The sequence below is a fragment of the Thermobia domestica genome, chromosome 10, assembly GCF_964235325.1.
Source record: "Thermobia domestica chromosome 10, izTheDome1.hap1.1, whole genome shotgun sequence".
NCBI lineage: Eukaryota > Metazoa > Arthropoda > Insecta > Zygentoma > Lepismatidae > Thermobia > Thermobia domestica.
Genome location: NC_137463.1, coordinates 229,053,917 through 229,630,632, shown reverse-complemented (window position 1 = coordinate 229,630,632; position 576,716 = coordinate 229,053,917). Strand labels below are relative to the sequence as shown.

At 36.3% G+C, this 576,716-nt stretch overlaps 6 protein-coding genes across 13 annotated transcripts; 2 read left to right on the top strand and 4 right to left on the bottom strand.

Annotated features, from left to right (window-relative positions):
* The first annotated feature begins 48,286 nt into the window (after positions 1-48,286).
* Positions 48,287-49,122, top strand: LOC145663042 (U6 snRNA-associated Sm-like protein LSm4). The gene has a single exon (XM_081729193.1). The coding sequence runs from the start codon at positions 48,489-48,491 to the stop codon at positions 48,891-48,893; it is 405 nt and encodes a 134-aa protein (XP_081585319.1). The 5' UTR covers positions 48,287-48,488; the 3' UTR covers positions 48,894-49,122.
* A 25,981-nt stretch (positions 49,123-75,103) lies between these two features.
* On the bottom strand, positions 75,104-98,929 carry LOC145663041 (WD repeat-containing protein 36). Its single transcript, XM_081729192.1, has 2 exons — positions 98,704-98,929; positions 75,104-78,051 (listed from the first exon to the last, which is right to left on the bottom strand). The coding sequence occupies exon 2, from the start codon at positions 77,911-77,913 to the stop codon at positions 75,229-75,231; it is 2,685 nt and encodes an 894-aa protein (XP_081585318.1). The 5' UTR covers positions 77,914-78,051; positions 98,704-98,929; the 3' UTR covers positions 75,104-75,228.
* Positions 98,930-158,427: 59,498 nt separating this feature from the next.
* LOC145661828 (uncharacterized) lies at positions 158,428-159,126 on the bottom strand. Its single transcript, XM_081727166.1, has one exon. It carries the CDS (start codon positions 159,124-159,126, stop codon positions 158,428-158,430), a length of 699 nt encoding a protein of 232 aa, XP_081583292.1.
* Positions 159,127-180,362: 21,236 nt separating this feature from the next.
* Positions 180,363-180,848, bottom strand: LOC145661827 (uncharacterized). The gene has a single exon (XM_081727165.1). It carries the CDS (start codon positions 180,846-180,848, stop codon positions 180,363-180,365), a length of 486 nt encoding a protein of 161 aa, XP_081583291.1.
* Positions 180,849-189,686: 8,838 nt separating this feature from the next.
* LOC145663040 (uncharacterized) lies at positions 189,687-518,535 on the bottom strand. 8 transcript variants are annotated; one of them, XM_081729188.1, is made up of 4 exons: positions 231,045-231,768; positions 216,064-216,166; positions 199,398-200,443; positions 189,687-193,423 (listed from the first exon to the last, which is right to left on the bottom strand). In XM_081729188.1, the coding sequence occupies exons 3-4, from the start codon at positions 199,727-199,729 to the stop codon at positions 191,599-191,601; spliced, it is 2,157 nt and encodes a 718-aa protein (XP_081585314.1). In that variant the 5' UTR covers positions 199,730-200,443; positions 216,064-216,166; positions 231,045-231,768; the 3' UTR covers positions 189,687-191,598. The 8 variants fall into 8 exon arrangements, 6 of the variants coding, with proteins under 6 accessions (XP_081585314.1, XP_081585315.1, XP_081585313.1 ...); XM_081729186.1 differs by lacking the exons at positions 189,687-193,423; positions 199,398-200,443; positions 216,064-216,166; positions 231,045-231,768 and adding exons at positions 466,465-472,039; positions 493,016-493,438; positions 493,934-494,036; positions 518,307-518,535; XR_014127141.1 differs by lacking the exons at positions 189,687-193,423; positions 199,398-200,443; positions 216,064-216,166; positions 231,045-231,768 and adding exons at positions 471,903-472,039; positions 479,960-480,140; positions 493,016-494,036; positions 518,307-518,535.
* A 22,036-nt stretch (positions 518,536-540,571) lies between these two features.
* On the top strand, positions 540,572-542,392 carry LOC145661826 (ionotropic receptor 21a-like). The gene has a single exon (XM_081727164.1). The coding sequence runs from the start codon at positions 540,572-540,574 to the stop codon at positions 542,390-542,392; it is 1,821 nt and encodes a 606-aa protein (XP_081583290.1).
* The last annotated feature ends 34,324 nt before the right edge of the window (positions 542,393-576,716 follow it).

Here is a 576,716-nt window from a genome sequence, read left to right as displayed (position 1 = left end):
TGCTTTTGATTTGGTTTCCGCGTAAAATTCAACAGAGTTGAAACCGGGATGGGGCTACAATAAAAGATTACCTAAAATAATATTGGTTATAGGAAAGATCAAATGGGAGTAATAAATTGTTTAAGGATCTGAGAAGTGAACTTTGTGCCGGACAATATTGTGTTCGTAACTTTTCTTGGGAATTTTCCCCGTTTTCCCTCATAGTTTTATTCATTTCGTCATTTCCTTTAGCCTAACCGACATAAATGTGGTACGTAATACTCAAAGATTTCATTTATTTCATTGTTTAAGGAGAACGAGAATGTTTGTCAGCATTGGTTAGTGTAGGTTGCGAATATATGTTGCAGTTGTACTCGCTGTCCAAATCAGCTATTCTGCTACAAACTTATACAAATTCTCATATTCAGTTGATAAATCTCCGAATGCTGATATTGATTACAGTGCAGTACACTTTTTATAGATAAATAGATACTGAGACCTTCATAGCTAACATGTCCTTAAATACTGATAAGCTCAAACAAAGAAAGAAAAAATCTAATTCCTAATAATATTTAAAGCAAACTGAGCAAATTATAAAAGTTTCCAACATCAGCCTCTGCCCCCTTTCCTTCTTACGTTTTCATGAAATTGGAATTTATTTTTTTACGGATAAAGTGTAGTATATCACCTATTTATCTGTTATACAATCAAATAGCTTTATATGTAATTTGGTACACATCTCTGATGTGGTAGTTTGTGATTCGATTACCAACACTCATGTTTTCCTTCATTTATTCACCCACATGTCTTAAGAGGAGTTCTTCATGCCCACTAGAAACAAAGATTTCAGTTCAAGTATACTTTCTGACTTGAGCCCATTCAACTTGTTGGTATTTAATAGCTTCAGCTATATATCAGGTCTAATTTTGAAGTGCTTACTTATCATTATTTAGTGTTCAAACAATTTTAACAAGGAGTCTGCTACGCATATGCACTCTAAATAATACGAAAAATTACAGTGAGAACTATGAAATTGTTGACAAATCCATCATTAGGTTAGTTCTAGCTTCGTATTGCTTATAAGGAATTCAGTTGAGTCTGAAGAAATAAAATGATGTGAACTATCAAATCGTTGTAAAGAAAGATAGGAACATATTCCGCAAAACCATGAAGATTATTGAATACAAACTTCTTGTAGTGTACATCCTCTATCTCTTCCTCTCTCTCTCCCTCTGTACCTCTCTCTCTCCTTATCTGTTCCTCTCTCTCCCTCTCTCTATCCTTATCTGTACCTCTCTGTACCTCTCTCTATCCTTCTCTTCCTCTCTCTATCCTTCTCTTCCTCTCTCCCCCTCCATCTCTGGACCTCTCTCCCCCTCCATCTCTGGACCTCTCTCTCTCCTTATCTGTTCCTCTCTCTCCCTCTCTCTATCCTTATCTGTCCCTCTCTGTACCTCTCTCTATCCTTCTCTTCCTCTCTCTCCCTCTCTGAACTTGTCTCTCCCTATCTGTACCTCTCTCTCCTTCCATCTCTGGACCTCTCTCTGAGCCTCTCTCTCCCTATATCTCTGTTCCTCTCTGAACTTGTCTCTCCCTATCTGTACCTCTCTCTCCTTCCATCTCTGGACCTCTCTCTGAGCCTCTCTCTCCCTATATCTCTGTTCCTCTTTCTCCATCCATCTCTGGCCCTCTCTCTGGACCTCTCTCTCCCTCTCTTTGAACTTCTCTCTCTCCCTATCTGTACCTCTCTCTCCTTCCATCTCTGGACCTCTCTCTGATCCTCTCTCTCCGTATATCTCTGTTCCTCTTTCTCCATCCATCTCTGGCCCTCTCTCTGGACCTCTCTCTCCCTCTCTTTGAACTTCTCTCTCTCTCCCTATCTACCTATCTGTACCTTTCTCTCCATCTCTGAACTTCTCTCTCTCCCTATCTTCCTATCTGTACCTCTCTCTCTCCCACCATCTCTGGACCTCTCTCTCCCTCCCTCTCTGGACCTCTCTCTGAACTTCTCTCTTTCCTTATCTCCCTCTCTGTACCTCTTTCTATCCTTATCTGTTCCTCTCTCTCCCTCCCTCCCTCTCTGTACATCTCTCTCTTCCTCTAAATGTACATTTGTTTTGTTTTGATTGTCAGCATTATTCATTTCTCTTAGCTTACAGAGCATAAAGAAGGAAATTACACTAAATGATCGATGTATCGATTTCACGTCTCATATAACCTCTGTACTAAAAGTAATAAGAATAGTTTCTCTCTTTGTTCTAGCTTACCTATGAGATGAGACGAGATGAAACAAAAGTTTGTGTGGTTAAGCGGATAGCGTACATGTCTTTGAGATCTAAATTTTATTCGTACTTATATTTTTCTAATATCATTTTCCATTTATTTCACAAGTAGGTCTTAATATGGTTATAGACTTTAGTGTTATTATAAATAACACGAAAGAATTCAAAAGCTGAGTTTTAATAAAAACGAAATAACACAAAAGCAGAGCTTGAACAAGCGATTGGTTAAAAATGTAATTGGTAAGTCAAAATACATACCGCAAAGCAGATAATCCAATAAAAGAAATACTCAAAAGAAGAAGAAATAAGTAATAAGATGATTCGATTCCCAAGTAGAATGTTTAAAAGAACTTCAAAGTCTATCAGTTTACTGTCTAAGGACTACAAAGAAAATAGCTTTGATGATGGCAAACTCCAAACAAATTCATACAAATCATGACTATCTTACGTGAAGTTTTCCTTAATCCTACCACGCAAATGTGATGTCAAATAAAATAAGATTGTTTTCACATTACGCTCACAAATTCAAAACCAAGGGAGGTTTACACCAATTAAATGTTAGAATGAGACTTGACATACAACTTGCTTACTGTTCTATCCTCACGAATACATATTTTCAAACTAATTGTTGAACCAAACTTCAGCTTAGATGGTTGAGATCCCGGGTTGACCAACTAAAATTATGGCTGAACATATTGTGTCTGTAACTTTTCCAAGCGTTCCCCTCAGAGTTTCTTCATTTTACCAATTGCTTTATCCTAGACAAAATAATTGTGAGGTGTCACATTTCATTTTAATACACAGTCAAGGGGAAATCATTTCAATACATAGCGAAGAGAGACCAGTAATTATTTATTTATTTAACTAGTAAAGAATCTGATTTCAAATTTCAATATAAGACAGCAGTGGGTCAGTGGTAGTACCAGCAGTTAGACTTGTAGTGAACTCTCTTGGAGTTTTTCAAGACGAAACAACATTAAATCATTCATTTCTCATAATTACTGTCTCCTTTAGCCTATCCAAGTTTAAACTATGATTAGTTTACCACAAGACAAAGAGAAATATTACTGGTGAAAAATCAAATAAGCAATTACCAATAAAAAATACTACTTCAATTCTCTCTCTCTCTCTTTTCAATTGTTTTGAAATCTTCAAGGTTTGTACAGTTTGTTTTCTACTGTACCAACTAAAATTGTTTCATGACCAAGTGGTTAGTATGATCGTTATGGCTAACTGAATAGTACATCAGTGTTGGACATTTAATACTTTTATTTGTACGAAAACATTTTCTAATATCACTCGTCGAGGATTCGATTCCCGAAGATAGGTTATATGACAACAGATTAATTCTTACAAGGAATGTTCTAAGAATTTAGAAAAAATAGAGACTTCTTGCTGAAAAATAAACTCAAAATTCAACCATTCATCAAAATAGAACCTGCATTAATTTCAAGTATATATAAAGGAAGAAGAAACCTTATATGTTTGCACAAAATGAATTTTCATTACACATTAGTTATTGAGACTATTATCAAAATACCTCAGTACTGTTAAAAAGTTGGAAAGGTTTTAAAAAAATTCATAGGAAAGAAAACACAAATTTCCCAGCACCCATCCAGCAAGAACACACGATTTATTTACAAATATATATACAACTTATTTATTTCAAAAATTTTTCTTTCAATTTTCTTGCCTTCTCTAATCGATCCCACTTTTCCCCTGCCTTCACTATAACCCAATCTTCCCCATCGTTCAAGAATATTTGAAGTTCATCTGCTCCCCCCGCTATTACCCCGCTCCCCCACTATTTCCACTGCTACTTCTTCCACAGGCTGAAGTTCTTCTCTTTGTTGAGTTAGTGGCACTGTTACTTCTTCCACTGGTGTAGCTTCTTTTCTTTTTTGAACCACTTCTACCACTGGTGAGTAGCGCGTCTTTTTCGTCCTTTGTGATGTCCCCTCATCTCTTCTCCTTTTCTTTCCCTCTGCTACATCTAATAAATTATGTATTTTTTCAAACCACTCGATATGGTTAAGGGAGGAGGAAGAAGCGGATGATGATGTTGATGGTTGGTGTTGGGACTCCATCTTTTCTGGAAAATAATAAAAAAAATGTTATTAGTACAACATAATTTCATCAAAATAGTGCAAATTATACTTAATAGAAATAAAAATTCTGTTATTCTATCCACGTACGAAAATCAGTTTCTTTTAGCCTATAAAAACTATCTTTAGTTTGCAAAAAGCTATGTAGAATTCTGGCAGAGTACTTTATACATTTTCGAATTCTCAATAAATCTGTACAAGCAAACTATCTGTGTTGTGTAATACCCAAAGCTAAACGTACCGTTAACTTAAGATCAAATCTAGTGTTCCCCCTCACAATATAATCGGTAACGCTCTTGCATTCAGTGCAGGCACCACCGGGTTCAATTCCCGGTATGGGGAACTAGTGTTCCCCCTCACAATATAATTGCTAACGCTCTTGCATTCAGTGCGAGCACCACCGGGTTCAATTCCCGGTAGGGGAACTAGTGTTCCCCTCACAGCGTAGTCGCTAACGCGTTTTGGCTTTAATGCGGATGGTTCCGTGTAGCGTACTTGCTTTCGCTTTTTGCGTTCAATGTGAGCGGCCCCCGGGTCCGATTCCGGTATAAAGGTGTCGCGACGCGGCCGTACCCGAAAACGCATTCAAAGCAAACGGTTCTGGTCCATTTACCGGCGGGGCATTCAGTCAAAAATAATAATAATGATTTTCTCATTTACACCAAACAAATGTCTTGCGCGATACCTAATTTCCCTCTTTTCCCAAATAGTATGATTGCTGGGAGTTGTCCGATCTCACAGGTTAAAATGTTTAGAGATCGGAAATATAAAATCAAATCAATCTTTCATCATCGTATAAAAGATAAATCTAATTCACCCGCAAAAACTCTTGCACTTGTAAAATCCTATATCTCAATCCCGATAAAAAACTTATATGACTCCACTCCGACAACATGTTATAAAACGGAATTCATACAAAATTATTTATTTATTTAAAAAAAGTGGTAAGGTGTTCACTTTATATGTTTAGGGGTCTGTAGTTCAATCCTAGGTCATACCAACTGAACAAACACTATGTCTGCGGATTCCTTATACTTTTTTTATATACTAATACTACCAATATGTTTCCAAGAAAAAAAATCAGAACCAGTACATTAGCAATAGTGATTTAATACTATTTTAATAGAACTACTAGTGACACCTATCGGCAAAAGTCATAATTAAAGATTAGTTGTGCGTTGAAAGTTCCGCAGTGCTGACGCGTGTGTAACTGAGTTCCGTATATTTCTCAGGTGAGTATAGTATATATGTTTTCAATGTGTAATAAACCATAGCACATGCTTGTATATTCTGTTGGTCTTAATATTCTATCAAAGTATTGAAAATCAAACGCGTATAAGTAAAACTATTGGGTTAAATAAGGAATATAAACTCATGTCTTTCAGTGACAGAACAAGTATTTACTTAAGTGGTGCGGTACCGCATCATTTCTGGGATATGAAGCCCAGTCTTTCAGTGAGGGACCCCCTCTACTAGTACTGCTGCATACGTTTACATTAAAATCCTAGTGCCTCACTGCGAAATCCATGTATAAAACAAGTAACGTTCAGTAATGGGTGGCATTACTCTTAAGGACGGGTATAGCCCCTTTTCTCTACGCAAAAGAGTGCATTCAGTAATTAAAAGTTATGAGGGGAATTCAGTCCGGGCATAGTGCCCCCTCTTCTCCACGCAAAAGAGCGCGTTCAGTAATTGAAAAGTTGTGAGGGGGAATTCAGTCCGGGCATAGTGCCCCCTCTTCACCACGCAAAAGAGCGCGTTCAGTAATTGGAAAGTTATGAGGGGGAATTCACTCCGGGCATAGTGCCCCCTCTTCACCACGCAACAGAGCGCGTTCACACTGCATTGGATTCTCTTTCTGCAACCCCTAACAAGATATTTCATATTTCATTTCATTTTTTACAAAGCCAATATTTATTTTTCTCACCCATTACCTTGCTTAATATAGAGTTAGTATGTACAAAAACCATGTGACTACCATATGATTAAGATTCTGAATACTGCAACACATGTTTAAAATACGCAAGTTCATATTCCCAACACTTATTCAGAAATAAAAGAACATCTAGCTTAAATTTCTCTCACTTAATTACATTCTTTCATTTGTCATGTCTTGGAAAAAGAACCATTTGAGTATTCACTACGTTTCGTGATAGCCAAGCTATTCTAACACGAATTCAAAGGGAGAAGTCCGCTGCTATGATCCAAAATGAATCAATGAACGTAGTTCTTTTCTTTCGAGTCTAACTGTGGGAAAGAAAAGTCTACACATTTACGTAAAATTGCAATATTCGCATGTATCTTGGAAAATTGCATCCACTACAACTAAGAACTCTTTATATAAGTACATTTTTCAGTATGAAAACACTTTTTTCGCGGTTCTGAACACTTTTTTGTTCACTTCTGAACACTTTGTGAATACATCTGTGCACTTAATACTGACTGATTTTCTAAATATTAGGGATACAAGCAAGACAAATGTCTATCTTTTCTGTTGAACTTAATTATTTTACACTAAACAATATATTTTGAACATTATCTGTAGTAAATATTGAATATGTATGTGTTCTAAAAGTGTTCTTTATGTGTAAATTGCTTATTTTCCGAAAAGACAATCCAATATGAATACAGATTCATGACAAATCATTCAGACACAATGTATTTATATAAAATCTACCATCGACATACTGGACAGTACGCAATTCTGTTTAATCACAATTTCAGTTATAAAGATTCAAAGAAATTGCACACTTGATTTTGCCGTAAAGTCCGTCAGTGGCGGTCTTAAGGCATATTACCAAACATTTCTAAAATACTAACTATTATGTAAAGTATCTCATTGACGGCTCTTAAGGGACGTCACCACGCATTTCTAAAACTATAAAGTATCTCATTGACGGCTCTTAAGGGACGTCACCATGCATTTCTAAAACTATAAAGTATCTCATTGACGGTTCTTAAGGGATGTCACTACGCATTTCTAAAACTATAAGTCCGTCCGTCATTGGCAATTCTTAAGGGATGTCACTACGCATTTCTAAAACTATAAGTCCGTCCGTCAATGGCGATTCTTAAGGGATGTCACTATGCATTTCTAAAACTATAGGTACGTCCGTCATTGGCGATTCTTAAGGGATGTCACCACACATTTTTCTCTAAAAAGATTAACACTGCCAAGATATTTCTCGTGTCTCCACATATTCTTAACTATAATAATAATGCTAGTTCCATTCTTCACTTTTTCCCGTGGTCAACTTGTCCAAAAAAACGCAACCGAAACGGAATCAAAACTCAAACATAGTATTCAAACAATTTAAAAAAAAACAAACAAATATTTCGTTCCTTCGTGCTGACCGTTCAGGAAGCTAGCTTTTCCGGTGTTGGGCGTTATGCCCCCGCATGTATGGATACCCCTGTTTGGCAAACACAGAAGGCGTTATAAGTCACACGCGGTTCCCTCAGGTTCGGGGCGTTATGCAGCATGTATGGATCCCCCGATTTTCGGTAAACACGTACGACAATATAAGTCAGCCGCGATTCCCCTGTTTGGGGAGCTATGCCCCCATGTATGGTTCCCCCGGTTTTGGCTCGATATGCTCCCCACAAGTTAAAACATATTGGCAAACTCTTAGTTCGTTTCTACACTGTGTTAATTATTTTCATAAGAAAAAACAATATGTGTTAATTTTCTAGGAGGAGTCCCACCATTCGATACTTATGCAAATATATCTAATCAATTATAATGATATAAAACTTACTTGAATATAATATCTTCTTCTTTGAACAAACACAGAAAAAAATCCAGAAAAACACTTTAAAGAAGCAAGGCAGAAGCAAGGCAGAAGACTTCACGAGCAAAATTGTTAATACAGGAAATGTGTACTCCATTTATATAATATATTTTTTATTTATTCATTAACATAAGGGGAATGGAATAGGGGAAGAAAAAAATAAAGTAAATGAATTTGCCTTGTAATACAGCATTGCCTCACTCTGCAAAGAAGCAGAAAAGAATTCCTTTGTCGGTCTCTTGCCGAATCGAAGCAAATATTTCTTTCTTTCTTTTTCTATAGAGGTAATACCATGGAATTTTCACACAATGCCTAAAGTTTGAAAAACATCGCCAGCATGTCTGAATTCGTACCTCAAAGACGCCAAATTGTCGTATTTTTCAGGGTAATAGTTGTTTACCAAGCAATAAAATTCGTTAGCTGGGTTCCTAAATTTTAAAATTCCGGCTTTATTCAGTAAACTATATAGCTATCATTTTCAACATCTGTTTCAATAACTTGTATCTTGCCGAAAAGAACAGCATAATTATTGTATGTGGCAAAACACAGAAACCATTCTACGGGTTCTTTTTTGTGTGTGTGTGTTGTTTGCAAACTCAAAATGAAGGACAACCATTTATTCATCAGGTTATTCGCATTGAGTACAAGGACACCCTGGAACCATCACCCTGTTTGTTTGTCCGAACAGGGTAGTGGGCGGGGGAAAGGTTGTTGATCGCAACTGGTTTGAAAAACATCCTTTGTGAGGAAAAATGTGTCAGTTGTCGCCGTTGGGGGGAGAGAGGGTATAAGCATGTTCACACAAGATGCAGCCAAAGAGAGGCGGTGAAGGGTGGGGACAAGAAATGTATGTCACTTGTTGCGGGTGGGAAGAGAGGGTAAAAACCTGTTCACACAAGATGAACCCAAAGAGAGGCGGGGGAAGGGTTGGTTCTCCCGTTCACTCAAACTAGAGGGAGTGATTGGCAGGTATCTATCTCCCATGGTTAAACATTGGAGGTGGAGCAAACTGGTTTTTCCTGGCCAATCATATCGCAAGGTTGTTTGCATAGGGTGTGAGAAACTGAACGTCAATCTTCACCCTCAGTATTGCAATGGCTGTTGGAGAGAACACAGGAGCTTGCGTATCTTCAGTTCTGTACTGAGCGCCGCTGAAAAATACCAAAGTTAAGTCTGTCATTTAAGAACCACGCAAGCTAAACGAAAGAAGTGCAGTTCGCAACAAGAAAAATAAATGAAAATAAATAAATATTTCCTCCTTTCCTTCCTTTTTCCTATCTTAATACTTTACTCCGTAAAACAAAGCACCATTAAAAATCGTTGCTAAACATTGGAGCTTAAAGGGTGTAATCATATTCATTATTCATAATTTTCTAGTTCAAATAAGAGTGTTCAATTAGTTACGAGCTTTACAAGTCAGATCATAATTAAATTAATGGGGAAAAACCTTGTGGGAACTAAGGACCGCGTTTTAAGCCATATACTGAAGTTGTAATTATCTAAATCATAGTTTTAATTCTAATTTAATTATAATTTCGATTCAAGAAACGTATAGGTTCATGTTTAAAGCTAGGAACACCGTTCAAATCCGTATCCTCAATCAAAAACCGTGTTGGATCGCGTTCAATGACGTATACCATTGCTCTAATTATCTAAATCGTAGTTTTAATTCTAATTTGATTATAATTTCGATTCAAGAATCGTATAGGAGCGTGTTTCAACAAGAAAGAAGGTCATTCCACTTTTCCAAACAACCTCTATTGCACAACTAATAAAACCACTTCCCCCAAAAACTCCCCCAAGGACGGGGCCGGCCTCTCCAAGGCCGACACGGCCATATTGACATCAAAAGTACACAGTCATAAAAGCAATAAAATCAATTAAGAGGGCAATAAAAGCTATTAAAGTGTACAAGTCGCTCCATTTCTACTCCAGTAAGTTTGATATGGGATACTTTAACACGGCTAAAATTTAACCACGAAGTTCCCATCGAATCACATTTTTCGTAGTCAATGGAAAATAAAACAAGGGTAGTTCGTATTGATATCATCTTTTCTACCAGTAATACACGTATATTTGAATCACAATATCATCAGTGCCTTTCGCAGAGTTTGATAACTTACTTTGTTACTAGATTAGAGTTAAATGTAATATTTGTATTGTTCAATTTATAAATCTACAAAAGGATTATATATATATATATATATATATATATATATATACAGGGTGTCCCAGGCGGAAGGAGCAATACTTTGGAAAATGGTAGTATGGGTGATTCTAAGGAAAAATGTTGATATGAACATGGGCCCTAATCTCAACGGGTTGAGAGCTACAGGGTATGAACTATTTTTAGCTTCATGTTGCTTATTGCTCACCCTGTATTTATTCTACAGAGGTGAGACATAGCGGATTTGAAAGGTGATGGAATGACCTTTCCATCGGTATGCAACATGTGGCAATGGTGTCTTGGAAGAAAAGTTATTGAGGGATATTTGGGAACCAGTGTTGCGATCAAATTTCTTTAAATAACCTTAACTTTCTCAAATTTCCCTCAATAGCTTCCCTTCCAAAGACAGCATTGCTGCATGCTCCATACTGTTAGAAACACAATCCCATCACCTTTCAAATCCTCTATGTCTCACCTCTGTAGAATAACTACAGAGTGAGCAACAGGCCTGTATCCAGGGGGTCTAGGGGGCCCCTAAATTTTTGCTGCCCCCCCCCCAAATTTTCACGGTAGGCTGGCAATTTAACTATAATATGGTGATGCAATATAATATGGTTAGATCGGTTCCCCCTAACTTCAGCCGAGCCCCCTCTACATTTTTGGGCTGGCTATCGGCCTGGTGAGCAATGCGCAACATAAAGTCAAAAGTGGTTCACAACCTGTAGCTCTCAAACCGCTGAGATTAGGGTCAATATTCATATGAATTGTTTTTGCTAAGAATCACTGTATATTAGTAAATACTAAGTATAAGCTCTACCAGCTTTTTAAAAAGAAACACACATGTTTTTTATATTGCACTAAAATATTTGTTTCTCGTTAAAGCGTTGGAGTACCCTGTTTAAAATTTAGCATCAAAATATCCCTAACAGTATGAATTTTAAAGCTTCAATAGATATTTTAGTATGAACTTTACTAAATAAGATTTTAAACAAAGATGCACAGATGACTTAAAATATTTTATACAATTGTTTCATAAACAGAAACAGTGTAGATATAAAGCACTAACTGCTTCTAAGTAGAGCAATGCCTTAAAAAAAACTTCGCTTACTCTGAAAAAATAATGAATTGGTCTATTTTTAAAATACTAATATTATAAGAACTTTTCAGAATAAATTAAGAAATACAGTCAGGTTCCTGTAGGATAATTCTATTAAAATATTTGAAAACTGCACGTCACTTTTCATAAGATTGTGCGTCTATGGGCTTCATTCCGAGTTGGAGAAGGCAAAATTTGCGGATCGCACGCAACGTAAAGAAAAAAAAAACCGCTACGTACCTCATAACTGCTATGTACATAGCAAATTAAACATAAATTTTGCATTGCATTGATGCAAACCAGTACACAATGATGCCATAAGCCGCTTGTGATATAAGTAATAAAAATGATTTACCTCTGTTAAAGTATGATTTGTGAGACACCATCTCCTGTTTTAATTTGATTCAATTTGTTCAACATAAACGAAGTCCAGTTATCACTTTTCCACAACAAATTTGTTGCTGAAGCTATCTGTAATAATGCATGAAATATTAAATGAATGCACTATGATGAGAAACAGATTTGCATGTAATCCACAATGGCGTATTCTGTGCCAGAGCAGGAAAGACAAGTAGTTAGTATCGATTTCGTAAATTCTTTTAAGGGTGTTAGATGCAGTGGAAGCATATTTTCTAAACTAGAAAATGAAACTTTTCGGTGCAGATACAGGAGACGGACCCAAGTAGATATTCACTACTTAGGGCCTACATACATTTTAAAACATACATATTTGTAATATTTGACAAATTCTTCAGCTCATGTCTTAAAAGTTCGATCGCTATTATATTGAAAGAATGGCAAGATAAGAAAATGTATCAGAAATTGAATATAGCTTAAGTACAAATTTCAATATTACAAGGTGTTATGTGTTTTTAAAAGGTGCATCTCTGCTTTATGAAGACAACAACCAAGAATTTTAATAGCATCGCACTAAACGACTTTGGTGCCCGTGCCCTGTACTACTTGTCTGCCTCCGTTCGCTTCGGCCATAGATATAGTTCTTTATTGTCATATTCCACAACTGCACCTGTTCCTAATAGATGTACGTAATGTCATGTTGACAATGCTGATAGAGTAATTCATAAAGGAAAGAGTGCCTCTGACATCTATCAAAGCAACTTTCACACAACATTACAGCTTGTATTATAAAATATTGAAGTTAAGTAACTCGCTTTCCAAAATTATACAACCACCCTCCATACTATAGCAACTCAGCGAATCCTTTATTCCTGATATATATATATATATATATATATATATATATATATATATATATATATATATATATATATATATATATACGTATTCAAATTATTAGACTCAACATTCAGTTTCTGAATATTTTCTGTTCTTACATTATTACGTCAGCAAGCGCGTTTGAACTTGGTCCAAATTACTGTTCTTTAACTGTTCTAAGTCCTTGTGGTCATGGCCCATTCTTTCCAATATCAATAAAACAAACTCATACATGATATTCAAATATAAATGCTATACAGTGTGTGTATCTAAATTGAAAACAAAAAATGAAATGGAATACTTACAAGAAAATGATCTTTCACACAAAGATTAATATTTCGTATGAAATCCGTTATTCTTTATTAAATCTTTTATTCTTTGTGGCATGCTATATACGAATTTAGCACATTTTGACTTCAATTCAGCATCATGATACCACAAATTGTCGATGTCCTCGATCAATTGATCTTTGGTTGTAAATGCTTCTTTTTTAGTTTTTCCTTCATAAAGTTCCAAGAATTTTCAATCGGCTTCGTATCAGGACTATTGCTCGGCCACAGAAGAACACTAATTTCGTAGTTCTCGGAGAATTTTGTCACAGTTTTGCCCCGGTGGCATAGGGCTCCATCATGCATATAGATGAAGTGTGCATCATCAAACCAGATTGCAGTCTGGGGAAGCAGTTCTTTTTGTAAGAACTTGTAGATATTGGTCATGCTTCATTGTTCCTTCTTTTATATACAATTTCCCAGGCCCGAAGACAGACATCACACGCCAGACCATGACTGAAGTAGGATGCTTCACAGTTTGTTGGAGGCATTCTAACTTGAATTTCTCCCCAGGTCGACATCGCACATATTGTGAACACATTCATCAGATACGAAGACACATGATTCATCACTGAAACACCTATTTTCCAATCATCAGCAGTCCAATGTTCTAGGCCTCGCTACCATTCGAGGCGCTTGTTTGCCATGATTAGAGTAATTTTTGCTTTCTTTCTTGGCCTGAGTGCTTTTATTTCCTCAGCACAAAGAATCCTTCGAACATTTTCAGGCGAAATGTCTACACCATACGCAGCCATTTTTATACTTAAGTCTTTAGAAATTGCGTTTCTCTTTCCCAGAGCCAATCTTTTTAGTTTTCTGAGACCTCTTAGCGATAGCTTTGGTTTTCGCCCACACTTCCCAACCATATTTTGCGGATACATTTGCTTCTTGCTCATTGCAACGGAGATTTTACTCACAGATTTTTACCCTACCCAATTCTACTAGCAATTTGTCGTTGTGTATATCTTCCTTCCACCAGAAGTGTTTTGACAATTTCCACTTTACGCGGAGAAAGGTCTCTGGGTTTTCCTATTATGCTGCGATTACAGGACTTCACAGAATAAAAGATTAATACACAAAACACGTCACGATCACTTTAAACTGGCCCATTCGAACTGTTGAACGCTTTGAATGTCGTAACTGCTTACGACTGCAACCACAACAGTGGAGTAAGTAAAGGCTTGGGGGCTTCCCCGTAGACAGCGTGGAGCGGGGCCCCTTCTCTACGTTTCACTTCACGATTTGGGGCCCCTTGATGGCTTGAGGCCCCCCTTCCGCAATGCGGGGTCTGCGGGGCCCTTATTTACGCCCCTGAACCACAATACTTCGGATTATAACTTGTTAATAGAAACCACAATAGTTGTCTACAACTGAAATACCACTTTCAGAACTCTCTCCCCTCTACTAATGCCATCTGCTGTTCAACGGTGATATCAACACTTCAATTATATACCCTACAGTAAATAAATGATCCTATGTTGGTGATTTAACCATTAAATTGCATGTTCTAGAACTCTGAAATAGGACTGAAACATCAACTTTGCAGTTTTCAAGCGTGAGTCTAATAATTTGAACACACACACACACACACACACACACACACACACACACACACACATATATATATATATATATATATATATATATATATATATATATATATATACGATATAAAATGTTACGACAGTTTGTATTATCGGTTTAATAAAAAATACAGTGAATGTATGTTGTTTTGTAATCGTGTGGGGCCGCGGTGGCTCAGTGGTAAAGCGTTCACCTCTGATGCATGGGGTTCTTGGTTCGATCCCAGGTCGCGCCAAGTGAAGTTTATGGTGAGCAAACACCGTGTGCGTGGGTTTGTCAAGCTTCTCCCGTTTCTTCCCAATTTCTTCATTCCATAATTTATTTAATTTCTCATCATCACCGTCTTCTTTAGCCTAGCCAGCTTAACCATGGGACGTAAAACTTAAAAATTTTATTTCATTTGTAATAATACGATATTTGCAAGCACACTGTATTATTCAAACTTTGAACTGTTTTTTTTTTTTTTTTTTAAAGAACACCATTTATTAGGTAATGACTTTACATTGCAAGTCCTTGTTAGGCGAACGTTGTAACACTTATGAATGATATTATAATTATCTTTCTCTCACACTCAGTACATGTATGTAATCATTATTACTAAAAATGATCACTACTGTAATCATTTAGTTAAAGAAATATTAACTGGAATTAAGTATTAATAAATATACAATAACATTCTAATTACTGTGCTAAATTACGAACACGAATTTAAAAGAAGTTACTATTTATTAAAGAAACATAGTTACATAGAGAAACAGATCAATAAAATACAATACTAATAAGCAAATGATATGACAGTTTCAAAGAGTTCTATTTCTTCCTCAGCATAAAATATTATTTTTAACAATGTTATATTAAGTTTATTTCCAGTTTCAATACAGGAAGTGTTTCTCAACTTCAACACAATGACACGGAAAGAATTGTAATATTTAACAAATACAGAACAGAAGAAAAGGAAAAAAAACTTGATTTCTCGTTAAGATTTCAGTTTCCAATAAATTTTATGATCTTTCTTATTTCTTGTGAATATAAAAAAATATACAATTTTTCGAGTAGTAATCTTTTCCATTAATTATTAGAACAGAGAACAATTTACAAGCGTTAGTTAGATTTCTCTTACTATTATAGTTATATTATCCCTTCATTCCTTGTGTTTGCTGACTTGATTGATACACAATAATTAACCAGAGTACAGTTACAGCCATCAACTTTTACAGAAATGAGAATAAAGAATTTGGAATCATGAACGCAGGTTACTTAATATTGGTATAGATATATTATTGTACTGTCAGTTACATAACTATGATCTTAGTTAAATAACTAATCACATATCCTCTCCCGATCAAATACAGAGTCCCAACAGCAGGAATAGTTGTGCATGGAGACAATACTAACACATTTCTTAGTTTTCAGATAACTAGCCCACTGTAATTACTATAATATTATTGGGGATACTTAAACTGACACAATTTGGGGATCACCGCAATAACAATGAACACGATGCTATGTTTATTCGCAAATGGTTGTTAGTGATGGTTACTAAAACCCAACTTACAATGTGGGATCGTACGTGTATGTAAGGGTTTGTGAAACAAAATTCTCTTGAAACTAGTGGACATAATGTAAAAATCATCTACGTTTTCACATTAACTACTCATTTACATCCCACAACCTAAACCAAAATACATGGATTGTTGATTAAAATATTAAACATATTCCTCTTTGCATTCTTTACATTCTCAGGATATAAAGATCCTTTATTTCATACTTTTAGATTTTTAAATATTAACCCTTTAATTGGCAAGCATTGATAGCATTACCATTAAAATATTTAGTTTGCTTTTGTGGTTGAACTATGTCTTCCTGATCATAGTTTCGTAATTTTTGAAGTATTTTTTGTACTTTGGTTACAAAATACAGGGTGTTTATTTCAAAGCAACATTGCCATAAAATAGGTCTTATGTGTAGCTACTGAGCAGCATTGCCCTATTATGGTAAAATATCATAAGAATACTCTCAGAAATTACCAACAGTTCCATTGAAATATTTTCCTACAGAGCAAGAAACCACAAATAAAAAAAATTAAAAAAATACCTTTCGCGGAACGTAGGAGATAAAGCTTCTACAATACTAAATTTGACTGTCCCTTGTTGACGAAGATTCGAAGTATCGAAAGAAGCGACCGGCAAATCATGTATATGAATATTGTATGAAAGCAATAATGCCAATTAAATTATCACTGAAGTTATAATTCGTGCGGATAATGCAATAGAATGTGATGTTGCTTGAGAGCAATACTGTCAAATAAATGGTTGAACTTCTCCGAAACTTCATTACACAATAATCAACATATTAATTGCATGTTGGTGCTTATTTCAGAAAACAGCGATTTCCTCAATTTGGTAATGACGTCATTACTGTTGTGACTGATTCCGCTAGGAATTACTCTCTGGAAACAGTCGTTTTCCAGTAAGAATCTTTTGTAAATAAACAGAGAGATAATTAGTTAATCGATTTCAAGTTTCAAGCAATTACTCCTGATGAAGTCTTTAAAACTTAGCATGCAGAGTTTTACGTTAATGTCTATCACACCTATATATTAGTCCTAAGTTCGTTACATATTATTTCTGGAACTAATTTCGAAATAACATCATTTTCGAAATCGAATGTCAAGGCAATTTTGAAATCTGCGTAGCCATGTAATTTGTTTCTTATAGTTTTGTACTAAGCAGAACAGAGATTCAATAAAATATGTGGCATGATTCTAAGAAATTGCGACTTAGATATTCCAATTAAGTCAAACTCTTCCTCATTTTTTTTTTCTAAAAAAAGAAACCAGTTGCTGGTATATCATCTGATTTGCCACTAAATATGGTCATGGATCAAACGTCACTGAATTGAAATGAAAGTTAGGATCCTTACTTTATTATATTTTACGTGATTTCGTATTTCCTTCTGTACATAGAGATGAGGATCCACATTTTCTATAAATCTTCTGTCTTCTTCCTTATTTTCCGAATTAGAAATGGATCCATCAGTTGCATGTGTATAAATGGGTTGCAGGGGAATGATGGTCCTCTTCAAGTAACTGGTGCTTGAGGTGTCAAATCTGCTGCATTGATCACTGGGATGTTTCTACTCTCCCAAGTTCCAATATTTCTTTAAGAGCGAATACATCGTCTTGTAGTTTCCTTATTTGGCTTGAATTTTTATTGGTTTGCATTTGCATTGATTGATCCTTGCATAACCTCAGATCTTTGAAGTATTAATTCTATTTTAGTATCAGTTCGCTCTAATTTCGTATTTAATTATTCGGTTATTTGCTGGGTTACTCGTTCTGATACTTGTTGAGTTATTTGTTCAATCCGGGCATCATTTTGTTCGGTTACTTGCTGAATCAAGTGTTCGATCTGGGCATCCGTTTCTTGTCACTTCCTGGGTCATCTGTTCAATCCGGGCATAATTTTATTCAAACTTTTGTGTTATCTGTTCCATACGAGCATCATTTTGTTCTAATTTTTGGGTCATCGATTGCTCTAATTGACGAATCATTTCAGCCAGACTAGACATTGTGTTTGTTGATGACGTGTTAATTTCTTCTATTCGATCACAAGAATTATCACCATTATTTGGTACATCCATTATGACAGGATTTTACACATTTTCATTTCGAAGTAACATACTTTTTTTTAAAATATATATATATATATATATATATATATATATATATATATATATATATATATATATATATATAAGACTGATGTACTTCCAGCTAGTCTCAAAAGTTCCCGTGAGTTTGACACGATTTAATATATAACATCTATATATTAGCATTAAGTTAGTTATATTATTATTATTTCTGGAACTAATTAAAACGTAGTTACTCACTAAATGTTCTATAATAACACCCAAGATAAAATATATTTAAACCGATGTATTTTCCGAAGATTTTCTGCATTTAGCTTTTTATTTTTCACAAAATTCCTTCTTTATAATTGAGAATACATCCAGTATTGATGGTTTCTTTCTACATTATATCAGAGTCTAGAAAAACAAGTTTATACATGTCAGGCGACAGAATTTAACAAGTTAAAAGCTCAGGCCTGGTCACAAAGAAAAAATGGTATCATACCATACAGACTGTTGTCCATATCATCATATACATATTTATAAATTTTATCGTTATATATCCCAACATTATATTGAAGTTTCAATAGAACTTTGTTTCAGAAACTTCTACTATTTTGGCCATCTTCATAAATTTGTCCTTGTTATTTAAACTTTGTTAAATAATATTTTTCTAGTTCAAATATTACACTTGATATTTATTTATTATTTCTCACATTGCAAAGCAAGCGGTTCTTACAAATTATCATAAATAAGGATCGTGTATTATATTATTATAAACTAAAATATATTATGTAAGGTTTTTATTTATAACCTGATATTCAATAGATGTTTATTTATTTAATATCGTAAAAAAACTATGCATTATAGGATGCAAAGCAGTGTTCATCTAACACTGAATCATTTATATATGATACAGTTTTATAAATTATATTTAATGGATTTTCGGACTACAGAATATAAGAATTTTAAAAATGTACATATTTATGTTAAAAGTTAACATCCGATAATTTTGCCCTTTAGCTTAAGGAGATGAATGTATAATAAAAATGAATGATTTTGAAGAAATTGGTGGAATGATAATGTGGAAATAGAACTGTAGAACTCCGAGAAGCGCAATGGACACGTTGTTGTCCACCATAAACTCACATGGCCTGCAATCAGACGAGGGACCATTTACACGAACGACGAGCACTCTACCATTGAAACTATAGAATTAGTTGTTAGGGTAAACAAAACGGGGACAATATCAAAGTTATTATCACATTCAATCTTAATTTTCAATCAATCAGATTGGTTTTCAACATACTGTATTATTCGACCTAGGGACGATCTAATTCTCGAACAAAGTGTTGTTGCTTCAGTTTTGTTAAAAAATGAATACAACATGTAGGACCATAGTGAGTATTATATGTCGTCATCTTGGCTTTATTGCTTTATTATTATTATTTATTTTTAATTATTATTTTGAGTAACTGATCTATTTATATTTGTTTCGTTTGTACTTTGTTTCCTTATTTTTCTTCAGGGCGCTTACCTCAAGTACAAGGGGTTCCTGGTTGGATTCTAGGAAATGCGAGTTTGTTGTAGACATCTTGTCCCATTGTTCCATTGAAATTTTTTCCTGTTTTCACCTGGATTCTCATGTTAAAATTTAAAAAAAAAAGCTTATTTCTTTTATTGATTATTTACCGTTTGGGAAAGCTTTTAGCTAGATTAAGAAGGAAAATGCGACTAAAGAACTAATATATCTATTGAGTTTCTTAAGAACAGGGAAAAAGAAGAAAAGAAAACACGTATTTCGACTTCAGAATTATGGTGAGTCTTCCCTATGTTTAGGTAATAGTTAAGAATTGATTAATAATAAAGAAATCGAATTTTAAAAATGAGAGGACTGTAGCCTCACATCGAAAATACAAAAAAGTTCACTTCAATATAAAATATATTACATGGACATACATCAAGAATTTGAAGGGAAACAGTTGTTGTAAACAAGGAAAGGGGTCTAAGGATACAATTAGTTTCTATCAGCTAATAAATGGATGCTTTTTAGATCAATAGAGAAAGTTTATGGTTTGTTGTTTTATATTATGAATTTCTATAGTAAAAACTTGAAGAAATAAGAAAAAAACTTGACGAGTATGCTATTTGAAAAATCTTTTGAAATATTGCGTAGAACGATAATAATTTTCATTTGGTAATCAAAATTGTAAAGTTTATTCGGCTTGTGTATAGCCCGCTCCCCCCATTTCTTTGTCATGGGAACTGGATGAGTCACTACTACTACTACTACTGCTATTACTACTACTACTACTACTACTACTACTGCTACTACGACTATTATTATTATTATTATTATTATTATTATTATTATTATTATTATTATTATTATTATTATTACTATTACTACTACTCGGACTACTACTACTACTTTTATCGAGAGCAGAACCCAAGCAACCCCTGCGGGGCTTCTAACCCGTTCATACTACTACTACTACTAGTATTGCTACTAACTACCACCACTACTACTTCTACTACTACTACTACTACTACCACTACTGCTACTACTACTACCACTATTACTATTTATACTAAAGCCTCCTTACCACAAGATTTACATCTTAAATCTTTATAACATGCGATTCCGATTCATTATGAACTAATATGAATCGTTAGAATCACTATGATTCGTTAAAAATCACTGGAGGGAGCGTGCTATACTCAATCCGTTTATTCGTTGCAGACAATTTTAATGCTTTTGTATTGACCGTCAAAATGTGCGAGAATCCAGCATAGAATCTTACCTAATTATAGGCAATGAACTGTTTCATTCTGCAGCCCAAAAATAACGTTTCATATTGTTTGATTCAATCTGTCGAGAATTTTGCTTCTCTGAAACGTTGCTTATTATCATCAGGGCTGCCGATAGATTCTATGAGGTCTCAGACAAATTTATGTGGCGATCCCCAAACTTGAAAAATAATCACAACTGAATGAAGAAACCAAAAAAGTATTTTCTTTACGGCCCCTAACATATGTCGGGGTTGCTTTGCTAGTGTGTGAACTTAGCAGGAACACGTTTGAAATTTATACATATTTGCATCCGATATGTTCGTACTGAGTTTGTACCGGTTTGTAACGTAAAAAAATCGTTTGTACCGGTTTCAAATTCAAGAAAATCGAAAAATAAAAGGGGTAGTGCTAAGTTCACATGAATATAGCAGGACCACTGATAATTTTTTTTTTTTTTTTTTTTTACAAATTTGAAAATTTTTCTGTACGATCGTTTGTACTGCGATTGTACAGTAAAAACAAAATCCTTTGTACCGGCTTCAAATTCCGAGAAAATCGAAAAATAAATTGATTCTGCTAAGTTCACGTGAATCATTCTAATGTTTCATTGTATACTATTTATATTACCGATTAAACTTAGTCATTATATGTGATAATATGTTCCAAATAATAAAAGTTTTAAAAGATACATCCAATCCTTACCTTTGTTTACCAAGATTAAGCCCATAATTGTAGAAAATGGTCTGAAGAGTAACTTCTGTATGTAGTAAATGTAGTATTACACTGTACAAATTTCCAAACCCATATTGTGTGATCGTGAATATAGAAATATGACATCAAAACACCATCAGCAAAGACTCAATACACAGGAAGTAGCTAACAAAATACCTTCGCGAAAGAACACGCAAAGGTGTAATTCAGCTGGTGAAGTGAGTGTCGCCGTAATCAATATATACTAGTTGCAATCATTGTCAACGATTGGCCTTGTACGCTAAACAAGACTACTGTGCTGACTGACTGATAGATCAAAGCACAGGCTAAACCATTTAAGCTAAAAATTTGAAATTTGGACAGAGCATAGGATTTGTGATGTAACATTCCGCTACGGAAGGATTTTTGGAAATTTAACGTAAAGGGGGAAAGAGGGGTGGCAAATATAATCTTAAAATGGCCCTATCTTGGAATCTCTTAAGATTAGTGACATGAAATTCGGTATATGAACTTCTCTTTTAAAATAAATAGATACGTGTTCCAGCTTATACAGTGAAACCTCTCAATAACGGACACCAATGGGACATGAATTTTTGTCCGTTACTGAGAGGTGTCCGTTACAGAGAGGTTACAGTAATTTAATTTCTCGCAACGGGAATTGTATGGAGTAATATACAGTAGATATATTATGTATGAGCGTAAATACGTAAAATTCAATATGAAAATACTCTATTTAGTACGTATTTGAATTACTGGAAGGGATGAAGGAGAAATTAATTTATGTTAAATTGTATTATTGCTGGGGGATGTGTTAATATATTCGTATATTGCAAAAGATAATGCATGTATGATCATTATCTTCCTACATGGGAGGGGAAAGCGGGAGGAAAAGAGTTTTTCATTCAAATTTTCAGGACCTTCTCAAAAGATACGTTAGGAACCAACTAACCGGCTAAACCCATTAGCTAGTGTCCACTGAGAATCCTCAGTACGGTTGCGGAAAAAAAATTATGTGTGTGTGTGTTTGTTTGTGTACTGGCGGAATGGATGAAAAGGCAAGTTATTGGGAGTGCATATGTTTGTTGACTCAGCCCCAATCGCAAAGAATATCATCTTAGAGAAAGTTGCTTTACTAAGAATGTAAGAGAGGAAACATTGTTCGTTGAAAATGTTATTGTAAAACAAACAACGTTTGTTTTGTTATCTATGAAATTATCGGAAAGATGCAAGGTCCAGAGGAAAAAGGACTAAATTTGTTAGGGAAGGGAAGATCTTTCGTATAGAATTCTTGGACATACGACTAACCCTGCATGAGTGTTATAGCTTATTGAAGGTTTTCTAGAATTTTCCCCCAAAAGCAATTTATTGAGGGCAGAATAAAAGAATTTGAAGTTCAGCTTGAAGGTGTTCTGTTTGATGGTTCACCGGTCTAGACCCATGATAGATACACTTGTGGGGAAAATACTTTTTTGTCTCCTGTAACATATCGCAGAATCGAGAAAAATTCCTGTCCGTTATGAAGAGGTTATTGAAACGTTTTGAGGAAAAAAGGACTGTCCGCGTCCGTATCTGAGAGTGTCCGTAAAAGGGAGGGTTTTGTTCCATAAGAGAACATATATTTTTGCCGGGACGAAAAAATCTGTCCGTATTATAGAGGTGTCCGTTATTGAGAGGTGTCCGTTAAGGGAGGTTTCACTGTATATATATCGTCGGCGTTCAGGCAGAAGTCACTAACTCCAAAAACATACGAATGGAGTTAGGTACTTCTTCCAGTATGATAACGATACACAAGGCGAAATACACGATTCTAACGTTGTCAGATTGGATGTAGTAGGTGAAATTGTGATGCTAAGTGTGGTTATCTTAGTATAGCAATGCCATCTGCTACACCTAGCCTCATCAGGCAGAAATCACTAACTCCAAAAACATACGGATGGAGTTAGGTACTTCTCCTTTTTTTTTTTTTTTTTTTTTTAGAGGCTATGGTTACTCAATGTTAGAGCGTTCACCTCTGGTGCATGGGGTCCTGGTTCGATCCCAGCTCGCGCCAAGTGAACTTTGTGGTGGACAAACACCGTGTGCGTGGGTTTCGTCGGAGTTCTCCCGTTTCCTCCCACTTTCTTCATTCCACTATTTCATTCATTTCTCATCATCACTGTCTCCTTTAGCCTACTCGGCACAACCATTGGACGTAAGACTCAAAGATTTCATTTCCTTTTCTATTTATATATATATATATATATCGTCGGCGTTCAGGCAGAAGTCACAAATTCCAAAAACGTACGAATAGAGTTAGGTACTTCTTCTAGTATGATAACGTTACACAAAGTGAAATACAGGACGTTCTAACATTTTCAGGCCAGATGAAGCAGGTGAAATTGTGATACTAAGTGTGGTTATTCCTAGCATAATAATGACATCTGTTACATCTAACCTCATAATATGTATCAGAACATCGTATATTTCACCTTGTATATAGTCCTCGTACTGGAAGAAGTGTCTAGCTCCATCCATAAGTTAAGCTCCTTCGTAGCTAAGCGGTTAGCGTACGTGCCTTTGGCATGGGAGGTCATCATGATCAGGAAATGAGGACGAAAAGTGGGCAAACTTTCTGGCTCAAGTAGGGCAGTAAAGTAAATTGTACTAAAGTCAGAAAACCTTTTCTTTACATTTACCAGATACCTGTAATGATTTCATAGTCTTCTGTAAAAAACTTTCCTATCATCAGACACATTTTCAATTCATATACTGTATTTCTGTTGCTGTGGTGAGGTAATTGGCAAGTGTCTACATTCATAGACTTGTTAGCATGTAACCGTTGTATCAGAAGCCTTTCTTATTTTATTAAAAATAATACTAATAATAACAAAAAAGAAGATTGATCTTCCTTTTGACAGTACCCTATGTCTGATGTTTTCATTTGTAGTTCTTAAAAAATCTTGACGTCTCGTGCCATTTTATGCGCATAGCAATTAACAAATACCAGTGCACCTTTATATTGAGCCCTGATTCTAGTTTGTAATGAAATAAAATGAAATATCTCAATTTAACGTTCCACAATTAAGCCTGTTAGGTTCAGGGAGACGGATGATTTAGGCAAGTGAGTGATTATGGAATAATTGGTATAATGAGAAAGTGGGAGGAAACGGAAGTACCCCGAGAAAACCCACGGACACGATGTTGTCCAACACAAACTTACTTAACCAGGATCGAACCAGGGATCCCGTGCACCAAAGGTAAGCACTCTACCACTGACTAGTCAGCTACCCTTCCATCCGATTTTAGCTTGTAAATGTAAGTGTGCACTAGCCTACTTTTCCTTATGTATTGGTAAGTTTTGAAGATTTTGAAAGCATATTCCGTTAATGCATTTGCCATGGGGTCACTACTGAAAGCAGTAAATAATAATTTTAAAAAACGTTCATAACTCTCTTCCCACATATTAATATACTATGGAAATTTGGCATTTATTACTTATGACCGTGATTCCGTTGGCTGGTTGGTTGATTTAGTTTGGTGTACCGTTCAGCACCGAGACTATATGAGATGTGAACCTACAGCTTAACGTCGAGTCTAAACCACATGAGCTCCCACTGGCAATCGAACCCGGGTCTCCTGCCATGATTTGTTTTATTATAATGGCTACCAAATTCTTCACAACACCATATGGTTATTCCAGGGCTCAGCTGATATTGGGCGTATTGTTGTTCTGTTGTTGTTGTTATTGTTTTTGAGTTTAGCGTCCCTTTCAGCAGCGAAGCTATAAGAGACGTAGACCTATTGATTAAAGTGGAATCCGAACCACATGAGCTCCAGCAGTGAATAGGATCCGTGTGTTTCCCAAGCCCAAAGCGCGTACACTAACCGCTTAACCACGAAGGAGCTCGTATTGTTCTTCTGTCCACACGCATACACTCATCCAGACGAGTATAGTTCACGTCAGTGGTTGATGTATTGGATGTAGTGCCTTGATCAGGGTTGCCATTAAAAATATTGATCCACCTTTCTTCGAAGGCATGACACTATTTCGCTACATGCTGCTATGAAAAATTGAGTCGTCCCCATTCACCTCCTCAATATGCCTATGAACTGCAGTTGTGTTCTTGGCCCACAGGAACCGCACCACTGTCCTCATTTATATTCTTGACCAATTTTCCAGACAAATGACCATTTTACATGTCCGCTTCTCTGATAGACGTACATGATCAGAATCCGAAATTCTCAAACCCGCAACAAGGTAAACATGTTATGAATCTACAAATAAATTTTCGTTAAGTTACCATGAATAACACAAAAGATACGTACGAGTATATGTTTTGTGACTTTTTTTTTTCTATCATCCCTTGCAATTTGTAAATCTGGAAACCTTAGCCACCCTGAAAGCAACATGGTTCAAAAAGAGAGAGTTAATTGAATCGAAATTTCTAATTTTATGTTTTTTTTTACGCTAGGCTTTCTTAACCTGGGAGCGCGAAGATAAGCTGAAGAGATAAATATAATTAGAATCTATACTGGAAAATATTTTTAAACATTATTTTGAATTTTGTTCTGATAGACATATTTTTTATTTTCATATGTATTAATACTGTTCAGAACAACAAAATATAGGTCTACTAAACATTTTCAACAGGTACAGAGTTGTTTAAAAATCAATTTAAATGATAGATGTGCGATATGAAACAAATGAGAACTGCATATTAAAATACCAGAAAAATACAAATACAACAAAACCTGCATATTGAAATATTATTAAAATTGAAAGTTAATGAGATACCTGAGCATGGGTGATTTCACTAGTGCGGCAATGTCCGGTTCAATCTTCGTGACGCACATTATTAAGTCATTTAAAATATTTAATAGCTTTTTTAACAACTGTTTAAGTTTTATTATCCAAAATTAGAAATCACTTTATTTTTTAATCATATGACCCAAAATTAAGGAAGTTATAAAGTTTTAAAATTTTCAAACGGCCTCTATTTTCGGATCGGAGTCGATATTTGTAATATGAATGCACTGATCAAATTTGGTTTTATTCCATTCACTTTTAGGGAAGCTACTGTATCCACTATATACAAGAAATGGATTCTACTATTACGGAAATAGGCCTAGATGGATATCGTGAGATCTCCGCAATCGGCAGTATATTAAAAAAATCACACACAATGTTATTACAAGCCAGAAATTATAAGGGGGTCGCTGGCAAAAGGATGTGATAAAAAAAAGGGGGAGTCGTGATAGGAATTAGGTTGAGAACCACCGTTTTAGGCTAAATATAATTAATTAAAGTGAATGAATATGAAACAATTGATGGAATGAGAATGTGAGAGGAAATTGGAGAACCCGAGGAAATGCATGGACATGATGTGGTCCACCAAAAACTGACTTGGCTGGAATCGAACCAGGGACCCTTACACCAGAGATGGCTGCTCTACCACTAAGTTATGTATTCTTACATAGAATCAGGGCCGTGCCGTGGAAAATCAGCGCCCGGAATGAGAGTATACGACGGCGCCCCCATACATATATTCAAGCAATTTTTCCTATCTTTTTTCCTTTTTTCTCCCGAATTTTTTGCCCCACTTACTTCGGCGCCCGGGGCCGTCGCCCCGCTTGACCCCCCCCCACGGCACGGCCCTGTATAGAATACAACCCATACAGTAATGAAAGTTCGACAAAAATCTAACACGGAAAACTTAAAGATATTCTGAAACAATCTTACGCTAAAAAATAGTTATTTTATCTTTTCTTTCTTTTGTCTATAGTGAATATATTTTTAAATTAGCAAGTAACATTTTCTCAAGATAGGGGAAAGGGTGAGGCAAAGTGAATGACAGGACTCCAATGTTTTACTTTGGGTTTCCGAAAAAAAAAAAAAAAAAAGATATATACATATAGATATAATTTATTTGTGTTACTTTGCCCCAGTCTTCTTTTCCACGTGTCATGTTGCAAAGCAGATATTGATGAATTTGTTGATAAGCTTGTTGTCACGAAGATCGGGAGAATTTTCCTGTATTACAGTGTTTGCAACTATAATTATTAGTATCTTCCAAATATACAATAATTATTAACATAATAATCGAATTAAAAATTATTTTGGAAAATGAATTAAGTAAAACTGATGTCTTGTGTATATCGGAGCACTGGATGAATAAAGAAGAAATAGAAACAATTTCACTCACAGGTTTTAAACTATCTGCGTACTATTGTAGGAAAAATATATCCCATGGCGGTATTGCCATATTCGTCAAAGAGGACTTTCGTATCAAAATTCTAACGAATACCCTTACATTGAACGTTGAGAAAACTTTCGAATCTGTAGCACTGGAATTTTGCGATCATAATTTAATACTTATCTGTCTCTATCGCACGCCAAACAGTAATGTTAATAACTTTTTGAATAAATTAGAAAGCCTTATATCGGAATTCTCGTCCTCTAAAAAGTCGTTAGTAATTTGTGGTGATATTAATATTGATTTTTTACTAAATAATAGCAAAGAAAAAGAAGATCTCATTTCCCTCTGCACATCATTTAATCTGAAACCTATCGTGAATACTCCTACCAGAATAGGCAAAACAAGAATCTCTGCTCTTGACCAAATTATAATTCCACGTGATGATTTCGTATCTCATGTTGATGTACTAAACCTAGGCTATTCTGATCATAATGCTCAACTTCTTTATTTTTACACAGAAATAATTAATAAGAATACAAACGTGGGCGTGGAATGGTCTGAACGGCGTTCATTTACACCCACTAATGTGGCATATTTCAGATACTTGTTGAAAACTGAGTCATAGGAAGATGTTTATATTGAATGTAATGTTAACGACCAATTTAATTCCTTTTTATGTATATTTACTCATTATTTTAATATTGCTTTTCCTAAACAAAAATTTAAGATAAATAAATCGGTAAATGTCAGTTCGAAGTGGAAGACTTCTGGAATAAAGGTTTCTCTAGAAAAAATGCGCTATTTACATCAACTATCCCGACGGTGCCGTACTCCTGTGTTTAAACGATACCACAAAATGTACAGACGAGTTTTACATAAGGTCGTAAAACAGGCAAAAATGTTAGAGAATGATACTTACATTGGGAAAGCTTCCAATAAAATGAAAGCTACATGGCAAATTATTCGGAAAGAATCTGGGGAACGAAAACCCTCCTCTAACATAACTAGCGTTTCTTGTCAAAATAAAATTATTAAAAATCCGACTGAAATTGCAAATGCTTTTAACGATTACTTCACGAATGAAGTGGAAAAGCTTATCACTAATAACGTGAACAATAAACTATCTAGCAAACAATACGTTAGTAAACACAACGATATTTTCGAAAAATCATTGTTCCTGCACCCAGTAACTAGTCAGGAAATTTTAAATACTACACTGAAAATGAAAAATAAGAGTTCTTCAGGATATGATGAAGTTCCTGATAAAATTCTAAAGCAATGCTCTTATGAAATTGCTGATATCTTATGCTTCATAGTAAATAACTCATTTAGTAGTGGCGTTTTTCCTGAGGCATTGAAGCTAGCAGTTGTTAAGCCCTTATATAAAAGTGGCAAGAAAGATCTTACATCGAACTATAGACCAATATCATGTCTGTCTACCTTCTCTAAACTTTTTGAAAAACTTATGTATATAAGACTAGTTAGCTTTCTAAATAATTTTAACTTAATATCTCCTGCTCAAAATGGCTTTAGATCAAACAAGTCTACTGAAACTGCTCTTTACTCCTTTCTCTATTCCGCTTTAAATTCAATAAACGCTAAGAAATATACAACCGGCATATTTCTTGATCTTAGCAAAGCTTTTGATACAATTGATCATCAAATTTTACTTAAAAAATTGCAAGATTATGGTATTAGGGGAAATGCTTATGAGTGGTTTAAATCGTATATATTCAACAGAAGGCAAACTGTTGAAATTAACTGTCAATCTCGAAACACTCAGGGAGTAACCAAATGTTATTCAGATACCAAAGAGTTAAAATTTGGAGTTCCTCAAGGTTCCATCTTAGGCCCTATTCTATTTTTAATATATATAAACGATTTGCCACAATGTTTAGACTCTGCTAAAATTGTTCTGTATGCTGACGATACAAATATATTAGTAACTGGAGAAACTTACGTTGAGTTATGTAATGCAGTAGATTCCAAAATGTCTGCTGTCAGTAACTGGATGGATAGAAATAAACTAATACTAAACACAACAAAGTCTTCGTGCATGTGCTTTCACGTAGTAAAAAACGAGATAAGAAAACGCCCTTGTGTAACAATTAACGGCAAAACGTTGAATTACGTCTCGGATATCAAATTTCTTGGTCTTTGGGTGTCAGATACATTAGATTGGAAAATTCACATTCAAAAATTATCTAGTAAATTGGCTCAAACCTGTTACATGTTAAAGCTTTTACGAAATAGTGTCAGTCAGCATGTTCTGCTCACAACTTATTTTGGACTTTTTCATTCTAAATTGAAATATGGTATTATATTCTGGGTTATTTACTGCACTGCTAAATTCCATATTCGTTTTACAAAAGAGAGCTTTAAGGTTTATGACCGGAACTAAACCTCGAACTTCTTGTAAACCTATATTTAAATTTCTTGAAATCTTACCTCTTCCATGTTTATATATATATATGAACTTCTAAAATTTGTAAGAAAAGATATACAGATAGGTACAAGCAGCTTCCGGTTGAACTCAGATATTCATATGCATAATACAAGACAAGCGTCTGATCTTCATGTAGAGTCCTCACGTTTAAAAGTACATAAGAATAGTACATATCCTATGGCAGTGAACATTTATAACAAGCTTCCTTCCACTTTAAAAAACAAAACATCCGGTTTCAATAAAACAGTCAAGTACTACCTACTCGAGCACTGTTTCTATTCTGTAGAAGAATATCTCGCGTGTAGTAAATAAGGTTTAAAGTATATATATTTTGTATATCTACAATGTAAGGTTTTATTAACTGTTATGTTGTTTTATATCGATGTATGTAAATTAGAATAATGAAAAATTGTACCTTTTTTTATTATTTTTTTTTTTTTACATAAATTCACACTATTTTAATATTACATGTAGATTTAAATGTATACATATGTACACATTCAGTGTTCTTATGACATGTCCAACTCATACGTTCACGTTGTGAGCAATTTGTATGAAAAAGGATGAAAATAAATACAAATACAAATACAAATATATTATAATGAGGAACTTTCATGTAAATCCATTCGCTCCTCATATACACAGGCTAGCTATATATGAGAAAAACGCAGATAGAGTATAAACTTCCAGGATACGTAGATCTTGAGCTTGAGTTCAGAATTTTCCGTAACACAAAGAATTTGATTTCAAGTTCAATCATCAAAACAAATAATTTCCCCCATTCTATATATATACACCATATTTAATGAAACACACACATTGAGTTGAATCCAATAATAGGCCTATACACGCGAGATAAATTGCGCGATCAACAGCAACTACTTCACATTCACAAGTAAAGCATAAATTTGAAGAAGTGGTATCTTTAATGCCTCCTGTTTTTATCTGTAGCAAGATTGGAAGATTGGTTGACCTGGAATTTAGCGTCTCTTTTCAGCGCCGAGACTAAATGAGACGTGGAGTTAGGGCTAGGCTAACGTGGGATTCGAAACCCATTAGCTCCCATCAGGAATCGAACACGGATCTCGCAAGAAGGTGAGTTGTCAACCATATAACTACAATACAAAGGAGCTTCATATAGCAAGATTATACCCTATAGAGCAGCGTTTCCCAACCGGTGTGCCGTGAATGGGCCGCTTGTGTGCCGCGAGAATCGGAACAAAATTATTAATTTTATAGCAATCAAATTGCAAAACGTAGAGAAAAGTGTATATTTGTATTTCACAGTACTATGAATCTACAATTTTTAGGTTTCATATACTGAGAAAAATCCGTTCTCCAGACAGCGGTATATTGTACAAATATACGGGATCCTCTTGCTTACTACAGATATCAGTACGAGGCATACGCTGTCCATATGCTATATATGCACTGCTCTTAGATGTTACATCATGCCGTTGCAGGATGTCTGACATCTAACAGTTTTCTGTATATCACATTCGTATACTTGTTACATTCCTCAGCTATATGTTATATACGTCCATTTGTATGTGAGATCCTGAGCGCCCATATTGTTCCATACAGAAAGTACGTATAGACGGAACGCTTACACGGAAAGTATTATAAAACATGCATTTTCAGTTATACGTCTGCTGTACGTTAAGTTCAAAAACTACAGGAATTACGCATGCAACCTACTCTTTTAAGTATGTCACCTACAATTTTTTTTTGTCAGTGTACCGGGTTATTGTTCTGTTCATTTCTAATGTTGAAAAAATATGGTTATCATTGTTATGATCATTAATGCTTCTTTATTGTTGCAAACTATTTTGTAACTTGAAAATTTAAAATATCATTCAATCCTTTCAAAAAAAAAAAAAAAAAACTGCATTTGTGTTTTAAAAGTAAGAGAGATTTGTTTGTTTGTTCGTTATTTAATGACCTTCCTTCTTAGTAAAAAGGTTGGATACAGTTTTTAAAAAGAAAGCGTATTTTTAAAAACCTGAGTCCAATTTTTCATTGCAATTGTTTTCTATTTTTAAATTAGAATGAAAAATAAGCATAATTATTTACCACGGGGAAAAACCAGTGATAGAGCTTTCTTCTCTGTGAGGAGATCAATAGTCACAGAAAAATACCACTGTGTTTTATATTTACAAATAATAATATCTGTAAGTATGCTGCGAGAATCCAAGAAACACCCGTAGTGTGCCGCGAGTTGAAAAGGGTTAGGAACCGCTGCTATAGAGAGTCAGGGGCGGATTCAGGGGGCGATCGCCTCCCAGAAGAGGAAACTTTTTTTTTTTTTTTAATTTTATATATAAATAAAACCCATCCCAGAGTTTGGAGCTCTCAAAAATTGCTCTAAGTAGCAGTATTTATTATTCAGTGTTGCCAACTAAGAATGCTATTATATCACAAATGTCCAAATTCAGGAGGATTCTCTAACAGTAATAACTGTTAACAGCAATTTGATATCTCATATCGATCAGCTGTGACAAACAAGTGTAAAGTTCCCAATATTGCTTAAAATTACGTAATTGAAAATAAAATGTTGCAATTTCAACTACCAAACACTATCGTTATAATGTTACGCATAGAAGCAAAGAGAAGGAACAATCATTTTAAACACCTTACAAAAACGTAATTTGGTTCCCCACAAAATCGTCATTTCCAACGGCTAATAACGCGCTTTCTGAAAATAAGGCCTTTACACAAGGATAACAATTTTATTAATCCCTTGTAACTTTGTTCCTATTCTTTCGAAATACAGGGCCGTGATGGCTCATGGCTCAGTGGTAGAGCATTCACTTCTTGTGCATGGGATTCTTGGTTCGATCCCATCTTGCGTCAAGTGAGCTTCATGGTAAACAAACGCCGTGTGCGTGGGTTTTCTCAGGGTTCTCCCGTTTCCTTCTACCTTCTTCATTCCACCATTTCATTCATTTCTCATCATCTCCGTTTCTTTAGCCTAGCCGGCATAACCGTGAGACGTAAAACTTAAAGATTTTATTTTTCTTTCGAAATACGTCATGTGATCACAGTACTCGACGCTAAAATATTTTGAATGTGCATTTTTCGTTCGTTTCACTCGTAGTATTACTGCTATAAAGAACTTCAAAATCGGTTTTTTGCGATAATTAGAGTCTCTAGATTTGAAATAAGTTTTCATTTAACATGTAGATTTGAAATATGTTAATAAACGGATGTTGTTTCATTTGAAAAACCATATAACTTTACTTTGGGTTGTTTACGAACTAACGCTGTTCACCTAGTGGTATTATAGAGCAGTGGTTTCCGACTGGCGTGACGCGTAGTCCATAGGATGTGTCAAGAAATTTTACAATTTAATGAACTAATTAGTTAGAATCAATTTTGAGACAGATTGTAACGTTCAACGCCTCCAATGGCAGCACAATTCTCAGTACTACATCGAGTCACTACTTCACAGAAACTTGTACACTATTATCAGTGGCGTATCTCAGGGTTCTAATCCCGTTGAGCAAAATTTCATGAAAAAAATAAACACTATATTGAGGTATAGACTATATACACAAAGATCACGCATGTCCTGAAAAAATAAGATATAGGGCTTAAACACAGACCCTTGATGAAACTCTGACTATTATAATTTATATTATTTTAATAAAAAATCGAAAACTGTATCGCGATGTCGTAGGCGCACAGTAAAGTGGGTCGTCAGTAAAAAAATGTTGGGGACCAATGTCAGAGTGTATCAAGCGATTTTCCTGACAAAATTCGAGACGAGACACGGCTCTTCCAATAGAGAAATATACATTTTTCGAGTTGAGACATCACTTTTACAGCACATTTTCGAGTCGAGACAGCCACAAATCTTGTCTCGTGTGCATCCCTAATTTCAGCATTTTGTATTTGTAAGTTTAAACGTTACAACGGCATATTAAGATAAATGGTTCAACCTGTATATATACTGATGAAATTAGTTAACAGACAGTATTAAACAAATTTCACTTTTGCTAAGAACTATGGTCGGCCAGGTAGCGCTCGTTCAACTGAGTGATGCGTGATCAGCGATCCATTGTTTCTAGCTTTCTAGACCTGACTTTGGTACTTCTTAATGGAAGAAGCTCCTTAATTGCCCCATGATGCTGGGTCAACACCGGAAAATTCTAGTTCTTATGCCGGGAGTAGAATTCGAAATCGGGCGCATTAACAATTTGGCTAAGCATGAGCTCACTAATACCTTTTTTTTTTAAAAAAAAAAGATAAAACATCCACTTTCTTTCTTAATATGAGCTCCCTCGGTCGTGGCTAAGTGTTAGCATACGCGCCTTTGGCATAGAGACCTGGGTTCGATTCCCGGAGGAAGCTTATGTGGTTCGGATCCCACGTTAAGCTGTAGATCCATGTCTCACATAGCCTCGCTGCTGAAAGGGACACTAATCTGAAAAAAAAATTCAAATCAATTTTTCTTAATGTTCTCTATTTACACCTGCACATGGTATATTTTGATTCATATGTTAGCGAGAATTATTTAAAATACCTGAAGAATACACTAATTTGCTGAGATCTTAAGCAGAGTTAAATATAGAGTTTCTGAGAATAAGCTTTTTGAATATAACTCACAACGTTTCTTGTAATAAATTATATGCAGAATTCATCTTCGATACCACCGTGCTAAGAGGAGAGCTTGAGTAAGGTAAGTACTCTCTTGTGGCTACGCCACTGCTATAAGGATCTTGTCAAGCTTCCGATAAAATTCATGTAGAGATCCTTCTCTATTCTTATTTTTTGGGAAATGCATGTAAAATTTATACCTTTTTTTTTTTTCAATAATAAAGTATGTTTAATGTTTTGAATACTAACATTCAGCAGTTAGCAACACTATACATTTCATCAAGGTTGCCGAGTGTTGTGTAATCTTAGGAGGAAGTGATGAGCTGTATAAAAGCTTGTAGTTGGTTTTCCCAACGCCATCGCTTCTCTGCACTTGCTTCAGTTCAGTCGTCATGTGGTACACGGACTGGAAGTGGGTGCTGGCGCAGAATCAATCGTCAATCGCTGCTTTCTTCGAAGCTCCTGCAGCTTTCTAGTTGTAGGAACCTCTCCCGGTCCCTGCCTTGTCTTACAGCGGCTCCGCAATCGCTTCCCGCAAAGCGCCTTGGAGCTGGACTTGGTGTGGGACCTCTCATTCTGCCGGACCTGCTCTGCTTTAATTTTTAATCAACGGCAGTGCGGCTGGCGGAGTGTGAGGATCTCACAGATTTGAACAACGAGAAAAAAGACATGGGAGAAGGAAAAAGGAGGACAACAGGAAAACTATGGAAGTGACTTCTATAATATACATACGTAAGTTTGTTTTAGTGAATCAATTAACCTACATTACTCCCGGAAATTTTTCTTTTTCTTCTTTAGAAGGATTTTTAAGCTCAAGGACAGAGATTTTTTTCAATTGTTTTCATTTGTTATCGATTATCGTAGTATGAATGTAAATGAACATGAAACAATTCTTATTTCTAGGTTATTTCGTATTTGTTCTTTCAGTGAAAAAGCTGTGTTCTGTTGATTTGACATTTTTTAAATAGCTTCAGATCTTTGTCCAAAACCTTCGAGAGAGTTTTTATTTATTTATTTAACAATCATCAGACATAGCACAAAGACAATTTTACACTGGGTATTTAACAACAACAATAACAATGGGAAGGTATCGGACCAGGGTCTGTTTAGTACGTACCATCCCGGCATTTTCCTGGTAGGATTGAGGAAAACCTTGGAAAACCCTAGACAGAATGGTCGCCAGCTGAAATCGAACCCACGATCTTCCGAATGCAAAGCCAACGCTCTACCATTTGCTTCGGTATATTTGCCGAATGTCAAAAATTTATCATTATTACGGAATCAACAGTAATCGCGTCTCCTGATTTAGGAATCCAATAAGCTTGAGTTTTTTTTATGTCACATAATTATGCTCCGAGGTCAATGATAATGATCAAAATTATGGAATGAAGAAAGTGGAAGGAAACGGAAGAACCCTTTCGCACATACGCGGTGTTTGTCTACCATAATGCCTAGTTGATAAGGAGTCGGGCCGAACTAGGGACCCCACGCATCAGAGGTGAGCGTTTACCACTAAGCTACCATAACCTCAAACGGGACGGTGTAAACTTGTATTTATATTTGATAAAAAAAAAAAAAAAAAAAAAAGATGGAGAAAGTGCCAGGACATTTACAGCTATTCAAAGCGTACACAACCTTTTCTTTTAGGATTGTTTTCAACATTTAGTTCAGCGTTTCCCAACCGGTGTGCCGCGAGGAAATCGAAACAAAATTATTAATTACTAGCAGCGTTCACCCCGCTTCGCTGCGGTCACCCCGGAACGCAATAAACTTTGTTACTTAGATAATTTTTACTTTTTCGCTTTCAAATTGCAGTAAATGTTAACATTATAGCGCCTGTCATTTATGTTAACCCGCCGAGTGACCCGCTTCGCTGCGGTCACCCCGGAACGCAATAAACTTTGTTACTTAGATAATTTTTACTTTTTCGCTTTCAAATTGCAGTAAATGTTAACATTAAAACGCCTGTCATTTATGTTAACCCGCCGAGTGACACGGTCATGCGGGTTGCATATAAATACGTTTATTTTTATACCTATGATGAACTAATAACAAAGGATTTGTACGTATGGACACTTGAATGGTCAATTATCTCAAGACACTGGTAATTAAAAATTAAAGTGATATGATAAAAACCATCTAGGGTCCAAATCCTAATAACCCCCCAAAAATAAAAGAAATTGGTTCAGCCGTATTAGCGTGATGAGGGAACAAAGGTTTTGTACGTTCTCTTTTATAATATAGACTAGCAGCGTTCACCCCGCTTCGCTGCGGTCACCCCGGAACGCAATAAACTTTGTTACTTAGATAATTTTTACTTTTTCGCTTTCAAGTGATATGATAAAAACCATAGAAGATTGCAGTAAATGTTAACATTATATCGCCTGTCATTTATGTTAACCCGCCCCGCTTCGCTGCGGTCACCCCGGAACGCAATAAACTTTGTTACTTAGATAATTTTTACTTTTTCGCTTTCAACTGATATGATAAAAACCATAGTAGATTCCAGTAAATGTTAAAATTATAGCGCCTGTCATTTATGTTAACCCGCCGAGTCACATGGTCATGCGGGTTGCATATAAATACGTTTATTTTTACCTATGATGAACTAATAACAAAGGATTTGTACGTATGGACACTTGAATGGTCAATTATCTCAAGACACTGGTAATTAAAAATTAAAGTGATATGATAAAAACCATCTAGGGTCCAAATCCTAATAACCCCCCAAAAATGAAAGAAATTGGTTCAGCCGTATTAGCGTGATGAGTTCACAAAGGATTTGTGCGTTCTCTTTTATATATATAGATATAGCAATCAAATTGCAAGACACATAGAGAAAAAGAAATATTTGTATTTCACATTACTATTATGAATCTAAAATTTAAAGTTTCATACTGTGTTACTTTTCTGTAGAACATTTTTCTGCGCATTTCTAATTTTGAAAAAAAAAAATCATCATTGTTATGACCATTATTACTTCTTTATTGTTGCAGACTATTTCGTAACTTGAAATTTTAAAATATTATTCAATCCTTCCGCCAAAGTAAACATGCATACGAATTATCTACATTTGCGATTTAAAAGTGAAAGAGATTTCTTTGTTCATTAGTTGTTTAGTGATCCTCCTTCTTAATGAAAGGTTGGATACAGTTTTCAAAAAAGGAAGTGTAGGGTGACCCATCCAGTAATGGGCACTTTTTCGAAAGATGTAAAATTATTTAGCTCTATAGACTTAAATATTGAATGTATTTCAACAAAAGTTTTCTTGCGTATATATTGGTGATCCCTCTTCATGATCAGCTATTTAAGATTTGTTTCTTGAAAGTAATTTGGACACAGTAGAAACTAAAGCCAAAGAACTACTAAAAGTCCAGTAATGGGCACTGCATATACCAGTAATGGGCACGTTCAATGCCAGTAATGAGCACCTTTCAATTTAATGTAGATTTATATATTTGTGTAAAGGTTCCTAAATTGTTTTACTAGAGCTTACAAAATATTACTCATTTAAGTATAGCGTGGAGTAGAAAAAAACAGGTTCTGCTTGGATATTTCTCAGTTTCTCCACCAAAGTTTTTCCCTTATCAAAAAGCTAAAGGAAAGAACACTACAATTGTATAAAATAGAAGTAACTAATTATTGAAAATATTGTATGAGAAAGAGCATCCTCAATGATGCTTTATTTATGATTGTAAATCCCATGGAACTCCGTTCCAAACACACATTTACCCCTTTTATCAATAAATTGCTGATTCAAAGTAAATTCAATATCACAATCTTTCACTTCTATTATTTCTTGAGGATCAGGCCATTTGAACGTATTACCAGCCTCATAGCGCAGAAGTTTTACTTGAAATTGGAATGATGTGTTTCCTGTGTTGTTGCTATCTTTAACGGCTGCAATGCTCGTGAATTTACCGACACTACGAAACACTTGCTTGCTTGGAGTGACCACGGTTAACACTAACCAGTACAAAGTCATTAATATTAACCAAGTTTCCGGTATCTTCATCTGGCCCAATATCTTCAACAAGGTCAACTTCGAGATCTGTGTCTCCGGCTTGGTAAATGTTCACACGAGGAATCACTTTCTGACAGCGACTTCTTTGATTTCTTTTGAGAAAGGGCTCGAACTTTTACACTTTCAATCAACACTTTATTTGTGGAATTGCAAATGACACTGGGATGACTCTTAGTTTGAGGTTTGTTACTTTTAGCTTTTTTATTCTATTCTTTTTCTTTGTAGTATTGCTGCCACTTCTCAGAACTCGCAGCACTGGGCATTGGAATTCTCCTATGCGCCTTTGTTTTCTGGGAAGTTTCTTTCTTCAAGTCCTTCCAGAAAAGATGGACTCGCTTGGTGTTCCGATAATTTCTTCTTGCTCTCTGAGAATGTGAACTTTCCGTTGTTGCTTTGAGACATCCTATTATCAATATTAACACGCATAGGATCTTCTGTGTTCGGGGAACTTTCGGATTGTTCTTTAGGAATTACTTCTTCAACACTAGCATTGATGATCAACTTGGAACATCAAGATCAGGACCAAGTATCGACTGTTCATTCTTCTCTTCCTGGCGCTTCACGTTACTCTAGAATGATTTCCACACAACCAACAAGTCCTTAGAACAAGTCCTTTCCATTCAGTACCGGTATTTTCCTTCTCTGCATATAACTGCTCCAATAGTTCCATATCAGTTTTACTCTCCAGTTCGTGAAGAAATGAGTGCTTTAAGTCCTTGGGCACGAACTGTGTTTCCTGTTCTGGATTTTCCTGAAGATTTTGTCTTACATCCATGCACTTGGTATAATCTACGGCATTTGCATCAAAGGGAAATATACCTGCCGCCTTACAACTAGGTCTGTTGTTATTGAAAGGATTTTCTCTTCCATCGTCATCTAAGACTTTTAACTATGTCAAGAAGTTCTTCTTTTCTGATTGGGAACACAAATATTGCCATTTTTAAAATCCACTTTTCTAAAACTGCCTCTTCAGCATGTGTAAGGATAGTAGAAGGACCCATCTTTCTAACTGATTTTCGGTAGGCTGCTTAATTTCCTCTGTAATGTTACACTAGGAACATTGAATTCTGTGCTAGGTTTTTTAAAGCTCATTCCTAAATCGATAGCTGATAACGCTGATTGTAATTGTTCAATGGTGTAATTTAAGGATTTACGTTTCTTAGTGCCTTCCATCATCAAAATTGGGGATCCAAAATAATCCTGGAAAAAAATTAAGAAAACAATTTAGGATTTATTTACATACTAATAAAAGCTATTCTTATTTCAATTACATGGGCACTTCATGACAACTAGTTAAAGATATGAATAATTAAAAACAAATTAAACTTTTAATTTTCTGTGCACATTAGCCATAGTAATGAATATGCTCTACAAAATAACGAGAGAGGAAAGAATTTTATACAGAAAAATTTATGACTATGAGTTGGGTCTTGCAGCGCTATGCGAAAAGCTATTACCCACAATTAGTAATGATAATATAAGGAAAACAAAACATTTAGCCTATATTATTCTAGGCCTAAAGTTTCGAAATAGAAAACTCCTGCGTCTTCAATATAATTGAAAACCAGTAATGGGCACCTCTCGACCAGAAATGAGCATCCCCATGCCCAATACTGGAAGGAGTTAGGTTATTTCCTTGATATTTCGTAGGCAAATAAGGATCACATTATGATACATTTTCAAACAATTCTGTGCCTTATTAGCATGCCAAGCATTTGAACCAGAAGTGAGCATGGGGGGCTCATTACTTGTCAGGAGATAAAATAGCCATCCAGTAATGAGCACCCCAGGTCAGACGGTACACGAATGGTTCTACACTTGAAATTCTACGTTTAATCACATATTAAGACTTTCATAAATAAAGTAAAACAATGTATTTCACCTACCTTTAACAATAGTAACTTTAATATTCTTCTGAAATAATCTTCTTCGAACTTGAAAAATTTCCGAAAACAAGCAAAACACGCAAATTGTTCCAGGTCACCTTCTTCTCTCTCGCACCAACACACAATCGAATGACAGACGTGCTAAATAAAACGATGGGGCAGAACTGACTAATCAATATTCAAATTCCGAGCATTGCTTTCCGTGTACTTGTTGAAATAGACAACTTCTCATCGAAAAACCATAGCTAGAGCTCATTACTGGACCTGTGCTCATTACTGGCTGGACCACCCTATTTTTTAACAACTTGAGTCCTATATCTGATTGCAATTGTTTTCTATTTTTAAATTAAAATGAAAAATAAGCATAATGATTTACCACGGGGGAAAACAGTGATCGAGCTTTCTTCTCTGTGAGAAGGGCGTCAGTAACCAGAAAAAAATACTACAGTATTTTATATTTTCAAATAATAATAATAATAATGTGTGCCGCGAGAATTCAAGTTACCCTGAAGTGTGCCGCAAGTTGAAAAAGGTTGGTAAACGCTGATTTAGTTGATAACAGCAAATGTCCCTACGTGTTACCAATGGACAATATTTTGCGTTCGTTCTGCACCTTTCAAATATGTGGGATTCATCTGAACCCCAGGTCTCGAAAAATAAAATGAACATCTCTTGTATCTTCTATATTCTTTCCTATTTTATTTTTTATTTACTTATTTATTTTTCCAAATTATACCAAACTTTCTTCTTTCCTTTATTTTACTACTTCCTTTCTTTCTTCTCTCCGGAAAGGAAGAGAGAGAGAGAGAGAGAGAGAGAGATTAAAAAAGAAACAAGTTTTATTCCTTTCTCCTTCCTTCCATTTTTTCTTTTCTTTAGCCTCTTTCCCTTTTTTCTTTTTCTCCCAGTAGGCAGGGCCGGCTCTACCATGTGTGCAACATGTACATTCACACCGGGTGATAAGTTTCAAAGGGTGCCAAAATCTGTCATGACTATTATGCCGGGTATTATTAAAAATACATATTTTTTGTTGGAAACAGACGCTAGTTAAATCCACTAAGCTGGCGTTCTATTTGAATACTACATTCATAAATCATGTTTAGTTTGCATTAGTATAAAGTTACATGGACAGTGCTAAAGCAAATGGTCAAATAAATCCCAGTATGAATTGCTTCATTGATGTCAACTACAAGAAAATTCTCGAATAGTAGCGAAACCTGGTTCATTTAGCTAGTTATCATAGTTTTGATATGAAAACTAGTCTTGTGTTTGTTACAAACAAGTTCCTTACCATAGAAGGTGGAAACAAGTTTTTTTTTTTTTTAATTAAACATGAATCACACGAAAAAGTCACTTTACCTCCCAAAAAAGTAACTTTTAGTGAACAACTTCAAAAAAATAACTTTTAGTTAAAAAAGTGACTCGCTATGAGCCCTGATATTCTCATTTCTAAGTTCGCGATCGACTATTTTGAATTCTGCTTTACTAACATGAAGTAATGTTAGGGTGGAATCTTCATTTATAGGTCCATGCTCGGCCTTCCTACTTCCCAGTGTTAATATACATATGGTATAATCGGGTTGTATATAGAACTTAGAACAAAAATAAATAAATAAATAAATAAATAAAATGTGTCGCAGCTAAATTTCCAATTCGTTGATTACTTTTTTTTATATACATTTTTATGGGACCCTTTAGAACCGTAATTATGCACAATACTGTTTAAAGAAGAATAAAAGAAATGAAGTACTCTAATATCAAGATGTATCTTGTATTAAATTCTACTTTGAAAACCATGGCGGACTCTTGCTGGATTTCAAAATTCAAAAATGGAATAAAATTCGAAAAAGCAAAACTTAAATTTGAGAATTCTACTGCGAAAGGGATATTACTTTCATAGTTTTCAGAGTAAAATTAGATCTGTACTTAGTTTGAACAAGTACCACTACTTGTTAATGAAATTATTGTACAGTAGTGTTCAAATTATATTCTTCTACCAATAATATCTGAATGAATTGAAAGTCACTACTGATACGTTATTAAATTGAAATCCTTTGTCTTTAATTTACATAAAATGTTATTAGACGTTCAAATTAAATCCCTTCCTTTTACTAATACATTTTAACCACCCTTGAACACGTTTAAAAACTAGCTCCTGAAGCAGTTCTAGCCTAGTCGTCTCAAAAGATAAATAAATACAGTAAAACACTCGAACGCGTCCAACTTTATCCATTTGAATGCTTTTTATATGAAAAAATGAAATCTTTAAGTTTTACGTCCCACGGTTATGCCGGTTAGGCTAAAGGAGACGGCGATGATGAGAGATGAATGAAATGAAGAAAGTGGGAGGAAACGAGAGAACCCCGAGAAAACCCACGAACACGGTGTTTGTTCACCACAAAGTCCACTCGGCGCGAGCTGGGATCGACCCAGGAACCCCAAGCACCGGAGGTGAATGCTCTACCACTGAGCCACCGCGACCCCCAATACTTTTTGTATCTTGGAAACAAAGTACACCACCAAACAAGTTACATAACATTAAATACATCGAATTTGGAGAATGTAATAATAGTTGAATTTACTTTTTAATCGAGAAGACAAGTGCCCGAACAGCTGTGTGAGAGCTGACGTTGTCGTGGTGAAACAAGACTCCACAAATGAAATTATTCAGGCGATTACCAAAGGCAAAGATTTCTTAAATTTTTGCCTATGGTCAGCGCTTGGATAACTTCCTGAAAACTTAAAGAGAGGGCAAGCTGGTGAGTACTAAACTACCGCCACTGCGACCGATCTACAATATTGCAGATAACAACACTCACGAAGTGCAACTTGAACCTGTTCTCTCTATGTGAAAGCATATGTAAGAGTTACGTTCTTGGTAGCAACGGAGCTCAGGTATCAGTAGCCTCACAGGGATACTGAATCTTGTTTTTGAGCTATAATCAATTGGTTTGATAAGGGCATAAGAGTACTTCGTTTCACTTATAATACATGTTCATTTAGCAAACACGATTTCATTATTAACTTAGCGTCAACTCTTGTTCATATATCTCGAGTAGCACAATGACCTCTGGGGTCTATCTAAGGTAATGTTATTTTAGTCCCTTCTTCGTAACAGTACTGTAACAGGAACCATTTTCCCAAAACAGAGCCTTTAAAGAAATCCCCATACTCCATGGACAACATGTTTGGGAACGGTTATATGGACCCAGACGTTGATTAGCGCTTGCTTTCAGAATCAAAGTCGTTTAATATCAGTGGTTAATAACAGCTCGCCCATGATGAACTTGAAAGACAGTTTGTGATTTTCCGTCATGAACTTGAGCAAATCGATTATTTTCGCATCTGTGCCCTCAACAGGCTTGCACTTTTTTTTCTTTCTTTCTTTAATACTTAAACATCCACCAAGCATAGTATTCAACGCTACCGACCTAATCCCCAGTTTCTCTACTTAACTCCTCAATAAGTTGATCTTTTCTGATTAGTTTTTCACAGCATCACTCTTTTGAGGAGACAATGGTATATTTTTTAATTAGAGCTGTTGCAGGTGAGATAAATTTCTACAAGAGCAGACTGAAACTGAAGTTCTGGTAGTGGCGAGAAAAAGAATATTTTAATTTCTTCTATCTTGACTCTGGAACTATTACTTAAATAATTTATATATATATATATATATATATATATATATATATATATATATATATATATATATATATATATATATATATATATATATATATATATATATATATATATATATATATATACCAGAGTATGTACCTATTTGTTAAAATTAAAGTAAGTCATAACAGTTTCAGTAACTTAACGTTATCTTCATCAGACGAATTAACGTCTGATGAAAATAACGTTTCGGTGTTGAAACTGTTACGACTTATTTGAACAAATAAGTACATATTCTGGTCAGAAAAGTATCCATTTTTAAAGGATATTTATACTGTACTTACATGTTTTGCTATGAATATATTTGTGTATCTGCTTTAAGTGAAAGTACAGTTTTAACTTGTTTAAAATTGCATTCGAGAATGAATTCTACAATTTTATTTATCAGCTTAGATCAGAAGTGGCATTACAGTAAATATATTCTGATTTATTACTAGTAAAAATTAATATTTTTCTCTTATTTTCCAGCTGTAGGTGGTAAAATAATTTCAAGTGTACCTGAGCAGTGCTTAAAGTGAGCCGGTATGAGCCGGTTATGCATCCGAAAGTTAGAAAATCGGCCGGTATGGGGTACCGTTAAAAGCAACTGATTTAAATTGAAATTTGCATGTAGGAAAAAACAAAAACAGTTTTTTTCTACATTTTATAAATATTTATTTCTCTTAAGCTGATGATAGTGGGCAGTAAAACATTTACATATTAGTCCTCACTCACTCCCTTTCTCTCTTCCTATAGACTTTTCAGGTCAAAAATGGTGCAAAAATGTCAGAAGTAGAGACACTCTTTAGGGTTCTGTCAAAATTATTCCTCTAAGTGGTCATGTTTGTTCCATACCGTCACCTCATCTGATGCCACTTTAAGCACTGTACCTGAGGATATGATTACGTACATACAAATAATACAGTTTCATACGAACATCAACAGGTATTATGCAACTAATCTGTTTAGATATTTTTTAATTAGAATATCTTGCTTAGCATTCTGAGTTTCATCGGACGGGCTCATGTGCATAATTTATGTTCACGAACAGGTGTTTATCATGTCTGATACTTTATTACAATTTCTCCCCTTTTTTGTTTAAGTACACTGGGCAGCATGCTTCTCATATGAATGTCTTAATGTTGTTAACAGCTTATCTAATCCTTTCATCTGCTGAATATAATCCATTTTCGTTGCCTTAACCAACTTGCTAAGTTATATTCAGTTGAGCAAAATATTAAAGTTGAAACAAAGTTGTCTCTCTCAACTAAGATACACATGATTTTAATTCAGTACTATCGTAACTACGAGTGGAAATATATTTTTCACAGAATTTTCTTTAGTTAACCATATCATACATAAGATTTCTCAGTTATAATTACATCAAGAGACATGCTTATAATTTCTAGTTATTTTAGTTTGTATTGCAGTTATGCTGCAATTGAAGAACTATCCGCGACTGCATCTTAAGACAAGGTGAATGTAGATCGAAAGGTTTGTATCCAACGAAAGAAATGCATTAAGAATCCACGCTGAAATAGAACAACGTTTTCTCCTTTACGAAATCTTAAACATTTTGCTTACTGTTTAATCGGTACACCGAATAATATAGATTTCTGAATTCAAGACCACTCTCCACTTTTCTAAAGAAAAGAAAGAAAGAAAAACTTTTTTAGACCTTATTGTAAAATTACACTAAAAGCCAAACCAGATACAGACCTCCCTTAATCTTCTTCACTGGAAGGATTCACTAAATCTGCGAATGTTCAAGCCTAAAGTCGTAAGTGAAGAAGAGAGTTAAGAGTTGAATGGAAGTTCGTTATTCTGTTCAGTAATGAAAAACTCCACATCATATGTCACGAAAGCAAGATAATCCCATATTTTTGTGCACGGGACTGCGGACAAGAAAGAAAGAAAAAAAAACTCGCCTTGGGTTCAGAAATATACGGTAAATTTCCCACTAATTTAACCTGTTTTCGAAACGGAAGCTTTTCTTAGCCGACACGCCCGATTACATTTGTTTTCCTGCTCCCCTCGCTGCTGAAAGGGACGTTAAACTCAAAATCAATTCAACCGATTATATTTGAAAAAAAGAAGCATCTTTATATTAGTTATATTGCATGACTTACGACATGTTTTCAAGGAATTTTCACCAAATGGACTTTATTTTATTAGTATCGAGATTCTGTACAATGAATTTCACGCATAAATTTTCTTGAATGCATTTTACTTTTGAACAGGCGCACTCTGATATAAATTTTAATGAGACATACTGTACCTTTAGTGATCTAATAAATCAGTTACATACAGAATCTTTTTTTTTTTTAATTTTTTTAAAATGTGATATCATAAATATTGTAATGTAAAAGTATAGCCGTATTATTAGAGCTTCGAAACGACCTTGATCATCGTTGTAAGTAAATCTCCAATATCCGCTTCAGATTTTTGGCAAAAAAGAAATTGACATTATTCTGTGATAATTCAAGTACTGATGCTGAAATTACAAACTGCATCAATAATATAATGGTGATATAACATATAATTTTTCAATGTCATTTTTAAGGAAGGAAGGAGGGTGAAAACCAAGGATGCACTGTTCAAACCTCAAAAATTATAGATTGCTTATGATCTTTGTAGAATAAAGCAAATAATTGAGTACTCATATATGTCAATTTCGTAATTCAAATATAATAATCCTTTAAAAATAGTGGTTGAAATAAAATTTTATTCCTTTTTCTACAGAAATATTACTGTCTTCATACTTATTGCACTTCATGCTACTGCTGTTATGTAAACGAATATGCATAATTTGCTCTGATATCGCACATATGTAGATGAATCGACTGGATTTTTGTCAATAGTTTAACCACGAATCGACATGTAAAGTACAACTGACATTAGGAAAGAAACTTAACTCGATCTATCCAAATATAAAGGTTGCAGCGGAAACTGAAAACAAATTGACCTTACAATATACGCAGTAAAGAACACATGCCATATTTCATACTTAAGACGTCCAGTGTTTACATTTTATCTAAGTTTTTGTCTATCTTTCTTTCTGTTGAGCTCCTGACTTTAGTTCGAATAATAGTAAATAAACACACCCGGAAATTTTTTTTTTTTTCACAACAGAAAACAATAAATGCAAGCTACCTAGTACGAAAACAGTTGACGAAGCAATAAACAAACAAATGCCTACCATTAGTTAGATGTGTCTTCCTTTGTATTCTGACGTCACCAAAAGCACTGCCAAGATATGTACTCCCATGCGCAAAAAATATTGCGCGTATACTGTAACTCACAATTTTTCGCAATTATTCCATTTTCCATATGTTTATTGGTAAAATTCAGTTATTAGTACGCGGAGATAATAGAAAGCAATCCATCTAAGGAGATATTTCCAAAAAATATAATAAAATAATAAAAATATAAGCAAAAAACAAAATTATGTTCGGTTTTGTGTATACTGGCAATAATATTTTCGAGGGAATTTTTGGAGTAGCACAGCACGATTGCAGAGGGAATAACAAGATTAGTAGGAGAAGAATTGAATGAAGGAACTGGAAATTCGAGTAAGATATTGCATTTATTGGCTTAAATCTAGGGTGTAAATTGTCTGCCAAATATAAATTAGCTTCTGTAAGCAAGATGTTATAAGGAAATATATAAACAAAGAGAAAAACTGTTGTCTTAAGTTCGGAAGTGACATGCTCTATAGCCATGAGCATTTATTTCTTAAGAAAAAGATAGGCAACACAAGAAAATCTGTGTGGTCAAGTGGGGGAATCAGCTACTGCGTAAAGTAAATTTCTAGAGGACGTATATACGTTGAACATTCGTACAACTAGAAGCGATGCTTGAAATCGTATTTATGCAGAATTTGTATGTTTTATTGAACCGGAACTGAATAGACAAGGTGCAGTCTAAAGTGTGTTAATGAACTGTTTATGTAAGTCCATTGACAACCGTAAAAAATACCTAAAAAAGTAGCAAAATGTTGCCACTATCACTTCTGCGAACGGCTCAAAACCACCCCATGTTGGTTGAACTGAAAAATGGGGAAACATATAACGGGCATCTTGTTAGTTGTGATAATTGGATGAACATTAATTTGAGAGAAGTCATTTGCACATCAAGGGATGGAGATAAATTCTGGAGGATGCCGGAATGTTACATTAGAGGCAGTACAATTAAATATTTGCGTATTCCGGACGAAGTAATTGACATGGTAAAAGAAGAGGTGTTGGTCAAATCTAGAGGACGAGGTGAAATGAAAGGCAGAGGAGGATCAGCTCAACGAGGTCGAGGTGGCGGAAGAGGCGCGTTCGGAGGAAGAGGACGACCCTCACCATTAGGTCGCGGAGGGAGAAATTTGCCGAACAAACCAAAAAATAAATAGTGTGCAAAACTGCTGACATCTGGTGTTAACAACCAAGCCAAAAGTGGACAAACTCCGTTCTTGTTAAGAACGAGGGAAGTGATTCTCGCAATGGGATTGTTTATTGATCGAATTATTTTTTTCAGTTCTGTTTGTCATAACTTAACAAAGGTGTAATTACATGTTGTGATTACAGTTGAAGAATTTTATTTTTATTGGACATTTGTAGTAAAACGGGAAGTTATGCTCAGAGTAAAAAAAAAAAAAAAAAAAAGTGGGTAGAGTGACGGACTAATAATTCTTATACTGTTTTGACACCAGATCGAATCCCATCCGGTCCTGTTCAATTTTTTTTCTTTACAAAACATTGTAGAAAGTGTATAATTTTTATGTTAATAAGAAAGGAAATAATATAATAATGAAATAACTTTTTGTTTTTCTGATGACGTATTTATTCAGAATTAGCTTACTATTTATTACTAATAGCGATTGTTTTTAGTTTATGGTATGGTATGCTTAACCGTTCCCTCTCCGTTTTTACACAGCTTCAACTCACTGCGAGTGTCTGTGAGTCAGGAACTGGAAAAAACAAAACAAGAGCAACCTGCAGCTTTACACACAGCGTGAGTAACACAGTCACAGCGATAGCTCGTTGTCATGAAGAAAAAAAAACTGTTCTAGTGTTTCTGTGTGTGTGTTTCTTTGACTCTCTCTCTCTCTCTCCTTTTGTTTCATATCCACAAGTGCAGCAAATGCAAGTCTGTGTGAAAAAAAATCAAGAGTGCTTTCTTTAAACAAAACTAAATTTTACAGCTCTCTTTGTGAGGAACGCGAAGGCTTCCAAAAGATGCCATGAACTAACTATAATCGTACCGAACTATACAGTAGCGTGAAAACCTGATAATAAAATGATGTAACATGCATAAGTTTTTTTTCCTAGAGTAACCACACATTAAACATAACAAATTAAATTTTTGGGATTACAAATTATCACATTACGTGTCGGTGTAGGCCTATTCGTTTTCACATTCGAGCGACGAAAGAAGAAAGTGTGGTGATAGTTATGAAAACCGAATACCAGATTTCAATAAATTCAAGTTACATGGGTCCTACATATCGAAAAAAAAATGATTTTTCGATGTCTGTCCATCTATTTGTCTCTCGGTTCGTCACGCTTTTACACGCACTCAAATAGAGGCCATACTGTTCAACGTATCTGCACCGAATTCTAGACATAACGTTTTAATAACATAATATCTTTCGAATTTTATGTCCTTCGACACCTAAAAGCAATGGTAATTTACTGAAGGATTAAAATTTAAAATAATTCAATTTTCTCAAATAAAAAAAAAGCTGTGACGATTTTATTTACTTTTGATAAATATATATTTTATTAACAAATCTCCACCACATATGAATAATTTTTCTGAAAATATATATATGGTGTAATTTACTGTATGGTATGCGTTCTTTTTGAACAATTTTCTCAACCACATTTCATAAATAAACGTATCATTAATTACCTAACAATATGACAACTCGTTGGAAGGAGTAGCTTAATCTTAGGGTGAGCTTTCCCCAGATGGTTTTCCCATTAACGCCTCAGGCAATTTTGTTCATATTTCGTAAAGAAATATTTCATTAATAAACTAACATAGAGCATAAATAGTTTATTCCGATAACATACAGAAGAAGTGGTTTTCTCAAGGGTTGATTTTTTTTGGACAATTGTCTCAGTAATAACTGAGACAAATTTGTTCTAATTTCAGTAAAAATATTTTCTGTAATAATCTTACAATATGGTATAACTCGCTTGTCCCGAAAAGAAAAATCCAAAAGAAATAGTTTACTTTGACAGTGAAATTTTTCCCGACGATTTGCTTAAAAATTAGTCGATATACTGTCAAAATTACAGATAGAAGAGTTTACCTTTGGGGGTAAGCTTTTCCCGATGACATTCCTAAAAACAACTCAGGATATGTTTGTTGTTTATAAATACGTGTTACATAAATAACCTAGCTATAAGGTATAATTCCCTCATCCGGAAAATCTAGAAATGGTATATTACTTTTGACAGTAAGTTTTACCCTGCGATTTTCTCAAGAACGACTCAGGCGATTGTATTCGTATTTCATAAATAAATGTTTTATGAAAACACTAACAATATAGCATAGCTCGTTTGTACTGAAAAGATCCACAAGGGATAATTTATTCTTGGGGGTGACTTTTTGCATAATTTTCTCAGAAATTACTCAGACGCTTTTGCTTATAGTTCACATACAATTATATCCTTTATAATTCTAATATATGGATCAAGTTATTTCTAACGGAAATATGGCCAATGGGTACTTTACTTTTGGGCCTGAAGTTTCTTCTAGCAAAGTTTTCCAAAACATTATTTTATTCGCAATTTCCCAAATAAAAGTTTCAATAAGAGTTGCAGCCTAACATAAGTCAGTGTAAAAAATTCGAGCGAGAAAGTACAGTGCGTTTACTCCGTACCCTTTCTTAAATATATTTTTAAATGTTACACCTAATCACAATTTTCCGAACAAAATCGAAACTTCTTTTTAAATGTGCCTTGTTGTGGTCAAATGGTTCAAGTGCATTGGTTCTGGATTAGATTTCCAGTGAGAGCTAGTGTATCTTCATCTAAGAGATGCGACACGTCGGTGCAAAGAAGAAAGTGTTTAAATAAGTCTAACCAAGCTAATCAACAAAAGAAATAATACAATGTTACGAAATTATCGTAGAAACGTTGTTAATATTACGTAGGTTCGACTGGAATGTCCAAACAATTGTCAATTCCAAAGGTCTTTGTTTTCGTCCGGCGGGAGCTCATGTGGTTCGGATTTCACGTTAATCAGTAGGTCCACGTCTCATATAGCCTCGCTGCTGAAAGGGACGATAAATTCAAAATCACATCACACATCTTTGTTTTCGCCTTTGTTTTAGCTCATAAATGTCTCTGTTCATAAGCTCCTTAGTGGTTAGCGTACGCGCCTTTGACGTGGAAGACACGGCTTCGATTCCCGGCGAGAGCTCACGTGGTTCGGAGTCCACGTTAATCAGTAGGCCGACGTCTCATATAGCTTCGTTGCTGAACGAGACGTTAAACTCAAACTCAATGTCTTTGTTCATAAATGTCTTTGTCTATGGTTTTGCATATACGTGGCATGGACATTAAATTTTGATTTTTACGCCATATGTATCTAATTATATACACACCTATAGAACGAACACAACAAACTTGGAATATCTACATTGTTTGCGTATGGAAAATAATCACGCTCTACTGTACAGGACAGCCGTGTGTATGGAATTCCATACACATGGCAATCAACGTATTAAGAAATGTATAATAATAAGAATATAATAATAATAATAATAATAATAATAATAATAATAATAATAATAATAATAATAATAATAATAATAATAATAAACAGAAAACGATACGATCACTTACATAATTGATAAAAATAAGTTAACATTTAATAAGCATATAACTGCAATGGAATTAAGTTGTTTCTCTCTCTCCCTGAACGCTACAGCCCTTATTGTTCTAAGACGTAGAAGAGAACTTGTGGCACCCACGATTTGGGGCGGTGTGTGGTCACAACTTGGTATCCCTTTGTTGTTAGTCTTAGCTTTCTAGACGGATGCAGTTATTACCGGTAGAATATACAAGCAACTAGACTTTTGTATTACTATTAAAGTAAATAATTACACTCATTCCTTCAATGTGATACTTGTGGTTGCTTAACCGTATACAGACAGCTGATCCATGGAAAAATCGTTAATAATAATAATAATAATAATAATAATAATAATAATAATAATAATAATAATAATAATAATAATAATAATAATAATAATAATAATAATAAATAACAGGAACTCGACAAATATTCTTGCAAATAATAGGAAAAAGTTTGCGTCACACTGTTCACTTTGCTGGACACACCAGTGTGGCGCGTTATACCGATTGTGGCACACTGGAGTATAGGGTATGTTTTTTTTTTTAATTTTTTTCCAACTATTCCAACTGCTTCAATTGAAATGGATCTATAATAATAAGAGAATGAATTTAGTCTTCTTACCCTTCAATTTAGAAATAAGGTTCGCGAGAATTTCATAAAAGAATAATATACTCAGAATTGTATATAGTAGTTTGTTTTATTCGAAATTACATACTTCCTGCAACTGTTTTTTGATTGAAATGATTTGAAATGAAATTTTTAAGTTTTACGTCCCACGTTTATGCCGGATAGGCTAAAGGAGACAGTGATGATAAGAAATGAATGAAATGGTGGAATGAAAAAAGTGGGATAAAACGGGAGAACCTCGAGAAAACCCACGCACACAGTGTTTGTCCAGCACAAGGTTCACTTGGCGCGAGCATAGATCGAACCAAGGACTCCATGCACCAAAGGTGAACACTCTACCACTGAAACACCGTGGTCTCTGAAATTACTTATGGAACTATCGAGAACTATGCTGTAATATTTGAATGTGTTCCAAGTTTACAATAATTAGTTTAGTTAAATTCATTATTAACAATTAAATAATTGCATTCATTATTAACAGTTAAATGCTGCTGATGCAAAGACTTAAATCTAGCGATACCGCGAGCGTAAGTATTAAACAGAGGGATTTTAAAGGGCCCCCTGAGCTGGGGGCCCTGGGCTCCATTGGCTCCGCCCTTAATCCGCTAATGCCTATATATTATAAATTAAAGGGGACGGGCCGGGTCCGTTCTAAAAATTCCGGCCCGTGACCAGGCCCGCAACTAGGGTTTCTGTCACCCGGGGCAAACACACAATTCGGCGCCCCCCCCCCCCCAAGGTTTAGTCGAAAAGTATCACTTATGGATTGCAACTGTAAATAACATTCTTAATGAAACCAGTTATATCGATTTTTAAGTACTTTAACCCTCCAATACGCGCGCGGGCTACCATTGTAGCCCAGCGTTTTTATTTTCCTTGCCGCAAAGTAATTCGAGATGATAACTCAAAGGGTGTCTGTGTACTTTTCTATCAACTATCATTCTGCGTGTTTAGGGTGTGGTGAAACGTAAAATCGAAAGGATCTCATTGTTATTCTGCTTGAAAGTTTCATGGGCTACATCTGTAGCCCGCGCGACTATTCATGTCACGGGTGTTCCAAAGCGTCAAAGTTTTTTCATTATAGTTTGTGTTGATCAGATGATCAATGAGTTTGCAAAATGCCAATTCTGATGAGAAATGTTTTTAAAACCAATATTTACAATCCAAAATCATTGAGAACATAACAATGCAACAATGAAAAGCTTATTTTTATTTCTGTATTCGGTGTAATCCTTTGATGTGGAGAAAAGAAGAAAACTTTCCAACAATGAAGCACACAAGAACTCCACACTATATTGTTATGTGTACCTCTCGAACTTGAGCACTTTCTGTACCTTTTGGGCACCTTTCTGTATACTTTCTCTTTCTGTATATATGCACCTCTAAGGTGCACACAAGTGATAGAAAAAACTGATTCGAGCAAAGCATCTCTCTTTACAGTGCATTAACTAGAAAGTTCATTAAATATGAAAGAAATTGCTTCATAAAATATTAATAAATAGATCAAGATATTTAGATTTAATATATAGTAAATATTATACATTATACACGATTAATGTAAAAAAATGATTGAAATTAACAATAAAGCATAATAAAGCATAAGTTGGACTGATAGATAACAATTCAAAATGCCTCGAAAAGCTCTCAAGCAAAACTAATAGATAAAGCTTCATACAGCCTTCACTCGCAAAATCTCTTGGTAGGCGTACAAGAAACAATTAAATACACCGAGGCGTATAAATTATCTTTTCCGCCACAAAACTGCCCTCTAGTTTAAAAACATTACAGCAATTGCGTAACATTACAGGGGGCGCGTCTGAGCTAAACTCTTCAACCACCAGCAAGCAACAAAAATCGGGAACTTTTCGCCCCCGCCCCTATTGATAACAGCGTTTTAAACTTCAGAGCTGTTCTCAATGGAATTATACAAACAAACAGCTCCTTGTGGTAGGAAAAGGAAAGGGGGACGGATTCTCTGTGGTCGCCCAAGGGAACAAATGCATGCAATATTAGGTTTTTAATGTATGACATTACACCTATAGTAAATATAATCAAATATATATAATCAACGAAAAGAGGTCCCATGGAAAAGGCCAAGTAAACTTTTGATTTCTTTTAACCTCTAGAATAAGTTCCTCAAGGGAAAGGGTGCGATTTTTAAAACAATTGATATATCTTCTTTCCGGCGCCCCCTCCAACCACGCGCCCGGGGCACGTGCCCCCTCTGCCCCCCTAGTTGCGGCCCTGCCCGTGACGACCTCTAGCTCCTGTGTATATGCTATCTGAAAATACAGTAGAGTTTCGCTTATCCGACATAAAACAGGCAGGCAGAACGCCGGATAATATGGATGTGTTAAGGAAAGACCTATAAAAAGACAAACTATGATATAATTTTACACATTACGCATCTAATTATCATCTTTGCAAGAAACAAATATAATGCATTGACTCAGTGACGTATCCAGCGTGAGGTCCTGGAAGCTGTCCCTTACCAAACCTCAAGCACTTTTTTAATAAACCTACTTTTTCCCTTTTGAGTTTTTTTTTATGTCAGATTACTTTGAGTCAGTGTCCAAACTGTGGACAATGCGTTGTTGTTATAATTCTAACAAGTAACACTTCCCAAGTGTAACACTCCGATTTTGATAAAATTTGGCAGGTAGATACTATACATAAAATAAACAAATAAGTGCTTTTTTATTTTTGCTGAAAAACAGTTTTAGGGGGCAAAAGCCCTCACCCAAAATTTGAAAGTTGACGCTCGAAAGGCAAAAACAAGTGGACCAAAGTGAACGAAATTGTGAACAGATATTGCGGACATAAAATTAGGGAATACGTGTTTTGTATTTTCCTGGAAAAAACGGTTAGGTGGGGCACAGATCCCTCCAAACCTTTGATCATGAAATATCAAAAGTGCTAATAACAGTATGTCAGAAGTGCCTAAATTTACATGAAGAATTGGAACAAAACTTTGTGTTAGGACAATAAGCAAAAAATAAACAAATTCGGCTTTTTTATTTCCTGCGAAAAAACGGTTTTAGAGGACAAAAGGTCCCCCCCATGAATTTTGAAATTTGACGCAAGAAAGACAAGAAAAAATGTACCGAACTGAATGAAATTGTTCACAAATGTTGTAGAGGTAAGATGAGGAAATACGTGCTTCGTATTTTCCTGAAAAGAGAAAAAAAACCTTTTGAGTGGATCGAGGCGTTGAGTGTCGGAAGGATTGGACCGAAGCGAATGAAATTGTCTGTAAATATTGGATATGAAAAATAAAGCCTCTCGTGTTTCACAAGTGTCTCCATCAGATTTCTTCAAATTTGGCAGATCAACAACAAGCACAAACAGTATAGCGTATTTTGTAGTATTTCACGAGGCAACTTTAACCCTTACAATGTTTTTCCGCATAAACAAAAACACGTGCCGATTAATTTCCTGTTTGCTGTTGATGTGCCAAAATTGATAGGGACATCTCTAAAACACGAAAGTTCTTATTTTACATACAGTCTATACAATATCTACACACAATTTCATTTGCTTCGGTCCACTCCTTCCTGCACTTTTACGGTAATATTAACTTTTTTTTTGGAGGGGCTCTAGGCCCCAACACTGTTTTTTCATACAAATTAAAATGCATTTCATTTATTGTTTTGCAAATTGTCCCTATACGAAGTTTCGTTGCAATTCTCCATACTCTTTAGGAACTTCTGACGTATACATACTTATTTGCACTTTTGATATTTCCTAATCAACAGCTTAGAAGGTCCGTGTCCCACTCAATCGCTTTTTTCTAGGAAAATACGAAACACAATTACCTCAATTTACGTCTAGAATATCTGTGCACGATTTCAAAATTTTGGGTGGGGAATTCTGCCCCCTAAAACCAATTTTTCGCAGAAAATAAACCCGTTTTTTTTTTTTTTTTTTTTTTGCGTATTGTCCCTACACAATGTGTCGTTCCAATGCTTCATGTCCTTTAAGCACTTCTGACATACTGTTATTAGCACTTTTGATATTTCACGAACAAAGTTTTGGAGGGGTCTGTGTCCCACCGAAACGTTTTTTCTTTTTTTCAGGAAAATACGGAACCCATATTCCCTCACTTTTCGTCTACAATATCTGTGCACAACTTCATTCATTTCGGTTCACTTCTTCTTGCCTTTCGGGCGTCAACTTTCATCATTTTGGATGGGGGATTTTGTACCCTAAAACAGGCATTCGTTTAGTTTTTGCGTATTGTCCATACACAAAGTGTCATCGGAATTCTTCGTCCTTTACACACATCATTCATATTGTTACTAGCACTTTTGATATTTCATGATCAAAGGTTTGGAGGGGTCTGCGTCCCACCTAACCGGTTTTTCCAGGAAAACACAAAACACGTATTCCTTCATTTTACGTCTGCCATATCTGTGCATAATTTCGTACACTTTGGTCCACTTGTTTTTGTCTTTCGGGCGTCAACTTTCAAAATTTTGGATGAGTGCTTTTGCCCCCGTAAAACAGTTTTACCGCAGAAAATAAAAAACATGTATTCGTTTATTTTATGTGTAGTATCTGCCTGTCAAATTTTATCAAAATCGGAGTGTTACACTTGGGAAGTGTTACTTGTAAGAATATACCGTAATGCCATTGATACCAGGTGGAATTAAAGAACACTTTTAAATGGGATTACAATTTCGTTTCTGGTCTGTTTATAACATTACTGTATTAGAACGATACACTCATTGCCATTTGCTATTTTTGTTATGTGATATTCGTAGCAGACAGTTTTCCTTACATGTCTCTAGAAAATATTTTTTGATTTCATGTGAGTTAGAATTAAGGTTGACCGGTTCATAAATGACAAGTAAGAAACGTTTAAGAGAAATACAGAACTGTTGCATTATTATTATTATTATTATTATTATTGATATTTTTGAAACATTAGAATTACGTGCTTACGAGGATTCGTGTTGGGCCCCCTCCGAAAAGCAAAGCTGGATATGTGCCTGCACTGAATGATAGACGTATAAGTCAAGGTATAGACGAGCGTGCTAGGCGATCGAGTCCGGAGCATCAAAAACAGACTAAGACCACAACTTGCAGTTCTTCTTGCCGATTGATGCTGCTTTTTACCTGCTATGATATGTCGGATAATAATGTGAAATAAACGAAGGTCAAGACCATGGCGTATTGGTGTTTCATGCACCTAAACCTGTAAAATATTTGTGCCGAAAACATCTTTCACTCACTAGCTAAATTTGAGGGTATGATCGCTCATCTTGTCTTATAAAGTATAGTCTTATAAAGAATATATACAGCACAATAAAAATCTTAAGACCAAATTCAATGATTTTCTATAGTTTTCTTTTTTATTAACGGGAAACTTGTTTATTTCATCACGATAAATCACGTTTGATACTAAGATGTCTGTTTCTGACTATATATATTTTTCATACTTTATTGGAGACAATTTTTTTTTCAAGAAAAGAGGATGATAAAGGAAGCTATACAACACCATAAACTGAAAGCAATCGGTATTACTAATAGTACACTAATTCTAAATAAATACGTCATCAGAGGAAACAAAAAGTTATTTCCTAATTGTATTGTTTCAGTTTTATTAACATAAAAATTATACACTTTCTACAGTGTTTTGTAAAGAAAAAAAAATTGAACAGGACCGGATGGGATTCGATCTGGTGTCAAAACAGCATTAGAATTACTAGTCCGTCACTCTACCCACTTGACCACACAGATTTTCTTTTGTTGTCTATCTTTTTCTTCAGAAATAATTGCTCATGGCTATAGAGCATGTCACTTCCGAACTTAAGACAACAGTTTTTCTCTTTGTTTATATATTTCCTTATAACATCTTGCTTACAGAAGCTAATTTATATTTGGCAGACAATTTACACCCTAGATTTAAGCCAATAAATGCAATATCTTACTCCAATTTCCAGTTCCTTCATTCAATTCTTCTCCTACTAATCTTGTTATTCCCTCTGCAATCGTGCTGTGCTACTCCAAAAATTCCCTCGAAAACATTATTGCCAGTATACACAAAACCGAACATAATTTTGTTTTTTGCTTATATTTTTATTATTTTATTATATTTTTTGGAAATATCTCCTTAGATGGATTGCTTTCTATTATCTCCACTTACTAATAACTAAATTTTACCCGTAAACATATGGAAAATGAAATAATTGCGAAAAATCGTGAGTTACAGTATACGCGCAATTTTTTTTGCGCATGGGAGTACATCTTTTAATAGAAAACCATCTTTTTACTTTGATAAAATAAGTTTTGAAAATTTCTTTATAAAACTAAAATTGCCCGATGAAGTCCATTCTGTCATATTCAGTAACAGGTGGTTTCCATTAACTTAATATCATAGCTGCTCTGGAAAGAACAAACCAAACATTACATCCTGATTAGTGCTGTCGAAATCGGTTTTTGAAAAAACCGAAAACCGGTTTTTGAAAAAAGTGAAATTTCATAAAACCGAAATGTCGGTTTTGAAAACCGCATTTGCGGTTTCGGTTTTGAAAACCGCTTTTGCGGTTTCGGTTTTGAAAACCGCATTTGCGGTTTCGGTTTTGAAAACCGCTTTTGCGGTTTCGGTTTTGAAAACCGCATCTGCGGTTTCGGTTTTGAAAACCGATTTTCTCAAAAACCGAAAACTGCAGAAGTCACAAAAATTCGAGAGCACTATTATCAAGTAACGACGAGGAAACAGCAAAGAATCTTTTTCATCTTCGGCTCACAGTTGCCAGATGGAGGGAAATTTCCCCCGGCGTAGGGAAAAAATGCTCAAAATTTGCAGAGGTGAAAGAAGATATTTTTTCTTAAAATGTCTTAACGTGTAGGGAAATTCTTGTTTAGTATTCTTTTACAATTGGCAGAATAAAAAAAATAAGTTGCAGTTTCTCACAAAGAGGCACGGCTATCGTTATTGGGAAGTAAAAAGATATAGAATAAAATATGATCGGTGTTCCCTTCACGTATGAACTATTGCAGGTGTCTGGGACTTGCGATAAGGAACCAGTCAACACATGCAAAACCACAACATTCACATTTATCGGAGTGGCAACAAATCAACAATAAAATTGTGTATTGCGATCTAATTTTTTTTCTTTTCTTTTTTAAGAAAGGGAGATGGTGTTTTTTTGTTAACCCTAGAATGGCAAGCATTCGTAAATTTTACGAAGCGCGTTAAACTTTTGGCAGGTACTAAATAATTGTTGCGTTGGCAACTCTGACAGTCCGGCTATTCCCGCCCCATACTGTCTCAAGATCAGTGCAGTGGCGGCTTCCGCTGGAGTCCGTTCCTTACCCCTGATCTGAGGGCGTAGTCGTGGAAATTACGAATGCTTGCCAGTAATGTTACTTTTTCTTAACTAACTTTTTTATTTTGTTTTGGTGGTTGTGCGGTGAAAACGTTTTAAATATCCCATATTTTTAGTCAGGACATGGCCTTAAGTTAATCTGAAATAGCCAAATTATTAGACGATGAGTTTCCAATAACGTCTAGTGATGAATCCGAGGAAAATTACATGATAATATTTTGTCTTATTCTGGGTCAGATGATTACGAACCGTCCTCAGATGAACTGATATCTGACAATGAGTTTGAAGACACTTGGCCAAAAAAGAAGAAAAAAAAAGAAAAAGACCAGCAAAAGTGCATGATGGATCATGTGTGGGATTGAAAAAATCTATTTCTGATTTACTACATGTTATGGATCACCAGCAGCCAGTAAATTCAAAGTCATCACAAGGGCCATTCTCGTCATCATGTTTTCAGCAGCAAAGCACTTCAGTTTCGTCCGTGCAGTTACAACGTTCATTTACAATTCTGCAGCCAAGCCCTTCAATTTTGTCCCAGCAGTTACAGCCTTCATCTTCAGATCAGCATCTTCAGATTATGACAATGATAACCAACGTTCTGAGCCTTCCAGAAGAGGTCCCTGCTATTCCCCGGCAAGAAATCAAAAGGACGATATGCAAGATTTGTCCTTATCAAAAAAACGCATGACTGCAATCTATTATGATCAATACCGACAGCCGTTTTGCGCCGAGCATCGAGGTATGGTGTGTGTCGCATGCACGGAAGAAAGTTAAATTTCAAATCTAGATTTTGCGTACTCTGTTTCCAAGTTATATCACAAATTTATGTGTAAGACTTAGTATTATTGCTCTACTTAGTAATTTTGAGCAAATTACGCTTAATTTGTCAAGTTAAACATATATTTAGTTTATATATATTTTCATTTACATTTTTCTTTATCATTATGTAATACTTTTTTATATTGAAATATATGTATAATGTATTCTTTTACTTAGGTCATATAGCAACGGTATCTTATTGAGTACTAAATAAACTTTCAGAATATGTATAAAATATTTAGTTATTTTTTCATAAGCTTACCCAAATTTGACTTTATATTATAGTCGTAATATTTACTAATGCTTGCCAATAGTGCTTCTCTTAACATGCTTGCCATTCTAGGGTTAACAAAAGAAAGAGTGACAGTACTATTTAGAAACAAAGTGAAAGAGTAATGATAATATAAAAGATCTCAGTCTAAGTGGATGAGATTTCAAATTGGATTTCATGGGTTGCAGGTGTAGTGATCTTAAATAGGGATATACCTTATTTTCTATTTAGCTTAGTGTTGTCATATTACCCGATTTTTGCAGGTACCACCCGATTGTCAGGTTCTATATTCGTCCCTCGCGATCTTAATCACGAAAAAACACCCGCTTTTTGGGATTGGAGAAAAATCGCTGGTCAGAGCAGAACATTAATGCAACTGTCTACTGTCAGCAGTTGAGCCGTGTTCAAGAAAAACTCAAAACCTAAGGGGTTCTACCGTTACGGGACAACGCTAAGCCCCACATGATTAGAGTGACCCGGGACACCATCCTACGCCTTAAATGGGAAACACTATTGCAACCGCCATACTCAATGGACAATGCACCGTCCAATTATCCCTGAACCATTTCTTGGACACTCACATTAGAGAACTAAAGTCCAACTCCGTAGTAAAGGTGCAAAATGCACTTGATAACTTCTTTCCTTCACGGCAAACCAAGTTCTACCGCGAAGGAATCCATGCCCATCCCGAACGTTTTCAGAAGGTCCGTTGATACTGATGGGTACTATTTTTGATCTTCCAGGTACGTCTTAGGCAGGGGTGTAGCCACGGGGCCAGGCTCCCCAAATGATTTCCTGGCCCCCCTAATGACCAGATGTTAAAACATCATCGTGAAATTACTTCGCTTCAGTCATTTAAAAATAACAATGTTTGCATATAATTAATAATTTACGGTAAAATAGTATGGAAAAATAATATTTTACCATACCGATCACAAAATAGTATGGTATTTCTTCCTTATAGCGATCCGAAAATAGTATGGTATACTTTTCGTGACAGTAGATTACACAATTTACGGCGATTTGTATTTGACAGTTTGAAGACAAACGTTTTGACAAGGTACTATAAATTCTATGAAATGAAATGAAATCTTTGAGTTTAACGTCCCACGCCTATGCCGGTTAGGCCAAAGGAGACGGTGATTATGAGAAATGAATGAAATGGTGGAATGAAGAAAGTGGGAGGAAACGGAACCCCGAGAAAACCCATGAGCACGGTTGTTTGTCCACCACAAAGTCCACACGGCGCGAGCTGGGATCGAACCAGGGACCCCAAGCACCGGAGGTGAACGCTCTACCACTGAGCCACCGCGCCCCCCACTATAAATTCTATCATAAAACAATGGTACTATACTAAATCGTAAGTACATTATATTATTTATATGCTGTAATTAGTGTTTCAAGAAAACTTTTTATCAGATGGAAAATTTGGTGAAAAGCAACGTTTTTATTCAGTTTTTCAGTTTGGATTTCATTCGCTTTTTAAAATGCTATTTCGTGTAAAACAGGAAGTGAGATATAGCTGTTAATAAAATAATTATGTCTTTTTAGTCACGAATAATAAATAAACATTTTTTCAGAAAATCTTAAAATAAATTAAGTGCAATTTCAAAGAAAATCAGTCTTATGTACAAAAGTAACCAAGAAAGTTCTGTCGCTTTTTGCGTAGGTCTGCGATAGTTGGCCCTAACTGGCGGCCGGGTTTCGTCGAGTCGAAACATATATCTCGCGTCGGGGTGTTGAAGTACCACCGCGTAGCAGCGACCAGCGAGAACTTCGTCTTGGTCCGCACTTCTCAGATTCTTCGCGGAGCATCGTGAAGGGACCAACACGAACTGTCGCCAGTCATGTGCATGCGGTTATTATTATATATTATTTTTTGCTGACGAATTGTTCCTAAAGTGAGCTCCGAGGGTCAAGAATAACCTCTGCCTCAACATCATGACGTGAAAAATCTTGAGATAAGTGCGATAATTGCATGAATTTAGATGACAACTGTCGTCGATCATTAGAAAGTGAGTATGCGAGAACTATGAAATAAAGTAAATAGACACGCGTCATTTTGTTACAAAATTACATGGCGAACACATTTTATCTAATTCCAAACAGTTATCGTCGAATATACACGGTTAAAGGAGCACTGTGATTGACCAAATTAAAAAGATCTTAACGATTTATCCCTTTACAAGCAACGTTTCCTTCATCGCCATCGTAGCGAAGTAGGAAGAACACTTGCCTAGTAATCATAAGGTTGGTAGTTTGAGTCTCCTTCGGGGTAATTTTTTGGTACTTTTTAAAAGTGTTTTTTAGACTCACCTTAATGTAACTAAATCACACATATAGCCGATTTAACATTTTGGGGGAGTAATTTTGTGGTTCATTGGCGTTTTGTCGCATCTCTGCCGCTGGTGGCATAATTTTCATAACGGTAGAGGGGCCACCGGGGATCGTCGCTGCGGCGCCGCCAATGTTTGGCGTGATGTCGCTAATTGCCCATTTGTGGTCCACCGACGCTTACGGCATGGGGACAATTCAGTGTGAGTGGCGAAACCATTCAGCAGCACCTTCAACTGAGGAAACACTAGAAGTTGGGTCGATGGGTCCCACATAACTTGATTCCGGGTCAAAAGGCAACGCAAGCAGACACCTGTGTTTCTTTGCTGTCTCGTCTAAGGAAGGAGCCATTTCTGGACAAGGTGTTGTCATGTGATGAGAAATGGGTCCTGTACGAAGTTCCACGGCGCCGTCATAATTGGTTAGATAACATGAACGGTTCCAAGACAGCCGAAACCAGTACTACACCAGAAGAAAGTACTCCTGTGTGTTGATGAACTGCTCGTGGCATCGTGCATCGGGAACTGCTACCAGCTGGTCATCGCATCAATCCAACTGTGTACTGTCAGCAGTTGAGCCGTGTTCAAGAGAAACTCAAAACTCCCAAAGGGGTCCTTATGTTACAGGACAACGCTAAGCCCCTCGTGGCTAGGATGACCCGGGACACCATTTTACGCCTTGGATAGGAAACACTATTGCATCCGCCATACTCCCTGGACATTGCACCGTCCGATTATCATCTGTTTCCTTCCTTGGACAATCACTTTAAAGGATGCCAGCTCAAATCCCAAGTAGAGGTGCAAAATGCACTTGATAACTTCTTCACTTCACGGAACACAAACCTCTACCGCGATGGAATAAATGGCCTTCCAGAACGTTTGCAGAAGGTTGTCGATCTATTCTTGATCTTCCAGATATGTGTTAGGTGACATATGAATGTCAGGAGGTGGTGAGTGAGAAAGCGATAGAACTTTCTTGTTTACCTATATAGATCGGTTCTGTGTATTGAAATAGTTATGTACAAAGGTATAATGTTTGGTCGGGGGCAGTAGTTCTTGGTTAAACATAATACAAACTATCTGTAATATAATTTATGAAATTACTATTATTATTATTATTATTATTATTATTATTATTATTTTTAATAATAATAATAATGATAATAATAATAAGCTAAAACAGTGTTTTTAGTTTTCCGGAAGGAAACCAAAATTTTCCAGTTTTTTTCAGGCTTCAAAAACACTAGCTGTAACACATTTTTTTTAGATTGTAGCTGCCCCCCTTCAAAAACGACGGGCCCCTCCTACAGAAACCTGCTGGCTACACCCCTGGTCTTAGGTGACATATCGATGTTCTAAGGTGATAGGTCAAAAAGCGACAGAACTTTCTTCGTTAATTTTATACATACTATGTAAAACTACTGTATAAGTTCTAGTATCTCGAGTTCGGGAAGTCGGAATGTCAAAATTCCTTAAGATTCGTGTTCCTCGTGCTCTACTTTACAAAATATATAAACATCAGGTGGGGTCCAGTTTGCTTCCCTGCAATCGAAAAGTACGGTACCTTGGAAGTGTCATCAAAGAAGTAACTAAAAAAAAAAGTGCAAATGATCCCAGGTCAGTATTTGTAACACACAAGTTCACATCAGTACTTACGGAGTTCTAAACCGTAAGAAAGTGGGAGGAAATGAGAGCAAATAAAAAAAAGTTGAAACATTGACATAAATCAATACAATTGTCTCGATCGATAGATGCTTTCACAATTGTTAAAAGGTGTAATTAAAAACATTGGTTTCGGTTTTGAAAACCACATTTGCGGTTTCGGTTTTGAAAACCGCTTTTGCGGTTTCGGTTTTGAAAACCGCTTTTGCGGTTTCGGTTTTGAAAACCGCATTTGCGGTTTCGGTTTTGAAAACCGCTTTTGCGGTTTCGGTTTTGATAACCGCAATTGCGGTTTTCGGTTTTCAGAAAACCGGTTTTCTCAAAAACCGAAAATCGCAAATGTCACAAAAATTCAACAGCACTAATCCTGATCCACTTCTCAGTGATTGGATGTTTGTTCAAAATTCGGAAACACTATATTAGAACAACACTCCTTCACATCTTATCAAATTATAGATTTATGTTTTTCGTTGCGTTTGTCTAGTTTTCATATTCTTTCTAATTTGTGTGATAAAAACAAGATTTTAGACTAAGATTAAAAAAAAAAAAAAAGCGAGTGAAGGGCTGAATGATCAAATAAATCAAGTGCAGGCTACGTAAAGCTGTGTTAATGCTTCACACTCTGTAAACTCAGAATGCAAAAATTAGTTGTCAAATTCAACACTAAAAAACGTACCCCCCCTCTCTCTCTCTCTAAATACTCGGAAAAATAAACATTCCAGAGTTGCTATGAATTCATGTAGACCTAGGTTCTTTCTTCACATTCTGGATCTAAAATATTCATCTCTTCTACCTATTACCACTAAATTTTAAGCTTTAGTCAACACTTTGCAATGGGGTTGTAAATTTGCCGATTTTGGTCATGGCATGGCAAACCTAAGCAATACTAAATAGCAAGTAATAAACTTTACATAAAATTCGGCAACGTTAGTAATCCTGAATTCAAAACTGGTTCAGAAGTTTGACAACATACTTTATACACAAGGGCGTCATTTAGGGGAATACTTTAATCGATTGACTACTACTATACTAGTACAAAACGTGGAAGTCTTATGTAGATGGTGCTCTTTCCCCCACTCAAGCGAAGTCTGAAATGACGCCCCTGTTTATACAATCCGTGAAGCACTGTTAGTTTTATGAATATAAATTATTGTACTCTCCTTATAGCAGCTCGGTGAAGAATGATAATACTTGAAAATGAACTCTTAAAAGAGTGTTCCTATTTTCAAAAGTAATAACTACCATTTGATGGCTTGAATTGTGTGAGGAAACAATTGTAGTGAATCACATGTGCCGTTTGAAGATAAATGGATGTAATTAATTTCACTACGATAAACTGCAATTAAAGTAAACAAAATGGATTATTAGCATCACATGAGGAAAGAAACGACGTTAAAGAGGTATATTTTTGGAAATTGTTGAAATAAAGAACATGAACAACATATTTTATTTCTTTTTTAAAGAAAAATGAAAAAGAAACCTGCATAAAATATCCTTATATATTTGGGACAGATCTGTTTATTTTTGAAAACCTTACTGAAGCTTTTTTGTAATCATTAAAGGATATAATAATTAAACTGTACTTGAAGATTGTACTGTATATTGTATTAGAAAGGAAGTGTTGGCAATCAATATTTGTATTTAACAATAAAATTATGAATTAAAACAATTTTACGTTTTATTTCGAATATCCTAATCTTTTTCTAAGAATTTACGTCGTAGTAAAAATGTACAGATGGTTTATGCAGCTTTGTGATGATGCTTTTACTAGCTGCATCAGAGGTGTTTTGTAACTACATAGTTTTCATTTAACTTTATCGAATATGTTGTTTTGTTGTTGCGCTCTCCGCTTCGTATTCTCTGGAAACTCAAACGCAGTAGAAATCAACAAAGAAGTGGGAATGCAGGGCTTCAGAAAAATTGACTAAAAACCAATCGTACTTGTGTTTATGCCTTTTCGTTAGAAGCTGACTCGTTAACTTTTAGAAGGTACACTTTTTACTTTAAATATATGACAAATAACGTGCTGAATCTTACAATTTTTTTTTCTTGGGTGCTTAATAAAAAACGTGCTAGTCATAGAGCAATAATACAGTATAAGAGGTTTCAGCTGCTCTTCCCGTTGAAACTGTGGTGCTGCCACTCAAGGGAGTTCGATACCACGAACTACTAAAAGCAAGAACGGGTCAAATCATTCAGAGCGCGTGAGTCTGATAGAATTAGCCAATGATAACACTTAGCTACTGCCAGTAGCAGACGATGCAGTTAGTTACAACTCTAGCCGGTAGTGTTGCCGAGTCTCTTTTGTTGCATTATGGGAACGATTTTGGATTTCCATTAAGAATATAGGGAGTGGTTCATCATCAGGGTAATCAGTGGTGCTAGTTGCCTACCTTCATCCCCTGAAAACTTGGGCCTTGTAAGGCACCGTAACGAGCTCACCAAAAAATTTGCAATTTTGCATCCTCACTACTCTAAGCCAAATACAACTTTTCCGTAACTTGTTTAAACTATTTTTTTTTAAAGAAAGAAATTCACTTAGTAGGTGGCTTGTACAAGAACCATGCCACCTATTAAGGTGAAATCCATTTCCTTTAAGGAACATCTTCATTATGACGTCACCAAGATGACAGTACATAGTATGCTTAATGAGATAAAGATCAAAATTATTTCTACTGAAATAAAATATAGTTCCAATGATATATGAGGGACAGTCAAAAAGTTCCCGGGATTTTATTGTAGCTCTTTATTATCTAGGGTTGGCAAAAAGCATGGTTTTTATTGAAAGAAACAAAAAACAGTTTTTTTTTGATTAAACCCGGTTTTTTGGTTTAAATAATTTGCTCTGTGTATTTATATTATATATGGACACAAATAAGTTTGTGTCGCCTTCATGTTATTATGCAGTAAAGGGGTTGTGCAGGGAGGGGTCATATAAGCTTAAAATGGAAACCAAACCGCTTCTCGGCTTACATCCGAGTGAAATTGTTCTCCATTTGGACTCGAAAGCGAGACTAATTGGCCACAAATGCGATGAGTCTGCCGACTCCCTCACGAAGGACTCCTGATAAAAATACATTGTACCGATCTTGACATGCTTGTTAATATAATTGTCAAGAGTCATTTCAGAAGGACAAACAGCTAAACAGTTGCACAAATGAAACCATTATACAGAATTATATATAAATCGGGAAACTCTCGCCTTAGCCATTGGGAAAATCCTGTTATTATTTTAAATGCAAAGCAATAACGGAAAAATCCCGTTATTGCTTGGCATGTAAAATTTTATGGTCAACGTATCATAATAAGTGCGCTAAAACTGACGTATTAAATTACAAATTTAGTATGTAGATATCATTCAATTAAATTAAAACTGAAAGTCCAATCGGAGCTAATGTTGGAAGCTACATAGGCAGTCGATAAATTTTGCCAATTTCTATCAATATATTTAAGCAAACGTGGCTTCTTAATAAAAACAACAGACATTCATGCACACAATTTAGTTTCGTTTCGTGTGTTTAGGCTTAACATCGTTATGTAATATCAAGATGAGAAGAAGACTTTCGCTTAAAGTGACATCCAAAAGAAGGTTTACACTTGAATGAAGGGTTGTGGTTCGACGGAGAATTGAACATGATACGCCTTGATTAAAAGCTGACAAGGAGATAATACTAATGCAGGTGGTATGATACGTGGAAACGTCACCATGAAGTGCATACGAGTTAAAGCATTTTTTGTTCTTTTTGTTTGTTTAAACCAGCCAACCCTGTTATTATCACAATATAATTGCACATTTACTTAATCACTTTCAAAGTAGGCACCTTCGGAACATGCATGCTTCCTCCACCGCTCCTCTCATTGCTCGAAACACCAACGAAAGTCCTCTTTGGGCATCTTCCGAAGTTCACCCGTACTGTTAGTTTTGATGTCTTCTACGATTTCCTTAAAGCACTGTCACCGTAAACTGACTTCAAGATTATAAAATTAGGTATCTGAAGATGATTTCTCCAATTTGAAAATAGATGTTGGCGCGTTGCTCGAACTGTGACAATGCAGAAATTGATTACCACATATTCCTTTGTTTAGTTACACTACTCGTACTCTGCCTGTTATGACTTGTTATGATCTGTTCACACTTGTCATATTCATAATTAGGCAACCTAAGAACTGTATTGTACAAGATTCATTGTGATTGCATCACAAATGCCAAAACATCATCATCATCATTCGGGGAACTTTTTGATTCCCCCTCGTACATCAGTTGATAGATCATATCGAGCTAAATAAAATAGCACGCTTGAGAATAAGCTCTCATGCATGGGTTTCGAGAATTTTTATGATGTTAAAAAATACGTCGTTTATTACCAATTTGATGAAGTTTAATATATTATTTATGCATTTATGTACTGTATACTCATGTTCAAAATGACTGTCCCATATCTATAACTGTCTTCTTGTAAGAATATAATTTGATCATGATTTTGCAGGGTACTTTTAAATACTGATACTATGTGTATAATCGGGAAATGTATATTCGTGGTAAATTTCATAGGAAAACAATTCTAAATACGAAAATTAGAATGAGTAAAACAAAATATTGCTAAATGGTCAAGAAAGTTTTATTGTTCTTATTTACTACTCTTTTGACATGAAATTTGCCACATACATGTCTTTGCCGATTATACACGTACTAACATTATTAGAAATACCGGACGAGTTCGTTATCAAATTATATTCCTACTACAACATATTTATAGACATGCGCAGGGACGGACCAAGGGCCGGGCAACTGCCTGGGGCGCCAAAACGAGTCTCTAAAAGTAAATTTTATAACGTATTTTCTACTTACTTTTTTTGGTTTATATTCTTGTAAAGCAGCGTGAATTACATAATCTTTTTCCATTCCACCATGGAAGAAAAGAGTTTCATAGTACTACGGGGGCTGTATCAACAAATGGAGACATTTCATTGTAGAATAAAGAGTGGACGGGAGACAGAATGTCAGTTTTCTAACGGTGAAACTTTTAAGTGAAACTCGATGGGAAAGTCATATTGATGCAGTGACTGCTATTCGGTATCAAGCGGGAAAATATACGATGCATTTTATGCACTGTTTATTGATCCCAGAAGTGATACGTTTCGGAACAGTAAAGCTAATAGTCTAGATCACTCTAGTTCATTTGCTATCTCGTACTTTGGCATATAGTTCTATTCAGAATCAATCTTGTAAGCAAAATGCTTCAAAAAGAAGAAATGGACATTTTAAAAGCAGTTGAAATGATCGCAAAAGTGAAAAGTCATTTTGAATCAATCTGAACCGATAGAGAGTTTGAAGAGCTACTAGTGGATGCAAGAGAAATTGCGAAATCGACCCACTATTTTCAAAGCGAGTTACCATTACGACCACGGAAAACCAAACGTCAGTTTGAATATGAGGTCCCTGATGAGCGTATTACTGACCCCAAAATTTCTTTCAAAAGTACCTTTTATTTTTATACTTTGGATCATGCCATAAGCTTACTAGAAGAACGGCCTTCTCAACTAAATCCCCCATCTTAACCTATTTGTGTTTTTATACAGGATCAAAAATGAAGACGAGGATTCCCTGATAAAGAAATGTGCTGGCCTTCAAGTGGTTTTAACAGATGAAGAGTATTGTGATATTGAGGGTTTCTAACTTCAACAGGAACTGTTGGTTTTATTTTCCCTACTACCAGATGAAAATGCTAAAAGCCCCTTGAAATAGCTATTAAAATACTTGACGAGTAACCAGCTGACTGAAAATTTCCCGAATGTATCAATTGCAGTCAGAATTACCCTCACTCTTCCTGTCAGCGTGGCTCCAGGCGAAAGTAACTTCTCAAAATTAAAATTAATTAAAAGTTATTTGAGATCTACCATGTGCCAGGAGCGCCTCGTGGAAGTCGCCATAATGTCGACTGAGTTCGACACCCTTCAAGACATTGACATAGATGTCCGAGATTTTTCAGACAAGAAAGCTCAGAAGCTTTTGAGTTGTTGTGAGGTGCTGAAAACAAATGTATTTAAAATTGTTTAATTTGTTGCTAATTTTCAGTAATAGTGGAATTTAGTTTCTCTTAAGTTTTGTTATGCCATTAATTATCACGCCTGAGGCCAAACGTTGCAAATTAGGAAACCAATTTGTGTAAATAATTCTAGATAATAAGGTACTGTTTTCATGGAAGAAAAAGATATGGACACTTTGTCGTATTTCCTAAATTGACTTCGATATGGTTTACTTACTTACCAAATTTTCGGAACTTAGAGGATTTCTAATACTTGATAAAACGTGTTATTAAGCTTTAGTCTTGTAAAAGAGTTCAACTTTTGTACAAATTCATGAGATACGTTTTATGAATGCCATGAACTTCAACTACTAGGACCTACATAAAAAGGATTGTTTATATTGCTGTGCGTAAACACGTTCAACATATGTGAAATGTATTTATTGGTATTTCACATTTTTAGAATATTGTTACATAGTCGGATATGTGATAGAATGACTCCTGATGTTATTGATATATCAAAACAATTTACCATATAGCAGTAACCATGTCACTATTAATAGTATTCAAGAAATGCTATTCGATATTGTTTTTGTTTATACATATCAATACATAAATAATAATAAATACAATGTAATTGATACACATGTATATTTTGAAGTACTAAATATACCTATATCATGTATTTGAGTATTAATTTTTCTTTCTGAAAAACGGGTTTAAAATATTAATATCGCTGAAATAAAATGTAAAATATAAGCTAGGACTAGGGAGGGGGCGCCAAAAAGTCATTTTGCCCGGATAAAAGTTTTGCTTTGGTCCGCTCCTGGATATGCGACAATAATTTTGGACATAAGTGTACATGAAAAATATACTATTAACTAGCAGACCGTATATATTGTTTAATTTCTTCTAATAGTAACGCAGACACTACTTGTAATTAAATTTTAAAAAAGGACTGTAAAGAAGTGTATCATACTACATTTATTTCTCAGAAGCTTGGCTACAGATTGGAGGGAGGGTTCAAAAAGGTTGGCTTTCTCTCCGTTGATAATCCATGCCATCATTTTTATTTGAATGAAGCCAGCAATAAGCCTACACCATAATACGACCAAAGGCGGAGTCGATACCACAGACCAAATGACCAGGCACAACACAGTATAGAAAAGCAAACGAATGGCCAGGACCAGTGTTCTACACACTCATTGACACAGCTCGTCTCAATGTTACTACACCATTTTCCGAAGGTAATCCTGGAACACAAAGGAAAATTCCATTTTCTTTGTTTCCTTAGCTGTATAAGTGATCTGAACGGTAATCATGGTAGGCTTAGGCCTCATTTTATTTTTGAATGAATCTTACATGATTATTTATTAAAAAAAAAACTTTAGAAGGCAATAACTCAACTTTGAAGTAATATATATACACACAGGACTTTCAAAATCTTGCTTGCAAGTACTCACCAGCCAAAATATCTACTAGCCAGACCATTTTGCAGTCACAGTGTTTATACAAATAGACAAAAATCACTTTGCGAAACCATAAACTTATCAATACATTTTTTTATTTTGTTTATTGACATGTCTCTTATAAATAAGAAAAGAGTGACATCTGCTATTTATTCTTAAATTCACGTTTATGATTGATCGGACTTTACTCACCAAATGTAAAAGTGTACTCGCCACTGGCAAGCAGGTGAGTGGATTTTTCAAGCCCTGTATATATATATATATATATATATATATACCAGATAAAACAGTATAAGCTTAATTTTTTTTCTACTTATGACACAGGTATAAGTAATCAGTTACACTTTCACTTTTACCCCTGACAAAATATAGATTCATTTTTTTAAAATACATAAATCAATCAGTTTATGTCCTAAAACAACAAAATCAATATCTACAAGCAGGACTGTTCAATCTCTTCCACATGGTGGGATCTCTTTAAGACATCATCCAACGTGACAATTGTCTTTCATCCACCCACCAAACCCCAACCGGGGCAGGACATTTGGGCGCGAGACTTTCGGGCGCAAAGCCGTATATCTAAATAGGTTAATCTACTTAAATAGGGTTATCTATTTCATAAGTAGAACCCGGATATTTACGCACTAAAAGCCTTGAAAATAGGCACTAATCACAAAAACCCTGTCATAAAAAGTAACTGCACAACTTAAAATTAAAACGTTCAGAAAGGACATATTACATTATATATTATAAAGGAAAGAAGTTTACTTTGGGGCGTCACAGGCTGCCTACAGTAAATTTTATTTGCCCTATTCTTCTTATTTCAATTTATAGTTAGTGCCTATTTTTATGAAATTTGAAATAACTTTCTAGTAATACAACAGAGTTTCAACTATCCGGCTTAATGGCCAGATCGAATAACAAAAAAGCATTCAATTAATACTTACTTCCTGAACCACCCATAGCATTAAAAACACCATTTTTATTCCAAAACCAGTTCTTATTCATTTTTTCTGACCTCTTGGTACAAGCCGGTATTTAATAAACATTTTTATGTTTTATATTATGCGTTTTAATAATTTATTATAGAAAAAGAAAGTGCAAAAATGAAAATATGTACAGTATTGTACAAATTTTCAGAAAAATTTTATAATGTTTGACTCAAAAAATCAAGTACACAGTGCAGTATGAATATATAGCCACATCTTTAAAATACGTAAACACTATCGAAAAACGTACGTTTTTTTTATTACACTAATTACATGTCTTTATTACATATGTCTTATTTTATTAAAAAGAAATATTCCTTTAAAACTAAACCGCATAGTATGGGGACCAGATACTCGCGACCCGGATAGTCGAGAGTCTGCGGGAGTTCCTTCTCATTTCTTCTCAACTGGTGAAGACAAGTTGTGAATGATATGCAGAAACTTTGCTAGATGTTATTTTTAGTTTTTGCAAAATTATTTGTGGAAGTTTTTCGAAATTTCCAGCGCTTCGTGTCATATTTTAGTGCCTAAACATCCAAGCTCTAGTTATGAAATACACTACAGCATATGTAGTGTATAGGAAATACACCATAACCTACCTGGATAAAAGGTTTTGCGAACAAATGGCCTTGCGCCCAAATGTCATGGACCCCCGCCTCCGCCCAAACTGCTCCCGTATCTTTTGAACACTTTGCGGCAAGTTGTCTTACATTCAGCAATGTGAAGCAGGAGGAGGCTGTGGCTGACAGTGGACTGCACCAAATGTAATCTTTGGATCATCTCACGATGATGGATTCTCCTGGCCTGACAGTCATCAAATTCCACGAAGCACCTCAAGTAACCCTTTTGTTGATAAATGTTTCTACATGGGCCCAAATCGTGCTTTCCTGGCCACATACCTTGTAACCACTCCGATGGTTAACATTTCTCTTGACATTGTTTTATTATTCAGTTGTACGAAAAACGTGCGTGGAAAAGAGCCACTTCCCAATAGAGATTTCCTTTCGGCAGCACTTCACTAACACCAACACGACATTCTGGCACCTGTAAACTGCGATATCACACTGATAATGACACCGGTTTCATGTTTCTGGTGAAACTACACAGGTGATACCAGCGTTGCCAACAAAACAACCTTCTGTATACCTTAGTGTAAGATCACGAGGGAGGAGGATACTCTTTTAATTTATAAAGGATTATGCGAAAGAAAACAAAGCAATACAAATAACAGTTAATATTTCAATGTGCTTCAATCTCAGATATGATTTCACATTTATCGATAACAACATACTATTAATACATTGTCATTACTTACATTCGTTTTTTTTTTTTCTTTCTTCTTACCTACAAAGCACCTTGTAATGAACGTACAACACAAATATTATAAAATAATCTTTGTTGTAATTTTTCCCAACATAGCAACTGCTTTCTTTGAAGATGAGATAAGTATGCGCTTAACTCCTCTTTAGATGCTATTACTTTACCATGAACTTTTAAAAATAAAGCCAAATATGCTTGTGCTATCTCAAAATCCTTGTTCGTATCTAGCACAAAGTCTATCATCTTTAAGAACTGCAACATTAACGTTATAGAACCACCTGACTCAGGGGACAGAGACTGGATTTCGAAGTCTACAGAGGAAGGTCCAACTCCTTTAAGTTTTTCCATGGGGGATACAAAATCATTCGTTTCTACACTATCTTGTAACATTTTACCGAACACTGTGAAACTCTGAAACTTACTTGGAAGCACACTTTTGGACTGGTCTATGTTTTGGTCATCCTCAATTGGTCTCACATCAAATTTGAGGTTTAAAGAAGGAATTGTAGGAATAAAGAACGGCGCAGATTTTGGTACTTTTGGTGGTTCCTTCGGCTTATTCCTTTTCTTTACGATGTCAATGTTTAATAAATTATGCCACCTAGATGTTGCAAGAGATGAAAGCGTAATAAGATCCTCATCAATCTGTTCGCGAGATTTGAATTCGGGTTCTTCAATCTCCTCTGTTACAGGTTCAGCTTCTGGTGAAACCTCAGCACTTTCATCAAATGTAACCGGAAGATCTAACAAGGGAGCATCAGATGTTGTAGAAATAGGTCGCAGCGACACGTGTGAATAAAGAGTTTTATTCGACCACAAGAAAATGCCAACATTATCGACATGTGCTGTGGCCAAATACTCGCCTGTTGGAGCTAGACTGAGTGATGTACAAGGGGTCCCAATTTGAAACCAATCTATAAGCTGACCTGAAGGTATATCCCACGTTCGAATTGTGCAGTCCATCGATGCGGATATTAACCATCGAGAATCCGGGCTAAACGCCAGATCATTGATTTTGTTTTCATGACCAGAAAGTTTCCTTACAACTTTCCTCGTCTCTTCATCAAGGATAAAAATTTCGAAGTCCTCCATAGCGAATGCTAATAGTGAACTTTCTCTCTGGGAATGTATAAAGGAAATAGATTCCTGCAAACATACTTTACCCAAAAGACTACACTTTTTGAACTGCCAGAACTTCACAACTCCATCACTACCAGCACTTATTACTATCTGATTTAACGAATCCGTCGCAACACCTCTCACATGGCACTTGTGTGCTACAGGATTTCCATATGTACCCCGATGCATGCCTGATTGGATATTAAATCTATCCACATGACCTGAGCTGTATCCAATAATCACAAAGTTACCACAATTCGTCAAGCATAAACACGTTGCTGTCACATTTCCTAAAAAAGGTTTCGTTTCAAACCTTTCATGAAGAAGTTTTAATTCCCCCATCTTTGAGGCATTATATGACCACGTTGTAACAACTCCCAAACCATGGTGAATAGCAGCAATATTATCCCATTCTTTCTCCCGAGTCGTTTCTGAAGTAAATTGTATTATAGGAGGCATAATTAAAGGGTCTTCAATTCTTTTATACTTTTTTGATATTTTTCTATTGTAGGATGCCTGCCCAAGACTTCTGTTGAAAGTTTCTGTGACAGTCGAAAATATTCGCAACGATGAGTCGTTTCCAGCACTCAAAATGTTATGACCGTTGCTACCATGAAAGCGAATCCAAGTCGGTGGAGAACTATGGCCCTCTCTTATTCGAAGTAACCTGCCTCCTCCATCTGAGGTGTCAAATATCCACATCTTCAGGGTATTATCTGCGGAGCTAGTTACCATTAATGGCTCATTTGGTAAACACTGAAGACCTGTGACACCAGTTCCATGGGCATTTCTTAACTGGCTCATCACCATTTTCTTCTCCAAGTCCCAGAACACTATATGACCATTCAAACTACCAGAAACTAGAATTGGAATTCCATCTTTTCTAAATGAAAGTGAGCTCACATAGCCCCAATCCTGCACAAATTTCATGACTGTTTCATCATACTTAAGATTATGCACAACTATCTGTCCATCACCAAGGCCAATAGCCACTACATCAAGAGCAGGAGCTTGTTCTAACACGGTAACAGGTGCTCCCCAACCCTTGAAAGTGTATACATGTTTCATTTTATGAATATTCCACAACTGTAATTCACCTTGAACACTACCAAATAACACTTTGTTAATGTAAGTATGTGGATGAAGAACGGTTGTCACTTTAAACGATTCATTGTCAAACATCATGTCCATGTATATTTCTTCCGATTTGACATTCCATAGTTTCACGTGGCTCTTTTCGTCAACGGACAATAAATGTGGTCCAAACGGTAACATTAAATGAACGGGTGCTTGATGTCCCACGTATGTGTGTTTCAATTCTGAACCCCTTCTCCATGCCCGGATCACGTTTTCGCACGCGGTGTAAATATGAAATGAGTCACCTGCAATACAAGTGATGTCTGAAGGATGTAACCCACTTACACTAAGAAGAGTGAACTTTGCGCAACCGTAAGTATGAAATGATCTTCCGACACAGGTCACAACAAGATTTTCTTTGCGTCTGTGAATGTATCGCACAACGAGGGGAACATGATTACTCACATAGCCCAGAGCTCTGTTCTGCATATAGATTTTGCTTGACCCAGGCATGTTGACTTCTATGTAGTGATTTATACACACACGCACTGATATATAAAATTGCTGCAGATGAAACTTGGACTATTCTCAATCAAAAATCAAGTCTCTGTTGGTTTCCATGACATCGTTTTAGAGATGTATTAGTAGCACCTGGAAAGAAAGGAAACACAGTAATTACTACAGCATTAAGTTAGAAAACTGTCCTTTAATAACATAAATACATACACTCATTACCTTTTCTAACAGAAGCAAGGGGGCTCAGTAGTAGAGCGCTTGCTTCTTGTGTAAATGGTCTTCGATGTGATCCCAGCCCACGTAATTTATGGTGGACAACATTTATTTTTGATTCTTCTTACTTTCGCGGGCCGCGGTGGCTCAGTGGTAGAGCGTTCACCTCTGGTGCTTGGGGTCCCGGGTTCGATCCCAGCCCCGCCAAGTGGACTTTGTGGTGGACAAACACTGTGTGCGTGGGTTTTCTCGGGGTTCTCCCGTTTCCTCCCACTTTCTTCATTCCACTATTTCATTCATCACTCATCATCACCGTCTCCTTTAGCCTAACCGGCATAACCGTGGGACGTAAAACTCAAAGATTTCATTTCATTTCATTTCTTCCTACTTTCGCATTTCATCAATTCTTCATTATCATCCTTTTGTATTAATCATCTGCCTTGTTTAAACCACATAACATTTTCATATAGACTATTCATTTAAACTTAGGAATAGGTCTAAATATTTATTACCCTCACGTATTCCTCAGTTTAAGTTACTATTTATAATTACATGTCAGTTTAGTGCCTTTACTAGTTATTTTTCAAGATCTAAATATTTAATTTCATTTAGACTTATTTCAAAATATTATATCTAAAGTTTCATCCTGCCATGATTCTAAATAACGCAATTTCTTGGAAGCACCATCATAAACAGAAACAAATGAAGCTATTATGATTTCGTTCTCCCACAATTCCCTTGGAAAGAAAACAGCGAGAGGAATTAAAAATTACTCAAATTACTTTCTACCCTTGTCGCAAATAATTACAATTGGCACGACTCTGACATGGTTGGCTAATTCGGTTTTCTTGGAAGCGGGATGGTCTGTGAACCCGCCAATCCGATGAGTTCGGAGCACCGTAAGCAGTATGTCTCACCCTTTCTTAACCTCGGTGTTGTATACAACATAATGATTATAGCTTCCCAAGGTTAAGGGTACTTGCTCTCAATTGCCTACCTCCTACAAAAGAAACTACTGTACTGGACGTTATCTACTGCATTCACTTGAAACTGCATTTACTTATTTTACGTAGTAAATACAAAAGAGACAATATCTCGAAACAATATGATACAAAAATGATAATTCAATGAAGCTTAACGACTCGCTGTATGACCTTTAGGTTAACGGAGAAGGTAATAAATGCAAATGAAATATGATGAAATAATTAACAGATGATGATAAAATGGAATGAAACCAAAACATCTGTACCGTAAAAGCTTATGACAGTGCTATTGAACGACTCAATTTAAATATGCCTTGGTGAAACTACAAAGAATAAGACTACAGAAAACACAAGTCTTGTCATACTAAATTACAGCGACTCACTTTCTTTCAACCCTTCAAATCCAGCTAAAGATTAGTTTTCCAATCATCTTGTACGGTGGAAGTACGTTTATTATCACTGAAGATAAACTTCAGACTATTATATATCAATCTCAATATCTAAATATGTGAAGTCGCATGCAAAATCCCGTATTTCATTTTTTTCTTTGGGGGAGGGGGGAGAGAAGAACATTTTGAGTTAATAAAGTAAGACTAGGGTCGTCACCAGATTAGGTAGGTAAAAGACAACTTAAAAATTTGAAACGTCTTTGCAACTCATACATTTCGGTACGGCTACAACGACTGTATAGGCCTCTACTCAGAACAGTGGACAAGTAACTTTAACGAACTGATGATCTATGTGTCCGTTCTATCTTGGATAGAAATTCCGTATTTGCATCGAAAGTTTCACTTGCAAAAACTTGTAAAGCGGTATACCAGTTGATACCTCTTGTGAAATATTTTTTTTTTTTTCTGGCGACATTCCTGGTCTAATTTCGTTCGTTCAATACGTCATTACCTTAAATTAATAGAATACAGATTTCGGTATATAATTTCCCCTACTTTAATCCTATTACAGGATGAATTACTTAAAATTGAAGAGTCTCACTTCTAAAATTTGCTTGACTGTCATTTTGAACAGAAGCTGTATAAAGATGTCATAGCTACAAGAAAATGTATGCCTTGTGAAATCATTTCAAATTTATTCTGCGACTTATTTCGCTATTCGAAGTTTTTAGGTTCAGCACTTTATCCTCTTATAATGTTCCTTGCCGAATATGGCCAGCCTTTCAAATTAATGGAATACAGGTTTCGACATTTTTCACAATTATCAACTGCTTCTAGGATAAAAGAGTGGACTCAGTCTTATGTGGTGCCAAATAATGATAAACCAAGAATTATGTACGAACAGAATTTTCTTCCTTTTTTTCCACGATAATATCACCACTTATAAGATTAACTAAATCTTTAGGGCAATTCTTCTATTTCCATCTTCACCAGAATTTATTCTATTTCCATCTTCATCAGAATTTATTATATTTCCATCTTCATTAGAATTTATTCTATTTCCATCTTCATAAGAATTTATTCTATTTTCATCTTCATCAGAATTTATTCTATTTCCATCTTCATCAGAATTTATTCTATTTCCATCATCATCAGAATTTATTCTATTTCCATCTTCATTAGAATTTATTCTATTTCCATCTTCACCAGAATTTATTCTATTTCCATCTTCATCAGAATTTATTCTATTTCCATCATCATCAGAATTTATTCTATTTCCATCTTCATTAGAATTTATTCTATTTCCATCTTCACCAGAATTTATTCTATTTCCATCTTCATCAGAATTTATGGAAGAGTCATTCCATGTCAAACCAACACAATGTTCAAACACATTCTATTTTACTTAGCCAGACTTTCATTAAATTTGGTACAGTTTTTGGTAGCACTGCAAAATGACAAACCGTCGTATTTCAGGTAGATATATGTACTGGTTCTGAAATTACAGGCTCGCAAAATTCTCAAAATTTAATTTAAAAAATGCATGAGTGACATTTGCTCGAGTAGCATTTGCGGTTAACTTAAATGGTCTAGGGCATTGGTTATTTTAAAGCTTATCAAAAGAGCTTTCGGATTATATTTTTAAAAATACTATAGATTTTTTAAACATATATATATATATATATATATATATATATATTTTAGAAAATCAAAATTTCGAATTTTTCTCAAAAAGCCATATTTTGAAAATTTTCAAAAACTTATAATGTTGTGATCAGTACAAGGTTTTGAAAAACTCCTGCCATGTGCATCTTTGGAATAGTTTTGTTTTGCATAATCTTACAACTAACTTCACAAATTCAAGTAACAAGAAAACGAAAAATCATTATTTTAATATGCTTGTCTGAATCACGGAGTGTACGGAAGACAATGTGTGAGTCAAATGTTTCAAACTATTTGGTTTGTTAAGCAAAGACGTTACTACAAACCAAAGGTATCTTGAGTAGTCTAGAACAGAACTCTGGGAAGTGTTTACCGAAGCTATTACGTCTTTTTATGAGAATGATGATGTAAGCAAGCCCATGTCTGGGACAAGGATTGTCTATCTATGAAGCATAGTAATGAACAGAAAATTAAAGTTTCTACGAAACTTGTTCTGTGCAGCTTAATGGAGGCATCAGACTATTTTAAGAAAATTATCGTAACATGGTTATCAGTTTTTTTTTTTTTTTTTTTTTTTTTTTTTTTGAATTTACAGAATTCAGGACTAAAAATTGTATCCTAGCAGATCAGAGTTGTATCATCACACTGTATGCGTATGTACCGTTCACCTAGGCCTAAACCTTATGATTAAAAATGGAATGCTCGCTTCCATAATAAATAAACTAAGAACAAAAGCACTGTTTCGCAAAGGTTCTTTGCAATTCACTCACTATCAATAGGTAGTCACATGGGGAATTGTCTATTATGCCTAGGCAACAAGAACCTACTTGAGCAGTCGTTTGATGGAAACGACTTAGGTGCATTTCTGTGGACTGGTGTGACTTAGAAACATTACTGAAATCAATACCTGACTTCATTGACTTCTTTCATGATCAGTTATCTAAATTAGTGCGCCACAACTTTACCAAGAAGCAATGAAGTGCATTTATGAAGAACATTAGAAAGCTTAGAAGAACTAGCTTGTCATTTACTGTGATTTTTCAGAAAATTACACATTTGTGGCATAGGGCGAGACGCAAAGCTATTACTGGACTAGTGAGCAAGCCCCGTTCATCCATTTGTAGTGTACTATAACGGGGAAAGAAAAACAGGGCATGTCAATTATTTCATTAATTTTGGAATCTCTGGAAATGAAATGAAATGAAATCTTGTGAGTTTTACGTCCCACAGTTATGCCGGCTAGGCTAATGCAAACAGTGATGATGAGAAATTAATGAAATGATGGAATGAAGAAAATGGGAGGAAACGGGAGAATATCGAGGAAACCCACGCACACGGTGTTTGTCCACCACAAAGTTCTCTGGGCGCGAGCTAAGATCGAACCGAGGACCCCACACTTTTGGAATATCTACGGCTGTACGCTACTTCCAACATAAACTTATTGTGTTCCTGGAAAACCCATTTAGACTGAAAAATATATACTACTTTTCTGGTGGACCTAGTGCTCAGTACAAGAATGAAAAAAACTTCTTTAAAATACAGTTGATTTTGACATGCGGGCGTAATGGCATTTCGCTGCAACAGCTCATGGAAAAGGAGCTTGTGATAAGGTTTGTGGCATAGTCAAGAGGTTAGCAACCCGAGTAACTCCATTTTCAACTCCGCCTTTGGAAGCAGAAACTCTTGTAGGGACTGATCCCATACCGACCTAAAAATATAACTTTGGAGATACATTCACAACAGTATGATTATTTTTTTACAAATATTTTTTGAAAATTTTCAAGATATGGTTTTTTAAAGAATCAATTCCAAAAATTTGATTTTCTAAGACAATCTTTATACTGTTATATGCCATCCGAGAACTCTTTTCATAAGCACCAAAATGACATCTTAATCAAGGTTCTAGGGCCTTTAGGTCAGGCGCAAATGCATGCAAATGTGCTGATTTGCCATGGAATAATCCGAAAGCGAATACAGCTAGTTATTTTTAAAAAATTAAGAAAAATAAAATAAAATAAAATAAAATAAATAAAAAAAAGCTAAGCTTGTAAAGGAATGTACAAGAGAAATATGGGGAAATTAAAATTTAAAGAAAGAACGAACTACGTACAGAGTTTTACGTTACGGTTATACCCTGTAGGCTAAAAGAGACGGAAAATAAAAGAGAAAGATAATGCAAGAATTGATTGAATAAGAATGTTGCAGAAAATGGGAGAACCGACGAACACAATATTGTCCACCTGAAATTCACATTGATTGGGACCGTACTAGGGACCTCTCGCACTAGAGGTGAGCGCTCTAGCATTGAGCCATTGTGCCTCTTTACGTACAAAAAGGAGAATACATGTTTTATAATGCGTTTCGATATTTAACTTTTTGTGTAAAGTAAATATCCTAATAATTATCTTAGATATTCAATTTCTCAAATGGCCTATCCGGTTGCAATGATGTGAACAGACTTTGAGGGAGATGGCTGAAATTCAGCTTAAATATAGAATATATTATGTAGATTCTATATTCCAAATGCAAATTGTCCTAAAATGGATGGAACATAGTCAAAAATCACGAAACATAAACATTAGTCAATGGAAAATCAATGAAAAAACTGAAGTCGTCCACTTATCTCAAAAACTATAATAAGGAGATGGCTAATTGAAAGCTTATTGCAAAGACATAATAAAGAGCTTAAAAACGATGTACAGCACATAAAGTAAATATGGATAGAACATTGTCAAAAGCCAAGTGTTTAAAGTGAAATCAATAATAATGATAAAGTATATGCATCTTCTTCGAATTACCCAAGCCGCCCGACGCGGAGGTTACGTGCTTGAAATATCTCACATATTGATTTGGAATCTCCAGACTCGATTTGGCACGCAACGTGACTTTTGACCTGATCACGTGACACCGTCTGGTGCTTATGGCAAACCAGATAGGCCCTTTGTAAAAATGACAAATAAGTTCTTAAGTTCATGAAATCCAATATACCATCTTAGTCGTTTCATACAGAATATTTTTTCTACTTAACAATTTTGGAGAAAATTTTAAAAAAATAAATAAAATTTCGACTAAATAAAAAATAAATAATAATTTAATATTAAAAAAGGTATCATCAACTACGGAAGAAAAATTACTATCATTAAATGTTTCTAATAATAAGGTTAACGGCACGAACGTTAATGAAGACCAATTACTTTACGACGTTCATTAGTTGAAATTTCCATTCCTCCTGGACGGGACGTCTCGGTCTCGTTGTCCAACAAGCAGCTAATTCGTCTGCAAATTCTAATTGTTTACTAACTCAAAATACTGGACTGCTCTAAAGAAGCAAGTTAGATTACGAGCCACAATTCTCAAAATACGGTATATGTAAATTTGATAGATTTATGCATTTTAGAAAGGTTTACAGATACAGTATTTCCAAATGTAATTTAGCTTAAAAAAAAAATCTACCCGTGTCTGATTTCATCAGTTCGCTAGAAAATATAGCTTTCTTCTGAAGAAGAAATAAAGGAATCTTTTACGCAAGAATGCAGAAATAAGTAATAGTGTGTACGACTGCAAGAAATTTCATTCACCTAAAAGACACAAAAAATAAATAATAATAGTAATAACTATCATAATAGGTGAGTTTTTCGTTTTACAGTGTGAAACTACGGTAGACTTCCAAACTATGCGAATTCAATACTTAAACTTTGAGTAGTACATCTATAACTACAGGTTGCAATAGAGGAATAAGAACGAAGATAGAACTTGTTCCTCGGACGCTGAATCCGTATCGAAAAGCCATCACTCGCCATCCCTTATTGTTTTGGCTCTATAGGGGTTCACAGTGAAACCGGAAGTGCTAGTTGCAATAAAAAAATAGAATCAGAGATGAAACATTTTCTTGCGGTACTGCATCAATAATAATAATAATAAAACCTGTTTGTCGCTATCTATTTCCGTTTCATCCATTATGTGATCAGTGTTGTAACCGACTAGTAGATTTTCGTCACTTCCAATTTCAACAAACAAAAAGTCATACTTGGGGCACTGAATTTGTGTTAAAGAAAAAGAGTTTTTTAATATTCCTTATCGTTTTCCCTCTACGGAAATAAGTACTGAAACCGGAAGTATTAGTAAATTTCAACCATTTCCGGTTTTAACAGTGTATTGTTGGTGATGACGGTAAGTTTCCTTGAGACAGTTAATCGATTGCAGAAAACAGCTTATTGATATTTATGACTGCTTTTGCTCTATGAAAATGAGCGTTGAAACTTACCACACCCTGGTTGATTTCTACCACTCTCAGTTTGAATAGAGAGTTAACGGAGGAGATGAAACATATTCTTGAGATGCTGAACGGATAGCAGAAAACCACTTCTCGATATCTCTTACCATTTTTGCTCTACGGAAATGAATATTGAAATCGTAAATAATAGTAAATTTCAATTACTTCCGGTTTCTAGTGTGTTACAGGTGCCGACGATATGTAAGATCCAAGAGAGAACCTGTTCCTCCGACGTTGAATCAATACAAAAAGCTATTATTCGCTAACTCTTACTGCTTTTGCTCTATAGACATTAATATTGAAACTATTGAAACCGGAAATGACGTCTATCACTTTCGGTTGCAATAGAGGAACAAAATCAAAGGTGAAACATATTCCTGAAGCACTGAATCCATATCATAAAACTGTCTATCGCTGTTTATTTCCGTTGTATTAATTATGCGGCTTTCTGCAATTGATTCATCAGGCCGCAAAATTTCAAAGTCAGTGTTGTAACTGGAAATCGTAAATTTTCACCATTTACGATTTGAACAGATAGATAATAGTAACCCAAAACTCATTCTGAATTTGTGTCAAAAAACGCTTTTCGTTACCGATTTTGCTCTATGAAAATAAGTATTCAAACCAGAGGTACTAGTACATTTCAACCACTTCCGGTTTTGGTAGACTGTTGCGGATGGTAGTGGTATATTCTCTTGAGATACTGAATTGATTCCAAAAACCGCTTTTCGCTATCTATTACCGTTTTTGTTTCATGGAGACCAATGTTGAAACCTGAAACAGTGGATTTTTACCACTTCCGGTTTGAATAGAGTTGACGGAGGAGATGGAATCTATTCTTGAGACTGAGTCGATTGCAAACACAACATTTCTTGATATCTTTTTCGTTTTTGCTTTATGAAAATCAGTACTGAAGCCGGAAGTACTAGCAAATTTGAACCACTTCTGGTTTTGGTAGAGTATTATGGCTCTCCAACTGAATTTAATCCGCACATTGATTCACTGATGGGAATCATTTCTAAAAATTTTGGCTGAATTAGTGCATTCACAACGTAGTTATAGCGTGTTCAATATAGTCTCTCTGAATATTGAGTATTGACTCAATAGATATGCTAATGTGCAGCTTTGCCAGCAATTTTCGTAAACTCATAAGCACTTCTGAAATAAACTTCTTTGCTAATTAAAATGTATTAATAAATAAATAAAAAGAACCAAGTAACTGTATTCTAAAATCCTTTAATTTATGAGATTAGCTACCGTCATTTAATGCAGGAGATTTACATTTAAAAAAAGTGGGAACAAAGATGGAAAAAAGATTGGAATTATGTGGGCATCGAAAATGAATTTACCACTGCATTTTATTTATTTATTTCATCTTAGAACTTTCATTTTAAATGTTCATAAAATCTTAATTTTCTAATTTTCTGACTTTTTAACGGTTTTCACAAATTCCCTGACTTCTCTTAGTTTTCCAGGTTTGTCGCCACCCTGTGCAGCCATTTGAATTGCAAGTTTACAACCTGGGCAGTAAGTTGCATGTGTGTATGACAATGTTCATTGGGTGGGAAATATATGTGAAGTTTCATATGAACAACAAGATGCCCTTGTAAGCTTTATGCACTCTCATGGTCCTGCTCGCTCCTTATATTGGCCAAGTGTTCAATATACTTATTGGATTCCAGAGCAACATATATGTATGATTACTACCCACATCACCCACAGAAAGACAATACATTTATCCAGAATCTATCCACATCAGGATTGCAGCCACATTTAGCCAAAACTGGTACTGATTGTTCAGTACCGTATATTGCAAATTTCGCACACTTACTATGTATGTTTGTATTTATTGGCTTGAAATTAATATGTATATTTGTCGTTATGTATAAATGGAAGCATACAAACCATTTTCGATGATCTTGCGTCGCACTATACTTAATGAGCACAAAAACCTCAGTTATACAAATTTTCACCAAGAATCAGAAGTACTATTTTTCGGAACAACTTTTTTTATTCATTAAGACAAAGGGTTCTAAAATTAAATGATATATCTTCTAAAGTTTGAAGGATACTCTCTCCAGCTGTCGCAAGAAAAATAAGATTGGAGAGGACACAGTTGAGATGTTGCAATTCAAATTATACTCAAAAATTTGCATCTACAAAATTTTAACCAACTTTGTAAGTGCATATCTTTGATCTAGCTGGACAATGACAACTGAATTTACTTTACACATCGACAACAATTATCATGTCTCCAAGTTTTGATTGAATTGGTGCACCCACAACGTAGTTACAGTGTGTTCAATGTGAGCTCCCTGAATTGCGCAAAGATTTTTTTTTTTTTTTTTTTGCCAATTTTTAGTGTTTTATCTATACTGAGGTACGCTTAAACGGCCAATTAGTAACATATTCTGAATCAGTGTCAAAAGTTGTCCAACTATGAAAAAGACCAGGTATTTATGTTTACTACAACTTTCAAAAACGCTGGGAAAACTTACCACTTTTGCACCTTCGCACGCAAAGCAGAGGTGAGTGGTCTCTATTTGAAAGGCTATAAACATCCAACAAAAGATATTCAACTGACATATGCCACATAACCATCAAAGACAATATAGAATCTTCCCGCCAAACTTCAGTAACTTTAGAAATGGTCCAACTAAAACCATAAAAGATATTCAACTGACATATGCCACATAACCATCAAAGACAATATAGAATCTTCCCGCCAAACTTCAGTAACTTTAGAAATGGTCCAACTAAAACCATAAAAGATATTCAACTGACATATGCCACATAACCATCAAAGACAACATAGAATCTTCCCGCCAAACTTCAGTAACTTTAGAAATGGTCGAACTAAAACCAACTAAAACCATAAGTCAGAAATTTCGGACTTAAAGTGCTGAAGTTATTCCCTTCTTAAATGTAAGACTTAAAAAAGTGGTTCAAGAAGTACGTCGGACTAATATTCGGACTAAACGAATATGCAACCTGAGAGTGGTTTGCGATGTTGTAGAAAAATAATACCCCAACACGCGTAACAAAGAAAACAATATTTGCTCTCTTTTTCATATACAAATTTGTGCGTTAAAATACATACATTGAAGGAATATCAATGTTCTTTAGAGGTACGTTAGTATTTTCGTTGGTAACAAATATACTTAATAGGCTTCCCAACTATGATATGCATAAATGTCGGAAGTCTGGCTTTATCTATCCGTTCGTTGACAGTTACTAGAGTGAGAACGGTTAAGAGGTATCGAGATGCGATTCTTTGCTATCGATTCAGCGTTTCAAGAATAGTTTCATCTCCTGTGTTAACTTACTATTAAAACCGGAAGCGGTTCAAATGTTATTTCCTGTTTGAACGTTTATCGCCACAGAACGATAACAATAACAGACAGCGAGAAGTTATTTTTCGCTAACGATTCAGTGTCTTAAGGGTATTCCGAACACTCTACCTAAACCGAAAGTTGTTCAAATTTTATATTACTTCCAGTTTCAACACTGATTTCTACAGAGCAAAAACCGCAAAAGATATCGAGATGCGGCTTTCTGCAATTGGTTCATCAGGCCGCAAAATTTCAAAGTCAGATGCATTCGCCAATCCAAAAATGATGTTCGCCAGTATCTCTCATGTACAAATTATGAGAGGTCCTCCCCCTCCCTCAACGGCCTTTGGTTTGACAAAGAATGAGATTACATCTCTGGCGCTGACGTGCTAGGAGGCAAACCATTTCGATTGAGAGTAGGGAAGGAGGGGCAAATTACAACGTTGTGAAGATCTCATTTTCCGTTATGAAGACTTCACATTCCATGTTTTCTCTCACTCAGTGACAATTATTTTCGTCGAAACTGAAACTGCACAGCACTGTGAGTTTAGGCAGAAAACATTGCTGCGCAGCCCTGTGAGTTTAGACAGAAACTATTCCTACTGACCACTGGTCACCAGTTCTAAATTTCTAGTCGCCATGGCGACCTAGCGATCGGAAATTTTGTGCCCTGGATTCATTGTCCCAAGAACAGGTTCTATCTTCTTCATTAACCCTCTATTCAAAAAGAAAATGGTTTAAATGAACAAAAACCAGTTTCCACATTAGACAAGAGCGAAGTGGTCTCCTCCAAACATTTCACGGTAACAAGAGAACATACCATCACAACCTACAACACTCTACTCAAACCGGAAGTGGTTGAAATTTACTATTACTTCCGTTTTCAATACTGATCTCCACAGAGCAAAACGATAAGAGATATTAAGAAGCATTTTTCTACAATTAATTCAGATTCCTACGAATAGGTTCTGCTTTCTCCACTAATCTACTGAATCGGAAGTGGTAAAAATTAACCATTTGCAGTTTCAACAATTATCGTTATAGAACAGCAACGGTAATAGACAGCGGCAAGAGGTTCCCTGCAGTCGATTTAGGGTTTCAAGAGAACTTAACATCACAACCCGCAACTCTCTACCAAAACCGGAAGTGGTTAAAATTTACTATTACTACCGGTTTCAGTAGTGATTTCCGTAGAGTAAAAACGGTACGAGATATCGAGTTTTTTGCAACCAATTCAACTTTCCAAGAGTAGGTACTATCTCCTTTCTTAACCATCTATTTAATCCGGAATTCGTTCAAATTAACGAAAACAGTAAGGGATAGCGAGTAATGGCTTCTTTGATATTGATTCAATTTCGATGAACAGGTTCTATCTTTGATCTTATTCATTTATTGCACCCAGAAGTTGTAGATATACTATTTCAAATTTGAGTATTGAATTCTCATAGTTTGGAAGTTTACCGTAGTTTCACATTGTGAAACGAAACTCACTTGCTCTTTATTAAAATGATGAACAGAGACACTAATTCTGTTGATGGCATCTGTAAGGTTTTTACTGGACAGTTTGTCATTTAATCTGTGGGCTTGTTCATCAGGAAAGTTACTTACATTAAGATGGAATCACTTTATTTGTGTAGAAAAATTTCCTATGTCAATTTCTTTGTGAAAGAAGTGACGAGACGAGAACACTTGCACTAAAAGTGCAAATTGTGTTTATGAAGTAATTCGATGCTAATGTGAATAACATTCCTGGTGAACAAGGCCACAGTTTAAGTGGGGCGAAATCGTCCAGTAAAAATTTACAGAAGCAATCAACGGAATTAGGTATTTCCATTCAATTTGATTACAGATACATCGGTATCAGTCTTTAATACTTATTTTTCCTACTTTGTATACGTTCGTGATGGTAATCATGCATTATGTATCATAATGAGTATGTTGGGGAGACGTTTTATTTCAATTTCTAGGAATAGCTTCTAAAACATCCTTTTGCCTATACTATTTTGTTTCACACACGCGTTCTTCCATTATCAATTACTCAATCTCACTTGCAGACTTTCCACATTGTGATTCCACTCTAAAGTGAATCTGCACTTTGGCCTTTTTGTTCTTTATATGAGACACTTGAATATAAACTTCAATAACTCAATCCACCTGGAGATGCAATGGCGTGATTGTACTATAGACAATTTATCAATTTATTAACGCGGTGGTACAATCACAAGAAAAATTCGTATACAGACCTCACACGCTTTTTTGTAAATATTTCGGAAACAGCCAACGAATTTAAATTCAGGTTTGTCATAGCGACAATAGTTCTGGTTATACTACTTAAAACTGTATTTCGACTGGTGAGCTCATTTTCGCTCAGGATAATGTAAGGAGCATTTATTTTTATATTAATGAATGTATATCGCTTAACATATATTTTACTTTTTAGCAAAGAGTCTTTGTCGCAGATTTAAGTTTGAAAGACATAATCATAAGGGGAAAAAATGCTTCTGGCTACGAAAATAAGCAGTATATAACACGAGAGGAAATAAATTGCAACCTTACGCAATATTTCGCAGAATACCAGCATTCGCTACAATGAACGTTAAAAAAATGAAAATTCCTTCGTTGATTATCTCTATACCTTATGTAAAAATTTGCATTCAAATAATACACATTTAGAATATGAGGAGTTGAAACGGGCGCAACGCGTATGCCAGCAGAAACAATATCATTCTGGAAAGATTGTCCCTAATGAATTAGAAACTCTACTCGATTCGTGTCTTTTCCCTTTTAAAAGGTACACTCATTTCCAAACTGATTGTCGCATATCTATAACTGTATTCTTGTAAGAATATAATTTGATAATAATTTTGCAGGGTACATTTAATACTGATACTATGTGTATAATCGGGAAATGTATATGTGTGGTAAATTTCATAGGAAAAGAATTATAAATACGAAATTTACAATGAGTAAAACAAAATGTTAAATGGACAAGAACGTTTTATTGTCCTTATTTACTACTCTTTTGACATGAAATTTGCCACGTACATGTCTTTGCCGATTATACAGATACTAACATTATAAGAAATACCGGGCGAATTCGTTATCAAATTATATTCCTACAACAACATATTTATAGACACGCGACAATAATTTTGCACATAAGTGTACCTCACGATTAAATACAAATTATGTGCAGTTTAACCCTTTAAAAGTCAACGAATTTTCAAAAAGGACAAACTGCGAATTTTACTTACGAGGTTTCTGCTCGTACCATAATTATTATCATGATTCGCACATCATTGTTTTTGCCAAATGAAGCAGGCTTCCGAATGATACCATACGTATATATCACGATCCATATGGAAAATTTTCCTGACAAAAGGACTTTTTTTTTCCCCTCGGGGAAGGCTTTCCTCTCAAGGGCTTAAAGTCAGGCACAGGAATGAAAGGTATCCCGGAAAGGACTACATACCCTAAGAAATATATTTACGAAGCTTCACAGAAATAAGTGGCTTTTATCAGCAGATGTGAGCGGAAACTACCCTAAGCTAACGTAGAAATATCTCACATTTTCGGAATATATTCCAAATAGGCTTAGTAAGTATAAAGATATAGGATTTTTTTTTTTAAGCCATGGATAAAATTTGTTATAGCTAATACGACTTGGGAGAGAGATGGATGAGAACAGTGAGCGTTTATATATGTAAACGGTAGCCCATAACCTTTTATTGGACGGGGAAAAAAAAAAAGGAAGAAGCACGTACGATGTACATAATTAAGGTCATTAAAATAGCTAATATTATCCGACTGTGAACGTAAAACTTTACTCCTAGTTGGCGATGTTTATTACCTTCCCCGTAAAAGAATATAAAATATCCGGACTTCACTGCTCCATTTCCTTCGCATCTAACTTCCCGAGCTTTTACTAGATCTAATTTGTATTTCTCTAACTCACTAGTTACGTATTTTAACGAGCGTGCCCTATAAAGATTTTTTATATCCATGTTCCAAATCCCATGTCCATTTTACTTTGGTAAAGTAGTGCTAAGTTATCAGTCCTGGTCCGAGGCCTTTGTGAATGATTCTGAACAAGTGCCTGTTTTACGGCATGAACTTACAAGACTCTTGCTAATCTCCCAAGCTGGAGGATCATCCCTTGTCGTTTGTCCGCGACTGCTTATTCATACATTTGCAGCTAACCTCTGTATGTAGAGGCCTTCTCCTCGACTCGCAACTTGGGGACGCGCTGCTATGGTGATAGGAACCCACATTAACAGAATACGAGCCAGTAAAGTACTAAGTTTCAATTTTTTGTAAAGAACTTTTAATTTGTGGTGGTCCTGTGGTTCCTTTGTTTCATTTATACCCACAAGTAAAGTCGGTAATATATGGATTGTAAAGTATTTGATAACAATTAAACTACTATATAGTACTGCATAGCAATACTTATGGAGGCTATCATTTAAAATGAGCATTATTCTATTAAGCCCTGCCAAGTTTTTAACATGACAATAGTTAGTTTCAGCTTGGTCTCTTTCACTTACTTAATATATAGGTTGGCTAAAATCTAGGAGAGCCCCTCCAGTTTTCCTATGAACGAAATTCATGTAATACTATGTATTCACAATGTAAATTACTTCGCACTACCATCGGGTGTAGATTGACTTTAGAAGAGCACAGTATAACCACAGCGTGTGCACATATGGTATAAAAATTGCAGGGCACAAAACAGGAAAACAGGAATTTTGGCAGAAAAACTGTGTAAACTAGTCAAACAGCAGCCAAAGAGGGATTCTATACCACTAGCATGGCAAGTCTCAGTAGAAAATAAGAAATATGTAGCTCCTGTAGTATCTGATAGTAGAAATATCACAAACAGGAGCCTTGATATTCAGTTCAGTTCAGTAAATGCACACCGTATTGGTGTAGGGTTAGATTATGTGGATAGAATTAGTTTGGTACAGAGGTCAAATGGTTTAAACCCGAAAGCAGATGATAGTAGCATATGTGATAGCAGATTATGATGATATAGGGTCAGGCCAAATTAGCAGTAACGTTAGTAAAGTTAGTAATGTTAGTGAACCAAATTATGAAAACAAGTTATTGCAGCCACGCACAGAAAACAATCGAGTAGATGACGTAACTGCAGGAAATGACCTAAAGGTAGAACGACGGAAGAGAACGCGAAAAGTGTTATCAAGTGATTTTTTAAGGTAGAGGATACTGGCACTACTAAATGTTCAAACACTTGTGAAACGCTAACTAATTCAATATTTACGCATGACAGAAAAAAGAAAAAAACTTAAGCAAGAAACAAAATACTCAACATGTATCAGTAAGTGGCATTAATATTTTTCACCAAAATGTTCAAGGTCTCAATAACGTAAAAATTAACATGCTAGAAGTACTACTTTCCACTGAATTAGATAATATACATGTAATCTGTTTAACAGAACACTGGCTAAAATCAGATGAAACAGAATATTATAAAATCCATAGCTATAATTAGGAGAGTGCTACTGTAGAACGGGTACCCAAAGAGGGGGAAGGGGGGTTCGATCTATATCAAAACAAGATGAGAAACAAATATATATAAAAATTTTACTTATCTCAGCACCGAAAAAGACTTTGAGTTCTGTATAATGGAGTCAAAACAAACTATTTATCACTTGTATTTACAGAACCCCGAATAGCAATATTAAGGTACTAGCACGCAATTTAGATGAGACACTGAAAAAATTAACTACTCCTACTAATAAAGTAGAGGTAATAGGTGAATATAAATTTTTTGTCAAATGAAATCGATAATAACGTACAGATTCTTATTGATTCATACAACTTAAAGTCAATAGTTAAGGAATCCACCAGAATAACACAGACAACAAAGAGCGCAATAGACCGAATGCTGCTAAACAAAGATGTTTTATAATTTTCCGTGAAACATTATAATACTGGATTTTTCAACCATGAAGTCCAAATTTTTACTATCCTAAACGTAACCATTAGCAATATTAACAGAATACCGAAAATTATCAGTAAAAGAAATTTTAGCGAAGACAATGTGAATTACTTTAACTATCTCTTAAGCGGTGAAACATAGGAGGATATCTATAAACAAACTACAGTAGAAAAGGCCTGGGAATATTTTAATATATACAGCTATTTCTATAATGCAGCATTCCCAACAATCAATTATAAAATTTACACACATAAGACAAAGTAGTGGATAACCTCAGGAATAAACAAATCCAGCAAAACAATTAGAGAGTTGACACAAAGAGTTAAACAAGAGTTATCAAACCCGGAACTTAATAGATATTAGGCGAATTACAAGCGCATATACAGAAGTGTAATAAAAATGACAAAAAGAATGACAAACAAATAGATCAAAAACACTTTGGAAAATAGTAAAGAGTGAAACAAAAGTACAACCTCTTCTAGGGAGATATGAAACATTGAACTGAATCACGAAGACACTAAAATAACTGACCCAGTATTAGTTGCTAATATTATGAACAACTATTTTACTGAAATCGGAAATAAAAGTGTAACGGGTAATAACTTCGAAATAAAATCTCCTGAAGATAGGATACAAAAAACAACGTTCCTTCAGCCAGTAATAACTAACGAAGTTGTCCAAATAATGTCAAAGTAAAAAGACAAATGGTCCGTAGGTTTTGATGACATTCCAATGGTAATACTGAAGAAAAGTTATGCTCATACACAGGAACTGCTGATCTATCTTATAAATCTTTCCTTTTCATCAGGGCAGTTCCCTCAAAAATTAAAGTTTGCACGAATTAAGCCAATTCATAAAAAGATGATAGGCATAAGGTAGAAAACTATAGCCCTATAGCCTTACTTTCGCCTTTCGCAAAAATCATTGAATCAACTATGCAAAAACGTATAATAAGCTTCGTAGAAAAATATAATATAATAGACATTGCTCAAAATAGTTTCCAACGCAAGAAGTCAACTGAGACGGCAATATTTAATTATCTCGATTATATCCGTGATGCACTAGATGACAGGAAAAAAACGCACTGGCATTTTTCTAGACTTAACTAAGGCATTCGACCTTGTTTCGCATCAAATACTCCTCAAACAATATCGGTGTAAGAGGAGTTGTAAATAAATGGATTCAAAGCTATTTAGAAGGTAGAAATCAAATCGTAGTAATTGATCACACGGATCAGCGAGGTGCAAATTCTAAATATACCTGCGACATCAAGCCAATAAAATGCGGAGTGCCACAAGGCTTGATTTTAGGGCCTACTCTCTTTATAATTTTCATCAATGATCTTCCAACTTACATAAAACCAGCCAAACCAAGCATATTTGCAGACGATACAGTCTAGCCATTACTGAATACACTGACAGTACAAGTTAGTGTCAAACAAACAATAGAATTAAACGCATGGCTTGAAAAATAATAATTAAAATTAAATATCGAGAAAACTACAGTAATAAACTTCCACCATTCTCGAGATACAAATGTAAATAATCCAATCATATCTATTAGAAATAAGTGTAAAGATAACGTTAAAGCAAAGACATTTCTAGGACTCAGGGTAAGTAATACACTAACGTGGGATAGGCACGTATCTGTACTCCAAAAGAAATTTTGTAAGATGCACTATGCCTTAAAAAGTGTGAAAACTTCATTTAACCTATCAACATTAAAAGTAATTTATCACAGTCAGTTTGAGAATCTACTTACCTATGGAACAGTACACTGCGGAAACGCAGCAGAAAGTAGGACAATTCTCAGAATTCAAAAAAGGGTACTGAGAACAATGAAAGGTACAAAATCAAGATTATCATGCAAAAAAAAAAAAAAAAAAAAAAAAAAAAATATTCCCAGAGCTTAAAATTCTCCCACTGCCTTGTCTTTATATATTACGATGTCTTTATAAGAAAATACCTTAAACCTTACCTTATAACGCAACCTTACCGTATAAAAATACCTTATAATGCAACAGTGACATTGATACATACAATACTAGAAACAAAAGCGATCTTGCAATTCCCACTTATAACACAGCACTTTACCAAAAAGTCCCAACATATACAGGAATACCAATTTATAACAGCTTACCCATCAACATAAGAAACTAAAAATCTGATCACCTTTTTAAACAAAGACTAACAAAGTACCTACAAGAGCACTGCTTTTGTATGAATCAATACGAAGGTAAGACTTATTTATTTTATTATTACATGAATATGTATATGTATTAATCAAATATTTTCAGTACATGATTACTGAATACTAAATGAAGATAGCGTAAAAAAAAAAAAAAAAAAAAAGAAAAACCTACAGATTCTCGCATTATGAATAAAACCGAGTAAATGAATGGATAAGGTGTGGTATAAACATGTAGTATGTTGTAAGACTAATATGATATTTAAGAAACTATTGTAGTAGACTATTATTTAGAGCTTAATATCATTTGAACTGTTCTATACCGCATGTACAAACGTACAATACTGTGGTCTCTGGAACTCAAAAGAAATAAGTAAATAAATTAAAAACAAAACAACTTGTGCTAGGCGACCACTAAAAACACGAATGCTATCAAACCGAGTCAGAGCAGAAGTGCACCATGAAAGGGGAAGCGGTAGCGACGGGGTACGTCCGTAGGCGCATCAGCGACGGTGAGTACACGCATAAATGAGGATAGTGGACATACACTTTCTCCTTCATTTCTGTAGGCATCCACGAAACTTAACAGTGGTATATCGCAATCTCCACGCTGGACTACGATACCGTCAGTTTTTCCCCATAATTCTTGGCGATACTGCAATGTACATCTATTACTAGGCTTTCTCCATACGCTCAGTTAGTATGGTATGTTAACTGTTATTAGCACACAAAACAAAACACTATCTTCGTCATTAGAAACATCTGATACTGTTATACACAAAAGCAACACTCTACAGGGGACGAGGAAGTATTATTTCCTGCCCGGTAAATTTCTTTCTTTTTTTTTTTTTTTTTTTTTAAATATATATATAAAACTGGAGGGGCTGTCCTTTAGCAGGTCCCATACATTTGGCCCTGTGGGGCTTTCGGAACTTAGCCCTTGCAGTGTACCACAGTAAAGAACACATGTTTTCTCTGTACCTGTACCAAATGTGAGTCATGATTTGTCACTAGGTGCATATCTTCGGCCTGCTGATGAGCCTAGTCACCAAAACAATAGGGCAGATGGTTCTACCAAACATAATTTATAGGCAAAATACGATGTGAAACTTTTTTTTTTCTTACCTAGAAGGAATGAGAGAGTGAATCCTAATTACTGCTAGTGCACATCGTATTGAAATTAATTTCGAGTGATAGTGAAAGTATTGTATGTGTTAAGTGAACTCTTCCACTATCCTCATTTATGTATATAGCCTAGTCACCAACGTGCTTGCTTCCTAGATCGGTCCTGTTGCGCTCCTGCCCTGACTAGCTTAGATAGCATTCGTGCTTTTTAGTGGCCATCTAGCACAAGTTGGCTTGTGTTTTATGCACTGTAGTTTTTATGACAAATGTTCACAGTATATTTATACTGAGCTCTCCTGAAATCAATCTGCAAGTAGTAATGGAGCTTCTCATTTAGTACATGCTCTGTTAAAAGAAATACAAAGCTCTAACCTAACCTGAAAATGTAAGAAATGTGTCAAAATTTGATAGAATCGTATCCTCGAGTAATGCCATGCAATATACTGCGATAAGTGAACGAAATAATACTTCACAATTTAAACTAGCCTAAACTAGTTGATAAGTCATTACTGTCATGTTGAAAGTTGGCGGGTTTAACTAAATAACACCCCAAGAAAAAAAAGAAAAACCTACTAACAGAATTTCAATTTGTCAATTATTACTTCTAATGCTATCTTCAACCTTAACTTGCACTTACTTTACTGCTCACTAATTTAATTCTTACCTCGAGACTTGCAAAGAATATTTGGTAACTTCTCTCCAACAGTAATCTATGTTGTCATCTTATCATTATCAAATATGATATTCATACTTAACTTCTCTGTATGCAAAAGTATATAGATAAATATGTACATATACCAAAGTAAAAAGTTTGTTTTTAATCCCTCACTTATCTCCCACGTTTTCCTCCATGCTTCAAAACTAACGCGATTCGCTCTTCACTTGTTAAATTTTATGCATCTTTGATAATCCAGGCTTTTTTCTTCTTCTTTTCTGCATAAAAGTAATTCCCCAGGCAATAAACATTGGACAATCTTTTATTTTCTAGGTAATTTGTTGTAGATTAATATTCCTGTATACTTAAGGCCTTTCTGGTATCTTGTACTGTGTGTGGGAATAACAAAATCTTTTTTCCTTCTTGTATTGTAGGTATGCACGTCATTATTGCACTTTAGTGTTGGTTTGAGATGTTTATGAAAATTGCAATCCGTAATGTGTAGAGACAAGCAAGGGCGCCCATCAGGGGGGAGGAAGGTGGGGCGCACGCCCCTATAGGAAATTGTACTTGGGAATATCGAAAACCCAATAGAACTTTTACATTAGTTATAGCAAAACTTGCAACTATATTTGAAATATCATTATACTTGCCCCCCCTTAGAAACCACCCTTTGGAGACAAGGTAGTGGAATAAAAGCGTATTCATGTTAAACTATTAAAGGTAAGTAGTGGAAAAGTACCGGTATAAGATGAGAGGTGTTACCATCTCCTATGCCGTGATACAAAAAGACCATGCAATTAGGGCTCAGTTCATGCTTATTATATTCTGAAATAATTGAAATGAAATGAAAATGACTTTTTTTTTTTAGTTTAACGACCTATGTTACACCCTTTCGTGCTACCCATCTTGTGGAGGCACACTTATATTCTTGAAGTATAAACTTCACTTCCCGTGTGCGTGGGTTTTCTCGGGGTTCTCCCGTTTCCTTTCACTTTCTTCATTCCACCATTTCATTCATTACTCATTATCAGCGTCTCCTTTAGCCTAACCGGCATAACCTTGGGACGTAAAACTCAAAATTTCATTTCATTTCAAACTTCACTTCTTCTGTGCCGAAAAATGGCGCAGGAAGGTTGCCATTGTCTTGAACAAGACCTATCGACAATTTACAGAGAAGTATGAACTTCTTTTAGGGGAAAATGCACTTTTACTGACTTAGAAAGTGTTTCTTGGAGGAAGAGCAGTATTACCACAGTCCTAACTCTGGAGTGGGCTGAAAAATAATACCAAATTGAAACAAAAAGGGTTGAATTCATTATTGTATACCAGCGTAATACATGGCTCTATAACACGAAACTGAAAGAGGTAAAGTTCTAGAACACTCCCTCCCCCTCTTCCAAAAGTCCAAATCAAGAAAGTGCTCTTTTTAAAAATCTCTTTTTAAAAACATCAAATAGGAGGACCCCGAACAATCGTGGAAGTAGATGAAACTTTTCTCTCACGTAGGTATAACAGAGACCGCAAAGGACCTATTAGGTTTACGATGAGAACCAGACTGTCACGTGATTAGGTCAAAAGCCACATTGCTTGCTAAATCGAGGCTGGAGATTCCAATCAAGATGTGAGATATTTCAAGCATGGGACCTCCGCGTGGAGCCCCCTGGATAATTCGAAGATGTGTACTTTTATCACTGTGTTGGGGAGTAACATAACGGAAGTAACGCGTTAGTTTTTAAGTAACGTTTCCTAGTAAAGCGTTACATGTTTTCAAAGTAACTGTGACGGTAACACGTTACAAATTTGTAAGTAACGCACCTAGTTTGCATTTTTTTGTGTGTGTTACATTTCGAATGAGTAACTACAACAACATTTTTTTCGGAATCAAATGTTACTTTCCTATAAGAGAATTTCTCAGAATGGAGCAACAGAACATGAACTATGTGACCAACAATTCGAACATTTGTTGATGGTATGAGATATTGAAGTTCTTTCAGATTAGTTTGCGTATCCTAGAGACCCGTTGATTATAGAATTTAGAACAACTAGCTTTAAAAACCATGGGCCATATGCAGAGTCATTTTGATGCGTGATTAGTGCCATACAAAAGTGTTTGACTAACGTAAGGTTCCTGTAGTAGTCAGGCCTTTAGTATGACTCTAATCATGCCTCAAAACGACTCTGCATAAGGCGGCATGTATCTATTTTAGAGTTACTGGTAAGTTCTGGTTCACTTCCTGTTCAAATGTTTCCATTTTATTAGTTGTAGTGTAAAGCTTCTTTATATTCTGTATTTTTAATTGTACATAACAATATTATTATTATATATTTTGTTTAGCATCCTAATAATAATAAACAGCCATTTTTCTAACGCAGTATGGCATTTTAGTCAGAGTTACATTATAAGAAAATGTAAATATAGCTGTCAAGTAAGAATTTCTTCCTGCATCTACATAAAGCGATTCAGAACGTACAATAATGCGTTTATAAAGTCAGCGAAGGACTTCAAATATCCAATAAAGTAGCTTGGATAAGCTTGCGTATGTGCTTTATTTTTATTCATATTAGTTTCATTTTTTGTATATAGTTTAGTGGTTTTAGTGAATTCGTGTGATACTTTTAGTGATTTTTGGTGAGTTTTAGTGAGTTGTGTTTGCATTGGCTGGCAACAGTACCTGTAGTGTTGTATTCAAGTGGTGTCTCTGCATTCGTACAGTGTGTTGTCAAGTTCAACTAGGCAAAGCATTCATTCATAGTTTTAGAAAAGCATATTTATTCATAGCTTTTAGAAAAATACTCATGTTAATTAATATGCAAGTTTTACATGTTCTTAACAGTGTTTTAGAGTGCTACTCAGTTTATGTGTGATCGAAGACAAGGTGTGTGACCGTTTAGCAAACAACCATGTGGACAAACAATTATAATATTGGAGAAACAAATTAAGATAAGTAATTCATTGTACTAATATTTAAGTATTATATCATTATATTAACATATGAACAAAGCATGTTATATTTATCATTTTAACGCATGTACTTTTGAATAAAAATTGAAGCAAGTAACATCTAAAATATTCGTTAAGTCTTATTTTTCGTTCCTCCATGATATCTGGGTGAATCAGTAAAATGGGTTTAATCATATAGTTCATTAGCTGTAGATGTGATATGTGTAATTTATAAGTACAGTACATAAACATATCATCATTTGTTTTGGTCCTCCGTCCACCGGATATCAGAACGAGAAACGTGACTTTGCATTCTTTGTTCCCGTGTGTGTTTGTGTGGGTGCTGCTGTAATAGGCAGGACAGAACTGTTCATATCAGTACAGTGGTGTGTGTGCATTCAACCCAGCTGAATTCAAGGTTACACGTTTGTAGGTCACTCAGAAGTGAAAAGTAAAATATATTGTCAGCGGTTTGAGTAGGGCCTAGTTAAAAAAATGACTGAAACAATGGCAGAAGTGCAGTTGGGTCAATTAATTTAGAAACGTGCTTCGGTCAAAGGTCAGGCAACATTTCTTCAAAAACTACAGACTGAAAATAAACCTAGCATACAAGAAGCAAGAACGAGGGTAGTTGCACTTGAAGGGCTTTTTATTAAGTTTGATGAGATGCAGTCAGAAATAGAGCTCTTGGATGGGACGGGTGAACAAGAAACGCATAGAATTACATTCGGGGAACTGTATTATGATTCAAAGGTTAAGTTACAAGAATTTGTTGATAGTTTTGAACAAAAAGCGGATTCAGGGACAGCAAATGACAAAGCTGCAAATTCTAGTAGTAGTTGAGTACAGTTGCCTAAAATTTCTTTGCCCACATTTTGCGGTAAATACGAGGAGTGGTCGCCCTCTAAGGACAGTTTCATTTCCCTTATTCACTATAACGAGTCATTAAATACAATTTATAAATTTCAATATTTGCGCACATCGCTCAAGGGAGAAGTATTTACATTAATAGCAAATCTGCCAACGGTAGAAGTAAATTACGAAATTGCATGGAAGCTTCTTGTTGAACGCTACGAAAACAAACGGTTGATAGCTTCGACATATGTACGAGGGTTACTCAATATTAAGCCAGTAACGAAAGAAAACACTAAAGACATTAGACAATTTGTAAATACCACACGTAGTAATTTTCAAGCCCTTGAAGCATTGAATTTGAACAAACCTTTACATGACGTACTACTAACACAACGTTTAGTAGAAAAATTTGATTTGGCAAGCAAAACGGAACGGGAAGTTGTGACTCCTCTCCATCGTTATCGGAATTATTTTCATTTTTAGAATCGTTGTCAAATGTTAGAAAACAATCGTCCTACTCAATCTGAAAGTACTTATGAACAAAAAGGTGTAGATTCTAAAGCAAAAAGGAACAATAACAGCCAAGTGAATTCGTTTGTTACTGTGCTTCCAAATGCATGTAATATTTGCCGTAGCAAAGAAACGCATGCTTTTTTCGCTGCTCAGAATTTCTGAGGGCCAACATTAATCAAAGAAAGGAGCTCGTGAAGCAAAATAAATTATGCTTCAATTGCTTAGGTAATAAGCATCAGCTAAAGGCATGCAAATCAAGTACTTGTAAGAAATGTAATTTTAAGCATAATACACTGTTGCATGAAGATACTACTCAGGAAGCTACTAACAAAGCAAGTTTAAGCAAAACAAATAACAATACTACTAATGGACGTAAAGTTAAGGAACAAAATCAGGCTAAAATTCAACCACAGGACTCTAATTGCTAATTTAAGATCAATTATGGTCAGCAAATCTTATTAGCAACAGCGTTCGATAACATAACAGACACTGAAGGTCGTTTTCAACAATGCAGAGTGTTATTAGATGCAGCGTCTCAATCGAATTTTGTAAGCGAAGCTTTAGTTCATAGATTAAGTCTCAAGAAAACGAAAAATCGTGTTCCCATTAGAGGAATCAATTAAGTGACCTCCGAAGCTCAGCACAGTGTTGAAGTTCATATTTATTGGCGAACATGTGATTTTAATGCAGTGGTCGATTGTTTAGTATTGCCAAACATTACAGGTTACATATCTTCTAAGGGTATTGAGTACAGTAATTGGAACTTGCCAAAGGATATTTGCTTAGCCGATCCAAATTTTCATCGCTCGTCGTCAGTGGACATGCTTATAGGTGCGGGGTTATTCTACAGTCTCTTTCAGCCAGACCAGATGACTAGAAAAGAACATTATCCAGTTTTGCAGGAAACGAAGCTAGGATACGTTATCGTCGGAAATATGCCTTCAATACCCGAAGGAGCCAACCAGTTGGTAATTTTATGTTTTGCTCAGATGGAGACAGACTTGGATACACAATTGAGAAAATTCTGGGAACTCGAATATCTTCAAACTAAGATTTAGACGCCAGAAGAAGAAAATTGTGAGAAGCATTTTTTACAAAATACAACCAGAAATGGAAACGGGAGATTTAGTCAAATTACCAAAGAAGGGAGACAATGCAACTTTAGGAGAGTCTTTGAACATAGCACTACAAAGATTTAAACAGCTTGAAAGAAGATTGCTACAAAATCCCGAGTTTCATAGACAATATGCCGCCTTCATGGATGAGTATTTAAGACTGGGTCACATGCAAAAAGTTACAGAAGAAGACGTGAACAGCAGCAGCAGTTGTTATCAATGGCAAATCATTGAATGGCATTCTTCAAGTTGGGCCAATTGTTCAAGATGACTTGTACCCCATTATTTTAAGGTCTCGGTTGTATCCAGTTTCATTTACAGCAGACCTAGAGAAAATGTATCGCCAAATATTAATTCATGATGAGGACAAGTGTTTGCAACGCATCCTTTGGAGAAACTCAGTAGAAGAACCGATCCAGTCGTATGAGTTACAAACAGTCTCGTACGGGACTTCGTCAGCATCCTTCTTGGCAACAAGATGTCTGAAGCCAATAGCGGAGGAAAATTCCAAGGAATTTCCAGAAGCAGCAGAAGTAATAAAGCACATTTTTTACATTGATGATGTGTTAACATCAGTAGCAAACGTGTCAAAGGCCTTAGAACTACAGAAGGATCTTATTAATATTTTAAGCAGAGCAGGTTTCAAGCTTTGTAAATGGAGTTCTAACAAAGAAGAAGTACTTCAAGGAATTCCCGAAGACTTCAGGGAAAAACAACAGCCAATCATACTTGGTCAGCAAGACGGTGTTGAGACTTTAGGAATAGCATGGATTCCATTAACAGACAAACTTATAATTTCGAACAAAATTTGTAAACACGGAACTGCAGTAGAAAGTAATGTTGCAATGTCTGAAAGACTAGTCGTCAGTATAGTGTCATCTATCTTCGATCCATTAGTTCTAATCGCTCCGATTGTCATCAAATATAAGAATTTCTTACAGAAGTTGTGGAAGACAGGAATGAATTGGAATGACCCATTAGACACAGTCCTACAAGTTGAGTGGAATCAATTAATGTCTTGGTTACCTGCGATGGCGAAGATACAAATTACAAGAAACGTAATGTCTTCGGAGTACGTTAAGGAAATTCAATTACATGGTTTTTGCCATGCAAGTGAAGAAAATTTTGGAGCAGTAGTGTTGTTAAGAGTGTGGGTGAGCCCCCAGGCTGGGGTGCCAAATGTTAAGAGTGTGGGTGAGCTCCCAGGCTTGGTCGCCAAATGTAAATAGATGGGGAGCCTCACGCTCAGGTGCCACGCTGTATAGAGCCCCTAAAGGCTCGGAGTGCCAAAATTTGTATAACTATGCTGTGGCCCCGGAGAGAGAAGAAAGAGGCGTACCAGTGATGGTGAGGTGTGTCTCTCTCCGTTCATTTGACAGCAGTCTTACTTCACACCGGGGAAAACTGTCTGTCATCGTGGGTCCCATGAACTATGAACTTTTCTTATTTGCGGTAGAGACTGAAGAAAGAAAAAAATGTTGAGACTTTAATTTGATCACAATTTTTGTTGATAGAAAAATTCAAACTGCTCCTATTTAGATCTATGCTACATTTATGAGCCTAAAGAAAGTTCCGATTTTTAGATCTACACAGGTCTCATAGTTCTTGTGGCCTACCTTGATTATTTGTTCACGAAATGACTCATGAACTACAAAGTTAGTAGTGGCTCATGTAACATGAGACTGAGTCAAGTTGCACCAACATAATACACATTAAAAGGAATACTATTCGCAGTAAAGTTACCCTGAAAACGCCTAACAACATCCACCTGAAAAACAGAGATTACAAGGCATTTGTTATATTTTTGGTACTCACCACTCGGCATGTGACCATTGAGGTTACCAGCAAGGAATCCATAATAAAGCTGAAGAGATGTGACTTTTGATTAATTTTAATTTAACTTCTTGATAAAACAAACTTTACACATTTCTTCACTGAAACATTGTACACTTAAAAAGAATGAAATGATTTTAATTCTTACGCAGTAGCTACTGTATTAGTGTTAAACAGTTCAAGTCCACGCGTGTTATATTGAAGTAGTCCTCATATGAAATGTCCTAGATGATTCAGGGTCTTCATCATGGAATGTTGTCTCCTGTCCGCATGCACTATTCCATACATGCATGACGTCCCTCTTCTCAATCAGGACGGTTTCTGGGAGCTCGGTCTCGAAAATCACACCGGTTCCGTAGTTCTCCTGATTATCATATCTCTCTTAATATGCAGAGAGTAATTGGAGCAGTTTTCACAGTAACGGTGACATTGGCGCGTCACTCATTAATGACTCCTTGGTTGCGTGGTTCAAAAGTCCCACTATTCAAAATGTATTTGTTTAAAAAAAACTGTTTGTGGTGTGTCACTCAAGATGCACTGGTTTAAACAAAAAAAAAAAAAAACAATTCTTCATACGAAATATGGTATAGCATCTCTTCAATGCGTATGATAATGTTCCCGGGAGTGATGGAAACTTGCCGAAAGTGTGTCCATGATATATCTGTGCCACACAATTTGTTCACTAGCACACATTAGTAAACTTCACCGACAGAGTACATTTTCAACTTGATAGCTGAATGTGGTGCTTAATAACAGCCCTAACTATCTTACGGTGATGTAGGAAACAAAAGTTGATTAATGAAAAAACACTCCCGATGGGGTCATATATAACTGATATTTCTCCTCTTTTTCTATCTAACTATGTAGGTACATATTATCGAGTAGTTTTATCCACTAAAACATGGAGCGACACGGTGAGCTCCAACTTACGACGCGAAGTCTCTGACTCGAAGTGCCACGTGACCTCTCTGTCAACCGTAAATATTAGGCTCGCAGGAACTACAAAAAGATAGACTCACTTTTTGTCTATTGTCTGCCTTATGGGCCAACGGTTCCCTGACTTACGGTAATCTTAGTTTTTCTAAGTAGGTCACCACTTTATACAAGAATGTTTATACAGTAAAACCTGCCTTCAACGGACCCTTTATTAAACGGAAAACTGTCTTAAAGGGAAATATTTCATGGTCCCATGGATTTTGGAGTAAAATACATGTAAAAGTCCCATCATTAAGCGGAAACTGTGTTATGCGGACAACGGAAAGCAAAATAAATCTTTAACGGAAAATTCTGAGTTTCAGACTACATCTTTTAGAATATTTTTAAACATCCTGTGAGAGGGTAAACATATACTGTCTGCGATAAATACTTCGTTCTTTTGTTAAATCTTTATGGGCAGTGTTGACCTTCGTCAATCACTACTCATATTCAGCTCCCACAATTTTTCGCTAGTTCTACGTAGCATGTCAGCTGTCAGTCTTCTTTGTAGGCGTACTTCTGTTCCGCTTGTGTAGCAACTAGCGACAGCCAACAAAAATGAGAAGAAAACTGACAAAACAAAGTTCTGGAAAAAAGTAATTGAGGTAAAGCAGAAGTTATATATCTCCATCACGTGTCGTGAAAACAAGGAGGAAAGAGTTCAGAGGACTTTCAAAATTCCAGAGAAAGCTTTTCTGTGTCCTGAAGTATACCGCAGCCATGTAGTAGCAATGTATGCAAAAAATCCTGCTTGACTATTGGGAAAAATAAAGGAAAGTGTGCACAGCATATTTTGTGTTTAAGTTTTTTTGGGTATTAATTCGTAGAAGGAAAAAGTACTGTAATTGAACAAGTTGCGTACATCAATATATTTTCTCATTATGTCCGTTATAAGCATATATATTTTTTTAACGGAAAGGTCTATCTCCATTAAGCGGAAACCTGTCTCTAACGGAATTTTTTGCAAGTCCCGCTCGATTTCGCTGAAGACAGGTTTCACTGTATTAACACTTTGGTGAGTTTTAGTTAGTTGTCCTAATACTTTGAACTTTAACAAACAAAATGATATGTAACACCACACATGCCATGCACAGGAAGACATCAAAAACATAAAGAGAATAAAACATTAAAAAATACACATTCCCCATTCCATCGAGCACTCACGTGACAGGTGGTGCCATCTGTAAACAAATAATGTCTAGTGAGAGGTGTAAACACAATACAGAATTTTACCTATTTACACTCACCCCTGCTTATTTAACATATATTCAGAAAAATTAAACATTACATTAACAACAATACACAATTTACGTGATAAATGTACTATAATATACAACTGTCATTACCTTGTGTGGGGGTAACAGACATTTTTGTCTTCCTAGTGCATCGGTGGCTGATGCTGTCATCCATTTTTGCAGACGGAAGCTGCTCAACGGGTTCAAGATACTGCCTGCAAATAGTACTTAACAAACGTACTATAATCGTACGTTATACTTTCGGAGGTGGAACATAACGTAATAAATTAACATAATTTGTATTCGGTTGCATCCAAGAACCTTTAAATTTTAAATACATTCAAATTTTCCTAAAGCCAACTCACATTTTTAAAATCGTATTTCTACGCCTGTAGCTGGCGGTAGGTTCGCCCTCAGCAGTGGCGAGGGAGGCGGGTAAGGTGCTAGAAAACGTCATCAACTTCGTTTTTGACACAGTATTGTTTCCAAAAACCAGCACCAATGTGCGACTTGGATACAAAAGAACTGTTCACGTCTGAACGGCGCTATGTTTGAGAGTAGCAAACCCGTCTCTCATCCACTAGGCATGGATATACAATAATAGTTCCCTACACAACTATATTAGGATAGTCCAATCTCTGGTGTCGAAAATTGTAGTTAGCTGGAAACAGTTGTACTCTCTCTGCTGCAGTACTTGAGTGTTTCGCTGGAGGCTACGAGTTCGGTGAACTGTTAGTTAAAAATTTTGAAACGTCTCCAGAAAAAAAAGTAATGCTTGAAACTCTTCCATCCATTTCCCATGAAATAAATATATATATTCTATACAGATAATATGAGCAATGTTGGCTCTTATCTTTAAATTATAATGATATAAATATTCAAATTGCTTGATATAATATACAAGTGATTAAAGATTTACATAAAATTTCCATTTTGATAGACAAAAATTATGATACATTATTTGCATATCAAAATTTAAATGACGTACGCACTAGGTCTTTACAAATTCCCCCCTTTCGATATGTTTTGAGAGTAAAGAATACTTAGCTATCAAAACTTATCGAAATACTTCATTACACAACAGTATATTACAATAAGTGCCGACGTAACTGAAGATATTTCTAACAAAACAATACTAAACAATACATGATAAAAACATTAAAGAAACTTGTTCCAATAATAATATCCTAAAATAATACCTACTCAAATGTTAAAAACTATCAATGTTACACATATATAAATATCTACATGAATATAAAACGAAGAGCTCAGTTCTTCGTTGTTTCAGCGTTCTCTTCCTCAGTTGCTGAAATTTTCCCCTGACTTTCAGGTTCTCTTTCTTGGTAACGCTTGAGCAAGTAAGCATTTCTTTTCATCACTGCCACTTTAGTCTGTGGGTCAGCGAGAACATATACATTTTTGTCAGTTTTAGAGAGAATCAACAAAGGCCCAGAATACATTAGTAGTATCTTTTTTGAAATTCCGGCCAAAGCATCAGATTTCGGGAATACACGTGCTAGCATTAATTGTCCTACATCATATTCCACTAAAGTATGATGAGAATCGAAGTATTTCTTCCTTGCTGCTGCATTCTTTAAATTCTTGTGTGCTACTTCTACGAAGTAATCCTTATTAACTGGCCGTTCAACTTCGGGTATCTAAAATATTCTGGCTACGTCAGCAGTGGACGAAACTCCCAGATGCAGCTCATAAGCTGAAAACCCGGTACTAAGATGCTTAGCACTATTTAAGCATCCCTCCACTTTGCTTAAGTGTCTTGGCCAATAACGTTGATTGTTATGGCAATACTTTCTCAACATCCTGGTTGTACTCTTCACTACTGTCTCTGCAGGTTCAGCTTGAGGGTAGTAGGCAGTAGACATGTTGTGTTTCAGTCCTAAGGCCTGGATCTCTCTCTTCCACTGATTACTACAGAACTGAGAACCATGGTCCGTCAATATAATTTCGGCCTGCGGACACAGTTTGAGAAACTGTTTCAACTTCTGTAAGGCCGTGTGAGTGGTTGCGCGACGACATGCAAAAAGACTAACTAATTTAGAGAAAACGTCAACAAACACAAGGATGTATTGGACACCACCAATACCTCGCACTAGTGGTCCACAGAAATCAGCTGCAATGAACACACCAGGCTTACTTATTCAAATTGAAGCCATTCTAGATTCAAGACCATTGACAGCCTTTTCCAACGATCCTACAGATCCAATGTATCTCAGTCCAGGGCATTTTTTGATGGGAGCTACACTTTTCATCCTTCCGGAACCAGATCTACTGGACGCACCTATCAACAGACTAGGCAGATGGCAACGGATTCAACAAATGAAGCAGCACATTTGGAAACGTTGGTCAAGGGATTACCTCAACCAGTTACAACAAAGAAGAAAATGGAAGTCAGCTCAGCCTAATCTGCAACCGGGCATGGTCGTATTGCTAAAAGAAGACAATGTTCCTCCCCAAGTGTGGAAGTTAGGTGATATTGAAGAAGTTCATCCGGGCAGTGATAATTTAGTGCGAGTGGCAACTGTGAAGTGTAAAAGTGGCATTTTTCGGCGCAGTGTTTCTAAATTAAGTCCTGTGCCCCTAGAATATTAATTGATTGTGTCCAATCAAGGAGGGGGAGGATGGATAAGCTTGCATATGTGCATTATTTTTATTCGTATTTGTTTAATTTTTTGTATATAGTTTAGTGGTTTTAGTGAATTCTTGAATCTTTTAGTGATTTTTGGTGAGTTTTAGTGAGTTGTGTTTGCATTGGCTGGCAACAGTGCCTGCAGTGTTCTATTCAAATTGTGTCTCTGCATTCGTACAGTGTGTTGTCAAGTTCAACTAGACAAAGCATTCATTCATAGTTTTAGAAAAGCATATTTATTCATAGCTTTTAGAAAAATACTCATGTTAATTAATATACAAGATTTACATGTTCTTAACAGTGTTTTAGAGTGCTACTCAGTTTATGTGTGATCGAAGACAAGGTGTGTGATCGTTTAGCAAACAACCATGTGGACAAATAATTATAATATTGCAGAAACAAATTAAGATAAGTAATTCATTGTACTAATATTTAAGTATTATATCATTATATTAACATATGAACAAAGCATGTTATATTTATCATTTTAACGCATGTACTTTTGAATAAAAATTGAAGCAAGTAACATCTAAAATATTCGTTAAGTCTTATTTTTCGTTCCTCCATGATATCTGGGTGAATCAGTAAAATGGGTTTAATCATATAGTTCATTAGCTGTAGATGTGATATGTGTAATTTATAAGTACAGTACATAAACATATCATCATTTGTTTTGGTCCTCCGTCCACCGGATATCAGAACGAGAAACGTGACTTTGCATTCTTTGTTCCCGTGTGTGTTTGTGTGGGTGCTGCTGTAATAGGCAGGACGGAAATGTTCATATCAGTACAGTGGTGTGTGTGCATTCAACCCAGCTGAATTCAAGGTTACACGTTTGTAGGTCACTCAGAAGTGAAAAGTAAAATATATTGTCAGCGGTTTGAGTAGGGCCTAGTTAAAAAAATGACTGAAACAATGGCAGAAGTGCAGTTGGGTCAATTAATTTAGAAACGTGCTTCGGTCAAAGGTCAGGCAACAAGAATACAGACATTTCTTCAAAAACTACAGACTGAAAATAAACCTAGCATACAAGAAGCAAGAACGAGGGTAGTTGCACTTGAAGGGCTTTTTATTAAGTTTGATGAGATGCAGTCAGAAATAGAGCTCTTGGATGGGACGGGTGAACAAGAAACGCATAGAATTACATTCGGGGAACTGTATTATGATTCAAAGGTTAAGTTACAAGAATTTGTTGATAGTTTTGAACAAAAAGCGGATTCAGGGACAGCAAATGACAAAGCTGCAAATTCTAGTAGTAGTTGAGTACAGTTGCCTAAAATTTCTTTGCCCACATTTTGCGGTAAATACGAGGAGTGGTCGCCCTCTAAGGTTTGAGTAGGGCCTAGTTAATCTGCCTAGTTAATCAGCTGTAAATCTGCATACAGCTGTACCATCCAGAAGTGTTTCTTACAGTACAACAAAAGTGGAAATTATATCATCTTCACATAAACCTATTACATTACCTGTTACTCAGGAGGAAGAAGAAGAAAAGGAAAATCATGATTATTTTCAACTTTCTAACATGATACGATTTGTATCAGACATTTTACAATGAATAACTAAAAGACTACGTAGGAAAACAGATCTATTGTTAAAACAGTTTACAAGTTCTAATAAAATTCAGTGGCATAAGTCTGGTATAGTACTTATCCATGGAAAGGCAATACCCGGTTCAAATATTATACACTTAGTAAATGATGTTGTTCGCAGAAGAAAATATAAAAGAAATCCTATAGGTATTCATGAATTTAAAACTTTATTAGATCTTAATGTTTCTAAAGAATTTATTGGTACACCTATTAGCACAACAGCATCAAAACTGAATATTAGTAGTAGTAGTAAAAGACAACGTAGTCAGAAAGTAAGAAAATCATCTAGTCCTGCAGCAGTAGGTAATTTATTTAAATATTGGAAAGATTTTAGTATGTAAAAATTGGTAAAATTATCAGAAATATATTATGACTATTCAAATCCTGATTCTTTATCGAGTATACAAACATTACATCGTAAAACAATGTTGTCTAAAAAGAAAATTAAGTAATGGTTTGCTTCTCAAGATGCTTATACATTACATGCACCAGCTCGTAAAGTTTTTGAACGTAAAAAGTGTTATGTTAGTGCACCTAATGAAACATTACAAATGGATAAAAATATTGCAAAGTATAATAATAATTATAAATATATATTGTTGTATTGTTATTTTTTACGTTATGCACGTTGTGTTCCCTTAAAAACAAAAATAGGTCTTGAAATGGGAAAGAAATAAGATTTTTTTAAAAAAATTCAAGTTACCCGTGTTTAACGTACAAACAGATTTAGACGGTGAATTTTATAATCGTCACGTCAAACAATTGTTTAAAGAATATGAAATTAATCATTATAGTTTTCATTCCGAAATTAAATGTGCGTTAGCAGAACGATTTATAAGAACATTAAAAGAAAAATTGTATCGTTACTTTACTGCAAAAAATACTTATCAATATATTAATGTTTTGGTTCAAATTGTAAATAATTATAATCAATCATATCATTCAAGTATTAAAATGGTACCTGCACAAGTAAATGATTCCAATGTGAATCAAATGTGGGAAACATTATACGGAAATAGAATGAATAAAAAGAATGTCAGTTGTAAACAACAAAAAAATATATGCCTGTAGTTCGAAAACTTAGTGTATATGTTGTACAACACGGTCATGTAAAATCTTTTGTTTTACACACCGCATTATGTTAAAGTTCAAAATACATATTTTGATACGATAGAAGTAAACTTAAAAAGTGAGCAAGGATTAAAATTACCATTTCGTTTTGGAATTTCAAACTGGACACTTCGCTAAATGAAAATGATTTCTGAAAGTATTGATGATAGCTTTTAATTACATTAGTTCCAAACGCTAGTACAAATGTATATCCTACAAATAGTCCAACACGTTTTATTAATCAATTAAAAAATAATATACGAGTATCAGAATCCAATTGGTATGTAGGATTAAGTAGATATCCCATAAACATGTTACCGAACGCGTAAATGTTACATGGTACAAATTTGAAAATGCCGAGCCTATGAAAAGTAGTTATTGTTCAATATTATCCAACCATTCATCAATTAATAGATGAATTGAATAGTACCGGGATTTATAAGATTTAGTTTCTCAAATATTGTACATGTCGAATGTGATCAACGTATAGAAGCAGTTACATTATCACCTACATTAGCTTTACTATTAGGTTTTTCTGGAAAATCGGACCTTGTAAAAGAACGTCGCGGATTCAAACAGTCATACGTAGGTATTCGATATTCACATAAAATTTTTATTTATGCAGATATTATACAATATCAATTTTTAGGTGATACAAATGCACCATTATTAAGTATAGCAACAATCTCTAGTATTAAATACAGAAATGTACAAAGAATTATCTTTGAAAATATTTATTATATGCTACTTGCAAAATGTTGATCTAACACAATCGAAATACTATTAAAAGATCACGCAAGACGAAATCTGCCATTTCGATCTGGGACACTGATTGTAACTCTACATTTTAAACGCTGTCCTGTATTTGTAATAATAATAATAATAATAATAATAATAATAATAATAATAATAATAATAATAATAATAATAATAATAATAATAATAATAAAGATGAGATCAAGACGTGTTTCTTATCACCGTGACCGTGGAATACCATATTTTTCAGGACCTGTATGTCAATGGTGGCATGGTATAAGTAGTTTCTTTAAAGGGTTATTTCGTTTTGCTTTACCATTTCTTAAACAAGGCGCAAAAACTGTAGGGCGTCAGACATTAAAAACGGGTATACAAGTTGCGGGGATGTGTTCGAAAATGGTCCATTTAAATAATTGTTTGCGCACGTGTAAAAGAAGCTAGTGATAGTTTAAAGAAAAAAGCCATTAATAAAGTCGGCAGTTGCTAACTGGTAGCGGTAAGAGACGGTCACACAAAAGGAAGGGTCCTGCAATTGTATATTTTGGCCTGCCAACAAAACGTAAACATATAAACGATATCTTTTCATAATGTCGCTCCTAAATTCAGATAGTTTTGAGTGTTGTACCAATGAATTTGATTTCTTTTCTATACGAATGACACAAATAGCTATTGAAGTAACTATAAATGCTGAATATCGTCCTATTACTACATTAACCCCAGAAGGACCAATTGAATTTGTTATTCCTGGAGAAAGGGGAATTTATTCATCCTGCATATCTATATCTATGTATGTTCTAAAATTACAAAAGCTGATGGTACAAATTTAACTGAGAATGATGCTGTTGCACCAGTAAATAATTTCCTACATTCATTATTTAGTCAAGTTGATATTAGGATCTTATTCTTATCGTGCATACATTGAAACATTATTATGTTCTTCTTATGATGCTTCTCAAAAATATTTAGCATGTGCGATGTGGCATAATGATACTGCAAAGCAATTTAATAAATTAGATAATACAAATGCTGGTTTTGTAAAACATGCTAATAAGGTGAAAAATAGTAAATCTTTTGAAATGTACGGACGTCTTCATACTGATATTGTAAGTTTAGATCGTATGCTTCCTAACAAAGTAAGTTTACGTGTAAAATTACACCGCAGTAAAGATAATTTTTGCTTAATGTCTACTGAAAATACAAGTTATAAGGTTGCATTTGAGGAAGATATTCTTTATGTACGCCGCATTGATGTAGCTGCAAATTTAGCTATGCAATTAAATACGCGAATGGTTTCGGAAGTGGCCAAGTTACCTTTCACAAGAGTAGAGACAAGATCTTATATTATTCCTGTAAAAGTCAAGTTTTACAACCTTGATAATCTCTTCCTGAGTAATGTTCCTAAAGGCCTGGTTATTGGTTTCGTCTCCAACACAGGCTTCAATGGGAAATCACTCTTAATCCCTATGAGTATCGAAACCATAACGTTAACAAATTGTAATTACACGTCGGCTCAAAATTATTTCCTCCCAACCCTTTCACGTCCGATGTTAATAATTATATCTTCTAATTTACTATACTCTGATTTCAGGTACCGGTATATATATTCAAAATTATTCACATACTGTTACTCTTGATGAATATCCAAATTGATATACTCTGTATGCCTTTATTCTCTCTCCAACGGGAATTTTTGACCACAACACATGGGATGTAGTTTCTGATTCCCTGTAAATTTAAGAAACTTTAACTCAACCTATTACATGCATTGTGTATGTACAATTTGATTCCTTAGCACAAGTAAACAAAGAAATTTTTATACTGATAACACTTTCTAATTTATTCAGTTGAGTATGATGAGGGTTGTGCACTTCTTTGCTTTCCACAATAATGAAAGTGAATTTATTGTAAAGGAGTTAGCAATTGTAAATCCTGACGTTCCCTTTTCCACAATTGGATATTTAAACCATCATATCTATTAAATAATTTATCTTAGCCGATTAGAAGTACAAACAAGTATCTAATTGAGAATGTGTACGGAATTACCTGGCACGAAGGCGGTGTAGAGTATTCTCATCTTAGGGAAATACTTCAAACATATTGTTCAAATACTACAAGTATTTACTCTTACGGAATAAGTAGAAAGTGTTTTCTTCAAGAAATTTTTCAAAGAAATGTTACAAATATAGAAGAAATGGACTGTCCAATGTATACCGCATTAAGTTTTCATGTTCGCAAGTATGCGCATAATAAACATCTTTTCGGACAATATATGTGCAGTGTTCAAGAGGCATTGCTGTATACTGGATATGTAAATGTGAATGATTGTTTTACATATGAGTAAAAGTGATAATTACATATCTGCTACAATTAAGAAAAATAATCTTCATCACGTAAAGTGACGAATTGTTAAATGTGTTGGTAGCTGATAAAGTGACTGGTGCAAGTTTACTGGAATTAACTTATTGGCAAACTTCCTGTAATGGTAGAACCACTTGCTGAACGTGTGATTAATCTTGATACATCCGATTCAAGTGGATCGCACTGGGTTGTGGTGTAGATCGATGAGAAAAAACCAGGATATTACTTTGATAGTCCTGCTATAGACATTCCCAAGGAAGTAAAAAAATATCAAAACCACTAAGATATATTTTACAAGTAGCCAACAATATCAGGACGTTGATTCTGTGTTGTGAGGATATTTTGTTTTATTCTTTTTGCACCATATTATTCGCAAACAATCATATCGATAGTGTTTAAAACTGTTTAACAAGTAAACTTTCAAAAAGAATAATAATATCGTTTATAAACATGTAAACAAAATTTTAAAAAGAAAACACAAATATTTTTACTTTTTATTATATATATTTACAATTTTTATTATATATACATTTTTTTCAAATTTTTACATTAATTTTTTATTTACAATATTTTTTAAAATTACATTCGTGCATTTTATTTACAATTCCTCATTACAATGTCGATAATAAATTAGTTAATGCTGTTGATTTTTCATATTTCCACCAATAATTCAACTGTTTGCGTTACGATATGCACATCCTGATTTCTGTACAATATTTGTTTGAAAAGAACAATATTCATTAAATATGTTTCCACACAATTCATTTAGTGAAGGACAATGTTTTGGTTCTAACAATGGAAAGGTTGGTTAATGCAAAGAGATTTCTCTAAACCTTTACAATAAAAGGTCGAATTTTTTGCATATAGTTTATATACAAGATTCCGTATGAATGTTCAGTTTTGCTATCCCACTTCAATCCGTGTAAATTTAATATTAACCAATCAATTTGTATTTGACAATCTAATGACAATAAATTATATTGTATTTACCAAGCAATGGAAATTTACTGTATCATCGCATGCGCTTAGACAAACCTCACGAATACTAAATTCGTTATCAGACATTTTAAAACCTTGAATATCAATAATATACTGATTTACGAATGGTGAAATTTCATTTGTGCGCTGAATGAAGAAGAATGGTATAATTTGTACCACAATTTCTGTATTTTTTAAAAGTCACAAGTCTTGCGCATAAAGCCTATAAATGAGAATTCAATATGTTCTTGTTCAAACACTTCAAAAAGTTCATTAAGAGTTTTATCAAGAGACAAGTACTTCGCTGCAAATGTTCCAGTATTATGAAGATGAGTACAATCATGAAAAATATTGAATTTACATTCCAGGCATTCAATTGGATTATTATCAGGTTAGTATATTTTGTTTTTTAAATACACAATACACTTCAATATTTTCAGCAGTACATAACATACATGAAGCACTACGACTATTTGAATACATATTTTCAATCCGGTATGTCCGACTTCTGACTGTGTTTCCTTAATAAATCGTCCATTAATTCTGGGTGAGAGTCTGTATCATTTAATAATTATACATATATTTCATAATTTCTTATCTTGTTAATATCCCAATAATATGTGTGTTTGCATACAGGTAAGACACATCTTCTTCAACATTAGGAGTTGCTGTAATACTCTAAGATCGAGTTTTTAATGATTTTGGGGCACATTCATACAATCATGAGCATAATCATGATAGGATCCTTCTCTAGAACCGTCGCATAATAATGTATCGTTGAAATCCCATTTTTCAAGAGCCTTCTTTATATATTCTCCGTCCACTTTTTGACTATTACAAGAACAATCTAAACTCTAAAATCTCGATGTTCCTGATAATGCAGGCGGTGATGAGGGAGGGGTTTCTGGAAACTATTAGCACTGTCAATTCTATTGCGTCAATATCAAATTCTTTATCTGACTATGATCCGTATTTTTCTGATTCAGCGTCAAATGATGATGCTTTAATATTAGTATTGCAGTGATCCTTTTTCTCATAATGCTACATGATGTATCTTTATACTTTTTCTCTTATAACCTGTATTTAAAATATTCTCATACCCACAAGGTAATCACGCGTTCACCTTACGCATCGCCAAACGTCTTTTCTATTAGTCGTCGGCATTCTCTGATGTCTACTCACCACGGCGCCAAACTTGTTTGGCAATGCATCGGCAGTATTCTGTGAGTCAGTAAGGTCAATACCTGCATCACAATCTTTCACTTCCGTGCATCCATCCGGGTTTCAAAAGCACACAAATCTTCAGTTACATTCTAGACTTCAGCCAGGAAGTGTATGGGAAGACCGTGCTCTGTATACGTACCAGCATCAAACCTTTTAGTACGCTCTCACAGTGTTCGAGTAAAAGATACGATGCCGCAAAAATAAGTCCCATATGAATAAACTTATTCCCTCCCATTTTTAATGAATAACAATCAAATTTAGCAAAGAGCTTTTAATATGATCACAATCAAAGATTGTTCATCGAGTAAATTGCGAGAGAATAAAAGATACGACCCAATTAAAAGTATTATGTAATAAAATAAAATGAAGTCATTCTCACGGATGCAATTAAATGTTTTAGTATAGTCACAGCATAGCTGTTCAAGTGAGCTTCATATAAAAGCAATCATTTGAAAATTATTACATCACAATAAAATTTTTAAAAACGAGTTTCAAGAGGAAACGAACCAATTAAAAAAACTGGATTCCAGATTATTTTGATTTTTTAGTATAGCTGTTCTAATAAGCTTTCTACCGAAGCGAGCAAATAAAAATTATTACGTAAGCGATCAAATAAAAATTATGACAACACAATCAAATTTAAGAACAATCTGCTATGCACATTTTAACAATGAGTATTTTAATTTTACTACATCACAATCCGAAATTGTTCATCGAGTAAATTACGGGCGAATCAGAAAATACGATAGAATAAAAATGACGTGATACAGGCCATTAACCTTCCAGGAATACCCTAACCTAGTTTCCCATGTACCACTTAACTTTTAAAACACTTTCTATAATTTATCTACTCACGTTTACAAGCGCGGCTTTTGCTTTGATGTTGACAATCACGCATCATACTACTTTGCTTCGCGAGGGCCCCACTTCTTACTCTCCTGATTTTTTTATAACATTATTGGTTATAAGGGCTATCAGAAATCTCTTGGTGGATGGTGAAAAAACACAATTTATGTATTGTATATTACGTAAAAAGGGAAAATGAGCTTTATTTTTATCTTATTTGAATGAAAAAAGTGTTATTTAAATTTAAAAAAATAATAAAAATCTTTTCTTAGGCTTGGTTTGTACTTACGTCGAAATCAATTTTCATAAATAACGCACTCGCAAGCACACTCCGCTACGAGAGCTGATAGCATCTAGCGTTTGCTTTGTGCTATGTGTATGCTACGTGGCGAGAAACAGATATCTCCAATTAATCAGAACCATGTATTTAGTTCCTATGTCTAGGGTCCTGCGTGATTAAAAATATGCATCTTGTATACCTTTTTCAAATTCCAAAAACAATAACATATTTGTTTTCTTCATCTTCTTCCTATATAAAATAAATTGGCACCATAATTATCAAGGGTGTTATAAATAGAGGATCTGACCATATGTATCTTCATCCTATTAAATCGGTGAAGCCAAGAAGAAACTCAGCATTGGCACGTCTAATTGACTAATCTCGTTTCTACCATCGTCTGATTGGCTACATTCGTTTCCGCCATGATTGTTGGCTCAAAACATTGCGATCCTATTGAGCGGAGTGGGCAAAGTAGGGGTGTCGAAACTGTGACGTATGGCTTCAAGATTTTATTGTACGGGCAGATCCTCTATTTTATAAGATCCTTGACAATTATGGAGAATTTTCTCAACTTTTTATAGACAAATCAAGAAAGACAATTAATGGCAGACAAAATAAAGAACATCCAAACATGACAGAGAAAGGTGAACAGACAAACACATACTAAACAAAATGGTGTGAGTGTAAATGGAAATATGGTAATAACACACACACACACACACACACACACACACACACACATATATATATATATATATATATATATATATATATATAGAGAGAGAGAGAGAGAGAGAGAGATTGATATAGATATATAGATATCGGGTGTCTACACTTGTTATGATGCTTTCAGGGATGCATGCAATAAATGTTTATTATTCCATAATATCTTGCTGAAGGGGGTTTATGCCCCAAACTCTGTTACGTACGCCATTGATTACATCAAAATTTAAAGAATGCCTTCAAGATGAAAAATCACTGAAAGTCTCTTCAACGACTTCCCATATACATGTATGTACAAATGTAACCACAGCATCAGCGGTAACAATCACAACGGACAGATGCGCCCTTCGTCTTTGGACTTCAGGTCAATAGTACAACGTTGCATGGTCCGATGAATCACGATACTGCGTTTATCACATTGATAATTAAATCAGAATTCGTCGTTATCCACTGGTGCTCGAGACGTTGACACCAGGACGACGACAAGCCGGTGGTGGCTTCATTTTGATTTGGTGAATGTTCACATGATTGTTCATGGGCCCAGTAGTGCGTTTGAAGGCCACCATGACAGCTCTTACTTATAGACAGGTCTTTGTTGGTCACGCACGCCCATTCATGTCGGCCATATTTCGAACTGGAAATTGCATCTTTCAGCACGACAACATTTCTTGTCACAAAGCCAAGATTGTACTGCAGTGATTTAAGTAGCATATAATGAATTTCAATAGCTGCAATGGCCCCCAACTTCACCCGATCTTAACCAAACTGAACACTCTTAGGATGTCATTGAATTTCCCCCGCGGAATTTACAGTAATTAAGTAAGATATGTTTATAGTCGTGGTGCGCCATACCTAGCAGTCACTTACTAAGGTTCTCTATGCCCTTTTAGACTTTGAAAACGACGGACTTGAATCGGGCACTTCATTTGCACCAACCTAATAAATACTTAGCTTTTAATACATAGCCCAAACCTCAACTTTAATAGTACGTAACTCAGGATCCGAAAGATATGCACAGAGAAAATTTCGACATGCATACTAAGTAGATCAAAGTATACCACGATAAGTTTGACGAAGATCGATATATCGATTAGGTCAACTAAGGACGCGCTTTTCTTGTAATTTTGATGCTTTAAATGTAAAATCAAATAAAGGATCAAAATGTTTCGGAAGAAAAGAGGAGAATCCATACTCCTATTATATTCCAGGTATATTACACTCCTGTTCCTCTGTATTTTTTATAATACTAGTTTTAGTAGGAGCCTTTTAAGAAATATTGTAACTTAGACACGCATAATGGACTGTATAACGTAATAATACACACGTTAATGGGATATATGGGAGACTGACAATTAGATAAAAGTATGACAAAAGACCTCATGGAGAACATGCTAACACTTTTAGCACTAAAATACATAGTTTTATTATTCTCAGGGTTCCATATTGATTTCTGTTCTTGATAGTGTAGCATGGTGCACGCTATAAATAATGGACTTTAGTAACATTAACACTTGTTTCAGCTCAAATAAAAGGTTAACTAGTTTCCTACTTTAACATTCTATATCTCAGTACGCATATACAAAAAGTAGCTGCACAATTGCACATAGAGCAGTTCCAAGATTCTTTCTTACAATTTGTGACTAAAGTTTAGTTTGCTTATCTTCTCCGTAAAAAAAATATGGTAAGATTTTACATGAATTTTCACTAGTTTCTGTTTATGAACATAATATCCCTATATTTATTATGAAGATTGTTAATCAGGGCTTCACTTTATATTTTTTGTGTTGTTTTAATTTATACTTTAATCAGAATTGTGTCTATTTTCTAAATCTCATTCTCAGAAGGCTAACAGAGGGCAAGATCTTTTCTACAACCAGTATTTGGAAAATTGCTACTTTTCTTAAACCCACTTGTATATAATAAATAGGCCATCTTTGTAGCTGTTAGTAGTGTGCAAATTGAATAATTTTCCTAAGAGGAGGGGGTGAATTTTATCCATATAAGATCTCATACAAAACACACAGAAACACGCACACGTTTTCCAGACCTTTTCCCCTGCGATGTTTTTTTATAGGGCCACCTTAACGATAGAAAGTACAACGTCCTTCCGGCAGGACGAAACGTCCTAAAAGTCTTACCATGTTTATCTATATATTATATTACTTTGTATACTTCCAATAGGAAAGAAATTTCTCCTGGTGGAAAGACCATGTGTAACTCTAGTTTTAGCGCAAAAAAGAATCATGTTGGTATGACTGTTAGAACGGCGGTACGAGTACAGAAGTCCTACCAGAAGAGCCTTCCGGCAGGACAGAGGCTTGTACGTTCCATCATTACAGATTCAGTTTATTGTCCTCCATTACCGCGTACAATTGACGAACTGAAGGTACGCATTAGTGCTGTTAAAATTATTCGAGTATTCGTTATAACTCATTCAAACAACTAGGCCCTATTCATTATTTGAACGATTGTTTAAACAATTTTCGTTGTCCGAATGATTATTCAAATGACGAATATTCGAACAATTATTCATTATTTGAACGATTGTTTAAATAATTATTTGTTATCTGAATGATTATTCAAATGACGAATATTCGAACAATTATTTCGAATGTTTGAATAATGAGCTATTAGAATTTTAACAGCATTAGTACGCATAGCCAATGCTATCCGCACTGCTTCACGAGACATGCTAGACTGTGCATAGCAGTAAATGTACTACCGCCTAAATATCTGAAGGGTTGCCAGAGGAGAGCACACTGAATATTTGTATTAGTTCAAAACCAAACTTTTGGCATGTATTTGTACGTACATGTCTTTATTATATAAAATACAATGTTTGTTTGTATCCTCACACTCATTTTGCAAAAGTGGTATATATAGGTTTGAAAGGTAGGTGAATACGAATCTCACATCAAATGTTTCCAAATCAAAATGGCGGATCCAACATGGCGGACACAAATTACAAAAAACAAGCTATGGATCTGACATTTGGTATATAGAGATAGTTGACGTCACTCTGTAGTATGAATCGGATACCAAAAGTGTAAAATTCAAAATGGCGGATCCAACATGGCGAACAAAATGCAAAACACTGCTATGGAACTGAAAGCAAGTAGGTAGAGGTTTTCGTGGTCGCTGGGTACGAATGCAATGTTAAAAGTACAAAATGCAATATGATAAATCCGATGTGGCGGACAAGAAGTGCAAAAAATAAGTACAGAACGGACATATCTGATTCTTATACATGTAGTAGAAAAATACCTATAGTACATAACGGGGTAGGTGTTGTTTCACAATAAATAGGGAGTGTGCTTTCAATCATTCCAAAATTGAAGCACGGAATGTCTGTTTTGTAGCACATATGAAAGTTCTTTTTTTTTTTTTTTTTTTTTTTTGATATGAACAAACTGCAGTCACAAACGATAATTATTTTATTACCAACTCCTCGCCGCCCCCGAAGAGATACGCGGGGATCGGCATGTCTTATATATCGTTGAAAAGCTCGCACCGAAAGCACTTTACATCTGTAACATCTCGCTTGAATGGCGCTTGTAGGGCATTGCGATTATTTGCAAACACCATCTTAAGACCCGAACAATGACAGTGAAAAATGCATGTTGGAGTTTAAAACATCCTTATGCTTCCACAACTGTCTTTCCGGTTTCACATTATGCCGTATACACTTGTGAGCCATACACGTATCACAAATCCACTCTCATGAGTAGGGATGGTACCGACACCGAGACTATACTCAATCTCGTCTCTAATTCGAGACAAAGATGTACGTTTCCAAATCAAGGCTAGACCGAGACGGAGCCCAGGTGTATTCTGTCCTTTTGTACTTTTTGTTCGCCATATTGGATCCCTCATATTGCATTTTGCATTTTAACACTAGATTCGTACTCCGCAACCACAAAAACCTCTACCTTCCCGCTTTCAGCTGAATAGCAGTGTTTTGCATTTTGTCTGCCATCTTGAATTTTACACTTTTGGTATCCGATTCATACATGGCGACGTCGAATATCACTATATATCTAGTTTCAGATCCATACCTGGTTTTAGGAATTTGTGGCCACCATGTTGGATCTGCCATTTTCATTTGTAAACATTTGATGTCAGATTCATATCCACCTACCTTTTAAACCTATATATAGACTATATATATATATATATATATATATATATATATATATATATATATATATATATATATATATATATATATATATATATATATATCACGTTTCGAAACTATTACGTCATATTTTCCTATTTTATCCACGTTTTCTTGTGTTCCGAAGCGTGTATTGTTCTGATATTCAAAGGGTCACCACGCTCTCTACAGGCGCCATTCAAGCGAGATATTTCATATGTAGGGTGTACTCGGTGTGACCTTTCTAACGATATATAACGATATATAACGTTCACCTCTGGTGCTAGGGGTCTCGGGTTCAAACCCTGCTCCCTCCAAGTGAACTTTGTGGTGGACAAACACCGTGTGCGTGGGTTTTCTCGGGGTTCTCCCGTTTCCTCCCACTTTCTTCATTCCACCATTTCATTCATTTCTCATAATCACCGTCTCCTTTAGCCTAACCGGCATAACCGTGGGACGTAAAACTCAAAGATTTCATTTCATTTCAAAGATATATAACGCATGAAGATCCTCGTGTACCACTTCAGGTACTTCCCTTGTTAGAGGTGAAATATCTCCAAAATGATCAAAAATTAGAATTCATTCCCTTTTGCACTGAACGTGCCGTACCCACAAGGAAGTTGAAAAATATGTACGAAGTTCCTCAACTGTACGGGAGACCGAATTTACTGAACTTCTGTGAATGTTCTCCGCCTTCAACCTAAACTACATAACTTAAAAATGACCCCCCCTCCAAAAAAAGAGTAATTCTGACCTTTAAGCTAGTATAACGAATAAAAATTCATGTTTATGTAGCTTTTTTTTCATTTTTTTATTTTTTTGAAATTTTGTTATTTTCTTCTTGTTTGTATTTTAAATTATTTCAATTGCATGTGTAACACATATTTGTCTCTGGCTTCAGATGCATATTTTCACAATAACATTTCAAAAGTAAATCCGTTTAAAATGTACTCCAGGAATATTCATTCGATCCTTAAATGATTTTAAATAAATAATATGAAGATGCACATCAAAAATTACAAAATTCGAAAGTACAAAAGAAATTATTTCATTTTTTAAAAAAATAATAATTTGTTATATGGCCGTCGCTAAGAAAACAATAAATTTGCTTTTCGAAATCCTACTCCGACGCTCTCTTGCCCTTGAAACAATGAGTCAATCTTCCTCCCACGACAAGCAGAAAAAATCCCTTCCTTTCATTCAACGTCCGATTATCACAGATCTTACAGGCTGGCTTCACCATGTGTCATACTCTCGCGGTCGCTGCAAGAACATAGAAAATGAAAGACTTTGCAGCTACGAATAATGTGTGATCATATCACACGCAAAGCGTTTAAAGTGGTGTTCTTTGACAGCAGCGGACGATTGGAAGAACCAAGCAGAACATGAAAACAGAGGATAACATTAAGCATTACGACTTATGTTATGTTGTCATATTTCTCATGGACATCAGTCAATGTGGCAGGCTTCATATTAAAATAACTAACATTTAGGTGGCGTATTTCTTCATTCGTATAGAGGAATAAATATCCATATATGTTTGTTTCTTTCCTAATATTTTTCTTCGGATTAACTGGAGGGCAAGTACTTTGTCACTATATTATAAAGCCACCACTGGGTAGGACCATGAAATTTTCCATAAATATTTTTAATGTACTCTACGCTGTATCTAACACAAGATTTTTCTAAATTTGAGCCCCAGAGGAAAATGACACTTAGATTTCATTCCATTCTCAATATCTTCGGACCTATTAAGCGTAGAACTTTGAAGTTTTAAATAAACATTCTCAATATACCCTACGCTGTCGACGGGACGGGATTTTGTAAAGTTCTACCACTAGGGAAAGAAAATGGGTCTTGTAAGGATTCTGATTTCGTTTTCTGGTTCTCCGAAACTATTAAGAGTAGAATCTTGATATTTTTAGAAATATATTTCATGTACCTCAGACTGAGAACAAGAAACAATTTTACTTTTTATAGAGTGGAAGGAGTCTTTTTTTAACTTTACAAGATATCTGAAATTGTCGGGCGTAGGAAATTGAAATTTACAAATTTTCTCATTGAACCCTAGGTTGAGGATAAAACGAATTTTACGAGAGCTCCTTGTCGGTATGTGGCTACGAAGCGCCTCTGCGCTAGAGATCCGAGTTCAAGTCCCGGTAGGAGCGTAGCTAGTTCGGATCTCACGTTTAGCTGTATTTCCAGGTTCATACATTTGCCATTCACCAAAACTCCGACACAATTGTATGTATGTAATAGAAATTTTGTACAAATGGTCTCCTCAGACTCTAGAAAATGGGTAAGACGATTTTTTCTAAAATTAATTTAAGAGAGTGGAGTTAGACGTTTTTTTCGCTCCAAGAAGTTAAACTTTTGTATAAATATCATCTATATTCCTAGATTTCTGCGTGTAAGATGGAGTTTTGAGTTATTTCACCCTTAAGTAAATATTTGGATTATAATATTTTCCGTTATTATTGCCGATTGCTTTTGAAATAGCTACGAAATTTGTTTAGTATCGATATATTTTTACTTGCAGAATACGAATTTTCACATGACAAATAATTTTGGTTGTTTTTATACTGAGAAAAGACATTTAAGGGTGACTCTCGGATGATTTTTTAATAACAATTTCCACCAAACAGGAAAATGTTGCGATTGGCGGTGCAAGGAAGAGATTTAATTTTGTGACGGTGACCAATGTTCTTTGTAATATTGATTTTGAGATACCCACCTCAGCATTCAACATAAGGGTAAAGCAAGAGCGCCGATCCTGGGCGGGGCCGGGCCCCTCCCCCCAAAGTTCGTGTGGGTCTCCTAGTGTATTTATGAATATACAATATTTGGCATAATTTGAATGCAATTTGTCTTAACATCCTCATATATATATATATACCTTCTGCGTCTGAGAGGGCCTCCCAAATTTACAGAGAAATCGGCGCCCTTGGGTACTGGTGCTCGCATTCTCCTCCACACCTTGTCGTACAGTCTCCATGTTAATAGTGGAAGGACTTTCTGCACGTTCTTTTTTTTCTGACAAGTCATAGTTATCCTCTTTGAACTTTCTGGATCACATCTTTGCTGTGTCAAAATTCTCTGCATGTTTTCCTTTCGCAGCACAGATGTATCATGCTGCTTTATGGGTTGTGTTTCACTTGGAACTCACACAACAGGAGCTCACGAGTCAATGATATTTCCTACTTCATGTTTGAGACCAAAAATCCACTTGTAACGAGACGAAAAACGGCCACTAATTGATACCTACTAGGAGAAGGATTTCCCTGTACAGCCACTTACATAAGTACCTGGCCCCCTAACTGTTATATTTCCATTACTTGGGGTCCAGGTCATTTCCAGTTGTGAGAACGCCTAGACAGATGCAACCCAACTTACACGTAACTTTTCTCGACATTGACAGCAGTTGGTAGCCCTGATCCAGGTGTTTATGCAGGTAAAATTGTAAAGTAGGTGACTAACGAAACAGATCTTCATTCTAAGATGAATCTCTATGGTTCGGATCGTGTTTTCCAAAGAACAACATACATTAATCTGAATATTGCTGTGTATGTAATGTATTATTTCTTTATATACTGTGTTTAGAGAAATAAAATACTGACCACGAATGAATCAGGAAATGCTTGAAAGTAGCTGAATATACCAAATCTAGAATAACTGCTGGAAATAAGTTTGTAAATGATTGCCTCCATTGAGAGACCTTCTCCAATTCTCCTCATTCCAACATCTTTTTCTTTCAGGAGGAGAGAAGATCTTGCTTGTCACAGTGGGAATGTATTGAAATTGAAACATTTGAAAAAGTTTTCACCTGGTCGGGATTCGAACCCGGGTCCGCCGAAGAGAAGTACTATACGCAAACTACTTACTACCGCGTCACTTCGTCTTTTATCTAAACTGTTAGCTAGTTAAAATCGTTGCATGTAAGACTATACAAAATATTAATTGTCGTATAAAAAGACATTCCTTATGAGTGTCACAATGGCTTACTCGAGATTTCCTTGTTTAACTTGAAAACAAGTTATATAGACCTTCGTCAATGAGGAAAATATTACGAAACGTTCTTCAAGTTGAGGCTACTTCATCGTTTTTAGTTGCTTCTGATTTACATTATTACTATTCCTCCTCATCGTAACTTCTAATTTCCAAAGATGAAAAGCCGGCAGCATTTACGCCGATCCCAAGAGTTTCAGTATTCGCGCGCTAAACTGGGCAGCTGTTTCAGGTTGGTCATGTAAAATGTACAGAAAAATTTGGGCAAGAGAAAAGAACTCAACCAACCACTGCGGGGCTTCTAACCAGTTTATTTTTTTAGCCAGGATACAGTTTATTTTTTAAATTTAATTTCCCACATTTATACTCCGAGGCTAAGGAAATTGGTGATGATGGTAATGAAAGAAATGTTGGAATGAAGAAAGTGGGAAAAACAGGAGAATCTCGAGATAAAACTATATACTTGGTGTTTATGCACCACAAAATTTTACTTGACGCTAGCTGAAACGAACCATGGACCCCACGCACTAGAGATGTCTGGATACAAGCAATAAACTATTATGTATATTTAAAAAGTACATTATTTACGTAAGAAATTTTATTGTTTGGTCCTCCAGACAATAAAACATTCCATTCTTATCTTGATTACGGTTTTTGCGTTTCTTAACTCTAGCAACGTTGTAACGCTAATGCTGGTTGTAAAACAACTTTTAGGGCCTACACACCCTTTTCTTAAGTCTAGCAACATTGTAACGCTAATTCTGGTTGTAAAACAACTTTTAGGCCCTACACACCCTTTTCTTAAGTCTAGCAACATTGTAACGCTAATTCTGGTTGTAAAACAACTTTTAGGCCCTACATACCCTTTTCTTAAGTCTAGCAACATTGTAACGCTAATTCTGGTTGTAAAACAACTTTTAGGCCCTACATACCCTTTTCTTAAGTCTAGCAACATTGTAACGCTAATTCTGGTTGTAAAACAACCTTTAAGGCCTACACATCCTTTTCGACAACATAGAATACGTTACTAAGTACTTTTTTCAAAGTAATAAAGAAATTTTAAGAAAAAACAACTTTAATGTTAGACTGTGGTGGGTATGATAGAGCGCTGACCACTGGCGTGTGGAGTTCTTGGTTCGATCCAATCTCTAATCTGTGTGCATGGCTTTATCTTCAGGGTTACCCCGTTTGCTCCCAATTTCTTCATTGCTCTATTATCATCTATCTTATCATGATGAGATAGACGATGAGATAATGTTCCACTGTTCTTCTTAGCGTCAATGCAGAACAGTGGAACATTAAACAAAACAATAATAATAATAATAATAATAATAATAATAATAATAATAATAATAATAATACGAAGAAGAAGAAGAAGAAGAAGAAGAAGAAGAAAAATGTTATTTGATTTCCGAAGCATTTTGAGAAATGTGAAAAATGGAGAGGCACTGATAAGCACCCTCAAGGAGTGCTCTGCCATGCAACTGAGAGCGACAAACAATGAAAAGCAGGTGGTCCGTTTTTCTGAGCAACTCAAAAGTAAATCGATTACTTATAATTTTTTTCGACCGCTAGTTGTCGCTTGTTGCCCGATGGAGTTCAACAGTGATGTCTTTTATCGGCTGTACTAATTATTGGTGGTGGAGTCGCGGTGCCTTAGTCGTAGAGTGTCACTCCTTGTTCGAACCCATACCATGAGAGTTTTGTAGTGGACAACATTATGTTACGGTGTGTTTCTGGGGTCCTCCTCGTTCCTTCCACTTTCATACCATCAAATTCCGTTAATTACTTTCATAATCATTTATTTTCGTTAATATCTTAAGAACGGGACATTTAACTGAAGATTTAATTTTTTCTTAAGTATTGGCAACCTTGTCTTAGAAACCTAGTCATAGAATGATCAGAATTTTGGAACAGTTTCGAGTAGTATCAAAAGTTCGAATATTATCGAAGATTCGGATTTTTGAAAGTTCCATGTTATCAAAATTTCAGGCAACTTTGGAAATTTGATTATTACAGAGATTTTGGGTATGCTCGAAACTTCGAACATTAACAACATTTCTGGTATTCTCAAAACTTTGGGTATTATCAAAATTTCAAGCATTATCCAAACTTTCAATATTACTGACATTTCGGTTATTGTCGAACTATTACGAAACTTCATTAGTTGAGTATTCAAAAGTCTTCGAATGTCATCGAATTTTGTCAACCATGATTTTTTTTATGTGATTTTAGACCTGTCTCTTATGCACGTGGCTAATGGCACCAAAAGAAATATACATGCCAGACTGACATTGAAATCAAAGATCCCTAGCTTCGGAGTGCAGCAAGCTAACCCCCTTTGCGAACAAGGTTGGCATGAAATCTTAAGTGCTGATAACAATGCGGAAATTAAAAATAATTATGTCAGGTATGAAGGTAGAAAGTACTTAGTAATGCTTGATATTTTACTTGTTATTTCAAAGGTTTAGAATTTATCAATGCCGCCCCATAGGAGAGGAGATGGATACTACTAGATGTTAACATGGCTTTCCAAAAAATTGGGACTCAAACTCTTATAGCCGTCGAGCAGTCCACTCTGACCCATTTTTTCTCTCTTTTTTAGCCCATCCTACAAAAAGGGACGGGCTAAAGTAACGGCTCGCGCCGTATATATATGTGTGTTTGTGCCACGCAAAGGGCACCAGATAGAGCGATGCACTTTTGCAGACACTAACATTGTAAGTTAGTGCCACAGACAACAGAACTGGCACGGTAAAAGTTGTCAGTCGCACCATTTCATTTCAACATGGTGACCAAAAGAAAATTGAGGCAACGGGAAATTGACGAAGTATTATCACGCTAATATTCTAAACTGATGAACCGAATCGAGTGATTCTTTGCACGATTACTGATCTTAATTACCTATAGGTTACAGGCTTATAACTTTGTGGGGGGCTGGTTACGGCAGATGCCAAAAGGAATGTTCAAAAACGCCAAAAATTACGGTTCTTCTGCAAACCTTCTTATCGGAGGGGGAATGAGTCCGATTACTGTGGTACGTAGTCATAGACATTTCAAGATGGCAGTGAAACTGAAATTTTGGCCATAGAAAGTCGCGCTAAAAATAGAAGGGTGGTCTCAAATCCCGATTTCTAATCGTTACGTATCACTGCAATGTGTATACGAATGTATATAATGAGAGATAGATTCATGTTTTAAGTTTACACTTTATTTTCAAAGAAAAATCTATTTTGAGAATGTATTTAACGTCTAATAATAAAGGCGAATAATGGCAAAAGAGTATCATAAAATAAACTATATTTATGGCTATACCTATAAGCATTTTCTAGATCTGTATGGCTAAGTGCCTTTTCAAATATGCTAGATTTAGCCAAATTGGCATCACTGGCTAGGTGTCACTGAAATGATGTATCATCAAACAAAGCGTAACGATATTTGTCAGTTCATTATATAATATACCATTACAGTCGTGTAATATTTTTTTTTGTTCGGAGGAGCCCAATATTTTTGAACGTACTGTACTATATGATTTTCCAAAATATATTTTTCGGTCCATGTAGTAAATTCATTTGATCTTTATTCAAATCAAAATTAATGTGGAAGTTTCAGAATAATATCGTAGGAATTATAAGCATCCCGGACAAAAAAAATAGTCACCCCCGCGCGAGAGCAAGGCTGCGTCGGCAAACAGGTACAGATGGCGTATTGGTCGAATCACATGGCCAAACGTGTATACACTGCCTCTTGGGGATCAGAGGGCATTACTGTGGGGTAACAAAGAACCGATCGAAGTGGTGTGTGTGCGGCAAGATGGGGAAGAGCGCGGACGTGACGGAGTGGCAAAAAGAGGCAATCGTGTTTGGCCGTGCCCATGGCAACACAGTGATGGAAGTTGCTCGATTTGTTGGTGTTTCGCGACGGACTGTTCAACGTGTCTACAAGCAGTGGCGTAACACACGTGGCCATGAAACAAGACGGCAGAACTGTGATCGGAAAAAGATCGTCACAGATCGGGCCCGAATATGGGTTTCCAGGCTTGTGAATCGAAATCGCTTCCAAACCCGCCGGGAATTACTGTAGTCCGTGAATGCAGGCCCAGTCCAACCTGTCAACGAGATAACATTGCGACGGGAACTGCATGCAATGAACATATGGAGTCGGGTACCTCGCAAATGGCCACTGCTCACACATGCACATAAAGTTGCTCGTCTGCAGTGGGCCAATACTCATCAAACATGGACAGTAGCATACTGGCGCCGTGTCATATGGTCTGACGAATCACGATTTTGCCTGTATTCGAATGAAGCCCGGCGTCGTGTCCACCGACGGCCACATGAAACATTTCACCCGCAGTGTGTGGAAGGTCAGGTGCAGGCCGGGGGTACGTCTGTCATGTTCTGGGGATGTTTTTCGTACTATGGAGTGGGCCCACTCATCGAGGTGTCCATGAACATGAACCAGCATGTTTATTTCAACATCCTGGACGAGCAGGTGTTGCCCTTCAGTCACTTTCTTCGCCATGACTTTGCTATAGACATGCCCATTTTTCAAGAAAACAACAGCAGGGTTCACAGAGCTGGACCCATATGTGACTGGTTTGAGGAACACTCAGGTAGGTCTACCACACCTCCAATGGCCCGCAAAATCGTCGGACCTCAACCCAATTGAGCATCTGTAGGACCAGTTGGAACAGCGGGTGAAACGTCGACATCAGTATCTCCGACGTTTGGTGGAATTGCGTGAGGAATATCCCTTCCCGAGCGCATCCAGGCTGTTATCCAGGCCAGGGGCGGCGATACACGATATTAACGTAAGTACCAAGGGGGTGACTAATTTTTTGTTTGGGGTGCTTATTTCGGGGAATAATATCTTTATTTATACATTACTTTAATGTAAATCTTATATATGGGCATTTCAAATGTATAATTATTGACATTATACACTTTAATGCTATTGGAAAACATAAGTCCGCAATTGCTCAGAAATTCTTGAAATTATCCACCAATCTGATGTTTGGCAGAATAATTTAGACCCCATTCGTCCCTCTGAGATGCTCATATCCTCCCAAAATCCGGTTTCATCCAGTTTTTACTAATTTCTATTCGCTTTATATTTCTTCCGCCGCCAAAACTCTTTGTTATGATTGGAACTATTTCTGAAGCGTTAGTATTAAGGCGCGATTCCTCTCATTCTCTACCTGGGACGAGTTTGAAGCCACATCACGCAAATGCGGCTCTTAGAAATTTCGGAATTTGGACAGGAAAACTAACCAGAAATCAGGTAAAATTAGTTTCAGTAAATAAATAAACTTGTTGGAAGCAGAAGGAAGCCCTGCACAGTTAAATTCTGCAGTGAAAACAGACTGAAAACCGTGAAATATAGAATTCGATTCAGAAGACGCCATGCTTGTTGATATCAATAGTTGTGGACAGGAGTAGCATTAAAGTAAATTGGTTTTTGCAGTTGTATGAGATTTCAGATTAAGTTTTTGGAGACTCGTGTTTTCCCCTTTGAAATTTCCTTCATCCTCCAAAAGTTCAGCTTAGGGTTACGGTAGCTCGTCCACTTATATATATATATATATATATATATATATATATATATATATATATATATATATATATATATATATTGTATGTAGTATATGTGATTTCTTATTATTAACATGGCGGTACTTGTAGGTTTCTTTGTAGATAAGTTGAATTTTATTACGTCAGTGTAAACGCGCTAATAGGGAATCTCATTTACCTTGATCATAGCTTCCAAGAGATGGGGCCCTTACCATTAGTAGTTTTAATATATCCTTCCTGGGACATTAAAAGTATTTCGAAAGCCATGATCTAATTAGTAGTAGCGCCATTGGGCCCTGATTATTTCGTTTCTTTTTTCCCAGTTTATAAAGCCGATTTAGAATGGTGAAAACAACAATTCGTTCAGTGTACATATAGTGAATTCGTGTGATAACATGATATAACATATGTAGTGATATGCATTAATATTTGTTTTCTTAGTTTATGTGATATGTAGCATGCATGTGTGTGAGTATAATTTAGTATTTTGACCGTAATGTGTGTGTAAGAGTATGATTTATTTATTTAAGGACAGTGTATTGTGGATTATTGATTATTCATCTTCTTTGCTCCCTTGTAGTAAGCACATTGATTCATAATTAACATTTATAGGTAATTCTGTACCGTAACTACGTAATATGTTGCTCATATTTAACGATGATAGTGCAAAACATGATTAGTAGTGCAAAGGTTGTTTTCATACTACTAACGCGTCTCGTCCTAGTTGAGAATTGTTCGCCGCTAGTGATTTGTTACTATAAATATACCACATTGACTTGACACCTAGTCTTCCGTTTCAGGCGCTGTTATCGGCTGAAGGAATTCCACTCTCTTTCGCTAAGGCTCTCTCGCTTAGCAGCTGGTGAACCCTTATTTGCTCAACGCGTGGGTGTGTTGGGGTGTGAGCTTTAGTTCGCATTTTTGCCACGGCTCAAGACATTTTGGTAGCACAATACGATACTTAGTGAACTGGTCAACTCGGAAATGATCCTTTTTTTGTTATAAATGATGATTACATATTAGTCCTGATCCATAAGAATAGGCATTTAGATAATTCATATCGTAGATTAACTTTTCGGAAAAGCACGATCATTTATATAGTCTAGTAATCAAATTATTAATAACATTAAACTTCGCGTTTCCACTTAACTCGAAGTTTGTCTATATGGCATTATTTTTGTTGCCAGGCTTTAGTTACGAATCCTCTTTTTCTGTTGCTAGAAAGATCGCATTGTTGACATTTTCTAACATATAATTGCATGTAGTTGAGAATATTGAGTATATTGTATACAAAATAATTCGAAGCCGTGAGGTGAAATCTACCGTAGTTTGCTGTGAAAAATTCGTACCAGTTCATATGAAATCACATGTGTTACTTAATATACTATAAGAATTTGCTGATTTTAATATAGATAGTAAGACTGCGTCGAACAGTCTCGGGCGTATTGATATAGTATAGAGTGTCTGAAAATAAATCGACGTTTTAGGAAAAAAAAAATGAACATATAAACGAATAAGGGAGTAATGATAATATGAAAGATATGTAGAGGTGCAAGCTAGAAAGTATGAATAAATAATAGGACACACATGTATATACGAGCCCAGTGGTAAAGTTTGCTAGGAGGTATTGTGTATATATAATGATAATTTTTTTAGTACATTATTACGTTAGAATCTTGTATGAGAATAGTGTGTTACGTAAAACGATAGTTGGTATTTTCACTTCGTGACTTGACATTCAATAGTAAACATACCAGTTACCTGATCAACTGGCCTGACAATACGAATATTAGTCATAGAGGAAATGGCGCAGGACATTTTCTACTTAATCAAAAAATAGAATAACCGTTTACCAAATTGATACAATTTAAAAATACTTGTTCAGTTTACTTTTGCGATACTGCTCTGCAACTCTGACGTTTTCCACGTCCCCCAATCAAGCTAAGTTCATTATTGTCCGCAGAGGTGAAGAAGTGGATAGGATCGAATAATATAGAAAAGTTATTACAGTAGACTCTCTTTATACCGTACCAGAGCGTCTAAAGCCCAATACCCATTAATTTTCATTTCTTTTGTTTCTAGTACATAGTGTTTGAAATTAGTTGACGCCTCAAGGTTAGCGCCCTTGCGTATTGGGAGCGACTAGTAAGATTTGGCAGATAACTTACTAGTACAAAATTCATTTTATTTAAAGTTTTTCAAATCTGGCAAATCCCTGTTAGGATTTTTTCTATTTTATCAACTTTACTCTAGTTTTTCATACTTTACTCGTAACTCTTCTCAGTTTCTGAGGGGTCGGATATTTTTTATTTTATTTAAAAATCCTAATGACTTCCCTGTAGTGCCGGAGTCTCCAAGGTCTCAGCCGACTGGAATTCCTTGTGGGCTTGGAGATATTTCTCTTAGGCTACGTATTTAGTAGGCCAACCTTTTTCGACATATGGAAGTATATTTTGGCTGTGGATTGTTGTATGTCTAAATTCGAACACTTATGTTTGTAGTTTTAGTGTTCTGGCGCCGCCTTTTCTTTCTCTTCTCTATCTATCCCTCTATTTTATTCTTAAAGATTTTTTTTTTATTTTTAACCTTCTCCCTCCCAAGAATTGAACTTGACAAATACCAATCATTCAACATATATAATTTGAACTTGATTTACCAACTGAGATGTCGCGAAACACGATTCATGGAGGTATTCATTGATGTGGAAAGTTAAGGGAACGTAAGGGTATGGGTCAGAGAAGCAGTACTTGATCAAATTTGTTTTGCACATGCCCACATTCATGTCCAGTTACATCTAAAGAAACTAAAAGAAATTTCATGTCTGAGCGTTATACTAGTATAGGATTGAATTCTGGATATATGAAGGTACATAAATACCAGTATGGGCCGCTAAAATTTGTGCAATATACATTGTGACGACGAGAACTTTGCATTTGAATCAATTTTACACGAATCCCGAGGGTACACTTCGCGAATATACCGTGTTAGAAAATGAAAGACAGTAAATACTACAAGCATATGCTACGAAATTTAAAGAAATACGCAATTGAAATTAAAGCGCAATTCCTGTAGCTTGCTTAACTCCACGAGAAGACAACCAATATGTACTCACGCAACGGGAAATATTATATGGCACCATTTTTTATGAACCAGTAATACATACAAAACTTTACATTTTTAAATGAAGCTATATACATTAAAGGGTTACTTTAAAAAAGTGGGGGGACAACTGCCCCCCTAATGGCCGCCCATGGTTACGAAATATCCGATAAATGAACAATGTAAATGTTAGAAAATACCGCCGCATGGTAGAAATTCTCTTCAAACCGTGTAATGTTATTAAGTAATATATGTATCAACTAACATTGTAATATACTAACTGCATGTAGCATGGGATTTAGGTAGGTCATCGTAACCCTAATATGTCCTTAGATCAACCCTCAACTTAGTAACAAAAAATCCTTCTTCAGAACTACACTTCGATTACCATTCCTCCCATACGAATCCTCTAACTTCACCAGTGTTTCTACCTTAGGAGTTGTGTTTACAAAGAAAAAAAAAACGAAAGTCCATTTGAACTTGGAAAATTCTCTTTTATATATATATATATATATATATATATATATATATATATATATATATATACCGACACTCATTGAGAGATAGTGAATGTGATAGTAAGCTAATGACAGAATAAGTAACGTAGTCATCGTGCTACAAGTTACGAGACTTTGATATTTTATCCCCAGAAATGGGAGAGGTGTATTGATAAGTAACTTTACGAACCGAATACGTGTTGGTTATGATTAACATTTATACATCCTCATGTGTGAATATAAGAAATGCAAAAAGTGAAACGTGTTCACACGAGAAAGGGCGTTACGACAATACATATAATATTATAGTTAGTCTGAAATTACGAGAGAGGACTCGTTTAATTACTTTCAAAATGCTCATAAAAGAGATAGACTCATTACTAACCCTCATTCATTTTTTCTTTTCATTCATCATATCGTATACTATACTTATGCACTAATCTATATTTATACCACAAATTAAATAAAAATATTTTTTCTTTTAAGCTATCTGTTAATATATATATACGTGCATATGCTTTATAGTATTCTATTACAGTACTATTGATACATTTATATGTACACCTACTGCATGTTTATAAAATTCTGTGCCTTAATTTCTCAGTAAATGTAATAAATGTTCACCAAATTGTAGTTAGATGGTTTCTCTTAAAACTATTATCACTCATGTCAATACGCTGTCTTGTATATAAGTGAGAGTGTAAGAATGAATGGTAAATTTAGTTTTAAGTGGTAGCATTTAATATTGATTTACTGTGGTAATGTTCATAATAAGTGTATAATAGCATGTTATATGTATTAGTGTATGTTGGAGGTCATGAAAGATAACCGATTCTAGAGTAGTTTAAATCGGCTGTAGGAGAAAAGCCAAAATAACAGAATGAGCCTGAATAACGACAGTTCTTTCCAGAAATCTCAAAATTTTTATTTGTGGAAAATATACACTTTGATTTTTTTTCTTGGCTGATTTAAGTGTGTGTTCGATTTCCATTACAAAACTGCATTTACTGGATACAGGTTATTTAACACTTCGAAATAATAGACAAACAATTAAATTAAAACTTCTCGTCACCTGGGCTGGGTTAGGGCAACTCCCACTTGTGCAGTTGCCTGGATCCAGGTCGGGATAGTATGAGGGAACATGTCTCTTTACGTGATCACTTCAGAATTGATTCTCGAGTAATAACTTTCAAATATGAATCACCTTTTTAATAACGATTCGGGTTTCTTTACAATATTTCCATCATTATCTGGTAATCTTTTATCACTAGTTCTCTTCTTCCTTTCTCCTTCTTCTTTCTTTTTTTCCTCCTTTCTCCTACTGACTTCTCTTCTTTCTCACTTTTTCTTTTCCTCTTTCTAATACAACTAAAGAGGGGTCGTGACTGGGAGTCGTCGCTATAGACACGGTCATTAAATTGGTTTGATGTTTCTCTTCAGAAGTCCGATATGAATTAATTAATCATAAAACATATTATGATTGGACAGATGAAGCAAGAATTCATTAATTTATTTTAATTTCATATTTGACTTAATTATTAAATTATAAGATTACAATTCAAGCTAGCGACTACATTTCCCACTCACGACTTATTTTTCCTCTTCAATTACTCCTCTCTTTATTGTCTAGCAGCTTTCCTCAGTAAATTTTCTATTCATGTCAGAAATACTACGAATTTTCATATCTTTATATGACAACGTTTATACTCAAAAACGTATCCAATAAACATGGTTTTGTATGGACACATTGTCTTTTATTGGGGAAATTCCGAACAATCAACAGTGTGCTAATACATTTGACAAAATGAGATCCCTAACGGTAGACTATATTCTCAAAAGGAATTTTTAATGTCATTTATTAAAATCTACATCCTTTGTTCCCACCCTGATGCAGTTGACAGATTTTGTTTTGATAGGCCTAGATCATTTATTTATTAAATCTAGATGAAAATTCACTGTCAAGTAGCAGATTGTGTCAGTTGTTGATTGATTTCTCTTAACAGTGACACCCACACTCCTCATAAGACTTGTAATACTTTACATACAGTATATACGTATTAATTTGAATATCTATTTTATATTCTGTTCTTGTTACTTTATTTTTAAAAAATATTTAACTTTCAGGTGCTATTGCTGTGCAAGTTTCTGCAAATCTTCATTCTTCTGTTTCACTCCGTATCAACTTCTGAATTTCTGATGAAAATGGTACCAAATGACAATGGAAAAACTATAAAACGCGACATAAGCTTATTGTCAAATTTGCTGCATTCTGAATTCCATTCCAAGTTCTGCAACATAATTCTCGAAGAAAATGTAATAATTGAAGACATTGTTCATGTAAATATAAATGAATCATTTGTTCCTTTAATCACTGGAAACATTAAAATTACCAATACAAACGTATCTTTAAATGAATTCCTTGTGGGATCAATGAATCAAAACTGCGACACAATTGTTCTTGCATCTAACAATATTTGTGATATGCTCTATTTTATTAATGAAGCATTCAAAGTGTCGATCCAGAGAAAAGTCAAAAAATTATTGGCCGTACGACAGGACTCCATGGATGCACTCGATGAACTGGGAAACTGTACTCTAATCAAGTTTTTCCCTTATCTTTTTATATTAAATTTCGAAGACCAAAATCATCCAGACAACTCCTCTATAAGATACTCTGGCCTATATCACACATTCGGAGATAACTTGAACCCTAAGAAATTTGAAGTTGTAGCATCCTCGACGAAACGTACTTTCAAAGAAAATATTCAAACTGTGCAAAATGAAAGATTAGCGGATTTTAAAGGGATAGTATTAACACTGGTTATGCTACCATATACTCCTCAAGCCATGGTAGAAGGATCTACATATGATGGAATAGACTACAGATTAATGGATGAATTTTCGAAGAAACATAATTTCTCTTGGACAGTGAAAATCATTGAATTGTATGAATTAGATGTAAGTGATAATATGAGTCCAGATAGTTTCTTTGGTGTTATGGTAAATGGCAACTATCATATTGGAATACCAGGAGTTTGCATAATAGAGCAAATATTTTCCTACTTTACGGTGTCCATTCCTTATATGCAGAATGGTGTTGTACTTCTTACACCAGCACCGAAATTGAGGCAGAATTTATGGTCAATATTTTCTCCCCTTTCTATTAATGTTTGGGCTACAATTATTGGTTATACTTTTTCTATATCGCTTTTGTTTTGCATTTTCTCCACGTTTTACGCTAAAGCTCTTACTTTTAACGCAAGAAATCCATATCTGGAATATTCTTACTCTATGTTGTACTCCATCAGTGTACTAATTGGTGTAGGTGTTACAAATATGGAATTTTCCATAATTAAACACTTGATTGTTTGGTGTTTCTTTACGTCTACGTTATTGATAACAGCATTCAATTGTAATCTGGTGTCATATCTAACAGTTCCTGTTTATGAGCAACCGATAGATACTTTAGAACAATTTGTTGACTCTGACTTACAATGGGGTTCGTTAATATCTGGGTATCAACAGATGTTCGAAGTTTCAGTTGACTCTTTACTTCAAATTATAAGTGAAAGGTTTACACTTTTAAAAAACAGTACGGAACTGAATCTGTTAGCTAAAGAAGGAAAACTGGCTCTTGTAGCTGAAAAGTTCCCGTCAGGATATGTTGCGGATACAGAATATATAGGGACTGAAACTGCTATAAAGTTGCATCTGATGAAGGAAGTCGCTATGCCATATTTTCTAGGAATCATTTTCTTTAAAAATTCACCACTTGTAGGACCGTTTAATAACATATTGAGATATCTTCGTGATTCTGGTATCATTGTGCAATGGGAAAGACAATTGACAAACGACGATTCATTCACTTCGCTGCTGTTTCAAGGAAGGGATGACCAATCTGTTCGTGTTATGACAATCAATGATATCAAGGGAAGTCTCCTGCTACTTTTTATTGGATTTGGCCTTTGTGCTGTGATTTTTCTACTGGAGCTCTCTATAAGTAAAGTATTCATTCGACAATATCGTAGAAATAACGACTTGGGGAACTGATGTTGAGCACACTCTTTCCGACCGAAAACCGTTGCCAGGCCGCACTTCTCCATGAATTGTAAGCCATGGTGCTCCATCCCGTTTATTACATAGTGAACATTAAATTCTTATGGGGAAATAGAACAGCGATTTGTTTACAGTTTGGATTATTTTAAAATTAACACACACACACACACACACACACACACACAAAAAAAAAAAAAAAACAGATATGTAAGCCGATATTATAACATGAAGATTTGGATTCATTGATGTCATTGTTCTGGAAGCCAAGTTTTTCCACCGTACAGTTGACTGTACATTGGTTCAATTTCTGTTTGGTACGCCATTTTTATTCTCTATAGAAACACATGTTCATCATAACCTAAAAGTACACATGCAGTCATTGGACCGTGTATGCATTTTTAATGTTTTTCCCCTATTTTACTATTTAAAAACATCGGAAAAGCAATAAAAAGATTAAAGAACATTTAAATTAACAAACAAAGATTATTAGATATAACATAATAAATGTATTACAATTTTGAAACTTTTTCAAAAGCAGAAAGTTGTTGTTATTGAAAATTATCAAACATTGATATACCTGTATTGTATACTGGCAAAAGGTAAAGTTCACGAACTCCCTTAGTTTTTTTGCTCACACTCACACAAATTATATTAGTCTGCCCAGATCGATTCCAATTTAATGTCTGATCTAAGGTTTGTTTAATTTTTAGTTCTTTGACAAACATTAACCGAACTAGTACAGGGATTGTTCAGTTTCAAATATTCACGTAACGCAGCTACTCTTTAAATCACGTATTGCGTATGTTTGTAGAAAAATATCATGTATCGGCATTTTGTTCAGACAAGCACATTCTTTACATAAACCCAAGAATTGCATTATGCTAACATGCAATTTATAGACTAACATGTATATTTGGTGTCGCATTGACAAATGATAAAAACTATTTTCATTTTTAATTATATTTTAGGGCATTATGCTCACTATATTCTTTTCTTTGCCTTGATACTTGTACAAAAATTTCCCAAGAATACAATAAACGCAAAACTAATACACATGAATATCAAAATTGTATGTAGATTTTCATGTATTATTTGTATTATGATTTTTAACCCAACGAAACTCACGACCGGAATTACGAACTGGCAAGCCAGCTGACGCGAATGAGACAGCGGAAGGCACATGCACAATTAATTGGTTGCTTTAGTATTCAGTAATAAAACATTGTAGCAATAATTGAAAATATTTCACTGTTCCCATAGAGCTTCACATTTTCGCAGGATTATTCGTTTCATCAGCAACTGCATAGTTTCTAGCACTCGCAATCTCATGAAACTAACGAAGATAACATTTTCGTTATTATACTACATTTCGGCAATTAATACTTCACAGACACTTTAGTACAGCATACTAAATACTTTAAACAATTTGATTAATATATATATATATTTTTTTTGCTGTTTTTGTCAATTACGTCTGTTATTCCAAAATATATGTGTAACTTCCTAACGCTATTGATGGTGGTCCGCGCCAGAATAGCTCGTAGAATTTCATTATTAGTATTTCCCCGCCACTTTCTGACTATGCACTATCACTGACTTTTTTTTTGGAAAGAGGAAGGTTAAAACAAGAAGTTTCCATTGTGCAACGTAACATTGAAGATCACTAACAAGCATTTCAAGGACATAAGTTATTAATATCTTTTGGGCAGGGGCGGATAAGAAGATAAAAACTGGCGGCTAGTAGAACGCAGTCTATGGTAGATATATCATGAGTTTACTGTATAAACTTTCAAAAATTCATAAATAATAACTTAAATTATTTTTGTCACTCAAAAACCTGAGGGCCTAGGACTCCTGATCCCAGGCTAGATCCGCCACTGCTTTTGGATAAAACACTGATGATTGTTGATATAGTAGCATTATAGTTTATTAATACGTGACGAATCACACACAAGGGAGGAGTTGGAAGCGTATAGGAAAATGCTTGTCTAAATTTGGTTATCGCTCAGCGTGAGAAAATCTTCTTCTGTGATTGCAACTTGCCTTAGCGAAGATCGCTCTCCCGGCAATTATAGACGGTGTTATCAAAAGAAACAGATAATGACTTGAGATGAATCTTTAAAGATGCTTATAAGATGCTAAATAACGTAGATCTTTGTAAATAAAGATAATAGGCAGTAAGAACAGGTGGTGATAAGGTGAAAATGAGCGAATCTACATTAAAAGGACCAGAATCGTGAAATTTATGAAGAATAGAGAGAAATGGCGGGCGAAATTTTTGATAGAGAGGGCAAGAGAAAATGAGATGATCGATGGAGCCTGTATCGAGACCACAGTTACAAAGTGGAGTAGTACGTTTTCGGAGCAGATATAAGCGTTGGGGAGTATATAGAATATGAAGTCTGTTACGGAGCAGAAAATGGAGGTAGGAGGGAGAGAAAGTATGTTGAAGGAACCAAGGTGGAGAGCGGAGAGAACAAGGATGGTGCCAGTACCAACGTGCCTTTGTACATGAGACTTTATAAGCAGTCCAGCGTTGATAATGAAGTGTAATAGGTTGTGGAAAAAGGTCAATAGGCGAGACTGAAAGATCTATGGGAGTGCCATGCAGGGCTCCGAAACGGGCTGCGGCATTAGCTAGAGAATTCCCAAGGATGTTCACATGGCCTTTGGACCAAATTAAGCAAGTAGTATAGTTGAGGGAAGTCCGACGGTATAGAAGAAAACTGATTTCATAAAGAAGCCAGGATGATTTGGAAGTCCAAGGGGAAGATTGTAGAGATTGGAGGAGAGATTTAGAATCAGTGGCGATACATATAGATGTATACTGATGCTGTAGAGAATGAAGAAGAGTCGCAAACAAGGCATAAGCTTCAGTGAGAAAAGTAGAGATATAATGGGGCAGTTTAAAGCTGAAACATTGCTGAAGAGAGGAATCGTAGAAGGCTGATCTAAGATGCAAGCCCTGGCCAGAACCATCGCAGTACAAATAAACAGTGCGCTGTGCGAGAGGAGGAATGGACGAGGAAAAACAATGTTGGTAAGATACGGGAGAGAAAAGGTGAGCGGGAGGGTATTGGGGGAAAATGATAGAAAAAGATGGGGAAAACTGGATAGTCGTGCAAGTAGCAAGGAAGTGTATACGTGCGCTGGATGTGTAACAGATGTGGTGCAAGATCTAGATAGCTGGTGTATATGAAAGGGAGAGATGCGAGATATGGAGAACGTTTGCGGCCTGTATGAAGGTGTCGGAGCAGAGTGAGTTTAGGGAGGAGAGAGGATTGTGTAAATTGGAAACGTTGAAGACAGAATTTGTCAGAGAGGTGTTTCGACTGAATTACTTGTGAGCAAATAACACCCACTGGTATACACCTGGAAGCATTCACAAAAATGATTCACTGAATTTGTAGAGACTCGGAAGAAATCTTTGTAGGCTACGTAACAGTGGCTTCATTTCAGAGTAAAAGCAAAAATTTATATGTTAAATTTCTTTATGAGTTGACAACACACTCATAAAATTAACAGTATTGATGACTTACTTAATGAAGTAAAACGATACATGTTAATAATAAAAGTTAAAATTGTACTTCGTACTTATCCAAATGGTAAAAAGGCAAGTCGTCAGTTAAAGTATAATAGGACAAATCATATTTGTGTTGGGACCTTATGAAGATTTATAAACAGATACCAACTGAAATTTCAATTCAGTATTCTATGTTGCAGTTGTGAACTATTAATAATATTTATATAGAAATGATTGTGGGTTGGATATTAAATTGCATAATGATCATTTACTTTTTAAACTGTGAATTATGTATATAAATTAAGAAAGAAATACGTTTATAAATGTTTGTAAACCTATTTCTATAACTTGTAATCTAATAGAAATAAACCACAGACGCATTTCTTTGACGCCTGATAAATCATTTAACCATTTATGACTGTTTTCAGTGCTGTGCTTGTCTTCTGGGTGACTGAAAGCGAACGGTCAAGATTTTTGAGAGAGTAGTGATGGTGTGGTAGTGGAAGGAAGAGGTTGTTGTGTAGAAGTTCGTTGGAAAACTAATTTTCCAAGGGCTTAAGCAGAGGTGCTGTGGATAACTATTAACAGAGTTCATCGTTGCCGAATTATTTCTCCAACGTATTTCTTGTAGGATCAAGGGCTGAGGCTGTCACTTTCGTTGGCCCCAACAGTAGGTACTACCACCTTCTGAGCGAGGCTTAAGGGAAGACAGCATCTGCCCGTTAAAATCTCATGTGCATTAATTCCGCGCAGCTCGTTCTCCTACGATTCTACAGGTTGATACAAGGAAGGATTTAACTCAGGGATAATGTTCACGGTTCCCTAGACGCTCGCCAATCTGCCTACCTACATAGAAGCATGGTCTAAATAAAATTCTAATAAGTTAATGCCTTTTGTTATAGGCCATGGAACTCCATTCCATTTAGTACATAGTAAACAATAAATTGTTATGGGGAAATAGACCAGCAATTTGTTTAGAGCTTGCCTTGTTTTAGTTTAAACATAAAAAGCAAGAATATGTAAACTGACAGCAACAATATTGGAAACTTACTTAATAAAGTAATACGATGCATATAAATAATGAAAGTTAAAATTGTACTTACGTACTCATTCAAATGGTAAAAAGGCAAAATTGTCAGTTAAAGTATAACAGGACAAATTACTTTATGTTGAAACCTTATGAGCAATTATAAAAAAGTGCAAATTGAAATTACTACTCAGCGTTCTATGTTGCAGTTGTAAACTATTAACAATATTTATATAGAAATGATTGTGTTTGACAAGTAAAAAGTGGTGGTAGTATTTGTTCTACATATCATTGTGGTTGGAAGCTGGTTGCTTCCTAAAGAGATTCATAACAATGATACCAGTAGTATGACACATCTGGCATTTCGAAGAGAAATAACATTCTATCCTCTTCAACAGAAACCACAAGTTCCCTCAAGGCTAGAACCAAGAAAGCATCTTTCGAAAGAACTAGGAATTTCTAGTAACAACTATTTGATGACGGGGACTCAAGGACGGTGTGCTTTCTGCAAGAACACCACCAAATTTTGCAAAGAGTGTGCTAAGAGACTACACGAAAGATGTTTCCTTTTATATACCATGAGGAAGTGGAGTAAAGTTTGAAAAGGATGTTAACGAATCACAACAAGAGAAATATTTGTGTTTTATGCTATTATACTTTATGTATTATCACAAAATTAATATTTTACGTTTATTTTGTATGTATCTTTGACATGAATCCTGTATAATCTATTATTGTAATAATGTATAGTGAAATTTATGTTATTACATTGCAACTATATGCATCATAAAAAATAAATTATATCATTCTAATAAAAATACTATAATGACTGATGGAATTACTTAAGTTGGAGGTTTGACATTAATTATAACAATATTTGTAATATTTATTAGCAATTAGTAGATAAAAATATATTCCAAATCAAGAAGCTAGAAGTTTTCAAAGTACCAGCGAATATATACTGTTACAAGCCAATGCTCCAATTTTGGAACATACTCAAAAACTACCTTTCAATCATCAGTCGCTTTTTATTTTTAAGAATGGTCAATAGTATGTCCAAAACAGTAACATGCAAGAATTAACTAAAAATAACAATGGGAATATAATTCGGCCTGTAAAAGCTTAAGCTAAGTTTGAGGCTAGTAGTGAAGGCAGTATTTTCTTTCCAGGTGATATGATTAATTTAAATTTCGAGTTGAAATAATGAAAAGATTGGAGAAAAAAATGCACTTTCGCACTATACTTCATCAGATAAAAATTGTCGAAAATCCTAATAAACGATATCACTGGGAATTATATCATTAATGAAGAAATACATGAACGAAGTATGTGTTTCTCACTCGTTAATAAATATTGAAGTCGATATTGATTTCACTTGAAACGTGGACTTTCATTTGTCTTTTAGAGATTCCTGGTTCCAATTATCCACGGAAGATTCCATTGAAAAGAATTTTTTTTTTTTTTCAGAAATTCTGCTCCCTCGACGGAAGTTCTACGTTGATAACATGATCCTAATCTTCTTTTGAAGTGCGGATAAAAGGAAAAAAATCGCTCACTATGTTAATCCTATTTTTCAACATTGCGAGAATTTAATTTTCGATTCACTTTTGAAAATTTATTTTCATTAAAGCAACTGTGTGAGAAATTTATTCACTACAAAAGTGTTAGTTAAGGGGCATACTGCTTATTACTTTCAAATGTATATAGAGTACCTTTCATTCAGTCAGTCATTATTTATTTTAAATTTACTTTAAAATAATACATTTTGAATAAATGCTAATATACATAGGATTTCATATATGATTATAAAAGTTCATGTGTTCACAATTTGGTCACTTTTTATTTGTTTATCCCATGTCTATATCATTGTTTCAATAAAAGTCAAATATACGTGAATATTAGGAAAAATACACATAAAACGTTAAAAATTTTAATTAACTTGTATAAAATGAACATCTATTGAAGTTTGCATAAGAAAATATAAATATTAAATATCGACAGAAGAAAGGAAAGAGGTGTATGTGGTATTTATTGATCTACAGAAGGCTTTTGACCGCGTGAATTGGAAATTGTTGTTGGAAGTTCTAAAGAAAGTTGGGTCGGAATGGAAAGATCGAAGACTCATTAGAAACTTACATATGAACCAACAAGTAAGTGCTAGAATAATAAAGGAAATGACAGAGGAGAGTGCAATTGAGTCGTCCAGTTACAAAACGGCACTTGTCCATTTACAACAAATCCCAGAAAACCTAGAACAAATGTAGGTTCTGCATGTTTTGTAGAACTGGGAATGCTTCAGTGTGTTCATGTGAAAAACTTAAACATCCTCAAATATTTCCAGGTCTACAAAACGCATCGATTCTAGTTTTTGTTGGTTTTCTGGGGTTTGGTGTAAATAGACAAGAGCCGTTTTGGAACTGGACGACTCAATCGCAAGGAAACTTCGACAGGGATGCCGTCTCTCGAATACACTATTTAATATCTATCTAAAAGAGTTACTGAAAAAGAGCCTACAAAATGAAGACTTCATTTCAATAGGAGGTAGAATGATTAGGTGTATACGGTTTGAAGATGATATGGCGTTTGTTGCAGAATCTGAAAAGAAAATCAATAAGACGTTAGAAGACTTGACGAAGGGCTGTGAACAATATGGGATGAAAATAAAGGTTAGAGAGACAAAAGCCAAGGTGACTGGAACGAAGGGGTCGGTGTCAAATATAGCAGTAAAAGGGGAGAAAATAGACAGGTGACTAGTTTTCTAATTAGTGATGATATGGAATGGAACGTGAAATAAAAGCAAGGATAGGAATGGCGAAAGATACCTTTACGATGAAGAAAATACTATTTTGTGCTTTTGTGGGACTTTGAGTAAAGAGCTGAAAAAAAGATTCATAAATTCTTCGTGGCGTATTGTACTGTACGGGTCAGAAACATAAACATTACGTTTAAAAGATGAAAAACGACTGGAAGCTTTCGAAATGTGGGTGTGGAGAAGAATAGATAGAATTAGCTGGGTCGAGCGGAAAACGAATGAGAGGGTTAGAAATGGTGGGGAAGAAAAGAATAATTTTAGATATTATTAAGAAGAGAAAAAGAAACTGCTTGGGACATTGGCTACGAAAGAATTATATCATGAGAGACGTGCTAGAGGATATAGTCGCACGAAAAGAGGGAAATAGTGAAGGAGATTACAATTAATGAACGATATCAAAATAGAAAAATCGTATGTGAAGACGAAGAGGTTAGCGGAAGACCGTGGAGCATGGAAGCTTCTCAGTTGCAGCAAGTGAGGTACCAATAGTGGCAGGATACCTATGATGATGACACCTTTACTCAGCTATGTTAATGCATATTGAATACGTAAAATAATTTTATGCATGAACTTGTAAGAGAATTACGTGAAACTATTTTGTGTATATAGGAATAGTAAATCTGCGTAGTAAAATTAAAAAAAAATCTACTTCCAAAAAATTGGATAAGTGGAAAATTCTCCATAAACTATTCATTAGGTAAGTATTTGTATAAAGTCTGTTTCTCCAATATATGAATACGAAACATCCCAAACTTCCAATCATTGCATGTATGTAATTCGTGTTGGTTACAAGTTATATTTATTACTTCCTATATCTTTCGAATGTCCAATATGTATAAGATAATGTAAAAGTAACCAAGAGAAAATATAAATTAGTTGTTATTAAATAGATTACTGAGATACATTTCGTACTTGTTGACATTAAAATGTTTTAATAGTAATCACGTCATACTGTAATTCTGAAAAAGATGTAAAGTAATATTAACATGTTTAAAGTTATCGAAATATATTTGTAGTTGGCGTTATATTGCTTCTGATTTTACAATTACTGGTAGTCTTGAAGATAAATAAATGATATAGGCATTTGGAGAAAGATTAATTAGTTCATAGGAACAGAATGGAAAGATATTATCGTCATAACAATTTCAATGATTGCCCATAAATGAAGTTTCATACGAGGGGCGTCCAATAAGTTACCTACCTAGACAAGAAGGAAGGGGCGGAGCATAATGACGTTTTACGCGCACGGCAAGGCCACTGTGGGGAACACAGCTTTGCAATATGAGGTCGTTTGTATCAAAGCAATGGCCGTGAGCACTGTGTTTGTATTACGTGAAGAAGACTTGTTGGACTCCTTTGAGGAGGACGAGGACAAATTCCTGGCTGAACTGATGACAGGGGACGAAACCTGGACCCACCATTGGGATCCTAACAGCAACGAGGAGTCCATGTAGTGGAAACACCATGATTCGCAGCCCCCGAAGAAGTTCCGCACACGGGCTTCTGCGGGGAAGATCACGGGGAAAGACTATTTTTACCCCGGGATGTCTTCGCTGCTCACAAAGTGGCGACAGTGCATAGATCTCCATGGGGACTACATGGAAACATAGTGATGGTCAGGTGAGCCTATCTGCATTCCTTCTTGTCTAGGTAGAAAACTTATTGGTCGACCCTCGTATAGTCATTGTGCTAAAATACAAACTTCCATTAATAACATTAATAACTGTAACATGGCAATACGTGACAAAATAATCGTTACTTCATAAAATATAAGTCTTTTCAAAATTTACGTCTTCTTGACGTAATAGAACAATATTCATGTGGTATCTGAAATGTGTGCTCTATCTGGCAGAAAAATCAATAATGTTGTGTAAATTACAGTCGAGAAAAAAGTCATATGTTTTTACATATTTTCTCATACAGGTTGAAGAACCAGAGATTTATTTATTTCTTGATCTTTAAGTTAGAAGAGACCAGAATTTCCAACTAACAGTAAAAATTCTAAATATTATTCTATGTTACGTGACTTCTGTAGGTGAGTGGGTCATAAGAGAAATAGGTTAAGAGGAATTTAACCATAGTTATACGATTCATATAAAAGACTGAAGTAAATTTGCTTCGGGTTCCAGTCAGTACGGCGGAGAGGCAAGGCAGTTGTGTTTAGAAGTCTCCGTCATTTAAAGCGTTGCCATGGATGTCTCCCGCTCATCAAACACTGGATCATCTGGTCCCTTCTGCCAAGTATTGACGTAATTGACAATCCTTTTGTTATCCTAGAATATGGATAAACGTCTACTTGTGATTTTCTATAGGAAATGTTTCGGATTCTTACCATGAAGTAAGAAATGCCTCCCACTTAGATCTCACTTTTGTCAAATAACCTTAGCATGTTTTCGTACATCATTTACGAGGGCTAGTCAAGAAAGACTTGGACTGATTTTTTTTCTAGGCAATTTATTATTACTCAGCAACAGGCACATGATCCTTTTCAAAGTAGTCCCCGCCCATTTGAATGCACTTTTTCATTCGAGTCTTCCAGTCCTCAAACACGTGTCGCAGGCCATTCTTTGAGAGGTCCTTCAAAACCGCCTCCGATGCCTTCAGAACCTCGGAATTATCGGAGAAGCGGCGTCCACGCAGTCTGGATTTTAGGGCAGGAAATAGAAAAAAGTCGCACGGTGCGGTAGGCGTCTCCACCATCCTCAAACCTTTGCAACAGCTCCCTGCAAGTCTCCACTCGAACGGCCTTCTGCTCTGGTGTCAGGAGTCGCGGAATCCATCGCGCACACACTCGGCTCATGTGGAGGTGATCATGCAAAATTTTGAAGGCACTGCCATGAGATATGCGTAGTGCGGCTGCCAGATCGTCGATACTGATGCGGCGATCTTCTCTAACAATGACTGCTACCGTGTTAATGTTCACCTCAGTAACAGCTGACGCTGATACACCTGGTCCACCAGCTTTCGTGATTGTCATTCGGCCCTCTTTAAACTCTTTGAACCACCAGAACACGGTACTTCGTGGCAGAGCGTCATCTTTGTAGGCTGCTCTCAACATTCCTAGAGTTTCTGTTGCACTTTTCCCCAGGCGATAGCAGAACCGTATAGCTGCAAATTGTTTATCTCGTAATAACTCCATTTCTTCTATAGGCGACTTCTAGAGGCGGCGCAGAACATCACCTGCAATAAAAAGTCGTGGTTACCAAACATGCAATGATTCCTTAACAATATTTTATATATATGCAAAGCAAGACCCACCCTACTTGTATTCCAAACTATAAAGCTCCAGCGTTAACAGAACTGCCGGGAAAAAAATCAGTCCAAGTCTTTCTTGACTTGCCCTCGTACATATTCACGTTCTCTATAATTAAAAATAAAGGTGTAAATTATGAAATGAAATGAAATGAAATCTGTAAGTTTTACGTCCCACGGTTATGCCGGTTAGGCTACAGGAGACGGTGATAATGAGAGATGAGTGAAATGGTGGAATGAAGAAAGTGGGAGGAAACGGGAGTACCCCGAGAAAACCCACGAGCACGGTGTTTGTCCACCACGTAAATTATGAAGTAGTGACAGGCATATATTCTTTCCAAGATAATTTGTTTGCATTTATTAATTGGCATTATGGCTATCAGAATTTTAATATTACACTCTATTATTAAAGTACACTACACTAATATATATATAATATATTCTTTAATATTCGTAAACTTCTTTAAGTAAGTATGTAAAAGTCGGATGTATGTCTATAAGAAAATATACTAAGAATATCTCACGTATTTCTTTATTTAGCACGGTATAGCAATTATTTCCAAGTCCCTGAGCAAACTTTACAAAATCACACAATTGGAATATCCTTCGTAGCACTAAATACTTTTATGCATTCGTGAATATGACATCATGGTTGAAATAAAATACGAGGGTGGTTTAGTATGTTCCGCCCCTGGCCAATTTCTAGTGACAGTAGAAACTTGTAATTTTATACATAATATTTAACATACTATAGAATAATATCCACAAAGTTTCAAGAATTTACAACAATTTCTCTTTTTGTTACAGGCTGACAATCAGTAAGAAGTGTAACCATATTTGAAGAAATGGAAAAAACAGAAGTCCAGGCAGTGACAAAACGTTTACTCAAGAAAACTCTAACACCGAAGGACATCCATGCAGATATGGTGGGAAATCTTGGAGACTCTAGTCCTTCATATGACCTAGTGAAGAGATGGTGTCGTGAATTTAAATGTTGTCAGCAGACCTGTAATGATGAGCATAGTGGTGGTCCATCTGCAACGGTGACCACACCAGAAATTATTACAAAAATGCATGACGTGATTTTAGCAGACCGGTGATTGTCCACCATATAACTGAGACATGTGACATCTCAACTGGCAGTATGCATTCCATTCTACAAACATTTGTTAATGAAAAAGATCTCTGCACGTTGGGTCCCGAGAATGCTGATGGCCAAACAGAAGAGGATACGTTGTGTGACAAGTTAGAACCTGTTACGGACAATAAAGGCTGACAAGCCAAAGTTTCTGAAGAATGAAACGTGGGTTCACCACCTCGATCCCGAATCGTGTTATAAGATGACTGCCATGATGTACACTAAATCATTTAACGCAATTTCTACACCAATGTCAAATTGTAACATTTGCTTTTCCTCTGTCTATGCGTCTCTTTGTTACTGTCCTATCATGATACATTTTTCTATTAGATACATATGAAGGGTCAGGGGGAAGAACGCTTTCAGTCCATTTAATGAAATTTTTCAGGAGAGGAAAAAAACAAGTTATTCATTAAATAACCATTGTAATTACATTGTTAGAAAAATAGTTTTAAGTTTATATCATGGCAAATATTTTATATATGTAAAGAAAAACTTATTTTTACAGCAAATTAGAAAATTAGTATTGGAGAAAGTTGGTGTTGGAGATAGCGATTTTTTTCGGACTGAAAGCGTTCTTCCCCCTGGCCCTTCATATGTCAAACATAGCACACTCTGTCTCAAACGGATGATGTGTCAAAAATGAGTTCACATTCTCATTTGTGGGAATATTCAAGCCTAAGTTGAAGTGTAAAACCATAATCTTTTATATTTAAAACAATGTTGTGCGATACGTAATATGGCAGAATTCAAGATGCCTTCCATGGTGACCACACTCCAAATCAATGCAGTTTTGCAATAATACTATTTGTAACATTTATTTTTCCTCCGTCCACGCATGTCGTTATTATTGTTCTGTCCCAATACTTTCACTAACCCTGTATACAGATATACATATGTCTTCTCACAGCAAAATTAATCTAATCTTTTTCACAGAATTTTTTCATACTATACTTTGATCCACGGGTGGAAATGGAATTTTAAAACTAAGAGGAAAGTCAACAATAGATAAAATTTGATTGGGCTATGTCACGAGAATACAAACTCAGAAAGACGGGAGTCAGGGGCGGACTGGCCAGGGTCGTTAGACCGCAATCGCGGCCTAGACCCTCTCAGAAAAATATAATGAAATAATAAAGAGAAAGAGAGAAAAGCTAAAACAGAAGAAAGCTAAATAATTCGGTAGATCACTGTTATTATGCTGCCAACACACACTCCTCTTCCATCCTTCCATCAATCAGTAAGTTACCTTTTTCAATAGGGTCCTTTTGTTACTGGATTTGTGGCTAGGTCCATCTTTCACTATGGTCTTTTAGCAGAAACTGTGATTTAGTTTGTACCTGGGGCATTGGGCCCTTCTTTCAATATATTAGACTGTTGGGGCCTTCTTTCAATACATTGAGCAGTTGGGGCCCTTTATTCATTATATTGGGCAATTGGGGCCCTTCTTTCATTTCATTGAGCAGTTGCGGTCCTAGGAACTTTTTTCATCATGTTGAGCTGTTGGGATCTGGAACCTTTTTTCATTATGTTTGGCAGTTGGGGTTCTTTCATCGTTGAAGACTGGGGCCTGGTTTGTAGCTAGGTAAATATTTAACCACAGGCTGATTGGTCATTTATGGTTGTTAATACATCTTGTAGGTCTATATTTGATAACTCAAAAATGGAAAAACAGCACATTTTTAAAAAAATATTTTCTATCAAAAACGTTTACAAAATTGCAGGAGAAAACAGTGGAAGATGCCAAGAAAGCGGACATTTTCAGCATAATAGCTGATTCTATCCAAGATGTTCCAGTGCTTAATCAACTGGCTATAGTAATTCTCTATGTTGTAAACGGTCAAGTATTTGAGCGGCTGTTAGCAGTTGTCGTAAACAGTGACACTACAGGACAAGTAACTTATAATGAAATCAAAAAAGTACTTTGTGTCAACAATGATTTGATGTCTGATATTGTAAGCTGCTCTTTTGATGGAGCTGCTAACTTGAGTGGATGCTATAGAGGAGTTAAAGCATTACTGGAGAAGGATAATCCTGATATCATTTACACCCAATTCATGACTCATGCTCTTAATTTGGTTGACAAATTCAACTGAATAAATCCCTGAAGCTGTAAACTTATTTAGTGTGGTTGAAACCAGTGCCGTGTTCTGTCTGATTATAGAGTGGTAGTATGAGTGGTATATTATAGAGTGGTAATATAATAGAGGTATATTACTATTATTATATTACCACTCTATCCATGTACCGACGGAAAATTCTTTTAGGTTTGCTACCTGTTTATTAACATATATTAGCTTTGCTAATCATGGAGCGTGTCCCTTCCAACCCTAAGACAAAAGTTTTCCTGTTTGTTTCTATATTTGTTTACGAAATCTTAGTCACAGAAGGTACTCTTTATTTCGCAGACAATCTAGACACTAGGTTTAAACCAATAAATGCAATAATTTACTCCACTTTCTAATTCCTTGAAGAGCTCTTTCACTCGATATTGCCGATTTTCCTTCACAATCGTGCTATTTACTACAAAGAATCCCTCGAAAGCGTGATTAAGAGTTTACACCAAAGCAACCATAATTTCTTTGCTTATATTTTAAAAATTGTATTATATATTTTGTAAATATATCCACAGATAAATTGCTTTCTATTATCTCCACTTGCTAATAACTGAATTTTATCCATAAACGTGAGGAAAATTGAATAAATGAGAACAATTTTTAGTTATGGTATATGCGCGCTTTTTCTGAGCACAAGTGTACAAACCCTGATCAGAAAATATTTGCATAAGTATAAGCTCATTTCATGCCTCATATTGCAGTGTAAATTGCTTATTTTAGCCCTTTGCTCTCCAATGTTCCTCTCCAGATGTCATTTCTCGTGCAGTGAGTTCTTGGTCTTCCTCAGCAGGACGATATCGTTCGCAAATACCTATCATTTTCCAAAATGCTAACTCTTCGAAATAGTTTGTAAGTTCGTCCATCACCACCACAGAAACATATGTAAGACTAGATTCCTGATGAAATCTCACTAAATGGGAATCTTTCTGTTATTCCACGCGCGCTCCTCACTCCTGTATTACACTCATAATACATATTTTGAATTATATATAGGACATACATGTTCGAAATACACTACTTTTTCAGTGCCCACTAAATAAGATCCTATGATACTCTATCATATACTGTACTTTCTCCGTCGTTGAAAATCGTATGGTCCATCACACACTTTCTGGTAGTCTCTCTACTTTTTCATTAGCATACTAAGTGGAAACATTGAATCTGTTTTCGACTGTCTTGGCATGAAACGAAACTGGTTCCTTGTTTTTTGTCTTTTCTCTCAATCTTCTTCCTACAACTTTCTCCAAGAGCTTTATTTCTTTATTGCATTTTTTTTTTTACAAACTGACAACGTGGGTGCTTCACCATTATTTTTTTTTTCCTGTTTCCAATGTTCCATTTAAAAGTCAAGTAACCTACTGCACTTCTTCTTTACATAAACTTTTCCATGCCTCTGTAGGAATATTATCTGGTCCTGGGAATTTACCACTTTTTATCTTTTTCATGGCATTTTCTACCTCTACAGTAATCACATGAGAAACCAGTCCCTGATTTGTGAGTAGTTTTTTGCAAGTTTCCGCCGGATTTTCTTCATTTACAAGTTTCTGAAAATCCTATTTCTACTGCTTCCTTACCTTCTTCTTACAAGTCTGAACCACCTTATTTTCATCCTTGACCTTCGAAGGTTTACATATTATCTTTTCTTCCTCTATTGTTACATACAGGTTTTTGTACAACTCATCATAATCCTGGACTTTTGTAACATTAACTGCTCTCTTGGCATTCTTCTTTGCTTTCTATTATTCCTTCAGGTCTTGCTAATTTGCAGAATTCTGCCATTTTTGTATCGTTTCTTTTTATCCTTCGCTGTTGTTTGGACTTCTTTATTCAACCACATTTCCGTATCAATGAGGCATCCTTCTTTTGTTTCTCCCTTAGCTTTTCTTGCTGTTGGTTGTGTGCTACTGATACTCTAATCCCCTCCTCTTCCACATTAATCTTTTCTTCCTTCATTTGTGGGACTTGCGATGTGATGATTCCCTTTCGAATCTAATAATAACGTGTTAGTTAAACCTATCCTAATAACGTGTTAATAAGATCTAGTATAAAATACACGAAAAATAATTTCTAATATGATATCATTACAGATATTTTTCACATACATATTAGCAGGATTATTATTGTATTATGAGAGAAACATACAGAAGGCTTACTACAATTGAAAAATAAATAACACAAAGATTAAAAATTTTATACCATTTAAGATCGCAGAGCGTGTTTGATGCAGTGAAAAAAATAGCAGTGGATGAAGTTCAATATATTTTACGTAATATATGCTATAAAGAAAACCTCTACAAAATCTTATATGGAACACAAGAAGCATTAACAGCAACACAAACTATGTCTCTCTTGTAACTCCGCCATTTTTCCTCTGTGAACTAGTGTTGCCAGACCAATCATCAAGTTATTCTTTTCACTTCAATACTTCCTCCAAAAGAATATTTTTTTTTACATATAAACACCCATACTCTGACGGAGTATGATAAATCTGGACTTTTCAAGCGGTTGTTAATATATCAGCAATTTGCTTTTCAGATTCAATATATAACACTTGCACTTTCTTTTCTTCACAACACTGACGCACAAAACACTGTTTGATTTCAATGTGCTTGCTTCGCTGATGAAATTCGGGATTTTTTGCGAGTTTTATGGCTCTAACGATATCTACTCTAATTACAGGTATATCATCTTTTCTCATTGCTCTTAACTCACTTAATAATCTTGGTAACCACAAAATTTCTTTTGCTGTCTCTGATGAGGCTACAAATTCAGCTTCAGTTGTTGATAGTGCTAGAGTTGATTGAAGCTTGCTTTTCCACGAAATTGCTGCACCAGCAAAAATAATCAGTACGCCACTGGTAGATCTTCTGCTTTTAACATGACCTGCGTAATCAGCGTCACTGTATCCATACAGAGTTATATCTTTCTCATTGCTTCTTTTGTATGAAATGCGATAGTTCAATGTTGCTTTTAGATATCGTAAAATCTTCTTTATTGCTTTCCGATCCGCTTCACTGGGTTTTTGCATCACTCTAGTAGCTTTTGAAACTGAAAATGCTATATCAGGTCGGGTAGTCACCATCAAATACATTAGAGAACCTAAGACTTCTCTATATTTGGTTGGGTTTCCCAAAAGTTTACTATCACTAGCTTGATTGCGATCACACGGTATACCAACGGGATTTGCTTCTTCCATCTTGAAACGTTGGAGAATTCTTCTTATGTACGCTGATTGGTGAATTAAAATTCCTTCATCTCTTCTTTCGATTTGTATTCCTAAATAGGAGTTTGGAATACCGGCTGTGATTTTAAAATTTTTTTGTAATTCGTTTAGAAATGTTTCAATTTCTTCTTTATCTGAACCTACAATTAGTCCATCATCTACGAACAAAGTAACAAATAACTTTCGACAACTTTTATTTCGAATAAACAAACACGGGTCAGATGTGCTCACTAATAATCCTTGTTTCTTTAAAAAATCCGTAAATTTCTTATTCCAGCATCTTGGGGCCTGTTTTAAATCGTACAAGCTACGATTTAGTTTACACACTTTGTCAGTACCGTCTTCAAAACCTTTTGGCTGCGACATGTAAACTTCCTCTCCAATGTCACCCTATAAGAACGCAGTCTTTACATCAAAATTGTAAACAAGCAAATTTTTTTAGCTGCAACCGCGAAGAGAGTTCTTACAGTTTCGTAACGCACCACTGGACTAAATGTTTCATCGAAATCAATACCTTTTTCTTGAACATGACCCCTTGCAACAAGTCTTGCACGAAAACGAGCTACTGTCCCATCATCATTTAGCTTTGTGCGAAAAACCCACCGATCATCAATTATTTTCACATTGTTAGGACGTTCAACTAAATCCCACGTTTTATTTTCATTAATGGCATCTATCTCTTCTTTCATCGCTGAAATCCATTCAGATTTATTTTCCGAATTAATCGCTTGCTCATAAGTAACAGGATCATCAGCGGTACTTAATACAGAATATGCAACACCAATAAAAAAAAGATCACCACTTGTCATCCAGCTGGGCTGTTTCTTTTCTCTTTGAATTCACTGATATGACGTATTGTCTATTGATTCATTTGCCTGGCCTTCACTTTGTGTACACACGTTGCTGTCACGTACAACTTCGCCTTCAAGGTCACTCGCACTCGAGACTGGCTTCTCTTCGTTTTCCTCCTTAAGTGGCATCTGTACTTCTGGAAAGTTAGCGTGTTGTGTTTCTTTTCCCACGCGTTCTACATCACTCAGCTGCTCTGCTTTCAACAACACGTCATGGGATTTTATCACTTTATTTAAAGGCACATACACTTGATATCCATCGTACCGGTTCAAGTATCCGACCATATAACCAAAGACACTTTTATTGTCAAATTTCTTACGAAATTGTTTCGGAATGTGAACAAAACATTTTGTTCCGAACACTTTTAGATGTTTCAAGCTATGTAACTTAGTATTATTCCATAACTTACTTGGTGATTTACCTGCGATAGGTGTTGAACCTGTGTAATTCAACAAGTAAACAGCCGTATCACAAGCTTGGGGCCATAGCATTTTACTCAATCCACTACACGATAACATTGATCTGGCAAGTTCAACATGTAACGATCCCGTTACTATGAGTTGGAAACGAAGAAAATAACTGAAAAACTATGAAAAGAGAAGAATAGAAATGTTGATGATTATGCGATATTTTTCTCTGATTTGTAAAAATTAATAAGATTTTGTAACTTTCCTTGCTTGTTCTTTTTTTTTAAAATAATGCAAAAAGGAAATGAAGAGAATCTGTTTATGATTGTAGTGAGTGAGAGAGAGAGAGAGAGAGAGAGAGAGAGAGAAATACATTCCTTTACTGTTGGTTAGTTCAAGGTCGCTTGCGCGGTAGGAGACGTGCCTTATCGCGATCGTAGCGCCGTTGGCCTTCGAGGGAGCTCTCAGCCTTCTCGGCTGCGAACTGACCCATGAATCCTGGTGGAAGGCGGACGTTTCTGCAGTCTTCGAGCAGGCGGATAATTCTTTTTCCTCGATGTCAAAAAATGGGACGCGTGTCTTTTCATTTGGCTTAGTTTGTAGAGTCTGCTATTTCCTGTGTTAAGTTACAGTTGGAAGGAGTTAAATCAAATCACAAGAATAAAAGTGCAAGCTGTGTTGTGTTTTGTGATTTTCTTTCTTTTTTTAAAAAAGGGAGGAAATAGAGTGATACGAGTGTTGCAAACGGAAGGTTGGTGTTTGACCATATGATTTTGTGCAATCTAAGTAAGATTGAAGGGGTAAGATTATGCTCTGTGGCTTTTCCCAGTGTTACGAATGGTGTTCGAAGTATTAAGTGAATATATGTCATTGCTTAAGTTTCCATTTTTTATTTTTTGTCAGACAAGTTTGTTGCGTATTCAGGAATCCAGGGGCATTTGATGGTTTCAATCTGTGAGGTACATATCTGTATAGTTGACCTAAGTCTTGGTCGATAGGTCGCTATCTCATTTCGGCGACAAAACCATCGTATTTTTAAAGAGAGTGATTAAATGGTGGAACGTTCATGTGGGTCACTCACGGCATGGAATAGTTGATTTACAACTGAGTAAAGATAACCCTGTTCTTGGCTATTGCCTTAAAAATATCATTTTATTAGTGTACCAATACTCGTAATATCCAGAATCTGTAGTGGTCGTTCGGTTGGTGAAATGACAATGTGGGATATTCGAGTGAGAACAGAGGTCTACACCCGATTGCACGTTGGAACGCATGGTCTTTCATAAGAATTATATTCTCTGCAATCATAGTAATTACCACTCTTGGTCTAATTGTCTGACGGAACGGTGGAATGATAGTGTGGAAAAGCGAGTGAGAGCATTTCAATTTAAAGAAACCAGACCTAAGTTCGGTCATTGTGGTTTTAGTAAGCCTAGAAACGAGAACGTGACATTCGTTATTTTCAATTTGAAGCTAGTTTAGTTGAATGGTGGAATGTCGATGTACAAGATTGAGGTGAGAGTAGTAGTTAATGTCACTAAGTAAGTGACACAAGACCTAATCCTGGATTTTGTCTCGTAGTTTCACTGGAGATTTGTGTCGTGATTATCGATGTTTGTGGATCGACAGAGCCGACTGGATCAGTGAACGAATTAGTACCACTTCCGACATTTTCGTTTTTTTGGCCTAAGCATTGGTCTTTGAACTAGTTTCTTGGACACAGCCAAAGCACATTTATTCTTGTAATCAGATACAGGACGGACAACATGCAGACTGAGATTGATGCATAAAAACCAAAGAAAGGTTACATAAAGAAGATTATAATAGGTGAGTGTTTATTAAAATATATTTCAGTTGATTGTCCTTTGTTTGTGTTTTGTGTCTGTGGGTTGTCATAATCGATTCCAATAGTGTTGTGTTATAGATTATTTCTTTGAATCGCATTAATAATTTCGAAGATACGATTGATAATTCAGCATTTCATTTTGGTAAGCGGGCTTAAACCCGATGCATATGGTATTGTTGATAATCTACTTTATCTTTCAGCATTAACTAATGCGATTAAAGATTGAAGTTAATCCATACAGTTTTTGAACAATTTGAGATTTAGACTATTATCTGCTATTGTAGGCGAACGGTGCGGTGAGGCACAGCAATCCAAATTTGTTAAAACGATTTGATATAGTTGTTAAATTAATTTGTTGTTGTTGATTCCAAATTCTACCTTTCGGATCTCTTGATTTTGGAGATTCCCCGCCAAAAGGATTTCTCTTGATCGATTACTAGTTTTCTTTTGTGAACTTTCTTGAATTTAAGATTTTGAATTTCAATTTAAGGAATTTTTCTCTCATCTCTGATCGAATGATTTGAAACTGAAAAAAAACTTTATTATAATTATTATTCATTAAATTCGTATTTAGGTCAAATTCATAATTGTTCCTGGATAGGGTTATAACTCGGATGGGAGTTGGACTTTAATATAATCGTCGATTGAATATTGTCATAGGATCAATCCTACAAGTAGACTTCGAAGGAAGAAAGGAATTGTTTGTTGCTCAAAATATTTTATTTAATATTATATTGTATCTTATTATAATAAATTATATTTACTCGAGTTGTTGTTATTTATTTATTATATATATATATATGTTCATATATTTATGACTTGTAATAGGTATTAAATATTCATTTATCACTTGGTTATGCTGAATTATCCATCTGTTAACTGCCGAGTGACGTGGAATTGCGTTAGTCTTCGTAGATCCCTCTGTGGTTGGACTTAGGGTGGTGTTGATTGGTCAACATTGCTTGAGTTTTGGTATCCATGAATGTTGCCCTTTTAACATCGGCTCTTATCCCGACAGCGGATGGGAACGCTACAAAATGGTTCATGGGTCAGTTCCACACCTTTTTTTGGTTCAGGATTTTTTTAGTCATATATGAAATTACATTCGATGTTTATTGTAAGTAAAAACTAATCTTGAGGCAGTTTGATGATAAAGGAGGGTAAAATATTTTGGATATAGTGAGAATTAAATTGAGAATATTGAATATAATAAGTGAATTTTAATATTGTAATCAAGTTGATTGAGTATTATAAAGAAAATATTTTTTTCAAGACTAGGTTTGGTATTTAGGGTTGTTCCATGCTGGTTCTCCTTGGTTATTGTAGTATCCGTAGTTAGTTTAGTTATTAGTTTGTTATGCTAACCTGTGATATATTTTCTTGTGTTTTGTTTCTTTTGTAAAAAAAGGCGTCTTTAAGGAATTTTTGTGGATTTGCCGTTTTATGATGGCTAATCGATCTGAGTTTGTGAGTATTAATATACCCGATGGGTATTCAGAACTAGTAACACGGGATAGAACTGGTTGTTGTGATGCTGATTCACGTTCAGATTTTGGGCAATTAAATATGTCTTTAACTCCTTCCACTCAGGGAAGTCTTTACGCCAGACGGGTTTCAACTGAAATCAATCGGAGTACGTGTTGAAATAAGGATAGTATGCATTCTGTTAGCTATGGGTTTAGTAGGCAAGTTAATGCAACTAGTTTAGGAGAATCCCAGCGCGAAGTAAGACAAGTCGCCTTTGAAGCTCCATTAAGGCAGTCTGAACAGACAGGGTTTGTAAATCGGGATTCTTCAGATGCTAGCGTTGCTGGAAATATTCAAAGTCACAATACGAACAGATACCTTAATCTTCTTGATTATTATCGAAGAGTCTCTCAGATAAGGAATTCTACTCCGAAAGCTCTTTTGAGTTCTCCTTTTCTACAACCAGTAAATAGATATGAAGCTAGAAATAGTGCGGAATCTGGTGTACTTGCTGGAGTTAACAGATTAGATTCTGCTGGGATTGAACATAATTTAATGGTTAAATATGCATTCAAAAGAAACAGTGAATCTCTTGAGTTGAGATTTAAGGATGTTAAATTAACAGATGGGAGTAACAGTCATCATGTTTTCAATTTGTTGTTGAAAATAGAAGAAACATTATTAGAAACTAGTTATTCACTCGGGATGGTATTAACCGTTCTTGTTGTCAAATGTACTGGGGCTTTGTTAAGAGAAATCTTATTTGCCTTGAATAACAATGTAAGTTGGTATAATCTACGAAGGAATTTACTAAGTAATTTTGTTACTCCAGTGAGTAGGCATTCCTTTGTTTCAGAATACGTTTATAGAAGACAGAAGTTGTCTGAACAAGTTAATGATTATGTAAGGTCTGTTGTAGTAGCTATGAATGTACTAGGGTTTGATGGTCCAGAATCGGAATTAGTGAGTATTATTATGAGTGGTTTAAATCCTAATCAAAAGTACAGGATGTTGAATAACTATTTACCTGCATCACGTTTAGAATTATTGGAAATAGCTGAAAAACACGTGTTGAGCTTCAGAAACCAGTTAGATTATAATAGAGAAATGAGTGATACTAGAAAAAGGTCTAGTATTCTAGTATCGAGCTATCATAATAATGGATTGTGGTCGAATGAAACCTCGGTGAATAATACTTTGCTAGAAAACAAATGTAGATCAACCCTTTACGAAAATAAATTGAATCGATCGATAGGTGGCTCTCGGGATTTTCGGAATTCTAGGGGTCCAAGTAATTTATCTGAGCCACGAGGAAATCCTAGGACAACTTCGTCGTTTATCCCTTCAGAAATGGACAATACAGTTGCGTCTTTCGTTGTCGGAAAAATTAATAATAAGCTGACGGACAATTGCGTCGATGGTGGTTCAAGCTTCAATATTGTTCGTGCAGATTTGGTTCGTGCTTGCGGTTTCGAGAAATATTTTACTACAGCACAAGAGAAATTAGTAAATGCTCCTTCAGGATTGCATTTTTCCACGAACAAGGAAATTGTATTGACAGTCAATTTTTCAGGACACTTTGAAAGAGTTAGTTTCAAGGTGGTAGATGAGTTACCTTGTAAGTGTTTGCTTGGAACTCCGTTTTTGCGTTCCACCAATTCGATTATTGACTATTCTAATAATGTCTTAGTTCTCCGCGGTGGCAAGAAAAGAATTGCTTTGAACTATAAGAAAACAGTTCGACATTTTAGTTTTCAATCTAAAGGATTTAAGTCTGGTCTTCATGCCGGCCAGTTGAGGGGGAAGAATGCCAATCAACAGAGAGTACAGATTCGGGATTCTCTGGATCAAGATAAAATGGCTTCGATTTTTATATACGATGACATCTTTGATTATGGTTTGCGAGATGAAGGAATTCAGTGCAATTTGGATCTAGTTGATACCGAATCTAGGATTTTGGAGATTCGTGCACCGAATAGCTTTCAGCTTGGTCAACTCAGAGCGATGATTGATTCAGAAATTGATTCGGGTCGACATATCGAAAATACTTTATCTTCCATGGTTGATAGTTATGTGAGAGATCAACCGTTTAGTAATATGCATGGTGCGATTGAAAGGTCCAACCATCAATTGTCTCCGAACAGGAACTTAGTTTCTGGGACTTCGAAGCAGAATAGTGATTTATCACAGATTAATTCCTGTAGGACAGGTGGTGTGATTGGAATATCTTGTGACCAGCATCCATCTTATGTGAACTTGGTGACTTCTTCATCGGAATTTGGTTGTTCGTCTGGAACAGCTGCTTGTGCTAGTGGTTCGGATGGTGAAATTGGAAAATCCATTCCTCGTTTGCCTTCTGATCAGATCTTGGGAGAGATGACATCGTTAATTAACAGCAATTCTATCAATTGTCGATCTGTTGAGAGTCTAGGTGGTGCGAATGAAATGTCCAATTTTGTGAATACGTCCAATGAAAATTTGGTGACATCAACATGGGAAGACGGTTCTTTTCCGACTCGAATGTATTGTAATGGAAGATCTGATGGTGCGAGTGATATGCCCTTTGGAGGTAATTCGTCCATGGGACAAATAGTGAATTCTGAATTCGACGAGAGATGTTGTAATTTGGGAGAATCTTTTCAGGATTATGATAATGGTGCGAATGAAATGTACCTTGGTCATCGGATTGTCACTGATGGGACACTTCAAAATTAGTTTTAAATAGTGAAAGACCTAGTAATCAGAATGTTTCGGTATCTATTGATGGTGTTAAGCAGTTATCTAGCAAATCTATTACTACAAAAAATTTTGATCTTGTTCAAAATGATGATCCATCAAGAATTGAGATTCCAGAATCTGAGAGAGTTATGAAGAGCAGTACTCGCAAAAGAAATAGTAATCATAGAAGAAAGAAGAAAAGGGTGGATAATGTGACAGAATCCTCGAAAAATATTAGTGTCTTAGAAAAACTAGATGATGCTAGTCTTTCGTGAGTGAATAATTCATCGAACGGCAATGAATGTAAGGATGTGGTGTTGAATAATAGTAGTGGTTCCGAAGCATCTGATGTTGACTTAGAATAGTCTGAAAATTTCCATAAATTAATTCAGCGGAATCGGAAGTTTCAGTCTCCTGACTTTTCTTCTGATCAAAAGAAAACGGCTCAGAATAACACACGGGTGATAAATCAACCAAGCATACAGGTGAAAAATCAGAATTTAGGGCAAGACTCGTGGAAATTCGATAACCCTGAGATTGTCGCTTTCATCGACTCAATGAAAAGTAAATATTCCGATGTAATTTCCGATAGGGTTGGATGTGTTAAAGGGTTCGTTGGTCTACTCTATTTAAAGGAGAATAATGCATTCAAGGATACGCTTTTTCCAGTTCCTAAAAATAAAGAAAAAAATTTTTATGACCAAATTGAAGAACTTGTTAAGGAAGGGATTTTGGAAGAGGTTGACCATGCAAACTATGGCAGTAGTTGTTTCCTAGTGAAAAATAAGAACAATACATATCGAATTGTAGGAAATTATATAAAGGCAAATAGCTTAATTGTAAATGATGTATATCCATCCCCGAATTTAGAAGCGTGTCTGACAGGCCTAGCGGATAAGAAACTGTACTCTAAATTTGATTTGAAGCGGGCCTATAACCAAATTTACCTTGATAAATCGTCACGCGAGATTACTACTCTTGTTACTACCAAGGGGTGTTATCAATATATCCGAGTTCCGGTAGGAATAAAAACTGGGAGCAACATTTTGTCAAGGGCTATGGAAAAGGTATTGGGTGATCTAACAGATAAGGGCGTTAAAGTCTATTTTGATGACGTGCTGGTAGCTAGCGATACAATTGAAGAACACATGTTAATGGTTGAAAAGGTATTACAGAGGTTCAAAGACTATAATATAACTGTATCACCAAATAAATGTTTCATGTTTTATAAAAAGATCAATTATCTGGGTTATATTATTGAAGGAGACCAGATGGAAATTGACCCAAGCAGAGTATCTGCTATAAGAAATATTCCACCTCGTAATAGGCGCGGATTGTTAAAAATACTAGGAGTATTTAGTTATTATTCTAAATTTGCATCGGAGCTCCAAGAGCCAATGGCTCCACTTAGTGCCTTGAAATCATCTAAGATTAAATTCGTTTGGGCTCGAAAACATCAACAGATTTTGGACAAATTAAAAATATTTTGATAGATAACGTAGTTTTAAAGACTCCAGACCTGAGCAAACGTTTTGTAGTCCACGTCGACGGCAGTGGAAAAAGTATTGCCGGGTGTATTTCACAAAGGAATGCGAATGGGGACCTTCAACCTGTTTGTTTCTATAGCAAGAAACTCTCAGAGGCGGATAAACACCGCAGTATTTATGAGATAGAATTTATAAGTCTTGTAAAAACAATATCTCGCTATAGACACTACTTGGTTAATGAGTTTGATGTGTTAACAGACAATAAAGCCTTGTCCTGGATTCCCAATAACAGTAAAAGGCTCTTAAAGTACGGTCCTTCCGTGGAAACTCTGTCAGTTTAATTTTAAGATACGCCATATAAAATCAGCGGGGAATATAGTTGCAGATTTCTTGACACGAATCTATGATCCGTTTGAATTCAGTATATTGGATGGCCCAGTAGGATTAGCTGCGTTTAGAAGAAATATGAATATAATGCATCTTTGGAACTTGCCTTTAATTAAGGATCCCATCGATAAATTACAACAAGAAGATCGAGATTTGGATAACATTATTAGCAGAATTGAGAATGGTGAGGATGTTCAAGGGTATCTCCTTAATAAAAATATTCTACTAAAAAGAATTCGGCGATTAATCCCTATAAGATAGTAATCCCGAAAGATTTGAGGAAGGTGCTTATTGAATATCATCATGAAGATGCGTTGATTGGTGGCCATGCTGGTGTGCCAAGGACATTAGCTAAACTGATGAAGAAATTTACCTAGGAAGGATTGAAAGAAGATGTAAAGAATTTCGTTAGTACATGTGATGTGTGCCAAAAGGTTAAGTAGTCAAATCAAAAGAAAATGGGATATTTAATTTCGGATTTCAGTAAAAGAGTCAATTCTCATTGGATGTTTGACATCGTAGGTGCCTTGCCGAATTCAAATGGGTTTAAATTTATACCCATCGGTGTTGATAATGCCAGCCGATTTGTGGTGTTGGAACGTTTGAGAAACATAAGTTCCAGTGTTGTAACTAACAAGATGATGGAAATATTCACTCGACTAGGTTTTCCGGAGGCCCTGTCCACTGACAATGCTTCAATTTTTGTTTCCGAACACTTTAAGAAATTTCGGTTTAGTTTGGGTATCAACCACATAAGGCTGAGCCCCTATCACTCTGGTGGAAATGCGGCTAAGATTTATAAAAACCTTGAAGGCATCCTTTAGAGCTTACATCTCAACGAAACAACATCTGTGGTCAACTCTTGTGCCGGAGCTCCAATTTACTTTAAACACAAGCGAGCATTCAGGATTAAAGATGTCACCCATCGAAGTTTATTTTGGACGTCCATATAATACACCGTTAGGAAACCGATGGAATGTTGCGTTTAGTTGAATGGTAGAATGTCGATGTAGAAGATTGGGGTGAGAGTAGTAGTTAATGTCACTAAGTAAGTGACACAAGACCTAATCCTGGATTTTGTCTCGTAGTTTCACTGGAGATTTGTGTCGTGATTATCGATGTTTGTGGATGAGAGAGCCGACTGGATCAGTGAACGAATTAGTACCACTTCCGACATTTTCGTTTTTTTGGCCTAAGCATTGGTCTTTGAACTAGTTTCTTGGACACAGCCAAAGCACATTTATTCTTGTAATCAGATACAGGACGGACGACATGCAGACTGAGATTGATGCATAAAACCAAAGAAAGGTAACATAAAGAAGATTATAATAGGTGAGTGTTTATTAAAATATATTTCAGTTGATTGTCCTTTGTTTGTGTTTTGTGTCTGTGGGTTGTCATAATCGATTCCAATAGTGTTGTGTTATAGATTATTTCTTTGAATCGCATTAATAATTTCGAAGATACGATTGATAATTCAGCATTTCATTTTGGTAAGCGGGCTTAAACCCGATGCATATGGTATTGTTGATAATCTACTTTATCTTTCAGCATTAACTAATGCGATTAAAGATTGAAGTTAATCCATACAGTTTTTGAACAATTTGAGATTTAGACTATTATCTGCTATTGTAGGCGAACGGTGTGGTGAGGCACAGCAATCCAAATTTGTTAAAACGATTTGATATAGTTAAATTAATTTGTTGTTGTTGATTCCAACATTCTACCTTTCGGATCTCTTGATTTTGGAGATTCCCCGCCAAAAGGATTTCTCTTGATCGATTACTAGTTTTGTGAACTTTCTTGAATTTAAGATTTTGAATTTCAATTTAAGGAATTTTTCTCTCACCTCTGATCGAATGATTTGAAACTGGAAAAAAACTTTATTATAATTATTATTCATTAAATTCGTATTTAGGTCAAATTCATAATTGTTCCTGGATAGGGTTATAACTCCGATGGGAGTTGGACTTTAATATAATCGTCGATTGAATATTGTCATAGGATCAATCCTACAAGTAGACTTCGAAGGAAGAAAGGAATTGTTTGTTGCTCAAAATATTTTATTTAATATTATATTGTATCTTATTATAATAAATTATATTTACTCGAGTTGTTGTTATTTATTTATTATATATATATATGTTCATATATTTGTGACTTGTAATAGGTATTAAATATTCATTTATCACTTGGTTATGCTGAATTATCCATCTGTTAACTGCCGAGTGACGTGGAATTGCGTTAGTCTTCGTAGATCCCTCTGTGGTTGGACTTAGGGTGGTGTTGATTGGTTAACATTGCTTGAGTTTTGGTATCCATGAATGTTGCCCTTTTAACATTGGCTCTTATCCCGACAGCGGATGGGAACGCTACAAACAATAGACCGATTTTTTCTCTCTGCACTGCCGTTCTGCTCGTTCACTGTTATTAAAAGTATAATAGGCCGCGGTGGCTCAGTGGTAGAGTGTTCACCTCTAGTGCATGGGGTTCCTAGTTCGATCCTAGCTCGCGCCAATTGAGCTTTGTGGTGGACAAACACCTTTGCGTGGGTTTTCTCGAGATTCTCACGTTTCCTCCCACTTTCTTTATTCTGTCATTTCACTCATTTCTCATCATCACCGTCACCTTGAGCATAGCATGTATAACCGTGAGACTAGAAGTAAAAGATTTAATTTAATTTTTTTTCAAGAATATAGGCGAAAGTTCACTAAGCAGCAGCTGCTTTTCTCTTTTCGTACCCTGCAATTAATTGTATACTCTAAAGATGCCTAAAAACTTAAGATGTGCTATAAAATGCTTTACAGGAAAATATGCAAATTATTTAAATCAGTGGTACAATCTACTTTCAATATTTTTCGCGCGTTTAGCAATATTTATTTAGATGACTGTATCTGCCAAAATGACGTTCGTCAGTTTCATCTGATGAAAAGTTGATTTTTCTCCTTGTATCGTGTGTATTTGTCAGGACCAGATTTACATTTTTCTAAAACCTGGACCAAAGCACAATTCTGTGCCCCTAGCCTCTGAAAAAGATTATGATTCTTGTTAAGTTATCTAATGTGTTGCTTAAGAAAAGGTTAGTCATCTTCCCTATGTTTGTAAATGTGGAAACACTATTTTTTTTAATGTTTTGGAGAGTATCCGAGTTTCCATCAAGTGCAATGGAAAAAGTAGATTGCAAATTTAGCTCGCTATCAAGTCGAACAGGGTAGTGTTATAACTTCCTCGAAACTGTTACATGCAACAGCGTACTCTTCATACACTAATTACAGGATTCCCAGCCAATGTCAGAATTTTTTTTTTCACTTTTCGAATAAGGTGATATTGATAGCAGAAGTGGAACGGAGTTAATATATGGGACATTTCCCTGTCCCGACTAAATTTACGGGGACGCAGGACACTCGGGCCCAAAAACGGGACACTCCCGTTTTTTACGGGACGTATGGCAGGCTTAAGCGTAAAATAAGTAGTTTTATTGTTGAAGTATTCATTTGCGATCCTTTTGAGTTTAATTCGGGAATTTCCCGAGCACTTCTTTCACAGCGTGTACATCAAAACTTCCACTAGTACGGAAATTTGAACTCAGCACTTGAAATAGTAAGCGTTACGTAGTCTTCGAAACCCCGAGCGTTAAGCTTCTTAAATTTGACAAGAATTTTTACGCTATTGCTGGTGTTGATTCTACAGAATGCTTACTTGAAGAGTAGCAACAAATGACTGAACTAAACTGTTATTATTGGAAACCTAAATTTTAGTTGAAGAACCTTGTTTTACATCAAATGTAAGAAATAATACTAATAGTTTTACTAATGTATTTATATATGTACTATTAGTACCGGCACCTATGACCTTAAACCCGTCAAACGTATGAGTGATAATGTCCCTCGGTGTCGCCAAGTCGACGAGCATACTATTCACGGAAAATATTTTCTAAAGTACAAAACTGCTTATTTTACTTCAAATAGGCTATAAGCATAATCCACGCATTACTTTGTTCTATAACTATCTCAAGCTAAGGTATTTTTTTTTAAATTATTTTTTTTATTTAATGCATTCAGTTAGTGCATTCAGAACTTTATAAAGATCTTATGTTGAATGTTGTTGTATACCTTAACGTGAAAGCCCCGAATTCGCCCAAGCAAAGTCTGAAATCTGATAAAAATCACTTACAATGTGATCACCTTAGTTGTATCAATAATATACTAACAAATAGGTCAAAAACCCACGTGGGTTTTAAAGTGGGTTTTTTCAGGTGGGTCCAACCCAGGTTTTATGTAGAAAAATTCTTCTAAATTTACTGAAATCGTCTTTAAAACACACAAAGTACCTTTCACCATTGCACGGCAACTGAGACATAGGTCCATTTACATCAGTGTTTATCACTTCGCCGACTACGTTTGGTCTGTCAACCTTAGATTTATATTAGGGATGGCCACATTTTCCGGAAAAACGGAAAACAGAAAATATTTTTTCCGGAAACCGGAAAATTGAAAACGGAAAATTTTCCGGAAAATCGGAAACGGAAAATTTTCCGGAAAATCGGAAAGCGGAAAATTTTCCGGAAAAACGGAAACGGAAAATTTTCCGGAAAATCGGAAGGCGGAAAATTTTCCGGAAAAGAAGGAAACGGAAATTTTTTCGGAAAAACGGAAACGGAAATTTTCCGGAAAATGAAAATGTTCACTTGGAATAGTGACATTGGTCGTCTTACATTAAGAAATATAACGAAAAATGCTACGCGAAAACAACCTGTAAATGAGGCAATGCTCTTCACCATCTAGTGCTAAAGAAACGCAACTCAAACTTAACATTGGACAGGAGAGAAAAGGTCGAGTAAATCAGCGACGAAACATTCCTTCCTCCTACATCTATTTGTACACTTGCTTAATCATGTACTTTTTTTGTTTGCGTGAGGGCTTGCAGATCATTCGCTTGCACCGGAAAATTCCCATCATGCGTGTGTTTCGGGGAATCCCCGATTATGCGTGTAGTGTACCTGAGGGCAGAACTCTGGCAGTAGAGCTGGCAGTGTGTTATTAATACAGTTGGTATGTTTATATTCCAACCATTTCTTCATTGCTTATCGTGATCACGGTGATCTGTCAAGGTCACAGATCCTGGGGGGCCGGGGGCAGCCCCCTCAAAGTTCGTGTGGATCCCGCATTCTATTTATAAATATACAATATTTTGCACAATTTGAATTCAGTTTGTCTTAAATCCCTCATATATACCTTCTGCATCTGAATGGATCCCCAAAGTTACAGAGAAATTGGCGCCCTAGATTGATTCTATAGAATCCACACGCAGTAGTATTGGCGGGAATACACTACGTATTCCAACTGAGCTCAGGCGTTAGAACATCGGATTAACATTCAGAAGGCCGATGTTCGATTCGAGCACCCTATCGTCCCGATGTTTTTTTTTCTGTAAGTTTATTATACTCAGTTACATCCGACCTGTGCCATAGACTTTTTAACCCTAAGACAAATTCAATTCTACTCATGTAATTCAATTTTACACTTTACCCTAGTGTTACCATCTTGCAACTATAAGCGTCAAAAATTCCAAATACCGGTACTATTGAGATAAATACCATAGTATGTAGCACTACTTGAAACTAGCGCCAGCTATTCATATAATGATCTATTCCACATAATTCTCTTCGTAACTTTTTCCGCTACTTTCTCTTAAACTGAAGGACGATTCCACCTAGTTATCGATACATCAATTCAGTTCTCAATGCTGACTTATCTGTGATTCTGTATGCATTTGAAAGTTTTACTTATTATTAGAGCAACCCAAAAGCATACAAAAGCATAAAAACCATAATAGCTATTTACACATATGGTTGGTACCTTGAACATGGTTGTGGCTGTCTAAGGGTCCAGAAGAAACTAATTTGAAAAGCATAATTTTAGAAAATAAAGCATAAAACATAATTTAAAAGATATATCACAATTCTTTAAAAAATCTCTTTAACTTCAAGTTTAAAATATTGTATTAATATTTTTAAGAAACAATATTTACAGTTCAAAATCATTGAGAACATACCAATGCAACAATGAAAAGCTTATTTTTATTTTTGTAAAGCTTTTGGTCTAATCTTTTGACGTGGAGAAAAGAATAAAAGACAAAAAGAAGAAAACTTCCACCAACAATGAATAGTACACAAGAACTCCACACTATAATGTTATGTGTACCTCTTGAAGTTGAGCACTTTCTGTACTTATTGGTGGCATCTTTTACTTTCCCTTTCTGTATATATGCACCTCTAAGGCGCACACAAGTGATTAAAAAAAAAACTGACTCGAGTAAAGCCTCTCTTTACAGTGCATTACGTAGAAAGTTCATTAAATATGAAAGAAACTGGTTGCATAAAATATTAATAAATAGATCAAGATATTTAGAATATTTAATGTATAGTAAATATTATACCTGATACACGATTGATGTAAAACAATGATTGAAATTAATAATAAAGCATAATAAAGCATAATTTGGAAAAAAATAAAGCATAATGTGGGTTGCTCTACTTATTATTCTACATTCATGTTTTGTTACTAAATTGAGAACTCCTAATGCAATCAAAGTGTTATTATTATTATTATTATTATTTCATAAACGTAGATGATAATCTAGGTGCTGCTACTTCTATATCTCAGATTATCGCTTCACTTGGCGCACGCTCAAATGCATCTAAAGTAACAGAAAGATCACAGAAAAAATGTTTTACAAATAAGGGAACATAGTAGTACGTATGAAACAGAAAAGAATTCTGTCTGATCTCAGAGACCCTAAACCTTGTTCTTCCGCAAGAGCAGAGGTGCTTGATAGTAAAATAAGTAATACGGTACCAAAGGTTTCGTCCAAAGGATTCTTCTTCCTTTGTCTTTCGTTGAAGCAATTCGGTTTCTTGAATTTATGAAGTAGAACCAAGTTACCACTCACCATCCAGGCAAACTGTAACTCGCCGTATTGAGGCCTTGTTTTCTAAGGAGAAGTGTGGCTGCGGAATCGATTGATTTGACAACAGATAGCTGGGCTTTGCAGGCTACGGAAAGTTATATTACAATCACAACCCACTATATGCTTCCATCTAAGTTCAATAAGTTCAGTCCTTCAAATAATTGAAATAGAAGTGAGGCACACAAGGGTAAATCTAACTCAGCACTTAGCCCATGTTGCAGAGTAGTGGAATATTTTAGATAAAATACATGCAATTGTCTATGACAATGCTAGTAATATCACAAGTGCGGTACGAGAACTTCCGTATGCAAGCATATGTTGTTTTGCTCAGACCCTAAATTCTCTATAATTAAGGGACTTGCAATAGAGAAAATCGAGAAAATGTTAAGTGTTGTTAGTCGGATTGTTTCCCACTTTAAATATAGTACGTTGGCAACGTCAGAACTGGAAAAACAGTAAAGGTTATTAAGATTGGAAGTACATTTCCTTATACAGCAAGTTAAAACTCGGTGGAACAGCATACATGAAATGCTTGAGAGATTGATAGAACAAAGAGCTCTTAACAATGAATTATCAAATAGAAATGTAACAAAGACGTCAGATTGCAAGAAATTTAACCCTTTAAGGATGTCCAAAATTTTAGACTTTCACTCAAACAGCTACTGCTTTCTTACTATTTATCGTAGGATCATGGTTCATACCTCGTTTTTCTCACGATAGAGCATACTTACCAACGGTACCACGTGTCGGTATCATAAACCTTAACCGGAAAATCGAAAAAAAAAACGGAATTTTTCTGAAAAAATCATCCCTTCGTAACACTTGCGCCCCTCGGGCCCGTCCCCGGTTTCACGCAGGGATCTAAAAAAATTGATAAATACCCAAAGGTAGGTCTACACATAATCCTTATGCAAGTTTCAATCTGATATCTTGGAAACTAAAGGCGTGAAAAGTTTTGAAATTTGCCTTAAGAAAAAAGTCACGTCCCTTCGCACCACTTGGCGCCGCCAAGTTGACTATCCGGTTCCAAAACGCATCTGCGGTGTTCTTTGGTCCATCCTTGACTTGAAAAATAAAAAAAAAAATCCCGGCTTAAATACCTGTTATAGAACCTAAATAAGCGGTCAAAGACCATAGTACGCCATGGTATATAAATATACCAGAACTCTTTAAAAGATTAAACTTCCTACAGACTAGGGATGACTACATTTTCAGGGAAAACGGAATATAATTCTTCCGGAAACTGGAAAATTAGAAAGACGGAAAATTTTCCGGAAAAACGGAAACGGAAAATTTTCCGGAAAATCGGAAGACGGAAATTTTTTCGGAAAATCGAAAACGGAAAATTTTCCGGAAAATGTGATTTCCGGAAAACTCTTTTTCCGGAAATGGCCGTCCCTAATTTATATGACTTTCTATGTGATTTTCCTAACGCGCAACCATCACAACAGTCTTCTTTCTCTGACCACTTTACAGGTATATTCATACTTTGGAGTATTTCTTTGACATGACGTTTCTTTTGTTGTCCTAGTCTCTCATGCCATAATTGCAAGCTATTTTCGGAAGTTGAAACATTTACAACTGTTGAGACTGCTGGCTTCACGACACGGAAGTTCATTATGTAAGCTTCGGATTTCCACTTACCCGTTGCTACGATTTCATTGTTCTTACGAATGATAAGATTGTCATATTTAATACAGACACTAATTTTATGTTTTACTGCGCTGTGCGCTGAGAACAAGTTTCTTGCCAATGCTGGTACATACCATACACTATTCATATGAGCATCTGTCCATTTTCCATTCACAAACGCTTTGATGTTAATGCGACCGGACCCTAATGCTGATATTTTCTTATAGTCTGCTACCGTAACTGGTATAGGGTTTTCAAAAGGAGTGTATGTGACAAAATAATGTTTATTATTCGTCATATGCCAACTAGCACTTGAATCACCAAATAAAATCGTCTGTACTGCACTCACTTGAAACAGTAAATGCTGAACTTTTATTCACTGCTGTGCTTGCTTGAGGTGAATCACTAGATTTCGAATCACTTTTGAATTTAACGTTTTTCTTGCTTAAACACTGAGACTTATAATGCCCGTACATTCCACGTTTATAACACTGTATTTGGTCCTTTCTTGATTTTCCACGGTTTTCTACCGAATTTGCATTCGATACCGGTTTCACTTTCCGGGTATTTTTAGTTAAGTTTTGAGTTCTGGCTGAAAAAGCACTTAAGTCCGAATTTGCATCATTACTTTGTAAACGTTTTTCTATAGTGCAAAGTTTTTCCACTAAACACTGTGTGGTTCATTTAGTTTCGTCCATGGCCTCCCACACATTTAAAAATTCTTAAAATTCCGATCCCACCGTTGATAGCAACTGTCCGTGTAACAACCGGATAGTGAGGGGCAAAACGATTCATTTACTCTGATTCACAGAAATGATTTGATCATTTAATTCGTTCATATGAATTGGTTGTCAGCGCGCATTCCCTTCGCGCAAGTGAATTGGTTGGGAATGATTCGCTCATTGAATCAGTTAGGTTTCCGCGCATCTATTTTGCGCAGATGAATTTTTCGATCATATGGATTGAGTGGGAATTATTCGATCATATGAATCGCTTAGGCTACTGCACTTCTTTTCTGCGCAACTTAATAAATTCCTTGTGAGGAAGTACAACCTGTAAAAATAATCTTTGCCACATGACACGGCCAGCGCCAACGTTGCATTGGGGTGAGTGCGTGGTAGCTCGGGAACTCTTAAGCTTCAGTGCTGTTATGAAGTTTCAATAATATGGTGTTGCTTTACTCCCATTGTTGTTATTTTTGCATCCTGTTTTCATATTAGGACTTGAGGCAAAAACTAAAACTGTTGCAATCTCCACGTTTTTTCTGCCAATTTCAGTTCTCGAGGAAATACTTTGTTGAAATATAATTCATAAGATTTTCACGTGATACGAGCAGTTTTAATAATTTATCTTCAACTTCTTATTGCCGTACATATTAATATGGGGAAAAATATAGAGCCCTAAGTGCTATGTATAGGCTACACTGATGTTTTAGGTTTTAAATACAAAAAGTAGTCACCTATTATGCAATGAGTCCGTAGTAGCATATTTATTTCTGGTGCATATTATTTTCCCAGGTTATGTACACTTTGTAAAGTACACATCATGTTAATGAATTTCTTTTGTTGTTATGTCTTACAGTTTTGCGCTATAGGCTAAAGAAGAGGCGGATGATTAATAAAAGTAAATTGTTATCTTTACAATCTATTCTATTCTATCCTGAGGCCACCGTGACTCACTGATAAAGCTGTTACCTCCGGTGTGTGGGGTTCCTGGTTTGATCCATTGCTAAATAAGTTTGTGGAGTACACCATGATGTTCGTGGTTTTTGTGGGGGTACTCCCGTTTCCTCCCACACTCTCATTCCACCTATTCCATCATCATTTACTTACCTTAATCATTCGTTTTCCTTAGATTAATGGACATGAACGTGCAATGTTAAACTGCAAGATTTTTATTTTATCCTATTATATTCTAAAATATGTTCTATTTTATTCTTGACTGGCAAAAAATAATGATCTTTTTGAATTCTTTTGAGCTAGAGAAGAAAGGGAGTTAACAACATATATTTAATATTATTGTGATCATTTTATAAGGTTTCCCTCGGGGAGACATTGTGTAAGCGCTGAATAAAATGAAATGTTAAAAACTTTTACGTTCCATGGTTATCTTCGCCTAGACTAAAGGAAACGATGATGATGAGAATGAATGAAATGCTGAAATGAAGAAAGTAAGCGAAAACGGGAGAACTCAGAGAAAACCCACACATATGGTGTTTGTCCACCATAAAGCCTATTTGGCGTAAATAGGAGAAAAGTAGAGACCCCATTCTTAAGAGAAAACCATTAGTTAGTTAAATTTGAGTTGAGTTGATTTTAAGCTTAACGTCCCATTCAACAGCGAGGCTATATGGGACGTGGACCTACTGATTAACATGGAATCCAAACCACATCAGCTCCTGCCGGGAATCGATCCCGGGTCTCCTACATCCTCTTGTTTACATGGAAGTTCAGAAAACCATTTGTATCTGTACTTCCATTTCAATAGTAGTAAAGCGAAAAATAGATACCACTAAGGAAGGGCACCGACTTCTCTGTAACTTCGGGGTGGGGTTAAGGTGTGTTTGGTTGCAGACAAGGGTCTAAAGGATTCTAAGACTAATTCAAGTTACGCCAAATGTTGAATATTCATAAAAATAGATTTGAGCATTCAGAGGGTCCGGGCCCCCCAGAATCGGCACCCTTGCCACTAAGCTTTGTTGCATGTGGACAAATGTTTCTACTGAAAAATGCAATGCATTATCTTCCCAGAAAGAATCTACGTTCGTCTTTCTATACATTTATATACATTTGTGAAATCCATTATGTACAGTACAAATAGTTTACAGTGCACTTTTTCTGTGTAAATATTGTATTTAGATTGAATATAATATAGTACTTTGAGCTAATTATGAAACATTAAAATTGACCTTTTTGGCTAGTGCAGTTGAAAGTGATGGTAATAGCTTTATGCAATGTACGTACAGTATATTGATGATATAGATAAGTGATCATCAAGAATATGCTGCAACTAACTATGAAATAGTATTACATCTAATTGAGCAACACTGTCAGTACTTCACGACGAGAAGAAACCAACAGAAAAGTTTATTTTGAAAGTAATCTGCTTCCAACAACGCGGCTTCCTCTCTTCGCAAGAAGCAACCCTACCACGCAGGAAAAAAAAGAAAAAAAAAAAACATATGCATCTACGAAAGCAGGAAGAAAAAGGGCGCGTACGGTTTTCTTTCTTTTACCAAACTCCGTGAACTGCAAGCGTATTTGCAGAAGCAACCCTACCAATTCTCTCACATAAGCTGGCACTTTGTGATTCTCAATTCATTTCGATCACGGCAAGCAATTCAGTGAAAACTACAAATGATTCATTGGAAAAATCGATTCATTTCTGGCAAGAATCATAATTCATTTGATTCACGCCATGATTCGTTCATAATGATCGAATCGTTCATGACCGACACAACACTACAACCGGAATATCATGTGAACCTTGCGCGCGCAACTCGGTATTCATATCTGCAAACAGCTTTTCAACTTCGGCTGCATAGGCGGCAATTGAAACATGCAGTTCCCGCCTAATGTTGATAAATTCTGACATCAGATGACTTAATCTTTGAACACTTGATTGTTCGTAAACACTGACTAGCTTGTCCCAGATGTCTTTTGCATTAGTGTAAGTTAAAACATAGTTCGCCACTTGTGGTGTTAATGAACTCGCAATTAACGAAGCTGCTTTTGCATTTTCCCGACACCATTCCGCGTGCCTTAGTTTTTCAATTGCACTACTATCACTTTTCAGTTCAGGACAAGGACACGTACCGTCTATATATTCCGTTAAATTGTATTGGGTAAATATCATTTTGAGTTCCCACTTCCATTTATTCCATGTTTCGGGTCCACTGAGTTTATCAATTTTCACTTTGAGTTCGGCCATGTTATTGCTTTTACACTAGGGTGACCAAATCGTCAACTAGAAAAAACGGGACAATTTTCTACGTTACTCCTCTAAATATATATTTTTGCCTCTCCGTTCTCTCTCCCACTCTGTATCTCACAAAAAAGGGGAAATTTACACTTTTTCATTTTAAAATCTATTGAAAAGGTTGTGGAATTAATTAAATAACAAGTAATTATCAGCAACTAACAAAATATGAAATTTTGAAAACATTACTAAAATATATAAAACATTCATCAATATTTGTCAATCAACAAAATCTGTCACGGGAAGAATTTATAACAAACTACTCTCAGCATCGGATTCCAACTCCCTTTATTTGCTTTTTCTCACTTTTAAACATTATTTCACTTACAGCTAGTTTTCTTTTTGCTTTCACTTTTATATTTCTATACTTTTGTTCCCCTTTCGTAAATGACAGTGTTACATCTTAATCAAATCACGGAAACACTGTACTGTACTGGTGACAGCGCCTCAGTCTTCCACCGCCCGAAACAGGGAGTAGAAACAGTTTGTTTTTCATAAGACTTTCAACCCCTTTGCGCTGTCGTCTGCGGAGTGGGAGTCTTGGAGGGGGAAAACAGTGCAGCCACCACATCCAATATCGCAAACGTCGTTATGACGTTGTTCAGTAATTAGACATATTCCAATATAATTACATAGCTTAGAAAATAATATTTTTATTTTATAAGCTATGTGATTAAAAAATAATAACATAAATTAGGAAATTTTAGATTGGAAAGCTTTCTTGTACCTAATGTACGTAAATACGGGACATTTTGGCATCCCGGAAAATTTTTCCGGGACACCGGGAATGGTAGTGAAAAAACGGGACAATCCCGTTTTTACGGGACGGTTGGTCACCCTATTTTACACTCACGAGAGGAAATGTCCGGCAGATTCACTAGAAGAATTCGAAGTTGCTCTTCACACTGAATCTTCTTATCTGATGCTCTGGATAAAAAGATCAATACTTCTGCTTCCTCCTTTTCCTTACAACCAAAATTTCCTTTTCTGTGTTCCTTTTAAGCCACCACTGCGTTTTATTGCAAGCTTTTAATTTTACAATTTCAGTCTCTTATATGGGTCTGGGCCCATAACATTTTATACTATTTAAGATCGCAGAGCGTGTTTGATGCAGTGAAAAAAATAGCAGTGCATGAAGTTCAATATATTTTACGTAATATACGCTATAAAGAAAACCTCTAGAAAATCTTATATGGAACACAAGAAGCATTAACAGCAACACAAACTATGGCCGTGTCCAAAAGATACAAGTGTGCATTCGAAGTACGCTTATTTCCGGAACTGACGTCACCTAGTGTGCGTCAAAAGGTCCAAGTTCACAAGTCTGCGAGTGCCTAGTACGTAGTGTGCGAGGATGTACACTACGTTAGCACAGTTGCGTACTTAAGATGGGAGTTCTTCGTCGTAGGAAGAACAATAATGTCAAAGTGACTTAATAAAATTTTAAAAGACATATATTTAATATTTTTGTTGAGGTGAATATATTTGTGGGTGATCTAATAATAGTTTACTTGATAAATATACAAATTAGTGATTTTACAAGTGGAATATAAAAATGTTACGCAAATAACAAACGTATTTACGTTGTGTTCTTTGAGTATGCAATAGACTTTAAAATAGTATAGGGAAAGCAACCAAATAGTTTCTTTAATAATGCTATAAATTCATTTGTGTTTAAATATTACATGGTTTATGTAGCTTAATTGAAATAATTATACTATCGGTAATGGAGCTATTTGCACGTAAATGACAAATTTTAATGGCGTATGAATTAAAATGTTAAGCTCTATCATAGAATAATGAATACCTAGCTTATTCGTTTCTCTATACCTACAGCTGCAGCTGCAAATATTAATTCGTAGGTAGATAGGCCTAATTTCTAGTTTTGATTCTAAACAAATTCCTTTCAAAGCTACCAAATATACCAATTACCATACATTTTGCATTTTTGATAGCTGCCAAAAAGTGAAATACAGATAAAAAATGTCTTTCTCCACATTTATCAAAGATTTCACAAATTCCTCTTGGTAAGTCTTTACTTTGGCTTTTTTTTATCGATTCAGCGATTTGATCTTTCGGTTCCGGTTTTGTGAACTTGCCTGTTAGCTCATATATATATAAAGTTAGTAACTAGGTTCCTTTCTATACCAAAGTTTAATATTTAATACGCATATTATGCCGAGCGAGCGTTAGCGAGTGAAGGCAGGTTAGAGGCTCGCAGGGGATGTTCTTTTCAGTCTTGGTTACGAATCGTTTCATTGAACGAATCATTGAATGAAATGGTCAAAGTAAAGACTTGCCTTCCTTTTATTTTATATAATCCCAATACGGTGCCCATTATGAATTGATTATGAACAAATAATTCCTTCCGTATAGTTGAACAATGAGATCCACTACATTGCATACCGTATTTTTTCATAAAACCGTCTCTTAATTTTCATAAAATTCTTATTAGATTAACAGTAGCTTTTTAGGATTATATTTCGACGAGGCGATTTGTTTCGTTACTGAGTAACCATTTTCGTAGTGGGAAGCATGTAGGAGAGACAGCGGGTATATTTCAAGAAAGATGTAGGGCGCCAAAAGCATATTGAAGTGCACACAAATGTTGAAGTGTATACAATGTACAGAACTCATTCAAGCGGGCTTATAAGATAGTAATCTTTTATTTTTTTTAACATATTATTTTAATTAGGGTTATCCACCTTGAGTACACGTGATCCTTATAAATTGGTATTTCATAGTGACATAATAGCTTTTTCCTGTAAATTTTGGTCCTCATGTTGTTCAACTCCACCATTTCTTTCCTTGTCATCCTTATAAGTGTTAACTTTTGGTGTAGATTAAGAATATGGAGACACTGTTTTGAAGATTTACGGGTAAAATCTATATATTCACAAAGAAAGAGTAACATATAAGGAACTTCAACATTAGCACAATATGGTAGAAATAGTCTAATCAGTATGCCTGTAACTGAAGCAATACCAGTAGGCCTATAACGACGACAATTATAGTGCCATTGTTGTGTATTTACCGTACATAAAGGAATTATACTCAATATGAACTCTCTCCCAAAGTAGTTATGAGCCACATTATTGTAAATAGCGCTCCCTTCGGTGTCCTAACGCTCTTGCAAATTGCCTACTTTCACCTGCAATAAAATTCCTAAGCTACTTTGCATCAGCGCCCTAAATATTAATAAATATTTCCTCGCGCAAGCATGCCTAATAAAATAGAACATTGCCATAGTTTAGTGGTTTTCATGCTGATAAATATTTGCAGATACGGCAAAGCTGAAGCTCTTGGCATACATGAAAGAAACCCTTAAGTCATTTTATGGTTACCCCATATTGTCAATCTGTACGACATTTTATCTTTAATATAACTGGAAAGTCATTCATCTAAAAAAAAAAAAAAAGCATGTTAATTTTTTCTAGTACTCGAAATTCTCCCTTCTTTTGTTATCAATGTTCAACATTCCACCAGGATGAGGCGCTGTAAACAAGTGTGGATCAAAAGCTAATTTGACAAAGTGTACACTATTTAGTGTGCACTCCATTTGTAGACTTCGAGTGTGCATCCTCGAAGTGTGCACTATGCGCTTTTGGACACGGCCTATGTCTCTCTTGTAACTCCATTTGTCCTCTGTGAACTAGTGTTGCCAGACCAACCATCAATTTATTCTTTTCACTTCAACAAAAAATATAGAAACCACCATATTATTGACACAGATATAGCTTTTGTATTTGTATATAGATTTTCAAAACCTGACTAATAGTGCTTAGAAAGTTAATGTTGTATTGGCGCCTATATATTTCTCCCACTCTTAATCGTACACATTGAAAATTTGTCTGCATATATAAATGTGGTGAACCTCCACGTATTATACTACGGCTACATGTATAGCATTTTCTGCACCGAAAAAGTCTTAGCTTTTAAAATATGCTTATCCTACTACATCATTCACAATGTTTCTACGATTTACTAGCAATTGATCACCACACACTATTGCTACAATTCGTATCTTAATGCTGTAAGAACTCTTATTATATAGTGTCTTTGCTGTTTTACTGTTTCCAGAAAGAAAATACTTTCGTTGTGAACGCGGTGGTTTGAAGTTCACAGCTATAGCGAATAGAGGCAAAGTAGTAATACAAATGGTTACGCCGCCGAACGAGCATAATGAGCATGATCAGTGCTCGAATTTTTTTCTTCTGAACTACGCATCAGTTCTCAAAACTAGGCACCACAATAATACAAACACAAAATGACATGTAGATCAACATATTTTGTATTTAAATTATCTAGGAGTCAGGCCCGGATTTCAGGTCGTCATGCCTACCTGACGCCCAGGATTTTTCGAGCGTTAACAACAGGAATGTCAACAGAAATTCGTTATGTATTACATGTCTTATTACTTTGAACTTCAACTTCTTTTTAACAACCTCAAATGAAATTATGTTCTCAGCATACGAACATATTTTATAATTTTCTCTTGCCAGCTCCAAGAGTGGGTGTTGTTTGGTATATGGTGGTATACTTGAAAAAATTAGATCGTGAAAATATTGCCTTTTGTAAATTTTCTAAGATTCACAAGGTTGGAAAAAGTCAGAAAAGCAAATGCTGAATAGTTTACCATTTGTTTAAATATCGTTAACGTAGATTGGTTTACTTCAAAATTTCTTCAGTCACTGAAAAAGAATATTGTACATATTACTCATCTCATATATCACAAACGTTCATACTCATTCAGTAATCAGGGAATACGATGGATAAGTGATCGAGTGCTAGCCTGTGGTACAAGAGGTCTTTGGTTTTATCCGAGGCCATGTGAGCTTATGGCAGGCAACATTATGCACGTGGATTTTCTCGCGATTCTGGTGTTTTCTCCCAGATGACCATTGCATTATTTTATGATCATTCTTTTTCATTAATCATCCGTCTCTCCGCCTTCGAGGATAATCGTAGGACGTGAAAGTGAGATATTCGTTTCATTCATTAATTACCCAACTGGAACTAGTTTATCATCTTTACTGTGTTATCATATTCGGTTATTTATTTAAATTTTAACTCATGTTTACAAAACAATTCAGTAGGTCTCTAAATTTTCACATGGACCAATACTTAAACTCTATCAATTATATATATACCAGTTATATACATTATATACACTAATAAGAACATTTATGAGTATGTATCATTGGGTCAAGAAAACGACGGTTAAATAATAATGATTGTGTAAAATAGTTCGATTACATTACTAGGTCATTGTCAGAAAGCTCATGGATATGATTGCTATTTTAAGTATTTTCGTCCTAGTATTAAATTCAGAGAATTAAATTATTTTTACTTTGAGGTCTGTTTTCTTCTGGGTAAAGTTACTCTACATTTTCCTGAATGCATTCCTTATAAAATCTACGACGGATTTTCTTAAATATAATAAGATTTCGCTTTATAAGGTCGGGTGGTGACCCGAACATGAGGACATTAATTAGTGTATTAACTCAGGCTTCAAACAATGCTTACTTACGTATACATACTAATAAAAATAATACCACACAGTTTTTGTAAGCTTCTTTGTAAGTAGAACTTCCAAAAAAAAGAAGTAGCTCTTTATCTGGATTGGTTGGGTGTCGAATTTTGAGATTTTAGACAACACTTGAGGCCATCTGGGAACGGAAATAGACAATGGGTGAATAATTGGTGTCATGTCTCTTATTGCATAGTTCTAGAAAGCTTAGTCATTTACGACTTTCCAAGAAAAGTTTTGTTCTCTGAATTTCGGAGTCATATAACATTAGGAGACGGAATTATGATAATATTTTGAACACACGTAATGTTAGCTGGTGTTGATACTTTCCGGAAATATTTTGAAGGAAAGTATTAGATTATCATTTATGAAAGGGACGAATCCAGTAACCATCTTAAATTTAGAGTATATGTCCCTGGAATTCCTGCTAAAAATTTTGTTTTGATGAAAGGAGTGTCACTTTTGGTTATTTTCAGGCTACTCGTTGTATTACTTTCTTTCTAAAGAATGGTAAATACTATACCAACTGTTTGGAAGCATTAATTGAACAAAAACAGAGTCAAGTATGAAGTGAGGTCTTATGGATATAATCAGGAACATTTCAAAGGTCCAAAACTCAAATGTGATACATGTAAGAGGAATTTCGCTGAGGGGAAATGCTATAATAATCAATTGGCAAGTAATAAGTTTGGCTTTAGTGTCTGTCATTATGTAAAGACATGTCCCGACTTTAATCACATGACTGACATTAGGGTTCGAAAAACTGCACATAAGTGTGGTCAACATTTTTGTTCCATTTCCAAGGAGTATGTGGAATAAAATCACATATATTGAATCCTACCCATATTAAAATGTGTATTACGTTGCATACGATATTGAAACGTTGGTGAAAAAATGTCATAAATACCGTAGTTGATGGTAAATATGAACGTCACGAAATTAACACTACACGGGGATATTATTCTTCTGTTAGACTCGTTTACATAATACGATATACTTTAGATGAAAATCAAGTATTTACACCATATTTTAAAAGCGTCTGATCAATGCATGATTGGTATTACAAAAGGATTACAAACTTCTAGGGTTTACTAATGAACATTTTACAGATTCTTCTCCTGTTGTGTATTTAAAACATCCAGATACAAAAGATAGAGTACTTCCACGTGGAAAATTTCTCTGCAATTTAGATTATAATATTGAAATTAAAATAAATGTATATGTTCATGTTGCAAAACAAGAAGACATTGGACCTTTACTTTTAAAATACAATATATACGACGAAGAACGTTCACACATGAAATGTTTTCTGTTTCACACACCGCAATACGTTAAAGTAGAGAAAAATATATTGACACAATAGAAGTACTTAAAAGATGAACACGGTCGAAAACTAGCATTTTAATTCGGAACTTCAAACGTAACACTATATTATAAGCAAATATGTTTTCTGAACGTATTGATATTTTTTACTTTATTCTCGTGGCAGATATATACACTAAAATAGTCCATCACATTTTTTCAACGAATTAAACAATACTATTCGTTTATCTGAATCTGGTATTGTGTCGGTTTAAGTGAAATGCATATTCATGATAACGTCTCATAATGTTACCGAAGGTGAAAATGTTCTGTTGCTTATACTAAGACAAACAAGCTAAGAAAAGTAAAATTACAAATGCGTATTCGACCGTGTACCATTTACTCAAAGAATTAAATAAAGATTTCAAATTCATAAGATTTAATGTATCAAATATAGTATTCGTAGTCTGTGATAAACGAGTTGACTCACGTTGTCACTCACTACATTGTCTTTGCAATTAGGATTTCCCGAAAATAAAGATCTTGATTTACATAACGCGGATGTAAACAATCTTACGTTTATATTGGATATACACATAAAATTTTCGTGAGTAATGGTTTTGTACAGTCCGCAGCAAAAAACCTGCAACAAGAGCATGTAAGTTTATTGTGAAACTACGCCTAACAGCACAGGAAATCAACATAACGTCTAAGTGGAACGAATCACGTCAGGAGAAACCTCGGCGTCCTGCCCTGCACACTTATTTTGGAGCAAAAGACTTCGTAGTTTCACAATAAACTTACATGCTCATGTTGCGAGTTTTTTTTTTTTTTTTGCTGCGGACTGTACAATATATACTTTAGGTGATACAAAGCACCATTATTACGTAATGCAAGAATGTGTGGTGTGAAACATGGAAAACTACCAACAATGTAATTTCAGGATATTCATTATTTACGGTCGCAAAATTTTGTTTCAAGAATATCGAAGTACTACTGGTAGAAGAGACCATGTAAAGGGAAATTTGCCATTTCCTTATGAGATATTGAGAGTAGCACTTCATTGTGGACGCGCCTGCGTCCCACCCAAAACAATGAAACCACTTTCTTGAATGCAATAGAGCAAAAGAATGTACACAGAGTTGTATCCATTCAATGTCAACGTTCTATCATTTACTGTTCGGTATTGTAAAAGAATGAAGTTGCTTTGTACAAAAAGAACAAAGTGTCGAAAACAAAGATCTTCTTTGAACTAGTTCTACTTACGTATATAGCATTAAAGCTTTCGCGCGCAAAAATTTACAAAAAATACCAAAATTTATTTTAACGCAAGAAACATACAGTTAACTTTTCTATTTGTATGGCGTCTAGTTACTTTATTTTAGTTATGTGAGGTCATGTTTGTAATTAAATCGTTGAGTATTTATACAGTCTATTTTTATAATGTGCGGACAAGAAAACAGAGATGGCTACATTAGAGCAAACTAGCTCTCCATAGTCATATGCTAAAATTTCATAAAAAATCTAAATTTAAGGCAACATGTTTAACTAAATCAAAATAATTAAACAAACTCTAATTGATAGGAGAGTTCTGTAGGGTGTAAGTTCAACTCGAATTGGTGGTGAGTTCGGGGACATTTCATGAAAAAATGTTGACAAATGGGCAAAGAGCTGCAAAAATCATTATGAAAATAAAATGTATAAAAGTACTCAAATTAACGAATTAATAACAAACATGAACTCACATAACTAATATAAATTATTTAGATGCTATAGAAATGGAAAAAGTAATCTGTAAATTTCTTGGGCAAAGGAAAATTTTGGTGTATTTTGTCCTTCTCAAATTTTAAGCCGTTTGTGTGAACTCAAAGATGCAGTGCGAGTCTTTCGTTACTTTTCCATAGCTTATCATGCGAATACACCACTTTTGAGGCCTATTACAATTCGATACTAAAAAATTATTTTTTTTCTTTTTGCATAAAGATAAATTGTGGCGATTTTCATTTTTTTTCATATTTTAGGTTGTTTGCGCAAACTGAAGATCCAAAGTGATTTTTTTCATTATTTTTCCATTAATTAGCATGCGACTCGAAATTTTCAGCCCTGTTAGAATTCGATACTCGAAAATTTGTTTTTCGCACCACGCTAATGCTTAAGACTTTATTATAAAACCACCGTAATACATAATCTCGCTTCTCTTCAATCAGAAAAGAATAGAGCCTGCGGGCCATTTCACCATGTTGAGCCCACTTGCATTACTGGTCATAAATTTACCCCGTTGCTATTTTTTTTACTGCTACTCAAGCTTCCTTCCAGAAATTTTTGCCCGGGAACAGGATCAAAGGGGGTTGGACTGAATAGCAATTCAATTTTCTTAGCTTCGAGGGGAATGCTATCCAACTTTGGGAGGGCAGATTCCAACATTACGCCTGGAAGAAACTCTACCACCACCAAAAGCGTATTTGTTCTTTGCGAATTTGTGTTTTCTGTATCACTTTACTTCGAAAATTCTGTATCTCACACATATCATGAACTGAGTCAAGCGCTGCCAAACGGAGGAATTCGTAACTATTACAAGTGACTATATACTAGTTGCCGAGCAAGGTGTAGCTGGAAGCAGACAATACGGGAAGATAACAGGTATGCAGGAATAAATCCATTTCCCTATGTTAAGAGCTAGGAGCTCGATGCAATATGCTCAATGTTACTGCTTCCAGTAACAACGCTCGCTGCAACTGGGAATGTAAATCTCTCATTTTTTTAAATTGATTTTTTAAGAGACACATCAATACTGTTTTGCGCTAAAGAGCAAAGGATTATTTTTCACTGATGCATTACTTTAATAGTTAAAAATATCTTTAGTTTTATAAAAAAAAATCCGGTTGCACAGCCATGCAGTACAGTACCAGCCATCAGTGGTAATTTCACAACTTTCCCACACACATTGCAGTTTTCGGATTTCTTGACTGGTTTGTATCTGTTATTTCTTAGTAAAGACGTAACATAAAACTATTTATGCAGTATATTCGATATGAAGCCTTGCAGTGCGTTTTTTGTTATACCGAGTCAATGACTACCTCGAAACACCAGAAAACTTACGAGCTATTAGACAAGAATAAAATTACCTGAGATTTGACTTTGGCATGAACCCTATACGACAATCATGGTAAAGACGATCTTTCACACGACGTATTGGTGGACACTTCAGAGATGCACCTTTTCTGATATTCGACGAAGTGTCTATAATCAAAACAATGTTCAGGTTTACATGTACACGTAAACATATGGCTTCTGAGATCGCATTTACTTTTTTATTTAACACAACTTCACGTGTAGTGAGATTTAATTTCTGTTTAAACGTTTTTCAAACACAATGTAAAAAACTTTTTAACATTGCTCTCTAATATAAGGTTTTCAACTGTTGACATGCGGATTCTCGAATCTGATTTAGTATTAAATCTCTTCCATCACTCGTGAAACTATGACCTATGTGAATGTATGTATTAACAAGTGTTTGTCTAAGTCCGATTTTGTAGCAAATCTTTAGCGAATCCTCTCATATACACGATGTTTTTAGTATGTAGGTGATTGAAGTGCTTCCTCAAATCTAACATTAAATCACCTATCATATTCCTTACACGAAAGCTTTTCATCTGTATATGTTATGGACTCTATGAAGTCTATGTGGACTCTGAAACTTAACACTTCAATCTTTCAAACACTTGCTTCGTTAATTACCTCAGATTTAGTTTTTCAAATGTAGCATTAATGTACTTCCCACACACAAGAAGCTGTAATAAACAAAGTGGTGCCTACTACAATGTAACTTACCACTAGATTTCTAACCTTGTTTGATACATATGCCGTTTTTCATTTGTGTTTTAATAGATGGTTAGCTAAACTTAATTTCCGATTGTATCCCTTTCCACACAAGTCACACTTATGTAGTTTCTCGCTAGTATGCGTTAACATATGTTCTTTTAAATATTGCTTAGACTTAAACCCCTTTCTACATACTTCACAAACATGAGGTTTCTCATCTGTATGTGTTAACATATGACTTACCAAGTACGAATTAATAATAAATCCTTTACCACACTTGTCACATGTATAATTGTTTTTGCTTGTGTGTCTTAACATATGCCTGTTTAAATTTGACTTCACATTAAATCTTCTACAACACACTTGACATACATGAGGTTTCTCACCCGTGTGTGTTCTGATATGCTTTGTCAAACGAGATTTCCTATCAAACCCCTTCCCACACACATGACACATATAATGTTTCTCCATTGCATGCGTTAACAAGTGACTTTTTAATTCTGATTTAGTTCTGAATTCTTTACTACACTCTTGACACGTGAAAGGTTTTTGATTGGAGTGTGCTTTTCCGTGTATTGCCAATGCTGACTTATAACTAAATTTTTTCCCACATCTCTGACACATGTAAGGTCTTCCCCCTGTGTGAGTTATCATATGAGCTTTCAAATGACCTTTAAGACTGAATCCCTTCCCACACTCCAAACATGTATGAGGCTTCTCACCTGTATGAGTAATCATGTGCTTTCTTAAACTTGATTTTTCCCTGAATTTCATGCCACATCTCTCACACGTATAAGGTTTCTCACCTGTATGTATTAACAAGTGCCTCCTGAAACTTGATTTCGCATTAAACCCCTTGCCACATTTCTCACACATATGAGGTTTCTCGTTTCTGTGTCTCAAAACGTGTTCTTCTAAACCTGATATATAATTAAAGCTCTTCCCGCACTTCTGGCATGCATGAATTTGTTCGTTTCCGTGCGTTAACTTGTGTGCTTCCAAATTCGATTTCTGCACGAAGCTCTTTCCACAAGTCTCACACACATCATCTCTTTCATATGTGTGTGTTAACATATGGAGTCTCAAACTTGACTTATGAAAAAATCCCTTACCACAGTCCAGACACCAATGATTTTTTATACCTGTGTGTGTTAATATGTGAGTTTGTAAACTTGATTTTAGTGTAAATCCCTTTCCACACTCGGGACACGTCAGTTGTTTCTTGTTTGTATGTATTAACATATGGTTTCTTAAATTGTGTTTAATCTTGAAACCCTTTCCACACACCTCGCAAATATGTGGTTTCTCATTGGTGTGCGATTCCATGTGTTTTACTAAACCTGATTTATGACTAAATTCCTTAGCACACTCATGACACGCATAAGGCCTTTCACCCGTGTGTCTTCTCATATGGTTGTTTAATTTATATTTATAATTAAAGCCTTTTCCACATACCTGACACGTATGTGATTCCATCACAGTATGTGTTATCGCATGACGTACCAAATTTTTTCTTAGAATATATATCTTTCCACAACGTTGACATGTATGTTTTTTTTTCACTACAGGTACTAATATGTGATTTCCCAAATTTGACTTGTATTTAAATCCTTCCCCAGATTTTAGAGGCTCGTCCATATGTATTCCTATGTATCTTATCAGATGTGAAATTTCACCAATTACTTTCTCACGGCGCTCATGTGTATAGTGTTTTTCCCCTCTGTGTGGTAACATGCGTTTTGTCAACTGTGATGTTTGGGTAAATTCTTTGTGACACTCCTCGACAGCATAGCACTCCTCACCTGGCTGGAGAAATATTTTATTTCGTCCAATAAAGTTATTAATCTTTCTGGAAGAAGTATATTTCTGTAACCTGTAAAAAAATTCAAACATATCAAGGAAATGGAAATTGAAATTAACGATATTGAACAGCTAGAGAATGCAGAAGAAAGGAATCTGCTTTCTAATAGTTATTATTGCATCGTAGAAATGAACCATTTATTAGTTTTACACTTTGCAGTGCAGCGAAAAACATAACTATGAAGCTGTTACAAAAAAAATGTAAAAATATGGCATCGAGTACAATGGATCGATTTCTCTATCGAATGTATTTTCTATATTAAAATGAAAGCTAAGGCAAGCTTTTGCGCACTTCGCTTAATAGATTAGAAATCATGATTGTTCAAGCCGTAATTCTTTCTATGATTATTTTGAACATAGGTTGTTTGAAATGGTGAGAACTTTCGGGTTACCCCAACTTCGGGTCAGAATAGTTCTCAAGTAATCGGAACCTCAAATATGCAATGATTAAAATAATAAAAGAAGCAAACTACACCAGGAACGACCTATTTCCTGATACCTGAAAAATATAGAACAAACTGTAAGAGAATGAGTTATTTTCTTTTATTCAACATTCCACGAATATAACCTCAATGCTAAACAGGATGGATAATTAATAAAAGTGAATAACTGTGAATGTAAACTCTTGTTATTCTTCCACCGAGAGTAGAACCCGGTATCATACAGATCAATTGAGATGCGCAAGCAGACACAGCGGAGGACACAAGCAAGTGAATTAATGCACGAGTGCAAGAATACAAAAACACGCACTGGAAAATACTGAATGAATAATAGAAAGAACATGTTAAACTATACAATTGACAGTAGGTAATACCTTTAACCTCTAACTACATTAGACTTCAAGAACTACATTTAATGTAAAACAGAAACCGCACATTAATTATATTCTTGACTTTCTACCGGCGGTAACTGTAATACAAAACTAAGAAAACTATAGCGGAAAAAATAATACCTAAAATTTTAACAGCAATAATTCAATTCACTGGTATGAGTAGTAAATATAAAATATTTCTATCGAATACTACATATGATTAGAAATTTAAAATTACATTTACAGGTAAATATATAGTACTACATTTGTAACTGAGTGTTACAAATTAGTGACGCAAGAGTATAGATATAAACTCTACTATTTTGATGGCCTCCTCTTAAATAAGAACGCCAGAGAGACGGGGCAATGCACATCGCGGGTACCTAAGTGTCGAATACTATGATCACAATATAATTTATTTACTACTTTAATAGGAACAAACTTACAAAAGATTTAAAATGTCTTTTTTCTCTAAAAATTTACTTTTAAAAATAACTTACTGAGGTGAGTAACACAACTAATAACATACATGGTTTACAATATAAGTAGAGATCCCATTTTAAGCAATTGAATATGCCAAATCGTCTCTGAAATATGATAGAAATACTGGTAAAGTTTTAACCCTACTTAATTTTTTGTAATTGGAAGAACTTGTTGAAATTATAATTACCAAAAATTGTTGCTGTAATTTTAATGAAAGAAAGTATTTCAATCATCAACTTTAAAATCCTAAATACGTTATGTTAAGTAGAGAAATTTCTAACCATGCTTCTCATACGTCCGGGATGTTTTAAAGCATCAAATTACTGTAAAGGACATTATGATCTTTATCTCTGTTGAAATCATCCATTTGATTCGAGGTATACATAAATATATTGATCATAATTCTAGTTGAAATACATGTTTTCGCTTAAACTATAGATTTGAAATTCGTAATAATCTGACCTAGTGCCATTTGCAAAAATAAATAAATAAATAAATAAATAAAAATAAATAAATAAAAAAAAATAAATTGTATGTTGACTTAGCGATCAAGACTTAGCGATTGACTCACCATCAGCGATACAGACCAAAAATTTTTAAACATACGATTCCAGCATAAAATTCCCGGTGGTATTGCACAGTATATTAGTTTTGTAGGTCTTGGCATCACATTTAATTTGAGCTGTTAATATTTACTAGTTTAAAAATTACAAGGGTGAATAGAGGTAAAGTCTACCCTATATATATATATATATATATATATATATATATATATATATATATATATATATTAGGCAAGTCCTTATTTCCTTATATTCCGTCCTTTATTTAGCCTCAACCCCTAACCTGGTTCCATGACAGACCAAAGTGATCCATGGGGGCGCGGTGGCTCAGTGGTAGAGCGTTCACCTCCGGCGCTTGGGGTCCCTGATTCGATCCCAGCTCGCGCCGTGTGGACTTTGTGGTGGACAAACACCGTGCTTGTGGGTTTTCTCGGGGTTGTCCCGTTTCCTCCCACTTTCTTCATTCCACCATTTCATTCATTTCTCATTATCACCGTCTCCTTTAGCCTAACCGGCATAACCGTGGGACGTTAAACTTAAAGATTTCATTTCATTTTCAAAGTGATCCATGGAAGAAACTAGCTCAATTAAATATCAAATGGTGCCCCAAGCGACCTTCGAGTTTTGGATGACTTGCCGGAATGACATCCTGGATAGGGGTAGAACGGAATCTACTACTGCATAATATAATGGTGGCAATCTGTAAGTCCAGCATCTTCAATAGAGATCGAAAATTTTTAAGTATATGATTTTGACATGTCACTTTGGGGTATAAGCTCACGACAAATATATATTTGACGATATTTCTATTTTATCTCTAATCATTAAGTAGTTACTACCTTTATAATATATGTTTATCAACCGACAATTGGCTTTCTAAAATTATAAGATATCTTTCCCTCATATTGCATTCTCTAAATGTATTCAAAAATTTAGGCCCCTTAGGACACCATTTAATATATTCAGCTGAACTAATTTTTCTATATTGTTACTTTGGTCTTATCTGGAACCATTTTAGAGGGTCTCAAAAAACACTGGGAAGTCGAAAAATAAGAAGTAACTCTAATATATAATGATCGTAGTTTTGTGACGCAGAAAAACTAGCGAAATAGTACTTTGCATACATATTAAAGCCAGAAGCGAGAAAATTGAGATGTGGCATTCGGAGTGAAATTTTTTTAATACGAAATTCAACAAGAACAAAAAATATTCGGACGATGAAAACAAAAGCCGAGGTAAGAGTAAAAGAACCCGCGTACAGACCACTGTGCCAAAAGCGTATCTTGCAGAATTGAAATTTAATATAGGTGTCAAATTTCCTAAAAACTTAAATATGTATCAAATCATCTACGAGCTTCCTACAGGAATTTATCCTGGGGCATTGCTACGTTAACTCACTCTCTCAAATTTACGTAAGGGATTCTAATTGTAAACAAAATTTGGAAACATTAACCCACGCTTTTAAATATGAGAAGATGTCGACAAAGAATAATGTAACCTAGGGCAATGTATTAAACAGTCCTTAAATTTCGGGATCGTTCTCCTCTCAAAAAATCCGTACTGGTGTTTAAATCTATCCAAATGTGTAACAGGTCCCTGATCCCGTATAACTTAGCTGTGGAACTTGTGGCGCGCTCAATTTACAAGAGAATCAAGCCCATTTTTCTTCATTTTTACATCTCATTTTAATATCTTTATCACAAGCTCCTTTCAGAGGTTAAGACCTTCTTGATCGGATAATGTAAATAACTCTTATAAGTAAAAAAATCAGTGTAAACTTTTCAATATAAATTTTTCCATATAATTAAAAATTTCGTACAAACTTTTTCTCAACCTTTGGTAATGTGACTAGATTCCCTCACGGTCCAAACGTCACATACGCTTTGGCCCGCAGAGCGAGAGCATTGTTATGGTGTTATGTAAGGGCACAAGTTTAAAGCAGATTGCTGGATCTATGCATGTATAGATACACGTTTGTTCCTAAGTATCCATTCTTTAAGGTAACCAAGAAAATTCTCTCGCTTCTTTGGAGGCCTGTATTCAATCGGCCCTCAGAAAGTAAGTTGATGCGAACGGAGATAAGACGGAGGTCAGTTCTTCGTGTGGGTATATCTAACATGCTACCTGGTTGTGGCAATTCTGTTACACTGTGAACTTGCGTAAGGACAGAGTGAAAACGGGGCCTCCACAGCGTGTCATAAGAGCGTGTATGCTGTATGAGTTCAAACTGAAGTCAAACGCCGCTACAGCGGGGCGGAAGGTACGTCAGGCCTTTGATGAGGTTGTGACTACGTGGACAGTGCACCGGTGGTTTAACAAGTTTAAGGACGGTGACGAAACACGCAAAAACGCAACACTTACCGGAAGAACAACACATGTACAAAATGATCTTCAGGCAGCAATTGAGGCAAAGAGTGGCCAGACAAGTGAGGAAACTGGACTACAATTGAGCGTGATTGAAGAAACCATTCGGCAGCACCTCCAACAACTTGGGAAGCACGACAAGTTGGGGTCCACATGATTTGACTCCCGGCCCAAAGGCTACGCGAGCAGCCACCTGTTTTTTTTTTGCTGTCTCGTCTCAGGAAGGAGCCATTTCTGGACAGGATGTTGACATGTGATGAGAAGTGGGTCCTGTACGAAGTTTCATGGCGTCGTCATCATTGGTTAAAATCCCATGAGCCAATTCCAAAACAGCTGAAACTAGTAATGCAGCAGAAAGTCCTCCTGTGTGTTTGGTGGACGGCTCGCGATATCGTGCATCGGGAATTGCTACCGGCTGGTAAGAGCAGAACATCAATGCGAATATGTGTACTGTTAGCAGTTTCAAGAAAAACTCAAAACACTGGAGCCACCACTTCTCAATCGCTAAGGGGTTCTCCCGTTACGGGGCAACACTAAGCCCCTCGTGGTTAGAATGACCCGAGACATCATTCTACGCCTTGAATGGGAAACACTATTGCATCCGCATCCTTCCCGGACATTGCACCGTCCTATTATCACCTGTTCCATTTCTTGAACAATCATCTTAGAGGACGCGAGTTTAAATCTTGTAGAGGTGCAAAATGTACTTGATAACATCTTCGCTCACGGTATAGCAAGTGCTCATGGCTTTCCAGAACGTTGGGAGAAGGTCGTTGGTGCTGATGGGCACTATTTTTGAACTTCCTGGTAGGTCTTAGTGACATATCGATTTTTGAAGGTGGTGGGTGAAAAAACGACAGAACTTTCATTGTTACCTTTATAATTTTGTGCCGTGATTATACATCTTTCATTTGGGAAGGGTGTATCTAACATTAATTACAACAAACGAACACAATTAGACATCGAATGTTTGTGAAAAGTGCATAAAGTAATAATGAATAATTAAAGTAAAAACCATTAGGAACACGATCAATCCTTTCGAATCACTCAGATGAAGTTAGTTTTCCGTTTAATATCAGAATGTATACGTAACAAAGACACATTCATGGATAAAATCTACAGCTATACTAGGTTTGCGATCTGTTCGTCTTATATCAGTAACTTTTATGTCAACTTCTGATTACATTCGTTTATGGTGCGTCGGAGTAAACTCTGACGTGAGATTAACTTTTTATTAAGTCGAAGCATCTTAGTAGACTTCGGGACATTCTTTAATCAATTCGACCATCCTCGTTCGCCTAAAATCTACATGTCAGTATACCGCAGTACATGTCAATAGCACATTTATTGGTTTTTCGCCTGACATTTTACTAACAATTGAAGAGCCCTCTGCAATAATAAGGCAAGTCGCGTTACCTCGATTCCTCGTAAAACATAGATAAGATTGCATGTGGACTTACTTTCCTTCTCCGTTGCCTCTAATGCGTATACGAGACAAACATAATCCATCTGCTTTTTGCACGTTGCAGTTTAAACTTATATGCTTTCTAACTCAAAACCTCCATTTTTCACCTACCTTGTTATTGCAGAGGGCCGAATGCTGACGCAGTCATCATTAAATATGCAGCAAAACATCCTAAATCGAAGGATTAATTTTCTCTTATTTATCCAACCACTTGTGTAAATATTACTCTAATATATAGTAAACGAGTGCTAAATAATTACATGCACCAAACTTCAGAAGAGATATATACATTAAGACGTACCTGAGTTCCTCAGTATTGCTACAAATTTCTCGACAATCACTTCCTTTAACGTTCTCTTTAATGTTATCCCCAATAATTCCAGAAGTGTGATTCCTTGGTTCTGATATTGCATCATCCTCTTCACCTTTTAATGGGACTGCAGAATTAGGGACCAAAGTTTCTCCTAACATGGACAGTTTAATGTCATTATCCGTCCCATTTTTTACTCCTTCCTTATTTTCGAAATATGATAAGGAATATGTTGAATGAGGATCCTTAATTTCTAGTTCATTCGGGTTGCTGTTATATAGTTTATAACTACAGTCTTCAATACGACGATTTTCTGTTGCCATTTAAACTTTAACAGAAGCAATATTGAAACAGTTGAAAGCTATTTAGTTATCTCACGAGCAGCTGTAAGTTAGGGACTTCAGATCTTCACTACTCAGTGTTTGAGAGATATGGAAAATTCTGAAACCATTAGATATTATAATAAAGTACTACAAAACATTATACTTGATGAAGTAAGATGAAACATTTCGATTCAAAATAATCTTTATTTCTTTGAATATTAGTGATCCTATAGTGCAGGTGCCAATAAGAACACAATATTCACGTCATTGAGACATATGAACGAGGCTGAAAGGAAGTGTGACTGTTTGTAAAAATTATACTAACTTGGATCATTATAACAAAAATGTAGTCATTTTACGTTTTTAATTTGCTTCCTTTAAAAAATAACGTATGGCAGAATTTTCAAATTCAGTCACAGAGGTTATTTTATAATAAACTGTAACAAGAATAGAACTGGACGAATGTGGATTAGTAAAGTAATTTAGGATCTTTTAAAATAAATGGTACAATTAATTAAAACATGCTCTTATTTTCTACGACTGTAGGTATAATTAACTACGCAATGTCCAATAGCGTACGCTTGACATAAATATTTTTCACGTTCTCTTACACTTTTGAATTGCGTAGCACTTTGCACAATTTACAATCCTCGATCCGCCACTGAATGCCTTCTATATCTGCTCCTTAAACATCATTAAGCACGCAATGATAGTCTGTAATGAAAAATAAATAAGTTAATTTAAAAAGCCTTCCGCCTTTTGTATAGAATCATACAATTAACTGCTGGTCACATTAACACTAGAGTTTAATAAAATTAGAAGCTATTGTAACCCTCCGTCACAAAAAAAAAAAAAAAAACGCGTGCTTTACTGCGTCATTCGTCACATTGCTCTAACAAGGTTTATTCGCGAAGTGTTCCCCTCGGCATTCGTGTAAAAAATATTCATATAAAAGTTCTCCGCCGCCCAATGTGTACCGTACTAATTCTAATGGCCCATACCGGTAACTTGCATATTTATGCGACTTCATAAATACTACTATAACACTCGGACATAAAATTGTTTATAGTTTCTTTAGATGGAACTGAAGATGAATGTGGGCATACGCCAAACAAATTGGATTACGTACTGCTTCTCTGACACGTTACCCACCCCGGGCGCCGCTTTGTATCCACCATATTGGATTCAATTTTCTGGTTTTGAAACAGGAATAAGTACAAGTGATACATCAAATTCATGTGCAATTTTCTCGGAAATTCATTGGTGTAGTGCGTTTTACCGTAGCTTGTACCATTTGCAAGGTATTACACGTTAAATGTCAGGCATTTCACGAATATTGCAGCGAGAAAGTTATGCAGGGTCCCGCACGTATATGTAATTTTTTACGTGATTTATCGTTCACGAAATATTTTCTAACCGTACATACCTACAGACACATATACGTAAATACGGAAATTGTAGGTCCACACCCAAATCTGCTCGTATCTGGATTTACATTAATCATTTTGACCGTAACACAATATTACCTTGTTATAGTATAACATGGAACTAATAACAATCACTCACAGAAATGTAATAAGAGTATGACACCAATGTTGTAAAGAGTGTGTTTATACCTACAGTATTTTTCCAGTTAGAAATTGTTTTGATTTGTGAATATCAAAAGCGTAAGCGTAACTGATATTACTCTGCAATGTTTAATCGCGAAGTGCTTGGAGAGATTTAATATGCAATACCTTTCAAACGATACAAGATACAGTAAAATTCACTACACCAGTGTACGCCCGAGAAAATTGTGCACCAATTTGATGCATCACTTCCACGTAATTCCATTAGAAAATCCGAAAGTTGAATCCAATATGGCGGTCGGATTGGGTAACATGTGTCAGAGAAGCAACACTTGAAAAAAATTTCTTTGCATATGCCCATGTTCATGTCCAGTTCCATCTACAAACTAAAAACATTTGTGTTTGAGCATTATAGTAGTGTATGATTTAATTCCGGTTATATGAAGGCCCACAAATATGCAAATTACAGATATGGGGCGCTAAAATTAGTACAATATACATAGGGCCGCGGAGAATTTTTCCTCTGAATCAATTTTACACGAATCCCGAAGGGACACTTCGCGAATGTATATTGTAAGTTTATGTTTATAACGTCATAAAAAGGCAGATTCAATGCTAATAAAAAATATTTTCATTTCTCTTTCTGTTGGTGTAACAAGACCTAAGTAGTGTGACATATTAGATTCTTGTGTGAATGTGGTGAGTTGCACAAGGTTTTCCGATTTGTAAGCAAAACAATTCATCTACGCATGATACAAACAAAGTTTATTTGGAAGTGCACCGACCTGACACTAATTTAGATTAGTTTTGCAATCAGTCTTACAGAAAGAATAATAGCAGCTATTGATCTACGAGTGTCTATATTAGTAATCTTTTTCTGCTAAGTGTTGGACAATGAAAGCATATTACAGAAAAATGTTTATATTCGTGGCGTTTTCAAATTACAGGAATTTTGAGTTATCAGCGATCTCATACAAAAACACTACATGAATACAAATGTAGTGAAAAATGCTCAATTCCGATTTTTATAAAGTTAGATTCTGTAGTGGTTTCTCTCTTTGAGATTTACCCATTTACATCATACCTTGTGCAACCAATAAATTCGGGACGTGGACATACATGTTATCATAAATTTTCCTGTTCTGCATTGCTTGAATGTAGAACAGAAGCATTACTTTCTTTGCATGCATGATCGAGGATACACCGCGTAATAATCTAAAAAAACGAAGACCAGTAACTTTGAATAGCGATAGTGGTAATTATTAAGTTTGTTAATTTATTGAAACTACTAACTTCTTACGTACAATCACATACACATCGTTACTTTACAAAATGTCAAACACTATTCTATTTATCGGAATCCCTTGTCTTAAAAGCTGTAACTTCTTAACATAAATGCTACCAAACTTATTGTTTGTTACAGTATCACAACAGTAAATTAACAACTTTCCTCTTCTTCTGACTATCATATTAATGGCACTACACAATAGGTCATTACAGGCCAATCAACCACTGTCACTCAATTCACCTAACAACATTTTTCCTTCTTTTTCTCATTTTAAAATTCTTGAGTTTATATAACTTCTTCCAAACATGAGTAATACGTCCTATATATTTTAAGACTAAAATAATTATGTCAATACTTATAAGCAGAAAAATGAAACTTCCCCAGGAGAAGTGGAAATTTTCTTCTCGATGCTTCTTCTTCAAACTCTGTTTCGGATGCCTTTTCTTCACACGGTGATCTTTCTTCCCCTTGTATATCACTGGCTCAGTTTGGACATCCTGTGGTAAAAGCTCATCCACTGTAACAATCAATGTAGATTCCGTATCCTGGATAGCATCATTTTCTTGTGTGGATATTTCCGTTAATTGATTACTAGTTGTGGTCAAAATAGAGTTGATAGATGCTCGCATTATTTGTGGTTCTTCCCCACTATTTCTGGACAATACACATGGTTGCTTTTCAGATGTTGTTGGTAAATCCTTCTGCTGATTATCACATACAGAAGTTGGTTTGTTTACCCAGGTCTGTTCTTTGGCAAGAAACTGACAGACATACGCGAAGTGCCCTTGAATATTATAGCTTAAACACATTTTATTTGCTGCTGAGCAAATATCATCTCCATGACTGAGTAAGCAATATTTACATCGCTTTGCCGAGATGTAGGACTTTTGATAACATTGAAAACATTCATAAATTTGTGCTTTTTGCGGAAAAACAATTCTTTTGAGGTAACACACATATCTCACTAAGTAATGAATATCCCGCTTTTCAAGTTCAGACTTAAACCAAGATAAGTTTCCAATAGGTGCTTGACGTGATGAATTTCCTACTTCTGCCGAGTCCTGAAATTTGTCATCCATCGTAGCTTTTCACTGTGGGTTTTCAGTACCTCGTCGCCAGTTGTAATAATCTAAAAAAACGAAGACCAGTAACTTTGAATAGCGATAGTGGTAATTATTAATTTGTTCATTTATTGGAACTACTAACTTCTTACGTACAATCACATACACATTGTTACTTTACAAAATCTCAAACACTATTCTATTTATCGGAATCCCTTATCTTAAAAGCTGTAACTTCTTAACATAAATGCTACCAAACTTATTGTTTGTTACAGTATCACAACAGTAAATTAACAACTTTCCTCTTCTTCTGACTATCATATTAATGGCACTACACAATATGTCATTACAGACCAATCAACCACTGTCACTCAATTCACCTAACAACACACCGGACTTCAAACATTACTAATAACAAATGATTATATATTCATGCGCCGCTGAAGCGATGTTCTTACACACATTACAAAACGTCTCATTATATCGTTGTCCTGTATGCACAAAAAAGTATAGTTTGAAGCATTTAGTACGCTGCTTCACCATTTTACAGACAGGTTCTACTTTATGGTATGGTGCCTTCAGGTGATTGTTCAAACAGGTCTCCCCATAAAATCGATAACTACAGTCACTGCAAAACATCAATGTTTGACTCTTGTCGCATAGAGGTCTTGGTAAGCATTAATTACAAGTCGCAGGGCATTTTTTTTTATATATGTCATTCATTATACGTTTTATGGCACGCCTCGCAGTAGAAGCTGCACGCGACGCAAGCCTCAAAAGACTGAATGCCAAAATGTCTAGCAAAACAAATCAGGTTAATGACAGTGTGATTTTCATCATTTGTTCTCTCGTACATGATGTTTTGTCCGGAGAAGGTGGCGTAAACGGCAATGTTGTATTACTTGAGGTGAGTTTGGAACTGACGAATTTTATTAACTAGCACCATGGTCTAAATTTTATTCCTACCTCAGTACATAAATCGTCTACTTCTTTGTTCATGATACATTTCCTCTGATTTTGATATTGCTTATAACCTTTGACATCTACAATCTTGTCTTTTTTCGAATCCAATAGCAATTACAAGGGTGTATGCACGGCACCTTATGTCTTAGTTCTTTACACGTACAACCCCTCGCTTGCTTTGCAACAGTTCTTCATGTTCTAGTACTTCTTGTGCTAAATGATCTCCATATCCGCATCCTCATGAAATACGCACTGGATGAAAATGAACGGTAAATGGTTCGTGAAGCAAAAACGAATCATTGCTTTGAAGTACTCTTTCGAACGAGGCTCAAATCGTCCTTATTATCAGGTTACAAGCCAGACGGAAACTCGCCGAAAAGATTTTTTTCATATTGCGTTATCACAGATAATCCAATCATAGCATCACTGACATTCTCGAACATTGCATCCAGCATTCCTTGGAAACTATTATGTACCCAGTTGACGATATTGGTTCCAAATGGTGGTGGATTGAGTATACGACCCTCAATGTTAAAATATCCGTAATGACGACCCACTACATTCAGAACAGTAAAACCCGATCAGGACAAGGTAAGTAAAAGGAAAAAAACGAACGGGAATAATTACGATAAAAATGTAACGAAAAAAGAAATTTAAGTATTGATTTTTTTGTACATTGTACAAAGAGAGAAAATAGAATTCCCGAATTAACATGCTGACCTAGACATAAACATGAAATCATAACTGTTGGTTTAAGATCTTAAATATTTACTCTTGTCATATCGAAAATCAAGCCCGAGACCATATTTATCAAAAGCGATACTTATTACATCAACGATGAAATTTACTTCTAACTGACCTAAGATTTTATTCGGAAATCTAAGTGATATAAAGAGAATGCACAAATAAAATTGTTTTCTTATCTAAAGCATGTGCTGAAATATGATATATGGCATAAAATAATTGTAGTACGAGAGCAATCCCAGAAAAAAGGTTTCCTATTTTTGGGACGTAGAGAAACTTTTAATATGGCTATTGGCAACACTGTTGTGGGTGGTGCCTTCTTTGCTACCACATAAGCACGCATGCGCTTCTCTCGGATGCTCAGTCTTGGCTTGGCAGCCATTTGAAATGGAGCTTCCGATGAACGTTACCGCCAAGTGCAAAGTTCGCGCAGTTATTCGATTTTTGAACGCAAAAGGTGTTAAACCGGTTGACATTCATCGCCAATTGACGGAAGTGTATAGACAGTTGTGCATGGATGTTAAAAACGTTCGCAAGTCGTGTAGAGAGTTTACAGCCGGTCGTAGTGAAATTCACAACGAGGAAAGAAGCGGGAGGCCATCAAAATTTTGATTGGAACGTCATCACACACACACCATACAGTCCGGACTTGGCACCCAGCAATTACCACCTATTCCCTAAGTTGAAGGAACATTTGTCTGGACGGCGGTTCTGCTCCGATGATGAGGTGAAAGAAAAGGGCATGGCGGCAAGCTGGTATGACATGGGCATTGTAAAACTGCCACAGCGTCTACAAAAATGCATCGACCGAAATGGCGCTTATGTAGAAAAATAAAGCTTTTTTCAACCTTTAAACTGATGTAGCAATTATAGAAAATAAACGGGTCTTTGTATATCTAAAAATATAGGAACTTTTTTTGGGATTGCCCTCGTATTTAGCATTTTTTCTTTACTCTCACATAGGACTTTCAAAGTTATGTTGTACTATACAAAGTGAAGTGTTAGCAAACTTTGCTGTGAACATCTAACATTGATTTGCAAGTGTTCCCCTCATGTGTAATTTTCAAGAAAAGCAATTTAAATCTCATGAACCGTTCTCAAAAATTAAACATTTGTAAGTCTAAAAATTAGTATTTTATATTAACCACGTTAGTGGAAATTCTTAATAAATTCTCACGCACAATTTTCGAGAACAAAACGTTATAATTCTCATGCGTAGGTTTCGATAAACGTTGTTCAAAGAAAAACGATTTTCTTATCCGTGAAGTTTTATAAACTCAAAATTAATTTAAACACTGATGAAGATGAAGGTACAACACTTGACAAAGGAAAAAACTCATGCTTTGTTTCCGCGAAATCAAAAATTTTCTAAACTCAAAATTAATGCAGTTCAAGCATAACATAACTGATGAACATGAAACTGATATTGAATTGAACGAAATTCACATGGTAATTTCTGAGGAAAAAAACTAAAATTTGTAAACTTGTCTTAGGATAAAAATCTCAAAATCCAATATTCCGACAGAATCACATGTATTCTACGTTTTAATAAAAGTATCATGAAAATAAAAATGTTCCGTTGAATTTTACACGATAACTCGATAAGTTCAATTTTAAAATTCACGCTGTTAAAAGAAGGAATAGTCGCTGGTAGAATTTGAAAATTTGATTTTTAAGTTAGTCATTGAACAATAAGAAACGAGTAGATTAATGAATGATGTAATTGTGAACCAATCAGAACAAAACTTACAACTATTACACAATACTGAGAAATGTTCAATGTAAAAGTATGACATCATTTTACTCATTAATCATGACCCTAAACGACATATAACAAGCAATTTGATTGACTAAGAGCTGTCATGACGTCACTCGTCAATATGACAAAGCATTAAATCACAGATTCATGATCTGATTATATCTAGTTAGGAAAAATAATTTTTTCCAAAGTTATTGACACATCAATATTTACTGCGACACCATTTCATTGAGCCAATATATATTTTTTTACACATAACTAACTGCAACATTCCTTGTAAAACGTCTATCAATTTTGACCAAGACATCATAGCAAATCCTTTTTTTTTTTTTTTTTTATAAGCATGTCACTATTTGCATATCTAACTTTGGTAAGCTGAGAATAACATTCAGACATCACAAGTAATGAAGTAATGGTCATAAGTCGCTTCACAAGAATGTCATAAATTGCAAAATAATGCTAAAAATGTGAATCTTTAGTTTTATGATGACAAAAATTATGAGGTATGACATAAACGTGTAGTAAACATATGCAATACGATATAGCTAACGCTAACACTTGGTTCCTTTAACAGAAAAGACGCTGACATTTGTTTAGAAGTTAACACAGAAAGAAATCTTTTAAATGTTTTCAACATTTTTATTTTAGTCCACGAACGGAAATAATATGAACTGTTGTGATTATTTAAGAGGTAATAACCCGGTCCTTGAATCCCCTCTCGTCGCCTATTTTACCCTTCTCTAATAATGAATGTCTTGTTTTCATAGACGTTCTGGTCCTACACATACATGGACCAAGACTCACCCAAACTGAACGTTGTCCTTTTCATCTCGAAGTTAGTTACCCCTAAAAAAATTTTCGATTTTTAATTTTATACCCTGGTTCTGTCAAATATTGACCTTGAATTTTGACCCCCGGGTTAGTGGTACACCTGAAAATTTAGAGGGTTCGTTCACGTACTTCTGTCCTATGAATAACAAAATTGAGAGGGTCTACACCCATCCATATAACGTAATAGGAGGGTCACTATGAAAGTTTTGAGATGTGAAATAACTTACATACTTAAAATCAATTTAACACTTACATTTTCTCAAAGTATTTACCATTACACTGTACACACTTTTGCATCCTCGAAAACCACTTTTGGAAGCAGTGTTGCCAGTCTTTTTCTTCAAGTGTTGAAAGTTCATTCTCGTAAGCCAATACAGCTTCTTCAGGGCTGCAAAATCTCTTCCCACGTATGCGATCTTTGATCCTGGGGAACATAAAAAAACACGGGGCCAGGTCAGGGCTATACGGCGGATGAGTCATAAGTTTGACCTAAGTAGATCCTAAAATCTGAATTGTGATATTGGCCGTGTGTGCGAACGCGTTGTCATGATGAAGCAGGATCCCACGCAATCCAGTTCTTGGACGCCGTTCCCGAAGCTTCTGGAACACTTTTGTTAGGCAAACACTGGTGTACCACTCAGCAATAACAGTTCTTTGTTCTTCAAGTGCAACAGTTGCAACATAGCCAGATTTGGAGAAGAAAGTTGCGCCCATCTTCTTACCCACGCTTCGCGCTCGCTTCACTTTCGTGGGTGGATTTTGTCTCGAAAGATCCAAGTTGTAGACTGGCGTTTATTTTCAGGGTCAAATTGATAGATCCAAGTAGCATCGCCAGTAACAATGTCAGAGACGCGTCGAGAATTACCTCCATCAAATCTTGCAGGCATTTCTTCACACCATTCCACGAGCATGCGGTTCTGCCGTTAAGTCAAAGTGTGAGGCACCCAACAAGATGAAATCTTCCTGAGCCGAAGATGATCATGAAGAATTTTTGTTACTGCTGGCAATCCAATGTTCACTGTAGATTCAATGTCCTTGAAAGTTGTTCGAGGATTTCCTCGAATCATTTATTGCACAGCGGCAATGTTTTCATCTGGCACAGCTGTTGCCGGACGTCCAGCTCTCTCTTCTTCTTTAAGCGACGTTCGCCCTCTTCTGAATTCACCAAATCACCGAAAAATTGTAGCACGGGAAGGAGCAAGGTCCCCAGATGCCCCCTGCAAACGGTCAAGGCCTTGAGTCTCCTTCAAACCACTTTTGAAATCGTAAAGGATCATTGCCGAAAATGCTCCCTTTCAAGCTCCATTCTAGACAGCCGAATACTGCTCACATCAACAAACAAGTGAAGGCGATACGGCCACGCCGATAAGCGAGGCGAGTTGAAACTCGCTTCGCTTCTTCGCTCTGGATACCACTACCGAACGCAATTGTGGAATTCAAATACTGTACCACAACAATGTGTATCTGAAAACTTTCGTAGTGACCCTCGTAAACCTTCATTAAAGACGTCAAAAACCTTGTTTTTGGCAATTTTATATATTATGAAAAGAAACAAAATGGAACATGAAGTACATACCATGGTCTTTATACTATAGCAATTACCATAATTGATGGTGAGCCTATACATTACCCTTCAAGATGAGTACACCAGCCCTGGACTCCTAAACTAATTCATAACATAAACCATTATCAAAGGGATCAAAAACTTTTTTTTTTTGGGGGGGGGTAATTTTATACCCATTAAAAGATAAAGATATACAGCACCATAACCTCTGATTCAAAAATCACGGTTGAAAGGGTTCGGGCTAATTTGGAATTATCCATGGGGTGTGCCTAAGACCATGACCTCATGTCATCATACTATGTGATCAAGAGGGCAGAGACTAATTTTCAATTTCCCGCCGATTCGTGATCTAATACCAAGTGACACCTAAGAACTAATCAGAATAGTCACTTGATCAGGCTCCAACAATCAACGTCGAGTAAGATATAACGGTCCCACTACTACTGAGGAGTTTCACATTCGATCGTGTCCATGGGCTTTCTTGGCGTTTTCACCTTTTCTCTCTGATTCTTAATACACGAATTATCAATAATCATTCATTTTCATTAATAATCACTTTTCTTTAGCCTAAAGAGCATTTTGGTGGGACATCAAACTAGAAATTTCGTTTAAATTTATAAATTTTAGCTCTTATTGAAATAATTGTGTAAATCCACCAGTTTATCTTCTACTAAGTATACAATTAAATTTTCATATATTTTGGTATTTTGGACTTTCGATTTTCATATTTCCTTATTTTTTCTTTATACTTTGCCTCTCTCTGGGTATTACTTTAACAGTAGAGCTCCCTCATGGCTAAGCAGTTAGTGTACGTGCCTTTGTCGTGGGAGACCCGAGTTCGATTCTTTGTGGGAGCTCATGTTGTTCGGATCCCACGCTAAACTGTAAATTCACGTTTCACATATCCTAACTGCTGAAAGGTATGCGAAACTGAAAATCAAATTAAATCAATTTGACGTATTTGCTTGATGTTAACAGTTTACAATATCTCAGATACGTATTAAGTTTTAGCTGCTCTCCAACATGTTTTAATTGAATGACAATACCAAACGTTAAAGAAAAAAACAGTAGAGGAAATAGTATTCTAACCCTCCTCTGCCGCTTGGTAGGCCACTTGATTATACCGCAAAGTAGTAAAACACAATTAATATTCTGATCTTCCCGTTAGATTCTTTTCTTTAATTCACTATGATATTCTTTGGTGTCTATAATTCAAATATTTTGATACAATAGATCTGTTACATTACTATATAAACTATTCCATTTGGAATATTATTCAAAGATAAATTTGTTTTAGCATTTGAATCATAGTATGTACTTTTTATAGACCAACCAGACTATTCCCACTGGTTGCGGTAAAAAACTATATATACTATTTGGAGACCATTTATTTTCTTACATAATGATTCCCTTCGCGAAATACTGGAAAACTAGATGAACACTTTCTAATTTCTTTTCAGCTCAAGAATATACACTACAAAGAAAAGGACAATATTTTATGATTTAGTTTAATATATACTATGTAATGTACTATATTACATAGCTGACATATTTATAATTTTTTTACTTCCACAACCTTTTGCAATAGAACGCACATTCTTTCTTTTTAAAAAGAAAAACGATTTTTCGTAAACAGAATTCGAACTAATGCTAAAAAGTTCTACACGTAAGTCCGTTACGCTAACCACTACACCGAGAAGTCTTCACTCTAGCAGTTGTCCATCTGTATGCCTTGGTGATCTACACCCCATAAAAGTATGACTTCTGCATCACCCACTAAGCCATGTTTTGATTCATTTGCCTTTTTCTGATATTTTATTATCTTTTCATATATGGCAATTACATACACCTCACTGATACGTTCAGACAGTCATATCTCCGCTCCATATGGTCATGTTACTCTGTAGCAAAATGGAAGGAAAATAAATTTCCCTGTAAGCACATATCTGATAGACGTAAATATCTAGGGTATTTTTTGAACTTTGTTTTTTCGCCGTCTGGCCAGAACTGTACCACAGGTTATTGCCATCAATACGATTAAGAATTCCAACAGTTTGGCGGGAAGAAAGGGATCATGTTGATGATTTATTTTTGTCTGTGTAAAGTGTCTGATTTCGATAAGGAAAAAATAAATTGGGTATCCGAACATTCCATCAACCATTTCACCTGTGTCACATGAGCCCCGATATTCTTATTCCAAAATAACCAATAAAGTTACCAGAGTGTTCCTACGGCATTTTAAAAGCGGAAGAAGGCGATAATGATGCAATGATACCGAATGTTGAAGATACAACCCCATGTCTTTTAAATCGGTTTGACTGGAATTATTTGGTGCACTACTTGGGTCATACTGAAGAAAAGAGTGAAGCACGATTAAAACAGGGACAAATTCAAGAAGGAGAACTTGCATTTTGCTGTGATTTCCCTGGCTTGATTCATCGTCTTGGATTTTTTTTTTTTTACCAAGCAAAAGGACTGGCGTTTATTTATTGACTCGACTAAAAGAAGTCTCAAAGGTGTTCTTCTGCACATTGGGAATAAACTTGCTTCAGTGCTACACGCCCACTTATGTTCCTTCGTGAAAACAACCACAATTTAGCCACGGTTTTGTACAGAGTGAAATACAATGAACCCAGATGGTTACTGTACTGTGATCTAAAAGTATGAAGTATCATATCGAGACAACAAGCAGACAACGAGATATATAAAGTCCCCATGTTATCTTTGTGAATAGGGTTCTAGCGACGAGGTAGACAGTGGTTAATTTCAGAGTGAGTGACAGAAAAGGAAACACTTCGTGACAGGAATAAAACCATTGTAAATCATCCATTAATTGATTTTCGAAATGTGTTATTGCCCCCTTGCATATAAAACTGGGAATTATGAAGCAGTACGTTAAGATTTTGGATAGAAGTGATCCCTGCTTTCAGTACCTCTGTCACAAATTTCCAGCACTGTTTGCAACCATAATTAGGAAGTGCTTTTGACGGCCCCCTTACTTGGAAGCTTATGAAGGATCCTACATCCAGTACGACGATGAACGAAACACAGATTCAGGCATGGGAATCATTCAAGGATGTTTCCAGCAAATTCCTGTTTAATGTTAAAGTTGATGACAACCAACAGATTTTCGAAACAATGCTTTACAACTTTCAAAAATTAGGGGGGAATTAGGATTTAGATTTCTGGGCTTTCGGCAGCTAAGACCATTTAACCCATCACGATTTGAGGGATGACGTCCCTCGGCGAGCACACAATCCGGGGAAAGGGAACGAAGAAAGGATTGGGGAAGGAATGAAGCGACCTAGGACCTATAAGGTAGGTACCACCCCGGCATTTGCCTGGTGTGAATGAGAAAAACCCAGGAAAACCTCATTTAGGGTGGCTGGCCTAACGCTTTTTCGACCCTGTGACCCCTTCCAGAAATTAGGTTGCCACATGAGCTTAAAATTACATTTCCTGCACAGTCATCTGGACAATTTTCCTGACAATTGCATGGGATTCAGCAAGGAACACGGCGAGCGTTTACCTCAAGACAGATACCACGGATGACGGGATGTCTCCATGATGTCAGGTTAATGCTGGTGTCCCGTGCGAGATAACGCTGCTCAAAAACACAAAGAAAACACAAATCAACTCTGCACTCATTAGTAACTAGAAAGCGAAGCAAATAATAGTTTTCTTGTGGTGAGACTCATACTTTTTACGAATGAACATGTTATATGAAAGTAGTGTTGTACATTCATTGCAATTTCATCATGTTCCATTCACATTGCACATATTGTATACTATGGTACTTACTATTTAAATTACAACAATATGTAAAATTTCTATTTCATATAGCAACAAAACTGTGCGTGATAGGCAAAAACTGTTTGGATATTAGAAATCAGCAAACCTCAGTTAGGTTAAATTCTCTTCAATCTTTTGCCGGAGAAAAGATGTTTCATTTCGCAGGCGGGTGTAGTTTCCAACAATTTAATTTGGCACGAGGGAACAATTTTGGTAACAGACAGTTTGAGAGGATGTCATAGGGTGTGGACAAAAGGGAGATGGCTCGATAATTAGTACAATCGGCTAGCACAATCCAAACGTGAGCAATTCTTATCACGGAATTTGCGCTGGTGCTTTAAAAATGTTTGAAATAAGACCTGAGTTATGACAAAAGAAACGAACTATTACTCGAAGAGCTCAAATTATTTGTTCATATTTGGATGATGAGATTAGACTAGGATTTACTAAGTCAAACCATGTATTAAAAAAAACTACTCTGATCTTTTCAAAATGTGGTAATGATTTGTTTAAAAAGGAGTGTTTAAATTAAATTAGTAACTAGAAGCACAAAGTCCAGTATTACAGCGTTTGCACACGTTCCCGGCAATTCCGGCTCCAGCACCGAAAATGCCGGAACCGGGGCTGCTTTGCACACACATTCCGGTAATGCCCGTGCCGAGAAGTAGTTTAAACGTTAAGGAGAGAACTTGAGTCCAGCAATAAACAAACGATATCTCACTCAGTCCACAATCTTTCTATGGAACAAATCCAGACTAGACACAGAGTATATGAATATTTCAATTATGATCTGTAGGGTAAAGCAGTATACAACCACAAGACTAGAAATTTTCTTGTTCTGTTTGTGCTTTTTCAGTTCTTTCTGCAGTTGTGTTTTAGTTTTTACTAGCATATATTGCCCGCTACGTTGGGTTGAAATAAATAATTTAAATACACATCTTTGTATCTCACGTATTTTATTGCCATTAATTATTTATTGTTTATTACAACAAGCACGTTTACGCAGTTTTTGCTAATGTTTGGGATCTTTTCTCTTAGTTGTAAATTAAGTGTAATTCGTGTTCTAGCACTGCAGAAAAAATTATTTTTTTCCTTAACTCAATTAGTGATATTGTCCATCTCGGCGACCGCAAGAATTATAGACTCAACACTAATACTGGTCATTTTTGATCATTTATATATATATATATATATATATATATATATATATATATATATATATATAATTTCCCCTCCCCCATGTTGCGGGCCATGCCATCGGAAATGCCACCGTTCATCTCAGCGACCCAAAAAATGAGAATTCAGCACTAATATCGGTCTTTTCGATCATTTTTAAATATATCTTCCTCCCCCTTATGTATAGCTTCCTCTCCGCCTCCCCTATGCTGCGCAACATGGCATCAGAATTGTCACTGTTAATCCCAGATACTCCTAAAACTATGGATTCGACACTAATATGTTATTTTCGACCATTTTTAAATGTTTATCCCCCTCCTCCACATTGCATCCTCTCCCTCCCCAACTATCAAGGCTGAACTTTGATTAAAACAGCATCAGACTTGTCACTATTTCTCTCACTGACCCCGAAAACTATGGATTCAACACTAATATCGGTAATTTTTGATTATTTTTAAATTTCTCTCCTCCTTCCCTACGTTGCAACGTCAAAGTGAATAGCCTAAAGTAATCCCTGTCCCTAAGCTCATGTATGTTGAAATTTTGATTGAGATCGGTCGGGTGGTTCAAGAGTGATGAAGTCGCAAACGCAATCATTTTTATTGTATTTTTTTTACATATACATCTCCCTCTCCCCTCCCATACTTTGGCTCGTCAAAAAGCTAATCCTTACCAAATCGTACAGCGAAAATGCAATTTTACACCCGACCATCTCCGAATGCAATGAAATTTGGTATACAGTATCTTTAGACAAATATAAGAACCCGTATTTTTTATTTTGCCCATATTAGCTCTGGTTTGGTTTTGACAGCTTTTGAAAGAGAACTCTGTCCGACGATTTTGTGTATGCTGCGATAAATGAACTTGGAACTTCAACTGAGCACCATAAGGCCACGTTTGACCCAAATGTGTTCCAATTCTTCAGACTAAATGGAAATTGCATGAGGATTTTACAAATCAAGTCCAAAACGGCATAATGACATTTCCAAACCATGAAATTTAGTTTCAAAATGGCGGAATAAAATTCTTCGAAGATACTTACTAAATTACGCATAACTTTTTTTCTCTAAACGGGGAATTCAATGAGTAAATGCCGGTTAAGGGAGTACATAATGTTCTATTACGAGAATAAAAAATATCCGTGGGTTTTGGCTTGTAACAGCCTACAGAGCGCCTAATTCAATTTATGACCTTAGGTTTGAGAGTACGGGCAATACACCATAGATGTTACAAAATATTGCATTTCGTTAAAGAAGCACGGTACTTGGTAACTGGGGTAGTAGTTTCCAACAGAAACTATTTTAGTAGGAGGCCAGATGAAAATATACCTTAAAAACCAAGATGGCGGCACATGGTAGTTAGTTTTGCGTCACACAAATACAAATTGACGTAGGGCCATGTAACAATATAGACAACATAAATATTCATACGAACGCTATGAATACAAAATCACTAGACCCCAAAGACATTGAGAATTCAAGATGACGACCTTTCCTAAATTATTGTTTTGGGATCTATGTACTGCAAATTCCAAAAGAAATGTTCACTGTATTTCTTGAGAGTATACCTCTTGAGAAAGCATACTTACCTAAATAAGTTATTTTAGAACGAAATCCGACAAGAAAACTTCCGTAGGAACCAAGATGGCGGCCTCTGCAAATGTCGGCATGTAAGTTATGGTTCCCTTATATCTACAATACAAATCCAAGAAAAGACATACAACTTCTGGAGAGGAAAATATGTATTAACATTAATATTTAAATATAACACCTTCAGAAGAAACACTTTAGATTTCAAGATGGCGGCTGTCTTGAAACTGTATGTTTAGTAATTTGTCACAACATCCTATGTGTACGTAAGTTGAAGTAAATAGAACGTCAAACAATCATACATGAAGTACCTAACTTGAAATACTTAACTTTCAGTTATGCTGAGAGGACATTATTTTCGTTTAGCCTCAATGTCCTTAACACTCTTTGGAGTGAGTTTGTATTGCAGCCTTACTAACTGCGTGATAACGTCAGAAACTTCTATCGCACAGAATATTCGCAAGTGCAACCCAGCACTTGTCTTCTCTGCCGCGGTTTTAACCTCTGGCCAGTACAACCTTCTTGAAGGCCAATGAGGATGTATAAATTTAATCCATACATCGTTGCTCTCGTCGTCAAGTTCTAATATCATCCCAATATAACACTGTCCTTCGTATACACAACTAACCTAGGAACTAAGTTGAAGTTCCCTGAATCTGGTCACCTGTGAAAAGCTGTACCTCAGAGAAAAAAAGCTTTCATTGCTGCTCATCCTCTTTGCAGCAATTTCCGTTGTGGAGACTGGCTTGAAATAATGAAGGAACGGATTCCTGGTACAACTAGATGTTCTGAAAAATCGATGGATAGACATTTTTTTCTTTCCCTAAAAATAGTTGCCAACTTATAGTTTACATTACCATGACTGTTCCATATATATTTTCTTTATAGTAACATTTATTAAGATTGGGAATATTTTTGGACACGAAGTTGATATTGTGTGTGAACGAATTTTCGTCATCTGTCGTGTTCCCACATACTCATATTACGTCATCCTTCCTACCGTGAGAACAGTGTTCATGGCTTGCAGGAGTCATAGGTGAAATGACTCATTCACACAATTACCAACGTTCGCTCCTTTCCACTGAACTGTTTTACGTATAACAGTAGTGTATAAAAGTCTAATAGCCATGGAAAGAATCTACTAGTTCAGACTGCAACACTTTTTTTTAACTATTACTTCCAAATTTCGTTCCCACGGGACCGAAACAAATGTTGCCAGTGTTCTCCATTATACCGTCGTTCTATTGGTATTGTGTATCAATGCAGAAAACTTTAACCTTTCTTTATTATTTTGTATAATGCACTACCAACCCTAAGCATAGCAAACGGGTTGTTCCCAAGCGTGAGTAGAAGCCAGGAGTGACCCCAAAACGTCGTAGGAAGAAGAAACGAAGAATCAGGAAGAACATTTTGTCGCTATGTTAATATAAACGAGTGCCACGAAAACTTAAATATGTAAGAAGAATTTTACTTTCGTGTGTAGTTAACAAGTGAACGAATATCTTCTGGACATGTAGCATTTCCTTGGAGTGAAGAAACTTCATCGATCAGTGCTTCACGTATCTCCCCATTCCCCTTGTCATAATCACGCAGTGAAAGTCTCATCTCAGTGCGAATAGTAAATTTATAGTGCAAGTGATATCAATACAAGGGCTATGTTTCTAGTGTTCTTATATAGTGTGCGCATATCTATCATGCAGCATTAAGTGTTTTTATTTTTCATTATTTCGTTTATTCAATTGCATCAGTGCAACTTCTTCTGTTTGAGCATTTAGCTCTGTAAAGTGAAAATTTTGTGTGTTGTTAATATATATTTCTTATCCCACTCCGAATCCACGTATATGCATGTTTAATAAATAAGAATTCACCTAAGGAAATATTATTATCTTCATTCATGTGTGTATGAATCCCTGCGAGCAGTCGGCTTGCCAGTATATGTATACGTATGCATACGCAAAAGTAAGTATAATACAACCTGAGTCTCAAAAGCACCAACGTTCCTCATGCGAAATCGCTTGTTATATTTCAATATTGTCAATCTGCGCCTGAACAAGGTATAAGCCTGGACCAGAATTGTTATCAGTTGTTTTCTTAGGGAGTTCTTCGGAAGCCAGCACCCAAGGGAAACGGTAGGTAGCAATTTTAATTGCGCCCGAACAGGGACACGAGCCCAGACCGCCAGTGATCTGTGCATGGAGACAGTAGTTATATATGAATAAGTGCTAATAATATTGGAATAGGAAATTTTATTGATCATATTTTTCTTTTCACAGATTGTCCCAGTACAAACAATACTAGTAAAACTTAGTATTTTCGTACTCATATAGTGTTCTGTAGTATATGTATTTATTTGAATTCTATTTACATCTATTATTTGCGACTAGTAATTTTAATTTCATTATGGCTCACCAACAAGTTGACATACTCAAGATACTTGAACAAACGCAAGCTGAAATAGAGAACATTTTAAGAAAAATGAACAGGCACAGATAGAAAATAAGGAACATTTCGCAGAAGAGAAAAATTAGATAGACAGGAAGAAAAATTAGATAGACAGGAACAGGCACAGTGCAAAAATAAGAGAAAAAATAGATAGTCAGGAAGAAAATCTTGCTAAGTTACAGGCACAAATAGAAGCAGTTGAAATTAAATGCGATGTGGGAACTACAAAAATGGCTGATAGAACACAAGCGTTAGAGAACAAAGTAAATCAAAACATTGAAAGAGTTCAGAGGGGAATCGAACATAATACAGTAGCCATTCAGCAGAACAGAGATAACATAGAATTTATAGCCCGCGACGTACGTTCAATGGGAATGAAAGTAACTAAAAACACCAATCATGTAATGGGTATATCTGAAAGATTAGAATTGACACAAGGACAGGTAGAGGTTAATCACACCATCTGTAACGCTAATAAAGAACGTTGTCTCGTAGCGCATAGAGAAACTGAAAGTCACTTAGACGAAATACATGACGAAGTCGTAGATTTAAAAGAACAGGTTCGAAAGAACGAAGGGTCACTTCAGATGTGCTATGAAGTGATTAGACAGATTATCACGTTAAAGTTAAAAATGAACAGGCTTTCGAGAACAATGCTGAAATTAAAGTAGCACAGCGGGAAATAGGAGAAATTAGGCACGATTTGGCGTTACTATACCAAAAATTAGAAAGAATAGAAAACAAATCACGGGGATCGGAACCTAATACTGATAGTGCCGTTCACGTTAAAACTGGATACAAATCTAACAGTGACTCAGCTTACACCGAACATAGCAAATTTAGCAGTAGCGACCAAACTCATGTTAAGGCCATTACCAATAGAAATTTTAGATGTAATAATCGTGAAACTATACATAGGAAAGTAGGAACAGTTAAATTAAAAGACCACCTCACACCGAAAATTATCGCGTATTTACCCAAGTTTAAAGGGATCCTGCTACTGAGTCAGTACATACATACCTGCGCAAGTTAGCATTAGGCGCGGAAGTCGCTAAATTGTCAGAAAAAGCTTTAGTACAAGCCATACCTCATGTATTGGAGGGTGTAGCTTTAAGCTGGTACTACACAGGTAATGAGAAATTTAAAACTTTAGAAGAGGTTAAAAAAGCATTAGTTGAATCTTTCGCCGGAGACGCAACGATACAACACAGGCTGTCAGCTTGTAAAGCAACTCGATTCAATCCTAAGACTCACGACTCAGTACATGCTTTTGCTTTAGATCAGTTTAATAAACTTAAAGAATTGACACCGCAATTACCCGAGAATTTGATATTAACAGACATCAGACATTCATATGTTACCCCAGAGATTTCGTACAGAACTTTATTTACATTCTTGCACTAACATTAGAGAATTTTTGGCGTCCATTCAGAAATTAGAAACATTGTATTTTCAACAAACTAGAGAGGAAAGACATACGCAGAGTAACAATTCTAACAATAGACAGAACCAAACTTCTCAGAATTATCAAAGATCTCTCGGTTATGGTAATAATAATCAGAATAGGTACTACAATCAGAAAGTTAATAATACCAAGGCCCAAACAGGCGGTAATTGGAACAGGAGAAATGCAAATAATCGTGACAACGATCGACAACCACGTTCTCGTAATCAGAACACTAACCACGAGCAACATCGGAATCGGAATCCTCACAATCATGACAAACGTCGGAAACCACATAATGGTAACTCTAAGGATAAAAGCAATGATCACCAAAAAAATAAAAACAATAGACAATTTTGTGATCGTGATAATGACAAAAATCGCCAGAACAACGAACGAAATTATGAAAGGTCAAATTATCATCAGGAACGAGATTCCGACTTTCAGGAAAGCTAGATTTAATGTTCACTTTTCGTCTTTAGGTTACTCAGGTATGATTCAATGTATTTGTAGATTTTTTTTTAAACTTCATATTAATACTTATCTTACCCACAGGTATATTTTGAAGGAAAAGACAGATTCAGCAGACTTTTTATTAAAGTTTTTGACTTTTCATATGATTAAGTGTGTTTGCAGAATATGGTACAAATGTGTCTGATATGGTACATTGATATCTTTTATCGAGATCTGTCAAACAGTGTAGACTGTTAAGTCTTAAGATGTTTTACATTAAGATTTCATGTAGTTTTTTCCTTGTCATAGGAAACATAAGAAGACATGCATTCAAGAGTACGGTCGTATCCTTCGGTTGCGGTAATTACCGTACTTAAACATTTCTTTTGGAATCTATCCAAACTATTTGGGCTTCTTATTAACATTTCTTTTTGCTTCTTTAGCATCTTGATGCAACCGATTCTTCGGGAAGGAATTTTAGGGTATATTAATAAGGGATGATTAAATTTATTTTCCAAGCAACACTCTAGGTAGACATGGCGTGGTGAACCAAGAAATACTTGGACACCCCAGTAATTAACCCATCATTCGGTAATTATTGGAAATTTATTCCTTCTTTATGTACACATTGATATTTCGTTGTAACCCGCGTATTCATATCCTGTGTTTTAGACATATGCTTCTGTGTATATTGAACACTGGCGCAAATCCCAGGGGGGACGAGGGGGACATGTCCCCCCAATCTTGGAGCTGGGGGGACTGTCCCCCCAATAATCTGACGTGAAAAGTGCATTTTGGGATAAGTGTGGTGATTTGTGTTCGACTGCCACAAAAGAATATAAAATGAAATTGATTTCTCTTGGCTTTTCCATCTTTCAAACTGAACTTCGCGCTGTAGTGCGTTTAGTAGTCTCATCAATATGTATTAACTCCACTTCTGCTACTTGGGCACACATTGCAAAAAATTAAAAGCATGCTCCTCTCCTCATGTGGAAAGTTGTCTCAGCTGTAGGTACAGGCACAAATTCCGCGGAAATGAAGGGACATGTCCCCCCCCCCAACTTTGGAACTGGAGGCCATCCAAATAATCCGATTTGAAAGTGATTTTTGCTGATCAGTGTGATGATTTGTGTCCGACTGCCACAAAGGAAAGTGAGATGAAGTTGGTTTCTCTTGGCTTTTCCATTTTTAATGAAAATAAAGGTATGAGAGTATGCGTGACGTAACCTCATGTGAAATCTTATCTCCTCCTCTCCCCTAGGCCCTAGCATATGAAGAGTATATAAACTACCCAATGTCAGTAGAACCCATCTTTTCAGCAAATGCGCATTTAATCTATTTGTAGTATCAGCCTAGGTATCTACTCATGCTTCGTAAGCTAACTAACTCTATGGCCTATGGAATTCGAAGGTTCGATGCCGCGTTCACAAAAGCTCTCCATTGGCTTCTATCTTTAGTCAACTGGATCCAGTTTCTACTTCGAATTCCTTTTTCTCTGAGATCCATCTTAATATTGTCCTCCCATCTGCGGCTAGGTCTTCCTAATGGTCGTTTTCCGATTGGTCTTCCAGTCCAGATTTTGAAACAATCTTCCAATCCAGACTTTCTTCCATCCTAGCTACAAGACCTGCCTACCTAAGGCTCCTAGAATTGATGACCCTAACAATGTTTGGTAATCCGTATAAATTATGTAGTTCGTCGTGAAGTTTCCGCCATTCCCCATTCTCGTTCCTCTTGGGTCCGAATATTCGTCTCAGGATTTTGTTCGCAAATACTTTCAGTCTATGTTCTTCCCTCAGAGTAAGAGACCGTTTTGCAACCATACAGAACAACAGGCATGATTATCGTTTTATATATTTTAAGCTTCAAATCCCTCGACAGAATTAGCGACGACAAGAGATTTTGAACTGAATAGTAAAAGGAATTTCCTGTTTTTAGTCGACATTTAATTTCTTCTTGAATATGATTTTCGTTTGTTAATATTGATCCTAGATGTTTGAAAGTATCCACTTTATCAAAAGTATTATTTAATATTTTAACGCATCCATAATTTGCCGTATTAGGGTTCCGACGCACTTCCATATATTTAGTTTTCTCTGCATTTACTTCTAAATTCATTTCCCTGCAAGCGTTTAATAAGACTTCTGCATTTCTTTCTATTGTTCTCCTATCATCCCCTATTAAATTTACATCATCAGCGTACGACATAACCTGGTGAACACCGTTCAACTGTAGGCCCTGGTTGTGATCTTTGATTTTCCTTATAGCGTATTCCAGGACAAAGTTGAATAATAATGGCAACAACGCATCTCCTTGTTTCAGGCCATTCTCGGCGTGAAAGCTCGTGGACAAAACTTTTCCTGCTCGGACTTTACTTTGGGATTCATTTAAACATGCCTTAATTAATCTAATTAGCTTTTACGTATTCCAAAATTCTTTAAGAACGTTGTACAATATTTCTCTCCTAACCGAGTCGTAAGCCTTTCTAAAATCAATAAATACTTGATGTACCGGGGTATTTTGTTCCCACTTCTTTTCGAGTACTTGGCGAATGGTAAATATTTGGTCGATAGTTGATCGATTTCGTCTAAATCCGTTCTGATAATATCCATTTCATCTGCGTATGGGGTCAGTCTTGCTAATAGAATATTTGAAAGGATTTTATGGGATGTTGACAGAAGAGAGATGCCTCGATAACTAATACAGTCAGTTTTGCCGCCTTGCTTGTGGATTGGAGCAATGATTGATTCTTTCCACTCTTGTGACAATTCTTCCTTGTTCCAGATAAGAAGGATGAGTTTGCGTATCTTATTCCACAATTTTCTCCCTCCAGCTAAAATTAGCTCAGCCCGAATTTCGTCTACACCCGGAGATTTGTGTTTCTTTAATTATTTCTTTATAGCGATTTCTACTTCTATTCGTTTGGGTTTCGGAATATACGGTTCTGCGGTGTGTATCTTCCTTTCTCCATGCACATTAGTTTTTGGCTGCGTGTTAAGCAAATCGTCAAAGAAATCTTTCCATCTATTTAAAATGCTATCTGTATCAGTGAGAACTGTTCCATCAGTTTTCTTTAATATAAGCAGGAGTTTGGTAGCCTTTCTTAAATTCGTTGATCCCTTTATACATGTCCCGAATGTTTTTATTTTTATTATTATCTTAAAGTTCCTTAATTTTAGCTTTCAAAAAATTGCGTTTCTTTGTTTTAAAAATTTTGGAAGTTTCCCGCCTGATGTCTACGAAATTTTGTGTAGTTATTTCATTCGGATTTTGTAGCCAACGTAATTTTGCCTGTTTTCTCTTCTCTGTTAATTTAATGCATTCCTGGTCGAACCATGGTTTGTTCCTATGTATTTCCGCGTGTTTCAATTTTTCTTTTGAGAGAGAGTGCTTCGTAAGCAAAGAAAAGAATTTAATTGCTGGAATATTTTTCTCCACAATCTTAAGGTTACATCTGTTAACTAAAGAGTATATGACATGCGTCAGATGTCTATAACGACTCCTGTAATGCTATTGAGATTATCATCATTTTGCTCAAATAAGAGTATTGTTGTGTCATAGGCATACATAATTGATATTCTTTCTTCATAGTTTTGGATAAGTTATTATTTATATTATTATATTATTATAAAACAATTTTAACGTGGATCTTTGTGGATGCCTAATTAGAAACATACCAATTATAAATATGCATGTATTCAGATTTCAGAATGTGTTCACGGCAGTGATTTGTAATACTGATATGTACTACTACTTCATCTACATTGCCTAATATATAATACACTCTAGAACAGGTTCACCTCAGAAATCAGATGCATCTATCGTAATGTGAGTTTCATCTCCCTTCCCTAGAATAAGTTTCAAATTTGCCCGAATCCCAATGTTGAAGAAAACCAATGGCGTATTTAAGATTTTGTTTCGAGGGGCTATGCCCAACACAGGAAAGGAAGTGGGCAATTGCCCACATGAATTTGAGAATTAAATATATTTTAATTTATGCATAAATTGAAGTTATAATGGTAAGAATTGCAGACCGATAAATCCTATATGATATGATACAAAAATTTAGGAGTAAATCTAACTCTTTATTCTATTCATACAAGAAACAGGAAGCATGATCTTGGCCTACCTAATTTCCCGGCCTAATTATTCCCCCGTTTTGATTTTCTTTAATTCAAACATTTCCTTCTTTTAAAAATAACTAAACGGTATAATTTTCCTTTGTTATAATAACTGAAGTCCCGTCATGTTGATATTAGTGCAAGTTTTTGTGGATATCACCGGTTTCGCTTATCAACTCCTCTTAGTTTTGATGTTACTGATGATGGCCGACTTGAATTACAACTGACAACTCAACGGTCGATAAAGTACGATACACGAAACCAAAGAAAGTAACGTCAAGAAAAAGAAACAGAAAAGTAGAAAGGATGAAAGAAAGAACAAAAGGAAGTAGTTCTTACATGAAATTAAATTTGACAAATACAGTATTATTTCTGAACAAAAAGCATAAGAAAATGGATAGTCGATGACACTCGTAAAAATGGTAAGAAAGATTATTGTTGTACGTGGAATGCGAAAAACTAACAAATTTATTTCGGGAGAGCTTGAGCCCAATAGCCCCCTAAATACGCCACTAAAGACGATTCTGCTCCCCTGATCCTGCACAGCATTGTTTTTCAACTTCATAAATATTTTGTGCATGGCTTATATATTTCCCTTAATGTTGAAGACAGATTTGCGCCGATGATATTGAATATTAAAATTTAATGATGTTCCATTGTATTACGATTATAATGTATTTTATGCTTGATGAATATTTCAATATTTGTGAATTTATAATACGTATTAATGCTATTTTCATATTTCAACAGATTTCCGCGAAAGATCTGAAGTAGTTCTGTATAACTGATATTTTGATCTTGCGAAACATTTGTGTATTGATATTTTGCCTTATGTATTTTAAGACTATATTAGTATGTATTGTAATATATTTTAAATATTTTTTATTGTATTTCAGTAATTGTAACTTTTGTTTATTTAGTGGAACAAGAACGAATATAATTTTAAGAACTAATTATTCATACTATGTCAATTTCCATTAATTTTTGTCGATGCCAAAATTTAAAATCTATCAAGGTCAAATAATATTCACGTTAATATTCTTGTTGTTAACCATTTATTTGGATTTACAGCTGAAGAGTTAAAAGGCTGATTTGAGAAATATTATTAAAGTCTTTATATTAATTCAGTGTTTTGACTTACGGCGTCCTATTTTCATCGATAATGAATATTTGAGGAATGTTTACATCTTGTGTCTTGATATCCTAAGGAATTACTTGCTATTATGCTTATATACATGATTATCGCAATAAATTGCTAATAGGATTTTATTTTAGGCATACGTTAAGTCAGTCCGAGATCGTGAATATTGTGGAATTTACATGTGTCGTTAATGAACATGTTGATGTATACTATTGCAGACTTTGTGGACATTATGGAAGTGCCGATGAGCATCCATTACGCCAAGGCTAGGAGTTTGTTTACAATGGAATTTTGCGTCATGAGAGACGATTGCATTTATAAATATGTCTACACATTGTTGATTTTGTGTTAACAAAATTTTATTATCCTATTATAAGCATTAGGAGTTGAACTTCTAGAATTTCCTTGGAAGTATTCGAGCTCAGTATTCCTTTACATTTTTATATTTTGTTTTGAACATAATTATGTTCTACAGACGTCTTGTGTAACATCTCACTAGCACATAAAGACTAATGAATATTGTTTTACATGCATTCTTCGATAATGGTTAACTAGTTTTACTTTAGTAAGACCAAAGAACTGTTTAGATGGACCTGACATCTTCGTCAGTTAATGGATGAGATTAGTTAAAATGATTCAACGAAATTCGTAGTGTGTTTCGGATACACTTGGATGAAGGTATAACTTGTAAATGTTTCTCAAAAGAATTCTTCTTTGTTGAAAGTATTGTAGTATATCTATGTTATGCATATTTAGGAATTTAAATTTTTTGTTTCTCAGTATGTAAGATTTTGTGTTCTTATAGTTCACACAAAATTAATCTCACGAATGTTTATTCGTCTAATCCTTTAGGATTGTTACGAATTAACATCCGTTTCCAGTTGAATTAACCTATATTTTTACGATTATTCATAATCAGGTTAATAAATCGAATAGTTTTGTATCACTACATTTTATCTATATTTGTCAATTTTCATTTAAATATTTTAACCATTCAATCATGAATATTTTGAAAAAAACTAAAGAGCTAAGAATATAAGTAAAACTAAATAAATAGAAACAAAACTATATAGCCCTATCAACATTTTCACACATACAGGTGAAACCTCGTATTCGTTGTCACGTAATCAGTTTAGTCCAAAGTGTTATACGCATCACAAACAAATAGTGAATATACTAAAACTTATTTTGAAGTGAATGTTCACAGTAAAGTGAGAATATTTATTCTGTGTTGAAAAAAAAAAAAAAAAATAGAGGCTTTCACTTATGTGCTACAACTGTCTTCGCATCCCATGACCCCAATTGTCAAGGAAACTGGATTTTACCAATTGGAACTTTCATCGCAGAAGAAAAAAGACATCTGGATTTGGAATTTTCAGGAACAACTCATGGAATCTGGAATCAGCTGATAGTCATCCATCTGGATCATTTCTAAACAAAATAAATAGCCCTAGTGATTCATAATGACAAAATCTATATCATTTTAATTATTCACTGCGAATAGTGTTAATCGAAAACAGTGTTGCTAGTGTTTTTCCCCTAATCCTCCACACCTAGTGAATCAAGAATAGTATTGCCAACTCCTATTTTCAAAAGAAGCTATAAACCTCAAAACTTGTTTTCCCATAAATGCTTATCCAGGATTCTCAACACATTACTTCGTTAACTCGCAACGTGTTGTTTCCTTGCGGCTCGCCAATTTGTGACCGTCAGCCCGGCCACAAAACTACGTTTTTGGACGAAAAGTGTATTCTTTGTTTTATTCATGTAACGAAATTATTATTTTACTCATAGAAAAGAAAAGCTATTTTTCTTTTGGTGAGAACTTCAACTCTTTCTTTGTCTGCAGGTGTTCTTCAGTCGCTCTTATCGTTTCTCACGATGTAACAAAGAACTTGTTGCTTTTCAATACAACGCTTATCGTCTGGACAAAGTGCTTCGTAGCAGCCAACTCATTTTTTTCTTTCCCTAAAAATAGTTACCAACTTATAGTTTTCATTACCATGACTGTTCCATATATATTTTCTTCATGGTAACATGTATTAGGATTGGGAATATTCTTGGACACGAAGTTGATATTGTGTATGAACGAATTTTCGTCATCTGTCGTGTTCCCACATACTCATATAACGTCATCCTTCCTACCGTGAGAACAGTGTTCATGGCTTGCTGGAGTCGTAGGTGTAATGACTCATTCACACAACTACCAACATTCGCTCCTTTCCACTGAACTGTTTTACGTATAACAGTAGTGTATAAAAATCTAATAGCCAAGGAAAGAATCTACTAGTTCAGACTGCAACACTTTTTTTAACTATTACTTCCAAATTTCGTTCCCATGGGACCGAAACAAATGTTGCCAGTGTTCTCCATTATTCCGTCGTCATATTGGTATTGTGTATCAATGCAGAAATCTTTAACATTTCTTTATTATTTTGTATAATGCACTACCAACCCTAAGCATAGCAAACTTGTTGTTCTCAAGCGTGAGTAGAAGCCAGGAGTGAGCCCAAAACGTCGTAGGAAGAAGAAACGAAGAATCAGGAAGAACATTTTGTCGCTATGTTAATATAAACGAGTGCCACGAAAACTTAAATATGTAAGAAGAATTTTACTATCGTGTGTTCCTTGGAGTCAAGAAACTTCATCAATCAGTGCTTCATGTATCTCCCCATTCCCCTTGTCATAATCACGCAGTGAAAGTCTCGTGCGAATAGTAAATTTATAGTGCAGGTGATATCAATACAAGGGCTATGTTTCTAGTGTTCTAATATAGTGTGCGCATATCTACCATGCAGCATTAAGTGTTTCTATTTTTCATTACTTCGTTTATTCAATTGCATCAGTGCAACTTCTGTTTGAGCATTTAGCTCTGTAAAGTGAAAATTTTGTGTGTTGTTAATATATATTTCTTATCCCACTCCGTATCCACGTATATGCATGTTTAATAAATAAGAATTCACCTAAGGAAATATTATCATCTTCATTCATGTGTGTATGAATCCCTGCGAGCAGTCAGCTTGCCAGTATGTGTATACGTATGCATACGCAAAATTAAGTATAAAACAACCTGAGTCTCAAAAGCACCAACGTTGCTCATGCCAAATCACTTGTTATATTTCAACATTGTCAATCTGCGCCTGAACAAGGTAATAGCCTGGACCAGACTTTTATCAGATGTTTTCTTAGGGAGTTCTTCGGAATCCAGCACCCAAGAGAAACGGTAGGTAGCAACATAAGCCATACATTTTATGACACAAAAAGTGTTACCGCGTACATAAAGTATCCTCGTTTATCTGTACACCCAACACCGCTGCTGCTCCCCGAACGCGCCTGCTTCCTATGGACGAATCCCCTCGCAGCCGATTTTCATGTGGTCCGGGGATACAGCAGTAAAGCCTAGGTTAGGTTACTCGGTAACACTTTAATTAGACTAGAACAGGTACTCATAAAAGCTTCAGTTATCACTTAAATTCAATAATCCGTGGTTCTTATAAAGATTTAGTAGATTCTTTTCATTATTCTTACATAATTCTGTAAAACTCAATGCAGAAATATCACATTCAACGGTCTAAGTTTAGAGTTGTACCTTCGTTTTTTTATTTAAAAAAAGTAGAAAAACTTACAGAAATGATGAATTGAAGTTCTTATGTGATGTTTAGATGTGTAAGTTTTGCAGTAAAATTATGTTTATTACGAAAAAAGACACATATGTATAAGTGGGTACTATTTGCAAGACGCGGAACGTTTCGATGATTCAACAGCATGGTAGTCGTATACGATGGCGAATCGGTGCGTTGAATGGGTTTGTTTTTTTGCATAGCAGCTTTTATGTCATATATTTAGACGTTGTATTTGTCGGGTTCAGTTCCAAAGTTGGGCGTCCGTTTCCAGCAATTTTTTTACAATTTACAGGAAAGATATGGATAATTTAATCGTTTGTGTGCTTGATAATATAAAAGGGTCTCGAAAAATCTGTTTATTTCTTATATATAAATGGTTATAAATATGGGACTATACGGCGAGCGGAGGAAACTACTTGGCGCAAGGTAACCGAACAGTTGCATTGTGGGAAAGTAACCTCCGCATTTATGTTATCAACATGTCGAATGTACAAGGGCACTGAACTAACCGTTCTAACATCTGTGGAACAGTACGTTGATAACGAGCAAAATCTTTTAAAAGTTTGTGAAGAGCACGGATTAATGAATCTAACAACAAACTGCTGAAAATGTGGAAAGGAGATGACAGCGAAAAACCGTGCCGAAAACGGACGCCCAACTTCGGAATAAATGCCTATTTCTATGCCAATCGTAAAAGAATAGTAATTTTTCAACTATTACTTCTGATGCCCCCCTTGAATTTTATCTGAAATAATATATCACCCAGCTCAAATGTTTTGGAGAACAATAAGAAGGAAATTAGTGATTTATAATTTTAAAAGGGTTAACTTTATAATGCCCGCTCCAGCTGGAAGGCCACACTTACTCAGAAAAGAAAAATTACACTATTTTAATTTTATGAAAATGGATCAAAAGTTACTTAACCTTAAACTAATTCGTTCCTACCCCTACCCTATTTATCCCTATCTCAAAAATGAAATCTTTAAGTTTATGCCGGTTAGGCTAAAGGAGACGGTGATAATGAGTGAAATGGTGGAATGAAGAAAGTGGGAGGAAACGGGAGAACCCCGAGAAACCACGAGCACGGTGTTTGTCCACCACAAAGTCCATACGGCACGAGGTGGGATCGAACCAGGGACCCCAAGCACCGGAGGTGAACGCTCTACCACTGAGCCACCGCGCCCCCTATCCCTATCTCACTCTACCCTACCGTGTTCTACTATACCCTTATAAAGTGGCCCTACTTATCGATGGGCAGCTGAAGCGTGTGTTGTAAAGTTTACCCGGCCTATGTTTAGCAGAAGGGGTCCAGCTCTTTTCTCTAAAAAATGTTACAATTTTTGTAATTTCTGTTCACATTCGGTTAGTTTAGGGTAGGTTAGTTTAGTTTAGTTTAGTCTAGGATAGGTTAGGTTAGTTTATGTTATATTAGTGTAGGGGTCCCACATAAGTTTCAAAAAAAAAAAAGAATTTCGCATACTTCTACATATCAGGTTAGTTTAGGTTCGTTCAGGTTATTTTAATTTAGTTTGTGTTAGGTTAGGATATATTTGGTTACGTTATGTTACGTCTAACTACTTGCATTTCTCATTTCTCCTGTAAATTTTGTTTTTTACGTGCTTCTGGACCCTTGTACTAAACATACTACGTTTACCCTTTTAATTTTTCAATAATTATTTTAAGTGGTGTGCCAAACCTTGACCTCCAGGGTATCTTTAAACTTGTAGTTACTACTATTCACTAATTTAATCCTTACCCCGGGAGTTGCAGGAAACAGCTACATTTCTCACTTTTCTCCAAGAGGTATCTATGCCGTCATCTTATCATTGTGAAATATAATGATTACACTTAACTTCTCCGTATGAAAAATATACAGATACTTATGTATACATATAATATATATCGAGAAAAAACTTTGTTTTTAATCCCTTGCGTATCTCCTACGTTATTCTCAATCCTTCAAAAGTAACGTGATTTGCTCTTAAATTGTTTATTTACTTCCTGAGTCTTTCCCTACCCAAACCATTGAGATAATAATGATCCAAAGCAAGGATTTTATAAATAGATCTTGATCCAAAATATACTTTCTTCTTCTTCTTCTCTATTGTCTTTAGCAACAAACAACGTGGTTCAATTAAGTGTATAATAGATTGAAAAAAACGCATTACGTATTAAACTATTAAAAGTAAGTAATGAAATGGTATAAGATGCTCGAGTTCTCCATCTCCCATGCCGTGACACGACAAGACCATGAAATTAACGTTCACTTCATGCAATATTGTCATCATCAGATATTCTGCCATTATTGGCAGTTCACTTGTTGCGACTGACGTGAGAATCTTCAATGCTCCACGATCTTCCGCTAATCTGTTGGTCTTTACGTACTTTAACGACTGTGATCAGAGTTGGATTAAGGGGAGGGCTTAGAGGGCTATAACCCGGTCCTCCAGGTGGACCGGGGCCTCCACTCTAATCAAAATCTCAGCTGGCTGTCTCAAAAGAATCATACAAAATGCAATCATCATCATAAGATAAAATATGACCAAAAAATATGAAACATATTCCCTTAACTTTCCTAGTGTACGTTCACAAAAATGTGTTAGGCGAAGTGAGCAGGGGCCACATATTTTTTTCTAGCCCCGGGCCTCCAGACGGGTTAATCCAGCTTTGACTATGATACTGCGTGGTGTAAGGCAGGGAGTAATCTACACCCTCCCAACACCCCCCTAACACCCCTCCAAATTTCTTTACACACCCCTTGATGGAAAATGAATACTCCCCCATATCCAATTGTATCAATCAGTATCATATAGGTTATTTATTACATCAAGTTAAAAAAGGTTTAGCGTTTAGGAAAGAAGGCAATATTCTTATTTATTTATTTCACTTCAAAATACGAAGCGACCTCGTTCTCATGTTCGGCTTCGAGAACCACATGACCTCATTGTTTCGGGGGGTGTTTCGATCAAAACATTTGACAAAACAGACCCACTCATACATACCCTCCTTGGTTCCGCGGTCGTTTCCGAGAAAAGAGATTGATGGACAGATGCAGGGGAACGTCTTGAGCGGTCATTTATCTATCTCCTCCTCAATGAGGAAAAATGTGACAATATACAGTAATAAAAAGCCTTTACCAGATTCAGTTGGTAAGTGCTACTCCGCAAGTGGTGTATCAACAGACGGAAGTTAGAAGGGTGTAGTCAAAGCGTTTTTAGAAATGAAGAGATCGATCGAAGAAAGAATTATACATATTTTAGACTGACGAGTCTAGTGTTAGCGCATTTGTCGCTAGCTTAATTTTATTTAAAGTATATTTTTATTCACGTAAATTCATTGAGCGGAACAGGGCTCATAGCGAGTCACTTTTTTTTAAACTAAAATTTACTTTTTTTTTCAAATTGGTCACTAAAAGTCACTTTTTTTAAATTTGTCATTAAAAGTTACTTTCTTGAGAGGTAAAGTGAATTTTTCGTGTGATTTATGTTTTGCATTGGCAGTTTTCTAAGAAAAATATAAAAACAAATGGAAAAAGGCAGAAAATTGTTATTTATTACTCTTCTGAAAGCTTCAGTACTTGCTGCCACATGTGAAACAGTCAGCTTTATTCTCACTTCAGCTTTTATTCTTTCTAAAGCACAGTGGACGGTTGGTGGATGCTTAAGCTCTCAAGGTGGGGTTGAGAAACCTTCTGTGTCTGTTCTTTCTTCTATCATAATAATCTTTTAGTTTTCTCTCGTAATATTTAACACTCCGCCCAACGTTGTGTGTGTGTGTTTGTATGGTTCATCATGTTCGTCTTGTGTTATGCTTCTTGTATGTTCTTCTTAAGAGTAGGTGATGAATTTGAATATTTCACGTTTTTGAGAACTCTAAATGCGAAGTTAAATATAATGTCTGGGATGAAGAAATTCTGAAATAGGCCAGAACTGGTTTCACTTGCTCAGAAGCCTTTTACATCTGCTAAGTCTGCTTACCGTAACTACAAAGCATATTTTGAAAACCTAGGAAAGGAGGAAGCTCAAAAAGAGGAAGTAAAGAAGAAACAAAACAACAAACAAAGAGAGAGGTGATGGAGAAATTGACAAAGGAAAAAGGGGCATGATAAGATTTTGGTCACTTTTTCGTGTGTTTTTGGACATTTTTTGGTCACTTTTCAACTATTTACAAGAGACCAGACCACTATGAGCATTGGGATTATTAAAATTAGGGTATATTAAAGAAGACAAAACAGAAAGATACAAAATATTTGTAAATTGAAAAACTGGATTTTTGGAAAACACCTAAATCAATGAATAATTTTTTAATGAAAGATATTCAGAGCCAATAACGTAACCAGGAAGGGGCAGGAACGGAGATTAAGAGATCAAATAATATTACAACAATTAACGTTAACAACAGGGTTAGAATATTAAAATAATGAAATTTGAACTAGGTACAGTATTAATTACTAAACGAATGTGATTTCAGCATGGGACGAAGGAATTTTTTACCAATTAATATTTTGGAAAAAAAATCACCCACTAAAACTAATAAATTGAAATAATAGCAGAATTTTGCAAAATAATTACAATAACTCGTATGTAATCAATTCACATATAATTACTGGTTAAAATAGTGGAGGTTAATTCCTAATACAGTGAAATATCTCTTAACAGGCATCTCTCAATAGTGGACATCTTCATAAGAGGACAAACTTTCTTATTCTTCCATGCCATAAATATGTGTGGTGTTGTGTTATGAGAGAGAACCCTTCCTTTTAAAGATACCTCTCATTTGCGGACAAATGATCAGTTTCACCGATGTCCGTTCACTGTATTAGGGGAAGGTAGTCGAATTCTGCGCGGTGGATAATTCTGCGCACACCTATTTCTTCAACTTGGAGATTCTTTACGACACATTGGTTGCCGCTGCCATGAAGCGACTGTCACTAGTATCTAACATTAAAGGAGGGAAGCCATTATGTCAAATGGTTAGGCTGTAAGTGGCAGTTGAATTATTTCTTTCCTGTTGATGTTAAATTCTCTTCAACAAAATTAAGAGGTACGTTCTATATTTTATATATTTCTAGATCGTTACTTTTATGTTCCATTTATATTGTACAATGGACATTATAATCACGGCAATTCGTAGTTCTAATCAAATTTTAATAGTTCGTAGTTTTGTGTTTTTTGTTAAATGGCGGAGTGGGGTTATTCTGCGCAAAATCGATGGGATATTCTGCGCAGTGCGCAGAATTGCACCTCAAGAAGTTTTATGTTAATAACAAGTTAATAACAAGCGTACGTAACAATCTGCAAAATATCGTCACTCTGTGATTAAAGATGCCGGGAAGAATAGAAAGAGCAACTACGAGAGGTAGTTATGCAGAAGAACAACTAAGAGAAGCTATCAGTGCTGTTAAAAGTGAGTGTGCGATTCGAGAAGTTGGAAGATTGTACGGAATAGCAGAATCTACTATTAGTCTACGGATGAAAACTGGAAATATGGAACATGCTACTCTCGGAAGGGTTCTCGCGATAACAAAATACGAATTGGTGGACTATGTGATAAGCGTTGCAAATTTATTTTTTGGTATCACACCTATAGACCATCGGCGTTTGGCATACGAATTTACTGAAGCAAGTCGAATTGTCCATAATTTTGATGGAACTACCAAACTTGCTGGAAAGGACTCGTTGAGACTATTTCTTTAAAGAAATCCAAGAATAAGCCTAAGGAAACCTGAGGGAGTAAGTTTGAATAGGATAAACTGATTCAATGAAGAAGTGGTGACACTATTCTTCAATAATTTGGAAACAGTAATGAAAAAGCATCATTTTCCCCTAAGTGGAATTTTCAACGTGGACAAAAGGGGTATTTGGTACGTACATAAACTTGTGAGAATTTTAGCACCTAAAGGTCAGAAACAGGTAGGAACTGCTATGTGTGTGAGCGTGGAAAGATAGTCACTGTTGTGTATGCTTGTAGTGCATTTGGAATCTTCGTCCCTCCTATGTTTATATTCCCACGGCGTCGCATGTACGATCTCGCCAGTATGTTCGATTAAGCATACGTCAGTTACAACTATGAACAAAGTCATAGCTGGATTTAGGACTGTGGGAATAATACCATTAAACCCTGATAAATTTTCAAAATCAGACTTTAACAATGTCACTATGGAGGCACCTAACATAGTAGTCATTACTGCTGGAGATGATGAGGACAGGTTGGTACAAAACGTCGAGGAAACTAGTCGTGATTGTGGAATTCACACTTCAACAAAACATAGTTTTGGTGTCACATCTCAGAATGAAATTGTTCTCCCTTATCATCATCGCACGCTTATGTTTTCAATACACTTAAAAATATGTAATATTTTTGTTCAGTTATAATACAAGTAGAGAATAAAGTATATAGTAAAGCGTGTAGCCCGCCTTGTTCTTCTTCTAAACCCATTCCATCTATATATCTAAGTATGTTATATGTTATGATAATGTTTCCTTGTTTTAAACATATATATTTGCTTCGCGCAGAATTATCCCATGTTACGCGCAGAATTACCCACATAGTTGGGTAATTCTGCGCAAATGTATAGTTCATGTTTTTTGTCTATTATCGAGTACTGGTGTGAGCTTTTACTCAAACTATGTCTTTACCTTGTCTACTACACAGCAAACAATGGCTGTGCAAAGTTATGTCTTGATACTTACAAAAACAACGGGGAAATAACGATTTTTCCTTAAGTGCGCAGAATTCGACCACTTTCCCCTACTTACTTAATAATAAATGCTCAAATGTGTGAACTTACTTTATTGAACATACTGTACCACTACGAAGAGCTGATATTATTATTATTGTTATTATTATTATTATTATTATTATTATTATTATTATTATTATTAGTAGTAGTAGTAGTAGTAGTAGTATTGCAATAGTTGCGTAACAAAATATACTATTTTCTTGTTTGATTTTTTTAAAAATTATATCACTATTCTGAGAGCACACACCCCCTTTTATTTTGAACACCCCCCAAGTAAAAATTTCTGGCGTACTTACTGGTGTAAGGGAACGAGAAACTACCACTCCATTTTCACTGGACAGCAAAAACAAAAAGAAAATATTATAGTCTGAAGTAATTGAAATGAAATGAAAATTATTTTCTTTTTAGTTTAACATCCCACATTTACACTCTTTCCTTGTACCACGTGTTATGGAAATACACTTATATTCATGAAATATGAACTTCTCTTAGGAAGAAATGCACTTTCACTGCCTTAGACAGGGGCGGATCCAGGGCTGACATCTGGGGGGCGGGGTTGTCATACTGCTACATTTAAGGGCTCCAAACTTTGGGATGGGTTTATATATATATATATATATATAAAATAAGAAAGTTTCCTTTTCTGGGGGGACGATCGGATGGGGGATTTATTTAAGCCTCATACGACCTCAAGTGTGATTTAATACCAGCACAATAGTTATTAGACAGTCAGGCAGGGTTCATATATTATGCTTATTTTGGCGCTTGCATTAAACATTTCAATTATACAGGGTGCGGCACGTAAAACCGGCCCGTAAAGTGAACACATAAAATGAAATGTAATGTATTGAATATGATTAACTACAACACATAAATGAAATGTAATGTATTGAATATGACTACTCACCTTCACAGCAGCCTTCACAGCAGGTGCTAAAAGTGTCCTCCGCCCACTTCAACATACATGTGAGCACGATTGAGGAGATTCATATATACCCTTGTCAGTTCTTGTGTTGTAATGCTATTGGTGACATCCTGGATCCTGATCTTGAGTTCTTCAATTGTGTGTGGATTTGTTTAATATACTATTCCCTTTAACAGTTCCCATAAGTAAAAGTCAAACGTGGACAAGTCTGGTGACCGAGGAGGCCACAAGCCTTTGCTGATTGTTCCCTCTGGTGTAAACATCTTATGCTCAGGGGACAATGATGCAGCTGATGTGTGGCATGTTGCACCGTCCTGCTGAAAGTAACATAACTGACGCTCCTCTTCGGTCAAGTGTGTATAAAACTCCTCCAGGATTCCCATATACACGTCACTGTTCACTGTCGTCTCAAAGAATATGGGCCCAATAACGCGTGTGGCGGAAATGGAACACCAAACACCAATCTTCTCATCATGCAAGGGTACCTAGTAGATTGCGTGTGGATTTTCTGTCGACCAATACCGGTTGGTTTGGGAATTTACGTACCCAGACAGGTGGAACCACGCCTCGTCACTCATGATGAGCATTAGTGGATTCAAGAAACCACTGACAACATTGCTCAACAGCTATGAACAGAAATGCACCCTCTTCTGCAGGTCAGGCTCCTTCAGTTCTTGCACAACACTTATCCGGTACGGTTTTAACTTCAGTCCCCTTAAAACACGTCTGCAACTTCTCTCCTCGCATGAACCTGTTGACTCAATCTCCTGGTTGACTTTCGAGGACTTCTTGTCATTATCTCCTCCACCTGCATCTTTAATTCAGGTATGCAGACAGATGGTCGTCTGTTCCTGGGAGCATTTTGAACCAATCCTGTACGCCGCCATTTTTCAATCAATTTCTGAATGGTGCTTTTTGCTGGCACAGAACGTCCTGGAAATTTCTCCCGAAACAAATTCTTTGTTTTCACAAAAGATCCTGTGAGAATGAACCCTTCAACAATGGCAACACGCTCGGGTATCGAATACGGCATTATCACACACTGACACTCACCCGGCTTAACACAACGAGGCCTTTTTCTTAACTGGTTTCGACAAGTTTCACTGGCTGCGGCTGCACGTGACTGCTGCAGGTCACGTAAGTCGACCCGACCTCGACACGTCATCTCTTGGTAGGAAGGTAGATTATTTAAGTGTTGCCAAAAACACAATATACCAGAATATTACGACGGGCCGGTTTTACGTGCCGCACCCTGTATATTCATAGTCACCATATTGGTTGACATCTTAATTAATCATTTCCGACATTTACTTATATCGATATACACATCTTTCAAATTTATAACATACATATTCTATCTCAACAGCTCATTATTATTAAATATGTACATAAATATCTTATACTAAAAAATAATAGAGACAGTGAAATATAATGGCCCCCTCTAAGCTAACCTACACCTAGCCATGAGATAAGGGATGGTAAGTAAGAAAGAAGGAAAGAAGAAAAAATCCACAGCAGTGCAAGCCTTCTCAAGATTATAATATACATCTATAGACAGGAACCTCTGCAACATTTGCTTTGACTCGAAACGATTGAGAAAATGATATCCTCGGGTTTGGAAACAGGCCCGTATCCACGGGGGGCAAGAGGGGGCCGCCCCCCCCCTAAATTTTCTTGGCCCCACCTAAAATTTTCATGGAAGGCTTGCAAAAAACTCGATTAATTATACGTGCAAAAATTTTCAACGGTATGAGACAAAACTAAGCACAAACATTAATTGTTGAAATATCTTGATGAGTTTGTTAACCAGAATAATCATATGAAAATGTTCAAAATGGCGGCCATTCAAACTCTTAAAAACTTCCAAGGGAATCAAATTTCGCCCATAAATAGGTATTCAGAAAGTTTGAATAACTTTTCCTCTTTTACTGAAATATTTGTGTGCAGGGACTTATTGACATATTGGACCCGATTAATCGCCTAAAGTAGGTTCACGCCCTTTCGCTACGGACAGGCTTTTTTTTGCAGGAGGGGGGATATTTTACTATCGGAACAAGATGATAATTAGTGATGATATGGAATTACACATTGAAAGTGAAGTAACTTGTGAAACGTGTTATTTGAAAGAATAATATAGGTGCCTTCCATTTCAACTCAGGCAAAAAAATATAAAATTGTACCATCACCATCTCAGATATTGTTGAAACTTTTTTTATAGCAACTAGACATGTTTTTAAGAGACCCATATTTTTTTGTTTTGTCGAAAAAAATTTTCCCGCCAAGTAATAGGCCATCAAAGACGGGGAGTACAATTTATGAATTGTAGAAGACATGGAAAATGGTCAACTTCGGAGCCTCACCATTCGGCTATGGAGACAGGTAGAGTTATAATTCTTGTTGTGGTATGTACATAGGGATATAAATAAACTATATTTTATTATAGTTTGGTTTGCGCATGTGTATCTTTTTGTACATAAATTAACAAATGAACGTAAATTTATCTGAAAAGTCGAAGTTTGCGAATTTTTTTCGAGCACTTCCGGTTCGAATTTTAAAATTCTGTTTCCACGGTTGGTAAGACCTGGTTACCCGCTTTCCGAATAAATTTTTGTATCGCTTCTGTGTGAAACCGTTTTGTCGCAAAAAATTCGAGAAATTGTAAAATTTTCAAAAATCGCCATTTTTGGGCGCCATTTTCTCGAAAACACCATCTTTTAAAATTCTGAAATTTTGTCAGATGGTTCAACTGTACATGAATAATAAACACACCAAATACCATTCTCGACCAATGCTTCATGAATTAACTGCAGCCTTTTAAAGTTAGCGAAGTTTCGTTAACTTTGATGTCACAGTTAGCAACACTGGGAACAATAAAAGTGCAATGATTTGATGATGTTTGTGGTTCACATTCATTAAATGAAAAATAAAAGGTTTTCTTGACTGTTTTTAATTCATTATTTTGATCAAGAAGGCGCTCTGAAATAGTAAAATGAGCCTCCCCCTACCCCTCCGTTTTGTTAAACCGAAATAATTTGAGGTGGAAATTACGATTACGAAACGCACAAATTTCAAGTTCACTTACTTAAAATGGTCTTCGAAAACAAAATTTCACTGATTTATTTTTATTTATTTATTTATTTATTTACTATTATTATTATTATTATTATTTTATATGGACCAATCATTTGCTTGGTTGGTGTCTTCTTCGCTAATAGCACGTAACCGTGCAGGTGCTCCAATAGGTGTTGGCTCTCTAACAATTCGTCCAGAAGTGGATCTACGGAGAAGAAACTTTTTTATTTTATATATAAATAAAACCGATCTCAGAGTTTGGAGCTCTTAAAAGTAGCTCTAAGTAGCAGTATTACCCCTCCCCCTTCCAGTAGTCCTTCCTGGATCCGCCTCTGCGTAGCACATTGTCGGTAGTCACAAATGCTGAAGGTCCATGTGGAAGCATAAACAGCACTTCAACTTCACGTAATTCATAATTTATTCATAATATTTCTGCTACGCACCACTGGTTATCATACATATATGTATGTAACAAAGTTCCTTTTTGCAGATTTCTTAAATCTACACTTTGAATTGCAGAAGTTTTATTTTGGGGGAAGCATGAAGTTAGTTCATGGTGACCCGTTACTGCCATAAAAACTTCGCCATTTTCCGAAAGCCAAAGATGACTTCGTTGAATATCAGTTACCGGTCGCATACTTTCCCTTTTTTTCTTCCGGAAGTCGTCGAATTCAGCTCCAGCCAACAAAACGAGAGTAATACCCGGAGTTTGTACTTGCACTATACTCACGAATTCTTCTGCGGTTTTAGTGGGGGCGCGGTGGCTCAGTGGTAGAGCGTTCACTTCCGGTGCTTGGGGTCCCTGGTTCGGTCTCAGATCGCGCCGTGTGGGCTTTGTGGTGGACAAACAACGTGCTCGTGGGTTTTCTCGGGGTTAGCCCGTTTCATCCCACTTTCTGCATTCCACCATTTCATTCATTTCTCATAATCACCGTCTCCTTTAGCCTAACCGGCATAAGCGTATGACGTAAAACTTAAAGATTTCATTTCATTTTTTTCTTCTGCGGATTTAATACTGTGTATCTGTTTTTGCCTAAGGTTATGCCGCGTTGCTACATTCTTTACACCTCTCCCCCCTTCCCCTCAATACCGTCGCAGAAACCCTTGCATGGCCGGTTTCACTGCAAAACCACTGCTTTATCGTACCTGTCTGCATCTCGAAGCGATTTTTAAAGTGGGATGCAGCACCATCAGAAATCACTGACACGGTTTGGGAAATTGTAGACACTTATATTCTCGTATTCAAACCTTTTACTATAAAATATATTTTCGCTTTTCTTCGACTATTTTTAGATTCTTGTCTATGGCTATGAGTACATGAGTCGAATCGTGTGTTTTATCGTCGTTTATTACAACAAAACTGTCAGTTGTTTCATATTCCGGTGATAACTCTGAATTTCACTTTGCAGAATAACAGTCCAGTTTTCAGCGAAGTCCACATGAAATAAAATAGAATTTGTATCTTGAAATTTTATACGGTGCTTTTCGGTAGCAATTAATTCTCCTTGGATTTTCTTGATTTAGTCATGAATTACAATTCTTACAGTTAAACCAGCAATGTACGATACGAAAACAGAAAGTGGCACAGTTTTTTAACGAGATTATTGTTTTCCCATATGGCATACGTAACACTTTCATTTTCAACAGGATCAATAATTAAAGACTCCACACTTATTACTTCCACTCCAGGACATTCACCACATTCTTGAAGAAGACAGTAGCCATTTTCTACGGATCATATTACTAAAGGAAATAGGTCACTCATGACAGCTTCAATACAGGCTGCTCCTTTGATTTGTAGCAACGCAGTAGCAGATAACTTAAAATTTGCACAATATACACACACACACACTTCCCTCGCAGGTTGCGGACTGACCCACTTTGGTCGAATACTATAAAATTCCGAGTGACCCATTCTTATGCTGAGATTGTTCTGTTTAAAAGAAAGTCCGTAAATTTATTTGATGGAACGCGTAAGAAAATGTTTCAATTAAAAAAAAAAAAAAAAACTTTTTATCCGTTTCCGATCACTGCAATGACATCGCACTTAATTGAGACTTTGTCTGGAGCATTCCAAATCATCACTGAGGTAATAGTTCAGGCTTTCTGTAGATCATCAGAATTTATTGGATGGCCATTTCAAGTAAACTTTAAATTTGTGTGTTTCGTAATCGTAATTTCCATCTCAGATTATTTCGGTTTAAGAAAACGGAGGAGTAGGGGAGGCTCATTTTACTATTTCAGGGAGCCTTCTTGATCAAAATAATGAAAAAAAGAGTCAAGAAAACCTTTTATTCTTCATTTAATGAATGTGAACCACAAACATCATCAAATCATTGCACTTTTTATTGCTCCCAGTGTTGCTAACTGTGACATCAAAGTTAACGAAACTTCGCTAACTTTAAAAGGCTGCAGTTAATTCATGAAGCATTGGTCGAGAATGGTATTTGGTATGTTTATTACTCATGTACAGTTGAACCATCTGACAAAATTTCAGAATTTTAAAAGATGGTGTTTTCGAGAAAATGGCGCCCAAAAATGGCGATTTTTGAAAATTTTACAATTTCTCGAATTTTTTGCGACAAAACGGTTGCACACAGAAGCGATACAAAATTTTTTTCGGAAAGCGGGTAACCAGGTCTTACCAACCGTGGAAACAGAATTTTAAAATTCGAACCGGAAGTGCTCGAAAAAAATCGCAAACTTCGACTTTTCAGATAAATTTACGTTCATTTGTTAATTTATGTACAAAAAGATACACATGCGCAAACTAAACTATAATAAAATATAGTTTATTTATATCCCTATGTACATACCACAACAAGAATTATAACTCTACCTGTCTCCATAGCCAAATGGCGAGGCTCCGAAGTTGACCATTTTCCATGTCTTCTACAATACATAAATTGTACTGCCCGTCTTTGATGGCCCATTACTTGGCGGGAAAATTTTTTTCGACAAAACAAAAAAATATGGGTCTCTTAAAAACATGTCTAGTTGCTATAAAAAAAGTTTCAACAATATCTGAGATGGTGATGGTACATGCTCTGCCTGAATTGAAATGGAAGGCACCTATAATAAATGTGCTTTCCCCTAACACAGAGAACTGTAAAACATGTATTTCGAGTTCGGGAGCGTGAATGGCGAGGAGTGTTATTTGATTTGCTTTTTACTAACACATTGCATTGCAAATAAAGGTAGGCAACATTAGTGGTAAGTAAAACAACAACAACAACAACAATAATAATAATAATAATAATAATAATAATAATAATAATAATAATAATAATAATAATAATTATTATTATTATTATTATTATAGGTGTTGTTTGTGGCAAAACAATATCTTCCTCAATTTTTCTTCAAACGTAATGATTGTAACGCCATATCGCCTTTACAAACAAAATATTAGCAATTTATATCGAGAGAACGGGAAACTGTTGAGTGATGGGAGCAACGTTGGACAGTATGCACTCATAGTACTCAGAAAAATAAGCGATTTCAATGCAAAATGAACGAAGAGTCTTTGTTATGGGTAGTCATGGGGCCACGGCAGAGCCCTCTTTAGGCAAAATGTCAATAACTTATATCGAGAGAACAGGAGATGATAGTGAGATGGGACCAACGTTGGACACCGTGGACCCATAAGGCGCATCAAAAAATAGCGGGGGGGGGGGGGCGCCAGCCAGCCATACTTACTTCCACATAATAAGAGAAAATTATATTGTCGAAATACACACACGAGTTAGCTACCAATATTTCATATTATTATTATTATAATTATTATTATCTACTGCGTCTTTTAATTACGTGTGCATGTTTGACATGAAGCCAAAGAGAAGATCCATCATTCGTAGAAAGAATAAGAATAGCCAGTTACTTTAACTGTGAACGACAACGAAAAATACAAAAAGAGTGACTACCTGTAGCGAAAAGAAATAATACTTTCTCTCAGATTGATAAAAAATCAAGCCGAGAAGCATGGACGGCGCGAAAAGCCAGTGCTTTGTCCACTTTTTTTAACTGACTCACCGAACGTGTTTCAGTAACTTACTTATTTCTAATTTTACTTGCTTCACTCGTTTAACTTGCTTTTTCTAATAACTTATAACGACAGGGACACGAACACAGAAACATCGAGAACAGTTAAAAATCATAGATGGTCTCCCGCCGGGAATCGAACCCGAGACACCATACAACAAAGGCGCACGTGCTACCCACTAGACCAGCGGATATCATTACATGAACATGTTTGGAACGAACCAATAATGTTCCTGTAATGATATTCCCACCAAAGTGCATGCCGTAGTTAATTTATTCGTTGATCTGGAGACAATTTAGTGCCCATTAATAAACTAAATAACATACAATGGAGTAAAATTACAGAAATGATATCGTATTATACAGTAATTTCGCCGTGCAAGTTCAATAGTATAATAATAATAATAATAATAATAATAATAATAATAATAATAATAATAATAATAAATTTTTTTCATCGATCCTGCGCATAAAGTGAGAATTAAATGAATCACATGAGTAGTCAAGGTAAGGAGGTAAGTGGAAACATAAAATACAAATACGAATAGGGATGAGCACGAGTCGAGCCAAAATTCGACTCGACTCGAGTTCAATTCGAGTCGAGTCAAAGGTAATTTTGTTGAGTTGAGTTCCGAGCCAAGTCGCTGTTTTCGAGGTCGAGTTTCGAGTTGAGTCGAGTTTGATAATGGCTCGCTCGCTCGTTCAGCTCGTTTTAACTCGCTTTGAAATAATGGCCTGATTAGATTGGAAAGCGAAAGCCATGAGAAATGTAAGCAGTAATGTGGAATACTTTTAGTGTTGCTCACGACAGGGGGGCATCTCGTCTCATAATTTTAGTGCATCTCGTGGGGCAATTTTAGTGTATCTCGTCTCGTCTAGATAACGAGAAGAGGAGTTGTTTTTATTATTACGAGACAGCCTCAAATGTCGTAATGACCAATATAAGTATATACTATAGTTCTTAAAATCAAGGCTGAGACCTGCATAGTCGAATTCTTGAGCCCAAGCAGAAGACCAACTCGGGTAGTGATATCAACCTGCTCGGCTCGTATCAACTGAGCGAATAGCTCGAGTCAGCTCGGTTGGGATGAGCCGTCGGCTCGGCCCGATTGAGCCAGTGACCTGAGCCGGCTCAGTTGGAACGAGCCATCGACTCAGCTCAATTGATCCGATGGCTCGAGTTTTCTCGGTTGGCATGGGTCACCTACTCGGCTCATGTGAACCGGTTCGAGCCAGCTAAGTTGAAACAAGTCCATCGACACATTTGGACTCAGCTCAACTAAGCCGATGGCTCAAATCGGCTCGGTTGGGTGAGCTGTTGGCTCGGCTCACTTCACGGTGCGGTTCGATAGTGAATGAGCTGTACGCCGAGCCGCTCGAGCCGTTCAAGAGCCTAAACCTGGTCCCAGCTGTTTTGAACATGTTTGGCTGAAGCCTATAACTTTTAACAATTTTTGGCTCGTGCTCGAATACTTGCCCCTTCGGAATTCAAGCCTAGAACGTGAATGATGTCCTTCCCTCCTGAATACTCCTCGACGACCGAGATCGACAGTCAATTAGCTTTTACTAATCAAATACAAACCGCATATATTTTAAAGATTTTACACGGTGTTGATATAATAATAATAATAATAATAATAATAATAATAATAATAATAATAATTATTATTATTATTATTATTATTATTATTATTATTATTATTATAAAAAATTTTAAACTTGTCCTGAAATTTGGCAAAACTTACTTAAAAGTAGAGATTTCGGGGAAAGGGTTCCGTACCTTCAAGACACACCTCTGCAACTACCAACATTTGAAAGTAGAGCGTTCCATTGAAGTTTCATGTAGGAAGTATTCTACTGTATGCTTTAAGGAAAATAACTGTAATAAATATAACTGAATATCAGGCAACAGTAAGGCATATAATAAACTAATTTTTAGGATATGCAGAGCTAAATATAAAAACTTTGCTACAAAATACCTACACAGAGCATAATTCAATGAGCTCTAAAATACAATGTAACGAAATAGCTTATGAGATTCAGTCTACAGAGCAATTGTTACTTAAAGAATTCACATACACTATTTCGAGAATCGAGACAAGACGGGAAATGTTTACGATATTTTTCGTCTCGTCTCAATTCTCATCTCCAAAGAGAGGCGAAAATTTTGAGTTAGCCTTGACCTGTCTTGAATGTAAAATGTTAATTCTCATGTTATTTGGTTTTTTTTGGAAACAAGATGAGAAATTCCCCTTCTCGTGAGCAACGTTAAACCAAACCGAAATATTCTTTCCAAATGTCACGTTTCTGCCTGTAATGGTATGACCTGAGCGGTAATTAGCTTCTAGCTTTTAATCTTCTACGAGATAATAATAATAATTATTAGTTTATTATTATTCCTGAAGATTTTATAGTTCAAGTATTGAAACATCCGAGTATTCAAATATCTGAATATAATAAAACGTATATTATCGCTGATCAATCGCCATCAAAAATCATAAAGTAAAAAAAATAATTGCAACGTGCATTCGCACAAGCACCTTGTCCACTGAACCTCGATCTCTACGCGGTAAACGATTCGTTTTTAACCTGGTTACGTTAGGTTTCTTTGTCTCCTTGCAAACTTGTATGTTATATTTCTTCGATTCAAAATGCCTTTCGTATTTCTTTTATGATGTCGGCAAAGTTTACATTAATAACTTGAGTTTTTCAATGGGTCACAAGTTTGTTTTTTCTCCACGCAAAACTACAAATATGACAGATTGAATTCTCATACTCTCTATTTCTTTAAAAGCAGTCGCCATTACCTGGTCAAAGACTTATTTCCGCCACGATTCATATTAAGCAAAATAAATTCATTTTTCGGAAGCGGATCTTTCACTTTACGGATTTCGGAACATTATGGAATTCAGTTAAACTTCGAAATTCAGAAGAATTCCGGAACTCGGGAAGAATCCGGAGTTTAGAAAATTCCGGAATTGAGAAAAACTCCGGATTTCGAAAAAAATCCGGATTGTTCGGAATTCCCGAATGTTAACGAAATCAGAAACTTCTAAATTCCGGATTTTTTCGAATTTCGGAATTATTCCAAAATCGGAAATTTCTGAATTCCGGAATTTGTCCGGTTTTACTTTCGGGAGTCCGGAAAGTAATAATTCCGGGATTGGCTATCCCTAGTTTATACACAAACTTTCAGAACCTAAGCTAGTAGCTGTCTACAAACAAACAAGTAATGCAAAGCATTTTGTATCCTGTAATTCGTCATGTATTAAAATCCGACAGCAGTTTCAGTATCTAACCAGAAGTTGCATGTATCTAGCTACTGGAAGCTGAGGTATGAAGAATTGTATTGTGTCTTATCTTTTTGTGTCTTATACAACCTTACAAACCACTGAATATCTAAACGGTTTTCGTTAAATCCAAGTTGTAGTATTCACAGTTACATCCATTTTTGTCTATATGATCGTGTTACTAAAGCTTACTATATGATAGTGTTAGTAAGCCTTTCTCTGCTTTCCCGTAAAGTTGTGATACGATCTACTATAGAATAAAGAACCAATTATCAATTTAACCAAGTTGTTGTATTCCTACATATCTGCTTCCGGCTCTGTCAACTCTGGTCGATCTCGTTGACGCGACATATTTGCTTTTTATACCCCTTTCTTCGTTTACTGAACTAAACAGTAACTATTCTGAAATATACTACTGCGCATGCTTCGTAGATAAATATTTCTGATGCCAATAGTTTCCGTTTTGTCCAAGGAATGTTCTTTTTCTTATTCCCAGCATGACTCTTTTATTACATTATATGAAGAGCATGTAGGTCTAAATACCTCATGTATTACATAGAATGTAGGTTTAACTCTTCCAGCAAAGAAGAAACATGTGATCATAGTATACAAACCACAGAAGTGATAGCTGGCAATACAGTGGTCGTAATCCCTAACGACACAGGGAGTGAGCGGTGCCCTCCCCGCTGGTCTACTGGCTAGCACGTGCGCCTTTGGTGTATAGTGTCCCGGGTTCGATTCCCGGCGAGAGAGCATCTATGATTTTTAACTGTCCTCGATGTTTTTGTGTTCGTGTCCCTGTCGTTATAAGTTATTAGAAAAAGGAAGTTACACGAGTGAAGCAAGTAAAATTAGCAATAAGTAAGTTACTGAAACACGTTCGGTGAGTCAGTTAAAAAACAAAGTGGACAATGAACTGGCTTTTCGCGCCGTCCATGCCAGTTCGAATCTATCTCGGCTTGATTTTTTATCCATTTCAGAGAAAGTATTATTTCTTTTCGCTACAGGTAGTCACTCTTTTTGTATTTTTCGCCGTCGTTCACAGTTAAAGTAACTGGCTATTCTTATTCTTTCTACGAATGATGGATCTTCTCTTTGGTTTCATGTTAAACATGCTCACGTAATGAAAAGACGCTGTCGATAATAATAATAATAATAATAATAATAATAATAATAATAATAATAATAATAATAATAATAATAATATGAAATATTAGTAGCTAACTCGTGTGTGTATTTCGACAATATAATTTTCTCTTATTATGTAGAAATAAGTAAGGCTGTCTGGCCCCCTCCCCCCGCTATTTTTTTCGATACGCCTTATGGGTCCACGCTGTCCAACGTTGGTCGCATCTCACTATCATCTCCTGTTCTCTCGATATAAGTTATTGACATTTTGCCTAAAGAGGGCTCTCCCGTGGCCCCATGACTACCCATGACAAAGACTCTTCGTTTATTTTGCATTGAAATCGCTTATTTTTCTGAGTACTATGAGTGCATACTGTCCAACGTTGCTTTCATCACTCAACAGTTTCCCGTTCTCTCGATATAAATAGCTAATATTTTGTTTGTAAGGGAAATATGGCGTTACAATCATTACGTTTGAAGAAGAATTGAGGAAGATATTATCTTGCCACAAACAACACCTATTATTATTATTATTATTATTATTATTATTATTATTATTATTATTATTATTATTATTATTATTATTATTATTGTTTTACTTACCACTAATGTTGCCTACCTTTATTTGCATTGCAATGTGCTACAAAAAAGCAAATCAAATAACACTTCTCGCCATTCACGCTCCCGAACTCGAAATACATGATTTACAGTTCTCTGTATTAGAGGAAAGCACATTTATTATATTATTCTTTCAAATAACACGTTTCACAAGTTACTTCACTTTCAATATGTGACTTATCATCACTAACAATCATCTTGTTCTGATACGAAAATAACTTCCTCCTGCAAAAAAAAAAAATTAAAAAAGCCTGACCGTAGCGAAAGGGCGTGAATCTTCTTTAGGCGATTAATTGGGTCCAATATTTAAATAAGTCCCTGCACACAAATATTTCAGTAAAAGAGGAAAGGTTTTCAAATTTTCTGAATACCTATTTATGGGCGAAATTTGGTTCCTTGGAAGTTTTTAAGAGTTTGAAGGGCCGCCATTTTGGACATCTGATTATTTACGAACTCATCAAGATATTTCAACAATTAATGTTTGTTCCAAGTTTTGTCTCAATCCGCTTAAAATTAGGGTGGTTATGGCATTTACAAATAGCGTTATATATATACAGATAGATAGATAAATAGACACACAGAGGGAGAGAGAAAGTGTTTTGCTCCCTTCTCGCACCTGTGGTGCGTCAGAGCTAAACCGGGCCCCTTTGCAAAACGTATTGACCAGCCTAACCTAAACACAAACCTCTTACTTGCTAACGTATAAACGTGGTCGGAAGGTGTAAGGCATGTAGAAATTGTATTTTTAATAACCATGAGTATGGTCCACTACCATGTTTTTCTTTTTACTTTTAGCAGCTACATCGGAAAGTTCAATTTTTATTCTTCGCTAATTGCAAATGGCGTTTACATTAAAAATATTAGGAATTTTGGTGGCATTTTTTCGGATATTCTTCTCTTTCGAAACGAAGACAAGAATAAAAGCAATACACAAAGACAGAAAGTATTATCAGTACTAAACATTACCAATAATAATTGCTACGAAAAACTCTTTTACCATCTGTCATGAGCTGTATGTATTATTAACAAAAATTTTTAAAAGTGTCCTTTCCGAGGATTCGAACTGGCAACCTTTGCATTTGTAAGCCAGCAGCTTAACCACAACAGCAAGACCACGGCATGGTGAACGTTTGGTTGTCGACGTATTTGTTGTTTTTGTGTTTTATATTCCCACTTCGACAATTTTTACTCTGGCGCGGGAGACCCGGGTTCGATTCCCGGCGGGAGCTCATGTGGTTCGGATTCCACGTTAATCAGTAGGTCCACGTCTCACATAGCCTCGCTGCTGAAAGGGACGCTAAACTGAAATTCAACTCAATTTTTACTCTTTTTTCTAAGTTTAACAGCTGTTTCTGGCTTTCTCTTTCGGTGTCGTCCTTTATTTACACTATACACTATTCGTATTCACAGCTTGAGTCCCTCTGCAATGTCTTATTCAGATTAGACTTTTCTTTTTGCCCCTCAGTAAACATTTGATTGATTTAATCCTCATACTCTCCACGGATGAAGCGCAGGAATGCCAGACTCGAAAACTAGGTGTACATTTACTTTCCTGACAGATAATACAAATATACGGAATCCTCTTGCTTACTACAGAAATCAGAACGGAGCATACGTTATCCGTATGCTACATAGGCACTGCCCTTAGGTGTTACATCATGGCGTTGCACGATGTTTGATGTCTAACAGCACATAAATATATGTATATTACTTTCGTCAGCTATATGTTATATACGTCCATTTGTATGCGAGATCCTGACCGCCTATATTGTTTCATACGGAAAGTATGTATAGATGGAGCACTTATACAGAAAGTATTATAAACCACGCGTTTTCAGTTATACGCTTGCTGTACAGTAGGTCCAAAAACTACAGGATTTACAAATGTATTCTACGATATTACGTATGCCGCATACATTTTTTCTCAGTGTAGCTTTGAATAACATTATACTATTTTTTAAGCTGTTTTGGTATGTGTCTTTTTGGTATAGTGTTCAGGTGGTTCATTTATATAAAACGAGTTTAATTTAAGATTTTAAACAAGAACTTAGTATAAATATTTAAAAAAAATACAACTGTAATTGTAAACAAGGGAATTACTTCAAAGTTACCTGTCCACCTAATTTTCAACAAAAAAAAAAAAACATAATAAAGTCTACAATCATCAATTTCTACTTATACTTTACTCATTTTATGTTCTGTTACGTTACCTCGAGGGTGTGAGTACGGTGGATGAACCACAATTACGTATGGAAATCCATTGTTAACCTAAAGGGGAAACTGGCGGGCCGCCCGGAGCACGGTTGTGGGTAGCTAATGGGGAGTGCGGAGTTGAGAGGGAAGAACGAGCGAAGCGAGAATCCGAAGTAAGGTGGAATAACGCACTACTAGGTTACTTATTTTATTTTATTTTTATTTTATTTATTTTATTTTATTTTATTTTCTATCACCTATAACAGAGCTTAAGCTCCAATTACAATAGGCATAAATAAGAAAAAAAGACTTAAGGAATAAAATACAATAAATCGAAGCAAAGCAAAAACATTTATGCATGAAAATACACAACAATAATCTCTTTAAGGCAATATAAATTCAATATTTCAAAATAATTTCTAAATTTAGTAATACTTGGCGTTATTCATAATTACAAGTACTATTATTTCATGTACTTAAATTCTCCCTTAAATTCGCCATAAATACTTTCATTGTCATTGCAAAATCAATTTCATTTTTTCCTTTAATGGCATTATTATGTTTCCTGGAGAGTCTTATAAGTGGTGAGTTTTGATGAGACACTGAATTAGATTTCTTACAATAGAATGGTTGCCTTTTACGTAACGCCTTCATTTTAACATTGAAGCTCAATAGTTGTAAACACTCATCACATTCCAGAAGGCCATTTACAATTTTATACAAAAATAAATGATCTGTTATTTCTCTCCTTAATTCTAATGTGTCACAAGTAAATTCATTAACTAAATTATCATAAGAAATATTTTCTTTATATGAAGATCTTCTATATTTCTTGTAATACATATGTCGCAAAAATTTAATTTGAATTCTTTCAATTTTCTTAATGTAACAGTGATAAAAAGGATTCCATACCACGCTTGCGTACTCTAATTTGCTTCTTACATAGCTATTAAATAGCTTGAATGCAGTTTGAATATTATTTAAAACCTTAGAATTTCGTAGCACAAAACCAAGTGCCTTATAAGATTCATTAACTACTTTTTCAATGTGTAATTCGTATGTACGTTTGCTGTTTAGCCATACACCCAGATCTTTAGTAAAATTTACTCTGGTTAATGTTTCATGATTCATAACATATTCATGGATGTATGGAGTACATTGTCTTGAAAATGTACAGACTAAGCATTTCTTTATATTAAAATTAAGTTTATTTTGCAGCGACCATATGTAACAACTATCTATATCGTGTTGTAGCTCAATACAATCGAGTTCATTAGTTATCTTCTTATAAATTTTAAGGTCGTCAGCAAATAAAAGACATTTTGAGAAGTTAATAACACGTGGTAAGTCATTTATAAATAATAAGAAAAACAATGGTCCCAAATTGGATCCCTGTGGTATACCTGAATTTACATTGAACATAAAAGAGTGTAATTGCTTATATACTACGAACTGCTTCCGGTTGCTTAAGTAAGAAGAAATTAATTTTAGTAATCCATAAGAAAAACCAAAATTAGACAACTTCTGAAGCAAAATGGTATGATCCAATTTATCAAATGCTTTAGCAAAATCAGTGTATATTGCGTCCACAGAGTAGCCATCATTGAAAGAATCAGATATAAATTGAGTAAATGTGACCAAGTTAGTAACAGTACATCTTTTCGGATAAAAGCCATGTTGATAAGTTGATATATAAGATTTAACATGCTCAAAAATTTTCTGGTACAAAATTTGCTCAAATATTTTCGAAGGAACAGATATAAGTGAAATCGGCCGATAATTGTTTACTTCACATGGATTGCCCGACTTGAAAATAGGTGCAATTTTACTAATTTTCCAAATATCTGGAAATATTTGAGATTTCAAGATGCTATTGTATATATATAAAAGTGGAACACTAAGAACTTCCCCACATGCTTTAAATATATAAGTAGGTATTTCATCATAACCACTCACTTTACTTGATTTTAATTTTTTTACAGATATTTCGTAGTCTTTTACATTGATAGTAGAAATATTTAAACAGTGGGTTGTTTCTTGATAACTCGGTTCAGAAATTGTATAAGAAGAGCAATCCGAGGAATAAACACACTTAAAATAATCTGCAAAAGAATCCACAATTTCTTTACTGGAATTAAGCAATTTACCTTCACAAGTCATCTGATTCTGTTTCCTGTTATCCCTCTTAGGTTAGGTTATGTCTACTTCGCACAGTACGTACTTAGGTTTGCAGAGCTCTGCTATCTCAAGCAGAAATTCGTGAACGATTGTTGGTGGTCTTTGTTCTTTCATTGATATTCAAAAGATTATATTGATATTCATGAATATTCAAAAGATTAACCCTTGTCTGGGCAAGATATTTTTGTAACGTAGACGGGCAACTGGGACCTTACCAAGTCTATTAGCCTTACCAACTCGATATGTTCATGACTTTAGCTTCGTCTAAAGATAGAAGAATTCAGAATTTCATGTCATCGAAATTTTTATGGTTATTGAGAAATTCGAAAAAAAATATATGAAGCTATTGGGTCTGGGAGGCCCCGCTTGCCAGGATAACATCATGTTTTACAAATGTTAGTACTGTCAATTCACATCCAGCGCAAAGACCCTGTACACTTGCAGGCATGTTTACTCGAAAATTATCCACAATCCAACTGCCTTGAACCTAGAGACAAGTAGTTCCCTCTACTTGCGAATTAATCCCGTCTTTATAACCGCTTATCAAAAGGTATTACACGTAAATTACGCTTCACTTACATGTTATCAAGCACACAAGCAATCAAATTACCAAATTCTTCTACGTAAATTTTCAAAATTTTGATAAAAACGGAAGGGCAACTTCGCAAGTTAACCCTAAACAAGAGCCTAAATAAAGTTGAATTTCCTTATTTCACAGTAGATTATCCCTCGTTCTTGATCTTAATGTTAGTATGGGTAACCAGGGCAAGAATGAACGCTGGGGCAAGAGTGAAAATGCTATTGACGAAGAACTGGCAACGTCGGTAAACAAACGAATGTTGAAAATTAGTTCGGCATGACACATGTAGGAACGGAAGAGGAGGGGAGCCGTGTGCGTGCAGTGTGAAGAGCAGCAGAGTAGAAAATTTGTTACAAAAGGAAGGAAGTAAAAGGTTTGTATTAAGTGTCACAGTTTATAACGTAGTTTCATGCAGGATTGGAAATATTTCCTGGAAAAGCTGTATAAGTTCGTATTTCTTATCAGTGGTACGCAAAAGAAAAAGTGCTCTGGTGGGAGATGGCAGGCAATTATTGGAAGATGCCTGAAGCGGGGCAAGAGTTCACACTTGCCGCTTGTTTTAAAGTTGGGTAAAGAAAATGTAGGAGCCAACACGTAACATTGAGTAAAAAACATTTGAAGAGGTAAGACAGAAGTTGGCGGCTATAGACTACTAACAAAACTTTCGCATTATCGTTTAGAATTTCGCAGCCCAAGTTGTTGAGCATGTCATGTCGCACGGGAACACAAAAGAAGCTAGAAATTCGCATCAAAGTCATGCACACTCATGGGTACGCCCACCCAATTCAGTTGGAAATTGTTTTCAGATACACCAAACGGTGAAATGAGGATTTCCTGTATCATATGCGAGTGGTCTCACGAATAATGTTTAAATCTTAATCAAAGAAAGTCTGTGTACGAGTGTGACCACTGTGTGCACCGCAAGTAACATTTTTGTGCTTCGTGATGAATGTTGAACCGATTTCTCCTGTTTTCATATTTTGTAATTATAACATGTATGATATACAGTACTGTAACATTTGTTGGCAGTTCTATTTGACACTAATCTGTTTAGTATTTTATAACTTCTTTAGTTCCATGTAACCAGTACATATATATATATATATCTATGATTCAATGTATTTTTTGGTGTTTATGCCTATGTTTCTATATTTTGATTCTACTGTACATCGTTACCCCAACCATTGTTTACTCTTACCCCACCATATGGGGCAAGAGTACAAAGTTGTTCCTTCGTCAAAACTATGTTATTCCTCTGTATCCTCTGCTTGATTTGCCGCAATTAAACTGTGTATGTTATTAGAGATAACAGGCTTTCAGATAAAGAACATATTGCGTTTTTCTCTGTCAGCATTCCACCGCAATTCTTTGATTTACAAAAAGTGTTCACTCTTGCCCTGGTTACCCATATTACATGTGAGACTATTAAAACATATTTTAATTCTAATTCGTGTAGTTAGTACTACCCGTTTAATAAAATTCACGTTTTTCTCATGTAGATTACAGAATGTTAACTTAATGTGTGTGTGTGTAGAGGGGATAATATAATTAAGTAGAAGCAAAATACTTAAACATTCAAGAGCAGCTATGATGAATTGCTGATGTTACTATTTGATGAACAATAATATGGTTGACTCGGGCCCCCCTAACTTCTACTGGGCCCCCTCTATATTTTTGGGCTGGCTACGGGCCTGTTTGGAACCCAGCTGGTAGATAACTTTCATATACCTTCATCACATTCATACGCGGTTTGAAGAATGAAACTAATTGAGGTAGAGGCCGAGAAAAGGACAGGTTCGTTGGTTTTAAAATTATTTTGTTAAAGGACAGGTGGGAATTAACTAGTTCACTACTCTCCTCCAAACTCCAACTGATATTGCATCTTGGAAATTAATATGTAAGAAATACGAACAGGATATAGAAATACAATACAAGAACTACGCAAAAGGTTCTCGGTTTACTCCTCCAATGCTAATTCAAAATTACGCACTTCAAGTATCAAACCCAGAAGTATTTCACTAGCGACTTCATAGCTTCAGACGTAAGTAAATATTATAAAATCTAAATTTGGAATCTAGGAAGTAATACGACGAACAGGTGTGAATTTAAACTTAAGGAAAAAAGAATATCATATGTGGACTAATATCGAACTCATGGACTTCCTTAGTTATGCACTAAAGTCCTATTTTAAGGATATTTGCCTAGTGCATTTAAAACTGTTGCATAATATACGATGTGGAATATAAATTATAGTAAGTATGACAAATAATTTTGTTATTCAACTTAATATCATTATTATGAGATTTTTAAAGGTATCGAACTCGAGACCACTGCTAAAATATATTTATCTATGGACATAAAGAACACGTTAGAATAAGAAGGTAACGTAAAGGTTTTAAGTATAATATAGTATGTAAACATAATACGTAAATAAAAGTTACGACGAATTTAATTTTTTATTTTATTTTTTTACGTACCTAGCCCTGGCACCTACCTCGGACTTTGGACCAAAGTATAGTTGAATGTGTGTAAGCCAATGTGTATAATGTATAAAGCGCACTAAATTTCTTTATCAACAAAAACTGTAATATAACTAGACATTAATTTTGCTATGCCTGACATAACACAATTCGAATCCCGTAATTCACCGAGAATAACGATCACAGTGGTACAGTTCGCGGCATTGAAATTGTTACAAAAATTCTAAGTCCAAATTAATAAAAAAAACTCTTGTCCCGTTTGCTTATGCATCCAAAAATACATGTCTCAATCGATTACTTGCTTCTAGTACGATCCAACTCCAACTCCTCCCCTCCTCCGTCTCTCCCTGTCTAAAGAAGTGTGTGTGACGCAGTACACTCTTTCCACTCAGACGAAACAAACAGGAATCCAGTTTACAATGTTATAGCTCTAAAACAGTCTTTTTCATTCGTTTGTTCTGAAATATCTTTTAAGAGCCTATTTTTTTTTTTTTAAATGGCACACAATCTTCCCATTCCTTCATTAATAAATTTAGTTTCATTCTTTCCTTTCTTTAAAGACTGCAAGCTAGTAAGATGCTCCCTAAGAAATCTATGGAAATTGCAAATAACGGCAGTAAGTTTTGTGCTTCCTAAAGTCTGTAATGCACGCAGAGTTCGAGAATATCTACTGAAGAAAATGAGTGTTATTAAATGATTCATTCAATTTCTTTTCAGTAATCAAGCAAGTGTTCCAAGTGAAAATTTTTTGTCGGCTGTGATTCTTCCTCCGAATAAAATCTAAAACGACACTGCTTTTAGCAACAAACCTGCTAGAGAGCTTACATTTGGTTTCAAGAGTCGAAGGTTTGATCTCAAGCCATATTAGTTCCTGTGCGGCATTCAGAGAGACAGACAGACAGAGAGAGAGAGAGAGAGAGAGAGAGAGAAATATGGAGATAGAGAGGAATGATTTATATACACAGATTTAAAACTGGGGAAAAATTTGGACAGCATTCGTATTATGACGAAAATCGATATTTTGTGAAACAGAAGAGAATGTTTCGCACTGCGTGCATCACATTAGGGAGTTGTCGAATTTAGGTGGAGAACACTTTTTAGAGCATCAGATAATTACAAATGGAGAGAAAGATTTCGAGAACTGAGGAATTAAGAATTTAAAAAGATTGCAGTTTCCGAGACGGGTTTCGAACCGCGAACCTTGTAGTTATCGAACCATGACTTTAGACATTCTGCTACGGAGAACTCTGTAGTCCTTTAGCTACGTTGAAAGCTAACTTAATGGGATTTCCCAAAAGTTGACTTGGTGGATGCGCCGTTCTGATAGGATATAAACCTCTTGTAACTTAGTTACAATATACAAATGAACTTCTCGTTCAGAAGACTTTTAGGGCAGTAAATTTTGTTACTATTGTGTTAATTAGGTTACTTTAATAGAACCATCGTATAAAGTAGGGCCAAACCCTGTGCGTCATTGTCCGTTAGGTGAATGGTTAATGTAAGTTACTCCTACGTGTATGGTCCGAGCTTCGAATCAAGACCATTCTTATTGATTATTTTCTTTGAGCTACGCTCATACTTTTTATTGCACAAGTTCAATTTGGAAGTAATGTAGTCACAGCTAGTTTAATTCGAAATTACTTTCAAATATGATATTTGTTATTACATGCGTTTCTTTAACTTGCGATGTTTCAAACTTCATATTAAATCTTACAACCTTAATGTAACTCATTTCCTTACGTCATATCATCATGAATGTTTGCACAACGACGACAGTCAAGCGTTAATACAAAATTCAGTTCTTACTGTAATGTATGTATATATATATTTAGAAAGTTTGACTCAGTAAAAGACGTACAGTGCAACATTGACTCTTGGAGGAATTTCAAACGAATTTACTATACCTATAAATTACCATCTCAGCAAATCTACTGTGGGCGCTAAGACACTGAAACAATTCCAGGAAGGGAAAGGGGTTACAAGTAAAAAAGTATTGGAACACGAAAAATATTGGTGTCAAATTCATAGTTTTCTGGTTCGAAGAGATGAATAGTGGCTACCAAATGGCACTCCTCACTTGTTTTTTGCCTTGCATAAATGGAAAATTGTTTTAAAAGTATATTTTACATTCAAGTATGATTGTTTAAAAAAAAGCTTGTCCTTCAACATTGTTTTATAATTACTGTATTTCTTATTTATAATAATATATTTTCTATATATATTGTATTCTATGTTATACGTTTCTTATTTATATTTTAAGTCTTATATTTGAAGAGGAGCTTATGACAATTCAAAGCAGCAGGGACATACACAGAATGTAAACCTTCGCAATCCAGAGCCCCTGCCCCAAGAAATCACTATTTTTCTGTAAATTATATCTAATTTTAGAGATGATGATAGAGATTTTAGTAAAACAGGCCCTCAAAAACCTTGTCTACGTCCCTGCAAAGCAGTGAAAATTTTAGAGTGAGCAGTTAGTAATGTTTCCCCAGAACTTATATCTCCGATAATTCCGAGTGTGATATCAGTATTTGTGCATTATCACTTTTCACCCGCAATGTATTGAAACGCACTAAAAAGGAACTGTTCTGAAGTCTTCACTGGTTCCCCTATGACCTCATGCCAATAGGGTCAACCTTGGACATATCCACATCTGAAATATCACCTTTTATGTCAGTGATCCCGCAAACTATCTATTCGACACAAATGTAGGATATTTTCGATTCTCTTTGCCTGTCACTCTCTCATAGTCAACTCCATGCCAACCAAGGCTAGTGTCACAATTCATCTTTGCACATGAATTAGACACTAATATCGTTCGTATTTGACTTCTTTTATATGTCGTCTTCACCTTCTGGTAGGGGTGGTTTCAGTGTCTCGCCCCCATAACTATAGAGACATTTCATCCAACGTAAGTATAATTATAAATTACCATTTGAAAAATAACTGTACAGGTGATATTTTACGAAGAGGAATTCGTTAACTACATTTTCGATATCAATGTATTGCCTTTTTTGCTTTCCGTGCTGAAAATTGCCAAAGGGCTCAAGTTCGTCTGCACAATTGTGCTATAAATATAGATTTTAGTGCTTTAATTCACTGAATGCTCACTTAGATGTTGCTCTCGTTGCAGGAAAAGTGAGACAGTTATAAAATAAGAATGAAATGAAATATTTAAGTTTCACGTCCCACTTATACCGAGTACGCTAATAAAGACATTGATGCTGAGAAATGAATGAAATCGTGGAGTGAAGAAGTGGGAGGAAACGGGAGAAACCCGAGCAAACACATGCATACGGTGTTTGTGCAAAATAAGGTTCATTCGGCTCAAGGGAGTATCGAACCAAGGACCCCATGAACCATAGGTAAAATTATAAAAGAATACGCGTCTAAACAAATACGGAACACTACTATCAATGAGTTATATAAGATTAGATTTTTAATTATTTCATTCTAAGTTGAAATTTCAATCAATCTTGTTCTTCATTACTGTTCGAAAACTGAAAGTTGTTGCTGCGAGGAGGTGATAAATCTTTTCAGTAGACTTCACAATATATAACTCCTTCACAACTTCTGCTTCATCTAAGGCTGAAGTAGTTGCATTTTAGACATTGAGGAAAGTGTGAAATTATATAAAAACCTCCAAAGGGGAATTAAGAACTTCAGTGGGTCCCTTTTTGCTCTAGGAGTCCCTCCTACACTCCCGTTAGTTACGCCGGGTACATGATACAGTTTCGCCCTTTTAGGAATATTTTCTAAGGCAGTACGATGTTTTTGTTTTACTGCTGTGTGAATTGAGTTGTATTTGCTAGAACTGTTTTATAAAGGAAGCGAAAGATCCTATACTCAAACACAAATCAAGTCTTTCAAAGTTCTAATGGAAAACGAAACGAATCGTCGTATACATGGTACGTTTTAAAAGAGAGCAAAACATTGATTGCACAAACATATAATGGTATCATTTGCATGTAAAATTTATAAATAATAAAAGGTTTTGTCTTCTTAGATGAGGGGTTAGTAAACGGGATTCTTGTGCTGGTGGTCTTACCTTGGAATCTTGTCTATTCTTGTTGCTTTTCTTTTAGCTACACTGAATTTATGCATTCCAGATCTTCAAGCTTGAACCAAATCTAATACCAGTTAGTGAATTAAAAGTAACTGACATTATTTTCAAATACGAGATGTTATTACATGCTTTTCATTAGCTTACAGTACTCAACTTTGATATCAACTCTTCCATCCTTCATTTAACTCATTTCTTGACGTATTTTGTTACAAAATTCATAAGTCGTGACGGAAACATTGCTTTGCCAATTAATATTGACTGCTTTAAAAGCAAGTGCAAAATATGAGAATTACATTTGTCATATCTGTAGTTTCGCGTGGAGAAGAAACAAGCTTGTGAACCACAGGTTTAAGAACAACTCAAGTTTTTAATATAAACTTTGCCGAAGATTATTCACTTATATCATCATAAAAGAAATACGAAAGATGTTCTGAAACGTAGAAATATAACATACAACTTTGCAAGCGGAGGCAAAGAAACCTAACGTAACAAGACTAAGGACGAAGCATTTACGGGGTAGTGGCCGTGGTTGAGTGGTCAAGGGGCTCCACCAGTAATCTGGAGGTTCGTGGTTCGAATCCATGTCGGGCATTTTTCCTACTTCAGGATTTTTGATGGCGATTGATCGACGATCACACACGTTTTATTATATTCAAATAGTTGAATACTCTAATGTTTCAATTCTTGAATTATCAAATCTTCAGGGATAATAATAGTAATAAAAATACTTATTATTATCTCGTAGGAGATTAAAAGGTAGGAGCTAATTATCACTCCGGCCATACCGTTACAAGTATAAACGTATAATTTGGCAAGAATATTTCGGTTTTGTTTAATGTTGCCCACGAGAAGAGAACTTTCTCATCTTGTTTCTAAAACAAACATAATAACATGAGAATTAACATTTTACATTCGAGACGGGACAAGGGTAACTCAAATTATCATGTCGCTTTTGGAGATGAGAATCGAGACGAGACGAAAATATCGTAAAATTTTCTCGTCTTGTTACGATTCTCGAAATAGTGTATGTCCACTATTTAAGTAACAATTGCTCTGTAGACTGAATCTTATAAGCTTTTTGTTACTTTGTATTTTATAGCAAATTGAATTATGGTCTGTGTAGGTATTTTCTAAACAAAGCTTTTATACTTACCTCTGCATATCCTAAAATTAGTATATTATATGCCTTACTGTTGAGTGATATTGAATTACTTCTATTAAAGTTATTTTTCATAAAACATACAGTAGAACGTTTTCTACATGAAACGTTAGTGGAAAGCTTTTGTTTAAAATGTGGGTAGTTGCACATATGTATCTTGAGGGTACGGAACCCTTCGCCGAAATCCCTATGTTTAAGTAAGTTTTTCCAAATTTTAGAGCTACTTTAAAATTTTTAATACCGATATTATTATTATTATTATTATTATTATTATTATTATTATTATTATTATTATTATTATTATTATTATTATTATTATTATTAATGAATATTTGAAACCTAAATATTACGTCCTATTCCAGTTCAAATAAGCATACTGAAGTTAAGAAAAATCAAAAGAAACTTTGGAGACTCTATAAGGATGAATTGCCTTATAAGAGATACTTTGGAAGGAAAAGGGGGAAAAAGAAGGTGTCAGCTACTGGACAATACGAAAATCGAACCTTCTGACGCCTTAACAGAAACTAAATAGGATTTGTCTTCATCAGGATACATAATAACGCCCTTTCTTTGGGTAAAAGACATTGGATTACGTTTGCGTTATATTGATATTTTAACAAAATATATATTCAAAGAAGAATAGTTTGTATTTGCCAATTTTGGTTGAACAAATATTGGAACGTGTTGAAAATGACGAACGAAGATATTATTACTTTTAGCAACAGTGGAAAAACAGAAACAATTCCACAATGTCGTTTCAGACAAATTTGTGACTCATATTAGACCTTAAGGATGACCGTTTTGTATTCATGAATTGTTTGCGAAACACGCGAAGTTTTCAGACAGTAAGAATCGAGAGTGTAGACTGTGACGTCATATTGTTAGTTTTCCCCCGTGAAGGAAGTCGTTTCAACTCTAACTTGTAAGAACAAGAGAAAGTGACTATGTTTATGTTATTATACCTCATAAATATCAACATTGTAAATTATAAGATATTTCTGAATTTCATTGGAGGGACGAGAACCGCGGACCCCTGACTCACGAAACTACTGCTCAAGCCAGTACCCTAAGACTGTTCTTTTAGGTAAGAATCAAGAAACACTTGTGTATATAACAAACTAGCAGCGTTCACCCCGCTTCGCTGCGGTCACCCCGGAACGCAATAAACTTTGTTACTTAGATAATTTTTACTTTTTCGCTTTCAAGTGATTTATAGCGCCTGTCAGTTATGTTAACCCGCCGAGTCACAGGGTCATGCGGGTTGCATATAAATACGTTTATTTTTATACCTATGATGAACTAATAACAAAGGATTTGTACGTATGGACACCTGAATGGTCAATTATCTCAAGACACTGGTAATTGAAAATTAAAGTGATATGATAAAAACCATCTAGGGTCCACATCCTAACAACCCCCCAAAAATGAAAGAAATCGGTTCAGCCGTATTAGCGTGATGAGCGGACAAATGATTTTTTGTACGTATTCACACCTGATTGGTCAATTATCTCAAGACACTGGTAATTGAAAATTAAAGTGATATGATAAAAACCATCTAGGGTCCACATCCTAACAACCCCCCAAAAATGAAAGAAATCGGTTCACCCGTATTAGCGTGATGAGCGGACAAAGGATTTTGTGCGTTCTCTTTTATATATATAGATTGCTAACGTTCACGATTCCAATATATTATTAACAATGAAACACTGATTTCGGTCATGATAAAATATTATAGTCCGGAGAATACAATTTTAAAATTTAAAAAAGACCGAAAGTATCTCCGTAACTTATCTGTGTTATATTCCGTTATTCTCGTTTTACATTTCATTCCAGTAACCTCGAACGAGAAGGACACTAACACAGATGCATAGAGGACATTTAATATTTAAAGGGTTTCTGAATCGAAACTGAGACCCGGCCTACTGAACTATATGATGGGTGGGGTGCTTGGTTCGTTCCCAAGGCAAGTAAGCTTGAGACGGACAACATCGTGCTCGTGGGTTTTCTCGGGACACTCTCACTTTCTCATTCCAACAATTTGTCCATCATAGTTCTCTTGCCTTAAGCATAGTCTTCCTCAACCTAACAGGCATAATCGTGGGACATTAAACGTAAAGATTACATTTTCAAGCTGTTAACCCAAACCAATCCGAATCAAAAAAACAGTTGCATATTATTGCTCATTAAAATGTTTTCACAAAAATATGTAGGAAAAAACGGGAGAATCGTAATCGTGTTTCATTTTAGGTTAAGGTATTATGAGTCTGCTATTTAAGTTTTAATTGGAATCACTATTCCCCGTTTCTTTTCTACATATTTTTGTGAAAACGCGTTAATGAGCAATAATATGCAACCGAATATAATAGAGAAAGCTTACGGAGATACTTTCGGTCTTTTTTAAAATTTAAACTTGAATTCTCTGGACTATAATATTTTATCTTGACCGAAATCATTGTTTCATCGTTAATAAAGTATTGCAATAGTAAACGTTTGCAATTTGTTATATACACAAGTGTTTCTTGACTCTTACCTAAAAGAGCAGTCTTAGGGTACTTGCTTGAGCAGTAGTTTCGTGTGTCAGGGGTCTGCGGTTCGAGTCCCTCCGACGAAATTCAGAAGTATTTTATAATTTACAATGTTGATATTTATGAGGTATAATAACATAAAACATTGTCAATTTCTCTAGTTCTTACAAGTTAGAGTTGAGACGACTTCCTTCACAGAGGAAAAACTAACAATATGACGTCACAGTTTACACTCTCGATTCTTACTGTCTGAAAACTTCGCGTGTTTCGCAAACAATTCATGAATACAAAACGGTAATCCTTAAGGTCTAGTGTGAGTCATAAATTAGTCTGAAACGACATTGTGGAATTGTTTCTAAGTTCTTCCATTCTTACTAAAAGTAATAATATTTCCGTTCGTCATTTTCAACACGTTCCATATATTTGTTCAATCAACATTGGCAAATACGAACTATTCTTTTTTTTAAATATATATTTTGTTAAAATATCAATATAATGAAAACATAATCCAATGTATTTTACCCAAAGAAAGGGCGTTACTATGTATCATGATGATGACAAATCCTACTTAGTTACTGTTAAGGCATTTGAAGGTTCGATTTTCCAGTTGTCCAGTAACTGACACCTTCTTTTCTCCTTTTCCTTCCAAAGTATCTCTTATAAGGCAATTCATCCTTATAGAGGGTTCAAAAAATCACTTTTGATTTTTCCTAACTTCAGTATGCTTATTTGCATTGGAATAGGATATAATATTTAGGTGTCAAATATTCAGTAATAATAATAATAATAATAATAATAATAATAATAATAATAATAATAATAATAATAATAATAATAATATAGAAGTGAAAATCCATATGAGGACAGATTATATTAAACTCTGTAAAATCGCCCCTAGCATTAGGCAAAAGTTACAAAATAGTTCGGATTGGAGACAATTGTCAGGTCCATCAGGACATACCCTCTGCATGCGTCCCTACAACTAGCTAAATGTTAAACGGAAAGTTTAGAGCCCAATTTCATGTAGAAAGTAGGGATGCTGAACTCAGAAGAGCCAAACAAAAATTAGTTTTTAAGTAATGGTTATGGCAGCTAAGCTACAGAAGAAGTCAATGATGAGAATGAAAGAAATATTGAAATAAACTGGGAGAAGTCGGAACCCGGAGAAAACCCACATACAGGGTGTTTGTTCAGCACAATGCCCACTAGGCGGGAGCTGGGTGGAACAGGGTAAACCATTAAATTTACAATACTTTAGTAATAATAATAATAATAATAATAATAATAATAATAATAATAATAATAATAATGGTATTAAAAGGTTTAAAGTTGTCCTAAAATTTGGAAAAGCTTACTTAAACATAGGGATTTCGGAGAATGGGTTCCGTACCTTCCAGATACACCTCTGCAACTACCCACATTTTAAACAAAAGCTTTCCACTAACGTTTCATGTAGAAAGTGTTCTACTGTATGTTTTATGAAAAATAACTGTAATTGAAATAATTGAATATCACTCAACAGTAAGGCATATAATATATTAATTTTAGGATATGCAGAGGTAATTTTAAAAGCTTTGTTAAAAAAATACCTACACAGACCGTAATTCAATGAGCTGTAAAATACAAAGTAACAGAAAGCCTATAAGATTCAGTCTATAGAGCAATTGCTACTTAAAGAATGGACATACATTATTTCCAGAATTGTTACAAGACGAGAAAATTTTACGATAGTTTTCGTCTCCTCCAGATTCTCATCTCCAAAAGCGACATGATAATTTGAGTTCCTCTTGACCCGTCTCGAATGTAAAATGTTAATTCTCATATTATTTTGTTTGTTTTAGAAACAAGATGAGAAAGTTCTCTTCTCGTGGGCAACATTAAACAAAACCGAAATATTCTTGCCAAATTACACGTTTATACTTGTAACGGTATAACCAGAGCGATAATTAGCTCCTACCTTTTAATCTCCTACGAGATAATAATAATTATTTTTAATTAATATTATTATTCCTGAAGATTTGATAGTTCAAGTATTGAAACATTAGAGTATTCAAATATCTGAATATAATAAAACGTGTGTGATGGTCGGTCAATCGCCATCAAAAATCCTCAAGTGGGAAAAATGCGGAACGGGGATTCGAACCACGAACCTCCAGATTACTCGTGGATCGCCTTGACCACTCAACCACGATCACTACGGCTTAAGCGATTCGTCTTTAGTCTTGTTAATGTAGATTTCTTTGCCTCCGCTTGCAAAGTTGTATGTTATATTTCTCCGTTTCAGAACATCTTTCGTATTTCTTTTATGATGATATAAGTGAATAATCTTCGGCAAAGTTTATATTAAAAACTTGAGTTGTTCTTAAACCTGTGGTTCACAAGTTTGTTTCTCCTCAAACAAAACACTTCAAGAAATGAGTTAAATGAAGGATGGAAGAGTTGATATCAAAGTTGAGTACTGTAAGCTAATGAAAAGCATGTGATAACGTCTCGTATTTGAAAATAATGTCAGTTACTTTTCATTCTCTAACTGATATTAGATTTGGTTCAAGCATGAAGATTTGGAATGAACAAACTCAGTGCAGCTAAAAGAAAAACACAACAAGAACGGACGAGATTCGAACGTAGGACCACCAGCACAAGAATCCCGTTCACTAACCCCTCATCTAGAAGCCAATAAGTTATAAATTTGCATGGAAATGATTCCATTATACGTTTGTGTAATCAATGTTTTGCTCTTTTTCTCTTCAAAATCATAACATGTATACGACGATTTGTTTCGTTTTCCATTAGAGCTTTGAAAGACTTGATTTGTGTTTGAGTATAGGATCTTTCGTCTCCATTATAAAACAGTTCTAGCAAATACAACTCAATTCACACAGCAGTAAAACAAAAACATCGTACTGCCTTAGAAAATATTCCTAAAAGGGCGAAACTGTATCATGTACCCGGCGTAACTAACTGGAGTGTAGGAGGGACTCCTAGAGCAAAAAGGGACCCACTGAAGTTTCTTAATTCCCCTTTGGAGGATTTTATATAATTTCACACTTTTTCCGCAATGTCTAAAATGCAACTATTTTATCCTTAGATGAAACAGAAGTTGTGAAGTAGTTATAGATTGTGAAGTCTACTGAAAAGATTTATCACCTCCTGGCAGCAACACTTTCAGTTTTCGAACAGTTCCTTCCACTTTTTCATTCCACGATTTCATTCATTTCTCAGCATTGTCTCCATTATCGTACTCGGTATAAACGTGGGACGTGAAAGTAAACTGTTTCATTTCGTTCTTCTTTTATAACTGTCTCACTTTTCCTGTGACGAGAGCAACATCTAAGTGAGCATTCAGTGAATTAAACCACTAAAACCCATATTTATAGCACAATTGTACACATGAAGTTGAGCCCTTTGGCAATTTTCAGCATGGAAAGCAAAGAAAGGCAATACATTGATTTCGAAAATCTAGTTAGCGAATTCCTCTCCGAAAAAGATCACCTGTACAGTTATTTTTCAAATGGTAATTTATAATTATACTTACGTTGGATGAAATGTCTCTATAGTTATGGGGGCGAGACACTGAAACCACCCCTACCAGAAGGTGAAGACGACATGTAAAAGAAGTCAAATACGAACGATATTAGTGTCTAATTCATGTGCAAAGATGAATTGTGACACTAGCCTTGGTTGGCATGGAGTTGACAATGAGAGAGTGACAGGCAAAGAGAATCGAAAATATCCTACATTTGTGTCGAATAGATAGTTTGCGGGATCACTGACATAAAAGGTGATATTTCAGATGTGGATATGTCCAAGGTTGACCCTATTGGCATGAGGTCATAGGGGAACCAGTGAAGACTTCAGAACAGTTCCTTTTTAGTGCGTTTCAATACATTGCGGGTGAAAAGTGATAATGCACAAATACTGATATCACACTCGGAATTATCGGAGATATAAGTTCTGGGGAAACATTACTAACTGCTCACTCTAAAATTTTCACTGCTTTGCAGGGACGTAGACAAGGTTTTTGAGGGCCTGTTTTACTAAAATCTCTATCATCATCTCTAAAATTAGATATAATTTACAGAAAAATAGTGATTTCTTGGGGCAGGGGCTCTGGATTGCGAAGGTTTACATTCTGTGTATGTCCCTGCTGCTTTGAATTGTCATAAGCTCCTCTTCAAATATAAGACTTAAAATATAAATAAGAAACGTATAACATAGAATACAATATATATAGAAAATATATTATTATAAATAAGAAATACAGTAATTATAAAACATAATGTTGAAGGACAAGCTTTTTTTTAAACAATCATACTTGAATGTAAAATATACTTTTAAAACAATTTTCCATTTATGCAAGGCAAAAAACAAGTGAGGAGTGCCATTTGGTAGCCACTATTCATCTCTTCGAACCAGAAAACTATGAATTTGACACCAATATTTTTCGTGTTCCAATACTTTTTTACTTGTAACCCCTTTCCCTTCCTGGAATTGTTTCAGTGTCTTAGCGCCCACAGTAGATTTGCTGAGATGGTAATTTATAGGTATAGTAAATTCGTTTGAAATTCCTCCAAGAGTCAATGTTGCACTGTACGTCTTTTACTGAGTCAAACTTTCTAAATATATATACATACATTACAGTAAGAACTGAATTTTGTATTAACGCTTGACTGTCGTCGTTGTGCAAACATTCATGATGATATGACGTAAGGAAATGAGTTACATTAAGGTTGTAAGATTTAATATGAAGTTTGAAACATCGCAAGTTAAAGAAACGCATGTAATAACAAATATCATATTTGAAAATAATTTCGAATTAAACTAGCTGTGGCTACATTGCTTCTAAATTGATCTTGTGGAATACACAGTATGAGCGTAGCTCAAAGAATATAATCAATAAGAGTGGTCTTGATTCGAAGCTCGGACCATACACGTAGGAGTAACTTACATTAACCATTCACTTAACAGACAATGACACACAGGATTTGGCTCTACTTTATACGATGGTTCTATCAAATGTAACCTAATTAACACAATAGTAACAAATTTTACTGCCCTAAAATTGTTCTGTACGAGAAGTTCATTATGTACATTGTAACTAAGTTACAAGAGGTTTATATCCTATCAGAACGGCGCATCCACCAAGTCAACTTTTGGAATATCTTATTAAGTTAGCTTTCATCGTAGCTAAAGGAAATGTATGTGAATGACTACAGAGTTCTCCGTAGCAGAATGTCTAAAGTCATGGTTCGATAAGTACAAGGTTCGTGGTTCGAAACCCGTCTCGGAAACTGTAGTCTTTTTAAATTATTCCTCAGTTTTCAAGATCTTTCTCTCCATTCGTAATCATCTGATGCTCTAAAAAGTGTTCTCCACCTTAATTCGACAACTCCCTAATGTGATCCTCGCAGTTCGAAACCTTCCCTTCTTCTATTTCACAAAATAACTCTTTTCGTCATAATACGAATGCTGTCCGATCATTTTTTCCCCCAGTTCTAAATCTATGTGTATATAAATCATTCCTCTATGTCTCCATATTTCAATCTCTCTCTCTCTCTCTCTCTCTCTCTCTCTCTCTCTGTCTGTCTGTCTCTCTGAATGCCGCACAGGAACTCATATGGCTTGAGATCAAACCTTCGACTCTTGAAACCAAATGTAAGCTCTCTAGCAATGTGCTATCGTAACTCTACAGGTTTGTTGCCAAAAGCAGTGTCATTTTAGATTTTATTCGGGGGAGAGTCGCCTCCGACAAAAATTTTTCACTTGGAACATTTGCTTGCAATTACTGAAAAGAAATTAAATGAATATTTGAATAACACTCATTTCTGTCAGTAGATATTCTCGAACTCTGTGCGTGCACTACAGACTTTAGGAAGCACAAAACTTACTGCCGTTATTTGCAATTTCCATAGATTTCTTAGGGAGCATCTTACTAGCTTGCAGTCTTTAAAGAAGGATAAGAATGAAACTAAATTTATTAATGAAACTATGAGAAGATTGTGCATTTAAAAAAAAAAAATTAGGCTCTTAAAAGATATTTCAGAACAAACGAATGAAAAAGACTATTTTAGAGCTATTACATTGTATACTTGATTCCTGTTTTTTCTGTCTGAATGGAAAGAGTGTACTACGTGAAACACGCTGCTTTAGACAAGGAAAGGTGGAGGAGGGGAGGAGTTGGAGTTGGATCGTACTAGAAGCAACTAATCGATTGAGACATGTATTTTTCGATGCATAAGAAAACGGGGCAAGAGTTTGTTATTAATTTGGACGTAGAATTTTTGTAACAATTTCAATGCCGCGAACTGTACAAACTAGACATAATTGACACATCAAATTTAATAAATAAACTGGTGTCAGATTACATTACGGCAACTACACCATAATGTGTGTGCATAATCACCATGATTTGCACACAAACTCTCATCATTTATCAGTTTGGTTTCGAAGCAATGACCCTATTAACTCTTAAAGGCAATAGTGCAGTAACACTCTTAATATGCAGAACAAATAAGTTCTAATCACTGGCTTAATGAAAGAAAACAGTAATAATCGAGTTAATTCCATTGTTTATCTTGCACTCAGATATTTAACAATTTTCAAGATTTTTTTAAGAGTAAGAAAGAAATACATTTGATCGCTCAACAGTGAATTTAGCTGTCTATTTGGTATGGAAGCCAAATTAATAAGACATTCCCTTTTTCTTACCTTTCCGTCCTAGTGTGTGCGACTCGCGGCAAGGTTTAATGACAACACATTATAACCTCTTTATAAACAAAATAAACAACTTGTATTCCCATGATCTATCTTCCAAACTCTACTTGCAAAAGTTAGTTCATTTCTCAATGAAAACGTTAATACTTTAAGAGCATATCCAATCAAGGTGACCAGACGTCCCGTTTTAGCCGAGACAGTCCCTTATTTTCAACCGTTGTCCCGTTTTTTCCGATTCTCAAACGGGACGCCTAAATGTCCCGTTTTTAAGCAAACATGACCCAGGTGTCCCGTAATTATTATTCAAAACATAAATGGTCAATGCTAATTCTACACTCTTCTGTACCAACACGCATTGGGAAGGTTCAGCCGTGCCTAGAACTTCATATTGAAATGAAAATTGAGTGTTTTGTGGTTCAAGTGGGAATTGAGTGGGAATTCTGAGTGTTGAAGTAGTTAAAAGGAGTCTTGGGAAGTAACGTAACGCATGTAACGCGTTACATGTAACACGTTACTTTTTAAGTAACGTTTCCTAGTAACGCGTTACATTTTTTCCAAAGTTACTGTAACGGTAACGCTTTACAAATTTTTATGTGACGTACCTAGTTTGCGTTACTTTTTTCGCGTTACACTTCGGATAAGGAACTACAATATATGTACATTTTTTTCGGAAACAAATGTTTCTTTCTTGTAAGTGAATTTCTCAGAATGAAACAATCGAGCATGAACTACGTATGTCAGTGACCAACATTCACAGACACACAGAGAAACAGATAAGTTCGTAGTGCCACTTGTTGTTGTTTTGAAGATGAGGACAGCCTTAGGGAAATCACGTGTACTGATTGCAAGCACCTGGAAGATTTTGTCGTAGATTTTGACAGCTCCAAACCAATACATTCAGTGAGTGAACTAGGAGTGCAATGATACAGGTAGTCTATTTTACTTTGATTGCTGTTGTTTTTATAAAGATGGAGAACGAAAATATTTTACCGTTCGAACATTTGAAAGAATACTTTTTGCTTAAGAGCTGAGGATGATGGTGCACATAATTTGAAAGTAAAGTGTCTGAAGTGCCCCGGCGGAAAATATTTATCAGCAGCTAGGGTGCCATAATTAACGATTTCCAGTAAGGGGTTAATATGAATAAACTGTGTTCTGATGAGCAGGTCTACTTTATTACTAGAAAATAGTTTGCTGATGGTATGTAATATTGGAGTTCTTTCAAATCAGTTTGCTTATCCTAGAGTCCCGTTGATTATAGAATTTAAAACTAGCTTTAAAAAGCATGTATTGATTTTAGAGTTACTGGTAAGTTTTGATTCACTCCCAGTTCATGTGTTCTCATTTTATTAGTTGTAGTCTAATGTTTCTCTATATTCTGTATTTTTAATTTTACAAATTAACATTGTTATTATTATATAATTAGTTTAGCAGAATAATAATAAGCAAACCATTTTTTAACGCATAGGGATGAGCACGAGTCAAGCTAAAACTCGACTCGACTCGGATTCAAGTCGAGTTTCGAGTCAAGTCAAAGGTGATATCCTCGAGTCGAGTTCCGAGCCGATTCAGTTTCTCGCGTCGAGTTTCGAGTCCAATCGAGTTTGATAAATGGCTCGTTCGTTTTAACTCGTCTTGAAATCATGGCCTGATTACACTGGAAAACGAAAGCCATGAGAAATGTAAGCTAAACAGTAATATGGAATACTTTTAGTGTTGCTCACGAGAGGGGACACTGCTCGCATCTCGTCTCGTCTCGATAGCCAGACCACAAGAGATTTTTTATAACAAGCTCAGCTTGGCTGGGCTCAACTGAGAAGATGGCTCGAGCCGGCTCACTTCGGGTGAACCATCGGCTCGAGCTGGCTTGGTAGGGATGAGCCATCTGCTCGGTTCGGCTCAACTGAGCCGAGTCGGTTGGGTGAGCTGTTGGCTCGGCTCACTTCGGGTCGATAGTGAATGATCTGTGAGCCGAGCTCCTCGAGTCGTTGACAATTCTAAACCCGGGCCGAGCAGTTTTGAATATATTTGGCCAGTGCCCAATAACTTTTAACAGTGTTTGGCTCGAGCCCGAATACTCAACCTAGACCCTCAACCTAAATTCAGAAGCTCGCGAACAATGTCCTTGACTCCTAGACTTCACGACTACCAAGGTTGGCAATCAACTAGTTTTTTAGTATTCAAATACAAACCGCCTATCTTTCATTTTTATATACAAAGTTGTTATAATAATATAATAATAATAATAATAATAATAATAATAATAATAATAATAATAATAATAATAATAATAATAATAATAATAAGAAGAAGAAGAAGAAGAAGAAGAATAGTAGGGGAGAGGTGGGCAATGGCGATCACCTAAGAAAAATGGGTTATTACGTAGTTTCATTTTCAAAATATATTGAAACAAATTTGTAAATATATACTCCAATCCTTCTACAATAAGTGTGTAAAATACAAAGAGGATCATTCTTTCAGTTCGGGAACACGATGGAAAAAACTCAAATTGTTACTTTGGTCGCCATTCCCATCACATGTTGGTAATGGCGATCACAGTACAAGCTTAATAAACACATATAGTTCCATAGGCAGTTCTTTTTTCTTTTCTTTTCTTTTCTTCTTTTTTTTTTTTTTTTTTTTTTTTTGCTACACTGCGCCTTTGAAAGACTGAGAAACGTCAACTGAATGTTTTATTGACGTTTTTTCAAAGACACGTCACAGATATATCCACGTGGTGAGTCCACAGCAGTACAGTCAGCATGCACACACGATCCATAAAAGTTAGAACGATACCAAAGTTTCAGTGTTTGACTCAAGTAGGCGTATTACTTATCTTAGGTCTAGCCTATTTTATAATTTTTGGCTGGAGAAGTATTCCAAAAGTTTGTTCGGAATGGCGATTACCATGATGGTAAACCGATCACGTTGATCCGCATTCCCAACATTGCGCCATTTTGAAAATTGTGCTGGTTATACTGTAAAACGAAGTTTATTTGAAATATAACTATGTGTCGTGTATACAGTGGCGAAGCTAAGGGAGGGCCAAGCGGGGCCAGGTCCCCTTGCTCAAATTCTTGGCCTCCCTAGTGGCCCGCCTACACAGTGATATTGCTATAGGTCGACAAACGGTGAGTGGGTCGTTGCTACAAGTGAAACTACTATCAAGACGTCTCTCAACAACAGAATTACCAGTTGCAGAATACCGTATGTTGCAATAATCTGCGCTCCGAATAAAATACCTTTACTCGTTTTTGCTTGTAGTTCAGCAAGATCTAATTTACTGAAATCTGTGGGGTGCATATGCATTGACCTTACCACTTGAACATTCCTTTTAACCTCTGTCCCTTATCTAGTTATCTCCTTTGTTTTGGACAAAGAACCAGAAAGAAAAATCAAATCAGTTGGCATTCTCATTCGCTTCAATGTTGAAAGTCATACTAAAATATCTGATGCTTACTTAGAAATAGCATACACTGCAGAAAAACATTACACTTGCGTTGGAAGAAAGAAGTTTTCGTACATTACTTATTATAATTTTACACCAAGTAATTAATTCCCATTGATTATGGCGACATAGAACAAATGCAATTTGGCATTTTTATTATTTCAAAGCATCTTAATATCGAGCCGTCTTGTTTAATTAACAATAAATGAAGAGAGCAGAAGTTTCTTATTACTTGTGAAATAATTATTCTCTCTGTTCGCATCCCGATCGTTTGAGAAAAATTAGATGCTGAATACTACGAATAAGTACTATTTGCTACCGATACTGGTTCTCCCGCTCGATTGCCTTCTGGTCTTGTCTTTAGTACGTCTAGTTTCCTAACGCTCTTGGCCATTAGCAATTCTGTAGAATCCTTTTGGTACAATGTTAACAAGAGATACTAGCGGGCTCCAGGAAAATGGAGTCAGCGCTTGATGGACCGATACTACTAACTAAAGCCTGGGGAAATGTAATAAAATTCAGTGATTCTTTGTAAATAAATCGTTCAGAAGAATTTTCCTTTAAAAAATTCAACTGTAGTTTAATTCCTAAAATGCTACTTCATAGAGAAATTCCAAAGTTTATCACAGAGCCAGTGTTACAATCTCCTGATTACTAACCATCAGGTAAGATACCGAAATGATACAAGTTGGTCGCGGCAGTAATGTTATTTTGTGTAAAAGTGGTAGTTACTCCAGTGACCAGGTTGTGTCATCCCGTTATCTTATCTGATATTTAGTAATCAGAGAGATATCAGGAATTTATGTAACTGGTCTATAAAGACTCCATTCAGCGAGTTCAGTCACTGAATACCAAATTTTATCGCATATTTATATATGTTCTTCGTCAAAATATTCTTAACCATTTCCGAGAAAATTATTTTGTAGGAATTATGCAGAACAATAAATCAGTGGTGACTTGAGTTTTGAACAGATATAAGCCTACTAGTTAATGCTGTGCATTCATATCCAATCTCAAAACTAACAATATTAATTTAGCATCGACTACAGGATAGTAGCGTTAAGTTACTTCAACTACATTTGAATTTATTTTAAGCCTTTGAAACATCCGAGGCTCAGAGAATAGAAATGAGGGAAATGAGACAATTGGGCCATAAACATTTCGCTAGTGAACTAAGAAAGAATCTTGGTAAACTCCTAAGTCGAAATATTTGCCCACGAGGATCGATCACATCATCTTCCGAATCTGAAGTCATTGTTCTACCGCTAAGCTCAAATGCACATGGTTGATCGTACTTTTGTTTTTGTATTCATATGCAGTTTTATTACCTACCTAAGTAAACTACATGCTTTTTTATTTGATTATTAAAAGTTCATTTTTATTTTTATTTGATTATTATAAAAAATTATTAAAACTTGATTATTAAAAGTTTTAGAAAGGTAACGAAAGTGTATAGTTTATACAAGTGTTTGAAGTGTTATATTTAATGTTTTTCTTTGTTGTGAGAGTGAAGAAAATCATTACAATAAATAGAGTAAGTTCAGTTTACTTTTAATGGAGTTTCCACTAGTCTGTTTGTGAAAACCTAACATAGCAGTATGCATATCAGCTTGATTCGAAAGTACAGCTAAAGTTCTGGTAGCTCTGCCTTCGTGTGTAATAAGCAAATTCCTAAAATAACTAGCATCATGATATAAGTGCAAATTTCAACGTGGCACTTTATTCCAGTAGCGTAGCCAGGATGTATGTTTGGGGGGGGGGGCCAAGTGCTGTTATAGGTACATATAGAAAAATTACAAACAAAAAATATATAAACATAAAAATATATAAAAAATTACAAACATCAAAGTACCAAAGTACATTGTCGGACCTCTTTGGGGGGGGGGCGGCCCCTCCGGGCCCCCCCTTCCCTACGCCACTGCTTTATTCCCTAGATCAGTCACACATATTTTAAACGCCATGATTAAGTAACTACTTATATTAGAATGTAAATCAATTGTATAAATGTGCCCTAGTTGTTTGAGGTAGTAAGTTCTTATATTTTCGCTGTTTTGAACAACAATCATGAACATGAACAACGCAGATGGAAACATTCATCTTGAACACACACAAACACTCCTATATATTCAAGTTTTTCATTCATTGGAGATGGCCCCCTCAAAATTTTCTTGGGCCCTTCGTTGGCCCCCCCTAAAAATATGCTAGCTACGCTACTGTGGCAAAGAAGCTAAACGTTTTATTTAATGTCCTACGATTTAGGCTAAAGGAGAAGAATAATGAATGAAAGCGAATTATTAAGGAATAATTGGTGGAATAAAGACGTGGGAGGAAATAGGAGAACCTCGAGAAAATCCACGAACACGATGTTGTCCACTACAAATTCTCATGGCCTGGGATTGAACCAGAAGCTCCCCCAATATAGCTGAGTGCCCTACCACTGAGCCCCCATGACTTCATAGGAAGGTGAAGTTAAGCGATTGAGTAATGGATTCTGATGGCTGTATCGCATTTTCCTTTAAATTTCTCATCTGCTTTATGATTTTAATTGACAAGAAATAACCCACCAAAAGTGCTGCCGTGACATCACACGAGGCCCTAGTGGCCCCAAACTGGTTGTGGCAGACAAAAAGAAACTAAAACATGTAAAAGTAAGTCTTTAGTTGTTAAATTTCATTGTGTATCAAAGGATCTGCAACAAAGGAGAAAGGAACAAGTGTCACAACACAATAATAGTAATAGATTTGAAGTTATAAGATCAAACTGTCAGTAAAATGTTAAGGTGGATCACCACCCGGAAGTAAGTACATATTTTAGCTCATTCCCTTAACTACTGCGCAATGAAACGTTACATATTATATTGTACTGTAAGATAAAGTTATGTTTCAGTTACAACACAAGACACTGATTCTTTTGGTTGTCTTCTGATATCGAAAAAAAAAAAAAACAAATAGAAGAAAATATTTGATTCGTTTTACAATGAGCACACAAGATGGCACTTACTTGTAGATTTCACTAGAACTGCTCAGTTTTATAAAATGTTTATTTTTATGTGTAAAGTATTTTAAAGTAACGACCTTATCACAAAATAGATATTTTTTGACCGTTTTTCATGTTATGCTTCACATTTTATTTAAATATTAATTTACAACTAAGGAAATATATTTTGAGAAGAAATTTGCGCAGAACGCCATATTGCATTGTTGCTAAATATGTACGTTTACTGTGGTAGTCACAATAAGAAAATTCCTGGATTGTAGCGTTGCAGTTCGAGAAGCGGAACTTAGCTATGACTTGCGGCAAGGGTCGAAATCTAATTTCACCAATAAGTATCCAAGCAGAATTCCGTGATTACTTCCTTTATTATCTTGTATCAGTAAATAGTCGACATTATCTGGCAACGCCGCACTATCCAAGCCGCGTTTAGCATAGCACCGAGAACACCTAGTGATCCACGTTAAATACTATTGCGAAAGGTAACTGAGTATGGTATATTAGATTCACAACAAACTGGAACAAGAAGTTTGCTTTATAGCAGCACTTTCTCCAAACTAAATTTATTGATTTGTTTTGGAAGGTATTCTTTTTCACCTTGAAACGAATACGACTGTTAAAAAATTCTCCTCCTTTCCACCTTCTGCTGATATTTCAAAATCGAAGAGTAGTGTCGTTATTTCACTGAATATTTTTACACATGTTTATAATATACTATAATAGACTGGTTTCCATGTGTTCGATATTGTTCAGCAATAGTTTTCAAAGTGTATGACGTCTCAATTTAGTTCAAATCATATTAGTCATCGAAGCTAAAGCTCAAAGGTCACCAATTAATGCATTCCATTGTATTTTGTACGTGCTTGCACACTGTGCGGTAAATTACAACAGTAAACCTGGATTTAGAAATATTAAGTTACGATAAATGTGAAAAAGTGGAATGGGGGCTTGTTTGAATTATAAAGTGTCCTCAATGTCTCTGGCGTTGTAAAACCAAACCGATGGGATCCCTGGTTTTTCCTTGGCTCTTTCAACGAGGGTAAGGAGACGTGGGAAGTTGCTTTTTGTCCTTCTACAGGAAAGTTACCTTTGAAAAAAAACAATAGCAAATGAAGGTCTTTACTCACAACGGAGGGTCTATTTTACATCTCTCACAATTTACTGAATTTCATCCGGCATCACCTCTACTCGGAGATGATCCCAATTTTCTTCCACACTCAGATTTTTAAGCTGTATCAATGACCATGCTAGTATCAGAAAACCTCGTATTTTCATAAGTATTTTTTTTTTTAAAGTATGACATTTCGCTTTTCCAACTCCATCGAATCATATTCCCTATCGGTCTCTTATCTTCTGTATAGATCCAGTCTTATGATCTACCTAGTGATAGCCATGTAACGGCGGGATCCAATCTGCAAATAAAAGTGCAACAATGATGGTTTGTTCCACTTTTACTTCATGTGTAACTGAAAGTGTGTGACTGGACATCACAATATACCTGAATCCAGATCTGACTCTTAACTGTCAAAATACAGGGTATGCACAAAGTCCTCCAACCAGTAGCTTGTAAACTATATAAGTAGAAACATGCTGTTTTTTTTCAACATGATCTACATCTCTCAAAGTTTTATTGCCAATTATAACACTTCTACATATGTCCCTCTAGTTGCATTCAGGATGTCGAGTTCCATTCATACACCCTGCAGCACATTTTCGAGAACTACAGCAATCCATGTACGAAGTGTGGCAAGATCTGAAAAATAGGTTTCGTAGACACGATCCTTTGCGTACCTTCAAAGGAAAAACAAAATCCAAGTAAGTGATATTAAGGGAGCGCGTGGGCCAGGCGATTGGTCCATTGCGGCCAATCTATCTTCAGGGAAACGGCGATTCTAAGGATTCCTAACATCTAGAGATCAATGAGAAGGTACTCCATCGTGTTGGAAGATTATGTTTGGCTGCGGTTCCAACAGCTGATGGGGTAGGTCGTACTACGTCTCCCATGTAATCATGTTTTCAGCAAAGAAAAATGGACCGACTACTCTATCATGCATAAGAGCACACCAAATGTTAAGTTTTCGGCTAGAACCAACATGTTGACGAATGACGTGCGGATGTTCAGAACCCTATATCCGAACGCTAACATGTCCAGAAACAAAGAACGTGGCTTTATCAGAGAACAGCATCCTCTGAAGGTATTGATTATCGTGTTAGAATGAGTTCAGCATGGAAGCAGCAAGTATAGCACGTTGAGGAAGATCATTTGGCTCTAAAACTTCCCTAAATTACACTTTGTAGGCATAAAGATGTGATCACTTATGGAGGGCCTTATGAATGTCTGATTTCGATGCACGCAATTCCTAAAATGCACGACTGACCGATTTCTGAGGGCTGTGTTGAAATGCAACTTGCACGTTGTCCACAATTTTTGCTCCATACTTGATCGTCCACTCCATGGGATGTCCTTACATTACTTGTCTCTGAAAAATTTGCGCTCAGGCAATTATGGATGCTTTTGATGGGAGATATCTTCCATACTACCAGCAGAATTTTCGCTGAACAGTTACTGGTGATTTCCCAGACAACATAAGGTAACTTTGATACCGGTTTGTGTAGAGCACGTTGTGAACACATACCAGTACACACAAAAAGCTTTGAGAGAATTGTTGTTGTTGAGTTGTGTTTAACGTCCCGTTCAGCAGCGAGGCTATATGAGACGTGGACCTACTGATTAACGTGGAATCCAAACCACATGAGCTCCCGCCGGGAATCGAACCCGGGCCTCCCACGCCAAAAGCGCGTATGCTAACTACTTAGCCACGAAGGAGCTCGAAAAACTTTGAGAAATGTGGAACACGTTTAAAAAAAAAACATCGTTTACGCGTTATGGGTCATTTTAACGGTAGCAGGACTTTGTGGATATGGTATATTTTCTTTAACCCTTTCGTTACTAGTCCCATTCTGGAAGGTAAGGTCGTTGGTACCGGGCCAATTGTTTTTTTTTTTTAAATATACGGTACTGATTTCATATATTTGTATCTCCGTCTCCTAATTTTCCTAGAAACATGAAAGAAGCAGAGTGCTTAGAATAGAACAAAGATTTAGAAAATGCTTAACTTACGCACGTTTAGCGAATCGTCGCCTTGGGAAGGAGGCAAGGAGCAGAATTCTTGTTCGCAATTAAGTTAACATTCTTCGTATAGCGATGCGAAGCAATTTTAGCTTAACATTATCATTTTATGGCATTTTAAAATTACGTAACAAACACGCCAATTTAATGTTAGAATTTTGTTCTCATAGTAAGGTTGTGCAGTCGAAATCGAACGATTATTACGTCTCTTTGCGTCAAAGGAAACCGTACGTATATTTATTTCTTTACTTTATACAATTCTCACAAAAGAACATGTGCTGTTCCCCTCCCCTCCTCTGTGATAACCCATGCAATATATCAATCACTGGAGCAATTGTCGTGAGGTCAGTTAAGCTAAAATTATATACTTTTTTCTTTAAATAAGCATATTTTGGAAATATGCATGCATGGATGTTCAAAATTCTTTAAGACATGTCCAAGATTCATCGTGCACGTATACAGGGGCGTCATTTAGGGGTGTAGGGAGGGGCAACTGCCTCCCCCTGAGTTTGAGTTTTATATACATTTTACCAATAGAATAGTAGTAGATCAGTAAAAAAACTCGAAATTTTACTTATATCAAGAGGTCTTGCCCCCCCCCAAGCAAAATCTGAAATGATGCTCCTGCAGATGCTATACAATAGAACTCTCTTGATTTTCTCTTCGTGTGTGTAAGTGGTATTCGTTGATAGCCAGCCAATCAAAGGAGATGACTGTACTTTGGTGGGATGTTTCAGTGCTTGCTTGTCATGTATCCACGATTTTAAACGATTATCCAGTAGTGATGGTGTGCTAAAGTTTCACATAGAACTCTAATATATGATATGACAACAGTGTATGACAAACAGTACGTGGCATGCGATTCAACCTATACTCGATCCCATTGAAAATTGAAATTAATAATAATAATAATAATAATAATAATAATAATAATAATAATAATAATAATAATAAATAATGTTGAAATAGCGAATCATAGTATAGTAAGATTGCCAAATTAAGAGCTGGCAGGTACAGCAAAACAGAGCTGCTCTGCTATTTTTAATCACTAAACATTTTTTAAATGTAATTTAGTGCAGTTGTTACATATCACAATATCTATTAACGCCAAATTTAAATTTTACATTAGAAGATGGAGAAATCTAAATATTGAATGCTCACTCACCATCCATCGTCCGTTTCGTTGAACAATTCAGGCATTTGTAATTCATATGGAAATTAGAAATTGAAAGTATTGTTGCGTTCATTTATTTTCGTTTGTAATTGTTGATATTTTTGAATAAATTGGAGAATTTGCTGAATTGAAAGTCTAAGCCATTCTTTCATTTTTAAATAAGAAAATTGCTTTTAGGTAATCAATGGTGAAAGTTTAGGGTACATACTTTAAAAATAAGGAATTAACTGATGCTTTGAAACTTTTACCACCTTCTTCTTTCTCTCCTCAACCATAGGTTGATGGGTAACATGGAAATTTTAAAACTTTTCTTTCCCTTGGAATAACTGTTTTCAACTTTGATAAGGTCTCTGGTCTTTCTCTTACTGGTTTTTCCTCTACTTTTCCCTCCATCAATACTGAGATTCCATCGGAGTGCTGAATAATATGGCCAAACATGTTTCTTCTTTTCCCTATTATCTTCATGATCTCCCTTCCTTCATTAGCTTTCTTTAATACGTTTTCATTCATCTTCCTTTCCGTCCATGATATGTGCAGCATTGTGCGCCAACACCACATTTCAAATGCTTCCAGCTTTTCTCAATGCCCACATCTCTGATTCGTAAAGCCTTACTCTCCACACCAAAGTCTTAATAAATCGTTTTCGAAGTCCGACACATTTCTTGATGTTAGCAGTCCTCTTTCTCCATTCAATGAATGTACTTTTACCATAAATAAGATTTCCCCCCCCCCAGCATTGTAGACTTTTCGTAGCTGGAATAATTCTGTTCGTTGTCTGTTCACAGAAAGTGTTCTTTACCATCTTTTATAATAGTAACTCGAAGTAGATTAGTAATTTATTATTTATTCCATTTTGTTTTAAAAATAGTACGAGTTAAATACTAATTTCGAAAGACGAAAATAAAAATTAATCCCAATATTTACCTTCAAAATAATTAAACTAAAAAGAACATTGAAAAACAAAGTTAGTAATAATGCACTTATGCACATAACCTTACAAGATAAGGAAAATCTGAAATTCAAATACAATAATGTGAAAGATATAACGCATGAATCACACTACTAAAGAATGTTGCAACAAACAGGGAGCACATAAAGTCTATAATTTTTGCTTATGTTCATTGCCAAAGTTCCAGTGGTGCTCCATTTACGTTCAAACACTGTAACAGTCTTTTCCTTAAAGCGAAAATTATGTGCTGACGGTGATTATGAACTTATATTTAGAAAAATGAAATGAAATCTGAGTTTTACGTCTCACGGTTATGCCGGTTAGGCTAAAGGAGACGGTGATTATGAGATATAAATGAAATGGTGGAATGAAGAAAGTGGGAGGAAACGGGAGAACCTCGAGAAAACCCACGCATACGGTGTTTGTCCACCACAAAGTTCACTTGGCGGGGCTCGGATCGAACCCGGGGCCCCAAGCATCAGAGGTGAACGCTCTACCACTGAGCCACCGCGGCCCCCTACAACTGATATTTAGAATCACATTACTAATTTTGGTATTTAGCTCGTCCATATTAAGTGGTTCCTGTGCATACACCTCTGTCTTTACGTGCCCCCACAATTACTCATCACAAGGTGCCAAGGCTGGTGATCTTTTAAACAAGAGCATTAATTCTTCATACAGGCCTAACGAGACTACCTGTAAGCTTTGTAACAAATTGTGTGTTAGTTTAAAAGGCCTAGCAATTCATAATAGCAGTTGCCATTATGATATCAATAAAACCAAACCATGCTCGCTTTCATGGAAGTCGCAACCATTGATCGATAATGTTGATTACCCAAGAAAGATTTTGATCTCCAAATGCAATAAGCTTCTAGCAAGATTAAAGTCTTCTGCTCCAACGTTACGCAGGATACCTCGAGGGGCTAGAGCTACAATGGCAGACTCTCTGTGCGAAGTATTGCAACAGATAGTACATACAAACGACTCAGAAGCTTGGATGGATCTCTTCTTTTTTCCTTACGTAAAACTGTGAGTTCCATCAAAAGCTGATAAAGTGAATAATTTAACATCATGGGTTAAACAAAGAGTGTGAAGTTGGTCTGATTCTCGCTGCGAAGCCCTTCCTAACCACAGTAAAAAAAATCCTTCAAAGCTCGACGACCAGCAAATTCCACTTTTAACATCAAGGGTGTCGAGAACAAATTAGCAGACGGTGATGTCCGCAGCGCAGTACGGCTTCTCATTTCAGAAGATACTATAGCTTCTCCGAATGGAACTGTATTAGGAGCATTGAAAGAGAAACATCCGGCTCATAGCCACTCTTTTGAACCTCCCGATCTCATTGAGCCCAGTATTGTAGCGCCTAGAGTATCAGCTGACGAGTTTACGAAGGCACTTAAATCCTTTCCCTCCGGGTCATCAGGAGGTATGGACAGTCTCCGTCCTTCAATATTAAAGGACCTCCTAGTATCCCAAGACTACAAAGCTGAAGACCACCTGACTAACGCCATCTGTGATTTTCTCCACCTGATTATTTCGGGTGATGTGCCCACGGAAATTAGGCCTATTTTCTTTGGAGCATCACTAATAGCATTGAAGAAGAAAAGTGGCGGCATTCGTCCTATTGCAGTAGACAATGTGTGGAGGAGATTGTCAGCCAAAATCTTTTGCCATAGAATTAGAGAACCTCTAACACATTTTCTATCCCCATACCAACTGGGAGTTTGCGTCCCACATGGAGCAGAAGCAGCAGTCCACGCTGCTCGTATGTACTACTCTTTTCCACACCATCAGGAGAAAGTGTTTTTGAAGGTAGACTTTAGAAACGCATTTAACGAGTTGAATCGTGATTCTATGCTCATACAGGTAAAAAACAGTTTTCCATCCATTTATCGATACGTCCATCAGTGCTACTCGCAACCGAGCAACTTATACTTAGGAGACGAAATAATTCTCTCTCAGCGTGGCGTACAACAAGGCGCGACCCTCTTGGCCCTGGTTTGTTCGCACTAACTTTACAATCCATCGCTAACAGTATCAATACGGAACTGAACATATGGTATTTGGATGACGGGACTATAGCTGGAGACAAGGATACAGTACTAGAGACATTAGAAATGATCCGTAGATGGGCTAAGGAGATCGGATTGCAAATGAATTTCTCCAAATGTGAGGTCAGCTTTCTTGGAGTCTCCAATGAGCAGTCCAATAACTTCTTCAAACTGTTTGACGAAGCCGCTCCTAGGATTCAAAGAATTTCGACAAATGACGCCAGCTTACTAGGAGCAGCATTATCTAATGAGGCAAGACGAACAATATTAAAAGACAAAATTTCTAAATTAGAATTCTTCTTTACACGTCTTTCCTTGATTTCAGCACACACTGCCTTTTATCTACTACGTGCCTCATTATCCATGCCAAGGCTGCTATACTTTCTTTGCTGTGCTCCATCTTGGCGAGATGCTGATCTTCTGGGATGCTATGACAACACCTTAAAAACCGGTCTAGAATCTATTTTGAATTGTTCACTCAACAATAACTCTTGGTTGCAGGCATCCCTCTCTGTTAACCACAGGGTGTCACGTCAGAAGGGCCCGGACAAAAGGGCGAGGACAGAAAGGCCCGAGTCAAAACAGCCCCGCGTCAAAAGGGCCCCGGTCATAAGAGCCCGTGTCAAAACGGCCCCACGTCAAAAGGGCCCCGCGACAAAAAGGCCCAAGTCAAGATCGGGCCCTTCTGACGCGGGGTCCTTTTGACCCGGGCTCTTTTGTCGCGGGCCCTTTTGACGCAGGGCCGTTTTGACCGGGGCCGTTTAAACTCGGGCATTTCTGTCCTCGCCCTTTTGTCCGGGCCCTTCTGACATGGAATCAAAGGAGCAGCAGTGATGAGAGGTCGTATTTCTGGTTTGCAAACGCGGATTCGATAACGTGCCAAGAGTGCCATATATGTTCACTGCAAAGCACGTGATCTGAACCTCGTGTTATCGGATGTTTCAAAAGTAAACACAGAAGCTAAAAGTTTCATTGCCACTCTACAAGATGTATGTAACTTCTTTGGTAGCAGCCGGAAACGCTGGAAGGCTTTACACGATTATTCCCAAGAATACATCTCCGGAAAATGAAACGACACTTTGCAAACGCAGATGTAAAATAAAACGTTGTATAGAATAATAGAATAAAATGTTGTATACAAAATTAGTCCCCTGACTTGTCTTGCACACGGTCTTCATAGTGTAGCAGAAAAAAGTCAGATGCCAATATCTGGAAGTAAATGCGATTGTATCAAATATAAAGAAAGTATTTGTGAAAGCTCCATTGCGCGTACGTATCTTTCGTGTTCGAAAAATGTTCCGCTACCTCCACAACCAGTTTTAATCTGGTGAGGCTCGTGGCTAGAAGTTGTGTCATATTATGCAGAAAACTTAAATGAAGACAGTTGTAAACTAACTAAACTCTGATGACGCAATTGGTATTTATGTGTCACAAAAATGTTTCTCTACAAGTGGGATTGAGAACAAAATTGAGTACATACACAACCAATTCTCAAAAATACCTGAAATTATCAGACAGTTGGAATGCCTTAACAATGCTTCGCAGCATTCACTCTTCTTGTTGGACGAATTATCGCAGACTTCGTGCAGTGAAACTCAAGGTGTTGCTAAAATAGCGTCAGATAAACTTAGCCACGTATTAGGCAAAAATCCCGGGTACAAAGCAATCTGTGACATTGCAAATATACTTAATGGTGAAAACGAGATTAGAGGAGGACCTAACACAAGATGACATTTGGTGCTTTTCACATGCACCAGTGACTTCTGCTGATGTAGAATTAACTTTTCAATCTACAAAACGGTTCTCACTGATAAACGCCGAGGGTTTACAGAAGAAAACCTATGGAATACGTTCATAGTTCAAGCATCAGAGGTCATTACGGTGATATATTTTTATAAGATATTGAAATTTTATTTTTTAAATTTATATTTCAATGCATATCTTCAAATTTTAATGTATATTTTTTATATTTTTGGTGTATATTTGCATGCATATTTCGGGGTTGGTTTGTGCATGGAAATCCGAGCTCTAACTGTAACGATAAAAAAAAAAACGGTCAGTAACCTCTCACTGATAATTTCCGGTTTACGGCCGTTTCTACGCGTACACATAAGTTATAGTTGACGGAGCGTATCCGATGCACGGATCCTATCCGATGGGTGATGGGGGCGCCACTAGGAATTTTGCCTATGGGCGCCTAAGGCCATTGTTACGCCACTGATTGGGACTGATCATATAAGGTGGCGTTCTTCTCTATTTTGGTTCCTATCCCGCCAAATTTATTAAGCCTGGCCAAGATTCAAGTTTGAAATGTGTCAGTTAGCTCGACAGAACCCTGTACTAATATAGTATTTTTCCTCACAGATGTCTCAATGATGTTCATAATCAAACCAGAAGGGAACAAAGCAAATGCTGTTAAAACTGTAGGTTGTAGTGTTCCTTAAATTATTTTAGTTGTTCGTAATGCTGATTTGTTAATGAGACATTATATATTTTCCGTCACAATATTAATTTTCAATTTCACTTTGGATTCAGTTTAATTTTTTAGTGGATATTATCAATCTTAAGAACCCTGACTTTTGGAGAGCCAAACTCAACTAGCCGCTACCTTTGGTAATAAAATATAGGTAATATTCTTATTTGATGATGAGTTTAAAGTCCCAACATTTGACGTTGAGTTTAACGTCCCAACGTAGCTTTCAGCAGCGAGGCTATGTGAGACGGGACCTACTGATTACCGCGGAATCCGAACCACATGAGCTCCCGCCGGGAATCGAACGCGGGTCTCTTACGCTAAAGGCGTGTACGCTAACTGGTTAGCTACGAAGGAGCTCATTTTATTTTTATTTCAGTGTCATTGTTTTAGCACGATGTGTAACGAGGAATCAATATAGTCAAATACAGATAGGATCTTTGGAAGCAGATGTCGTAGCTCACAGCGCAACGAGTTATCTGAAATAAAAAAGATAGCTATTTCCCATCCATTTCGGCCCATAAGTAGATAGGGGTGTGAAAATAATACTGCGTATTTAGGACTCCAGTTAAGAAGACAGTGGAAAAATTACTTTTGGTAGACGAAGAAGAGGGAACATACCATAATTTACGATATCAAGGGAATGAGAACAATTAAATGTGGCTGGGTTGATCTGACAAGGGGACAATCCCACGAAGAGATAACTATTTTCTGCTCAATTAACTTTGTGTATTATAAATTGGTAAGTGCTAAAAATTGATAGAAGTTATTTAGTCCATACGACAAAACACACGAAGTAATTTTCGATTTAATTACCACAGGTAGTATATTGCTTTTCTACTAATTATTGTGAAACGGATGTTGTACTCATTTTTCAGCAAATGTAATTATCTATTGTAATTGGATTGCATGTTTAGGTTATTATTTTTACTGGATATTTTCTGCGTTGCTTCGTAACGTATTAGTGGCAGTTGAGTAACAAGCTATAAATATTGTATAATGTTTGTCTTTCTTCTCTCGAATTAGCTGTTTCACTGTTTTTCGAACTTTGACTGGCTAATGATGCATGATAAGTGAAGCGAGTGCTTTGGAATGGAAATAAGTAAATAATGAATACGTATTGGTAGCAAGAGAAGCAAACACTCGCCATAAGAATATCAGTGAAACGAAACATTTACTTTACATGAATAGCAATCTTTCCATTGTACCGTTCTTACATTAAATTGCTTTTAAATTGTTTTGGTCTACAAAGTATGGTAAGCTTTAAAATGAAAATTTAATTTAGTTTTAAGTAATAACACTATTAATATTAAATTATAGTCTTCGCTTCTCAGTTAACACATTAATTCCTAAATCCGAGTAAGGCTCGTAATAACTGGACCAGCGCCGTAACTTAGATAATTTTCTGGGGAGAGGGGGGAGCATTAATACGCGTATTTGGGCTCCCTAAAAAAGGTTTTTATTCTAATTCTTGGGCCTCTTCTTTCCAACTTTCTCTTACTCTTAATATCCCCCGGAGCCTGTGGACCCTCCGGCACGGCAAGGTCTGCGGGGCCGTTAGGTACGCATGTGGTCCCGTTCTATACTTGACAAATTAATTAAGGGGATAGTATTGAGAAATCTCAAAGCCATACGAACACATAATATTTCTAGGGCCCCTAATAACTGACATTTTCTTTACTGAAATGGGCCCACGACTCACTTTTGTTTTATTTATCTTTTGTGTGCTGTTTTGTTTATGTAATGTAGTGAACCTGTTTGCTGCTTCATTTATAATTTCATGTTCATGGAGTAAGGAAAATTTTGTCTTAAAATGGGCCCCCTCGAACGGCGGGAAGTTTTCCTGGGACAATTCCCCTCCTGCCCCCCACAAGTTACGGTCCTGAACTGGAGTCTACAGCAGATAGGATTTTATATATGAGCCTGTCAGTTACGTGCTTCGAGTGATGGTCGGTTGGTAATTGTGTGGAATCTGCAACGATAACGTTTATGTATATTTAGTTATATGGCAACAGAGACAATAGTCCGATACCTTATGATAACAAAGTTTGTGGCCAGACTTGTTTTATTTAGGCTGCATACCCTTAGTCGGTAATATCCGTCTCCCAGGCGGATGTACGATATTCTTTTCTTCAGAGTTGGAAACCATATTCAAGGTATGAGCTGGTATTTCACCTATGCTTCAGTCTAGGGTTGACTGTACTGTTTTGTGCAGGTGATCGCGTGTCTAGCTCATTGTTGCAAACTTCGATGTTTATAAAGTTATTCCACTCCGTCTCGCAAGCGGATATTACTGTAAAGGAAATATATTTTGTCCGTCTAAGGGACGGATATTACGTTATACTGACAACTATTAATATTTGGGTCTTTCTTTCGTTTCGAAAATCTAAATATTTTAAGATGTCATGTAGCAAATATATATCACAAAGGAGTAGGGATATACTACAAAAGACTACTAGCACTTAGAAATGGCTATAAATCAGAAACTGATTATGAATAGGGGTCCGATAATTTGTATGTTCCTGAACAAGATCATTTATCTAAAACAGGTCATGGCAGCAATCCAGAAATAGTTTAATGATGCCAATAACATAGCTGATGAAGGATACAACAATGATCAGAATAATACGCAAGTACAACAGAAACAGATAGTGTTTATTGCAAAAAAATAGTTGTATCAGATGGAGTTGCAAGAAGCCAAATTTGGGTACTAAAATACCTAAGGAAAACGTGATAAAAATTAAATTGTCATCATGGTTAGGACCCCCGAATCAGTTACGGAATTTTCCAAATTTAGAGAACATCTGCCATTTATTTTTATAAAAATTTGGACCGCATTGGTGTAAAATGGAAGTGATGAAAAGGAAGTTACGTAACTCCTCCTCAAGTTATAAGAATACTGACAACACTAAAATTGAAGCGCTTATTGCTTTGATGACTTTGTGCTCCATTTTCAAGTTGGGGCGTGAGAGCTTGGTGTCACTTTTATCAACTGACTGCATTGGACTTCGTTCTTTTCGTGCAACCATGTCCCTCAAAAGGTGTGAACGTTTGCTGGCAGCTCTTATGTTTGATGATTCGTCTATTCGTGAACGAAGGAAATGAAAGAATCCTCCAGTAGTAGTATCTAATGTTTTCAATCAGTTCATTTCTAATTGCCAAATGACATATTCCATTGGGATGCATTTATGTGTTGATAAAACTATGTAAGTTATATGTTTAGAAATGGATTCTCAGTGGTGAAGCATGTTGTAATGAACTCATGGGTACATCCATAAATGAATTACGACGTGTTTCATATTCAGTTTATGAATTTTGTTACTTTTGGCTTCAAGCGTCTCAATTGTGTGTGTCCGTCTCAGGCGGATGTTACTGTTAAAGCTTATCTTTTGGATGTTAAGGGTTAAGTGAGGAAGACATAAGTGATTGAAGTGTAGTTTTAATTTCTGCTAATAAGTATTAAGGAAATATGAAGTTTAAAAGTATCAAGAAAGGATATTTAGGATAAGTTTTGGCGATTATTAAGGTAATTTTAATCGAATTGGGACCTCAATGTATAATTGTATCCTATATATGTGTTACAAAACTTATTCGAACTTGGACCTAGAAAAAAAATCTTTTCTTGACGTTTGGGACGTTCAGACCACAAGGAAATCATATCTGATTACCAGAGAAGACAAAGTTCTGAAGAGAATACAAATTCTTGCACTACTCTTAAGTATATGTTAAGATTAACACTGTTTTTAACATAATAAAGAGTTACTTACAATATCTGGACATTAATCATTCAAGTTCTGAAACGATTTTCAAACAGTGATCTTAAAAATTAAATACAGTAGAACCCCTCTAATCTGTCACCTTTGGTACTGGGGTATGGTCGGAACGCAAAAAGGTCCGATTTTCAGAAAATACAGAATAGTATGGATTTAGAGTTTTAAAAAATCTGAATTAAAAAATGACTATATTGTTCTCTACAGTAAAAGAATTGCAAAGAGTAAGCACGAGACAAAATAGACTACTTGTCTCGTCTCGAAAACGAGACGAGACGTCTCGTAAATGTCTCGTCTCGTCTCGTGTCTCGAAAATGCAAACGCTGGCGGGAAAGGCCAAGACTGAAGTTGAAAGTTGTCATATAGATTGCAAAAGGAAAATCCCTTTTGTGAGATAACATGTTCAAAAGCCTTCATAGGAAAGTGTCCTCTGTCTATTGAATGAAACAATCGTGATACATGGGCTTCCAGGAATATCATCCGTAATGTCTTGTCTCAAATTTCCCTTGCTGTAAACTGAGGAATTCTCTATTTTTTTCCATTTCTGGCTGGAATGTTGAAAACAAAACAAAGACAGGGAAGATTTTTTCAAGCTCAAGAAACCGAAGTACCATTACCATCCATTCAATTTGAAAACTGGGTACACTCTTCACAAGCTGTAGTTGAAAGTTCTGGGTGAGGTGGCGGAAGAGAATAGACTACATTGGTCTTTATTCTCTCGTGGCGGTATTCTTTTTGCTAACTGCACCGAAAACAGCTATTGAAGCTCGTCATCTTGCAACTAAAATTTTGTCTCCCTCTCTATCTCTCTCTTTGTCTCTCTCTCGCGCGCGTGCACACAAACACTTAGTGCGTTTGCACACGGCAACGATAATATCGGTGGAAGCACCGATAATGTCGGCGGTGAAATCGACTTCAATGTATTCAAATCGTAGCTTGCACACGCCACCGATATTATCGGCCGATCCTCTGACACGCAGATGCTGTCGGCCAAGCCCGCGATACTGTCGGCGGTATCGCCGACACCGATTTTGCCAGGGGCAATGTTTTCTTATGATTGGATGCACACACCACCGATAATGTCGGCCGGTCAGCGGGTTAGACGAAGAGAGTGAGTGACAAGGCGCTGTGTATTTTGGTTTCGTTTCTTGTCTTTGGAATTTTGTTGTTTCCATTTTTTCTATTACAATTGTATATTATTATTATTATTATTATCTTGTCCTATAAACAACTTCGGAACAGCTTATTATTTTTTTACAGTCTGTGTTTTGGAGTAGCTAATTCCCTTTACTAAATAAGTATAAAATGTGGGAAGTCTGAAGAGTACTGGTTTCCCTCTAAATAGCTATCACCAAATAGAATGTAGGAAATTTAGATAACCAATTTCTTGATTATTTTCCACTTCTTTTTATATTTTTTGTTCCTTCTCATACACACACACACTCTTTGATTGTATATTTTTAATCTATTAATGCATTTAAATTTTAATACATTCTGGAAATTAATTTAAGACTAATTTTCAAAGTTTGATATACTGTGAACATAAGCATACGGAAAAAATCGTGATTATTATTACTTTCTTTTATTTTCATCAGAATTGTGTGCAGATCACTTTTCCCGATTCCACTCAATAAGCAATGATTGAATAGAATATTTGTTGACAAGTCAAATTAGAATTATTATTATTATTTTGAAACGAAAACAGCAAAATCAAACACTCTTTCCAAAGCTTCAAGGACAAGTTACTCATTTGGCATTTTCTTGATTATGATCTCAACAATAGGGATGTGATTTCATGCTTCACTTGTTGCAGATTTTTTTCTCATTTCCAAAACTATCCCAAATCCCCCTTCTAATAATAATTTGTGGAATGGCAATTGAAAACAAAGATCAAAGCTATGTATCCTTCTCCTCTTTGTACCGGGATTGACCCCCTGATAGAGTTCTGCAGTTTAGCTACAGTGACTGAATGAAAAGGTTGTGTATTATTGCATTCGTATCTTTCTAGTTTTGCTTAGATTTTTATAGACGGCAGGAATTTTTCCATTCGATATTTTAACCCTTATTGAACTTGTGGAATGTAGACCTTGCATATGGAATAAGATAACAGACTCTTACAAGGACAGAATTGAAAAGCAAAAAGCATGGCGAAAAGTTTATGCAACCCTTGCCCAGGATTTTGAGTTCATGGACAAAAAGAAACGAGAAACGACAGGTATGTATGCAACAGCGCAAATCTGTCTTCAACCTTGAAGGGGGGGGGGAGATCGTTCCCATATTATATATATAGCGATGTTCAAACTATTTCTGTAGTCGAGAAACAATGCTGTGGAGACATTAATTTCCAATTATGACTTATTCTGAGTGGACATTAATTTCATCTCACTTTCCTTTCTGGCGATCGGACACAATCAAATTTCTCTCCCAAAAAAACACATTTCAACAGTGGCGGCGATAAGGGCCCCGCAGGCCCCGCGGTGCGGGGGGGCCCCGGACCTGAGGGGGCCCCTACAAAGTACACTCAGCAAGGCATCTTGTACATGTTATTTATAATTTTAATGCATTTTGAAAGCGTTTCTACACAACCTATAACTAATTCTAACAGTTTCACTGAATTAAATAATGAAGTAATCATTAAAATTAAATAATAAGGTATGCCTGTGAACATGAATGTCAGGCTGCTCTTTGCGATTTTCCAAAGATTTTATTTTGCAGTGTAACATTTGTATATTATTATGTTACTCTATTATACCATATTTTCGTTATCGTGTATCTTAGACTACAATTACCGTGTATTACAATAAATAATCGTGTTTACCGGAAATATCTATTAACCCTAGAAAGACCATGCTCGCGACAGCTACGTGAAGTACCAACGGGGGGTCAAATTTGCCCGCGCTCGGTTCAAGTAATTTGCTGACCTTATTTATTGACTCATGGTTAAACTGTTGAACAAATTTCAAAACCGAGAATATTTCCAGCACTGGTAGTGTATATATACCAAAAATGCGTGAAATCACTGATATATTATACGAAAATGCTTGTTTTATTTATTAAAATATAAAGTTCAGGTTATGTAAGGTTAGGCAAAAATTTAAAATTATTGAGATGTAAGTTACTCTCGTTTATATGCTGTCCCACTCATACTTTTGGACGGACATTCCTTCCCAGAACGCTTTCCATTGCTGATACTACTGGCTTTTTGCGGCCGTCTATGTTCAAGACCCATTTTTCAATGTACGGTTTTAAGAAAACAATTCGAGACATTGCAACTTGTTAATTGAAGAAGACAGTTGTTTACTGAGTAGTTTGCCGGACTTGACTACTGCCTTACAACTGCACCTCACACTTCCTGTCACAACTACTGCAGCAGAGGGAAGTTTTTCAAAATTAAAAATGATCAAGAATTATTTACGGAGCACCATGACAGAAGGTAGATTGTGTGCGCTTGCCATCTTCAGCATGGAACATGAATAATAATAATAATTAAAAAAATAAAATTATAGAGAAATTCTTGTTACTAAAGAACCGAAGGATATTGTGTAAACCAATGCTATTCAACCTTTTTTCCTCGTGTACCCCCAGACACAGTTCGCCATCCAATTGTGTAGCCCTGAAGCTGTTTAAAAGAAATTAAGCCGAAATTAACTTATTAAACTTAATACACATGATCTGTTGATTAAAAGGTGGGGGAAAATAGAGATCCCCCCAAAAAAATCAGTGTGTCAATCAAAATACCATTTACGGGGGAATAAAGTGTGCATCCGAAAAATTAACATGGGAAATTTCAAAACATATAGGAGACATCGAGTTCTACTGAGAAGGATTTTCCCCTCATTCTCCCTGATAATTCGTACGCTGAGGACAATGTTAACTTTAGAAGTAACGTATTAATGAGATGACAGCTTGTTTCAGCGACGCCAACGCCTCTATTCTTGGTCCAGTCTTCGAGAGTGCGAGAATCAGAGCTGAATCTGGATCCAAGCAATTTATGTGCTTCGTTTTTATTGGTGTTAATACAGAGGAACCCTGTTCACACAAATTGACAAGTTATCGAATTCTATTTGCAGTGAACTGTCAACAGATTTCCAGCAGACCCCCAGAAATATCTTCGCGTACCCCCGATTGAATAGCACTGGTGTAAACAGTTCTTTAAAATTTTGTATTCTATTCCATTCCAAGTGAAATTTAGTGATAGTAATGCTTATAATATCTTTCCTTAGTTTTACCATGTGTGTTTTTGTGTTGAGTGTTACGATGTGATGATACAAGAGTTTCCCTTCCGCGTTATTCTAGGCAATGAGAGTACTGTGTTTTACGCAAGTACACAAAAATATTCTACGTTAATTTTTCTCTGTGTGGAATGTAGTTACAGTATAATCCCGGATAACCGAAACCCGAATTATGCGAAATCGCAAATCCAAAGAAATGTACTGTACTGCACGGGAATAATCTAGAGGACGGGGACGCGCTAGGCTGTGCGTAATCTAATGGCATAAGGATAAACAATTGCAGTACTAACTACAAATAGAATACAGATGTACTGTAGTCCTAAAAATGTTCATTTAACTTACAAAAACTAAAAACTGAAACCACTGGCTTAACAGATCTTAAGTCCTGAGTCGGCCTCAACGCCACATGTTAACGACTGGTGGACCTACGACCACCTGAGTGACGAACAGGTGGTCAGCCCATTGCGTCACCCTCCCCCAACAGGCGTATCACATCTCAGTTTTCCTCACGACGCTGGGCAGACGCCAAAAATTTGGAGTACTCCAGCGGAGGATTGAACCCGAGATCACGTGGATATGAATAAAACGCTCTCACCACTAGACTATGGAGCTCCTTAACTTTAATAAAGATCGTAAGTGTAGCCTACAAAGAAAGTTTTAAACTTATTTGATTTTCAAAACATTTCAGATAAATAAAAAAATACTGTAGTACAGGTCCGGTAATAGATGTCCATGACTTAACAAAAATATCCGAAATAACCGCCCTACTTTAGTTCGGTTAACTGGGGATATATTGTATTATTATTATTATTATTATTATTATTATTATTATTATTATTATTATTATTATTATTATTATTATTATTATTATTCGTAGTAACTGTAATCATAGTGATAATACTGTTAACATTATAAAATGATACATTAGTACGCAATAGAAATTGTAAATAAAGTTCGAGTAACACATGGCCTTTGATTCAGTTTTTGCGGGGGGGGGGCAAAGCCGGTATCGCCGCCACTGCATTTCAAATCGGATTATTGGCGGGGACAATCTCCCCAGTTCCAAGATTGGAGAGGACATGTCCCCTTCATCCCCCCGGGATTTGCGCCAGTGTATGTATGGAGTAATGTAAAACAGAATTACTAATTCGAATCTTATAATTTAATCTACTATGACATTAATGTTAATTGCATGGAAAACAAAATAATATACATACATGTAACAGTGTTCCAACAAAAATTAAAACTACTATAGTTTGCAATGTACAGCAGCATCAATTCTAATCGAAACGAAAATAATATGTTTACAGCATTTATTTAAAACGGCACTGTTAAGTCTAAGCATGTTTAGGCATAGGACTATTTTTTCTAAGTTTTGTACCGTTCTCCACAACTCTTCAGGACAGTTTTTGTAGTCCTTGTTTTAAAAAATAATTTTCCCAATTATTATTTTTTTTATGTGTTTTCATATATGGAGAAGACTTTTTGTGTGTGTCGCTTACTTCGCTCATCACCGGAAACGATATTGTCGGGGATTCCACCGATATTGTCGGCGACGTGTGCAAAGTACGCCGACACCGACACCGATATTATCGGGGCTTCCTCCGATTTTGTCGGTATCGTGTGCAAACACGTTTACACACATACTTTTACCATTTTACCAATCGCTAGCTTAGGGGCATCTGCAATATACAGCAGTTATGTTGTAAAATTCAGCACTTCGTTTGGAAGCCGGGCGAAGGACAAAGAAAGCCAAGATATTGTCGACGAATCCTTCAAATTGTTGTTTGCATTCAACAAATTTATGATACTAACGACAACACTGGAGGTGAAGAGGTTGTCTTTGTTTTGTTACGCGGAAATGCTGGATCTGACCAGAGTGCGAAATTACCCTCTGCTTTCATGTTGAGAGGAGGGGAATACTTCCCTTTTTTAGTGAATAATATTAATTAGAACCTGAATTATCTTCAGAAACGGTTTCCTATAGGCACATAAAACCTTTGGAACTTGATAAGTGTGAAGAAAATTTGGTATAACATTCATGGAAGTCCGTTGAAAGCAGAAAATATCATGAGAACGGGTAAAATTCGAACACTGAAGAACATAATTAACAAAAAAGAAATAGGATATCAAACCATATTTTTAATCCTGCTATAAAATGTATATCCTATATTTTTACTAATTTCTTACCCTCATGAAAGTAACCTGGGGAGAATATTCTCTCCAAATTTTTCAGACTGAAATCCTCTTATCCCGCACGATTTTGCCCTCTGACACTGATACGAAAAGACAAGTGCATACACATTACCCTTCCGGGACTCAACCCGGGACCTTCGAGCCGATGGCATATCGCCGCAAATTGCTCGGCTTGGTATGAAGGTATACGTTGTACGATCACGAATAGATCAAGACAATATAAGAAAATCTGTTTTAAAAGAGTCGCCATCTTTAATCGAAAATGGCCACCCAAAATCATTTTTTATCACTAGCTAATCTGGCGACTAATACGCACCAGAGGTGAATGCTTCACGGTGTAGCTACCGTGACATTTGTCTTCTGTGTTCTGAGTAATAACTTTGTTGTATCTTGATCAGCATGGTGCAGTCTGCTACATTTTACTTTCGTTTTTATGATATGCTCAACATTTTACGAGACAAGAGAAGACAAAACGAGACGAGACACGAGACGAGACGAGCATATCTTTTTGAGACGAGACATGCTTTGCACGAGACGAGAGAAGACTTCAAGCTGTGTCGTCTCGTCTCGTGGAAACACTAATTTCGAAATGCACGTGCCGAATTTGTTTCATTCTGCTTATGAAATGAACAGATTTAATTACAAACAGAACCATATAGTTCTGCTGATGGTGGACAACCTTTTGTTTCCGGATCCACAATATATGCTAGTGAAAAGATTTTCTTAATCCAAATTTATTTCTCCACATCTTTACAAGAAAAAGTTGCATCTGGTGAACAGAAATTATACATAATATTCCGAACGTGATACAAGATAGCCAGTAGTTTTACTAAACAATGCAAATTTCATGTATGATCACACGCAGTAAGACAAAATTCACGAATCACAAATTCTTTCGGGGAAATCTTAAACCCCTGAATATTGACAATACATATTTTAAGACCAACTGAAATTTCATACGAACGTTTCATGACAACTGGAATAAGTTGTCCAACAAATTTAACATTTTTTAAACATTCACCAGTTCTTGACATAAAGTTTGTGATCAACTTTTGTTGTTGTCTCTATCGCTTTTCATTTAAGAGATTTCGTATCCCAAACGGTAAGTCATGCGTCTATTCACTGGAAATCATAGAAACCACAAGCGAAGTAAATGCATATATCATCCGGTTTCCAGTATGTTATACAGGGAAATTACTGCACCGGGAAATTACTCCCACAATATATCAAGAGATGGAAAAAACTCTGTTTCCAGTGGCGGAGGTTGCATGTTCACCACCGGCAGGGGTGAAATCTCTGTTCCGGATGAAGATGCCAATGGTTCCAGTTTGGGCGCGGAAAATTCTGTTTCCAGTGGTGGAAGTTGCGTGCTTACTGCCGGTGAAGATAAACTCTCTGTCCCCGGTAAAAATTAAGACTCTATGAGATCAATAATTAAAGTGTCAACTAGTGTAGTTAAATCGAAAAGCTTCGGTTGTAACATACCGGTTTACCGGTAGCGATTACATTAATACCGGTATGCATATTGAAACTTGTTACATGTTTGATGGCTCCCGTATTGTGTATTTGTGCCATTTTGTTTTATTATCGTTATGTTCGTGTGTTTGTGTTAGTTACATAGGTTAGTTGTTGTTAGGCTGGTTTGGCAAACCTTGGCAAACTTTTGTTCCCTCTGCTCTTGCGTAATTATATAGATTTAGGCTATTATTCTATATCTGAGCACACGTTTGACTTGTAAATTGAATTCTTGTCCAGATTTCAGTGGTGTATAATTTCAAAATAGGAAATCGGAATCGCAATCGGAATTGGAGGAGGAATCGGAATTTAAAATCAAACTGGAGGACGAATGGAGTTAACAAATTTAGACCTATGAATGGAGTCCAACCTTACCCTTTAGTGTATGGAAATGGACCAGTCCCTTATGCTGTACCTGGAATGTATAATTTGAAACCACCATATGGGCAACCTCCAGTTCCTGTATTTAATTCTCTTTTCTCTCCTAACATGCCGGTGGTAACTTCGGTTATTTCAGCATTACACCCGCCGTATCTTTCTGTTACTGTCGAGTCGATGAATAATAATAGTACTTCTACGTTCATGAACAACTCCGTTCCTGTTTCGGAGTACATCAAATACGTCATATCTTGATTTCTCCCTACAACCCGGGGGAGCTAATGGGATCCTGGAACGTTCGCATCGAGAATTGAACCGAATAGCAAGATTGTTGTGCAGCAAGAATAATTCAAAATGGAAAACTGTGTTAAAGACTGCACAAGACTTACTTAATTATTCATATAATAGTGCAATTGTTTGTACGCCTGCTAAATTGTTTATTTCTTTTTCGGCTGTTGACAGATTTAGGGAAAAGTTTCCTTGGCCTCCGGAATTGCAGAATATGCAGAATTCAAGACGTCATATTCAGGTTGAACCTAGATTGTTATCAAAAAGAAAAAGAAAATTACAAAATAACGTGGTAGAAATTAAAAAAGAAAATTTAGTAATGGTTCGGACACATTTTCTATCTGATGCGTTTAAAAGAATTACTCACAAGTATATGCCTGATTATACCGGGCCTTATGTTGTTACAAAAGTGCATCATAACTCTGTTTCGTTAAAAGATTTAAAGGGGAGAGAAGTACCTACACAAAATTTACGAAATGTGAAACTTTTCAATTGCTCTAATGAAAAACGGGAGGAGCTGTTAAAAGATTTTAAATAGTTATTTAAAAAAAATGTTGAAATTTTTTTACGGGCCACTGGGAAAAATGTAACGTACCGGTTTACTGGTAGCGATCACATTAATACCGGTATGCATATTGAAACTTGTTACATGTTTGATGGCTCCCGTATTGTGTATTTGTGTCATTTTGTTTTATTATCGTTATGTTCGTGTGTTTGTGTTAGTTACGTACGTTAGTTGTTGTTAGGCCGGTTTGGCAAACCTTGGCAAACTTTTGTTCCCTCTGCTATTGCGTAATTATATAGATTTAAGCTATTATTCTATATCTGAGCACACGTTTGACTTGTAAAACCTATACTGCTAGGCGGAAGATAATTATGTATAAATAAATTAACCGGTGTCACAATGTGCATTGTGCTGATGAAGAACTGCATTACGGTAATACAAATATAATTACGATAATAATAACGAAACATTACCAGTACACTTCAAAATCATATTAAATAGTTGAATAGAAAAAGGGGGATTTGTATTACACATTTTATTAATTTGAAAAATGTATTACTGTTACTCACCAAGATTTTAATCCAAAAATTTATATTTTCATATAAAAATATCAATAGAGTGTTAGGCCTAGCGTTAGGCCTAATAATAATGAAAATCACTGAAGTTTTCTGCTGAATACTACCAGACTCAACTGATTGATAATAGTGGGAATATTAGGATTATGTTTATAAACAGTAAAATCACTAAATCGGGAGAAAGCAAACATAATTCTAATGATAGTTGTTGATATACTGATTTTTCGAAAATTAATGCAATTAATAACAGCGTGAATTAATAATTATACATAAAATAGGCAATGCACGAGTAGTTAGGTATAGAAGAAGAAGAAGAAGAAAAGTGTAAAGACCAGCAGAAGAGGGGGTGAGAGAACACGGAGCGGAAATTAGTATATTATGAAAGTATTTGATTTGTGCCACTAACCTGTATAAAAATGTGATTTAGAAACAACCTGAATAGTTTTCTTTCGATTGCCGAGTTCTCACAAAATTTTATTTAACATTTTCTGACTTCCACCCCCGTTGGTCAATAGTTGCTGGAAGCCATGATAGCAACCAGCAAAGAAATAACAGTTTGAGGAACCAGCAGATGACCAAGGTTCTCTGCCATCCCAGACTGGAAATTTGTTTATCTTATGAGTCCTCGAACTGTGAGTACTAGGATCTAAAATCCAGGTAATCTGATTTTCTTATTTTAAACTGTTACACCTTTCTGGAGAATAAAATACAGTTTTTCCAAGATGGCGTCAGTGAAGTAAGATTGTCTTGTGGAACCAAACAGTTTGAAAATTTTTATAAAACTGATAACTTTTGGAAGTAATCTTGAGAAAAATGACCAATATAATTAATATGGATAACTAAATTTCATCTGCGTTACGCATCTCACTTATCTGCCATAAGTGTTTCCACGTAACTATTAATCTTTACCGTCATTTCAAAAAATTGTATGATAGAATGAATCCTAAGTTAGAATGGATTTAAATGAAAGCAAATTTACCATTATTGCGTATTCGGTACATTTCTCAGTTTACTGTAAAACTCACGGTATGATTAGTTTAGCTCCGGAATGTTTTATAAAGGGAGGTTGATTCACCTTGTGGCTCTTAAGTTTATATGACTGACAAAATAATGCATTGATCCACCACAATAGTATGAATTTTCTTGCATGTTGTTAAAAAAATCACGTTCCATAGTAGTATTGAAAATATCCTGTCACGTAGTTACGTTTCTTATCATCAATCATACCATATGTACATAATTCGCTGTTCATTATTTTTTTGTAGTGCATAAATAAAATGTTTAATATGTTGTCCGAGGGCTAAATGCTTAATCCATATCTGATATATGGTACAGTTTTAAAACTCAGTTGAAGTTATACAGTAGCAAAACAGATTGGAGAACATTGTAGAATATGAGTGACAGTTAGAGATAATTATGTTTTCGAAATGGAACGTTCAATAATTTTTTTTTATAATTCAAAAGAGGATGGATCAATATATGGTAGATTTTTTTCTTTTCCTTTCTCTTGTCTGTAGAACCAGTCATGAAACGAAGCTTGTAAAAGAACTATTGTAAACTTCCGTATTGGGCTACCCAAGATCAATCATTGTTAACTCCCATAGTAGGCTACCTAGAATTTCGACACTAGCCTGAAATAATGACATATTATGGTTAATGTACCGATTCGCTGAAACTTTCTTGTGATCATTAAATATACCAGTTGAAGTATAAATATACAATTTTATTGAATTGTTATGAAATACAATTGTATTAAATTACTAATCAAACTGAATAATACAGAGAATTGTGATATTGACGAACTTCTATCGTACAGAATGTTGACGTAAAGGATTTTTTTCTTCAAACTTGTTTCCGTCTTGTAATGATAAACCGACCTGAAATAATAAAATTGTTATTCTAACTTGAGCTTATGATTTCGAAGAAACTAATTTGTTAAATCCATACCTATATTAATATAAATATATAGATAGCAATATGAACAGTGATACATATAGAGGTTGTAATAATACAGAATCTTACTGCTGGTTTACTACTTAAGCAAGAACCCAAATGTTATGTTTTTTCCTAGAACCGAGTCAGTTGCGCGTTACTTCGTTGGAACAAAACAAATTTTGAGCAGTATTACAGAACTTAGTTTTTTTCTTTCTTTTATTTTTACCTATTCAAAACTTATAAATTTATATAGTATATAATGTTTAAAAATACTCATCACTTTGTTTTGGTTGGATTTTAAGAATCTTTAACGAAGTGATGATCCAATTCAGAATTCGCCTGTGATTTTTTTTATTCGAGACTTTTATTTTGTTAAAAGTAGAAGTGTACACGGTGATAACTTTGTTATAAAAACAATCCAACTCAGTCTATGAAACCTTCCAATAATATATCTTATGCTAAAAACACAGACTTTTTAATATGATCATTCCATCACGAGATATCACATTCCATACTCTCGAAGCCATACTCTTGAATTTTTGTAACCTACTTATATTTTCTCATACCTATTCCTTATTACAACGGATATCCACAAACTTTTTAATATTACAACCATAAGCAATTTCCTTCGTTGTCAGAATTTCTTTACCACTCATCATATTATGCTTATATCACTTTTCATTTTTTCAATCAAAAACTAAAATAAAAAAGCCCTTTTTTCGCTGGCAAATATTTAATACAACTGATATTCTTTTATTTAAGACCTTACCGTGTAGTTCATTGTTCAACACAATCTATGACGAATTGTCATTATAATCGAACCCTACAAAGGAGCGGCTTTCTCGTCAAATCTAAAAAAATTAAACAAAAATTAAGGTCAATGATTAGAAGTTTCTTACACCCTACTCACTGGCTACCGTGCTATCTGATACGGAATGGAAATGGCTCTTCCATGGTTCTATTGGTTATAAAACAGTTAAGATCTATTACATTTCCTTGTTTTTCCAGTGAACTTGTTCTTAAGTAAAGTTATAAGGATAGACGGATTTTCGTGTAATATTCACACTACATTGTGACTCTATTGCGAGGGTCTGACGTACTGCTTCGCCCGATCACTGAGTGATTTTTCGCAAAGAATTGGTCACTTCTCTCAAAATAACTACTTAAACACGTGCTTCAACTCTTAATTAATAGTTGCTCCTCCGCATTTTATAGTATATGAATGTTCATTCTCCTTTCCACTGGTTCACGCGAATGAAATAGAAAAATCGCATGTTATAAATTTGCATCCAATTTTGTTCATGTTACGAGACGATTCAATAACAATTACTGACAAGGGTTCATAGACGTACCAATAGGTGTAGCTGTCAGTTTTCTCTTTATTAACTAGAAGCTTTCCTTAGCAAATTGTCAGGATGTCAAAAAGACCTTAAATTTTTGTATCCTTATATGAACAATGTAGTTTTTTATATTCAGAAACAGCTTCAATAGAAATGGTTTTGTATGATTACAGTGTCTCTTATATGGAAAATTGTGAACAACAGTGTGCTCAGATTTTGACGATGACTATCGATAATTTATTAGATGTATCGAACTTACAGTTAGTAAAACGATATCCTTAAAGGTATATTCTCAAGTACAGTTTCCAAGAAAATCCAGATTTTTTTATAGCATTTAATAAAAATTGTATCCTTTGTTCCCACCCTGATAAAGTTGACAGATTTTATTCTGCCAGAATAGATAATTTATTTATTTATTTAATGTAGATGAAACCCAACTGAAACCCAGTTAAGTAAAAGATTGTGTCCGTTGTTGATTGACATCTCTTAACAGTGACAACCACACTCCTCATAAAACTTGTAATACTTCATCTATATACGTATTTATTTAAATTTGTATTTTATATTGTTTTCTTGTTATTTCATGTTTAAAAATATTCTATTTAAATTTCAGGTGTTATTGCTGTGCAAGTTTGTGCAAATCTTCATTCTTCTATCTCGCTCAGTATCAACATCTGAATTTATGGTGAAAATGACAATAAATCACAATGACAATCTTATAAAACGCGACATAAGCCTATTGTCAAATTTGCTGCATTCTGAATTCCATTCCAAGTTCTGCAACATAGTTCTAAAAGAAAGTGTAATAATTGAAGGGAATTTTCATGAGAATATAAATGGACCATTTGTTCCTTTAATCACTGCAGACATTAAAAATATTAATACAAACGAATCTTTAAATGAATTCCTTGTGGGATCAATGAATCAAAATTGCGACACAATTGTTCTTGCATCTAACAATATTTGTGATATGCTACAATTTATTAATGAAGCATTCAAAATGTCGATCCAGAGAAAAGTCAAAAAAATATTGGCTCTACGACAGGACTCAATGGATGCACTTGATGAACTAGGGAACTGTACTCTAATCAAGTTTTTTCCTTATCTTTTTATATTAAATTTTGAAGACCAAAATCTTGCTGAGAAATCCTCTATAAGATACTCTGTTCTATATCACACATTCGGAGATAACTTGAACCCTAAGAAATTTGAAAGTGTAGCATCCTCGACAATACATATTTTCAAAGAAAATATTCAAACTGTGCAAAATGAAAGATTAGGGGATTTAAACGGAATAGTTTTAACACTGGTTATGTTACCATATACTCCTCAAGCCATAGTAGAAGGATCTACATATGATGGAATAGACTACAGATTAATGGATGAATTTTCGAAGAAACATAATTTCTCTTGGACAGTGAAAATCATTGAATTGTATGATTTAGATGTAAGTGCTAATATGAGTCCAGATAGTTTCTTTGGCGTTATGTTAAGTAGCAACTATCATATTGGAATACCAGGAATTTGCATAATAGAACAAATATTTTCCTACTTTGCGGTGTCCATTCCTTATATGCAGAATGCTCTGGTATTTCTTACACCAGCACCAAACTTGAAACAGAATTTATGGTCAATATTTTCCCCATTTTCTATTAATGTTTGGACTGCAATTATTGGTTATACGTTTTCTGTTTCGCTAGTGTTTTACTTTTTCTGCATCGTTTACGCTAAAGCACTTCATTTCTATGCAAGAAATCCGTATCTGGAATATTCTTACTCCATGCTGTACTCCATCAGTATACTAGTTGGTGTAAGTGTTACAAATATGCAATCTTCCATAATAAAACACTTGATTGTTTGGTGCTTCCTTACATCTACGTTATTGATAACAGCATTCAATTGTAATCTTGTATCACATCTAACAGTTCCTGTTTATGAGAAACCGATAGACACTTTACAAGAATTTGCTGATGCTGGCTTACAATGGGGTTCGTTAGTGCCTGTGTATCAACAGATGTTCGAAGTTTCAAGTGAGTCTTCGCTTCAAATTATAAGTGAAAGGTTTACGCTTGTAAAGAACGATACGGAACTGAACCTGATACTTAAAGAAGGTAAACTGTCTGTAATAGTTGAAAAATTCCCATCAGGATACCTTGCAGATTCGGAATACATAGATTCTAAAACTGCTAAAAAGTTGTATTTGATGAAGGAAGAAGCTTATCCATATTTTCTAGGAATCATTTTCTTTAAAAATTCACCACTTTTGGAACCATTTAATAACATATTGAGACATCTTCGTGATTCTGGTATCATTGTGCAATGGGAAAGACAATTGACAAAGAGCAGTTCATTGTCTTCGCTGCTGTTTCAAGAAAGTAATGACCAATGTGTTCGTGTCATGACAATCAATGATATCAAGGGTAGTTTCGTGCTACTTTTTATTGGTTTTGACCTCTGTACTGTGATTTTTCTACTGGAGCTCTCATTCAGTAGTTTTCGTTTCCCAATAAGATAAGGAACCCATGTTGAGTCACACCTCCGACCGAAAGCCATTTACAGACCACACATCTCCATGAACTTTAGTCCTGTAGTGGTATAAATTTGTTAACGGTATGCCACGGGATTCGGACCGAATTAGCGTAATGTAAACCATTCCGTTATCCAAGGTTGGTACACCATTCAAATCAACGAAATAATGTATCTTCACTTACTAATACACGAAAGAATCGAAGGAACGAAACACCACCGGTAAGTGCCGGGTTTGACTCCTCCTCATGTCTCTAAATAAACTCGAGAGACAAGAACAACTGTACTACATTATATGTTTGACCTAAAATAAAGATACATTAACTTTATGCGAAGAACAATAATTACACTAGTTAACAAATTTAAACTTTTTGTTTGTTACATGAGAAAAATCACCTGATCTTAAAGGAACTTTTTGCGCGGAATTCGAATATGCACTCGGTTTCTCTCCATCACGTACAGTTTTCCCGTAACAGAGGGATTTTCGGGAAATTCCCTCAAAAATTTCCCTTTTTCAGATATTTTATTCCCCTAGCTCCTGTCCCCTTACATATAGTAACATAGAAATTATACCTAAGTATACCTTGATTTATATTTAATAAACCCTAAAAGTTTCGTAAAAATCGCTTTGTTCTTTCTAGAGAAATAAATATATTTGTATGTATACTGTGTGCACTGTTTATTGCACCTGATAGTAATGCTTTCAGATCTCCTGAGTTGGGGTAAAAACGATTTGCTTTATTACTACAAACACAGACATAAAAATGAATATTTACAATAGTCAACAACACACTTGTATTGCTCTCTGTAAATTAGAAACGTGTATAAAAATAGAATGTACTTCCAACGTATATTTTTTTTAAACGTACAGTATATGTATATCTTAATACATATATATATACAATTCTCCAAGTTTTTTCGTTTTGTTCATGAAATGGTTATCAATATTTGTTATCAAATGTAACAGAATGCAAAAGAAAGAAAGAATGGAATACAGACTCATTGTTGACAACAATGAACTAATGCAGTCTTTTTCCACTACGGTATCGTTTCCCCCCTCCCCCCGCGCATTTCTTTCTTTCTTGTGTTCTTGACACCTGGTGAGGGAGTTTTGTACATTTTTATATTGACGTGTGGTTTAACACTACTTCACTTTCAAAGTTGTCTTTGCTGCTAAGAGTGCTTTCATGTTTGATCTTAACGGCATTATACCCAACTAAGACCAGAAGTTTAGTTTGTGATCAGTACAATGGCGTCAAGAGGACGGCGTTCGTGTGTTAACTCACCAAATAGTTCTTGTTATGTGTGTGGCCAGTTTGTAGTTAAAGGACAGTGTAGATCCATTACGCCATCGATGAAACTAGCATATTATATATATTTCGGATGTCGTGTGGTAGATCAGGACAAAACTTGGGCACCCAACATAATTTGTGCGTCGTGCTACGTCACTTTACTTGCATGGGCCAAAGGGAAACGGAGGTTCATGAAATTTGCTGTACCAATGGTCTGGAGAGAACTCACCAACCATCTGGATGATTGTTATTTTTGTCTCACAGTAGTTAAGGGACATTCTAAAAAAAGCAAATACACAATAAGTTATCCCAACGTTAAATCCGCAATTAGACCTATTCCGCACGGGGATGAATTTCCACTTCCCGAGCCCCCTACCAACTGGGAAGAGATATGGCCAAAAGACTCTGATGATGATCATGACCTTGATGAACCATCGACATCAACATGTACATCCAAGGATTCAACGTTCATCCCTGACTGTGTTCGCGAGCCACATTTCATCCGGCAATGTGAACTTAATGACCTAGTCCGTGATTTGCACCTGACAAAACAAGAGGCGGAACTTCTGGGATCAAGGCTCCAGCAGTGGAACTTATTGGATGCAGGAACGAACATATCAGTGTACAGGAAAAGGCATGTTCAATTTTCAAGCTATTTCTCAATGCAAGATAATGTGTGCGTATGTACGGATATAAATGGGTTGATGGCGGAGCTAGGAATTCCTTACGTTCCAGAAGAATGGAGGTTATTTATCGACGCGTCAAAGGTCAGCCTTAAAGCTGTCCTTTTACATAATGGAAATAAAAAACCTTCTATACCACTTGCGCACTCAGTGAAGATTAAGGAATCCTATGACACCATGTCAACTTTGCTATTAATAAATCTTATAAATTACAAGCACCATTGTTGGCAAATATGTTGTGATCTCAAGGTAGTTGGTATTTTATTAGGACTGCAGTGCGGTTACACGAAGTACCAATGTTTTTTATGTTTATGGGATAGCCGAGCTGATGACAAACATTATGAAGTGAAGGAATGGGAACCTAGAGTGAATTACGTACCTGGAGAATGCAAGGTCAAATACGCTCCTTTGGTAGATCCTAATAAGATATTACTACCGCCACTTCATATCAAGTTAGGACTTATGAAAAACTTTGTCAAAGCCATGGACACATCTGGTGAAGGTTTCAAGTATTTGCGAGATAAGTTCCCTAACCTGAGTGATGCTAAGATTTCAGCAGGAGTGTTTATTGGTCCCCAAATTAGGAAATTAATGCTTGATGATAGCTTTGACAGCAAGTTAAACAGTGCTGAGCTAGCTGCCTGGACAGCATTTAAGTGTGTTGTGCGCAACTTTCTGGGCAATAACAAAGCTGAGAGTTACACAGAAATCGTACAGTACATGATACAGAAATACAAAGAGTTGGGTTGTAGGATGTCTTTAAAAATCCACTTTTTGCACTCCCACCTCAGCTTCTTTCCTGCTAACCTAGGTGCTCTCAGCGACGAACAGGGGGAAAGATTCCACCAAGATATAATGGCAATGGAGAAAAGGTACCAGGGACGATGGGATCCTTCAATGATGGGGGACTATTGTTGGGGTATTGTTAGAGAATGCAACATTTCTTACAAAAGAAGGAAGTAGTGTACGTTTTTGTAACCCAATGGAAGTTTCATATATTGTGATAGTTTTGATTGTCTTTTCATGACCTTTTGGTACATTTGTATTATTGTTTATTGTAAATTGTCACACTTGTAAATTATATTGTATTATATTTTATATATGTGTTTGTGGTAATAAAGCAAAACGTTTTACCTCAACTTAAAAGATCTGAAAGCATTACTATAAGGTGCAATAAACAGTAAACACAGTATGCATACAAACATATTTATTTCTCTAGAAAGAATAAAGCGATTATTACGAAACTTGGAGGGTTTGTTAAATATGAATCAAAGTATACTTAGGTATAATTTCTATGTTAGTATATGCAAGGGGACAAGATCTTGGGGTGTAAAATAAACGAAAAGGGAAATTTTTGAGTGATTTTCCCGAAAATCCCTCTATTACGGGAAAATCGTACGTGATGGAGAAAAACTGAGTGCATATTCGAATTCAGCGCAAAAAGTTCCTCTAAGAACAGGTATTTCCTTTTATGTAACAAAACCTTTGTTAACTAGTGTTATTAGTACATTGTACAGGGTGATTTTGTTTAAAATTAACAGATTTCATTTGAGTCTAGAATTTCTAACTGAAATCCAATTTTCATGCGATTTGTGGCAAATGATCGTGATTTTCCGCAACGATTCTGTGCTAGTTTATTATGAAACCAAAATAGCAAAGGAAAATATTTTTACCTCTCCTCTCTTTCTTTCTTTTCTTCCTTGTAGATTAAGGAAACGGGAATGGGGCACATTTAGCGGCACAAGGTCTAAACGGCGAAAGACGTAAAACTCAATTGCCGGCAGAAGGCCTAAACGGCACAAGACCTAAATGGCGTAAGATCTAAATGGCAGAAGATCTAAAAATTATTTGGGGATACAAGACGTAAACGGCATAAGTACTACACGGCACAACATGTAAATATCATGAGACCTAAAAATCTCCTCTGGTGGTACCATCGCGTCCATGCAAAGAATACTGTCAATGAGTTAGCCATAGTTTTAGATATCCTGTTCCACATTACAGAACCAAATTCTAGCTAAGGTCTCACAAGAAATTTGTATAAGTACATTTCTATCGTTCTGAAATTTAAAAAAAAAAAAAAAAAAAAAAGATAAAGCCGATTGTCTTTTCTTGCTCTTTGCATGATAGCACTTATGCCAAAATTTTAATTGCCCGTCAACTACGAATCTCAGATCCTCCATAATGCCTCTTTTTTCTATTTCCACACCGTTGACCTCGTATTTACTAACATAACATTGTGTTTTAATTATTATACGTCATAAATTTTGTTTTCTTTGTTCTGATTTGAAGTAAATTATTTTTAGACATATATATTTATTATATTCAGGTCTTTCTGTAGCAAATAGTTGTCATACTCGTTGTTAACTACTAGTTATTCTAATTACTGCTGTAGTATTGTAGTTTTAGTATTACTGTTGTAATGCGCCGCTATGATATACAGTATGTCACAATTATATTCGTACACATGGTGATCATAAAGAAAATGCACGTAAATAAATGAAGAACATTTATTTCTGCTTGAACATAAATACTTCTGAAACACTTGTTTGTTGTTACAGATACAAAGAAACAATCTACAAATCGATATAATATAAAATGCGTGCGTAACTAAATTAAGATATGCAATATTTCGCCACATTGTTATTCGTACAGTTAGATATAAACATTAACGTAAGAAACAATTTTATGAAAGAACAAAATAACTAATACTTTGTAGCGTAGCCTTTGGCTTTAATAACTGCCATACATCGCTGCTGTATAGAATAAGAAAAGTAGTACACGTGGCAGGGCTGATATTGGCCCCATTCTTCCGTCACCACCCGTTTTAAGTCTTCTTTTGACTTAACGTTTTTATTGTGAACTCTAGGTTTCAGATAAACCCATAAGTGTTTAATAGGGTCAAGGTAAGCGGATTGGTGAGGGGTGTGCAATTGTTTGCTTACATTCCAAATTAACCAGTCCCTATTTATACCTGCCGTATATTTGGGATGGTGATCATGTTGGAACATAAAAGTTGGAAGCATGCCCAATTTTTCTGCACTTTGCTTAACATTCTTCCTCAAAATGTCAAGGTACATAACCTTGTCCATTGTACCATCAATAAACTAAATTTTAGCAACCCGTTTTGCCGATATGCACCCCCAAAACATAATAGAACCATCTCCATGTTTTGCGTGGGTATGGTATTGACAATATTGTTGTCCATATCGGGTTTTCGCATCACCCTGTGGACCCCATCAGACCCAAAGAGATGAATTTTAGTCTCATCTGACCAAAAGACATTGTTCCAAAATTTCTGACTCTTGTTAGCATGTTCTTTTGCAAACTGAAGTCGTAACTTACGATTCTTACGACTTATGAATGGTCTCTTCCGAAATATTCGACCATGGTAACCGTATTTGTGTAGCACTCGACGAATCGTCTCAGTGCTTACTTTGTTCCCTGTAGCACATTCTATTATCTTTTGGACTTTTGGAGCACTTAGTCAGGGATTTGTTTTCAACTGTCTCACAATCACTCTTTCGTCCTCCTCACTTAACTTCTTATTCATCGAATTTCTTGGTTTATTTCTCATTGAACCACTATACTTAAACTTATTTATTACAGATTGAACTGTTGTGTGCCTTTTTACTATTAATTGTCCTATTTTGTTAACGACCACCTCCGTAATGCTAGCGTTACGATTGTCTCTCTGACTTTCTCTCCTAGCTCTTTACTCTTCTCCATTCTTGAAGGTTTATTTACCTGTGTACACCGCGATTAATACCAGCAGTTAATAGAGTCCTTTTCCTGTACGCCACACTAGCTATACTCGTGTTCTAATGCTGTTTTCTTTCCTTAATAGTATATGAAATGTAAACCTGCGTACAAGTGTACGAATAACAATGTGGCGTAAATTCGGGAGTTCTCATATATTTTCTTTTCTGCCTTTCTATGGTGTTCTTGTTTTGCCCCCTTTCTGCACTGGGTTTGTCTATCATTGTCCTACCTCACTCCTCCAGCAATCTACTGTCAATTTTACCATCAGTATGTTTAATACATAGTGGTTTTCTTTCAAATTAATGTGTGTACGAATAAGAATGTGACATACTGTAGCTGTACCGTCGCACTACATAACATTTTGGAAGTATTGAGAAAGATACCGATCTGTATCGGATGATTAAAAGAAATTAAAATCTAAATTAAATCTTCAACTTTTTCGCATCGAAACTCGTAAAAAAAACTTTAAAAAAAGATGGTCTGTAAATCACATATAGTGTAGATGACATTTTGTGATTGTTAACTGGTAATTTAGTTTGAAAATATAAACATGTAAATGGATAGAGCCTCGGATAAAAATGTCTAGTGCTAAAACCAACTGTAAAATTCCATTTGTGCTTAGATCTAAAAATTAATAACCAGTTAAAATTAAATAATTAAAATTAGACCGAGCTGTCGCAATATGTCCATATTCTATCAATGATTTGCAGTTTTACAGAAGCATAGTGATTCATAATCAATTAGTATTTTTGATTATGTCTATGTGCATATATACATTGAGAATATAATTCTAGTTTTGAAAACAGCCATTTACAGAATTCGATGAAGAAATACGAGTGATTTTAATAATACGATAAAGTATGAGAATCATGTATAAATATAAAGAAGATTATAATATATATAATGAATACTTTATAATATGTAAAAGCTGTGGAAAGATATCAGAATTGATCTTAATTAAAATATGATATAAATATATATGTTTTCTTAATGTTGCATAACTGCTCACACATTTTCATAGAGTTTAATGCACAGCTTGAGTATTACTAGTCAGACGTTCTTCATTGTGGGAGTTTCTCATCAGTACGCGAACTTCACAATACGAGTATACATTAAATGTACAAAGTAACATTACTCTGAGAGCAGGTGATTAGTGATGGGTCGAATCGAATACAGCGAATTCGATTCATTCGATTCTCCCAAGAATTCGGATACCTCGAGTACTAAGAAAAAGAATTAGAATTCTTTTTGTATTCGCTTTTGTTACTTTGTGCTGTACTAATTCTTTCACAATTTATTTTCGGAAGAAAAAGTGTTGTTTAATATTCCGTACCACGCTAAATCTCCATAATGAGAATATCACAAATAACAAAGAATTACACGGTTATCTCATTTCCTTGCCTCCAGCCCGAAAAAGCAACAGACTTCCGCTGCTAAAGTTGACTGTAATGTAAGCAAGCTGGAAAGCAGACAGAGAAGACTCGGATACTTTAGTATTCGAATTCATCTGCAGTGTTACCAATTCAGTCATATTTTAGGTTATCTATTTTATCCCACATCTTAATTCAGCTACAAGAAATGATGACTTTTATTCTTTTACAGGGTTCCTAGACCTTATTAGTTTAAAATACAAAAACGAAAGAAACGATCGCTAACATACAATAACAAATAATTTTTGCCTTTCGCTTTAGTCTTTTCTTTCTTTCTTTCCTTTTCGTGCAGCTATCGTTGGCAATGTTGTTCCTGTTGCGCCTGCGCAAGAGTGCGAATTCGGGTGAAGAATTCGCTTCTTGAATCGAATTCACCGAATACACTAGTCCAGGCCGAACCTTGGTCCAGGCTGTACTCCACGCAGAAGAATGCGATAAACAAAATGTTACACACATATTCATTGCTCCTTGCCCTTCCTCTTGTACAGTAATTTTACCGACTCGTACGCTGTTTGTATTTTATACAAATTCATTATATATTTAGCCAGCGCCGTAACTTAGATTTTTTTTTTCTGGGGAGCGAGCATTAATACGCGTATTTGGGTCCTCTAGAAATGTTTCTCTAATTTTTGGGACCCCTCTTTCTATCTTTCTCTTACTCTCCCCATAAGACCGTTCCCACAATCTTTTTCTAAGCGATGTTCAAAATATTTATCAGTTGGAAAACAATGCTGTGGAGGATAAGGGAAACAGATTTGTTATTGGGGAAGCCCCCCAGTTCCAATATTGGGGGGAATGTCCCCCATTTCCCCGGGATATCTACAGCTGAGACAATTTTCCAGCATGAGGCATATCCTCCATTGCCACTTATTGCAATTTGTGTCCAAGTAGCGGGAGCGAAATTAATAAAGATTGATGCGACCTAAATGTGCCAGGACACGAAGTTCAGTTTGAAATATTAAAGAATACGATTATTTTCTAAAATGAAACAAGCAAGATGCATTAATTTCATCTCACTGTCCTTTGTGGCAGTTGGGTACAAATCACATTTCTCCCCCACCCCCACCCCAAAATTTTCAAATCGGACTATTGGGGGACAGCCCCACAGTTCCAAGATTGGGGGGGGGGGCATGTACCACACGCCGAAGGACATCATCGAGGATTTGCACCAGTGTGATTATCTCACAAAAGGCTCGGACTGCTGCCTTTCTCATCCCTATTCCCGAAAGAGTAATCGCCGAAGGACATAATCTATCAGAAGGCCGAGGTTATGAGCTTCAGTAAGGAAATAAAATTTTTAAAAAATGCCGAGAATATGATAACAAAGATCTTATTTTTGCTATTTTTATAACAATGTAACTAAATAGAACTTAATACAGTATATAGACTAATTTTAAATTGGCATAAATGATTTCAAATCGTGAAGGGCTAAATGGCCTTAGATGCCGAAAGCCCAGAAATCTAAATCCTAATCCTAATCTTTCGCAGTGATTGATCTCCCTTTTTATTGAGAAATTAAAGAACTGTTCTTGGCTTATACTTTATCTCTTGTAATTTATCTATCGTTGGTAATACTCCCGTTGCGCCAGCGCAAGACTGCGAATTCGGGTAAAGAATTCGCTTCTTGAATCGAATACACCGAATACAGTAAGCGCGGTGCCTCAATAATAGCAGAAGTAAGAACTTGGTTCATGGTGTTTCCATCCGCCTTGACCTACTTGTCAACGTCTCCTTCTATTTGCAAAATTATCCCTTATTGTCAAGGCAGCAAGGTTCACTCTCGTGCAGCACAAGAAACAATAGTTCAACATCCAACCAATCCACGTCGCGCGTGAAAGAACCCTCTTCCTGAAATATTCTTCGTCTATCCCCATCTCTTTCCGTGAATTCGAATTCACCGAGTTCTTCTGAGTCCAGCTGCCCGAATCCGAATTCTCAGTGTGAGATGAGAGCTTGTAGTGGAAGGGTGGTTTCAACCTAACCTCATCTTGTCTTTATTGTTACATCTACTTTCTAACTATTTAGCCAGTCAGCTGTGAAAACTGATAAAGAATCGTGAAGCAATAATAAACAACTGTGTGTATTTGTACAGAAGCTACCATGAAAACGTTCGAATACAAATAATTTATTGAAATTTCTTCAATCATTTCCCCATAAATCCATTAAGATGATTATGAATGTGCAATATTAATTGGCGACACGCACACACACACACACACACACACACACACACACATATATATATATATATATAGGGTGTATTCGTAGTATTCGATTAGTTTTTACAGTATTCGAATACGTATTCGATTCACTAAAGAATTCGATTCGGCCCATCACTACACTGTATATGTAGCTGTTACCGTTTGAATAAACTACGTTTGCAACAGTACCGGTATTCTGGCAGCTACTTACTACTGAAATGCTTTATTAAATATTTAAGTTTGTAGTTTGTAGTAGGGGTACCCATAAAAGTTAAGGGGTTATAACATAGCCATAGTATGTCATTGAAATTTTAGGGGATCTTCTGAAAGCAACATAATTCTAAATAATGAGAAGTTTAAAAATATGTTTAAAATTAATTTAATTAGGGTCAGTAACATCAGTGGTCATCACTGCGCCAGTAGTCGTCGTTTACGCATTAAAATCCTTAAAATAAGAATATCACAAGAGATTAAACGTTCAGATATATGCTGCTAGCTTCGTTACAGTCTTTCTCACAATGTCACGTGACGTGTAACAAAACCCTCCGTGAATGGATGCTTTGGGGGAAAAGTAGCGAAGTATATGACGAAACAACGTGCAGGAGAATGTTCACTTGTGTAAAAGCGTAAGGTACGTTTTTGGTCACTTATGAATTACAATACCATACTTTTTATTAATCTGAGTGATTGAACCTTAGATTTAATATCTCTAGAATACTTTTGTCGTGCCAGATTTTATACCTACGTGCAATCTTACGAGTTAATGGGTGTGGCGAATATTGAATCGCATTTTACTTATTTGTACTACAGTTCACCACACCTGACGACTACTGGATCATACTTTGTATATTACACCCCGATGTGGTGAATTATGAGCTGGGACGTAGCAAAGAATTGGTCCATAAGGTCCAGTCTCCCCAAACAATACTACTTATAGAAGATTAGTTAGCAATTTTCACACTAATTTTAAAGGTGGAGACAGTTGGAGCCTATAGAGTTGTGCCCTATTTCGATCGAATGATTGATATTTTCAAATATCAAAATACTGATATCGAAAATTTGATCGATACATCGATATTTTTGATTTTGATATTTCTATATTTTCAATATTTTGATATTGTTTACATTTCGATATTTCGATTTATTAAACAAGTTTTGATATTTTCCGATATCGATTATCAATATCTAAACCCAGATATTGCAAAGCCCTATCGAGCCCCCTTCGAAATGAAGGTTTTAGGTACAGCGGTGGACACTTCTAAATGGTACAGCCATATGGAGATTTACGGCTAAGGTGTACCATTTAGAAGTGTCCCCCGCTGTACAAACCTGATTAGGGATGCGCACGAGACGAGATGAGACAGAATTTTCGTTACTAAATTCGAAACGAGACAGAACTCTTCAAATAGAACAGATAGAGTTTTCGAGACAAGACATAACTTTCGCGGAATCTTTTCGAGAAGAGACAGCTTCAAATCTTGTCTTGTGCGCAAGGCTTAAAGTAATGAATTGTTGTTAATCTTACTATTTTAAAGTATACTCTTAAGCTTATGGTGACATGTAGTAAATTTTGAATTCAGTTAACATATTTTATTTCCGAAATTGCTTTTTAAAAAAGTATGTATAAACACTTTTATTTTCATTCTTGAGTGCTTAAAGTGAAGTATAGTTGTTAAACTTAATATTTTAAGTACTATTCTCTTAACTCTTAAGGCTAAAGTGATATAAGTTACCTTTTGAATTCAGTTAACATTTTTCTTTCTGAAATTTCTTTTAAAAAGTATATAAAAACATTTTTACATTCTTTCTTGAGTGCTAAAAGTGATGGACAGTTCTTAACCTTAGTACTTGGTACTCTATTCTTAGCTTTAAACTGATAAGCAGTTAGTTTTTGAATAAATTATGGCATGTTATGTGGGTGACGAACACTGGTACAAAACCCAGACGACCAATGGAACATTTCGATTTTGAGGTGAAACTACGGGTGTAATACAAGTAGGGATGAACGCGAGACTAGAGAAGTCTCGTCTCGTTTGCGAGACGAGACACGAGACGAGAGTGAAAATTTTATGCAAGACGTGAGACTAGACTAAATCATGCGAGACGAGACTCGGTTAAGTCTCGCAAGAGAAGTCTCGCGAGACTTCTCGCAACATTTATGAATTACATTTAATTGTATATTTATTTTCTAGTGTTTTTACATTTATTGAGTTTTCTAAGTTGAGCGTTAATGCCTCCAGGAACAAAAAAGTGATTGGGGCAATAGATATTTTATGAGATTTATTATTATTCAAAGTTGATTTTCAGAATTAAAGCCTTCTTTAGTTTCTAAACATCATTAAAAAAGAAAAGCTTTGTAAATTGGAAATTTATTACAGCATCGATTTAGGACTTTATTTTGCGACACAAACATACACGCGGGGGCGCACGAATACATGAACTTCTGTTTTTGGTCTGAAAAGCGAATAAGGCTCCCTATTGCTGCGAAATGTGATATTTCTGTTGTTTCTGTCTTTTTCACATTACTACTAGCGATTAATGTTGGGGGTTGGCGGGAAATCCCCTCTCGTCAAAGTTTATCCCCGGCGCGGCTCGCAGAAATAACATGATATTTTTACATGAAATAAGTATTTTCTTTCTATATATTTATCAAAAGCATTCCCCTCTAGTTTGGAAGTTTAATTCAAACACTGGTTTGGTAGTATGGCCCTATAGGTTTGGTGGGAGATGGTAGGAATGGCCCTATATCTGTCAGTAATTTTATTTTCTAGATCCGGCAAACACTATATAAGTTGAAAGCGAAAGTTGATAAAATGCGATAACGCAACATTGCTACAAGCGCGAACGAACCGAAAGAATTGGGTCGTATTGTGTTGTTAGGAGTTCTTTTGTTGTTTACAAGCGCTTTTGGTGGTATAAAAACACCTTTATAATGGAAAATCATCCTTCAAGGAAACGACCAAAACGTGTAAATGTTGATAGTGGCAGCGATATTTTAGAAGAGCCAAATGGAGACCCAGTTGAAAGTGAAACGGATTCAGGTACTGTTTCTGCAAGTTCGAATCTTGATCCACCCAAAACAGCAGGGCGTAAAAGTAAGTCCCAGGATTACTTTGAAATTGCGACGAATGCTGAGTTGGCTATTTGTAAATTATGTAAGCCTAAGAAGATAGAATTGAAAATGCATTCTCGTAATACAACGGGGCAGAAGAAATACTTGCAAAATATTCACAAGAAAGAGTACGCGATTCTCCACCCCGACAGCGACAAAGATCAGAAGAGTAGCTGCAGGAAGGAGGATATAACAATTTCCCTCAGAAGAAGGAAACTAAGGTAAGTGCATAGCATACTTGACGGTGTCTAAAGTGTTGAAAATTAATTATCACTACCGGTATTTCCCGCGGCACTTCGGTTGGGAGCCATTGATATAATTGTTATTAGTATATAACATAATTATGTTGTATATATTATTTAGAATAGTATATTAGTATATGTTAATTGTGGCGTGTAATAGTAAACCGTATCAGTGTAAATAAAGCTATTTTTTTTAAAAAAAGGAGTTTTTTGTGGTAAGTTCCTCACTTATACGGAGAGCATTCCGCGATGAGTACCGCGACAAATTGCGGTACCCTGATTTGAGACCACAGACATGTAACTAAAGAATAAACCTCCAGCCCTTATCTCAAAAGCATTTGGCAGGATGAAGCCGAATGAAGCTAAAATTTGGTTAGGGAAGCCGGAGTACAAGGTAAGTTGGGCGAAGTTTAAATTGTATTATTTGCAGAAGTTACCTATATTTACTCCAATTACCCACTGTATAATTACTCTTCTGTATAGTCACTGGGTAACGTACTGTAAATATTAATTTCCTAAGTCAGACAATTAGTGATTTACAGTGAGGATAGGATGTGTTTATCCGCCTACTTCCGGCTTCAAAATGCCTACAATTGACTGTTTCAATGGCCACATCCTACCCTCACCACATCCACTTCCGACTTCAAAACAAACGCTCCAATTATCGGTCTATTTGGGGCAAAAATATGCCCGCATGGCACACTGGAAAATATTGCTGGAGACCTCTAAGCTGGAAAACAATGTTGGATCCAGCAACAATTTATGCTGGTTTTGCTGTAAATTATGCTATTAATTTGGCGAGAATTAATGGTCCAGCAATCAAATTCCAGCACAACTTTTAATTTGGAGCGGAGGGAACACAAGTTCGGATACCATGTTGAACTCTAGGTTCCATCTCCTTAGGATGTTATGAACATTCATCCCATGGAAAGCAATGACAAACCACCATGGATTCACCTTGCCAAGGGACTTTTAGGTCAAATACCTGCCTTCGGACAGAATATCACATCATCATTCATTAACAGCCATAGAATAACACATTGCAAAATTTTGACCCAGAATATATGCGAGACTGCGAGACCATGTGAGAAAGTCTCGCGCGAGACGACTCAAAATTTTATACGAGACGCGAGACGAGACTTCACATTTGCGAGACGAGACGAACATTTGGGGCCGCGAGACGAGACGAGACGTTTGCATTTCTCGTCTCGTCTCGTCTCGCGTGCATCCCCAAATACTAGGGATTAAAAAATATTTTGTTTTTCATTCAACGGCAAGTCGACTTCTGAGTACATGATCATATATAGGAAGAATCAATGTGTCTTTCCAACTATGTTACAGCTTCGAAATATTCACGGTGTTCACAGAAGAGATAAAAGAGTTATTTTTCAACCTTAACAGGTTAAGTGCCACCTTTATCGCCACAATATTTGATGCGAGACCAATGTGGTCTCACGCGGCACTTAACGTGTTAAAGTAACGACTACTGGTGCTTTTACCCTAATACGAGAACAGCACGTTTAATCAAGGCCGCAACCATGCTTGGGGAGCGGATGTGTTGAGGCAAGAACCATTGAATTTGTTTTGAAGCAATAGCTGAGGACCTTTTTTGTAGTTTCTGAGTTTTGAGTTTTAATTATACAATGTTGTGATTAAGAAAGAAGGATCCGATCTTTATAATATTGCCAGATTGAACTTGTAACCGCTTTCCTGATCTGTACTCACTGTCCCACCAACGATTACTTTCAGGAGATCTGAGCTTACCTGGTTAAGACATTAAAGAGCATTTTCAAAAAGGGATTACGGAACTTTTCCCAGATCGTTCTCTGGTCTCACTAACGAAATGATTTTGAGGCACCGATAGGTTCGGATGTCTCGTCTCGAAATCCTCCTAGACATTCAGAGGATCGCTCAGACTGCAACACACAAAAGTATTATTTACACATGCAACGAAAACACAAATAAAATAATACTATGCTTATTTATTGAGTGCACTATGTAAAAAGAATGGAAGAAAAATAATCACAACACTAAACACCCATATGGATGTAGACACTTAACTATTTCCACAAACATAAAATTACACTTGACATTTCACGACGTTATAGCCCTTTAAATTTGTATCACCTATATATATATGGATGAAGTATTATATTTGGGGGTTCACCACAAGCACTTTTCTCACACCACTAAATAATGAACATTGCGAATAGCGCTATGGGATAACACTAAAGATAATCCCATGATGTAAGTTTCTGTCTGCTGCGAGAAGAATCCATAAAAGGCTAACAGTTGTATCCAGCAGAATAAACACAGGCAGTCGCAATGTATAATTAGGACAATGGTAGGATCCGTTTACTATACGCAATGGGTCAGCGGACCGTCGACTTTACTAAATGGGGGCTAGCCGCTGTGCCAGTCCCTGAGTGGCTACTAGACGTATGCCCCTTTACTTAATTCTATAGCGAATTCAACGAACATGTTGGCTATATCTACACACGAAAAACACTCCTAGAGTTGATGTGCTCCAGATATGAGCCGTGTTGACCGACTGGTATGGGCAACCAGGGCAAGAGTGAACATTTTTTGTGAATCAAAGAATTGCGGTGGAATGGTGACAGAGAAAAACGCAATATGTTCTCTATATGAAAGCCTGTTATCTCTAATAACATATACTGTGTAATTGCGGCAAATCTAGCAGAGGATACAGAGGAATAACATAGTTTTGACGAAGGAAAAGTTTTGTACCCTTGCCCCATATGGAGGGATAAGAGTAAACAACGGTTGGGGCAACGATGTACAGTCGAATCAAAACATAGAAACGTAGGCATAAACACACACAAAAAAAACAAACAAAAAAAAACATTGAATCATATATACTGGTTACATGGAACTAAGGAAGTTATAAAATACCAAACAGATTAGTGTCAAATGGAACTGCCAACAAATGTTACAGTACTATATATCATACATGTTATAATTACAAAATATGAAAATAGGAGAAATCAGTTCAACATTCATCTTTACTTGTGATGCACACAGTGGTCACACACGTATACAGACTTCCTTTGATTAAGATTGGAACATTATTTGTGAGACCACTCGTTGCTTATGATACAGGAAATCCTCATTTCACCGTTTGGTGTATCTGAAAACAATGCCCCACTGAATTGGGTGGACAGCATTCGAAAATACAGTATTCGGCTGATTGGAGGCTGTCTCTGCGGTCACTGTCGATCGTTGCGTTTGTGAATTTCGTTTTGAGTGTGCAAATTCTTTATATGTGATCGTGTGTATATAATCACTTATAAGTGATGGTGTGAATCATATCTACAGTGTATATATGTATATAATTTCAGAGTGATTTCAGTGCTTTTGTAAATAACTCTCAGTAGCTGTAAGTATTTTGTATATAGCTTCGTCTATCTGCATACTGTATTGTGTTAACGCCATGGCGAGTGCTTCATCAAACGCGTTTTCACCCGAGCGCTATACAGCTACGAATAAAAAGTGCATATTACGTAGTGGGGAACGACAAATTGTTTTAAATGTAAGTTATAATCGTATTTTCGATCCTGCAATGGACCAAAATTAATCTCGGTTTGTGAAGCACTTCATTTGACATCTAATGCAACACTTGACGTTTCAACTATGCAACAAATAAAAAAACAGCATATCAAATCCAGCGGAAAATTAGAAATTCCCCGAAAATCACAGACCTGATGACAAACGTGTGACAAGAATGAACATTTATGACAATTTTTTCCGCGCCACAATTCGAAGAAATGTCCATGCGTTCTTCAAGAGGAATGAACTTCCAATTACCAACAAGATCTTAACGCATACTGAGGGATGGCGACGAAGTCCCTTAGTGTTCAAAGTGGACTTTGCGCTGTATTATGAAAGAAATGGGGTTTGCCTATATGAGACGGCAAATAAGTTCTCTACATATTAATAGAGAGAACATCATTGCAAGTGGGCATAAATACTTGCGTCTTATCAGGAAAACTAGAGAACAATGAAGGTCAATCATATATACTGATGAAACCTGGGCCAACAAAGGGCATACAAAATCGAAGGCATGGACTGATACTCTCATAAAATCAGCTGATCGGACTAAACAAGAGGGACTTTCTACAGGGGTGAAAGCTCCAATAGGGAAAGGAGAACGATTTATTTTGCTACATGCCGGTTCTGAAAACGGTTTCGTTCCCAATGCTTAAATGATTTTTCACGGAAAAAAGGATAAAAGAAATACAGATTATCACGGTGAAATGGATAGTAGAGTTTACGAAAATGATTTCACTGAGAAACTGCTTCCCAACATCCCGCCAAATTCATTGATTGTGTTCGATAATGCGAGCTACCACAGTAAAAGAAGTGAAAAAATGGCCACGAAGAGCAACAGCAAGAACGAAATTCAATGCTGGATGACACCGAAGGGAATTACGTGTGATAAGGACATGTTAAAGTTCAAACTTTATGAAATTGAGCAACAGCATCGAACAAACTATGAAAATATTTATAAATTAGATGAATTTGCTAAATCTGCCGGTCATGAAGTGTTGCGATTGCCTCCATTAAATTGTGAATCAAACCCAATCCAATCGATTTGGAGAAAAGTATAAAATCACATTGAGTGAAAAAACATTTAGTCTAAAAGATGTACGTGTACTAATGCAGGAAGGTATTGCGTTAGTGATCAGGAGAACTGGAATATTGTGTAAGTCATATGCAGAAAGTAGAGAGCAATATGTGGGACGTTGATGGACTAATAGAAGAAGTGCATGGCTCGTTAATTATTAATCTTAGTAGTGACTCTGACAGTGAGGAAAATGAAGAATATGATGATTTTGAACTGGAACCATTGGAATGATTTTAGGTAAGTGCAGGTTTAGAATATATAATTAAATCTCCTTTTTCACTTGTTGTATAATCAGCATGTTTCCAATATAGATTTTAATATTCTAAGTTCAAATAACTAAACCAGTGATGAAGGAATTGGTGGAGAGAAGGAAGTGGATGGAAACGAAAGGATCCCGAGAAAAGCCACGACTTCTGCAGTAGCAGTTATCTTTTTAAGTATACTTTCAGAGAGGCTTCGCCCAACTGCCAATATATCAATGTGTTCAAGTACACTACATTAAGGAAGAAAGTCTGATCACTATCTTAGTGATAACCATATTTGAGAAGGGAGCCTGAAAAGAAAACTATCCTTACATCTACTAAAAGTTAGTAACAATAAAATTTTTCTTTTCCTTTCTATCTTTCTTTTTCCTGTGCGCGAAATTATAGAAGAACCATTCCTTTCAAACATGTAGCTGAATTAACATTTCATCAATTCTTTTCTTCCTTAATACTTGATGGTATGAATTAAATTTTGTTCTATAATGATAAAAAAGCGTGTAACTGGATATAGACCGGAAAAATGTACGAAGAGAAAGTGATACCCGAAATACAATAAAATGCAACTATAATCAAAATACAGCAAAATGCATTGTGTGTAGTATTTTTCTTTTCTATTATATACTACAATTGCTTTAGGTCACATAGCGATTAACAGAATACTGACATCTTTGTCATTTTAACATGGGTTAACATTAAGCTACGCAAGTGAGATTCAGGCTCCAGGATGTTTAGTCTGAGAAGTTTCACGTTCGAATGAGCGGGAAGGAGATCGACAACGCCGCCGGAAGAAATTTAATGAAATGAAATCTGTGAGTTTTACGTCCCACGGATATGCCCAGTGGCGGCGATTGGACGTTAAAAGTGGGGGGGGGGCCAAGACATGATCTCAATATTTGTATATTAATGTTAGCTTTCCTGGTTGTTCCTAACATTTTGTTTGACGAAAGGTTGTATAATTAATAGGATACTATGTTTTTCAGTTAAAATAGCGTACATCGTATTTCATATTTTATTAAGTAAATTGACAAGAGCAACGCAAGTAGGTACTAGCCCTATGAAAGTGTAAGAAGAGATTTGATTCCTTGCTCAAGAACATCTTAAAATTGTGCTTGGAAAATTGTATGATCAGATTATTTAATGACAAATTTGTAAAACAGATAAATAGAAAGGATAATATTAATCATAGTAATGTATAATGAGACTTGTTTTGCAAACTGGAGATTAATGAACAACTTACATTTTTAATTCCACACATGCCATTAAATGTACGTTATTACTCATAGGAGAACAGTAAATACTACAAGCATATGCTACGATATTTAAAGAAATATTTAGTTTTGCAGCTTCCCGAAACATGTTCGTGTCATTAGGTACAGTTTTCACTTTCTTGGAACACATCAAAACACAGCAATACTTACAAGGAAGGGTCATGCAGTGGCTCCGCTGAGATCCGAACGAGACAATTGTGTTTGCATTTGATATGTTATAACTAGACGAATCCCAAAGTTATACGTGCCACCGGGCGGAATGTAGTGAGTTACATATTTTGTAATGTAAGAACTACAAAAAGTTACCAAACATAATAGTTTGAACCTAGTCACCAACCTAGTTTGAACGATTGGGTAAGTGGAAAACTCGGGCAACACGTATCCCATTATTTTCAATGACAAACTTTTTGGGGTAAAAACTTTGTCCCGGGGTCCCGCAGGGTCCCAGACGGGGTCCAAATCAAAATTTCTAAATGCCACGGGGGTTAAGTAGCACATCATTTGAAAGGTGTTGTAAAATAAAAGAAAATGCAGCAAGCCTCGACTCTCTACAACAACCCTGTTCAAAATTGCGGCGGGTCAAAATGTAAACAAAAATTTAATTAAAAGTATGTGCCCACCATGAATCCAAGATAGACACTTAAAACCTATATCTAAAGGATAAGCATAATAAACTGCTGAAGCTAGGAAAACCAAATTTGACATTAATGTTGATTAGTAGGTAACGAAAATATACGAAAGGTTCAGAAACGCGACATCTTGAGTTCAAAATATCGCATTTTGTATCGAACGCATGTTCAGCTCACACTACTGGTATTGGAGAAGCGAAATGTGGTATTTACGTTTATGGTTAATAGTAGATATCCACAAAATATCAAAGAGTTTGTATTATCTGTAATTCAATATGGCTGCCAACGGGAAAAATGAGTTTGTTTATAAATGTCTTATTTCTTGGAATACTGTGACCAAACCAACGAAGTTCGATGTACTGATTCAAGGTGGCCATAGTTTTTCAAATAAGCTTTTGTTTAAATTTTGACCCGCCGCAATTTTGAACAGGGTTTTCGTAGAAAGTCGAGACTTGCTCCACCTACTTTCATTTAACAAGATCTTGCAAACGATGAGCTACTTAACCCTTCTTGCCATTTGAAACTTTTTAGTTGGACCCCACCTGGGACCCTGTGGGAATCCTGGGACAAGACATTTTAACTTAAATTGTTTTACTTTCAAAACAGTGCCACACTCTCTTTCCTATTTTCAAGTTTGTCCCGCCGTTTCCGATTTATAGGGGTGACCATGGACTTTTCAATTAAGTTTTTGCTTACATTTTGAACCTCCACCATTTTGCACAGAGTTGTCGTAGAGAGGCGAAACTTGCTGCATTTTCTTTCATTTTACAACAGCTTTCAAAGGATATGCTACTTAACCCCCCTTGCCATTTGAAAATTTTGAGTTGGACCCCGTCTGGGACCCTGCGAGTACCCTTGGGCGAACTTTTTTATCCGAAAAAGTGTGCCCTTGAAAATGATGGAATACATATTGTCCGAGTAATATAGATATTCGATGATAATATAGATATCGACGATAGCGATGTATCGACATATCACAGGCCCAGGTCCGAGAAGTGATGCTTGAAATATACTGGAATCAACAATCAAATTCTAAATAAGTTCTCCATTTTTGTATTCAATGTTGAGGGGGAAGGGTGTGTACCCAAATAGAAATCTTAAGAAAAAAATGTTAAGATAAAAGTAGGTTTTCCGTTTCCCTTTGAATACAAAACTATTAACAGAAAAGTATTACCGTAATCAACACATAGATATGATAACAAACAGCGCATATAGAAACTTAGGTTTAATTTACAGAATAGGGCAAGATTTCTCCAGTGAGACAACGTTTACAACACTTTATTTTACAGATGTTAGATCAAAATTAGAATATTGTTCTACAATATGGACCCCCAATAATAAAAAATACTCTCAAGAAATAGAAAACATCCAAACAAAATTCTTGAAAATGCTTATATACAAAAAAAAAAACTAATTATTATCCCAAATATTTTTCCTACAATGATCTAGTAAACAACTTTAATTTTGAAACTCTAGAAAAAAGAAGATGGATGTTGGACTTGTTATTCTTATACAAGTTATTAAACAATAAGATTGACTGTATGGAGTTGGTCTCGAAAATATCATTACGGATTCCCACTTGCAAAACCAGAGTAGAAAATACAGGGACATTTTATTGTGCAAAAGCCAGGAGCAATATATTATGTAAATCCCCTATGTGGAGGATGGGTAAATTATACAATGACATTGTAAATAGGCTTGATAAAGTGGATGTATTTAGTCTTTCTGAAAACAGGTTCAGATCATATGTGAAACAAGAAATTTTCTGTAGTAATAATTAAGAAATTTATATATGTAACGTTTGCTGTATGTACACAACACTGTAATTGGGTATTAAGCCTGTTGTGTTGTATATTAAATAAATAAATAAATAAATAAATTTACCTTTTACTTCTGTTTCTGATTGTTATCACAAATCAGCGACAGTACACATACTTTACATTGTATACCAATACACTATATAACTTTTTACAACCAAGCAAGCCGGAAGATGAATTTCCTGTAATGTTCTAAAGTAATTAAAGTGGAATGTTCTACAAAATAGTCATAATTCATTGGCCATATTTCTATCAGTACTTTGAAACGGACTAAGAGCTACAAGACTAACAGAACTAGAAATTAGAGATTTCATTCCTTTTTTCTTTTAGACTAAAAGACTTCTGCATTTTCCTGACATTTTCATTTTCTTCATATAAGTCCCCTATCCTGGGTTAATTCTGGATACCGCGGTTTCGAGGTAATCGGTAAACGAAAGAGTAAAGTTTGTCGACTCTCATCCCTCGACAGTTTGTGAAAAGATATTTCACAGTTCATGTTGTTATTTCTTCGTTACAAAAACACTTCTAGTTGACTCTATTCATGGTGAATTACTGAACTTAAACATTACGATTATTGAAAAATGAATAATTATTTTTAAACATAAAAAGTCGTTACAGTTCAGTAGAATGCAGTAGTAGATGGAAGTGAATTAAAATATTGTTTATTTGTTAAGATGTGCTCACTGAATGTGAATAATAAGTGTTTCCCATACTCTTGTCCAGAGGCGGATCTACGATGGACTTCTGGGGGCTCGGTGGTTTGTAATACTCCTATTTAGAAATACTTTTAAGAGCTCCGAACTCTGGAATGGGTTTTATTTATATATAAAATAAGAAAGATTCCCTTTCTGGGGCAATCGCCCAGATCGCCCCCTGGATCCGCCCCTGCTCTTGTGTAGCAGACTTTGAAGACATTTAGTTCGTGTCTGCTCCTGATGATGCTGATTAGGGATTGGATTAGAGATCGGATTGAAACTTATCAGGCTTTTCAATATCCGGATGACGGATGACAGATATCCGGATAACAGATGACGGATAATATCCGGCTGACGGATAATATCCGGATAACGGATAATATCCGGATAAGGAATACTATCCGGATGACGGATAACGGATAATATCCGGATGACGGATAACGGAAAATATCCGGATAATGGATTTCTCCGGATCATTTATAAAATTAAGAAAACGGATAATATCCGGATAATAGAACATTCGGATAACTGATTACATCCGGATTACGAATAAAGGATAATATCCAGATAACGTAAACAGTTTTTAAAGAAACGATATAGGAGAGGGGCATATCAGTCTATTCTGCTCATGGAGTTATTAAAAGACGATCATCGGGCAGTGGTCTTTACCTTTGAAAGAGATTAGTTCTTAAAATGTTTCCTAGTAACTTCCAATTTTCTTGTTCTTGTTGTGGGGCGCGGTGGCTCAATGGTAGACCGCTTACTCTGGTGCGTGGGGTTCTTATTGTTTCGATCCCCGGTCAAGTAAGTTTGTGGTGAACAAGATCGTATCCGTGGATTTTCTCACGGTACTCCCGCTTCTTCCCACTTTTCACTCAACCAGTTCTTCTATTATCATTGACTTGCTTTAATCATTGGACGCGGCGGCTCAATGGTAGAGCGCTTCCTCTGGTGCATGGGTCCTTACTGTTTCGATCCTCGGCCAAGTAAGTTTGTGGTTGACAAGATCGTATCCGTGGGTTTTCTAACGGTACTCAAGCTTCCTCCCACATTTCATTCCACCAATTCTTCTATTATCATTGACATACTGCAATCATTGGGCGCGGTGGCTCAGTGGTAGACCGCTTCCTCTGGTGGGTCAAGTAAGTTTGTGGTGGACAAGATCGTATCCGTGAGTTTTCTCAGGGTACTCCCGCTTATTCCCACTTTTCATTCCACCAATTCCTCTATTATCGTTGACTTGCTTTAATCATTCGGCGCGGTGTCTCGGTGGTAGAGCGCTTTCTCTAGTGCGTGGGGTCCTTATTTTTTCGATCCCGTTCAAGTAAGTTTGTGGTGGAAAAGATCGTATCCGTTGGTTTTCTCAGGGTACTCCCGCTTCTTCCCACTTTTCATTCAACCAATTCTTCTATCATCACTGGCATGCTTTAATCATCGGGCACGGTGGCTCAGTGGTAGAGCGCTTCCTCTGGTGCGTGGGGTCCTTATTGTTTCGATCCCCGGTCAAATAAGTTTGTGGTGGTCAAGATCGTATCCGTGGGTTCTCTCACGATACTCCCGCTTATTCCCACTTTTATTCCACCAATTCCTCTATTATCTTTGATTTGCTTTAATCATTGGACGCGGCGCCTCAGTGGTAGAGCGCTTCCTCTGTTGGGCCAATAAAATTTTTGGTGGACAAGCTCGTATCCGTGGATTTTCTCATGGTACTCCCGCTTCTTTCCTCTTTTCATTACAACAATTCTTCCATTATCATTGACTTGCTTCAATCATTGGGCGCTGTGGCTCAGTGGTAGAGCGTTTCCTCTATTTGGCCAAGTAAGTTTGTGGTGGACAAAATCGTATCTGTGGGTTTTCTCAGGGTACTCCCGCTTCTTTCCCCTATTTATTCAACCAATTCTTCCATTATCATTGACTTCCTTCAATCATTGGGCGCGGTGGCTCAGTGGTAGAGCGCTTCCTTTCTTGTGCCAAGTAAGTTTGTGCTGGACAAGATCGTATCCGCGGGTTTTGTCATGGCACTCCGCTTATTCCCACATTTCATTCCACCAATTCCTCTATTATCGTTGACTTGCTTTAATCATTCGGCGCGGTGGCTCAGTGGTAGAGCGCTTTTTCTAGTGCGTGGGGTCATTATTTTTCGATCCCCGTTCAAGTAAGTTTGTGGTGGAAAAGATCGTATCCGTTGGTTTTCTCAGGGTACTCCCGCTTCTTCCCACTTTTCATTCAACCAATTCTTCTATCACCACTGGCATGCTTTAATCATCGGGCACGGTGGCTCAGTGGTAGAGCGCTTCCTCTGGTGCGTGGGGTCCTTATTGTTTCGAACCCGGTCAAATAAGTTTGTGGTGGTCAAGATCGTATCCGTGGGTTCTCTCACGATACTCCCGCTTATTCCCACTTTTATTCCACCAATTCCTCTATTATCTTTGATTTGCTTTAATCATTGGACGCGGCGCCTCAGTGGTAGAGCGCTTCCTCTGTTGGGCCAATAAAATTTTTGGTGGACAAGCTCGTATCCGTGGATTTTCTCATGGCACTCCCCCTTCTTTCCTCTTTTCATTACAACAATTCTTCCATTATCATTGACTTGCTTCAATCATTGGGCGCTGTGGCTCAGTGGTAGAGCGTTTCCTCTATTTGGCCAAGTAAGTTTGTGGTGGACAAAATCGTATCCGTGGGTTTTCTCAGGGTACTCCCGCTTCTTTCCCCTATTTATTCAACCAATTCTTCCATTATCATTGACTTCCTTCAATCATTGGGCGCGGTGGCTCAGTGGTAGAGCGCTTCCTTTCTTGTGCCAAGTAAGTTTGTGCTGGACAAGATCGTATCCGCGGGTTTTGTCATGGCACTCCGCTTATTCCCACATTTCATTCCACCAATTCTTCTATTACGCTGTGCTCAAAAGAGTAGGATCTTTCCAAAGTTACCATCCGCGTCCAACAACCCCATGTTTAAAAGAGGAATAGAAAGGACCCGCGTCTAAAACTTTGGGGATCAAGGCTAGGGATCGATTTCTGACATCACAATTGTGCTCAATGGATCAAAACCTTTCAAATGCCACCAACTACGTCCAATAACTTCAGGTTTAATAAGTGAATAGAAGGGACCCGTGCCCATAACGTCAGGACCCATTCCTTGAGGTTCGTGGCTTGGTCCTGATTTCTGACATTACTACTGCACTCAGGGGACCCGGACCACCAATCACTATGTGAAACATGGTCCCCCTGATGTAGGAGAATCGACTCCATGCTTTTTTCATAATTATTCTCCAAATGGATTTGTATACAAGGTTGTTTTGTCTAGTTTAACAGCAGGTCTGAAATAAGCCTCTTAAGAGCGGCTCTTATTTGTTAAAGAATACATAACGATCGCTTTTGGATTTTGCAATGGTCTGTCCAAGCAGCTTGGTAAAAAAAATCAGCAAAACAACAAAACTGATGTTTCTCTTATATGTTAAAAATAAAAGCACAGAAAGGAAAAGTCAAAACTTGGTAAGGTGAGTGTCGGGGAACGCCGAATTCTACTTCGCCCCAAGCAACGAAATTTCTAGCTACGGCTCTGAGGTTCAACACTTATCGGTCTTCCAGTCTCATCCCTTGCCTACAACAACGTAGTTTGATTAACCTGTTATACCAAAACTTTGGAAAGAACCTGTGAGTGTGATTTATTGATAGCTATGCAATATATTGACAGAATGCCAGACTTGAGTTTAGTAACGAAGTTGCCCTTAGGCGTAATATCACGTCGCTCTCCACTTTTGTCTGTGCCTTGTAAATCGTAACATTGTGTTTAAAGGCAAATAGAAACAAGGTCAGTTGTTTAGTTCTTTCTAGAACAACTGATAAGACGTTTGTGTCTTTTACACAAATAATTTTTGCCAGATTGCTGTTTGAAGCCTTTTTGCATTATACATTATAAAACAACATATCCAGATTTAGAGAAGCCCACAGAAATTTTAAAGGGTGAAAAAATATCTTTATTATTCAGATGCTTTATTATTATTATTATTATTATTATTATTATTATTATTATTATTATTATTATTATTATTATTATTATTATTATTATTATTATTATTATTATTATTTAGCAGAGTTAGTAGAACAGCTTCTCTTTGTTGATAAAAATCGTAATTTTGCATTTAATGAAAGTAATATGACTGGGTTTAGAGACAGAAGAGAGGAGATCTTATTGCCAGATATAAAAATGAGAACTTTGTTCAAGAATGACTACGTATTGAATAAACAAACGTATTGATTGCACATTTTTAAAAGAAAAATTAGTATAATTAGTAAAAAATGCATTCATTGAAAAACTCTGTGGTACCAAAGGCTCACGTGCTAGCCACTAAACCAGCGGGGAGGACACCCACTCGGCCACATAGTTAGGTTATGCTCTTTACACTTTTTAATGGTATCTAAAGTATAGGCTAATCTTCAATTCACATTACCGATTTGGGGTTTTTAACGAGAATTGTTATATTGCAACTTAATTTGGATGTAGTGGGCCGCGGTGGCTCAGTGATAGAGCGTTCACCTCTGGTGCATGGGGTCCTCGGTTCAATCCCAAATCGCGCCAAGTGAACTTTGTGGTGGATAAACACCGAGTGCGTGGGTTTTCTCGGGGGTACTCCTGTTTCCTTCACATTCTTCATTTTACCATTTTCTTCATTTCTCATCATCACTGTCTCCTTTAGCCTAGCCGGCATAAACGTGGGACGTAAAACTTAAAGATTTCATTTCATTTAATTTGGATGTAAAATCCTGAGTTAATTAGCATATAAGGACTTTGCAGTACTATGTTGGTAGGAGATGAAAGTTGCTATTGATTTCTATTTTTCGCTTATTTCATCTTCATTTTCCATTACTTTTGCATAAAATTTTAAAGAAATATTAGATACTAACTTCTTTCTCCCAAGAACACTCAAAGAAATATTATACGTAGCGGAACAGTTATTCCGGATAAATATGTTACAGTATAAGAGCAATTTTTCTTTGTAACACAATTGTACCTGGAAGATCTAAAATAGTCCCCATCAGCATCGACGAAATTCTGCCAACGTTCTCTCGCGATACAACTTGGTGGGCCGTGAAGCGAAGAAGGTATCAAGTGCATTTTGCACCTCTATTAAATATTTGAACTGGCTTCCTCTAGGGTGATTTTCCAAGGAACAGTCCTACTAGGTTTATTATAATGTATTTCGGATCAATACGTTTAATGAAGACTACCGAATTTGCAACCGAACCACGGGGAAAGAAAGGGTGTGTTAAACTTTTGGCATGACCCTAGATGTGTCTCGGAACTCTACAGTGTCACTGGAAATTATTTAATTTGACCATCAAGTTTACTATTCATTTTCAAAGTGACTTAATGAATCTTTCAAGCAGTCTCTATATATTCCAATAGTTCTGAAAAAATATTTAAAAAAACAAAACAAACGCTATTTCCATATTACTGATGGACTTCTGGACACGGAACTTTATAATGTTAAGTTTTTTTACTACGTCGAATATTTTTATCTGTGGTCCCTTTTCTTTCTCATCTTCTGTCTCCTTTTCTCTCTCTGTCTCACTTCTATACCTCTAACAGATATCTATTCGTTTCAATTTTTCATTGAGAAGTGTTTAAGTTTCTCCCAACATTAATTATAAATCTCGTTTCGTCTCATTTTTATTCTTTCACTTAATTGATACTAATACATGTATATTTTGAAATTAGTATTGTGCTCATGTTGTTGTTGATTTTAATACGGGAGATAGGAAATGAGAAGAGAGAGAGGTGGTCCTTTTATCAGACACGATTATGTAGGGATGCGCACGAGACAAGATTTGTGGCTGTCTCGTCTCGAAAATGTGCTGTAAAAGTGATGTCTCGACTCGAAAAACATATTTCTCTCTTGGAAGAGCCGTGTCTCGACTCGAATTTTGTCAGGAAAATCCTGTCTCGACTCGTCTCGTGCGCATCCCTACGATTATGGGATAAGAAGAGGTATATTGGATGGTCTAGCTGCACGGTGTTAGCTGTCACACTATTTTTTTCGTGCGTATAAGTCTAATAATTCACCATGAATAGAATTAACCAGAAGTGTTTTTGTAATGAAGAAATAACATGAAATGTGAAATCTCTTTTAACAAACTGCTGAGATTTGAGAGTCGACAAACTTTACACTTTCGGGTACCGATCACCTTGAAACATCCAGTAGCCACAATTACCCCAAGATAGGGAGCTTATATTTAAAAGAATGACATTCTCAGGAAAATGCAGAAGTCTTTTAGTCTGACGGTGAGAGAAAAGAAGGAATGAAATCTTTCATTTCTAGTTCTATTAGTTTTGTACCTCTGAGGCTGTGGCAAAAATACTGATAGAAATAAGGACAATCAATTATGAGTATTTTGTAGAACATTCCACTGTAATATCACAGGAGTTTCATCTTCCGGTTTGCTTAGTACTGAAAAATATAGAGTATATTGCTATACTATGTAAAGTACATGTACTGTCGCTGATTTGTGATGACAATCAGAAACAGAAGTAAAAGGTAAATTACAGTAATGGTTTTCTAGTAATAACTTTCTATTAAGGGGAAGTATAACTAGTTTATTTTAACAAATTTTTGCCTTAAAATGTTTGTCCAAGTTCATTCTTTTCCAGTTCAACCTTGAGTACGGAAATGGAAGAACATAATTAGATTTTGATTGTTGATTCTAGTACATATCAAGCATAATTTATCGGATCTAGGCCTGTACGATATATCGATATCGTCGATATCGATATTAACACATATCAACGTTCGATATCGTAAATATATCGTGTCATTATTATTGTTATTATTTTTACTATGAACTAATTAAGTATTTATAACCTCATGTAACTTTGTGTTATCTACATATATTAGGTATTTACCCACCATCATATAATATGTAAATAAATTCTGAAAGGAAGAACCACAAACAGCAGAAGCTCGGCCTCCCCCTGAATCGCTATAAAGATTGTTAAGTAACTGTTTTGTACTCATATACATATTAATAAATTCTAAATTCTAAATAAATTCTATCGACATCAATATATATCATCCTAAATTCTCGATATCGATCTTCAGAGAGGCGAGGTACATGGAGCCCATAAGACTTGCGATGGATGAAGAAATAAAACTTAATTTTTACGATAATGTCTCCTAGTGACAATTGAAGACTTTGGTGCAAAAAACCGTCAAATCTAAAAATTGAAAGTGTAAAGGAAATATCTTCACAAAGGATTCTCTTCATCCGATTTCTTTCAAACTTGGCGCACATATACTAGACCGAAAATAAATCGACAGATATTTTTTGTTTCTTTCGGAAAATAGGTTAAAGGGACAAAGGTCCCTTTTCAAAACGGGATCCCCTTGATTAAAAGGATCACATTAAAGAAACGAAACTCTGCTGATGCACAGATGACTTCAAAGTAGAAAATATGGGTTTTGTCGTTTTTGCGAGAAAAGAGTTGCAGAGTCAATGCCCCTTCGAAATGCCAAAGACCCCGCACAATCCTCACGAAAATTGGATTTCGGTGGAACTGCTTGAAACCGTGGTATGTTGTAAATATAGTGCTCCTGAGAAGAAGTCTCAATGGGTACAACCACAAATCACTGACTGTTTGGCAACTACAAGGCCACATTTTTGCAAACAGCAGAAGGTAATGTTATTTTGGATTTCGGTGGAATTGCTTGAAACCTGATATGTTGTAGATATTGTGATCGTGAGAGAAAGACTCAATTTGCACAACCATTAATCACTGACCGTTTGGCCACTACAATATCACTTTTCTAAAAAAAGCTGAAGGTAACGGTATTCTGGATTTCGGTGGATAGCTTGAAAAAGTGATATGTTCTAGATACTGTAATCCTGAAAAAAGTCTCAACAGGTGCAGCCGCCAATGAATGACTGTTTGGCCACTTGTTTTTTTATTTTTTAATTAGAACAGAAGGTAACGATACTCTGGATTTCGGTGCAATTGCTTGAAACTGTGATATGTTGTAGATATTGTGATTCTGAGAAAAACTCAATGGATATAACCACCAATCATTCGGAACCTACGGGCTCATACAACATATTTTTTAAAACAGCAGAAGGTAAGAATACTCTGTAATTTTGGTATAATTGTATGAAACCCTGAAAAGTAGTATCCTACAACCCGGAAAAGAGATGGGGAAACTAGCGACCAACATCATTTAAGAATAGACAACATTCAGATATTTATCATGCAGGACAAAGGAAAACCCTGGAAAGCCCTAGACAATTTTTCCCAGGACAACGACAACATATCAAAGTTTCATTCATTAACACCGAAATCAAAATATCGTTATACAAAGCTGTTTTAAAAAACTGTACATGTAGTGACCAACGCTCATAATTCGATGATTGTGTCCATTCAGACTTTTCCTCATGATGAAATCATCAACATATCTTAGTTTTTCTCAACCTTACCGAAATTCAGATATCGTTATACTCGGCTGTTTTCAGGAAAGTAACCCTGTAGTGACCAAACTATTAATGATTTGTGAATGTGTCCATTGATGCTTATTCTCAGGATGACAATATCTACAACACATCACGGTTTGTCATTTTGACCGAAACTAGAATATCGCTATCTTCGACTCGACTGCTTTCAAAAAGATGTTTCGTAGTGACCAAACAGTCAGTGATTAGTGGATGTGCCCATTAAGACCTTTACTCAGAATCACAATATCTACAACATATCACAGTTTCAGTCATTTTTACCGAAATCCAGAATATCAAAATACTCGTTTTCCTTCAAGACTGTGGCCTCGTAATGGCCAAATGGTCAGTGATTAGTGGTTATGTCAATTAAGAACTTTTCTCAGAATCACCATATCGACAACATATCACAGTTTCAGACTTTTTTTTATCGAAATCCAGAAAATCAACTTTTTTTATTACTTTGCTAAAAGTGGCCTCGTAGTGGCCAAACGGTCAGTGATTAGTGGTTGTGCCCATAAAGACCTTTCCTCGGAATCACAAGATCTACATGATATCACAGTTTCAGTCATGTTTTACCAAAATCCAGAACATCACCATCTTCGGTTACATTCAAAAAAGTGGCCCCGTAATGGCCAAACGGTAGGTGGTTAGTGGTTATGCCAATTAACACCTTGTCTTAGAATCACAACGTCTACAGCATATCACAGTTTCAGTTATTTTTATGGAAATCCATACCATCAATATTTTCGGTTACTTTCAAGAAAGTGGCCCTGCAGTGGCGAAGCGGTCAGTGATTAGTGATTGTGTCTAAAAAGCCCTTTTCTCAGAATCACGATATCTACAACATCTCACAGTTTTAGTTTTTTTTTACCGAAAACCAGAACATCACCATCTTCGGTTACTTTCAAAAAAGTGGCCTCGTAGTGGCCAAACGGTCAGAGGTTGGTGGTTGTGCTTATTGAGACTTTCTCAGAACCACAATATCTACAACATATCACACTTTCAGTAATTTTTACCGAAATCCACATCACCATCTTTGGTTACTTTCCAAAAAGTGGCCTCGTAGTGGCCAAACGGTCAGTGGTTGTGCCCATAAAGACCTTTTCTCAGAATCACAAGATCTACAAGATATCACAGTTTCAGTCATATTTTACCGAAATCCAGAACATCACCATCTTCGGTTACATTCAAAAAAGTGGCCCCGTAATGGCCAAACGGTCGGTGGTTAGTGGTTATGCCAATTAACACCTTTTCCTAGAATCACAATGTCTACAACATATCACAGTTTCAGTTATTTTTACCGAAATCTTGGCCATCAATATTTTCGGTTACTTTCAAGAAAGTGGCCTTGTAGTGGCAAAACGGTCAGTGATTAGTGATTATGGCCTTTAAGACCTTTTCTCAGAATCACAGCATCTACAACGTATCACAGTTTCAGTCATTTTTACCGATATCCAGAACATCACCATTTTCGGTTACTTTCAACAAAGTGGCCTGGTTGTGGCCACACGGACAGTGATTATTCGTTGTGCTCATTAAGACATTTTCTCAGAATCAAAATATCTACAACATATTACAGTTTCAGTCATTTTTACCGAAATCCAGAATATCAAAATCTTCGTTTTCTTTCAAGAATGTGGCCTCGTAATGGCCAAACGGTCAGTGATTAATTGTAGTGCCCATTGAGACCTTTTCTCGGAATCATAATACCTACAACATATCACAGTTTCAGTCATTTTTACCGTAATCCATAACATCACCATCCTCGGTTACTTTCAAAACAGTGCCCTCGTAGTGGCCAAAGGGTCAGTGATTAGTGGTTGTGCCCATTAAGACCTTTTCTCAGAATCACTATATCTACAACATATCACGGTTTCAAGCAATTCCAATGATATCCAAAATAACGTTAAGTTCTGCTGTTTGCAAAAATGTAGCTCTGTAGCTACCAAACGGTCAGTGGTTGGTGGTTGTGCTTATTGAGACTTTCTTAGGATCACTACATCTACAACATATCAAAGTTTCAGTCATTTTCATTGGAATTCAGGATATCACTATATTAGGATGTTTTCAAAAAAGTGGCCAAAAAATCAGTGATCACGGTTTTTGTCATTCTGTCCGAAATCTCGAATGTAGTTTTCTTCGGCTTTTTTAAAAAAGCGCCCTTGTGGTGGCCAAACGGCCAATGATTTGTGGTTGTGCCCATTGAGACTTTTTCTCAGGAACATCAAATCTACAACATAACACGGTTTCAAGCAATTCCACCGAAATCCAATTTCCGTAAAGATTGTGCGGGGTCCTTTGTCATTTTGAAGGAGCATTGCCTCTGCAAAACGTTTCTCTCAAAAACGACAAAACCCGTATTTTGTAGTTTGAAGTCATATTTACATCGGCAGAGTTTCGTTTCTTTAATGTGGTCCTTTTAAATCAAGGGGATACTTTTTTGAAAAGGGACCCTTTGCCCCCTCAACCTGTTCTCTGAAAGAAACAAAAATAAAAAAAAAACATGTGTGCATTTATTTTCGGTATAGTATATGTGTGCCAAGTTTGAAGAAAATCGGATGAAGAGAAACCCTTGTGAAGCTATATTTTTTATACTTTCACTTTTTGGACTTGACAAGTTGTTTGCCCCCAAAGTCTTCAATTTCTTTATGATCTCAAAATGCATTGTAAATAAATGCACTTGGAAATTTGCAATATTATATACTTTAATTTCTTAGCCGATAAAATTTTCTGTCCCTGAAAAACAAAGAGCACCTGTCGAAAGCAATTCTTCGAACTTTCTCCTAGAATTTATTATAAGAAAGTTTTTTGTTCTTCTCTCTCAGAGATTTGCATCCCTTTTGGCCTTTAGGGCCACTCATTGACAAAAGGTGCACACATGACCGCTATATGCTGATATGCTCTTAGGCAGGGTCAGAGATTTGGAAAGTAAACGATGTAATAATAATAATAATAATAATAATAATAATAATAATAATAATAATAATAATAATAATAATAATAATTATTATTATTATTATTATTATTATTATTATTATTATTATTATTATTATAACAATTAGGTTTGCAACTAGTGTCCCATCTCTTTATCTTGCATGAAAGGCCCGTTAGTCAGCTAAGCCACTGGTGTTCCTTATTCTGTGTTTGTGTCTCTTTCTGTCGTGTGGATGTTTGTTTTTGGGCTGTTAGGCTTTTATATTAAACCTTTACGTTGTGTAACCTTTTTTTAGGAGATTTTCTTTTGGAAAAAGAAAAGAAACTGCTTCCTTCTTATGTCTGTGTGTTACCATTCACCTTGTTTGAACTGCTTAAGTAAGGTGATTTTGTAACTTTTATGTCATCCATTGCCCTCACGATAATAAAATGGTAAGTCTTAACAATTTATTTATTCTCTTATTTGCAGTTTGCCACACTGATATATTTGTAACAAAATTGAGGTTTGGTCCAATGCCTTTCGAATTCGCAACCAACCCAACCGCCGAGCTTTTTGGGTTGCCTGCTATTGCAGGAAAGGGAGAATTGCAGGTGGTAATGCACTTTTGGAGTTATGTATACAAGTAAGTTAGTCATAAGAAATCGGAAACTGTTCGTCGAAGTCCATTTGTTTGATTGTATTTATCTTCTGTACACTTATATATATAGAAAGAAAAGAGGTAAGATGTGTGACTTTCTGGGCATACCACTACAAATAGATGGGTAAAAGTTTAATTTTAAAAAAAAATCATTTTCTTACAAAAGCAGGATATAAAAAAGAATTTTTCGAAATACGTATCGTAAAAAGGGTGCGGCGAGATTTATTTTATAAAGAGCAGTGTATCTTGCAAATCTCTGAAACTAGTAAAATGAAACTTGGCATATAAATTTTCCACTTAAAAAAAAAACTGAAAATTTAACACATAAAAGGGAAAGAACAAAGGGAGCACTTTCCTTAATGTTCGAATTCCCCATTGCTTATTCAGAAAATATTTACAAAGTAAGGAAGGATTTGCTTAAGCTGGATCCATGAAACACGATATTTGAACTTTTAACTAAAAGTAATAAAATATATGTTTCAGCGTCTTGAAAATTACAATTCTAAGAGGAAAGGAGGGTCAATTTCTATAATATTAAAATTTCTCACTGCTTATGAGATTTGGGCAGAAAATTCTTCTCGTTAAAGTCTCGGTTCGTTCAGTTAAGCAGATCAGACGAAGTGGATGATCAATTAGGTTCTTTTAATTATTTTAACGTCTTGACGTAATTCATTTTTTAAAACAGTCTCTTCTTTCACATTCTATTATAAACATTTTTAATTTGCTGTAATTATTAAACACGTTTAATAAATATAAAACAGACTTACCCCCATTTCGGGAGCCTTGGATTTGTTTTGGGTCTTAAGCCATCATTTGCCGTCCGTCGCATAACTTTTGATTTTAACTTCACGTAAAATCAAGGCTCAGGTTTCAAAAATGTAGCATATCTTAAATATATTATTATTATTATTATTATTATTATTATTACTACTACTACTACTACTACTACTACTACTACTACTACTACTAATAATAATAATAATAATAATAATAACAGCAATAATAATAATAATAATAATAATAATAATAATAATAATAATAATAATAATAATAAATTCCGACGGTAACAGCTATGTTAGTAACACTAAAACTCTTATTAATAACGGTAACGAGTAAAGTAGTTAATTACGAGTATGACAACTATTTGCTACGGAAAAAATTCAATACAATAAATATATGTGTAAAAATAATTTACTTCAAATCAGCACAAAGGAAGCAAAATTTATTACGTATATAACTCAAACAACATATTATGTTAGTAAATACGAAGTCAATGGTATGGAAATAGAAAAAACAGACATTATGGAAGATCTGCGAATCACATTTGATAGGCAATTAAAATTTTGTGACCATACGAATGCTATCACGCAAAGAGCAAGAAAGGACAATAGGCTTTATTTATTTATTATTTCAGAACGATTGAATATGTACTTATACAAATTACTTGTAAGAACTAAGCTAGAGTCTGGTTCTGTAATATGAAACAGTATATCTAAAATTTTGACCAGCAGATTGATAGTATTCTTGGAACGGGCGCAATTGTAGCGCCACAAGAGATTCTTAGTTCGAGTGCCGTTTCGGACTTATGCTGTGAAATGATTTTTAGGTCTTGTGATGTTTAGGTCTTATGCCGTTTAGAATTAGTGCCGTTTAGGACTTGTGCCGTGAAATGATTTTTAGGCCTTTTGACTTTTAAGACTTGTGCCGCATCGGCTTTGCCACCCCTTGCGAGCCTTAAGAAGATAGGGATCCCTAAACTGAGAGCAACAACTTCCTCGACTGAGAAATATACTGCGTATTTAGGACTTCCATTAAGAAGATGGTGGGGAAAAGACTTTTGGTAGACGAAAAAGCTGGAACATAGCGTAATTTACGATGTCAAGGATATGAGAACGATCAATTTGGCTGGATTGATCCAACAAGGGGACAATCTTACGAAAAGATAAGTATTTTCTGCTGTAATTAAGTTTACTTATTGTAAATTGGTAAGTGCTAAGTACTAATGGAAGTTATTTAATCACCATATCATACGACAAAACACACGAAGTAATTTTCGATTTAATTTGCACAGGTATTATATTACTTGCTAATCATTCTAAATATTATTAATTCTTCTAATTACACCAATTATTGTAAAACGGATGATGTACTCATTTTTCAGCATATATAATTATCTGTTATTATTCTAATGTAGTTTTAGGTTATCACTTTTACTGGATATTTTCCGCGTTGTTTCGTAATGCATTGCTGGCAGCTGAGTAACACGCTATATTGTATGTGTTCGTCTTTCTTTCTTCTGTCGAATCTCCTGTTTCACAGCAGTTTACAAAACGGTTTTTTCGAGCTTTGATTGGCTGATGATGTAAGATAAGTGAAGCGAGAGCTTTGGAATGAAAATAGGTAAGTAATGAATACGTATTGGCAGCAAGAGAACCAGTGAAACGACACTCGCCATAAGAATATCAGTGAAACGAAATTTACTTTACATCAGTACATGTAACGGACCGTTTCAGCGTTGTTCATTTTATTTTCAATGTTGACAGTTGAATGCTTGGTTTATGTTTATTCAATATGCTGACGTTATGTCTATCTGCGCTGTTGGGTTTAGGTTTTCTACTGCTTTGTTCATTTTATTTCAATGTTAATGTCAATATGCCGACGTTATGTATATCTGCACTGTTGGGTTTAAGTTTACTATTTGTTAAATACCTCATGTTCATATTGTAAACTTATTTTTTTGATATAAATAATCTTTGAACATTGTTTGTAATTAAGTTTAAAGAAGAAGAAAGTAAGTGAAGATATATAGTGTATTGTCGTAAAACAAGACTATTAAATAATTTTTAAAAGATAATTTTGTGCAATTTTAAATCACAAAATAATTATCTAAAGATATAAAACTACAATTATTTATTCTTCTGCTTTCTATATTTTGTGAAAGGGATTTATTGCCAGGAAGTTTAAAGAAAAAATGATGCATCTGTAAATCAATATTCTCCGGAATCTACAGGTAACATTAGTTGTAAGAAAATACATCGGAACACATTCTTATGAGGGCACACCGTCTTGTTTCCGAACCTGTAACCTATTAATATAAGGAGTAACACAACAAAATGGCGACTGTGAACAGGACTTTTCAGGTTGTTTGGCAACAATTTTGTGATTAAGAAACTAAGACGGGAGTTGTATTGTCGTCGAAGAAGTGTTTAAGTTCTAACTAATTGAATACTACACTAGTGTTTACTTAGGATTCCGGGGTATTGTATGAAAGCAAAAATGGCATTGAGAGGCAATAAACTTTCTAGTGCTAATAGGCAGGATAGTGAGTACGCGTGTTGTGAGTCGAGTTCTAGTTTATCATCAAGTAACGAAACTGTAAATTCTATAATGTGTAGTCGTTGTGAGTCTTGGTACCACTTCGACTGCATGAATATACCTAACGAAGACTTTAATGCTTTAAGTCACAGTGAAGTGGAATGGCTATGTCCCCAGTGCAAGAATGAAAATAGTGCACCCGAAACTGTGCCCATCCTGCGTTTGTCTGCGAGTAACGCGTCAAGCAATTTGAATAGCCCTATTAACGTCAATACATCTCGATCAGAAACAAACATGATTGATGCTAATGAAGACGTAGTCGAGAAAAACAATAATAATAGTGAAAGTACGTTATCAGGGCAAACACAGGAAAGCACATTACAAATAATATTGTCGAAATTATGTAGAATGGAAAACATGTTTATGGACATGAAACAGGAGCAAGCAGCTATTAGATCGGAGATGAAAGAGGAGTTTAGAACAATCCGGGAAGAGTGGCACAAAGATCTAAAAACGGAAACTACTCGAATGGAAGAAAAGATTGAGGCTGTCAGTTCGGTAGTGAGACTGCAAGAAGCAGAAATAATACAGCTAAAGGAAAATGCTGTTGAAGACAGAAAACAGTACTCTGAAATACGGAAAGATTTACAAGCATTACAAGATGAAAATACAATTACGAAAGATAATTTACGTAAATTCACGATAGATGGCGAAAAGAAATATGCCGATCTTAATGTGAAATATACCGAATTAAAAATTGAAATGGTTAAATTGCGTGAGGAAACTGTAGGTCGAAGTTGTGAAACAATACGATCAATTCCATTTAACATAGGCGAAATTCACGTTCCTACGTTGACTACAAATTTTACTACTACAACTTCAACAGTAACTACTGTTAGTAGTATATCGCCTTGTATTTCGACATTACCTGCTAATAATTACGATAGTAGTGACGTTGATCATATTAACCCTAATATAAACAGAATTAGCGTCTTACCGAAGGAACAACAGATTAAAGGGAACACATTAAAACCAAAAGATATACAGAGTTTTCCTCGTTTTGGAGGTCAATTGACCCCTGGAACTGCCAGAAAATTTTTGGATGAGTTCGAGAGGTATTCTAAAATTTTTAATTTATCCAATGAAGACAAGCTTGTTTTAGTACCTCAGTGTTTAATGCGCGCCGCTAGTGGTTGGTTTCGTAGTATCTCCAAAGACATCTTGACATATGAGGATTTTGTAAAACACTTCAAGGCTCAATACATGTCACCGGTGCTGGAGCGTGAGCAAAAGCGTCAATTGCTTTTCACCAGGTATGACAGGTCAAAGTATCCGTCAGTAATGGAGTTTGCGTGGCATTTGGTAGAGAAATATAACAGCGTGGCAGAAGAATACAACGAGAAAGAACTGGTTGACCTGCTTTTAACGTGTCTACCACGAGATGAGTCCCGTTTGCTGAGAGTTGTTCCAGTTACTTCCGTAGAGGATTTACTATTGAGACTTGCAAGTATTAGTTCTGGTGAAAACAATGCTGCTAGAAACCAATCTAATAATAACGGGAAACCTTACGTACGGCTTGCGCGGGTGAATCAGCAGACCGACCAAAATGAAAACGCAGTCCAAACATTTAATACTTCTAGTTGGAATATACGAAATAATCCTCAGTATTATGGTAGAAATAATGATAGAGTCCCGGGTGGATCAGGGATATGGTACGGAAGGAGAAAACCTTTTATACGAAATCGACGAAACCAAAGAACTGCTGAGACACAAACAGATACTGCTAACTTAGTAGTTACTCGAGAAGTTAACTTGGCTGTTTCACCTAATGAAACTATAATGGGAAACGAGTCTCGCAACTCAATCTAGAAGGGGGAGAGGGTTGCGATGATACAGGACTTTGCCCTTCTTTGGAAACAGAACCTAAATCACTAAATTTTGTATTCCAGGAAGAAAATGATATTATTTCAGTAGACAAAATTTTTGAACATCAGAAGCAAGACAGTTATTGTAAGAAATTAATTGATTTACTAGAAAACAACCGAAATATTAACAATATTACTGTAGTTGAAAACTTGGTTTTTGTAAAAGACGGCAAAACGTCTCGTTGGTTATTGGTGATACCGAAATCCTTGGCTAAAGAGGTTGTAACTAAAATTCATGAACGAGGTCATTTTGGTGTAAAAAAATGTTATGCTTTTACTAGGTCAATTTTCTTCTGGCGAGGACAGAAAAGAGATATTACCTCTTGTATAAATGACTATTTAAAGTGTGCTCATACCAAATTTAGAAACCGAAAGATAATGAGCGAAAATTACCATATCGATGCAGAGAAACCCCATGAAAAACTTTGTATAGATTTAGTGGGTAAACTTCCTGGTAGTTATGGTTATTATTATATACTTTCAATCATTGACGTAAATACTCGATTTATAAGTTTCTATCCGTTAAGAAAAGCTAATACTAGAGAAATAATTCAAGTATTAGAAAGAGCTTACTTTCATAATTTTCCGTATCCACGCGATATCATTACAGACAAAGGGAGTCAATTTACTTCGAAAACATTTAGAGAATTCTGCAAAATGCATAATATTCAGCCTCATACAACTTCTGCCTATTCTCCACATGCGAATGGATTAGTAGAGCGGAGACATCGTGAATTAAATCGTCTTTTACGCCTGAAATGCGAGAATGATCACACTAAGTGGAGTAAATCAATTAAAGAAGTTCAGGATCTTTTGAATAATTCTCTGTGTTCAGCAATTAATCGGAGTCCATCCGAGTTATTTCTCTCATATTCGGCAACCGATTCCTTTAAAAGAAATTTTCCTTGGCCTCAGGAGTTATCAAAAATTGAGCCCCAAGATAAACAGTTGTTAATTGAGATTAATTCTAGAAAAGAACATCCACCCCTGGATCCGCGTCAAACTCAGTTACATGAAAACGATCTGGTGATGATAAAAACACATACTCCATCAGTTGCTAATATACATCGCACGCATAAATATGCCAATACATATGTTGGACCTTATCTTATAGTCAGGATATTGAAAAATTGTGCAGTTTTAAGAACTCTAACAGGAGAAAACCTTGGAACCCACAATTTTAAGAATTTAAAGTTGTATCACTGTTCAGATGAGAAACGGAAACAATTAATGCAAAAGTATGATATTGCGAGATCCTGTGGTAGTAATTCTGATAAGCTGGACGATACCGAAACTAACTTAAAATATACAGTTTCTTTCGTTATAGACGAGTTGGATAACGAATCTCTTATTACTAAAGATGAATATTGTTATCCTTCCCCTTCTATTTCCTGCAGTTTAGGAACACTAAACCTTACTGCTATTATTGATTCTGGAGCTGAGTTAAATTTAATCAGTGATCGAATTTGGAAACAGATTCAACAAAAATTTCCATCTGCGAAACTAAAGCCATATGGACAAATTACATTGAAAGCATTTGCCGGAAAAGAAAACTTTCAGGTTAAGGGCAGACAATTATTAACTTTTAATATTAATAACCATTTATTTGAAGTCCCTGTCTTTGTAGTAAAATCGATGTGTCCAGACTTATTATTTGGGAGTCCATTTCTACAGAAATTTCATGCCGTGCTAAATATAGAGAAGCAACATTTAAGTCTGACTGAAAGCAAAGGAAATTCGATTATTCTGACTTTAAACAAACCAGCTTGTGTTTGCCTCTCTGTGGTAACTGACACTGATACTATGGATAAGTTAGAAAGAAGTGAAATCTTTGACAATTTAGATAAAGAAGTTCCACCAGAACCTAGTATCTCTGAAGATGAATTACGAACTTTTATTTATGACAGAACTGATATAGATGAGGAAACTAAACAGAGATTATTTACATTACTTGTGAGATATCGTCATCTTTTTACTGATTACCCACGTCCTATAAAAACAAATTTATATAAGATTGAACTAACCGACAATGAACCTGTCGTAGGAAGAATATATAACATTCCTCAGGCTATGAGAGCCGAATTCGAGAAAGAATTAAACAAATGGGTGAAACATGGTATAGCGGAGGAAAGATCGTCCCCTTATCGAAATCCCATTCATTGTGTCCGAAAGGCGAATGGAGGAGTACGACCAGTCTTGGACTTGCGGGGATTAAATTTGAAAGTAATTTCTCCGAAGGTTCAGGTTGAACCTATTAATGAGCTATTATTTCGTTTATCCGGAGCAAATTATTTTACATCCTTTGATTGTACCTCTGGGTACTATGGTATTCGATTGCATCCTTCTTCACGTCCTTGTACCAGCTTTGTTTATTTAGGAAGACAATACTGCATGCTCGCACTTCCTATGGGTTTAAAATCTGCTCCAGCTGTGTTTCAGGAAACAATGAATCGATTCTTCGATATGTCAACAAGATCTTACGTGATTGTGTACCTAGATGATGTTTTGTGTTTTTCATCGTCTTTGGAGGAACATTTTATGCATTTAGAAGCAGTATTAAATATATTTGAAAAAGCAAATTTTTCATTAAATTATCAAAAGTGCAAATTTTTGTTGAAAGAGGTCAATTTCTTAGGACATATCGTCAATGGGAATGAGATAAAAGTTAACCCTAAATCTAATGAACCGATTCGATGTTTTCCGATCCCTAAGAATAAGAAACACTTAAGATCCTTCCTTGGGCTCGTAGGTTGGCGCCATAAGCATATCAAAGATTTTTCGAAGTTATCTGCTCCTCTCTTCGATTTATTGAAGAAAAACAAACCTTTTGTTATGGACGAAATTGCAATGAATTCTTTTATGAAACTACGAGTTCTCGCAAGTGAACCTTCAGCGTTAGGACAGCCGGACTTTTCCTTACCATTTCATCTTTTTAGTGATGCCAGTTCTGAAAATTTGGCAGGATACTTGGCTCAATATAAAGGGCCGTCAAATGAATTAACAATCATCGGCTATGCTAGTCGGAGATTAAAATTGCACGAATTATCATTATCAGTGTTTCAATTAGAACTGTCAGCTGTTCTGTATCTTTGTGAACATTTTCAAAGTTATCTTTTAGGACGAAGGACTATTGTCCATTGTGATAACGCTGCGGCAACCCATGCATTTACGTTGAAGCACCTAGAACCTAGGACTACCAGACTGATTTTAAAGTTACAAAGATTCGATTTGGTGTTCGAACACATTGCTGGAAAAGATAACGTCATAGCAGATGTTTTGAGCCGTTACCCTCCAGAATGTAAAAATGAACTACCAGAGCAGTATTATATAAATCTGTGTATGTAAAAAAATTGTATTTTCTTATTGTTCACTACAATTTTTTTTGAAGCCCGTCGCAATCTGTAACGGACCGTTTCAGCGTTGTTCATTTTATTTTCAATGTTGACAGTTGAATGCTTGGTTTATGTTTATTCAATATGCTGACGTTATGTCTATCTGCGCTGTTGGGTTTAGGTTTTCTACTGCTTTGTTCATTTTATTCCAATGTTAATGTCAATATGCCGACGTTATGTATATCTGCACTGTTGGGTTTAAGTTTACTATTTGTTAAATACCTCATGTTCATATTGTAAACTTATTTTTTTGATATAAATAATCTTTGAACATTGTTTGTAATTAAGTTTAAAGAAGAAGAAAGTAAGTGAAGATATATAGTGTATTGTCGTAAAACAAGACTATTAAATAATTTTTAAAAGATAATTTTGTGCAATTTTAAATCACAAAATAATTATCTAAAGATATAAAACTACAATTATTTATTCTTCTGCTTTCTATATTTTGTGAAAGGGATTTATTGCCAGGAAGTTTAAAGAAAAAATGATGCATCTGTAAATCAATATTCTCCGGAATCTACAGGTAACATTAGTTGTAAGAAAATACATCGGAACACATTCTTATGAGGGCACACCGTCTTGTTTCCGAACCTGTAACCTATTAATATAAGGAGTAACACAACATACATCTTACCATTATACCATCCCTACATTAAATTACCTTTAAATTGTTTCGGTCTACAAAGTATGGTAAGCTTTAAAATGAAAATTTAATTTAGTTTTAAATAAGAACACTATTAATATTAAATCTATAGTCTTCGCTTCTCAGTTAACATACTAATTCCTAAATCCGAGTAGGGCTTGTAACAACTAGACGGATTCCGAGTCTACAGCAGATCGGAATTTATATACAGGGTGTAACGGGAGGTAATGCAAATACTACGGCAGGTGATTCATGACATCAGAAAAAGACAAAAAGTCCTTTTGCATACTGTCGAATTCCACGTCGTGTAAGAGTGACAGGGTTGCCAACTTGGAATCGAAAATTAAATCGTAACAATTGCAACGGAACAGAAAGATGTGCACACACTTCGGGAGGTGATTCGTCACATCAAAAGATGACAGAAAGTCCTGTTGCATGTTGTTGAATTCCACGTGACGTACAAGTGGCAGGAATGCCAACTTTGAATCGAAACTCGAATACTGGCAATTGCAACAAAATGGAAAGAGTACACATACTTCGGAGGTGATTCAGAGGACAAAGGTCTTCTTGCATGGTGTATTAATGTTTTCATCTTTCTATTCCGTTGCAATTGTCATGATTAGATTTTGGTTCCAAGTTGGCAACTCTGTCACTCTTACACAACGCGGAATTCGACAGTATGCAACATGACTTTTTGTCTTCTTCTGATGTCACGAATCACCTCCCGGAGTTTATACATATCTTTCTGTTTCGTTGCAATTGTCACGATTCAATTTTCGAGTCCAAGTTGGAAACTTTGTCACTCTTACACGATACGGAATTCAATAATATGCAAACGGACGTTTTGACTTCTTTTTGATGTCACGGATCATCTCCAGGAGTTTGTGCACATATTTCTGTTCCGTTGCGATTCTCACCATTCAATGTTCGGTCCAAACTGACAACCCTGTCACTCTTACACGATATGGAATTCAACAATATGCAAAAGGACGTTTTGACTTCTTTCGATGTCACAGATCACCTCCAGGAGTTTGTGCACATATTTCTGTTCCGTTGCCATTGTCACGATTCAATTTTCGATTCCAAATTGACAACCATGTCACTCTTACACAACACGGAATTCGACAATATGCCAAGAGGACTTTTTGTCTCCTTTTGATGTCACGAATCACCTGCCGCAGTATTTGCATTACCTCCTGTTACACCCTGTATAATTCTATAAGTTACCTCCTTGGAGTGATGGTCGATTGGTAGTTGTGTGGAATCTGCAACGATAATGATTTATGTATATTTAGTTACAGGGCAACAAGGGCAATAGTCCGATACCTTATGATAACAAAGTTTGTGGCCAGATTTGTTTAAACTTGTTTTATTTATGTTGTTAAAAGAAGGAAGCCATAGTTGATAAAAGTGCATTTTTAATTTCTGTGAAATGAATGATAAGTATTAAGGAAACACAAAGTTTAAAAGTAACAAAAATAGTTTAATTTATGGAAATAATTATTATCGTGATAGGTTTTGGTGATTATTGAAGTGATTTTAATAGAACTGGGACCGCAATATTTAATTGTATATGTGTTGCACAAATCTTATTCGAATTTGCACCTAGAAAAAATCTTTTCTTGACGTTTGGGACGTTCAGGCCACAAGAAAATTAAATCCAATTACCAGACTTCTGAAGAAAAGACAAAGTTCTTGCACTACTCTTAAGTATATGTTAAAGTTAACACTGCTTTTCACATAATAAGGGTTATTTATAATATCTGGACATTAATCATTCAAGCTCTGAAACGATCTTCACATAGTGATCTTAAAAATTAAATATGTTCAAAATAACCAAACCGGACTGGATTCCCTTGTGCACTGGACACAACGGTAAAATTGTATGGGTATATTATATCTTGTAGGGTAGAAGATTAAGATATTTCAAAATGCACTGTAACACCAAGAAGCAAAGTACTTATAAACGGTTTCCAAACATTTTCTTTATTGTTATTTCTCATGTAAGTGAAAACAACAATTTCATTAATGATATGAATAACAAAAGTTTTAGTATTTTGTATATTATCTTTCTGTTGTAAGGAATCCACTGTTGCCACACTTGGTACAATTGTATCAAATTCAGCCCTTTTTGTCATTCATCGGCCCGTTGGCACCAACTGGCATTTGCAGCCCCTTATGTGGAAAAGTGGTACAATTCTGCCCAATTCAGCAGTATTTAACAAATATAAATACATATTTTTAAAAATGTCAGTAAGACTTCTCCTACATCTCACGTTACGCATACTGTGTGTTGGACTCTAAAAAAAAAAATGAACATTTATTCTGTGAAGTTGCATCGCATAACGCCATGAACTTTGTGTGCGAAATTGGTAATTCGAACTATACCGAGAAACAAGTGATGCTAGATGGGCGCATCCTGATAATTTATATTTTAATATTTTATTATAACGTACTGTTTACACGCGAACTCGGAGGTGATTGATTTGTTCCTCGTTTTATGGATTTTTTCGTATATAGCCTTAATACCGTTTAGGTTTTTTGGTCACTTTGTAACAGAGGCGCGTTTGTTTTCCTTAGAATACATACAGAAGATGATAACTGTTTCCCTTTTAATTTGCGGCTTCTGTTATACTTCCTACGTATGAGAAAAGTTTCATATACATCCATGGTTGTTCGGGATCCTCCTATTTGGATGTTTTTATTAAAGTATTTTTTTTAAAAAAAATGCACTTTCTTTATTTAGACTCTTGGAAGAGGAGATGAGCGTTCTAGAACTTCACTCTTTTAGAACCATTTATTACAATTGGTGTAAAGAAATGAATTCAGCCCTTTTTGTTTCAATTTGGTACTATTTTTCAGCCCACTCCAGGGCTAGGATTTTGGCAACACTGAATGAATCTCTTTTTCGCAAATGAGAGAGCATTTGAGTGGTCCAGTTCCAAAACGGTTCTTGTCCATTTATATCAAATCCCAGAAAACCGAGCAAAACTATAGAACCGATGCGTTTTGTAGAACTGGAAATATTTGAGAATGCTAAAGTTTGGCACGTGAACACAGAAATATTTGCAATTCTATAAAAAATGCAGGTCCTATGTTTTTTTTCTAAGTTTTCTGGGATTTACTGTAAATGGATAAGAGCCATTTTGGAGCTGGGCGACTCACGTATTTGAAGCAGTATTGTAGGAATTGTACTTAACAATACCAATTCAAACAAAACGTTGAAAGACTCTTTTGCCATGAATTTTGTATGTTCAGAACTTTTTCTCTAGCTGATACTCAGATTTTAGAAAGCTTAAAGTGGCAGGAAAGTATAATTTGTGTAAACCCAGAAGCAAAAGTGTTAGCTATATTACAATGAAAAAAGAAACCTGGAATTAAATAGCATAAGAAGAGCCCAGTAGTTGTTTTTCATCTTAGTTACGATTGACTATTTATTTTTATTTTATATAATACATTCTGTCTGAGTCACATCATATTTATGTGCTTATTGAGCTGTGAAGGTTTAATTCGTTTTTATAGTGGTATTAATTCGTTTTCATTTTTTTCACGAGGTAAAGTGAATATCGAGCAGAGTTTCTGCACACATTCTTAATGTCTCAGCTTGTTTTCAATGCAGTTCGAATTCAGTTCAATGATTAAGTTATGTCTCACATACCCACGGCGAGGCCCGCGCAAGGATACTAACGAGGGCGGTGGACAAAGGGCGCCCATACAAACGTGAATACGTATATATAGGGTCGTATCCAGAAGTAGTAGGACTGATTTTTTTTTAAAATAATATTGAACATTTTGGTACATCGACTTAATACTCTTCAAAGTACGCCCCTTGGGCATTCACACTCTTCTGGTAGCGAGCCTTCCAGGTCGCGAAGGCCTTCTGGAAGTCGTCCTCCGGGATGCCGTTCAGCGCCTCGTCGTCGCCGCTTGGATCGCTTCCACCGTATCAAAACGATGCCCCTTGAGCTGCCTCTTCAGTTGCCTCTTGGGGGAACAGGAAGAAGTCCGGAGGTATCACATCAGGGCTGTAGGGAGGGTGAGGCAACCTGGAAACTCCGAATTTGGTCAGATCCCTCACAATCCACGCGCCGTGGCACGGCGTGTTGTCATGGTGGAACTTCAATTTCCCCACCAGGTCTGGTCGCACGCGTGTGATCCAATTTCGCAGCCGTGTGAGCACTTCCACGTAAAATCTTGCATTTACACTCTGTCCATGAGGTACAAACTCCTTATGGAGAATGCCACGACAGTCAAAAAATGCAATCAACATCCTGTGCCACTCAAATATCGAGGAACAGCTCATGGCATCCTCCTTGCAGGCCTGCGTAAGCATGTCCTTGGTTTCGATCGCTGATTTTTCCAGTTTGATGCAAAACTTGATGGCGTACCGCTGCTCCAAATTTCGCCCCATCGTAACTGACGACGAGGCGTCACAACAGGAGGTCACTAACACAGTGGTCCACACTCAACTAACGCACGCAGGCAACTGCCGCTGGTCGACACCTGTTCCCAAGGCTCCCCTTCATAACATCCGGCCTTGCAGCCCCCCTACATTTCTCCGCGCGCGCGGGAAAAAATCAGTCCTACTACTTTTAGATACGACCCTATATATATATATATAATGAGGCGTATAGTTTCTAAATCCGCTATCTCCTTCATAAAAGGTTTCGAGAAAAACAGGAAAAATGATAACTCAGAGATTATGTGAGATAAAATTTTCTTTTTAGAAATACTTTACTGCTTTCTAGACATTCATTATAACTACTAAATGACAAAACTTTATCTCATCCCATTTCTCGGTTATTGCAGAAATCAGTTTGGAGATGGTGGATTTTGTAAACAACTTTTGGAGATTGAGGACTTTGAAACAAACGTATTTAAGTTTTTTGGGGGGATTATTTGCTTCCAAAGCATTACTATTATAATTTCTAACGTTGAATAAGGGAAATGAACAACAATCAAGTACAAGATTTCAACAATCAAAAATAGTAGTACATCGTTTAAGTTAGAAAAACACTTAGCATTCGAAAGAAAGATAGATACACAGATGTGATTAATCTATTTTGTCTCAGTACTGAATAAAGTTTCGGAAGAAGGATTTAAATGAAAAGAAGTATTTAACGAATCACAGTCATATCTTCTAGGCTAATGGTAACGGATGATAAATAAACGGCTTCCAGTCCAAGTTACGAGTATGTGAAAATTGAAAAAACAACTTTAATCCAGATTATGTTTATAACGACTGTGCATAAGACAGTCAGGTGGCAAAGATCATGTATTATGAACGAGAGTACAAGAGATTTCTTAAAAGATTTCCTTCTTGTAATACGTAATTCCATAGAAGAAAATAATTCCGAGCACTGAAGCAATGAAACTCGACGAAACACAAACTGTTGCGCGTGTTGCACAATGATATATAAAGAAATTCAGTTTGAAACTACCGATTTATTCTGTTTCGTAGAAAATAGGATAACTGTGAAATACTCAGAGGTACCTTGTACAGCTCACAGATGACGAGAAGAACCCTAGCAGAAGTAGTGTGACGTAGGTATGGGCTCGCCCACTTTTCGCACGGGGGTTTCAAATGACACCAGGGAATAGCACATAGATAACTACCCGGAGTAGCAGACGACATCTAAGTATAGACCACACCTGAAAAACCGAAAATGGACTTGACCGTGTCGTTGACCTTTCTCCGCTTCCCCTGTTTTAGGGTTCTTCTCGTCATCTGTGAACTGTACAGTATTTGTGCAATGCAGTGTGCATACAAGATAAGAGTTGTGAAGAATAACAGTTGACAGTCTGATATTGTCGACTGTTGACCACACTGTAAAAGATGACATAGGCAAAGGAAATTTTTCCGCGAGCGGCCAAACACACCAGAAATTTCGGAGATGACTCCCGTAGTTATATTAACTCGAAAACAAGTTCTTCGGTTGTCATGGCTGGTGTTGCATATTCTACCGACCCCCCCCCAAAAAGAAATCAAGTTGCGTGAAGTAGAGTGAACGAGGTGATCACAACAAAGGCCCCTCTCTCCCAATCCAACGATCTGGGAATGATTCATTTAGGTAGCTCTACATATTCCTATCACAAGTGCAGGTGCACTGTTATGCTGAGCTCACATCTGTTGTCTTATGTTCAAAGACACATGTTCTAACTATTTAACATGGAAGAAAAATACGTAAAAATAAAACATACATACCCCCACACAAGGGGGGCGGTAATAAATAAGGTAGTACCACAAACTTACCCACCATACCGCACCCCACCCTCAAAATTTCTACTGCTGATCGTTCACTGCAGTTGCATGCGGATTTTTACACACTACGTATGTCTAATGCTTGTTTCAGGATGGTATCTGATCATTTCCGATTTACTGTTTTCAAATTCAGCTGCCCACATGGCGCTATTTCCTCCGATTTCACGTGGGGGAAATCTCTCGAAGGCGAATATGCAAGCGTGAAAAAATACAGGAAAAGTTACTCTCCTTTGCGGGCGACGGTCATAATATAAACGCCTCGTCTCTGGTTTATTTCCTCATGCCTATCCATAAATGAGGTGCATATCTGGCAGCTCGTAGACTGGGTAATCTGCCATTGCGCAGGCACGTACAGATTAACACAATCATTTTACTTTAACACCAACGTCTACACTTTTACATGACCATGAATACTTGAACACAACCCTCTACCCTTGTACGCAACACTTCCTATCCTGTTATACAGCAATTCCACACGTAACACCGGAACATCGGACTAGGTATATTATTCACAAGTTGCGTGGATGCCTACTACGACACAGTCACGCTAATTGACGCCATTCCACAACACAACTGCAAGACAGTTTTCTGAGAGCCACTCGCTATTGGCACACAAGGGACAATAGTACCGTAGTGTGCGAATAAAGTATCGTGCCCTTAGTGAAAGTACTATGAGCCACGTACGTACTGCTACGTGTACGCAAAAGTGCCACATTTTATTTCCTCTGTGTAAGTATTCCATCCAGCTCCAGGGTACACTACAACGTCGAAAAAAGATTCTCTCCCATCTTTTGGATGTAATTCAAACGAGCTTTCGTCTAGAAAATATTTCCAGCTGTCAAAAAAATCAAAATGTAAGTGGACTACACTAAGACGCTATTTTGGTATATTGACAGTAACAATATAGTTTTTCGGAGCTCAGGGGTAAGGGGCGGATTGCCAATTCCTAGGGATGGGAAAAGTCCCTCGAAAGTATCCCTGGAAGAAGATTCAGACAACGGATAAATCAAGTATAGTGTTCCAGCGCATTTCTTTGTATCGTTATGCAGCGCGTACATCATCTCGTGTTTCGTCCACTTTTCTTGCTTCTGTGCGCAGAAGTATATTATTCCACGGAATTACATATTACGAGGAGGGAACCCTTTATTGCAGCTTACTTTTACCCAATATGTTTTCACTAATACAAGCCCTGTGTCATGTGGAGAATCCCTTGTACACTCGTTCATCATATATTTTTTTGCATTTTTTGGATATTACATGTTATGTTTCTTTAAATGCCGCCTGATTGCCCTATGCAGTCCTTTAAAACCTAATCTGGATCAAAGTTACTTTTTACAATTTCACATACTTGTAACTTGGACAGAAAGCCCTTCGTTTATCATTCGTTACCATTACCCACCCAACCAGGTACATTCTAGGAACGTGCCATTTAAGTTCCATATGTATCGTTTACGTACCTGGTACTTGAGAAATGTACATTTCATATGCATAGCATGTGTCGCTAGGTACGTGCCTTTCGAGGAATTTCTGACACTTGAAAGGTACTTTTACATGCTTCACTGGAATGTGAGGAATGTGAATGGCACATACCCCTTGTACCATGGCATGGTTGTGCGTAAGTTGCTTCGTATTGCGACTAGAGTTGCCAATTTAGCCACTTTGTGACTAGATCTGGCCATTTTGAGAATGTCGTTAGTCACAAAATTTCCAAAGTGGCTAGTAGGGATGGCCGGATCCGGATCTGGCCGGATCCGAAGATCCGGATCTGATTGGGTCCGGATTCTTTGGATCCGGATCTCGGATCTGGATCCGGATCTCGGTTCGAAATTCGGATCTCAGATTTTGATTCTTATCCAAACCCACATCCCACCCAAATTATGATAAACTTGAACATCTAAAATTCGCCGAAAGCAATTTCACAAAGTCCTCACAGTGAAGAAGAGAATAGAAAATTAAGACGAATATTGGCAAGTCTATTTGTTTCCTTCATTCTACTCTAAAGATCAAATGCTTGGCTTACTTTAAAAAAAAAATGATCCGGGTGAGAGTTCGAATGTCGAATCTAGGTCCACTCGGTTGCAGGACCGAGATGAAATACATGCATGCATATATATATATATATATTTGAAACCGGAGTACAAAACTCGAATATTTAAAATTCCTCAATACACCTATTTCATTGACAGTTAAGAAAATATAAACAATTAAGACAAGTATTGACTAGTTTTTACGTATATTTATCTTGCTCAGTCTGCTCAAAATATCAAATGTATATTTTACAATTAGATTTAATAATTATTTAGTAAATCACAATATGAGCACCGAGAATAAACTATGAATTTTGGTGTTCCTTATCTAGATTTGAAATTTCGGATTCAGACATAGAATCAGGCTGAAATATAAATATTTGAGATCTGGAAACCGAAACATATGCTAGTACCAAGATCGTAGCTGTTTGTACCCAGGTAATGCGAGCGGAAGGCACATGCACTAATTCCGCATGTAGTTTGGGGAACACGAGAAACTAAAAACAGATAAATATTCTTTTTCAGGGGTAAGTCGCGCTTTAACATGACTTTTCATGAGTGTTGTGTTCAAATATGAAAACTCTAATGGCGACTTGTTTGAAATAAAGGCCTTTTCATTTTTAACAATAAAGTTAGGTACTTTCACATTGAGGAAAAATTAGCAAGACACATTCCACTGATTAGGGTGCTGATTCTTATGGAAGCTTTCACTTGAACCGGAAGATTTCCTCATGTGGGTATCGGATTGCCGCAATTCACCTTGCTGAAAGACGTGGTTTATCAGGAGGTCGGCCAATATTCATTTGAACTTAGCCTGTAGACTGCTTCTGGTCTCAATTATTCCCATATAACAAGACTAACTATATATATATATATATATATATATATATATATATATATATATATATATATATATATATATATATATATAGTTGGTTCGAAATGAGTTAAAATATCACTAACTGACCTTAAGGGGATAATCGTGATTTAAATATTCGTAAATCAGAAAAAATGTGAAAGTTAAGCGTTAAAGTAAATCCGATAATTCCGGAATAAAGAGATTTATATGCAACCTAATGATAGCAATAAAACTCTTTATGTAACATTTTCAAAGCTAAGATTAACAGTTATCTTCTTAAAGAGGGTTTACGGAAACATAGAATATTATAAATTCAATTATCATAGTAGTACCTCTGACAGACCCGCATTTCACATCACCATCGCCCTTCATCCTGACAAGTGAGCAATTCACTTACCCACAATGACTTTTCAGGCGTTCCAGTGACATCAATATCTCAGTTTGGGTTTGGGATCATGCTTCGGTGAACCTTGACTATCACCATCAGCAGCTACTAGAGAATCAGAACTTATTTCTGTATTAGATAATGTGGGTAACTATGGCTTTTCGTCTATAAAAGTCGGAGAGTGTATGGTATTATCGCAGGAAATATTTGATACATAAGACAGAATGTCAGTGTTTAGGAGCAACTTTTAAAATAATCAGTTACTTTAAATGTACCACAGATTAGCCGATAAAACCCAACAGCCATAGTCGAGTGGTCTGCGGCATTAGGCTGTGGATCGTTTACTGTGAATGTCTTGGATTCAAATCCCACTTCGGGCATATGTGTTTTTAACTGTCCTCGTTTACTTCTATGTCTGTGTGGTGTCGTAATGGTTACAGTGTAATCCGTGCAAAGCGTTCAACAGGTTAAATAATCTGATAAAAAGCTGTTACCTTTTTATATATAAAAAACAGTGGTTAGCGCGTGCCTTCGGTGTCCGTGGTCATGGGTTCAATTTCCGGAGAGGCACTCAACAATTTCGATGTTGACCCAGCATCGTGAGGACAATTGGGGAGTTATCTTAAGTAAGAGGTAGCGGACTCCAGTCTAGAAAGCCGGCATTAGGGACTTTGGGTGTCGATGCGTTGACTACACCTTCCCACTTTGAACGTAAGTCCGCTGGTAGGAACCAAAGGACTGTCGTGCCAAGAATTTAGTTTGTTTTAATTATCATAAATGCCTTCTTTATTATTAAATTTTGTCCAATATTTTCTTTTCAACCAGTTTGCGAAATTCAGAGCTAGCTACTTGCTTTCCTTTTAATTCGTGTTCATAGTTAGCACAACTAATCACAAGGAAAAACAATCTTTTCGATAAAATTTGCCTCGCGTCTTTCGTAGCTCTAAGTTTAGTTATTTTTAGCTTTTTTTTTTTAAAGCTGAATGGCGTTTTATCACTTGCCCCTTGCTTTCCCTATTTTTTTCTGGTTTTACCTATGTTTCTTTTGCACGGAGATTGCGCCTATATGCACATGCTTAGTGTGTTCGTTTACAAGAGCGGGCCATTTTAATGCCACTATAGAAAGTAAGAGTGCCCTGTATCAGAGAAATATTAATTGACGTAAGTGAATATATCTGTGATGAAGAGATGAAGTCATAATTTATCAGTTTTTGCATAGTACATAGTTTCCTCATCCTCAATAATCTCTTCACCCCCGTTTCCTGAATTCCAGTTCTAGTATTCTTTCTTGATGGGGGACTGATGTCTCATGTAGGCTTATTAACTATAACATCAGCAATAAAGAAAGTGGGGTTTAATTTGCACTAATTTTAGAACATCACGTTAATTAAATAATAATAATAATAATAATAATAATAATACGGAGCGAGCTCAGGCTACTTGTTAGGATTCTTGCTTCGCAATTGGATAATACCGGGTTCGAATTCGGAGATCAGCCATCCTGACTGAGGATTTTCCAGGGTTATTCCTCAGTTATACTGGGCAGATGCTAGGTTAGTACCTTGATCTAAGGCTCTGGAGACCTTCCTTCCATTCCTTTTCCAATGTTTTCATCTGTTGATTACTACAGTGTAAAGTGGCCTCTGAGGATGTATCTGGTAGCTTATAGTAAATAAACAATAACGACGTAATATATCTTCACGAAACGTGTGGGTTAATTTAACTACAGCCTTACAGTCCCAATAGATAGCTAAAGTTTTAATATCAATTTCCTGACTTTTAAATACTATTTTCATATTGTTTCAGCTTTCAATTTTCTCATGTATGTTCCACCGAGAATTAAACCTGAGATCACATGAAGAAATGCGAATATGTTAAATATTTTTGAACACTTTAATATACAAAACACAAGACGCTTCAATGATACGATGCATGGATATGTTTTGGTTACGTCCTGCAATGTATGATTAAAGAAACCTGGAGGGTGAAGAAAAAATAACAGAAATCTCTTTTATATTTACTCCTTCAACAAACTCCTGACCTCAGAAGGGCAAGCCATAAGTTAGGTAATAAAGTCATACAACGAACACTTTTATTAATACTAATAATACTACACAACCATATCGCTCTTCTGAAATTCTCGTGTGTATGTTTACAAATCTACTGTTGTTCCACGCCAACCAGTCTATATTTTTTGCTGTACCTTCGAAGTGAAAGATATTCATTATTACATTTGTTGATGGTTGGACTCTAGTGAGTCAGAAACTACTATTAAGAAAGAGTTTGTTTTGTCCAGTATTCCTGCGATTAGAAGGGTCTATCTAAAAGATATTTCATTTGTATATGAGAAAATAAGAAAGTTTATTTTCTAAGAATAAAATAAATATATTCAATGTGAAGTTTCGAAGAGGAGCTAAACAGAAGAATTTGTTACCATTTAGATCAGATTTCAGACAATTCAGTATACTCTGAAATGGGAAGAAGGCAAACTTGGAAATATTTTACTAAAGAGACTTCGATGTAAATATTGCAAGGTCAAAATAAAATAAAGAACAAAGGTAGCACAAACGTGTTATGGAAACATTTAAAAGCACAGCAATCTACTATATTAGTGAATCTGAAAAAAGTTTTGACGAATTTTAGATATTCAATTTTAACATCACAATTTCAGATGCAGGTTTGGATACGAATCAAGATCTGAGATTCGAATTTCGGATCCAGATCCGAGAATCGGACCCAGATCCGGGATCCGAGTTTCGGATCTAGATCCGAGATCCGGACCCAGATCCAAGATCCGAGTTTCGGATCCAGATTCGAGATCCGGACCCAGATCCGAGATCCGAATTTCGGATCCGGATCCGAGATCCGGATCTGAGATTCGGATCCGAGATCCGGATCTAGGTCCGGATCCGGCAAGATCCGGATCACACTGGATCCGGGATATCCGGATCCGAAAATTTTTGGCCATCCCTAGCCAATAGTAGCTTTTTTAGCCATATGCTTTTCACTTCTATAGCCACTTTCTGAGTTTAGCCACATTTTAATATATTCTGTGTGTCATTTTGCAATTTTCTGACGTTTGATGCGTTCTTTAGGTTGTAACATTCTAAACCCCACTGTCAGAATTGTCCTCATAAAATTAGCATTGATGGTTATATTGTGACGTTACACAGCAGAGAATTAGCTCAAAACCTGTACGTTAAAACTAGACGTTAAATAAAATTTTCGGGAAGACGTAAGTTTAAGTATAAACTAACTCCTTAAAGAAATTCAGCCTGATAATATAGACATCCTTCAGGAAATGTCGCTTTTCAGTGGCAATAAGCCTGAAACCGGTGAAACATATTTTACTGATTTAGCTTCTTCTTTCACCTTCTGTGGAATTTGAAGATAATATCGACAAAATTGAAAATCAGTGGCAATTATAAATCTTCAATTGAAGAATTTTTGCAAGAAACTAGCTGAACCTGCGCTCTCTACACAGCGCATTATTCGCATATGAGCATAAATCGCCTTATCATTCCTTACAACATCTGTACATGTCTCTTTACAGACACAAGTTAAAGACGTATTGATTAAAAAATAGCCAAGGGGTATCATAAAGGGGAGATTTTTCGATTAGTTTTCTGAATATCTCGCACCGTTTGCAAGATTTGAGCCTACTTCCGGTTGGAGTTTCTAATTCATGTATGACCAGTGTTTTCTTTCTTCTTGCATGAAGTATGTAATAAGCAAATACATTACATACAAAATTAATATAATGTCAGTTATATATGGTGTTCATTGGGCAAAACACTCCCAAGAAAGGTTCATCTTAGACTGGAGAAATGGTTATCCTTCCTTTTCCATTATTATTTGGCTATGAAACAAATGCCGGAGACATATACAACCCCTATATACAACAGTGTGGTGTTGGAATGTATAATGATTAGGATGCGGTTTTATTTTATTTTTTTAATTTCAACACTTCCAATGTACCCGTAAAAATGTAATAAAGAAATAGTGCCCATGTTTTTTAAATATTCAATTAGAACTGGACAATCTACATGAAATTTGCAATCGAGCAGTGAAAGCGTCATCTTTCTAGAGCCTGTAGCTTCTGAGATCTCATTGTCGAAAGGATAGGCCGCAAACATATATGCGTATTTTAAAAGAGCTCCAAAGATGGCAGTACAATTCATTTGCATTTATTTCGGAGAAAGCTTACTAAAGGCAAAGGCCTTTGAACAATAATTTAAAAGGATAAACTTTGTGAAAAATATTTCTTTAAGTAATTTATTTAAAGTACACTCTTTTAAAAATATTTGTCTTTGTTATAAATGTGAAATCACAAATAACCGTAAATCAAAGGTGTGAATGCTAAGGTTATAGGTTAGAGCTCGCCATAGCCACCATACGTCCTGGAACGTCATGCTCTGCGCACCGCTTATTTCTTACCGGCAAATACTCCTACTCGGGAGGTCTATCGGCACACCACCATACCCACGCTTTTACAACATCTTTATCATCTTCGCACTCGCTATATACAAAGCCGTATAGCTGAGGCACATCCAATTCTCGGTGCTTTGCTCGATCAGACTCCTACACGACCACGGCATGCCTATCCACCAGTCGACCATCTACTTGCACTGCATGAACTTAACCAGGCCACGGCAACTTATAACCCACGTCGTCGCATCTATCAAAGCCATCCGCATATCTATCGTCCATAATCTCTCTTACTCTACACTTCATCTACAACATCTAACGATATAACGATGATCGTACATCACCACAATCAATAGCTTCCTGTCTCCCATCTATAATCAGGCGCTTCTAATAATTCTGTTTTTCTCCTGGCCCCGGAGAAGGCGTTACCTTCTGTGGCCCGCCCAGTTTCGACTGGTAATGAAATTGCAGTTAAAAAAAAAAAAAAAAAAAAAATAGCCACCATACTTTTCCAGAGCTGTGCTCTGAAGCGTCGCTTCTTGTATGGTGACGAATTTTGGAAAAACCTTCCTTTTCCTTATCCTGGGTCTCACCTTCTGTCTCTTTCTCACGAACCGTCTGTCAGACTTATCTAGCCAAGGGCAGCCGGATCTACAGATTGAGCCAGGGGAGTTACCCCACCTGGACAACTATCCAAACGGGTTGTCCCACCTTGCTCATCTCGTTCATCACGCATTTCTGCATCATTCTTTAGGCTCACGGCTCTCCATTATGTCTGATCCTGCTATTGCTACTGGATCCTCGTTAGAAGGACGACATCAAGGCCTTCCTCCTGTGTTTGCCGTTCCCTCTGCTTCGGCTGCGAAAGTGGCCAAGAAGAGGGATTTGAGCAACAGACAGCGGACTCAGTCAGGCAGTTCTACTGCCTCTACAACTTCTAATGTGTCCACGAGGTCCAGATCTCCACACGGTCAACAACTTTATGCTGACTCTGTTAAGCAGACTCGCCAACCGGCAAAGAGACAACATCGAGAAAATGCTTCGGATAATTCAGACATGGAAGCCCAGCCAACCAACATCAATAACTCATCTCATCTTTCATCTTCTTCACCGTCTGTCCCGATACTTCACTCTTTTCTGCTTCAAAATTTTGACACCAAGTACAGTAATGAGAAATTCGTAACAATTCAACTCCGCAAGTATATACCGAGTGCTCCTCTTTCTCAAGTCGTAAAATCACGAAACGGCATGATACTGAAATCTCCAGACCCTAATTTCGCCATCCTAGTTCGGAATAAAGCTTCATTTGAGATCTTTGGAAAGCAGGCTATCATTACATCACTTAACTCCGCTAAACGTAAACAAGCGCCTCCCCCAAAACGGCCTCCACTTCTTTCCGTGGTTATTCGTGGCGTTGATCCCTCGTATACCGAAGAGGAGGTTCAAGAGGAACTTCAGTGCGAAGGGCATACTGTTCAAAAGGTTGTTCGCATACGAAACAATATTGGTGCCACCTACATGATGCGTGTCCTTACGTCTTCTCAAAGCACAATTGACAACCTGCTCTCTTATGGAGCATATATTTATAAACGTAAACATCGTGTAGAGCCCTCCCGGTCGTCTGTGCCTCTCCCACTACGGTGTGAAAAATGCCAACAATACAATTCACATCACACATCTGCCTGTCCAAATCCTACAGTTTGCGGCTTTTGTTCTGGCTCTCACCAAACTCGTTCTTGTCCCAACATGGCACAGCCTCCGAAATGTTCTACTTGCACCGAACAGCACCCAGCTTATAGTTATAAGTGCAAAGGCAAACCTTCCGCTCAAGAGTCACATCCGGAACTTGTTGTTCCGCTGAAAACCGCCGAATCATCCACTTCCACCGATAATTCCGTTGATGACCCCGTTACAGTTAGTAAATTACTAGAATTCCTTGCCCTTACTTTGCAAAACATCCACCCTTTTCAACGCCAACACGTTCTTCAACAAATTATTGCCGCTGCCAAATCTACATTTCATGTATCTTTGTTCGCAACTTACTCTAATAACTATGTTCACTTCCACACAACTCGCCTCGAAACCTCAGTATAATCGTACCCAGTATGGATATAGTATTTTTGTTTCTTAATATCCGATCTCTTGTTAAAAACAAAGTGCTGTTCGAAACACTCTTACTCGAAGAACAAGTCACAGCTTTCCTACTTAATGAAACCTTTCTCAAACCCACTTCATCTTGTTCCCTTTCTCGTTTCACTTTACTCCGTCACGATAGTCATATGCCAGCCCTCAGAGCCAATGGTGGAGCTGCAATTGGTTTCCGACATACAATCCCGTTTCGGTCTCATAACTGTCCTCTATTACATCTCCCAGAACACATCATCACCACATTATATTTCCGTAACATCGCCCTCACCCTTGCTACTATCTACGTGCGCCCTGGCCTTCCTATACCTCATGCCTTCTTCTCACATATTTCCAATACTTATAAACACTTTATTATCCTGGCTGATGTAAACTTTCATAGCCGTTCAGCAGCTGAACAAACCTCTTTCACTGACTTCATCACAGTTCATACCACAGGAACTTCTCTTAATCTCCCTCGCTGTACTCGCCCCATCAGTAATACCACTCCAGATATAGCAATAGTCTCAAACACAATCATTAATCGTTGTAATGTTGATGTCCTCGACCTAATTGGCAGTGATCACGCACCCATCAAGCTCATATACCATTCAGGCCTGACTACTGTTCAATCCTCATTTTCGCCACGCATCTCACTTCGCTATGACAAAGCTGACTGGACTCAATATCGTACCTATCTCTCAAACACCTTAGTTGATTCCACATCTCCCACTACGCCGGACGAACTCACAGATCTAGTTACTCACTTAACCACTTCCATTCAACAGGCATCTGCACTCTATATTCCGCAATCAGAATCAATTCCATATCGTCCAAAACTACCACCCCAATACCTAGCCTTTGTTCGTCGATCACGACAAGCTTACCGTGAATTTCTACGCACCAGGAATCCCGACGCCCTAAGACTTCATCACCAACTTCAACGCACAGTCCGTAACTATATTTCTGCTTACAAATTACGCCAGTGGGTGAAAACTTGCAATCACCTATCCGATACTGTTCATCCTAGTCGCTACTGGAAACGCTTCAATTCTCTTTGTGGCAAGCATACCAAGACCCCATATCCGCTTCTTCTACAAGATACACCATTACATTCCGACACCGAAAAAGCAAATGCCTTTGCTGATTACCTCCAAACTATATTCACACCTTCAGCATCAGATAACATAGGCACCAATCATCCAGTAGATCAAGTAGACCTTAACTGTCCATCACTCCAACCTCATGTCGCTCATCCACTACCCAATCATGTTCTTACCAGTCCCATCACAGTATCGGAAATCACCTCTGTTGTCCAGCACAAACGCAATACCTCACCAGGTTTCGACTCCATTACCTATCGCCATATTAAGGAAAGCCCCGCTATACTACTCACCATTCTGGCGCTCATTTATACATTCATATTACGTACAGGTTTTTTCCCCACAGACTGGAAAGTTTCCAAGACTCTCATGTTCCCCAAACCAGGTAAACCACCGTCTGCTGTTTCTTCTTACCGACCTATTCAATTAACATCTACTTTCAGCAAAATATTCGAGCGCATTCTTGTGAGACGTCTCCACCCTTATTTACTAGACCGCCAATTACTGCCGAGTCATCAAGCTGGTTTCCGCCCCTCCTTTTCTATTAATGATCAGCTACTTCGTCTAACAACACTCATAACAAATCATTACAATTCCATCCTACCATCATGTCTTGTCCTTTTTGATCTTGAAAAAGCCTTCGACAAGGTTTGGCATATTGGGTTAATTTATAAACTCATTAAATTTCAGTTACCGCTGTCATACATTCGCATCATTTATCATTTTCTTATCTGTCGCATCACTTACATTGCCATTAACGAACAGCTATCACATCCAATTTTCCTCATGTGCGGTGTTCCTCAAGGTTCTGCTCTTTCCCCATTATTGTACATCCTATATGTTGCCGACCTTCCACCTCTTCCTACTGACGTCCACCAGTTTCAGTATGCAGATGATACAGCCTTTCTTGCTCTTGGCAAAACTATTCAGGATATCAATCTTTCATTACAGATAGCCATCGATCGTTTCACCCACTGGTGTTCTAAATGGAAACTCAAGATTAACGCCACAAAAACTCAAGCTATTGTATTCATACCACCACGTAAACGAACTAAAGTCCACCGGAATCCATCTCGTCTATCACTTCATGTCCATAATACGCCCATTATTCCCACACGAATCGTTACATACTTAGGTATCGTTTTCGACCATCATTTAACATGGAAACCGCATCTTCATCATGTTAAAACTAAAGCTTATAACCGTCTAAACCTCCTGAAGAGACTAACCGGCACCACCTGGGGCCTCAAAGCATCCGTGGTTCTCAACACCTACAAGGCTTTCCTCCGACCCATTCTCACATATGGTTTTCCGGCATGGATTTTCGCCCCTCCCTCGTACTACACGAAACTAGCCATTTTAGAGAGACATGCTTTTCGCATTGCCTTCCGCATTTCTCTCCCCAGCCCAACCCGTGATTTATATTCCTTAATATCATTCCCTATCCTCAGCTACCATCTCGAAACTCTTCGCTTAAAATTCATTACCCAACGCTACACACATCACCATCCTCTACTGTTTGAAACTATGCACCACCTTGCACTTCACTCCTCGCCTGCACGATACCATAATACTCCGCTTCATCTCCTTTTTACATTATATTGCTACACAGTCCCTCCAGACCATCTCGATCTACAGATCCTCGAAGACTACCGTTTGCATGTACATCTTCCTCATATCTTCCCATCATATGCACAGTGATTCCATTTCTCTAACAGGGTTCATCACGTCTCCATTAGCCTAGAGCCACCCCTAGGCAGAAGATAACTACATGCGTCTTTCTAACAACCCTCTATTGTGTTGTGGCGTCAAGTGCACTCCACCTCATCCCTCATTTTCATCATGTCTTATGATTTGTTTCTCTGCTCTTTAACTTTGTATTAGATTTCTCACACCCATTATATTGACTATATTTTCTACTCTCTTTCTGCCTTATATACTATGCTGTTTTTATGCTTATGTCTGTATCTTGTTTATGTTAAAGTGTAACCTCCAGTATGTTTATGATCGCAAAGATCATAATGACCTTTCCTCCAACTGATGATAAGAATAATAAAGATTAATAAATAAATAATACATCCCATAGCCCAACAACCAATCCTTCAGTCCTCTAGTAATCCTCTCACTTCCCTTCCCTAAAAGAGGGTGTAGCCCTCTTAGAGGTTGCTAGCCTATGGCTAGCATTAAAAAAAAATAAAATAAAATAAAAAAAAAACATAGCCACCCATAATCACTCAGAATTCAGAATCGATCATCGATTCACAGGTCTGAGGTCGATTGCTAACGCTCTACGAGCATTGTCTAGCATTTTTTGTTCATTTCGGGAGGATTGTACTGTTACAGACAATCGACATCCCCTTGCAGTCCGTATTGCTGACTCAAGTGGGAGCCCGTGGCCATCATCATCATTTTCGTCTCCTCATCTCTTTTGTGGAGGGCCAGTGCTCGCACTGACCGACATCTCCGCGAGGACGTATTGCTGCCTCAAGTGAGAGCCACAGTGGGCTTCCTCGATCATCCTCTTCACCGAAGTCTTTTGCGCCCATTTGTATGGCGTCAGGTGGCCATCCGGGACTACCACCGCAACCTCCTGGGCCGTCTCTGAATCCCACGTCAGTGGGCCAGGGAACTGACCGCAGGCATCCATCTGCTTCCCAAGGCAAAAATTCTGGTAGATCCCGATCACGCACACCGGACAAACATCACACTTCTTCAACTCAGCCACCGTCTAAGCGTCATCATACTGTTAGTGAATCCGAGCAGTCTGTTTCATCCATGAATCTCGACGACGCTAATGAATTTCCGACAATACTGGATTCTTCCAAACCTCGTCTTCATTCATTCCTGCTTACCAACTTTGATCCCAAATTTGAGAATACCAAGCTGGCATTCCAACAACTCCTAAAATATCTACCACGCGCCTCCGTCGCTCAAATTGTTCATACACGCAATGGGATAATCTTCAAGTCATACGATTCATCATTCTTAACCACTGTACGAAACAAATGCAGTTTCGAAATTTTTGGCAAACATGCTGAAATGAAGCGACTTGAATCAAAGGCGTTTAAACAGGCACCACCTCCACGAAGACCCCCGGCTCTTTCAGTTGTCATTAGGGGGGTGGATCCTTCCCTGACAGACGATGAGATTCAGGAAGAACTCACTCAAGAGGGGCACTCTATACTTAAGTGCATACGTATTAAAAACGACCATGGAGCCACATACATGGTACGAGTCCTTACTAATTCCGAAACCACCATCGATGACTTGCTAACTTATGGCGCTTTCATTTATAAAAGAAAGCATCGCGTCGAGCCTTCAAAATCACCTCCACCTTTACCATTGCGATGCGAGCGCTGTCAAGCGTACAATTCCCACCCGACTTCAAAATGTACGCAACCTAGCAAATGTGGATACTGTAGCGGTGCCCACGATACTAAGGCATGTACCAACTTAGCTAAACCACCTAAATGCTCCACATGTCCAGAGCAGCATCCGACGTATAGTTATCGATGCAAAGCGAAACCTACAGCTGAGCCTCTCAGCCCGGAACTCACGGTTCCTTTGCGACCTGTTTTACCGCCAACTCAGCAAGCGCTACCACCACCAGCTATCGACGAACCTATTACTCTCCAACAATTACTATCTTTTTTCACTATCGCAATGCAAAACATTCATCCTTTTCTTCGACAACACATTCTCGGGGTGGTCAATCACTCTGCTCGCCTGATCTTTAAATGTTCCTTTCAAGCTACCTACTCTGGTCCACACGTGTATTTTCATGTCACTCCATTCGAAGAACATGCCTCCGTAGAAACTTCCAACCCTTCTACTGCACCGTAATCATGGGTATTTCGCTCTTATTTGTTAATATTCGATCCCTCGCTACTCATTATACTCTTTTCGAACAGCTTCTCTTAGAAGAATCTATTCAAGCCTTCCTCATTAACGAAACTCACCTCACACCAGCTATGTCTTTTAAAATACCTCGATATACATTACTACGTTGTGATTCTACGGTAGCTGCACGCCGAGCAAATGGGGGAGTGGCTGTTGGCTTTCATCCTTCCATTAGTCATCGCCAATACCACCCTGCCTTATATAACATACCGGAGCACCTCATTATCACTCTCTATTTTCACTCCCTTTATGTCACTATAGCCACCATATATGTGCGCCCTGGACACCCAATCCCCCTCTCCTTTTTTCAGTATATCTCTAATAACTTTAAATATTATATCATTATGGCAGATATTAATATTCATAGCCGTTCAGATAACCAGAAACAACGTTTCCTTAACTTCATCACCAGTCATACCACAGGCCATATCTTTGACATACCAAAACCTACCCGACCTATCACTGAAACCACACCAGACGTAGTGATTTCATCTGTCAACCTTTCCCAACGATGTACTCTCGAGGTACTAGATTCCATTGGTAGCGATCATCTACCCATCAAACTTCACATTGATCAACCACAGCCTCATAGTCCTCGAACCTTACCAGAATCTCGACGTGTCCCACGTTTTGACCAAGCAAAATGGGAACATTATCGCTCAACAATCACTGCCGATTTAGCCAATCTTGAGCCGCCTACCACAGAAGATGCTCTGTATAATTGCATTTCTGATATCACCTACTCTATCCGTCATGCATCCGAACTTCATATACCAACCACTGAAATCTCCCGGTTCCAACCACGCCTACCGCCAAGTTATCTACCTCTTATACACCGCTCCCGCGCATTTTTCCGAGAGTTTCAGCGCACTGGGAACTTGGAAGCACTGCAGCATCATCGCAAACTCCAGCGCACAGTCCGAAACTATGTTAAGGCATATAAACTCCGGACCTGGGTCAAGACTTGCAACACCTTGGCAGAAACTTCGCACCCAACTAAGTACTGGAAACGCTTTAATCTGCTGACGGGCAAGCTAACCAGGACACCTTATCCATTGCTTATTAATGACTGTCCGCTCCAAACCGATGAAGATAAAGCCAACGCTTTTGCCGACCACCTGCAAACTACATTCACTCCTTTTTCACCAGACTTTCCCCGGAGGCATCCCACGGACATCTTGAACCCATCAGCACCTTACTTACAACCAAGTGAAACTCATAGTCTTCCCGACAATAATCCTCTCACCGCTCCTATCTCTACTGACGATATTTCGTCGGTCGTGAATCGCAAGCGTAATACAGCTCCTGGTTTGGATCGGATAACTTATCGCCACATCAAAGAAGCACCATACTGTCTTCTTCTTCTTCTTTCTTATGTCTATACATTTATACTTCGTACCGGCTACTTCCCCTCAGACTGGAAAACATCCTCTACTTTAATGTTTCTGAAACCTAACAAACCTCCAGATTCTGTTGCATCTTACCGTCCAATACAGCTAACCTCCGTATTTAGCAAGATTCTCGAGCGCATCATCGTCGCCAGACTTCATCTCCATCTCTCTACCCATAATTTGCTTCCTGTGCATCAGGCTGGATTTAGACCTAATTTTAGCATCAACGATCAACTGCTCAGACTCTTAAATCTCATTACCAATCATTATAATACTGCTCGACCGTCTTGTCTCATCCTTTTCGATCTCGAAAAAGCTTTTGATAAAGTTTGGCATTTAGCTCTTCTGTTCAAACTACACCGCTTCCGACTTCCGCTTTCTTATCTCCGATTCATATTTCACTTTCTTTCTAACCGCCTCTCTTATGTAACCATCAATAGCTCCTTCTCTCATCCGATTTTTATTCACTCTGGTGTACCCCAAGGCTCTGCTCTCACCCCTACTATATCTTCTGTTTGTAGCTGACATGCCGGCACTTCCTCTCAATGTGCACACTTTCCAATATGCTGATGACACTGCTTTTCTCTGTACAGCCCGAACCATTCAACAGATTAACTCCTCTCTCAGCATAGCAATTGACTCCTTCTTTCGATGGTGCAATAAGTGGCGACTTCACATAAACTCCACTAAGACGCAGGCAATTGTCTTTATTCCACCTCGCAAGCGCTCTCGAGTACAGAAAAATCCGAATCTCCTTAACATCAGTGTCGACGGTACACGAATTCAACCCACTAAACAGGTCACTTACCTCGGTCTCACTATAGACCATCATCTAACTTGGCGCCCACATCTTAAAGAAATCACTCGCAAGGCCTATAATCGTTTAAACCTTCTTAAACGTCTTATAGGTACCACATGGGGATTACAGCCTTCTACAGTACTCAATACCTACAAGGTATTTTTGCGCCCCGTCTTAACATATGGACATCCCGCCTGGGTTAGTGCATTACCTTACTTCTACAACAAATTAAAAGTGCTCGAACGACATGCTTTTCGTCTAGCATACCGAATCAAGCTTCCGAGTCCAACGCAGGAGTTGTATGACCGCATAACGTTTCCTACCCTACTTCATCACATCGAAAAATTAAGGCTCAAGTTCATAACTACCCGCTTTCAGCAACGGCACCCTCTACTTGTGGACACGATGGATATCGATCGCAACTACGATCTGGGTTATAATTTCATCACCTGTCCTTTATCTCTGCTCTTCTCCCTTTATCTCAAAACTCTTCCACCTGATCACCCCGACCATTTTGTCGCATCTGCCTATTCTTCCGATCATCTTCCCCATCATGTTTCACCCACATTTACTGCACTGTAAATCCATTATACTAACCGGGCTTCACATGTCTTCATCACTGTCCAGAGTAGCCCCTGGACAAGAAGATAACCAGCATTCGTCTTTTTAACAACCTGTTTGTGTTTGTCCTGTGAAGTGCACCTCACCATCATCTTTTCCTGCCCTTATGATTATGATCACAAGATCATAATGTCTGATGCATACTATAATAAAATGAAATAAAGTTGAAATATAATAAAGTGTTACTTAAATACATGATGTTCCAGTTCTCCTACATCCCATAGACCAGCTCCAATCTCCTTACTACCCCAATACTTTCAGCACTCACCCCGGATAGAGGGTGTAACCCTCGCAAGGGAGCTAGCCTTCGGCTAGCAATTTAAAAAAAAACATAGCCACCCATCTTTCAGGTCGATAGCGATAGCAATATCAATATCGACTATAACAGCTGTGACGTACCAAACGTCAGAACGGCTGCTTTTTGTAAACCTGTCCACGATCCTGGGACTTGCTCGTCAGATATTCGCTGAGCAACAGCTATCAGACTTATCTCAGCCAAGGGTAGCTCGTTGCGACACGTTTAGACTGGGGCATTTCCTCACCTAAGCCACTATCCGAATGGGTGGCTTCTACCTGCTTACCATACCTTGTTAGCTGTTTTGTGTTTTTTGTGTTAATCATCATATCATATCATATCATGGCTACTGGACCTCAAGCTTCTACAAATCTTTCTTTGGGCCCCTCCGCTCCGTCAGCATCTGCCGACAAGCGAAGGGAGAGCTCTAAACGCACCTCACGTAGCGAAGTTCATCATAGTCAGCCTCAGTCACCTCAAGCAAAGCGCCATCACACCCTCAGTGAATCATCCACCGACTCAAACTCATCTCATCGCATGGACGCTGAAACTTCTGCTATTACATCTGTCAAACCTACTGTTCATTCATTTCTGCTCACCAACTACGATCCTCAATACCTTGATCTGAAGAAACTGTATCATCGTATCACCAAATACATCCCACGGACAAGCATCGCTCAAATCATCTATACACAGAAAGGCATCATCATTAAAACTCCAGACGATAAATTCGCTTCAACACTTCGTAATACTTATTCATATGAAATCTTTGGGAAGAATGCATCTGTTTCTAAGCTCAACACTCCATCAGCCAAACAACCGCCGCCACCACGCAAACAACCTGCTCTGTCTGTCGTCATCCGAGGTGTTGACCCCTCCTTCACAGACGAAGAAACCACCCAGGAACTCCAACTTGATGGTCATTCTATTATCAAATGTCTTCGTATTAAAAACGCTCAAGGAAACACATACATGGTTCGTGTACTAACCAACTCACACGACACCATCGATTCTCTTCTTTCAAACGGGGCCTTCATCTATCGCAAACGTCATCGTGTCGAGCCATCTCGGTCTCCTGCACCTCTTCCTGTGCGCTGTGAAAAGTGCCAGGTATATAATGACCATCCGACTGCTTCCTGTCCTAATCAACTTAAATGTGGTTTCTGCACTGGCCCTCATAGCACCCGCAATTGTACTAATCTTAAAGACACTCCTAAATGTTCCACCTGTAACGAAACTGGACATGCCACTTACAGCTACAAATGCAAGGCTAAACCTACTGCGGATCCATTCAAGCCTGAATTAACCGTACCACTGAAACCACATGTCACTCAAACAGCTTCTGCTCCCCACGATGTCTGTCAACCAATCACAATTACACAGTTCTTATCGTTTATAACTGTTACCCTTCAAAATATTCATCCTTTATTGCGCAACCATATTCTGTGTCAAGTTCAACAAGCTGCCAAAACCATCCTCAACATCAATTTCACAGCTACTTATTCTGGCCAAACTGTTTACTTCCATTCTGATCCATTGCAAACTGATGTTTAAACCTCTCTCACACATCATACTGCTTTTAATTAATATGGATCTTAATTTTCTTTTTATGAACATTAGATCGTTACCGCAACATAAGATCTTATTTGAACAACTCCTCTTTGAAAAACATATTTCATGTTTCCTCCTAAACGAGACTCATCTTACGGCCCGCAAGCACGTACACCTTTCAAATTATACCATGCTGCGACACGATAACACGACTCCAGCAAGAAGGGCTAGTGGTGGAGTAGCTATCGGTTTTTCGCCATCTCTTCCTTTCCGCCGTGCTACTCTTCCCCTTCAGCCATTACCTGAACATCTAGTTACTACCTTCTATTTTAGACAGCTTAACATCACGGTTGCGACAATCTATATTCGTCCTGGACATCCTCTTCCATATCAGTTTATTCAATATATCTCAGACAATTATCGCACTTACATCATTCTAGCTGACCTCAATTTTCACAGTCGCACCCTCCGTCAACAGCAAGATTTTCACCACTACCTTCTAACTCGTACTTCAGGCCACTTTCATCCGTTACCTAAACCCACTCGACCTAGTAGTAACACGACGCCGGATGTTGTTATTACTTCTATTAACCTCCAAACTCGTTGTAGACTTGATGTACTAGATCCTCTTGGCAGTGATCATGTACCGATACTTCTTACCATCACAACGCCACGTCCTGCTTCTAGTACTACTTCTGAACCTCCTCGCTCTTATCCAATGTTTGATAAAGCCAACTGGAATGGTTACCGCACCACACTCGAACATCAGCTAGAAACTGTCCAGAAACCCACTACAGAAGACGATCTTTATGTTGCGCTCGATACCATTACTGCTGCCATCAACACTGCCTCTGTCCAAAACATTCCGGTTCGCACCGTTCATACTTACAAACCAGCTCTTCCCCCTCATTATCTAACGCTTATCAAACGTTCCCGGGCACATTATAGAGACTACACTCACACAGGCAATCTTGAGTCTCTCCGTCTCCACCGTCAGTATCAACGCACTGTCCATAACTACATAGTTGCTTATAAACGCCGTCGCTGGATCACTACCTGTAATGAACTTTCCACCACCACTCATCCCACAAAATACTGGAAGCGTTTTCACCAACTCACTGGCCGCTCATCTCGCACACCTTACCCACTCTTAGACGGAGACCAACCCCTAGCTGACAATACTGCGAAAGCAAACGCCTTTGCCGATTACCTACAAGGAATTTTCACTCCTCTTTCACCTGATCCGTCTCTACGCCGCCATCCAGCCGATAATCTCAATCTTTCATCACCAGATCTTCAACCCAATTCCAGCCACCATCTCCCTGCAAATAGTGATCTTACTGCTCCTATTACGGTTGACGATATACACATCACAGTCGCCAGAAAACGTCAGTCGGCTCCAGGCGCTGATCGTATTTCTTACAGACATGTGAAAGAGGCTCCATATATTCTTCTTCATTTACTGGCTGCTATCTATACATTTATTTTACGCACAGGCTTCATTCCGACTTCTTGGAAATCCTCGATCACTCTCATGTTTCCCAAACCAAACAAGCCTACACATGCTGTCTCTTCGTATCGGCCCATTCAGCTCACGCTAGTGTTCAGCAAAATTCTAGAACGTATCCTTGTTACGCGTCTGCACCGTCATCTATCCGCTCATAATTTACTTCCTCTTTCGCAAGCAGGCTTTCGCCCTTCCTATAGTATTAATGATCAGCTTATGCGCCTTACAACCCATATTACACTGCAGTTCAATACATCCAAACCTTCCTGTCTGGTCTTCTTCGATCTGGAAAAAGCTTTTGATAAGGTATGGCATCTTGGTCTTATATATAAACTCCTCTCTTTCCGTCTTCCTCTGTGTTACATCCGTTTCATCTTCCACTTTCTCTCTTGCCGCCTTAGTTATATATCTATCAACAACCACCTCTCACACCCCATTTTCCTGCATTCTGGAGTTCCTCAAGGTTCATCATTATCTCCGTTATTATATCTCTTATATGTAGCCGATTTTCCTCCATTACCTGGCAATATCAGTTTATATCAGTTTGCCGATGACACAGCCTTCCTCGCAACCGCAAACACTGTCCAAGAGATCAATCGAACACTGCAGATTGCAATTGACACCTTTCTCGCTTGGTGCAGACGCTGGAGATTGAAATTAAACGCTGGCAAAACACAAACAATCATATTTCTTCCTCCGAACAAGCGCTCACGCGTCTATCGCAATCCGGCTAACTTCTCTGTCCATGTTGACCACGTTCCTCTCCAGCCACAAAACACTGTTACATATTTAGGCATAGTCTTCGACAGACATCTTAAATGGACAGCCCATCTGAAATCCATATGTGCCAAAGCCTACAATCGTCTCAATCTTTTACGCCGCATCACTGGTACAACTTGGGGCCTAAACACCCGAACACTTTTAACCACTTACAAAGTTTTCCTTCGTCCCGTTCTTACCTTTGGTTTTACTGCCTGGATTGCCGCTGCTCCCTCGTTTTATACTCGATTACAAATTCTTGAACGGCATGCCCTCCGACTAGCTTTCCGAATCCGCCTTCCCAGCCCTACCAACGAACTCTATGACCGCACTCCATTTCCCCACATTCTTTACCATCTCGAAACATTGCGACACCGCTACATTTCTTCTCGGTTTCAAACTCATCACCCCATGCTTCTAGCCACAATGCATCATTTCGCTTTACATCCTTCCAATATCCTTCTACGCCATACACCGCTTTCCCTCCTCTTTACCCTCTACCACTTCTCCTTACCCCCCGACAGTCCAGACCATCTATTCATCACAGACTACATCACCGCCACGGCATCACCTTGCATCATTCCATCTTATGCACAGTAGTCCTATTGTCTAACTGGGCTTCCCCTGTCTCCATCAGATCCGGAGTCGCCCCCGGATCAGAAGATAACACGCATCTGTTTAGCTAACTATACCCGATGTTGTGACGTTTGGTGCACCTCATTTCCATTCATTCCATTCACCTTAATTTATGATTATGGTTAAAGGCCATAATGTCCACCCTTTTCCACAATATATGCTTATTTAATCAAATGAATTAATGTATCCCCACTGTGTTTATGATTGTGTATAAACTGATGTTAAATAAAGTTTAATAAAAATAATAATACCCATCCACACTCTCCAAATCCTCACGATCCCATTACTCCACTTCCCGATATAAAGGGCGGTACCCTTTGGGCGGGAGCTAGCCGACCGCGACTAGCAAAAAAAACAAAAAAACAAACATAGCCACCATACTATCCCAGAGCTCTGCTTAGCATTGCTCTGAAGCGCCACTAGAGCATAGTGACGATTTTTGTTATATCCTATCCTCTATCCTGGTCACTGAAGCTTGATTCCTGTGTGTATCGGTTGAGAGACTTATCTAGCCCAACTCATCAGATACCTACGCAGGTTGATAGCCTCTTTGGCTCACCTAGACCACTATCCAAACGGGTGGTCTTCTTCAAACCTGTAACCTTCTAGACGACCTTCGACAAACGGAAAGCCCGCCAAGAGTCAGAACCGAGTAGTCCAACGGCTCACTCAACAGTTCCTACTTTCGCTGCTGCGCTCCAGATGACACCACCGACTATCCAAACGGGTGGTCTTCTTCAAACCTGTAACCTTCTAGACGACCTTCGCTATGGCTTCTGGACAACTCTCCGGTCATACTGGTCTACCATCTGTTGTTGCTCAGGGTCCATCTCTGACGGCGGCAAAGATCGACAAACGGAAAGCCCGCCAAGAGTCAGAACCGAGTAGTCCAACGGCTCACTCAACAGTTCCTACTTTCGCTGCTGCGCTCCAGATGACACCACCGACAAAACGTCATCATACTTTAAGTGAGTCCTCAGCAACATCTAGTAATATGGAGACCGAGACCGCTGATAAAGTACCACCATCTAAACCAGCTGTTTACTCTTTTCTGCTTACCAATTACGACGCGAAGTACCATGATCTCAAGCAAATCTACCTACGTCTGCTCAAGTATGTTCCACGCTCAGACGTTAAACAGCTAATACCTACCAAGAATGGTATTATTATTCGCTCGACCGATCCAAACATGGCCTCTACACTTCGAAACACCTACTCTTTTGAGATCTTCGGCGCCTCCGCTAACATTCAGAAGCTTACGTCGAATCAGACAAAGCAGCCTCCACCTCCTCGCAAGTCTCCAGCTCTTTCTGTCGTCATCCGAGGAGTCGATCCACAATATACAGATGCCGAGATCGCTGACGAACTAAAACTCGATGGCCATTCAATTATTAAATGCATTCGTATTAAGAACACATCCGGATCAACTTACATGGTCCGTGTTCTCACTAACAGTCAAGAGACGGTGGACGACCTCCCTAATAATGGTGCATTCATTTTCTTAAAACGACATCGAGTGGAACCTTCTCGCTCACCTCCCCCCCTTCCTGTCCGTTGTGAGCGCTGCCAGGCCTATAATTCGCACCATACTAACGATTGCAAGAACCCTTTCAAATGCGGTTATTGTGCTGGCCCACATTCAACTAAGTCTTGCACTAATCTACAGAATGCACCTCAATGTTCAACCTGCCCAGATCAGCATCCCACGTACAGTTACAAATGTAAGGCTAAACCCGCGGCAGACCTACTCAAACCTGAACTCACTGTTCCCATCCGGATACATAATACAGATTCTACGACACCGCCTCCCAGCTCGGCCCACCAACCGATTACCATCGATCAATTTCTTTCATTTCTTACAGTAACCTTACAGAATATTCATCCTTTCCTTCGTCAGCACATTCTTCAACAAGTACAACTCGCCGCTAAAACCATCCTGCATGTTCATTTCACTGGCACCTATTCCAACAACTATGCACACTTTTGTTCTACTATTCATGAATCTGCAGTGTAATCTCTCTTACCATCTACCATCATTTCTCTTCACTATGGCCGTTCACTTTTTATTTCTGAACATTCGCTCCCTCCATAAACATAAGCCTTTGTTCGAACAGCTGCTCCTTGAGGAACACATCCATTGTTTTATGCTTAATGAGACATTTCTCACGCCGAAAATCTCCTGTAAAGTTCTATCGTATCATCTTCTTCGCCATGATAACGCCGTCCCAGCTCGCCGTGCCAATGGCGGTGTGGCTATTGGTTTCCCCCCATCTATTTCTCATCGCTTACATACTACTGGTGACCGAACGCTGCCTGAACATCTCATCTCCACCTTATATTTCAAACAATGCTACATCACTGTTGCCACCATCTATATCCGACCCGGCCAACCTATTCCTCTAAGTTTTTTTCAATATATCTCAGACCACTTTCGCAGTTACATTATCATGGCAGACATTAACTACCACAGCCGTTCCGACCACCAAAAGCTCACTTTTCTCCATTATATTCAGACTCAAACGACAGGATTCTTTCACAATCTCCCTAAACCAACACGACCCTCCTCCAATACAACCCCAGATATTGTCATAACTTCACCCAATCTTCTTAATAAGCTTACCTTATCTGTACTTGATCCTTTGGGGAGCGATCATGTCCCTGTCAAACTTACTATTCAAATTAAAGGACCTCCTCAATTACCTCAACCAGCTCCTCCCCGCTCAGTAGCACGTTTCGATCGTGCAAATTGGCCAAAATACAGAGGATTTCTTTCCAATATGCTTGAATCTGTACCAGCTCCTACCACAGAAACAGAACTCTATGCTACCCTGCATACCATTACTGACAGTATACACCAGGCATCCTCTCAATTTATTCCTCAGACCCCAATTACCTCTTACAGGCCTAAGCTGCCGCCACAATACCTCCCTTTAATATGCCGCTCCCGCCAGCTCTACCGAGATTTCACTCACACAGGCAATCTGGAATCGCTTCGGCAACATCGCCAATACCAAAGGGCAGTCCATAATTACATCATTGCGTACAAGACCAGAAACTGGATAAAAGCTTGCAATAATCTCTCCGATACAGCACACCCCACACAATACTGGAAAAGATTTCATCAGCTCACCGGCAAAACCACCCGCACACCTTACCCACTAATTGTTAACGATACGCCCTTACTCACTGACGAAGAAAAAGCCAATGCTTTTGCTAACCAACTCCAAGACGTCTTCACGCCCCTTGGACCTACTCTCTCACTCCGTACTCATCCTACAGCTCGACTAAATCTTGATTCGCCCTCACTTCAACCAAATGTTCAACATGCTCTGCCAGATGATTCGCCGTTGACAGTTCCTATCACAGTCACAGAAATTACCACTACCGTTGCTCGTAAACGTAACACAGCTCCTGGACTAGACTCAATTACATATCGTCATATCAAAGAAGGACCGTACATTCTCCACTATCTTTTATCTCTTATTTTCACATTCATTCTTCGCAGTGGGTTTATCCCCAATGATTGGAAAACATCCAAAACTTTAATGTTCTTGAAACCGAACAAACCAGCTCAATCTGTATCCTCATATCGCCCTATTCAACTTACCATTGTTTTCAGTAAGATACTTGAACGAATTCTAGTCTCACGCCTCCATACACATCTCGCCGATCACAACCTCATTCCCATACATCAAGCAGGATTCCGACCTAATTACAGCATTAATGATCAACTGCTACGCCTTACCACATTCATCACTGCTCAGTTTAACCAATCCAAGCCTTCCTGTCTCGTCCTTTTCGATTTAGAAAAGGCTTTTGATAAAGTCTGGCATATAGGCCTTCTATACAAACTATTTTCCTTCAGACTTCCATTCTGTTATATTCGCTTCGTCTACCATTTTCTCTCTAGCCGTCTCACTTATGTTTCCATTAATGATACTCTCTCTCACCCTGTGTTTATCCACTCTGGTGTTCCCCAAGGCTCTGCCCTCTCGCCCCTGCTTTACTTATTGTATGTTGCAGACTTTCCGGCCCTTCCTCCACAAGTCAGTATATTTCAATATGCAGACGATACGGCTTTCTTGGCGATAGGTAATACTATTCAACATATTAACCGCATCCTTCAAGCGGCCATCAATGATTTCCTTCAGTGGTGTGAAACGTGGCGCCTCAAACTTAATGCAAGCAAGACCCAAGCAATAGTCTTTCTGCCACCAGGCAAACGTAGTCGTGTCCATCGAAATCCATCAAACCTCCAAGTCACGATTGACGGTACACCGCTTGCCGCTAGTCCCACGGTGACGTATCTTGGTATTACATTTGACTCTCATCTCAGATGGTCTGCTCACCTCAAAGGTATTATTCTCAAAGCTACTAACCGCTTGAACCTACTCCGTCGCCTCACTGGGACAACCTGGGGTTTGAAATCTCACATTCTTCTAAACACGTACAAAGCTTTCCTACGACCCGTTTTAACTTATGGTTTTACAGCTTGGCTCTCCGCACCTGAGTCATTTTACCGCCGCCTCCAGATTCTTGAGCGCCACGCCCTACGCCTTGCGTTTCGCATTCAATTACCAAGCCCCACCAGAGACTTATACGAGAGAACGCCTTTTCGGCACATACTCTATCATCTCGAAGATCTCCGGCTCAGGTACGTTACGAGGCGATTCCAGAACCACCATTCACTACTTTTTGATGCAATGCATCACGAAGCCACTCTTCGTAAACCCTCTGTTACTCTCCGACTTTCTCCACTCTCCCTGCTATTTACTCTGTATCATCATGTCCTTCCGCCCAATAGTCCAGATTTACTCCTTCTAAAAGACTTTCTCGTTGCTACTCCACCCCCATACATCACTCCATCATATGTTGCACTGTGACCTCCCAATACTAATAGGGCTCCCCCTCGTCTTCATTGCGTCCAGAGTAGCCCCTGGACAGAAGATAACCTACATTCGTCTTTCTAATCCTCTTTATGTTGTGTTGTGTTGTCAAGTGCACCTCATGGATTCATCCTGCTTCACTGCTTTAATATCACTAACATAATAAAGAATTGACAGCTAGTATTCCTATCCTTTCCTGATGGTTATGGTTAATGGCCATAATGACCTGTAATTAAATGCACTTAATTATAATAAAGATTATATAAAACCTCCTTGCCCCTCGACAATAGACCCAATCCAAAAGTGAATAGTAACTTCACATCCCAAATAAAGGGCGTAACCCTTTGGGTGGGTGCTAGCTACGGCTAGCAAAAAAAAAAAACAGCCACCATACTACTAGTGATCTCTATTCTCATTCCCGGCAGCGCTCGACGGACGAAAGGCTCTGCCTTTCTGAAGTCACTTCTAAACGACCATGCCTAAGACTCCGGACTTTTCTTCCCAGGGCAAACACCAAGGCTTACCGCTAATGGCACCACCTAGAGAATCTCGTCGAGAGGCGGCACGATCTCAAAAACGCACCAAACCAGCTAGCACCTCCCAATCTTCTGATGGCTCTCCACCTCGGGATCGCGAGCGCTCTCGCTCCCCCTCCAAACCTTCCTATACTGAGGCCCACAAGAGTCCTCCTAAGTCAAAACCTACTGCATCTGATTCTTCTTCTGTTGCCAGCACTTCCATCGACCAACCTATGGATGCTACTAATGCCACGCCTGCACAAACTACCATCCTATTTACCCAGATAGATCCGGCTCTCCATAATATTAAATCCTTTTATATGAAACTGCTTCGCTACTGTACTCGCCTGGATTTACAGCAACTCATTAAAACCCAGAATGGTATTATCCTTAAAACTACAAACCCAAATCTCTATCAACATCTGATCTACAAAGTTGGACCAGCCATGTTCGGCACCAATACCAAAATTCAACTCTTACAATCTCCTGGCTTAAAAACACCACCTCCACCCAAACGTGTTCCTTTACTATATGTAGTAATTCGGGGGGTTGATCCTAGCATTACTGAACAGGAATTGCTGGAAGAACTCAAAGCCGATAACATCCATCCGAGTCGTGCACTTCGCATTAAGAACGCCGAAGGTCCTACATACATGGTGAGACTGCTTACAGATAACCAAGCGCTTATAGACGACCTTCTTCAAAATGGTGTCTTTATCTATCGTTGTCACCATCGCGTCGAAGCCTCTCGCACGCCACCTCCTCTCTCACGGCGTTGCGAAAATTGCTTAACTTATAACTCTCATATGACCACTCAATGCACTCTTCCACCTAAATGTGCACACTGCAAGGGCCCACACAAGATTAAAAACTGCACACTTCTCCAACAACCTCCGGTCTGCAACACCTGTGATGGTGACCACCCCACCTACTCATACAAATGCAAAACCAAACCGATACCTTTGCCAGATAAACCTGAGACAGTCGTGCCGCTCCGACTCCACGCTTCTTCCCCTCCTGTCAATACTTCAACTGGCACCCAAACATCCTTACTTCCTCCTCCTACAGTTGAAAATATCCTGCAATTTATCACGTTAGTCTTGCAAAATGCCTTCCCGTTCCAACGAGAAGCCATCCTGTCACATGCAACAAAAGCTGCCTACGACATCTTTAATATCCATATGGCAGCCACTTATTCTGACCTCTACTCTCACTTTCATTTCCATTCTGAAACTACTCCTTCTGTTCCAGATGGCGGGGAACAACAATAAGAAGGTAGTCAAGCTCCTATTTTCCAATATCCGCTCGCTCAAGACAAACCGAGTTTTACTTGAAACCATGGCATCCTCACTCAATGTCGACTGTCTTGCACTAAACGAAACATTCTTGAAAACTACTGACCGGTACTACTTTCCACAATATCACCTCTACCGATGTGATCTCCCTCAGAACATTGCTCGTGGTGGAGCCGCTATTGCCATCAGGCACTCCTTACCTCGTCGTCTTGTCATCCCACCATATTCTGAGCAATACTCTGAACATGTTATCAGTACCGTCTATTTTCCAGCTCTTACTCTGACCCTAGCAACCATCTATGTACGATCTACTCAACCATTGCCATACCGGTTTCTCACTTACTTGGACGTCAACTTTAAATCATACGTAGTTCTTGCGGACCTCAATTATCACTCACGCACTGCGGCGCAAAAGCAGCGTTTCCAGGACTTCCTTCAAACTACCCATAGTTCTTGTATTCCTCTGCCACACCACACTCGGCCTGCGAGTCATACCACTCCTGACGTGGTTATAGTTAGTAAAGACCTACTGCCCAAACCTTCAGTGGAGGTACTTAGCTCTGTAGGCAGTGATCATCTCCCGGTACTACTTACAATAACTCCATCTAACATCCAATCCAGGGAACCACCAGCCTCCCCTGCGACCTACAATTTCGCCAAGGCTGACTGGGAGAAATATCGAACGTACATCACGGAGAAATTAGCTTCTACTCCCACCGACGTCTCGTCTCTAGCTGATATTGACCATGTCTCCGCATCTCTTAGTACCCTCATTGCAGGCGCTACTGAACACGCAGTTCCTAAACGTACCTTACACTCGCATCGCCCGAGCCTACCACATTATGCAGTCACTCTACTTCACCGGTCTCATGCTTTTCTGACTGAATACAGGCGAACTCACGATCGACACTTTCTCCTACTCCATCGACAGTTTCAACGCATGGTCCAACACTACATCATAGCCCGGAAACGCCTCGACTGGCGAAATTCTTGCAATGAGTTGCGCAATGAAACCAATGCCACTAAATTCTGGCACTTGTTTAAACGGCTCACATACCAACGCCGAGGTTCCCACTATCCTATTCTGGTCGATGGCAATGTTCCTACCACGGATTCTGAAAAAGCGGCCGCCTTTGCTAATTACTTTGAGGATGTCTTCACACCACATAATGCTCCATTATTTTACCATCCATCTCACCGCCGTATTACCACTGTGGGCAATCCTGAGCGAGCGTTATTTACACCTGCAATAGACCATACCATTGATCACACTAATCCTTTGACAGCTCCAATAACAAGTGCTGAGATAGTCAATGTGCTTCATCGACGCCGCAATACAGCTCCTGGTGCCGACACTATTACATACAACCAAATTCGGCAAGCCGGAGAGGCCTTCCATCATGTTCTCGCCCAGTTGTACACAACTATTCTAACAACTGGCTACTTTCCTCCTCTCTGGAAGCTCGCCAAAATTGTGGTTTTTCTGAAACCGCAAAAAGATCCTCCAAATATCGGCTCCTATCGCCCAATAAGTCTCACCAACGTCTTCAGTAAGACCATGGAGCGTATAGTGGTCACACGCCTTCATCCCTATTTAGAAACCGAACATCATCTGCCCACAACGCAAGCCGGCTTCCGACCATCCTTCAGCACCACGGATCAACTGCTAAAGCTCTCGAGCCTCCTGACCAATCACTTCAATAAAAGACTACCTTCTGTCCTCATCTCTTTTGACATTGAGCGAGCATTCGATACGGTATGGCATCAAGGTCTTCTTTTTAAACTCCTACATCTTCTTCCTCTACCGTACGTCCGCCTCATAGCAAATTTTCTCCATCAACGCCCAGCTTTTATACAAATAAACCAGGCTCAGTCTCACCAATTTGTTCTTCGTGCTGGGGTGCCACAAGGTTCCGTGCTCTCCCCCTTACTCTATATCTTATATGTTGCAGATATGCCACAACCTCGGCCGCCCATCCATGCACTCCAATTTGCTGACGACACAGCGTATCTCGCCTTGTGCTCTTCTGTGGATCGTATTAACACTACTCTCCAACCAGCAATCGATCAGTTGGTCACCTGGTGTCTCAAGTGGAAACTCAAACTGAACCCCGCCAAAACCCAAATGGCCTTATTCGCCCGTAACCGCAACAAATTTTGTCCGACACGAAATCCTGAGCGTCTCCATCTTACGCTTCTCGATTCAGCGTTGACCTTGTCCAACAGTGTGAAATATCTCGGCGTCACTTTTGATAAACATCTTACCTGGAGAGCCCAACTTTCTCAGTTACAAACTAAAATTCGACGCCGAATAAATTTGTTGCGAAGCCTCTGCGGCACCAACTGGGGTCTCAACACCAGGCTCCTTCTCCATACGTATAAGGTCTTTGTCCGCCCAGCTCTTACCCATGGTCATATTGCTTGGTTGTCTGCTCCACAGCACTTCTACAGCAAATTGCAAGTCCTGGAACGTCATGCTCTGCGCACCGCTTATTTCTTACCGGCAAATACTCCTACTCGGGAGGTCTATCGGCACACCACCATACCCACGCTTTTACAACATCTTTATCGTCTTCGCACTCGCTATATACAAAGCCGTATAGCTGAGGCCCATCCAATTCTCGGTGCTTTGCTCGATCAGACTCCTACACGACCACGGCATGCCTATCCACCAGTCGACCATCTACTTGCACTGCATGAACTTGACCAGGCCACGGCAACTTATAACCCACGTCGTCGCATCTATCAAAGCCATCCGCATATCTATCGTCCATAATGTCTCTTACTCTACACTTCATCTACAACATCTAACAATATAACGATGATCTTACATCACCACAATCAATAGCTTCCTGTATCCCATCTATAATCAGGCGCATCTAACAATTCTGTTTTTTCTCCTGGCCCCGGAGAAGGCGTTACCTTCTGTGGCCCGCCCAGTTTCGACTGGGAATGAAATTGCAGTTAAAAAAAAATAGCCACCATAGGAACGGCCAACCCAAGAAGACGAACTTACAAGATGCCGCACCCCTAAAACGCACAACCACTAAACTGACATAGGAACAGCAAAAGAGGAGCGCGACAGTTGCGTCCTCTCTCACAACAAATACGCACGCAAAACAAACGACAGTCAACAACACAAATGGAAGGCAAGGGCCCAAGCCCGGTACTTAAATCAACCACAAAAACCGCCAAGAAATCTCTGGTCTGCTCTGCTCTTAAATGTTACTGTAGCATTTTAATAGGCAGATAGAAGATAGAATAGAATAGAATAGAATAGATAGATGAATTGCTACACAGATGCCGGAGGAAAGAATCTATTTTCAGAGTTAGTTTCGTGGCTTTTTTTTTAAGTACATGCTTCTACATTCGAACGTAAAAATGAAGCGTTAAGGTTTTAGGATTTAAGTACGCGTACCCCCGGTTGAATAGCATTGCCCTAAGGAACATTACCGACATGCCTAGTACATTCCTGGCGCATGCCAAGTAAATGTGTCAAGTACATACACGGTACGTGATATACACATAATAGATACATTCCTCGGTATGTGTCATGCACGTACTTTTGGGCGGAAGTAACCTTATTCCTTACATGTGTATTTTACATGATTGCTCTATTCACGTACCTATCATGTACATTCCAATGTACCTCAAGGAACATTCTTTACACATGACCAGTATGTACTTGTGTTGGGTGGGTAGTCTAGAAGGTATACCTGTGATACGTTAAAGACTTCTTTTCATTTAAATTCTTCTTCCGAAAATTTATTCTGTACTGAGACAAAATAGATTAATCACACATGTATATATCTCTTTCTTTCGTATTCTAAGTGTTCTAACTTAAACGACGTACTACTATTTTTGATTGTTGAAATCTTGTACTTGATTGTTGTCCATTTCCCTCATTCAACCCAAAGGAATACTCGTTTCATTGGGGAGCCACCCTCGCGCCGCCACTGAACTATATCCGATTGTGCACTAATTCAATCTACAACTAAAAATAATGACATTCTCTTTCACCCGACGTTTTGCTCTTTAGTTATGGCTGTTTTTACGTTTTTCCGACAAATGTAAATCCTAATAACGTATTAATAAGACATAATATAAATACACTAAAAATTAATTTCTAATATATCATTACAGATATTTTTCACATACGTATCAGCAGGATTATTATTGTATTATGCCAGAAACATACAGAAGGCTAGCCACAATTGAAAAATAAATCACACAAAGATTAAAAATATAGAAACCAACATATTATTGACACAGATATATCTTTTGTTTATTTTCAAAACTTGACTAATAGTGCTTAGAAAGTTCATGTTGTATTGGCGCCTATATATTTCTCCCACTTTTAATTGTACACATTGACAATTTGTCTGCATACATATTATAAATATGGTGAACCTCCACGTATTATACTACGGCTACCTGTATAGCACTTCCTGCACCGAAAAAGTCTTAATGTTTTTTTTTTTTAATATGCTTATCCTACTACATCATTCACAACGTTCCTACGATTTACTGTACATATTAGCAATTGATCACCACATACCATTGCTACAACAATTCGTATCTTACTGCTGTAAGAACTCTTATTATATAGTGTCTTTGCTGTTTTACTATTTCCAGAAAGAAAACACTTTCGTTGTGAACGCGGTGGTTTGGAGTTTACGAAAGCTATAGCGACTAGAGGCAGAGTAGTAGTACAGATGGTTAGGCTGCCGAACGAGCATCACGAACAAGATCAGTGCTCGAATTTTTTTTCTTCTGAACTACGCATCAGTTCTCAAAACTAGGCACCACAATAATACAAATACAATATGACACGTAGATCAACATATTTTGTATTTAAATTATCTAGGATCAGGCCGTCATGCCTATCTGACGCCCAGGATTTTTCGAGCGTGAACAACAGGAATGTCAACAGAAATTCGTTATGTATTATAAATCTGATTACTTTGAATTTCAACTTTTTAACAACCTCAAATGAAATTATGTTCTCAGCATACGAACATATTTATAAGTTTTCTCTTATTAGCTCCAAGAGTGAGTGTTGTTTGGTATATATTAATAGTGGAATACTTGGAAAAATTAGATCGTGAAAGTATTGCCTTTTGTAAATTTTCTAAGGTTCACAAGGGTGGAAAAGTCAAAAAAGCAAATGCTGAATAGTTTACCATTTGTTTAAGTATCGTTAATGTAGGTTGGTTTACTTCAAAATTTCTTCAGTCACTGGAAGAGAATATCGTATATATATTACTCATCTCATCTATCACTAACGTTCATACTCGTTCAGTAATCAGGGGATACGATGGATAAGTGATCGAGTGCTAGCCTGTGGTACAGGAGGTCTTTGGTTCTATCCGAGGCCATGTGAGATGGCACGCAACATTATGCACGTGGATTTTCTCGCGATTCTGGTGTTTTTTCCCAGATGACCATTGCATTATTTTATGATCATTCTTTCTAATTGATCATCCGTCTCTCCGCCTTCGAGGATAATCGTGGGATGTGAAAGTAAGATATTCATTTCGCTTTATTCATTAATTACCCAACTGGAACTAGTTTATCATCTTTACTGTGTTATCATATTCGATTATTTATTTAAATTTTAATTCATGTTTACAAAACACTTCAGTTGGTCTCTAAATTTTCACATGGACCAATACTTAAACTCTACCAATTATATATATACCAGTTATATACATTATATGCACTAATAAGAACATTTATGAGTATGTACCATTGGGTCAAGAAAACGACAGTGAAATAATATTGATGGTGTAAAATAGTTCGATTACATTACTAGATCATTGTCAGAAAGCTCATGGATATGATTGCTATTTTAAGTATTTTCGTCCTAGTATTAAATTCAGAGAATTAAATTATTTTTACTTTGAGGTCTGTTTTCTTCTGGGTAAAGTTCCTCTGACATTTCCCTGAATGCATTCCTTATTGAATCTACGACGAATTTGCATAATAGAAATTAGCAAATCACATTCCTTTCATATCGTGAATTTTTCTTAAATATAGTAAGATTTCGCTTCGTAAGGTCGGGTGGTGACGAACACGAGGACATTAATTAGTGTATTAACTCAGGTTCAAACAATGCTTACTTACGTATAGATACTAATAAAAATAATACCACAACAGTTTTTGTGGGCCTTTTTGTAAGTAGAACTTTCAAAGAAAAGAAGTAGCTCTTTATCTTGATTGGTTGGGTGTCAAATTTTGAGATTTTAGACAACAATTGAGGCCATCTGGGAACGGAAATGGGTGAATAATTGGTGTCATGTCACTTATTGCATAGTTCTAGAAAGCTTAGTCATTTACGACTTTCCGAGAACAGTTTTGTTCTCTGAATTTCGGAGTCATATAGCATTAGGAGACGGAATTATGATAATATTTTGAACACACGTAATGTTAGCTGGTGTTGATACTTTCCGGACATATTTTGAAGGAAAGTATTAGATTATCATTTATGAAAGGGACGAATCCAGTAACTATCGTAAATTTAGAGTATATGTCCCTGGAATTCCTGCTAAAAGATTTTGTTTTGATGAGAGGGGTGTCACGTTTGTTTATTTTCAGGCTACTCGTTGTATTACTTTCTTTCTAAAGACTGGTAAATACTATACCAACTGTTTGGAAGCATTAATTGAACAGAAACGGACTCAAGTATGAAGTGAGGTCTTATGGATATAATCAGGAACATTTCAAAGATCCAAAACTTAAATGTGATACATGTAAGAGAAATTTCGCTGAGGGGGAATGTTATAATAATCAATTGGCACGTAATAAGTTTGGCTTTAGTGTCTGTCATTGTGTAAAGACATGTCCCGACTGTAATCACATGACTGACAGTAGGGTTCGAAAAACTGCACATAAGTGTGGTCAACGTTTTTGTTCCATTTCCAAGGAGTATGTGGAATAAAATCACAAATATTGAATCCTACTCATATTAAAATGTGTATTACATTGCATACGATATTGAAACGTTGGTGAAAAAATGTCATAAATACCGTAGTTGATGGTAAATACACTGTATGAACGTCACGAAATTAACACTACACCGGGATATTATTCTTCTGTTAGACTCTTTTACATAATACGATATACTTTAAATGAAAATCAAGTATTTACACCATATTTTAAAAGCGTCTGATCAATGCATGATTTGTATTACAAAAGGACTACAAACTTCTAGGGTTTACTAATGAACATTTCACACATTCTTCTCCTGTTGTATACTTAAAACATCCAGATACAAAAGATAGAGTACTTCCACGTGGAAAATTTCTCTGCAATTTAGATTATAATATTGAAATTAAAATAAATGTATGTGTTTATGTTGCAAAACAAGAAGACATTGGACCTTTACTTTTAACCCATTAGAGGCCAAGGATCGAAACTATAACAATGTGTCGAAACCAATAGTAGTTTTGTAATACATTGTGCCTCATTTGAAGGGAAATAACGAGAAAAAAATTTGTGCCGCACAGTTTCGTGGGGAAAAAAATGTTGCGTTTACGCAACGTTGGCTCTTCGTGTTGTCTTTCGTCTAAGCACTACTTCTGTAAGAATGTTCATTATATTTAGAAGTGTGAATCACATTAAAGTTATTTCACATATGTTCAAATTCCAAAACATTTATTTCAAGTGTTGCCTACATTTATTTCACAATGATCATGGCTGTTATTATAAATCTTTAATAAATTGATAATAATTCTATAAAACTCTGATAAGCGAAATACATAATTTGTCTTCACTTTACCGCAACATTTTTTTGCCTTGTTCCGAGTTAGTTTCTATAGTAACTCGAGCCCTGTAACAAACCTAAAATGTACAGAATAAACTGATGGGATTACATAAATCGCATATAGTTACTTTTCATGAAATGTCGTGAAGATGTTTGAGTGAAAATGAACATTACATTTGCTGCAAAGATAAATTGTCTGAGAATGACAAGCTCTACACCTTCTTCTTTTCTTCTGTGGGTGAGAATTTGCAACATGGCCAATACTGCCGTAGCGTACAGAAGAAGGCAGACTTATTGAAGATGGTCGTCCTAGTTGTACGTGAGTTTCTTCTAATTTCACTTCTTCGGCTGCTCTAGATTGAGACTAGGGTGCTTCAGATTCACGAAACACAAGCAAAATAACTACTGCAGACCTAAATTCTAATTGAGACATCTTCTTCTCACTTACTAGATTATAAAATTTCCAAGCGTTAACAAGTATACTATCAATAATGTCTTTGAATAAGGGTCACCACAATTTTTTCCCCTCTTACTGCAATTCTGTAGTTTGCAACACCGTTGTCGTGAAGATCGTTAGTATCGTTAGCATACTTCTCAGAAAATTTAATAATGCAGTTAGTTAGATCCTCATCAAAAAATAAATTGAAAAGGGGTCCATTTCTCCATACTCTGATTTCAAATCGTTAAATACTTTATCCTCTTTATTCGAACTAGCATGTATGTATCTAGGTTTTGGCTTCACCCAATGAGGTTCAAGAATTTTCTTTTCCTTCTTTTTATGTCCCATTCTTTCACCAGCTGACGTTTCAGATACATTATCTGTTTCTGTATTATCAGACTTGTCTGTTGAAACGTGAAGTTCGAGTGCGCCGACTGCATCGTTTGGTAAGTTCACATCATCGTTTATGAGCACCTCATCTTCATCAATTGCTTCCTCGTCTGTTAGAGCATCGACATCCGATGGCACCAGAACAATATTTGACCTTCCTCTCCAACATCTTCATCGAGGGCCTCGATTATTTCTCCAAGGGATAGAAACTTCTTCACCGTATACATCTAGAAATAAATATGATAAGTACGTATTACATAAATAACTCAAAGAGTAACAAGTAAAAAGGTGTTAAAAATTTAAATAATTTTAAAATGAAAAGAAAAACAAGCAAATATAAAAATTGCTAGAAACAGTTCATTCAAGACATAATAAAGTGAATTTTAATTTCATATTATCTGGAATGCTTCATAACTAAATTTATTCCTAAACTGAAACATGATCGTCACTTTTGTAAAAACGTTTGTAACAGTCATACATCACGAACAGTAACATTGGAAGCTGACTTTTTCATACTGCAACTATTTACTTGTAATAAGTTTATTTCTCTCTTGCACTTTTCAAGTATATTACATATTTATTTTCAAATAAAATGCTGAAATCCAATTTTTTCACTGAAATATACTTTATTATCTGTATTCTAATTTGCATGAAAAATTAGAAACACTGAACAATACCCTAAACAATATTATAAGATAAGAATTAATGAAAATATATTTATGTGCTTTTCTTGTATATAAGGCTAGTTTTAGACGGAAACATTTCTCGTAGCAAAAATCGTATCATCGATATCCTACCATGTAAAGTAGAAAATGCTATAGCATTTCCCATGCCATGGCATATCCTATGGCATTTCTTGTCGATAGAACCTGCTCTATTTCGTAGCATTTTCCCCAGCACTTCTGCTCCGATTGCAGCGCCGTGGTGTGTTAAAAGGAAGCGAAATATTTTGTGTCAAATATCCATGCTCTTTGTTTTCTGTGGGGAAATTGAATTGTAGTAAAGAAAAATGAGTTGGAGTAGGGATACTATTATTATGTTGATTAAAATTATGAGGAACATCCTTGTTTGTATCCTCGTCGCCAAAAGTGCCTTTACATCGCCGTGACGGGTATGTGACAGCGCAGTACTCTAAAGAAGGGATGGTTGCATAAGAATTTGTGATTAATTTTGAAGAGTTTTTATTTTGACTAGGAAAATAACGTAGGTATAGGGAGCAAAGGCACAGATTTGAAGCATCAGTGCACTGTCATCTCTGAAAAGATTCGTATTATTGCCTTATATGTTAAGTTAAACACCACAACATCTGTCACTGATAGCGTAGATTATCTTACTTTTTAAAATTGCCTCTGTAGCCTATTTGTCCATACATTAATCTCCAGACATGATGTATAAAGAGGAGAAAGAAAGAGATACAACATCTGTAAGATTTATGTAATTCACTAAGGGACTATAGGAAACGACTAAGCTTATTACTGCTACTAGCGCTTTTTAATCTTCAGGGATTTACTACGACATGTTCGCAAGACATTATTCTAAGTCCTAAATCTGTGCGTGAATTATTTCATTCGCCTCACTGTAATTATTTTAGAATGGAAACTGATTACGCTGAACGTGAAAATGTTTCTCGTAAAGCAAGGGCCGTAATAAATGTAAATAAGGTTCTCATTATTATATAAAACACATAAGTATTTATTCCGTGTATAGAACAATATAATACAGTAACTAAGCAACATCATAATCACTAACGCCCGCAGGATTTTTTCCAACGGGTGGAGGGGAAGTCCGATATAGAATTTTTCGTTTTATTCCCTATATATATTAACAGTCATAACATTTATCATTGATAGCGTATATCGTCTTTCGCCACTGTAGCCTATTAGTCAGAACATTCATCTCCAGACATGATGTTGAGAGAATAGAAAGAAATAGATATGAACAGTGGTGTAACTAATTTTACTGCGCCCTGGATCGATCGATCATCGATTTACTCATACTCCCCCAGGCTCCCTGCTACAGGTATTTCAGCTGCTGCGTTATATATATGGTTCCATGTCAGAAGGGCCAAACGAAAGGGCAAAGAGAGAAAGACCCGAGTCAAAAGGGCCCTGCGTCAAATGGGCCCGGCTACAAAAGGACGCGAGTCAAACCGGTCTACGTCAAAAGGTCCCGAGTCAAAAGATCTCCGCAACAAAAGGGCACGAGTCAAAAGGCCCTGCGTCAAACGGGCTCGGGTCAAAAGGGCCCGAATCAAAACGCCCCTCATAAAAAGGACCCGGGTCGAAATGTCTCCGCAGCAAAAGGGCCCGAGTCAAAAGGCCCCGAATCAAAACGACCCTCATAAAAAGCCCGAGTCAAAAGGGACTCCGCTACAAAGGAGCCAGAGTCAAACGACCCTGCGTCAAAAGGGACCGAGTCAAAAGTGGCCGAATCAAAACGCTCCTCATAAAAGGAGCCATAGTCAAAAGGAGCCCACGAGAAAAGGATCCGAGTCAAACGACCCCACATCAAAAGGGCCCGGGTCAAAAGGTCTCCACAACATAAGTCCCGAGTCAAAAGGGCCCGAATCAAAACGCCCTTCATAAAAAGGAGCAGAATCAAAAGGAGCCCCGCTACGAAAGGGCTCGAGTCAAACGGCCGTAAGTCAAAAGGTCGCGGATTAAAAAGGCCCTAGTCAAAAGGGGCCAAATCAAAACGCACCTCATAAAAAGAGCCCGGGTCAAAAGGGTTCCACGACAAAGTTACCTGAGCCAAAAGACCCTGCGTCAAACGGACCCGGGTCAAATAAAGCCGGAGTCAAACGTCCCCGCGTCTAAAGGGCCCAGGTCGAAAGGTCTCTTCAACAAAAGGGCCCGAGCCAGAAGGCCCGAATCAAAACGCCCTTCATCAAAAGGGCCATAGTCAAAAGAGTCTCACGACAAAAAGACCCGAGTCAAAAGGACCTGCATTAAACGCGCCTGGGTCGAAATGGGCCCCGCTACAAAAGGGCCCGAGTGAAATCGGCCCCACATCAAAAGGGACCTGTTCAAAAGGTCTCCACAACAAAATTGCCCGAATCATAACGCCCCTCATAAAAAGGAGCCGAGTCCAAAGGGGTCCATCTACTAAAGTGCCCGAGTCAAACGGCCGTGCGTCAAAAGGGTGCTGGTTTAAAGGGCTGGAGTCAAAAGGGACCGAATCAAAACGCCCCTCGTAAAAGGAACCCAAGTCAAAAGTGTTCCACGACAAAGGGACCCGAGTCAAAAGGCCCTGCGTCAAACGGACCCGGGTCAAATAAAGCCGGAGTTAAACGGCCCCGCGTCAAAATGGCCCGGGTCGAAATATTTCCTCAACAAACGGGCCCGAGACAAAAGGCCCGAATCAAAACGCCCCTCATCAAAAGGGCCCGGGTCGGAAGGTCTCCGCAAGAAAAGGGCCCGAGAATCGTTTGTTAACACAACCAAAAATTTGAGATTTAGATAGTGATAATAAACATAACAATTATAATGATGTCTGCAGAATTTTTGTGTATACTGGTACGGAATGACAACCAACGTCAGTAACAGAGGCGACTCTTGAGGGAAGTGACATTGATAAAAATTAACGTTTTACGAACGCAATCCACAAGAAGTTAACTGCACAAATGTATGATGGAATTTCATTTACGGTGGAAAACATTAACAGTCTCAAAACAAAAGATCAAACAAAACTAATGATGAGTGCAAGAGTCTTGGTCTTGCAGTTTTTGCAAGAGTCTTGCATGCAAGACCAAGACCAAGACCAAGGGGTGCAAGACCAAGACCACACCTGCAAGACCAAGACCAAGACCAAGACTCTTGCGCAAGAATCTTGCACAAGTACCGGTTCGGTGGTAGAGCAGTCACATGTGGTTATACGGGTCCCTGGTTGGATTCTAGCATGCGCCATGGAAACTTTTTTGTGGGCAAACACCGTGTGCGTGGGTTTTCTCTGCAGAGACCTGCATGGGCCGGGCCTTGCCCGAGGCCCGGCCCTGCCCGCGGGCCGGGCTTGGGCGGGCCGATTCTATTATTTCTTTGGGTCGGGCCGGTCTTGGCGGGCCGACACTGATTTCTTTTCAGGTCGGGCCGGGCTGGGGCCGATTAATTGCAATTCTTTAATAATTATTAACATTCGATAAACGATAATTAGAATAAAGGCAAACGTTGAAGAAGTGTGCCCGTGAAAAATGTTACAAAATGAAACTTCGAAAATTTATCGGACCCGGGCCGGGCTTGGGCCAAGAATTTTAAAAAACTTATCGGGCCGGGCCGGGCTCGGGCCGAAAATCTCCAAAACGTTTCGGGCCCGGGCTGGGCCGGGCCTACGTACATTCGGGCTGGATTGGGCTCGGGCCGTAAACTTCGGCCCGTGTAGGTCTCTATTTCTCGGTGTTTTGATGTTCCCTCCTACTTTCTTCAATCCACTATTTCATTCATTTCTCATGAATACCGTCTCCCTTAGCCCCGATGCATAATCGTGGGACGTTAAACTAGATATTTCGTTTCGTTTCAAAACATATTAGTGGTGTTTTTCTTCCAAAACTAAAGTGAAATGTAGTATTGAACATTGGTAATACCTTACACCATAGATGTCGACTACATGGGTATGGCCTTGGCTCCCAGACTCAAGCATTCGTTGGGAATTTTTAATGCGTGCTCATAAAATTAATATCGAAATAACATTTTCATGACATTGAAAAAACTTAATACATGTGACCGCGAGTTTGATTTCATGGGCGGATGCTTATACGTTGAATAATTGTTTATCAATATAACTTTTAGCATCCTTAGGTATACGACACATCGAGGATTGAGCGATATAACATTATCCTACAACAATAAATCTATGTTATAAAATTGAAAGTGACTATTTTTGTGACTCCTAATCTCTTGAACCACCCAACCGATCTCGATCAAATTTTCAACATAGATGGAGTTTGTAGATGGAGTTTGAGCCTGGGAGTGTTTTCATCATTTCACTTTGACGGTAAGCTTAGGAGAGGGGAGAAGGGGGAGTTATATAATAATAAATAAAACTTAATAACTTCAACCAAACGAATAATCTCGATCAAATTTTTAACATAGATGAGGTTGAAGCCTGGAATGTTATATGTCAGTTCACTTTGATGGTAGAACCTAGGGGGAGAAGAGCGAAAGGGGATATATATATAAAACTTAATAACTCTTGAACCACCTGACCGAACTCGATCTTATTTTAAGATAGATGAGGATCGGGCCTGAGATGGTTTCTGTCATATCACTTTGATCTTGAAGTTTAGGGGAGAGGGAGAGGAAATATATTTAAAAATGATGGAAAATGACCGACACTGAAATTGAAACTATAGTTTTGGGGACCGCTAAGGTAAACAATGATACTTCCGGTGCTGTTTAAATCAAAATTCAGCCCCGTAGCTTGGCGGAGAGGAGGGGAGATATATAAAAATGATCGAAAATGGCGAATATTAGTGTCGAATCCATAGTTTTCGAGGTCGCTGAGTTGAATACTGAGACTTCCTATACCATTTACGACCAAATTCAGCCTCGTAATTTGGGGAAGAGGGAGATGCATAATAATGATTAAAAATGACTAAATATTAGTGCCGAATCCATAGTTTTCGTGGTCTCTGACACGAACAGTGACACTTGTGATGCCGTTTAAATCCAAATTCAGTCCGGCAACTTGGGGAGGAGGAAGAGAGGGAAACATAAAAATAATCGAAGATGACCGATATTAGAAAGCGCTTTACTAATAGTAAAAAAGTGTTTGACTAACGATATATATATATATATATATATATATATATATATATATATATATATATATATATATATATATATTATTTTAGTTTAACCCAACAAAGTAGATACTTGATGCTAGCAATCCATATTCACAAGTGAGACTTCAAATAACTTGGAGTTTGATGCCCTTATTTTGCATTTCTAATACAGGTCAAGAGTATTTATATAAATTGAGTCTACACAAAAGACATAGACAGTTGAGTCGTTTTCAGTTTTCCCTCAAATTATTCTAAAATATTAAGAGGTTTAATTATAATTATTATTTTAATTTTCTTTCCCTCTTTTTTTGGTCAATCTTGCTAAACATATCATCATCATAATAGCTATTCTGCTATTATTGGCAGGTTATTTGCTTCAACAGACAAGGTTCGACGTTCGGTGGTCCTCAGCTAGTCTCTTCGTCTTGACGTGGCAATTTTCTGTTTCAATACCTTCCTTCAACTAGTCTGCTTCGCTCCCTCCCTCTTTTTCCTTCCACAATACTCTCTAGCACGTGCCTCGTAATACAGTTCCTCGTCAGCCAATATCCTAAACAGTTCCCTTTCCCCCTCTTAACAATAGCTAAAATTCTTCCTTTTTGCTCCTACTGCTAATATTTATTTTTATAAAAAGGCCTTGTGTCCATCTTAAACATAAATTAAACATAATTTTCTTACAAGGCTGTCTATATTCTTTATTATAAATTAACGAGAAATGTTACAGTTTCCGAAGTATATCACTTTCTTCTTCAGACTACTATTCCAACTGAAATCATAGATAACAAATTATGTTACGTAGTAGTAGTCTGAAGAAGGAAGTGATATACTTCGGAAACTGTAACATTTCTCGTTAATTTATAATAAAGAATATAGACAGCCTTGTAAGAAAATTATGTTTAATTTATGCTAATATTTCTAGCACCTCATTCGTTTTCGTTCAACACGGCTAATTCTCTCCTTTTTTCTCCATGCCCATGTTTCGAAAGTCTGCAATTTTTTCATCGCTTTTGCGTAATGTGAATGTCTCTGCCCCATAGAGTACATATTGGAATCAGTAAAACAAAGATTCAATATTTAATTGGAAGTTTGTTTAATACAAGAATTAGCTAATCGTGGTTGGAAAGAAAAATCTGACGCCTTTAGAGTGTAAAAATAATTTTGCAATTCATGGTATTTGAATAAACTGTGCCGTCTGATTTTCTTTCATGCGCCTCAAAGGTAGCCTCCTCAGTTTGGGAACCAGTGGAGTGTTGGATCTGTTAAAATATATATATATATACAGGGTGTTTAATAAGTAATGGTCATAAATTAAACCGTAGATTAGTACACGCCAAAACTAATAAAAAAGTCTTAGTAAACATGTGCCCGCAAACGCTTCGTAACAAAGATAGGGGCTGTCGAAAGTGTGGGAAAATGAAGTTTAGAGACGAATATCTCAAGAAGTATGAATCGGAGAGAGGGCGGTCCAATGAATGACTATCGAAGTCAGACCTGCGCTATGCAGAAATGCATGGTTGAGAACTCTGCAATGCGCGCGCAAAGGATTTTCCAAAGAAGCGGAGGGATTCCCGGAAAATTGTCCAAGGAAAGGGGGCTCGAGATGAACATCGAGGGCGAGTCTATCCACCAGTAATTCAAAGGTCGTGGTACCAGGTCGAAAGCTACAAAAAGATACAAAATGGCGGACAATGTTTACGTGCCGTGTGTGGTTGCATAACCAGCAGGGAATGAGAGAGGCAATCGAAGTGGGTGATGTACGTTGTAAATGGCTCCATGAAGAATTCCGACAACTAATGCATACGTACAAGTGTGGCAGCACTTAGGTAAATCAAACGGTATGCAAGGCACTGATGAAACATTATGTGCTAAGCAGTTAACGTAACGAATATCCGCAAACTGGATTGCAATGGCAAAAGCATGACAACATTCGAGTATGTGGGAGACGAATCTGAAACATTCCGCATGTTGAACGCGTAAGAGTATTACAACAAACAAAATATGATGGACATGTCGCGTTTGTCCATATCAACAAACAGAAATCGTCATGTTGGTAATGTGTACAGTATTAATCATAAGGTAAACAGTAAATACCCAGATGTGTAACCCCTGAAGAGATGCATGAGAAATTTACTTACCTCTATCATTAAAGTAAATGTCGGAAGATTTATGGAAGGTAAATGTCCATTCATGCGAATGCATGCTCGTACCCGTCTTTGCAAAGATTCACGTACTCGTGATAACATGTCGGCATCCTGTTGAATATGTCCGCAACATTGTTCCACCCTTTCTCGAAGGTCTTCTAATGTTGCAACAAGGGTAGAATAAACTTGCGATTTCACAGGGCCCCAGAGAAAGAAATCTAAAGGATTTAAGTCCCGGGATCGCGGTAGCCAAGCAATAGGACCCCCACGTCCTATCCACTTTCGTCCGAATTGGGCATGTAAATGTTCTCTGACAAGGTTAAAGAAATGTGCTGGCGCTCCATCATGCATAAACCACAGTCTCTGACGCCTATCGAGAGGTATATCTTTGAGTAGACGCGGCAAATCATGTTGGAGAAATCGCAAATATGAGATCCCAGTTAATGCATTAGGAAGAAAGAATGGTCCTTCGAGCTGATCACCTAAGAGTCCTACCCACACATTTAAGGAAAACCTAAGCCGATGTCCTACCTCCACTATTGCATGTGGATTCTCAGGGGCCCATACATGGGAATTGTGAAAGTTTACAATGCCATCCCGGGTGAATTGTGCTTCATCAGTAAATAGGATGTCATCAGTGAAATGAGGATTGTCAGTAATTTCTCTGCGAAGCCACTGCCAAAACTGCATTCTCGCCTGAAAGACTGTGGGGGTCAAAGGTTGGACACGTTGCAGATTGTATGGGTACAGCTGCTGTTCATGGAGAATGTGCCATACGAGAGCATTGGATACGCGTTCGGCAAGTCCCAACGTCTTGTGCTAATTCCTGGGTTTTCGTCCACTGCCTGTAGCACGCGTTCTTCTAATTCAGGGGTACGTACTGTCCTTGGCCTTCCCGGCCTGGAACAATGTGTAAAGCTCCCATGTTCTCGTAGCCGCTGATGTATTCTGATGAATGTTCTTCTTTCTGGTTGCTGTCTCGTAGGGAAAGTCTCGCGATATAACTTAGTGGCCTCTACCGCATTCCTGTTTGCTTTGCCGTACATAAAGTGCATGTCAGCATACTCAATATTACTGTACATTGTGTCAATGGCAAGGTAAACAATAATTTAGCAACACACTAATAGCACTAATTAACACTGCACAAATAGTATCCCCGTAGCTTTGCAACACTACTGAAACTATTGCACCTTTCCCCTCAATACGGTGATGTAAGTACATCCACAACACTGTAAAGGCACGCGCACTTGACACCTCTTCAACACACAGAACTACTACATTCACTGTAGGCGAGAAAGACAAGTGAAGACAACGAACCCCTACACTCTGAATCATTCTCCCAAGCGACAACTCCGGTACGACGAAAGCATGTAGACCTGTAGCAGAACCATTCAGGCAACATAATAAACAAACGTGGAAAGGCAAACGTGTTTCCAATTCACGTCTGTAATCGAAACAATGTACTGTTCTTCCATTCCATATTTCCTGGCTTACCAGCTGATTGACAAGAACTGCGTGCACAGTTTTTTCTTTACGTATACGTACAGGGGATGAAAAAGTAATGAGCAATCTACAGGCGCTCGATTGATTGAGTTATTGTTGCTTTAAACGAGCTTAGGAGCTTCGAAGGATGGGACCTACGGTTTGGAAAATCTTGGATCAGAACCACTGCACTCAGTGGCCACTTCAGCGGATTTGAACCCGCAACATCATGCACCCAAGGTGAGCTCAACGTCTGTTGCAACCCCGATTCAGTACTTCCAGCTGGCTTACATGTTCTACCAGTGTTCCTTTCGGCCACTCCATTCATTTTCGGGCATCGTTTGTTTTACCTTGGTATTGGTACAGTAAAGGACTACTCCGTACTTGTGCATTCGTCGTAGGAATGTGCTCTGAAGTAGTTCAGAACATGCACCACCACCTTTCTTTGACTGCCTCTCTCATTTCCTGCTGGTTATGCAACCACACACGGCACGTAAACATTGTCCGCCATTTTGTATCTTTTTGTAGCTTTCGACCTGGTACCACGACCTTTGAATTACTGGTGGATAGACTCGCCCTCGATGTTCATCTCGAGCCCCCTTTCCTTGGACAATTTTCCGGGAATCCCTCCGCTTCTTTGGGGAATCCCTTGCGCGCGCATTGCAGAGTTCTCAACCATGCATTTCTGCATAGCGCAGGTCTGACTTCGATAGTCATTCAATGGACCGCCCTCTGTCCGATTCATACTTTTTGAGATATTCGTCTCTAAACTTCATTTTCCCACACTTTCGACAGTCCCTATCTCCGTTACGAAGCGTTTGCGGACACATGTTTACTAAGATTTTTTGTTAGTTTTGGCGTGTACTATCTACGGTTTAATTTATGACCATTACTTATTAAACACCCTGTATAAACAGATTACGAAACTTTGTGATTTAGGCATATCTTATAAGTAGTGAAGCATGGGCACCCATTAAAAAAAATAAAGGTCATACCTATGTTGTACGCTATCATACTTACACGACGTTAAATTATATTACATTTAGAAACATACATTGTATTTCCGTTACTACTGGTGCTTTGTAGAGTTTATTATCCCTTACATCCATAGTAAAATTTACCTATGAAAAGCTTGAAATTTCTTAAATGCAAGACTTGCAAGACTCTTGCATGCAAGACCAAGACCAAGGGTTCCAGTGCAGGACCAAGACCAAGACTCGATGTGCAAGACCAAGACCAAGGCTCGATGTGCAAGACCAAGACCAAGACCTTGCATTTGCTCATCACTAAAAACAAAACACATCAATCACTTTTTGTTCATTGTTATGCATATTGTGATTATTATTATTATTATTATTATTATTATTATTATTATTATTATTATTATTATTATTATTATTATATTACTTTTATTATTATTACCATATTTATTAATAATAATATGCAAGGTCAGTGGTAGCCCATGCCTTCAAATCAGTATACGCCACTGTTTGAAACTATGAACTCTACATTAACATAGGTCGTCTTTCGATCATTTTATGTTCGAAGGTGTGCAAGGGTGTCTTACCCCTTCCCCCAAAGCATGAAAAGCAAACAATATTTTCGCGAACACAACCAGGGGCAGAGAGAGAGAGAGAGAGAGAGACAGAACACACACAGCTCGTTGTGTAGCTGCAAGAGACCTATGGGTAACTATAGTTGCCCTCTTGTTACAAGGCGTTGAGTCAAGTAGGTATCAAGGTCAGTTCCTGCAGTTGAACACGAAGTTGACTGTTAGAAAGCAGAAGCATATAACTAGTCTCTTCTGTTTACTTTTCACGAATATTTTTCACCTTCATGTGTACAGGTCACGTCTGGCGTACATTTAAAAGGCATGCTGTGTCAAGTATCTATTCCCAAAAAGATATGAGTACTCAAAAGGCAAAAACCTGTAGCTACTTTTGTTTTCCTTTTTCTATTAGCCAGTGGAAGCGTTGTTTCAACATCCTTCTTTCTTCCTCTTTTTAGTTGAGCTTTCGGCTATGAATACTAGGGATGACCACATTATTCGAAAAATACTTTTTCGAAAAATGAATTTTTCAAAAACGAAATTTTTTTCGAAAATACGAAAATTTTTTTCGAGAAACGAAAAACGAATTTTTTCAACAAAAAAAAACGAAATATTTCCGAAAACCGGAAAACGAAAACTACCGAGAAACGGAAAACGGATAATTTTTGTAAAACAAACTGAGTTTATTTCATTTGTTATTACTTCCAAACTATAGTATACTATGCATACGTATAGGAAGTCTTATAGAAGGGCTATGTTCATCTGTCTGCCTATCCATCCGTTCGTCTGTCAGCTGGTATCAGAACAAGAGCGGCAAGAAATAGCGAGAAGCATACATGTATTATAGGTTTGCAACACGAATAGATTCCTCTAATGCATTTGACTTTTATTTAATAATCCAGAAGTGGTAGAGATCTATCGCTTTCTGCTACATTGTTGATCAACACAGAACACAAACGGTAACATATAGAAAGACGCGGTTTTCCAGAACCAATTCAGTGTCCCAAGAATATATTCAATGTTCGCCCTTATTACACTTGCAGCTTAAGCTATGCATAAGTGTCGGAAGTCTTGAGAATGGCTTTGTCCGTCTGTCTGTCGAGAGGTGTCAGAGCAAAACAGTAACAAATATTGAGAAGTCGTTACTTGCGGTCGATTTAGATCCCCTAAAATAGGTTCGATCTCCTAAATTAACCCTCCATTTAAAACCGTAAGTGGTTCTAATACCATTTTTGGTTTCAATTTGTATCGCTATAGAACGAAAAGAGTAATAGATAGCGAGAAGCGATTTGTTGTAAACAATTTAGCGTCTTAAAACAACATACAACTATCCACAACATTCAATCAAAACCAGAAATTGTTTATATTTGCTATTATTTCCGGTTTCAATACTGAATTACAGATTGAGATCGAGATGTAGATTTTGGCAATCGATTCAACTACTTAGAAATAGCTGTATCTTTTCCATTAATCCTCTGTTCAGATCGGAAGTTGTTTAAAATAATCATTTTCGGTTTAACATTGATCGATATAGAACAAAAATAGTAATAGATAGCCACAAGTGTTTTTTTTTAAACGAATCTATACAGCATCTCAAGAGTATATAAGCTATATATCACCTCAACGCACAATACTATCGAAATTGAAAGTGCCTGAATTTACTAGTATATTCAATAGGGATTCAATACGGATTTTTATAAAGCAAAAGATTGAAGAAATAGTGATGCGGTTTTTCGCGATCGACTAAGCGTTCTAAGAATAGGCTCTACCTTCTCCCTTGATCTCTATTCACACCAGAAGTGGTTCAAATTAACGATTACAAGTTTCAATATTAATCGCCACAGAACAAAATTGGTAATAGATAGCGACAAGTGGTTCATCTACAATCGATTCAGGTCCTCAAGAGGAAATACAATTACAATCCACAACACTCCACAAAGGCAGAAATGGCTGAAGGTTATTACTATTTTTGATTTTATAGGTAATACTAATTTCCATAGAGCAAAATCGGTCAGAGATATCGAGATGCATTTAAAAAAAAAAAATAATCCAGCATCCCAAGAATAGATTCCACCTTCTTCGTTAACACTTTATTTGAACCAAAAGTGTTCAAATTAACCATTTCCTTTGTTAACACTTGTCGCGATAAAACAAAATTGTAATAGATAGCGACAAGCAATTTTCTGGAATCAATTCAGGGTTTTAAGAGAACATATCTTCATAACCTGCACCACTCTTTTGAAACCGGAAATGCTTGATATTTACTACTACTTTCGGTTCCAATACTTATATTCATAGAACAAAAACTATAAAAGATATCGAGAAGTTTTCTGAAATCGATTCAGCATCCTAAAAATAGATTCCGTCTCCTCCCTTAACCCCCTATTCAAGCCGGAAGTGGTTCAAATTAGCCATTCCTGCTTTCAATCTTTATCGCCATAGAACAAAAACAATAAGTGATAGCTAATAATGGCTTTTTGATATGGATTCAGCATCCGAGGAACAGATTCTATTTTTGATCTTAATAATCTATTCCAACCAAGAGTTTTAGTTGTGCTACTTGTTGTACTGAAGTTTTGAATATTCAATTCGCATGGATTGCAAGTCTGCCTCAGTTTTACACTGTGAAACGAAACTCATTTGTTTCTCTACAAAAACAGGAAGTAGGAAAAATGTATCACAATCAGGGGGGATCCAGGGGTCGATCGCCCCCCAGAAGAGAACACTCCTATTTTATATGTAAATAAAACCCGTCCCAGAGTTGGAGCTCGTAAAAATAGCTCTAAGTAGCAGTATTACAACCCCCCTCCCCCCGAAGTCCGTCCTGGATCCGCCCCTGATCACAACTCCCGGTTTCAGTATTGATCACCATAGAGCAAGCATGGTAATAGCGAGAAGCATGAATTCAGTACCTTCGCAATAGACTATCTCCAAGTTTTATCCTGAGGTAGAAATTTACTACCACTTCTAATTTCAATAGTGATCTCCATAGAGCAAAACTAATAAGAGATAATGAGATATGTTTATATATATGAATCCAGGATTCGAAAATTGTCATATCGATCGCTATCCCTCTATGTAAACCGGAAATAGTGAGAAACTACCATTTCCGATTTCATAGTAAAGAAAAGGCGATACCCGGAAGCAGTTTTTGATATGAATTCTGTGCCACAATGGTAGTTTCCATCTCTAAGTTTAATGCAACCGAAAGTGATAAACACTTACTATATCTCTGGTTACAATCTTTTTTTTCTCATAGAACGAGAGAAGTACTAGGAAGCGACAAACGTTTCTTTTCAATATATAATTTCATAATTCCAAGAAAAGATTTCAAGCCCTGCAACTGGTCTAGTGGCTAGCGCGTATTTCTTTGATGCACAGGGTCCCGAGTGGGAAAACATTGAACGTGTTATGGTGGTTCGGATTCCACTTTATAATGTAGGTCCACGTCTTGTATAGTCTTGCTCGATTCTGAAAAGGGACGCTGAACTTCAACAAACAACCAAATAAAAAATATTTCATCTTAGTAGTATTCTTCTACTGAAGTTAGTAGCAGTAAAAACTAATACGAAAACGAAGACCCACCTATTTAAAATTTGAACTCTCGTTTGATGAGATTATTATAGTCAGATACTTAGTTCTTTGTCTTACCGTATATAAAACATCTTTAGAACAAATAAACCATTCAATAGTATTTTGTTAGTATTGAATTGCCTATTTTTGAAAGCAATCAAATTGTTTTTGATAATGACTTAATTAGTTATAGAAAATAAGAGAAATGACTGGGGGATCTTAGTGAGAAGTCTTTAGTATCAGTACATATAATCACTTCATGTTTCATATTTTGTTAAAATCAATTGTTAAAAGTCAATTTATTACAGAGTTGCCTGATACTATTACGATCAGTTTATACAGGATCCTTCTATTTGGTAATTTGTTAGTCTTTTTTTTACATTATAAAATATAATGTCGGGCTAATTGCTGTATCGCCGGACTAATTTTAGGAAATTTACCGGGTCAATTGGAGAATTTATTTAAGTTTATGAGGAAGAGTGATTGAAAGTCAGGTAAGGGGAATAGTAAAAGCTCAGATAGTGATTGAATTTGCTGGTTGTTTTTGATGTTGTAAGCGGCACTGTATGTGGAGACGGATGGACTATTTCGCGGAGAGGTACACTTGTTTTACTATACGGATCCATAGATTGTAAAATGTATAGATAAATTTGAGCAAATCTTTAATTTGCCCATTTCATGTCGAGAACAGAAACCAACAAACCCCTGTGGGGCTTGTAACCCATTCCTACTACTATCACTACCCCTACTCCTACTCCTCCTCCTCCTACTACTCCTACTCCTACTTATACTATGGATCCGTATAATAAAACTGCTCACCTAATAACATAATCTAACGTAACTTAATGTAATCCAACCAAATATAACAGAATGCAGTATATTTTGCTCGATTTTTTCGATTTTCAAATTGGTCGGGCGATTCAGCCATATTGTCGATAACACATTAATAATTATTAGTAAATAATTATTTTTTAATATTCTGTAAAATATAAATTTTACACTGTGAATTATTATTTCTAATTTATATCCCTCAAGAACCGAGAACCAAGGGTCTGTGGATCACAATATTTCATGTTGAGCTCGCACGCGTACCAGACTCGTTAAAGTCTATGACCATATCAACTTTGGCCAATATCGGATGAGATTAACGCGTTTTAATGAAATTTATTCATTTAACTAAGTTCAAGTTCAAATTTTCTGGACAGTATTTTGAGAAAAAATACTGCTACAGGCTAGTCAGAGCATCAATGCAACTGTGTACTGTCAGCAGTTGAGCCGTGTTCAAGAAAAAACTCAAGACTCTGGAGCCAGCACTTCTGAATCGCAAAGGGGTCCTCATCTTACAGGACAACGCTAAACCCCACGTGGCTAGGATGACCCGGGACACCATTCTGCACTTTGGATGGGAAACACTGTTGCATCCGCCATACTCCCCGGACATTGCACCGTCCGATTACCACCTGTTCCATTCCTTGGACAATCAACTTAGAGGACACCAGTTGAAATCCCTAGTAGAGGTGCAAAATGCACTTGATACCTTTTTCGATTCACGGCCCACCAAGTTCTACCGCGATGAAATACATGGCCTTCCGAAACGTTGGCAGAAGGAGACTATTTTTGATCTTCCAGGTATGTCTTAGGTTAAATATCGATGTTTGAAGGTGTTGGGTGAGAAAGCGACAGATCTTTCTTGGTTACCTTTATAGTTACTAACCTCGTCAAGATCTACCACCTTACCAAGTTTGGTAAAAATTGGATGAGTTCCATCTTTCGCGCTTTAATGAAATTTCTTGATTTCACTGATTCCAAACCTAACATTGATAGCTAATAACTCAGGAACAAAAGTCTGTACATCATAATATTTTATATGAGCTTCCATGCATACCAAGCTTGTCAATATTTACGATCCTACCAACTTTCGTCAAGATCATTTGATTTTTATCAAATGCGACTTAGTGAAATTTCTTGATATCACTAACTTAAAACACAAATTTGATTAGCAATAACTCTGGAACCAAAGTCCCAAACACCATAATATTTAACATGTGTACTAAATACATTGCAGTCCATAACCATACTAATTTTGGTCGTGATTGGATAAGTTTCGTCAATAGTAGGCACTACACACTTTCCTTTCATTAGATCGAGCTCTTCCGCAGGGGTGGATAACTTAACGTAACTGTAACGTAACGAAAATAGTTCTCTGTAACAAAATTATTGGTTATTTAATGTAGGTAGGTACAAGGTATACCACCAATTTTTGTTACGACACCGTAACGTTATTCGAGCATGTAACGTTATTGTACCGTAACTAATTGAAGGAACAAATCTGTTTCGGGTATTCCTTTCACGCTTGGTGGGAGAAAATCAACAACTGGTACCAGCTGAATGAGATTCTTTCCTCTGCGGGTATCTAATGGAACGAAAATGTGTGGAACAGAAGCTATTTCGTTACAAATACTATTTGCCACATGAGTAACACAGTTGACCAGACAGGTTTGGTAAAGGTATTGTGTTCATCAGTTACAGATCTTATCAGATCTTTGGAGAGTTCCTCGGACATGGTATCTATTGTATTGTTCTTCAGAGGGTCACATTGAATTTCGTTCTTCAGGTGGTGAAGCAGAATGAATATTTCACTTTCATATGTTGTTATTGCAAATATGAAGTAGAGACAGGGAGAAAAAAAGAGATCGATTTCTGTGAATATCATAGGAGGAAGTCAGTCACATACAAGGAAAAAGGCAGGTGGAAGGGGATAGCAGGGTCAGGGGGAAGCACAGAGTGAGACAAAAGTAGCAAAGGGGAGGGAAAATAGACAATCTCTTTCATTCTTCATCTTGCTTTGTTTTCATAGCGCTCTTAGCTGTCCACAACAAGAGTAGGATTAATTTATGTTAGAACTGTTCCATGAATGGTGGGCGCAAGCCTGTGAAAATCATATTATTATTATTATTAAAACAAAGCCCACAAAATAGCTAGGAAATTGTATGATGCATGGCCACGTCACTGGCTATCAATCTGCATTATTTTTGGAATATTTCACCATTGTTTGCTGATTCTTAATCCAGGCACATCCCCAATTTGTTCACTATATTGAATCAAACTATATTATTATTATTATTATTATTATTATTATTATTATTATTATTATTATTATGTCTAGCGAGCATAGCCTAGTGGCTAGCGTTCTTCTTTCGCAAAAGGGAGATCCTGGGTTCAAAGCATGTGGCCTGCTACCCTGACCGGTTTTACCAGCTTTTTTCGTTGTTCCACAAAGTGAATGTCGGGAGGTTATCTTTAAGGGGATGTTATATCTTTTGCCACTGGTTTCTCAGTCCCCATAAGATAACATGTAAACTTTATTTCATGAATATCTAACGAAATATGGTACGTAACAACTTAAAATTTTTCATACGTATACAGAAAAGCAATAGAAATGAAATGATTGTTTCAATTTCACGCTTAATGACGTAGATCAAGAGTAATGAACTTTTTAAAGTAACATTGTAATGGACTATATATTGTGATCTTCGCGAACAGATGTCCTGTTGACAGGCAGGAATTTCCCTCCCCCTCTGAAGTCCTTTTCCAATGGGTGTGGTAGAACGCCGCGGGGTGCCACCCTCATCCCATTTCTTTCCTCCGTTTCTGCAGAGCTGATAGATTTTCTGTAAATGTTACAAAGAAAGAATATTTGCTTCCAAGACAATTTGAAATATTTGCTTCTTGCGATTTCATGCTGTATGATGTATACTGCGAAAGCAAAGATCAGGTAGAGAACGCCAATTTCTTCATTACTAGTAACTCTAGTTAGATAATTATTGCTAACCACTAATTTCATATTAGTACGTTCCAACTCTTTGTAATAACACTGCCTCAACAGTAGAAAATAGGGTAGAGTATATACTTTGAAGAGGAGGATCAACAATTTGATACAGATCATGGTTGAAATTTAGCTTTCCTTTGCAGCACTAAGTTTGTATGAGACGTTTGCATGGATACAAACTACAGAATTCCCTCTAGTAACTGGGATTTGAAATTCGTGACAGGTAGTTACTTTTACTTTCTGGCAACATTAGCTATTCAACACATATTTTTCTGGATGTAATAAAAAAAATCAACTTTACTTCAAGCTAAATTCAACAGATTGAAACGATGGATTGAACCCGATGAACCAACTTTCCCGTGAATAAACATACATAGGTAACATTCTAAAAAAATACAATAACCCTTCACGTTCGTCTGTCTAGTGGCTAGCTCGCGCAACTTTGGGTCACAGATCTCGGGTTCGATACCCGGCGGAAGAGCCTTGAAATATCAACAGATCACTAAGGACTCGGATTCCACTGAAGGCTCACGTCTCTTATAACATCGGTACAGAAAGGGACAATAAACTCTAAACCCACCAAACCAACCAAGCTAATGAAGAACGGACATAGTAATGTCACTATAATTTAGACTACGTGAACGATTTTTTAAAGTTTTCATTATGGTAATAAATATAAGTGGAACTAGGGCCTCGAACATTTCTAGATCTTGTTACTCAAAAATAAGCAAATATAATATATACACATGGTGTCAGGAAATAACTTCGGGATGTGAATCCTCGGACGAAAACATGAAAAAGCCTATAGACCAACCTTGGTGCACAGTTGCGTTATTTCAGATATATTGTCCACAGAAAATTGGTCGTAACGGTACAAGAAAGCAACAACTCGAGCAATATTTTGGAGTTTTCCGAAAACGCCTTAAAGTTTTGTTGTATTTGACAGCAACATAATATGATTTAACCTAAGAAATTTAAGCGAGAATGTTTTTAGTACGGTGACCCGTAACTTTCACTTTATGTTCTCGTGTAAGGATTAAATTCCTTAAGTAATTTGATGTCGTTTTCGAACACCCTGTGAACATACATAGCGAGACCTCGGGTCACGAACTTTATATCTATTCCACTGTAGGGATAGATACGAGTGAGTTTTCTTTGAAACTCGACTCGACTCGAAGCAGACATTTTTGAGCTCGGCTCGAAAAATTTCCTCCAACTCGACTCGAATTCAGGTCGAGTTTCGACTCGAGTCGAGTCGTGTGTAGTTTCAATTACTATTTTTAAGTATCCAACATAGATAATAGGTCAATGATACGACTACTACTTATATTATTATTATTATTATTATTATAACATCATGTATAACCAAGAAAGTAGGCGGGCTGTACCTGTATACTAAAAAGTAGTTGACTTCCGATCTCGGTCACCGAGAAGTCTTCAGGAGGCAAGGACATTGTTCACGAGGATCTGGGTTTGAGTTCCGGAGAAGAAAGTATTCAGGCTCGAGCCAAAAATTGTTAAAAGTTATAGGGCGCCGGTCAAACATGTTCAAAACTGCTCGTCTCGGGTCTAGGGTTGTCAGTGGCTCGAGCGGCTTGGTTCATAGCTCATTCACTATCGAGCCGAACCGAGAAGTGAGCCAAGCCAACAGCTCACCCAACCGAGCCAACTCGAGCAATCGGCTCAGTTGAGCCGAGTCGAACCGAGGCGATGAACTCGTTTCAACGGAGCTGGCTCGAGCCGATGGCTCATCTCAGCTGAGTTGGTGAATCATCTGAGCCGAGTCGGTAGCTCATCCCAACCGAGCAAGCTCGGGCCAAAAGCTCAATTGTGCCAGCCGACGGCTCGTCTCAACCGAGATGGCTCAAGCCATTGGCTCAATTGGGCCGAGCCGATGGCTCATCTGATCCAAGCCGGCTCGAGTTGTTCGCTCAGTTGAACCGAGTGCCGAGCCGATTGACATCACCACTCGGGTTGGGCTTCTGCTTGAGTTAAAAAATTCGAACGTGCAGATCTCAGCTTTGATAGTAAGAGCTACAGTATATACTTATATTGATGCTCATGACACTTGAGGTTGTCTCGTTATAAAAAATAAAAAAATATTGTCGTCTCGTTATCGAGACGAGACGAGATGCGAGTAGTGTTCCTTGTCGTGAGCAACACTAAAAGTATTTCACACTGCTGCTTACATTTCTCATGGCTTTCGCTTTCCAGTCTAATCAGACCATTATTTCAAAACGAGTTAAAACGAGCTGAACGAGCGAGCCATTTAACAAACTCGACTCACTCGAAACTCGACGTCAAAAACAGTGACTCGGCTCGGAACTCCACTCGAGAAAATTACCTTTGACTCGACTCTAAACTTTACTCGAGTTTCGAGTCGAGTCGAGTGTTAGCTCGACTGGTGCTAAAATTATCCAAAGATCCAAAATTATTTTCCTATTGAAGTTCATAGAATTTGTATGTGTATGTTAAACAAACAATTGATTTAAACCAATAAAATCATATAAATGGTTCAGAACCAGAGTGAACTCAATTGATTCATATCTTTATTCACTTCTTATATTTATATGCAAATTAAATTAGGTCGCTAAATTTTTGACTCTGTGAACTAACTTGGAGGAATAAAGTATATCTTCAGTACTTTGTACTGATTTAACTTGTGCAGTTTTTTTTTGTCTCTCTTCTCGTAAAGCGATTCTTAAAATGTTCACAAGTACAGTACATGCAATATCAGTACAATATATCTTTATCAGGTGTTCTCCGTGGATGAGTCTGTAGAATTGTCACTTTTGTAATCAGGCAGGGGTCCCAGGTTTGAGCCCAGCTAGAGGACAATTTCTCTCCGATTCAAACCGAGTAATGGTTTGTAACCCACTTTAAACTGTAGGTCCCGTCCTTCATAACCCCCCTGTTACATAAGAACGGGCTAGAAAATACTTATTTCTATCCATATGTAATCTAAATAAATTAAAAGTTTTGTAGCCATGGCCCCTTCTTTAAAAAAAATGAATAACTGCAACTTGAGGGTGCTAATTCGACTGATCTCGGTCTCAATCTTAAGAAGTGACCGCAAACCGGTCCAACTCGAGGTCAAAGGTCAACTAGCTGTTTTCGCTCAGAATCAAGACTTTCATTACAAAAATGTGTTTTATACTTCCCGCTTTATCCCAACTTAGGCCCAATCTATCTTATTCTCTTATCAATTTCTTAACTGTAACTGTGTGAACCAAATAACCTCTCAGATGTTTAAGATTTTTTATCCCTTATTACAAATCTAAAGTATGTTTTATTCATGCAAATAATCTTATGTATTAGCTTCCCTAACTCACTCCTTTGTTCAGACACGCTACTCGGTTTGGCTTATTCAATCTTGAACAGTAATGAATGGGCAGACTAGTAAATAATTTGTACTCTACTGGTAAATCATTTGTAAAAGTAGTTTACATATGACCTCGAGTTTGACTTATTTTATTATTTAAAAAATAGAGGCCACGATTATCCACAAAATAAAGAAAATGGTTCAAAAACAAGTAGCAGTGCCACGTGTACATCACGCAGAAGAGTTTGGTATCTGTGGTACAATATTTTCACAATTAATATTGAAACTGTAAATTGTAGTAGATTTCTACCACTTCCGGTTTTAGTAGAGAGATTAGACTAGAGACGAAATATATTCTTGGAACGCCTAATAAATTGTAGAAAACCGCTTCTTATCTATTACAGTTTTTATTCTATAGCCATCAAAGTTAAAATCGGTAGTAGTTGATTTCCACATCTTTTGGAAGACAGAATATAGTAGTTATTTTTAGAAAGCTGAATAGAAAGCAAAAACCCGCTTCATTCCTGTTCTATGGAGATCACTATTGAAACCGAGCTTTCAATTGAAGATCACAAGAAGAGATGAAAGGTACACCTGAGACGCTTGAGAGCTGCTCGATTGGAAGAAACCGTTTTCATCTATTTTTTTTACCGTTTTTGCTATATATAGATCAATATTTATTGAAAGCAGAAATTATAGTTGATTTGAACCATTGTAGGTTGTAGTAGAGTTAATAATAGAGTTAATAATATATTCTTACGAAGCAGAAAACCGGATCTCACTACATATTGCCGTTTTCGATCTATGGTGATCAAAGATCAAACCAGAAATGGTTTATTTAAATCACTTCCGGTTTGGGTAGGTAGTTTTAATGACAAATAAAATTCCTTACTCTTGACTATATTTTGAGCAAATTTGGTGATGATCCATCAAGCAGTTCTTTAGTTTTTTCTTTTACTTTTTCTTTCTTTTTTTTTCACGCACGTGCACACACAGGTATGGTAAATATATAAAGGAGTAGGTAAACCAAATTCTAGTTATTCAAAAACCAAACAAGGAAAACTTGGTTTTTGCCACCCCTGCATACAATTAATCCATTCTAACCACAGAAACGTTGCACTGTCTGTTTTCTATGATAAATAATATAAAATGAAATGAAACCTATCCTTCCAGAAAACAAAAGATAGGTAAATAAGAAACATTTAGACTTTTCTTCGTTGTATAGTTTTGAGAGGCAGAGAGGTGAAAGCTACTGCTTGGAAGAAGAATCCATCCGTTTCAAGGCATGGGCGCCGATCCTGGGGGACCAAGGGGACCCGGGACCCCCCCAAAGCACATGTGGGCCCCCTTATTGTATTTAAGAATATATAATATTTGGAATAATTTGAATGCAATTTGTTTTAAAATCCTCATATATGCCTTCTCCATCTAAATGAGGCCCCCCATTTTACAGAGAAATCGGCGCCCTTGTATACAGGCGCGGAACCGAGGGAAGGCTATAGGAGCTATAGTCCCCCCTTAACGATCAGGTATACACTAGTTAAAATGGGCTTCAATTCTGCTTTACACTGGATAAAGCTGCAAGCTATGGTTTAGCCCCTCCCTTGTTCATATCCTGGAACCGCCACTGTATCTATCTATCGATCTATCTATCTATCTATATCTATATCTATCTATTTATCTATATATATATATATATATATATATATATATATATATATATATATATATATATATATATATATATATATATATATATATATACAGGGCCGGATTTAAGGACTGCAAAGGTGCACTTCCCCCCTTTGTTGTAAATATACACTATCTAAAATGAGAAGCGAACAGTGAAAATAGCAACACATTCCGAAACTTTTTGCCATCATGTATCTGTTTGGGGCTTAAAAGAAAGCAGAGCTTTGCAAAAGCATGATTTTCTGAAGGTTGAAGGAAAAGAATTCACCAAGCAAAATAATATAACTTTTGTCAAGCAAGTAAGAAAACATAAGGCAAGAGGAGAGAAGGACATTTTTGTTCTGCATTCCACTTGCGTCCCTGTTTAAAATATTTCGGCCAGTAGTTACTGAAAAAGAAGGTACAACGTACAAGACAAGTCGAGTCGAGACTGTCGGCGACCGAGCCCAGACATAATATATAAGATCTTTATTCCTTAAGCGATACTTGGAAACCAAATTTGATTTACATCTGACCAATAGTTACCGAGAAATAAAGTACAACATACAAACAGAGCCGAACCGAGCCTGTCCTTTGCCGAGTCGGCCACCAAGTATAAAGATGTTTATTCTTTGGATAATGGGCTATCTGCACACCAAATTTCGATTATATTTGGCCAGTAGTTACGGAGAAATAAAATAGAACATACAAGGCAAGCCGAGCCGAGCCTATCGCCGACCAATCTCGGCCATCACATGTAGTGATCTTTATTCCTTAGATGATTGGGTACTTGTACATCTAATTTGGTTTAAATTTAGCTGGTAGTTACCGAGGAATAAAGTACTACATACACACATACTTAATTACATCTGGAGTAAAACTACAAGCTCCCTTATGCTTACTAAGGAAACTAAAAAGAAAAGTTCTAACATTACAAATGGAACATACTTCATGTAAGCAGAATCCACTTTCAACATTACAACACTAATGGGGAGAGCATGAGGCGGGTGAGCCCCCCTGACTACGCCACTGCACTTTTGAGACACTTGAGAGCTATCCGAATGGAGAAAACTGCTTTCATCTACCGCTCTTGCTCTATGTAGACCAATATTTATTGAAACGAGAAATTATAGTTGAATGAACCACTTCCGGTTTTATTAGAGAGTTAATAATAGAGATTAAATATGTTCTTACGAAACTGAAACCCAGATCTTAATACGTATTATGTTTTTCGATCTATGATGATCAATGATTAAACCGGAAATGGTTTCTTTAAACCATTTTCGGTTTGAGAAGACTATTTTAATAACAAACTCACTTCCTAATTCTTGATTCTTTGTATTTTTACCAAATTTGGTGATGATCCATGAAATACTTTATTTATTTATTTATTTTTGTCACACACTAACACACGCGAATAAGGTAAATATATAATGGAGTTTTGATAAACCAAACTCTAGTTATTAAAAAAAAAAAAACAACGAAAACTTGATTTTTGTCATCCCTGCACACAATTAATCCGTTCTAACCACAGAAACATCGCACTGTGTGCGTTTTTGTGATAAATATTATAAAATGAAAAGAAATCTATCCTTCCAGAAAACAAAAGAAATAGGCAAATATATAAGAAACATTTAGACTTTTTTTGGTTTACATTTGTGAGTGGAAGAGATTAAAGCTACTGCTTCGAAGGAGAATCCATCCATTTCAACCAACAAAAGATGTAGAAAAGCAATTGGAAAGACATTCCATACTGAGGTTTCAAAGATCATTATCTTTGTTCTACGAAGTATTTTGTTGACACGTGAATCATACCAACTTACGCCGAAAAAGCACATTCAGATAGTTGTGTCGTAAAGTTGTGGGAAATCAGTGGGAAGTGGGAGTGGAAAGGGAAACTGCTCAAGGCATAAATGATTATGAAACTGGAGGGGTAGACACGGCCGGCTCAAGAACCCCCCCCCCTCATTAATATTGCGATGTTGAAAGTGGATTCCGCTTACATATAGTATGTTCTATTTGTGATCCTGATGTTAGGACTTTCCTTTTTAGTTCCCGGCGTAAGCTGACCGGATGTTGTACTTTTACTCCAGATGTACTGTAATTATGTGTGTGCATATGTAGTACTTTATTCCTCTGTAACTATCAGCTAAATTTAAACCAAACTTGATGCGAAAATACCCAATCATCTAAGGAATAAAGATCACTACATGTGATGGCCGAGCTCGGCCGGCGATAGGCTCGGCTCGGCTTGCCTTGTATGTTCTATTTTATTTCTCCGTAACTACTGGCTGAATATAATCGAAATATGGTGCGCAGATAGCCCATTGTCCAAAGAATAAAGATCGCTATACTTTACAAAGCGACAGGGCAAAGGACAGGTTCGCCTTTACAACAACAAAAGAACTACGAATATATTTTGTTTGATGGAAGGTGAAGGGGCTGAAGTATAATCTTGGGTGTGAGAATGTGTTCATTTGGCCCTGTACATTGTCAGTTATTCGCTTCAAACGCCATATTTCTTACCTTTTCATGCCGGCATATGTAATGACTTCTATATATTGATTTGCTATATATTACAGGCATGCCACGAAACCTCAAGTCTGAATCCAGCAACAAGATCATATAGTTTTTTTTTCTTTTTTCTTTTTTTTTTTTTTTTTTTTTTTTTTTTTTTTTTTGCAAGATATAATTTATGCAAATGTCTATCGCCAAACTGAAATATTCAGTCATCATTGGCGATCGAAAATTCCAACCTGGCGATCAATTTGGTACATGGTTTTGTTTTATATTACTTAGGCACCAGACAAGGGTTGGAAAAAATAGTTTTATTTTTTTAAAAAAAGAACAAAACATGTGTTTAAAACATAAAAAAAAATGTTCAAAACGTTTTAAACATGTTTTAAAACACAGACGAAAAAAAACATGTCAAACATTTTTAACAGTTTAAAACGTGATTTTTAACATGTTTCAAAATCATGTAATAACTTATTTCTTAGGACTTTTTGCTCTTTACTAGTAACCGACCTTTTCATTTATTTTATCCTGATTAATAACACTGTGCTGGGTACAGAATATTTCAGTATAGATTAGTAATTCTCAACTTATTTCATATTCCAACCCCTTTTTATTACACCCTCTTGCCAGTGATTCTCATAAGTACTTTCTTGGTTGTAATTAGCTTTTTAGGTAGATTTTAAAATCTACCTACTGTGGAGATTTCACACAATCTATCAATATGCATGGTGAAACAAAAGTCCTCACCACCCTTGTGCGTTAAGAACGGGTTGAGGGAGAATGATGAAACTTTTAAGTGGTGACACATCAGATAGTGCTATCAAGCATCATGGCTGCCATTTTTTATTGGAATTCAAAATTTCAAATACAAATGGAGTCATGTTACGTGTTTCAAGGCTAGAACTTTACCAGAAATACGCTTGTGCGGTTACTTTAGCCTTAAAACAAGTCATTTCGCAGTTACTGCTTCTGAAAATTTCCTAATTATGCTCTTAGGGGCTAAGATCGCGTTTCATGGAGGCGGGTGTGATTTTTAATTGCAAAAATTTGATTACTATTTCAGAACACTCATACTAATGAAATTATCTTAAAATAATAAATTTTCGAAAAGTAATGATAGTTTGAAGCACACTTCATGTTGTGCTAACTTTAGAATATTTTCTGCAAGCCTATGTAATTGGTTGTTTTTTAAGTCAATAATTCATTGAAGAAAAGTAATATATGAGGCGTTCAGAGCACTATGGATCCAAGTCCATTTTCAATAAGGTTCAGGTTTGCTCAGCAAATGAATTCTATTTCCAAACGTAATATTTTCGCAGTCAAGAGTCCGCAATAAGTATAACTAAAACCACGTTAAAGGCCGTGGGATAGTTTCATATGACAGCCGCTAGATAGGGGCGTTAATGGGGCAGGAGGGGATCCTCCCCACCCCACCCTGAATTTCAGACTTTGGGGGCAGTAAGGCAGTTTTAAAAACCTTTCGATAAGCAAGATCCAACAAAATAAGTTTGAGGTCCTTACACCGAATAAATAAGGAGGAAATACAGATGATCGAAACTGGAAAGTTGTTCCAAATGATGTCGTTTTTTTCTTCCCGTAAAACTAATGTTAAGCGATTCCAAGTTGTACGAAGACTGACAAGGTACATTCGCGAAGTGTCCCCTCGGAATTCGTGTAACATTGATTCAAGTGCAAAGTTCTCCGTGGCCCAATGTGTATTGTACTAATTTAAGCGGCCCATACCGGTAATTTCCATATTTATGGGCCTTCATATATCCGGAATTCAATCATACACTACTATAACACTCGGACACAAAGTTGCTTTTAGTTTCTTTAGATTTCACTGGACATGAATATGGGCATATGCAGAACAAATTGAATCAAGTACTCCTTCTCTGACATATGTTACCTACCTTGGCCGCCATCTTGGATTTAACTTTCGGTTTTTCAAATGGCAATAGGTTCAAATGAAACATCAAATTAATGTAAACTTTTCTCGGAATTTCATTGGTGTACTGAGTTTTATCGTAGCTTGTATATACCATTAAATGTCAAGCACTTCATATTGAACCAAATAGAAAGTTGTGCAGGGCCCCGTGTGTATATGCAATCTTTTATGTGTTATCGTTGATGAAATATTCTCTGAACTTATATACATGCAGACACACAGATGTCAATACGGAAATGGTAGGTCTTCACCCAAATCTGGCCGTATCTGGATCTACATTAGGCATTTTGACAGTAATACAATACTTCCTTATTATAGTATAACATGGAAGTAATAACAATCACTCATGGAATGTAATAAGATTATGACACCTATGTTGTAAGGAGTTTACCAGTTAGAAATTGTTTTGATTTGTCAACATCAAAAACGTAAGCGTAACTGATATTAACCTGCAATGTCTATTCGCAAAGTGGCTGGAGGGAATGAACATGTAATACCTTCCAAATGGTACAAGCTACGGTAAAATACATTACACCAGTGAATGTAAACGTAAATGTCCGATGTAACACTTGCACCTATTTCCATTTGAAAAACCAAAAGTAAAATCTAATATGGCAGATCTAAGATGGCGGCCGGGATGGGTAACATGTGTCAGAAGCAGTACTTGATCCAATTTGCTTTTCATATGCCCATATTCATGTCCAGTGAGTAACATCTAAAGAAACTAAAATGAATTTTGTGTCCGAGCGTTATGGTAGTGTATGATAGAATTCCGGATATATGAAGGCCCATAAATATGCCAATTACCGGCATGGGCAGCTAAATTTAGTACAATACACATTAGACAGCAGAGAACTTTGTATTTAAATCAATTTTACACGAATCTCGAGGGGACACTTCACGAATGTACCTGGTGAAAACCAACATGTAGGCTACTATATCAACGAATGCCTGCGATATATTAATTTCAGAACCGCAGTTTAGAACCGCAAGAACCCTATGTTTGTTTTCTGAATACAACATGAAAAAATTGTTTCCATGATAATTCTTTTATTTACTTTTTAATATCAGTTCTACAAGGGGTACAACCTTCGACTATGACACTTTCTCGCAAGTTAACTTATAAGCATTTAAACAATACAATGAACATTAAAAATCAAAGGGAGAAAAAGAGACAAAATAAACTGTAGATTACCATATTGCCACGAGAAGTCAAAACATTCACATGAGAAGAAAATAGTCTTCTGAATGGGTAGCACTTTTTGACAATTTTCTTTCTCTGGCAGATTTTTTTTTTTTTTTTTTTTTTTTTTACAAAAATAAGATAAAATAGAAATATGTTTAAAGGTGCAAAGGTGCACGTGCACCCCCTTCCTTGTAAATATACACTACCTAAAGTGAGAAGCTAGGAGTGAAAATAGCAACACTTTCCAAAATTTTCCTCTGTCATGTTTCGATTTGGGCTTAAATCAAAGGGAAGTTTTGCAAAATCGATAGTTTAAGTCAATTTTCTAAAAGTTCAACAAAAGGATTCACCGAGAACAGATACTTAGGATATCCAGGGCATTTCCTCATTCACACCACAGGTGCCTAAAGGCATTTAAAAAAATCCAATTCAATTCAAATGTAGGCCTACTGGTAGTTATTGGTGCACCCCTCAGAAGATCCTTTCTACCAAATCTTGTGTGTTGGTCCCCCTTGATGAGTTTCTCGCTACGCCACTGATGTCTGATATGTATTTGATTTATAAACTAAATTGCTTGCAAGCAAATGAAATGTCCTTCCTGCTTCCCTGGGGGCCAGTATATGTGTTACTTTGGTGAATGTAGCTCCGGGTTCGATCCTTGTTGGGAAGTGAGCTCGAGCTTCAACCACATTGGTCAGTGCAAGACTGTTGTAAAATAAACATATATGGTGACTACCGGCAGTGAACTCCTTCATGCCTAAGCGATTAGCGTACGCGCCTTTCGCCTGGAAGACCCGGGTTCGATTCCCGGCGTGAGCACATGTGGTTTCGATTCCATGTTAATCAATAGGTCCCGTCTCATAAAGCCTCGCTGCCGAAAAGGACGTTAAACTCCAAATCAACTCAACTATCGGCAGTGTCATCACAAGAAGTAAAAATCTTATCAATAAGCTTACATTAAAAACTTCACTCTTTGATCATTTCTCTTTTTCCGCTTTTTAAATACAGAGCAATCAAAGTAATGCTATTCTCAAAGGACATGTACCTGAGGGCTTAAGGCAGCGTTTCCCAACCTTTTTCAACTTGCGGCACACTACAGGTGTAACTTGAATTCTCGCGGCACCCATATATATATATATATATATATATATATATATATATATATATATATATATATATATATATATAATTACCGTGGTATTTTAATGTGATTACTAATTTCCTTCTTACAGAGAAGAAAGCTCGATCACTGATTTCCCCCGTGCTAAATCATTATACTTATTTTTCTTACTTTATTAAAATAGAAAACAATAGCAATGAAATATAGGACTCGGGTTTTTAAAAATCCACTTTCTCTTTCGAAAACTGTATCTAACCTCTAACTAAAAGGGAAGATCACTAAATAACGAACAAATAAACAAATCTCCTATACTTTTAAAACATAAATGTAGGTAATTTGTATGCATGCTTGCTTTGTTGAATTTATTGAATGATATGTTAAAATTTCAAGTTACGAAATAGTCTGCAACAATAAAGAAGTAATAATGGTCATGACAATGATAAATACGTTTTTCAACATTAAAAATGTACAGAAAAGTAACACAGCATGAAATTTAAAATTGTAGATTTATAGTAGAGGTTCATAGTAATGTGAAATATAAATATACATTTTCCCCTGTCTTGCAATTTGGTTCGTATAGAATTAATAATTTGTTTCGATTTTCTCGCGGCACACCAGCGGCCCATTCGCGGCACACCAGTGTGCCGCGGCACACCAGTTGGGAAACGCTGGCCTAAGGTGTTTACTGAATCTTAAGTATGAGGAAAAAGAAAACAGACTGAAAACGTGGAATTTATTTACTAGTATAATGGAGATTCTTTTAAAGCCAACCTTAGACTCCCTGTCGCCAAGGATGTTTAAACGTTACTCAAGCGTAACTCCAAGACCATCAGAATTGAAGAAGATGAAATACAGGTACAAAAGGTAACCGATAAATAAAAGAGAAACATAGAAATGGTACTCATCATAACAAAAATATGTCTACTTACACAAAAATGTTCTGCAGAATTTCAATACGTTTCATATCGCTAAAATCAAGGAACAAAACCCTTTGGGTTCGAGAGAGAACTGGTATTCAGTGGAACCAGTTTTATCTTAACAATCTCAAGCAGGTACGACATACGTGGGTATTTCGAGTAACGCTAATCCCTTGGTGACCGTAACTACAATACCAAAATGCTGAATGTTCCATTGAGTAACGTTACTCAGCGTAACATAATTCAGAGCGTACCATTTTAAAAGTTACACTGACCAATAACGTTATTAAGTAGGTGCAGAAATGGGTTACAAAATAGTAACCGTAACAGATAACAAATTGTAAATATTGCACATTTCGTTAAGTTATCCACCCTTGCTCTTCCGTGGCTTAGCGGTTAGCGTACGCGCCTTTGGCGTGTGAGACCCGGGTTCGATTTCCGGCGGGAGCTCATGTGGTTCGGATTCCACGTTAATCAGTAGGTCCACGTCTCATATAGCCTCGCTGCTGAACGGGACGTTAAACTCAAAATCAACTCAACCTTTCATTATATTCAAATCCAAGGAGCACGGTAACTCAGTGTTAGAACGCTTACCTCTTGTGCATTTGATCCCAGACCAAGTAAGTTCGTGGCAGACAACATCGTGTCCGTGTATTTTCCCGGGGTACTCCCATTTCCTCCCACATTATCATTCCACGAATTCCGAAAACTTTTCGAGAAACGAAAAATCATCAAAAAAGGGAAAACGAATTTTTCGAAAAACGATTTTTTCGAAAAACGATTTTTTCGAAAAAACGAAAAACGATTTTTTTCGAAAAACGAAAAATCTTTCGAAAAAACGGAAAATAATTTTTTTTCGGAAAATGAAAGACGAAAAAATTTCCGATAAACGAAAAACATTTTTTTTTCGAAAAACGAACGAAAAACCGAGAAATGAAATTTCCGAAAATCGAAAAACAGATTTTTTAAAAAGACCATCCCTAATGAATACCACCGCGACAAGTCGTGGTTCTTATGATAGTGGCGTATTGTCGTCCGGAGAAATTATGGAAATAATAAATAATGTAGACTCCGATGCTTTTGAAACGGACGATGAATGTAGTTTGTACGAAGATTCTAGCATCAATTTATGTGACACACATACCTCTTTTCATATAACATCGCTGTTGAACGGGACGTTAAACTCTAAATCAAAACTCAACACATACCTCTTTCTATTTAAAAATATTGTGTGGTATACAATATTCGGAATTCAAGATGGCTGCCATGATGTGCACTAAATCATTTAACGCAGTTTATACACCAATGCCAAATTGTAATATTTGCTTTTACTCCGTCTATGCGTCTCTTTGTTACAGCCCTGTCATAATACTTTCCCTATTTGATACATATGTAAAACATAGCACACCCTGTCTCAAACAGATGAAGTGTCAAAAATGAATTCACATTCTCATTTGTGGGAATATTCAAGTCTAAGTTGAAGTGTAAAATCATAACCTTTTACATTTAAAACAATATTGTGTGATATGCAATATGGCGGAATTCAAGATGCCTTCCATGGTGACCACACTCCAAATCAATGCAATTGACATGTCGTTATTATTGTGCTGTCCCAATACTTTTCAGTAACCCTGTATACAGATCCACATGTCTTCTCACAGCAAAATTAAACTAATGTTTTCCACAGACTATTTTTCATACTAATATGTATTTTTATACTTTGATCCAGGAGTAGAAATGGAATTTTAGAAGTAAGGGAAAAGTCAGCAATAGATAAAGTTTGATTGGGCTATGTCACGAGAATACAAACTCAGAAAGACGGTAGTTAGGGGCGGACTGGCCAGGGCCCTTAGGTCGCAATCGCGGCCTAGGACCTCTAAGAAAACAATGATGAAAGAATAAAGAAAGAAAGAGAAAGAAAAGCTAAAACAAAAGAGAGCTAAATAATTCGGTAGCTCAGTGTTATTATGCTACCAACACACACTCCTCTTCCACCCTTCCATCAATCAGTAAGTTATCTTTTTTAATAGGGTCCTTTCGTTACTAGATTTGTGGCTAGGTCCATCTTTCACTATGGTCTTTTATTATCAGAAACTGTGATTTAGTTTGTACCTGGGGCTTGGGCCCTTCTTTCAATATATTGGACAGATGGGTCCTTCTTTCATTACATTGAGAAGTTGGGGCCCTGGGCCCTTTATTCATTATATTGGGCAGTTGGGGCCCTTCTTTCATTTCATTGAGCAGTTGCGGTCCTAGGCATGTTTTTCATCATGTTGAGCTGTTGGGACCTGGGACCTTTTTTCATAATGTTGGGTGGTTGCGGACCTTTCAAGGTATAAGACTGGTGCCTGGTTTGTAGCTGGGTTCATATTTAACCACAGGCTGATTGGTTCTTTATGGATGTTAATACACCTTATATTTCTATATTTGATAATTCAAAAATGGGAAAACAGCGCATTTTTAAAAATTTATTTTCTATCAAAAAGTTTACAAAATAACAGGAGAAAACAGTGGAAGACGCCAAGAAAGCGGACATTTTCAACATAATGGTTGATTCTATCCAAGATGTTTCAGGGCTTAATCAGCTGGCTATAGTAATTCTCTGCGTTATAAACGGTCAAGTATTTGAGCGGCTGTTAGTAGTTGTCGTAAACAGCTTGAGCGTCTCTGGCGGGGGGACGAGGGGGACGCGTCAACCCAATATTTTGAAGTACAAAATATTCAATATTTTGTTCTAATTTAATTTATTTACTAACAACAGAATAACATATAAATAATAATAATTATATTTATTTGTCATATAATATTCAGGCTGTGTAACAGAGCTCTTGATATGCCTCACGGGGTCTGTGAAGGTAAGCAGAAATGTAACAAATAGAATTAAAGATAATAAACAGGTTGGGCTAGATAGTACCATTTAAATAACTTTCTTTGATGTCCTCCCCAAATTGTATATGCCAGATACGCCAGTGGTAAACAGTGACACTACAAGACAAGTAACTTATAATGAAATCAAAAGAGTACTTTGTGACAAAAATGTTTTGGTGCTTGTGATGATATTATAAGTTGCTTTTTTGATGGAGCTGCTAACTTCAGTGGATGCTATTAAGGAGTTAAAGCATTACTGGAGAAGGATAATCCTGAAATCATTTACACCCAATGCATTGCTTATGCTCTTAATTTCGTTATGACAAATTCGACTGAATAGGTCCCTGAAGCTGCAAATTTATTTGAAACCAGTGCCATGTTCTGTCTGAATACTACAAAAGAAAGGATGTTTGTAAGAAAATGATTGATGCAAGCCACGAGGGACATGACAGACTACGAAAAGTTCAACAAGTTGGTACAACACGATGATGGAGCAGAAACAAGTCACTGAATGCAGTAGTGGACACTAATGAGTTTCGCTACGAAACATGAAGCCAAGACGAGGACGACTGTCTATCATCAAGATTTCTTTCATTTTTATTGTTCCTCAGTGATGATGTACAGAACAGGGGTTTTAATGCGAAATGAAAATTTTAAGCTAAACTTTTCTGAATAAATGGACAGAATTTAACACTGTAATGAGGACTTCTATGTTTCAGGACTTATTTACGGAAACGGAGCCTGTTTCAAAATACCTGCAGTCTCACGGATTGGACTATCTTACTACCTGGAGATTTCTAGACAATTTGCAGCAGCAGCTTCAGAAGAAAATAGAGGCAGAGAAAAAAGATGTATGTTTAATGCTTTACGAAAACACAAAAATATTTTGTGTGAAAATAAATCAACAGCTTGTGCAATCTGGTGTAGAGATAGCAATGGAAAAAAACTTTTTGCACAGAATAATCTTAAAGAAAAAGAAAATGCCAGGAGAGCAGATGAACTGGAAAAGAATTTAAATATAAGTGAAAATGATTTATTCAGAATAAAAAAACTTCAACGAAAATTCTGAATACAGCTGTTACCTGTGTCAGTGATAGATTTCAGCAGCCGAAAGAACTCCAAATACTGGAACCTAAGGACTTTTCAGAAATCAAGAAGAATGGTGTATCTGCAAGAGCTTTCAGAGTTCTTCCGAAAAAAACTAAATATAAAACAGGAGAAAATATACAAAGAGCTCCAGCAGTTCTCTGTCGTGTATTTCACTGTCACAAAACGTTCTCGTTTTTGATGATCCTGAAGAGAATGATGCCCCTGAATCCGTAGAAGATGATGATGACTATGCATCTGAGCATGCTATGGAAGATGGAACATCTTTGGACGGGATTCACGGTAAGAGTGATAATGATGCTGCAAACACCTTGTATAAAAATTGTTTGTCATGTGCAGGGAAAATTTTGCACCAATTTCCGTCAGTCTAGTTGCTTTAATAATTTATACATTGTATACAAACATGCGTTGTCTCTACCATGCACACAAGTGACATGTGGAAGGTGCTTCTCAAAGTTAAAGTTAGAGTAAACAAATCTCAGAGCTAGTTTGTGTGAAGACATTTGGACACATTTTTGCTAATGAATATGGAAAGAGACATGTTAAATTTAGTGTTTGTGAACGAAGTTATTCAGAAACTCCGCGATTCATAAGCTGAACTGCAAAGAATCTTAACTTTTTAAAATTATTAGTTGTTTCGTGGTTCAGCAGTGTTTATCATTTTCAGTAAAACTGTCGTGTTCATTCCACAGTCAAAAGTTATTATTAGTTGTTTAGTGTTACAATTTTTAGTAAGCTGCCCTGTTCATTCCATAGTAAAAGTTATTCGCTATTATTTTTTTAGTGTTTCAGCTACTATACAGAGTGTCTCAAAAGTCCCGTGACATACGGTAACTCTCTTATTATCAGAGTTACAACAAAATATAGGCGGGGAAACGGTCTCCAAATATGATGTTTTCAATCTAAAGTGAAAGAATTTTTCAAATCGGACAAGCCGTTTGGGCTGAACACTCTATATGCGCCCAATGTCACATGAAAATGCAACGTTACCATTTACCCGGACCCACAACATAAATGAATGAAGTTACTGTCTATTAAAAACATTATATTTGTAGGCGGTTTCCCCTCTTACATTTTGTTGTAACTCTGATAACAACAGAGTTATCCATGTCAGGGGACTTTTTAGACACCCCGTGTGGCAATGCAATAATAATTATAAAATATTCTCTTGAAAGTTTGTTTCTGGAAATCCTGTGCTTGCTGTGACATCAAATTTTCAACGACCAATGATAAATTCTAGCTTGCAAAAACTATGTGCTTGCTGTGACATCAAATTTTCAACGACCAATTATAAATTATAGCTTGCAAAAACTATCAAGTAACAACAAATTTACAACTGTACAACGCGATGGCTCATCGCAGATGTTCATTGTACGCAGTGACGCAACCAGGATTTTATTTCGGGAGGGGCCAAAAATATGCAGTACAGTAGTCTGCAAACGACGTGCTGCACCATTTGATGTGGACAAAATTGAAATTTTGAATTCTCCTCATTACAAGCAATTTAGTTATCCTTATTATTAACATGCTAAAAAACCTTAAAAAGAAAATTCCAATTCACAAATTCCCTATTATTAACGGTTACAAGTTTTAAAATTTGCGCTATAATAAATATTTTGAACATCTTTATTTTTGCATAAAATGACGCACTCTTTACTAACATTTATTACTCTAAGAAACTAATGTAGGGGTTTTCACTGGGTATTTCTCCTTTCGTACAGTACTTTGACTTAATTCAATATTCATTTATGCTTTGATCTATTTTGAAATTTCACCAAAATTTGTCTGCAATGCTGCTGTATAAGATACACCAGGTTTGCTTCGGAGAGGGCATGGGCCCCCGAGTTCATAGCTCGTTGTGCCACTGATTGTACGTTATTTTAGAAATTGATGTTATAATCTGAGCTCCCTCCATAGTAACCGCGGCCTAGGCCCTAATACACCCAGTCCGCCTATGACGGGAGTGCAAGCAAACTTTCATGGAGAACGACTTAAGCGATAGCGATTGTTCCAAAACAATCAATAAGCAAACAAAACTAATATTATCATTCAAATTTCCTATTTGTTATTAATAACCACAGATATATTTCCTTCATTTGCATAAACACTTCAACTTACTAAGGGGACACAATCCTCTTTTGCATGCCTGATCTCCACTCTTGCTTTGATCTCAAGCCTTTTACACGTAGAACCGTATTTACCGGGCCCTTTGGACGCGGGGTCTTTCTGACTTGTGCCTTTTTGACGCAGGGCCCTTTTGACTCGCACCCAGTTGACGCCTGTCCGTTTTGACTCGTGCCCTATTGTAGTGGTGCCCCTTTTGATCAGGGCCCGTTTGACGACGTTTCTTGTTGACTCTGGCCCTTTTGTCGCAGAACCCTTTGGACCCGGGCTCTTTTGACGCAGCGTCCTTATAACTCGGCTCCTTTTGTTGCAGATCCCTTTTGACCCGGGTCCTTTTAATGCAGAGCCATTTTGTCGCGGAGACCATTTTACCTAGGCCCTTTCGAGGTGGGGCTGTTTTGACTCGGGCATTTAGTAGCGGGCCCCCTTTTGACTCGGGTCCGTTTGACGCAGGGCCCTTTTGACTCGGATCCTTTTGTCGTGGTACTCTTTTGACCCAGGCCCTTTTCATGAGGAGCGTTTTGATTCGGCCCCTTTTGACTCGGGTCCTTTTGTTGAGTAGACGTTTTGACCCAGGCCCTTTTGATAGGGGGCCATTTGACTCGGGTCCTTTTGTAGCGGGGCTCCTTTTCACTCGGGCCCGTTCGAGGCAGAGCCCTTGAGACTCGAGCCCCTTTGTTCTGGGAACCTTTGACTCGGGCCCTATTGTTCAGGGGTGTTTTGATTCGAGCCCGTTTGACGCGGGGCATTCCGACTCGGGTCATTTTGTCGTGGGACCCTTTTGACACGGGCTCTTTAAATGAAGGGCGTTTTGATTCTTGTCTTTTTGACTCAAACCCTTTTGTTGCGGAGAGGTTTTGACCCGGGCAATTATGACGAGGGCCATTTTGACTCGGGCCCTCTTGTAGCGCGGCACCTTTTGACCTGGGTTCGTTTCAGGCAGGTTTCTTTTGACTCCGGCTCTTTTGTCGTGGGACCCTTTTGACGCGGCCCTTTTGACTCCTGCCCTTTTCTTGCGGAGAAATTTGGCCCAAGCCTTTTTTTCGCGGGTCCGTTTTGACTCGTGCCCTTTGTAGAGGTGCCACTTTTGACTTCTGCCCTTTTGTTGTGGAGACCTTTTGACCCGGGCCTATTTGACGTGGGAAAGTTTTGACTCGGGCTCTTTTGTAGCGGGACTCTTTTGATCCTGGCCATTTTCATGAAGGGCGTTTCGTTTCGGCCCTTTCTGACTCGGGCCCTTTTGTTGCGGAGACCTTTTGAACCGGGTCCGTTTGACGCAGGTCCCTTGAGACTCGAGCCCTTTTGTCTTGGGACTCTTTTGACTCGTGTCCTTTTGATGAAAGGCGTTTTGACTCGTGCCCATTTTTGCGGAGACCTTTTTGAACCGGGCCCTTTTGACGCCGAGCCGTTTGACTCGGGCCATTTTGCAGCGATGTCCCTTTTTGATCCGGGGCCTTTTGACTCGGGTTACTTTGTCGTGGGTCTCTTTTGACCCGGGCTCTTTTTATGAAGGCCGTTTTGATTCAGCCCCTTTTGACTCGGGCCCTTTTGTCATGGACCCTTTTGATGAGGGTCGTTTTGATTCGTGCCCTTTAGACTCCTGCCCTTTTGTTGCGGAAACCTTTTGACTCGAGCACTTTTGTTGCGGGGTCATTGTGGTCTCGCTCTTTTGTAGCGTGGTCCCTTTTGACTCGGGCCCTTTTGACTTGGGCCCTTTTGTTGCGGAGACGTTTCGACCCGGGTCCTTTTCACATGGGCCATTTTGACTCGGACCTCTTTGTAGCGGGGCCCCTTTCAACCCGGGTCCGTTTGAAGCAGGGCCGTTTTGACTCGGGTCCTTTTGTTGCGGGCCATATTGACTCTGGCCTTTGGGTCTTTTCCCTTTTGTCAGGCCCGTTTGATATGGAACCGTATATATAACGCAGCAGCTGAAATACCTGGGGCAGGGGGCTTGGAGGAGTATGAGTAAATCGAAGATAGATCGATCCAGGGCGCAGTAAAATTAATCACATCACTGTTCATATCAATTTATTTTTTCTTTCGACATCATATCTAGAGATCAGTGTTCTGACTAATAGGCTACAGTGGCGAAAGACGATATACGTTATCAATGTTATGACTGTTAACTTAATATATATAGGGAATAAAACGAAAAACTCTATATCGGTCTCCCCCCCCCGCTAGAAAAATCCTGCGGGCGTTAGTGATTATAATGTTGCTTAGTTACTGTATTATATTATTATATACACGGAATTAATACTTATGTGTTTTATATAATAATGAGAACCTTATCTACATTTATTACGGCCCGTGCTTTACGACAACTAAACATATTCATGTTCAGCGTAATCAGTTTCCATTTTAAAATAATTACAGTGAGGCAAATGAAATAATTCAAGCCCGAACATGTCGTAGTAAATTCCTGAAGAGTGAAAAGCGCTAGTAGCAGTTGTTAGCAGTTTTAACTTAACATATAAGACAATAATTTGAAAAACTGAGAATACAAATCTTTTCAGAGATGACAGTGCACTGATGCTTTAAATATATGCCCTTACTCCCTATACCTACGTTATTTCCCTAGTCAAAATAAAAACTCTTCAAAATTAATCAAAATTTCTTATGCAACCATCCCTTCCTTAGAGTACTGCGGTGTCACATACCCGTCACGGCGATGTAAAGGCACTTTTGGCGACGAGGATACAAAGTTAAAAGCGTGCAGTTTCACTATACGAATCCACACAGAAATTCATTTTTAAAAAAAAATACTTTCTCGTTTCATTTATTGTACCTTCAGCAATCATTTTTTAGGTGTGCTCTCACAGTCTCCGGTACAGGTTCACTTTAACAGGTCTTCTTCAAGACAGCTGGCAACGTGTAGTTTTACCATACGGATCCATAGTATAAGTAGTAGTAGTAGTAGTAGTAGTAGTAGGTGGAGGAGGAGTAAGTAGTAGTAAGTATATTAGTAGTAGGAGGAGTAAGTAGTAGTAGTAGTAGTAGTAGTAGTAGTAGTAGAAGTAAGTAGTAGTAGGAGGAGGAGTAGGAGCAGTAACTAGTAATAAGAGTAGAAGTAGGAGTACTTAGTAATAGTAACAGTAGGAGTAGGTATAGTAATAGTAAGAGTAGTAGCAGAAGGAGGAGTAATAGTAGGAGGAGGAGTAGGAACGGGCAGTAGTAGTACTTGGAATAGTAGTAGTGGGAACGGGTTAGAAGCTCGGAAGGGGTTGGTTGGGTTCTGTTCTCGATACAAAATGGGGAAATTACAGACTTTCCAAAATTTTATGACAGCTTATTGAAGATTACGACAATTCAGGTTCGACTTTAATTTCTATATTTCCACATAAATACGCATCTCAGATGTAAGTGCACACCATATTTCCATTACTTATACACTACTCTATTAAAATATTAGAAATTTATTCTGTAAATTTTAAAATCTATGGATCTGTATAGTATGACTGCACCGTTAAAAGTCCTTTGTATCATAATAAGCATATGCGAAAAAGGGCTTTAGAAGAAATAGTGAATGAAATGTCTTTTTTTAGTTTTGGAGTCATAATTGCGCTCTTCTGCAGTGATTTGTTTGCTACGTCACGACAAAATGCTTATCAAAATGCTACCATGTAAAAGCACAATATACTTTTGATGCCATAGAATATTATACGAGATTTTTGGTACCGTAGCACATCTGCTACGAGAAATGCTACGATAAATGCTTTCGTCTAAAACTAGCCTAATACCGAGTATCTATTGTTGATTACTTTCGATTCTAAAAGCTAATAAACATATATCTACTTACCTTACAATGTGAGCAATTGTTGAAACTAACACATCTCAACCTATAATTCTTATGTTCTGTAAACAATTCATACAACCATTCACCAAAATATCATAATCTTCTTTTTCTCCTTCTTCTTTTTCTTCGTCGTCTTCTTCTTCTGTAGTTCTACAACGTACGTTAGTCGTCCCGGAGCATGATAAATCTAAGTGCTTTGCGCATTTGTACCAGGTCAGACCAAACTGTAAAGACAACGCGAAGGGGAACGTTGCGTAAACTCAACATTAAATTAAAAACAAAGCACTGATTTAACATATAAAGTCCAACTATTTCTCTTTATAGCACTTTACAAAGCATAAAAGGGAATTACTAAATAACGTATTTTGTGTGCTTGAAATTATTTGTAAATATTTTTAACAATTATTCAAAATTACACCTCTCTCTTACCTTCAAAATCCAATTTTTGGTGCAACACTGACAAAGGAACAACAACAGTTTCAAACGAACTAATCTTTTTTTTCGATCAGATTAGGTCCATTTTAAAAGAATGAAAAGTATTTGCTACTATTTAAATAATTTTATTACAGTAAAAAATATCTTAAAATAATGTTGCGTTTACGCAACGTTGGCCGAAAATGGGTTAAAATACAATGTATACGACGAAGAACGTTCACACATGAAATGTTTTCTATTTCACACACCGCAATACGTTAAAGTAGAGAAATATATTGACACAATAGAAGTACTTAAAAGATGAACACGGTCGAAAACTAGCATTTTAATTCGGAACTTGAAACGTAACACTATATTATAAGCAAATATGTTTTCTGAAAGTATTGATATTTTTTACTTTATTCTCGTGGCAGATATATATACTAAAATAGTCCATCAAATTTTATCAACGAATTAAACAATACTATTCGTTTATCTGAATCTGGTATGTGTGTCGGTTTAAGTGAAATACATATTCATGTTAACGTCTCATGTTATCGGAGGTGAAAATGTTCTGTTGCTTATACTAAGACAAACAAGCTGAGAAAAGTAAAATTACAAATGCGTATTATCCGACCGTGTACCATTTAGTCAAAGAATTAAATAAAGATTCCAAATTAATAAGATTTAATGTATCAAATATAGTATTTGTAGTCTGTGATAAACGAGTTGACTCACGTTGTCACTACATTGTCTTTGCAATTAGGATTTCCCGAAAATAAAGATCTTGTTTTACATAACGCGGATGTAAACAATCTTACGTTTATATTGGATATACACATAAAATTTTCGTATGTAATGATATTGTACAGTCCGCAGAAAAAAAAAACCTGCAACAAGAGCATGTAAATTTATTGTGAAACTACGCCTAACAGCACAGGAAATCAACATAACGTCTAAGTGGCACGAATCACGTCAGGAGAAACCTCGGCGTCCTGCCCTGCACACTTATTTTGGAGCAAAAGACTTCGTAGTTTCACAATAAACTTACATGCTCATGTTGCAAGTTTTTTTGCTGCGGACTGTACAATATCTATTTTAGGTGATACAAAGCACCATTATTACGTAATGCAAGAATCTGTGGTGTGAAACATGGAAAACTACCAACAATCTCATTTCAGGATATTCATTATTTACAGTCGCAAAATTTTGTTTCAAGAATATCGAAGTACTACTAGTAGGACAGACCATGTAAAGGGAAATTTGCCATTTCCTTACGAGATATTGACAGTAACACTTCATTGTGAACGCGCCTGCGTCCTCCCCCAAAACAATGAAACCACTTTCTTGAATGCAATAGAGCAAAGGAATGTACACAGAGTTGTATCCATTCAAAGTCAACGTTCTATCATCTATTGTTCGGTATTGTAAAAGAATGAAGATGCTTTGTACAAAAAGAACAGTGTCGAAAACAAAGATGATCTTTGAACTAGTACTACTTACGTATATCATTAAAGCTTTTGCGCGCAAAAGAAATGCAAAATTTGGATCAATACATATGTTCATAAGAACTGAATTTGTTGTACTGGTAAGTTGTTATTGTTGATGCTTATTTTATTTTAGCGTACCTTTCAGCAGTGATGCTATATGAGACGTGCTAGGCTAGGCATGTGCCATTTAGGTGTCTCAGCTACTTTTTAGTTACCCGAAACTTGGTAGATATGGTATTCATGTGTTAAGTATATACTTCAGCTAGCTAAAGTTTAGGTGCTTGTTACACCTGATATTTGGGACTATCTGCCACAAATGTAGCATTTATATACCTGACTCAGTTTAGCACTGTGATAATCATTTGTTTTTATATCGTCACTTGGGACATATATCTTTCATGTTCGAGGTACTTACTTTAAGTGCATAGTTTTCCAGATGCTTATGACATAATTGGTATCTGCAACGACACACGAATGACAGTCAGCTCTTTGCATTTGCTCATGCGCAGTAACATGCAACGGTTTCTCGCGCTTTTGGCTCCACTTTCTGTCCTAGTACACAATCGCTTAGAAAAAAGTAGTAATAAATGCATGAAATTTGGGAGATAAATGTAGAAGAAAGAAATGACATAACTGATGAATAAAAGTTAAGATTAAATATAACACAAACAAGTGGTTAGAACAACTCACCCTCCATTTGGAGTTGTGTGTCAAATGCCGGTAGTTGAAATGACACACAGCCTGTGTGTTAAATTAACACAAGTGTAGAATCTTCGGTGTTGTTTTCTGCGTGATTGCCAAATATGTTGGGCATGTAATTATAAAGGCTTACGAATTGAAGCTACAGACAAACACAGTAGAAAGAAATATTTAAACAAATCCAGGTATACGCAAAATTTCAAAATGCAAACCGCGCGATGTGTTTTCAATTGTTTTACGTAATGTTTCTGAAAAAGCCCTAACAGCACAAGATGTGCTAGACATGTGCCATTTAGATGTTCTAAATTCATCTCCCACATTTGATGCATTTATTGTTTCTTTTTCTAAGCGATTGTGTACTAGAAGCAACAAACGCATCAACTTTATTAGATGGCAACTGTCGCCGATCATTTGAAAGTGAATATGAAAGAACTATAAAATAAAGTAAATAGACAGTCATCATTTTGTTATAGAATTAAGTCTACATGGCGAGCAGATTTTATCTTATCCCGAACGGTTATCGTCGAATATACGCGGCTTAAGGGAGCAATCTGATTAGCCAAATTCAAAAGACCTCAACAATTTATCCCTCTACAAGCGACGATTTCTTCATCGCCTTCGTGGCTAAGTCGGAAGAGCACGCGGCTAGTAATTGAAAAGGTGGTTTGTGCCACCACCCCCCGCCACTGGAGTACATTTTTTACTTGTTTAAAGTGTTTTTCTTAGACTCAGCATAATGTAAACACATTACGCATATAGACGATTTAACATATTTTGGGGGAGTAATTTTGTGGTTCATTAACGCTTACGGCACGGCGGCTCAACACCGGTTGTGTGTTAAAGACGTAACACACCCTCTGTGGTAAACGCCAATATTGCGACGTATGTGTTGAACTAACACCGTATAGTGGTAGTCACGCTGGAACCACTGCCCTGTGTTAAAATTGAGTTGAATTAACACAACCATTTTTTACTGTGCACACTGGTATAACCTGACCAGGATATTAGTGCGGTTTTTCGTGGAGGGCGCTAGTGTTGTGTTTACATCAGTTTCTAGGTAAACGCGGTGGGACAGGGGAACGGAGAGCGTCACTCTGCAGTGTATCCAACGATTTTCAAAAGTTGCAGTTTGCATGTTATAAGTAGCCTAATCTGTTTCGCTTAATCATCATCATCATCATCATCATCATAGGTATTCTGCCTTTATTGGCAGATCACTTGCCGCAGCTGAGAAACTTCCATGCTCCACGGTCCTCCGCTAACCTTTTCGTCTTCGCGTATGATCTTTCTGTTTTAATATCATCCATTAATTGTAGTCTCCTTCGCCCCCTCCCTCTTTTTCCCGCCACCATACCCTCTAGGACGTCCATCATGATACAATCTCTTCTTAGGCAATGTCCCAACCAGTTTCTCTTCCTCTTCCTAATAATATCTAAAAATGTTCTTTTCTCACCCACCATTTCTAACACTCTCTCATTCGTTTTCCGCTCGACCCAACTAATTCTTTCCATTCTTCTCCACACCCACATTTCGAAGGCTTCCAGTCTATTTTCGTCACCTTTACGTAATGTCCACGTTTCCGCCCCATACAGTACAACACTCCACACGAAGCATTTTATGAGTCTTTTTCTCAACTCTTTGTTCAAGGTCCCACAAAACAGACTTTTCTTTCTTTTAAAGGCTTCTTTCGCCATTCCTATCCTTGCTTTTATTTCACGTTCGCATTTCATGTCATTACTAAGAATACTACCCAGGTATCGAAAACTATTCACTTGTTCTATTTTCTCCCCTCCTACTTTTATATTTGACACAGACCCCTTCGTTCCAATCACCATGGCTTTTGTCTTTCTAACATTTATTTTCATCCCATATTCTTCAAAGCCCTTTCTCATTTTTTCTAACATTTTATTGATTTTCTTTTCAGATTCTGCAACAAGCGCCATATCGTCTGCAAATCTTATGCATCTAATCATTCTACCTCCTACCGAAATGCCATCATCATCATGTAGGCTCTTCTTCACTATCTCTTCTAGATAGACATTAAATAGTGTTGGCGAGAGGCAGCATCCTTGTCGAACTCCCCTTCCAATTGAACTCTCTTCCGTCAGTTCTTCCCCTATCCTAACACTTACTTGTTGGTTCATGTATAAGTTTCTTATGAGTCTTAATAAAAAAACTCCATAAATTATATAGTTGTTATTGAATGCAGTAATGGTTATTCCTGAAGTAATGCAGATGTATTGTGGATAATGGCATATGCATGGAAATTAACAATTTAAGAACAAGATAGTACACAAGTGAATTTCCACCGTGTATTAAGCAGTTTATATAAAAAATGATTACGTTTTATTTGATTTCATTATAAAACAGTAGAAACCTGTAAAACTCAGTAATAAGATGTTAATGACTAAAAGATTAATTATGGGTTGGTAGCTTAGATACTTGCGCAATATCTTGTAACTTTAAGTTTAAATCAAGTTAAGGCTCGCGGTGCTTGTATTTGTTTTAATGTAGGCCTATCGATTGACAACTAAATTATTTTCTTGAGTTGTAGCCAAGAAAGAATTCCGATACGTTTCCACTCGAGAACTGTGGAAGTTTTCTTCGTTGGTCTATTGGCTAGCGCATGTGTCTTTGTTGTACGTGGTTCTGTGAGAGCCCAACAATTAATTTTACAATCTTTCACTTTCATTAATCATCTGTCTCCTCTAGCATAAAGAGCATAATCATGGGACGTTAAACTAAAGAAATTTCATTTCATTTTTTCGATGAATGTGAACCCTTTGGGGAAAAAGGAAGTGAAGAAGAAATTTTCCTTAATCTTTTAAAGGGCTACGGGATTGGATAGCTTGTCTTTCGGGATTGCCTTGTAAAACCTGATTACAATGCATCTTTCTTTTAGGATTATTATCGTAATCCAGTCTTTTGGTAAATGTGAAATAAAAGTATCGATAAAACATCAGCGTATGGGTAATGTAAGCATAAATATCATTGGTTCAATACACAATAAATTCACAACTTTTATTTATGAGTATAGAAATTCCCTTTGAACTCCCTCTGAATTTCTTTCAGACCCTAGGTCTCTTGTGACAAAGAATTAATTCTACTATCTGTTTTCATACACAATATAATTTTGAAACTTGGGAGCCTAGTGTTGTCTTTGTGTCTGTAATACATAATCATTTGTCGATTGACTTCAGAAGACTGAGTTTAGCCCGTGAGCATAAGTTGCATATAGTTCAAACATATCAGATGTACCGGTACGGTCTTGTTTAACAAATCCTGTGTGCACATATGAAATTCAAAGACAAAGGCAATCAATCGTCTTTAAACAGCTGTATTTTTATTTCAAGTGTAAGTACTAAAATGTGCTACGTATAGTTCCAAGAGGGGATCCTTAAAAAAAAAAAACTGAACTTATGTACCTAACATTGGCACAAATCTTCTTCACGATTTGATGTAAGAAGCGGCCGCATGATTTCCGGCCAATTGTTTCATCGCCGGTATCTTTGGGCAATGAGATGGCAAGGAAGACAAACTTCGTTCTTCTAACTTGATATTTTGAAAAACTTACGCAAGTGGTTTTGTTACTTAAATACATATCTATTCACTCTAATCAATTTCAAAAGTACCATTAACTTTATAATAACGTAATGAATGTAAGAGTTACCATGAAAATGTATTTTGTATTTCTTTTTTAATATGAAATTAATTTTTTTCTGAATTTCACTGGAGTTATAAGAAATCAATTGTCAGGCTCCCCACTTTAAATTTTAATCGCTCCACTACCGCCCCCAATGTAACAATGGGTTTATTTCTTTTAAATATTTTTTTCAAAATATGGTAGAAATACTAGATTTTTAAATTACCAAACCATGCTAAATAAGAACAGGTTAGATATCAGAGAAAGTTATCTTTATCTACCATCTTAATTAGGGGCGGATCCAAATCTCCTTCGGAGGCGGTTAGATTATCAGTTTCTCTGTCACCAGTCTTTTGCAACAATCCGAAAATGGTCTCAATGCAAATTTGTTACTGAAAGTACTGTCAATCGATCGATCACATGGTCGAAATTGGTAGCAATTTCGAAGACGCCTTATCTCAAAACTACACAATAAAACTTGCTTTAAATAAAAAGCGCAGTTGCCAAAGTATAACTTTGATTCACAAAGATGAACTTCGAGGTTTTGTTAACAGATGAAGTAGGTAATCCTTACACTCTAATGCTACGAAGTTCTCAGTGTTCCTTTGTATAACACTGAGGTTAGTTTATTCGTAAGCTATTGCCAAATTAATATGGAGGGTGTATGTACTTTTTTTTTGCAGCCCCTTAAAATGTTCTGAAAATAACTTACATAACTTTTGAAATTGTGTTTGTCTTAACTTGAACATGTGCGTGAAGTGGTTTATTATGAACAGGGCAAAAACAACTGTGATAGATTAATTACAAGTAATCCGGTTAGAAACACTGTTGTTCGTATTTTAGTTCCTAAACCGGCCGCCCGCACTCGTTCGCTGGTCAGGTAATAACACCTTCATATTTCGAATCAAAGCAAAAGCTAATTATTTGTTATTGGTTATTTTGAAGAGATTTTCTTTTTGTTTGTTTGTTTGGAAAAATAGAAAGAGACTTGTCTGTTGTTGATTGTTTTGAAGATAAAAATCCCTTTTTCAAAACACACACACACACACAAAAAAATACATTTGAAGATATATTTGGTGGTCAACTTCACACTGGTCTTCAAATTACTTTTCTGCTTTTAGATTTCGATTCAAAATTCAACCAAATTGTTTATTTTTCCTTTCTTATTGAGTGGCTTCAAGAGAAAATATTTTATTTCGAAAAAAATCTTAAAGGTTATATAAAAATAAAAGTTGGGTGAGCCAATTCACAACGATCTTTCAATTTTTTTAATTTCAATAATAACAATAGGTAAAATAATTCTTAAATGTTGACGTTGCCAAGAACGTACCCATATTATTGTTTAACAGTTCTACCCAAAACATTTTTCTTTCAAGGCACACGACTGATTTAGTTAAGTTTACATTTATATTTATTTAAAAGCATTTCTGACAAAAAGTAAAAATGAGATAAAACACAAAAAGAAAAGGGCGAAAGAAATAAAGCTAACCAGAAGTACTTAAAATCTACATCGATCGATTTGCTTGGTCAAGGTGTATCGATCGATTTGTTTCGTGAAACTGAATCGATTGATATATAGATTGTATATGTTTCGTTGCTGATTATACCCCACCCCCGGAAATTAAATTAGGCTCAGTAAACCGGAAGTAGTTAAATTTGGTATCGATCGATTTGTTTTGTCAAGCTGAATCGATTGATATATAGATTGTATATGTTTCGTTGCTGATTATACCCCACCCCCGGAAACTGAATTAGGCTCACTAAACCGGAAGTAGTTAAATTTGGTATTGATCGATTTGTTTTGTCAAGCTGAATCGATTGATATATAGATTGTATATGTTTCGTTGCTGATTATACTCCACCCTTGGAAACTAAATTAGGCTGTTAACCGGAAGTAGTTAAATTTGGTATCGATCGATTTGTTTTGTCAAGCTGAATCGATTGATATATAGATTGTATATGTTTCGTTGCTGGTTATACCCCACCCCCGGAAAATAAATTATTCCCCGTAACTATTACAACTGACTATATACCAGCTGCCGAGCAAGATACAGCTGGAAGCACACAATACAGGAAAATAACAGCCATGCAGAAGTAAATGCATTTTCCTATGTTAAGAGCTAGGAGCTCGATGCCATATGCTCAATGTTACTGCTTCCAGTAACAACGCTCGCTGCAATTGGGAATGTAAATCTCTTTCATTTTTTAAAAGTTTTTAAGAGACACATCAATACTGTCTTGCACTCAAGAGCAAAGGATTAATTTTCATTGATGCATTATTTTAATACTTAAAAATATCTTCAGTTTTATATTAAAAAAATCCGGTTGCACAACCATGCAGCATATAGTACCAGCCACCACTGGTAATTTCACAAACATGCATTGCAGTTTTCAGATTTCTTGACTGCTTTGTATTTGTTATTTCTTAGTAAGGACGCAACATAAAACGATTTATGCAGTATATTCGATCTGAAGCCATGCAGTGCGTTTTTTGTTCTACCGAGTCGATGACTACCTCGAAACACCAGAAAAATACCAGGTCAAAAAGATAAATTAAAATTACCTGCGATTTGAATTTAGCATGAACCCTATACGACAATCATGGTAAATACGATCTTTCACACGATGTATTGATGGACACTTCTGAGATGCACCTTTTCTGATATTCGATGAAGAGTCTATATTTAGAACAATGTTCAGGTTTACATGTTCACGTAAACATATGGCTTCTGAGATCGCATTTCCTTTGTTATTTAACACAACTTCACGTGTAGTGAGATTTAATTCCTCTGTTTAAACATGTCGTTTTACAAACACAATATAAAAAAGTTTTTAACATTCCTCTGTAATATAAGGTTTTCAACTCTGTTGACATGCGGATTCTCGAATCTGGTGTAGTATTAAATCTCTTCCATCAATCGTGCCGTGACATGCATGACGTATATGTCTGTATGTATTAACAAGTGCTTGTCTAAGTCAGATTTTATAGCAATTCTTTAGCGAATCCCCTCATATACACGACGTTTCTAGTATGTACGTGCTTGATGTGCTTCCTCAGATCTAACATTAAATCTCCTCCCATATTCCTTACACACAAGCTTTTCATCTGTATATGTTACTATGTGGACTCTAAAACTTAACACTTCAATCTTTCACACACTTGCTTCGTTAATTAGCTCAAATGTAACATTAAACTACACACATGAAGCTGTAATCAGCAAAGTGGTGATTACTAAAATGTAATTTACCACTAGACTTCTGGCACTTGTTTGATACTGTTAAAAAAAAAAAAAGCAAACTGTCTCAGAGCGAATTTTGACTGTCATTTGTTAGTTCTTTTTCTTCTTTTTATATGTATTGAGGGTGAAGGTGCCAACGAACCGAAATTTACTCTGGGTCCGTGAACTAGCGGTAGTGCTAGAAAGGAAAAGTTGTCTCTGGTCTTTTTTGTGTGTTGTTAACTCTGAAGTACTTATGTTAGTAATAGAAAAGGAGTGTTATAACTAATCTTCAAGTGCCTGCAAAATATATTTACAACAGTTCTGGTATTAGTTTACTTTCAAATCCTGCATTTGCTTCGTATGGAAAAACGTACTCTGCCATCAGGTTATGGGCGCAGCAAAAATGCAGGAAGTTCGATTACAAAAATACTGAAAGTTTGAACTGTGGTAATTAAAAATACCGGTACGAAGTTTTTCCTACGTGTTTTGAGACTAGATTGCTGTACGGGACAACGTGTTTCGTGGTGAACAGTAAGTGTCAAACAATTACACAAAGGCGGACTGAGTGGACTGAATTGTCGAAAATGGCGGGACTGGATATTAAAATTGAAAAGTTGGTTGGGCAATCCAACTGGTGTCAATGGAAGTGGCAGATGAAAATGCATTTTCAACAATATGAACTGATGTCAATAGTTGATGGTTCAATGATACGTCCAGAAGTATCTGCAGAACAAAAGGCAGAGGAACTGCAGGCAGTACAAGTATGGAAACGGGACAACGCGAAAGCAGCGGCGTTAATTGCTAGTACACTGAGAACACAGGTGGCGGATTTAGTGTTAATTTACACAAATGCCAAGGACATATGGAACAAACTTGTGAGTGTGTATGAACAGTCAAACATACAAAGGTTAAGTATGCTAATGACAGAGTTTTTTCATTTAAAACGCGATCCAGAAATGGATATGGCTGCTCACGTATCGAAAGCGGAGAAATTGTTCGCGGACATGAACAGTGAATTACGACGAAGGGGATCGCACGACAAACCGGTTGAACTCTTACATGGAAGAATACTTGATTCGGTTGGTTCTGAGTATCGGGAATTTAATAATATCTGGGAATCAATGAATGATAGTGAACGGACAACGAAAAACTTAACCGAAAAGTTGTGCACATAGAAAAACGTTTACAAACCGTATCATTATCAGAGAATGCTACATTTGTTGCTCAAAGATACGCGAAAGGAGAACGAAGCAAAAACCTTACCAGTCGTGTAAGGGAGAATGTGAATGAAAACAAAACGCGTAAGAAATGTTATTATTGTTCGTCGACAACCCATCTTCAGAAATTCTGTAAAAAGGCAGATAAGAAAAAACGAACTGAAAGTGCAACTTCCTCGGGGGCCTTTTCCAGAGGTAATCAGAGTGGAGCAGCGTTATCTGCGTCTAGTAGTGCAGTGCAAGAAGATACATTGGTTTGTGATTCAGGAGCAACAAATCATATGACTGCGAATAAACATTATTTTGCTTCGTATAAGAAGTTTGCTGTTCCAGTAAGTGTGTCATTGGCAAACAAAGAAAAAGTGTTGGCGTACGGAACAGGTCAAGTAAACATTGAACGGTTCGTGAACGGTAAATGGATTTCAGGTTATCTACAAGATGTGTGGTACGTACCGGAAATAGAAAAGAACCTATTTTCTGTGCGCAGCACGTCAAAACATAATATTAGGGCATCGATAGACAGTCACAGAGTTACATTATGTCGCGATAACGAGGTCACTGCGACAGGTGAGTGGAAACAAAACACGTATATCACGCATATTCCAGTAGTTATTCCGGGTGAACCGGCTGAAGTGAACATTGCAACAACCAAAGAAACGTTACAGTTGTGGCATGAGCGTCTTGAGAATCAAGATAAAAGACATGTTAAGAACATTCTTCAGCAGGCAAACATAGAAGTTAGTGACAAAGATACTCAAAGTTTGTGATGATTGTGTGCTCGGAAAAGCACATAAGAAACCGTCGAGGGAAGACATAACAGGCCGCAAAGGGTCGGTGAATTAATAAATACAGATGTAAATGGTCCAATGTCAACGGACAGTGTACAAGGGTTTAAGTATTACGTGTGCTTCACGGATGATTATAGTAAATATTGCAGAATATTTTTCATTAAACAAAAGAATGAAGTGGTGAGGTGCCTGAAAATATTTCTAAATGAAGTATCGACGGCGGGGCATACTGTTAAACTGTTCCGAAGTGACGGTGGCAAGGAATTCGACTGTGAAGACGCAAAAGCTGTTCTAAGTGAGCGTGGAATAACACCACTTTTGTCTGCACCGTATACGCCAGAGCAAAATGGGGTTGCAGAACGTGAAAATCGATCCATTGTTGAGCTGGCGAGGTAAGTGGTTTACCTAGGTTCTTATGGCCTCAAGGGTGTGAAATGGCAGTGTAAGTTTTAAATCACACAGGAAAGACTCCTCAAACAGGAAAGTCACCAAATGAGTTGTGGAACGGCACAAAAGTGATGGTTTTTGATCATCTTAAAGTCTTTGGTACCCAATGCTACGTACATATTCCAAAGAAGTTTCGCAAAAAGCTCGACAACAAAAGTATTCATGGGTATATGGTTGGATATCTGAATGAAAAAGATGGATACAAAGTATACATACCTTCAAAGAAACGTGTTGTGTTGACACATGACGTGTACTTCAAGCCAGAAAATACTTGCACTAATTTCTTAGAAGTGGTTCCAGATCAGGAGGAAGAATTGGTTGCAGAAGTTTGTACCCAAAAGGAAGAATCGATCCCGGAGAATGGTCCGATTCTGAGGTAAGAGATACCGTGTACTGACTCCAACTCTGAAAGCGAGGCAGAAGACGCGGAAGATCAATCCACCAAACAACTATGAAGAGAAGTGAAGAAACCGGCCTGGATGACTTCTGGTGATTTCGTTATGGGTTCAGCGTATACGGCAACAAGTGAAATAGGAGACCCAATATCACATAAAGAAGCCATGCAGTCAGCCAACAAGGAACAGTGGTCTCAGGCTATGAAAGAAGAAATGGAGGCATTAGAGAAGAACCATACGTGGGACTTAATGATGCTTCCAGATGGTGCTAAAGTGATAACAAACAGATGAGTATACAGAAGAAAACTGAACACCGACGGTTCTGTACAAAAGTACAAAGCGAGGCTCGTAGCTAAAGGTTGCGCGCAAAAGGAAGGGATAGACTATGAAGAGACATTTACCCTGTAGCAAGGTATGATACAATAAGAATTGTATTTGCAATCGCAGCATCGGAAAGACTACATATAAAACAGTTTGATGTGAAAACTGCATTTTTGAATGGGGTACTTCATGAAGAAGTGTACATGAATCAACCGGAAGGATTCGACGATAAAACTGGTAGACTGTGCAAGTTGAAGAGCCTGTATGGCCTGAAGCAGACACCGAGATGTTGGAACGAAAGACACGTAAAGTTTATGAAAGAACAAGGAATGAAAGTGAGTGCTGCTGATCCTTGTTTGTTCGTTCGACAACGAAATGAAAAAAGCTAATTGTCTTGGTGTATGTTGATGATGGATTAGTTGTAGGAAGTGATTCTAATGAAATCGACCATTTCTTAAAGCAGTTGAGTAATACATTTGAAATTACTAGTGATGAACATAATTGCTTCTTGGGTATGCAGATCCAGCGTAGTGAAAAGGGATTTTTATAAGTCAGCGAGCATATACCCAAAACATTCTCAAGAGGTTTAACATGAGTGAAGCAAATTCAGTTGCAACACCATCCGATAGGAGTAGTGGCGGTAGTACAAAGCCGATAAAAGAGGGAACTCCATATCGTGCAAGGGTGGATAACTTAACGTAACTGTAACGTAACGAAAATAGTTCTCTGTAACAAAATTATTGGTTATTTAATGTAGGTAGGTACAAGGTATACCACCAATTTTTGTTACGACACCGTAACGTTATTCGAGCATTTAACGTTATTGTACCGTAACTAATTGAAGGAACAAATCTGTTTCGGGTATTCCTTTCACGCTTGGTGGGAGAAAATCAACAACTGGTACCAGCTGAATGAGATTCTTTCCTCTGCGGGTATCTAATGGAACGAAAATGTGTGGTACAGAAGCTATTTCGTTACAAATACTATTTGCCACATGAGTAACACAGTTGACCAGACAGGTTTGGTAAAGGTATTGTGTTCATCAGTTACAGATCTTATCAGATCTTTGGAGAGTTCCTCGGACATGGTATCTATTGTATTGTTCTTCAGAGGGTCACATTGAATTTCGTTCTTCAGGTGGTGAAGCAGAATGAATATTTCACTTTCATATGTTGTTATTGCAAATATGAAGTAGAGACAGGGAGAAAAAAAGAGATCGATTTCTGTGAATATCATAGGAGGAAGTCAGTCACATACAAAGAAAAAGGCAGGTGGAAGGGGATAGCAGGGTCAGGGGGAAGCACAGAGTGAGACAAAAGTAGCAAAGGGGAGGGAAAATGAACAATCTCTTTCATTCTTCATCTTGCTTTGTTTTCATAGCGCTCTTCGCTGTCCACAACAAGAGTAGGATTAATTTATGTAAGAACTGTTCCATGAATGGTGGGCGCAAGCCTGTGAAAATCATATTATTATTATTATTATTAAAACAAAGCCCACAAAATAGCTAGGAAATTGTGTGATGCATGGCCACGTCATTGGCTATCAATCTGCATTATTTTTGGAATATTTCACCGTTGTTTGCTGATTCTTAATCCAGGCACATCCCCAATTTGTTCACTATATTGAATCAAACTATATTATTATTATTATTATTATTATTATTATTATTATTATTATTATTATTATTATTATTATTATTATGTCTAGCGAGCATAGCCTAGTGGCTAGCGTTCTTCTTTCGCACAAGGGAGATCCTGGGTTCAAAGCATGTGGCCTGCTACCCTGACCGGTTTTACCAGCTTTTTTCGTTGTTCCACAAAGTGAATGTCGGGATGTTATCTTTAAGCATAAATCCTGCCTGATTTTCTCCTTTCCTTTTTCCAATATTGATGTTAAAATATTCTGTTGTAAATTGGCCTTAGAAGCTGCATTTGAAATATTTTACATAAATAAATGAATGTTTAGAGCACGCCAGGCACGCGCCCAGAATTTTTTGTTTTTGTTTGGAGGGATCCGAAGATTTTTGCAGGTCTAATACGTATATGTAGTATTTAACCTGTGTTATTCAACACCCGAAAAGACGACAAGTAATTGTTAATTAGTGCCTCTTATTAAACATAATAGAGCTAAAGATATTAAAATTTTTGGCTATGTCAATCATTTCGATGACAAAGAAGTATACTTATAATAAGAAAGTTCACAAATGTTCGTCGACTTGTGAAGTTTTGTGGGGAGGAATCTGAATCCTGTGGATCCCCACATAGGCCTTGGTTTCAATTCCCAGTGGGAGCTAAAGTACTTTTCCGGCGTTGATTCAGTATCTTGAGACAATGGAAAAGCTTACGGTAGACTAGCGGAGTCCGGTTACGTGTTATGTGCCTTCCTTTTACTTAAGGAATAATGCTGTTGTTTGAGGTTGCAATTCATCAAGTATAAAAGGGGGAAGGGAGTTAGTAAAATCAATCTCATGATGAAAGTTTACACATGTAGACCACATGGAAGACAATATTTCAATATACACTATGTAAAATATTTATAAGTCAAAACTTGGTGTATATTTTCGGGTCGCGGACATAAGCTCACCGGCATTAAGCTCACCTATGTTAATGCAAAAGCGGACAAAAGCTTCCCGGACATAAGCTCACCACTAATAAAATATTTGTATTATAAGATAATTTACGAAATAAAGAATACAATAATGATAAGTAATTACATTTATAGATTAACTAATTTAATTGCAAAGGAAAATAAACCTGAATAAAATAAATAAGCAACGGAAAAATGACAGACGGAAAACATGACAGAAATGAAACTAGACTTTGAATATTAATATGAAGTAGATTTTTAATATTAAAATATAAACTGAAAACAGATCTGGACAAACAAAAGAATACTACTTCCTCTTACTGAAGAAAGCAATCCAACTCCCTCCCCTGTGCTGATACTTTCGTGCAGGAAATTTTGCAGCAGAGAAATATCGGTAAACGAAACTTTGGTGAAAGGATATCTCCTTGTTATTTTTTCCACACTGGCTGAAAGTATCTCAGATATATCTCATTTTGCTTTAGAAAAACGTATGCTGGGTATGAAGATTTATTAAAATATAGACTTTGACTAGTAGTAGGCCTAAGTCAGTAGAAAATAGCCCGGATATTTAAATGTGGGCTTTGACTACTAGTAGCCCTAGTTTCTCAATAGAAAGTAGGCTATATAACTAATATCATATAGGAGTTATCAGACATCAGAATAAAATATTAAGATGTTGCAGAGTTCAAATCTTAAGGCTATCATCATACTTGCAGTAAAATCATAAAATCATACTTGTACACTTTCTCAATAAAACTATATTTGTTCAACATGGAAATGATTGATATAGCACAAAAATTTGATTTTACACTTCATCTGTACTCTTTCTCTTATAAGAGGCCGCAGTGGTTCAGTAGCAGAGCGTTCACTTCTGGTGCATGGGGCCCTGGTTCGATTTCCGCTCACGCTAAGTGAACTTTGTGGTGGACAAACACCGTGTACGTGGGTTTTCTCGGGGTTCTCCCGTTTCCTCCCACTTTCTTCATTCCACCATTTCATTCATTTCTCACCATCATCACCGTATCTTTTAGCCTAGCCAGTATAGCCGTGGGAGGTAAAACTGAAAGATTTCATTTCATTTCTTTTTCTTCTTTTTCTTTATTATTATTATTATTATTATTATTATTATTATTATTATTATTATTATTATTATTATTATTATTATTATTACTACTACAAATTGATTAATAATAATAATAATAATAATAATAATAATAATAATAATAATAATAATAATAATAATAATAATAATAATAATGTACAGGTGTCATAAAGGTTAGTGGTAGCCCAAGCCATCAAACCAGTATACTCCACTGTTATATATTAGTTTTCCTAATTCATAATCCTTTGTTCAGACGCGCTACTCCGCTTGACTTAGTCAAGCTTAGACAGTACTGAATGGGCAGAGTGGTAAATAATCTGTGCTCTACTCGTAAATCATTTCTAAAACTAGTTTACGTATGATGTCCAGTTTGACTTATTTCATGTTTTAAAAGAAAATACAGGTTAGGGCTACTCAACAAAGTAAAAAAAAAAGTTCATAAAACAAAGTAGGTTTCTGTAGTGCAATATTATCACAATTAATATTGAAACCCCAAAAGGTAATAGATTTCTTCCACTTCCGATTTTAGTAGAGGGATTAGAATACAGACGAAATGTACATTTTTTGGGACGCTTAACTGAATGCAGAAAACAGCTTCTTGTTATCTATTATAGATTTATTCTATAACTCTCAACGTTAAAACAGGAAGTTTCTGATTTTCGACCACTTCGGGTTTGAATAGAGACCTACAACAGAAGATGGCAGCTATTTTTAGAACGCTGAATAGAATGCAGAAAACCGCTTCTTACTGTTACAATTCCTGTTCTATGGATATCACTATTGAAACCGGAAGTGGTTCATTCCTACGACTTCCGGTTTCAATTGAAGATCAATAGAGGACATGAAAGGTATTCTTGCAGTTGCGTAGCGAGACTCATCAAGGTGGCGTTCACACACAAGCATTTTATATATATATATATATATATATATATATATATATATATATATATATATATATATATATATATACAGGCATGGGCGCCGATCCTGGGGGACCAAGGGGACCCGGGACCCCCCAAAGCACATGTGGGCCCCCTTATTGTATTTAAGAAGATATAATATTTGGAATAATTTGAATGCAATTTGTTTTAAAATCCTCATATATGCCTTCTTAATCTAAATGAGGCCCCCCATTTTACAGAGAAATCGGCGCCCTTGTATACAGGCGCGGATCCGAGGGAAGGTTATAGGAGCTATAGTCCCCCCTTAACGATCAGGTATACACTGGTTAAAATGGGCTTCAATTCTGCTTTACACTGGATAAAGCTGCAAGCTATGGTTTAGCCCCTCTTTGCAAAGGTGCACTTCCCCCCTTTGTTGTAAATATACACTATCTAAAATGAGAAGCGAGCAGTGAAAATAGCAACACATTCCGAAACTTTTTGCCATCATGTATCTGTTTGGGGCTTAAAAGAAAGCAGAGCTTTGCAAAAGCATGATTTTCTGAAGGTTGAAGGAAAAGAATTCACCAAGCAAAATAATATAACTTTTGTCAAGCAAGTAAGAAAATATAAGGCAAGAGGAGAGAAGGACATTTTTGTCCTGCATTCCACTTGCGTCCCTGTTTAAAATATTTCGGCCAGTAGTTACTGAAAAAGAAGATACAACGTACAAGACAAGTCGAGTCGAGACTGTCGGCGACCGAGTCCAGACATAATATATAATGATCTTTATTCCTTAAGCGATACTTGGAAACCAAATTTGATTTAAATCTGACCAATAGTTACCGAGAAATAAAGTACAACATACAAACAGAGCCGAACCGAGCCTGTCCTTTGCCGAGTCGGCCACCAAGTATAGAGATGTTTATTCTTTGGATAATGGGCTATCTGCACACCAAATTTCGATTATATTTGGCCAGTAGTTACGGAGAAATAAAATAGAACATACAAGGCAAGCCGAGCCGAGCCTATCGCCGACCAAGCTCGGCCATCACATGTAGTGAGCTTTATTCCTTAGATGATTGGGTACTTGTACATCTAATTTGGTTTAAATTTAGCTGATAGTTACCGAGGAATAAAGTACTACATACACACATACTTAATTACATCTGGAGTAAAACTACAAGCTCCCTTATGCTTACTAAGGAAACTAAAAAGAAAAGTTCTAACATTACAAATGGAACATACTTCATGTAAGCAGAATCCACTTTCAACATTACAACACTAATGGGGAGAGCTTGAGGCGGGTGAGCCCCCCTGACTACGCCACTGCACTTTTGAGACACTTGAGAGCTATCCGAATGGAGAAAACTGCTTTCATCTAACGCTCTTGCTCTATGTAGACCAATATTTATTGAAACGAGAAATTATAGTTGAATGAACCACTTCCGGTTTTATTAGAGAGTTAATAATAGAGATTAAATATGTTCTTACGAAACTGAAACCCGGATCTTAATACGTATTACGTTTTTCGATTATGATGATCAATGATCAAACCGAAAATGGTTTATTTAAACCACTTTCGGTTTGAGAAGACTAGTTTAATAATAAACTCACTTCCTAATTCTTGACTCTTTGTATTTTTACCAAATTTGGTGATGATCCATGAAATACTTTATTTATTTATTTATTTATTTATTTTTGTCACACACTGATACACACGAATATGGTAAATGTATAATGGAGTTTTGATAAACCAAACTCTAGTTATTAAAAAAAAAAAAACTTACAACGAAAACTTGATTTTTGCCATCCCTGCACACAATTAATCCGTTCTAACCACAGAAACATCGCACTGTGTGCGTTTTTGTGATAAATATTATAAAATGAAAAGAAATCTAATCTTCCAGAAAACAAAAGAAATAGGCAAATATATAAGAAACATTTAGACTTTTTTTGGTTGTACATTTGTGAGTGGAAGAGATTAAAGCTACTGCTTCGAAGGAGAATCCATCCGTTTCAACCAACAAAAGATGTAGAAAAGTAATTGGAAAAACATTCCATACTGAGGTTTCAAAGATCATTATCTTTGTTCTACGAAGTATTTTGTTGACACGTGAATCATACCAACTTACGCCGAAAAAGCACATTCAGATAGTTGTGTCGTAAAGTTGTGGGAAATCAGTGGGAAGTGGGAGTGGAAAGGGAGACTGCTCAAGGCATAAATGATTATGAAACTGGAGGGGTAGACACGGGTTTCACTTTTCAAATTGTCATAATACATCCCTCCTCAGCATTTGTTCTTCAAAGAATGTCATCCATAGTAATTCATGAGGTTTGCAAGTGGTCTTTTGACTCTTTACCTGCAGTAACTCAATACGGAAGAATGCATTACAATTAATCCAAGTAATTAGGTGCAAAATTGTGACAGTCATCTGAATTGTATTACTCTTTGGCAATAAAATTACCAGTTCCTAAATGCAGTATTTTCTAAGATATTTATGAATTAAATTTTACATGTTATCTTATGAAGATTCTGAAGCCTCTGATGATGGGAAGACATCTCTTTAAGCTGTAGGTCATGTCTGACAGTGGCGTAGTCAGTGAGGATCACCCGGCTCAAGCCCCCCCCCCCCATTAATATTGCGATGTTGAATGAAAGTGGATTCCGCTTACATATAGTATGTTCTATTTGTGATCCTGATGTTAGGACTTTTCTTTTTAGTTCCCGGCGTAAGCTGACCGGATGTTGTACTTTTACTCCAGATGTACTGTAATTATGTGTGTGTGTATGTAGTACTTTATTCCTCGGTAACTATCAGCTAATTTAAACCAAACTTGATGCGAAAATACCCAATCATCTAACACCGGCCATACACTGACGTATTTTTCAGTCGTAGCCATAAAATTTCATGCGCTAGTCTTGTTAGCAGCTGTCAATACGTTAGTGTATGGGACCTGGCGTACGTTTACGTACCGAATTTTTATACGCTTGAAAAGTCTGGCTGCTTTTAACTTCGAGCGTAAATACGGCGCGTAAAAACGGCTCAGATGAAAGGGTTTTCGAGCAGCAGGTGGTCTCTTGCCCTTTCCACGGCCTTCTCCCTGGTCTGGTCTTATTGTTTTCAGAAGAGAAAACCTGTTCTTGAGTTGTCCTCGCGAATCGTTGCTGAGGTTTGCTGGTAGACTCACCAGAAATCTTCATTCCAATCTAGTTTTAATCTTTCTATACAATACATGATTTCGGCTAAATTAATATTTTCTATTGCACAAAACGAGACATTATTTCCTAATTAAAATTCATAATTAATTTTCAGTACATAGAGGAAAAGGTATTTAAATCCAATACTTTCTAATTAGAATTCGCAAATGATGAGAGCTCCTTCATGGCTACATGGTCAGCGTAAGCTTCTCCGGCGCAGGACATCCTGTTCGATTCTCGACAGAAGCTCACGCAGTTTGGGTCTCGCTTCTCATATAGCCTCGCTGTCTGAGAGGTCGCTAAATTCAAACCCAATCCAATCGAACATGATGTCTTTCGACTACGAATTTAACATTAAATTTAATATTTGACAATTAGCCCCCCCCCCACACACACAGAGGTCAAGATGGTTATAAAAATGAAGTCACACCTTTAGAGTTGCTCATATTCTGATATTAAAAAAGAAGTATAACATGACTTTTAATAGCATGTGACCAATTCCCGCCAAACTAAAAATGTCATGCTATTTAGAAAAGAGAGAGAAAGCAAGACAAGGGAAAGAAGGTTAGGGCAACCAACAGTAGAGTACGCAGGAATTTATTTCGGGAGCGGTCCAAACTCAATTTGAGGGTATTTTATATTAAAATTCCTAAAATTGTCCCTAAAATTAGGCTAAATTTACACAAAAGTCGAAATTTTGGGGGGGTCCGGACCCCCAGGACCCACCCCCTGCGTACGTCCCTGGCAACCAACATAAAATGTTACTTCCAGACATACTTTCTCGTTCACTTGGTTCTCTCCGGTCGAATATGAATAAAAATGTCCCCAGTAGCAAAGATAAATTACATTTCACTCTTATGAAGAACACTCCTTCACCAAACAATGTTCAAATTCAGCTTTCTGATATTTTGTTTTGTCCCACGCTACCCGTACAATATTTTTGAAAGAAATCACTACCAGCATAGAGGCTACAGGTACCTACTAGGTATATTTAAGAATAAAAAGTAATAATCCTGACCTTCAACAAGATATTATCTCGATATCTGCCTGATAAAACAGCAAAAAAATTGCGTTTGACTATCGAAATTCGGTGAAAATTTTTTGCTATTTCGACCACCTGCTGCTTGTTATTTTAAGTACCTTCTCAATTTTACAAGAACTTGTAACAAAATATGTTCAGAAAGTCACTATTTTTTTCCCGTGATCTTAACATTACTCGTGAAAAAGAAAATGTGAGAAACCGCAATACATGGCCTAATGTTTCTTTCTTTGTGAATTACTTCAAACCTCAGATTGTACATATATTTAAATTTAATAGACCTAATAATCCTATTTCACCATTAATGCTCACATACTAAATCTAAATAGCACAATCATTGTACTGCTCGCTTTAGTGTGCTTGCTTTTCAGCCTAAAAGTTCTAGTTCAATCCAGGGTACCAGCTATGTTGAATATTTTTCAACATTTTATTATATCTCGTCATGATGGGGACTGTACCAACACTTATTTGAAAAGCTTAAGTAGACTCAAAACAGAACATACCTAACACCAAAATTGAAATGACACCCATTTGTAGGAAACAGGATTACACTCATAATAGTTCATGTTAACTTGTAGTATGCCATTAAAGCATTTCTCAACCTTTGTGGTGTGGTTACTATCAATTCTTCCCAGATAAACGTTAACTTAAGGTCTATTACCACAAAATATTAAATAACAATGAATATCTGACACTTAAATAATTTCTTTCACGAACAACTCAATCATTTTACTGAGCTCCTCTGTGGCTAAACGGTTAGCGTGCGTGTCTTTGGCGTGGGAGATGCAGGTTCGCTTCCCGGTGGGAGCTCATGTGGTTCGGATTCCATGTTAATTAGTAGGTCTCGTCTCATATAGCCTCGCTGTTGAAAATGACGTTAAATTCAAAATCAACTCAACTTAATCGTTTTATTATGTTTATAAGTAGCATGTCCATCAATGTCAGGAGAATTTATATAATAATTGACACAACTTCTTACTTAATAGTGTTATTTTAGTGTCATTTTTACTACTAGAGCTTCGAAATTAATTGATATTTAATTGTTTTCAGTTTCGTATAACATACAAGTTGGTTTACATTTTTCTTTTTACTTTCTGCTTAATTCCTTATAACTACACTTTCTTACAGTGAAATATGTCTTATTCAATGAATACAAGAACTATGAGTATTAAAAACATACAATTCGACGGATCTTTATACTGAGAAAAATGAAAATTTAAAATAAAACAAATCTGTTTATTTTCTGAACCAGTAAATGGAAACTCTTCCGACATAGATTGCTTCAAATCATTGGTTCATAAGTTGTGAAACAAATGTAGTAATAATAATAATAATAATAATAATAATAATAATAATAATAATAATAATAATAATAATAATAATAATAATAATAATAATAATAATAATAATAATAAAGTTAAAGGAACGAATGGATTTGGTTCAAAGTGTCTTTAATGAGTTAACAGTTTAAACTTCATTTGAAAAAGAAATCTGAACTAAGATTGGGCAGCTCAGTTAATTTTAATAAGCAGTTGGATGTTTGTACCAACATGTAGTGAAATTTAAACAATTCAGTCGTTCAGAATAGTTTGACTGTTTGAAAATAACCTAATCTGAGTTGAATTGGAGAATAGAGTGTTGTGAATAGCTAATGTTTGGACCGAATTTGACTAAGTTCGAAATTAAATAAATTAAGGTCTATATTGTGGTAAAGCTTCGTGATAATATGACAAATATCATAGCTACGCCAAATTCACGAATAGATATAATCATTTGTAACAACTTCACATTTTATTATTTGCAGTTTCTTATGTTCCCATATAACATACACGTGCAAACCTTTTTTTTAAAGACAAATTTAATATTTAGTATACTAAATAACTATAATAATTTTAATCAAGCGTTAAATTTATCTTACTTTCCGTAATCAATTGTAGTTGTGCAAAAACACAGATCTATTCGCATGCAATGGAAAGTACCAGTGACGGCAATTGGGTATGAACAGTAAAAAGGGGGACAAAACACTACTAATAGTAAGGGGCATGTAGTAATTAGGTTATAGTGTAAAGCCAAAAAAGTGGGGGCAGCAATTACCTTCACGCCCCTAATCGCCGATGGACAGCACATTTGTTAATAATATTCCTAATTTAAGTGAATTTTAAGACTTTGTTGAGGAATAATTTTAGTAGTATTTAATTAGATCTATACGCTTTTATTTGAATCACTTCACTTCAGATTTACAATTAGTTTCATTATATTTTCATTAACTGTTAATCATCCAACGATGCGTTCAAACGTAGAATATTCACTAATAGTCATTACATTCGCCAACAACTTAAATTAATTTGTTTACAATTAACTAAATTATTTTTTTAAAAAAACACCAAATTTGTTATATTTAATTTGAACATGTAGTTTGGTCCAGTCATTTGAATCAATCATTTTTTAATTTAAAAGTTGGTTTACATCGATCAAAAATGTCTGCTTACTGTGTCAAAAGCTTTTCAATAGACCTTACATTGAATGCTGTAAATTTCTTATATCTTATACACTAACATGAGAGGCGGACATAGGGCGTATTGTGAAATTATATACTCAGAAAAAATGTATGTGGCGTACTTAAAAACGTATGTTACATGTGTAAATCATGTAGTTTTAGGACTTAACGTACAGCAAATGTATAACTGAAAAAAGTACATTTTATACATACTTTCCGCATACATGTTTCGAATAAACGTACTTTCTGTACGAACGAAAGAACTGTATATAGGTGGTCAGGATCTCACATACAGATATACGCATGTAACATACAACTGGCGTATGTAACATACGTATACGTATGTGATATATGGAAGACTGTTAGATGTCATACATCCTGCAACGGCATGATGTAACATCTAAGCGGGGAAAGTCTGTAGCATATGGATAACGTATGTTCCGTGCAGGTTTCTGTAATAAACATAATGATTCCGTATAAGTGTACAATATACCGCTGTCCGGCTAACGGACTTTTCTCAGTATATTAATTAATAAGAATTTGCGTCCGGTGAAGGAGAATATTAAAAGTTCAAAAAATTATATATATATAGGCCTATATTACAATAATGAGGAATATCACAGTCGAATCGATAAGTGTTAGTAAACAATACAAATGTTTAGAAGGTGGATGAAAAACAGAGCCGTAGCTAGAGATTTCTGCGCCAGGGGCGAAGTAGAATTCGGTGCCCCTACACTCATCTTATCAAGTTTTTTTTTTTTTTTTTTTTTTTTTTTTTTTTACAAATAAGAGAAACTGCTGTTCTTGTTATGATACGTTGAATTTTTATCATGCTGCTTGCACAGACTACTGCAACAACTGAAAGTGATCATTCTCTATTCTTTTACAATTAAAAGCTGTTTTCAAGAGTCTTATTTTGGACTTTTTGTTACAATTACAAAACTGCCTTTGCTGTACACAAATCCACTTTGAGAAAAGTTATAAAAATTTACAACTTTTTACGTTTCATACTATATATAAGAAATGAAATTTTAATACGTTAGAAACTATGTGATTTAAAAATGTTCGAAATGGGTAACAGCATCAATTTCCAGTAATAATTGTAAACTTTTGTAATTTTATTCTGTATGTGACCATAAAGAAGATTTTAATTTTGATCGTTTTACGGTCAAAAATATTTTGTGAAATGTAACGGAAAGTCTGAAGAGACAGTATTTGCGAATTTCTTAATATTGATCGATGGAGGTAAAGAATATGTTTAATGTTCGTACTTGATATCCAAAATGTAGTTTGGCTACTACATACACTATGTGATCAAAAGTATCCGGACACCCAAAAAACATACGTTTTTCATATTAGGTACATTGTGCTGCCACCTACTGCCAGGTACTCATTATCAGCGACCTCAGTAGTCATTAGACATCGTGAGAAAGGAGAATGGAGCGCTCCGCGGAAATCACGGGCTTCGAACGTGGTCAGGTGATTGGGTGTCACTTGTGTCAGAAGTCGGTACGCGAGATTTCCACACTCCTAAACATCCCTAGGTCCACTGTGTCAGATGTGATAGTGAAGTAGAAACGTGAAGGGACACGTACAGCACAAAAGCGTACAGGCCGACCTCGTCTGTTGACTGACAGAGACCGTCGACTGTTGAAGAGAGTCGTAAAGTGTAATAGACAGACATCTATCCAGACCATCACACAGGAATTCCAAACTGCATCAGGATCCACTCCAAGTACTATGACAGGCGTGAGGTGAGAAAACTTGGATTTCATGGTCGAGTGGCTGCTCATAAGCCACACATCACGCAGGTAAATACCTCGCTTGGTGTAAGGAGCGTAAACATTGGACGATTGAACAGTGGAAAAACGTTGTGTGGAGTGACGAATCACGGTACACAATGTGGCTATCCGATGGCAGGGTATGGGTATGGCGAATGCCCGGTAAACGTCATCTGTCAGCACGTGTAGTGCCAACAGTAAAATTCGGAGGTGATGATGTTATTGTGTGGACGTGTTTTTCTTGGAGGGGGCTTGCACCCCTTGTTGTTTTGCGTGGCACTCTCACAGCGCAGACCTACATTGATGTTTTAAGCACCTTCTTGCTTCCCACTGTTGAGGAGCAATTCGGGGATGGCGATTGCATCTTTCAACACGATCGAGCACCTGTTCATACTGCATGGCCTGTGGCGGAGTTGTTACACAACCACAACATCCCTGTGATGGACTGGCCTGCACAGAGTCCTGACTTGAGGCCTATAGAACACCTTTGGGAGTTTTGGAACGCCGACTGTGCCAGGCCTCACCAACCTACATCGATACCTCTCCTCAGTTCAGTACTCCGTGAAGAATGGGCTGCCATTCCCCAAGAAACCTTCCAGCACTGATTGAAAGTATGCCTGCAAGGGTGGAAGCTGTTATCAAGGCTAAGGGTGGGCCAACACCATATTGAATTCCAGCAGTACCGATGGAGGACGCCACGAACTTTCAGCCGGGTGTCCGGATACTTTTGATCACATAGTGTATGTTTAAAATTATAGTACTTACTTAATTTCTTAATGACTGAAAATTCTGAATTTAAGGTTACTTTTCTTAATAAACATATTAAAATACACACACACATATATATATATAATGTGTGTGTGTGTATTTTGTATGTATGTAGATAAATAAAAAAAATATCATACAGCTAGATACGTAAGCACAAAAAAGAATCCTGGCGATACAAGTAGTTAATGGAGAAATGATCCCAATAAATTTCTTTAAATTGGAAGCATTTCATATGTCAATGAAATAAAATAAAATAAAAAAAAAACACTGGTAGCGATCAGTCTTTGAAAAAGACGAAATTCGTGGAATAAAGTTCTGACCCATCAAGCCCCTATTCTACAACTGTTTCAAATTCAAGAACATTATTATTCTCCTTGTTTACCTTCATTTTTAATATTCCCGCGCAAACAACAACTTGTGTGTCTCTTCACTCCTTTCATTTTTCATACCTTTATTCTCACCGTCATGATTAAAACGATTGGTTAGAAAAACGTGATTAACTAACCAAACTCATCATCATCAAAATGCCGAATATGTACGTATTTAAGACTGTGACCGTTTCTGATTTTGAAAACGCTCTTGTTTACACTGTACGTCATTGCTTGGCAGCATGTATGTCACATCGTCATTAAGAAATCATATATAATAGCTTTTTTTTAAAGTAATAAGTAAAAACTTGTTCTAACTCTTATTGAAACATTTGGATTGCGTGCGTAGCGAGCAAGAAAATTTTTAACAAATCTATTTTCATTTCCAATACTTTCCTTTCTTCTTGCTTCTTCGGCACCCTCTTGCTATCAGCGCCCGGGGCAACCGCCCCGCTGGCCCCCCAACTTAGCTACGACTCTGATGAGAACTATTCTAAATATAAAGCAATCTATTCTACAGTTGCTAAATGGATAAGGGATAACACAAGCACTTATATATTTAAAAATTAGTTGTATTTAAGGTAAAGTATTTTTTATCTTAAAAAGATATTTTAACTTCCAAAAACTTCTTATTATGAGCAAATGTACTATCCAATGTAATGTAGCATGGTGCATTAATATCGTCACTGTTAGAACAAATGCTATGCTTCAAAGATTGTGAAAGAAAACAGGAGAGTGAATTAGTTGCCGCATTTCATATTAGTAAAGTACAACAATACAATTGATATTGTTTTCATTTGGTTATGTTATATCCCAGATTAAGTGTTAATTCGTTTTCTAAATATAAAATTTTAATTATTCTAGATATTCTTTGTAACTTTTAAATAGCTTGTCAAGTCACACTTCGAAATTAAAACTTGGTTTGTTTGTACTTGGAGACGGTTCACTTTCCTTCTTTTTGTTGACCCTTTCATTAAGGACTAGATTCTACAAGAGTAGCAGATGTGCTGAGCATATATTACCCAATAGCAGTGCGCGAATTAGGTTGTGTCCTAACAGGAGATAGTTGATTGCTTTGTGAGGGACCAATGTTTCAATTTGTTGCTTTTGGAAGGGATTAAAACAAAATAGAAGGAAATTCCGCCCCGGGATTCGCACCCTGCCCTAAAGGCATGACTGGCACAAGCTGGATGGTAGGCCCTGGTTCCATGAGATATGTTACGCCACAGAGGGTAGATTTATTTATTTATTTATTCGAGAAATCTAACAAATTTAGTGAGAAAATTTATTAAATTGAATTACTGCTTTCGCAAAATCATGGATTTAGCTTTTGTTTTTCTTTCGTTCTTTCTTTCTTTCTTTTTTTTTTAATCTGTCTGATTTAACTTTGTTAAAACATTCTATAGGAATTTTCACATTCCGATACTATGAAAAGAAATAAAAAATACTCCTACATTGAATATCACTTGCTAGTCCAAATGTTTCTATTGTTTTGTTCTTTCTTTTTATTCGTTTCCTTAATAGCATAATGTTTATAGGACCTGCATTTAAAACATAGATCTGTCCTGTTCAAACAACTTGAGCAAACTGGAAAACGACCGCGTGCTGAAACAACAGGAAAAAGGAAGAGTGAAAACTGACCGCTTCTTTATCTTCTTCTTTTACGCGCCTATTTTTACGCTAGGTGTATGGGCCAACTTACGGACCGAAATATACGACATCACTTTACGGACCGAAAATGCGCGCTGAAAATACGCTAGTGTATGCTGGCCTTTAGGCAGCGTTTCCCAACCTTTTTCAACTTGCGGTACACTACGGGTGTAACTTGAATTCTCGCGGCACTGTCATAGATTTTATCATTTGTAAATATAAAACACTGTGGTATTTTTCTGTGATTACTCTCTCGCAGAGAAGAAAGCTCGATTACTGGTTTTCCCCCGTGGTAAATCATTATGCTTATTTTTCATTCTAATTTAAAAATACGAAACAATTGTAATGAAATATTGGACTCAAGTTTTTTAAAAAAATACGCTTTCTTTTTTGAAAACTGTATCCAACCTTTCACTAAGAAGGAAGATCACTAAATAACAAACGAACAAACAAATCTCTTTTACTTTTAAAACACAAATGTAGGTAATTTGTATGCATACATTGCTTTGTCGAAATGATTGAATATTTTCAAATTTCAAATTACGAAATAGTCCGCAACAATAAAGGAGCAATAATGGTCACAACAATGATAAATACTTTTTTCAACATTAAACATGTACAGAAAAGTAACACGGTACAAAACAAAATTGTAGATTCATAGTAGAGGTTCATAGTAATGTGTAATACAAATATGCATTTTTCCTTTGTCTTGCAATTTGATTGCTATAGAATTAATAATTTTGTGTCGATTTCCTCGCGGCACACCAGCGCTACATTCACGACACACCAGTGTGCCGCGGCACACCGGTTGGAAAACGCTGATCTAAGGAATAAAGATCACTACATGTGATGGCCGAGCTCGGCCGGCGATAGGCTCGGCTCGGCTTGCCTTGTATGTTCTATTTTATTTCTCCGTAACTACTGGCTGAATATAATCGAAATATGGTGCGCAGATAGCCCATTGTCCAAAGAATAAAGATCGCTATACTTTACAAAGCGACAGGGCAAAGGACAGGTTCGCCTTTACAACAACAAAAGAACTACGAATATATTTTGTTTGATGGAAGGTGAAGGGGCTGAAGTATAATCTTGGGTGTGAGAATGTGTTCATTTGGCCCTGTACATTGTCAGTTATTCGCTTCAAACGCCATATTTCTTACCTTTTCATTCCGGCATATGTAATGACTTCTATATATTGATTTGCTATATATTACAGGCACGCCACGAAACCTCAAGTCTGAATCCAGCAACAAGATCATGTAGTTTTTTCTTTTTTCTTTATTCTTTTCTTTCTTTCTTTTTCTTTTTTTCTTTTTTTTTTCTTTTGCAAGATATAATTTATGCAAATGTCTATCGCCAAACTGAAATATTCAGTCATCATTGGCGATCTGGCGATCGAAAATTCCAACCTGGCGACCAATTTGGTAGGTATACATGGTTTTGTTTTATATTACTTAGGCACCAGACAAGGGTTGGAAAAAATAGTTTTATTTTTTTTAAAAAAAAAGAACAAAACATGTGTTTAAAACATAAAAAAAGATGCTCAAAACGTTTTAAACATGTTTTAAAACACAGACGAAAAAAAAACATGTCAAACATTTTGAACAGTTTAAAACACGATTTTTAACATGTTTCAAAATCATGTAATAACTTATTTCTTAGAACTTTTTGCTCTTTACTAGCAACCGACCTTTTCATTTATTTTATCCTGATTAATAACACTGTGCTGGGTACAGAATATTTCAGTATAGATTAGTAATTCTCAACTTATTTCATATTCCAACCCCTTTTTATTACACCCTCTTGCCAGTGATTCTCATAAGTACTTTCTTGGTAGTAATTAGCTTTTTAGGTAGATTTTAAAATCTACCTACTGTGGAGATTTCACACAATCTATCAATATGCATGGTGAAACAAAAGTCCTCACCACCCTTGTGCGTTGAGAACGGGTTGAGGGAGAATGATGAAACTTTTAAGTGGTCTGACACATCAGATAGTGCTATCAAGCATCATGGCTGCCATCTTTGATTGGAATTCAAAATTTCAAATACAAATGGAGTCATGTTACGTGTTTTAAGGCTAGAACTTTACCAGAAATACGCTTGTGCGGTTACTTTAGCCTTAAAACAAGTCATTTCGGAGTTACTGCTTCTGAAAATTTCCTAATTATGCTCTTAGGGGCTAAGATCGCGTTTCATGGAGGCGGGTGTGATTTTTAATTGCAAAAATTTGATTACTATTTCAGAACACTCATACTAATAAAATTATCTTAAAATAATAAATTTTCGAAAAGTAATGATAGTTTGAAGCACACTTCATGTTGTGCTAACTTTAGAATATTTTCTGCAAGTCTATGTAATTGGTTGTGTTTTAAGTCAATAATTCATTGAAGAAAAGTAATATATGAGGCGTTCAGAGCACTATGGATCCAAGTCCATTTTCAATAAGGTTCAGGTTTGCTCAGCAAATGAATTCTATTTCCAAACGTAATATTTTCGCAGTCAAGAGTCCGCAATAAGTATAACTAAAACCACGTTAAAGGCCGTGGGATAGTTTCATATGACAGCCGCTAGATAGGGGCGTCAATGGGACAGGAGGGCATCCGCCCCCACCCCACCCTGAATTTCAGACTTTAGGGGCAGTAAGGCAGTTTTAAAAACCTTTCGATAAGCAAGATCCAACAAAATAAGTTTGAGGTCCTTACACCGAATAAATAAGGAGGAAATACAGATGATCGAAACTGGAAAGTTGTTCCAAATGATGTCGTTTTTTCTTCCCGTAAAACTAATGTTAAGCGATTCCAAGTTGTACGGAGACTGACAAGGTATTCGCGAAGTGTCCCCTCGGGATTCGTGTAACATTGATTCAAATGCAAAATTCTCCGTGGCCCAATGTGTATTGTACTAATTTAAGCGGCCCATACCGGTAATTTCCATATTTATGGGCCTTCATATATCCGGAATTCAATCATACACTACTATAACACTCGGACACAAAGTTGCTTTTAGTTTCTTTAGATTTCACTGGACATGAATATGGGCATATGCAGAACAAATTGAATCAAGTACTCCTTCTCTGACATATGTTACCCACCCTGGCCGCCATCTTGGATTTAACTTTCAGTTTTTCAAATGGCAATAGGTTCAAATGATACATCAAATTAATGTAAACTTTTCTCGGAATTTCATTGGTGTACTGAGTTTTATCGTAGCTTGTATATACCATTAAATGTCAAGCACTTCATATTGAGCCAAATAGAAAGTTGTGCAGAGCCCGGTGTGTATATGCAATCTTTTATGTGTTATCGTTGATGAAATATTCTCTGAACTTATATACATGCAGACACACAGATGTCAATACGGAAATGGTAGGTCTTCACCCAAATCTGGCCGTATCTGGATCTACATTAGGCATTTTGACAGTAATACAATACTTCCTTATTATAGTATAACATGGAAGTAATAACAATCACTCATGGAAATGTAATAAGATTATGACACCTATGTTGTAAGGAGTTTACCAGTTAGAAATTGTTTTGATTTGTCAACATCAAAAACGTAAGCGTAACTGATATTAACCTGCAATGTCTATTCGCAAAGTGGCTGGAGGGAATGAACATGTAATACCTTCCAAATGGTACAAGCTACGGTAAAATACATTACACCAGTGAATGTAAACGTAAATGTCCGATGTAACACTTGCACCTATTTCCATTTGAAAAACCAAAAGTAAAATCTAATATGGCGGATCTAAGATGGCGGCCGGGATGGGTAACATGTGTCAGAAGCAGTACTTGATCCAATTTGTTCTTCATATGCCCATATTCATGTCCAGTGAGTAACATCTAAAGAAACTAAAATGAATTTTGTGTCCGAGCGTTATGGTAGTGTATGATAGAATTCCGGATATATGAAGGCCCATAAATATGCCAATTACCGGCATGGGCAGCTAAATTTAGTACAATACACATTAGACAGCAGAGAACTTTGTATTTAAATCAATTTTACACGAATCTCGAGGGGACACTTCACGAATGTACCTGGTGAAAACCAACATGTAGGCTACTATATCAACGAATGCCTGCGATATATTAATTTCAGAACCGCAATTTAGAACCACAAGAACCCTATGTTTGTTTTCTGAATACAACATGAAAAATTTGTTTCCATGATAATTCTTTTATTTACTTTTTAATATCAGTTCTACAAGTAGTACAACCTTCGACTATGACACTTTCTCGCAAGTTAACTTATAAGCATTTAAACAATACAATGAACATTAAAATTCAAAGGGAGAAAAAGAGACAAAATAAACTGTAGATTACCATATTGCCACGAGAAGTCAAAACATTCACATGAGAAGAAAATAGTCTTCTGAATGGGTAGCACTTTTTGACAATTTTCTTTCTCTGGCAGATTTTTTTTTTTTTATAAAAATAAGATAAAATAGAAATATGTTTAAAGGTGCAAAGGTGCACGTGCACCCTCTTCCTTGTAAATATACACTACCTAAAGTGAGCAGCTAGGAGTGAAAACAGCAACACTTTCCGAAATTTTCCTCTGTCATGTTTCGATTTGGGCTTAAATCAAAGGGAAGTTTTGCAAAATCGATAGTTTAAGTCAATTTTCTAAAAGTTCAACAAAAGGATTCACCGAGAACAGATACTTAGGATATCCAGGGCATTTCCTCATTCACACCACAGGTGCCTAAAGGCATTTTAAAAAATCCAATTCAATTCAAATGTAGACCTACTGGTAGTTATTGGTGCACCCCTCAGAAGATCCTTTCTACCAAATCTTGTGTTGGTCCCCCTTGATGAGTTTCTCGCTACGCCACTGATGTCTGATATGTATTTGATTTATAAACTAAATTGCTTGCAAGCAAATGAAATGTCCTTCCTGCTTCCCTGGGGGCCAGTATATGTGTAACTTTGGTGTATGTAGCTCCGGGTTCGATCCTTGTTGGGAAGTGAGCTCGAGCTTCAACCACATTGGTCAGTGCAAGACTGTTGTAAAATAAACATATATGGTGACTACCGGCAGTGAACTCCTTCATGCCTAAGCGCTTAGCGTACGCGCCTTTCGCCTGGAAGACCCGGGTTCGATTCCCGGCGTGAGCACATGTGGTTTCGATTCCATGTTAATCAGTAGGTCCCGTCTCATAAAGCCTCGCTGCCGAAAAGGACGTTAAACTCCAAATCAACTCAACTATCGGCAGTGTCATCACAAGAAGTAAAAATCTTATCAATAAGCTCACATTAAAAACTTCACTCTTTGATCATTTCTCTTTTTCCTCTTTTTAAATACAGAGCAATCAAAGTAATGCTATTCTCAAAGGACATGTGCCTGAGGGCCTAAGGTGTTTACTGAATCTTAAGTATGAGGAAAAAGAAAACAGACTGAAAAACGTGGAATTTATTTACTAGTATAATGGAGATTCTTTTAAAGCCAACCTTAGACTCCCTGTCGCCAAGGATGTTTAACGTTACTCAAGCGTAACTCCAAGACCATCAGAATTGAAGAAGATGAAATACAGGTACAAAAGGTAACCGATAAAGAAAAGAGAAACATAGAAATGGTACTCATCATAACAAAAATATGTCTACTTACACAAAAATGTTCTGCAGAATTTCAATACGTTTCATATCGCTAAAATCAAGGAACAAAACCCTTTGGGTTCGAGAGAGAACTGGTATTCAGTGGAACCAGTTTTATCTTAACAATCTCAAGCAGGTACGACATACGTGGGTATTTCGAGTAACGCTAATCCCTTGGTGACCGTAACTACAATACCAAAATGCAGAATGTTCCATTGAGTAACGTTACTCAGTGTAACATAATTCAGAGCGTACCATTTTAAAAGTTACACTGACCAATAACGTTATTAACTAGGTGCAGAAATGGGTTACAAAATAGTAACCGTAACAGATAACAAATTGTAAATATTGCACATTTCGTTAAGTTATCCACACTTGATATCGTGAAGCTGAAGGATGCTTAATGTACTTGGCAATGGCAACACGTCCTGACATTCCTTTCGCAGTTTCTCAAGCAGCTCGAGCCGTTGAACAGCCAACAGAAGAGGATTGGATCAAGATTAAGAGAATCTTCAAGTACTTGAAAAGTACATTCGACTATGGCCTAATGTATTCATCACACAACACCACGGGTTTAAAAACCTTCAGTGATGCTGATTATGCCGGAGACATCAAAACAAGACGATCTACTAGTGGCGTAGTTACAGTGTTCGCAGGAAGTGCAGTAACGTGGTCAAGTCGCCTTCAGTGGCTTTGTCAACAACGGAAGCTGAATTCATTGCAGCGAGTGAAGGTGTGAACGAACTAATGTGGCTACAGCGATTGTCCAGTGATTTGGGCGTGAAAATTGGTGAGACACCTGTATTATTAGTACATAACGCTAGTGCTGTGAAATTGACAAAAAACCCAGAATTTCACAAAAGGTCAAAGAACATCGAAGTAAGATACTACTTTGTCCGGGAGTGCTATCAAAGTAACAAAATTGATGTAAAGCATATTGCGGGTCAAAATCAAGTAGCTGATATATTTACCAAAGCATTAGAAAAGGTAAGCTTTCAAAGTTTGCGTAAAAATATGGGAGTTTGCTCCAGTAATATGGCAGGACAGTGTGCTTAGGAGGAAGTGTAAAAAAAAATAAGCAAACTGTCTCAGTGTGAATTTTGACTGTCATTTGTTAGTTCTTTTTTTCTTTTTATATGTATTGAGGGTGAAGGTGCCAACAAACGAAATTTACTCTGGGTTCGTGAACTAGCGGTAGTGCTAGAAAGGAGAAGTTGTCTCTGGTCTTTTTTGTGTGTTGTTAACTTCGAAGTACTTATATTAGTAATAGAAAAGGAGTGTTATAACTAATCTTCAAGTGCTTGTAAAATATATTTACAACAGTTCCGATATTAGTTTACTTTCAAATCCTGCATTTGCTTCGTATGGAAAAACGTGCTCTGCCATCAGATACATATACCGTTTTTCATTTGTGTTTTAATAGATGATTAGCTAAACTTAATTTCCGATTGTATCCCTTTCCACACACGTCACACTTATGAAGTTTTTCGCTTGTATGCGTTAACATATGTTCTCTTAAATATTGCTTAGATTTAAACCCCTTTCTACATACTTCACAAATATGAGGTTTCTCATCTGTATGTGTTAACATATGACATACCAAGTACGAGTTAAAAATAAATCCTTTCCCACACTTGTCACATGTATAATTTTTTTTGCTTGTGTGTTTTAACATATGCCTGTTTAGATTTGATTTCTCATTAAATCTTCTACAACACTCTTGACATACATGAGGTTTCTCAGCTGTGTGTGTTATCATATGCCTTATCAAACGAGATTTCCTACGAAACCCCTTCCCACACACCTGACACATATGATGTTTCTCCGTTGTATGCGTTAACAAGTGACTTTTTAATCCTGTTTTAGTTTTGAATCCTTTAAAACACTCTTGACACGTGAAAGGTTTTTGATTGGAATGTGTTTTTCTGTGTATTGCCAACGCTGACTTATAACTAAATTTTTTTCCACATCTCTGACACATATAAGGTCTTCCCCCTGTGTGAGTTATCATGTGAGCTTTCAAATGAGCTTTAACACTAAATCCCTTCCCACACTCCAAACATGTAAGAGGCTTTTCGCCTGTATGTGTAATCATATGGTTTCTTAAACTTGATTTGTCCCTGAATTTCGTTCCACATCTCTCACACGTATGAGGTTTCTCACCTGTATGTATTAACAAATGCCTCCTGAAACTTGATTTCGCATTAAACCCCTTGCCACATTTCTCACATATATGCGGTTTCTCATCTCTGTGTCTTAAAATGTGTTCTTCTAAACCTGACATATAATTAAAGCTCTTCCCGAACTTCTGGCATGTATGAATTTGTTCGTTTCCGTGTGTTAACTTGTGTGCTTCAAAATTCGATTTCTGCATAAAACTCTTCCCACAAGTCTCACACACATGATCTCTCTCATATGTGTGTGTTAACATGTGGAGTCTCAAACTTGACTTCTGAATAAATCCCTTACCACAGTCCTCACACCAATGATTTTTTTTACCTGTGTGTGTTAATATGTGAGTTCGTAAACTTGATTTTTGTGTAAATCCTTTTCCACACTCGGGACACGTCTGTCCTTTCTTGTTTGTATGTATTAACATATGGTCTCTTAAATTGCATTTAATCTTAAAACCCTTTCCACACACTTCGCAAATGTTTGGTTTTCCATCTGTGTGCGATGCCATGTGTCTTACTAAACTTGATTTATCACTATATTCCTTAGCACACTCATGACACGCAAAGAGTCTTTCACCCTTGTGTCTTCGCATATGGTTGTTTAATCTATATTTATAGTTAAAGACCTTTCCACATACTTGACACGCATGAGATTCCACATCAGTATGTGTTATCGTATGTCGTACCAAGTTTTTTCTTGAAATATACATCTTTCCACAATGTTGACATGTATGATTTTTTTTCACTACAGGTACTAATATGTGATTTCTCAAATTTGATTTGTCTTTAAATCCTTTCCTAGACTTAAGAGACTCGTCCATATGTATTCCTATGTATCTTAGATGTGAAATTTCACCAATTCCTTTCTCGCGGCGCTCATGTGTATGGTGTTTCTCCCCTCTGTGTGGTAACATGCGTTTTGTCAACTGTGATGTTTGGGTAAATTCTTTGCGACACTCCTCGACAGCATAGCACTTTTCACCTGGCTGGATAAATGTGTTCTTTCCTCCAATAAACTTATTAATCTTTCTGGAAGAAGTATATTTATGTAACCTGTAAAAAAATTCAAATATATCAAGGAAATGGAAATTAAAATTAACGATATGAACAGCTAGAGAATGCAGAAGAGAAAGAATGGAATCTGGTTTCTAATACTTATTGCTGCATCGTAGAAGTGAATAACTTATTGGTTTTACACTTCGCGATGCAGCGAAAAACATAACTATGAAGCTGTTACAAATATATATATATGTAGAAATATGGTATCGAGTACTATGGATCGATTTCTCTACCGAATGTATTTTCTATATCAAAATGAAAGCTAAGGCAAGCTTTTGCGCACTTCGTTTAATAGATTAGAAAGCATGATTGTTCAAACCGTAATTCTTTCTATGATTATTTTGAACATAGGTTGATTGAAATGGTGAGAACTATCGGGTTACCCCAACTTCGGGTGTCAGAATAGTTCTCAATTAACCAGAACCTCAAATATGCAATGACTAAAACAATAACAGAAGCAAACTACACCAGGAACGACCTATTTCCTGATACCTGAAAAATATAGAACAAACTGTAAGAGAATGAGTTATTTTCTTTTATTCAACATTCCACGAGCATAACCTCAATGCTAAACAGGATGAATAATTAATAAAAGTGAATAACTGTGAATTTAAATTCTTGTTATTCTTCCATCGAGAATAGAACCCAGTATCATACAGATCAACTGAGATGCGCAAGCAGACACAGCGGAGGACACAAGCAAGTGAATTAATGCACGAGTGCAAGAATACAAAAACACGCGCTGGAAAATACTAAATAAATAATAGAAAGAACATGTTAAACTATACAATTGACAGTAGGTAATATCTTTAACCTCTCATAACGACATTAGACTTCAAGAACTACATTTAATGTAACACAGAAAACGCACATTAATTATATTCTTGACTTTCCACCGGCAGTAACTATACAACAAAATTAAGAAAACTATAGCGGAACAAATAATACCTAAAATTTTAACAGCAATAATTCAATTCACTGGTATGAGTAGTAAATATGATATTTCTATCGAATACTAAATATGATTAGAAATTTAAAATTACATTTACAGGTAAATATATAGTACTACATTTGTAATTGAGTGTTACAAATTAATGACGCAATAGTATAGAAATAAACTCTACTATTTTAATGGCCTCCTCTTAAATAAGAACGCCTGAGGGACGGGGCGATGCACATCGGGGTACCTTAGTGTCGAATACTATGATCACAATATGATTTATTTACTAGTTCAATAGGAGCAAACTTAAAAAAGATTTAAAATGTTACTTTTCTGTAAAGACTGACTTCTAAAAATAACTTACTCAGGTAAGTAACACAACCAATTACATACATGGTTTTCAATGTAAGTAGAGATCCCATTTAAAGCAATTAAATATGCCAAATAATTTTGGAAATATGATAGAAACACTGGTAAAGTTTTAACCCTACTTAAATTTTTGTAATTGGAAGAACTTGTTGAAATTATAATTACCAAAGATCGTTGCTGTAATTTTAATGAAACAAATTATTTCAATCATCAACTTTAAAATTCTAAATACGTTATTTTAAGTAGAGAAATTTCTAACCATGTTTCTCATACGTCCAGAATGTTTTAAAGCATCAAATTCCTGTAAAGGACATTATAATCTTTATCTCTGTTGAAATCATCCATTTGAATCGAGGTATACATAAATATATTTATCATAATTCTAGTTGAAATATAGGTTTTCGCTTAAAATATAGATTTGAAGTACGCAATAATCTGACCTAGTGCCATTAAAAAAAATACAATTGTATGTTGACTTAGCAACATACTTGCTCACCATCAGCGATACAGACCCAAAATTTTTAAATATACGATTCCAGCATGAAATTCCCGGTGGTATTGCACAGTATATTAGAATTTTGTAGGTATTTGCATCGCATTTAGTTTCAGCTGTTAATATTTTACTAGTTGAAAAATTACAAGGCTGAAGAGAGGTAAAGTCTACCTTATATATATATAATATGGAGACCGTTATAAAACGTATCCTTTTTGCAACCGGTAGAACGGCTGGAGTATATAATTTTTTGGGGATATATCGTCTCTAAACATTCAGGATGACACCGTAGTCAACTTTTTTTCTTGAAAAGTGATGTATTTCTGCCTGTTCCCAAACTGGCGTTCTTCTGGAGACAAATCACTTAAGTACCTCTTCGGAGTTCAGTATAAATGCTTTTTTGCGTACAGTTTCAGGCAATTTCTGCGCCCATTCAAGCAGAAGTACCAACATTTGCTTCGGAGTCCAATTAGTATTACAATGAAGACGACTTCCGGCGAAGCTGTGTATAGATGTTTTACGCACCTCTAGTTATGGTAACAGATATGTATGTATTGATGACGGAGCGACGATCTCTTTATTCTGTTCGTTCAGCTTTTAACTATATACAAGGAGTATCAGACCACCCGTCCCAGGCACTTTTCTCGCCTCGTAGTGCACGTAGACACTTCAAACAAAAAATGAACAACGAAATCGTATGTGAAGAATCGAATAGTGGTGCTTCCATATCCAGTGGAGTATCGGGAGTACTTCCACGGGGGATCAACTTCAAAAAATTTATATGGAAAGTGCTATCAGTTTCGATTTCTTTGGAAATATTATTGAAAAACAAGCAATTTTGCAGGAAACACTTTTCGATAAATTCTACCGTTTGGCATCTATGTGTGTTATTTGTTGTTGAATTGCTATCAGACCATCTGTTCCACGCACTTCTCAGTTCGTACTTCGTAGTGCAGGTAGACACTTAAAACAAACAAAAAATGAATGACCAAATCGTATGTGAAGAATCAAACTGTGATTCTTTCATATTTAGTGGCGTAGTAAGACTACTTCTGCGGGGGATCAACTCCAAAATTTAAAATGGAGAGTGGTACCAATTTCGATTTATTTGGAAGTATTATTGAAAAGGAAACAACTTATACTGGAACATTTTTCGTTAAACTCTACGGTTTGGCATCTATGTATTATTTGCTGTTGAATTGCAACTAAGAACAACAGTTTTAGTTGGTAATGACTTTAAAAGAACATCAGATAGCACATATTCTATTAAATAGTTGTTGAAAACTCTTTACAGCATTCAGTATCAAACGTTAGGGCATATCTCGTCTACTTATCAACAAACGACACTTATTTAAAAAAACCATTACGGGACAGTACTAGTTTAAATTTCGGAATCTGAACCAATTTAAAACAGAAAAAAACACTCTTTGGTTTTACACTACGTATGAAACAAATATGGGTGCAAAGTCCAACAACAACCCCCCTCTCAAAAGAAATCAAACTTACGAAATCACTGCCACTCTCTTAGTCTTCTTATGTAAACATTTTAATAAATCACTTTTCGTAACTCATTGCACAAACAATTGTTCAAGAACAGTACAAATAAACAAACTGAAGATAATAAATAAAATAAATAACATGAACTGCAACAACATTCTCACCAAAATATCATATTTCTCCCCCCCCCCCCAAAAAAAATAGAACTGACAATAAATGTTCAAAGGATCGTCCAGCACGTGCGATGCACATTCGAATGCGCACCGGGACATTGTAGATTGCTCTTAACACTTCATTTCCTCTTAGTCCATGGCAGACATTATAGATCTTCTTCATTGTCTTCCCCTGTAGTAGGACGCTCTTGCTAAACCAGCTCCTTGACACGTCCCGAAAAGAAAAATCGAGAGGAGTCAGGTCCAGAGAACGAGCTGACCAGGAAACGGCCTCCTCTTCCGATCCACCTGTTTAGAAATAAATGAGCAACAGTTTGTCCGGCAACTCTTGCAAAATGAGCAGAGTAACCGTCTTGTAATCACATTATTTCACGAGTTGCTAATGAGACCTCCTCCAAGACTTCACAAAGAACATCTGACAAAATTAGCGTATCCTACTTCTGTTAAAGTACCTTCGAAGAAATAAGGACCAATTTGGCCTCCCACTATACCACACCAGACATTTAGACTTCAGATATGTTGATTGTCAATTTCACGTATCCAGTGAGCATTCTCGCTGGACTAGTAGTGACCGTTGTGGACGTTGAAATACATTAATCTTGAAGGTCGCCTCATTCGTACACAGAATGTTCTGGTGAAACATGGATTCCTGGCGCTCACCCATTGACAAAACTCCAGATGGTTATGGAAATCTTGTTCTCGGAGTTTTTGATGCAGACAAACATGATAAGGATTTAACGCATTATTGTGCAGAATCCTCCAAGTCATTATGTGGCTCATAGCAGCATCCCTAGCTAATCGTCCTGTTGAGATTTGGGGAAACCATATGGACTGCATCAAGGATGTCGGGAGACCGTTTATCCTGAACATGGCGCCTGAACTACAGACGTTTGTTGTGGTGAGGATGGACGAACCCAATCCTTTGCACACAAAGTGCCGATAAGATGCTCGTGGACGTTTGCCGACAGATAGTCAGTGTCTGAATATCTGAGGGTTCAGTGAATATAATCTGGTGAAGGCAAATCGGTTGAGAGCTACGTCCATGTGACATACCTTTTGGTATGTCTCTGAAACAAGATGCGCTACATCGTATTCGGATCTCTTTACTCCAGCATTCTTGCACATCCACAGCAAACAAGCATCAAGGTATGCGTCTTGAAATGGTTTAATAAAACACCTATCAGTGAGTTTAGTCTTGTGAGTGATATGTGGAGGAGTACTGGGCAGTGAATCCTGTGACCCTTCGCATATTTAATCACTTTCAGTTCTTTATGGCTGCCATGTCCATCAACAATTAGCAGAACTGGGATGTGAGGGGAAGGATGACAGAATTTCACAAAGTGTTGCAACGAAGTTTAAAAAATAATCACTCGTTATCCAATCAGTATTTTGTGCTACAGCAATAATCTCAGGTGGAGCATCAACCAACAGTCCCTCATTCATTCTCTGGCGCGGAAATACGACTATGAAGAGGGGTAGTACAAACTGACCAGTAGCAGTCACGCAGAATATCAATGTTATATTCCGACCTCTTTTGCCCGATGTAGAATTTCCAATTTTGTAAGCGAAAAACCAGGACACCAATCTCACGCTATATAGCCATTAAGATCACGGTTCCTACTCATTTGGTAAGAATCGATTATACCTGTCTTTTCCAGATTAGTAGCTACTTACAATTTTCCAGTTCATTCTTTTTATATACAGTTAGTACAAATGAAGCCCCACAAAGGATATATAAACATGTGGAGAGGTATCAGGAGAGCTGCCTGGTGTCCCTTATTCCGAATTCCGAGCTTTTGTGTTTAACAGGCCCTAAATATTGCGCCAATTACGACACATTCTCCCATTTATGACTGAAGAGATACTCTTTACTTTGTTGCGTCATCATTTGAGTCAGAAATACTACCTTCCGTTTTCAGGTAAGACATACTAGTTCTTGCGGGCTGAATTTTTTTTTCAATCTGAAGAGCGAAAACAGGCGTCCTGAAAGCCTTTTCCGGGACAGGTAATTCTTTGAAAACCGGGACGTCTGGCAACCCTAGCCCGATGTCAACTTGCCCAGAACTCGTTTCCATTTTTCACACATCACTTTGGGATTAACATGAACACTGATACACCAATCTCATGAGCGTTCAGTATTCGTGATGGTGGAAAACATTTTTTGATGTATGCACTAATTTGTATAGAACTTTGCAATTTGTTCGTTATTGAAAGTTGTTGTGCACGATACACTTAAGGGCCGCGATGGCTCAGTGGTAGAGCGTTCTCCTCTGCTGCATAGAGTTTTTGTTTCGATCAGAGCTCTGCCAAATGACTTTTGTGGTGGACAAACTCCGTGTGTGGGGGTTTCCTCCAGGTTCTTCCGTTTTCTCCCACTTTCTTGATTCCACCATTTCATTCATTTCTCATCATTGCCGGCTCCATTAGCCTAGCCGGCATAAGCGTGGGAAATAAAACTCAAAGATTTCAGTACACTTGTAGACACAGGTGTTCTAACAAACAAATTGGGAAGTCACTTCTTAAACTCGTATAAAAAGCTTTCACAGCATCTTTGTTGAACGTGTCATTGATATTTAGTTCTTCAGCTACATCAAACTAGCTTCAGGTATTCTTACCGTGATAATGACATTAAACGACCAGTTAACTGTTTCACATGGCATTTCAGTTCTTTTCCACACATATCGGGGAAAGTATTTTCGCAACTCCTGACTTACGCGCAACTCCTAACTTACTATGTATCAAATGCCATGTGAAGCAGTTAGTTGATCACTTAATGGCATTATCATAATAAGAATACCTGAAGCTAGTTTGACTTAGTTGAAGAACCAAATATGAAAGCATCACTATTTGTTGTTTGAAGTGTATACGTGCACTACGAGCCGAGAAAAAGCCTGGGACGGGTGATCTGATACACCCTGTATACATGTTACCTTAAAATTTCTGCAAAATTCCTGAAATGGGTTTAGTGAAATAATATCTAAGGTTTGAAAACATTTCTTTCAGTTCTTTTAAAATAAAACGTTTACTTTCCTTTAAATGGGTGAATATGCAAGTGAGGTAAACTGTATGGCGTTTTTTTCTTCAAATCTAATTTTCTGTTATGTAAAAGTAAAGCGCTGACTTTCATTTATATATCTACAGAATACTTCAAAACTGCTGTAATACACAAGAAATTGGTAAAACTGAATTTGCGGTGAAAATGTGTGAGAACGAAATTTTTACAATTTTAAACATTATGTTCACTTCTGTACATATTAAGTGTTTCCGAGGTTTCCAACATAGTTTCGTTGGGGTGAAAGTCCGTGGCCATAGGAAAAATTGTTGAATAGGCATCTCAACTAAAAGTTCACAAGAATAAAAGTTTAGTAGTTTCTATCGTAGGTTTCAATTAAAGCGGGTTGCAGGACTTTTTTAGATACCGTATTTACGTAGATACCGTATATTAGTCTAAAACGCCCTCAAATGTGATACGAAAAAAAAACTACTCGGCATTGACTTTTAAGAATGAAAATGATAAATAAATATGTGAACATTTTTCGTCTTCCATTTTCAGTTTCCCATTTTCGGATAAAACAATTTCCCATTTTTCGGAAAATGTGGGTATTCCTAGTACACATTTTTTACAGAATCATGACTAACGAGATTAGCTATCTCCGGCAAAACTCAATCGTTTTCTGCTGTAAGTTGGGTCTTACTGACAGTGCAAAATGTAGGCCTGAACTTCCAACTCGAATGTAAGACACATCTCGATTTGGGGACTGAAAAATAATTTAAAATGTGCGTTTTAAGATTGCGTAAATACGGTATTTGAAAACGAAGGGAGGACAGGAGAATAAGACAAGACGCTCAGCCATTCACGATATCCCAAAGGAAAACTACATCCATTTAAGCTGCGGCTTTTCCTTCCCCACGATCGTGAATACATCTAGTATTGTGTGGTCATTTCTTGAACATGGTGTGGTCATTTCTTTTTTGTTATTAGAACATATAAAGAAAACATGGTTCATGCTAGTTGGTGCCCTAGCACACTACGTCTTGCTCATACTAAACTACTTGAACACTAGATTTCAGAGAAACTGTATTGATCGTCAAGGAGCCTGAGGTTTACTTCGAGTTCGATGAACTACGCTTTCTGGGAGTACGGTTAATCTCTGTTGTAATGCAGCGTATAGATTCGCGACGGCGCTAATCTTTGCACGAAAACAAAGGATATAAGGGAAGCAATTTGCCCAAATTGTCCTTCCCCCGTATTTTCATCCTTTACCATACCGCTTCAAAACATGGGTAGAATTCAACAGAGTGCACATTGAACAAATGTGCTCTCATCTACGATACGGGACTTTTTGGACACCCTGTAAACAAACTTCATATTTATTTGCTTCTTGAAACTATTGTCATCCCCTTAAAAATTTTACCCTTATACGTATAGCTTTACTACGCACCTTTATATTTACCTATCATTCTCCGCAACATTTTTTCTTCTTGACACTCACCCTCTTTAAATCAAACCTCTTTCAGGCTGTTGCTTCGTAATGAAGAATTTAATTCAGTCTCATTTTTCATTACAACCTTACGTGCTCATTGACGAGTGTCACATCAGGAGGCAAGTAAAAGTCTTGAAGCCTAAAATACCAATTAATCTATAAAGAAATCTTACTTCCAGTAGTAACAGCAAATGCAATAGTGTTGATTATCCGCATTAACTGAGACCGCGGTTAAGCATCTAATTAAAGATGCGTTTTTTTAGCAAAGAAAGGCACTACAGTGCATTGTTACTTTTCTTAAAATACGTCAAGCTTGAAAAAGTGATGGCGGAATCTCAAGCAACCTTCAAAGCCTTCAAGTATTAGTTTAGACTATCATGTTTACGTTGTTCCAAGGAAAATATAAAGGAGAAAATGTCTAAACAATGATCAGAAGGAATGATGCTTGCTTCAATTCGTTATTTCTGATCACTGTTCAGATGATGTAGGTCAATGAAATATGTAGATGCAATGATGTAGGTGCAATTAAACAATGTGAAATTATCACTAATCGGAGTTTGAATTTCTCCAGTCAATCGCTCAAGCACAGCTCTGTTACAATAAGGTGGATCTGACCTTTACAATATAATATGATGAAGTGTTTGTCATGGGTAAAATTACGATGAATTTGAATTATTATATATATATTATGATAAAAAGGCCTTGTGTCCATCTTAACACAACATACAACATAAACTAAATACAACAGTCTTACAAGGCTTTCTATAATGTTTATTATAAATGAAGTAGAAATGTTACAGTTTCGGAAGTATATCACTTCCTTCTTCAGACTACTAATCAAGAGTTGGATTAGTAGTGTGAAGAAGGAAGTGATATACTTCTGAAACTGTAACATTTCTACTTAATTTATAATAAACATTATAGACAGCCTGGTGAGAAAGTTGTATTAAGTTTGTATTATATATAATTATTTCCTTGCTGAATTACAGATACTTTTCAGTGGAAAATAGAATGAAATTTGAAAGTCTCAAATCAAGTTATAGTGGACCAAAGTAAATGTGAAAAAAGATGTAAAGTTTTCCATATAATTAAGTATACAGTGAAAACTTAAGACTTCCATGTAATTAAACTTACAGTACAAATTTTGAATATATATATATATATATATATATATATATATATATATATATATATATATATCGCAACCTTATAGCTTTAGTGCCTTGTGCTGAGAAGACTTCATATAATAAAATTCAAAAATTATTATATTAGAAAGTAGTGGATACATGATACCACTGCTTTCTAATTAACTGAGACTGTATTTTTTGTGTCTCAAGTAATAATTGTTTCTCCATTTTTTTTCTCAGCTAATATCGATCGTTTTTGATTAGTTTTACAAATCAACTCACTACCAATTTCCCATATATATAAAGTCTCCCCCATAGAAGAGAAATTTAAAAACTGGTAGAACACGTTCTGTTTATTTTTAATAAAGAGTTAATATACTTAATTTCACTCCATAAGTTGAACGGCTTGTGAGATACTCAATTTTTCGTAAACACTTGGACCTCCTCTCCCCCTTTATTACATGTAATATAATAAAAGTGATATGATAACATCCAAGTTGGGATTAGGGTCTATCTATCTACCAAAATTCATTTCATTTCGCTTCGCCATTTCTCCGTGATCATCACTCACACATAGTTGCATTCGTTTTTATGTAATAATTCATATATTCCAGGTGATTTAAAAATTTATTTTTTCAGTAGTTAGCTCCTCTAAAAACTCACAGGCTCTATCTCGAAAGCCAGGTAGTAAGTCCTATTGTTGTTACAACAGTTACAAATATCAATATCCAAAATACCTGAAGTTCTTTTTTCACATAGATATACTCATCTCAGATACGTAAACAGAAAAAATTAAAAAAGAATAAAATGGAGGCCTTGAAAGTGAAACACAGGCACATTCACCAGTGTTCAGAAGATGCTGTCTACTATGGACTGAATAGTGAGTCAGTCGGTCTGAGTGTGTCAGTGAGTCAGAGTGGGTCACGGTGGGTGGTAGGTAGCAGTGGATCACGTCCTGCTGACCACGACCTACTGACCCACTCACAAATCTTGACCCACTGACCTACTCCATCTCTGGTACAGACATTATATCCTTTGGGGACTTTCCTTGGAAAAAAAATCATCATAGTTCAAGTCTTCAAAAGTGTGAGAGCTGATTGAGATTCAGACATCACTTCAACAAACCAGAAAACAAGATACAGTAATCACAAGGATTTTCATTGAATTTGCGTAGTGAGGACAACATAATTAAATTTCGTACTCATCAAGATTACTCGGGAAAAGTATAAATAAGTCATGAGAGCTGTCAACGGAACAACTCTCTTCTTCTTCGGTCGGGGTAAAATAGGACTAGTTTATCAAGTTGAATGTGAATGTTCAGCTTTCTAAATTGAAACATTCTGATTTGCTCAGTGATGATATTAATGTATATTAAGTAAGCAAAGCTTGTAACATGTAAAATGTCACAAACATTATCACAAAGACATATTGGAAATGAAAATACAAGTACTGATAAATTAGTTTCTTATTGGAAAAAGTTTCTTCAATTTACACACAGTAGGAAAGATTATAAGTTACTTTGAATAAAACCGTCAGTAATAGAACTTAATTACTTGACCAATAATTATGTAGTAACGTTTGCACTAAATTATTTTGAGAACCAACTTACATCATTTACTTCAATTATTTTAACCCCAGCCAAAAACAAAGAATAATTAAGGAGGAAAATAAGTGATTGAACAACGAGGAAGAGTTGTACCTAAACACACGAAATTATTCGTACTTTTAAAGAAGCTCGAAAGCAGTAAACTGTACCAGTAAATATATCAGCACAATCTTCCTGTCTTTACCCAACAATGAAAAATTAAAATTACCCTTAGCAACTTGAACCCAGAGATTACAAATGTTCAGAAAAGGAAGTTCATATCTCATTTACGGGCTTGACTGTGCCGACATTTTAAAGTTATTTGCCTTTCTCATTGTTAAAGCATGCCATACACCATGAATGAGCTCGGTATTCCGTTTTGTAGGCACTTTGTTCGAACTTTTTACATGTTAACAGTTTTTTTAAAAAAAATACCGTCAACCAGAGCCGTAACTAGAGATTTCGGCGTCCGGGGTGAAGTAAAATTCGGCACCCAGTACAGACACCTTACGAAGCTTTCTTTTTTTTTTTTACATAAGAAAAGCAGCTTTTATTATTATGCTACACTGAATTTTTATTAAGCTGCTTAAAAGAGCATTACAACAGCCAAAAGAGATCATTATGTATTCTTTTACAAATAAGAGCTGCTTTCAATAGGTTTATTTTGGAATTTTTGTTAAACTTGACAAAACTCCCTTTGGTTCTATTCAAATCCACTTGGAGAACAGTTATGAAAACTTACAGTACAACTATTTGCAATATTTCATACTATCGATAAGAAATGAAATTTCAGTACATTAGAACTATGTGCTTTTAAAATGTTCGAAATGAATTATAGCATTAATTTCCAGTAATAATGGTAAACTTTTGTAATTTTATTTTGTAGGTAAATAGGATTTTAATTTCAATTCTTTTACAGTAAAAAAAAAAAAAATTGTGAAATGTAATGTAAATTTAGAAGGAGCCTTCTTTGCGAATTTCTCAATATTGATGTATGTAGCTAAAGAATATGTTCAATGCTGTATTTCAAATCCAAAATATAGTTCGCTACAACATTTTGAAATAATAGTAATTACTTAATCTCTTAATGAATAGAAGTTCTGAATTTAAGGTTGCTTATTATTAATTAACATATTAAAAATACACTAACACACATACACACATATATATATTATATATGTATATAAGTTTGGTATGCATGTTGAGAGGAAAACAACAAAACTAGATACGTATGCACAAAAGAAAATATCCTGGCGATACAAGTAGTTGATGGAGAAATGATTCCAACAAATTCCTTCAAATTGGAAGCATTTCATATAGCCTATCAAAGGAATAAAGAAAATACACTGGTAGTGATCAGTCTTTGAAAAAGAGGAAATTCGCTGAGTCCTTTTTTACAACTGCTTGAAGTTAGAAAGTGTTATTATTCCTCTTGTTTACCTACACTTTTAATATTACCGCACAAACAGCAACTTGCATGTCCTCTCGTGTCTCTTCACTCCTTTCATTTTCGTATCTTCATTCTCACAGAAATAGTAATCCCATTGGGTAGAAAAGCATGATTAAGTAAGCAAACTCATCACCATCAACGTATTTCAGACTGAGACTTTAACTGTTTCTGATTTGAAAACGCTCTTGAGTACATTATAAATCATTACTTAGCACCTTATATATATCACATCGTCATTAAAAATCATATACAGCAATAACTTTCTTTAAGTACTAACATGTAACACTTCCCTTTTGCAACACTCCGATTTTGATAAAACTTGGCAGGTAGATATTACACATGAAATAAATGAATACGTATTTTCTTTTTACGAAGAAACAGTTTTAGGGTGCAGAAGCCCCAACCCAAAAATTTGAAAGTTGGCCCTCGAGAGGCAAGAAGTGGACCGAAGTAAATGAAATTATGCATAGATACCGTAGAATTAAAACGAAGGAATACATATTTCGTATTTTCTTTAAAAAACATAAAACAGATGGGTGGGGCACAGACCTTTCCGAACCTTTGATTACGAAATATCAAAAGTACGAATAAGTATATATTAGAAGTGCCTAAAGGATAAGAAGAATTACTACAACACTTTGTGTAGGAACAGTAGGCAAAAAATAAATAAATAAATGAAATAAATAAAAAATAAAAAAAATAAACGAACACGTGTTTTTAGTTTCTGCGGAAAAATAGTGTTGGGGCCAAGTCCCTCCGAAGAAAGTGAATATTACAGCAGAAGCGCAAGGAGTGGACCGAAGTGAATGAAATTGTGTGTAGATATTGTATATGTAAAATAAAGCAATTCGTGTTTCCCAAGTGTCCCGTACTGATTTGCTTCAAATTTGCACATCAACAGTAAACAGCAAATAAATCAACACGTGTTTATATTTAAGGGTTAAAGGGGCACCCCGAAATACATAAAATACGCTATAGGTAGAAAAAACTAGTGTGAAAATAGTGAAATTTTACCAATAGATAGATGACCTAAAAGTAGGAATCAATACAGTGAATTTCGAGTGTTTCGTGTTCCTGCCCTCAAAAGTTCAAGTTCAAAGACTGAAGTTAGCGCCCCCTAGCTACTTGCGAAACAGGTATTGCCTTATTTTACATATACAAGATCTATGTATAATTTCATTCGCTTCGGTCCACTCCTTCCTGCGCTTCTGCTTTATTATGTACTTTTTAGGAGAGGACCTTTGCTTCCACACAGTTTTTCCGCACAAACTACAAAACACGGGTTAGCTTATTTTTGTGTATTGTTTCTTAACACACTTTCGTTGCGATTCTCTATGTAATTTATGCACTTCGAAAGTATACTCATTAGGACTTTTCATATTTCGTAATCAAATATTTGGAAGGGTCTTCGCCCCATCCATTTATTTCTTTGTTTCAGGAAAATACGAAACAAGTATTCCTTCATTTTACATCTACTAGGTACAATATCTGTGCACAATTTCATTCACTTCGGTCCACTTCATACTGCGTTCGGACGTCAACTTTCGAAATATTGGGTAGGGGCTTTTGTCCCCAATAATTATTTCTCCGCAGAAAATTAAAAAAAAAAAAAAAACATGTATTCGTGTATTTTATGTGTAGTATCTAACTGCCAAATTATTTACCAAAATCGGAGTGTTACAGTTAGAAACTGTTACATAAAAGTAAAAACTTGTTGCAACTGTGAGTGAAATGTTTGTGTTGAGAGCCGAGCAAGCAAGAAAATTTTTAACAACTCTACTGCTTTGGAAACCGACAAGATTGATTTAATAGGGCGTAAGTATTTTCTTAATCATTTCTAGCACTTTTTCTTTCTTTTTGCTCGTTCGACGCTTTCTAGCCATCAGCGCCCGGGACGACCGCCCCTCGCGTCCCCTTCTAGCTACGGCTCTGCGGGCAACGGATCCGAAATTTAAGGAAACTAGTATAAAACGATTGACAATTTTCTTATAAATGGATATAAAACATTTTTAAACTTCTGCCAGTAATTTTCGGCTTTTATTATGTGAAAGTGGCCCAAAGACGCCCAACCCTGCTTGTAAAAGTATTTGACATCCCACACGATTAATATGTATGATAATAGTTGAAACAACGTATTATAGTAATTATTTGTAGATAGTCACATGTATTCTATATACAAGCTAAAAAAACATTGTTACTTTTTCTTATCGTCTTGTATATTACTATAAAAAATCAGTAGCGGCTCGTAGTCTGTACAAGCACCGGTTGCAATGTTGCAATATAAAGGTATGTAGGTACGCGCAAGTGTTCCCCTCCCCCAGCATTCTTGAGTCTTATCCAAAAATATTCAGGAAATATGAAGAGGAAAGTCTTTTAAGCTCTATTTGTATGTTATTGATTAAATTATTTCTCTAATATTGATTTAATGTACTATCAATGTACGTTTATACACTATTTATATACAAAACCTCTACACTCATGTTATTGAACACGAGATAAATCGAATATATAGTATGTGCTGTAAACCATGGATGATGGCGTTAATCCGAAAAGAAGAAAAAAAGCAAGAAAATTGCATGCACGCAGTTAAACAAAAGTATTTAATTATATAAACTATGCATATGGAAGGTCCATCTTCTCTTCCATCTTTTGGGCTTCACATTTTTCTATGACTTTATTGAAATCTGAAATGCTGCTCGCCAAGTTTCTCTGAATAGAAAGCATCGATACCGCAAATATTTTTCGCTTTATTTTCTTTAGGGTCCAGAAACACCTCTCTCCTCCGACAATATGCAATTTGTTAGCATTTCTTTGTATAAATATACGGTACAAAAAGTCCATTTTCAGAAACCACGTATTTTTGTCTGTAAAGAAGCATGAAATCTAAGATGTTTTCCTTCGAAAATGGAAAAAAAAAATAATAAAGTAGTTTAACATTCCAGCAAATTAGGCTAAAGAAGACAGATGAGTATTGGAAGTGAATGATTTGATATTAATTTATGCTCTCCGCCGGAAATCGAACACAGAATCATGTGCACGAAAGACACAGAGCTAGGAATTATACCAGTAGTAAGACATTTTCTTCTTCGAGACTCGATCGACCCCCCAGAATAGGATTTTTTTTTTTTTTTTTAAATAAATCTTATCCCAAGAATTTTCACCTTTGTATTATAAATGTTAAATAAAATCTATTGACTTCGAACGACCGCCCCCCAAACTTTCAGCCTGGATCCGTCCCTGCTACCACCAGACTTATATTTGTTCTTTGCGAGTTTGTTTTGTGAATAACTTCTTTCTTCCAAGCGTCTGTATCTCGCTCACCCTATCAATTGAGTCAAGCGCTGCTAAGCGGAGGAATTCGTAACTATTACAGAAGCTGACCAGTTGCGGTAAGAAAGGCAACCGCATGAGACCAATAGGGGAAGATAGGAGCGATGCAAGAATAAATCCACTTCCCCATGTTAAGAGATAGGAGCTCGCTGCCATATGCTCAATGTTACTGCTTCCAGTGGCAACGTTCGCTGCCACCGGAAATGTAAATCTCTCTCTTTCTTTCCGTTTTTTAATTGACTTTTTTTTCAGAAATGCATCAATACTGTTTTGCGCTCAAGAGCAGAGGTTTATTTTTTACTAATACACTATTTTAATACTTAAAAATAGTTTTAGTATTAAAAAATATCCGGTTGCACAACCATGCAACATATAGTACCAGCCGCCGCTGTAAAAAATATTCTGTCAGTTTTTTCAGTTATTTTTTAATCATTGTTTGATTCATTCATCCATGTTGTTTCTTCTAGCTTCCAGAAACCGTGAGATATCTCTCTATCTGCAAACAGAACAAAGTGCATGCACGAGCCAATGGTGAGCACAACTGCAAACTGTGAAATGTGGACTTCCGGTGGTCCAACGCGCCTTGATGTATATAGCACTATACGCTCGACAAGCTATACGCTCGACAAACTATACGCTCGCGACTGTCGCGCACCTGCCGATGAAACCCTGAACTGCAGTTATACAAAAAAATGTTATCTTAGCACCGTTGCGACCACCAACGTCAATTTTCAAAGTTGATTTCTACGCACTAGTGGTGGTGAGAGGAGACCATCTAACACGGCTTCACACTGGACGACCATATAGTGTCGCCTGATGGAATGCAAATTGCCAATGTATGGTCGTTTCATCGGTTGCTTATAAATCCGAAACGGCTGAGAATAAAAAGATGAAACAAAAACTGTCATAGAGAACATCACATGGTGTTGTTGTGGTGACCTCCAGGGCCCTCTTTCAAGGGGGCCCAGGGGCCAACTTCGAATTTTCAAATGGGAACATGTATTGAATCATACCTCATTCGGTAGTCCTTGAAAAACGAAACAACTTTTGTAGGAAACCATTTTCGATTTGGGTCACCGTTTTCAAGATGGCTGCAAAAAGTCCTGAATCATTTTGAAGTTGGCACCTGGCACCCTTCACGGAGTTCCTGAGAGTCACGACAAGAACACCACTTGATATGCTTTATCATCGTTCCCTATCTCAGTTTTTGTTTCATCTCTCTATTCTCAGCCGTTTCTGATTTAGGCCTATAAGCACTGAACGTTTTATCTGATACAGGACCCACTTTTTGCGGTCATTTTGAAAACTGTGGCCCAAATCGAAAATTGATTCCTACAAAAGTTGTTTCAGTTTTCAAGGACTATTGAATGAGGTATGATTCAATATATGTTCCCATTTGAAAATTGAAGTTGGTCCCTGGGTCCCCTTGAAGGAGGGCTCTGGGAGTCACCACAACATCATATGATGTGCCCTATGACATTTTCCTATCTCAGTTTTTGTTTCATCTTTTTATTCTCAGCAGTTTCGGATTTATAAACACTGGACTATTATCTGATACAGGACCCACTTTTTGCGGCCATTTTGAAAACGGTGGCCAAAATCGAAAATTGTTTCCTACAAAAGTTGTTTCGTTTTTCAAGGACTATTGAACGAGGTATGATTCAATACATGTTCCCATTTGAAAATTTGAAGTTGGCCCCTAAGCCCCCTTGAAGGAGGGCCCTGGAGGTCACCACAACAACACCATGTGATGTGCCCTGACATTTTCCTATTTCAGTTTTTGTTTCATCTGTTTATTCTCAGCCGTTTCGAATTTATAAGCACTGGAGTTTTATCTGAAACACCCTGTATATATATTAAGTCCTTATTTCCTTATTTTCCGAGCTTTATTTAGCCTCAACCCCTAAAATGGTTCCATAACAGACCAAAGTGATCCATGGAAGAAACTAGCTCAATTAAATATCAAATTGTGCCCCAAGCGACCTTCGAGTTTTAAATGACTTGCCGGAATGACATCCTGGATAGGGGTAGAATGGAATCTACTACTGCATAATATAATGGTAGCAATCTGGAAGTCCAGCATCTTCAATGGAGATCGAAAATTTTTAAGTATACGATTTTGACATGTCACTTTTGGGTATAAGCTCACGACAAATATATATTTGACGATTTTTCTATTTTATCTCTAATCATTAAGTAGTTACTACCTTCATAATATATGTTTATCAACCTACAATTGGCTTTCTAAACTTATAAGGCATCTGCCTCATATTGCATTCTGTAAATGTACTCAAAAATTTAGGCCCGTTAGGGCACCATTTAATATATTCAGCTGACTTAATTTTTCTCATTGGTTACTTTGGTCTTATATGGAACCATTTTAGAGGGTCTCAAAAAACACTCGGAAGTCGAAAAATAAGAAGCAACTCTAATATATAGTGATCGTAGTTCTGTGACGCAGAAAAACTAGCGAAATAGTACTTTGCATACATATTAACGTCAGAAGCAAGAAAATTGATATGTGGCATTCGGAGTGAAAAATTTTAAATGAAATAAGAAATTCAACAAGAACAAAAAATATTCGGACGATGAAAACAAAAGTCGAGGTAAGAGTAAAAGAACACGCGTACAGACCACTTTGCCAACAGGGTATCTTGCAGAATTGAAATTTAATACAGGTGTCAAGTATCAAATCATCTACAAGTTCCTATAGAAAGTTATCCTGGGGCACTGCTACGTTAACTCACTCTCTCAAATTTACGTAAGGGTTTTAATTGTAAACAAAATTTGGAAACATTAACCCACACTTTTAAGTATGGGAAGATGTCGACAAAAAATAATGTAACCCAGGGCAATGTATTAAACAGTCCTTAAATTTCGGGATCGTTCTCCTGTCGAAAAACCCGTACTGGTGTTTAAATCTATCCAAAGGTGTAACAGGTCCCTGATCCCGTATAACTTAGCTGTGAAACTTGTGGCGCGTTCAATTTACAAGAGAATCAAGCCCATTTTTCTTCATTTTTACATTTCATTTTTAATATCTTTATCGCAAGCTCCTTTCAGAGCTTAAGACCTTCTTCGGATAATGTAAATAGCTCTTATAACTAAAAAAAAAAAAAAAAAAAAGTGTAAACTTTTCAATATAAACTTTTCCATATAATTAAGGGTTTGGTAATGTGACTAGATTCCCTCGCGGTCCAAACGCCACATACGCTTTGGCCCGCAGAGCGGGAACATTGTTATGGTGTTATTAAAGGGCACAATTTTAAAGCAGATTGCTGGTTCTATGCATGTATAGATACACGTTTGTTCCTAAGTACCCCTGCTTTAAGGTAACCACGAAAACTCTCTCGCTTTTTTGGAAGCCTGTGTTCAATTGGCCCTCAGAGAGTAAGTTGATGCGAACGGAGATAGACGAAGGTCAGTTCTTCGTGTGGATATATCTAACATACTACCTGGTTGTGGCAGTTCAGATACACCGTGAACTTGCGTAAGGACAGAGTGAAAACGTGACCTCCACAGAGTGTCATAAGAGCGTGTATGCTGTACGAGTTCAAACTGAGGTCAAACGCCGCTACAGCGCGGTGCAAGGTATGTCAGGCCTTTGGTGAGCGTGTTATGACTACGTGGACAGTGCACCGGTGGTTTAACAAGTTTAAGGACGGTGACGAAACACGCGAAAACAACACATGTACAAAATGATCTTCAGGTAGCAATTGAGGCAAAGAGTGGCCAGACAAGTGAGGAAATGGGACTACAATTGAGCGTGATTGAAGAAACCATTCGGCAGCACCTCCAACAACTTGGGAAGCACTATAAGTTGGATCGATGGGCCCCACATGATTTGACTCCGGGCCAAAAGGCTACGCAAGCAGACATCTGTTTCTTTGCTCTCTCGTCTGAGGAAGGAGCCATTTCTGGACAGGATGTTGACATGTGATGAGAAGTGGGTCCTGTACGAAGTTTCACGGCGTCATCATCATTGGTTAAAATCCCATGAACCAGTTCCAAAACAGCTGAAATCAGTAATGCAGCACAAAGTCATCCTGTGTGTTTGGTGGACTGCTCGCGAATCGTGCATCGGAAACTCCGGCTGGTCAGAGCAGAACATCAATGTAACTGTGTACTGTCAGCAGTTGAGCCGTGTTCAAAAAAACTCAAAACCCTGAAGCCAGTACTTCTCAATCGCTAAGGGGTTCCGTTACGGGGCAACACTAAACCCCACGTGGTTAGAATGACCCGAGACACCATTCTACGCCTTGAATGGAAAACATTATTGCATCCGCCATCCTTCCCAGACATTGCACCGTCCTATTATCACCTGTTCCATTTCTTGGACCATCATCTTAGAGGACGCGAGTTCAAATCCCTAGTAGAGGTGCAAAATGTACTTGATACCTTCTTCGCTCATGGTTTGTCAAGTACTACCGCGATGGAATCCATAGCTTTCCAGAACGTTGGGAGAAGGTCTTCGGTGCTGATGGGTACTATTTTTGATCTTCCTGGTAGGTCTTAGTGACAACGAATTTTGAAGGTGGTGGGTGAAAAAGCGACAGAACTTTCTTGGTTACCTTTATACTTTTGTGCCGTGATTATACATCTTTCATTTGGTTAGGATGTATCTAACACACACACAGCCTATCACACCCTACCACCTTAATCACAATAAACGAACACAATTAGACATCGAATATTTGTCAAAAGTGCACAAAGTAATAATGAATAGTGAAAGTAAAAACTATTAGGAACACGATCGGTCCTTTCGAATCACTCAGATTAAGTTCGTTTTGCGATTAATATCAGAATGTATACGTAACAAAGACACATTCATGGATAAAATCTACAGCTATACTAGGTTTGCGGTCTGTTCGTCTTATATCAGTAATTTTTATGCCAACTTCTGATTACATTTGTTTATGGTGCGTCGGAGTAAACTATGAAGTTAGATTAACGTTTTATTAAGTCGAAACATCTTAGTACACTGCGGGACATTCTTTAATCAATTCGACCATCCTCGTTTCGCCTTAAATCTACATGTCAGTATACCGCAGTACATGTCAATAGCACATTTATTGCTTTTTTGCCTGACATTTTACTAACAATTGAAGAGCCCTCTGCAATAATAAGATAAGTCGAGTTATCTCGATTCGTCGTAAAACATAGATAAGATTGCATGTGGACTTACTTTCCTTTTCCGTTGCCTCTAGTGCGTATACGAGAAAAACACAATCCATTTGCTTTTTGCACGTTGCAGTTTAAATTTATATGCTTTCTAACCCAAAACCTCCATTTTACACCTACCTTGTTATTGCAGTGGGCCTTTCAATTAAAAAAGCTGAAATCAAATGTTTGAATGCTGACGCAGTCATCATTAAATATGGAGCAAAACATCGTAAATCGAAGGATTAATTTTCTCTTATTTATCCAACCACTTGTGTAAATATTAGTCTAATATATAGTAAACGAGTGCTAAACAATTACATGCACCAAAATTCAGAAGAAATATATACATTAAGACGTACCTGAGTTCCTCAGTATTTCTACAAATCTCTCGACAATCACTTCCTTTAACGTTTTCTTTAATGTTATCCCCAATAATTCCAGAAGGGAGATTCCTTGGTTCTGTTATTGCATCATCCTCTTCACCTTTTAATGCGACTGCAGAATTAGGGACCAAAGTTTCTCCTAACATCGACAGTTTAATGTTATTATCCGTCCCATTTTTTACTCCTTCCTTATTTTCGAAATATGATAAGGAATATGTTGAATGAGGATCCTTAATTTCTAGTTCATTCGGGTTGGTGTTATATAGTTTATAACTACAGTCTTCAATACGACGATTTTCTGTTGTCATTTCAACTTTAACAGAAGCAATATTGGAACAGTGGAAAGCCATTTAGTTAAGTCACGAGCAGCTGTACGTTATCGACTTCAGATCTTCACTACTATGGAAAATTCCGAAATTATTAGATATTATAATAAAGTACTACAAAACATTATACTTAATGAAGCAAGATGAAACAAAATAATCTTTATTTCTTTGAATATTAATGATCCTATAGTGCAGGTGCAAGTAAGAACACAATATTCACATCATTGAGACATATGAATGAGGCTGAAAGGAAGTGTGGCTGTTTGTGAAAATTATACTAACTCGGATCATTATACTAAAAATGGAGTCATTTTACGTTTTTAATTTACTTCCTTTAAAAACTAACGTATGGCAGGATTTTCAAATTCAGTCACAGAGGTTATTTTAATATAAACTGTGACACGAATAGAACTGGACGAACGTGGATTAGCAAAGTAATTTAGGATCTTTCAAAGTAAAAGGTACAATTAATTAAAACATGCTCTTCTTTTCTACAACTGTAGGTATAATTAACTACGCAATATCCAATAGCGTACGCTTGACATAAATATTTTTCACGTTTTCTTACACTTTTGAATTGGGTAGCACTTTGCACAATTTACAATCCCCGATCCGCCACTGAATGCCTTCTATATCTTCTCCTCAAACATCATTAAGGATGCAACGATAGCCTGTAATGAAAAATAAATAAGTGAATTTATATAGACTTCCGCCTTTTGTATAGAATCATACAATTAACTGCTGGTTACATTAACACTGCGGTTTAATAAAATTAGAAGCTATTGTAACCCTCCGTCACAAAAATAAAAAATCGCGTGCTTCATTCCGTCATTCGTCATATTACTCTAACAAGGTACATTCGCGAAGTGTCCCACTCGGGATTCATGTAAAATTGATTCATATAAAAAATTCTTCGCCGCACAATGTGTATCGTACTAATTTTAATGGCGCATACCGGTAACTTGCAGATTTATGCGATTTCATACAATCGAAATTCAATTATACACTACTATAACACTCGGACATAAAATTGCTTTTAGATTCTTTAGATGGAACTGGAAATGAATGTGGGCATACGCCAAACAAATTGGATCAAGTACTGCTTCTCTGACACATGTTACCCATCCCGGTCGCCATTTTGGATCCACCATGTTGGATTCAATTTTCTGGTTTTGAAACAGGAATAGGTACAAGTGATACATCAAATTCATGTGCAATTTTCTCGGAAATTCATTGGTGTATTGAGATTTACCGTAGCTTGTACCGTTTGCAAGGTATTACACGTTAAATGTCAGGCATTTCACGAATATTGAAGCAAGAGAAAGTTATCCAGGGTCCCGCGCGTATATGTAATCTTTTACGTGATTTATCTTCACGAAATATTCTCTAAACGTACATACATACAGACACATATGCGTAAATACGGAAATGGTAGGTCCACACCAAAATCTGCTCGTATCTGGATTTACATTAATCATTTTGACCGTAACACAGTATTTCCTTGTTATAGTATAACATGGAACTAATAGCAATCACTCACAGAAATGTAATAAGAGTATGACACCAATGTTGTAAAGAGTGTATTTATACCTACAGTATTTTTCCAGTTTAAAATTGTTTTGATTTGTGAATATCAAAAACATAAGCGTAACTGATATTACTCTGCAATGTTTATTCGCGAAGTGCTTGGAGAGATTTAATATGCAATACCTTTCAAACGATACAAGATACAGTAAAATTCACTACACCAGTGAACGTCCGAGAAAATTGTACACCAATTTGATGTATCACTTTCACGTAATTTCATTAGAAAAACCGAAAGTTGAATCCAATATGGCGGTCGGGTCGGCTAATATGTGTCAGAGAAGCAGCACTTGATAAAACTTTCTTTGCATATGCCCATGTTCATGTCCAGTTCCGTCTACAGAAACTAAAAACATTTCTGTGTTTGAGCATTATAGTAGTGTATGATTTAATTCCAGTTATATGAAGGCCCATAAATATGCACATTACAGATATGGGGCGATAAAATTAGTACAATATACATTGGGCCGCGGAGAATTTTTCATTTGAATCAATTTTACACGAATCCCGAGGGACACTTCGCGAATGTATATTGTAAGTATATGTTTATAACATCATAAAAAGGCAGGTTCAATGCTAATAAACAAATTTTCATTTCTCTTTCTGTTGGTGTAACAAGACCTAAGTATTGTGACATATTAGTTTCTTGTGTGAATGTGGTAAGTTACACAAGGTTTTCCGATTTGTAAGCAAAACAATTCATCTACGCATGATACAAACAAAGTTTATTTGGAAGTGCACCGACCTGACACTAATTTAGACTAGTTTTGCAATCAGTCTTACAGAAAGAATAATAGCAGTTATTGATCTACGAGTGTCTATATTAGTAATCTCTTTCTGTTAAGTGTTGGACAATGAAAGCATATTACAGAAAAATGTTTGTATTCGTGGCGTTTTCAAATTACAGGAATTTTGAGTTATCAGCCATCTCATACAAAAATACTACATTAATACAAATGTGGTGAAAAATGCTCAATTCCGATTTTTATAAAGTTAGATTCTGTAGTGGTTTCTCTCTTTGAGATTTACCCATTTACATCATACCTTGTGCAACCAATAAATTCGGGACGTGTACATACATAAATTTTCCTGTTCTGCATTGCTTCAATGTAGGACACAAGCATTACTTTCTTTGCATGCATGATCGAGGATACACCGCATTTCAAACATTACTAATAACAAATGATTATATATTGATGCGCCGCTGAAGCGATATTCTTACACACATTACAAAACGTCTCATTATATCTAGGATACGTTGTCCTGTATGCACAAAAAAATATAGTTTGAAGCATTTAGTACGCTGCTTCACCATTTTACAGACAGGTTCTACTTTATGGTATGGTGCCTTCAGGTGATTGTTCAAACAGGTCTTCCCATAAAATCGATAACTACAGTCACTGCAAAACATCAAAGCTTGACTCTTGTCGCATAGAGGCCTTGGTAAGTATTAATTACAAGTCACAGGGCATTTTTTATATGTCTGTCATTCATTATACGTTTTATGGCACGCTTCGCAGTAGAAGCTGCACGCGACGCAAACCTCAAAAGACTGAATGTCAAAATGTCTAGCAAAACAAATCAGGTTAATGCCAGTGCGATTTTCATCATTTGTTCTCTCGTACATGATACTTTGTCCGTAGAAGGTGGCGTAAACGGCAATTTTGTATTCCTTGAGGTGAGTTTGGAACTCACGAATTTCATTAACTAGCACCATGGTCTAAATTTTACTCCTACCTCAGTACATAAATCGTCTATTTCTTTGTTCATGATACATTTCCTCTGATGTTGATACTGCTTATAACCTTTGACATCTACAATCTTGTGTTTTTTTCCAGTCCAATAGCAATTACAAGGGTGTTTGCACGGCACCTTATGTCTTAGTTCTTTACACGTACAACCCCTCGCTTGCTTCGCAGCAGTTCTTCATGTTCTAGTACTTCTTGTGCTAAACGATCTCCATATCCGCATCCTCATGAAATACGCACTGGATGAAAATGAACGGTAAATGGCTCGTGAAGGAAAAACGAATCATTGCTTTGAAGTACTCTTTCAAACGAGGCTCAAATCGTCCTTAGTATCAGGTTACAAGCCAGACGGAAACTAGCCGAAAAGAATTTTTTCGCATTGCGTTATCACAGATAATCCAATCATAGCATCACTGACATTCTCGAACATTGCATCCAGCATTCCTTGGAAACTATTATGTACCCAGTTGACGATATTGGTTTCAACTGGTGGTGCATTGAACAAGACTTTGAGTAAACGACCCTCAACGTTAAAACATCCGTAGTGACGACCCACTACATTCAGAACAGTAAATCCCGATCAGGCCAAGGTAAGTAAAAGGATAGAAACGATCGGGAATAATTACGATAAAAATGTAACGAAAAAAGAAATTTAAGCGTTGATTTTTTGTACATTGTACAAAGAGAGAAAATAGAATTCTCGAATTAATTTTAAATTAATTAATCGAATTAAAAATCAAATCATAACTCTTGATTTAAGATCTTAAAAATTTACTCTTGTCATATCGAAAATCAAGCCCGAGACCATATTTATCAAAAGCGATACTTACTACATCAACGATGAAATTTACTTCTAACTGACCTAAGATTTTATTCGGAGACCTAAGTGATATAAAGAGAATGCACAAATAAAATGGTTTTCTTATCTAAAGCATGTGCTATAATGTGATCTATGGCATAGAATAATTGTAGTATTTAGCATTTTTTCTTTACTCTCACATAGGACTTTCAAAGTTATGTTGTACTATACAAAGTGAAGTGTTAGCAAACTTTACTATGAACATCTAACATTGATTTGCAAGTGTTCCCCTCATTTGTAATTTTCAAGAAAAGCAATTTAAATTTCATGAACCGTTTTCAAAAATTAAACATTTGTAAATCTAAAAATTGGTATTTTATATTAACACGTTAGTGGAAATTCTTAACAAATTCCCATGCACAGTTTTCGAGAACAAAGCGTTATAATTCTCAAGCGTAGGTTTCGAGAAAATTAACGTTGTTCAAAGAAAAACGATTTTCTTATCCGTGAAGTTTTATAAACTCAAAATTAATCACAACACTGATGAAAATGAAGCTACAACACTTGACCAAGAAAAATCTTCATGCCTGGTTTCCGAGAAATCAAAAATTTTTTTAACTCAAAATTAATGCAGTTCAAGCATAACACCACTGATGAAAATTGATATTGAATTGAATTTAACGAAATTCACATGGTAATTTCTGAGGAAAAAAGTAAAATTTGTAAACTTGTTTTAGGATAAAAATCTCAAAATTTAATATTCCGACAGAATGACATATATTCTACGTTTTAATAAAAGTATCATGAAAATAAAAATGTTCCGTTGAATTTTACACGATAGCTGTTAAAACAAGGAATAGTCGCTGATGAAAAAAAATGCACATACAGTCAGATAAACAATCTTCAATGATGTAGAATTTGAAAATTTGTTTAAGTTAGTCATTGAACGATAAGAAACGAGTAGGTTAATGAATGAGTCATTGAGAACCAATCATAACAAAACTTACAACTATTACACAATACTGAGAAATGTTCAATGTAAAAGTATGACATCATTTTACTCATTAATCGTGAACCTAAACGACATATAACAAGCAATTTGATTGACTAAGAGCTGTCATGACGTCACTCATCAATATGACACAGCATTAAATCACAGATTCATGATCTGATTATATCTAGTTACGAAAAATAATTTTCTCGAAAGTTATTGACACATCAATATCTACTGCGACACCATTTCATTGAGCCGATATATTTTTTTACACATATAACTAACTGCAACATTCCTTGTAAAACGTCTATCAATTTTGACCAAGACATCTTAGCAAATACTTTTTTATAAGCATGTCACTATTTGCATATCTAACTTTGGTAAGCTGAGAATAAAATTCAGACATCGCAAGTAATGAAGTAATGGTCATAAGTCGCTTTACAAGAATTTCATAAATTGCAAAATAATTATCTAAACTCATTTACTTTGCACTTTATATTACCACGTGTTTAATAAGCAATAAGAAAAGAATGTGAATGTTTAGTTTTATGATGATGACGAAGAATATGAGGTATGACATAAACATGTGTAGTAAACATATGCAATACGATACAGCTAACGCTAGCACTTGGTTCCTTTAATAGAAAAGGCGCTGACATTTGCTTAAAAGTTAACACAGAAAGAAACCTTTTAAATGTTTTCAACATTTTTATTTTAGTCCACGAACGGAAATAATATGAACTGTTCTGATTATTTAAGAGGTAATAACCCGCTCCTGGAATCCCCTCCCGTCGCCTCTTTTACACTTCTCAGATAATGAATGTATCATTTCAGAATGAAGAAATACACACATTTTCTTGTTTTCATAGACGTCCTGGTCCTATACATACGTGGACCAATACCCACCAATCAAAACTGAACGTTGACCTTTTCATTCCGAAGTTAGTTACCCCTCCCAAAATTTTCGATTTTTAATTTTATACCCTGGTTCTGTCAAATATTGACCTTGAATTTTGACCCCCGGGTTAGTGGTACACCTGAAAATTTAGAGGGTTCGTTCACGTACCTTTGTCCTATGAATGACAAAATTGAGAGGGTCTACACCCATCCATATAACGTAAACCTTCATTAAAGACGTCAAAAACCTTCTGTTTTTGGCAATATTATATATTATGAAAAGAAACAAAATGGATCATGAAGTACATACCATGGTCTTTATACTATAGCAATTACCATAATCGATGGTGAGCCTATACATTACCCTTCAAGATGAGTACACCTGCCCTGGACTCCTATACTGATTCATAACGTAAACCATTATCCAAGGAATCAAAAACTTTTTTGGGGGTAATTTTATACCCATTAAAGGATAAAGATATGCACCACCATAACTTCTGATTTAAAAATCACGGTTGAAAGGGTTCAGACTAATTTTGAATTATCCGCGGGGTGTGCCTAAGACCATGACCTCATGTCATCATACTATATGACCAAGAGGGCAGAGGCTAATTATGAATTTCCCGCGGAGTCGTGATCTAATACCAAGTGACACCTAAGAACTAATCAGAATAGTCACTTGATCAGGTCCAACAATCAACAACGAGTGAGATATAACGGCCCCACTACTACTGAGGAGTTTCACATTCAATCTCCAACTACGAGAGTGTGTGGTGGGAACATCGTGTCCATGGACTTTCTTGACGTTTTCACCTTTCCTCTCTGATTTTTAATGCACGAATTATTAATAATCATTCATTTTCATTAATAATCACTTTTCTCTAGCCATTTTGATGGGACATCAAACTAGAAATTTCGTTTAAATTTATAAATTTTAGCTCTTATTGAAATAATTGTGTAAATCCACTAGTTTATCTTCTACAAAGATACAATTAAATTTTCATATATTTTCGTATTTTGGACTTTCGATTTTCATATTTCCCTTTTTTTTTTCTTCATACTTTGCCTCTCTCTGGGTATTACTTTAACACTAGAGCTCCCTCATGGCTAAGCGGTTAGTGTACGTGCCTTTGTCGTGAGAGACCCGAGTTCGATTCTCTGTGGGAGCTCATGTTGTTCGGATCCCACGCTAAACTGTAAATTAACGTTTCACATATCCTTACTGCTGAAAGCAGGGTGGAAAAAAATCATGATTTTTTTTCAAAAAAATCATTTTTGTTGATTTTTTTGATTTAAATCGATTTTTTTGATTTAAATCAAATCTTTTTCTTCGTATGATACAAGTCGCGAACTGAAGAAAAAACATTAGGAATTAGTATTAAATGTTAATTATGTCATTTAAGTGAAAGTATTGGGTTTTAATTTTGAACTAATGCCATGCTCACAAAAGCTCTCCTGACTTCTATCATTAGTCAACTGAATCCAGTTTCTATTTTGTATTCTTATTTCTGCGAGATCCATCTTAATATTGCCCTCCCATGTGCGACTAGGTCTTCCTAATGGCCGTTTTCCGATTGGACTTCCAGTTAAAACTTTGAAAGCGTTCCTACTTTCTTCCATTTTCGCTACAGTCCTGCCCACCTGAACCTCCAAGATTTGATGACCCTAATAATGTTTGGTGAATGGTATAAATTATGCAGTTTCTCGTTATGAAGTTTTCGCCATTCCTCATTTCCGTTCCTTTTGGTTCCGAATATTCGTTTCAGGATTTTATTCTCAAATACTTTTAGTCTGCGTTCTTCCCTCAGCGTAAGCGACCATGTTTCACAACCATACAGCACAACAGGCATAATTATCGTTTTATATATTTTAAAGCTTCAAATTCCTCGACACAATTCGCGATGATAAGAGATTTTGAACTGAATAATAACACGAATTCCCTGCAGGAATTCCAAAATAAAAAAATCAAGATGATCAGTTCCAGAAGAAGAAACACTTGTGATTGTTAAATATATGCTTTATGTGACGTGAAAAACAGTTCAAATGCGAGTTGTCCGTGCATTTAAGACATCTATACATAGCAGGCACGTTTTTATACTTTTCTGTTGGCTATTTTATTTCCTCTTACAATTTTTCCTGCACAGGCGCGGCAAATTTTCTGCGATCACATCGCAGATCGCGGCATGTTCTGCAATGGGGTCAAGTATCCACTTTATCAAAAGTATTATTCGATATTTTAACGCATCCAAAATTTGTCGTATTACGATCCCGAGGAATTTCTATGTATTTAGTACATAAATTTCGCCCAAAATTTTAAAATCTTTTTTTTTTTTTTTTTTTTTTTTTTGTTTCGGAGAGGGGATCGAACCCTCTAAATACGCCCCTATTATCTGGAAACAAACAAATAGACATGAACACAAAAGAGCTTTCATCTTAAATGTCCATGGTGATTTCCCCGTTGGAACAGAAATTTTAAAACCCTGTGTTACAAAGAGAAGAAAGCAGGGTTCACCCGTTACCCGTTCAAACGGGATTTTTCCTGATAGTTCCCACATGATACTCGTTTCATGCTGTGCTTACATACATTTGAGTCTCACTGTATTATGATTATTATTCCATAATCGGAATAACAGAAGAGAAACGGGATTTTACTTACTTTCACTTTAAATTAATTCATTTCGGAATTTGATTTAAATCAACGATTTTTATTAAAAAAATCAAGTGATTTAAATCTTGATTAAAATCGTGATTTAAATCAATCCACCCTGGCTGAAAGGGATGCAAAACTGAAAATCAAATTAAATCAATTTGACGTATTTGCTTGATGTTAACAGTTTACAATATCTTACATACGTATTAAGTTTTAGCTGCTCTCCAACATGTTTCAATTGAATGGCAGTACCAAACGTAAAAAAAAAAAAAAAATAAATAAATAAAATAAATAAAAAAAAAGTAGACGAAACAGTATTCTAACCCTCCTCGACCGCTTGGCAACTTGGTAGGCTAACCACTTGATTATGCCGCAAAGTAGTAAAACAATTAATATTCTGATCTTCCTGTTACATTCTTTGATTATTTTCTTTAATTCACTATATTTTTTGGTGTCTATAATTCAAATATTTTGATACAATAAATCTGTTACATTACTATATAAACTATTCCATTTGGAATATTCTTCAAAGTTAAATTTATTTTAGCATTTGAATCAGAGTATGTACTTTTTATAGACCAACCAGACTATTCTCACTGGTTGCGGTAAAAAACTATATATACTATTTGGAGACCATTTATTTTCTTACATAATGATTCCCTTCGCGAAATACTGGAAAACTAGATGAACATTTTCTATTTTCTTTTCAGCTCAAGAATATACACTAAAAAGAAAAGGAGAATACTTTACGATTTAGTTTAACATATGTAATGTACTATATTACATAGCTGACATATTTATGATTCTTTACTTCCACAACCTTTTGCAACAGAACGCACATTCTTTCTTTTTAAAAAGAAAAACAATTTTTCGTAAACAGAATTCGAACCAATGCTAAAATCAAGTTCTACACGTAAGTTCGTTACTCTAACCACTACACCAAGAAGTCTTCACTCTAGCAGTTGTCCATATGTATACCTTGGTGATCTACACCCCATAAAAGTATGACTTCTGCATCACACACTAAGCCAGGTTTTGATTCATTTGTCTTTTTCTGATATTTTATTATCTTTTCATATATGGCAATTACATACACTTCACTGATACGTTCAGACAGTCATATCTCCGCTCCATATGGTCATGTTACTCTGTAGCAAAATGGAAGGAAAATAAATTTCCCTGTAAGCACAGATCTGAGAGACGTAGATATCTAGGGTATTTTTTTGAACATTGTTTTTTCGCCGTCTGGCCAGAACTGTACCACGGGTTATTGCCATCAATACCATTAAGAATTCCAACAGTTTGGCGGGAAGAAAGGGATCATGTTGATGACTTATTTTTGTCTGTGTAAAGTGTCTGATTTCGATACGGAAAAAAAGAAAAAACATTGTGTATCCGAACCTTCCATCAGCCATTTCACCTGTGCCAAATGAGCCCCGATATTCTTATTCCAAAACCACCAATCAAGTTACCAGAGAGTGTTTCTACTGCATTTTATGTGCGGAAGAAGGCGATAATGATGTAATGATACCGAATGTTGAAGATACAACCCCATGTCTTTTAAATCGGTTTGACTCGAATTATTTGGTGCGCTACTTGGGTCATACTAAAGAAAAGAGTGAACTTTTAGGAGCACGATTGAAAGAGGGACAAATTCAGGAAGGAGAACTTGCATTTTGCTGTGATTTCCCTGGCTTGATTCATCGTCTTGGAATTTTTTTTACCAAGCAAAAGGACTGGCGTTTATTTATTGACTTGACTAAAAGAAGTCTCAGTGTTCTGCACATTGGGAATGAACTTGCTTCAGTGCTAGACGCCCACTTATGTCCCTTCGTGAAAACAGCCAAAATTTAGCCACGGTTTTGTACAGAGTGAAATACAACGAACCCAGATGGTTACTGTACTGTGATTTGAAAGTATGAAGTATCATATCGAGACAAGCAGACAACGAGATATATAAAGTACCAATGTTATCTTTGTGAATAGAGCTCTAGGGACAAGAATAGAAAGTGGTTAATTTCTGAGTGAGTGACACAAGAGGAAACAGTTTGTGACGGGAGTAAAAACCATTGTAAATCATCCATTAATTGATCCTCGAAATGTGTTATTGCCCCCTTACATATAAAACTGGGAATTATAAGCGGTACGTTAAGAGTTTGGATAGAAGCGATCCCTGCTTTCAGTACCTCTGTCACAAATTTCCAACACTGTTTGCAATCATAATTAAGAACTGTTTTTGATGGCCCCCTTATTCGGAAGCTTATGAAGGATCCTACATCCACTACGAGGATGAACGAAACACAGCTTCAGGCATGGGAATCATAAAGGATGTTTCCAGAAAATTCTTGTTTAATGTTAAAGATGATGACTACCAACAGATTGTCGAAACAATGCTGTACAACTTCCAGAAATTAGGTTGCCACATGAGCTTAAAATTACATTTCCTGCACAGTCATCTGGACAATTTTCCTGACAATTTCAGGGGATTCGGCAAGGAACACGGCGAGCGCTTACCTCAAGACAGATATCACGGACGACCGGATGTCTCCATGATGTCAGATTAATGCTGGTGTCCAGTGCGAGATAACGCTGCTCAGGGATACAAACACAAATCAACTCTGCACTCATTAGTAACTAGAAAGCGAAGCAAATAATAGTTTTCTTGTGGTGAGACTAATACATTTTACGAATGAACATGTTATATGAAAGTAGAGTTGTTGTACATTCATTGCAATTTCATCATGTTCCATTCACATTGCACATAGTGTATACTATGGTACTTAGTATTGAAATTACAACAATATGTAAAATTTCGATTTCATATAGCAACAAAACTATGCGTGATAGGCAAAAACGGTTTGGATATTAGAAATCAGCTCGGTTAGGTTAAATTATCTCTTCAACCTTTTGCCGGAGAAAAAATGTTTCATTTCGCAGGCGGGTGTAATCTCCAACAATTAAATTTGGTACGAGGGGGTCAATTTTGGTAACAGACAGTTTGAGAGGATGTCATAGGATGTGGACAAAAGGGAGATATCTCGATAATTAGTACAATCGGCTAGCACAATCCAACCGTGAGCACTTCTTATCACGGAATTTGCGCTGGTTCTTTAAAACTGTTTGAAAAAAGACCTGAGTGATGACAAAAGAAACGAACTATTACTCGAAGAGCTCAAATCATTTGTTCTTTTTTGAATGATGAGATTAGATTAGGATTTACTAAGTCAAACCGTGTATTTAAAAAAAAACTACTCTGATCTTTTTAAAATGTGATAATCATTTGTTTAAAAAGGAATGTTTAAATTACATTAGTAACTAGAAGCACAAAGTACAGTGTTACAGCGTTTGCACACGTCCCCGGCAATTCCGTCTCCAGCACCGAAAATGCCGGCTCCAGCACCAACAATGCCGGAATCGGAACCGGGGCTGCTTTGCACACGCGGCCGGCAAAACCAATGCCGGCTCCGGCAATGTCGGTGCCGGCGCTGCTTTGCACACACATCCCGGTAATGCCCGTACCGAGTAATAGTTTGAACGTTAAGGAGAGAACATGAGTCCAGTAATAAACAAACGATATCTCACTCAGTCCACAATATTTCTATGGAACAAATCCAGACCAGAAACAGAGAACATGAATATTTTAATTATGATCTGTAGGGTAAAGCACATACAATCACAAGACTAGAAATTTTCGTTCTGTTTGTGCTTTTTCAGTTCTTTCTGTAATTGTGGTTTAGTTTTTACTAGCATATATTACCCGCTACGTTGGGTTGAAATAAATAATTTAAATATACATCTTTGTATCTCATGTATTTTATTGCCATTAATTACACTAGTTAACAAAGGTTTTGTTACATAAAAGGAAATACCTGTTCTTAAAGGAACTTTTTGCGCTGAATTCGAATATGCACTCGGTTTTTCTCCATCACGTACGATTTTCCCGTAACAGAGGGATTTTCGGGAAAATCCCTCAAAAATTTCCCTTTTCGTTTATTTTACACCCCAAGATCTTGTCCCCTTGCATATACTAACATAGAAATTATACCTAAGTATACTGTGATTCATATTTAACAAACCCTCCAAGTTTCGTAATAATCGCTTTATTCTTTCTAGAGAAATAAATATGTTTGTATGTATACTGTGTGTACTGTTTATTGCACCTTACAGTAATGCTTTCAGATCTCTTAAGTTGAGGTAAAACGTTTTGCTTTATTACCACAACCACATATATAAAATATAATACAATATAGTTTACAAGTGTGACAATTTACAATAAACAATAATACAAATGTACCAAAAGGTCATGAAAAAACAATCAAAACTTTCACAATATATGAAACTTCCATTGGGTTACAAAAACATACACTACTTCCTTCTTTTGTAAGAAATGTTGCATTCTCTAACAAGACCCAAACAATAGTCCCCCATCATTGAAGGATCCCATCGTCCCTGGTACCTTTTCTCCATTGCCATTATATCTTGGTGGAATCTTTCCCCCTGTTCGTCGCTGAGAGCACCTAGGTTAGCAGGAAAGAAGCTGAGGTGGGAGTGCAAAAAGTGGTTTTTTAAAGACATCCTACAACCCAACTCTTTGTATTTCTGTATCGTGTCCTGTACGATTTCTGTGTAACTCTTTCTTTGTTATTGCCCAGAAAGTTGCGCACAACACACTTAAATGCTGTCCAGGCAGCTAGCTCAGCACTGTTTAACTTGCTGTCAAAGCTATCATCAAGCATTAATTTCCTAATTTGGGGACCAATAAACACTCCCGCTGAAATCTTAGCATCACTCAGGTTAGGGAACTTATCTCGCAAATACTTGAAACCTTCACCAGATGTGTCCATGGCTTTGACGAAGTTTTTTATAAGTCCTAACTTGATATGAAGTGGTGGTAGTAATATCTTATTAGGATCTACCAAAGGAGCGTATTTGACGTTGCATTCTCCAGGTACGTAATTCACTCTAGGTTCCCATTCCTTCACTTCATAATGTTTGTCATCAGCTCGGCTATCCCATAAACATAAAAAACATTGGTACTTCGTGTAACCGCACTGCAGTCCTAATAAAATACCAACTACCTTGAGATCACAACATATTTGCCAACAATGGTCCTTGTAATTTATAAGATTTAGCAAAGTTGACATGGTGTCATAGGATTCCTTAATCTTCACTGAGTGCGCAGGTGGTATAGAAGGTTTTTTATTTCCATCATGTAAAAGGACAGCTTTAAGGCTGACCTTTGACGCGTCGATAAATAACCTCCATTCTTCTGGAACGTAAGGAATTCCTAGCTCCGCCATCAACCCATTTATATCCGTACATACGCACACATTATCTTGCATTGAGAAATAGCTTGAAAATTGAACATGCCTTTTCCTGTACACTGATATACACGTTTCTAATTTACAGAGAGCAATACAAGTGTGTTGTTGACTATTGTAAATATTCATTTTTATGTCTGTGTTTGTAGTAATAAAGCAAATCGTTTTTACCCCAACTCAGGAGATCTGAAAGCATTACTATCAGGTGCAATAAACAGTGCACACAGTATACATACAAATATATTTATTTCTCTAGAAAGAACAAAGCGATTTTTACGAAACTTTTAGGGTTTATTAAATATAAATCAAGGTATACTTAGGTATAATTTCTATGTTACTATATGAAAGGGGACAGGAGCTAGGGGAATAAAATATCTGAAGGGAAATTTTTGAGGGAATTTCCCGAAAATCCCTCTGTTACGGGAAAACTGTACGTGATGGAGAGAAACCGAGTGCATATTCGAATTCAGCGCAAAAAGTTCCTTTAAGATCAGGTGATTTTTCTCATGTAACAAACAAAAAGTTTAAATTTGTTAACTAGTGTTATTTATTGTTTATTACAACAAGCATGTTTACGCAGTTTTTGCTAATATTTGGGAACGTTATGACGTAGTAACAATCTTTTCTCTTAGTTGGAAATTAAGTGTAATTCGTGTTCTAGTACTGCAGAAATAACTGTTTTTTCCTTAATTCAATTAGTGTCACTGTTAATCTCGGCGACCGCAAGAACTATAGATTCAACACTAATATTGGTCATTTTTGATCATTTATATATATACATATATATAATTTCCCCTCCCCAGTGTTGCGGACCATGGCATCGGAAGTGTCATCGGTCATCTCAGCGACCCAAAAAATGTGGTTTCAGCAATAATATCGGTCTTTTCTATCATTTTTAAATATCTCTTCCTCCCCCTTATGTATAGCTTCCTCTCCCCCTCCTCCGTGCTGCCGAAGACGACATCCGAATTGTCACTCTTAATCCCAGATACTGCTAAAAATATGGATTCGACACTAATATGTCGTTTTCGACCATTTTTAAATGTTTATCCTCTTCTCCTACGTTGTATTTTTTCCCTCTCCAACTATCAAGGCTGAACTTTGATTGAAACAGCATCAGACGTGTCACTATTTCTCTCATCGATCCCGAAAACTATGGATTCAACACTAATATCGGTAATTTTTCATCATTTTTAAATTTCTCTCCCCCTCCCCTACGTTGCAACGTCAAAGTGAATAGCCTAAAGTAATCCATGTCCCTAAGCTCATGTATGTTGAAAATTTGATTGAGATCGGTCGGGTGGTTCAAGAGTGATGAAGTCACAAAAGCAATCATTTTATTGTAATTTTTTTACATATATATCTCCCCCTCCTCTCCCTTCTGTTGGCTTGTCAAAGTGAAACGATAAAAAACACTCAAGGTCCAACCCCCAAATATGTTGAAAATTTGATAGAGATTGGTTGGGTGGTTCAAAAGTTAATAGGTTTTATTAGTTTTTATTTATACGCCCCCTCCGCTCCCCTTCCCCTAGGATATACCGTTAAAATGAAATTACAAAAATGTATCCAGATTCGAATCTTATGTATCTTGAAAATTTGATTGAGATCGGTCGGATAGTTCAAGAGTTATTAAGTTACAAAAATAGTCACTTTTAGTATTATGTAAATTGATTTTTATGTATCTCCCCCTCCTTCTCCTTCCCTACGTTGCTCCGTCAAATTAAATTCATAAAAACGATCTCAGGCCTGAACCTCATCTATGTTGAAAATTTGATCAAGATCGGTTGAGTGATTCAGAAGTTATTAAGTTTTATTTATTTATTTATACCGCACTCCCTCCCCCAAACCCTCTGTTCTACCATCAATGTGAGTAGCCTAAAACCAGCCCAGCCTCGAACCTTATCCATGTTACAAATTTGATCGAGATCGGTCGGGCGGTTCAGGAGATTTAGTCACAAACCTAGTGATTTTCAATTTTATATATATATATTCACTTCAATTTTATTTACAACCTTTGTTATGCTTGGGAATGCCTACTTCGATTATGATGGAGATTTAAACCCAGTTTTCTTATTATGAAGCTTATTCATACCCTACATACTGGGTTGCATAATTAATAGGATAAATACTGGGCAACTATCCTAGATTCATAATTTCTTCATATCTCCATTTTGTTCATTTCCGCCATGTTGATTTTTTTATTATGACTTCATATATACTGAGACATATTTTTTATCAAAACGAATCCAACGACCCCTTTGTTTACTTTGTTTAAGTAAGCTTCGGCTGTAGAAGATAACAAATCAATATACATACATACATCTGTGAAACTCACTTTCCGCGTTGCCGTAGTTGGGTAATTCAAACAAGATCCGAATTTCCCTTGCTGAGAATTTATGTAAATAGCAAGCCGCTATATTTGTGGTACCTCACAGCCATTTTGATTATTTCATTTTTTATTATATATTGAAACGATGCGAAAAAAAAAAGAAAACAACAGAAAAAACTGAAGTAAACAAAAAATCCAAATACAGGAAAAGAAACAAGAATACACAACGCCTTGCCACTCACTCACTATAGCTAGATTGAAGAAGAAACCTATCAGCAAGCCGGTTCCGGCATTACCGGCTGCGTGTGCATCCACGCATAAGAGAGCATTGCTGCCGACAAAACCGGAGCCGGAGCCGACACCGACACTGTCGGCGGCTAGGCCAACTGCATTCGTCGGTCCCGGGAGTTCCACCGGCTTTTTTGCCGGATCGGAAAACGTGTACAAGCTACCATTTAATTACATTGCCGCCGATTCCATCGCCGGCATTGCCGGGGACGTGTGCAAACACTGTTATGTGTATTCCTAATTAAAAATAATAGTGACCGTATATGTGTTAGTATGAATATGTTAAATCTTTTGATACTTTCATAGGATAGAAGATCAACTGATATTTGATAAAGAATATAAATAAAAAAATTTCAACTTATCTATACAGTGGGCCCTCATTTTAGTATAGCACGGTAAGCCCTGGAGTTCTCAGTTAACTTCTGAAGCGAAATTTTAGATTAGACCCTAGTTGTTACTTGATGTTCTTTGGCTGCTGTTGTTTCCCGAAACTCCTCCATCTATAGTCTGTATTATTAATTATGCATAGATGAAATCGTGTTCGCTCGTTCACATACGAGACGTTCTATTTCGTAAAAGTTTAATACATTAAAGAGACACATTTAAAATAAAAATTTTAAAAAAATAATGAGATTCACGGAGATATTATCTGGTACTGTGAATAATACTTAGTTCATTATTCAAAGTGATAAAATGGATTAATTTTATTTCCGTTTTTTTTTTAAATAGTGATTTGTATTCTGACATGGCTACGAAGAAATTTTAACAGTAAATTGATAAATTGACAATAAGGTTCATCTTCAGGAACACATTATTCAGCAATAAAGTACACACTTTCGAGTATTATAGAGTTCGACTTTTCGTTTACCCAAGAAGGAATCAAAGGACTCCAACAAAACTTCCAGAACCCATAGCTCTTTGACCTACAGCAGAGAAAGTGTGAAATAAGAAAATTTTTGTACAATCCGCGGCAAAAAACCTGCAATATGAGGATGTAAGTTTATTGTGAAACTACGCCTAACAGCACAGGAAATGAACATAACGTCTAAGTGGAACGAATCACGCCAGGATAAACCTCGGCCTCCTCCCGTGCAAACTTATTTTGGAGCAAAAGACTTTGTCATTTCACAATAAACTTATATGCTCATGTTGCAGGTTTTTTGCCGCGGATTGTACCAATTTCGCCTTGGATACTGAATGGTGAATAAATAATTAAACATTAAATGAGCAATCATATCAAAGTATCTCCTGCATATAATTTTCCATTTTCGTGCACAAAAAACGGGAATTAATAAACCTATTAAATTAACATGTAAAGCCATTTAATTCAGAAAGAAAAAGCACTGTTAAATAACCTTATTGTATGCCTCTCTTTTCGAGTAACAGACGCGAACTCCTTGCCATAACTAACATTCGGGAATGTCTCGAAAGAACGCCTCTAGTTGGCACTGTCTTTCACAATTTGCTCAAAATATACATACATACATACATGTTATATATATATATATATTATAGTCATAATCTATGCAAATATAATTATGGTATATTAAATTGTCCTGGTAACACGTCTTTTGTCCCTTGGGAAAGTACAATTTGTGCGGAGGCGGAGTGCAGACCAACTTTAGAAATTCAGTCTACAACTAATGAATATCTTATATATTAGTCCAATGAAAAATACTTTAATAGAAAAGAATAAGGATTGGCAATTCAAGAGTAAGCTTTTTTTCTGTAATTCACAAAGACAGCAAGCGTTATTCCCATCGGAGTTTAGATAGCAAAGCGTCAGTGTAAAGATCTTCGCACCTGGTCTCTCTCAATATAACGATTTCGTATTCAAAAAGGTTTCTAGACGTTGATAATCAGTGATATGAAAAGTATACACAAATTAGTGTTAATAGCCAAGATCATGAGTTGGTAATTTCACTCAAGAAAAGCTAAAATGTTTGCTTTTCAAAAGTACTCTGCTAATAGGATAAATATTCAGTTCAATAATTTTTTTTTTTTTTTTTTTTTTTTTTTTTTTTTTTTTGTATTATTCGCAGAAACAACAGGTCTGGAGCACACCTGCGGGAAAAACAAGAAAAGTGGTTTCTCTCCTGCTATAAAGCGTCCAGAACGAAGAAAGAATTTTTTCACTTGGATAAAATATTAATTTTAAATAAATTTTATTTTAAATAATAAAATAATAATTTATGTCGATTAAATGTCGACAAAAATATACAGTTTATCCAATAAGTGAGTTCTATGGTCAACCTGACAGTCACAGTGCACCGAAGAGTGTGGCGACGTGTTTCACAAGAATCAGGAATTGTTGAATGGTAAAGAATTGGCTGTTCACACAGACAATTGAGAAGAAGTGGCGGTGTGCAAAGTACTTAATCTCCATGTTTGGAAGGAAAAAAGAACATATGGAGGGGTACTTAGCAGACTTCCTGTTTCGATGCTGTTACTCAACAAAATATCGCTCACAATTTTTTGAAAGCAGTAGGGGACCTGTACAAACCGTGGTGGTCTTCAGCCTGAAGGCTCCAAAGTCTGTAAATCCCCCACTCACTACGATTGGGATGATATTCTTAGACATAAAAACCAACCAAGACAAATCAGTTCAAAGGTTTTTTTTCTATTCCTTAGTACTTTTGAGGGACATGTGTTCAACTATTAGAATGACATTTCTGCGCCGGTACTACAAAATACATAATTTTCTTTACAAATATCGGTAACTCATACTAAATCCCGGTTTGCTTAAAGACATTGTCAACTATAATTTTGGAGAATAAACGAACCACCACGAAAGAAAGCAACGAGAGACTGATGAATTCTCTTACGTTAGTTCCTACACAACTAGCCCCTCCTTCTCCGTTTTCATAACAAGTAGCACGCTTGGGCTTGGTGTAGGTGCCACGAAAGTAATCCATCTGATTCCTAAGCAACTCGATATGCTCGAGTTTGTTTTGGGTTACGATAATTTATGACACCGTTCAGACGCCTGATGCTTTTGATTCCCTTATAGAGGAGAAAAGAGGGTGTTAAAAGTCGCACATAATAAAGCAGTGGAACGTGAAAGAAAAAAAGAAAACATACTGCGTTCCTTCTGTCGAATAAGAAAGGGTCTATCTTGAAGTAGATTTCAAAACAAATTACAAACTTCCCATGCTTTACTCTTACGATGTTAGGCGTATATACAGTATATGAATCAGATTGCAAAGGTATGTAGCTATGGGGGAAAAGGAAGCTCTGTCTTTCCGAACTATTTCCAGCTCCAAAATGAGGTTCGTCTGGTATATGCTTAATAAACTTACTTAACAATTAATACAAATTAAGGACTTGGTAATAAAATATGAAATTAAAAAAAAAAATCAATCATCAATACGGTTTCTATACCTAATTGAAACAACTAAAATTAATCATATGCTTTATATTCTCATTTCCCTAACTGGGTGCACTGTGAACTCACTACTATATTATTGCATAATAATATCGGAGTTCATAATTTTTCGAGGTGTTTTTTTTTTTTTTTTTTTTTTTTTTTTTTTTTTTTTTTTTTTTTGTATTTTAACCTACATAAACACAAAGTCAGATAAACAGACTGCTATAAACAGCTTTTATTTTCTCATGAATAGCTTATTGATTCATCTTTTACACTCCGGTTTTTAACTTCAGTACTGTCAAGATCCATCTTTTGATAAGGAAGCATTGTGAAAATATAATATCCGCATAGTATATATGTATGTATGGTGAGTTAAAATGCTTTCATGTTGTGAAAGAGGTAATTTGTTCTGCTTTTAATACGTGAAAAGCTTGCCTCCCCCTGAAAGTAATGTTCTCCTAGAATAACCTGCTGGTTACACCCATGATTATCCTGTAATAAAAGCTATAAGCTCTATTTGCAAATCGAAACAAAATCCACTGGAAAATAAACGCGGGAATCAACGCTCGTTTTACTAATTGTTTTATATGGAAACCTTTTAAAGCGTCTATCATGCCAACCAGTTGACATAGAAAGATGTAGTTTTCACGTATTTTTTCGTAATTCTTTTCTCTATTTGGTATAGTGAGCAGTTAATGTGCTAGTACAATATTTCTTAGTAGCGCCTGTGATATTGTCAAGATTCACAGTAGCGCGAGAAGACAGCGTGCAGAACTGCTTGTCGCGAACTGTCAACACCGCTCAATGCCTGCAACAGGAATGTTTTCCTTATATGTCCAGCTATTACATGTTTAATCATTACGTACGTAAGTTACACGTGATTTTTTTTTAATTCCTTATATCTGGTACAAAGTCTTACAGTACAATGAATTAATGTATGGATCCGTACAATATTCTACACCGAAAAAAAAAAAAAAAAAAAAAGAATTTCTAGTGTAAGAGATTCAATGAGATAAAGTAGAAAAAATATCAAGATTGTACGTACTTACGTATCGTAATCGTAACGGAATCGTACGTACGAAAAGACACAAAAGTTTACTAATTTAACAAACAACAACATGTGATGAGAATGTCCTGAATCGCCAGTGTTGCCAGTTCTCGCCATGTCTGTACTTGGCCCCATATTCATATAAAGAAAAAATAAATTTATGCGTAATTCGAATGTATTAAGTGTTTGGTTAGCGCAAGGTTATAATTTTTGTATTCAGAAAAAACGTTTGTGATATTCTCCAGGGTGTTACCAAATGCAAGCCACGGCTTTTCCGCATATGGAAGGATTAGGAATTAGATTTCTGGGCTGTCTGCATCTAAGGCCATTTAGCTCGACACGTATATGAGATGACGTCCCTCGGTGAGCACACTACCAGATGAAAGGGAAGGAAGCGGCCTGGGTCCATTGTGTTAGATACTATCCCGGCATTTGCCTGGTGTGAATGAGGTAAACCCAGGAAAAACCTCACTCAAGATGGCTGGCCTGAAAAAGCTGTTACACTTTTTCGATAGAGTGACCCCACCGGGAATCGAACCCAGGACCGCTCGCACCAAAGGCAAGGGCGTTAGCGACTACGTCCGCAGGGGGAAGGTTGCTCGGAATCGGGATTTTAATTCCGGAATTCGGAATGTTGATCCAGATTCCATAATCCGATCTTTCGATTTTGGAATTCCGTACCGTAACTTTGTTCGTTACGCACGTAATAATTGCAGAGAAAATACAATCCTACTAACAATACATATAATATATATTAGATTTATCTAGTAATCTTCAGTTTCGAAGTCTAAATAGGCGTCACTGCTTTCACCATTTTTAAAGTTCCTTATAAACACTACTCTGAATAAAAACAATATTTCATCCCCACGTAAACGTAATTGAATTTAAAGAATACATGCAAGATTGCCATTTCCCAATCTCAAATCGTCATTAAACTATTTTTGCGGAAATGACTAATAAAAACCATATTACGTGTGTTTTATAATTTAATGCATATCTACAATCTATTTGTGCATTCAAAAACTGCAAGGAAGTGTGCGTTCTACAGTACTGGATATTCACCTATTATCGCAAACGCATTATCATATATAGAACTAAGGCATGAATTATTGTATAAAATAATAAATTATCATATCGCTGGCCGGTCTGATATTTAGAATTTTAAAAAATATATATTGTTCTAAAAAGAAATAAAGAAATGAAAGGAAGAATATTGTTCTGCTCGTAAGAATTAAAGAAGGTATTATCGTAATTTATTATGTTATATAGATATTCTCTGGGGACTCTCGCTCTCAACCGTACTTTTTCTAAATACCATGAAAGACAAAACATTCTGCTGAGGGATGGACATAGTATAACCTCTACCGACCCACCACCAAACAGCGGACGCTTTGTGAAACATGGTAAATTAGTTTCGCTGATTAGGATACCTCAAACCATAACAAATTTGTGGATTTTTGCATTTCTCCGTTTTAGATGACAGGGAGGGATGCGGCAATAAGATGCCAAATAGAAAGCAGCTAACTAGTTTTAGATTAGGCTAAGTTAGGTGAGGTTAAGTTAGGTTTGGTTCTGCTAGGCTAGGGGTTAACTGCTGTATCGCCGGACCAATTTTAGAAATTTACCAGATGAACTGGAAAATTTATTTTGGGTTTGTAAAGAAGAGTGAGTGAAGGTAAGGTGAGAGGAATAGTTAAGTTAAGAAAATACTTTTTGTTAGTTGTCTTTGATGTTGAAATGAAATCCTTGAGTCTTACGTCCCACAGTTATGCTTGTAATGCTAAAGGACACGATGATGATGAGAAATGAATTAAATGGTGGAATGAAGAAAGTGAGAGGAAATGGAAGAACCCCGAGGAAACCCACGAGCATGGTGTTTGTTCACCACATTTCCTTTGATATTGTAAGCGACATTAAATATGGAGACGGAAGGGACTATTTCGCAGAGAGGTACACTTGTTATAATTTATGGGAAAGAAACTGGAAATAGTGAGTAAATCACAAGACTGTATCATATCATGTGAGTAAAATACAAATAAGGAGGACAGTTGTTGACATAGCGTGAAAGGTACGGTCTACTAAACAAGCGAACAGTTTACCATAAGTGTGGAAACAAAATGAAGCTACAGAAAAGAGGAACATCAGACCAAACCTAACCGGATAAAACCTAATTTAGTAGATTTTAGATAGCATTTAGTATCTCCCCCAAAGCTGTGCAATACATAAGCCATGCATTTTATGATACATAAAGTATTTTACCGCGTACAGAAAGTATCCTCGTTTATCTGTACACCCAACACCGCTGACGCGCCTGCTCCCTATGGACAAACTCCCTCGCTGCCGCCCGGACCCCCATTCTGCGTTCCTGCGTTGACTCGGTTAGATGGCATTCGTTTTTTTTAGTGGCCACCTAGGACAACTTGGTTCGTGTATAATGAACTATTTTTATGTCATATATCTACACTGTATTTTGAACACTAATCAGTACCAAATGGGCCAGTTGGGGGAGAAATTAAATTATATATATATATATTTCGATTTTCATGTGGTCCGGGGATACAGCAGTAAAGCCTAGGTTAGGTTACTCGGTAACACTTTAATTAGACTAGAACAGGTACTCATAGAAGCTTCAGTTATCACTTAAATTGAATAATCCGTGGTTCTTATAAAGATTTAATAGATTCTCTTCATTATTCTTACATAATTCTGTAAAACTCAATGCAGAAATATCACATTCAACGGTCTAAGTTTAGAGTTGTCCCTTCGTTTTTTTATTTAAAAAAAATAGAAAAACTTACAGAAATGATGAATTTAAGTTCTTATGTGATGTTTAGATGTGTAAGTTTTGCAGTAAAATTATGTTTAATACGAGAAAAGATACATATGTAGAAGTGGGGACTATTTGCAAGACGCAGAACGTTTCGATGATTCAACAGCATGGTAGTCGTATAGGATGGCGAATCGGTGCGTTGAATGGGTTTGTGTTTTTTGCATAGCAGCTTTTATGTCATATATTCAGACGTGGTATTTGTAGGGTTCAGTTCCAAAGTTGGGCGTCCGTTTCCAGCAACTTTTTTACAATTTACAGGAAAGATATGGATAATTTAATCGTTTGTGTGCTTGATAATATATAAAGGAGCTCGAAAAAGCTGCTTACTTCTCATATATAAGCGGTTATAAACATGGGACTATACGGCGAGCGGAGGAAACTACTTGGCGCAAGGTAACCGAACAGTTGCATTGTGGGAAAGTAACCTCCGCATTTATGTTTTCAACATGGCGAATGTACAAGGGCAGTAAACTAACAGTTTTAACATCTGTGGAACAATACGTTGATAACGAGCAAAATCTTTTAAAAGTTTGTGAAGAGCACGGATTAATGAATCTAATAACAAACTGCAGAAAATGTGGAAAGGAGATGACAGCGGAAAAACATGCCGAAAACGGACGCCCAACTTCGGAATAAATGCCTTTTGTATGACAATCGTAAAAGAATGGTAGTTTTTCAACTATTACTTCTGATGCCCCCCTTGAATTTTATCTGAAATAATATATCACCCAGCGCAAATGTTTTGGAGAACAATAAGAAGGAAATTAGTAATTTATAATTTTAAAAGAATTAACTTTACAATGCCCGCTCCAGCTGGTATACTAACTCAGAAAAGAGAAATTACTCTATCTTAATTTTATGAAAATGGATCAAAAGTTACTTAACCTTAAACTAACCCATTCCTACCTCTACCCTACTTATCCCTATCTCACTCTACCCTACCATATTCCACTATCTCCTTATAAAGTGGCCCTACTTATCGATGCGCAGCTGAAGCGTGTATTGTAAAGTTTACCCTTTTAATTTTTCAATAATTATTTTAAGTGGTGTGCCAAACATTGACCTGCAGGGTATCTTTAAACTTACCACGGGAGTTGCAGGGAAGTTACATTCCTCACTTTTCTCCCAGAGTTAACTATGCCGTCATTTTATCATTGTGAAATATAATAATTACACTTAACCTTTCCGTATGAAAAATATACAGATACATATGTACATATAATATATATCGAGAACAAAGTTTGTTTTTAATCCCTCCGTATCTCCCACGTTATTCCCAATCCTTCAATACTAACGTGATTCGCTCTTCAGTTGTTTATTTACTTCCTGAATCTAATTCTAATACTTTCTTCTTCTTCTTCTTCTTCACTATTGTCTCTAGCAACAAACAACGTTGTTCAATTAAGTGTAGGCCTATAAGAGATTGAAGAAAACGCATTATGTATTAAACTATTAAAAGTAAGTAATGAAATGGTATAAGATGCTCGATTTCCACCTCCCATGCCGTGACACGACAAGACCATGAAATTAACGTTCACTTCATGCAATATTGTCGTCATCATTATAGATATTCTGCCATTATTGGCAGTTCACTTGTTGCAACTGACGTGAGAATCTTCAATGCTCTACGGTCCTCCGCTAATCTGTGATCAGAGCTGGATTAAGGGGAGGGCTTACGGGGCTATAACCCGGTCCTCCAGGTGGACCTTCGCCTCCACTCATCAAAATCTCAGCTGGCTGGCTCAAAAGAATCACACAAAATACAATCATCGTCATAAGATAAAATATGACCAAAAAATATGAAACATATTCCCTTAACTTTCCTACTGTACTTTCACAGAAATGTGTTAGGCGAAATGAGCAGGGGTCACATATTTTTTTCTAGCCCCGGGCCTCCAGATCGGTTAATCCAGCTTTGACTATGATACTGCGTGGTGTAAGGGAACGAGAAACTATCACTCTATTTTCATTGGTTTGCTGACAGCAAAAACAAAAAGAATATATTATAGTCTGAAATAATTGAAATGAAATGAAAATTACTTTCTTTTTAGTTTAACATCCCACATTTACAATCTTTCCTTGTACCACGTGTTATGGAAGTACACTTACATTCATGAAATATGAACTTCTCTTAGGAAAAAATGCACTTTCACTGCCTTAGAAAGTGTTTCTTGGAGGAGCTACATTTAGAGGTGCATATTTACGGGAGCTGAGTAAAAACACAGCGTGTACACATATGATATAGAAACTACAATTCATAAAACACAAACGAACGTGTGGACATTAAAAAAAAAACTCGAATGTCGTTTAACTGAGTCAGTGCAGGAGTGCAGCATTCAGCCCGTCCGTAGGGAGCAAGTGAGTCAGAGAAGTTAGTATACACCAAAACGAGGATAAGGGAAAAACATATTAGGGACGAATACAGACGTTTCTTTGGGGCTCAGTTCTGTAAATAGAGATTCTCCATACATGTGAGTGGGGAAAATTGGGTGCTTCAGTGAAATTTCAAGCTAGGTCGGTGGTACTGCACTACCACAAGGCCCCTCCTTACCGAATCGATCTAAATGGAGTAACAAAACGTTGAGTGTTCTGGGACAAGGCAGCAGTTCTCTAGTGGTTAAGTTAGTATAAATCATAGTGATTGGTACGACTACTTGGACGTTAGTCCTAGGCGTTGTCAGAGTGACTAACGGGTGTGATACTGCGTAGTGGAAGGCAACGGGGAACTACCGCTCAATTTTCGCTAGTTTGCTGACAGTAAAAGGGGAACATACGTACAATGGTCTCTCGCAGATCAAAATATAATTTTAGAAGTAAAAATTCCCATTCAGATCTCCGGGAGGGGGATGTTTTGGGAAGAATTGTTGTATGAGAAACTAACAATGTGAGGAAGATAGATAGAGAAGACAAGAAAAAGCAGAGCAGAAGGGATATGGAACGTATGTACTATGTTACAAGAAGGCAAATTAGAAGATATTAAAGAAAAAATGAAGCAAAATAATGTCAATTTGATAGGAGTTTGTGAAGTTAGTTAGGAAGATAATGGGATGTTGAATAGCGAAAAATATAGGATGTTTGGGCGGTCATAATGGTGTAAGAATAATTCTTGGTAAGCGCTTAAAATACAAGGTAGTGAAAGTAGAAGTTGCTGATGATAGAGTTATGATGTTAAGACTTAAGGGAGAAAAGAAGGATCTAGTGGTGATACAGACATCGGACTGAGGACTTCGCATACAACTAAAGAAGTAGAGGAAAATTATAAGAAAATTAAAGAAACTCTAAGCTGGGAGAAGAGAATGTATATGTAGTTGTAATAAGAGATTTCAATGCAGTAATGGAGAAAAAGTAAAAGGTAGTATGTTAGGTAAATATGGTTTAGGCAAAAGAAATGGAAGAGGAGAGAGACTAGTGGAGACTAGAGGAGAGAGAGAGAAAACGAAAAATAGTGGAATTTAAGTATTGTATATTTACGGTGTGGAAAACGGTGGGGATAAGACCTTTGGTAGACAAAGAAACGGGAACATAACATAATTCACGATGTCAAGGATACAAGAACGATCAATTTGTAATACCCAATATAATTTTATGCTTCAAAAATCGTTTTCATAAAAAAGAAAATAGTTGTTTAATTTCATTTTAAATATATCCAAATGAGATTTATACATCCGCAACGGATCTTCTCAGTAAAAGATAAAAACAGAGAAACAAATCAACAAGTAATCCAGGAACTTGTAGCGAAGCCACTCCATGCGAGAGATTCGACTTGAAACTATTATATTTGATATATATGTATATATAATACACTTAATACAATTAAATTCTATATTCCGATGTTTTGACAATTTATTGTTCAATTCAGTAAACAGACTCCTTCTATAAATCATTTAACATAAACAAACATAACATAAGCGCAAGAAAAAAATCCAACGAATCCAAGAGGTAATTCCATAGCCTACTTATTTTATTTAAGCCTCATACGACCTCAAGTGTGATTTAATTCCAGCACAATAGTCATTAAATAGTCAGGCAGGGTTCATATATTATGGTCATTTTGGCGCTTGCATTAAACATTTCAATTATATATTCACAATCACCATATTGGTTGACATCTTAATTAATCATTTCCGACATTTACTTATATCGATATACACATCTTTCATATTAATAACGTACATATTCTCTCTCAACAGCTCATTATTATTAAATATCTACATAAATATCTTATACTAAAAAATAATAGAGACAGTGAAATATAATGGTCCCCTCTAAGCTAACCTACACCTAGCCATGAAATGAGCGATGATAAGTAAGACAGTAGGAAGGAAGAGAAAATACACAACAGTGCAAGCCTTCTCAAGATTACAATATACATCTATAGATAGGAACCTCTGCAACAGTTGTTTTGACTCGAAACGATTGAGAAAATGATATGCTCGCTCGTGTTTGGAACCCAGCTGGTAGATAACTTTCATATACCTTCATCACATTCATACGCGGTTTGAAGAATGAAACTAATTGAGGTAGAGGCCGAGAAAAGGACAGTTTCGTTGGTTTTAAAATTATTTTGATAAAGGACAGATGGGAGTTAAATTGTTCACTACTCTCCTCCAAACTCCAACTGATATTACATCTTGGAAATTAATATGTAAGAAATACGAACAGGATATAGAAATACAATACAAGAACTACGCAAAAAGTTCTCGGTTTAACTCCTCTAATGCTAATTCAAAATTACGCACTTCAAGTATGAAACCCAGAAGTATTTCACTAGCGACTTCATAGCTTGAGATGTTAATAAATATTATAAAATCTATATTTGGAATGTAGGAAGTAATACGACGTACAGGTGTGATTTTAAACTTAAGGGGAAAAAAGATTATCATATGTGGACTAATATCGAACTCATGGACTTTCTTAGTTATGCATTAAAGTCCTATTTTAAGGATATTTGCCTAGTGCATTTAAAAGTGTAGGATAATATACGATGTGGAATATAAATTATAGTAAACATAACAAACAATTTTGTTATTCAACGTATTATCATTATTATGAGATTTTTAAAGGTATCGAGCTCGAGACCACTGCTAAACTATATTTATCTATGCACGTAAAGGACACGTTAGAATAAGAAGGTAACGTAAAAGTTTTAAGTATAATATAGTATGTAAACATAATACGTAAATACAAGTTACGACAAATTTAATTTTTTATTTTATTTTTTTACGTACCTAGCCCTGGCACCTACCTCGGACTTTGGACCAAAGTATAGTTGAATGTGTGTAAGCCAGTGTCTATAATGTATAAAGCGCACTAAATTTCTTTATCAACAAAAACTGGAATATAACTAGACATTAATTCTGCTATGTCTGACATAATACAATTCGAATACCGGAATTCACCGAGAATAACGATCACAGTGGTACAAACTAGTCATCTCAGATATAATTGACACATCGAATTTTATAAATAAACTAGTATCAGATTTACGGCAAATACACCATAATGTGTGCGCATAATCACCAGGATTTGCACACAAACTCTCATCATTTATCAGTTTGGTTTCGAAGCAGTGACCCTATTAACTCGTAAAGGCAATAGCTTAATATGCAGAACAAATAATTTCTAATTACTGGCTTAACGAAAGAAAACAGTAACAATCGAGTTAATTCCATTGTTTATCTTGCACTCAGATATTTAACAATTTTCAAGATTTTTTTAAGAGTAAAAAAGAAATACATTTGAACGTTATATAATCAACAGTGAATTTAACTGACTATTTACTATGGAAACCAAATTAATGAGATATCCCCTTTTTCTTACCTTTCCGTCCTAGTGTGTGCGACTCGCGGTGTTTAATGACAACACATTATAACCTCTGTATAAACAAAATAAACAACTTGTATTCCCATGATCTATCTTCCAAACTCTACTTGCAAAAGTTAGTTCATTTCTCAATGAAAACGTTAATACTTAAATAGTATATCCACTCTGTACCAATCTGTAACTTCCACACGGATCACTTAAGAATAAAATAGATTGCCTTACCTGATCGTCTGCTGATTAACTTAATTTGAAGTATAATTCATTTCCATCCACGAAATTCTATGCTTGCCGATTCGTTAATTATCCATTTATCAGCGAATGTCTTTAAATTAAATTAATATCTGACAGAGATAATTCATATCCTCTCTTCTTGTACCACAAACACGTTCTTACACCTAATTGGCTATTATTATTTCTCGATTACATAATTTAATGATTTGTCGCACACCCATTGCCTAGTAACAGCTTCCGGGCTGACTTCCACTAACATTCAGGGGTGGACTGGCCATAATCAAGTACCGGCCCGATGGCCGCTGCGCCCTCCTTACATCAGTGCCTTTGCGCCCTCCTCGGGAGGGGCTAAGACCCGTCTTAGCCTCGGGAAGGCGCACAGTTTCCTCTCTGAACACATTAAAAAAAAACAAAGGTACATAATTATTTTATAAATTCGCTAGCCTTTAGCCAGCTAGGTCTCCACCCCAGACCCCGGTGTTTGCTCGGCCTTCGGCCTCGCTCTTTCTGTTTTCGGCGTGGGAATGCTATTAATGATATTAGATTTACCCCTAAATATAGATTTGACTCTAATATTAGTTATTTTGGACGATTTTTATATATCACCCTTACCAACCCCACGCTCCGCCCCAAATCCCAGTATTTGCTCGGCCTGCGGCCTCGCGCTTTCTGTTTTTGGCTTTGGGAATGTCATTATAATGATCTTAGGGACCCTGAAATTTATAGATTTAACTCTAATATCGGTCATTTTGGATGATTTTTATATATCAACCCTCCCACCCCCAATTCTCCGCCCCCAGATCCCGTCTTTACTCGGGCTACGGCCTTGCCCTTTCTGTTTTAGGCTTTGGTGGTACCATTAATGATCTCAGCGACTTCGAAATACATTGATTTGACTCTAATCTTGGTCATTTTGGATCATTTTTACATGTCTCTCCCTCCCACTCCCGCCGTTAGAGACGCTAGTAGCGTTACATAAAAACAAGACTCCGTTCAAGACTTACAGATGAACATCTGGAATCATCTGTTCTTGAAAAACGCAAGGAGATGCGAAGGCTCCTTCAAGCATAAAGCAGTGACTTTACTTTCATTTTCCAGTTCTGTTTTTGAATTTCTTTTTTCGCTAGGTAGGTATATAATTCTCAATTTACTTTTGTTAATTTGTAGTAAATGTTTCATGTATACTTTTTATTAACGGTTTTAAAAATAGATGAAAAATAAGTTAATGTTATGATGAACATAGCTTTAAAAGACAGAAGTATGAAAAATAGCATAAGCCCCAAACTTAACTCAAATCTTCAGTTATAATTGGGCTGTTAACAAATGTAGCCGAAGAATTTAAACAACTGGTGTGATTTTTGTAGTCTCAGTTAAAGTGTGCAGATTTATATAGTCCTAATATACGAGGCGTGTTTTTTAAGTAAAGCCGTTTGAACATAAGTACACAACGAAAGGTCATTTCAAAAAAGTAAATGTATTTTTAGAAAGTACATACTTTACTCTATTTTTCGACATAGTTGCCAAGTTTGTTCAAACACTTATTATAACTCTCAACCAATTTCAAAATACCCTCTTCATAAAAACTTGCCGCCTGCTCCGATAACCAAGAGTTCATTGCCGTTTTCACATCGTCGTCATCATTGTAACGGTTGCCACTGAGGTGTTGTTTGAGGTGGAGGAACAGATGGTAATCGCTCGGCGCAAGATCAAAACTGTAGGGTAGGTGGTCTTCCCAGCCAAAACTGTCCAACAAATCGCTGGTCTGACCTGCAGTGTGAGGTCTTGCATTGTCATGGAGAAGAACAATGTCCTTTGTCAGCATGCCGCGTCGTTTGTTTTGAATCGCTCTGCGTAGCTTTCACAGGGCTTGGCAGTATGCTTCTCCTTTGGTAGTGGTTCCTCGTTGCATGAAGTCGACCAACAAAACACCATGCCTATCTCAAAACACCGACGCCATGATTTTGCGCTGGGACAGAGTCTGTTTGGCCTTCACCTTTACAGGCGAGTGTGTGTGTCTGCATTCCATGCTCTGTTGCTTCGATTCGGGCGTGATATGCGAAACCCATGTTTCGTCTCCAGTTACGATCTGACTCAAGAAGCTGTCATCTTCTTCGTGATAACGAGTCAAGAACTTCATGGCACACGCAAATCTTTGGTTTTTGTGGTCCTCTTTAGGAGTTTCGGGCCCAACGGCAGCACAGTTACCTAAACTTTAGGTGTTCAGAAACAATTTTGTAAAGCACTGATCTCGACACGTCAGGAAATTCGTTTGAGAGACCTGTTATTGTGCAGCGCCTGTTCTCACGAACCCTCGCTTCAACTGAAGCCACCTAATCGTCTGTAATCGAAGAAGGGCGACCGGAGCGGTCATTATCATAGACGTTGTCACGGCCATTTTTGAATTCTCGTACCTACTTACGCACTTTGCTTGCACTCATAACAGTATCACTGTACACTTCGCAAATCTGTCGATGAATTTCTGCAGCAGACAGGTTACTTGCTGACAAAAACCGTATCACTGAGCGAACCTCACACGCGACGGGTGACTTGATAGTCTTAAACATTGTGAAAGCACAGAACACAACCGTACAGGTCAGCTACAGAGTTGAAACTGAGCACAGTTGTTCCCGAGACATGCCGGTACACAACGCACACGCTAGTTACGGTATGCGCGCGAACTACTAGTGTCTACAACAAAACGGACTTTACTTAAAAAACACGCCTCGTATTTAGCACTCAAAGTCTCATTGTTTATTTATGAAAATATTGAGTTTGTATAATTCTATCGTGATTAACTGCAATAGTTACTTAATCTTTTGTTGTTTTTTGTGTACTATTTTTTCGGGAGAAGCTCCCCGGCACTTTCTTTTATTAGGAGGCGGTATTCCATACAAGCGAAAGCCTCAGATGGACGGCGCCCTCCCAGAGTATGTGACCGCGCCCTTTTTACATAGCCAGTCCACCCCTGCTAACATTCAATCATGTCGTCCTTCCTAATTAATAAATGTAAATCGTAATTACAAAATAATGTATCAAAATTTTAAATTGAACGATTATACTTCATCCAACCAGTAAATATTGTTAAAAATTATGCAAAACGCTCTATGAAACTGAATTTTATAAGAATTATGTCCTTTATTTATGCCAAAAGCTATATGTCATATGGAAATATATATGTGTATAGGCCTATATGCATGTGAAAGCAAATTGACACAAAAAGCTAGATTTTTTTTATTCCATTTATAAGATAATCCATGAGTTCTTATCAGTACACAGTTCTAGCCCTATTTTTTTCCTACATAGTAATATACTATATAATTATCCATAGTTACTTTGTAATAAACAAGGGGGTTTTGAGGGGCACCTTGCCCTCCGTCCGTAAAAACTTTAATTTATGTTCAAGTTTTCTGCCATTTCCAATTAGTATACAATAACGGTATTTTTCTTGTTTCAGCCTAATTATCTATAAAACAGAATAATTAAATGTACACCCACTTTCATTATTGCTTTTTGCGGACATAGGTTAACAATGCGTACGCTCACCTTATTAATATGTATTTAATGATACGGCCTACTGTTAAAAGTGGGTCGTAACAAATTCTAGCTTGATTGATCTCTCAAAGGGAGGATTCTACGGAGAGATATGTATTTTACACTGCAATCTACCTTTGTGCATTGTAAATTGGGAGTGTAAAAAAATTGATCAAGTTGTTTAGTTACCACAGCATACGATAAAACACGAGAAGTAACTTTCGACTAAATTTGTACAGGTAGTATATCTGAAGATCAAATTCAACTTTGCCTACAAAAATTGAAAATATATCTGAAAAACCGTGACAACCAAACACGAAATCTGAACTTACCGTGTTTAGATTGCAAAACGAGAATAGTAATTATTTCCCTATCGAAAGATAGACCGGGAAATAAAATAAAGAACGATACAAGGTCTGATTTCCTAGTAATTATTCTAAAATGAAAATCGTACTCATTTTTGAGAAAATATAATTATCTGATCCCATTATCTTGTAATTTTAGGCTATTAGTTTTATCGGATGTTTTCGTTTTGTTTCATGACGTGTTACTGGCAGTTGAGTCCACGTAATATTGTATATGTTCTATTTTTCTTTCATCTTTCCTGTTTCACATCAATTTACGAAACGGCGTTTTCGAGCTATAATTGGCTGATGGTGAACGATAAGTGAAACAAGAGCTTTCAATTAGAAATAAATAAATAATAAATGTGTGTTAGTAGAAAATGAAGCAAACTATCGCCATAAGAATATTAGTGAAAGAAAACGTTCATTTTAAATGAATAGCAATCTTTCCACTGTATGGTTCCTATAATAAATTAGCTTTAAATTGTTTCGGTCTACAAAGTATGATAAGCTTTAAAACCAAAACTTACTTTAGTTTTAGGTAATATTACTATTAGTATTAAATTAGAGTCTGTGTCACCCAGGTAACACTTTCTTTCCTAAATCCTAATAAACACTTTATGTAGGAACAATTCTATTTTTCCACATGCGTTTCTCACTCCTGTTCCTCCACACACTTCTTCAGTGCTCACCAAATAAGATACCGTGGCACTCTATCATACACTTTCTCTAAGTCGATGAAAATCGTACGAACTATCATACGCTTTCTGGTATTCTCTGTACCTCTCCTTTAGCATACTAAGTGCAAATATTGCATTTGTTGTCGACCGTGCTGACATGAAATGAACTTGGTTATTTTGTTATTTCTGTGTTTTCGCCCAATCTTGTTTCTATAACTGTCTTCTAGGGCTTTATTGTATGATTCGCAAGTTTTATTTCCCTTGAGTTACCACATTCTTGCACATATCCTTTGTTTTTAAAAACCGGTACAACGTGGTTGCTTCTCCATATTTTTGGCAAATTTCCTGCTTCCAATGTCCAGTGAAAAGGTCGAGTAACCCACTCCTTCTTCACTTAAACTTTTCCATCCTTCTATAGGGATATTATCCGATCATAGGGACTTACCACTTTTCATCCCTTTCATGACATTTTCTGCCTCTACCATAATCACAGGCCAGACAGTCCCTGATTTGTGAGCAGATTTTTTGAAGTTTTCCTCTGGTTTTCTTCACTGAGAAGTTTCTGTAAATACACCTTCCGCCGCCTTTTTATCTTCTCCTTACAGGTCAGAACCACGTTAGTTTCATCTTTGATGCAGCTCACATGCGATATATCTTAATTTTGCCCCTCTTTTACTTTCGAAAGCACTATAATATTTTCTCTTTCTGTTGTTACATTCAGGTTTTTGCACAATTCATTATAAGCCTGGGATTTTCCTACATTAACTGCTTTCTTGGCGTTCTTCGCTTTCTAGTGTTCTTTCAGGTCTTGTTGATTTCCAGGTTATATAGTTTTGTGTCGTTCCTTTTTCTCCTTCACAAGTGCTTGAACTTCTTTATTCAACCACCACATTTTCTTATCAATATGACATCTTCTCTTTGTTTCTCCCGCATCTTTTTTTGCTGTTTCCCTGAGTGCTACCGATACTATGGCCCTCTCCTCTTCCTCGTGTGCCTTTTCTTCCTTCATTTGTAGGATTTGCAATTTGATAATTTTCTCTCGAATCTAATAATAACGTGATAATAAGATATATCTTCCTAATTTAAAACACGCTAAAAGTCATCTGTAATGTTATATCATTACACAAATTTTATTTATATATCAGCAAGATTATTATTTCTGACCTACACAATTCAAAAATAAATTACGCACAGATTGAAAATGTGTATTTGTATTTGTATTTATTTTCATCCTCTTTCATACAAATTGTTCATAACGTGAACGTATGAGTTGAACATGTCATAAGAACATCGAATGTGTACATATTTATACATTTAAATCTTACATACAGTATTAAAAATAGTGTCAATTTAAGTTAAAGAGGTATATTCTTTCCTTATTCTAATTTATATAACGATATAAAAACAAAATAACAGTTAATAAACCCTTACATTATAGATACACAAAAAACATATACTTTAAACCTTATTAACTAAACATTTATTGATATAACTGATTATGGATTTGCGAGATATTTTTCTACAGAATGGAAGCAGTGCTCGAGTTGGTAGTAATTGACTGCTTTATTGAAACAGGATGTTTTGTTTTCTAAAGTGGAAGGGAGCTTGTTATAAATATTCACTGCCATAGGATATGTACTACTATTATAACGTGAAGATTCTGCATGAAGACCCTACGCTTGTCTTTTATTATGCATATGAGTATCTGGGTTCAACGGGAACCTGCTTGTACCTATATGTATATCTTTTCTTACAAATTTTAGAAGTTCATATATATATATATATATACATTGAAGAGGTAAGATTTCAAAAATAAATAAATAAATAAATAAATAAATAAATAAATATAGGTTTACAAGAAGTTCGAGAAGTTTACTTCTGGTCATAAACCTTAAAGCTCTCTTTCGTAAAACGAATATGGAATTTAGCAGTGCAGTAGATCCCCAGAATATAATACCATATTTCAATTTAGAATGAAAAAGTCCAAAATAAGTTGTGAGCAGAACATGCTGACTGACACTATTTCGTAAAAGCTTTAACATGTAACAGGTTTGACCCAGTTTACTAGATAATTTTTGAATATGCATTTTCCAATCTAATGTATCTGAAACCCAAAGACTACGAAATTTGATATCCGAAACGTAATTCAACGTTTTACCATTAATTGTTACACAATGGCGTTCTCTTATCTCGTTGTTTTTACTAAGCATATGCACGAAGACTTAGCGTATTTCTATCCAGCCAGTCACTGACGGCAGACATGGTGGAGTCTACTGCATTACATAACTCAACGTAAGTTTCTCCAGTTACTAATATACAGGGTGTCCAATATACAATGCAACACGGAGTTTGGGATAGCATAACTTTTGAACCGGAAGCGGTACACAAATAATGGTTATACCAAAATGAAACCTTGTTCATGCATTCATTTTTAAACTGGGGAACAACTATTGAAGTACAATAAAAACCACACAGTGTTGCCAGATGTAACTGAAGGCTGAAATCCATTTTTTTTTACAAGTCACGTAAATTGACTCATAACTCAAATCCGATTAGTTATCGGTGGAAATGAAAATTTCTTTTTTCTATTCCATAGTATCTAAGCTACTCCAACTATGCAAACTGAAAATTATCAACAGAACATCTATACGTATGAGTCAATTTACGTGACTTGTAAAAAAAATTGATTTCCACCTTCGGTTACACCTGGCAACACTGTGTGGTTCCTATTGTACTTCAATAGTTGCTCCCTAGTTTATAAATATATGCATGAACAAGGTTTCATTTTGATATAACCATTATTGTGTACCGCTTCCGGTTCAAAAGTTCTACTATCCCAAACTCCGTATTGCATTGTATGTTGGACACCCTGTATTTGTATCGTCAACATACAGAACAATTTTAGGAGAGTCTAAATATTGTGGCAAGTCATTTATATGTATTAAAATAGAATAGGGCCTAAGATAGAACCTTGAGGAACTCCAAATTTTAACTCTTTGGTATCTGAATAACATTTGCTTACTAACTGAGTATCTCGAGTTTGACAGTTAATTTCAACAGTTTGCCTTCTGTTGGATATATACGATTTAAACCACTCATAAGCATTTCCCCTAATGCCATAATCTTGCAATTTTTCAAGTAAAATTCCATGATCAATTGTATCAAAAACTTTGCTAAGATCAAGAAAAATGCTGGGTGCATACTTCTTGGCGTTTTTATGAATTTAAAGCGGAATAAAGAAAGGAGTAGATTTAAAGCGGAATAGAGAAAGGAGTAAAGAGCAGTTTCAGTAGACTTATTTGATCTAAAGCCATTTTGAGCAGAAGATATTAAGTTAAATTTATTTAGAAAGCTAACTAGTCTTATGTACATAAGTTTTTCAAAAAGTTTGGAGAAGGTAGACAGACACGATATTGGTCTGTAGTTCGATGTAAGATCTTTCTTGCCACTTTTATATAGGGGTTTAGCAACTGCTAACTTAAATGCTTCAGGAAAAACGTCACTAGTAAATGAGTTATTTACTATGAAGCATAAATATCAGCAATCTCATAAGAGATTGGTTTAGAATTTTATCAGGAACTTCACCATATCCTGAAGAACTCTTATTTTTTATTTTCAGTATAGTATTTAAGATTTCTTGACTAGTTACTGGGTGTAAGACAATCGAATAATTTTTCGAAGTATTATCATTGTGTCTACTAACGTATCGTTTGCTAGATAGTTTATTGTTCACGTTATTAGTGATAGGCTTTTCCACTTCATTCGTGAAGTAATCGTTAAAAGCATTTACAATTTCAGTCGGTTTTCTAATAATTTTGTTTTTACAAGAAACACTAGTTATCTTAGAGGAGGGTTTCCGTTCCCCAGATTCTTTCCGAATAATTTGCCACATAGCTTTCATATTATTGGAAGCTTTCCCAACGTAAGTATCATTTTCTAACATTTTTGCGTGTTTTATGATCTTATGTAAAACTGGTAAAACTCGTCTGTACATTTTATAGTATCGTTTAACCCCTTCGAGATCCTATGGTACAATTTGTACCATATGCACTTTTCATGGTACATTGCGTTATTTCTCTTCTATTTGAGCTTTTTCGTCCGGTTTTTTTTTTTCCAAGTCCAGAGGCCTTGCAGAAGACATTACGTATGGTTTCAGACCGTCCTGCGTCCAGACATAGGAGGTGATGACGTCATAAGTCAAAAATTTCTTTTCTCATTTTCTAAGCGTATGTTCAATATTTTTTGACGGGCTTATTTTTCTACGTAGAAGATTGAAATTTTGCACAAATATTCAGTCCACGGAGTAGTATGTACCAGATTTTTTGTTCCGATGTCAGTGCTAAAACAGGTGGGAACCAGAGGGGCAAAGGGGTAAAAATAGGGATTTTTACCCCAAAAATCCCGTTTTTCGTCATTTTCCCGCCTTACATACATGATAGGACCACGTGAGTCATACCGTCTGAAAGGCAGTTCCATTCTGAAGAGAAAGACGGTCGTATTATTATCCTAGGGTAATTAGGGATGTCTCAGTGAATTTTTATCCAAATATACTTCTGTATAGGGTAAAAGTGGGGCGTGGTACGGAAATTTTTTCTGGCGGGCCTATTTTTTCACGTAGAAAATTGAAATTTTGCACAAACATTCAGTCCACCGAGTAGTATTTACCAGATTTTTTGTTCCGATGTCAGTGCTAAAACAGGGGGAACCAGAGGGGCAAAGGGGTAAAAATAGGGATTTTTTACCCCAAAAATCCCGTTTTTCGTCATTTCCCTGCCTTACATACATGATAGGACCACGTGAGTCATACCGTCTGAAAGGCAGTTCCATTCTGAAGAGAACGACGGTCGAATTATTATTCTAGGGTAATTAGGGCCGTCTCAGTGAATTTTTATCCAAATATACTTCTGTATAGGGTAAAAGTGGGGCATGGTAGGGAAATTTTTTCTGGCGGGCCTATTTTTTCACGTAGAAGATTGAAATTTTGCACAAACATTTAGTCCACCGAGTAGTATTTACCAGAAGTTTTTTTCCGGTTTCTGCGTAAAAACAGGGGGATCCAGAGGGGCAAAAGTTGAAAAAAGGGAAAATTTGCCCAAAAAATCCCTTCTTTCAGGAATTTCCCGCCTTAGATACATGATGGAGACATGTGAATGGTACCGCCTGAAAGACAGTTCTATTCTGAAGAGAATGATTGGCGGATTATAGTCCTAGGGTAATTAGGGATGTCTCAGGATTTTTTTCCCCTGAGATCATAGTGTTTTATGGTACTTTGGGGCATTGTGGGAATTTTGATAAAAATTCTCCCGCCCTTACTATTCAAGATAGAAACTTGAAATTTGGCACACACTTTCACTATACCAAGTACTATTTATCAGATTTTTTTTATGGCTACGATCACACAGGGGGGGTCCAGGAAGGGCCAAAGTTCGAGAAAAAATTTTCCCTCCAAAATTTTCACTTTGACATTTTTTGCCCGCTTCTGGTATATGGTATGAGCATGCGAGTGGTACCATTTGAAAGCCAGCTCTATTCTGAAGAGAATGAGGTATGAACCATGATCCTAGGATAAATAGTGACGATACAGTAGCTGCTTGACTGAAAGTCTAAAAAATAGCCCAAAAAGCCAGGATCCGGAAAGGGTTAAACACGGGAATTCGGCAGCGTCGGGATAGTTGATGTAAATAGCACATTTTTTCTAGAGAAACTGTCATTCCTAAAGTCTTCCACTTAGAACTAACTTTTACCGATTTATTTATCTTAATTTTTTTGTTTAGGAGAGGCAATATTAAAATAATGAGTAAATATACCTAAGAAAGAATTAAATTGGTTATTAACATTACATTCATTATCCCTTTCGGGACGGGAAAATTTTCAACATCGTTATAAGTCCCAACAAAACTTCAACCGGAAACAAAAGAAGTACCCATGCTCGTATGGGATTGACACATCTGTACGACTCATATAACCCGCAAAATTATAGCGAGCCGTCCTCGGTCGATGAAAATAAAATGCAACACTAAAATATACCGGTATAATTATTAGTGATTGTAGTTGGTACCTGCACAATCATGCGGGTACGTCCCAAAACGGTTATAAACATCTTCCCACGGTTCAGTTTTCAACAAGTATCTGAAATATGCCATGTTAGTGGGTGTAAATGAACGCTTTTCAGACCATTTCACGCCCACGTTTGTTTTCTTATTAATTATTTGTGTAGAAAAATAAAGAAGTTGAGCATTATGATCAGAATAGCCTAGGTTTAGTACATCAACATGAGACATATCATCACGTGGTATTATAATTTAGTCAAGAGCGGAGATTCTGGTTTTGCCTATCTGGTAGGAGTATTTACGACAGGTTTCAGGTTAAATGATGTGCAGAGCGAAATGAGATGTTCTTTTTTCTTTGCTATTATTTTGTAAAAAAAAATCAATATTAATATCACCACTATATTATAGTGACAAATATAGATTTTATTTTTTTTTCAAAACTTGTCTCCTAGTGCTTAGAAAATTAATGTTGTATTAGCGCCTATACATTTCTCCCACTCTTAATTGTACACATTGTAAACTTGTCTGCATACATATTATAAATGTGGTCGATCTCTACGTATTATATTATGGCTACAATCATAGCACTTTCTGCACCGGAAAGGTCTTAATGTCTTTTAAAAATGCGTATCCTACTATATATTTTACACCGTTTTTACCATTTACTGCACATATTCGCAATTATCACTACACACCTTTCGTATTTTAATGCTACAAAAAAATATTGTTACATTTTGTCTTTGCTGTTTTACTATATTTCCACAAGGAAAACACTTTCGTGGTCATCGCGATCGTTTAGAGCTGAAGAAAGCTAACGCAAACAGAGGCAGACTAGTAGTACAGATGGTTAGGCTGCCGAACGAGCATCATGAACAAAGAAAGTACTCGAATTTTTTCTTCTTTACCATACACCAATTCTCAAAACAAGACACCACAATTTTATACCTGGGCCTACATATTTTAGATTTAAATTATCTAGGTGCTCGTATTTCCAGTCGTTATTCCTAGCTAATGCCTAGGATTTTTCGAGAGTGAACAAAAGGAACGTTAACAGAAATTCATTATGTATTACATATCTTATTACTTTGAAACTTCACCGTTTTTTTATTTTAATAACTTCGCATTAATGAATGTTCTGAGCATACGAACATATTTATAATTGTTCTCTTCCCAGCTACGAGAGTAAATACTGTTTGGTATATTGTGGTATACCTGTAAAGATTAGATAGTGAAAGTATTGGGTTTTGTAACGTTTCTGAGGTTCACAAGGAAAAAGTCGAGAAAGAAACTGCTTCAAAAATTTAATTGTTAATTGTTGTAAAATTTAATCAATTTGCTTAAGTTTCGTTAATATAGATTACATATCAGACTTCTCCATTGTACATTTTCAGTACACATAGCTCAAGTAATGTACAACACTGTAGCACAACACTTCACTGTTATGTTTAGTAATAATAGTGCATTTTAAATCTGTGCACATTTGTATATGGTGCTATTTCAAATAAAATATTTTTCTGCTGAGTTGGTAACACTGCTTCGTCTATGGCAACATTGTTTGTGGTTTTTGATAAGGTATTTTGTTCTCTTTATATTGTGCTCTTGGGTTTGATTGCTGTAACAGTTTAAGATATTTACTTTAAATGTACATAATCCAACGATATAAATTTTTGGATATTCAAATGTTGAGGGCCCATAGGTCCTATCCTTTTGGTCAATAGTAAATTGAATTTTGCTCATTTTTATTTCTCATGATGCTCTATCAGATGTGCTATGTGGCAATCAGATTTTAGCGACAACTGGTGAGACTTTCCCTTGTGAGTACACTACTGCTCTTTTTACAATTTGATAAAAAGAAGATATATATATCCATACACACCCAGTTTATAAAACTTATTTTGTAAAACAAAGATTATTGCTCATAAAATGAAATTATAACATATGGTCCTGTTTCCACTAAGACAAATTTATTGAATGTGTTTGCGTTCAACGAAATGTCAACCTTAGCCTTGATAGTTTCATAAATTCTTGGTACTTGTTTAATTTATCCAACTTTGCGAAGCTATGCTACCCCAGTATCTCTGAAGGGCTTCCAGAGACTTTCAGTACTCATTGGCATCTATTTACGGACTGTCCTGTTAAGTTCATCTTACAAGAGCTTTGTTCCATTTGCTGGTGATATATACATTTTTTTACATTGTAGATAACTATTGCAAAGCTTGGAAGAATGTTGCAATGGTAGTTCTGTTAAAGTACAAAGATATTGTCCCAAATCCGAGTTCCTGGTAGAATTCCATGCCTCAATTAAACCCGCTGTGAAACATATTTGTGCCCATTATTCCATTAAATTATCAATTTGGTAGTCTGTAAAGAATCCCCAAACAGTGACGCTACCTTCCCCGTACGTTTTTGCAGGTATTACGCGGTTAGGATGAAAGCGCTCTTCGGGACGACGACGCACAATGGGCCCGAAGCACTGAATTCTTGGCAAAAAGTAAGAATGCGCTATATGAAGCAGAAAATTGTAAGAAAACCAATTTGTTCGGTGTGTGCAGTGGCTACAATAATGCATTCAATCTATATATTAAAATGCTAGATTTATGTGTTTGTGGTCAAGAAAAGTTATGTTTGTCTCCAATCCTCTCGACAATGAGATCTCGAAAATTACAAGTGCCGTTTTTGCTGGTCGATTCTAAGTTTTGTGTAGATTGTCCACTTCTAGTTGAATATTAAAAAAACGTCCGTTATTTCTTTATTACATTGTTTTAGAGGTACACTAGAAGTGTTGAAATTTAAAAGAAAAACTAAAGCAACATATCCTATGAGTTATGCATTCCAACACAACAGTTGTATACATGGATTGTATATCTCTCAGGCGTGTTTCATGGCCAAATGATAATGAAAAACGAAGGATAGCCATTTCTCCAATCTAACATGAATCTTTATTGTTTGGAGTGTTTTGCCCCATGAACACCATATATCACTGACATTATAATTAATTGTGTATGTAATGTGTTTGCTCATTATATGTTGTATGCAAACACATTGATCATACATGATTAGAAACTCCAACCGGAAGTTGGCTCCAACCTGATATTGTAAAAATAATTGAAAAAAATCTCCCCTTTATGGTACCCCTTGCCGATTTTTATCAAGATGTCTTTTACTTGTGTCTGTAAAGGGACATGTACAGATGTGAGGAATGATAAGGAGATTCATGCTCATATGTGAATTATACGCTGTGTAGAGGGCGCAGGTTTAGCTAGTAAGTACAAGAAAGATTTGGACATTAAATGAATTTACAAGCAAACAACAACAACAACAACAAAAAAAAAACAGTTTTTAGGTGGTACACTCCAAGATGCACTATATAAACATGCCTTTGAAAGTGTAAAAGAAAATATGTGGACTGAAATGTTTATCTTATTTCGACATCACTTCATCACAAATATAAAGTTTTACATCATAAAAGGAAATATTCCTTATGTTCACGCCTAAATTATATAACAAATTATATGATTGACATAAACACACGCGTGGGCAATATGCTTTGAATTGGCAATTCACTGCTCACATTCTTGCACGTGAAAGGAAAAAGTATAATTATACAATCCACAACTGAAGAATAATAAAATTAAAGAAAATTTCTTGCTTCTCAAAATTATTTCAAAGTTGTGGCGGATTGGTTATGATAATGATGATGCAAGAAGGCTTCAATACATAAAAATTATCTCATGACAAGTTTTCGATATGAATATATTATCAGATATGTTACAAATATTATGATTTACACGCATCGGTAACCTATTCAGGTTGTTTCATATATTGCATCGTGCAATACGTAGGCTCATTTCAGAGCTTTGATTGGAGCACTCTAAACAGGAGCGAGCGGAGGCTCATTACTATTGATTCCAATGTCACGTCTGTGCACTCATCACAAAGAAACAAAACACTGAATTGATCAACACCATTTTTAATATGGTGCTGCCTTGTGGTTCGTAGATTGTTTTGCAAATATTGGCGTTTCAAAATGTCGCCACCATTAATCAAATATGGTTGACTAGAGTTTATTTCTGTTGGAGAATGCCAGAAAAGTATGACTAGATGTTGGGAACAAGATAGGGCATTGGGGCAAAGCCCACAACGAGGTCTGGATGCAAAATCCCAGAATCAACTTATATTCAACTTTGTCAGTGCGTGCGTGAGGAAAAAACGTCTAATAACCTAACACTTGCTCTCACATTCGCCTTAGCTCACTTCAAAAGCAGCACTACATCCAGAATGCGTTTTTCTTAAAATATTTTCATGCCTTATATTTTCTAAAAGTGCAAATATTTGCAGGTTTTCTCTTTGCATACAGTAAGAACAATGTTTCCGCTACGACATATTAAAAAATCACAGACATGATATGACATTTTCTATTGAAATGCCATTCTATCGTTTGACCATAGTTTATATGCTTTCAACACCACAGCATTTTCCAAACATGATATTACTTAGTACTACTACACATCACAACAACATTCTAAGTATACAAAACGATACATACATGTGGATCGTGTCACATTGTTGACCAGCCACTGAATATCTATACGCAATGTATGGAAGTTCAAAGTCAACTTCCTATCTTCTGTCACTAAGCATCGCCTCTCTGGCTTCGGCGGATAACCAAGTTTACACGTGCCATGAGCTCATTGTAAGATGGTATCACTTCCTTTCCTGCACACTATCTTATGTGTACACTATTAAGGTTTCATATAACAAATTATGTCAAGTCAATCTTTTATTTCATTTTTCGAGTTTTTGACAGGGATTGCATGATTTGGCCCCGCTGTGCGACGCTCAAACTTCTAGCATAGGAAGGCGAAAAGCGGGAATCGTCGGTCCAGAGTGCCCTCTTCCATTGTTTATCGTTACAGTTGTTACTTTATTTTCTTTCGTGGCAAAGGAGTATCATTTTGTAATTTTCCTGCTTGATGATATGATTTCTTTACTTCAATCCTATCGCTAAGGTCGTAGATCTAAAGGTGCTGAGCTACCGTCCTATTTGATACCGAATGGAAATAGCTCTTCCGTACTTCTATTGGCTCTTTCGGAGCAGTGAACATCTATCCCATTTGCTTGTTTTTGCAGTGAACTTGTCCTTAAGAAAAGTTATTATTTTTGGACGATCTATGCGTTTGCATGCGTTATTTACACCACGTTGTGATTATCCTCCAAGAGTTCGACGCACTGCTCTGCCCTACCACTGAGCGATTTTTCGCAGAGAATGATTCTCTTCCCTCAAACGAACCACTTTCAGTGGTAGAGCGTTCACCTCTGGTGCATGGGATCCTTGGTTCGATCCCAGCTCGCGTCAGATGAGCTTTGTGGTGGACAAACACTGCGTGCGTGGGTTTCCTCGGGGTTCTCCCGTTTCTTCCCACTTTCGTCATTCTACCATTTCATTCATTTCTCATCATCATCGTCTCCTTTAGCCTAGCCGATATAACCGTGAGACATAAAACTTAAAGATTTTATTTCATTTTCATTTCAAACGAACTACTTAAACATGTGATTTGACCCTTAGCTAACAGTTTCTCTTCAACATTTCCTACTATTTGTATGTTCTTCACACTATTAAACTGGTACACGCGAATGTCACAGTTTTGTATCCAATTTTGCTCATATTACTACACGATTGAGTAGTGTATACACAACTGTTCGTTGAAGTAAAAAGACAGCTACCGACAAGAGTGATTATACATCATTAGGTATCATTGAAACGATATATCATCAAGTAGTTGTCAGTTCATTATTGACTAACAGCTTTCCTAAGTAAATTGGTCTGGATGTCAAAAATACAATGAATTTTCCTATCGTTTTTTGAACGACGTTGTTTATGTTCAAAAAGGAGTCCAATAAACATTATTTTGTATGGACAAAGTACTTTTTGTAAAAAAAAGAAAAATCTTACACTCTTAGTTTGCTACCTATTATAACCATGATCCAAAAGGTTGTCTGACTTTAAAGACTTAGTTTAGCTTTCCGTTAACTGTCAATCCAATTACAGTGACAGACATAACCATATCCATATAATCTGTAGCATATATAATAGACTTATTTCAAGCTGTAAATGAAAAATGAATAATAGTTTTATTTGTTTAACATAATGTAAAATATATTTTCCTATTTTGTACGAAAATAAGTCATCTCCAAATTTTATTTTTGATTTTTAATGAAAACAAAATGGGTTATTATCACATCAAAGTGATGGAATATTATGTAAACAGCCATATTCTACGGTCAAAAAATGAAAACAGCCCTCTGTGTCAGATGCATATTGTCTAATTTAGTTTTTTTTTGTCTCTCTTGTAAAATTAGTTTCGATGGGGATGACTGGTTTTCGAATTCAGTGATTCAAATGATCTATTTTAGCAGAATTAAAGCTGTAAACTGCATCAGGGTGGCAACAAATAATGTAAATTTTTAAATAAAATCCCATAAAAGACTCTGGATTTTCTCGAAAACTATACTTCAGAACTTACCCTTAAGGATCTTATTTTATACGTATTTATTTGTATTTCTGTTTTATATTCTTCTCTGGTTACTTTTTTTTAAATGTAATTAATTTTCAGGTGCTGTTGCTGCGCAAGTTTCTACAAATCTTCATACTTCTGTTTCATTCCGTATCAACTTCTGAATTTATGATGAAAATGGCAACAAATCACAATGAAAAGGTTATAAAACGCAACATAATCCTATTGTCAAATTTACTGCATTCGGAATTCCATTCCAAGTTCTGCAACATAGTTCTGGAAGAGAGTGTAATAATTGAAGACAATGTTCATGAGAATATAAATGGATCATTTGTTCCTTTAATTACTGGAGACATTAAAAATGCTAATACAAACGAATCTTTAAATAAATTCCTTGTAGAATCAATGAATCAAAACTGCGACACAATTGTCCTTGCATCTAACAATATTTGTGATATGCTCTATTTTATTAATGAAGCATTCAAAGTGTCGATCCAGAGAAAAGTCAAAAAAATATTGGCCGTACGACAGGACTCCATGGATGCACTCGATGAACTGGGAAACTGTACTCTAATCAAGTTTTTCCCTTATCTTTTTATATTAAATTTTGAAGACCAAAATCATCCAGACAACTCCTCTATAAGATACTCTGGCCTATATCACACATTCGGAGATAACTTGAACCCTAAGAAATTTGAAATTGTAACATCCTCGACAATACATGTTTTCAAAGAAAATATTCAAACTGTGCAAAATGAAAGATTAGACGATTTAAACGGAATAGTCTTAACACTGGTTATGTTACCATATAGTCCTCAAGGCATGGTAGAAGGGTCCACTTATGATGGTATAGACTATAGATTAATGGATGAATTTTCGAAGAAATATAATTTTTCGTGGACAGTGAAAACCATTGAATTGTATGAATTAGATGTAAGTGATAATATGAGTCCCGATAGTTTCTATGGTGTTATGTTAAATGGCAACTATCATATTGGAATACCAGGAATTTCCATAATAGAGCAAATATTTTCCCGCTATGCGTTGTCTGTTCCTTATATGCAGAATGCTCTGGTATTTCTTACGCCAGCACCAATATTGAACCAGAATTTATGGTCAATATTTTCTCCCCTTTCTGTTAATGTTTGGGCTGCAATTATTGGTTATACGTTTTCTGTTTCGCTTTTGTTTTACTTTTTCTCCATACTTTACGCTAAAGCTCTTACTTCCTACGCAAGAAATCCATATCTGGAATATTCTTACTCAATGTTGTACTCCGTCGGTATACTAGTTGGTGTAGGTGTTACAAATATGGAAGCTTCCGTAATAAGACACTTGGTTGTTTTGTGTTTCTTTATGTCTACGTTATTGATAACAGCATTCAACTCTAATCTTGTGTCACATCTAACTGTTCCTATTTATGAGAAACCGATAGACACTTTAGAACAACTTGTTGACTCTGGCTTACAATGGGGTTCGTTATTGCCTGTATATCAACAGATGTTCGAAGTTTCAAGTGAGTCTTTACTTCAAATTATAAGTGAAAGGTTTATTCTTGTAGAAAACGGTACGGAACTGAACCTGTTAGCTAAAGAAGGTAAACTGGCTCTTGTAGCTGAAAGATTTCCGTCAGGGTACCTTGCGGATACGGAATATATAGAGGACAAAACTGCTAAGAAGTTGCATCTGATGAAGGAAGATGCTTATCCATATTTTCTAGCAATAATTTTCTTCAAAAATTCACCACTTGTAGGACCGTTTAATAACATATTGAGATATCTTCGTGATTCTGGTATCATTGTGCAATGGGAAAGACAATTGACAAAACACGATTCATTGTCTTTGCTGCTGTTTCAAGAAAGGGATTATCAATCCATTCGTGCTATGACAATTAATGATATCAAGGGAAGTTTTCTACTTCTTTTCATTGGTTTGGGCCTCTGTAGTGTGATTTTTATACTGGAGCTCTCCATAAGTAAAATATTCATTCGACAATAACGTAGAAATAACGAGTGAGGGAACCGATGTTGAGTACACACACTCCAACCAAAACCCGTTGCCAGACCACACTTCTTCACGAACTGGAAGCCATAGGGCTAAACTATTTGTTTACAGTTCAGCCAATCAATTAATGAATAATGTGCGATATAAAACTACATGAATTGACTCACTGACATAAAATAACGGGTACTTCTGGTTGACGTAGAAAATTGAAATTTGACATGATTGTAGCTTTTCGGGACTAACCCACAGAAAAATTGCCACAAGTGAATATTTTTCATTTTTAGGAGATCTAAAGGGGGGGTGAAGAAATTCCATACGTTATTTAAATGGGCCTCCTTTTGGACCTATAATCTCATGTTTTAGGTACTTGGAATTGGAATTAAAAAACTTGAAATTCGGTATGCATGCGCGTTTTCTATAGGATTATTTAACAAAATCACTAAAAATAAAAATTTCAATCTTTAAAGTGGTTTTGTGGAGGACTGAAAAATCTTCCTCATGTTATTTATATGGAAAAGCTTTTACACCCCAAAATTATTGGGCACTTCCTGCAGGATTACAATGATTAAATTTGACATGATTGTAGCTTTTCAGTACTACCCAACAGGAAAATTGCCTAAAGTGAATATTTTTAATTTTAGGGAGGTCCAAAGGCAGGATGAAAAAATTTCCCCTGTTATTTAAATGGACTTTTTTTTTTGAACCTATAATATCATGTTTTAGGTACTTGGAACTGGAATAAAAACTTGAAATTCGGTATGCATGTACGTTTTCTATAGGATTATTTAACAAAATCACTAAAAATAGAAATCTCCAACTTTAAAGTGGTTTTATGGTGACCTGAAAAATCTTCCCCATGTTATTTATATGAGACATCTTTTACACCCCAAAATGTTTAGGCACTTCCAGCAGTATTAGAATGATGAAATTTGGCATGATTCTAGCCTTTCGGGACTAACCAACAGGAAATTGCCAAAGGTGAATACTTTTAGTTTTTAAGGGATCTAAAGACCCAGCTAGTCAAAGGCTAGTTTTAGTTTAAAATTAAAAAGCATGATACGTAAACTAAAATTAACAATATTGGAGACTTGCTTAATGAAGTAAAATTATGCATATTAATAACAAAAGTTAAAATTGTACTTCGTATTCATCTAAATGGCAAAAAGCCAAACTCCTCAGTTAAAGTATAATAGGACAAATTACGTTTGAGTTAAAAGCTAATGAGCATTTATGAACAGGTAGAAATTGAAATTGCAATTCAGTGTTCTATGTTGCAGTTGTAAACGATTAATAATTTATTAACATATCTTTTTAGGATTTTTAAAAGGAATTCTTTTTGTTTAGTTATTATCTATTCTCTTTAACATCTGGCATTCCTAAGGGTCATCTTCTGTAAAGTTTCATTATGCTCGTTTTGTTTTTTATAAATGTAAAAAATGAAATCTTTAAGTTTAACGTCCCACGATTATACCGGTTAGGCCAGAGGAGACGGTGATAATGAGAAATGAGTGAAATGGTGGAATGAAGAACGTGGAAGGAAACGGGAGAACCCCGAAAAAACCCTCGAGCACGGTGTTTGTCCACCACAAAGTCCACACGGCCCGAGATGGGGTCGAACCAGGGATCCCAAGCACCGGAGATGAACGTTCTACCACTGAGCCAGCGCGCCTCCTTTTATAAATGTGATGGATAGAGACCGGATGTTAGGCAAAATGCCTATTCTTTAATATTAAAGGTATGATCAAAAGTAACGTTTTAAAGTTTATATTGCGAGTTACAGTTTCAATTTAAGCCAATTTTAGTTTGCCTATTTGGCCCATTAGTGCCCAAATAATTTCTTTAGTGCCTAATGCTGCCTATTCTATGCCTTTTCTTCAAAATAATACTTTATTGGGGAAAATATATATAATTTAGTATTTCCAGAAAGGATTCTGCCTCTTCCGATAGATATAAGTGCTGTTTGTAGTGATAAGAAATGAGATGAAATCTTTTAGTTTTACGCCCCACGGCTATGCCGGCTAGGCTAAATGAAACGATGATGATGAGAAATGAATGTAATTGTGGAATGAAGAAAGCGGGAGGAAACGGGAGAACCCCGAGAATGGTGTTTGTCTACCACAAAGTTCACTTGGCGCGAGCTGGGCTCGAACCAGCGACCCCATGCACCAGAGGTGAACGCTCTACCACTGAGCCACTGCAACCCTGTAGTAAAAAGATGCCGTAAAACTTTGAACTGTTATATGTACTGATAAAATGCTGTAAAACTTTGGACTTCTATTTGTGCTGATAAAGTATGTAAAATTGGGACTGTTATGTGTAATGATGAAGTGCTGTAGAGAATATATTTACCAAATATACATGGAATATATGTCAAACTTCGTATTTATATACTGTGTATATACAGTACAAGAAGATATTTACAAACAGATGTGTTTGTATATTCTTTGAACATTATCTACGACGAATTGATTTTTTAATTGTATTGAGTAATTTATCTTCATTATTTCGAGTTACACTTTAGTGCCTATTCTACTACCTATTTTTTAAATTTAAGTGCCTATTTGCCTCCTATTTTCCAGGTTTTTAATGCCTAAACATCCGGTCTCTAGTGGAACAAACATTTTAGTCTTTTCTTTTTTTTTAATAGTATTCAGTAATTATCTGTTTTCTCATTTAAGTATTGTTATTCTTTATTGTATTTCTAATACTTGTACTTCATTTATATCTTTATTTTACAATGTATTATCCTATGTATAGTACTAATGTAATCAGTATTGCATGCGCATTTTTTCTCTTGGCGCACTAGTGGTTGTATGCTATTGTGTGAATAAATATGTTATTATTATTATTATTAGTAGTAGTAGTAGTAGTAGTAGTAGTAGTAGTAGTAGTAATAGTAGTAGTAGTAGTAGTAGTAGTACTAGAAGAAGAAGTAGTAGTAGTAGTAGTAGTAGTAGTAGTAGTAGAAGTAGTAGTAGTAGTAGTAGTAGTAGTAGCAGTAGTAGTAGTAGTAGTAGTAGTAGTAGTAGTAGTAGTAGTGGTAGTGGTAGTAGTAATAATATAACTAGTGATGCTTTACTTATAGAAGTAAGTGATTCTCCTTCTTCCCCTCATTGATTACAGCCCTAAACTATACTAGTAAGTGAAATTGGAACAAAGCATACTATGCTTTATAAAAATTGAAGCTTTGTGTTACTAACGAAAATTTCAAGGAACATACAGGGTGTCCCACAAAGAGATTTATACTGTTTGAACTTTAACATCTCGAACCCAAATAAACAAAATATGATTTTTGTAAGTCACAATGATATTCGAAATATTACTGATGATGCTTTCATGTAAGGTAGGTGCGGGTAAATACGCCACGTTAAGGCTGTTGGACTGTTTACAACATTAATTTTCATGAAATACTAAAAACAAAACATGTGTATTGCAGGGGAGTTATTTCCGCGTCTAGAAAAGAGCGTGGCAGTGATACCACTCAATTCTGTTTTGTACCCAAGGTAAAATTTAAAAAGTGTTAGAAAAGGGCGTATTTACCAACACGTGCAGGTAATTACCCCAAGTCTAGGATACTACTGGAAACCTGTAATATATCTTGCAACTGCTTACATCGCCTGTATTATACAATCTCAAATATTAGTATACAACATAGCTGAAGCAAAAAACAAGAAACAAAAAAGAATAACCAAAGTACAAGATGAAGATAAAAAGATAAAATGTAAAAACGATCATCTCCAAAGTTGAAATGAAGTTCCTAACTGGAAAGTTTTAGTCCATAATAAGATAAACAAACACTGTCACTGTACTGTGACTTTAAAAAACTACATCGATATTACATGGAACATGTGGAAAAAATGAAAGCATTTTTGTCTTCTGCAGTCAGTCTTGCTCACCATGGAGTATTTCGCTGCACCATGCTTGGTATTGACTTAGTAGCCATGGAATCACAAATACTGAAATTACACTTACAAAACAGTGTTCCTAGACGGACACGAAATAAGGCGTACATTGCTGTAAACAATCGGCAATGTTCTGAGTTAGCACGGTACTAATAACAGATTCCTACCTCTATTGAAATAATAACGTCCTTCCACGGAACCTTCCAGAAACAAACAGTGCATGGCGTGGCGGTCTCAGCGCTGTCTCACGGATTATTCGTCAAATCCAAGCAAGAGACATATACTAGAGGCGAATTCCAGCGAATTTCCTCGGAAACGCCAGAGCACTGAACACTTGGCGCATTTATCTGCACTGGCGTATATACCTTCAGTTACTTAGAATGTCCTCCATCGACAGCAATACATTATCAGCAATGCTGTAGAACAGACGGACCAGCATGTGTTATGGTTTCAATTAGAATTGATTCATAGGCAGTCTCAATCGCCTCCCTAATGGAACTTCTTCAAAGTTCTCCATAGAAAGAAGTCTAACGGGGTTACATCGGGAGATCTGAGTGTATACTCGACATTTCCCTGTCATCTATTTGCCTCTCAATAAATGTTTTATCCAGGAATTGCCACACGTCTCGATAGTAATGAGGCGGTGCGGCGTCTTGTTGGAAAAAACAACCTTTTTCTGAGTACAGTTGATGAACAGCTGGCACATGTTTTTTCTACAACATATTGTTGCGTGTGATAAGTTTTATCACACTTAATTCTGAATATTAAAAAAAAAAGAAAGAAAAAGAAAGAGATAGAAATCATGTTATCCTAGAGGTTATGTTAAACTTCCGAACACTCGGAATATGCAGCGCCTCTAGAGGAAAACTATAGAACTACTGAGTTTCGAATGAGCTGCGGGTTACCTAAGCGGCCATTCGGAACGAAATGTAGAACTGGGCACATCGAAATTATACTGGTTCTATAATATATATATATATATATTTAAATTTAATCGGAATACGGTAATTCTTCAAAGGTTCAAGTGATTTAATATCCGAGTTGGCAATAAGTGTTAAAGTTCTATTGAAGTTAATCAAGTGTTATATAATATTATAATTTATATAAATCTGTAATTGGTGTCTAATGGTGTGATTATTTGATGGAATTCAGAGGCAATATTGTGAAATACTCCTCCTTGCGGGTATCTAACAAGGCAAAATAGTGAAAGTGTCTAATGGTGAGTGTTATACTTTTTCAATTTAAATACAAGTAATTTATTCAATTTAGCACATTGTGAGATATATTTAATTATTCCAAATACTTATTGAACTAAAGGAGGAATTTAAAATCTATTAGTTATCCACGATTTAATGTATTATAGTATTAATCAAGTAGTGTCAGTTAATGTATCCTATTGACATACTTGAACACGTGTTGGCTTGTATGAACGGAGAATGTACTTATAGATATTTCATAACTGTTAATATTTTCTTCAATTGTTTCAATACTTAATCTGTATTTTCGATACATTTTTGATAGATCACTTTTTTTTTTCTGAATAAAATAAGAAAAGATAATTTACTGATTTTCCGTTTAAAAGAACCTGATATTGAATTACCTATAAAACCGTATATTTCTAGTGCAGTTCGTAAGTGTATTATTAATATATTTGAATTTAATGCTAAATTTATTCAGATTCATAATCTTTAGCCATAGATTTGATAATACACCAGTTAATTTCTTATGATAGAGAAAATAGGTCTATCAACTCTAACCCCTTAAATATTTAATATAGTTGTCCTAGATCTAATATCCAGCGGCCCAGAACGGCGTCCATCGAGGCACGTTACAAGCATTTCGTTCCGAATCCCAATTCTTCTATAGGAAGAAAATTAGGAGTTAAAATAGAGGGGTTAGTATGTTCTACGCTGAATTAGGTGGAAAGAATATTAGTAGGTTGTGTCATTTTTGTAAAACTTTTGTGAACACTCTGTATATATTTATTAAGGAAATAGCAAATCTAAAATTTAAGGATTAATGAATGTAAAGAGTCTATCGCTTATCCAAAAGAAAGGTAGTTCATACAGACATTACTTTGGTTTAAGAATAATACTTTTCTTTAGCTTTGTAATTTTCTTGGAAAATATGGGGGAAAGAAATCAGTCGCAGTTGGTATTAAATGGATTTGAAAATGGAAATGCAGGGGTAGTCATTTCTGCCAATGCTAGGCGGCGATGGGATCTTTCTTATTTGGAAACTGAAAGTGAGTCAAGGTCAAGGCATTCCTTGTCTGTTGAGGAAAACAGCGAGACACGTGAATTATGTTCGAACGCTAGTGATATAACAAGCAAGCTAGCTGCAATTGGTATGTCGCGTGATAGCTCACAACAGCTTTTGTCTGTAGAAAGTGAGAGTGGTGGAAGTCTTGTTACCAACCCGTTTATTGACCTTGTGGTTACCGATGATAGCAAGGAATACGAAGAAAATGAAAGTAAGAATCCTTTTGTAGTTGATAATTCATATGAAGCTACAAATTTAAATACTGGTAGAAATCTCTTAATAAATAATTTTATGCCTTTCCATATTAGGGCAGATAAATTAAATAGAAGTATTACAGGTAACTTATGAGAAAATTCAATCAATACCTAGTACCGATGGAACAAATGATCTTAATTTATTTCAATTTCTATTAGCAGTACATAAAATTATGAAATTAAAAATTTTTCCAGTCGAGTCAGTTTTAGTTGCTGCGTTAAGTAAAGCGCAAGGGAGGTTGAATCAAGAGTTGCTTACTTTGTATGAAATGTCACATGACTGGAGGTTTATTTCTAATTATTTGTTTACTAAATTAGTTACACCTTTAGGAAAGCGAGAACTGTTAAATCGGTATGTAAGGGTAATACAGAAGCCTAGAGAAAATTTACTAGATTTTGTAAACAATATATGCGATGCATATGAAATATGTTATGGTACTGTGAATGGGAATAACTCTAGTGAATTAATTAGTTTAATAATGGATGGGATGCAGCCGCAAATAAGGTTTGATATTTATAAGTACCGATACCCAGTATCAATGGAGGATCTTATGGGAGAGATTTCTGAGTATGAGAATCATCAGCGAAACTTAGAATCGTATAATGCACTGGTGAGAAACTCCTATACGAGTGAAACCCGGAAAAACAAAATTGAGTGCTATTTTTGTGGCGGACAGCATCGTGTTGCTAACTGTAGGGCTCACAAACAATATCTAGTAAAAAAGCAGTTGGTGAAAATGAATATGAACTTAAACTCGGACGGACGCTTTGCAGATCTTAGTGACCGGTTAGAGGGAACTACTCAGATGTCGGGGTCGGAAGATCAAATCCGGAGCATTCATAGTGGTGTTAGTGCCTCCAATAAACAATTACCCTTTACTTTAAATAATAATGAAAGACGCTTTGCAGGTAAATGGTCAAGGTTGGGGTGGTCCGAGAAACAAAAAAGTGAAGGTAAAGATGAAGTGTTGACTCTTATGAAGGGGTCCGGGATTCGATCCCATGGGGGAGGTAGAAGTCATGGACGTAAGGGAGTACAATTAGAACAACACGAAGTGGTCCAAAAAGCAATACCAGTTAATGCGAAAGTGAAAGATAGTAATACGCGTGACCAACAGCGCGGAGACTTTTGTTTCAGTGGCGGTTCTGCAGGGAACAGCTATAAAAGTAAAAAACACCTATTTAAAAGAAATGAAAATAGATTTTGCCATGATTCGCAACAACGAGAGATAGGAGACAGAAGATTTCCGTATTCTGAAACTAAAGATAGTGATAATAAAAATAAAATAGAAAAAGAAAATGCCAATTCGTGTGGAACTTTGACTGCAGCATTGGTGGATGCTTTTGTGTTGGGACAAAATATAAGAGGTGGTTTGGACACATGTTCTACGGCGTCACTAATAAACAAACAAAGGTTTATTAATTGGAATAAACAGTTAAAATACCCAATTAAGATAATTAATGAAAAATTCGTAGGAATTGGGGTTGATAAACAAAAGTTAACGTTAGATCAGTGTGTGATCATTCCAATTAAGTTCAGATACCGTGTTTACAGATTGAAGTTTTTCTTAGTGAGTGACTTAGAACCAGTGTTCATAGTTGGGATAAATGAACTTAAAACTCTAAAAGCGAACATCGACTTAGTGAACAATAAGTTGTTTCTCCCTTTGGAAGGTGCTTATGTACCATTAAACTTTACTTTAAACACCCTCCCCCCTAATTTGAAAACAGAAACTCGTCCGGGTGATTTATTTTGCAGTGAAGCGGCCGGAAACACTTCCAAGCTATTCTTGCGTGAGTCGGACACTGATGGACAGTCAACCAGTCAGACAATGGTATCAGATCGAGAGGGGCATCTCAGTGGTCCAGTTCATGGGATTTGCAGTGTTGCCAGTGCAGTTAATCCTATTGAAAACAGTTCTAATACCCATATGGAGCAAATGGCTTGTCCGTTGAGGGTGGATCCAGATGTACTTGAGGCAAACCCAGACTTACAAGGGTACGATGATGAGATTTATAATAAATATCCTACAGTTTTTGCATCGCAGGTTGGAAAAATAAAAGATTTTGAGTATAAAATACAGCTTAACGACTACACTCCTATACGTAAGAAAGCTTATCCACTATCTCGGAGTTCGCAAAGAGAAATGGATAAAATATTAGATGAAATGTTAAAAGCAGATTTAATTCAGCCCAGCAATAGCGACTATGCTTTTCCATGCTTCCTAGTGAACAATAATGATGGATCCAAGAGATTAATTGTTAATTATTCGGATCTTAATCGTCATTTGTATTTGAACACACAGTTCACTCCTAGGATTGAAGATATATTGGCAGAATTATCAGATGGAAAAGTATTTAGTCATCTGGATATTTTAAAGGCTTATTTAACAATTCCTTTAACAAAAGAAAGTAGACACCTTACTGCCTTTCTTACGCATAGGGGATTGTATGAATATAAGGTCTTACCTTTTGGTTTGGCTGCAGGTAGCCATGTTTTGTCTAAAATCTTGACTGACTTGTTATATCCATTGAAGGACGAAGGGGTTCAATGGTACATGGATGACCTCATATGTAAAAGTCCAGATGTTGAATCCTATAAGGAATTATTGGAAAAAGTGTTAAGATTACTTGAAGAAAAAGGTTTAACTTTGTCAACTAAGAAATGTACTTTCTTTTCCAATAAGATTTCTTACTTAGGTTATATTATAGAAAATGGGAAAATGTATATGGATCCTTCAAGATTAGAGGTCATAAGAAAACTACCTGCACCAAAAACTAAAAAGGGTTTAATATCTTTGTGTTGTTTCTTACAATATTATGCTAAGTTTGTACCGCAATTCCATGAAGTCATGGAACCACTTGAACGTTTACGTGGGGCTTCAGCAGAATTTGTCTCGGGAGCGGAACAACAGAAAGCTCTCGACGATGTAAAAGAGTTATTTGTCAACCATGTTATGTTGAAACTTCCAGATTTAGGTAAGAAATTTATAGTCAATACTGACAGCTCTCTCAAAAGTTTAGGCGGGGTCCTCCAACAGTACGATGAGAATAATAACTTAGTTCCCGTTGCATTTTACAGTCGACGTTTAAAGAAACACGACTTTAACAAACCTATTTATTTATTGGAAATGTTAGCTGCAATCGAAACCATGGAACGTTTCAGTACCTACTTACATAATCCTTTCGAACTTAGGATGGATCATTCTGGTTTAGTATATGCTATGAGAAATATGAGGAGGGTCAAGCGATATGGATCGCTATTGTATAGACTCTTTGCTTTTAACTTTGAAGTAAAATCTATAGCCTCGAATATGAATATTTCAGCCGATTTCATATCTAGATTATATGATCAAAACAATTTTGAAGAAATGGAAACCGAACCATCCCATGCGGAACAGGTTAATAATTATTGTTTAATAAACATCTGGAATATGCCTTATGCTAATATTTCCATAAAAGAACATCAATTCAAAGATCCAGAGTTAGCTAATATTATAAAAGATATAAGAGCTAGGAAAGAGGTTGAAGGTTATAAAATAATTCAAGGAATTCTTTGTAAAAAGACAAGAGCAATTAGGAATCCCTATAAGGTTTGTTTACCGAAGGAGTTAGTTCCCAGCATTATTGAATTCTTTCATACACAAATTTTACCAGGTTCTCATGCTAGCATTAATAAGACAATAGCTAAGATCTGTGCTAGATTTACTTGGAGAGGTATCCTAGAAGACATTAGAGAATACGTATCTACTTGTGTAGATTGTCAATTAAATAAAAGTGATAACAGAAAACAATCTGGTACTTTAATATCACAGTATGAGAACATTGTAAACGGACTCTGGACTGTAGACTTGCTAGGTCCTATGGTAGAAAGTAAGTCGGGACGATACTGTCTAATTGTAGTAGACTCTTTTTCAAAAAGAGTACTCTTAGAACCGATAAAGGTCTTATCTACACAAAGTGTAATAAACAAATTGTACAAATTGATGTGTAGAAATTGTTTTATATTCAGTATATGTCATGACAATCACTCAATCTTCACCTCAGCGAAGTTTAAAGATTTTGTATATGCTAACGGGATTAAAGATATTAGTATCTCACCATATCACGCGGCATCTAATCCCAGTGAAAGATACGTGGCTACAATTAAAAATTCCTTAAGAATATATTTTGGGAATAAACAGAGTTCGTGGGACAAAGGACTATGGGAAATAGAATTTTCCGTTAATAATACGGTCCACGAAGAAACTAAATGTAGTCCCATGGACCTAATTTTTAATTATAACGTTTGCAATCCTCTAGATGTTAAGTGGAAAATAAGTACTATGAATTTAAATCAAAAGGATCCGAATTTGTGGAATAGAGCTTTGGAAAATCTAGATAAAGCCTGGAAACGTAAAAAGAAATTGTATGATCGGAGACGAATAGAAACAGATTATAAGGTAGGAGATAAAGTATTAATTAAGTCTCAAATATTGTCTTCGTTGAAAGAAAAGAGAACTAAATCATTATATGCAAAATGGCTTGGGCCCTATCAGATCGAGAGTTTCTTAGGTAGAAATACTATTAGAGTTGTAAACGTTAATAATCCTAGGGACATACGTAAAAGCCACGTTAGTTTAACTAAAAAGTACAGAGAGCCTAGAAATAATGCAACGTAAATTATTGGCTTAATTGGAAATAGGTAATAATCTAGTCAGCCTAAAAAAAATCTAGTCTGTAAATAAGAACTTATTCAATAAATTCCATCTAGTCAGCTATTTAGACAAAAGTAGTGTTATATAAATATATAAAAGGTTTTTAATGTGTTTTCTAATGCATGTTTTTATCAGTATTCCAGATCTGGATGTCCTTATGTCTATGTATTGAGAATTGTTTGTATGAATTGTCATTGTCCAATGTCCTACATGGAGATTTTAATGGAAACCGAGAATAACAGATATATGGAAGCTTCCAAAGATTATTCCAAAGATGGTACCAAAGATTATTCCAAATATTATTACAAAGCTTGTTCGAAAAATAGTTCTAGAGATTGTTCCAATGATTGATGGAAAATAATGGTGCTATATCAAATACGTACAATGGATAATATAATTTTTTTGTAAATTAAATATATGTAAGATTAATAGAATATTGTTACCTCCTGATATTCATATTAGAATATAAGGTATATATGAGTATTTTAAGAACATCTAAAGAGTATATAATGTAAATTTATGAATAGATAGACAACATTAGTAATAGCTATTTAATTTTAACTAACTTAGAGTGGTTGATAGATTGTTAGTGGTGTGTTAGAATTTTTGGGGGGAAATTTTTTTTCTTAAGTTTCGTTTAAATTTTTATTTTGTATGTAATGAATTTTATTGAGTGTGAGGGTTAGTTAGAGTTAGTAGTTAGTAGTGTAGTGTAGAAGTAAGTTATAAGTTTAACCTACTAAAAATAACTGGTACTATCTATTCATAATTAAAGGTCGAAATGGAATATCTTAATATGGTCAAATTAATAAAATAAAAAGTTGCCTCAACTTTTTATATGCCGGGAGGGTGATATTTGTTGCGTGTGATAAGTTTTACTCTGAATATTACAAAAAAGAAAGAAAAAGAAAGAGATAGAAATCATGTTATCCTAGAGGTTATGTTAAACTTCCGAACACTCGGAATATGCAGCGCCTCTAGAGGAAAACTATAGAACTACTGAGTTTCGAATGAGCTGCGGGTTACCTAAGCGGCCATTCGGAACGAAATGTAGAACTGGGCACATCGAAATTATACTGGTTCTATAATATATATATATATATATTTAAATTTAATCGGAATACGGTAATTCTTCAAAAGTTCAAGTGATTTAATATCCGAGTTGGCAATAAGTGTTAAAGTTCTATTGAAGTTAATCAAGTGTTATATAATATTATAATTTATATAAATCTGTAATTGGTGTCTAATGGTGTGATTATTTGATGGAATTCAGAGGCAATATTGTGAAATACTCCTCCTTGCGGGTATCTAACAAGGCAAAATAGTGAAAGTGTCTAATGGTGAGTGTTATACTTTTTCAATTTAAATACAAGTAATTTATTCAATTTAGCACATTGTGAGATATATTTAATTATTCCAAATACTTATTGAACTAAAGGAGGAATTTAAAATCTATTAGTTATCCACGATTTAATGTATTATAGTATTAATCAAGTAGTGTCAGTTAATGTATCCTATTGACATACTTGAACACGTGTTGGCTTGTATGAACGGAGAATGTACTTATAGATATTTCATAACTGTTAATATTTTCTTCAATTGTTTCAATACTTAATCTGTATTTTCGATACATTTTTGATAGATCACTTTTTTTTCTGAATAAAATAAGAAAAGATAATTTACTGATTTTCCGTTTAAAAGAACCTGATATTGAATTACCTATAAAACGGTATATTTCTAGTGCAGTTCGTAAGTGTATTATTAATATATTTGAATTTAATGCTAAATTTATTCAGATTCATAATCTTTAGCCATAGATTTGATAATACACCAGTTAATTTCGTATGATAGAGAAAATAGGTCTATCAACTCTAACCCCTTAAATATTTAATATAGTTGTCCTGGATCTAATATCCAGCGGCCCAGAACGGCGTCCATCGAGGCACGTTACAATGTTAAGATACACTACACCTAGGGTTGGCAAAAACCATGGTTTTTATTGAAAAAACCAAAACACCAGGTTTTTTGGTTTAAACCTTTTTTTTTTTTTTTGTTTAAACCAGGTTTTAGGTTTAAATAATTTACTCTATGTATTTATATTAGATATGGAGAGAAATTAGTTTGTTTTGCCTTGGTGTTATTATGCAACAACAAGGTTATGCTGGAAGGAGTCACATAAGCTTAAAGCGGAATCCAAACCGCTTCTCGGCTTCATCCAAGAAAAAATTTCCATTTCGACACGAAACCGGGACTAATTGGTCACAAATGCGATTGCCGACTCACTCACGAAGGACTCCTGATAAAAATACGCTGTGCTGATTTTTGCATAGGCCTAGTTGTTAATATAATTGTCAAGAGTCATTTCAGAAGGACAAAAAGATAAACAGTTACACACACAAGTAAAAACATCATATAATTATATATAAATCAGGAAACTCCCGCCTTAGCCATTGGGAAAATCCTGTTATTACTTTAAGTGTATTTGTATATAAAATTTTAAGCTCAACGTATCATAATCACTACGCTAAAACTGAGGTATTAAATTACAAATTTGGTATGTATATATCATTCAATAAAATTAAAACCAAGTCAAATCCAAGTTGATGTTGGAAGCTACGTAGGCAGTTGATAAATTTTGCCAATTTCTATCAATATATTTAAGCAACCTTGATTTCTTTATAAAACAACAGGCATTCAGGCAAGTAGAAATATATAATTTGGTCTCATTTTGTATGTTTAGGATTAACATCTTTATGAAATACCAAGATTATCATGGAGAAGACTTTCGCTTAAAGGGACACCTCGAATCGCTACTTGGTTTACACTTGAAGGATGGGTTGTGGTTCGACCGAGAATTGAACACGGGACCCCTTGATTAAAAAGTGAAAAGTATATAAACATAATGCAGATGGTTTCTTATGTGGAGACTCACCATAAAGTTCACAAAATTTAAAGCATTTTTCGTTATTTTTTGTTTGGTTTAAACCAGTTGGTTTTTTGAAAAAAAACAGCTGGTTTAAACCAAGGTTTAAGCAATGGTTTAAACCACCTTGGTTTAAACCAGCCAACCCTGGCTACACCTGTCATTGTTCTTTAAAATTAATGCCCCATAAGTCCTCTGGCTGACATATCCAGCGACTTAAATACGCTAGTTGTCGCCCGATACAAGAACTTGCCTTAGTGTCCCCTGACCAACCAAACCAAAACGCTCCCCCAAATATTTGCCCAACTTTGCGCCCTCCCTATCCGGCGCCCCGGGCACAAGCCCCGTTTGCTCCCCTAGTTACGTCACTGGACTAGAGATGTTCACCCTCGAGAGGGTGGCCCTCTCGAGGTCATCCTCACCCCTCAAATTCCCTCCCTACAATGACGCGAGGGCAAGGACAAGCTTCGACAGCGAGGGCGAGAGTTAAAGAGAGAGAGGACAAGTCTTCAGCACGAGGGCGATGAACAACTCCCTTCGCGAGGGAGAGGAGAAGTCTTCAGCACGAGAGCGAGGGCGAGCGAGGACGATGGACAACTCCCTTCGCGAGGCCGAGACCAACTGTCACTACGAAGGCGAGGGGGCGCGAGGGCGAGGGTCAACTTCCACTGCGATGGCGAAGGTGTGCGAGGGCGAGGAATAATTTCCCTCGCGAGAACGAGGGCACGCGAGGGAGAAGGACAAGCTTCCTTAACATCAACTATTTTGAATTTGGTGTTTGACCATTTTTTGGAGGAATATAATATTTAACATCTGCCATGTCCCCTAGATGGAAAGTTGATGTCATAGCAAGATTATAGATTGGTCATATTCGTCCTTTCATTTAATTGCAGTTGACAATTTCTCTTGTGTGCTTCTACATAATTATTAAAAATAATAATGCAAATGAATATAATATTTGCATGTTTCTCATGAAAGTTTCCGGATAGAAATAGCGCTACGTTTTTGTGTGCCTTATTATTGCACTGTCTGTGCTAGAGACTTTCTAGATAAACAGTGTCTACACTGTCATGTTTAAAGAGTACTGGTAGACAGACAGTCACTCACGTCATTCAGCAGTAAATGACATAATCTTAGGAGCGGTGAGATCTGAACAAACACAATCAGTGAGAGAACCAAAGGAATGCAGTAGATCAGATTGTAAAAGACTTGATGGAATGACTTTTGTTCATAGATGCTTATTTTGCACTGTGCTCGCTCGGACTCACCTCACTTCTCTCAACTGAACTCTTCCAACTTTACGTTTCCAACTTCTATTGTAAAAATAGATATTACCGTAGAGCGGGGTGTACTTTTGCCGATCCCAAACGTTTCAGCATTCTTGCCAATTTGATGTCGAGAACATAATCCAAACAACCCCTGCGGGGCTTCTAACCCGTTCCTACTACTACATTAGCTGTGGATCTATATAGTACAAGGGCAAACGTACTACTACTACTACTACATTTGCTGTGGGTCTATATAGTACAAGGGCAAACTTATTTTAATGAAAGAAGTTTAATGAAAATTTTAAAACAATGATCGTTAAATCACTTTTTGAATATTATTTTTAATCTTATTTTAACGAAAGAAGTGTTATAAACATTTTTAAAAGTAATAAAAAAACTGTCCGTAGGCAGGATTCGAACCCTCGACAAAAACATTTTCGTTACTAGCATGTTACGTTACACCACTCGGCTACCACAGCCGACAACAATTCTCGTTTACTTTGTGCTATATGTAGATCATGTCTTGTGATATCGCATCTGTATCGACCAATCAGATCAGAGGATATGCTGAAACGTTTGGGATCCGCAAATATGCGAGCGGGGTGATACCGATCATGCGGAGTGAAACCGATGATTTGCACTTACCTACATTGAGAGAGTGCTGTCATCTATCGTTTAAGTCGAGTGTAGCAAAGATAGCATGAGAAGAAGGGTGAATAGACTCGAGATCTGTGAGCATAGAAAATCAGAGCATGATACATGCAGAGCATGATGCATGTGTATAGTGCAATTTTGCTTAATGGTAAAAACGTAATTATTGCGGAACCTTGTTTCCGTTCGGTGTGACTACAGTACGTAGTTTATAGCTTTTGGTATGACACTATATCGGAGCAAGGTAAACGAACTTGCTTTTTGAAAGTTTGCATAACAGTATCCAAGCTGGTGTAATGATGGTGGTGTAATGATGGTTTACAAATTTATGCCAAATTTAAGGATGAAACCGATCATGCCGAGAAAGTGTTTGAAACAAGTTGGTCAGTATACTCGGCGTAATTATAATGTAAAACAACTTGGGGATAAAATGAGCGAGGAACAGAAGGGTGGAATAAGTATCCGAAAAGCAGCAGAAAAGTATAACGTCCCATATACAACGTTTTTGTGACAACGCTATAAATAATTACAGCAAGAAATATGGTGGTTAAACAGTTCTTACTGAGGAGGAGGAGTTGCATCTTGTTGAAGGGCTATTATGTGATAAATGCCATGTAAAATTCACTGTGAGCAAAACCTATACGCGTTACTTTATTCGACAAGCGAAACAAGTCCTTTAGTTCAATAGATAAGAGTTCAACAGTTTCTTCGTAAAACTGTGGAAAAAAGTAAGTTATAATTGTGTTCCCGGGTATTCGTGATGTACCCGACTGATCTTTACCAGATAATCATGATTGCGACTGAAAAATAGGTGTATCGGCGAGGTGTCGAATTTCTAGGTCTCCATGTTCAAGGTGTGGAATAACTGACAGTGAACGTTCTTTTTACCGTCATTGTACGTCCTTATTTTTTGTAGTGTGTTCTGTGCTCTGACATTAAATGATAATATAGGTTTGAAATGTGTCTTCATGCTCTGTATCACCTTCCGCTCAGGCTTATTCCGATCATCCGCAGAAATACATGAGTGATCGAAATCACCCCACTATGCGGGGTGATACCGATCAATAATTCGTATTTAATATCTCTTATTGTAATGTAATACCACACGCCATCTTTTAGCATCTGCTAGAGAAATAACATAGAAAATTAATATCTATTTTTGAATATTGTGATTCAATATTTTTGTTGGTTTTCCCGCAAAAAATTCAAATATTGATCAGTATCACCCCATTCTACGGTAAGTGATATGATACGTCCATGAACATCAGGTTGATACAGCCTCAGTGCGATTTCTTTATATGTTTTTTTTTTTATCTTCTCCAACCCAAAACCAAGTTTTATATGCTTAAAGACACACATACACACAAAAGTAACATTAAAAATGGGTCAATGATTTTTGAACGTAAGCAATATATACCACACATTACAAATGGTATTATTATTGATGGAATTGTAAACGAAATTCACCAAACTAATTTCGTGCAAATAACTAACTCAATCTTTTACGTTAATCTTATATATCTCCTTATATGTTAATAATTATAAGAAACAATATGTTGAAAACACTATTAAAACCTCATCACCCTTATCACTCTTATAATTTGCACTACGAGACCAGACAAGAATTTTTTCGAATCTCGTGACCAACACTAGTTCACCTAAGTTTTAGGCCTCAAACACTATTTTAGTGCTAAATGATCCGTACGTAAAACCTATAAATTGATGAAAATAATTGCACAATCACAATGAAGAGCATTTATGAACATTTAAAGATACTCAAATAACAATATCTTCCAATAATAAATATGGTTTAAATGCTGTTAGATTACACCCTTCTTACACCTCTCGTGATGCAGAAGGATTCTGAGAGCTTCTAAATAAAGGAATACATTTTGTACGTAAATTATAGAACGAGACCAGAAGTGAATCGTCGAGAAGCGAGGCAATAAAGAAGTTTCCGAGAATTGAGACGAGGCGAGACTTTTATAAAATTTACGAGACGAGATAATAAACCTTATTTCTCATCTCGTTTCGTCTCATGGGCAACGCTAGTTTGCACCGAAAGATATAAAGGAAACTCTATTCAAATTTTATCTGAACATATTCATGGTAATATTAAGGGTGGAGTAGTCAATGATTTGTTCTGCTTTAGGTGATGTGGACTGAGTTATACAACGATATGTTTAATTTTCTTTGTTTAAGACATATGTTAAGGAAATAATTCAGCAAATAGGCTGGAAAATTAAGGATCTGATCCTCGCAAGGGAGGCCCTCGCTAGGGCTTCCTCACAATCAAATAACCTCGCCCTCACTGATATGATGGTGAGGGCGAAGGAGAACGAGGGCAAAGGCCAACTGTCACTGCCAGGGTGAGGGTGCGCGAAGGCGAGGAGATGTTTCCAATACGAGAGCGATGGCGATGAACAACCATTCTTGCGATGGCGAGGGTCAAAGAGGGCGAGGGCCAACTTTCACTGCGAGGCGAAAGTGACGAGTGCGAAGGCTAACTTTCACTGCGAGGGCGAGAGTGCGCGAGGATGATAGACAACTCCTTTCGCGAGGGCAATAGTGCGCGAGGACAAGTTTCCAGCAAGAGGGCGAGGGCGAGCGAGGGCGATGGACAACTCCCATCGCGAGGGTGAGGGTGAACAAAGGCGAGGACCAACTTTCACTACGAGGGCGAGGGTGGGTGAGGGTGATAGACAACATCCTTCGCGAGGGCGAGGTGAACGAGGGCAAGGGCTAATTGTTACTGCGAGGGCGAGGGTGCGCAAGGGCGATGGATAATTCCTTTCGCGAGAGCGAGGGTCAGTGAGGTCGGAGTAAAATGAACATCTATGCACTGGACATATCACGCCACACTGATAAACCAGGAATAGTTGTTCTCTCATAACATAGGGATTACCTTTTGCTTCGCACACACAGTTCTGAAGGACTTGTGTAGTGGTGGGAGACAAATGAAAATAATAATAATAATAATAATAATAATAATAATAATAATAATAATAATAATAATAATAATAATAATAATAATAATAATAAAAGTTACAATAATAATAACAGAACTGTTGTTTAATTGAGAGAGGCGATGTATTTTGACTTTTTTTAAGAGCCACCACAGCCTGAAAAAGGCTATATTTTTTTAGCATAACGAAATATTTTATTTTAGGCTAAGTTAATTTTAACCATAATTTTTAGTTAATACTAGCTAGGTTAATATGTAAGAGGTAGGAGGTGTCATAGGACAAATTTTAATGAAAGAAAGGAAAAACAAGCTAACTTTATAGCTTTTATTGTGCAGAATTTGAGAAGGTACAATACGATGTAGTAATTTTAATTTTTTTTTATAAACTAGAGATATGATTTGGTTTTATGGGCATTCATTTTTTTTAGCCCTAATTGGAGGAGGTAGCAGTGATTTTTGAAACTTGAGTGGAAATTTATATTATTTTTTTTTGAAAGAGAAGTATATGTATTTATGGCAGAGATTATTTTATTATTTATTACATTGGGATAGAGTAACTTTTAAATTGCTACGAATTAGTATTATTTATTTTTAGAATGTATGAATACACACATACACATGCAAAACCCTGATTTATTGGTATACACATTTAATTATGCGGTGCATTACTTACATAATACACTTAACTTTTATGATTAATTATAGTATTGAAATAAATTTCACTACTTTGTAGTTGTGATATATGTTTTTATTAAAGCATATAAACTATTTTTTTAAATACATACTTTTATGTATTTTATGAGAACTGTTAGTAACATTTTTTGCTTTTTAGAAAAAAAGAAAAAAGTTTTTTTTTATTTTTCTTTATTGACTTATGACACAAGTTTATTGTTTATTATTTTTTGTATTTGGTTTTTTACTTGAACAAAGCTGTAGAATGCTACACTGCGTATGCATGATGAAGCCGTTTATTTAGGTGTACAATTTGTGGCTGGACTGCTTTTGTTACATTAGACCTTTAAGTTTTGTTTGAACTGTGTAGTTTTGCATACAGTTTTTATTAGCTAAGAAGATGCAACACCCCACACCTGCAAACGCATTTCACCTAGGGAAATTTTTGGCCAGTACAAGCTTACCGACATTGTACACCGTAGTACGGTGTGTTTTATTGAAATGCTGTTTTTGTGCAGCGGCTCTTTTTGCTAGGTTTTTACCAGCAATGTTTATGTAATATTGCACGTTATGGCATTTTTTTATTTTAGGAATCTCGAAGAGTCTTGTGATGTTTCGAGACATGGATTTTCTAAAATGGCATTTATATGCCGAGACGCCAGTGGTCAGGTGTTTTGCTGAATTAAGGCAATTTTTAATTTTGTTTAGATATTTAAGCCACATTTTTTGGTTGTTGTGACAGTATTTGCGCAGCAACCGCACAGTTGCTTTTATTGCTATTTTTGCCATTTTCCCTGGGGATAATATGGGGTAGACATGATGTGTTTTATGCCCAAACTGGATAATTTTTTTACTGCTCTGCTTGAAATTGAGAGCTTTTGTTTGTGATTACTAGTTTCACACTAGGACTCAGTTTTAGGAACTCCTTGGGTTTCCGTAGAGCTGTTATTGTATTTGATTTTTTGTACGCATACAATGCTATTAACTTTGAAAAGGCATTATAGAAAATTAAAATATAATTGACACCGCCTGTACCGCGTGTTAAAGGACCATACCAGATTAGGCACACCATGAAGCTTGGTTGTTTTATTATTACAGGGTTGAGAGGTTTTGGGAGGTAGTAGTGGGGTGGATTTGCTTTTTGACATATAAGGCACGATGCGCAAAACTTTTTTACACACGCGCGCATCTTGGGCCACACAAAATATTTTGACAGAAGTGGTAGTAGCTTATTGGCCGACATGTGCCCTCGATTTGAATGATAATAATTGAGCAGAGGAGCTATTATTATTTTTGGAATGTAAATATGAATTTTTTTGTTTCGTTTACAGAGACGTTTGTTTAATAACTTGTAACGATGATGTTTTTTTTACTTTTGGTGAGTTTGTGTTATTTTTAAGATTTTTTTTTGATTTTCCCATACGTGGGATTTGAGGATTGTATTTTGGGTAAAATTGCGATAAGTTTACGCAATTCGCACGGGACCTGCGTAAGAATTGTTATGAGTGATTTTTGTAGTATAGGTTTTTTGTACGCACCTAGATTTTTTTGCAAGTGCGGACGATATTGTGAGTGATAATCACTGATGTTATCACTCGACTTTATAAATTTAAACTTGAATACAAGGTTTGAGAGCGTAATTACCCACCTTGTAATGTGCTGATTTGTGAGTTTATACATTAAAATAAACTTTAATGCTTGTTGGTTTGAATGAATTTTAAACTTGTTGCTAATTAATTAAATGTTTAAACTTTATGACCCCATTAATAAGTTTTGTAAACTTCTTTTTTGTTATGGAATAATTGCGTTCTGCGGCGTTGAACACACGCGAAGAGAATCCAATTATTTTTATGTTATTTTTTTATTTTTTTGGTACAGAAGAGACGAGTAGGTAAAATTATATTCATTGCATTTGAGTATTAATTGTTTGTTGGGTAGAGGTTTTTTTAAAACAACTACCTTTTGGAAAATGTTTTTAATTTGCTCCATTGCCTTTTGATGACACGGCTTCCACTTGAACTTGGCGTTTTTTTGTAGGCTGATCAATGGAAATAACACTTTTGCATATTTTCGACTGAAGCAACGATAATATTGGCAGTAGCCAATAAAAGAGCGCAACTCTTTTACATTTTTGGGTGTTTTAAATTTTATTACCCTTTTTACTTTTTTTGGATTTTTTTAATTCCATGCTGAGAAAGCTGGTACCTAACTATGTTGATTTTTTTGCGAGCAAATTTACATTTTTTAGCCTGAGAGTTAGGCCGCCTTTTGTAAGAAGTTTGAGCACTGTGTCAAGATAACGCATGTGATCATTAAAGGACGAATTGCCTATTATAAGGTTATTGACGTACTGTTCACAGTATTTTTTTTTTACCTTTGGACCGAGGATTGAATTAAGAGCACGTACGCATGAGGCTAGGTTTTGCTTAGTTTTAAAAGGTAGTTTTTGGGAAACGTACGAAATTTCCTCATGAAGGAATCTAAGATATTGTTGGTTGTTTTTTTTTTACTTGTATTTGGAGAAATATTTTAACCGCGTTGACAGAGCTAAACCACGATTTCTTACACATGTTTTGTAGCATAGACAGAGGTGGAATTGGTTTGTTACATTTTGTATTTGAAATTTTGCCTAAGGCGCGCCCATTGATACACACCCTAATATTGCCACCACTTTTGGCTGTGACCACTAAAGGATTTGAGAAAGATGTTGCTTGTTTACGTATTATTCCCCATGCTAGCTAACGATTTATATGGTTATTGACCTGGTTTTTGTATTTTAAGGGGTATGGGTACATTTTTGCCTTTATTGGACGTTTGTCCGTTACCTCAATTTTGTGCACATAATTGGTTAGGCAACCTGGTTTGACATTAAAAAGTGCCTGATGCTTCACTAATACTAATTTTAATTTTTTTGCGTGTCAGTGAGATTTGTGTACTGCGCAACAAAATTTTTTATATTTGCGATGGATGCTTTTGTTTTAACTTTTAGCCACTTAGACGCTGGGAAACATATTTTGCCAGTTCCTGGGCGCTTGGGAACCTACCATCGTCCAAGCTTAGCGCAGGGATTGTCTTCTTTTTTGAGGCTTTACGTTTTTTATTGCAGCTATTACCGCAGGCATGGCCTTCCGTCCTTCCTCTGACGGGAAATAACTACCAGTATTTTTTTCCCAATCTTCCCCTATAGGGTTAAATGCACCTTGACAATCCATCTCCCATTTTAAGCTACGTATTAAGAGATTTTCTGTGTTGCAATTTACTGTTTTAAAGCAAATTTCCACATTATGTGGGTTGTTGAGATGTAGAGTACCTTTGTTATAGTCTAATATGGCACGAGAGTTAGTAAAGAAGTTTGAACCCAAAATAAGTGATTTATTGAGACCCGATACTATAATCCCAAGTGTGGGAAACGTCTTCCCTTGAATTATTAATTTTAGCATGCTTTGTCCCACTGACTTCCTGCCAAACGCAGAAGTAACTCGAATATTGTTTGCACGTAGAAATGCAGGTGCAGGGTGGCAATCCTTGACAGTGTCCCACAATTCCTTAGATAATGTACACACACTAGCTTTTGAGTCAAGTAGGGCATTTACAGGTTGTGCAAAAACTATGACATTTATTTTAGGGAGCGAAATTATATTGTTACTGGGCAGAGGATCCTGACTAGCGTTTAAAAGGTTTTTAAAAATAGAATTAGCTTCCTTAAATATGGTTTTATTAATATTTACGCTATATCCATTTCTACGCAACAATGAAATTTTTCCACTCTCTCCCTCACTAAAATGTGTACGATTGATAATAGATTTACAAGTTTCACAATTTTTTTCGTTTACGTTACTTATTACTAAAAGTTTTTTTACTATGGTTTCATGCTCGTTAGTGATATATCTATTTTCAAAAGTTACTTTTTGATTACTCACATACTTGGGAATTAATTTAGATGGCTCAGCCGAAGTATGTTTTATTGTGTTCAGCCTACCGCCCTCACAAGTATGCGCGGACGCATCTCATTGCCTAGCCGATGGGAATGCTTGACTAGTCGTGTTAGGTTGGTTGTTTACATTTTTGTTACTAGGTGACCTTCTCCCCTCGTACGTTTCCAATACCTGAAGGGATTCCTTTCCCCTATAGGCATTTTTTTGTTGTACATGGTTTTGTGCACCTCCCCTTTGTCTTCTTGCTGAACCGGATGAGTTGTTCCGGTAGCTATCATGGCTACCACGTGTTTGAGCCGTACCTTTACGGCTGTTGCCATTGTTATGAGGCGAGCTGGTTGGTGCGTTTTGGTTGTTATTTTGTCTCTGGTAGGGGGTGCCGTTGTTTTGATTTTGCCTTGATTGCTTTCTAGATTAGCGCTTACCACTAGGACCAGAGGGGTTTTGTCCCCTGTGTTTTAATTTTACTTTTAACAGGTTCACCCCTTTCCTATTATTTTGATGGAATGTTTCATGATCTCTCATAGAAGTCTGTCACTTCTGTACCAATGTGAGCAATTTCGAGATATTTTGTAGTCGAGACGAGACGACTGAGTGGAATAACCAATTTGGAAGCTGACGTGGGAGGACCTTGAGTAATGTTTCTTTTGGCATGCTAGGAGATAATATGCTGTTCTTGTGCAGCAAATCTAAAAGATAATCTCCTGGAGACTTGTGTATGCTGGCATTATAGTGTGATGTAAGTATTGTTGCCCGCAGGTTGGCGAGACGCTCTTCGCTGAGATAATTTTTACGAAAGAGAAGAATGAACTTTTTATAAGTCTTAGTTTTTGCCCCAGTAACCTGATACCACTGGCGTGCCATCCCCCGGAGACACTTGGCAACTAAGCTAAGTTTCATTTTATTTGGCACTCCAGTGATCTCGAAATACCTGTCGAGATCTACCAGGAAAGCGTGAGTTTTAGTTTCGCTTTCATTCCTTTGATAGGTGCGTAGTGTTAGGTTTTGATGAAGAAATTTTAAAGCTGTTGCCATGTTCAGTTTAGTTGTCTGGTGATCACAATTTCGAGACGATGTTGGTTGCGTAACAGGTTTCGTTTTATGGGTGTTTACGAGGTTTCCAGGTTGAGAACCCTGCAGATTGCGTTCCGAAGAGATATTTTGTGAACAGGCTGGCGAGACAGCTTTCGGTAACCCAGCTGAGATGGTGGCTAGTCTTTCATCCACAATCTCAGCTGTTTCTCGCTGTACCGACTCCTTCCGCTGTGCCCTCTTTTTTTCGAGTTTTACACAAACATCATTAACTGTTTTCTGAATACGCTGTATGCCACTGTTACACTCCGATTTTATTTTCTTGAGAGGCGTTTCCTGCTGGATTTTCCCCCTTATTTTCACAATCTGAGAAGCGAAGTTCACTTCCATGCGCCTAACATTTTTATTTAACTGTGTTATAGTAGTTTCAACGCTGTCTACCCTTTCGGTGACACAAACAATGGTCTGTTTCACCCGGGACTCTACCTGGTGCAACCCGTTTGTTAGTTTAACATAGTGTTCCTCGACTACCTTGGCAACCCTGTCGGAATTCTTTTGTATCTGTTCTAACTGCTGGTTGGTCTCACAGATGTGAGCATTTAACTCCCCCCTGGTGGCCTCTAACTGGGTTTGCATTTTGCTGGTTGCGCTATCTAATCGCCTAGCGAGTTGTCGTTCGCTGTTTTTCAGCTGTTCAGTAACTAGTTTTTTTTTTTAAAGTTTACTATTACTAGCCTTTAACCGTGCCTCCAAACGCTGGTTAGTAGCCTCTACCTTTTCTTCGAGTTTTTTATTGCTTTCTCGCATTTCGTTACGTGCTTGTTCTGTATTTTTGCGTACCTGCTCTAATTTTTCATTATTTTTCCGAGATTTTTGCCGGACTTGTTCTATGCCTTTTAGAATCTGCTTTAACATTACAGTTAGGTTTACGTTCCCTGTATTACTCAATTCTACTTCCGAGTTATTAGTTTTTTTTGGTGTTTCCACTGGGGTCGATTTTGCAACCACCAGTGGTGTTTTGCTGATGCTCGAAGGTGCATCATTTTTTCCGTGCTCAGAACTATCATTTTTATCTTCAGAGAGCACAGCAGCTCTCTGTGCAAGCTCTTCGGTTATAACCTTGCCTTCCATTTTCCTAACTTGAGCGCGAGTTAAAGGCATTAAGGTAATAATATAACAAGTTTAAAAAATTCTTCCCCCAAACTTTATATGCCTGAAACTCTAATGGACACAAACTTTAATACATTTGCAAAACACATAAATATGCAAAAAATAAATGCTTTTGGAACTACTTGGGGAGACAAACATACAAGCACCGAAATTTTATAACCAAATGGTTTTAGAAATTTGTTTCGTTTACAGTTGGGAATAATATTTTGAACAGCCAATACATGAATAACTGCTTTTCACGCTGAGCATTTTAAGTTTTTGTAGCCCCAACGTGACTTTGCCCCACGCTGGGCGCCAAATTTTTATGTGAAGGGCTTGTGTAGTGGTGGGAGACAAATGATGATGATGATGATAATAATAATAATAATAATAATAATAATAATAATAATTACAATAATAATAACAGAACTGTTGTTTAATTGAGAGAGGCCATGTATTTTGACTTTTTTTAAGAGCCACCACAGCCTGAAAAAGGCTCTATTTTTTTAGCATAACGAAATATTTTATTTTAGGCTAAGTTAATTTTAACCATAATTTTTAGTTAATACCAGCTAGGTTAATATGTAAGAGGTAGGAGGTGTCATAGAACAAATTTTAATGAAAGAAAGAAAAAACAAGCTAACTTTATAGCTTTTATTGTGCAGAATTTGAGAAGGTACAATACGATGTAGTAATTTTATTTTTTTTTATAAACTCGAGATATGATTTGGTTTTATGGGCATTCATTTTTTTTAGCCCTAATTGGAGGAGGTAGCAGTGATTTTTGAAACTTGAGTGGAAATTTATATTATTTTTTTTTTTGAAAGAGAAGTATATGTATTTATGGCAGAGATTATTTTATTATTTATTACATTGGGATAGAGTAACTTTTAAATTGCTACGAATTAGTATTATTTACTTTTAGAATGTATGAATACACACATACACATGCAAAACCCTGATTTATTGGTATACACATTTAATTATGCGGTGCATTACTTACATAATACACTTAACTTTTATGATTAATTATAGTATTGAAATAAATTTCACTACTTTGTAGTTGTGATATATGTTTTTATTAAAGCATATAAACTATTTTTTTAAATACATACTTTTATGTATTTTATGAGAACTGTTAGTAACATTTTTTGCTTTTTAGAAAAAAAGAAAAAAGTTTTTTTTATTTTTCTTTATTGACTTATGACACAAGTTTATTGTTTATTATTTTTTGTATTTGGTTTTTTACTTGAACAAAGCTGTAGAATGCTACACTGCGTATGCAAGATGAAGCCGTTTATTTAGGTGTACAATTTGTGGCTGGACTGCTTTTGTTACATTAGACCTTTAAGTTTGTGTTTGAACTGTGTAGTTTTGCATGCAGTTTTTATTAGCCAAGAAAATGCAACACCCCACTGTTGTTTTTAATAGCTAAACTATTTTTTTTAGCTTTACCACGAACTATTTAGACTGGAAACTAGTGTTTATTGGTAAATGGCACTGCAATTAAAGTTTTTTTTATGTTACAATTTAATTTTTGTGGATTGATACCATTGCAGGTGATTATTTTTGTTGTTTTATTTTTTTGGTTGAGACGAGACACTTTTTGATGCATTTTTTACCTGATTGGTAGAACTAAATACTGTATTATATATATATATCTATACATATATATATATATATATATATATATATATATATATATATATATATATATATATATATATATATATATATATACGATATTATAATTATTATTATATGCAGTAACTATAAGAAATTTTGAATGAACATAACAAATAATTTTTAGGCGTTGTTTTTTATACAGTAGTATCCCTTAGTCCAAACGTTATTATTACCATGTTGAAGTTCCACTAATAATGGAGTTTTTTTAATAGTAGCTTAGCACTTGTTATTATTTAATATACCTAGTATATTTTGAATAGGTTTTTATTTATTTTATTTATTACATTGATTATAATGCAACACATGGTAGCGGTAATTTTGATGTAAGATATTAACAAACAAACACAGACAAAAAAGGATTTTTTATGCCGGATGCCGTGAGGAAAAGTTTTAAAAATTGAGGACAATACACCCGCCGTGGTGATGTTTTTGTTGCGAAATTTTAACTGTTTTTTTCCTGCTTTTTACAAGTTTTTTTTGGCCACCCACGTTAGAGAGCTATGCTATGCTCTTTTATTGTTTAAATATTTACCCCTACCAGAGGGGTTTTTTGTGGGTGTTTTTTTGCCATTTTGGAACAATGACATTTTATTTTTTTTATTTTTTTGTAATAGTAAAGGGTTAGGGATTTAGGGAATTCTTTATTCATCATTTGTTGTCATTGTGATAATATTCCTAACCCTAGCCATTAGAGGGTTACGCCCTCTCCTTTGCACAGGTCTTATTACACATTAGTTTCATGGCATTGGTTGATGGACTATGTGCATTTGTGAAATGAAAAGGTTGAAGAAAAATATATACATATCTAAATATGAAATCGTGTAGAAAACATTAAATATAAGTGCAGAAAAAAGGAATACATATACAATAAACATACATATATAAGGGGTACAAGTACGTTTTTTTTATATATATTATTATTACTATGTAGAGAAAAGAGTGTATAGAGTTGTGTGTTTATGAATAAATATAATGAAGATGAAAGATGAAGTGAAGTGCATGCACGCCACAATCACAGACACAGTGTTAATAAGACAAATGCATATTAGTTCTTCTGTCTCGGGGCGGCTCGAGACTGATGGTGACAGGGGGAAAGCCCAGTGTTAGTGATGAAATTATATATGGTGCAAAGATGGAAACAAATGAGGAAGATGATCCGGTATATGATATATTTGAAAGATACCGCGCTCGTCGGCGGTAGAATGCTCAGTATTGAGATACAACGTAAGAAGGATATTTAATGGTGTGTGCAAGTACCTATACGGGGCGTCAGTTTCAGCATCAGCCTGTAGAGTGTCAAGAAAAAATGGATGTGAGACAGTCAGACGAGAGAGTATGTATTTCAAACGGATATCTGCGAGATGTTGAGGCAGTTGAGGAAAATCGATATGCTCATAAGTGAGAAAGTTTGGATATGGCAGCCTTATGCGATGCGCAAGTCGAATGGCATGACGTTCGAGTATTGACAATCGGTCAGAATTTCGTGGGAGCGTTGCACCAAGCTATGTATCCAAAAGTTAAGATGGGCCGAAGGAACATTTTATATGTATTTAGTAGCAATGGCGCGTTTAGGCCCCATGTAGTTCCAGTTAGGCGACGTAGAAGATTGAGTCGGATAGTAGCCTTTTGGGATATTTTCTCAAGATGAGCCTTCCAATTTAGTTTGGAGTCGAATACAACCCCAAGATATGTAGCCGTTGAGGTAGGTTGAAGATGATGGTCATTAAGTGTGATTTTGAGGGTTCGCGGATTGCGATGAACCTTGGAGCGGCGTTTCGGGGGTAAGAAGACCAATGCTTGTGTTTTCCCGCTATTGACAGTAAGCTTCCAAGTTTTGCACCACTACATAAAGTTGTTGAGAGTGGATTGCAATATCGTGCTGATCTGATGCATAGTCTTGGCGAGAGCTAGAAAGGTCGTGTCATCGGCATATTGAAACAAAAACACGTTTTGCATTGGTTTAGGTATATCAGAAGCATACAGTATATATAAGAGCGGACTGAGGGCGGAACCCTGTGGAACCCCACAATATGGAAATATAGGGTGTGAAATAGCAGATCCAATGTAAACATATCCTATACGATTAGTTAAAAAGGAATATGTAAAGCGTAAGTAGCAGATCGGGAGGTTAAGCTTGTGTAACTTTTGAATAAGGCCATAATGCCATACTTTATCGAAAGCCTTTTCAAGATCCATTAAGACTAGGCAAGATGGAAAACCCTTGTTATATTGATTTGTGATTATTGTAGAGAGCCGAAGTAACTTATCATTAATTGAAAAGCCTGGTCGAAAACCTGCTTGGTGTATGGGTAGTAAGTTATGCTCTTGGATATGTAAATGGAGTCGCTGGACAAGAATTTTCTCAAACAGCTTACTGAAGACTGATGTTAGTTGTATTGGTCGGTAAGACGTCACGGCGTGTGCAGGCTTTTGAGGTTTAAGAAACATACAGATTTTGGATACTTTCCAATCCACAGGGTAAAAGCCTGTACGGAGGATAAAGTTGTAGAGTGCAACAAGTAGTACAAGTAAAGAGAGAGGAGCTTCTTTAATTAGCCGGTACGAAATATGATCGATGCCGGGTGCAGTATTTCGTTTCTTATGAAGTGCATGTTGAAGTTCATAGGTAGTGATAGGTGCTGTAAGAGGATGGTCGATATCTATGACGTGTGAGAGTGATGGTTGTAAAGCTGGAATAGAAGACAAGTCTGTGCGTTGAGGATTATATGATATTGCAGGCGTAAAGACTGACTGTAATTGTGTTGCAAAAGCATTAGCCTTATCTTGGTCTGTAAATAAAGGAACAGTATTGTCCAAAAGAGGGTACGATATTTTAGTGCTTTTGCCCGTTAGTCTATGAAAGGTTTTCCAATAACGGCTTGGTGAGGCTTCATCGTTGAGTTTATTACAGGCACTGATCCAAGTGCGACGTTTGTATGCTGTGAGATAGTTTGTAACAGTGCGTTGCCATTTTCTTTGCTGATGAAGACATTCTTCGTTGCCCGTGCGTTTATATTCTCGAAACTGTTGTCGTGATTTCTGTATTAGAGAGAGATAGTGTGGAGGCAATTTTGGCTTAGACGGATAAATTTTCTCTACAGGTATAGCTTGTTGAGCACCGCTACGTACGGCGTCCGTGATATGGTTGACAACATTATACATTTCAGTTTCTGAAGTTGGTGGTTGAAAAGTGGAGACACGGGAATTGACGGTGTGTCGAAATTGAGGCCAATCAGCTTTATCATATCGGTGGATAATATGAGGTTCTAGTTTTTGTAGAGAGGGACGAATCTTTTTGATGGTGATTTTGATGGGACAGTGATCGCTCCCGATCGTGTCAAGAATCTTCACCTCACAGTCGTTCATAAGCGTGAGAGATGTGATTACTACATCCGGGGTTGTTTGGCTAGCTGGTCGAGTGGGACCAGGAAGATTATGAATGTGAAGTTGTAACGTATTGGAAACAAAATCCGTAAAACGTTGTTTTTCTCTAGCGCTTCTGCTATGAATATTTATGTCAGCCATGATGATTATATTTTTAAAATTATGGGCTATATAATCGAAGAAAGTAAATGGTATTGGATGACCAGGGTGTATATATATAGTAGCTACATTGACTGTAAGAGAAGGATAATATATGGAGAATAAGAGGTGTTCAGGAAGGTGTGCAAATACAGTAGGACTGTACTGTCGATAAGGACGTTTGGGAGAAAAACCAATTAACACTTCTCCTTGAGCACGTGCGTGTATATCGTGGTAATCACATCGTTGAAGTTGGTAGCCAGAAAGTCGTGCTGAAGAGAATGGTTTTAAAGCTGTTTCGTTAAGGGCTACGATATCGATTTGTTCTTCTAACAGAAGAGGCTCTAGAAGTACTTTATGCTGATGGAAAGATCTGATGTTGAGAAAAAGTAAAGTCAGAGCCATAATATGTACTGCCATATTGGTTTTAGACTGCTGTTTCTAGAGGTGCGATGTGGAAGTGAACGAAAGGTCCTGAATATGTTGCAGTAAAGTTAAGGTTAAAGAGAGATTTGGCTGATGAAATGGCAACACGAAGAATGTGCTCACGCTGAAAAGGAAAAACATTTTGTAACACAATTGTAATGTAACGAAGAAGATCTTCGACAGAGAGAGGTTGTGCGAGAGACTGTGAGGGTGGAGTTGCTTTGTCAAAGCTTTGTACTGGCACTGTTAACTCTGGTCGTTCCGGTTCTGCGCGAGGTTTTCCCTTACATCGGTAGCTATATGTTGGGTGATTTTCGTTACAGGTGGAACAGTTTGGTTGTTGTTGTTGATTTTTACATGATTTTGTGTCGTGAGGTTGACCGCAATAGCCACATTTAGATGGATTAGGGCATTGGTTTGTAAAATGAGCGTTATAAGTTTGGCATTTCTCACACCGAAGTGGTAACGGCCCTGGTGTCTTGGAAGGCTCGACACGATGAAGTTTCTTATAAATAGGAGCACCATGAGCTAACAGATAGTCCAGAGAGGTCTGATTTTGCGACAAAACGCGTACCATATAAGTAGGGCCAGTGCTATTTTTAATGCGAATGCATTTGTGAACCTCGATTCCTTCTAGTTTGAGTTCTTCAAGAACTTCTTCATCGCTAATTTCTGGTATCACACCCCGAATAACAACAGAAAACATGGGTGGTTTTCGAGGAGGGGGTGGTTGTTTTGTCTTCCGATCTGCTTGTTTCGTTAATTTAGCTGTTTTACCAAAGATTTCGTAGGACGCTTTGTTTCGGAGTGTTATGCCAAAATTCGGGTCTTTAGAGCGAATTATGAATCCATTTCTAGTTTTAACAATGGTTTCCATACTAGCTCGAGGCAGATACTTGATTATTTGTAAGAACACCATTTTAGGATGAGTATATTTGGTATCGAAGTCTGTGAGCAGAAAAGAATAGATTGGTTCTTTGGCTGTATAAAAAGATAAATTGCCAGAACCAGTGTCCATAGCCGAGTCCAGGTTAGTAGGCAGAACAGGAGACCGAGACCGATCACGAGGTCGCTTAGTTGATTGAACAGAATCACCAGAATCATTACGATCTCTGGGTCTAGTTGTTCGTAAATTGGGTTGACTGCCCCACGAAAGATGCCTAGTACGTCCGGAGCGAGATACAGTTTCACGCTCTACTGCAGAAGAACTAGGAGCCGGCGGCCCCACGAACTGGGGTAGGTTCCTGTGCAAACAATGACTTTTTAAAACATATAAATAATTTTAATTGTAAGTTAATTTACATTTATTGGAGAGTAGTGCCGAGTAGATTATGTAATGTTTTATTTTTTGTAGTTTACAAAGATATTAAACATTATTTAAAACACTGAAGTTTTAACCTAGAAAATTTTATTTAATTACAACTCTATGTGCAAAATTTACAGATGTAGCTTTTTTCCCAGCACTATTAAGAGGTGCTGCCCTCTGCTAAGAGAACGGGGAAAAGGAGAAACACTCCTTTAGCCCGCTGAAGCCGCAAAATTTGTTATGTACAAAAGATTATTATAATAGGTTGATGAAACATAATTTATATTATAATATGATTAAACTAAAGTAAATATGCAATAAACAAGATAATTGAACAAGATATAAAGCATGACATTCCTTTATTTAGCTGTTAATATTATGTTTTTCGTTGACAACAAGTATTGTTTGCCCTTTTAAAACATGGACACTTTCCCAAGAGAGATGTGATGAGAGGTTTTGCAGTTTGCCGAAATAATTTTGACAATAGAGGAATAAAATTACTCCAGCGTAAGGAATCATGATAATAAATAGATGTATGAACTTTTTTGTTAGTTTTAAGAATATGTTAGTGAGATACGACAGTATTAATATTTTTTTACAATAAAATGATTGAAATTATAATACAAATTTTTAAAGACGCAGTGCATTTTGGGAAAAAGGAAGCTACGTTTTGCAAATCCGCTAGAGTGGTTGTTACTTTGACTGATGATATGAGTGCAGGAGGGGCCACATTGTACCGGAAAAGGTGAATGACCCTTTAATTCAACCTTAAAGGTTGAGAAGTTTTTTGCTAAAATATATGTGTAGGAAACAAAGCATAGAGCAACGAAGGGAGAAGTGTTTAGAGCCTTTATTTTATTTTTATTTTTTTGATGCTGTTTTAGTATGTTGAAGTATTTTACTTTTTTTTAAATTTATAGACAACCTGGCTACTTAGTGAATTTGTAGTTAGAAACATTGATTTTAGATGTTTAGAATAAACTGTATGCCAGAGAAAGAAAAAAACTGTTTCTAGCTCTCTGTAGCTTTCCCGTTTTATCCTGTATTTAATATTCAAACTTAGGTTTTATTTTGTATACTTATTTACTTTTTAGTTTTTTTATTGCTGAAATAATATTTAAATTTAATCCAGATTTTTTTCATTAAATGTTAAACAATTTTAAAAAAAAATACTGATTTAGGGGCGTATATTTAAAATATAAATATATATAATAAAATAACAATTTAGTACATTTACATATTATAGTAATATTGCCGTATGTTACTGAGTGATATCTAACTAATTTTTTATATTATTTAATATAATAATTTAATTAATTAAATCGCAATAGTCAACAGAATTAAATTTACATTTTGATAGTAAAATGTGCACGTATTTGCATATTAAAATGCAGATGAACAACAGAGGAAACTCTGTTGTTCACACAGTTGTGACGATTAATAGTTCCATTCAATTTAGGAGTCACCTGGTAAGAACAAACAGGAAAATCAGTCAACTGTTCCCTACCGCAAATCCACTCAGAAAATTTGAGGCACATATCCGGATCATCTTCATTGATTGCGTTAAGCAACCTGGAAATGTAGGGTTTGTTCCTTGTTTGGTTTAAAATGCGGTGCTTTTTTCACATAATCCACGCGAAGCTTGCCGTATGGACTTCTGAGGGGATC

Coding starts and splice junctions, on each gene's coding strand:
- LOC145663042 (XM_081729193.1), top strand. CDS start 48,489: ATGTTGCCACTATCACTTCTGCGAACGGCTCAAAACCACCCCATGTTG.
- LOC145663041 (XM_081729192.1), bottom strand. CDS start 77,913: ATGCCTGGGTCAAGCAAAATCTATATGCAGAACAGAGCTCTGGGCTAT.
- LOC145661828 (XM_081727166.1), bottom strand. CDS start 159,126: ATGGAAGAAGCAAATCCCGTTGGTATACCGTGTGATCGCAATCAAGCT.
- LOC145661827 (XM_081727165.1), bottom strand. CDS start 180,848: ATGGCCGAACTCAAAGTGAAAATTGATAAACTCAGTGGACCCGAAACA.
- LOC145663040 (XM_081729185.1), bottom strand. CDS start 493,389: ATGGCTTTCCACTGTTCCAATATTGCTTCTGTTAAAGTTGAAATGACA. Junction 472,040..493,015: donor AGAAATACTGAGGAACTCAG/GTACGTCTTAAT, acceptor ATTTTTTTACAG/GTTACATAAATATACTTCTT.
- LOC145661826 (XM_081727164.1), top strand. CDS start 540,572: ATGGCAACAAATCACAATGAAAAGGTTATAAAACGCAACATAATCCTA.